General features: G+C 40.2%; 20 protein-coding genes and 4 long non-coding RNA genes across 51 annotated transcripts; 7 read left to right on the top strand and 17 right to left on the bottom strand.

Annotated features, from left to right (window-relative positions):
- Positions 1-270: 270 nt before the first annotated feature.
- chico (insulin receptor substrate 1 chico) lies at positions 271-11,040 on the top strand. Of its 5 annotated transcripts, XM_069124718.1 has the most exons (11): positions 271-529; positions 1,162-2,442; positions 2,940-3,085; positions 3,171-3,453; positions 3,821-3,916; positions 4,643-4,942; positions 5,668-6,059; positions 6,667-7,082; positions 7,210-7,624; positions 7,800-8,040; positions 8,255-11,040. In XM_069124718.1, exons 2-11 carry the CDS (start codon positions 2,058-2,060, stop codon positions 9,190-9,192), a joined length of 3,612 nt encoding a protein of 1,203 aa, XP_068980819.1. In that variant the 5' UTR covers positions 271-529; positions 1,162-2,057; the 3' UTR covers positions 9,193-11,040. The 5 variants fall into 5 exon arrangements, with proteins under 5 accessions (XP_068980819.1, XP_068980822.1, XP_068980820.1 ...); XM_069124721.1 differs by lacking the exon at positions 1,162-2,442; XM_069124722.1 differs by lacking the exons at positions 271-529; positions 1,162-2,442 and adding an exon at positions 2,697-2,846.
- Positions 11,041-29,603: 18,563 nt separating this feature from the next.
- odd (odd skipped) lies at positions 29,604-34,537 on the top strand. The gene is made up of 3 exons (XM_069124768.1): positions 29,604-29,791; positions 29,888-30,595; positions 31,365-34,537. Exons 2-3 carry the CDS (start codon positions 30,102-30,104, stop codon positions 31,717-31,719), a joined length of 849 nt encoding a protein of 282 aa, XP_068980869.1. The 5' UTR covers positions 29,604-29,791; positions 29,888-30,101; the 3' UTR covers positions 31,720-34,537.
- On the bottom strand, positions 30,386-54,801 carry LOC138185655 (uncharacterized). 2 transcript variants are annotated; one of them, XR_011174690.1, is made up of 3 exons: positions 54,494-54,801; positions 52,995-53,385; positions 30,386-30,466 (listed from the first exon to the last, which is right to left on the bottom strand). It is a non-coding gene; the product is annotated as an uncharacterized LOC138185655 (long non-coding RNA). The 2 variants fall into 2 exon arrangements; XR_011174691.1 differs by lacking the exon at positions 30,386-30,466 and adding an exon at positions 32,643-32,717.
- A 4,092-nt stretch (positions 54,802-58,893) lies between these two features.
- LOC138185656 (uncharacterized) lies at positions 58,894-117,053 on the bottom strand. The gene is made up of 3 exons (XR_011174692.1): positions 116,895-117,053; positions 63,976-65,315; positions 58,894-59,068 (listed from the first exon to the last, which is right to left on the bottom strand). It is a non-coding gene; the product is annotated as an uncharacterized LOC138185656 (long non-coding RNA).
- On the top strand, positions 74,173-80,350 carry LOC138185642 (protein sister of odd and bowel-like). 3 transcript variants are annotated; one of them, XM_069124751.1, is made up of 4 exons: positions 74,173-74,418; positions 74,547-75,160; positions 75,937-77,585; positions 79,180-80,350. In XM_069124751.1, exons 3-4 carry the CDS (start codon positions 76,594-76,596, stop codon positions 79,523-79,525), a joined length of 1,338 nt encoding a protein of 445 aa, XP_068980852.1. In that variant the 5' UTR covers positions 74,173-74,418; positions 74,547-75,160; positions 75,937-76,593; the 3' UTR covers positions 79,526-80,350. The 3 variants fall into 3 exon arrangements, with proteins under 3 accessions (XP_068980852.1, XP_068980853.1, XP_068980854.1); XM_069124752.1 differs by having other exon boundaries at positions 74,173-75,160; XM_069124753.1 differs by lacking the exon at positions 74,173-74,418 and having other exon boundaries at positions 75,067-75,160; positions 76,516-77,585.
- A 226-nt stretch (positions 117,054-117,279) lies between the features above and the next one.
- LOC138185637 (potassium voltage-gated channel protein Shaw) lies at positions 117,280-252,134 on the top strand. 2 transcript variants are annotated; one of them, XM_069124741.1, is made up of 7 exons: positions 117,280-117,628; positions 244,244-244,638; positions 245,640-246,092; positions 248,276-248,563; positions 249,185-249,394; positions 251,131-251,313; positions 251,888-252,134. In XM_069124741.1, the coding sequence occupies exons 1-7, from the start codon at positions 117,520-117,522 to the stop codon at positions 252,125-252,127; spliced, it is 1,878 nt and encodes a 625-aa protein (XP_068980842.1). In that variant the 5' UTR covers positions 117,280-117,519; the 3' UTR covers positions 252,128-252,134. The 2 variants fall into 2 exon arrangements, with proteins under 2 accessions (XP_068980842.1, XP_068980844.1); XM_069124743.1 differs by lacking the exon at positions 117,280-117,628 and adding an exon at positions 242,509-242,689.
- Positions 136,901-157,664, bottom strand: drm (odd-skipped family member drumstick). Of its 3 annotated transcripts, none has more exons than XM_069124492.1 (3): positions 157,553-157,664; positions 143,765-144,366; positions 136,901-139,526 (listed from the first exon to the last, which is right to left on the bottom strand). In XM_069124492.1, the coding sequence occupies exons 2-3, from the start codon at positions 143,992-143,994 to the stop codon at positions 139,451-139,453; spliced, it is 306 nt and encodes a 101-aa protein (XP_068980593.1). In that variant the 5' UTR covers positions 143,995-144,366; positions 157,553-157,664; the 3' UTR covers positions 136,901-139,450. The 3 variants fall into 3 exon arrangements, with proteins under 3 accessions (XP_068980593.1, XP_068980592.1, XP_068980594.1); XM_069124491.1 differs by lacking the exon at positions 157,553-157,664 and adding an exon at positions 149,635-151,173; XM_069124493.1 differs by lacking the exon at positions 157,553-157,664 and adding an exon at positions 149,635-151,158 and having other exon boundaries at positions 136,901-140,177.
- Positions 159,998-170,162, bottom strand: LOC138185420 (protein bowel). Of its 5 annotated transcripts, none has more exons than XM_069124340.1 (5): positions 169,611-170,162; positions 169,377-169,512; positions 167,307-167,586; positions 164,077-164,869; positions 159,998-163,909 (listed from the first exon to the last, which is right to left on the bottom strand). In XM_069124340.1, the coding sequence occupies exons 4-5, from the start codon at positions 164,856-164,858 to the stop codon at positions 163,057-163,059; spliced, it is 1,635 nt and encodes a 544-aa protein (XP_068980441.1). In that variant the 5' UTR covers positions 164,859-164,869; positions 167,307-167,586; positions 169,377-169,512; positions 169,611-170,162; the 3' UTR covers positions 159,998-163,056. The 5 variants fall into 5 exon arrangements, with proteins under 5 accessions (XP_068980441.1, XP_068980442.1, XP_068980440.1 ...); XM_069124341.1 differs by having other exon boundaries at positions 169,377-169,451; XM_069124339.1 differs by lacking the exons at positions 167,307-167,586; positions 169,377-169,512; positions 169,611-170,162 and adding an exon at positions 166,625-167,300.
- Positions 178,531-236,631, bottom strand: LOC138185626 (uncharacterized). 4 transcript variants are annotated; one of them, XM_069124712.1, is made up of 18 exons: positions 236,154-236,631; positions 223,081-223,523; positions 220,026-220,318; positions 215,417-215,802; positions 210,286-210,627; positions 208,121-208,265; positions 206,895-207,288; positions 206,266-206,635; positions 205,609-205,824; positions 204,458-204,979; positions 204,105-204,116; positions 203,314-203,607; positions 202,365-202,668; positions 200,185-200,457; positions 185,374-185,798; positions 184,579-184,764; positions 183,456-183,802; positions 178,531-182,964 (listed from the first exon to the last, which is right to left on the bottom strand). In XM_069124712.1, exons 1-18 carry the CDS (start codon positions 236,319-236,321, stop codon positions 182,913-182,915), a joined length of 5,172 nt encoding a protein of 1,723 aa, XP_068980813.1. In that variant the 5' UTR covers positions 236,322-236,631; the 3' UTR covers positions 178,531-182,912. The 4 variants fall into 4 exon arrangements, with proteins under 4 accessions (XP_068980813.1, XP_068980811.1, XP_068980814.1 ...); XM_069124710.1 differs by having other exon boundaries at positions 206,266-206,650; positions 236,154-236,630; XM_069124713.1 differs by lacking the exon at positions 204,105-204,116 and having other exon boundaries at positions 236,154-236,630.
- LOC138185654 (uncharacterized) lies at positions 237,864-241,579 on the bottom strand. The gene is made up of 4 exons (XR_011174689.1): positions 241,480-241,579; positions 241,160-241,282; positions 240,286-240,607; positions 237,864-240,231 (listed from the first exon to the last, which is right to left on the bottom strand). It is a non-coding gene; the product is annotated as an uncharacterized LOC138185654 (long non-coding RNA).
- An 11,475-nt stretch (positions 252,135-263,609) lies between the features above and the next one.
- On the top strand, positions 263,610-298,418 carry LOC138185639 (potassium voltage-gated channel protein Shaw). Of its 2 annotated transcripts, XM_069124746.1 has the most exons (5): positions 263,610-264,239; positions 282,551-282,929; positions 290,807-291,001; positions 293,778-294,819; positions 295,917-298,418. In XM_069124746.1, exons 2-5 carry the CDS (start codon positions 282,603-282,605, stop codon positions 295,979-295,981), a joined length of 1,629 nt encoding a protein of 542 aa, XP_068980847.1. In that variant the 5' UTR covers positions 263,610-264,239; positions 282,551-282,602; the 3' UTR covers positions 295,982-298,418. The 2 variants fall into 2 exon arrangements, with proteins under 2 accessions (XP_068980847.1, XP_068980848.1); XM_069124747.1 differs by lacking the exon at positions 290,807-291,001.
- A 12,182-nt stretch (positions 298,419-310,600) lies between these two features.
- Positions 310,601-325,655, bottom strand: LOC138185543 (uncharacterized). Its single transcript, XM_069124554.1, has 6 exons — positions 325,347-325,655; positions 323,038-323,187; positions 316,247-316,407; positions 314,561-314,663; positions 313,250-313,824; positions 310,601-311,754 (listed from the first exon to the last, which is right to left on the bottom strand). The coding sequence occupies exons 1-6, from the start codon at positions 325,591-325,593 to the stop codon at positions 311,536-311,538; spliced, it is 1,455 nt and encodes a 484-aa protein (XP_068980655.1). The 5' UTR covers positions 325,594-325,655; the 3' UTR covers positions 310,601-311,535.
- Positions 325,656-327,092: 1,437 nt separating this feature from the next.
- On the top strand, positions 327,093-342,731 carry LOC138185627 (PAT complex subunit CCDC47). 5 transcript variants are annotated; one of them, XM_069124714.1, is made up of 6 exons: positions 327,093-327,252; positions 328,679-328,787; positions 329,029-329,750; positions 329,929-330,032; positions 330,116-330,224; positions 330,461-333,687. In XM_069124714.1, exons 2-6 carry the CDS (start codon positions 328,716-328,718, stop codon positions 333,195-333,197), a joined length of 3,744 nt encoding a protein of 1,247 aa, XP_068980815.1. In that variant the 5' UTR covers positions 327,093-327,252; positions 328,679-328,715; the 3' UTR covers positions 333,198-333,687. The 5 variants fall into 5 exon arrangements, 4 of the variants coding, with proteins under 4 accessions (XP_068980815.1, XP_068980817.1, XP_068980818.1 ...); XR_011174686.1 differs by lacking the exons at positions 327,093-327,252; positions 328,679-328,787; positions 329,029-329,750; ... (1 more) ...; positions 330,116-330,224; positions 330,461-333,687 and adding exons at positions 338,366-338,527; positions 338,782-339,778; positions 339,856-340,027; positions 340,129-342,314; positions 342,396-342,731; XM_069124715.1 differs by lacking the exons at positions 327,093-327,252; positions 328,679-328,787; positions 329,029-329,750; ... (1 more) ...; positions 330,116-330,224; positions 330,461-333,687 and adding exons at positions 338,366-338,527; positions 338,782-339,778; positions 339,856-340,027; positions 340,129-340,353; positions 342,055-342,731.
- On the bottom strand, positions 334,223-337,918 carry Klp68D (kinesin-like protein 68D). The gene is made up of 2 exons (XM_069124738.1): positions 337,539-337,918; positions 334,223-336,805 (listed from the first exon to the last, which is right to left on the bottom strand). Exon 2 carries the CDS (start codon positions 336,793-336,795, stop codon positions 334,618-334,620), a length of 2,178 nt encoding a protein of 725 aa, XP_068980839.1. The 5' UTR covers positions 336,796-336,805; positions 337,539-337,918; the 3' UTR covers positions 334,223-334,617.
- LOC138185646 (PI-PLC X domain-containing protein 3) lies at positions 341,463-343,546 on the bottom strand. The gene is made up of 3 exons (XM_069124762.1): positions 343,358-343,546; positions 342,807-343,235; positions 341,463-342,503 (listed from the first exon to the last, which is right to left on the bottom strand). The coding sequence occupies exons 2-3, from the start codon at positions 342,949-342,951 to the stop codon at positions 341,638-341,640; spliced, it is 1,011 nt and encodes a 336-aa protein (XP_068980863.1). The 5' UTR covers positions 342,952-343,235; positions 343,358-343,546; the 3' UTR covers positions 341,463-341,637.
- A 1,226-nt stretch (positions 343,547-344,772) lies between these two features.
- On the bottom strand, positions 344,773-351,377 carry LOC138185754 (uncharacterized). Its single transcript, XM_069124919.1, has 10 exons — positions 350,931-351,377; positions 350,264-350,789; positions 349,809-350,030; positions 349,384-349,635; positions 349,137-349,301; positions 346,859-347,268; positions 346,202-346,727; positions 345,880-346,101; positions 345,534-345,785; positions 344,773-345,420 (listed from the first exon to the last, which is right to left on the bottom strand). The coding sequence occupies exons 1-10, from the start codon at positions 351,264-351,266 to the stop codon at positions 345,251-345,253; spliced, it is 3,081 nt and encodes a 1,026-aa protein (XP_068981020.1). The 5' UTR covers positions 351,267-351,377; the 3' UTR covers positions 344,773-345,250.
- Positions 351,378-353,509: 2,132 nt separating this feature from the next.
- On the bottom strand, positions 353,510-357,491 carry LOC138185641 (cytochrome P450 6a2-like). Its single transcript, XM_069124749.1, has 6 exons — positions 357,333-357,491; positions 355,772-356,129; positions 355,124-355,649; positions 354,787-355,008; positions 354,169-354,420; positions 353,510-353,968 (listed from the first exon to the last, which is right to left on the bottom strand). The coding sequence occupies exons 2-6, from the start codon at positions 356,105-356,107 to the stop codon at positions 353,805-353,807; spliced, it is 1,500 nt and encodes a 499-aa protein (XP_068980850.1). The 5' UTR covers positions 356,108-356,129; positions 357,333-357,491; the 3' UTR covers positions 353,510-353,804.
- Positions 357,492-358,519: 1,028 nt separating this feature from the next.
- On the bottom strand, positions 358,520-364,868 carry LOC138185753 (probable cytochrome P450 6a14). The gene is made up of 13 exons (XM_069124918.1): positions 364,717-364,868; positions 364,472-364,596; positions 363,387-363,732; positions 362,567-363,092; positions 362,176-362,397; positions 361,841-362,092; positions 361,585-361,751; positions 360,268-360,612; positions 359,721-360,006; positions 359,484-359,582; positions 359,159-359,380; positions 358,831-359,082; positions 358,520-358,724 (listed from the first exon to the last, which is right to left on the bottom strand). The coding sequence occupies exons 3-13, from the start codon at positions 363,717-363,719 to the stop codon at positions 358,561-358,563; spliced, it is 2,868 nt and encodes a 955-aa protein (XP_068981019.1). The 5' UTR covers positions 363,720-363,732; positions 364,472-364,596; positions 364,717-364,868; the 3' UTR covers positions 358,520-358,560.
- Positions 364,869-365,791: 923 nt separating this feature from the next.
- On the bottom strand, positions 365,792-373,606 carry LOC138185752 (uncharacterized). The gene is made up of 13 exons (XM_069124917.1): positions 373,361-373,606; positions 373,009-373,209; positions 372,490-372,833; positions 371,765-372,293; positions 371,449-371,670; positions 370,999-371,250; positions 370,687-370,853; positions 368,083-368,092; positions 367,663-368,012; positions 367,061-367,586; positions 366,716-366,937; positions 366,368-366,619; positions 365,792-366,097 (listed from the first exon to the last, which is right to left on the bottom strand). The coding sequence occupies exons 3-13, from the start codon at positions 372,820-372,822 to the stop codon at positions 365,934-365,936; spliced, it is 3,027 nt and encodes a 1,008-aa protein (XP_068981018.1). The 5' UTR covers positions 372,823-372,833; positions 373,009-373,209; positions 373,361-373,606; the 3' UTR covers positions 365,792-365,933.
- Positions 368,173-370,495, bottom strand: LOC138185653 (uncharacterized). The gene is made up of 4 exons (XR_011174688.1): positions 370,176-370,495; positions 369,448-369,681; positions 368,315-368,459; positions 368,173-368,211 (listed from the first exon to the last, which is right to left on the bottom strand). It is a non-coding gene; the product is annotated as an uncharacterized LOC138185653 (long non-coding RNA).
- A 977-nt stretch (positions 373,607-374,583) lies between the features above and the next one.
- Positions 374,584-379,382, bottom strand: LOC138185640 (probable cytochrome P450 6a14). Its single transcript, XM_069124748.1, has 6 exons — positions 379,255-379,382; positions 376,490-376,837; positions 375,817-376,342; positions 375,359-375,580; positions 374,996-375,247; positions 374,584-374,866 (listed from the first exon to the last, which is right to left on the bottom strand). Exons 2-6 carry the CDS (start codon positions 376,820-376,822, stop codon positions 374,697-374,699), a joined length of 1,503 nt encoding a protein of 500 aa, XP_068980849.1. The 5' UTR covers positions 376,823-376,837; positions 379,255-379,382; the 3' UTR covers positions 374,584-374,696.
- Positions 379,383-380,164: 782 nt separating this feature from the next.
- LOC138185751 (uncharacterized) lies at positions 380,165-394,841 on the bottom strand. The gene is made up of 15 exons (XM_069124915.1): positions 394,742-394,841; positions 393,919-394,305; positions 392,949-393,471; positions 392,498-392,719; positions 392,127-392,378; positions 391,812-391,976; positions 389,054-389,394; positions 388,380-388,905; positions 388,023-388,244; positions 387,571-387,822; positions 386,979-387,146; positions 382,852-383,186; positions 382,013-382,538; positions 381,045-381,266; positions 380,165-380,841 (listed from the first exon to the last, which is right to left on the bottom strand). Exons 2-15 carry the CDS (start codon positions 394,249-394,251, stop codon positions 380,327-380,329), a joined length of 4,602 nt encoding a protein of 1,533 aa, XP_068981016.1. The 5' UTR covers positions 394,252-394,305; positions 394,742-394,841; the 3' UTR covers positions 380,165-380,326.
- Positions 394,842-397,556: 2,715 nt separating this feature from the next.
- Naxd (NAD(P)HX dehydratase) lies at positions 397,557-399,775 on the top strand. 4 transcript variants are annotated; one of them, XM_069124759.1, is made up of 4 exons: positions 397,557-397,753; positions 397,841-397,958; positions 398,209-399,191; positions 399,350-399,775. In XM_069124759.1, the coding sequence occupies exons 3-4, from the start codon at positions 398,251-398,253 to the stop codon at positions 399,396-399,398; spliced, it is 990 nt and encodes a 329-aa protein (XP_068980860.1). In that variant the 5' UTR covers positions 397,557-397,753; positions 397,841-397,958; positions 398,209-398,250; the 3' UTR covers positions 399,399-399,775. The 4 variants fall into 4 exon arrangements, with proteins under 4 accessions (XP_068980860.1, XP_068980858.1, XP_068980859.1 ...); XM_069124757.1 differs by lacking the exon at positions 397,841-397,958 and having other exon boundaries at positions 397,560-397,753; XM_069124758.1 differs by lacking the exon at positions 397,557-397,753 and having other exon boundaries at positions 397,773-397,958.
- NKCC (sodium potassium chloride cotransporter) lies at positions 399,513-424,173 on the bottom strand. Of its 3 annotated transcripts, none has more exons than XM_069124725.1 (19): positions 424,082-424,173; positions 409,836-409,974; positions 408,451-408,511; positions 406,214-406,469; positions 405,393-405,646; positions 405,134-405,248; positions 404,709-405,040; positions 404,193-404,424; positions 403,985-404,106; positions 403,687-403,886; positions 403,339-403,486; positions 402,889-403,130; positions 402,610-402,818; positions 402,338-402,449; positions 402,121-402,224; positions 401,650-401,764; positions 401,310-401,455; positions 401,053-401,164; positions 399,513-400,966 (listed from the first exon to the last, which is right to left on the bottom strand). In XM_069124725.1, the coding sequence occupies exons 2-19, from the start codon at positions 409,937-409,939 to the stop codon at positions 400,831-400,833; spliced, it is 3,000 nt and encodes a 999-aa protein (XP_068980826.1). In that variant the 5' UTR covers positions 409,940-409,974; positions 424,082-424,173; the 3' UTR covers positions 399,513-400,830. The 3 variants fall into 3 exon arrangements, with proteins under 3 accessions (XP_068980826.1, XP_068980825.1, XP_068980827.1); XM_069124724.1 differs by lacking the exon at positions 424,082-424,173 and adding an exon at positions 415,584-415,795; XM_069124726.1 differs by lacking the exon at positions 424,082-424,173 and adding an exon at positions 415,148-415,231.
- Positions 424,174-424,686: the final 513 nt, after the last annotated feature.

The following is a 424,686-nucleotide window of genomic DNA, read 5'->3' as shown; positions in this document are numbered from 1 at the left end:
AATAGATTGATCGATATAGTCAGAGGTTAACCCAAGTCATCGAGAACTTACATTTGTGAAAAGAATGTAGCGCAACTTAAACGACCTCCGGAAGGATCCACCGCAATGCGGTGTTTAGTCGACACAATAGTTACGCCACTGCAAAAGAGACAACCGCATGTGTACGTAAATACGTACATACGTATGTGTATTTACGGTCGTGGCGTATCGCGTATCGAGTCGCCGCCGTCGCCGCCATTCGAGCGGTTAGCGCCTGCGTACATCTTGTTTACAACTGCGGAGCTTACCATACACATGACCTTTACAAGATGGACATGAGCGCCTATTTAGCTGTCTAGGCGTGCGACGGAAAAAAGTTGAAGATACGTGCGTGTCATTGAATCGTGAAGATTGACGTGTATGAGAGGAACCGCGGAATCGAGTGATGTTTAATTCGGTTATCAAAGAAAACAGTCAAAGCACGCGTTCGTGATCCCAAGTGACGCGGTATTTGTCGCTTGCACGCGGGCGGAAAGGGGAGAGAGGGATGGTGGGTACGAAAGGAGACCCGAATTTTTCACCTCAAGCAGATGTGATTGTCGTGAACGGATTTTACGTATGCCTGATCGAGAGTTCGCATTCAGGATACGTCGTGCATGATGATACAGTGTTGTTAACCACATCGTGAATTCCATTCGTGTGTTTCCGCAAAGTGCTCGATATATGTATAAAGGGTGTGGGAAGAGGAGTGCGTTCTCTCGCATCGACCTGGAATGCTGCCGTGTTTTGATGTGCCTACTATTGCGCATGAAAAAATTCACCTGCCCTTGACAATAGCCTATTTATCCGAACCAGACCGCCTTTAAACCGCGCTTACCAGTGATAACAGGGGTTCAACCACCCACCTACGTGTGCATCGCCTGTCCCACTCTCTTTTTCTCTACCTCTCTACGTATTTCCTCTAAACGTACGAGCAAACAAGCAAGCGACCACAAGCGCGCGCGCGCGCGCTCGCTTGCTGCTGCTGCGTGTACACGTGAAAACACCCGCGTGTGTCTGTCTTTCATTGTCAGTATCATCGTGTATACAACCCTTTCTTTATATGTGCCCATGCCTGTCTGTGTATACGCGCCAACCATTCTGGTCAACGTTATAAATTGTATTATTCAACGCGATAAACAGGTGTACCTGCGGTTCTATCCCGGATCAATGATACTTCCACTTTTCCGAGTAATTTCCAAATCAAAATATTTGCAAATGCGAAATATGTAAATGCTTGCGTATACAGGCCGCTTCAGATTCCACGCAATCTGTCGTCCTGGGATACCACGCGAACCGCGAACCGTGGCGGGCGAAATTAGACGAAGCCGCGTGACAGGTGGAACCCAACGAGAACCGTGATCGCAGAAATCTCGTCAAGAGGTACATAGTTTCTATGTTTACCGAGAAATTCACTTTACGAAGAGTTGTTGATTTTTCGTCGTGGATTGGACTGTTTCTTAATTCCGTGACTTTAGTAAACGTGGTTACTCGATAATAAATGCTCGCATGAATCGCATCGAAGAGGCCGACCCGTGCGACGCCCTTAGTACACATTGAGTGCACATGCACTATGGTGGCGTGTTATTGCTTATTTACCCCCGACACGTGCTTTCACCATTGGCTTGCTTCGAGTACAACGATATCGACGACAACCTCTCCACGTTAAAAGCAGAACGGCTACACGTTGTTTAAGAAAAAACAGCAAAACGAGCGTGCGGTTTTACAGAAACGTTCTTTGAATTTTCTTATGCCGATAGAAGCAGCGATATATGATTGTACCGATTGAAATATCTGTATGGTGTTATTTCTCCAGTGCAAAAGTTGGAAGTGTGTCTTTCGAGTCGAGCTGCTGCTCTGACAACGTGGGTGGGAACACGCATTCTACCACAATGAACTATTGACATAGTATGTTTGGGTATAGTAAAATATGCGTAACGAATTGATCATCTATACCATTTAAATGGTACAATATTACGCGTCGATAGAGAAGACGCAAAATTTTTGGCGACAACGGGCTTTTCGATCGTCACTGCGCGATGTCTTCGAGCAGAGGTTTAGTCTCCCCTTCAGGAGGTCCCGTTGTTCTCTCCGGTCACGTGAAGAAGCTAAAGACGCAGAAGAAAAAATTCTTTGTACTGCGTGGCGAGGCACCAGGATATCCCGCGTGTCTCGAATATTACGATAGCAAAAAGAAATTTGAAAATAGGCAACCGCCAAAGCGCAGCATCTTGTTGAACAGCTGTTTCAATATTAATAGACGCATGGACACCAAACACAAACATGTTATCGCATTGTATACGAAAGACGAATGCTTTTGCTTGATTCTGGAGAGTGAGAAAGAATTGGATGAATGGCTGAAAGCGATGCTTTTACTTCAGAGCGGAGATGTAGCTGATGGAGAGCAACCTCGGCCTATATTTGGTAATGCGCTATCATGATTTGAATTAGAATTAGGCCGCATATTAAGGACGAAACGCGAGATTCACGCGTTGAAAAACAATTTCAAACAAACATTCGTTATTTACGAGTACCAATTTCGTTGAAGTGTCATATTTTGAACTATAAGTCTAGTTGTTTACTTGTTTTTTCAAACGTGTCATTGTCACTTTAATAAGTAGGAGAAGAACGTTTTTTCAATATTTTGTTATTTCTTCCGAATATATTTTTATTAATTGCTTACAAAATTGCTGATTATACTTTGTGAGAAATATAAAACTGTATTGTCCTGTATAAAATAAAAAGATATATGCTGTAATAATTTATAAACAATTGTTATAAAATGTGGAAATCTTGTTATATGTTATATTATGCAGTGTTATAATCAGGTTAAATACAATATCACACATTGTTGATTCTACAATGTTATATATTATTAATTATTAATTATGATGAGGCATAAATGTAATATTTTATTTCAGAACATGTATGGCAAGTTACAATGCAGAAAAAAGGACTAGGTGAACGAAAGAATATTCATGGCCCCTATAGGCTATGTTTAACTGACCGAACATTAAGCCTAGTGAAAATCGGGGCAAAGGATAATTCAGACACTATAGAATTTCCTGTAAGCATGCTACTTTAATGGATGACATAGTCTAAGATTTAGTGTATTTAAGAAGAAAGACTAATGCGAAACCTTTGCTCCACAGTTAATTTGTATCAGACGATGTGGATATATGGAACGTATCTTCTACATGGAAGTAGGTCGTTCAGCTGTTACTGGTGGCGGTGAATTATGGATGGAAGCTGAAGACAATAATATAGCAAATAATATGCATGCTGCTATTATGAATTCTATGAGCAATTCTAGTAGCAAGAAAGATGATGTGGGGCCACGTGAAAGAATTCGCAGTTCCTCTGCCACCGAAGCCAGCAAGCCAATTGGTGTGCTGCAACGACATGCTGGACAAAGATTTCATAATTCGCCATTAGGTGAGTCTGAATTTTAATAAATCATATTTATACTTTAAGAGAATATCAGTTATGGTTTTTAGCACTCACCTCCAGAGTGTATTTTCAATTATGTAAATACTTTAACAATATATTTATAATATTTTGATGTTTCGATTTTTTTTCATAAATACTGAACATTTTACGCAGAAGCTCCTTTGCACAGAAATCATCCTACAAATTCCTTTTGCTTCTATGTGTAAATTGTCCAAGACATTGATTTTCTTTTTTATATCAGACCATAACTATAACTGCACTACATTACATGTCTCGAAATATCGGCTGAATCACGAAATATACAATTGAAAACTCAGCTTAGAATAACACAAATGGGTTGCGGGTATTACAGAGGAACACAGGACGCACGAGGAGCAGGTGGATCAACTTCAAGAACAGGAGCAGTCTAATCAGACTCAGAGTACCTCTTCTTGCAATACGATCACGGGTCTGTTTTCTGTCATTGCAGTTGTATGCTTCTTTTTTTTATAAGATGTGGGCATCAAAGGGTGACAAACACGATTATGATTCAATATACTCAAATTTGTTGTTAAAGTATTCTTATCATATACATACGTATAGCCTATTAAAAGACTTCTATTTTTACACGAATGAATTTTCTGTTTAAAAAGAAGTTCATGTTTATTTAAATGAAATTCAAGAAAAACCTCTAACTTCTTTCTATGATTTTTGTTTTACTATTTTCTATAGATTTTCAATTAAAAATATTTTGGTCAAATTTTTATAGGATAACCGAATAATTACACGATAATCGTGATAAATTGTTAATCAAAAAATTTGTCGGCGAAACAAACAGGGTTTTATTGATTACCGTGTGCGAATGGTAGTTTCTAGTATTGCACAATATGTTTCAATACCATACATATGACGTTGGCGAACATACATATTAACGAAGCCAAGTAGAACAAAAACAAATGTGTATTGCATTCTTTGAAGTAGAAATTTATTCAATTTCTAAAGATTGATCAACGATACTTTTTGCTACATAGGAACCTTTTTACGTTTACGATGTTCTGATACCTATAAACTGTTATTTTCTTCAATAAAAATCTTTCGATCGAATCTCAATCATTATCACGTCGATTAGATTTTGCAAAAAGTATATGGAAAAAGAAAAGTAATTGTACGACAGTGAGAGCTGTATGGTTTGCAGTCGTTGCTGGTACCGGGGCTGGGACTGCTGGGATTGCCTCGACTAATAACAACTGTGCCACTACCACTAGACGTCGTCATTCGGTAGCGAGTCATCCCCATTCCGTCAATAATTCCCAATCCGTTCATGTTACAACAAGTACAACTACAACAACCATCACCACCACTATTACCATCACTACGACCGCTACCGTGACCACCACAACCACAACCGCGACAATATCCCATCAGAGAACCTTGTCGCTGCCCTTAGCTGCCATTATCAATCAAATGCAATCATCTAAAAGATCAGTTTTACGCTGTATGTATTTTTGTTTCGTTGTACGATAAATCAGCAAGAGATGTTCTTTATTTCTTTTTCAGTGTCTCTGCCTTGCTATTTCCCATTTTATTTTCTATCCCCTCTTCTTTCTATACTTTTTCCTTTCTATGGGAATCCAAATACGCAAGCAGATGTGTTCGAAATTGAAACTACTTCCTGTTGCGTCATATATAACTTACTTCTCCATGAGACCATCGCGTTGCCGTGGAAATGCAAGCTTCTACTCGCATGCGATTAGTTGCACGATACTTCATAATGAAGTAACGCTTCCCTTTTCGTTTCTTTCAGCGTGTCAACACAATCGATGGAATATTTCCTACAGCATTCAGTCTCAATGATGTGTTTTCTTGGTGTTTTTATTACCGTCATACCGGTCCTCCTCACATGTGAAATTATTCTCTTGTCTATTTCTTATATTTTCCGTAACATCTTTCCTATTCGAAGTATACATATATATTTCGTCTCACTATCCCAATCATTTGGATACATCTTTTTGATCACTGTTTATTGCTTGATCTAAAATATATGTTCTAATAAATAACAACCTGTATACCTGAATATGCATAAATATTATACAGATCTATGGAATCATTTGACTATGCAAATGAACTAACCGCTGCTATGCTGGGAGGATGGATGCTTTTCGAATTTTGTTCCCTAAACTGAATATTTTGCAACAACATGTCTGACTAATATGTTTCTAGGTGCAAACGGGCGTGACAGGTGTGACAGTTTACCATCGAGGGCTCGTACCACCAGCGAGAGCCATCCAGCATCAATGTTAAGTCATCCTAGGAGTACTCTGAGACCGCATTCTATGTACGGAAAAGGCGCGTCCTACTCACCACCGATCACTTCGATGCCTATCAGTCCTGCTTCCGGTGCATGTTCCACAGACTCCGCGGGATCATCTCTTTCAATGGACGATGGTGGCGAAAATGTGTTGGAAGAGGGTACCGTTTCGAGATACGGTCATTCTTTAACGCCTGACGAACCTGTTATTCTGGAGGAGAATGGCGACGATTATGCTCCGTGGTCCACGTCGCATTCGCATCATAAATATTCGCCAAATTTCAAGTCGCATTCTCCTTCTCAGGTGGGTCGTTGGTAGAGTTGATAGAATAGGTAAAATACAATAGTTATATAAATTTACGAACTTTAATCATCTTATTTAAGTAAAGGCATTATGTATATTTGTTCGAATACGTTTCCTATATTCACACGTAGCTTATGCAAACCTACAAATATGAGTCACTTTTAAGCGATGAATGATTAACTATTCTTAGCGCCTAAATTTATGTTTTTGGTCATTCTTGGCACAGATTAACAAAGTTCTGTTACTTTATACGTTCTGTTGAAAATTTTTGATTATAAATAATCTTGTTTTAACAAAATCTAAACGTCCGAAACAAAACTGAAAAAAGAATAAGTTTTGTAAATGACGATGAAAAGTACGATTCTCTGATCTTATCACTTATTGTTGTTGTGTTCTCTAGTTGTTTTTAATATAATTTGAAATAATGAATTAAATAATTCATAATTTTGCTTACTTACACGAGATTCTACTATTAAGTAAACAAATGATAACGTGTCTAAGAATTGAAGTTCAAATTGCATCATTACTATGACATATATATTGCATCATCTGACGATGATAGCTAAATGACGAAATAATAACGCGCGGAATTTTACTTTGTTTACAGCAAAGTTCCTATATAGAAATGTGCAGCCCTTTTGGATCAAGTCCTGGGCGCAGCGGTGGTTACATGCCAATGAGTTCAGGAACAGGATATTCGCATTCACGAGGGTCTTCCCTTGTAGAAGAATCAAACACTCTACCAGAAGGTTACGTACCTATGGCACCCGTTGGAAACAACGGATACGTCGACATGGATCCTTCACATAATCACAATGGCCATTTTGCCGATGATCTGTCGCATGGTGGCAGTAGTTGTTCCGTTACATCTGGTACACCCAGTACAGATTTGCGTTTCTCCGAGTATCATTTAGACAAAGTAACGAGTTTTCTTCCACCCGGAGAGGATTTGCAAGCTAGACCAGCAAGAGCCTATTCCATTGGGTCTCGGCCAGAACCTGTAAACAGGCATCGCAAAAATAGGTATGAAACTTCGTATTTGATTCTATTAATCTTACGTAGTATTAGATATTGGAAAGAAATTGTTTATACGAAGATAGGCAAAATGTATCGATGGAAGACACGATTGTCTGGTTTTTGTTTTGGATAGATTGGACATTACTCAACAAGAAGCTAGCCGAGTACGAGCGTTCTCTGTAGGCAGCAGATCTAAAAGACCTGAAATTGGCAGGTTAGCGAATGTAGTCACTGCAGCGTTACCAGTTGGTTGTGAAAGCTCGAGTTCCAATAAATCAAACTCAGCGCCATTGTTATCGAGTTCTTGGGGACACAATTCCGGTTGCTCTATAACTTCTGAACGAATGGAGGACCTAATGGAATTGGACTTCACGAAACCCAATATTTCTGCAACCTTCAATTCACCACCTTCATCTTATTCGCAGTCGCAATCTCAGTCGCATTCGTATTCTACTGCCACCGACACCAGTTCCTACGTTGATATGTCTCCTGGACAACCGCCGTCGTCGACCACTGCCCCGTACGTCGATATGAGCCGCATAAATAAGGTATTCCTGGACTGAAATTAATTAATTTATATATTTTAATATTGCATGTATTAACATGATATTTTTAAGGTTGATTGTCCTGTGAAATTAATTTGTTTTTCGCCGAATATTTAACATTATCACGTTTATATTAATTTTTGTTTGTTCAATTTCCTATTTTTTCAAATTTTTTCAGATTAATCGTAATAACAATAACAATACAATCACTGCCAATCAGAATCATAGTCACATTCATGTATCGTCCTCTGCTTCCATACATAAACCTGTAATTACTACTTTGAAACCGGTGGAAGAAGCAGAAGGACCATACATGAGAATGGATGGTGTAATGGAGGATTGGTCACAATCCGATACAAGTCCTAAGCAAATTGCATCGCCTATGCAAGAAGAGTGTGTGCAATCGAACGGACCGCCAGGTAAAAGATTGAACAATTTTCAAATGTATATATGTATTAATTAATTAACCATTTCATCATAGCTTCTTAAACATATAAAAGTGATTTTTATCTTTTATATTTAATGATTTTCAATAACACCGTGTGTGACTTAATATTTTTTTAAAACATATGTCTTCAATAAATAAACTTAATTATTTTATCGTCTAACGTGTAGATATAATTTATGTTTTAGGAGCCACGAGAACAGCACCGGTCGATCTTCCACGGCGCCCACCTGCCGACTATGTTGATATGAGTTTTAAATCAAGAACAAGTTTAGAACAAGATTATATGAATATGAATATGAGCAGTCGAAACAATCGTAAACCAATAGCGACGCGAGCCGGTAGTCGAAAGGAGAAGTCTCGTTCGCAACCAATCGCGATTCAAGCGGGAAATAAACCTATAAAAACACCTAGTTTCTTACCTCTAAACGGAAGTCCGGAATCAGAAAGTTTAGCAAGTACACCGGCGTCGCCGCCACGGGCAACTCCAACAGGTTCCTCCGCGACTATTTTCCCTTTTTCCTTGAACAGCCCGCAATCACCCGAGAAATCGTTCACTCACCAAAAGGATACTGATAAATCTTCAGAGCTGAATATAACTTCTAAACGCAGTAACGATCGTACAATGGCAGAAACTACAAATAGTAGAGTTAGCACGATCAATTCTATCTCTGTAACGGAGGCGAATAAAACCTTGGCGAAAATAATTAACGATAGACCGTCTAGTCCTACAGGGAAAGATAGTCAAGTTAGTCGCGTGATATCAAACAACTCATTGACCTCGCAAGATAATACGTTGAACGCTATAACAAAGAAGTTTTCCGATTTGAACGTATCGAAACCACGTTTAATCACTGCGTCTCCAAACACCAGTCCGACGTTACCTGGTTTTAAGCCAACCGTTGAAAAGCGGGCCTCGTCTCCCAAATTGCTAGACGAGACGCCCACACCTACACCTACCGCCATGCCGAGCCCCTTAGAAAAGGAGAATTTCGTGCAAATTGATGCGGAAATTTTGCACTACGCTAGTCTAGATCTTCCTGAGGTTGCTAACGTGGCACCTATTTCGTCAGCATCCCAAGAAGGCTTCAATTACGCTGAAATCGATTTCGCTAAACTTAAATAAAACTAGGCTGTCATTATTTTAAATGTACGAGTGGTGGCATTGATGTAACACGCGTGTGTGGGTCAGGTGTTGTAAAATGCTGTATTGACTTTCTTTTCTGACGAGTATAAACAGGACAATCGATCGTTCTAACATTGGTCGAGCTAAACTAATAAAAAATTAATTGGTTCAGAGTGCTGGATGTAAAGTAATATAGATAGAGAAATTTTATTATTTAGTTCCAAACTTTAAGTTGAAATCGCTTTATTTTTCGTACGCTTCTGACTTTCAAAAAAAAGCGAAAGATTACTGGTTATACTTTATTTTCTTATTTCGCATTATAACGATTATGTTATGTTAAAATATTGTTGTAAATTGATATCACCTTTCGAGTTGGAGAACACGAGGTTCTAATTGTTTCCTCTGTTTCTCTTTCTCTTTTTTATACTTACCATTTTTTTCGACGAAGTGCATGGATATTAAGTATGAAATTGAAACTACCTTGTTTCAGTTGCTCTGCAAGCAAACGTTGTAAGTAGTATTATCTTACGTCGTAAAAATATATACATGTATAAAACAAGTAATCAATTCAGAAAAAAAGAAAATGAATACTATTTATCGGTGGTTTTAAATCTATTTCTAGATATTATGGCGACTAACTTAATGTTATTACTAATCACGTTGATTTTTGTGAATTTGATTGGATTCTTCCAACAATGTGCAATGATACACTACCAAAAACATAATTACTACGTGCGAGCTAACAAATATGGCATTGTTCCCTCATCACGAGGAAATCATTTATCGTTCGCCAATGTTGGATCGATGCTAAATTACTGGTAACTTGTACTTCAGACAAGTGTACGTCGTTTACAATGAACATATACTATACGTATTATCACGCTTTTTCATATGAATTATGAATTACTGAAATATTGTTTCACACAATATTTTCACATTCTTGTACATTTAAATGTGGTGAATGTGCGGGCGCGCGCGCGCGCACGTATATATTACACGTTCATTCAGACATACACACATACACATACGCATTTACAGAGTATTCTGTAAAGGACGATACAAGACGGTATCCACTGGAAAGAGAGATGATTGGTTGTGTAAAAATAAATTAAAAATCAGTCTTAACGAGACGTTGTTGCTGAAAAATAGAAAAGGCAAAATGTTTCTTAATACTACCGATATTTTATGAGTTCGATTTTAATGACATATTTCTCCTCGCATACAATTTAAGGATAGTTCAGATATAAATTATATCATATCGTGTATATATGCATACATATGCATTGTCAAAATAATGTTATAAATATATACATATGTGGAAATATGTATTATATTATATATATAACATGATATACATCAATATATAGAAATATGTTCATATATATGATATATTATACATATATTAATGAATAATACGTATATTAATGATGATTAAAGCAGTGTATATCGCTGTTCTTCATTACGCGATACTTATACGTGTGTATATGTATATATATATATAAAATAATTCCTTCGAATGCTCCTCTGAAGGTTCTCGAGATAAAACAAATGACATGTTGATTGTATTATTGTATAATAACGTTGTTGTAACATGTACATTGTTCGATTTAAGATTATTATTTGACTGACATTAGTTGAAAAATAAGTTTTTATTTAGAAAGAAAAAACGAATCATACGCGAGATCTTTTTTTGTTGCAGATTAACACAATGTCCGTCCAAATGAAATAGATCGCGTTTTAACAGCGTTTTAGTTTCCTGGTAAAAGAAGTTTTGTTTGATTTAATAATTAACATGTAAATATAAACTCTTTTGCAAATTATAAATTTGAGAATTTTATTGTTTTATAATCATAGATTTTTCTTTTCTTTTGTTTTTCTTTACTTTTTATCTCGCTTAATTTTATTGAAATTTCCAAAATAATCGGCTACTGATATCGAATGTACGAAGGACAGAGAAATCAAAGTAGGAAAGTTGAATTTCTATTTATATATAAACGTATTATTACGAGTTATATTCGAGCGAGAAATTATTATTTTTGTATTAGAAAACAGTATTTATTTTTTGTTAGAGAAAATTACATTTCCTTTTGCTTTTTTTGTCAGGAAAATTAATTTGTCAATTAATAACTTAAGTACCTAATCACTAATCACGTATGGTTTATAGTATTATATCTTAAGATGGAAACAATAATTTTAGGTGTATTATAAATAATTATCTTAATGGCTATCTCTTATAATAGATCGTTTAATATGCTTATTTTATTTATTTCATTTCTTCAAAACTTTTAATATTTACTGTCAATTGGTATGCCGGGATTTATTTTAATAATCAAGTAAGTTCGCTGACAAAATATATGTCATAAATGAAGGAAACATGATCACATGTAACGTGTACATCCTTAACATTTTTTAAATCTCATTTTTATTTTTAATACTTTAATGCCGATTTAAAAATGGAGCTTGTTAACCAAAAATTACTCTATAATCCATTTGTTTTTCAATCAAAATGAACATTGTGTTATCTAGTGCTAAAATTTGGGGAATGTTAATTCCTTAATATATAGATGTACATTACAAAAAGATGTATAAATATGGGGAAAGTAATGTTGATTTGAATGTACATATAAAATTTAAATATAACATCTAATAATAAGTATTTTACCGATACATTAAATATTTATTTTAATATCAAATAATTTCAGATTATTTGCTTAGAGACTGCCGTTTTTTTCTAAGAAACCTGTATTATTGCGTAGAAATTTTAAGTTTTTTACGATTATAATTTTAGAAATTGTGCTAGTACAATGTCTCTCAGGTTTCAAGTACAATTAACTATTAACGAACATTAATATTTTTATCTTAAATAAGTTATCGTTTGCTTTCAGTGATGTCCAAGTTTTTATTTGTCATCGACATACATCTTCTGTATATGAACATTTTATACTTTAACAATAACGTCTTTCACGACAGATTGTAAAAGAACGTATAATAGATTTAAGTAAGTAATAATAAAGGATTCTTTATATTTACACGATGATTAAAGAAACGTTATTGTAAAAGTTCAAGAAAAAGATAAGTAAAATGTGCCAATTATATTCAACTTACTACGATATCCCATTACTGTCACACTGTGATCGCAGTTTTATGTAATATCTACGGCCTCTAGTTTACTTAAAATTCAACTTGTTTCATATCAGTCAATTAATAAAACGAAAATAATTACGAAAAGTTATCCGAAATTTTCATAATCGGTAATAACGTACAGATATGACTGCTTAGCTTTAATCGAATTAAATTATTCACAGCTAATTCGATCGTCAAATTAAAAACAATGTTACGGACAATTTTATTTTTTGTTTGTCGTGCGACGTCGCTTTCGATGTCTCTTAGTTTATCGTTACGTGTCTCAGTACGAAGCGGAAAGATCGTATAATCCCAATGTCCACGGTAAATACATACAGCATTGGAAATACGTCGGATGAGTCGAAAAGTTACGATAAACTTTTCCTATTCACGAGAAACAGAGGTTTATGGTGAATATAGAGCGAATTACGTGACAACAGGACTAGAAGGGGGATAAATGCGCGTGTTTACAGGAATTGTTAGGGTTGTATGCGTTTGAAGTAGCCACCTTGTATGGTGTTTTTCTTATTTCTACCAAATGACGGCCTGTCCTCGTCGTCACGGACGCGTCAAGGTACTTAACTGCAGGTAAACATACCCTAAATTATGAGCCAGGATGAGGAAAGGAAACGAGTCAATTTTACTCCTCGTAAAATTGTACCGTATCGCGAGCATTCATTGTTGCGTCCTTGTATAGCCTGTTTGCTTCTGTACAAGCACGACGCTCTTGTTATTACGGCGCAGGTATGCTCACCGATGTACCCTGAATGCTCTAGAATTGGCCAAAAGTCAATAGAAATTTGTCTTCCTACTCCGAGTTTCGCTTGATCGTCCCTTTTAGTGCTTTAAATAGCTTTTTCGACGGACGAAATTATTTTAGCGGCGTTGTTTCTGCTTCTCAAAATCTACGAAATCACTAAGTTACGAATACAGTTTAAAAATTCGATTGCTTATTTTACGCTACAATTTCGAAAGAAAATTAATTTACGTAATATCGAATGAAAGATATTCGCGACCTGATTACATTTTTGTTCGCCTCTTATCATTTGGGGACGGTCGGGCTAGTCGGTGCAACGACGGCTCGTTTATGAGAACATGTTACTGCCCCTAAATGTAGATACACTGATTGCCGTCGGGCTGATTAAGGAGCGGTACGTTTTACGAGGGTTTCGTTGACATGTCAACCGCCGAACTTTCGCTGCGCATGTACGAGATGCGTGGGTGGAGCTCGAGTAGGCGTCGCGACGCCGGTGGCCGGGCTTCCATAGGTACCTACACAAGGGGAGGAAAGATCGATTCAGATATTTTCAAGGAGAAACGCTACCATTCCTGCCAGCTTCCATCTTTCGCGCGTCATACAAGACATACAAATTTCTACGTATTCCGTGAAATCGTTATCAAGTATTTTTCAACATTATTATTCTATCGTCTCTGGTTCTGTTCTCCGTCCAAACTATATCGTGGCACGTCATATTTCCTGATTTAGCAAGTCTCACGATAGTTTAAAGAAAAAGACGAATAACTGTAGCCGATCTCGTATGAAATAAAGTGAAATGTCTTGGACCTAACGTAAATTACGCGTATAACTGATTCTTTTATTTTTTCTAATCAAATCTTGAGATCAAATAGCTATCGCAGAACTTTACACGAATATCATTACAGCACACAGCTGAAAATTATATCTCTTTGTTATATTATCAGCATTTCGTTTACCGATAATTGAGAATTTATTAGAATGCCTTGCGGAATTTGGATAATAATACTGTGTCGATCGTGAGAAACAATTCTGACGTTAAAATACCCGTATATAAAATATGAAACCCGTAGAAACTGTAGATTATCCTGAAAAAGATCAAATCTACGTTCGTTCGAGTGCAATTACCCCGTACTCGATTTTCGAATATTCTTGTTTTCGTTGCATTCGACGAGTATCCGGAAACATTGGTGTGTTGGAGGGTAAATCAAAGGCAGGACCACCGGGATCGGAATTTTCCTACTGGCTGGAAAGGTCGAGGCTCCGCCAACAGCTTGGACGCGTAGGTAAATCGACTTTGACGAGAGTTGTGCGCGTGTAGGTCGCGTGTTCACCGGTAAACGAGAAGGGGTGTAAGCCTCGGGGGTTGGAGGCCAGGGGTTGAAGCCATTACCGTCACAAAGCTACCACCAGATTGCCGTCGGGGCTTACGTAGTCTCTCCTCCTCTATCCGAAACTCTCTCCTCTTCGCGTTGCTCTCCTACTCGCTCGGTTCGTTCGTATTCATGATTTAAATTCAATTGCCTTTTATCTGCCATCCTAGGCCCCGAGTCGTTGATGATGGAATCGCTGAGATCAGAGAATCCGGTATACCTCTGCCTCTCCTCTCTTTCTTTTCTCTCCTGTCTTTTCTCTTTCCTCTTCCTCTTCTCGTTCTCGTCTCCCAGCTTTGTGCTTTTTCCCTTGTGCAGCTACGCGATAGTCTTCTGGAATTTTCACGTGTATATTTCTTATTTGTGTATTTGGCCATGCGCGCACCAGCGACAAAACCGAAGCTTCGGTAATCTATATTCTGGCGTTACGCTCTCGCTCGTGCCAATCAAAAGTTCAATTTCTTCTTCTGATAAAGATTCGCGATAAGCTTTTTCATTTTCGATGACGCGTCTTTTTTTTTCAAGTTTGATCGCTATTTTGTCTACGCTTTGTACGTATTTCTTGCGAATGTTCTTCTCACGGCTGTAGATTCTCGAGAATACGATAAAGTTTTGAGTCTAAACGACTTCTTGAATCTTCTTGGTTCTCACACGATCTCCTTGTCTTGATTTTCGTGCAACGACAGAATCAATCACGTTCTTAGACCGAATTCTCTCGTGTAATCGATTGGAATCGTTCGATCTCGTCGAACGAATAAAAGAAAAAATGTTCTCAGATCGCATGATAAACGTTATTTGCCGAAGCGATTTTCAAATCATAAAGTATTTGGTAGATTTTGCACAAGTTTTTGCCAAAGTTGCACGGTAGTTATTCTCTGGCTTGGAGATGACCGTAGGATCGAATCGGTGAATCTTTAGAAGGACACCGTCGGATAGGTATTACGAAGGCACTAAAGAAATTCGTCAACGCCACGCGACCGTGTCCCTGAATTCAGGGACAGCAGCAACTATTCTCGAGATCCTTGGACGAACGATGTCATCCCTCCGAGTATCTGTGTGCTGTTCGCGTGCCGTGAATCCTTTACAGAAAACGGCAAGAATCCATTTGTTCCCTGTACCGTGCAATATTTAACGATTCACGAATTGTCCAGATTCTATCGTAATTAACTTTTGCTCGAGTTCTTCGTAAAAGGAAACCATTCGAATCTTTTTCTTCGATAATTGCTAAAAATTCGCTTACTATTTATACTATACGATTATTATACATACAAAAAATTCAAAATTCAAATTCCCAGCTTTGATGCGTGAAACCAACGATCTCCAGAATTTTCTTTCCCTCGTAAAACAAAGAAATATTTGACACGTCTTTTCGAGGCTACTTACGTTTCGAGCGCAACACACGACCTCTTAACAACGAAGGGAGAGGAAAATAAAAGCAGGGAGGCCTGCCAGTTCGTCCTTGGAGCCACGCGCCTAGGAAGGTGTTTTATGGGCCCTATAATAGGGCCGGAGATACCCATTCCTGTTTCTTTATCTTCTAGTACCCTCGCCTTTTCCCCTCTTCTGCTTCTCTTCTTTCTCGTCGCGCTCTTGACATCTTGCCTCGTTCCCTCTCGACTTCTTCGGCCAGGGATCGTTGCAGTAAACAGAAACGACCCAAAGAAAGAGCGGTTAATAGACGGAAAAGGGCGAAGAGTAGCTTGGTGCCAGAAACTTTCATATTTACGAGGTCGTTGCAGACCGTTTACGATGGCATAATTCCTGTTTGCGAAATTACTTATATTCATTAAAACGGTTGCCGGCGGGTGGCTTCTTTGACCAATGCAGTAGTTCCTCAAGGTCTTGCAACCTGGCAAGGTAACAGTTGCGTATGCGTTGTTCCTTCGTTTTAAACGTTTCAATCGTTTTGGCCGAATTTCACTGATGTCATTTAACGACGAGGCGTGCCGTGTTTTTCGGAACGAGAATTTGTTGTTGGAATTCAAAGATTTTTTTTTTTTTATTTGGTAGACTTTTTACCATCGATTCTCATTGAGAATTTACTTGAATAAGTAAATTATTTTGGCGTTGGATTATAAGAGTTTATATTATGTTTGATTCTAGTTGAATCTAATACTTAAATCTAAAGGGTACTGTCTTTTTAGTCTGCGGATCTGATCCGTCGTGTCAAGTAATTGGCTAACTAATGAGTTTTGGTGGTTGTTAACTCTTATATTGTATCTGTTACCGAATTTTCAAAGAAGATGCTGGCAACAATTTGGAACGCGTTGCTAGCTGCGTTGTTTAATCATTTAAAAAATACCACGATGCGGCCACCGTGCGTTCGACAGTCTCTTCTTCTTCGTATTTTACCGCACCGTCGAGTGACACGATCCAGATACAACGCGGCAAGCAGCAACCACACATATGTTTTTAACCTTTTATTTTACTGCGGTAGCTTTCGTTCCATTGTCGAATTCGAAATATGTTTTATTAAAAAAAAAAAAGGTCTTTTGAAACCGGCTGTATCGGTGTGTCCATTGTTCGAGTCTCGGTATTACCCAAGGATCTAGTTAACTCTTCGGTGAAAGATTAAGTAGCCTTTTGTCGAGATATCTTTGTCATTTACGTTGACTTGTTAGGATTTTTATTATTATTAGTATTATTATTATTTAATTTGTACTTTACAATTTACCAATTTACCAATCAATTGCCAAATAACACGTGGATGACTACCCCAGCGGGATACCATCTTCGGGTTTTACTATTTTATTTTTTTAGCGAGTTCAGTAGGGTGTTTTCTCTTTAGTCTTCTTTCGACGAGAGCAGTTAGGATATGAAAATAAACCAAACACTGGAACGGTACTGCAACCGCAATTATAGTATTCTGTAAAACCTTTTCATTAGTTTTAAGAATTTAGTATTATATTTACACAATGATTTCGTTTATCTCTACGTGTACGGATCTACACCGACACGAATTCATCGTTATGTGTACGACAGTAACATTGAAATTATCTTTCTCGTATCCACAAGCAGCGCACCATGAGATTCAACAGATTCTACCGATGAGAGTCTCGATTCAGTCATTAAATTCTCGTCGAAATCGTTGAATAACTGAACGCAGACATTATTCAGAAGCAACATTTCGGTTAATGGCGGACATAAAACTTTTAACACATCCAAGCGATTGCTGGGCTACTTTTTCTGGAGAAATACTGATAAAAATACTACCGTGTGCCGTTTCAAACGAACTCGTCCACTTACATCATCGAATTATGACATTATAAATACTTCAAAATATTACTACCGGTAACGAGATTAAGCTAGCAACAAAGTAAAAGTGTAAAATAAAACTAGCAAAACGACATAAGCAGAAATATTGGTAATCAAATATATAAATTAGAGAAATTTTTCGAATTGGTTCTTATTCGAGAAAAATATATTTCCGTACTTAGAGTACATCTTCGAATAAAAATCATTCTTTTCTCATTCTTTTTGTTTATATACAGGGTGGCTGGTAACTGATGGTACATGCGGAAAGGGGGTGATTCTACGCGAAAAAAGAAGTCGAAAATATAGAATAAACAATTTTTTTTTTTTTTCATTTTTCCATCGAGACAACGATTTACAGTAAGATCCGTTATGACGTACCGCACGCGTACCGAGCGAAAATTCAAAGTCGATTTTCTCGAAAACAAAGCCTCGAACGAAAAATTTTTATTCTATATTTTCGACTTCTTTTTTCGCGTAGAATCACCCCCTTTCCGCTTGTACCACCAGTTATCAACCACCCTGTATAATACTCGTTACTTTTTAGTCTTTAACTGTCATCCAAAGATAAATACAGCGAACCCGATTGTGGGATGAAAAGTTGTTTCTCGGATCTCACCTCGGCTAATCGGACGACAATTATTCCCAATAAAAAAAATGGTCGATTCTTTGAAATTACATCGTATCGCCGACGGAAATGCGCGTATGTTCGAAATCTCAGCTTTCTAAGAAGCTCGGGAAACGAGTGGAGTTTCGTTCATCAAAAATTCCATCCAGACGGACAAACAAACAAAATAGTAAGCTAAATAAAGAGAAATACAGAGAGATCTGTACCGAATTTCTAATTCTTTGAGTAGAAGAGTGTAATAAATCGAACGAAAGTAACTTCGAAGATCCTTTAAAATGGTTGTACCTGGAAGAAAGCTCCAAAAGGTGAAAAGATTTCTTATTTGTTTAACGAGGAACAGATGGAAAAGGATATTTTGGTGAATTCTTCAAGAAGCCGATGGACTAAACAACAAGCAGACGGTATCGAGTCGAAATCGTGGACAAAACGGGAGCTATGACGTCATCGGTGTCGACAGAGCCGATTACCGGTTATCTAAGGAAATAAAGGATCGTCGGGCCTCTTTTTCGTTGAAACAGTTCCAGGAATCCGTGTTACCGCAATATCGCGGCGTGTACACCCACATCAAAGTGCCGAACGACGACTCCGCTACATCGTGGTCCTCTTCGCTTTGCACAGCGATAAGATTCCCTCGATACTCGAGGTGACCGGTTTTCTATTTGTGCAGGTCGAACGTGTGTGTGTGCGCGGATGAACACGTAGATATTTCTACCGAGATATAAATTTCTGCAATAAACTAATAAAAAATTAGTCATCTTAATGCGTCGTCGAACTGTCTGGAGAAGGAGCGAGGAGGAGACGATGATAACGACGATTGAACGAAGAAGGTGCTTCCGGTCCTTTCTCAAGGTGGATTACCCTGTAATATTTGTTTTAGTCTTGTTGTATCTTGCTGCCATGAAGAAATTCGTCTGCAGCGAAAGCACAGATCCTCGTGATGCGGCACAAATTGAACGTTGGCTAAGATCTTTGCATTTACTCGTAAAGATCGTTTTGTCGCTTTCTCGTATCGGAATTTCATATTCATACGATGAAACAGTCGATGAACGTTGCAAATATACGATACGGTAAACGATAATAAGTTAGTTGTATTAAAAGATAAACGAAAATTAGGAAATCGTTAGTGTAATCGGTAACTGAACAAATTGTAGTTGCAGATGTCTGACAGTTGGTAGATGTTATCGTTTAAAAGCTTTTTGAAATGTTTCGTCAAAATGGAAATTTATTACACGAAACGTATTCACGCGACACTTCCATGGTTTAACGATATTCGATTATCGATCCGATAGGACGATCAATAAGTTAAGTAACGATTGGTTTGCCAAAAATTCGCTCGAAAATTATCGTCCCTTCCGCAAGAAATTATTTCTCGTCGGAAGAAAATATTTTAATTTATATTTTCAGCCTCTCTAAATGTTGCAACAAAGATAAATCATTTTATGTTGTTTCCTTATCACATTCTAGACCTCTTTTATCTTTCTTTTTTGTTGAACCAACCACGAGCTAATTCGATCAGCGAGATAGTCGATTGGTCTTCGTTGTTTTGTAACTTTGTACTACAGGAAAAACGTGCAAACAGGCACGCCTGTCGTTCTTGCTTTTATCGAACTCCTTGTATATGTCATTGCCTCGTAGTAGAACCTAGATTTATCGTCGCCACGATGGCAATATGTCCTTCGCGTTTAAAAACGGGCGAAAGATCGGTTAAGAAAATCTTATTCGTCTCGTTGCGAGAAACTTGCGATAAAATTGCCTGAATTAAAACGAATAATACTTATAAAATTACGAAATCGCACGTCAGGTGAAAGTTAAGAAACCGATGAAGAGTTTCCGCGAGGAATATCTTCGTTAGCACGATTCTTCTCCGTCTTATTTCAGAGGCGGTTACAGTTAACGAAAGCTTCGAGCGAATTATCGAAGAAAGCAACGATTAGACGAAATATCTGATCTTGGTAATTCGTGTGAAAATGATCTTTACGCGTTTGATAACGATTGGTCGTATAATTGCTTATTTTATTGCCTTTCTGATAATAAAATAACTTGGACGCGTTTTTCGCTGTAATTCTCTTGTCGATATTTTAACACGGTCATCGGGAATAAAGAACGAAAGTGCACTTTATCGAAAATTTCATTCGAACAGCTCTGGATTTAGGCGATAACGCGTTCGGTTTTTGTAGAGATTTTCCATCACAGGCAATCACATGGACGCCACTTGTTTGGCCCATACTTTTAATTCATTATCTTTCGAAAGCACGCAATTTTCATCTGCTCTTACTGTTTTTCATTATCTGCAGTTTTATTAACGAGATTCGTTACTCCTTGGCTAGCGAGCGTCTCGAATTACTTTCCTCGAATAAACCAAGTTTCTCGTATAAAAAGATTTTATCCGGTATTTCCGGACGTATTTTCAGAATCGCGGTCTTTTCGGGCGTACTCGCTGCCACGGCACGCTATCGTATCGCTATCTCATATTTGTATTAACATGCGCGAAGAGAAATGGGGATTTCTCGAATGGAAAGAAGGGTTTGGACGTTAGGTTGCAAAGAACCGGCCCATATGCGAACGTATTGCTTGGCCTCGAACTTCTCTCTCCGGTTGCACCCCCGCTGGAAACGCGCTGGAATTTATACGATCCAATATCTGCCGGCACAATATATCACGGACAGTTCGAAGCAGAGGCGGGTCGACCGGTACGCGCGTGTGTCCGTGCACGTGCGTGAGGAAGCGGTACGTATACACAGCGGTGTACACGGCGCACACATAAAGAAATGACACGCGAGCATAAAACGGCTTTGCGCCGATAGCGGCACCTTTGATGTGCCTTCGTTTCAACTACGTCCGGCATAAAATCGTGAAACACACCGGCTAGGTGTCGTACGTCGTGCCACGCCGCCAATGCCTCGCTTACCTTAGACCTCGCCTTCCCCGCCGCAGCTTTCGCGACAATTCTTCCGTCTCGCGATCTTTCCGAAATCGCCGACGACGCGAACGCGTGGCGCGACGGGATGCCGAAGAGTTTACGTGGATCGTCTTCTCGCGAATCTTTCCAACTCCTTTTCGCAATGTAAATTGACTAAAAGCTTGTCGCAGGAACTTGAAGATCGTGTCACGATGTTTGACGATGATAAGCGAGGCAGCAATGTCGCGGTCGGTAGTTGGCATTTTCTAAGAAGAGAAAAATCGTTCGAGTAAAACTGATATCGACACGGTAGCACGGATGCACGATCGGCGAAAGAGCATGGACGCGATAAGGCGCGATAAAGAGAGTCACCCGATATCGATACCGATATCGAATATAATGACGAGGAGCCCGAGGAGGGCGTGGTGCCTGAATCGAATAGAGGCTGCTGTTTAGAATCGTTTATCGGGAAGAGGAAGAATCGGCACGGGGAAAAGAAAGGAAAAAGAACGAGAAAGATTGGAAGACTTTGGAGATGCGCGAGGAGAAGCGTGCAGGGTGTAAGACGTAATTCCGTGGAAATAAACTTTCGCCACTCGACACACAAACGACCCAACTCGTCCACGGTGTTGCAGACGCGCTATTCTTCCCAAGAAAAACAAACTCCCTTAATTAATCTTGGCGCGAAACGCTCAAGGGGCCTTAATTTATCGCCCGCTCGTGAGTATACATAGACGTCTTCGTAAATGACAAACGAAAGCTTCAGCTTCGGTTACTTTCGAAAAGGATGAGAAAGGAGGGACGATTCATAGTGGAAATCTCGAGGAATTCCTTGACACCTCGATCCTTTTTCTCGTTTGTTTGCTGCGTTCTGTGACTTTTTTCACTACACAGGAAACAAATTACAAATTTAGTAGCGCTATAGTTTACGTCCGCGATAACTTTGCGTAGCAATTGATCGATTACGTGGGAGAAAGTAAAATGTAGGTCATTCAGGCGCCACTCGTAGGTGCCAAGGTCCTAGATGTCTACGTATAGCCGTATAAAGGATCGGAGTTTGGGCCACGTTATGTATATCATTCTCTTTTACGTTGGTTTATTCTGTTTTTCGTTACCTAAACAGTAGGCGATTATTTCCTTAACAGTAGGATTAGGTTTTGTGGTTGATACAGTGGCGATAAGAATCGCGAGGATCGGTTTTTATCTCGAAATTGCAAATCTTGATAAATAGGGAGAGAGTAGCATGACATAAGGTTTATCTGGAAATAGTACAGGGCTTCGAAAAATAAAGTTTATATCGGCGACTGTCGTAAAGAAAAAGATAAATACCGCAACTCGAGAGAATCGCTTCTAGTTCAAAGGAAATAAGGACGATTTTTTTATAAAAGAATAGAAATTTCCACGAAGTATATGTTGCTCTGAAGAAACGTTAGTGTTCGATAAGCAACGATTATCTTGTGAAAACATCGATTTTTACGATCTTGTAAAAATTTAGCGAAGGTTGGAAGCACTGTCTTCAACGTTCATAGATATCGCGCGATACTATTTTGATTTCAGGTGCTTCAGCCTACCATGTTACAAATATCTTCCTATAACAAGCTTTCTTTATTTATATATCTAAATATAGATTATCTATCTTATTATACCGATAATCCAATTATCGCCCCAGAATTACTACCGAGCAACATGAATCGCATTGTCTGTCTATTTATTCATTCTTTATTCCTTTGTTTGTTCCTCTTAGTTCCTTTCTTTTTCTTTTCTTCTTTTTTCCTTTAACGTTTTCTTTGCTTTATTCCATGAACTATACCGGTTGTCTCGTTACGTTAACGAAAGTGCTTAAAAAATCGCGCACGCGATTTCGCTGCCAACACCCCGTATTTTCACAAGGGAGAAGAGAAAGAAGAAGAAGAAGAAGGACAGATCGTTCCTCTGGCGAACATCGAAGTCTCATCGAAGGAGAATCCTCGATCGCGCAGCCCCCACGAAATATAAAAGCTGCCCTCCGAGTAGATACAAAATCTCTCCGGAGCGACACTTGCACGTTGTCACGGTCGTGGCTGTTACATTCGTAACATCCAACGATGTGGCCACACAGACATTATCAGAACGAGGCATATCGATATGACACCCTGGCCGAGAAGAGCAGAAGCAGTGGGCGTCTGTTCTGCCATTGAGACTAAGCAGACGATATCGCCAGTAAACGTTTTGAAAGAGAAACGAAGGAGAGAAGGCGCTTGGCGAGAGGAGAATACACTCTGACAGCTTCTTGGGTGTCGTGTGAAATTCCGGAAAAATTATTACCCCATGTCGTGTGTATCTGCCAACGAGTTCGACACGTAGCCTCTTTCCGTGTTTGGCATCTTTCGAACAGCTGAAGTGGTGGCTTTCGTTGAAACGATCGGCTGCTCGTTGATTTTATTTTAAAAGTAACGATGCGAACGAAGGATTATATATCTATTGACGCTTTAACGATAGCTAATTAAACGGTCATCGTCAAATATAAGTGTTCGAAATAACATTTAATTTGCGTAATGTTATGCTGACAATATATGATAATAATGTTGAGCAAATAATAGAGGACAATCATAACTACAGAGAGTTAAGCCGTTCTATTCATATCAACTTTATGAATCAGCTAAACACTTAAATCGACTAATACGTTTCCTAATCCCAAGTTGCTTTAATTTCCCATACGCGTGTTTGTAATTCCTGGATAAAGAAGGGACATTTATGATAAGAATTTGCTGCTTTTCTGCGAGGGAGATAATTGCTCTATTCCCTTCTTTATCTTCAAATTGCAAAGTTTAGTGGCTAATAAATATGTGTTAATTCAATTTTAACGGCATATAAGGTATGTAGGTATATAGCTCAGAATTACGATAATTATTTCTCTAAAAATGCAGCTACAGTAAGTTAACTTCCGATAACATCACGCGGCACAGAAGTTGTTGCATGTATCTTAAATTTTATTTCATTCGCTTATCAGCAGTATCACCTACTCTGCTGTTGGATTTCAATTTTCGCTTACCAAAATTAAATCGATTAATTAAAGGACGCCTTTCAGTTGCTCGATCCATCGATTAAAGAAAGGAGTTCTTCGAACTTGGAAAACAAAATATTTCCAAGGGCAACCATAGGCGATTAACACACAAGAACTTGAAGGTGGAAGAAGATTTCGTGAGACAACTTTTAGGGAAAACGGAAGGTAGTCCATAATCCACAAACAATGGTATACGTACTTATGCGTATTATTTTTGTAACTATCGTACAGAGTAGAAATGGAAGGCTAAGCATCTTAATAAAATTACTCAAACAAAAGGAATATAGTATTAATTACTTTTACATTCCGTTGCTGACGACTCTTGGTTTATTGTCCAGCGTAGTGTAATATCATGCCATGAATGGATATTTTTAAGTACATAAAATTTCTTCAAGGAAAATTGCCTCTTAATTACGTTTCCCGTTAAATACGGATGAAGAGGCACGCTGACACCTCAGACAGAGCATCGTCGCTTCCTGAAGCTACCTGAACAAGAATTTCGACTTGGAAATCCAGAAGCCTCGTTTCCTGAAAAATGGCAAAAAAAAAAACTTGTCTTTATACTCAATTTTTTACCTCCACACCTAGCAATAAAATTATATAACGTTCGGTGTCCTGATCCGATTGGGTAGCGACGAGTCCTTATCGATTCGTGTTGCGAATTCGGTTGCTGCCAATCACCTCGAAATCAACGGTAGAGTTTAAAGTATCTAAGAATCCCACCAGATAAGGCAAAAAAGAAACAGAAAAAAAAATGGAAGGGACAAAGGAGGCTATGAAAAGGAAGAGAAAAGATACGAAAGAGGGCTACGGGGAAGAGAGGGGGGAACGAAGAAGAAAACGTACGACCTGGAATGAGAAGAGAGGAAAATGACTTGGAAGGATTTCCGGGGCGACCTAGACAAATTTGATTTTGCGTGGCGAGCCACGTTGATTTTCATGGAAACTTTGCTGCTAAAACAATATCCAATATTTTACAGGCAAACATTTCTTTCGACTATACTCGTTGGCAGGAATTCCCAGTTTGTGCGAAACGGTGCCAATCTATTTACGACAAGCACTTACTAGTTCCAACAGGGATTTACCAGAGATCAAACGTACAGTCGAAAGCTTCCTGAAGGCGATTAAGAGAGTTTAATAAGGGCTTGAGTTTTATCCTGCTGGAGATTTTCCAGTGACTTTGAAACACAGCTGGGTCGAAGCTGGGATAATATAGAGATGGACTGGTGAGAAAGTTTTGGAATGTCAGTCGAGAAAATTCGAAAGGGATTTCGTGAGGGGCTAAGGTCGCGCGAACCTTGACAGGTCCTTGACATCGTACAGCACACGTGTGGTCCAAATAAATTACGAGGCAATCCTCGTTTAATTAGTAAGAGCAGAACAGGGATCGTCGCCAGCAAAAAGAAATCTGCGGACAAACAGACTGCATTCAAAGAGAACGCACGGGACCCTTTTCTTCGTGTTTCACTCGTAACTTGATTCCTACGGTGGGGGACATCTGTGTTGTTGGGAACTTGAAAAATAAGGAACTCAAAAATGCTCCTTGTTCCTGTTACTCGAGACCACTTGAAACTTTCAGTAGATAAGATACTTTTAATTATTACGCAATCTTATAAATTACTGCACATAGTGACAGATAGTAATTGTATAAGTATTATTATATAACGTTTCGAGATAATCGTTAACTAGGATTGTTCGAAAGCTTTCCTACAGCTTTGAAGCTTCTTTAGAAAAGTCTTTCCTTTTCCTACTGTACTTCGTTTCTCTTCGTGTTTAACCGCAACATCGCATCGATTGGGGGTACAAACGCGACAAATATATCGATATTTCAGTATGCTACAGTTTTCTATGGAAATAACAATCGTTAGATCTTCGTTCGATATCATACACTTTTAAAGAATCATTGATCGCATACGAATCAATCGTCGTGTATTTTCCAAGCTTTGGTGTATATATCGACGACGATCTTCCATTAGATCGGAGCAAAATTACCGCGCTCTGTTCGTTGAAAAAATCGTGGCACGATAGAAGGCCATCCTGTTGCTTATACGCATCGTTTCCAGATAAACTTTTTCCTCTAGTGGCTGGATGGTGATTAGTTTCGAAAGTTATGTTACAAACAGCCTGTCATCCCTTGGCGTTGATATTGGAGTGGCTCGAGCGTTCTTCAGCCTCGAAAGAAACTGCGAAGAAGAAGCAGATAAAGTAGAAGAGCCGCGTGCCTGTGGAGTCACGCAGTCTGTTCGATTCCGACGAACGTGTGGCTTGATACTCGTTACGTAGTAGAAGAATATAAGCTGACAATTAAGCGTATTTGATCTTCTTATGCATCGTACTATAAATAAAAATTTGCAACATCGCGTGTCTACCTCCGATTATACGAGCAAACATTGCGATTGCTCGGAACTGTTTATCACTATCGGAACCATTGCTTAACGTTATCTTCCTTCTGAAGAAGGCAGAGACAGGAATAAAGACTGCGCTCGACCGAGATGGAAAACGAAAGTTTCGATATAATAAAGCTAACTTTTAAAATCTGAAAGCAACGACGGGCAGAGAGCGTGAATCGATTTAACAGAGATTATTTAACGATACGATAGATACAAATATTGGCAACCATGTTAGAGCGAAATTTGTAACGGTATTCGAGATTATCGTACGACTACGATTTAAATTCTATCACAGCCGTAACGTAATAGCGAGCGTCTGTCGTAATTATTAAACAAACGCGAGTGAAACGTCAAATGAAGAGGTTTATATTTACATATCAGTAGACTTAACAACGAGGAACGAGAAGGCGCGTAGTAGAAGAGAGAAAGAGTAACGACGGCGACGTACAAAGACGTTCGGGGGATGACGAGAGGTCGGCAACGGGGATGCAGAGGCAGGGAGTGGGATGTGTCTGGCTGATGGAGCTTGAAACTGAATTAACCATCCCCGCCTGAGGCCCGTGATCTCGTCGCAACCTCATCTCGGGGACCATTATATTTGTCTTTGTATGCTAAACATTTTGCGGAATTATACGAGAGGTAAGTTTCGAAGTGTTCTTTGTCCACCTTTCCCCCTCGCCCTCCCCTCTTCACCGCTGTTCCCTTTGGGCGATGCACCGCCTAGATTCTAGATCTTGCGTCCTGCATCCGTGGAAAAACGTTTTGTACGCTAGGCTGCAGGTGGTTGCTTCGCGATACGTGCAGCCTTTTCGAGCCAAGTCGAGGGGTTGAAACGTTAAACGAGGTATCCAAGTGGCAGAGAAATAAAGAAAGACCGAAATTGCAATCTAATTACAAAAAAAAAAAAAAAAAAAAAAAAGGTAAAGACAAGGAAACGTGAACTTCTACGTTACAGAAGTTACGTACGGATCGAAGCGCGTAAAACATTTCGTCGATAAGATCGACAGAGTCACGATTCGTAGAACGAACGACGAGCTTTCCCCTTCGAGTTAAATAAAAAATTAACTTTGACCGATAAGGACAACTGGATTACGAGAAATTCGCTAACTTTTGAGTCATATCGACGGTTCTGTTGCACGATCGCGTCGGTAGGTACAAAGGGGATGGATCTGAAAGGATTGGTAGATGCGCCAGCACCGTGGATGAGTGTCAAGAGATTCGTTCTAATCCCGTGAATGCGTCGTCAACGTATTTGTACGTCGGTGTCATGCTGTCTGTACCGTCATAAATCGATAAGCCCGATTTACCACGTATTCTTATCGATAATAGCGTACCGCCTACGAGAACTTCAGGCGGTGCCGAATGCCGACTTTCGTTTCTTCTTCGGCCAATATTACATTGGCAAATTTGCAAAGATATTTAGGACTTCGCGATGTCGATCGTGCGAACACGCGGTTCAAAATAATTCGGCAAAGTAACGTATGCAAAACGATATAATTCGTAAAGCTAATATACAAAAATATTATCAGCATTAATTATATGTATAAATTTCTCCGAGGAATTGATCGTAGAGATACCGATGAACGATCGAGGAAGAAAGAAAAAGAAAGGAAGAGACTATGCGTTTGCAAAAGATCGTTCATGTTGCATATATACGCTGTAGAATTATTCTCTTGATAAAAAAAAATTGCCTCTTTTAATTTTGTACGAAATATATTCCATTTTTCTAAAGGTATTATTGCAGATCTGCGATCTTGTTTCGGGAATTTTAGGATAAATCGGTTAAAAAAAATATGCAAAACTAAAGGGAGGGTGTAAACCGTAAAACAAGTAGCTGCATACGAATACGTGGAAAATTACAAATGCTTGACAATGGGATTTCGTTTTCAATCACGTGCACAGATTTTTTCGTCGCAAAGCGCATCTCTCGTACGAGTTTTCGCAGAATTTTGACTCCGCGCGTTGTATTCTGTTCCGATGAATTGTTGTAACGAATGAACTGCGCGTTAGCGCTCGCAAAATATTGACCAACGCGTTTAAAAATTTTTAACGGTATTTGGACACATATTGAAACGTGATTTTCCGTAAAATAAATATCCAGTTAGATGCTTTTGAAAAGTAAATATATTAGCGAATAAAATGAAATTTAAAACACGTCAGGCGTGTTCATTTTTAGGATTGTCTATTTAAATTTATAGCGAAATCGGTGATCACCTCCTTCTTATCTTAGCTCTTTTACGGCCGATATTTTCCAGATGTCACAACCACACGTGACACATTCCATCGTTAATCCAACCAGAATTTCTCGAATATTCTCGAACGAATCACAGATCCTTGTTTGTATTGTTGAACGTGCGAGAAATTTTATTGATTGTCGACAGTCGGCAGAAATACTTCCTCTTTTCTAGTATTCGGCTAACATTGACATGCAAAATATCTAGAATTAATGACGCAATGGCGAATGGAAGACCGATATTGTCAAGAATCGCAAGAGATCGAAGAATGGTACGAGTTGTGGTCGAAAGGGGAATAAACGACACACGCGACGACTAACAGTTAAGATTTGGAAACGCGGCTTGCAGGTTTTCGATTATCTTATTTCGATTATCTTATTTCGATTATGGAGAAAAAGACGGCAAGAGTGCGAGAGACGCGTGATATATTTCAAACAGATTGGCCGAGGAATTCTTAGCGAACCGAGGACGCTACTTGAATAGCCATTTTGCGAATGTTTCATTTAAATGAAATAACCAGCGCGATCGGCCATCCACGAGGGACAAAAGCGTAAAAAGAACGATCTCTACGCGTATATCTGCGTTCGTTCCGTAGGTTTAACCACGTTAACGATCAATTAAAGTCGCTGTGATTATCGCGGGTGCCGCGGGTGCGCGCATCCCCCTACGGGGAGTGTAAAAGCGGCAGCGCGAACCGGACGCCCGGTGGCGGCGTGATGCCGTGTAGTTGTCTTCGGTGTGTGAGTGACGCGAGACGTTAGGAGTACGACTGGACTGGCGTCGCGACGCCCGGAGGGGTCACCCTGACCCGGAAGCTCCGCCCCTGTGGAAGTCGAGCCGCCAACCGGCGTATCCAACGTTCGGAGTACGGTAGGAGGAGCCACCGTGTCTCCTTGGCGCCAGGTAACCGCCGATCCTGAACTGGAACCTCGACAACTGTCTGTTGGCATTTAGTATCGCGTCGACTCTCGAGCCAACGTTGTCTTCCTTTTTTTGCAGCGAAGTAATAGTACAGAACATAGTGAAGAAACACGCACCGCAGGCCGCACGTTCGTTGGATATGTTAGAGGAACTTTCGAGCATCGAAATCGATGTAAAAGACATCGATATCGTACGGAGGAACTAGCGTGATCGACGTTTAACAGACAGTTCGAGGGGGAAGGGTTGTTGTTTTCTGTGTATGACTGGTTGTTTTCGTGAGTTTCGTTGAACGATGGAGACCAAGATGGAACCGTTGACACCGCCGCATACACCGCCCACGTTGGACAGACCGATGCACCAGCAGCAACAGTTGCAAATCACGTCACCCAGGTGGATCAGGTCTCAGCAACTGAGCGCACGATTCGGACAACAACATTCGACGGGACAGAGTTACCAGGCAGCGTTTCTCGATAATTGGCTGAGAGGTGCCGCGCTACTGGCTGTCAGGGGTTGTTGCCCGCAGACTACGTCTCCCCATTCTTATCACCAACAAGGTCATCAGGGCGTACATCCAGCGCTTCCGGTACCGCCTCCCGCTTCGTTCCTTGCGAGAAGGTTGCCCGGTCAAAGACCGAAGAAGCAGTTTATCTGCAAATTCTGCAACAGACAGTTCACCAAGAGCTACAATCTGCTGATTCACGAGAGAACTCACACGGACGAGAGACCGTACTCTTGTGACATCTGTGGGAAAGCCTTTCGCAGGCAGGATCATCTGAGAGATCATCGGTGAGTTTGCCGCAAACGCGATTTTTCACAAGTATTGAGAATAAGTTACTAAGCAAGTCTAAGAATAGTAACTTAGTATCGTGGCGTTTGTTGCAAGTGAATCTTTTGTCCCGTTGAATTTGAAAATACGAGCTGGATTTTCAGTGTACGAATTGGATATACATTGATATGTGTTATGTAAGATTGTAGTATGAAATACATGTAAATTTTCAATCAAATTTAGTTGTCGCTGTGTAATTAATACCTCGTACAAATTTTTATTCCCAGCTACGTACAGTAGCGTTTCGTTACCTCGCTCCGGCAAATTCGTTTCTGCATCGATGCGTATAGCGACGTTAGCGCGGCATTTTGCAATACGGTAGAAACCTATACAAATACCGATGACGGCATCGTAGAATTTTTCTAGATCACGAACAATTAGCTTCTCCCAAGCGTTCTACGTTCCTCGTCTTTTCGCGTTGATTCTCCAATCGGAATAGCCCAAACTTTAAGTATCGTTTTTCTACGGACCTTGACGTAAGAACATCTGCCAAGTATAGCTGTATCACTTATCAGTTCCCGACAAGCTTATCTCGAAGCGGAACGCTTCAAACGAACTCGATCGTAATCGATCAGCGAATCTCAATAACAATCGTAATTAGGGTTTGGTCATTGCGATATTTGACTAAGACTCGGCCCTGTTAATAGCAGCGTCGTTTCTCTGTAAGAGATAAAGAGAATGGGAGAAAGCTACAGGATAATAGAAAAACGAGTTGTTTTTCTTTTTTAGATACATCCATAGCAAGGAGAAACCCTTCAAGTGCAGCGAGTGCGGAAAAGGATTTTGTCAGAGCAGGACTCTGGCTGTTCACAAGATTCTGCACATGGAGGAATCGCCGCACAAATGTCCAGTTTGCGCGAGAAGCTTCAACCAAAGAAGCAACCTGAAAACGCATCTTCTCACGCACACGGACGTGCCGCAAGATTTGAGAGTGGAAACTCCGGTCGCATCGGAATCGAAGATCGACGCTTCCGCGAGCGTTAGACAAATGGCGGAAAGGGTGACCAGCCTGATCCCGATTCAAAGGACCAGCACCACCGCTCCTAAATTAGGCTTTAGTATAGAAGATATTATGAGGCGTTAAACTGTCTGCTCTTTCGATTCCTCTTATGTTCTTTTTTTTACCGCCGATCTTTTTCTTTCACGAAATGTACAACGTGTTTCGTTCGGACTTCGGCATAAAATTTCCCTGTTATTACTGAAATATAGTTTCGATTATCGCAAGTATCGCGACACCGAAAATAATTCATTGCAAGGAGGCTAAATTACATATTTTCGCCATGATCGATCACGATTCCCGGTCGAAGCACGTTCGTTACAAACGTATTTGTACGTCGCGTTGTAAATATAGTTTCTGCGCTTAAGTTATTCGATTATATTTCGTGTGTGTTGCGAAGGGGAAAGAACGGCTGAAGCTTATCCTTGTCTTTCTTTCTCCAGTTACTTGTAAATAAGGGTGTACCTATATTTAACTGTAAAATAGTAGCTAATTGCTCGAAGGCATATGTATCGTGATTAGACATAGTTTATACTTCTTTTACTTATTTATTGTTTACGATGAAGAGTATTTGGAAAACATGTAACTGTTCGACTGTAACATTTCCTTTGTGGCTTTAACAGCATGTAATTGCGTTAAGAATAGGTAGTATCTCTGGTAGATTCTATCTTTGTTTCTACCTTTCACGATTATACAAATTTTATATTTAACCAAAGATCGATCGAACATACGACAAATAAAGTGCACGTTTCTATACGTTTTCATACCGAGTGCTTTTCAGAAGCATCGAAAAGATGAAATTATGATTAAACAGGATTGAAAAAATAAATCACACGCGATAAGCCAGCTCGGAGAAAGGGAAATCCTAACCGTTAGAACGGTCAGGGAAACGTACGTGTGTTTTCAGGTCGTGAATAAAGAGGCGTCGGTGGTATATCTCTGGAGGCGTCAAAGTAATTGGTTACTGCAAGGGCAGACAAGAATCTGTCCCAGGAAGCCGCAAGGTGTTTTTCCTCTATCGAGACGTAAATCGAGTTTCCTGACCTGTGTGTATACCCTCTGCGCCACCGCCCGTATTTCTCTCTCTTAAAATTAGGAATTCTCGATCAGATAAACCGAAAGGGACACATCCCGGTAGTTGCCCGCGCGCCACCTTTCTTCTCACCATTGCCCTGTAAATAGTCCCGAAGATTGTTCCCCTCTCTTCACCTCCGTGTCAGCTTCTTCGCCTTTCTCTCGTTTAATCTAGGAAAGAAAAGGACGTCCGTCCCGCTTCTCGCCCTCTGGACCACCCACGTCTTCTACGTACACGTATAGTTTATATACCTGACACGATCGCGACACGGTTGTCGCGATACGTATTCCTTCGGGCCTCTTACCTAATGGCTGGAAAGCTCCCTCGCCGGTGATTCCAACGCGTTACCATTAATTTAAGACCGTTGTAAATAAACTCGCGCGAGGGTTGCACCAGAGAGTTTTGGTTTTTCGAATCTGCCCACGAATTTGTACGGTGCAAGCGAACGAGTTACACTTTGTGCAAGATATACCAGAGAATTTCGTAGGTGACCGAGAATTTTAAGGAAATTGCGAGAATAGCGAAAGTGTTTAATGGACGTTGAAGTACTCTTTTAATTAACGATTCGCGATAAAGTACAAGATTATATCTGTGAATGGTGGTACTTGAAGTAACTCCAACGCGAAAAGGTGTAGAGAGAGAGAGAGAGAGAGAGAGTCGATTATTATTCTCGTTGAAATTTCTTTCGTAGTTGTATTTTTGCCTATTTGTTGTTTATGTATCTTCCCTTCTCTTCAATGCGTAACGATACTGTCGGTGTTCCGATTTCGGTAATCGAAACGTTCGGATATTGCGAATGGATGAGCGTGCTAGCGCGTAGTTATACCAAAAAATAAATAGAAGGATACTGTCGCCCTAGTCTATTCTAATGTATATTTAAATATTATTGTTATCGATTGAAAATAGAGATCAATTGAAACAAAATGACAACCTGATATTTTGATTACCCGTTATTCCGTTGCGTTCTATTTTTTCTTTTATATCTTTTTGAGCAAGTTTCTTATGCGGTACACCTTACATATTCTATACACTACGATATATTTAACGAGTAAATATGGATTTTAATTTGTACAAAAGTCATTAATACATTCCTTTAATCGAGCGTTATCGATACGAAACGTTAATTTACTAAAGTTGTGTGTGCCTCGCACGAACGAAGCATGTAACAGCGTATTTATATATAAAGAACGAATCGTATCACTTTATCATTTTCTCGAGTACACGTTCTACAAAATACTACTTTATTCGGAACCCGTACATTATCGATACCGAGCAATTTCTGCAGAAAAAGTTTGATTGTACCGCGTATACTTGAAAAATAATTGGAAGTAATAAAGTTAAGTCACTATATGCTATATACTATGGCAGAATATAGAATATTACTCTGTCACAAAGAATAAGATAATTCCTTTGTCGTCGTATAATTTACATTGAGAGATTAATGTAACAATTTTTGGAAAACGTCAACGTTTTCAAATTCTTTCCATAGTTATAATAAAATGGCAATCGTGTGTGTGCCACCATACGCTTTTTCAATGTTCTGGCCGAGAATTTAGCAAAAGAAGGAGGAACGACACGTCCCCTGTCGCGACCTCTTTTCACCACTCACTGTGTACTTTGTCGACCTTCGCACATTCTCCACTTGTCGAAATATCACGTTTTCCCGACAACTGTCGGCAGTTAACCTGCTTGCTTGGCAGTTAGCCTTGTTTAACTTTAATTAATTCTCGCACCCCTCCGGGACAGTAAAGTATACCTAATGAAAAATCGAGTAAACAGTGCCAACTGACCTACATACATGTTTCTCGATCATCGCGATAACTTTGAGTCATTGTGTGCGATCGGTCTTCCCTTTTCCGACCGGATTAATTAATATTTTCGGTATCAATTTCCTTCTTCTAGGGACGTATAATAGATAGAATCGGGAGGGCGCATTTACGGCTTATATAAATCGAGGGACCGCGTTGTTGGGGAATAAAGGTAAAAATAGAAAGAAAATATGCTTGTGTTATAAGAAACTTAATCTCGGTTTTCTCCTTCTCAAGGTAGAGATCTTACGAAAACTGCACCGCCATCGACAAATATCGTTGCTTTTTCCCCGCAATTTCGCAATCATAACGATTCGTCTATCCACGATCATCGAACAGAGTGTGAAGGATAATTGCAACCTTGTCGAAATTCTCGATAAGGTTCGAATGAAAGAAAGGATACAGAAGAGATACATCAGGATGCAGGTAGCCGAAGCAAAGAGAGAAGAGGCTGAAAGGAAGGAGGACAGAAATACTATGTATTTGATGGAAGACAAAGGATGCGAGATGGATGGAAGAGGTTCTTTTCGTACCCTTTACCGATGCCTTCGGGGGCGATTTAATTACAATAATCACAGCATTACGGTTCTTGGTATCGCGGCAAGTCCACCGTGACTTGTCCCACGGAGAAGACTAATCGTTTTTTCTAATCGAGGACAGTCCCCTGATTTGGAAACGCCTCCAAAACGCTCGATTCCTGGGTATTTAGTTTTTGACGAGAGCGATAGAACGAAGCAATTTGTCTGATTGGGCCGAACGTCAGGCGAAATTTCCTAACATTGTGATACGATTTATAGAAAAGTTACAAATTGCTATTCGCGTAGTTCTTATCCCTTGAATGGCAATATTTTGCAAGTAACGATATCTAAATTATTTTAACAACGACGAAACTCATTGAAATGTAAAAAATTTCCACAAAGACTTCGAAGATTTTTGGATCGGTTCGGGGCGAGTAAATTATCAAATTTGAGAAGCGAAGTTCGAGCCTCTGCTAGTTCCAAATAATTGATAAGTACCAGCGATACGCTCTGGGCGAAGTTGTAACTTTATCATACACGTGTATCACGCGACAGATTGCGATTCAACTTGAGGAACGCCTACTGATCTGCAACGGTGTTTATCGCTTCCTGCGATCAGTCGATTTAGACACGACTTTGTATGCATAACGATATTAGCGGCAATCGCCGAGACGACCCATCCACCGGTATCTGATAAATTCATCGTCGCTGTTATTTATCTGCGAAAAGTTTTTTGAAGTTACTTTTTAACAACACCGTGAATGTCGCATATCTCGAACGATCTCGCGCAACTTAATTTCTACTCGACATATGTACAATCGATTACATTTATAACTACACTATGTACGAAATGTGTACGAAATATTATTAACTAGCGTAAAAAGCGTCGCAAAGTTTATTGAAAGACGTCGATCCGGTTTCTCTTCTAATGTTATCAAGTCACGACATACTCGTTTCAAGTGCATAAAAAGAAATCGCGGTATTTAAAGCGATTAAACCGACCGATGCTTCCGAAATTAGAGCAGCTTCGGTGGTTCCCACAATCGTCGAATTCCAGGATAAAAACGCTTGCTACTTCCAAACAACCCGAAATTTCGATCCCAGTGTCATTTTTCTCTTTCATTAACGGCAACATTGTCTGCCCTCGTTGTCTCCACTGGGAGTTCCTTTCTTCGGAATTGCGCACACCACGAAACAAGAGTTTCCAGCGACTTCCTAACCGCAACGCTAAAATCACCCTAAAAAGCGAAGAAACGTTTCGTTTCTCTTTAAGTGGAGAAAAGGGACGAGCCGGGAGTATTGACCTTGGATCTTCTGCCCAATAATCTACCAACTATGTAACAATATTAGTCTGTCGATAAGCTGTCTCGTAAGTCGTACGTTTATCTTTTACGGTTTTGCGTTAAATAGGCAAAATTAAGCGACACTTGGAATTTCGAAATTCTTAGAAAATAGAGCGGATCGGTTCGACTTCCGACTATCCACCAAAAAAAAAAAAAAAAAATGTTCTCTGCCAAATCGATGCTACTAATCGAAAAGAATATTCGATAAAAGTAAGAAGATATATACGATTCCCACGGAAATTTCGTTCTTTGTTTAACGAATAACTTATTAAACGAAATATTATATTTTACGGAAATTATCTACGATACTTTGTCGAGGTCGTTATACCTTCCTCCAATAGATGGACTTGCGACTCGAGGGTGAATGGTCGGTCTAGCAACGAAACGTTAGCAAAGGGGGCGGCACTGGACGACGATTTCGGGGTAGCGGTTTTATAGCGAGCTCGCAATTGTGGGAGTTAGCACGGTGGAATGTCGTGAGGGCCCCTGGGGTCCACCCTCGGTGCCTTAAAACGTTAACCACAGATCTCTCGGGTGGATTAGATCTCGCTGGGTCCGGGCGAAGCCCCGAGCTACGATTTGCGGCCAACAGGGAGACGAAGAAGAAGAGAAGCTGGCCACGGTTCCCTCACCGTTTCCTTTCGTGTACCCTCTTATTAGGGCGTGAGCCTTATCTAAGGGTCATAGGGCCCTCGCGACCTCCAAAGTCCCACAGGCGATCCCGCAGAATTCCAGGAGTCACCGGTCACCTCTACGCGTTGTCCGTAAACGCGATTTCGGTTCGACTAGTCGATGCTTCGGCGTTTGAAGAATCGTAATCAGGGATCGAATCTGTCCGACTTTGTCGCTTTCCCGTTACGTTTCGTTTTCTACGAAAAATGTCCATCGGTCCTGGATCTCAAACGAAAAACCGAAGAATTACAGATAAATCTAAACGCGATCGATCTAGCAACGATCGGCCATCCAACGGTCCCTTGAGACGATGCGTCCGTTGACGAGCACCGTGTGACTGCGCGGCCTTTATTCGCACGAACGATTAAACGCGTAATAATAAATTTCAGGAAAAGGAAGGTGGCCCCGACATTTCGGGAAGACGGAACGCGCGCATTCAGGAAGGCGAGAGGAACTGGTGCCCGCGGGCTCATGGCCTGTGGTTAGGGCGGTGCGCAACCTCTCTTTTTTGCTGGCCGACGATTAGGTAAACTGGCTGGGTAGCGGCGTACAGTGTGCCCACGTTGTAGAAACACACTCTAGGCCTGCTATTAGTTAGTAGTATAGTTTAAACTCGAGACGCCGGCCGATGGGTTGGGGCGCGGAAGAGAATGAATACGCGAAAAAGAAAAAAACAGCAGAAGGAGGAGAAGGAAGCTTTGGGTCCTCCCTTTTAAACGCCGCTAATTCGCGACCTAGCCAGGCGCCAGCTCACCTCATTTCGTTCCTTCCCTGCTCTCTTTGTTCTTCTCTCTTCGTTAGCCACATAGGAGATCGAAATAAGACATACGAGACGAAAGAGGGAAGTCTTGTATCCGTTCTTTCCGCACGTTGACATTTCTTCCAGGAAAGAAATACAATGTCGTTGTTTAGATCACTCGTCTCAAATCCTATATCTTATCTCATTTTCTAAGTCTTATATCTCGCATCTTTCATCCTATATCAGGTATCCCAGAGACAATGTTCTATTTCGCAAACGTAACGCTTCGAACGTGACGTATTAGTTCACACGATGAATACTTATCTCACTTCTCACGCTCTCTGCTCAAAACTTGCTGCTAGTTTTCGATAATTTCGCTCTTAAAAATTGTTCGCTAAAGCGTCGTATCGAGAGTACCTTTCGATGCAGGCATTTCGCGTATGAAATCCCAAATTTTGAGCCCAAAGTTCCCGGACTAAAGTCGGGCGTTAGTTCCCGAGAAATTCGACAGCCAAAATTATTCGAAAAGTTAGCGAATTTTTCGAAGGGAACTTGTTAAATTTTTAGTTTTCCCCCTGGGAAAAGACTAGCTTGTTTTCCTAATAAGCTACAGTCGATATCGTTGAGCTCTCGAGTTACCGACAGGGCGCACCGTAACGAGTAGTTGCTTCGCGTCGCCTGTGTCACACTCGAATGCAGATTCGCTCTTCTCCGATGCATTCGTGTCCTCGAATACGGGTTCTTCGATGTTTGAGGAAGGTTTTATCCGCCTGATGCTGCCATCTGAAGGTCCGCTTACTAAGAGGAAGATTTCCTTCCAATTTGCGAACATAAATTCTATAGCGATTTTGTAAGATGAAATTGCGGCGAAATTTTAGGCTTTGCTTTCAAAGTATGCAAGCGAAGTACTTGCTAGGTATATATTTTCAAACAATCGTAAGATTTGTAGGTTTCGTGCAAAGATTTTAATGCCTCATCGATCGTGCAGTTACTTACTGTAATTATGAGTCGAGAAGTATATCGTTAGATTTATCGTTTGCGACGAGTCAACTCTTCCAACCAAGTTTTATATTCTTTAACATTTAAAAAGTGTCAAAAAGTTTAAAGAAATATTCGTACCATGTAAATAAAATACTAATTTTATCGTCACGAAAAATTATTAGAACATCGAATAGAGAAAGAGACATCGTTCTTGAACGCTTACTTTTTTTTTGTATTTAGTTTATATAAAAATAAAAATCCGTATTATACATCTTCGTAACGCACTTCCGTTCGTAGGATGATTCTCACTTTTGCGACTCAGCTTTTCTCACCTGGATCGCGCGGATGCATAGGATGAAAAAACCCCGGTGTAGGATAAACGCGCGTAAATTCCGCGCGGCAACCGTGGATTATCGGCTCATAATTCACCGTGGGCTAAGACAGTGATTGTCAGTTTGCAGTTGAGCATCCGCTCGAACTCGCCTCGAATCCGCGTAATGGATCATTACAGGTCGAGCGATAATCAATTTTCAAAGTACTCTCCGGCGGCGCGAGCCAGAAAGGGACCGTTTTGAACCACTGCATCCGCCGACGCGTAATTTCAATCCTGTCGGCTCGGTACTTTTCGTTCTTGCGGGCGATATAACGCGCTGGTTTAGAATCCAACAAGACAGAAGATTTACCGGCGAAGCTTTTAATTGAAATGGACGTTGATTTACATTACTTCGTGAAACGTTGCTTTTCGATTATACCTAGTATCTTCGAAATATCGTACATTTAATTAAGGTAATTCTCGCAAGTTCTCAACAACGAACTAGTTTTATTATCCCTCTACGAGAATTTAAGTCGGTTCTAGAATGAAAAAATTCTTGGAACCAAGCCGTTGCAATTTCTTTTCCCTTGACGCGTTAGGAGATTGTCTAGGTGAAACGCGAGATGTCCTTAATTTTCCTCAAATTATTCAATCCATATCTCCAGCAATTGAGACTCGTAAATGCTCTCGAGTATTATACGCATATCGATATAATTCACGTTGCTATCGGTATCACTTCGTTCAAGTTTTTGCACCGATAGACACAGAAATTTATAAAATATTTCATACTGTATTCTAACCTGAACTATGGATATTAAAGGGTCGAACGTCGAACCGAAGAGATAAAGGAAAGAGAAAAGATACCAAGATAACGTTGCAATTAGAGCGCGCGCTGTATTTACTTGTTTGTAATGTTGGGCTGTGCGAATCTTAGAATCGCGTGAATTTCGTAAACGATGGAAATGAGGCTGGTGGACTGGTTGGAAGGGACGCGGGGTCGGACAGACGGAGAAATTCCGGTAATGAAAGGGCTGAAAACCGCGAGACCGCGATTCGGTGTCTGGAAGAAAGAAAAGGGGAAGCCGATGGAGGTGGAGGAGGCGGTGGCCGCCACGGAGAGGTGGAAGCGGTCGCTGGAGGATGGACCACGGCGTCGCTGTACACATCGGGTAGGGGAAGCAGACGAGGAAGCGGCGAGATGAGCGCGAGCGAGACAAAGCGGCAAAGACCGCGTCGGGAGGTGGAGACGGTGATGGGTGGTATTCGAAAAAGAGGAGGCAAGAAGAGTCGCGAGGATATTGCGAGGAACTAACCTACAGCCGATCTAGGGAAACGGGATCGTTAATGGATCCGAAGGATCGCGAGATATCGCGACAGAGATCGCTTAGGGTTAGATCGTCGAGGAATCGAGCAGTCGAATCGTGATAAATAATGTAAACGTCAAAAGAGAGATGATTTTTTTTTAATGGAAAAGGATACGAATTGTCTGCGGGAGGGGACGAGAAAATACGACGAGTTTTAGAATAATTCTTAGTTTAATCGTTGCGGCCACGATCGTAGCAGCGAAATACATTTTTTATTGTTAGTTTACTATTTAAATTGCGCATTTACGAAATTTATGGGTAGCAAAGGAAGACGAAGAAGGGGCGAGAGATACTGGCGCATACTGTGGGAGAAGAGACGGATTATGGCGATGAACTAACTGGAGCAACAAAGTAAATAGAAGAGAATAAGAATGCCGAGGATGAAATCTAGCACTAAGAAGTTTAAGAAACGAGGATTGCAAATGGACCGAAGATCACGAAATATCGTGACGGACATTATCTACCGAAGGAAATTTAGAAAGAGCTTGAAAACTCGGTGAAAGTAACAGGGTAGAGAGGACGAGAGATGCAACGAGAACAAAGTGTGTTGAACGTAAGCGAAAAATAAAGAAGGATGGGTAATTTGTGAGTGTGGAAAGAGAATAATGTCTAAGGAGAGCGTTAACGTATTTAAGAGGGAAAAGTACAGTGATAAATTATAAGTAAAGTTAAAATAACCGAGGAATTCAGCGAGAGATCGGTGCGTGGAAGTTGAAGAAGAACGCGGATGATAGTTTAATGAGCATAAAACGCGCGAGGGCGTAGGAAAGATGAAATTTTGAAAATTTGAAGAAGAAGAGATTTTGCAAGTTCGGGATAGAAAAGCTAATTTCCAGATGTAACGGGTGTACAAACGAAAATTTGAATACTCATCGTTTTGGCGTAAAGTGGACGACATGGTGGTTCCTACAAAGTATCCGCTGGATTAACCTGCGAGGCAAAAAGTAAATTAAAAGCAAATTAAGCTGGACGAAACCGGCGGCAATTCGATCCAAAAGCCTAATAATTTCTGGAATCTGGAGTGTGTGCTACATAGAATGGGAAGAGGACGAGGACGAGGAATATCCGATGGAAGCAGGGAAGAAAAATCTCGAACGGAGGCGAGCGAGAGAGTGGAAAGAGGACGAGGGCAAAGTGGAAGATAAGGGAAAAAGAAGAAGGCTGGCCGCGAGTCGTGGCGCAGGCAAAGGGGGTTAGTTAGGCGCGTGGGGCCACGTGCGTTCCCACGGTTTCGAGAGGCATATCGCACCACAGCCCTCGGTTTCGCTTCTCTCATCCCCTCTACTCTGTGGACCGCGGATGGAAGGCCAGCTCTCGATGCTTATACAACATTATATACGGCTTCAAGTGTATGCATACACTTACAGAACCCGGTAGACGCGTACTTATAGGTATACCTATGTACGTATATGCATGGTATAGTATAGTGTATGTATATACGTGGCCCTCGGTAGAATGCCACGCCATCCCCTTCCCCTTAGCGGCGTGGCCAACGAGCCAGAGGTTCTCGGGCCTCCTACACCCCCTCGATCTCTCTTCTCTGCCGTTCCACACAGGTCTCTCCTTCGTCCTTCCTTCCTCCTCGCTAGCGTTGGCGGCGCGCTGACCTCTGACCTCCCATTACCGGCTCGACTGACCGACGACTCGACTCCCTCGCACATGCAGACTCGTGCACGGTTAGACACGCTGCCTCGACGCGATATAGACGTACACGTTCCTCGCGGAACGAGCCCGCGTCCCGTTGGGACGAGCCCGCGGGAATTTCGGCGAATTGAATGTTCTACGTCGGAGACCGTCCTCCTCCGTATGGACCTTCAGGGATGTGGATCGAACTTTTCGTTCGATGGCGTATCGGATAGGCAGAGAATTTTACGTTGTTAGGGACGTTAACTCGCTCATTTGCCGAGCGTCGATTCGTACAAGCGATAAGAACTCGTACTAGGGTATAAAGTTGCTAGTCTCGTATTTAGATCGATCAGACTGCGATCAAGAATCGAGGATGGTTGCGAATTTTAGAAATTATTCAGGTTTGGACGATGAATTTTACGGAAATGTCAACGGAACGTGAATCGAAGGAGGTTGCCGTGTCGCGTTGCAACCACCTTCCGTTTCGGTGGAAGAAGAAGCCGTGTCGTTAACGCGAAGATACGATCCCTCGACGACGTCGCACCGTTTAACGCCCCTTTCACCTCCGAGAACTTCGCCTAATGGATTCGCCGGCCTACTTCAAATTGCCGCGGGAATTGATGCTCCGGTTGCCGCGAAAGAACTTACTTAATGACGGTGAATCGGAACAAACGAACCTGTTCGCGCAACTTTCCACGCCGACTATCCTCTGGGCGCTTCCACTTTTATCGGTTCCAAGTAACGAGCGAGACTTCAAGACTCAACGTTGAAACTATTAAAACGATCAGAGCGATCGATCCGTAATTTCTCGTAGAAATTTTATAGACGCACCACGATGAACGTTTTGTAATTTCTAAGTTTTGGTAATTTCAGCGAAATGAATATTCGTATTTGATCAATCCTTCAAGGTTTGGAGAACTTCGTTTAAACAGAATTTTATCCCCATTTTACGTTTTCGTTTAAGGGAATTAAGAGATAAAACGTTTTGCGAGTATTCGCTCGTGTTTACAAGTAGTACGAGTCAATGGAAATAGTTAATCGCGGAAGTTTAGACCGAAAGGTAAAAAGCGAATGCTAAAATGGATTTACGTTATACGTCTGAGAACGAGTTAACTTTATCTTTCGAATATAACTCGACGAGTCTTCGATATAGAACGTTGCATTTAAATCTCAAGCAACGTTGCATCTATTCGATCGATAGTAGAACAGTATTACGCATGTAATTGAATCTTTACTAATGATAGGTTGATGGTAAAATTTACGAACTTCGCGATTAACAATGCAGAAAGTGGAGCAATTTCGTTGTGTCGAGTGGAAGCGAGGTAGGTTCAGTCGAAGAAACAACCACGTTCGTTCTACAGACGGTTAGAAAGTTTACGAGAGCAAGAATCCGTGGCATTTAGAATTTACTACTTAATAATATACTTCAGGGCGAACTAAATCGTTTCCATAATTTGTATCGCGTTCTCCACGAAACACGTGGTCATTTGAGCAAATGATCTAACTGTTCGGAGCAGCGTATAATATGCACACTACCGTATAAAAATCCCGGATTATTTATCATTAACCTACCCTATGGTGGAATGTAAAGTGGAACGTAGATCATTTAGTCAGCTTATAATTTCAATGCGTTTACCGAAACACTTTACCGTGCGAGTATCATTACCACTTCCGACAGTGGGAAATATGATAGAAACGTGTGTTTGCTCATTCTAGCGCAATGTCCATTTTAATTACACCGGTATAATTTCCAGTTTACCGCGCATCACCGCCGGCAAATTACGCGAATCCTTTCTGCCTGGTAATCGTCGCTAACTCCTATTTCTCACCCCTATCGTAAGGACCCGCATTTCATTTTCATAGTCAAACGAAGAGCACAGTGGGAAAAAATCTGCAGCTACCGCGTATCGGTTCTCGCGTAATTTATCGCGTCACGCCAAATTTATCTTCCATCTATCTACGCTTTCTTGCTTCCATCCTTCGTATCGTAGGTTGCATAAAATTTGACAACGCGCAAAAGCGTGCAAAAGCGTGCAAAAGCAACGGTGTTATTTTCCTACGAAGCGTAAAAAGCGGCGAAGCAAGCAAGGTAGAGCGAGTGGCGAGCTAAGAGGGCTGTGTGGGGGTCCTGATCGTGGCGAGCGCACCCGCGCCGCCAAAGAAGACGCTCGCAGATATTCCCAAGAGCGAAAGCCTGCAACCGAGGTCACTCCTCCTCGTGGGAGGGCCCCCAGGCGCCGCGTAGCCTCCCCCGTCGGCTCGGCCTGCCACGAAAAACAACAAGACTTTATGGTGCTGCATCGCAGAGTGTACGCGCGAGCCGCGGTTGCTTCGGCCCAGGGCCGGCCGAAGGCCAACCAAACCCGCCGCGGAGCGCTCGAAAAATCCGCTTGAATAATTGTCCGGCTTACTTCTCTCTGCGAGACCAATTCCCAGCCGGGATTAATGAGGCAACGCGCGCGGATCCCGCGCCGAGACCTGGCCAGGCGTCCCGCCCCTGGGAAACTTTGCGTTTTTCACTCTTTCTCTGGCGAACGTTCTTAGTTCGAAGGTACGGTTCTTGAAACCTTTTTCCAGCTTCTCTCGCCGTTGGAAATTCAAAGATACGGCTGTCTGAACGACCATAAAATTAGGAAAAATTAGCAAAATAATTCTACCGATAGTCGATATTAGCGTTTATAAGCGCGTCTCATCCGAGGTATGTAGACCGTTTCGTAAAGCAGTCGTTCGACGAAAATCAACGATCGATCAAACGAGAAGCGTTTCTTGTTAGCGATTTAGAAGGTTGTTGTAGATCTGCTCGAGCGAATCGAACGATCGTCAGTAGAACAAGCTGGTAATCGGCTCGCAGGTCGAGTTACTTGTCGATTGCTTCGCCTACTTTTTCCCTGTCTTGTATGAAACCCGTGCACGTAAATCGAGAGTTTCGCGATGCAAACTGCCGCGAGCATCTTGTAATTGATGGCACTTCCGATAACGGCACGTCGTAATATTATCGGATCAATTAAAGCGGTGAAACATCGATCGTCTCGAGTCAAGCGACTCGTGTGACAATATTTTGCTCGTTAATAGAATGTCCGTGAAAATAAATTATCATTGACGAATAAATAATTAAGATCTTTCGATTAAATATTGCTCGAAGAAAAATGTCTCTGATATTTTTTAGGATAGATTGGAAGATAGCTATTTATCTTCGCCGCTTGTTGAGTAAATTATTTTTAATTTTACGATTTTTTATCGTTAAACTGGAAATATATAATTCTCGTTAAATAATTCTTCGCAAAATAAAAGCAATTGTATATGAAACGCGCGACAAATGCGAAAAGGGAGTGAAAAAGGAAACGAAAGCAAAGGAAGAAAATATGATTTATCGTCCACTTTGTCTGGTTTTACGCAACAAGACGTCACGATGATTGCTTTTCTTGGTAAATTGCTACTATACCGTGCAGCAGGCAGCTCTCACGCGTATTTTACAGATATATTTTACAATGCTGTTTGTCCTGCAGCTTTCAAGGATGAGCCGCGATTGAGACGTAGATTGAATTATGTGCGAACTTGGGTCTCGGTTCATCGAACACGTTGATACTTGGAGGAAAAGAACCGTAGACAAGGTGGAAGACGAAGATGCAGCCAACGTCTGACGATCTTCTCGCGGAATAAAGATACCAGTTCCCTGATAAAACAAAGTAACTTCGCGTCGTTGAACGTTACGTATCTCTTTAAATCATTCAGAATGATCCCGATATAAAATCAAAAAGAATATCTTCGCAGGGGAGCAGAAGAAGAAATTCAAACGACTTCTGATCGAAAGCCTTGGTTGACTTCGTCCTATCCCTTTTCTCTAATGGACGAAATGAAACGAACGCTTTCGCGACAGAATCTTTTACGGCAGACCTGGGAAAACTGCGAAGCGTCCATCTCGAATTTATAGGACCGTAAATAATTGCGGAGAGCGGTGCTGTGCACCGTAAAACCGGATAAACGAACGATAAAAGCAATTTCGCCGGGATGAGCGCGCGTGCTGGGCACGTAGGAGGCAAGTTACAAGCGAAAGCCTCATTAACCGGACTGTACTCGCAAGAACGAGATAATTAACGCGTTAAACCGGCGCCACGTCAAGTTATCGGGCCTCTCCCCGTTTAATTACGTATACCCACGTGTTGTCGCTACTCTATTCGACCACCGGTGCTACACGCGCGAGCTATAGATTCAGCGAACGTTGAATCTTTCTAGACAGACGATCGATTAAACGTGTAATTTTCTGTGAGAAAATCGAGCAACGTATATAAAACTCCTGCATATCGAGTACTCGTTAGTGTTTAAAGTTTGATGCTAGACGGATGCAATGGTAAAATGGTACCGAGTGTATCGAAGCCTACTCTAGTGTTTTTTCTGTTACGCACGCTGCCATTTTATCTACGCAATAATACAGTAGAAAGCAACGCTGGCAAAAGCAACCCTTATCGAGAAGCATAGGGTGCAAGAAACGTCACAAAAGGGGCAACAGGTGGTCAAAGCTACCGCCTCGAGAGTCGCTATCTCTGGTTCTTTGTCAACGAATAACGAAGGGGGCGTGACCGGGGTAGCTCGCGTCCCTTAGGGTGAAAGGGATCCGGTACAAAGAATGGCACACAGAAGGGTGCTAGAAGGTACCGGATAAAAGGTAGGCGGGCATCAGCTACAGATATTTAAGGAAAACAGGTGAAAGGATGAAAAAGATGAAAAGTTCTTTTCCATCTATGATCTGTGTGACGTTACGTTCTCAATTTCTTTCTCTTATTATTTGGAACTCCAAGAATTACGTGATCTAATGTCGTAGCAATTTTTCAGAACCAATCGATCTTCGAATGTTGCTTCGTAATAGCTCTCTCTCGATTCGAGATTTAATGGAGTAGAAATGTTTCACATTCGTGAAAGCAAGTGGTAGTGTTCGTAGAAAACAGATTTCGCCCGAGTCGATAGAATTTACAATTAGCGATTCTTCATCCCCAAAAGCGATATTCGTCGGTATCGTTGGAAAGTACCGTTGGGAACGCTTCAGCCCCGAAACTATCGAGCGTACGAATCGACTTCTGCCTTCGACACGATCGAACACGGAGGGCCCACGTGGTTCTCGATGACCATTCCGACACGTGATCCGTCATGCGAAATGAAAACTGTCCGATAGAAGGTGGATTCGAAGAAGGAGAAATCGCGAGTGGTCGAGCGAGTCCCACGCAGAGACGATGATTAAAATTGTAAATATCCACGGCCGACCCCCGGTGTTACGACCTTTGCGCGGCCCACGGCGCCCCATCGGCTCACCCCATATATCAACGGATATTAGATTATGGTAAGAGGCGAGCATTAACGAACGTTGGATTCGCGCGCGCCTCATTTGCCACCCTTAGGCTCCGTTCGCGCGCCATTTTTCACGCAACCGTCACGTCTGCGTACCAATCGGCGATTTCACCCCGGGAGCTGCAACGATCCTGACGCTTCTTCTTTCCTCCTTCCTTCCTTCCTTTTACTACTCTTTTTCTTCTTTTCTTTCGGCCGGTAGTATCGAACGATTACAGTGAATAATTGATCTAATATGGGAGGGATCCACCAGAGCGATGGATACATTTGTTCTCGTTGCAAGTAGGTGAAGGTTCCGTTGAAAGCCGCCTTCGACGCGGCTAATGGCATGCAATCTTCGTGAAATCGCCTTTGTTGCGCGGCTCCTCTTGTCCGTTAATTGGTAGAGCGTGGGGTAGAAACTAGCGTGCAACGGTGAAAGCGCAATTGGAGGCCGATCGATGAAACGCGTCGATGGTTTAGATTTCGAATTATCGAGTCTTCGTTTGGTACCATTGTTTGGGTAATTAGATGGCTATGTTATTATCGATTGGTCACGGCGTGCTCGTTCTTCGAGCATTCAATTTGTAACGGCAGTGACGCAACGTAACGAGGAATTGTCCAGACCTTTCAACGATCTTGTAGTTTTCTACAGCCTTTTTTCAGATAAACAATTTCTTAGCACTTTTATGGATTTTAGTTGTCGCGCTATGTGCAACAATGGATCCGTGCAATTTCCTTGGTTCAGCTAAAAAGGATGCGCTATCTTAACTTACCAAACACAAATTCGCTAAGTTTTCCGAATCCGAAGACTCAAATCGTACGCGTTTTGCGTCACCTCTGCAAATTAATTTAATCGTTTTCGCCCCTCGCGCCCCCCTCTGCATACGAGAATAGAAGATGGACGAGGTAGAGGTAACGAAAAACGTCAACGATCGACAGATTCGCGAAGTCTTGAAGCGAAAACTACAAGTTTTGCCGAGTGACGTTCGAACTCTCGTTCGACCACGAGCGAAACGGCGTCACGTTTCACGAAGTCGATTCTTGCGGAAGAAAGAGAACCTGGCGACCGCGTCACCTCGTTCCTCGCCGGTAGAACGTGGTAAAGGGGTGCGGATACAGGTCGAGCAGGGGGCAATATTTTCACGGCGCTTAGCGGCAGGCCGACTCGGACGGCTCCCATCCGCGCAGCACGACACTATTTCCGAATGTATCGCCGGTCCCAGCACCGCGCCGCGGCGTGCACGCGCGCGTACACGCACACACACGCACGCCGGATACCGTACGCGGCGATATTTTCCTGAATATATGTAGCGCGTGTACATACATACGTCGAAGATTAATCGAGTCAAAAGGCCGCGGTCGTTACAAAGTGTGCCGCCCGCCGCGACACAAAACCCATGCATTACCGGTCGAACGTTGCCGAACGAGAGGACGTCGCGTTCGTGTTCTAACGTTCATCTTGTCTCCGTCGATACACCCACGCTGCCCTCGCGCCAACGGGCTCGGAATGGGGAAGGCCACGGCGTCGCCACGTAGACCAAAGTCGCGGTTGTATGTGTCTGCGGCTTGGTGAAATGGTCGCGACCACTGGTGCGCCTTGATTTCTTGTTGCTCCTCGAGGTGGTAGGGATCGCACTTTCAAAGTTTCGCTGTTTGCTACTTTCGTGAGTTGTTTTCGCAGAGTTGCCTTTGCCACGCTATTGCATCGACGTAAAATGTCTCGAAAACTATGGGAAAATACGGGAAAATGTTTCGGACGTCAGATATCTAAACGGCATCGAATGATATTTATTTGATCTTACTGTAACTTGGAAAACCCTAGGAAGGTTACGATTAAACTTTCAAAGAGGAATCTACGTGTTTCATTGCCTAAAAGATCAACTAATTCACTGCAGTCGCTCAAACGCTACAATCTTTTCCCAAATCCTAACAATTCGCGCTTATACAACGTACCAAATTTATTTGTACGAGGGAAGATTCTCTATGTATCTACGATTAAAAAATTATGGGCATAACTCTGGGGAAATCGATACAATTGCGTTTGCAATCCGAGAACTGTAAGAGATGGAAAAACAGTTTTCAGACAAAAGTTACTTTTTTAAATTAGAACTATAATCTGGTAAGAAAGTCGTCGTTACAATGAATTATAACGCAAAAAGTAATACTCGAAAACTAATCGGATTTTCGGCGATCAATTTCATCTGCTTAGAGCGAATTTAGACGATAAAAAGAAAACCCTGTACATAACTGAATTCTCTACGTATTTGCAGTGTGAGGAATTTTTGGAATTTGCCGGTTTGGGGACGTTGGGGACCTTGTTAGTCATCGATATCTACTGGAGACTGCAACCGTGGTATAATCCGAGGATATTCTTCAGCCTCGTTACGTTAGAAGGCAGCAAAAGGAGCCCGAAAGAACGCGGAGAACGGTTTGGAATGGCGGCAGCGACGCGGCGGAGTGGTTGGTTCGTAAAGGTCAATCACGCGGTGCCGTCGCGTCGCGTCGCTGTAAGTTCTTCGAAATCAAGCGGAATTCCTTGGAACCACATCTCGGGAAGAGCCGTGGCTCGACCGCGTGTTGGTCGATTTCTGTTGTCATCGTGGTCCCTGGAGATGGACGTGAGAATGCGAATTCATAGGCAAGGGGGCGTACGAGGCCCGTCAGAAGGCCTTAGGCTGGCTCATTACCAGCAATTGTGGCCGAACGGCACCCTGCGGCGTGCTACACGGCTGCATCGGCCCCCGCCGACCTCGGGCACACCGGCTGAACCTTCACCGACCGCGAGATCCTGCCCCCGCCTGCCGTACGACAACGGAATTTAATTGCTCGATCAATCATTATTTTCGTGACTCCGCGATCGCCACCGTGAACACCGTCCTCAGCGCCGCCTACCTCGCTCGTCGCGGTTTCACGCGCTTCCCGGTCCACTTTACATTGGAAACTTTGATGCCTTTCGTTGGTTGAATCGAACGTGGAAAGTTGACATTGACGTTTTTTCCGTTAGATTCGAGCGTTGAATACGCGCCTGAATACGCGTCGCGTCTCTAATTTACAGTTTGACCATTTATCCGTAAAACGTCAACTATAGCGTAACGTTTCGAATAACTCTGTAGTTGTATATTTTTCAAATAACCCCATAACTCATAGAACCTTTACAATTTCCATTCGTAGCGTTATCTTTCGTATTATTCGTAGCTACGCTCCATTCACACTCGAATAACTTTTATTCCATCATTTTCCATTTATCAACCTACTATCTCACAAAGCTCCTTTTATTTCTAAAGGTTCGAGCGAATCTGAAACTCGACGAGACCCACGCAGCTCGCGCCGGCATTATTCCAAGGCAAATAGACGACATTCTCTAATCAAACGCAAAGCGATCGCTCGACAAAGAACGTGAGCAGCCTCTCTCTCTCTCTCTCTCTCTTTCTCTCTGGTCCGACGCGGAAACCAATGCCCTCGATGTCGGCTCTCTATCAAATTAACGGAATACATTAACCACAGCTGTGTGTTATTCCCTATTCCGCCTCGTGGACACGCGCCTGGCGCGTCCATAAAATTCCAGCTAATTCCCCATCATCATGACAATGAGAGGCTAAACACACGCCGTTCAAAAGGATGGCCAGGCGATCGGAATCGTTGGTCGGCTTGGTCTCTTTGATGACTGCGAATAGATCGTCACTGGCGCAGATGGCGCGCGCGCGCGCGCGGGCCAACATCGATGAAAGAACGGTACATAAAACAAGAAGAGAAAGAGGAGTAGGAGAAGGAAGAGATATATATATATATATATAAAATATAAGGAGAAAAAAGAAAATAGGGGGCGAAGAGGGGAGAGGGAGAAGGGAAGGAAGGAAAAGGAGAAGGAACTGAGACAGCGTGGAGACAAAACGAACCAATTCTCGGCCTTTTACGATCATTCTCCACGCTCTCACCGCGTCATTAGCTGCTTGCTGGATAGATACAGGGCTGTGTTACGAAAGGGGAGCCCCCCGCCCCCGAGTCACCCTTTCCGAGAAACAATCTGTTATAGTGGACCACATGAATGGCGAAACGTAAAAATATCCCCTTGAGTTCCCACGTGGCCGGCTCAATGGACCGGGAAGGAGCGGCCTGGATCCTCGAGGACGGCCACAGATCGAGAGAGAAAGAGAAGAAGATGAACGAAGGCCAGGCAAGGAAGGTATAGTCTCCGTTGCTTGGTGCGCGCGTTGAACGAGGAGAAAGGATAAGAGAGACCACGTAGGAGGAGGGAGGAGGCAAAGGATTCGTCGCGGAGTGCGGTTTTCAACGAAGCCAATTATTAGATGCGTCTCGAGGCAAGGAGACCCAAGAAAGGAGCTCCGGATATCGATGTGAAATACGCGGGAATTTATATTTTTGTCGTGCACGTAATTGGGAATGGGCCGCGTGAAAGAAGTGGAGAAATTTAATTTTCGAACGACCGGCTGGTGGGTTTAGAGCCCTGACAACTTGCCTGGGAGAATTGCAGTCGTTGCAAAGTAGGCTGGTTTCTTCTATTTTCTTTTACAAACGTGCTTCCACGTCTATTTTGCAGATTTAAGACGGATTCTTCCGCGCGCTCTTTCGGAAACTCTATGAACGTTATCGTTGCGGTGGAGTTGGTACAAAGGAAAACGTTACCAACGGATGGTCGTTCAAGGATTTCAGAAAAATATACGTATTCGAGGTATTACGAATAGAGTAAATTTCATAGGAAAATCAGCGAACCTAATAACTTTTCGCACGGTTACGAGAAAATCCAAGCACGAAACGGTAACGCGTTATCCTTTGTCCGTTGTTTTCGAGTCACGACCGCGTATGACCGCTCATTTAGGGGGGCCATTCATTCTCGAGACACTTCTCTTGTCCGACGTCTCAGGGTGCACCGGACGATACCTCTCTCCCTGTCTATCATTTTCTCTTTAGGCCCGTGCAGGCATATTCGAAATGGAACGAAACGAATTACTCGCGTTGTCGAGGACACGTGCTCTCTCCTCGACTCTTCGTTGTCGTGGTCTCGTCGTCGTCGTCGTCGTCGTCGTCGTCGTCGTCGTCGTCGTCCTCGTCCTGTCTCTCCCTCGCTTTTTCCTTTTCACTCGGCCCGTTCTTTTTCTTTCTCTGTTTAATTGTGACGACCGCTTGGGCGGGCATCTCGAGCTGGCTGGGCGGTAGAGAGGGATCAAACATTTATTATTCCGAGGGATAAGTCCCTGTAAATATGTACAACGGAGAAAAGAAATAAAAAGGGGGGGGGAAGAATGGAATGTTAACCCTTTGAGTACTTTCGGTGCATTAAGCCGTGGCCGTTCTTTGTATTTATAATTGCCCCTTTCCTTCAGACGCGGATGTGCTTGCTTTCAGAATGCTCTTTTAGAGACGGCGGAACGAACGAGCTCCGCCGAGGCTGCAACGGTGTAACGATACTTGTCGATCGAGACGCGCGCGTTATTCCAGGCAAAGTTGAAACACGTACATCGGTAGAAAATGTTCGATACCTTTGGATACCGTTTTACGCGTTTTTAACAACGATTCTTTTAAACTGACAGTCGCACGTATATCGATGGAGCATATTAACCATAATACAGGTATTTCACCTACCTTGTATTCATCGACCTTATATAAGTCGAAGTCACTCGTCGAATGGTTTCTGGCCAATAGATACGCTGCTTGTTCCTCCTTCTTGCTCGCCCTTGAATCCAAACGGAGCATCTTTGTGCACGTCGGCGAGACCGAAAAGAAAAGACGCTGCAGAGACACTCGTTGCTCGTACGGCCCTGACAATGGGCCATTCATCCGCCATTGTATCCCCGGCACATTAATTGTCTCTTTGAAGCCCGATAACCTCCGTGGATACGAAACCGCTCCTCCCTCTTCCTTTTCTTATCTCGTTCTGCCCTTTCCATTCTGGCACCCTTTTGTATGCCGATTGCCTTATTGGCAGGGGTTGATAAAGGGTGAACGGAAGATGAATAAGGAGGAAAGAAGATGTCTGAAAGTGAAGACGAACGTACTTAGGAAAATCGTATCGTATCCGTGAAAGATGAAACATCTTGTACGCAGGATAATACATTTTCAAGATTTTCAAATTCGCAAAAGAAGATATTAAAAATCAGCGCAGCGAGGCGTCTAACTCCAAAGTTGGCGATAGTAGAGCGTTATCGCGTGGGAGAGGGACAGCCGCGATTAATACGATTCAAATTACCATAAGCATCTGCTGGCGGGCTCGTTTTAAATCCACGGAATTTTGACGAAAAACGAACGAGCCGAGACAAGAAGAAGGAAGGACAGATCGTCCAGCAGGAGATCTCCGTAAATCGCTGAACGATGTTTCGCTGAATTACGAGCGATATCGAGGAAGGGGTCCGCCGATATAATTAAGGAGGCGATCATCCTCCGCGATCCTGCTCGTGTCTCGCGTTGGAATCCAAATTTTATGTCGGTATCATAAAAGCGCGTGACGGCAGAAGAATTAGGACGGCACTCAGTCTCCCTCTCCGTTGTGGGCACCCATAAGGACCGCTACAGATATATAAAGGCTAATTCACGATGGACTTGTTTAACAAACCGATCTGCGCCCAACGCGATTTCTACTCTTCGAGGCTGCTTTCGTTTGCGATTCGTCGTGTAATCGAGCGATTACTTCACCGCGAATGCATTCACGTCTATGCGAAACCTAAGCATAGAAGAACGTGTATAACGTGTAACGTATTATCGAAATGTTCGTTTAAAAATCCGCTGCCGCTGTACGATAGTTAGGATTGTATAATAAAAGTTATTCGAAGACAGGTCGAACCTCTATCGAATGAAAAATCGCGCAAGATGAATAATCTCGAGGAAGGAACGTCGGATGGGTTCGAAAATCGAAACGTCATCAGGATAGCCGCACAATCGGTGTCCATTGGCCTTAAACCAACGAGGCACGAATAAAGGAGGGGACATCGTGGCGGGAGGGAGAGCGAGAGCGAAATATGGATGAGTAATATGGGTTCCTCGCTACCCTCACGAGGCAGAAAGGCAGACGAGGGTGTCGCGATTCCCTGCTGTGCATTGATGGCCTCATCTAGCCTAGAAGAGCTCGGGAATTCAGCGGTAATTACCTTTTCTTCGGGCCGACGCCAGCCAGAGGTGTTTCTGGTGTACCGCTGCTTCAAAGCTCTGGACGTGGAAGTTTTCAGCTGCTTGTGAAGCTCCATCAAGGTGTCCCGTGGCCGAGTAATGGTCCTGAGTGTCCGTTGGCGATTCCTGATGGGCCTGGGAATGCATTAATTCCGGCTCGTTCGAGCTTGAAATTTAAACTGATTTGAATGTGTTGCGTTTTAGCACGTCGTTGCATCCTTTACGACGACAGTCCTGTTTGTGAGTACCGACAGGGAGAAGAGGTTCGAGATCGTTGTCTAAGAATAACGATGCTTTAAGTTTTTTATGCCAAGTGGAAAGTGGTTTTTAAAAGTAATTCTCACTAAATTACTAAATCCTTCGGGTCTAAAATATTTCTGACTATCGAAGGACCACGAGTAATTATTAAATATCAAATACTCTCTGCTCTCCCCTTGCTACGATAAAAGAACGAAGCTCAAGCTATTTCACAGGCTATGTTTTACGAAGACGTAACCTCTAAAAATCTTCGATTATATCGTCTACCAGTCTGCCTAAGCTACACTCACAATCTCTTTCTCTGGTTAATATTACGTAATACCCATTTCTCATCTTCCGTAAAAACCTCGTTAAAAAGAGAAAGAATAAAGGAAGGAACGACCGACAGACGTGTCCACGGTTCAACGAATCATAAACACTGCCTTGTACCATCCAGTTCGCTGCTGGAGACGCGACTAAATTCCAGGGGAATCCATAAATTTCACGAACGAATTAATTTCGACTAACAAGTAGTACCACGATCGATTCGTGGCTCGTCGTAACGCCAAAGAGATTTCCATTTCGTTTCGGTCGTGGAGATTACGCGTCGCGGGAGACTACACGTGGGAAATTCGCGGATTTCTGTATGAAACATCACGGACATTGATACGGACGGTTTCGCCGTAAGGAGAGGCTGTCAACGCCAACGAGAGGTGTTTATGCCTGGTCGGAGGAACGGCGCGTGAAAAGTCCGGCTGAAGCTTCAACAGGCTGTCCCGATCCCTGCGAACCTCGATGAAGGTGTCTTACAAGATCCGTAATGATCTTGCGAATCTGGCGTGGAACGCGCGCCATTCATTCACGATTCTGTAATTATGCCTCGACCATGGTCCCGCGGACGTAGACTTTTCGTGTCCTGTAAAAATCTCGAGTTTACGACGCGCCGTCTGCAAGTCATTAACCAGTTGAGAATTAACGCGGATAACGTGCATTTTAATTCGCTTTTTCGTGCAATTTTCGTAGGAATGTTCGAGCATCTGATACTTTTATTTCGATTACATGAATTTACATTTGATATACGATGGCTACGAAAGATGTTTGCACATCGCCGTATTTCTTGCAACTGCTAACACGCTACTAATTCATCAAGATCCGAGTGTATTAAATTGCGTGTCATTTTGAAACGAACTGATACGAAATCTGATAAAAGAGCGTTTCGTTCGAAACTAAGGATACGAGCAAATACCGTTCGTAGTTACCGTAAGCGTGTATGGAAAAGCGAACTTGTTTTTTTAATGATCTTAAAACGTTATGCTTTCTTTTCGTCATTCTGCTTGGCTGTAGAAAGGGCAGCGATGGGGGTATTTTGGTCGCAGAGCGGAGGAAACAAAAGAAGAAAATGGAGGGTGGTCGACGCGGCGTGTGAGAGTCAGGTGCTAAATAATTTCTGTCCCAAAGGAAGGAAAGAACGGCGATCCGCTATCTTCGATTTCTCCACGGCTATCTGGCTAGCCGTGTGACATGGATATAAGTTACGAGCGTTCGAATAATTACACGGTTCGGGTTCGAGGCGAGTCGCGGTCAGCGGAAGGCAAAAGACAATTTTACGCAGCGGGGCACCGTCGTCCCTGGCGACCCGGTGGCAACCTTCTTTTCTGCTAACTATTTGCCCCACGAAATCGACAGCCATCGGGTCCGTGTTCCACGGAAACCCGATGTCTGCTATCGAAACGCTTTTAATGTACCTGAAATGAAATATCGTGCCGCGTTCCCTCGCAGCAACACCGTTGCCGTTCGTTCGTTCGTTCGTTCGGTTCAGTTTTCTTTGAAAGACGCGGGGGTGGACGGGGTTTAGACGGTCCATAAATCCAGAGAAATCACAGATCCGTTGAACGTTGCCGGTACTTGCATGGTAAGTGCGTAGAGTAAGCGTCGTGTTGCCGTAGAATTCGTTTTGAGATTTTGCGAAGACCGAGCGGATAAATTTGATTTATATATCGGATACGTAGAATCACGGGGTTAGGTTGTCTAGAAGAATATATCGAAGCCGTTCGATTCGAAATCCCTAATGACCCCTAATGACCACGAGAACGTCATCAAGAGAAGACATCGAGAAGTCTAGTAAATATATAGGTACGCGTGTTTCGTAAAAGCGTTGCCTCCGACAACGAGCGCAATGGCAGCGGGGAAAGTTGCCTTCATTAGTCGGCTGGCCTCTGTCGAACAAGCGATAGTCCGACGGATCTGCTTTATGTAAATCAGTCGCTGCGTAATTGGCACTGAACGAAAAAGCTAATTACCGAAATCGTGCACCCGGGACCCCTAGGACCCAGAGCTCCATCAGCGCTCAGCGGGATATCGCGACACCCTCGCCCCTCCGGCTATCCCCTTCCGCCCCTTTGGCCTCCTCTTTCTCTGTATTGCACGCGTCTTTCCACGGACACGATCAGCACGAGGGCCGCGATATTACTCATCCAGGTCCGATATACGACTACCTGCTTCTCGATTATGCTCGCTGCTACTCGGCTGCGCCGGCTCGCGTCCAAAGTGGCGAAAGAGATATATTTCGACCTGTTCTGCCCCCACCACCCTTCGTCTCCCTCGAACCTCCTCCTATTTCTTCTCCATTCTTTCTCGAAATAAGTAATGAATAATATCGTAAATCTTTGTGGCCGTTTGTGCTCGGCCAGAATGAGCGTCACCGTTTGCGTGGCTCCTTTGTGGCGAAAGTGCGCGAGAAAATTTGTTTATGGAGATTTAGAGGCTCTCGCCGTGCGATTTAGTGCCGATACGAGTTTCGAGCGTCGTCCGTAAAAGAAGGGTTGAATGGTAGTTTTCGTGGTGTTTGTTGCTTGCCGAGGTTTGGTTGTTGATGAGGTGATCGACGTCGATGGCAAGGGCATGGGGCAAATGATCAACTTGATTGATCGTGTTTGATTATGAAAATTAACTCTTTCGGTACTCGCTGAAGTAACCCAAGTTAAAAAAAATATTCGTCTCTCGCTATCCTGTGACTTGAATTGCTAATAATCAGAGGAGCGACGCAACTAGAGAAATCAAACTGTTCGATGAATTTGATTTGAGCGAAAAAGTTCTTAACGATAAACGAAAACAAAATTCGACAATAAATGGTCGAAAGGATGGTAGTAAAATCGGTAGCCATAAGTTACTCCTCCGTGAGTAACGTTTCTACCGGCATTCTGCTTTCGACTGAATTATCTCACGAGCGATATCGTATGACTTAGCAACGATATAACCTTACTAACGAGAATAGTACGCAGCAAAAGAAAAGTGGTCGGCGGGAATACATCAGCCGTACGATATTTACGGGTTTCAGCTTCCTATGACGTCAGCTCGCGAAAATCCATATATCAAACGTTAGAAGGCGCATCCGAGAGACGATGAGTACCAAGTCGAGGGCTTCTTCAAAGGTAATCAGCGGGGGTCCTCGAACGGTCCTCCTCCGCCGTCGTATACGCCGCACGACACATCGAAAGAAAGAACATTCTCTCCGGCTTTGCTGGCGCGAGCGTGTGCAGTAGTGTGCAGCAGGCACGCCTGGCCTGTAGACCTGAAATTTGTGGTTTTCCTTAAACGGCAGCTTCCTCGTGTTTCACCCGCTGATTCGGTCGGGTTCACCCCTTTCCAGAAAGGAGAAAAGAAGACGAAGAACAAAGAGAAAAAGCTGGTAGAGGATGGAAGAAAAAGAGGAAAAAACGTTATTAATCGTCGCAGTGGGCCGCTGAAAAGAGGCGCAGACGCAGCCAGAAGGAGAAGAAGCGCGACAGTGTATATTCTCCATCCTTTGGCCGATGCTGCGAGCGGGTACTCAGGTAGCCGGTGGATCCTTTGACCTTTCCACCGGCTGTCCTGCGGGATACGTCTCGTTCCTGTCCACCTTCTGTCTTTTCTCACCGAAAGAATTCCGCCAGCGGCCGATTCCTCCGGGGGGCGGGGTCCTGGGCTTCAGTCAGCTCCCGCTATTCATTTTGCTGCCTCCGAGAGAATGGAAGAATTAATAAGTGACATTTCGTAGGAGAGGAAAGGGAAAAGGTTCTTACGCGCGCCGCGACGCGAGGAAAAGAGGGATCGAGAAAGGAAAAAGGCACGCAGGAGGAAAAAGTGAGAGAGGAACGGAGAGCAAGAAGATTGCCCTTTTTTCTCTTTTTTTTCTTCTTTTCTTTTCTTCTACGGCCTCGTCGTGGTCGTCGCGTTCGTTCACGCGGTCTTCCTCCTCTTCGATCAACCGCGCGCCTCTTTGTTGTGCCGGTGCTGCCTTTTGTCAGCCCGGCCAGGAATGGAACACCTTGTCTTAGGTCCTGCGTAACACAATACCCCTCGCAGATAAACCGTGTCTAGGAAGTCGAAATGAGAAGACAAGGGAAAGATTGACAGTTGCGCGTAGGGTTAGTGGTTGGTTCTTTTTGGGGTGACGTTGCGTTGAGGGTTGGGTTGGCGGAGGACGCGAGATTCTGGTGATTATGGACAATGATAGGGAATTAATGCCAACGTTCGTATAGGTTAGCGGAAATCGAAGTGACCGCTTGTACTAACGTCGATCGAACGTTCCGTAGAAGTTCAATTTTTGTTTCCAGCCACGATCTTTGTAGGAGGACTTTAATCGCATTTTTGCCCCCATCACTGGCTTTGTCAAAAGAAAACTTTTAACGATTACGGTATCCCTTTTGTCTGATCGTGGAACGCAACGAATTTACAAAACTGTCTTCTCTTTTCGTGTAAACCATCGTGCGTCGTGTTGCGAAGAAACGGTCGCCTCGCCGAAGGAAGACACCGCGACGATCCCAGGGTGTACCGTTCGAAACAGCCAAGGTATACGACTCGAAGAAAGATGCAAAAAAGCTCGGACGATCGAGCAGCACTTCCCACGAAGTGTGCGAGCGATCAACGGGGGAAGCGAGCCGCTGCATGACGAATGGGGGCGCAGCCAATTTAGATGCATAGAGGTCGTGGCGTAGGGTCGTCCGACGACCTGTCGTGTCTCATTCCCGCGGGGACTACGTCCACGGCCTCCTTCATTCGGTGTAACGGGGACGATCGTGAAGCCACGTCTCCCGGCTTTTCTTGCATGCTCATTATCGAACTAGTGAAAGGCAGTGCTTCGACCAGAACCGTTTCGGTGAAATCTGGTCGCTAATGAACTAACTCGAGTCGAAAACTACCGAGTTGCGTGAAGCTCGTCTACGAAGATTCGGTTGCGAGAGAAATTGCGGTGACGTTGAAGACTGATGGGTGAATGAAGAAAGGTTGATTGAAGGCTTGAGTAGGATTCGAGTAAACGAGGCGTGGGTGTGGAGGATGGCGGAAGATTAGAGCGTGGTGGAGAGCGAGCATGGGAGTGGGAAATGGAGAATCGAATGGCTCGAAAGTACAGGTTAGAGGAAGGAATAGGAGTGACGTTAGACGTAGAAGTAATGAAAATAGAGGAGATAACGTTGAGCATCGTGAACGTAAAATATTATTCGGTAGTAAAAAGCTGATGATTCGTATACGCTGAACTGCCGAACTGATACCAAGTTGTCAAGCGATTCCTGCATAAGAAAATAACGTCCGAAGTAGATGACAAGATTAATGAAAAATTATTTGCAAATTAAACGAATAACATAGAAAATTCCGTGAGATACACGACACGTGGCAAGCGCTTCGCTGTCGCTAAATGGCCAACTGTTATTCTAAACCACCGTAATCAGCGTACAGGGAGGAGGAAGCTGGTGCAAGCGAATTTGTATTCCGCTCTCCTGCTATTCTGCTCATTATCCTCGCATTATCGACATTGTCTTCGCTAAATCTGATATCCCGCATCCTGGGTGGCGAGCCGGTGTAATTACTAACACGAAACCGGAGGTTGGCTGGCCGATTGGCCGATCCGAGCTTCGCGATGACGAGAATCTCTTCGAACCTCCCCTAACGTACGGTGGTCGAAGGGGCAGCGGGACAGGGAAGGATGGACGAGCTGCATTGCGTCTTCATTATAAATCCTGAGAATCACCCAAATTGATAACGGCATCCGAAGGCTGCCGTAAAGATCCTCGTAATACTCTAAAGAGGGTTCACCTCCACCCTCGCGCAGCGGGGTGTCCCTGGTAACGAAATAACAGGAGGCCACATTCACCTCCTCCCCCTTTCTCTGCCTCTCTTCTACTTCGACCGTTCGTGACGGTTTCGATAGGTGTAGTCTAGCGTTCTCTTTGCTTCCTTCGATCGAGTCTCGACCGAATTATGCTCGTTCTTCTCGCGATGAGGCGAAACGAACCTCCGGTAGAAAACTACGCACATTTTTTCTCATTCTACTTCCTTTTTCTTTCGAGAAGAGACAAAGTCGAAGAGAGAGGTTCGAACGGTGTTCGATGATCTGAAACGACTATAGTCGAGCGTCCCTACGGGCAATTCTCGCAAGAGCCTGTGCTCGTTCTCTTCGCAAGACGACTGAAACGGATCGACGGAGAAAGATCGTGGACACATTTTCCTGGATTTATTCCTTGCAAGAGATAAGATCGAAGCGAGTGGCTGTGAACGGCGTATCGTTCGATATCGATGATTTGAAATAGTTCGCTATCGTGGTGAAACAGGCCTGGATGAAACGTAATTAAGTACAGGCGGATCGGTGTTTAGAGGTAAGAGAGAGACGTGGCTTTCACAGTTCCGTCACGATCTCCACCAGAGAAGAAGGTTCTCGCACCGGGTTAAAAAGTCTGCCGTTCGTTTCAACGAACATCAGCGACAAGGGGTGGGTGGGTGAAGTAGAGAAGAGGCGGAGGAAGATGAGAAAGAGGGAGACAGAGAACTCGTGATATTTCCTTGACCAAAACGTTCCCCGAACGGTTCCTCGTGGTCGTCGAGTCCCGGAGGAACGAGGGAACCGAGTCTGGAAGCAGCCACAGCCCTCGCTGGCTGACCGGTGGAAGATTCATAAATTATTTCAGGAAAAAAGGAGGAAAAGTATTTCCAATTACAGTTTTTTGTGAAGGGTTGCCGCGGGCCACGCGGCAGGGGGTCCGCTTAATGGCGACCCGCGCTCACCGCTCCTCCTCCACCTCCTCCTCCTCCGCTTCGTCGTCGTCTTCTTCTTCTTCTCCTTCGTCTACTCCTTCATCCACCTCCAGTGCCGTCTCTCTACCGATTCTTCAGGGTCCTCCGACGCCGCCAACGCGGCGTATATTCTTTTTCTTTATCCTCCCACTACGCGCAGTCCGCGTTACTCCACCTCCTTCTTCTTCGTTTTCGTTCCGCTGTCTGACGAGCACCGGTGACACGAAAGAGGATCGATCATCTGCCGGCCCTGGCGGATTCAACCTCGGGGGAGGCTGACTGCGGGGGTGGCTGGAATCGCTTGGAACGGCTTTATGTGCGAGTTTTACTGCGATCGTTCAGTCGATTCGCTGTTATTCCGGTTGAGTAGATTGCTGGAATAATTCCTGCTTGTTTCGCTTTTATTACGCAGGAAGTAGGTATTTTACATATACATCCTTTATGTTTTATCGCTTAGGCTTGACATTTAGATTTTGAATTTATTATTTTCAATTAACGTTCCGTTGATATTTATTTATTCGTAAAAATCTCATTTTTCCGTATTATCGCTATTCTTTCTTTCCGTACACCGAGCTTTCCACGACAGACACAGATATCTTCGAGCTTATAGAATCTTCTACTTATTCAAACGTTGTAATTAACAACGATAATTGAAAAACTCGATTTCTTTTCCAACATAGTTCGTCATAGTGCTACCACGAGTTGAATCGATATTCCCTTGAGGACAAATTCCGGCGTGCCGTTTACGATCTTGACGGCCGGTTAAATTACCGACTCGCTGGTACCTGTGACCCCCGAAATAGCCCTTTGCCCTGACCTCTAACCTCCTGCTACCCGTGAGTTGCTCGTCTCCACGCCCTGCCGAAATATCGATAGGTGATCGGAATTTCTTCGAATAGTACGGTAGAACCTCTATTATCCGCATTCCCATGTTCTGAATGATAGTGTTCGGTTATGTTGCAACACTCGTGCTTCTTCTTCTATCACGGTGCTGTTCGTTTTCTCTCGTATAAGTTTGATTATCGTGAGATATAGTATAATATAAATTCTTATAGTTTTACGATCCATAGCGTACGATCTTCGGATTGAAGTATCGTAGTATTCTGTAGCATTGGTTCGATAGTTAATATTCAAAATACCATCTCGTTTATCGTTTCGTTTATAAAAATAACGATAAATTATTTTAGTTTGGTGAGAAGTACGATAAAGATATTGAAATAATTCCTGTTCTTCTTGTCAACGTTGTAATTTACGTATCTTCGTATTCCTAACTATGTAAGAACCATCGTGCGGTATAAAAAAAAAGAAGGTCGTTGTTTAAGACTCAATAACTTACCTTTTTTCATAGCTATCATCAGCGGCCACCATTCTTTTTAGCCACACAGATCAAACTAATGCAACGTTACGCTTTAGCAACCACGAAAGCGATAAATCTAAGCACTGCGGTTGTGTTTGACAACTGGCAGGGTTGCGGTTGTCACGGTCACCACCCTTAAGGGACAGCGTTAACTTCTCTCTTCCTCCTTTTTCGCCTAAATCTCGAATAATCGTCTTACTATCTTGCATATTCCCCCGAAAGAATATTAATTTTGAATGTCACGTCATAAGAAGTGGAAATTAATCGTCGAACAACTTATTATTAATTCTTTATTTCCTTCCGTGCGCGATTATTTTTCGATAAAAGTATCCTTTTGATAAAAACGAGTACACGTTCGATATTTTGGAACAAATGTGTTTACGTGTATGGGACAGGGATAGCATAAAGGATCCTGTCTTCATATTTCTGGCAGAACACCATGCGGTCGCCAGTCATGTAGCGCCATAGGCAATAATATTCATAATTAATAGTTCGCTGTTTCATGGGTGACGGAGGATAAATAGAGGAAACTGAAAATTATCAAAATGGGTAGTCAATTTCGTCCACCTTTAAATATTTCTTTCGTTACAACGATTCTATCGTGATCTTTCTGCCTTTTGCTTAAAGATTACACGATGAAACAATTTAAACGCGTTATCTTCTGCTAATTCCTGCCACCGTCCCTACAAAAGAAGCAGTCTCCGTGGAAAGAACCGACGGAAGATAAAAGTTCCAATTCGTTCGCTGGGTATTCCCCGTTCTAAATCCTACTTCGTTCTAATCATTATTCTAAATTACACGAAAGAAGCGTCGTCTACTTACCATCGACTAGCCAGAATTCCATCATCTTTCAATCTCGGACGAATTCGACATTCCTTGCTCTAAAATCAACGAGCAGAAACGAACGAGCCTTCTTTCGCATCCGTCTATCGGATCGCTGATGGATTCGTTCCCCTTGCTAGACGCATCCTTGGAACACGGGCTCGAGAGTTCGTCTATGGTTTACGTGACATTTCGGAATGAATATGGCCGCGTGCAAAGGGGGAAAGGACGTCCAGTATGCGAGCCTCCGTACATATTTTGGGAGAACACCACGCGGCCGAGCCGGTCATGTACCGCCGTGGGCAACAATATTCATAACTAATAGATCGCCGGCCCGTGGGTGACAGAGCAATACGTCCTGCGTTTCGATGTTCCTGGCTCAGAGAGATCGAGCGAGAGCTGGCCCTCGCGCGCGCGCGCGGGGTCGTGCCCGGATCCGTCGCTTGGTTAGGTCCGCTTTACACGGGCCGAGCATTCCGGGAAGTCCACCACGAACCATCATAAACAAGCCAATAGTCCTCTTTCCAACCTGCTCCGTTCTCTTTCCCAATTCGCGTTGCTCGCGATCTATCCTGTTTCGCTCCTTGTCTTTTTCCTTGGAAGATCGCGAGATTTTCCATTTCTCGAAGTTTCTTTAGTCGTTGTTAGTCGTTTTTCGTTGCTTCTTCGCTATGACACGCCGTTGAAAGAGTCCAAATAGAAAAGTATAAGTTTGCTTCTATTTCTCGAGTTTGAGTTTGAACCCGAAAGGTGCGTATAAATAAAAATTTGGTGGAATAATTTAATACTTTGTATTTCGCAGTGGTAATTGTCTTTAACTTATTCGAATCGCGACATCTTTGCAAACTATCGCGGTCTATGTGTTCGATAAAGGCCATTAATTGGATTTAGTCGTCGGCTATCGAAGTTGCTGCTCCCAGTCCAAGAATAATGGTCCACATTCGGCGACGCATAGACAAGTACGATTTTGGACTGGAATGCGCGACACTCGCGGCGGGTGTTCAAGTAACACGAGCGACCTTTGATCCCGCAGGCGGTACCCGAAGCAGGGTGCGGCGCTGAAAGTCTCCGAAAGGGTCCACGCTAAAGGCCCGAAAGGAAGATGGAGGAGTGGACGCAGAAATACCTCGACAATAGAGCCCAGTCATACGATAATAATGATCAATTATCGATCTGTCATTCAAAGGCTACGCCGACGGAATGCACGACGAATCGAACTCTTTTTCTTCGTCGCCCTCCGCTTCTTCTGTTGCTCTTTCTTCTTCCAGACCGCCTTCGATCCCTTTCTTCTCTCCTCCACTCCCATTCGGCCGATTATCCTGCCATTTTAGCAGCATTTTCTGGAAAATGTTAATAGAACACGTATTGCGTTAGATCGCGTCGGACTATGCAGTCCTAGCGTTTTACGACTGACTCTGGTGTTTCGCACGGTGAGTGAGTTAAAAAAAAAAAAAAGATAAAAAGTAAGAATAATGCGAAGCAGGGACGAGAGTCGCGTTGATACAGCACTGACCAATTTTCAGTTCACCGAGTTTTCTCACAGCAGTAAACCGAGGAGTAACTACCGGTTTGCCGCAAAAAGCCCAAAATTAATAATAATAAAGGCAGGTTACGTAGTAAAAGGCGCTGCTAACTGGATCCTCCCAGCGGTCAAATATACCACGTAAAGTGGAAGAGATGGAAAGAGGTCTTTGTCGAGACCAGCGGTGGCTCGAGATTACAAGATCGTGCTTCTTGCACCGTTACGAGACAACGAGAAAACGCCGAGTGTCAATGGATTATTTAGACGTTCGACGAGGTTTACCTACTCCATTTTATGAAGTGTCAACGTCTTCCACGGTTGAAGTGTTTCAGAGTGTTTAACAGTGTGTTTGCTTTCTCCTTTAGTAGCTTGTTACGTGTTATCTCATGCGACCGTGTTAATTGGGATGATGATGCTGAATATTCTAGTGGCTCGTTAACCCTCCATAACGTCGTGTAATCTAGGAATCGCCACAAATATTCTAGATATCTTCACATATTACGTGTATTTCGAACATTTTTCTATTTTATCTTACAATCCCATAAGCCTGATACTAGCGTTTTAAACCGTTTAATTTAAATAAAAATGATCTATTTATTTCAATGGTATCCCTCGTACCACGTACGAAAAATAGTCCACCTATGTCGCTATGTTTTCCATCGCGTGTTTTCCTCGTCGCAACAGAGAGAAAGAGAAGCGTTCTCGGAATCACGAAAGAAACAGCACACGTGTCGATCGAGGCGGCAGATCGCAAACGAGCAGCGTAGGGAAATATCTAGGCAGCAATCACGAGTGAAAGTGTAAAGAAAGAAAAAAGAGACAGAGAAAACGAGAGGAAACGCAAAAGGGGACGAAAGAGGGAGAAGGATAGGAGGGCGACCCCCCCGCCGCGAGTCCGTCGCCTAATCATTCTTTAAACGTGCATGAACAAGTCTCCACGGCTGACAGTCGGGGGATGTTATATGACTAATGTCATTCCAGAACCAACGAACCATCCCTCTGGGTTCGCTGCACCATGCGTTTCACCCCCGTGCACCATCCCTTACAACGTGATCTTTGAGTGACTAGAAACGAGAAATCGAAGGCGATGGGAGTCGGACGAGGAAGGTCGAGCGAAATCGTAGATGCATGGACACGAATGGTGGTGGTGATGGTGAAATGAGCAGGAAGACGAGATGGAAGGTTAAAGAAGGAGAGGCGAAAAATAAAAGGAGGCGGCGAGGGTGAGGGAGAGCAGCAGGCGCGGCAGCCTAAATCTAAAATGCAAATATACTCAACAAATCACTATCGGTGACAGGCATCCTTACTTTTAAAAAAGAGGAAGGAGAAGCTGGTGTACGGACCCCCTGCCAGGGGTTTCGAGGGTAACTCCAGGTCCCCTGAAGGCGAGTTTACACCGCATGCGGTCAACGCCTGTTGATGCGTCCTTCCACCGGCGCGGCTTCCTCGCCACGCTCTCTATGTCGCGATACACAGTTAATCCGTGTGCGCGATTCGGCTTGCCCGCTTAGAAACCAACCTGCTACCTTTTCCCTCCTTCGTTCCCCCTTTTATCCTCCCTGCTTCAGCTTTCTATTTTCTCAGGGAAATATTTTAGGCGTTGCGAGACAGGAGCTCGAGTGAGTTACGACTCGGCAGCATCCGGCGAAATTTTTGGGGAGATAGATACTCGTAGATAAGCTACCAAGTTTCGAATGTTTCTGTGAAGAAGTGGTTTTCACCCATGGAATTGTGGTTTTATCGGAACGACGATTAGGGCTGTTTTGCACGATCGATCACTGCCAGCAATTGCTATTTCATCCGTTGCGATGTAACGTTACGATCGAGTTACTACCAAGCGATTCGCTTATCGCAAAGTTACACAGTTACGATCTCGATAGCCTCGGTCGTTCCTTCGTTATCTTCTTATTCTCGTATTCTTAAACGAAACGTTTCGTTCTTCGTAATTTCGTCCCATCGTTCCAAACTTTATGGAGACGCAAAATCCAGGGAACCTCGCGAGCGCGGTATCAATTTCAAAAGCAGAAAGCAACAGCGAACCGCTACGGATGCAGGTAAAGTAGTCGAGGCGTGTAAACGGTGCTTTAAACCGGTGATCCTCGGTGGTGAGGTCCTGACTAATGGAATCACGCTTTGCCTCCTGGTGATACGTGGCATCCTCCAAGGATTTTTCTGCCTTCGTTTGTCCTTCCCTCGTTCTCCCGTCTCGTTCTATTTAACAAGCGGTTCCGGATAAAAACGCTTCTAGACAGAGTCACCTTTGGACTAGTCTCTCGTCCGCAGGGGAACGCAGGCTCGGGGGTGGAGTTATGCGTTATTTATATCCAGGGAAGCGAGACGGACTCGAAAGCAAGGCGGCAGTGCTGAAAGTATCACATTTATTTCATTGGCCCGGTTCGAAGGCAAGCGCAACGCAGAGGGCTCGCGACAGGGAGCACTTTAACCAGTCGCCTAGGAAACAGTAGGGGCCGTGTTGCCCTGAAAAACATGGGTGACGCCACCTGGGATCATCGGTACCCTTTTATTATGGCTGCTGTCTTCTATCCGTCTTCCGAATATTTGTTACAGCGTAGAACTGCGTTGCGCGTTACGTGCATAGTATCCTCTAGGTATTTTCGAATCGAGAGATTTTTCTTTCGATTAGAATGAGATTAGGTGGACGTGTGTCGCGGATGATCGATTCACGAGATAACGCGTTGATCTGTTACGAGATGTCTTCTGTTTGTACCTTTCAAGATTATTCGTTGTGTGTCTAGAGAGAGAGAGAGAGTGAGAGAGAGATGTAAAGACGAGGGTGGATCGGTTGGCAGGGTAATGTTAGGAGGAATGTTTCTCATATTTAGAAAACGCCTCAAACTCGAGTATGTTAAATTTCACAGCTAGACCATTGTAACGTCATTTAATCCTACGTTAACGTCTAATGCAAACGAGGTTTCGCAAAACTGTATAGATACTATTCGTTGTACGTATCTGTCGTGGCAAATTAATAGACAGATCTAATTGTAAGTGACAAAATCTTCTATTCGTCTTGAAATCTGCAAGTTTGTGCAATGCTCGTCCTGTCAATTACAATTTCTTAATTTTGGTCGCTATCAATGCCAAGAAGCGATACGTTAAACTAATTTTCTTCAACGTTCTGTACAAACGAGCTAAGCTCTACGTAGCCGAGCTTCGGAATAAAAGAAAAGGAGACTACGTAATGAGAAATAATAATGGCAGAAAATGACCGCTATTAGCGAAGCGAATAATTCGCGATGAAGAGATGATTGGTCAACCAGCTATTCTAAGCCGTTAACGTTTAAATATTCGCAGGAGGAGAAGATGAATATACAGAAGTATATGTACTTCTTAAATCATCCTCGAGACTATGTTGCGCTAATATTCTGTCTTAAATGAAAAGTAAGCGTATACTAACTCACGGGGCACGAGTTAGTTTTGCGACGGTAATAAAGTTTCGAGCTGAAGGTGATACTTGCGAGTACTTCGCGATTACAGGGACGAGATTGCCCCATAAATTATTTTAAAGACCGCAAAGACCGTGTGCGTAATTCTTTGAGGTAAAACCATAATTTTTCGTTATGGCACCCTGCGATATAGTTCGATACTTAAAACATTAACGCGTGCTTATAAAGAGGTGACTTTTCTAACGAAATTGATTTAAACAATAACGCCTTAAATCTTAAATACTGCCTTCGATGATGTCGCGGTAATGCGTTAAATATTTCTCAAGCAGATGGTCGAATTTTCCACGATCGCTCGAATAATCATTCTTGCGATAGTAATTGACCAAAGTCTCTGCGATAAATAAACGAATACCGTGTTGGGGACACATACAGAGGTTTTAATAGAGTATTTCGAAAGCACCCTGTATAACAAGGCATCGAGGGGTTAACGAAAGGCAGTAGACATACCTGGAGCCCATAGATCCGATTACACGATCCGTATCAGCTGGATCACGCGGTATTCCCGTGGAAGCAGGGTTCGTTGATCTATCAGAGCGATTTTTTCTCTCTGTGCCGTGGTAGTGAACACCAGGGTCCGGCAGGAGGAAAGACGGTGGAATGCCGCGTATAAATCAGCGGGCGAGCCGACGACAAGCGGAGCATTAATTTAAAAAATGGAATAACATCGGTAAGGAGCGCGGTTTAATCGGCGCGTCGGTTTTCACGTCGTCGCGGTAATAGATTTACAAAAGCTGACTCGGCGACACACGCTGGCGCGCGGAACCACGAGGATGCGCGCCGCTCGGTGACGCATTAATCTTATCAAGAGCTGCCTCCATAAAGAGGCGTGGCCAAGTCATTAATCAGACGGCTCACGACTAATGATCCAGTGTCGCGAACACGATAAATCCGTTGTCTCGTTCATCGAGTATACCGATTTCGCGACGTGGCCTGAAATTTACATTCGGAGATTACCGGAACCGTGGCTGCAGCTCAACGATCCCGCGAACCAACGCTCCCAGACCCTGGACCTGTCGATCGAATCGTCCCGAGGATTGTTTAAGGTAATTGGACGAATCGATCTCTTGGTTTCAGACTGGGTACAGTTCGGTAGTTAGCCGGGGTCCAGGTTCTCTTCTGTCTTCATCGTCTTAAGCGCGGCTGATTTTACCTTTGTCGGTTGAGAGAGTTGTAGGCTTCGAGGCTGGGTAATCGATCCAGTGTGAGGAAATAGGAGAGAGGTTTTACAGAGGCGACTGTTGCGCGAGAACGGTGGATTTGTTCTCAGAGAAGAGCAAAGTTACGCTTTTGTCCTTCGCATACCAAGTTCTACGGAATTCAAGTTATTTCGAAATAATCTCGCGGTAAATAGCAATAATTAGCGACAAATCTCTGATAAAAAAAAATGCCACCGAATTGAAAATCGGACACGATGATCCCTTGGATGGATGCCGGCTTCGCGAGGATCTATCGACATCATGCCGCGAAGGAGCGTTCTACTCGCGGCTGGCGAGCTGACGGAAGAGAAAGAAGCCGACGGACGAGAAGGCAGGAACAAGCGGCAGTACACGAACGAACGAAAGAAGAAACGGCGAGCGGTACGCGACCGCGGAGGTGAAGATGCGTGAAAGTGGAGGTGGTGGTTGGTAGCGATCTAATTATCTACGCGGCGGGAAGTCGCGGCCTCCCTCTGCGCTTCACCACATTCAGGAAACAAGAGCAAATTGAAAGGAGCTCGAATGTGTTCTCGTGGCTGGACTCGCGCGCGGCTTCTCGTACCACACATCGAAAACATTTACCACTGGCGAGGTGGAAAGATCGTCCCGAGCGATTTTGATACACGTTGTATCTCGCGGCGTTCGACATCGTTCCGACGATTCTCACGTGCAATGGCCAGTGATCGTTTTACGAGCCTATGTAGACCCCCCTTTTCTTTCGATCGTTCTAACACCGCCGAATTAGCCTCTTCCGCGGCGCGAAGCACGTGTAAACACGGTGAACGGGGATCAAGAATGATAAATGAAACCGGTCGAACGGATTAATCCGCAATCGTCCTTTTTTCATCGTAATGCGTAGACGGTCAGCGTGCGCTTTTCGTGAAATCGGAATTTGCAAAATACGCGTATAGATTACATCAGACTTTTCGCCTAACGATTCGTTTCTTAGTATTTGTACGATATGCGATATATAGGGCTTCTTTTGACGGAAAACAGCTTCCCAAGTAAACCGACGAGTCATTAACTCAATGAGAGTTTCAATGAAAGTTCGCCAATTTTCATCGTCCGCTTAATTTATTTACTCGAAGTAAACAATGTTGCAACTATCGCGTAAAACGTCACGCCAGAAACAAGCAATCGACTCGTAGCCGGCTACCCAATAAATCTTCTTTACAGCGGCTCGAATTAGCATACACCCGCTAGACTTAACCCGCGCTTGGCTGTTAAGCGTATGCGGTGAAGATGAAGTAAATTGCAGCGAGAATTAAACTCGATTTTATTCGGACAGGCGACAACGAAAAAGAAGTAGAAAACTCATCGTATTTCCTTCTTATTTCTTAAAAGAAATCTGGCTTGCAACCGTTAGAAATTTCAGTCTGCCTCTTATCGTCTTCGCGAGAGCAACCAGTGAGATCGCGTTACAATCTAACACGATATAATATAGGATTTCTATGTAAAAGGCCTTAAACGTTGCTATCCTTTCTACACGCTGCGGTCTGTACAGACAAAGAAAAAGAAAAAGACGTTTCATTCACACACTCTCCGACCATTTATCCATCTGGTCCACGACGAAACGGCGCGAGGGTTTTCTTTCAATCACGCAGACCGCGGTGGGTCGCTCGATTCCATCGTCCAGCAACTTAATTAACAGACGCTCGGCCGGATGCCCGCGAAAATATCGGAAACACGCGTGTGTACGCGAAAGAAAACGATGTCTCGGAGAGAAAAGAGGAGAAGATGTTGGAGAGGAGGCGAATCGACGGACAGGAAGAAGAAGCAGAAAGATGAAAGAAGGCAGAAGAACGAACGATGAGGCCCCGAGATGCGAAGGTAGGTTAAGGCGGAGGGAACGTCGGAGAGGAGAGAAGAGGAAAGGAAGAAGACGGGTCTCTCTCTCTCTTTCTCTCCTGTGAAAAGAGAAAGAAAAGCGTCCACGGTGACGGTCAGCGAGCGCGAGCTGAACTCTGACCCTTCGTCCGTTGTCGTCCATGCTCGTTGCCGGTCGTTCGGCTTCTCTTTCTCCCATCCATGGGGCCCAACGACTTCGTGGGGCTGCAGCGTGGGCGAAACTCACGCGCGGGGGAGTAAGAGGTAGGGTCCGAGGTGGGCCGTGAGGAGAGGAGAATAAGAAGACGTGGAAGGGGACGGAGGGGGTGACGAGTTGGCCCGCGGGCGTCCCGGGACCGTGAGAACACCACCTATAATATTATTTAGTCTGCCTTGGTTCGCCTCACTTCCTCTCCCTTTCTCTCGAACCCGGTCTTCTCTTTCCTCGAGCTCTCTTCGTCTTTTCTACCGATCCCTTTCCCGCCACTTTCTTTCTCGTCGTCGTCTTCTGCTTCCTTCGCGCTCGTTCTGCTTTTCCTTCTTCCTCTTCTTCGTCTCCTTCTTCTCGGTGTTCGTCGTTGTTGCTGTCTTCTCCGCTTCTATCGAGGTTGGCGCGCTTCTTTGCCACTCTGTTCTTCTCGCCGTGTACAGCGCGTGCAAGGAACGTGTCCGTCTTTCTTGCTCGTTTACCTGGCCGCCGCGCCACGCCGAAGAAGAGGCAGCTAACTATAGGCGCTATACACGGTTTACTCGCGCGCATTAATTGCCGTCGTAAATTGTTGCGGCTTTGCAGCCGAGTCGAAACGCGGCGGCACGCAGCCCCTCCCATCGCCCGTCCACGCTTCCCTCTTTCCATCGTGGAAAATGCCTCGTTCCGTTCGAGACGCGAGATCGTAAAGGGGTAGTAGATCGTAAAGAGTCAATATCTCAAGCTGCTCGACTAGAAGGATCGATATGTATCGTCGATACAACACCCTCGATATTTATCGATAAACCGTGTTTTCGTTGACAATCTTGTAATATCGACACCATCGTCGATCGTCTGACGGCATCCTTACGCATCCTGTCAAACGATATAAGTAGCAAAATTAACAGAAATTTTGTCTCTATTGGAAATCCTTGTCTCCTAATTAAATGATGCCAGTAGAATTATACGTTAGAAATTAATGCAAAAGTAATTGCGAAGTGTTTGAAAGTTTGTATTCTAGGCAACTGATTATGATTGACTGACTGGTATAGCTATAGTTTGAAGAAAACTCTAGCATGGTTATGAGCAACGTTCACACGACTTCATAAGTAATAAAGTTGAGGAAGATATGGTAGGCATAGATAGTTAAAATTCGCTTGTTACGTTAAGTGAAGTATTGCTATTGGTCTCATCGGTATATAAAATCATATACAAGTTTGCAACTCATCGTATAGTGATCTATAGAACGATAAATCAAGATAACGGTAATCAAGGAACAGGTATGCCGATTCAACTTTTACGTCTTCTAGAATTTTATTCCTAACAAAAATCTATCGTTTGTTTTCGGATGCGGATTATGCGATAGGCACTTGTTCTAAGACTCTCTACCGTTAATTAACGTGTACTTTTTCGTCCAAGATAATAAAAAATGCAAATTGTTCGGAGCGCATCGTCGGGCCACCAACGATACGCCAAGAGAAGAGTTTAGACCAAACGAAGAATAATCACAACGCGTACTGTGACAATGTTAAACTTTGTTTAAACAAGGCTTAACAAAGAGGACGATAACGTAACTTAGTCTTACGATTGAGGTAAGCCGAGAGAGCTGCTATGAGTTGGGATCAAGCACGAACACGTACTTGACGCAGATTGAACCGTGACGCGAGATGAAGCGCACACGAGCCGAGCGCGGAGACGGAAGCGACTTGTGCGACGATACGCGCACTCGATAACTCTTCTTCTAATTTTTGCCTACTATCCGTAACGAGCTGAGCACGGCTCGCCGATTCGTACCTCTGCGCGTTCTTCTTTCGCTTGAATTCTTCGGAACGCGCGGAGGTAAATCGCTTGAACGGCTAAGATACAAAAAGTCAACGGTGGAGGCGGAAACGTAAACAATCGCCGCTCGCAGTTGGTCGCTGTGATAAGCTGATGGCCTGTCGAAGAACAACGGCTGTTCCGAGTTTAGCGATTTGGTGAGAGCATCGGCGTCGGTGGCGCAGCGCTGTTGGAAATTGCTGTTGGAACGAGGCCGTCGACTCTCAGGTGTTAGAAAAACAAACGATAATGGAAGAAACGAGGCATAAACCGTGTTGCGCGTCTTACTGCCGAAAAATGTTTAAAAGTGGAACGAATAGAAAGATAGAATAGAAAAGGTCGAACGTTTCTTGTTCTCAACACAAATATTCTTGCACATCCGGTCAAAAGTTCGAACGACAATTTTAAGATAATAATAAACATCGTAAGGTAATATTTAAATAATTCCTACTACTGATATTAACTATTTGTAAGATATATGGAGATGATTAATCCTTGACGCTAATGATTCTTCTACAAAATTGAATTATCTCGTATTACGTAATTTTATTTCCTAGATGCGTCAACTTCATCCACAGAGAGTATAAATTTCAAAGAATGTCCAGCCAGAGTTCTCTCAAACCTCTGTCATTTTCACTCAATTATTCAAACGTATGCATCCCATAAAAATAATTACGATAAATTTGAACTTTTCTTGTACTCGTCCAAAAATCTCATTAGCATATCTAATATTACAATATTCAAATTAACGATGTCGATTCTACGACTCGATTTAACGGTTCTAATCAAGAGAAGACGTGTTACTTCCGATCCTAATTAAGATATTTTCCAATTCGCATTTCCCAGTGGTAAACAAAATGTAAGCAAGACATGAAAATTTGCGGATAGGAAATAAGCAGCATCGCTTCAAGTACTTTACGAGCAAGTAAATAATTAATTTCCCGGTGTCGTGAAGTATCGTTTAGCGTTTCACCAATTCGCCCTGCGAGCATTTCTATCAACCTGACAGCGTATCCGCGTATTCGGACTGTTGAACGTGCGAATAGCTCGCGAACGAACAAGCAACGTCGTATTTACATTGTTTATTACCAGACGTGTACATATCGTGACTGGTGACACACGCCATGACAGAATTTGCTGTTCGTTACTTTCACGGTTTACGGTATGTTACGTAAGTACCTCGTAATTCTTAATTCGCGACGTTTTAACGATAGCCGTGGACACAGAAGCGCAGAGATTTATCGATACATTGCTAGACAGAAATTAATTTAAACATCGACCTCTAACGGTTCACAAATTGAATAAAATCTGTGGAGGATTAGTCTATTTGGTTGAGCGATATAACGAAAGCGAAATATATTTTCAAATAAATAAATAAATTACAGACGAATTGCGAGTCGCTGGTACAAAAATAAATTGCGTAATAAATACTCGATAAATACTCGGAGAAACTTTGTAGATCATTTCGATAATTGTTTACACGTTAATGCTCTTCGACTCTGTTCGATAAACCCTCTCGCTCGTGATTACGTCTGTTTATTTATAGTGGTCGGGGGAGAGCCGGAAAATTTGAATTCGACTACGTTTGTTGACCGCTGTACGTAGCGGCGACATTGTTTTGCTCGGAGTTCATCGATTTTTACAATACTTGTAACCTAACGATGTTGATACTCAAAACAACGCAAATACGCAAATACGCAAAACAACAACAGGATTTGAATTGTCCTGACTCGTGTGCCGCTACAAATTTATGCTCGCGAATATCTGAAAGAGTAGCGTGTGCGTTAGCGATCAGGCTGACGTTGCAAAATTCCAATGAAAAGCCTGCTCTTAATAAAGAAATAATCGCGATACACGAGCCGAAACACCCGCAAAATCATCGGATTCGCGACAAATTACGCGTACGTTACAATTCCACGAATTTATTTCGCGTTTTTATGGTTTTAGACCGCTATAAAACCGCGGGGGATTTGCTGGTCGACCGTCGCACAAAAATCTTGCATGTACGAGGGTCTGATGCGCGACTCTTAGTAGCGCATCGTCCTCGTAATTCCCATCGAGACAGAAACGATATCGTAACGACGGCGACAGCGGATAGCTGACGCGCGCGCACGCAGTCGCGCGTGCACGCGAGATTACGAACGACGCCGTTTACGCCGAAACGGCGAGCAATTGCGGGCCAGCTGTGGCTCTCTCTCCTGAATCCAGGGCCCGTTTCTCGCGGACGGTCCCAACTCGCCTCGGATACCTGCCACCAGGTGTCTCCACGAGCAGTGCCCAGCAGCGAGAGGCAGGAGCAGTCGTCGGGGCGCCTTCGCACCGCCAGCATCGCGCGCGTCTTTCCTCTTTACCGTTTCCACGTTCGTCCACCTTGTCGCGTTCCTGGACGATTACTCGCCATCGAGCCGCGAAATTGCCGAGCATGAGGTCCGCGATCCACGCTGGGACCCGTTCGATCGGTCAGTGAACCAACGATCCAATCCGATTCACCGATCTCGTCATCAACGAAAACCGTCGGATCGATAGGTTACTCTCGCCAATGGTGCAGGCAACACGTCGGCAATCCCTCAGCCAGACCCGTGACGATTCTAGCGACGGGGGAGGATGCAACAGCAACAACAACAACAGCAGGACCAGGAGCAGGACCGGGGAATCGTAATGGTCCCGTCGTCGTCCTCCTCCTCCTCCTCTTCCTCCTCCTCCACGTCGGCGACCACGTCCACCAGCACCGAGCTTCGAGACGTCGCCAGTGTCACAGAGGCTGGATTACCGAATTTCACGTTGCAGAGCGTGGCTCTTGGACTTCAAGGAGCGCTACTCGCTGCCCTCCAGAGAGTCGCTCTGCTTCCACCTGGACATGCCGCCGCCGCGGCGCTCAATCTCCAGGCATTGGAGACCTACTTGACTCTTCATCGTCTTCACGCCAGCAGCACCGCACCGGCTGTTAGTCAGTCGTCTACTTCGGGGCTTGCCAATCAGAGGTGTTCACCGGTCAATATCGGTCTAGAGACGGCGCTGACTTCGACGATACCGTCGAAGAACGATCAGCTAGCTGCCGAGAGGTTGTTGCAATCCCCGGACGACGAGGAAGAGGCACGGTTGGATTTTATCGCAGATCCCGACGACGATTTGGCTCTGTTGGAGGAGCAGCAAGTGTTGTTGAGAGACACTTCCGTGGCGACGTCCTCCGGTAATCACGAGGCGTTGTTGCGACGGATATCGGAAGGAAATCGCGCGAGTTCGAGTTCTACGACGACGATACCGCAGTCGTCGTCCCTGTCGCAGATAGCGGCTTCTTCGTTCACGTCCCCGGCCTCGTCGTCCGCCTGTTCCTCGTCCTCTTCTTCGTCGCTGTCCTCGTCTTTGTCCTCGTCGTCGCCGCTTCAAGCCACGTCCACTTCCACCGATTCGAGCATACCGCGGACGTGCAGGGCGTCCAGGCCCAAGAAGCAGTTCATCTGCAAGTTTTGCAGCCGACAGTTCACGAAAAGCTACAATCTGCTGATACACGAAAGAACGCACACCGACGAGCGGCCGTACTCGTGCGACATTTGTGGAAAGGCTTTCCGACGGCAGGATCACCTGAGGGATCATAGGTAAGCTGGAGAATGGCACGTCGTGAATCGGTTTATGGATGCACGTTGTGGTTCCGTAGATTATTTTACACGATTCGGATACTGTGAAAGCGTTGCGAATTTACTTAGAATTTATTAAAATCGTGGGTCAAGATTTCCTGGAATTTTGAACGTTTTATCGCTTGTTTTTTCAGGTTTTTCCAGTTAGTCGTTGATCGAAAGTTTATAGCTTCCTGTTGGGATATCTTTCTAACAGGAATTTTATTCGTCCTTTGGATTTTTCGAAGCCGAGTTTCTTCCTAATCTAAATGTTTATTAGCGATATCAAAGATCTTGAAACTTTTAGCCATTGATCGAGATTTTATCGATCCTCTTGCGCGTCTTAACGTTTTATACCTTCGATTTTACCAAACTTCTCGCAAAAAAGTACGCAAATTCTTATCGATCGAAAAGCTTCGACACCAGCCGTGATAATTGCAAATCATTACGAACTGGAATTGACGATAATTGAACTCAATTTACCTGCATTCAAAGATGCCGGTTGAAGTTATTAAAAAATTAGCTCGAAGGGGGATCTCTTCGCGGAAGAGACGCGCAAGATAAAGCTGCCATTATATATGCTGATGAGCCGAGGGAAGTGTGCACGGCAAAAGTAGTTATACCAATCATGGCACCTCGTGAAACGGGCTTTCTTCCCCGTGAGGTGTTTGAGCGCACGCGCGAGCGAGCACACGAGCCTGTTCAAATTGATTGCAATGTTCGTGTGCCGTCTAAATACGACGAAATGATACGGTCCAACATGTAATTATGACGGCGATCAGAATACAGCTACGGTGTATTAATTACGTTGATCAATTCGTGACAATTTATCGGGCTTTTTGTATCTTGATCATTAATCACGACGACACGATACATTCGCAATTCCCGTTAATTGGACTCGAGCATTGAGCTTAAAAATAGTCGTAGCGTATGTTCTTCGTGTTATCTGTTTTTTTAACTAACGTATATTGTACGCTGTTCCTTTTATCGCTTTATGGGAGAGACGACGAAACGTTTGGTGATTTATCGAAATGAAAAATTGAAAGCATTTTGACGATTGTCCCAGTAAGATGAAATTAATTTCAGTTCGCTTAGATTCGGCGCTGAAATTCTCCGTCGGTCTGATATTTTTATTCGCATTGTTATTTATGTGGATACTTTGCTTCAGACACGTATAGTAATATTTAAACATCCTTGTTCGTGTCACTAAATGCTTACTATATACTTATAATCCTAGTTGACACACACCCACACAAACACACACGCACACACATACGTTACTACCCATTTCCTATGTCTCTAACAACTCAAACATCCTCTCACCAGTCTATATGCACTCCCAAACTTCAGTCTAACCTAACCTAAGCCAATGATAAACCACTTTCACCCGAACACTCGTTCATCTCGGAAAGCCAAACGAAAATTTTCACGCTCGGCCGCTCCGACAATCATTAATCCCCCTAATCCCTCTAATCCCATTACTGACCATTCCAACCTCTCCATCTGAACATCTGTCATCGACATCATCGCGCGCGCATTTGAATCAAGAGAAAAAACGATCTTTCATTCGTTCCAGGTACATCCACAGCAAGGAAAAACCGTTCAAATGCGCGGAATGCGGCAAGGGATTCTGCCAAAGCAGAACCCTCGCGGTGCACAAGATTCTACACATGGAGGAATCGCCCCATAAGTGTCCCGTATGCGCCAGAAGTTTCAACCAGAGGAGCAACCTGAAGACCCACCTTCTCACGCACACGGACATCAAACCTTACCATTGTGCATCCTGCGGCAAGGTGTTCCGCAGGAACTGCGACCTCAGGAGGCACTCGTTGACTCACAATTTGGGTGTATCGACGTCACCGCCGCCGCCGGGGATACCTGTGCCCGGCACCGGGGCCGTGGTGCTACAGGAGACGTCCTAGTGTTCTGTCCACCGATCGCGGCAAGTCTGGCATTGTACTAGGAAAATTTATTCACGTACGGACTCGAGAAAAATTTTCAGACTGGTCATTCGGACGGTTCATACGTACAGTGGAACTCTATTTATTGGAACGAAATTTCAGCTAGTGCTCGACTAAATGACCTCCTGCCGATTAAATTCTTTTAGATTCGATGCGGACGAACGAGTTTTGTCGCGCGAGCGTTCCGATAAAACATCGAACTATACAGCGAAATATACACGAGCAGACCTATTTTTTATTTTGTTATCGCTCTCTATAAAGGATCGCTCGCCTACATCGATATTTGTCCCGATGTTCATTTCTATTATATAAACGAAAAATATTCTAAATAGTAGGGAGAATCGGCGAACTCCTATTATGTGAACTACTTGCATCCCGACAGGTTCAGATAAATGGAGTTCTACCGTGACTTGGTACATCGGTGATATTACTTTTTGATATATCGATCGTGATCTAATATGGTTCAAGAGTGGATTGGTTAATATTGGGAGTTATTCGAGACAAGAAGATAGATAACGGAGACTCGTGCGAGTTAAGCGGACCTTCCGTCCTTGATTTTTAGTGTGTTTTTAGCTGCGTATGTATTTCGTAGTTGTTAATACATAGGGTATAATTATAACTGCATATCAGGATGTTATTCACGGATTCATGATCGTTAGATCTGTAATTATGTTACGTACGACGTATTATACGTATGTATAGGTAGCCGGAATAGGACATACAAAAGGATCGCCTCGTATTTTTTTCGCACTGTGTACCTACGTGCCCACGTTGTGTTTCGTTTGTACGTGTAAAATAAACTTTTATTATATTATTTTTTAAACTTTCGTTGTCGTTGATGTTTTTGGTCAGTTCCTTTCCTCGCGAAAATGAAAATTAATTTCCAGGATTCTTTTAAGATCACTCTCGTTTATCAGTCTCGTTTATCAGAGCGATGAGAAATATCTTAGAAGATATCATCAACCGCGTTTACTTCGTAATATACTGCGTTACTTCGTGCATAATACATTTAAGTAAAAAGCAGCGTCTATCTACGGTAGAATAAGCACAAGGCAACAGCAACGAAGTAGAAGAAGTTAAAGTAGAAGTAGAAGAAGAAAAGGACGAAGAAGAAAGAACAGCAGCAGAGAGAACGACGACGAAGAAGAAGAACAAGAAGAAGAAACGCGTGTATCGTGTTACAAAGAACGAGGCCGCCAGGTGCGCGGGACATGACACCGCGATACGTCTAGGGTTACGTTTCTTTTTCGAAGGTAGGTGCTGGAAAGGCACGAGGTGGGTCCGAATACGCTATTTCGGGCCCGGGAACGGGCCGAACACGGGACAGCTCGCGTCGATAAGGAGAATCTCGTACGACCGGTCGACTTCCACTTCTTCCAACAGGCTGCTCGACTAGGAGTTCGTTCTCGAACCTGGAAACTCGAGGAATTCCGATCCGGATCAGAAATAAAAAAGAAAGAAAGGGCAGAGAAGAGAGGAAAGGAAGGGAAGAGCGAAACCTCGTGTCTCAGCCTTGTAAAGCGAATTTACATAATTTCTTGACAGCTAGTGCGGCGAAATTAATTCGCCGGGATATAATCCAGATACCATTCGATATTTACGACACGAGTTGCATTGTTTCCCGATGATTTTGATTTCGCTATTAGTTTGTCGCAGGCTTCGGATTTTAATTAACGATATTTCAGGAGGATACGATTGACACCCGTCGATTAGCCAACGTTTTCGCTCGTTTTAATTGCTTCGGCTTTTAGCAATTTCGTTTTCTTTTGAAATTTGTACGCGGGTTTCGCCGAAGCGTATTTGATGGTTATCGGCGTCGTTAAAAGTTATCGAACGAAAAGAAGAGAGAAAATAAAACCATCGTCGAAAATGCCGATCTCTGGCACGGCGCGGAAAGCGTATCGTCAGGTAGATACGTATTAAATCGCGTATTAAGTCTGTCATTTCCTCGTTTAAAAGCGAAGAGAGGTATAAACCGGTAGGATCCAGGTATAAGGTGAAAAGGGAAAAGAGCGAGAGAGACGGCAGAAGAGACTTGAAACGGGCCGGAGAGTTCCCTCGAGCATGGTGGAAGAAACGAAGGTAAGGATGGGAGTTAAAGGGGACATAGAAGGACCACACGCACGCGCCGCCCACAGATACGCTATCACTTGGCTACAACCAACGTGATCTGCATGCGCATGTCCTCTCTTCGTCACGAACTTGGGAGAGAAAAAAAAAAAAAAAGAAAAAAGAAAAAGAAAGAACATCGAGGGATCAGAGAAAAGGAAAGGTGGATCTGCCCTCCGCCTCCTCTTCTTCGTCTTCTTTTTCTTCTTCTGTTTCACCCCCTTCGCTCACCTACCTTCGCTGATTTAAGGGGTTGGCAGAGCGTCGATAACACGTCTGGTCGGACCTACACTTCGTCCTTACGGAATTTCTTTTTCCTTCTCATCCTCCTTGTCTTTCTCGTCGTCTTTTTCCTTCTTTACCATCGTTCGCTTCTTCCTTCACTTTCAGCTAAGTTTCCTTCGTTCCTCGCGTATGGATACGTTTACACGCGTGCCTCGAAGAAAAGACGATTGGGTTACTCTTTCTTGGCGATACCGGTGTCACTATCGTTTTGTAGCTGCTAGGCCGCCTGACCCGCAACGTGATCCTGCGACGAACCGGATGCGATCCTTCGTTACTCTTGAATTTGCTGATGCGACCGATCTTTGACTTATATTCTTTGTTGCGCTGTTTCAGAATTTTATGAGAAGCAGTGAACATTTTATAATGAATTTCACAACGATTTCTCACAGAGTTGAGAAATTCGTTAGCGGACAAGTCGACGATTTATACAACGAAATCGTTAAACTTTACTCGAAACGCTTATTCAACTCGATGTAATATGCAAATTTCAACGCAACCGTTACGACTCGAACAAAATTGCACATTGTATGAAAATTTCTAGTCCGCGTTGTTGGATGGAAATCACGGCAATTAAAAAAAACGTATATCTATTAATATGTTAATCGCTTCAGCATAATTCTCGTCGATATGTACGAATCTTTCCACTTCTTGATTAAACCTTTCCATCGGATGCCTGCATGAGTAATTTCTATTGAGGCACCGATTTGAACTTTAGATATCAGATTGCGAGAAATGATAGCCGTGTGTCGATGCTGTAATTATTTTCATGTTTCAATGCTTAAAATATGTGCTGCTCATCATATATCAAAGTTCACTCGAACGCTATATCCGAGCTGCTTTGTTTCATCTGGGTGCATAATATTCTTCGCTCTTTCTTATCTTACCTCCGTCAAGACAATGTCGAATTGGTCGTTGTTTAACAGATATTTGACAGATAATAATGACAAAGTGTTGTAACGTACGTGTTATTTAATTATTTCAACCGTTGCATCCTTATGATTGCTCGTTTAGAATTCGCCTGTAAACATATTCTTTCGTAGATTGAATACTGTCGGCGAAAGAATTTATTTCGAAACTTTTACTTTTCACTACTGGAGTGGAAGGTGGAACTAAAAAATTAACATTCCGAAAAAGGAAAGCTCGCGAAATATTTCAACCAATAATTTAGGAGATTAAGCATAAATGAAAAAGGAACAAAGCGATTCTTTGACAAATCACAGTACGCGGTACGTACGAAATGAACGCTCATAATCGAAAAGGAGAGATCAGAAAGGAGAAACCAAGTGAGATACGCATACGCGGTCGTCAAATAATATTTTCACGAGCGCCTTGTTCCCGGACGTCATTCGCATTATTTTCAGTTCGCTACTTCGCCGCGGTCCCACGACACATTCAGCTGGAATCGGTGGCCAATTAAGCCGGTGCCGCGAAAGTCTCGTGAATTTATCTTTCCTGGATCGTTTGCGAAATTATCATCGCGCGGACAGGACGCGGTCGTATGCGAATCGAAGGCCGTTTTGCGGATTCTGTGCGTATCCTATAGGGTACACACGATGTTAACGTATTCATAAAATAATTTATCGTATGGCTAGTTTGTACTCGATTATCGTGTTCCGAACGCTCTTAAAGCTGTGTACCGATTTGGGTAACGGCTACCTCAAATCACGCGAGATAAGTACGCGCAATTACACGTATATACAAACACCGAGACGCCTTTAATATTACGCGAACGAATTCATAAAGCCGTCGAACGATTATAACTCGTACCGTTTTCGTTTTACGCGTCATTCTACGGATAAATAAATAAATAACAAGCCGTACATGCTCTTGTGCACGAGGTACCCGGTATAACGTCTTCATAGCCGGCTGAACGAAGTTGTACTTGCCGATATACGATCGGTGGATGCACACGCAGAAGGTGGCCACCCGCAATTTCGCAGGCGCGTATCATTTAACAGCTAAAACGCGCGAGTGGTCCCGGTCGTTCTCAGTTTCGACAGTCTTTGTTTTATTTATATGTCGATGATCAACAAACGGGACCAACTTTGGTATCGGATTGTCCGATTTAATCGCCTTTGCCTTGCAATTTATTTAGTAGCTGAAAATCCGAATCTACTGGCACAGTATCGACTAACAAGTACTTCGCGATAGGAAGCTTGTTAATATCGATGCTATCATTGGTCAATAATCGAAAGAAGAAGACTTTCTAAGGAGATAATGACTCTTAAGGATTTTAACAATTTTACTTAAATTACGCTAAAGTTAAATATATTTCCTTCGTCTCCATTAGACGTGCCCTACGTCCTTTCGAAGTCTCAGAAATGTCGAATCTTATCGATAATCGTGAACTTGTCTCGTAACTCGGCGCGAATCTTTCGCGAGCAATTAAAAAGAGTTGGTAATGGGTGGGTGATTTAGCGACAACGAAAAGAACGAGCGAGTAAATTACAATACGCCTTTGCCCGGATGTGACACTTTGAATGAACAAAAATCGCGCGGCTCGGCTCGCGTCCACTCGTGATTGGCGGAACGGCGTGGAGCGTGTGCACCGTGCACGCGTGTGCGTACGCTCGTTCGCCAGCGTGCCAGACCACGAAATACGGACGGGCGGACAGGATGACGGACGACGGGACGCCCTGGGCAACCGAGCGGTGACTCGCGCGACACAGCCTCGCACTCGCCCACGTATTCCACGCGAATACGTACCCTCCTCCACCTTATGCCGCTTTTCCTTTTCCTTCGTTCATCCCGCCCTCTCTTAGTCTTTCATCGCTATTTCCCTTTGATCCTCCTGCTGCGAAGCTTCTTTGTCTCTTTTCTCTTTTTTCACACTCGAATCCTAACTTTTTCTATTTTCTCACTCTTCTCGGCAATTTCCTAGGGGTGATTTACGAAACAACCCATCTGTCCGCAGAAAGAATCCTAATCATAAAAAGAACGACTGTCGGTAAATCGACGATCGACGCCTCTCGAATAATCTGCTTTTCGTGCTAAGAAAATTTCATCGCGCGTTACGTCCAGTGTGCGAGAAATCATTTACAGCTCCAAAAAATAATTATTGTTTGATAGCATGGATAATTTTTCGTCCGTTTACAGGGAGAGGACTGACGTGTTTTAAAATGGTTGTCGCGAAACCATAAACGCAAGAGCCGAAGAAAACGAAATCGTGGATTTTATTTACGGCGGATAGGACACGTTCTTCGCGTGGACTTCCTCGTTCCTTTTCTTCCAGAGTCTTCTTCTTGCGGGCAGCCGCAAGTATAGCCAGGAACGCGCGACCATCATCATCATCATTGTCTAAAGGATATTCAGGAACTACGTCGAGGGGCATCATGGTCGGTCGCATAAGCGATCTCTCGCGAAACGTTACAACCTGCGGTCGGTCTCTGCTTCCCTTTGCCCTCCCTTTTCGCCGCACTCGGTGCAAGTGCGACGAATCGAAGCATAAAATTAGACGTCGCGTTACTGCATTTGCGTATGACGTTAGTTGTCAAACCCTTCGGGCGAGAATTATTTTATTTTACCGTGTAAAAGGGTAGGTGAGAAGAGACTGCGGAAAATCGATTCCGTCGAAGGCCCAGCGTGCATTTTCAAGCACCGAAAGAGGAAATCTATAGCGATGATAAAAAGGTCGTTGATAATTCTAACGAGTAAGATAATTCTGTCGAAGAAACTGGCGTGGGTGGTCAAGAAGATACGAAAACTAAATGTGGGAAGCTCATCGAACGCGAAAGAATCTCGTTATCTACTTTTTACAAATATAGTTCGTTCTATTTTTACGTTTCTATCGTAAGATTATTTTTGTTCTCCGTCGTATATTGACATTGAGCTACGGACAAGGCAGCAAGGAGCACGCGGTACCATTCCTGGTTTCCACTAGTTGTTTCAACCTCCTCTTTGTTTCTTTTCCGCCGTTGTTGCCCGTTTCACCTTTTCTTACGCGCTAAATGACCAAGTTAACAACGGGATGGGAGGTAAACGAGAAACGTACGAACTGTGAAGAACAGCGGGATAGTAACTCGAACGAAACACGCGTATTAGTTTCTGTAAGTATGTACTGTGAGGGCAATTTGAAGAGTTATGGCAGTTTGCCATTTAACCTCTCTACGGTCTCGCGGCACGATGGCACTCTGTTTGTCTTCTGCTGCGTAATTCAATCACCGAATACTACAAAGAATTCAATTTTATTCAATTTCAAATTAGAAGTTTCGATTCCAACGAGACTATTTGCTCTATTCGCTAAATTTTCCAAATCTACGAAACAAAGACCCTTCGTGGCAACTTTGGTACGTCGCAGAAAAGAAACCTTTAAGGCTAAACGAAGGTAGAAAGCGCCGAGTAAACGCTTGTACTTCGCGGCACTCGTTGTACTCGCTGCAGTTTCAAATTTCACGAGTAACCACGATTTCAAGTATACCGAACGTAAGGATCCTTGAAAAGGGATGTATTTAAGGAAAATATACTTGCATGTTACTACGATATTACGTCTTTAAGGTAACGAAGACTGGTGTAACATTGATACGGAATGACCGTAGATATCTGGAGAGGCTTCTTCGACCGTTTTCCTCTTTCCTTCCATAGTTGCGCGTACACAATCCGACTACTTATTATATTACCGACGTATACCCTCGGTTAACTATGTTTCGCTATTTTATTGTTTCACTTATTCGCGTGTAAACCATTCTACTTCCCTTTAAGCTCGATTCATACAGTTCGTTTGTTCGTTTTAGTCATACGCTGTCGATTCTTGTACGATTTCTATATTATACCGTGATATAGGTTTATTCCGTAGGAATCGACGCGTCTTAGCGAACTCTCGAAGCTATTTTTTTTTATTCCAGTAAATTTCTTCTAAACTCGATCGTTCTTTTATCGCGTTACCAAAGGAAGAAAGTACAAGTACCATAGGTAATCTTAACGTATAATAGTCGTAGAAATTTCATGGTAGAAGGGATTTCTTTTCGTAACGCACAAAAGCATTGAAATTGCGAGAATACCGGTCGTGCGAGGCGAGCCTTAAAGCCCGTTGCCGACGTACATACGATCCGACTACTTATTACGTTACCAATATATCCCTCCGTCTTTACTCGTTACATTACTTCATTGATTTACACCTTTTACAGTTTATTCTCTCGCTGCCCCCTCGCCAGATTGGGCTGGAACATGATATTTGCTTCGCCTCCTATTGAAATATCGTCGGACATAGTTAACCTCTTAAGTCAGTGCAGTGAATATATTCACCGTGACAAGCGGTTCGTCCTGTGCATAAACTCACTTCAAGAGGTTCGACCGGCAACGAACGATTGTCCATTCAGAAAAGTTATCAACACTGTTCGAAAGGATCGTGTAAAACCTTCGGAAACTTGATACACATTGCTGAAAAGTTGCAAAAATTCGACCGATCAAAAATTTATTGCGTTTTAGTAGACACAGTAGATTTTGTTGCGCTTTCATTCAGCGAGATGTGTTTATCACCGAAGCGACATTAAGGATACATTAATCTTGCAATAAATTACAGTTTGCGCGTAGTTTATTAAGTATAGAATGGGAATTTATAATTGTTAAAACTCAGTTGCCTGAAACATTGCCCGTGTTTTTGATGTAGAAGAATCGAAGAAGGTTCGTAAATTTAAGAAATCACGAATCGAAAATCAATTTCTGGTATTGGCAAAGTTGAGAAGAACTTGTTTCTCTCGCTTTAACTTAACGTTGCATTCGTATGACACATTGATGGAGCGATATATCACGATTTCACCATTTTTTTTTTCACGCTTCGAAATGTCGTCACTTTGATGATAATTTATTTCACAATTCGTATTTTATGTATTCTATTAGATTTAGTCACGACATTTGCCTCACCTTTTAGAATATTATTAAAAATAGATAAACGAGCTAAGAGCATTCTCACGGTTAAAACGGTTTCTTCATTTCAAAGACCTCGGGGCCTCTAAATCTTCGATCTCGATCGGATATTACGGCTTGTTTGTTATCTTTAATGCAAGCAATGCAAATAACGTTAATGATAGTTCGAAGCAAACTGCGACTTATCAGATGTATACTTTGACTTTTTCTCGAATAAATTACGAAGTAATGAGCAAAAATTGCGAGAAAACTCTGTCGATCTCGGTCGAGCATCTTATTTCCATTGGAAGATGTTATTTTTCTGACACTATCTTTCATTTTCTATCGTCTACCTTCTATTTTTCCGATACTTCGTATATCTGTAATTAATCATCTTCTACACAGCCTAACACGATACATATAAACGAGTACTCGTCGTTTTGAATAAACAGCTAACCATAAGTTGATACTTTTCGGCGTCTTGAAATTATCCGAAAGTCTTTGCGAATGTTTGTCACCGCAACGTTAAGGTTGTTCCTTATCGAATATTTGACTGTCATAAATCGCGATTCAGGAAAGGTTGAGAAAGGAAACGCAGTTTCGTTTCTTCGTCGCACGCAAGCAAGGAAAGCTTGCCAACACCGAAGACTCCCGCTATCGGTTCCATCCCTCTCACCCCATTTACCTGTCAGCGTTCGCGCGCCCGTATCCGCTGCCAATAAAGCAACCCCAGCCAGACGGAGTAATTGAAATGGTATTTTCGCGATTTCATTTTCAATATCTTCTCGCCTAAAAGCCTTAGGCTCGCGGCGGCCTGACATTTAGCTCACCTTTCCAGTGAAACATTGTTCGGCATAGAACGGCGGAACCGGCGAGGCTAAGAGCGTAGCCATGGTGGTCGGCCTGGAAGATGGTTTCCTCGTCCGGGAGAGGGCCTGAGCCGCTTAAATCTCCACAGTTTATGCGATCCTGCCGGTTCTCTCGATCGTTTTACGCGCGCCTCCTCTACGTAGTCGTACGACGATCTATCTACCTGTATCCGAGTACTGCTCTCCGGGACGTATCTCTCCTCGCCTCCCATGGAAACCAGCAGATAACGTAATTTTACGTGTGAATGCTTCGGGCCAGAACAGGTACCTGAACACCCAATACCAACGTCCAAGATAACGTGCCTCGATAATTTACACTGGCTGATTCATCTCGGAGTCCTCTATCCGCCTGGTCAGGTATACGTACGTATTCGTGGCCTTATTAATTGAAACACGCGCATCCTGCACCGAGGAGGGCCCCTTCGTCGATTTCAGGACACTACTGGATCCCTTTAGACCTGTTCCTGTCGATAAGGTTATCGGTGACGCCGTATTACCGAATCTGTGAATGCGTGGAAGAATCCTGTTGGTTTCCAGTCAAATTTCCCAAGATATTCTAGTTGGAGCGCGGTTAGTGGACGCGTGTGCTTCGTTTGGTCTGTTCCTGTTTGTTCGAGGTGTTGGAACACGTATTATAGATAGGTTATGGGAAGGCTTGTTATTTTATCAGGCTTTCGTGAATGGATATTTAAGTTCGGTTAAGATATGTGATTTGAAACGTCGGGATTCTTTGATAATTACGATAGGATCCGACGTAGGAGGCAGTTGATTTCCGTGATTCAGTTTCCATTACTACAATTTCCATTCTTATTATCGGTCTTGATTATACGCTTCGTACTTTGTATGCATCGTACGTTTATACGGAATAATATGAATTTCTTATACACGCTGTGTTATCAGTGGTATAACCGAGAGCAGGCGAGCTCTTGGCGAAACATTTTCGCAGTCCTATGCTTCTATCTTTGGAAATAATTTGTCTCGTTTGATCTTCTCGTTGAATCTTCGCCTATTTATCTACGTTTTATTACGGGAATAAAAAATGTGGAAAATTTCGGGTGAAACTGTAGTTCGTGCGGTGTGAAGCTGTAACAACAAATCCAACCTTCTAACCTCGAAATCTGAAATTTCTCGTAAACGCCAGAAACGCGGACTCGTCGCGTTCATTTTTCCACGTAGACCGAATCAGGCTCAATAACCGTAAAACCCAGAGCATCCAAGTTCTCCTATCAACCGACGCACCAGCCATCGCGTTCGTCTTTACGAGGACATACCCCTTAATGTCCAACGTCTCCTTTCTTCTTTCTTTCACGCAGCGAGGTGTACACGAGCAGACCATGGTGCATTCTAACGAGTAAGTTCGAGGTTAGAACGACGAAGCGTCACGTTGGAATTTATTCAACAGGTTTACGAAGTGACGACGCGGCGAAACATCCATAATAGTGGCTCGTGGTCTCCTCTCGTAGCTCGATTATAATATAAATAAGAATTTATCGGCGCCGCGACGGCGTTAGCTTAAAAGGTTTACGTTTATTAATTCTGCTAATCCTCCCCTGAATCGAGCTCGAGACAGAGAAAAAAGGCTTCGAGCAAATGCTTGCCGTCTTTTCTTCCTAAAGAGACAACTTCTTCTTCTTCTTCTTCTTCTTCTTCTTCTTCTTCTTCCTCTTTTAGAGCTTCCTCCCTCATCGTCCCTCTGCCGATACGAGTTTCTTCTCCTTCTTCGTCCACCCCCGTTTCCTGTTCGTTGATCGTTCGCTTTTTATGGCACGTTAGCGCCCTTCACGAGTAGCTCGGAGAAAAATAAAATAGGGACATCCGACAGCGTTGGCCATTTCATGCGTCGAGCATCTTCAAGACCAGAAGAAGCATGCGAATCGATGTCGGATGAACGAAGAGGATCGATCGATCGCAGGGGAAGTTTCGCTTTGCGAAAGATCGCACGTTGGAGGAAGTTTGCAGATCGATTAAGACCACTCGAAGTTTCCAACATTTTTCATCTTTTTTTTTAGCGAAGTCGAGAGCCGCGAGCGAACTTTACGTACAATAGAAAGATTTAGTCAGCTTTCTAAGATCGATCGTCAATGGTAGTTGCGTTAAAGAAAACTCTGACAGCCGAGTATTACTAAAGTTGTTATCGTTATGCTTCAACCAGCGAATGTAAAATTTCGTTAATAATACTTTAACTGTAGAAGAGAGCCAGGATCGTAAATTTCCGTTCCGTTTGAAGGAAGGCTCGACGATTATGCCATAAAGCGCGACAACAGGTGTTAGTCTCACACGCGTACGAGGTAGAAAAGTCTGAAACGGTGAAGCGACTAATAATTAATAACCGAGTTGCGCCCACCGGCTGTCTCTCCATCGTGTTCACACTTTCCGCTTTTCGACGTAGGTGTCTACTTTAAAATTCCACGGCGGATTTAATCGTGATGCGTTTCGGAATCTGAAGGGAGGACAATGTCGTAGGAAAGAAATGAAGAGAGAAGAGGCATCGGGTTTCAGGAGGTTCTTAAGTCGATCCGTGAGTCGTTCTTGACACCAGTATTTTCGGGGAACGATTACAGCGAGATGTTTCTCTTCTTCTCCCACGATCTTCACACGGGTTCTCTCGACGATATACGGTTTGACACGTTTTGCATATCGAAGCGGCGTAACAACACAATTATATTAATATTTTACCAGTTGCTTGTTTTTCGTACGAGTATTTACGCGTCGTTGCACCGTTTTCGCACAGTATCGTATTCCGACCGATTCGATTGCGGATTTCGCGCGAAACAAACGCAACTAAAAGACCTTAGATACTTGAGAAATAAGTTGACACGGATACACGCAGGCTCGCCCTTCTTACGAAGCAATTCCTCGCGTAGTATAAACGGAACAAACAATGGCCAATCATTGGCTTAAATATGCATCTGAAAACAGCGGACGGAACATTCTTGAATTAATCACGATGTTCGTCCGTGTACTCCAGAAAATATCGATCGATGTTTCACCTTTGTCCGCGGTCCGCTAGAAAATCATCGAAACACCGCACCGGGACGAAGAGAAACGACGAACCGATGGGGAACACCACGAAGAAGAGGAAGAGCAAGAAGGAGGTGGAGGAGGAGGGACATGGTACATAGGTATATTGTACGGGCTCGAAGGCAGCTCCTTTGAAGTAACCCGTACGAGCCGGCCGGATGACAGGGAAGAAATCGAAATATGCGATGACTGCGCAGATGAAATATCCGTGTCCCTTAATGGCGAGCTCTTGGCTCGTCTCGTGGGTGTACGAGAGGAGAGAGATCTCGTCGCCTTTCTCGGGCCACCTTGATCTACTGGCTACGAGCCGAGACGTATAGGTGAAATCATGTGCGTGCCAACTGCTGTTTACTCGTTTTGCTTGCTAGAACGGCAAGGAAAAAGAAGAGTAACGCGATGGGAAATCGGAAGAAGATAGGAAGAAGAGAAGATACTTCTTCGTCTTGGTTTCTTCTTCCATCGAGGGATGGTTTACTGGCAAATCGTTCAGAGGGGAAAAAGAAAAAAAAGAGAAAGTCGAAACTAATTATAAGAAAATATACTAATTATCGTGAAAGAATAAAATTATTCCGTCCCCTCGAACGATTAAGAAAACTACCAAATTCGATATCAAAAGCGAGACGAGTTAAAAATAAACGTGGAATAGACGATTTCGAATTCCAGACGGCGAGTGTCCACGGGCGTACAAATTCCTCGGCCATAAATTCCTCCGGAACAGACCGCGAGACCGCAAGGATCTCCTATTAACAACAATACCGACAACACGATAAAGAAGCATTCATAATGAAATCAGCTCGATGGACGGTGATTTCGGTGGGCCTGGTGACCGGGACCGAGACTGCAGGAAGAAGATCGAGGAGGAGAATCGGCTCCCGCGGCAAGGTAGAAAAGGACGAGGAGTCCCGATGGAATCCCGTGGAGCGGAGTGGCGTGCATACGGGGGTGTGCCGCGTGCCAGACCCGAGGCCCTCTCCGTATAGGCTTCACAGGGGGCCCGTGGATGGGGGCCCCGTTCACCGTAAGATAAGGCCTCCTGGTGCGAGCCGACGACGCGCGACCGACAACCATGTCACATTATTACCATATAGGTACCGGTCGCGTCGTCACAACACCGCACGACCAACGTACCACCGCCGTTATGCGCCGCTAGCACGGCCGAGAAAAAAGGGAAACCAAGAAGAAATTCATCCTCTATTTTAGTTACGAACCGGTTCGATATCTTCCTTCTTCTGTTCATTCAGCCACCATCCGAACGGACCGTTTTGCGCTGCGTTGGGTGTCCTCGCGTAGAAACCGCGCTCCAGAGTGGTTACCGGTATGATGGAGATCGCTTGTTTGCTGGATTATGGGCTTGCCGGAGCGAAGTGTGTTGGTCCGTTTGGCTCGTTGTTTCTCGTGATTCGAGAGGCGAAGCGAGAGACCGTGGCGAGGGAGAAAGGTTGTTGTTTGTGAAAGGTTGGTGGCAAATATTGACCGTTCCTTTTGTGGGCCAGGTCTTTGGTTTGGCTTAGGCGAAGTGTGCGAACGCGTGTGACTCGGCCAAGCACGTGCAGATCGTTATCCGTTATCGATAAAGAACTTATTCGCAGTGCTTACTTCCGTTATCGCAAAGCTGACTGTACCGATAAGGCGTGTTTTAAGAAATGACGCGAACACGTGACTCAGAGAAGCACGCGAATGGCGTTCTCCGATTACCTTTTACAATAAATTATCCGAGAAATAAAGCTAACCCACGAACAGACCAGCGCATAAAACTGTTCTACGATTCAGCTTCAAATTCGGTTAAAAAGATCTTGCTGACCTCAAACCCATTCGGCCCACGCCGAGACTGAAAAAACAGTGTCCCTACGTAGAACCTCCAATTCCAAGGAGATACCAATACAATCGTGTTTTGGCAAAATCATTCGGAACTCCCACACCGAGGCCAGTCGAGGCGCAAGGATCGTTACTTTAAAACGATCGCTACGAAAAATCGCGTGGAAACCATCGGATTGTCTCGAATTTCTCGACAGGCGAACGTAACGTACCTCTCGAAGACAGCTACCGGTGCTGATCGATCGTAAAATGACACGGTTTACTAAAGCGGACGATTCGTAGACTAATACCGTTCCGTTCCTTTGAGCAAGACTGCACCAAGCCGTAGTAAAATCGGCTAAATCATTGGTCGCTTGACTCGTGCGAATCGCCCAGCGAAATCAACTGCCCGAAGGTGTGGTACCCTATCTTCGTTTCCGTCTGTCCACTCTCTATTTCTCCCAGTCTTGTTCCAACTGTCCCGGCTGTTAGGCGCGTATAAACACGGCCAGGTATGGAACCGCAGGTAAGAGCCACGGTGGTCGGTGGCGGACACTCGCGAGATAAACTTTACTGCGTACGGGTAACACGTACAGGTAGGTACGAGCAGCTCCACCGACCATTGTAACCGGCAGGACAGCCGTCTTTTATCGGGCCGATGATTCGTAACGTTCGCGCTTTCCGACGGATTTAATCGGGTTGCTGTTGATTATTCGGAAATTGAACGCGATGAGATAGAAGTTTATCGATGTCCGACATTCGGGCGAGACACTCGAGAGAAATTTCTGTTTTAAACGTTCGTCGTTGGTGTGCTGTTCCAGGCACTCGATCTTTTAATTAGTCGATGTAATTCTCTGTGATATCAGGGTGAGAACGCGATAAGTTACGTTTCCTGTATTTTCACGGGAAAGTGATTTCAGCGTGTTCTTCTTCCGTAATCTTCGTACGATAGTGATATCACGAAACCTGTATGGATTTGTTAATTGTCAGTAGTAATTTTTTAATAGGAAACTCGACTACTTCGAAGAACTAAAGGTTAAAAAAATGTCAGCTTATCGATTATCGATGTAAGCGATACAGGCTGGTAGAAAGTGGATTATTTTTTATTTCCAAGAAGCCAACGATGTTTCGTATCATCAAGGAGCGCTGTACATTTGTACACCGAAAGTGGACATTCGAGAAAGCCACTTGTTATCGCATCTTATCGATACGACGAGTGGAATACGTGACTTGCAGAGAGAATTATTAGTATTTCTTTTTATTACATTACGAACTTCGAAGTGCATTATTTTTCAGACCGTATTACCTGAGAATTTCGTAATCCGAAGATAAAGATTGAAAAAGGTCGTTTCTTATCGATCACTCCGATACACCGGTCATAAATTCGTAATTTTAAATGAAATTTATTAATACTTTGGGTCGCCTTGTCAAATAAAACGTTTCTATATAATTTCTGCGTTTGATTGTTCCTTCGGGTAATTCAGTTCTTATTCGCGACTATGTCGGAAGAGAAAGCCCGCGATATTTTTAAATTACAATCTAGATAACGCTTTTTATTTCATTTAATTTAACATAACGCTCGACCTAAGATCGCGATCTACTTTAATTTTTTAACCATTCTATAATTTTTAGACGCTTATTAAAACCGAAGAAATTACCGCGCGATTGCATTCCCTTAATGTCGTAAACAAGCGGTTCCCGTGGTTAATATTTCTGCCACGTGCGGATAACGAGACGAGTTTTACGCGAAATTTATCATCGTACATAAACTGCGTTCCGCGAACACTTTTCGCCGAGGTGTCGATAGTTACACGCGTGGATTATTGCGAATGGAACAGGGCTGGGTAGGGCCCTTTAACGAAGTTGTAATTTGTTGGAGGTGGTAGAACGGATGGAGCGAAGGGAAAATTGATTTCCGCTTATCTCTTCACTAGCGTTCTTCTAAATCTGTATCAACTATCCGTGTACAAATCGATCGGCAGAATATCCTTGGTCCGAGTATCTTCGATAGAGTCAAATCGATACATTTCCAAGTGAAAATCGATGCTTTCTCAGTTGCCCCGTTCGATCCATTTGATATCCGTTAGAGAGTAAATTGAACGTACCGAGGCAACCGTGCTGAAAAGAGGAAACAATTTCTAGAGATCTGCGCGTGAAGCGTCAACGTCCTCGGTCGCTTGGGGAGGCTCGTAAATCGAGGGTCGGCTCGGTCGCGTTCAACGTCGGATCGGAGCGCAGAGATGGTGCAAAGGAGAAGAAGAGATCGGTAAGAAGGGAAGACATTTCCAGAGGGACATCGACGCGCGTGCAGGTGGTGGTCAATGCGTGTCTAAGGTACGTAGCATGCATCGGGGCCGGCGAAGACGAATCCATTAGCCGTGAGCGCGGATTGAGCAATAAACCAACTGGGAGGTAAGTCGACTCCAACCTCATCCCCGCGTGGCCAGATAGAGAAAGGGAGAGAGGATCGTTCCTCTTCGTTCCTCTAGCGCGGGTTTCGGTTCGCCTGTTATTCCTGTTGGGCCCGCATTCCCATACAAGATGTCGCGCCGATAAAAGTCCCCGAAGACTCGTGGTAGGGCCCACCCCGAGCAATTCATTTAAACATTCCCGGAGGTGGTCGCACGACAAATTACTCTCACGAAACCTTCGCGCGACAGCCAAAAGCTCCGTCGATCCTCGTGGCTCCTATCTCCATTCAGAGATCTCCCACTTTCCGTCTCCATCGTCTGTCTTCTTCCGTCGCCCCTTTTCCACCATTCGCTATTCGCTTCCTCGTTCGTTCTACGTGACTGTCGCGCCCTTCCCTCTTCTCCCTTTCCTTCTTTTCGCCTCTTTTTCCCACCCATTCGACGTTTTTCCTCCTCTCCGCCGCGCCGCAACCGCGACATAAAACCTGGTGACACTTCTCACCCTTCTTAAGGAGCACCTTCGAGGCACGAGCTGGCAACAACACCGCCAGGAACCAGCCTGCCTTTCCGGATCTTATCGCCTGCCGCTGAACGTCGAAACGCGCTTGCGGAATGGAAGCTTCGATCGTTGCAAGGTCTCACGACCGAGTGGCAACTTTCACTGCTTGACGGATACGTACGATGTCGTTAAAGATTGGAAATGGTAACGAAGCAAATGCGTGACAAGGGACGAGCTTTCTAGCGAGAGATTTTACAAGCGCTAGAATAATTTATGTTAGCTTTTAAGGCTATTGCGAGTCCGTCGAATTTCTTTCGATCGGAACATCGACTGAATTAACCTTAAGCATCTCCAAACGGACAAGTCGCATGCTTCGTCGAAAGGATCGAACCCATCGGCCGACCTCCAACAAAGCCTCGTTCGATCATTCGTCCCTCGATATATTATCCTCGAGGCTACGATCGCGTACACCACCGAAAACATTTAGTTCTCTGGGAAATTAGCTGGATGCTTGGTTAGGCAGACGTTAAACTGGAGCATGTCGTCCGGTAGATCGATATCTGACGACAATTTGGCACAAAGTCTCGTTCTGGTAGGGATCCTATCACCTTGAAAACACGGATCCTCTCTCAGGCGACTCGCAGGACCGTCCAAGGGTACGCGGTGTCGGTACCCATGGGATACGGACAGCTTCCGGAAGCGTGGAGATCCGCCAGGCGAGATTGCAGGGGTGTCGAGCGTCTTTCTCTCCGTTAGACGGAGGGCATCCCCTCGTAAATAAAGTGTCGAGATGCACGAAAGGCGAACGGGGACCGCAGGGTGGCTAATATATCTCACGACTCGGTTAATTGACCCGGCGAAGGCTCTCGCATGCTTCCACTCGTGTATCCAATTCGTCTTGACACCTCCGATTCTTTTTTGGGATTCTTTCCTATAGTCTAAGGCGGCCAGGAATGCGATCTTCCTTCGCGTTATGTGCGATTTCGAGCGGACGACTGATCGCACGGCGAGTACCGTGAGAAATTGCGCACGGAGATACGTGTAAACGAAATCGAGCGCTTTTAGCGGGTCGGAGATTCGACGCGGTTTCTCAATGAAATAAAATTACTCGATCCTTTACCCGATGCGTCGATGTCGGCACAGCGAGAGTCGAGTGCCGTGATGTTCCATTTGCAAAAATTCGCGAGTGAAAGTAACGCGATCGAAACGAGAAGAAGCAAACATCTTGGGACGCGATTCGGCAGGTTTTCCACGGCGCGCCGACAATGTCGGTAATTTCAGGTGGCGATACGTATTGGCCTCGTGTAGATATCTGAAAGGATACGATTGTATGCGATGTGTTACACAGGCGAATTCACGTAGGTACGTGGGTGCGGCAAGACGTTAATTACGGGGGGACGGCGCGTCCTGTCCCACCTCGAGGAGCACGAAGACGATACCACGAAGACGCCTCCGGCGATGCGAGTTTGTCGCCGGTGTCGCCAACCAACCGGTGCTGCAACTCCTTCGAGACACCCGTTATTATCTCGCGTATATATCGCCGCGTGTGAGCCGGCAATGGGCAAAATAGTGTTTCTAGATATCAGGTTGTAACGAACCAGTCGGTTGACCCGTTTTCTTACGAATTAGAAATCGCACGCTTCGCCGGATAACGTAACACGGGGAATTTTCGATTCCGAGGTTGTGCGAGGCGTGTGCGACGACTTGGGCGTTTCACGCTCCAGCGTTTTGACATCATGCAAAGTTCTTTTTTGCGCTGGACGATGTCCGCGAAAAAGAATTTAATGAAATTTAAACTAGTGTCGCGAATCCTGATTTTAACGCGATAAATATCGTTTGCAAACGTACGTGTGCGTGGGTATGATATCATTATTTATAGTATTTTTAGCGTATAAGTAAACGAACAGTTCTAGCGTTAAAACAACGATAAAATTTCCGTGCAGCCCACACGGTATCACCCACTTACCCTCGCGTAGCCAGACAAATAAAGCAGCCAACTTAATCATTCAAATTTCCATTTCACGACGCTCGTTACCTCATCCCAAACGTCAGTCTTGCACATACCGCGAACGAGCTAGCCAACCTACATCAAGCATCCCCGTTCGAGCGATGCTGTTGCGGAACAGATTACAGCAGCGTGTTCGCGAGCCACGTATCCTGGCGCGGAACAATTCGCCATTAAGATAAAATCCCGGCAAAATGGCTGGTGGCGCGCGGTCGCTCGAAAGCCTATTCCCGCTATTCGAGCCTAGGCGCCTCGGTCGATCGGTCGGTCGGCCAAAAATCCGCGCCAACTACCGGGGGGAGGAAAGATTCACACACTCGCCCCTGCAACGTTGAAAGCGGGAGGTCGAGGGTCACAGCGTCGAACGGAGAAAAATCTGATTATGCAACGAGTGCTCGTCCGTGCACCGGAACGTTTTCAAGCGGTCAGGCACGAGGAGGATAGCGGAAAATAGAGTGCGAGACGAGGACGAGGATCGAAAGAGAGGCCTAGAAGGTAGACGAAGGGGGCAAAAGGTGATGAAGCTGGCGGGACAGGAGGGGTGGAGGTGGAAAGGGGTCGCCCACGCACGCGTAGGATAATTGCACGCGTGATTCTCCCTCGGTGCGGTGCCTGTCTTCCTCTCTTTTCCTCCTCTTATCCTTTTCTCGTTTCCTCCGTCTCGCTGGCCCGCACTGGATTCCCTGGCCGTGTGTACGCGAGTTAACATCTGCATGCGAGAGAAGCCTCGCATAGGAGAGCCCGAACCAAGCTGTAAGGAGTGGAGGTGCTCGAGCAGGAGGTCAGAGGTCAGCCGCACTCTCGACGAGGCAGACGCGACGCCCACCGAGCGACACCCACGCGAAAATCCTTCTGCTCGAATCTCTCGTCTTTTGCCTACTTCCTCTTCTTCTTCTTCTTCTTCTTCTTCTTCTCCTGCTTCTTCTTCGTCGTCGTCGTCGTCGTCGTCGTTGTCGTCTTTAGTGTCTTCTTCTTGCGCATCGTCTTCTTATTCTTGTTTCCAGTTGGCCCTCGTGTTCGCAGTTCTTGCGCTTTATTTCTGCCGAGGTTTTTCTCTTAATTTTCGGTTTTTTAATCTTTTTCGTACGTCGGCTTGTAGTCTTCAAAGTTAATTTACGCACGATGGGAATTACGAAATTATTTTTCCGTCTTTCGCTTACGCTGGAGGTATTTTCTAATATTAAACGATCCTACTTTCTACGATTTTGATGCATTTATGAGTCGTGCGCAGAGCTTCCGCGATATTAATAAAAGTACCTTTCGAAGGACTCTCGTTTACGAAGGAATAACGGTATAATCGAGATAATGTTTCCGAAGAGGACACTGGGGGCGCGTAACCCGCGATTCAGCCAGCTAGAAACGACGACGGTAAATCAACGAACAGAAATTTATCGCTAATATTTTTCCAGCTGAGCATTTAACTGTCGCCCGGTCGTTAGCGCCGACAAAAGATTTAGAATTTATCGAGTTCCCGGCTTAACCAGCCGGGTCTCCAGCATCTTCCGCCAAACTTTCCATTTACGATCATCATTCACGGATCGTGGAGGCCATTCTTTTGTGCGTGGCGCTCGTGTACACTTCCCGAATTCGATTATCCGCTCGTTTGATCGTGTTCGGCCGCAGCGTTTACAATGCCGTAAGAAAGGCGATTATTAACGATCGAATGCCACCAGATTGAGAATCCTGCTTCAAAAAAAAAAAAAAAAAAAAAAAGAAAGAAAAAGGAAAGCGCCACGCGTTGTCCCGTTAAAACTCGATAAATCCATTGATTGTCTCCTCCTCGTTCGATGACAAAAACTTTTCACTTTTCATCGGTGAATTTTCCTATTGTCGACATTGTACTCCACCTTCGATAATGCTCGACGTGTAATTTTTCATTTCGACGTTTGGAATTGGCTGAAGAGAGCCTATCGTAGAGACGAATCATTGGTTTTAATTCTGAGCGTAGTATTGCTCTTTAGCGCAAAGAACGTAGCTATTATTCTGTATAGGGAGAGAATAAAAGCCGAAATAATTTACACGGTGAACTAATTTACACGGTGTACGATTAATTCCTCCACTTCGCAGAGAGGGTGTCTCGATCTAACAGCTGTCTGTTCGTTGACGCGATCTATCGCTCGCGACTTCAACAGCCACCACCCCCAACCACGCGCATAGAAACATTCGTATCCACGGACACGTAACGTCGGCCATTCGAAGGAGGGATGAGAAGAGAGGTTTCCGGCGAGCATTACGACGGATTACACCGTTAAGCCTCGGCTAACTGGCAGCCTGACGTCATAATCTTAGGAAATATTCGGCCGGTCGTTCGACCGACCCCCTTTCACGCTCCTTCCGTTTAATTTTTCCTTTCATTGTCTATCATCTTCCCAATTGAATCTGTACTATATCACTCGGTAGCTTTGTCGTTGGCTCGAAATCAAATCTACCGATATCAACGGCGACATCCGCTACTTCGATTTAATTTTTTATCAAAACGTGTTCTAAGACGGTAGAATCGATTTTTTAGCAAAATTCTATGCTTCCTATGAGACGCGCAGAGACTTCAAACTGTCGTAAGGCGATTTGCGAACGTTTCTAAATATAATTAGAAATATACGTGTGAAATCGAGAGACGGAACTTTCGGATTAGCCTAATATTATACTCCTGAGAATTCGGGCGAGGGGTAAAGATCGGCAGGATGAAGATCCGGACACGATCTATGGTAAATGCTCGAGCAGATCCTCCAAGTGATCACCAAGATTTTCGAATCGATCAATTAAGCGGCGTGTGGGAACCGTCCGGTCTGTTCTCGTCCATCCGTCCATCCGATCAGCACCAAAAACTCAGATCTTGATCTCTCCGCAAACCTGTAATCCTCGTGGAAGGAGCGCACCAACGACGATCGTGGCCCTCCCTTTTTTTCCCTGTCCGCTCTTTTTTTTTCACTCTCTGCCATCGGGTGATCCCAACGCACGGGGAAAGACCGGAGACCATGCACCGTCGAGAGAATCGAAAAGAAAGAGGGCGAGAGGGATAGAACGATGGAAGAAGAGAGAAAGGTCGATACGAGACGCGTATTATGTATACTCGATCGAGCCCGATATTCTCTGGTGTCACCCTCGTCAAACGGTGCTTTTTGCAACCGGTCAAGAAGGGAACTCGCTGACGTTTTGTCAGCTCGATCGAGATAACGGTAAGCAAGTCGAGGAATGTATCCGAAGATCGAGAGTGACGCTCGAGGAAAAACTTTTGCTGTTCGACATGTCGGTGATATTCGGATTGCATGCTTTTGGATAAATAGCTGCCTTTGTGAGAGAATGTCTAGTTGGATCTGTTTGGATATTTATGACGATTCGTCTTTTTATGCACGCTATTGAAGAGACATGATCTGAACAGAGATTTGTTTTATCCATTAAATGAGCCGTTTAATGCAAAAGTGGTGTAAACTTCTCGTTTATTTGGTTTAACATCGCATCTCGAAAACGTAATCTTCATCCTGTTTCGTGCAAAATTCGTGTAAGTATGTATATCTTCGTTAATTTGTCGGCGAATGGCAGAACACGCGAGAATCGCCCACTCGACCTCTCACGGAATTTCTAATTTATCCCTCGTTGTCCAGTAAACGATCAACTTTTTCGACTTGCACCATTTTAGCAACAAACGGGTCAAATATTATGCCCACCGGTGTAAGGTTCGATCAATTAAATAAAAATAAATATAAAAGACGAGAGAGAGCGATAAAAGGAGAAACCGTTCGATAAACGTACACGAAGAAGCAGACGCCAAGAATCAAAAAGCAAAAAGTACATTTTGTTCAAGGAGCTTGTAATCTCGAGTAGCCGTATTAGGAAACAAATTACCATACGCGCCATGTTAATAGGCAAAGATACAAAGACAAAAAGAAGAAAAGAAGGACAACTATCGAAGAACCTTCTCCAACACCTAATAACTTGCTTATCTACATGGTGACTGGAAACAAGCGAACGATCGAAAGGTTGGCCAGCTTCCTCCCTGAGGATGGTGCGAAAGACGGATTCATGGGAGGCGGAGGATCCAGGCGTGGACGTCTACCATGCCGGTGGAGCGCGAGAGGACGAGATCCGAGAGCCGCTTAATCTCGCGACAACGTGGCGGAGAGGCTAAGCGCAAGAACCTGGATACGACGATCTTAAATTCTCGCGAGGGGCCTACTCGATTACCTGCCCACGCGATTTCTCGAAGCTAACCCGAGCGTCAGGACGAAACACGGGGTAGGAACATCGGAAGAATACGAGATAACACGGTCGGAACAGAGACAGCCGACGACGTACCAGGACGGTGGAACGAAGAGGAACGCGTATCCGTGACAAGAGACTAGATCTACGCCGGTGGGACCACACGTGCGACGACCGGCAGACGAGAGCGGACACGAGACTGTGCTTTCTGGATCTCGCCTGGATTTTCGGCGCTCTCATGGATATCTCGCATCGAGCAACCTCGAGCAACGATTATACGCGGGTACTCGAGATATCAATGGTTGTTTCGGGTTTATTGAGCGTGGAGAGGCTCGTTTTTATTTTTATTTTTATATCGCTTGTTTGCCTTCTTGGATGCTGTAATGGCTGGCGAGAGAAAAGAGGGAAGATAAGTTTGGTAGGTGTGTTGGAAGATCGGTTTTGGGTTACTACGCAGAAAGTTTTCGTAGCGAAACGTAGAATAACCAAATAGAATTCCGTTCGATACTACGCGAATTGTCCCTTTTAAAATCGCGAAATTTTCATCGCACGAAACGTTTCTACTTTCGCGTGTTTCTCGTTCGCGGAAAAAAATTACGCGTGGTTGGTGAAGCGTCTGAAAAGAGAACGCGATCCTAAGGACGAGAGGGAGAGACGAGAAGGGAGCAGCCAGAACGGTGGTCCCATGCGTCGTCTTTGACGTTTTATTGTTGTGCACCCGATCGGCACGAAAATTTGACGAACTGGTTCCTCGCTCTCTCTTTTTCTCGCTTCGCTAACGGCGAATGCATCTCGCGAGGAATAAATCCGGATAGATGGCTCGGATGTGATGCTCGTATTACGACGACGAATCGAGATCAGCCGCTTTCGAGAGAATCGTGAGAGAATTTGCCACGAACATGCATTTATTAATCTTTTATAATATTTATCAATTATTTATTAGTACGAACGTGATAGTTTCGTTCGTCTGCGTATATTACTCCATAAATGCGTATGTAACGCAACGCAATTCCATGTTTCGGCGATTTAAAAACAGCTTTTGAAAAATTCACGCTTGGAAGAAATTCCATAGCCCGTGAAATGCATTACGCGGGAAGAACCGTCGTTGCGAAATAGTAGAAGGATTAAGAAATATACGGCTACAATTAATCCATAAAAACCAATCATTAATGTAACAAGTAGAACATTGTGGTGGTAAGAATTCGTCGAATGCGTCTGGAAGGTAGTAAACTAGCTGGAACAACGCGGACGAGAAGCCATTCGAGCCCCGTAAAGCCACGCATAGTACACGATAAATTCGAAAAATGTGCGAATGCCTCTGGTACAACGATAAACGCGAAACACGTTCTCAACCTATCTGCGACCAAAGAATTTCGCGAAAACAAGAAAGAAAGCGGGGTGTACGAAGCGAAGCGAACGAGAGGAGGATTCACATGGTGTAGTACAAGTTTACGAGTCCTCAGGCGCGGCAATTAAGCCTCGCGATAAGGAATTTAAATTGGCCACGCGAAGGGGTTGAAACCACATTTTAAAGATGCACCCCTCCCACGCGGCGTGAAAGGCTACCTCGGTGACCGGTCGCGGAGTCCACCACGGGAAACGGGATAAAAGGCCGCGGTATAAAACAGCTTTATGGCTCTTAACGGCAACTAAGATCGTAATAAAAAATTTAAACACCGAGACGATGATAAATTCTCGACTTTTATCACGATGATAAATTTCCTGCTTTACGATTCGACCAGAGATCACGCTGCCACGATCTAGTTCCCTCCACGGTGAGCGTGCACGCCCATTTATAAGTAACGACACCTGCCGATCTTGTGCGAATCGCGATAATCGATCTAGTTCATAAGGAAGCTGATAATTATCGACGAGATCATTTTCGAATATAAATATAAACGGACTAAACGTCCAGGCGAGATAATAATTCTTGAGAGGCTTGTTCGTTTTCCAGTGACTATCCAGGTTTGTTTGACGTTGAAATTAATAATTTGGAAAATTCTGAAATTTTCAGAAAAGTAGATCGCTTTCGCCTTCGAACGGTTCATATGCGTTTGCATAAAATCGATCGCGTAAATGCTGGTGATACTGTCGCCATTGCCCGGTAGTTTTCTCGAAGGAAAATGTGGTGGAACTACCGCGAACCAGCGTGTAGGACGAGAGTAGACGCATAAAAGAGCCGTTTGCTCGGAAACGAGACCTACCGAAGACGCGAACGGACGTCGTTAAGCCGGTCGATGGTTCGGGCGCATTTCTGCTGGACAATGAGGCGCGACAGGGACGAAATCGCGAGGGCGAGGAAAGAACGAGAGGAGAAAGAAGCTTGTCGCCGTTCGAGGACCACGCAAGACTCATTCTGGCCCGGGTGGTCGCCCGTCAATCTGCTGCTCATGCCGCTTTCGGCGCAAATATCCTCCAACGATGTACTGGGTCCTCCCTTCCCGCTTCCCTTTTCTTCCTTTCTTTTTCTTTTTTGTTCCTTTTCTTACGTCTTTTTTTCTTCTTTTTCCTTCTCTTTACTTTCTTCTGCGGAGCACCACGCACGTAACGGACGGTCTCTCTTCTGTTCGTCTCTATACACGCGGGATACCAACGCAACGGAGAGAAGAAAAGGCGATGCGCACATCGCGGTGAAGGTGAACGAGAAGAAAGGTGGACGCGTTCGACCCGACGTTTCCCAATCCTTACGCGAGGACCACCTCGAAAATTGCTGCCTTTCTTCTTCGACCGAAATAGTTGCCCCTTTCGGTTCTTGTTCCACGCCGTACCGGCGGTCGTCAGCTTCTCAATCGCAACAAGCGACAGCTTCTCGGTGAAGCTGATTTTCGAGCTCATTTTGGTGGTTACAGGTAGCAAAGAGTTATTAAGACGCGACCTTTTGATTTAACTCGTTTCGAACCCACGCTATTACACTGTACCTATATTCTCGTCCACGTTTAGTTCGTACCCTCGGCTCTCTTTTAACGAACAAGTTGTAATTTCATTTTACCGTGGTACGTCGTACGTATTTACGTACGTTAAAACTTGTTCGTTAAGAGATAGCTAAGGGTACGAACGAAAGAATAATTCATCGGTCGTAGAGAATGAATTATAGAGATCCGTGAGAATGATATGTAGCAACGACGGCGATAAAACGTTTCGCGCGTTCAATTAGAAATCGTAACTGGTGCAGTAACTCGTGTAACACCATCCGTCCGCTTTCATCTTCTTCTCACTTGTCCTGTTTCTAATTCGCGTAAATTATAAGACAATGGAATCGTGATCAACAACGGGGAGAACGAACAATGAACGCGTTACAAGTTATAACTGCGAAACATCCATAAATCAATTTATCTCTGGCTCTGTCAATTAATTGATACTTAACCGCGTCACTCGCATCTATCAGTGCCTCGCCTACCACCTGTCACCGACTTTAATTACAGCAGAGTAGCGGCGCGACACATTGTACGCGAAACTTGTGAACAAACCTTTTCACGTACTATCTGATCTCTCGTTTAATTTACTGTGATCTTTATTACATGAAAGTGTAATGCAAGCACAGACGCTTGTGGAACTTTCCATGTATGCACCTACATCTTGTTTTAATACAAAGGAAATAAAAATGACTAGAAAATAAAAAATTATTCGCAACGCGTCATCGCTGCGGAATAAAATTTCTCAAGAGCAGAATGCAATTTTTTTTTAGATATTCCAGTGAATTAAAGATGGCATTGAAATTTTAATGCGTTTCTAAGATGGTCATTTTCTCTAACTGCGAGATGAATATTTCTCAGGAATAGCCGGAGAAATTAATTGCAATGTGCAAAGGTTAAACGAGGCGATAGGGGTTGTTCGCGACGAGAATGGAAAAGGAAAGTGAGAGGGTCGCGAGGGATGCATACGTGGTAAGGTCGGCAGAGCGAAGGAAGGAAGGACAAGACCCCGTAAACCAGAAGATTAGGATCTGAGGCGACGGCCACCCACTCTGAAGTTCCTCCACTTTTCTCTCCTTCCCTCGTTCACGTGCATTCTCGTGTCTGTCTGGTCGGTCAGTCACGTGAAACTGTTGGCTCTGCGTGGCGATAATTAACCGTAAAATGTCTACGAACTTATTTATTTCCCCTTTCAAGGTGTACGTGCTCTGTCTGGCCGATCGACCACACGCGGAAGTCGCTGCCGCCAGAGGACTTCCTCTTCAGAGGGTGTTATATTCACCAGTTGTTGATCTACTCAGGTGTTGCGTTTCGATTAGAGTTGTGGATAAGCCGATGTTCATATTCGAATTTCATTAAATTTAGCGACACATTATGCGAATGGAGGTGATTATAGTTACGTGTCGTACATGTAATGAGAAATCAAGAAATAAAGAACGTCGCATAAATTAGTGTTCCCTCGGCAAATACTGTCATCTATTATCTATAATTGTATCGTAAAATTGTTAAACATACGTCGAATATTCTATATTTTTACCATACTTTTACAACAAAATTGTGTTTCGTTCTGTTCGTTACCACGTAATTTTGCCTCATTTTATATTCTCCCCATCTTTTGAATTCTTTTAAACTTTAACGTTATTTCAAGGTTACAAAGTTCGGTAAAAAATGCCGGTAAGCTTCTAGCCGGAAATAGAGGCTGATGCGGGAAAGTACCGATATCGTTGGACACAATACACTTTCGACACGTGGAAGTCGTGCCGGCGAGGAAGTTTAAGCTTACAGAGGAGATGTTACGAGCGTGGCTGAGTGTCGGTTTTCATGCCCGTACATTCGTTTATAAACGACAGAACCAGCGGAATTTAGTGGCTTTCCTTTTTCGATGAACTGTGCATACCAAATAGAAATACGACGAAACGCCGTAGTAACGTATCCACTTTGTGCCACGTCGGTTTCCTGTTATTTCGCCGTGAAAACAGAGATGATGACCAGGAAAAAATATTGTGAAACACGGATGAGACGTTTGCGTAATTAACGTGCCCGACGATTTCACGCAGAGTTTTACCGCTCTTTAAATATCGTTTTGTATTAGGATACTTAATGTCCCGGACTTATATATATTCGTAGAAACTTAACCGTTAAAAGACGATGCCATTGGATGCATTAATATTACAAAATAATAATACTGGTAAAATAATGAAACTAGTCGTATACCATAAGTCACCGTTAGTCTTTAACGCAATAACGAAAGTATAAGATATTATCGTGTATCGTAGATCCACTAAGAATCACATTAATGACACGGTTTCAAATATTTCGCTACTATATATAGTGGTAATAAAATAGTCATAGTCGAATTTGGGGAAGCAAATTACTTAGATCGATCTGGTTCAAGTAACCCTACGTATAAACCTACTTTACCCTATTTGGCGTAGCCTCTAAAAAGCAACGAAATAGTTAACAGAACGATGTCGATCCATCAACCATTTTCAATTCCAATCAGTCGACCTTTCAATTTCCATGGTTGACTCTCACCTTTCACCTAATCTATTCGCTTCGAACACAAATCGGATCTGCTACGGTATCGGGAACGAAGAGTCGTTCGTTATTGGCGATACACCGACGGAAGTCCCGGCGAGTATAAACATTTTAAAAGCCTATTACCGTTATCAGCGGCGATCTACAGCCAACAGACGGCCGGTCCGCAGGTAATACAATATTTTCCAAGCTTTCTCGTGCCCGCGGACTCTCTCTCTCTCTCTCTTGAAAGAGCAGAAAGGTGTCAGTGGTTGGATCGGTCGCGAGATAACATTTCCCCAAGATCGATCGATCACCGAGAGAAGCTACGTTCGTTGTCTCAATCGGCTCGAGTCCTTAACAGAAATCGTCGTGGAACTGCACCCAGGGGAATCGACCTGGGATGCACAAGATGGCGAGGTGTACCATGGTAAATCGGGCACGTGTGCCGTGACGGGGATCGGGTTGGGGCGAAGAGAAGGGAAGAGGAAAGGGCTGGATGAAAGGACAATGCCTGGCACGGGTCAACATACGTCGCTCTTAGGGAGGGATAAGGGCTTGAGAAACACGGAGAGACAAAGGGGTGCTAGGTCGTACTGTAAAGAAATATCATTGGAGAACACGTAATGCTCGAAGACGTCTGACAGCTATAGAAATGCGCGTTTATCGTTTATGTTTAACTCAGATGTGTCTTAATTTCTCCCGAGGCCAGTGATTTTCAGAACAATGTTAATAAAGAAAAGTTAATGTCAATGCTAATAAAACAGGATAGACGAAGTGATAAAATACCAAAGAAAAAAGAGAGAAATCGAGACACGGTGTGAGCCGACAGGATGATTTTCGAGCGAAGGACAGAGCGGCGATGTCGGCGGGCGAAAGGAGGAAAGCAAGAGGAATACCGAGCCCTTGTAGTTGTAAATAATGCATTATAAATATAGGCACGCAGGTCGCGCGCGCGGGCGCACGCTCACGCAACACAAGGGACGCGTGCTTGGCATAGCTGCGCGCATTGTGGGCTCAGCACGAGATCCTTGTGGGTCCCTATGCGCCCCCATCTCTGTTGGCTACACCGGTATACGGGACGACAGGGCCCCGCTTAGACAACAATCACATTCATCGAGAGACTCACAATGCTAATCGTAAAGACGCCGCCTATTATGGCGGCGTGTCCACGAGGGGGGTTCACCCGGAGTCTCCCTGGAGGCGGGCTTCCCTTTCCTTTTTCTGCCAACAGGACCGCGAGAGCTGAGTTTTTATTTCTTCGGCCGCCTTTGAAGCGCCGTCGAATCGAGACACTCCATCCACCACCGCCTCGCTCTTCTTCTCCCTCTTTCCAATCTCTTTCTCTCTCTTTCTCATCCTCGATTTTCTCGTCCTTTATCTCCTCGCCACTCGTCTCCTCTCTTTATTTCTTCATCCACCGTCCCTTCATTTGTTCCTTTCGACCGACGCGATCCTTCTACCTCGTTTCCTCCCCGTCCTCCTTCAGCGGCGACTTTAGCCACGCCACCAAGAATACGAGTCGGTTTGACGGGGTGGCGACGCGACGTCGATGCCGCTTTGGAAATTCACGAGGAAGCCCCTATGTCGTCGTTCCAGCGTACGTCCGGGGATTACGTAGCTTAATTTCACATTGTGCGAGAGTAGGGTCCTTGTCACAGCTGAATTCGCGACGCCACACTATTCGTGAGACTTTTTTTCGACAGGGTAATGAGATGCTTGTTAAATAACGATTGGCGTCCAACTGGCCGTGTCTGCGCCTCATCGAGCTTGCAGATGTGCGATGTATCTACTTTAACCGTAGTTGCTTCGACGTAAGAATTCTTCGTCGTTTCGCCGACTGTAAACCGTTTCGCGTAAGATGTTAAACTTTCGCGAATAAATTGGAATTTTTATCGATGTGAAAATTCTTTGTTTCGTTGAATGTACTATCGTGTGGAAATCTCTTCCTGATCTCCGCTCTGCATAGTGCACTTTTGTAAATCAAAATCATACCATTACTTGGCATGACAAATCTTACGACGACTTAAAGACAAGTCCCAACCTGTTTGAAAAACCCAGAAACCTTAACCTACACGACCCGCGTAAACCCCGAATCGGCGGCACATTAAATTTCTATTACCATCGCCCTGTTAGAACGTCTATGGTGCGCTCCTTGACCCTATTCACAGACCGAATGCGATTTTAGAAATTTGTCACGGACATTGGTAGTCAGACACGGCGTATACCCTTCGAACGTGGTTAATATTAACGACCTTTTGTGCTGGAATTCTTCCGAAAAACTGGCGATCAAAGGTGGCTACGAAACGGGAGGGCGAGACGACGGACCCCCTGTGGATAAACCGCACGGTAGCTGGGCAAAGTGTCGCCTCCTCGAAGACCACCGTTCGCGTTGTCCTTTTTACGAGATTTACCTTTGACGCGGCAGAAGCCTCCAGGCAAATAATGGCCAGAACAAGTGAAGAAAAGGAAAAGTTTGTCGATTCAAGGGTGATTCACCACCTTAAATAAATTAGTTATTTTCAACTGCTAGACCAGTAAGAAAAAAAAATGGTAATACAAACAGCCACAGGTATACGTTAAAGACTCGTAGCTATCTTATCTCGTAGCAATTTTCGTGGAGAACTACAGGTCATTTTGACGTCTGTCGTGCGACACTCGAGATAAGCTGTTGATCATTATTCATCTCAGAAAATGGAAGACGAAAGGCAGGAGCTGTGATGTTTCCATGTTCTTCGGTGACAAACAGTGTCTGACTTTTATCGATTTGTAGTAGCTTCCTGTTTTACGAGAAGCTTTTCACGGGAAACATCAGAGTGATCGGACCGTGCGACGAATCACTTTGTATACAGTATTTTCTACTTATAACAGATAGAGTAAGAAGGAGAATAAGTCGATTTTTAAACAAATAAGGGTAAATTCAGAAACAATCGTTCCTTGCTCTGGAAGTATTTCGCAAATTACGAATGGATGAAAGATTTTCGAACTATGAACATGGTAACACGTAGCGTTACGCAACAATTTCGGATGACCCAATTGCTGCAAAGTCCCGGTGACGAGCTGTTAATTAATTACATTAATTCTACTCATTAAATCCAACTGACACGCATACCAAAATTTGCACAGCTTCGATCGGGAGGGCTCGGCCAACAGAACGAATCGATTGGCCGACTTACGAAGCCGCCTGACATTTCAAGCCTCTGTTAAGACAAGCGTGACAGAATCTAATTAATGAATCATGCAAATCAAGGGAATTGTGAACCAGGTACATCGAGGCGATTCTTCCCATAGCTGTTTCGTTAGTTCGTCGCTACGAATGGTCCAATAAGTCAACACCGCGGTCAAGTATCCGTGTCCTACCTGAATTATGCTCGCCTATTTACCGCTCTCGAGTCTTCGAATCCTTGAAACGAGGACTGCAGAGATCCTCGAGAGGCTATTGTTGCACCAAGTATCAGCTACCTAGCTATCTACCTGTCTACGAGACTCTCGTGCCGATCTGCGCCTATCCAGCGTGAAAAAGAGACCCTTTTCTTGTTCTTCCCATTGCTTTTTTTATTCACTAGCCTCTCCTCTTCCTTTCTATTTTGGGAAACGATAATCCTCGACTACCTCGCCTTTTGTCGCTATTGTGCGTTCAAGAGGCTACTAGTCACTTTGTGTCGCTGTTACGGGACAATTTGCGGCTTTACGTGTCTTCTCTGTATCTACGGTGGTCCTTTCTGTCGCGATCAAAAAGCGGAAAAACACAGGAAGCTTACCACAACTGCGAAAAACTGTCGCTCGACTGCGATTCGTTCGCGTCGTTCCAGCGTACCCTCGATGGGTGGTGTCCTTTAGCGTTGTCGTTTCCCATTGAGGGAGTCGAAAAGGAAAGAAGAAGTTTAATCTCGTTTTAACGGAATGTGTCAAACAGGGAAATTCTAACGGAAAATGATATTTTAAAGCACTGGAGACATAAAGGATCAAGGAGGAAGATTCCACGCAACGTCCGTGCGAACATCTGCTAATTTTCGCATCGGTTGGATAACCGTACGAGAAAGACTCGTGATTCGAGATAGAAGCCCGGTTCGATTTCAATGAATACCGGCTGGGTCGTGTGAGTGAACTCGATTGTCGACTCGGGGTGAGTTCGAGGCGCGTAGAACTTGTGGGAGAGGTCAGAGCTGTCACTCAAACGACCCGATGTGTCTAGCTACCCTCCCATTAGCCCTCCTCCCCCTCGTTAATTGCTAAATTGAAGGCAATTTCGACGGACAGCTAATCGGAATTCGACGCAATATATCGCGCGAATCGAGGCCCTGAAATCAAGAGAGGATTACGTGGGATTTATGGAGGCATCATGCCGCTCGTTCCTTCTACTGCCTTCTTCTCGAGAAATCCTTCGCGCAGATTTTTCGTTGAACCAATCGAACGATCAACGTATCGTGAATGATAGGCCTGTCGATCTTTTTGTTCGCGATATTTTGCCCGCTACCACGAAAGTGTCGCGGATTCAGTTTTATCAGTATCTAGCAATTTTTCGATTGTCGAGGCAAGATTCGCAAATCTGTTGCTTCGCTTCGGATTAACATCTTTTTTATTTTAATACTTTTCAATATTTTTGTTACTCGTTTCCTCTCGTAACGTTCTGCTACGGATCCTACGTTACAGTATGTAGAAAATATTCAAGTAAGAACAGAAGGATAGAAAATGGAGCAGCGAAAGGGTAAGCTGTCTTCCCATCAAGAATCTTCGGACAGCTTCCGCGGAGCGAGGCGTATCGTTCTCGAAAAATGGGCCGGGGCCCGCTCGTAATCCGGCGCCCTGTGTTTACGACCCGACGGGAGCAACGTCTCTAAAAACCAGGTACTCCCAAACGATTCCACCGGTCTGCAGTAACCACATTTCCACCGTACAGAACTCTCCTCGCCTCGGGCCCTCCACCAACAAAACATTCATTCCGTCGCATAAGTTCGCGAGGTACTTTCACACGTTCCACAGCGTTGCTTGAAACGTTGTTCTCCACCACCGAGAGGAACAAGGTACGCATCATTGTTCGATCAGTTTTAGATTAATACAATTCTTGTATTTGGAACTGTCTTTGAAATTTGAAGAATACCCGATGAAACAGCCCTTGATTCGTCTATTATCTATTATCTCTTCAAGCAACTCTACAACGACAATAAAAATTCAAATCTGCTACTTCATCGGTACGTATGTAAGTGATACGGTTCTAAAAAATTCACATTATTGGCAGGATAACCCAAGAATTTAAGACAATTCCCAAAATGATACTTTGAACTCACGCAGATTCCTAAAAAGAATCTAGGAAAATCTAAGTCATCGTCTAACAAATCGATTCAACACGTTCCAACATGACAACCGCCTTAATTCGTCAACGTCGAAGACAACGATCTTTTCGAAGACACGTCAATTTTCCATCCTCGTCATCCTCCCCGAAGATACCCAACAGAAGTTGTTGGAAAAGAGAACAGGCTACGAAGTAATAGAAGAAGACAAGCAAAACACAGCTTCGCGGTTTTCGGGGGTAGTCGTAACCGGTCGCAATCGTCGGGTAATTGGCCGTTTCGATTTTTAATTGGCTAGCCCGCGGTCCGAGTACGGTCGTTAGGTGTTATATTGTGTTGCGTTGTAAATTGTTCCGCTGGAATAGTTGGATCGAATATTTTTCGGGAACCACGGCAAGAGAGGTCCCGAAATGGGTCTGTGCCGGCACGGTTCTCGAGCTCTCGAAAACGGAGGCTCTCGCGTTTACGACCGGGGGACTGGGCGGGACCGATCAATGGCCAATTATATACGCGTTCGCAGAGACCCGACGATAATTTCGAAAATTGATCCCTGCGTGTTCAGCCCTTCCTCTTTCTGCCCCCTTGAGTTTCCTCGATACAGCGGGTAGCCGAACGACGACAGCGACGAGATAGGTCGCGGAGGTAGCGTGGAAGGATGATGAAGGGTGACAAATGACTTCCTGATGGTTCCAAGCGTATACTTTCGAGGAATTGTCTCGATTGAATTTAAAACGGCTTTTGGATCCTGCTCTTCTGATTAGCGGTTTTGTTGCTGGAAGCATTTCTGGAGGTGTGTGTAGGGGGAGGTGGGCGGTGGAGGGGTTAGGAGAGAGGCGAAGATGAGAACGAGGAGTTCTGCTGGAATTTTTGTTCGATGATGGATTGATACGCTTGGTTTGGTACTTTTCGTGATTGGAGACTTGAATTGGAGAAGTCAGGGGGAATAGAAATGGGCTATTTAATGATACCCATACGGCCAGTTACTAAATTTATCCCTGTGAGAGACGAAGACTGCATTTCGAAGATTTTACCTTTAGAATAACGTGGTTTGATACGAAGCTAACGCCAGAACTACCAGAATGCTATGAAATTTGTCATTTTTCATGGCCAGTGGTTTACAACGATGCATTCTTCGGAAGTCTTACAAGCTTGTTTCTCCGTTGCGTTGTATAAGCACCTATTCCTACATTTTTTTATCTTGATCCCTTTGATACAAGTTTTATGCTTTAGTCATCTAAGAGGTGCACAACAAAAAACCAACAACTTAAACGAAAACTGCTTGTCTAGAACCGTCTGAAGTCGAGTAGGAATGGGTTAATCACACTTGGGAGAATCGCCGGAATCGTATAATTACATCCTTCGAAAAGACATAAAATCAAAAACGACACGAGCAGATAAAAGGCGGAAAGCCGCGTGGGACCAACTGTGCACAATGTATCTCTTTGTGCTAGATGGAAGCTCGAACGGGATACTTTTTGGGAGATCCTTGGAACATCATCCTCGTTATACGCCGCCTTCTACGGCCTACGTGTTTATGGCCTTTGATCTAGGATAGAACGATCGACGAGCAATTATATACGTGTCCAAAGATTCCTAAAATTCGATCTTGCGACCCACTTTCTTCTTCTATGTAATGGAACATTTCGTGGCAAGAAACGAGTCTGTAAATGGTGCAACAAAACTCCAACATACGAAGACGACCATACGTTAAATTTGACAGAATGATAGATAAAATGTCTTTTGAATTATACAGTTATTTTTTAAACGAATATTATAATATTCCACAAAAAAATGGATTATTGAAACAAACCCAAGTATTGTTGTGTTTCTAAACTACTCAACAGTCGCTCGTTCATATGCAACTAAACACACCTCTCTAAAGCTTCGATTTTTCCTCGAACGACTGTGTAGACAGGCGAATAGGTTCCAGGGACGGACGAAGAGAGGCGGAGAAGAAAGTAGAAGGGTGAAGATAGGACCGGTGAGGCCTCGACTGGGCCACGCAGTTTCGAAAGTCTAGTGCCTACCATATAATTGTTACGTTATTAAATACCGCTTAAGTTGGACTGTTTCGGAGGAAATTCCAGTATAACACGGGGTCCTCTTAATTAAGGGGCACCGGTGGCCATGCCGCCCTCGTACCATGTCCAGGAAAACGAACTTTTAATAGGCGCCAGGGCACCCGCGAGAAAGGGAATCGCCGCAGATAATTATCCACGGGGATATATAGAGACTTTTTCGGTATTTATGGCGATCAAAGTCCCTGCCTCCGTTGTGATGTAACGAGCTCGTTCCCGTTGATCGACCTTCTCACAAAATGGAGGGATCACGGATGACCGATGAAGAGGTAATCGAAGGTGCGCAGTCTTCCAGTGTATCTGATTAAAATTTTGCAGAGCACATTCTTTCAGAGACACTTCATGATACATATAACATCTCTACGTCCAATGATTTTGCGTATAATAATACAAATAGTATTATTGCATACAATTCTATATCGAAATTGCTAAGTATTGCTATTTTAAAGCAGATAATATACGTAAAAAGTTATATTTTCATTATACGAAACAGTTTTTTGCAAATTTCAATAGATAAAGAATTCCAATAGAATAAAAAAAAATTAATGCATAACCTATAAGCTCGGATGTGTGAAATCTACTAGCTTTCATAATAACAATTCACAAAGTAAATGTACGAAGATGATTATCGATTACTTTGAGAAGAGAATGTAATAGCGAGAAATGCAGGGATTGTTTACGAAATAAAAGATTTGTACCGAAATTTGACGATACAATTAAAATTCTTCAACAAATTTTGGTGTGTGCGCGCGTGCTGATTTAATCGATGCCAGTATGTATTGCTAGCGCAATTTTATTCGATCAAAATTGCCATCAGCAAATACCGGGCGTGGACGTGTATTGTTTTGGTGTTTCGAACGATATTTGCATGCGATGTACGTCAATGGATATGCACCAGGTGTTCAAGGGACGACCGATCAGCGGTCTGCCTTGCTATGCAAATACACGTGCAATAATTTATTCAAATTCAAGGTTGCTGCAGATTTATTGATGTATGCACGTAATAGCTTTAACCTTCCATGTATTAATAATCGATGAAATATGTTTTGCAAATTATAATTGATAGGTGATTTCTTTTTCCACACGATTATAACTGATTCGCAATTTCTTTCTTTCCTTCTTAAAACGAATCCGATTTCAAAGACACTTATGCTTCAAAGTATCGTAACACCGATAATTCTTCATCGAGTTAGGTAAACATAACCAAACATATTTGACATATTTAATAGGTACGTTACGCAATCTTCGTAACTTCATTCACAAAATATCTCTCATTATAAACAATTGATTCATTATTATAAGATATATTAAAAGGTGCAAATATGCAAGATTTTTGTTGTATAAAGTATATACACGTATAAAGTATCAAACGACGCTTCATAATAGTTGCCAGTGATAACCTAATTCTCTCAAAAATTAGAGCAAATATCGAAATTATTCTAAGACTTGTAAGGGAACGTTTACGTCTTAAATTATACTCGAACGATAAATATTAACTCACCAGAGTCGTTTTCCAATTTCCCCAAATGTTCTCCGCTTACTTCAAACGTGCCAGCTTCCACATTTTTCACTTGATAAATATGCACTTCACTTGATAAATGCGCACTAATTAACCTGACAAATTGTGGCACTGCATACGCGCGGGATTGCGCATGCGCATTGAGTGTATCTGTTCGAACAAAATGTACGTTCGACGCGTTTACGCGGATGGGAGTGTTCGCGATTGAAATAACATCGTGAGCTGTGTAAATGGCCCGGTACACGATTATCGCGTTGGAAGGGAGACGAGAGGCGAGTGGAATCCGTCGAAAATTGAATCCTTGTAGGAGCCGCGAGGGGCGCGTCTTTAAAAACACATAAATTAGAGGCAAACGACCACGCGAGAGGGCAGCATCGACGGTAAATTATGAATCGCTGACGCTGCCGTGTGTACGCTGCTTCTATGCCTCGAATGTCCTCGTCTTTCAACTCAAACACGACGATTCCCGGACCGATCGGAGAAAGTGGCTGAAGAAACCGAATAAAATATACATTTGGCTTCCCGCGATCGACCGGCGGAAACCATCGAAAAAAATGTAAACGAATCGTTATGCTCGCGTTGAATACGATGGCGATCGATCTATCGAATGCGAGTGTGTAAATGTGTAGATGCTGCGTTCAACGGGTCTGCTTCGTTCGTTCTTTTCGATCTCTTTGACAAGAAATGGAATTTCAAAACGGAGAGTGCTAATGGAGGTAAATTTTATACATCTATTATATGTATGTACACTACTGTTCAAATGTATCCAGACACTGGTTTGCTTTTAACAAGACTTAATTTCATTGAGAGGTTATGAATGAAAAAATATTTGTGGTGAATTTATTCTTTGTTATTATTACTCTTGTATACAGTAAAACTTACAAAAGAATTCGCCTGTGGAATCAGTTTATTGCTCGAGAAGATCTCTATCGTCACGTTGTTTAATTTCCAACGTATATAAGATTTTCTTAAATTGATTAGAAAACTTCCTTCTGATTATTTCTTATAATTTTATTAACTTGTCAATAGTTCTGGATACTGATGATAGTAGAAAATGTTGAAAAAAACCTGATATACGAAGTATTTGTTGATATGCATATTTTTATTTATATTTTAGTTTAACCAAAATATGTAGATACTTATTTCGTACTTTAAATATTAATATGTGCTCATACATGTTGGCGATGTTTTTAATATCGAAATTAATCTTAATTCATAGTGAAATTTATTTTCATCAGTCATCAATTCCATCGTTCATTTACTCATTTCATCAATTTTTTTGACATTATTTGAATTTTATTTTAAGTCAACGAGAAATTTTTAAAAAAATTTACTCAGCAATGTAACTAAAGAAGAATTATGTATTTAATGAGAATGTACATATGTAACAAGAATGACAAGAAGTCACGTTAGGATCATCGCGAAAACCAGCGGTTCTCAGTATTCAAATGTGACATCGATAAAAATTGGATAGCTATTGTATTTATCTTGTCAGCTGTTTTCTGAAAACATAGGAGACAATAAATAAGTAAACAGCATAGGTTTACAGGGATTCATTGTGATCCGTAGAAGGAGACGAGTGGCAAAAGTGGGGCCTGATTTATTCGAAATTACGTTAGCCAGCGGCCATCGCGCGTTACCTAATTGAGAAACGCGATGGTCGGTGAGTTATTATCGCGGTGTAGAGCCGCAAATAGTTTTACGACTGTGAGAGAAACCATAAAACTGGGAAACAGGTCGGCAGATTCGAGGAAAACGTGGTAGACGAAACCGTGGTAGTTAGGAAAGGGTTAAGGCCCTGTTCAATTAGCGACAGGATAGCGTCAAGAAAGTTTCGATGCGGAGGGTAATTAATAAGAAACTTGTTTCCTTGCATCTGGACAGACGAAGACAGGGTAATCAGTCGTGATTTATGAAGGTAGAGCATTCTTATGGTATGGAAGGAAGATTTAATACGACGTGAAACAGAGAGTATCATTTTGTAGAGTGATGTAAAGGAGCGCGAGTTCAGTGATTGAATTTTTCGAACATTATGTACATGGAATATAGAGCAAATCGTGCTTTAGGAAATAGTAAGAAATATTTAAAGAAAAGGATTAGCGTTTAACTGGTCCAGGGTCTTCCATAACTGGTGCGTATAATCACGGGAACGAGGAATAACAATTTTTCATAAAAAGTTTCATATTCTAAAAGATTGGCATTAAATATTTTCTTAGCAAATACCTAACTTACGTTGCCTACTTATGTTTACTTATGTCTATTGCATTGGATAATGGAGAACACGCAGTGAAACAGGATATTGCACGATGCGATGAATTTGATTACTTTACATAGAAATTTAATACGAATGTCAGAATCGTGTATTTCACAGAGTAAGAAGCATTTTCAACAATTTTTAATGCAATAAAATATACCGTGTACGAATATCCTGTTTCATTGTTTGTTCTCTAATACGACTAGACAACTAAACTCGAAGGTGAGGAATCCATTCAATAAAGAGAAAAGGGAACAACGGAAGAACATTAGTGAACACTGGTCTCCCTCTTTTTCCTCCTTCTTTCACCGTGGCTTGAAACTTGCTTTTCTCGGTGTCTCCGCAAGTTAAGCGAAGAAAATAAGAAGGGAAGAGAAGACAGGGCTGGAAAGAAGGACGCAGAGAGAGGCGGAGGTCCGTTCTGTCTCTTTCCCTTGTCCCAGCTCTTGTTGGCTCTCCTTGTCGACCGCGACATAACGTGCCGTCGGCCACACGCGTCGACAAGTAGATAAACCGATTGATATACGACCTACATCCTACCTACCTTCTCTCTACCTTCGGCCGTGCGCTTACTCGCGCTCACGTGCACGTCGATTCGACGATCCCTCTTCATTGACCATTGCTTCTTACGATTAGAGTCGTCGTGGACATCGTGTAGAATTAACCCTATTATCGTGGTCGAATTTATACAATACAATCGCGCGTCGTTAGGTTAACGTAATCGTTGAAGGAATTAGAGCTACATCATTTATTCTATCTACTTTTATACAAATTTTAGAAAGCGCGAAGATATACAATTCCTTCGTGTACGTTTATTCGTTGTGAAATTTCAGAGAGGTCTATTTTTTGATTAATCGAGTAATTTTGCCCAGAATTTTATTTTCCGGCGAGATCGGCTCTTGTTCGATAATATTTTATACTTATAGCAATGTCTCGTAACTGAGGTGTTGAAAAAACTGCAAGACTGTTCGCTTTAACGGAAAGGGACGTGAATACGATGAGAAAAGTTACAAGTTGGCTTCTCTAATTCCTAATTCAGTCTACAAAATACACATGCTCTTCCATTCTCGTCAAAATCGCGTCTCAATCAAGCGGAGAGGAGGGGAGTTCCAAGCGAATCAACCGGTCTATTAATTTCCTTCAGCGGCATTTATTACCGACTCACATGCTAATGAGCAGAGTGAGTCAGAAGAGACAGCCAGCCTCTAAACTCTCGAGACGAAGCCAGTAAAACCGATCGTGCTCGCTTAGAAGATCCGCGAGGAGGAATTTCCCCGGATGCGGTTGCTCGGACAGGCCAACCGGCATTTATAGTCGTTCGAAAGCGGTTTCTCGGCAAGGATCTCGCGATACGCGGCACGAAGGCGACGATTTGTCCGAGAAATGGTAATCGGAGTCCCGCTGAGCTCGGTAACGAGATTCGAGCGGGCCCGAGGCCCTCGTTTCCCAGGGGGAGGATCGATTTAAACGTTCGCCAAGAAGGTCGAGATTCCTCGGCCCTGAGGAGTCCCGAGAGCGTTCCCGAATTTAGCGAAAGATTGCGACAGCCAGTCGTATATATCCTAGCATGCGCCAAAACGAACACAAGAGGATGCTTTAAGCTCGATGACAGTGCTGTCGACGCCTCTGAAGGAAGTACGTGGCGACAAAAGGAGTGGTTTTGGGAGTGAGGTATTACAATGGATCGTTTCGATCATTCTTTTGTGAAAGGTATCGCTTCCCGAATAAAACTGAGAGGGCAGGATTATTGGACAACGGAATGGAAATTAATTTGAAGAATTAGAATAATTAGTATTCTTGCTACTTAATCGTCGTAACATCTACTAAATTGTCGCTTTCGTAATTTCTCTCACAAGTATCTTCTTCCTCGTTCATTCATATCTCTAACGAGAAGCGCGCATATCCGAAACGAGTCGCGTTACATCATCCCCGATGAATCAACGCGGCGACCGCGGCAAGGTCCAAAGAAGCTGCGAAGCGCGTTCCTAGTGTCAATTTTACTCTGCAATTTCAGTCCATAATTCCAGACGCTTCAAGGCCGTGTGTCGGTGACAGCAGAGTTAAGAACAACGTTCGAAAAGAATACCGGAGAGGACGCGTTAAAAGACGTAGGCTTGCAACACGTTCGGAATCACGCGGCAAACGGACCGCGATGAAAAGAAAGAATAAAAAGAGTCAAGTGTACAGGGAGGAAAGAAAAGGAAGAAAAAGGAAAGAGAAAAAGAGAAACGTTGCGGGTCCGATGCCGGAGGTCGCGTCCATGTCGCGTTGCAAAAGTGTCGGTTCGCGTGCTACATCCGGCATGCAGTTCCATGCACGGTCCAACGCGTGGTCGTAAAGAAAAAAATATGGATGTGTCTCATCCCGGATTCAAATACACACCCTCGGCTCCCGGTGCCACATAAATTTAGTTCAAGCCGGTGTAAAGACAGCGATGCGCCGCATACCAAAACGTTCCTGTTCCGTGTTCTTCATGGTTAACAAAGTAGATCCCCGGGACGGACTGGCGTTTCTCCATCCTTCGTAATCTAGAAGCGTGCATCAAGGATTCGCATTTGAATCTGGAGAACATTCATGACGGACGGGAATTATATTCGGGACCTATCTTTTCGAACATGTTTCTGTTCTGGTCGGTTCTCGATCGTGTCCGTGTAGTGCAGGTTATTTTTCGGCTTTTTTTTCAAATCGTTTTGGATATCTTTAGCGGTGATGTCGAAATTTTTCTTCTTGAGCGAGATACAGGTATTATTTATTTTGTGGTTGCTGGATTGGTTGGATTTGGATTGATTGTCACGATACCTCTCGTCACTGCCCTCATCGTGCGTTTGATTTCGGTGTACACGAACTTCTACCGCAGCACTCGATCGATACATTTTCATCATCCGCTTCAAGTATCCAATTCCAGACCACGCAGTCACCAGGTGGTACCCACAGGTACCCAACGTTCGAAAGATCCGGAAGGTTTAATTGGTCATTTCCGTTGGTCGATTATCGCCATTCTCCTGCCAGAGATAATAGTAGCGGCGTGGCCACAGTTACCACGATTTTTCGAGTGTTTCATAAAAGCAGCAACAGCCTCTAAACGGCAATAACAGCGAATGAATACGGTTGTTCGGGGACAGAGAGCCGAAGAGAGGAGAGCGAGAATATAAGGCAGTTATTTACGAGACAGCGCCGCGGCGTAACGAGCGTCCACGAGGCCAACGAACGACTAAGCGGCGCGACACCGATCTGTTCTGGCCACATCGTGAAATTTCACGCAACAAACGCGTTTGCGCTTACCCCTTAACCGCCTTAAACCTTTCCCGGATCGCACTCGATGGTTGATCAAATTTTACGTCTATATTCGAGGCTTACTGCCGTTTTATGATCATTCTCAGCTGGCGATTTCGTAAATGACTCGAGATCACTTCGTTAACGAAACACGTATCTTTGTATCCGATACTCTCGTGGTGAACGTAGGTCAGTAATTGTTGCCGTTATTAACCAAGTATAGTCGACTTTTTGGTCGATTAGTGAAATAAACCTGATACGTTTGAGTCTCGAATTCGTGCAAGTTTCGTATCACTCGTTCAACGAGTAGAGACCTGATCGAAATTGATCTGTCTTTACCAACTACTAATTCGGTGATCGTAGAAGGTTTCTAAAAACCCAATAGACAAATCGACACACTGCCGAATATCTCGAAATATCATTCTGCTTCGACCGATTTCTCCGCATAAGCCAAGGTCAGCGGAGAGGGTACCGACTAAAACCCTCGTCGAGAACTATTAACAACACCGGGAGTAAGCTCGAGGTGGGATCCAGGCCCGAAAGGACTTTCGAATGTTACACCACTCTCGCTCTCGGATATTTATTATCAGGCGTCGATCGCATGAATCGCCAATCGATATGCCATTCGTGGCCGTCCAAGGAGCGGGACACCCCGCGGACGTTCTTGCGATGCTTGACACGACCTAACAAATGGCTGTTTTACATCGGCCAGAAAATGAAGCGAGCATGACGAGTTGATTTTCGGTCTCGGCGGGAGTGTACACTCCGCGAGGATGATGCCCACGGGAGGACTCTCTCCTGGCAGAGACAGAGGAACAGGACGAGGAACGGAACAAAGACGGAACTCCGAGAGGAAGAGAGAAGGGAAGATGAGTCGTGAGACAGACGTAGAAACGAGCCGGTCGATCAGATCGGCTAGGAGAAATAGAGACGAAGGGAACGAGTTAAAAAGAGAGGATTCCAGGTGAGGACCAATGACTGGAGGGAAAAAGGTCGAGCTGGAGGGGCAAGCAAGAGAGGAGACACTCCTACGGTCGAGAGGAACACGAGCCAAGAGGTGTTACTTGTCAGTCCTCGCCTCGAGGCAATGACAGCCGTAGCCAGGGAATTAGCATGGGATAATGGGACGCGGTTGGCCCGGTACCCCCACGGGGGCCAATGAGCAGCCACAAAACCGTAGCTGGAGCCGGGACGACGCTCGAAACGAGAACGATCGCGCCGAAACACTCGACTGGAAACTCAAATACCTCTGAGTCATACCTACCAAGTGTTTTTCTTCTACTATTTCTTCCCTTTTGTTTCGTGTTCCTGTCGATGACGTTGATGCGCCACGGACTTGATCCGCTAGGACGCAGCGGACCATTTCGGAGACGTTCGTTTCCCAATCCGAAGGGGTAGCGTGGCGGATTTTACGTTCGGGCAATGTATCTTCTTGGTTGTTTCTGGTACCGAGACGGTTTGGTAATAAATGGGCTTCCTCGATGAAAAAAGTTCTGAAAATATAGTTTGCTAGAAGAACGACACAAGTACCGAAGAATGAGGATTCCAAAACGAGAAAATTCACACTTTAGAAACTCTTCGGTCTCTGTTTTTCCACGTCGAACAATCGAGAAAATCTTCGACTTTCAGGAACAATTTCTACAGCTCGAACTCTCAACGTTTCCACGAAATTTCTAAAATTCGGTCCCCCGATAAATTCCACCTCTTATCGGTATCGTGTCACCGAAGTGGTCGAGCGCGATGAACGACGCGTGTCCACCTCTTTCGAGCTAATCTCTCGATATGATAATTGAATTACCTCCCGTGCAGCATCGAATAACGAGAAAAGAGGGGAAGATCGAGTGGAAGCAGAGCCACGGATCGAGCGACAGGCAGCGTGTGACGAACCTCCACGCCCCTTCGTGACACCTCCACGTCGACCGGCTGTCACCGATCTTTTTCTCCGCTCAGAGACGCGGATGATCCCTTTGCGACACTCCCACATTCCCCGATGACGAGGCTAGATCACGTCCCTCGATAACGCTGCATCTGGGCCGCCTCGCCGCTGAATCGTTTGCGTTCTTCGAACCACAAGATGCCTCGTTGAAGACACCTCGTGCCAGGGGTGGAGATCGATTAATCCCTAGAAACTGTGACTCGTAAATCGATTTGGTATTTTTGGTGATCTTTCGCATTTTTGACAGACGCTTTCTATGATCGAAGACTATACGAGAACTGCACGACGTAAGCCAAAATTTTCGTTCTTTACAGGAGTAGTCTTAAATTCCAATAGTTCCATTTTTAACTACGTTTAACATCTCGCAAAACTTTGTTGCTATTTTATCAATTGGAAAGTTTTATTTTACATAGTTTTAGGCTATTAGTTAGTTGTTCGTTCGGGCTATTACGAAGCTTTGCGCACGCTATTTAAAAATAAAGTCTATCAAACCAGAATTCTGAAATGTACGTAGTAAACGATTTCGCGCAGACGTCTATGTGAAGGAATTTTGAAAAAATATCAATGCATGCAAAAGCTTTTAGAATGTGAATAAATTAGCCAATATCGCGGATACGTTCGCTCCGACATTCGAGAGCGCAACGATCACTCTTGAAGAGACCAGGTTCGATTCGCTTCAAACATTCCCAAGTTATCAGCGTGGGCGGGTTGACAGAGAGAAAGGACGAGAAGGTGAAAGATAGAGAATAGGCTGCGAAAGGACTCGTGTAATATGTTTACGGAGAAACGTGAGTCGAGAAATCTGCTGGCCCGGTTTGGCTCGCGTTTCCGCGGCTATAATTTGCATAAAACATCACGGTCATTCACTGCTTGGTAGCAACAACCATATCTAGACGGAGATTACAACTGCGTCCCGATTGATTTCGTAAATGTAATTAACGGCTATAGCCGACAGGCTGAAGCTACTTTACCTTCTGGCGATTAAATTCTTAAGAAGCAACGGGTGTCGAGGCGATTGCTGGGTTTTCTAACTAATAGGTATCAGGAAAGGTTTACAAGGTACAATAAAATTGCACTGAAAGGTAACGTATGAAAGGTCCCATTCGAATATCTTGCATTTTTCAGCTAGATTATATCGATAAATTATTTAAATTGTCTGCAATATGGTTAATACTTTATCCTTCTTTATTTTGCATATCTCTGATTCGAAATAATGTCGCGAGATTTCCGATTATTATTTTCCTCGGTGCGTGAGAGAATAAGGCGTTGTGTCTTTAAATTAATATTCCTCGAAATATTGCAATAAATATTGTTACACGCGGCACATACCTATAATTATCGAACGTTCAATGACAAGAATTAAATGATTGCCACTCCTCGATCTGCCGATATAAAATACCTGCGATTGCGCAATCGGCATATCCTCGTATATCGGTATATCGTTGCATATATTTGTAAGTAGTAATTACCAGCGAAAATAAAATTCACAAAAATCTCGTTAATAGTATAAAGTCTCATACTGGTCACTGTTCACCCAGTTTGCGGTATGACATAAAAAACGGTCCGCTTTAAAAGGGTTAACACTCTCGCTGAGGCGCGATACAGTCGATAGCAAAGTTCCACTCCGAACGAAACAGTCCGTAAAGCAACCACAACGTGAAACCAAGGCAACGAGCTGCGTCAACGGCAAACGCGAAGCCCAATCGTTCCATAATTGTAGCCGTTCAAACCGTAGGCATCGTTCGAGCATCTCGCGTGTCTCGTCACCGGATTCCGGTGCAATTTTCCGCGGGACGACGCGTAAATCACCCTCGGCCGGGCCTCGCGCATTAAATGGACGCTGCACCTCCCAGAATTTCAATTACGAGCTCGCAACTATAAAGTCATTGCTGAATTATTGCCAACGAAGCGGAGTCGTAAGAAGGTTCCGATCCAGCACGTAGAATTAATTTCTCTAAAAGCGGCAATAATTCCTCGGTGAACCGTAGGTCGTACCGATCGGACAAGCGTTGCTTTCACGGTAGGAGAGGGACGTTAAACGTCAACGTCAATGTTCCGCGGGCGTAAATAATCGTTATTGTTAAAGCTCGGACCGGCAGCCAGCGTCTTTGCTCCTCTTTCTTCCTCCCTTTCTAGCCTCTTCTCCTCATTCTGCGTCTTTCAACTCTCGATGTCTCTTCCCTCTCTTCGTTCGTCCCTTCGTTCCTCGTCTCGCATTCTCTACGTTCGTCCTTTGGCTTTGTCTCCTTCTTTTCTTCCCTGGCCTCCGTCCGCGGACACAATGTCCGTTCCTCTTCGTAGCTCTTTCACTCTCTCGTCGACCCGTGCGAGTTGTGACTGGTGAGTCACAACGAGGGCCCGCTCGCGTCGGCGGAGGTGGCTCTTGTCTCGTAATTTATAGATCGTGGCGAATCGTCGAAGGAAGACGGCGGAAGAGCCGCTGGACTCCTCGCGAGACAGTCTTCTCGATGCTCACCTCGTATATGTGTTTCCCGTCCGTTTCGTTCCATTCCGAGGTGACGATGCTTAACGGCGGCGCGTGAGGTTTATGAATTGAGAAGTTGAAACGAGAAGCGATGCGAGTGGCAGAATGCAGGCGATTAGACGTGGTTATCGACGAGCTTGTAATTTTTACGAAAGATCTTCTTCCTTAGGGAAAAAGAAGTAAGTGGAACGCAATTACGTATGCGTGCCGCAATACCATACTATGTAATTTTAACTGCATCATAGAGTAACGTTTACAACGTAACATAGGTACGGATACAGTGATTATCGTGTGTGTTTGAAACAGTATCACGAAACGATGTACCAACAACGCGAAGGTGGAGAAAACCTGGAACGTAGAATCGTACAGATCTCAAATACTGTTCGTTCTTGGCAGCTGGATAAATTGATAGCTCACAATTATTAATTATAGTCAATTTTTTAATCCGTTTAATTCCTTTTTACTCTCTATACCGATTCGGTTTAATTTATTACCGAGTTATGCTGTTTGAATAATATAGATTTTTCACGCGTGCACTTTACTGTGTAGTTAAAAGATTTTGCAAATTCTCTGTGCCGTTTGCTTCGTTCTGTTCACCGCGTTTGATTGATAGCAGGAAATTACATATCGAGATAATAATTAAATTAACATTAGAGTGCATTCATACTTGAATTCTATCAAGATCTGTACCCTCTGTATCATTAAACGATTTTTAACTCCAACTCTTTTTCTTCGCTTCGTGATTTCATTATTCCGAACGAGAGAGAACGAATTTTTCATAGAAATTTTATAACGCGGTTCAAACTTTTTTCATTTCGATCCCTTTGGCACAAATTTTACGCTTTAGTCGACGATAAACGTTTCATCCACTCGTTTCTATCAAGAACGCTTCTACGTATCACCGTAAGAGCTGACGAGTCTCGCGCTTTCCAGTCGGATCGTCTATCTTCCCAACAGCTCCCTACGCCTGTCTCCCTTAATTAGCACGATGCTCGTATCAGCCTGAAAAAAATCTTGCGATATCGCCGGTTTTCTATGATCGACCTCTGCGGTAAACCTAACCCAGGCGCCACGAGCCGGGGAATCATCTCCAGAAGTCGATGGGAACCGTGGTGGCTCGGTCTTCACATATTGTGCCAACAATTAGGTGAAAGGCGCTCCCACAGATCCTAGAAGCGGCGACTCGCGGTGCACCGAGGGAGAAAGAGAGGCCAGAGATCGAGAAAGAGACTTGCAGAAGGGGGGCAGGCGGGGGGGACTGGATCGTTTAATATACTTACCGAGCGACCAACCGACCTACCTACCTACCAACCTACCGGCTGGCGATGTAGTCAGTTACTACGTCGTGTACCGAGAGCAAGCCTGACAGAGACGGAGACGCGGTCGAGCAAAACATACCTCGTGTTCGCCCAAGGGGGACTAATCTAGCTGGTAGTTTGACGTGGCGATGATGCGGTAGTAACCTTTAGGTTACTTCTCCTTCTGCTACTCTTCGACCTGATATCCGCACCCACGGCTCTTCCATTCCTTCCTTTCTCATTCATCGACCTGGATCTTCTTCGTTTATGGATTTCTAGGTTTATTGGGTGGTTGGGTGGATTCGACAAGAGGAAGGATAGTTGATTCGAGAGAAATTTGCCCGTGGTTGTAATAAGAAAGGAAATAATAAGATTTGATTACGCTTAAGAGGATTTGTTAAATTTGGTCTTGGGAGGATAACGCAGCTGCCTCATAGGACATTTTTTAATAATAAATATAAAAAAGAATTTGATATTTCCATAATGCTGACGTACACGTACCTATATTAGAATTCTTGTCAACAGCAAGACGTCATAATCGTAAATTAATTAACAAGGTTTAATTAAATATCGCATACTTGCCATTTTTACGCGTATGTTTATTCGTGACTTACAGGTTAATTCAACCATTAATTTTGTCTGGTAAAATAGGACTACCGTGTTTCTTCTTAATGGCCTGTTCTCACGCAGATTAGGATTATGGGTACATGCAGTGGATGCTGTTAGTAGGAGGGAATTTTTCGCATTCTTTCAGCACAAGCCATCAAAACTTCGCTTTCACTTTCGCCCACTGGTGTTTACTTTCCAAAATAATAGTTCGTGTCGACTAGTCACATAAATCTGGATTTATTCCTATCTCTTAAATTGCTTTAAAAAGTTATCTGCGTGCAATGTACGTACACAGAATCGTTACATAGGAAAACTTGTACGTAAGCAGAAACAAAATATTTTACTACAAGTCGTTTTCATTTCGAGCGAATGCCGTGCAGTATAATATCGAGGGACGCGATATCTTCATTGAAAGTTCGTGACAAGGCTATTATCTGAGTGACAATTGCCATTGCAACAGTGGACGAAACGTTGCCTAAATTAATTAACTATGCAACCGTAACCTTTACACGTTTCTTCCTGCATGTTGGCGTCCAAAGCGATATCTACAGCATCCATATCCAGCTAGTTCTGTTTTCAGTTACCTTTCGACCGTTCGGATCGTTTCTTGATTTGCAGGTTGATTTAGCTATTAACTCCACTTAACGAGGCGCAGCTACCAGACTCATTATTAATAGTACGTTCTCACGCGAATTAACTTCGTAGACTTCTAACGAGAAATACTGATATTATGGTCTTTCTAATTGACAAGGAACGCTTTCCGCGATTGCTTAACAGATGCAGAACACCTGCACGAGGAAAAAGAGATATTTTACTGTTGCGTTCACGCTGTCAGGCTCGATTTCTATTGTAATCGGTTCATGCAAATGAAGGATTTAATTAAATAACTTTCACAGCCGCAAACAGATACTATGGTACACAGCTTGTCCGTGATAATGTTGATTGGTTCTCGGATGCAATAGGTTAAGAAATGTAATATCTAGTTAATTAAGCGTTTGCTTTTTCTGATATTATAGTCGAGGATATAAAGATTTCACTTTTATTTTAAACAGTTGGCGTAAGTAAATCCTATTATTTAGGTTATCCTGATTAATTAGATTCAATTTTCTATCGCCGTAACTAGCCATTTGTTGAGAACAAGAATCAGCGAGCAGAATACATGCGACCGGTAAATAAATAATATTTCATTAATTTCCCCTTAACTCGTTACCTTTCCCATGCTCCTTTAATCACGGATCAGTTTTTTACACATGGTAGTTGTGGCGATTAATTTCATAGATCGAATAATTAATTCGTTCGTCAAGGTAGAGCTACCAGTTTCTGTATTTGTGTATACAATCACCTGTTTCGTTATTAATAGGTGGCTCAGGCGGGAATTAATCACAAACGCAAACGTTGCTGCAAGAGTTGCGGTCATTTTTACAATTCCACGCGGCGTGGATGGAAAATATTGCCGCTGCTTTCGTAAAAGGGGCTCTGTAATTAGTCATGAAAGCAATTTCGCGAAACGTACGTTTACTTAGATAATTAACAATTATAAATAATACCGTTCTGATGTCAGTAGCGAATTATTACACTTGTAATTTTCTTCTCGTTATTTATCGTAAGGTATCGAGGTAAAAGAAAACGTAAAAACTTGTAAAGTGTTTTACGATCGAACGAATCGAGTTCTAGCATTGAACGAGAAACGGAGGAAAGTCAAACAAAGTTATGTTTAAAACAATTATATCTAATATGAAAGAGAATCAGTTGATCGCTCGATTTTAATATACAACATAACATTAATATACAATATACAACATAACGTATCGTACTTTTACCCATACGCGTATGAATCCTTCGCTAAGTGACTCTGTCATAAATGGCTTTTATTCAAGAATATTAATTACCCTTCATCGTAATCGATATTATAGAAATCAACCATCGATCAAACAGCTGTATCGAGACGACAACTATTACTTTCCATAATTATATTTCATTCCATTCGTATATACACAAGCGGTTACGTTCGTGTACAACGTTCCGCGATTATATTACATATCGTTTCACGTATAAGGCTAATTTAATCGCGATTAATAAAATTTCAAAGGAAAGTATTCCTGCTGTTGATCACAATAAGGCAGTTTGAATCCGTATAACCATAATTGTAATTGATAATTGATCGCGTGTCATACGTTGCACTATTATCATTGCGATCATTAATAATACGGTTCACATCAATTGTGATTATTAATAACACAGCCGTGGTGTAACGGGCAATGTAACTGGCGTTCAACTATGGGGTATTAATCTCCCTGTTAGTTTGACGTGACGATGATGCGGTAGTAACCTTTAAGTACTCTGCCTTCTGGCACTATTTAAGACGGTATCCACACCCACGGTTGCCTCTCTCTTTCTTCTCCCTTTCTATAATCCTATTTGGATTTTTTTTCCTTAGCCCTCGGTTCGTTCGTTCGTTCGTTCGTTCGTTCGTTCTCCCCTGAATACCGTCACGTTTCAAAAGTTATGTCTTTCTAGAAGTTGAAAATCCGAGTTCGTTGCACCGTCGACTATGGCATCCGAGCTATCGTTCAATTTGATGGCACATGAAACGCGCACCGGACGAACGATTCTACGCGGAAGACGGTTGTTGGCGTTGTCGTTTATTTCGATTTTCGTCGATTAATATACGCGCTACGTGTTAGCGAGAGCTTACGCGTTGTTACAGATACTCGGAAAAAGGTTCGGTGTAGGTGTTACTAATCGCCGTTTTTGATTAGCCCATTTGGTGAACGTTTAATTTTATTTAATTTCATGAAAAATATATGCCGTCCATATCGAAATATTCGCTAACGGATCCACAAGGAAACGCGTTAATTAATACATTTATAACGCGTAATACAAATCTCCGACAGAATAAGTCACGATATCCATTTTCTTACCTCTCAGTAATCTATGCAATTCCCACAATCCTGTTTTATCCGCGATAATCTATACTCCTGGCTTAATAAAGTAATTAACGAAGTACATCGCGTATTCGTTGGATACGAGGCAATTATATCGAGCGGCATTGATCGTGTCGGACGATTTTCAAATCGATAGGATCTTGGACACGTAATATGATTAGCCGCAACCCTCGCGTGCGGTCAAGACAAACAGAAACAACGGTGCTGCTTTTCTTTCCGTCCTTCTTCCCTCTCACCGTTTCTTTGACGCGACGATGGTACTGTAGTAATAACCTTTAGAGCAGTTAAGCGTTCACCTTTTGCTACTACAAAACGACGCTCGCTTTCTCACGTAACTCGTCTCTCTCTCTCTTTTCCTCTCTCTCTCTTTTCCTCTCTTAGCTGATTCCCTTGCAATATTGATGCCCTGCTGTCTTGACGTTTATATTTAATAACCAAGCGTTACACGGGTAGCCCCGATTGCGTGAAACTACGACCTACCGTATTCCATTAATACCTGCTGTTCCGAGTCGGCGTAGACCTGTTCGTTTTTGCTGTTAACGACCTACGATTACCGAGTAAACGCGGTGGTTATGTTCGATGAAGGGATTGACGAGCTATTTCTCGGATTACTCGGATTTCTGGCATCGTAGTCTCGTTCGGTTTCGTTTCTGATAAATCGTGATCGCGGAGGAGATCATTCAGAAACAAATGGGAGATATCGTAGTCCTCGCGTTCTTCGATTATTCGAGCTAGATTCGTGGCACACGCTGTACCAATGGTCGAATAACTTTGCTTCTGTACGAGAGAAAATCGTTCACTTTCGACTATCTTACGATAGGGATAAAGACGTAATAATTTCTTTCCATTTCCCCTGAAATTTTCCATTAGAAAGTTTCGCCGTACTAATGCGTTCGTATCTCACTTACCAAAGGTTTCAAATGCAAAACTCGGAATATGTTCGTGTTGGTACAGGTGCATTTCAAAGAGAGTCACAATATTTGCAACTCAAAGAAAGAAGTAACGATCGTTCTCCGAAGTGGACACAGTGAGTCGATAATCAATTTACGAGGCCTGAACGACGAACCTTGCGAACTTCGAGCACGCAAGGTCAGCCGCGTCGCACTAACGTTTCCGCGTTCGAAGAAACTGCGTCTCTGGCGGAGTGAAAGCGGCTCGTGGCATTGGTGCTATTATAGTAGCGATCGTCGAGTCGTTTTTCACCGACCTTTCCCCCCAAAACGGATCGCGGTCACGTCGGCTGCAACGCGAAGTTCACTTTCCGCCCGCGGAGGTGAGAGCTGCATGGGAAGCTTCTGCCCGCTACCTTACCACTTCGCACATGCTCATAACTTGTTCTTAAGTATGTGGAAACGCTCTCGTGCCATGGCAACGGACTTACGCGAGTTGAATTAACGCTGGCCATCGTGTGCCAATCGTTCGAGGTTAAGGGGATGTCGATAAATCTGCCTAATCCGCCGTTCCACGTGTCTAACGCGTTGTGCGCTTCATTTAGTTTTTGGAATGGAAAATTAGTATTCTTGTTGGTTCTGGTGTCAACAATTTTTGAACGGTTCTTGTATTTTCTAACATTCGGTATCTAGATAACCAATGCCACTTAAACGTTGCTTCCTAACCGGAAACCTAAACGCCTTTAGGGAATCGTTCGACGTTTAATTCAATTTCGTTGGAAGAAACGGTTCGCGTATTTACCTCGGGCAGAGCGTGGATCACCGATCGCGAGGCAAAAGTACAAAGTGGCCGTAAAGTGGTCGTAAAACACGGACTCGGTGCCTCGAAGATGGAAGAGGAGGAGGAAGAGGATACTTAGCAGTAATGTTTCGGCTGATAAATTATTCAGAGGCGCATGTTACGTGGAGGTAAAAGAGGAAACCTGGACAAAAATGGGGCTGTAGACATTGTAAAAATATTCCTAAATCCAGGTAAGACGGGAGACACGGAGATGGACGCGGAGGTGGAGAGGCGTGTAACGCTCGTCTCGGAAAGCGCGCATCAACGGGTCGTATTCAATCACCGTGACATTCAGCTCACGACTTTTGCCCCAGGAGGTGAGAGCAGCTTCCAGCAGAAGCATAAAGCGAACAGGATGCACCGTCTGCAATCTTGTACGCCCGCGCCGTGCGCCTCTCCGATCGGGCTTAAAGCCTGTTGCACAATCGCAAAATTCTGCACGAACCACGGACGAACTATAGAAAAATCAAAGTCTCGCTGACCAAGTGAAAGCGATCCGTTTTACACGTATTTCATACTTTACGACGATCTGATTCGAATTTTATCACGCTGCCTGCTCAATGGATCTCCGATGTGTTTCGCACAAGGTCACAGGCATTGTGAAAAAATCGAATATTAAATGGTACCTTGTACATATTCCGTTGAATGCACCTACCTCTCCTTCTTCCTCGATTGATCGATAACTGCAGGATATACGAGTACATTGTCGTCCTTCCGATAGATCTCCCAGGTGTTGTACGTTTTAATGCGCAAAATTCCATATCGCCGGTATAAAGTATCACGTTGTTCGAGGTAAATTTAACGACTATACGCGTTTAAAACGAGGTAAAAAGGAGGTAAAAACGAAGCTGTAAAAATGTGCTTAAGAAACTCATCGTGAAACGTGTACCAGGAAGAAATACGTTTAAAAAGGCAGAAACGTATTCGAGCGGAGCATAGCTAATGTTTCAATGTTTGCCGATCCCTCCTGCCCCCTCTAACCGTTCGCCCGCCCAAGAGCCTCTTCCGGTCGCTGATACGTCTCTTTTTCGAATCCGGTAAAGCTAATTGAGTCAAGACGTACTGTTTCTCTACGGACGACGTATTGTGACAGGAATGATAATTTCGTGCAAACACTCGGCTATTTCACGCCTGCGGGAGGCCTGTCTCGATCACGAATACTCTGCTTATCCTTTTCTCCTTTTCTCGCCTCGTTCGTTTCTTCTCGCTTGTTACGATTCGCGTGACGACCATTCCGAAGCGATGCCTGGCTACGACTCATCAGAAACTCGTTTTAAATATACCACGATCTCGAGAACGGGACAATCAGAGACGACTTTAAATGACCCTGCGTTTCCATTTAAATCGCCCGTCCCGACGTGTTGATATTTCACTGTTCGAACATTATCGTCGTTGCCCCGTGATTTCGAACGGCTTCCTTGGCTAAATTGTGCGAGGTTCTGACGTTGAAAGCATCGTCCTGTCTTTCCTGCTTTTCACTTCGCTATTATGGACCTTATTTTTATCTTTTCTTTCTTTTTCTCTTATTATTATCGTACTTTGATTCGCTGTTTTATCAATATAGTTTTATTTATCTGGGACATTGAATTTCGTCGTTACTACGTCGTAGCGCTAGAACTAAACAACCAAAGCACGAAGTTGTAGTCGGCTATAATTTCTCTTCCTTGAAACAAAGAGAAGTTGTAGATAGTCGAGACCTACCTACCTACGATCCGTCAGAGTGTTGTACACCTTCGCAAAATCCTTCCTATTGGACTCGTCCCAGCAAGAAAGAAACGCGACCTGGGCTGCGTAGCGATGCATAGATCACCGTCAAAACCCTCGAACAGATCGAAACGGAAGAGAGAAAGAAAGGAAGCGGAGGTGGAGGCTGCTGGGTCGAAGTCGTCCATCAAAAGACCCTGAGGGGCCCATTAAAATAATTCAATTAAACGGACAACAAATCAGCCTCGGTTCGAGCAGAGATGCGAGGCATCGGGATGAACATGGTCATCCGATAACTTTCATCGGTTGGACTCGTCGGCCATGGAAAAAACGATGGGACGGCGGATTTCGTGAAAATGTGCTCGCTCGCGCTCGCGCGGCCCGCACAGAAGAAGAAGAAGAAGAAAGAGAAGAAGGAAATAAAGGCAAAAAAAAAGAGAGAAAAAAGAAGAAAAAAGTGCGGAACAGCGTTTTACGACTTGGCAAAATTTATTGGTAGGCCGGTAGGGTGGGACGTGCCCACAAGTACAATGCGATTCCCCGAAAGCACACGGAGAGGTGTCACGCATACTCGTGTCGTCTTATCTCTCTTCGAGAGAAAAGCAACAGAATCACCTCTCGCTCTCTCTCTAGCTCTCATACGTTTTCTCACACTCTTTCACGCACACATACGTTCTGTCTGCTTTTCACATTGTCACCGGGCTGACCGTGCGCCTCGGTTCACTTGTAAAGCTAGCGATACAGGAATATAGATATAGATACACGTTACAATATATAATTATAATAATTATAATATAATATATAATAATATATAATATAAAATATAATAATAACATTATTATCACTTCTATTAATCGGTAAAAACGTGAATACAGCTTCTACGGGGATCGAGAGGCCTATCGATTGGCTACGATGCGCATTGACTAACGACTATTCATTTTTTTCAGTTTTCTTCCATAACGTTCGTCCAATAATTAATAATTATATAATAATAATAATAATAATAATAATAATAATAATAATAATAATAATAATACGCACGTGATAATCGCGTTGTTCGTAATACGATACAATATTAGAAAATATAGCGATAAATTGTCATTTTCAAGGTATATACAAAGCGCGACTTTGCTTTTCTTTCCTTTTTTTCCAGCTTCGTTCCTTTTCTTTCCCTAACTTCCGTTCCGTTCCGGAGAAACAGGTCTCCCGAGAGGATGACAGTCGAATTTAATACAATTTCAATACTTCAAGGGATCGAGTCAAGTTTTTTATAGCTTTCTGTCGATGTGATCGCCGCAGACTTTCGATGCTGACGAACAATTGACCGATCGATCCATCTCGAGCACCCTCGAGACGTCGCAGCTTACGAAAGTCGGAGTCGTTCAAACAATTATTTTTACTTCTCGTCCACGCCGTGTGCAAGTGTTTAATTTACAATGTGGACGCGTTAAAACTAGTCCCGGAAATTTGTCGATCGCACCGGCACGCGACCGTGTCAGAATGTATCCCTAAGAAGAAAGAGAAAAAAAAGTAAAAGGCAGCTGTGCAGCTCGAGTCGCGTGTAATACATCATCCTTTCAGGGAAGTATGAAATTTAAATTTTACGCAAAGTAATTATATTTTGATCGAACGTCCGGTGACGGAAAAAAGAAATAGTTGTTCCTTCGTCTATGGCGGTCTGGTTAAATACATTGTAAGATGACTGGTGATTGTCGGATTTGAAATAGTTTCCTAAGGAACGATCGATAATTTTATACCTTTGATATTTCTTTTTCGTCCATTCGGCAAACACACGATCTTCGTCGAACACTAATCTCGAAATTAACAGAAAAATATCCTTGAAGTAGAAAGCCAAGAATAAGACCTTGAGACCAAAAATTACCAATGACATCTTCAATGGATTCGAACGTGCCTGACCGGTTTCCGTTTTCTCCCAACGCTTTTCCCAACGCCGATGTTCAGCAACGAAGCCACGAGAAAGGTTACGAAGACGAAAGAACGATACGGTCGCGCCAACGGTCGTCCAGTCTAGGAAACGCTCGATAGCAATCGATCACGCCGTTCTCGATCGAACGGCCGAGGTTTCGTATCCGCGCGAAATCGAAGAGACACTTGCAGAGTCGACGGTTCATCCACTGGAAACCGATTCCAGCTGACTGCTATCTGCGTCAGCGGACTCGCCTTGTTTCACATTTCCAAGGTCGTCTGGTCGCGTCTCCGGCTAGACGTTGCTTCGCTCGCGATTTCGGTTCGCCTTGGTACGCTATGGGACCACCGAGATATCTCGATTCGATTCTTCTCGTTGAATCGCGTTGAATCACGCGAAACCGAGCCCCCGTGACGACTCGGCTGCGATCCTGATGGCCAGATGTTGATGTCGGGCGAAGAACGCGTCGCTCCAGGCTTGGGCGTGGTCCCACGGTAGCATCCGGTCCTCAGCAGCATCTTTGAAGCGGGTTATTACGCGGCCTAATTTGGAACTCTAGCCCGAGGTCCTCGTGTAACACTGTTGACACGGAGCCTTCCTTTTTTCTCCGCTTGTTGCCACCTGCTCGTGAAACGAGCGGATCTTCCAATTCAAATTAGCCGCTTCCGGGCCAACGTGAATCCCAATCGGCGATTCCGAGACCCCTTTGATATTGAAATTCAAATTTCTCGATGCTTCGTTCGCCGGATTCGTGGCCCTCGACAGGCGTTTCTTTCGTGAGATTAATCAGTCTGATCTTTTAATTTATTTCTGACCACCTTTCCAAAGATTCTGGTGCGTGTTACAGTTCCTTTAATAGTTTCCGATCGAAAGTTTCGAATTTGGTAAGGCGAGAATGGCAAGCGATGAAATTTCGATCTTACGGACGAAAGCGTGCGATGATTTTCTTCGTACGACCTTGGCCTCGTTGCTCTGTTCCCATGGATGCTCGAACTGAATTACGGCGGCTTTGCTTTCCATGATTAAGATGTTACTTAGCTCGGTCGGGAGAAAGCAGGAACCACGGGCGAGTAGATTTTTCGAGATAACGAAAACTGGTTGGGCATATACTTCGTGTTCTTCGAACGTGTCGCTGATAACGAAGTTAGATTTCCCTGTCTGCCTTTCCACGATCTTATGCAACTCCTGACTATCCTTCACCGGCGGACATTCGTTAAACACGTTGAAGTAGAACGATTTCGTTTGTTATCTCGCACGTTCTTCGAATTGTCGAGAAATTTCGATCGAGGAATGCTTGAAATACTCTCGAAAGATCATAGAGATCCGTTTAACGAATGTGAAACGTGTGGTGATCGGATCTTCGGTATTCTAACTTCCAGCTCTCGTCTTGGTGTGAATTCAACGATTCGATTAATTTGATTTTGCATGGAATCCTCGGGAGCCTCGTGCCGATGAAATTCTAACACGGTTGACACCATTGACGTGATTCTTCTTGTTTTGTTTCTGTCTCTCCATGTCTTTTGTCGCGATGAAAAGTCTCGATGACTTGCTGTGGCTGGCGTCTAGGTGTCTAGGCTCGGAATACGGGAAAGTGGCAGAAGCGAAAAAAATAAAAAAAAAAAAAAAAAAAATAAAAAATAATCGGAGAAGCGGAATGAAGGAGCGAGAAGCGAGGTTCGTAAGACAGGCGAGGAGACGATCAGTAATTACGGAACTGTTTCCCTTGCGACTCAGTAGGCTGACGCGCTGCGTCTTTTCGAGTTGATTAATTAATCGATCGACTCGGAATACCGACAGACGGACAACGAGAAGAATGGACGCGTGATCGGGTCAAAAGATTCTCGGAATTTCGACGTGGATTTTTATTTTCATCGTTGGATCGTTGTCGAGAGCTTTTTTTCTATCGTTTTTCGTGTCACGCTCGTTCTCCTTTCGTTTCTTTCGAACGCAAGGTGTCTGAACATTTACCGAGTTCAGATCTCGTTCTTTCTACTGATTTTTCTTTCGTTTCTTAATTTTTGAATAGAACTGGAAGAAGAATAATTCAACATAATTGACGATCGACTCGATGTAAAGTAAGATTTCCAATTGAAGAGACGTTCTTGCGTTCGATCGTCATTTAAAATTACTATCTAGAAACTAATTCTTTCTGAACAGAACGGCCGACACGTTATTCCGTTTCTACATTTCATTTGCACGCTCGTATGTAGAAAATTCCATCGTCGTACGTTTATGTACATACGTATAGGCTTCGTCGAAATTCCAAAAAATATTTGTTGAACCACGACCAGGCGGCATGAAACTAGCCTAATCAGAAACAGAGAGAAACGCGTCTCTACGGGAGAAGATTTAGGATATTAGTTGGCCGGATGGCTTCTAGTACCTAGAGTAGCCATTCGAATAGCCATTTGAGTAGCCGTTGGAGCCCTTGTAGGGAACAGAGTGTATGCTCCTGGAACAAAGATGGTCGAAATCGGAAGATGAGGAAAATTCTCTTCAAGAAGTTGTCTGCTTCCTCTCCCTCTCCCTCACTTTTTTTTTCTTCTCCTAATTAGCAAATCAAATTCCACCGCTTCGCGATTAGCGAGGGGAACTGTCGTGCGCGCTCGTGTTAGTATCAGTAGAAATTAGAAGGCGATAAATGCGATCGTGGATCGTCGATCGTAGCAGAAACAGCGGAAGAATATCGAAAAAGGTGATAGCGTTGATAGAAGTGTAGATCTTTCATAGCATGCTGGGTATTGTTATATCCTTCCTTGTTCTTTTTTCTTTATCTCGTGGTGGCGGTAGCAATGCACGGAATCGATGATCGTGCGTTGTTCTCGCGATTGCGACAGGGACATAACGCGGCAAATTTTGAGTGACGAGTACGATAAAAAAGAAATAAAAAGATAATAGAAACAAGAGGGGAAGACTATTTAAGTATATATAAATGTCAAACGATAGAGAAGAACGTAGATTGCAACTTTTTGTTGTTATGGGCTGTTGTTGAGTTGTTAGAATTTCTTTTTGTTGATCATGTTGATATTGTTGTTGTTGCGTGTACATTGTGTGTGTGTCAAGGTGCAGGAGGTTCAGAGCTCCCGCTCACCGCCACCCACATCTACAACAGAACAGAAAACAAGACCACCGCCGTTACATACAAGGTATCCATTAGTATCCACCAGTATCGAAGATTTATTTTATCGCTCGCTCGTTCGAACGTGCGTGCGCACGCTCGCTGGCTCGCACGTTCCATGCGGAGGCAGCATTATTTCAGACTGATTTATGGGTCAGACTGATCTTCAAAGTGCCAAGACGGCGTCATGGGAGGAAGGACGTGAACTTCGCGGATCTACGCGGATTCCCTCTCTACCTTCTTCGTTTTCCTACGCGAAATTACCACGGTGAAGGTGACACGTTACCACTACGCAAGGCCAATATGCCGCGAAAAGGTCACGCGTGAAAATGACCCGGTTCGCTCGATCGTCGACGAAATTCAGATCCAAAGACAATTAGCCAAATTATCAAAAAAGTATTCTCTCCTCGTTGTCTTCAAAATCAATCGAGCAATCAATGATTTTCTAATACAAACTGATTTTCTAAAAAGTTGATTTCTCTGCTCTTCGTCCTTTCACTATTTCGTGCACGAATGCCAAATATCTCTTCTTAAATATTTTAGAACAATATTTTATGTATCCTTTTCTTCGTATACCTTTATATACATTGTGTTCCTTCTCCAGCTATTAATTTTTAGAGTTTTGCGTTATGTTAGAGCGGAGGTTGCTACTAATTGTTAAGTGATTTACGAAGTTGCGAGACCGGTACACGATACGCCAAATCATTCTCGTTCCTGATAAGTAAATTTCGTTTTTAATGAAGCGATGTCAACCGCCGGAGATATCGACGTTTTTATTAACTCCATGGTATTTCCGTAAAAGCAGTAACTTTTTCGTTTAAATTATACCTTTATATATCATGCATTTTATGCCAGCTCGAGCATTCGAATTACTACGTTTAATATCGAACAGGAAGAATAACAGAAGTTTCGTCTCTCAGAATTGCTTGAAATACTGGTAATTTCAGTCAAATTAAAGTTGTACGTAAATCATGTAATTTTGGGACTTGATTAAAAATTCCCAGCGATTTTAAATTTCAAATTCTTTTCTTCTCCGTATTAACAAAATCGTTTATTTTCTTTGCAATTAGCGAAATTGCAAGAAATATAATTATTTATCGTTTATAGGATAGAACTAAAATGAAAAATGTTATCTAACAACACGCCAAGTATGTATTTCTTGAAATGGAAAGTGCGATTTCATAAACGAAGAAGTTTCCGCTTTTCGTATCAACGATACAAAATTTTATGGAAATTTGCATTGGCGGAAATATTTGGCTGTCAGTGTGCAAAAAATTACGATTATTAGGGGTGTATTTTATATTCGGTTGACGTTTCATAGCCAATTCATATTTGATTGCCGATTGTCGACGACCGACGGGTCGCGAAGTTACGTCCGGCTGAAGCGAGCGAACTTTCGCTTTTCAATTCTCACGTTTTATCGTAAAAAGCTAGCTATTTTCGCGAATATTTGCTAAAACAATGAAATTCGTTGTGCCAGAACGCGTAAACCTAATTGACGAACAAAATTTATCTCGAAATATCTCGTCACTCGTCGAAACACGTTATAATACGTCTTGAAATAGAAGAAACTTCGTTGTTTCACAGGATATTGCATAAAATTATCTATGTTCGATATTTTACGATACTTTTAAAAATTCGTATAGAACGGCACTACGAAATTTCACGAAGTAAACCTTTTCGCATGGAAAGTGCGGCGAAAGTTTCAAACGTCAAATTCTTAACCATATTTCTCGTTTTATCGAATACGAAAAATGTATTTTTATTTTGAACGAACGTGTCTGTGCTTCGTTCGACGACGATTATTCTCAACCGAGTTTCTCGACGCGATTTCGCATTGAAACGACGATGGTTCCGTCATGATGGGAAAGGAAAAGGATTGACGAATCGTCGGTGGGAAATCATCCAGCAGGATGAATCACTAAATGAAGTACTGTCTTCGTTGGATTATACTTTTTCGTCTTACAAAAGGTCCTACTGGTGACCCGACCGGTTTTCGAAGTGGTCCCTATGTTCTTGCTCGCTTGGGTCAATACACAATATGCGCGGCTAGTTCGTTTTAAATCGATAGGTTTCGAACGAATGCACTTTCGTCGTATTTTACCAACTAAACGGGACTGAGAATCGAATGGAACGGAACTACCATCGAAATTTCGGGAAACGACTCGCTTCGAAACGTTATAACGTTGAATTTATTCGTTATTTCTTTGTGGAAATGCAATTTATGTTTCGTTTAAAAAGTTCCTTCGGTAATATTGCCTTGCTTTTATTACCGAAACGTGATTTTTGTTTTACATTTTGAAACAAATGTACGAGAAGAATTTAACGACTGTATTTAAAGAAAATATTCGACGAATAACAATGTTTAACTATGCTAAGACGATTCGGCAGAAACCTCAACTTCTGTAGCTGAGTTTTTTTTCGCGAGTTTTAACTTTTCCTTTAGATCACAATTTTATTACCGAACCTACGTTTACAGTTATCGGAAACGCGAAGATTCTTCTGATAAATTTTCGAAAAACGATTATGCCTGTTAATTTTTCTTTCACACGACACTTGAATTTTGCAAAGTATCCAGGTTAGTACATTAGCGTTAGAAACCATCGAAACGACGAACAGTTTAACGAAAGGAATCGGAAAAAATTTGTTAAATCACTCCGCTTATCTCTTTGTCATATTTCCACAAAAAATTTCTAACGCGAACACTGCTATACGGCTATCGACGCAAACGTCGCGAAAAAGATATCGATTTTTCATGTTAAAGCACAAATTTCAACATTTTCTGACCGGAATTTTATCAAGGTATTCGAGAACATCGATTCGAGTACGCCCGACACGAAAGATATCGATTTATCACTGTTCGAACTTTACGTTACCGCACTTCACGTTCAAGAACATTCGCGACGGAACACGAATCGAGCACAGACACGTCTTTCAGCTACTGTCAATCTTCGAACGAGCCGTAGCGATCGGTTTTTCGGGACCAGCTCCGAGAAAGTGACCGCGCGATCGACACCAGACGTCGAGAAACACGTCAACGAAATTCGTCTTCAGACACCAGGATCACGTCGAACTTCACCACAATCTCTCCTCGAAATGGCCACGAGCTCGTCGAGTCTGTCAGTGTCACGGGCACGGTGCGCGACCTTTTCGGCTCGCACTAGTTCATTCATAATCATCACTCGATGCAACTTGCTATCGCGACACGGCAATCCACGATCAACCACATCACCACGGGACCGAACGAACAAAAAAAAAAAAAAACATAAGAAAAAGAAGAAAAAGAGCAGGAAACAAAGTATAAGAAAGACTACTGCACTGTTAACCCGTACAGAGACGAAAAATAGCGATCCTGGGTCTGATGGACGTCTGGTCAGCGCGAAAATCAACCACGGAATTAGTCCCGTCGCCGAGCGGCGAATTAGAACAGACTGGATAAAAAAAATGTTCATATGTACGTATATACGTGTCTCTATATATGTATCTACATATACACGGATATATAATAGAGGCATATAACAGACGCATGCACGTACATAGATATTTAAAAGAATATTCCGGGCGAAATGTACCTGTGTTGCTTGAGGTTATCCTGTCGCTTGAAGGACTTTCCGCAGACCTCACAGGTGAAGGTCACGTCGTCCTTATGGCTGCGCTCGTGGATCATGAGGTTGTAGGGCTTCGTGAAGCGCCGCTGGCAGTACTTGCAGACGAACTCTACCGTGCACTTGGCGCGCATCTTCTGCCGGCGGCCGAACTCCCTGCCGTGCCCCTCTGTCTCCATCGGCATTATCGCGAACATCCTTATAAATTCCCACCGCTCCTTCTCTTGGTCGACTCTCTGTCTCCTTTCCCTCTACCTCCTCTCTCGCGGTCCTGCTAACGCCTCGAGTCACTCCCTCCACCAGGTTACAAGCCTATAACGGCGTCTCTGTCCCTCTTGTCCCGACAAGGGGCACGTTTTCTCTCTTTCACCGAGCTTCCTCTCTCCTTTTGGTCCCTCTCTCACGATGCTCTCTCGGTGTCGCTCTTCTCCTCCTGCGCAAACCTAGTCCCGACCGGCTAACTCCTGCGAGTGAGATCACTCGGCCTGTACCTCCTCGCGGGAACACGCTCTCTCTCTCTCTCTTCTTTTTTTTCGTTCTCCTTCTTTTTCTCTCCTAGCTCTCTCTACCTGCGGGAAATAAAGGAGCAATGATTTTCGGATCGATTCCCGGAGACGCGACCGCTCGATCCGCGCTGCATGGCAACGATTAGGTACCAGAATGGTACCTAAAACCCGGCGCGGACAAGCGACGCGACGTTGTTGCGATTTTAAAACGGTGACGCTTTGCGGCTCGGCAAGATCGTATTTTTAATAGTACAACGCAGACGAGCGTGCGATCCCACCGTTGGCAATGCGCAGATGCGCGTCGTCACCGCTGCGAAATCGCAATCGCATCGCTCTTTTGTATCGAGGTTTGAGGATTTCTCATAGAAATGCGAAATAGTCGTAACGATTGCGAAGCAGATTCTTCCATGCAACCGAAGATTCCTAACGTATACTCGTATACTCGAACGAGAAATATTCCTAATGAAGATTTCGCATTTTTACGTGATTCCAATTTACGGAATTTTGATGTTGCTGATCGTGCAATACACTGGCAGCGAAAGATCGACGGAAGTAAAAAATTCGTCAGATGGAGATTGGTCCACCGAATGCGTTGGTGGTATTGCATCATTAGATATACGAACACGCCAAATTATATCGGTGATGTGGTGCGATTCGACGAGTTTAGCTGTGATGCAAGCGATCGACGCGCCGTCGATTTCGCAGTAGTAACGCTGTATGATTCGACAGGCACATGGGTATTTTCCACGAAGAACGTTAAGAAGAAGTTGCTCGAAGGTACTTTGGATGGGGTAGGGGCATCTTGAAAGAATCGCGCTTTACCGAGATACGTAGTTTTGCTTGGAATCGTGCTTAGAAAGTTACCTCGAACAAGTAGTGATAGTAAATGATTACTTGTACAGTCTCTGAGACGAGGCTCGAAGCAATCGAGAAATTTGCGAGTATGGGATTAATGGGGCATACGGTGCTATCTCCTTGGACAAGATTTGATCTCGTTGATCCATGAAAATCGTAATTTTGCCTGTAAACTGAATACGAAGATGGTGGAAGAATTAAGCGAAGGGAAATGAACGTAAAGATGTGTCGACTTTCGAACGAACAAGACAGAAACACCATTATCCTCGACGTGCTATCCTTAGAACGCTAACAGCTTTTTGCACGAAAGATTGACACGTAGAAACGCGAATCCTTTTGCGTGAAAACTTGAGAAAGAAGTACTATGTTTCTGAACGTTTCATCCCGTAGAAACTGGTCTCGAAACTTACGACTCGCATAATCAAATCAATGCTGTTGTACAAACTACGGTTTCCAAATAGCTTTATCGCTAAAAACGGCGAGACTGTCAACGATGCGGGCTGTCCATCGGGTCCTCCGCTCTTCGACGTCTGCTGTCCGACTAGTTACAGAGGAGTGGAAGAAGGGGTGTTCGGAAGTAACGAAGCAAGTTAAAAACGAACGCAACGCCGGAGGAAGCTTATTGCTCGGCGAGTCGTCGAAAAGAGAGGTCCCGCGGAGTGGAGAGGCAGCAATAAAAAAGGCCCCCGGGGTCTGATCGCGGGGTCCGCCGCGGCCATTGTGCAGGAGCCACGTCCGGTGCTACTGGTAGCACAAGGTAAGCACACGGCGCACGCTCGAATAAAGTGGCGTGTCCGAATGAGTAATAAGCGTGGCTGGGCGTATCCCGGTTGGTTAGGCTGCCTAACGGCGGTGGGGCCTAATCGGAGCTGCGTGTTACGCACGAATCTGCTCTACCCGCTTTTTGCTTTCCGCCTCTCCGTTTCGTTTCAGGCGAACCGCCAGATCGGAGCACGCATCCGTGATTCGTCTATTCGAGATCGCGTATAGGCGAAAAATTCCATTTATTCTCACAAAAATGTCGCCCTTAACTCAGATACGCTTCGACGTTTCTCTCTTACGATATCTCTGAATATTTCTCTGCCATTTGGAGTTTGAATCAAACGTATTTTACGCCCAGCTTATCGCCGATTCGTAACATCGCTGATTCATGGGTATAACGTGAAATTTACGCGATTCTGAATCGAAAAGGGGAAAGTTTATTCTTCGAATTTACTATTATTTACGCCACCTACTTTTGGTTTAACATCGGTGTTATATAGCAAGGGGTTGATCGTCGGTTCACCGGTGTTTCTCCAGCGTCTTCTTCTACTATCACCATACGTTTCTATAAATGCAATTGCGTTATATATACTTTAGTATATTTTACACGAATTTTGAAGTTCGACTGAAAATAATGGAGTAGAATGGTGGCAGTCTCGATCGAAAAGGATCTCGTTAAGTAAAATAGTCCGATCGATAGTTCGTTTTCGATTTTTCTGTATAGTCTACCTTGTTCGTCCTTTTCTATCGTCGCTGCTGGATTATCGTTCTGAAATTCTACGGTATTCCCCTTAACTTCTAACGTTCGGAGCAACGCAAATTTTTCTTGCACTTGCAAGTTCTTTTAACGTTGATCTTCTGAATTGAAACAATTATACCGATTTTCTTTTTTCTACCTTCCTTCCGAATTCTTCCAATATCTATCGGAAAACGAAGATTCTTATTTTAAAATCTCTAGAAATTTCTATCACGTTACTCGATATTAATTTTACCAGAAGCAATCATCCGGCACAATGTCGAAGCTCGTGTCAATAGTCAAGTTCGTCCATGCGCCTGTCGTAATCAAGAGGTCAAAGCTAATGTATGATAATGTATGATAATAGGATGTATATGGAAGCCCGCAGTTATGATCGCGTAGTACGTCGGAGGTATCTGCGAATGAACATACCCACGCAAATTATGTAGCCATATAGAGGTGAATTTTACGTTATCGACAGACGATCTTCGTTTACCTTGAGAAATACGTAAGAAAAGTGAGCAAAATGTCATTTATTCTTATTCCGTCCGATCTCGGACGTTTTTTCCACTGGCTGTTTCTCTAAATTGGAAAATATCAAGCGTGTACGCTCGAAGGTTAAGAATACCGGTATAGGTTTTATGGACGGGGTCCTTCGCGCGGTCACGACACTGTCATCGTAAAATACGATTTCGATTCATCGTAAGGAATAATGGAGTTGTTTAGGGGGCTGTGAGGAGAATAAAATCATAGCGTTAAACCGGGCAACTGAGATTTCTTAATCCTGTTAGACACGCGTGCTGCAATTCGATCAGGCTGTCGCGTTCTAAGAACACCGATGCTAACGCGTGTTTCACTCGTGAACACGGGCACGTCCCACGAAAGTTAAAGCGTACTTGTCATCCGCCGAAAGTTATCGTTTCGGATCGGTCGTGGAAACGTGGTCGTGATTCGCATGGATATGCGACTGCTTCTTTTCGGCGGGAAAATTACGCTTCTTAGGTAGCCACGAGTCTATCGCGGAGATTTCAAAGTATGCAGTGTTAGATCGTATGGAATGGCCGACTTTTCCACTAAATACTACGCTGTTTAGAAACAATGCCACCATTTAACCATGCTCTTTCACGACCCAATCTCTCGCCATCGTCTCACAGTCAGAGACTATTCTGAGAACTCGTTCAAATCCTATTCGTCCTACATCTATCTCAGAAGACAGTCGTTTCAATCGACTCTGATAACCATAATCGCTGCTTAACCCCTCTTAATACCGGCACAAACCTTGCAAGTATTTCCCATTGACCGTCAGAAGCACCTAATCCGCTTAAAACTCCAATTAGGTCAAGCTGCGCTGCTGGCGCGGAATTTTCCACGTCGCTTTCCTAACGAGTCATTGACCTTACAAGAGCAACTGATCTGCCAATCGCAGCTGCAATATTCCAGTTGCGAAGATTCATACCGATTAACCCTTCGTCCAACGGTCAACGTTAAATATTCCACCCCCAAGGAACTGGCAACGTGCTGGAGGGTTGTTCTCGGCTCTGGCGATCTCATTCCTCCGACAGAAGCGTTCTTTCGGAAGGGAAAGGGATTGCCTCGCGACTGTCGACGAAGACAAGAGGTTCCCGCGTTTACGCTCGGTCCCTCGCGAGCAAAAGGACGGAGGGCACGGATGAAGAGGCAGCCAATCAAAGAGAGGACGGAGTGGAGCCAACCAAGAAGCTCGCCTCGACGTGCGTGCACCCGTTCTCGTATGTATAGAGGAATAAAGAAGGGAGCAGTAGCCTTCGTTCGTTCGTCGGTAGCCAACCAAAGAGAAGCTGCTACTGTGCACCGCCCTACCGCCGACTACCGGTTTTCGGCCAGTCGCTACCGAACCTCCAGAGAAATCCACCAAGCGGAACCACACCCTCCTCCTCTGGATCGACGTGGTACCCTGGTACTGGAAAGTAGCGCGGGCTCAACGTGCAAGGGCTTGTTCGTCTTGGAAGGGCGATTCCTTATTACAATTCTTCCCTGGCATCCAATAGGAAAGGAAATGCCGAGACGATCGATGGCGAAGCTTTTGGGACGTTGGATCGATCGAAGGGTCGACACTTTTGCGGTCAACCGGATCGTACTCAGCTACTTAGCTTTGAAAGTTGTTGGCTCGCTATCGAGTTAATTGGATATAGTTCGATGAAGGGGGTTGAGAATGTTTGCGAGGGTGAACGATCGAAAGAATGCGAGATGTGAATGTCGAGATTCCTACCGTTGATAGAAATTTTCGATAAAAACTTTGAGAAAAAGGGTTGATTACGAGATTTCCATCGACGAAGGATCGAGAAATTAAGTATTTGGGAAATGTCAAGGATATATCCTGGATTAAGACTATCGTCCGGATATTATAATTCGTTCAATCAGAGTACGCGGGACAATGAATTTGAACCTAAGCCACTAGTGGTTACGTTTCGAATCAATCACGTTTCTCCAAACATAAAAAAAAAGCTATTACACCAATGGCACTGGTTTGAGAGCGTTCGACGAATAAAAGATTCGGTACCGCGTAGCCTGGTAGCCAATCAAAATGAACCAGCTACCGTGTACCGCCCTGTGGCACGCTACCGGTTTTGGGCCAGTCACCACGAAGACTCGAGAGACATCAACGAATGTGGACCACACCTTTTCCCGCCCGCGCGATTCCAAGTGCAATGAAGCGCGAACCAACAGTCACGAATATTAATTCGATAAGAATGAAAATAAAAACAAATTATACGAGAAAGGGAATTACGGATAGTTAAAAATATTCCAATTTTAGGGCCTGTAGGATAAAAGATATTCTGTAAAAAGACCAAACAGTATCAAACTATTACGGTAAATAATGTAAACAACGAAGATGGAAAGGTGTCATCGGTGAATTTTCATCGTATCGCGCGAGAGCAAACTGTCACGAGCAAGAAGAGGCCGTGACCAAGAAAAAAAGTGACGAAAGACGCACTTACCGGTCGAAGTAGAAAGCACACGCTTCGTAGTTCCCTCTGAGGACGCGATGTTTGCCGGACTTCTGGTCAAATAAACGTCCCTTTGAAATTTCTTTGGAACTGGTCAGCGAATATGCGTGCGTTTGTTATCCGCGTAGGGGAACGAGGGAGTGTGAGAAAGAAAGGGAAGAGAATCCTTGAAAACTGGTTGGAGACGTTGAGATTCTCTATTGGATTCTCTATCGAACGTGTGTCGGGATGCTGTCTTCCGGGCTGACAGGTCTGGACCGTTTGGGTGCGCGGCGTCGACTGAAGCTCCGTTTGCCCGCTCGGTTCGCTGGTAGCCCGAATAGGTAGGCACACCAGAAGACGGTAGGATGCCGTGTGTAACCGCCAAAGGTCTCCTTCGTCGTCGTCGTCTCGCTTCTTCTGGTTGGAGGACCGGGAGACACCTCCCTACCGAACCAACTCACCGATGCCCACCAGTTGTGTCGTTTCGTTCGTGTGAGCCTCTCTTGATTCTACCAGAAACGCTTCAGGATCTTCCTTCCTTGAACAACGCTGCCACTACTAGTAGTAGTAGGACTATAAAAGTAGTAGTAGTAGTAGGAGTAGTAGTAGTAGTAGTAGTAGTAGTAGTAGTAGTAGTAGTAGTAGTAGTAGTAGTAGTAATAGTAGTGGTGGTAGTGAAGAGAAACGTAGAAGAGGAGGTAAGGATCGAAGGATCGCGGAGGAGGAACGGGAGCAGAAGAAGGAAAAGGAAGAGAGGGCTAAACGAAGAGGAAGACGCGTTTCTTATCCACGGAACTTGTCTCTCTTTCCTTCTGGTGTCCTTGTCTGACCAGTCGCCGAATAGCAGCGTGGTTATTCACAAATCCTTCGACGACGCGGCTTCCTGAGCTCCTGGGATAGTGGTCATCCGCCCTCCCCTTGCTCCAACTGTTCCTCAAGTTGCTCCCTCTCTTCCACGATCCCTTCCACCGGGGTCCGATAGGACCGCCCTCGTAACCGTTGGATCAGAGAGCATCCCTCTTCGCCCACGCGATAGACCCTTTTCGAAACGGTCTTCCCACTCTTCGAAGAATACCGGCCAAGAGTTCTTTCGTTTTCGCCCTCTCTCTGCATGCCAGCCCCCCGCGGGGGCGGTAGCTAGGCCAGGGTACAAAGGAGGTAGCGGTGCTGGCCGAGCCACCGCGACTATTACCCATTTACCGATCTCTCTGATTTTCGTCTCCAACCGCGAAAATTTGTTTCCCGTTTCGGCGAAAAGAGTCTAGCCTTAGGAGCTAAGCAAATTCGGCTGGAACGCGGCGTGAAACGCCAAAAGGCAGTACGCCGGTGTACATGTCACAGCTTCGGACCTGTCGCCTTTGTCGTCGAACAGCGGCCAAAACGAGTTCGCGTCGTGTGTCAATCTGCTCGCCCACGCGAAAAAGCGGATCAGCTGGAATCGGTTCCTGGAAGAGGATCCGCGGCAGCGGTGATCTCTTTGTCTCTATCGAGGCCTCTCTCGAGGCCAGAAAGAGTGACGCTGACGAAGGTGTGGGAGGAAGCGGAGGTGGAAGGAGCGTGCAAGAACGAAGAGCGGGGGCTGACGCGATGCCGCGGGGGTTCCCAGGGCACGTGGGAAATGCACAGTAGTCGATGTCAATCCCCCCACCAGCCGGCGGCCAGCGTGGGTCCTGTCGGTCCCCGTCGGACCCCACTACGGCTCACTGCGGACCCGGAGAGCCATCGCCAGCGTACAGGGTACCGCCCAGCGAGATCTCGCGGTATCGCTTCATTGGACGATTCAATGGGCTATCGCCTCCTTCGCGAGCCACCAGGATGATCGAGTGGTGGAAAAATTCCACGGGAAAGGCTGGCGGATCGCGTGGAAGAAGGAGCGACCGAAGAAGACCAGTGAGCGATCGGCAACAAAGAGAACGCCGACGTACCGCTTGGAATCCGATTGTAGCCACCGGGCAGCGTCTCCACGCCGGTTCGGACCGATCTAGCCGAAGATGAAGACGACAACGATGACGGGGAAAAGACGTTTCCAAGGGCTCTGTCCGACCCAACTTCTTCACCGCGTCTGATCTCTTCGATAGGAATATTTAGGGAAGCAAAATGAAAACCGGCATCCGCGAGCAAGGGATTAGGTTTCGTCGAGATTTCCCTCGCAGATACGCGTGGAAATCGATGACAGCAATTCCGATGCTGACACAGCTAGAAATTTATGGGAATTTATGACAGCCACTGGGCTACAGCCTGGATGAAAAACGGTGACGAAGGCGATCGCTTCGGCCACTGTTGTTCGCGCGATGGTCATTAATTTCGTCGATGGATCCTTCGAGAAATTTGAGAAATTCGAGTCCTATACCGAATTCCTTTGAAGATCGAGCAGGGTATGTTAGAAAATAGATAAAGCGCGGGTGAATTGATTTTTGCCCGTTATCGCCTGTCATTCGGATTGTCGATCCGTTGGACGTCTCTTTTCATTTCTCTCATTTGAGAATTTCCAGAAATTTGCAAGTATTAAATCGCAAATTGCATCGTACGAGTTCTAGGATCGACGATATTATATCGTCGATATTGTACGAAGATGCCGAGAACCATGAAATATTGAAAATGTTATCGATTGTCGGAGGGCACTCTTAGATAACAAATTCTGCAACTGTCGTAATCGTTCTCACACAGATTGCTAATTTACGTGGCTCTTTGTAAAATTTGTTGTCGAACAAAATGTCCGATATTGCGAGTCAAGCTATAGATATATCGGAGGAATATTTCAGCAACAAAATTGAAAAATTCAACTCCAGATAGACGAAGAGCAGTCGCAGACAGCTTTCCTGAATAGATCTGTTTCCTTTGCAATTAATCCAACGATTAAATGAATGGTCCTTAGATCGAAAAATTCTCTTCCCAAGCGTATACTTACGAGGAGATGGCGAACGAAGTTGACCGAAATATGTCTTGCCATTTCTTGCCGTTTGCTTGTTAATTAACGACCGTATGAGTCACTTTCGCTAAAAGTTAGCAAAACCGAGATAGAACCGGTCGATGAAACTTTAACAGACCGAAGGGTAAAACGGAACTTGTTAATAAAATGCTGGTCGTAACGAAGGGAAGTAATAAATCTTTTAAATCCCATAGAACGAAAACACGTTCAGATAAAAGAATGGAACGAGGAGAATGCGTTGGTCGACAAAATTGACAGGCGACAAACCTGTGATAAGGATGTTTACGGAGGACGTATTACCGAAAACTATGCAAACATCGATCACGAAGATAACGTCTTGGGCTTTTGGTTTGCTGTACCGAGTTCAAAGAAGTATCCGGAGAAACTGAAAAATTGATCGTGTATGTAAAGTCGAACTTTCCTGCGATTAATCGCAATCCGGTAAAGAGTTTTAATAGCTTCGTAACCTTAATATTAGTAACACAACTTGGCGAAGCTATCGTCTATCTTTAAAATCTTACATTTTTCGACTTAATAAGTTTCTCTCCTTTCGAATCGTGTCGTATCGTATATTCTTCTGCAACAACCGCGAACTAACGTAAAATGGGTTTAATAATACGTTACAATCAATTGGTCTAGAAACACAAATGTAGTTAGAGAAAGTAAAACATATATTAACAACGAGGAATTCGAAGCAACGCGTTAACGATTTCTGCCAGAGGAAAGCAATACGAATAACGAATAATTTCCATGATCGTCGGACGCTGTTTCTTCGAATCTTTTCGCTTGTTTGCGCAACGATGATCCCTTGTACATTACGTAATGAGAAATTTAGAAAGACGGCGTACGACTTGTGAGTCATTAGCGACGGGATGACGCGCGTTACGTAAAGATAAAATCAACTAGATGACTTAGGCTGGGTTATACATGAACTTTACCTGGTTTCAATGGACAGTAGAATAGGCGGCTGATCGGACCAAGCGTAAGTAGAACGAGCATTCGCGATGTACGGCGGAAAGATATAAAAGGAGACAAATATTTTATCGTATCAGGACCTTCGTATTATCGCTTTCGAATATTTCTCTTGTTACTAGACTTTTGCGTTTAATTTATGTACATGGTAATCCTCGGTACGATAAGCCGAGTAAATCTACTTGCTGCTGCCAAACCAAATGAATCCCGCTTAGTGGTTCGATTCGAACGTCTCTGTCTGATTATTCGTGCCATTTATTAACTCCGCTAAAGGCTAATAGAATCGTCGAAAGAATAACAATAAATATATTTCATAAATAATTCCAGCTGGAGTTAAATATAAACTTTCTTCGTGTATTACTTCAATTGCGCGATGGTAGACGATTGTCGTAACGATAGTATGGAAGAAAGATACTGAAAACTGACGGTATCTAACACGTAGTGTAGTAAGAAAGTAAGACAGCACCTAATGTTACTTCTGGAAGCATATCGTCTCGTATTGCATCGCGTTGTCGTAACAACTGTCGACTTGGGAAAAAAAGGAACGGAATATCGAGCTCGATGAACGTTTCGGAGTAACGCGTATTCGGTAAGCGAGGATAGATCACAGAGAGACCGCCGTGTTGGCGCAGGAAACGGAAACTGGCGGAAACAAAGGCCGGGCAAACAGACGGCATCCCATGGGGAATGTTACCAGGGCAAATAGCGCGCGTCCTCGCTATCGGCCCGGTCCGCGACAAATATTGTCACGTTCTTCTGGCACCAAGGGAAAAAGGTACTACGTGGTACATACCACGGCTCGTTTTCGACCTACGGGTCCCGTAGGCCGATAGATTAGGTCCTAGCCACACGATACCGTGAACGCCATCACCTTCGCCCGTGGGCAGAGATAACGAGGAACGATCGAGACAGGTCCACGTCGAATTAGCAGGTAGGTCCCGAGCTTCAGCATCGACGAGGGTCTGGGGCTGGCTGCTACGCGCCCCAAACCTTTTTTTTTCGGCCCTCCACGGATGTAGATGTTAGTGATAATATATAATCAGAGCGTGCACTTCAGTTTAGCGTATGATTACAGACTAAGCCCAATTAATCTTCCCCGATATTACTCGCTATTGCTTAATGATATCGCTCGCGTCCAAAGTCGAATCGTTCGACAGCCACGTGTGAATTTTTTAGCGAAGAGACGAGATCTCGATAGGACTTTCTCCGAGAAGAAGTTTTCGATGCTTTCGAAATCGCTTCGCCCGTGTGAATTTCTTCGAGGCTTAAATTGGATCGTATCTAGTTGACGTCCACCCGATGAAACGTCGCTTCTCTTCAGTTTCGATTTCACAGCTCGATATCGCTCGTTAAGTTTCCATCTATTCCGGAGAATCGCCCTTTCTTCGTTGGCTTCGATCTTTCTATATCCGCCTATTCGAAGATCGAGCAGTCGAAAGATGGTCAAGCAAGGAATTAATATCACATATTCTAGCAACTGCCTGACAATGTACTAACAGTGGTCGGACGAGCAATTTTTTTAAGCAAAATCCTTCGAAAAGCATCGTTCTCGATCGTCGTGAACGAAGAAGGGATCGACCAGCGGAGGATTTTTTAGGCCACCCAGTCCGCGAAGCAGCCTGATATGTCTGAAAACGTTGTCAGACACGACGATAATAAGTGTCTCCCAGAATGGCGGCTACATCAAAGCTCCAGTCGCGTTGTTGGGTCGGCGCGAAGTCGCGAGTCGCAGATACGCAGACGCACCCAATGGCAACGCGTCTGTATGCATACGTCTCTGCTTCGTCTGCCTAATGGTTCTTTCACAATTGGTCGTTTCGCAATCGCGTGAATCCTTTTTACCGCCATGCGATTTCTCGGTGGAAAACTCGCGCGATCCATTTGTACGCGCGTACGCGCCACTCTGCTCGCGATTGATAACGAACAGTGGATGGATTAGGCTCATGGTCGATGCTTTCGTATTCGTATTCGTATTATTATTATTTTTTCAAAAGAAACGAGAGAACTTGTGATTATTTATACGAGGCATTCAGAACTATCCGGATGGTGGTAACGGATTTTGGTTCGAAGCAAGCGACATTTTAGTCGTTTTCGAGTTAAAGACAGAAATTGTTAGTTGAGTCGTAACGCTTGAAATTATCATGTTCTTCGGACTCTCAATCGCTTTGTGTATCGTACTCGATCTTCGTCTAAGCGATTCGCCATATTCTCCGCAACAGTATATGCATATAATGTAAACTTTATTTATATGTTTGTCAATTTTTGTTATTCGACTATTTTGCGTAAAATCAAATAGCAATTTACGCGAGATACAATGAGATTCGGAATACGATCTTTTACATGCCAATTTGTACTTTAATTTGCTGGAAGGTATTGTAATTGTCACGGTTGCGTAAAAACGAAGAAGCGTGGTTTTGCAAAGTGTCGAAAATTAGAAATTTCAAATAGTTCAGAGTAAGAAATATAAATCGTCAAAACCTTTGCGAGTTCAAGCACGCACAAAGTGGAAATTTCATCCTAAATCTATTTAGAAATAGATCGGCGAAATAAAGAAGCTTCGTTCATAGAATTCTGTGTTTTACCAATATCAGTAACGTCGTTCTTCCACACACACGCGCGCGCGCGCGCGCACACACACTCACAGATTATGTACTTTGTATTTTTACTCCACCGTCGGACGTTAACAAAGTACAATTCCATAATTGCGGCACTTTATTGTCCATCGTTATCAGTTGCACTCGTTAACAACTTAGATAAAGAGATTAGTTTCAAAATGCTCGCTGATAATCAAAATAGAACGCAACAGTTGAATCGTGTTGCGTGTTTTATCGAGACTCTATTAAAAGTTCTCAAAAGTAATTTTTACCTCTGCCGTACACACGTTTTCAATTAAACTATATTACTAACGCTAGATAAATGTTAGTTTCTTTATCTTTCAGTTGTAATATCCGCGTAACTCGGACTCGTTGCTCTACTATTTTCCAAGCTCGAGCTTCTTCATTCGTATTTTGCACATGATCTCTATCGATCCTTCAACCGTTATGCAGAAATCGTCGAATTAAATTATTCCCCAATATCGAAATATCCAACCCAAAACATCGTACGCTGATACATCTCGCAAACGATAGGGAAATATTTCCGGAGCGTAAAATTTCTCGATTGGTCGCGAAGAACCCGATTTACATCGCTGTGAACGACGCTTAATCGAGAGCCTACGGAAAGGTACCACGAACAGTTCGCTCGCATAATGGGCATAGGGCGAACCCAAGAAGAATCGTGGACCAAAGCCGCACCTTGTGCTGGCCACGTAAGTATGCGACGTGCACACGTTATAATGCTACGGCCGCGAACGTACGAGGGAACTAAGGTTATTGCGACCACCGTGGCGCTCGATAGAGCACCGCTTTCACCTACGATCCTCCTCCACCCTCGTCTCGTTCACCGATTTTATTCCGGAATTCGATCATTCCGCGAGCCTATCATCCTCCGTTCGAATTTCGATAACGATAAAGGGGACGCGATGCAACGATTATTCTTCGCGTTCCATACGTCGTCTCTCTATCGTACGAATAATTTGAATCGAAGCTATTCAACGTTTAATTTGTCCATGCCAGTCACATTGTAATACCTATGACCGTAATTGACTGTGAATTCGAACGCGTAGGAGCGTAAAGGCAAGCGTGCGCGTCTTGTGACTTTTCCAACGGAGATTTCACCATGCAAATTTCCCCGAAGCGCTTCGAAGGCAGATAAGAAGCCCAGGTGTGTCTTTTGTTTGCCGATCGAAGGAATACTTTTGTCAGGCCGGCAAGATATCGTCCAAGTTTGTAACTCAGCTACGCGTCTCTCGACTTTTATTTTCGCTGTCCGAAATATTCGTCGAAACACGATCGCTCGTCGATATATGTCGTATAAATTCTAATTCTTCTTATTAGAAACTAAAATCGATTTACCAAACGACTCGCATTGTTCCAGAGACGATGGCTGTCGTGCGAGAAAAACCAAAGGTTTGACAATGTTGTTTACCTTCGGCGTCCGGCGATGTTTCCCGTTGGCGTGTCACTTTCCCGCAGACGCTAGACGCTGCGTTTGCGTTTCGATATTTGAGCGCGCATCGATCTCTCGGCAAACGCGGTTTCTTCGTGACTTGCTCCGCGAGGTAAATCTGGTTTCCGCGAGAACACGACCGCGCGTTCGATGATTCGCCGACCAGCCACGGTACGCGAGTCCTACGTGACATAATGAAACTTGTCGCGTGAGATTCTTCCGCACGCTCTCACAGAGCGTTTATTGGATGCTGCAATGCTAGATACTGCGACTTTTATGTTCTTTATGACGCGCAGCGTGAATACCAGCGAATCGCGTGGACATTATGCGCTAGTTCTAACATCGTTTGTTACGTAAAAGCAATTTTACGATTCGTCGTATCGTCGATCAATCTGATATTTCCAAAATTATCTTTACGTTTGCAGCTAAATACGCGTTTCTTCGTCCCCTTCGCAGTTTCAAAAGTATCGCTCGTCGTAATATCACGGCAACGAGAATGTTAAACATCGCTTGCCGCGATGACTGCTTTTTTGCTTTTCTCAAAACTTAAAAAACGTCTTAGTTCTCGGAAACGGAGGACGTAGAAAGATTTCTTTCGCGTCAACGAAAATCACTTTGGTCTACGCCTGTAAGTGAAACCTAACCCCTTCGATGCAAAAATTGCGTTACGCAAGGCCCGAGAACAAAGATACACATTGAGAGAGGCGATCGAGTACTCGCACCCCGTGTAATCTCCATCCCCAGGTTTCAGATGTGGGTTTACGGCGTTTCGGGAACGAGCCGTTCAATCTTCGCCGCGAACCATAAAACGCGCGGCGCGAGACGTGCGGACGGTAGTGTATATTGCCGTGCATTTAGCTCGTCGCGCGCGCCGCTGACAGAAGAGGGATTTGCCTTCGCCGCTTTACCGGATTTACCGAGACACCTCGTGAAACACGCCCATGTTTGACTTCAGCTTTTGAGCGATGCCGAAATTTTCACAGGAACTCACCGCCATGTGTCACGGGGCAAGAAAAAGAAAGCGAGAGAGAGAGAAAGGAAGAGAGAGAAAGAGGGGAATCTACAGACCCGGCCAACGATGCAAGACTTATCACGCGCCGTAGAACGACGTGCCGACGCACAGAATAGATTGTTTGTCGATTTTTAGTGACCTCGCGCGCTATAAAGCCGACCGCTCGTAAAACCGAGTTGCGTTTGCCAAGCTTCGTCTCGACGTATGCTTTTTGCTACGCGCCCACGGTCATCGCTATCGAGCGCAGTTTTAACCATTTCTTAATTGCGCTGCATTATTTTTTCCAGCCATTGGTGCTAGAATTATCAGAGTGGTTAGACAGTCTCGTAGAAGTTACGTAGATTTACAACGACGCAGCTTTCGCGATCCAACATGATTTCTCGTGAAACGCACGGATGAAAGCTTGGTTCCCTTCTCGTATACTCTTTGGTTTTTCCTTCGTTTCGAATTTTCACGGTATATTTCTATGCTTTGTTCGTCGTTGATTCTTGCGTTGTCGAGTGATGCGTACGAGTGATGCGTACGAGTGACGCGAAGACGTAGATATTCCGCTGCGTACAGCTGTATTTGCTTCTTCAAGAGAATTTAAGTCCTTCTTTCGAAAGAGTTCAGATGGAATTTCTTAGAAGCGTGACACGTATGCATCTTTTATCGTACTTTCGGTTACACGCTGAGATTTTCTATCGGAGTCGCACGCTTGTGTAACAATACGGCGGAGTTGGCAGATCATACTTTTATGGCTTACCGCATTTATGTTAGACGCACGAATTTTTAGACGTAGGGTACACCGAAGGTAAGAGAAACAAACGAGATATACCAAGATGGACTACGGTCGGTAAGGCGAGCGTACGTTGCATAACCTACATCCGATATAAGAAGCTATCTTTGTATTATCTACGCGCAAGATGTTAGGGATTAAAGAAGAGACGAGGAACAGAGTAGACTTACTTATCGTCTTCTAGCGAAATACCGATCGCGCAAAAGATCAAAGGTTTCGATATATTTTCTGTAATCACCCAAGTTGCTAAAGTATAGCAACTTATCTGTTATATCTTCTCTACGATAGGCCTGTGTAGTTAATGTTTTTTTTTTAATAAAAGATCGTATAAGGTGTACCAGCAGTCGGTCAAGTAGCTTCGGTTGATCAAAAATTGATCGATGGTAATAAAGTTCTTAAATTAGATCCAGTTTATTCTCTTCGATAGAATTTACTAACGGTCGGTAAAATATCTTCAGCCGGTCATGAATGGATGAATGGATACGCATTTAATCTTTACAACGTCGATAAAAATTACAGTATAGAATACTGCTTTTCTGTGGAATATTTACTCGTTCACCTATCTACCAATGTTTCTTATGTCGTTCAAATTCAGAAGATCCTCAAACACCGCGAAGAAGGATATGCGAGCGAATGTTTTTAATATCTTTTATTTCGTTTTTCTTAATATAATTTACAAACTTACTTAACTCTCGTATAAATCTAAAAATATAGATGCTCGTGCATGGCGTAAATTAATAACGTAGAAAATAACAGGAGACTTAAACCATCCGCGAATTTCTAGTTCATTCGGCGGAACAGAGCTCGTTGTACATAGTACATTGTACATTTCCATATATCACTATACAGTAGGTATATTAAAAAATAGTACAAAATATTTTAATTCTTTTGTTTCGCACTTTCTCCCTCTCGCTTTCTCTCGCACACTCATACACAAACGCATTCTTTCCTTTCCCATCACTTTCGCGCTTATACACATAGGCCTAGGAATTTCATTCCTACTTTAACGTGTACTTCGAAATAAAAATTACAACGTTGTATAATGGCTTTCATTTCGTTCTCGTAAAGATATTTCGTTTCGTACGGTTCGTATAATTGTCTTCCACTTCTCGACGAGCTGCTTCTTCAGATTTTCAACGATTCCTCGAGAATCGTGCGATTCTCAACGATCGTACAATGCGGCAGGAGTATCGTTAAGTAAATGTCGAGACATTTTCAGGCTTTTTCGTAGGATAAATAATCCAATAAAATAATACTCCGAGTCTTTTCAAAGAAATATTTTTAACGCCATCTTCTTTCAAATTCGTCCACCTAATAATTAAAACGAACAACTTCTTTAAAAAAAAAAAAAAAAAGGTACACTATCCATTGCGAAGTTCAAATCAGTGCCATTCCCGTTCTATCGCACAATTTTCTTGTTTATCCAATCGATAAACAAGTGGCAAGTTAAAAACTGCAAAGATGGCATCGTTCTCGGTGAAATACGGTTCGACTCGAAGAGCTGAACAACGGGCAGCGTTAAACGCCGAAGGAAGAAGCGAGCTCGACGAATAAATTCCACAGACGTTTCTTCTAGAAAAGAAACGCGTTTCGACCAGTAGTAAAACCGAAGGGGAGATCATCGTTGCGGTTAGACGGTGCATCCTCGGTCACAAAAGGACCCTTAATGATGCTCTCCACCGGTAGAATAGAAGAAAAAAAGGGGGGGGGGCGGTCTAGGGTCAGGAATATTTTTAGAAGAGAGCAGGTACCACCTAAACCAAGTAGCTTCGACACCCTATTGCACCTGTCACCCGTGGCAACGGTGGCACAGGTTCTTCCTGTGGCCGAAAAATTTGCATTATCCCCTCCTCGAGTCGTTGCAGACAATGAAGGCGTTTTACAATCCTCCCGTTTCGATCTTCGTTTACGGCATCTTCTTTATCGAGAATCTTTCAAGTTCTTTTTCTTTTTCTTCTTTTCTGCTCTTCGCGGAGCTGGCAAGTATCATGGAAGTCATGAGAACATCGCTTCTTTTTTCTGAACGGGTGTACTCGAAGGCTCGTACTATCGTCGATTTTGAATTTTTCTTCTTCTAGAAAATTTCCCAACGTTACTGAAATATGGATAAATATGCGGATGAAACGTCGATGGAAAAAGCGTTAGAGATTTTTCGGAAAACGTGCCGAGGGGAATCGAAAGAATTCTCAACTACACCGTTGCGTCTCATCGTCCTTTGTACGATACAAAATAAGGCACATTTTTTGTCGTTGAAAATCGATATCGTAATCGTAAGAAACGTCGATATCGATCGAATAAATTTTTCTACGACTCGGCGAATAGTTGGCAGAATATTCATCCGATATGACCGATAGAAAAAGTACGAAATTTACATTCGCAGCGTATAAAATACGATTAGTTGTTGCAAGATTAACTAGACTTCGTAGTTGTATGTACAAACGTCCTCTCAATGCACCAATATGATAAAATTTTGTCAATGTTAACGCTTCCAACCTCTCCACGTTGTACTTTTCTTAAGGTTTCTTTGTTTCTTCCTTTTCTTCTCCCTTATCGAATATAAAAATACAGCCATATATGTATATAACTAGGGATAAAAACTTCTTTCAATTGCCAACGCGACATAAAATCGTATCGAAGAACGGTAAAAATATTGCCACGATTCGTTGTAATCGCTTCTCGATCACGTTTCGAAAAACAGATATTGCCATTTTTCCACAGCGATTGAAAATTCATATAAAACAGTTTCTTTGCAATTTCTTTATAGTTGATCGTTGAATTAAAGATCAATCACTCGATAAATTTCCAATCTTTTTCTAATATTTTCATATGTACAACAATTATAAATGCTCTTTTTATAAACGCTCTTCGTAACAGTAATATATAATTAACGTTGCGTCTAATTATTATTATATTATCTACGAACTAATCTTTCTCCTAAGAAAAAGATATCGAATACTTAACATTTAACGTTTAACAATTAAGGTAATATAATGTCCATTTAATTTTGTAATAGAAAAAGATCATACAATTTATACATCGTTCGTTTAATGAACTAAAAAATACCACAGTCTGTAGCAATGGTTTTGCAATTATCGATCAAATCGGAAAAACAATACCATTCGATTGTCGTGACGATATTTCCACCGTTGTAAAACGATCTTCGTCATTCGGCGTGTTTCATCCTTTTATACTACACAAAGGCTGGGAATCCAAATTGACGTAAGCTCGCTCCTAAGTCTCGTAGTATTTTTTCAAGGACGACGTTTTTCCGTCTTTTTAGAAAAAACGCCTTTTGACGTCTAGTTTCCGTATCAACCAGCATCGGTGGAAATCCACGTGTAAGAAACGTTACGATAGTAACCTGATATCTGTCGGAACATTCCACGGAATATACTCGCTCCACGTATCGTGATAAAATCACCGCGATCACCCGAAACGAAATTAAATTATCGACATACGAGCCTACGCCACTTGGACCACCCATGTAAAAGTTCTAACACGTAACATCCTCTTCCGCCGTACTCTCTACCATCCAGATACAAATGTACTGCTTACAAAATACTCCATCACTCGGATCATATCCGAACGACGTCCATGACGATTTCATTCGTTTGCACCAATTAGTCCCCTTCATCGAAATCCAATTTCACAGCAGACGATCATTTGGTATTCTCCGTCGCGACATTGTCCCTTCTACCGACGCATTATATCCGCTATAGTGAACCCCTGCCTGGCTGGGGCGGGTCTGGGTGGAGGTGGCGGCTGAGGGGTGGGTGCCCTGGGTGGTCGTGACACCTCTTCCTCTCGTTCTCTGTCGCGTTCTCTTTCTCTACTCTGTTCCATCTCTCGTTCTCGTTCCCTCTCGCGTTCCTGCAGCTCCAGCAGCACCCTCGACGGTCCGGGTGATCCGATTCTTCGTCTGTACGAGGTCAGAATCAATGGCGGTGGGGGTGGGAGCGCACCAGGAGGATTCTGTGTGACAGAGTGTCCGCCAGTTGCGCTGCTGGTTACCGTGGAGGACGGCTTCACGGCCGGAAGCAGGTCTCTTCTGATCTGGAGATGAGGTCTCTGAGGAAGGGTGGACGAGGATGCTGGCGCTGGAGGCGGTTGCGGCGGTCCGGACGAGCTTTGAGAGGGATAGGAAGCGTTCGTGGCGGAAGCTGGCAAGGAGGAGTTGGTCGTAGACGCGGACGACGACGAGCCGGCATCCTGGCAGTCCTCTTCCGGGCTGTCGTCGTCCCTGAGAGCCTCCTCCAACGCTTCGGGAGGCACGTCGCCTACCGCGTGCGTCAACGCGTGCCTCCTCAGGTCGCAGTTTCTGCGAAACACCTTACCGCACGAGGTACACTCGTAAGGTTTGTGATCCGTGTGAGTGAGGAGGTGGGTTTTCAGGTTGCTGCGTTGGTTGAAGCTTCGAGCGCAGACCGGGCATTTGTGAGGAGATTCTTCCATGTGAAGGATTTTGTGCACGGCTAGGGTACGGCTTTGGCAGAAACCTTTGCCGCACTCGCCGCACTTGAACGGCTTCTCCTTGCTGTGAATATACCTGCAATGTACATAGGGCCGGGTTTAGTTTAGTCTGATAACGACGCATTCGTGCAACTGCGAGATAGCAGAGGCGTTGCAGTTCCCAGCGTAGCCTGGCTCGTGACATCGAACCGAATTCTCGCCTCCGCACAATTTCACAGATTTGATAATAAAAAACGAAATTACCTATGATCTCGAAGGTGATCCTGCCTCCTGAACGCTTTGCCGCAGATATCGCACGAGTACGGCCGCTCGTCCGTGTGCGTCCGTTCGTGAATCAACAAATTGTACGACTTTGTAAACTGTCGATTACAGAATTTACAGATAAACTGTTTCTTAGGCCTGGACGCCCTTCCCGGCGCCCTTAAGAGCCTCCTATCCAAATGTTGATGCGCCAAGGGTCCACCGGGCGGATAGAGCGCCGCCGAACCACCCGGGAAGGGACCTGCGAATACCGGGTAACCGGGCGGTGGTTCGAGAAGAGGCGGCGGAGGAAGCAGAAGAGCCCTCGCGGCTAATTCCTTCCTCTTGTCCGCCATCATAGCCATAATCTCGTAACTGGACGAGGATTTTCTCGCGACAGACGACTCTGCGCCGACCTCGTGATCCGGATTCGACGCGTTCGACGAGGAAGGTGGTGGCCCGGTTAAGTGAGGGTGCAGGTCGGCCGGATAGGGCGCCAAATGCAGCCTCGAAGGCACCACGGGCACGAACGCGGACGATTCGCGGTGATGATGGTGACCCAAGCCGGCTACCAAGCCATGTCGATGGTGATGATAGGCAGCCAGGGCGCTAGACGGGTCGAAGCCCCTGGAAGTCGACTGTGCCGCTGATCCTGAGGACGATGCGCCCGCTGAAGTCGGTGCCGTCCTTGGTGACGGCCCAAGGCCCAGGTCCCGACCTCTGCTCGTCTCCTCCGAGACCGTAGCCGAGGCCGAGGCCGACGACGCCACGATGTCCGTCGGCATACCGATGACACCTGCAATTTCAATCAACTTCGCTGCTGATCGATGCCCCGCTTGTTGTCGTCGGTAATCGTACAAAAGATATCGTATCGTATAGGTTTTCTCGGAGGGTACAAGGGGAATTTACATGCAAATTGGGCTGAATTTCACCTCCGCGCGAAAAAGATACCCGATAACTGGAAATATAGGATGTGTGGAAGCAGTGGAAATAGAAAACGTAATTTACAAATGCAAGTTCCACCGTTCGGATAGTTCTTCATCGCGTGGCTTTTATTACGTTAAAGTTATTATTCCAGCTTTGGGTAAAATATTATTTCCGATCTGCCAATGTAAATCGTTACGACGCATATATTTTTCGTACCGCGACGGTGTTGTCATAAATCGAGAGACTGGGTAGATGCAAGCGAGAAACGAGACGTTCGTTCGGATAACTTTCTGGCAAAGGGAAGATTTAATCGATAATCGACGCGTAAACCTTCCATTGGTATTGAATTACTGGATACTTGTTCTTGAAGACGACGCTTCTCAGCTACTATTTATTTTTATTCGTTCGAAAAGCCGAACCGAATTAAAGTAATAAAATCGGGAAATATATGTAACGCTACCTTTCACGACAACCGATAAAACCATATATTTTCGTTTCCGCTCTACCTTCGTGATAAGATAAAGCTTTTACCATGTACGGCATTTACCCCGAAACAAATGATTTAGACTTCTGAGAAAAGAACAAAATTCTAGATAAACAATACTGCTACTTCGAAGCAAGAAGTTGTAAAGCGACTTTCACACCGTTGCAAAATGGTAACGTATACTCCGATTACGAAATGCCATGGAAATGCGATTCAAGGACTTTGGCTACGCTCGTAACGTTTGTTTCTCCGAACTTCCTATGATTTGTAGTTTATCGTGCGATAAAAAAAAAAAAAAAAGAAGGAAGAGCGGATCGACGAGAACGAATCTACGAATGCCGAATACATCAGCGACTTGTGCGAAAATCATCATCGATAATCGATCTTTTGAAATTAAGCCGAGGAATCCACGTGACAAGGTTAAGTGTAAACCACGTTAAACATATCCGCCATCTTGCTATTCGTCTGTGACTTCCATTAAACATCGATACGAATTGAATTCACAGTCCGAGAGATATCGTTTCCTCGTGATATTTTGCTCCGTTATCGTAATCGATCGTTAATTGACAAGATCCTTTATACGATACGTTCCGTACGGTGAAGAAATTCGCTTACTATCATCCTACGAACTAAACTCTATTTAAACATCTCTGTTGAAAAAGCGTTCTTCCATCGGACCTTACTCACGATTCTACATGAATAAAGCGATCGAGCGATAAGAAAAGCGGAATCCCCCGAGCAACGGGTCTCGTTCGCGATAAATTCAACGAACAACGCTATTTAACAGCGTAAAACGAAGCGCGGTTTCGACCTAAGGTCGTAACTAATTGCTCGTCTAATGAATCAAAAGAACACGACTTTATCGCGTATCGCGTTTCCCAGACAATTGTGCGATAATGCGTGGAACCCGCTCCCGTTTAGCCAGCCGCGTGCGTTCCACGAACGTGAACTGGTTATCTCGAGCCGAGCACACCTGCCAACATGGCTTCCGCGGACCCAGCGGTCACGGCTAGTCCTAGCGGCCATGTTGGAATCGCCAATGCCCAGAAGAATGCAACGAGCGCGGACCACCTTGTTCCCTCTTTACCTCCGTATCGATCTAAATGTTCGACGCCTATACGATCCTAGAAAGGGGCTCACCAGGGAAACGTCGGCCGTCGAGAACGCTTCTCGATCTCGCGTTTACTCTCCGCCGATATCGGTCCACCGTCGCATCTCCGCCCGAGACGTGTGATCCTGTGCAGCGATCGCTGGCGGGAGCATTCGTCGCGATACCAGGATCGGCTACATCGAGTCGCTGCCACCAACGATTCTGCTGTTCGTTCCTCGGCTGCTTTATCGTGAAACCATCCGCGAGCACCCACGTAAGCACACATACACGGATCCGCACTAGCGACACACTGTGAATCGTACAATCAAGTTGGTAGGGGCACACGATTTCGGCCACGAAACTCGCACACTCGCCGCGCACCTCCTCCAACCTCCTCGATACCGCTCGATCGTGGATCGCTTCTCCTCTTCCGGAAGCTTGGATCACCGCGAAGTCGCGATCGGAGAGGGAGATAGATAGATAGATAAAGAGAGAGAGAGAGTAAGAGAGAGAGAGAGAAAAAAAAAGGAACGTAAGGAAAAGGAAGACAACCGCGTAATCGTCGCGGACGTAGCACCGTACCTACGTTTCTCGATCGTAGACACGAAGGAGCGCGCGGTTTACTGCGTGTTGGACGCCGCCAGGTAGGCTACCTCGGCGCACACCCACGCAGCCGAGGCACACGCATGGTCCACACGCACGCGGACACACAGGTAACAGACCACGACTTGCCTGGGAGTCTTTCCGTTCGGCTGCCGCTAGTAGCGCTGCTGCTGGATGCTGTGCTCCGACTGCCTCGCTTCTGGCCGACGACGGTGCGACAGAGTCCGATGGAACCGGCCAATGGGAGTCCAACCGAGACGCAGCAGAACCTGGAGCAGGCCCTAGCAATGGGACCGAGACCCTTCCGCGTTCAGCATCCTGCTCGAACAATTGTCCAGCTGCCGCGTAGGGAACTTTGGAGTTAGGGAGCGCGGAGAACTTTGTTTATTCGAAGAAAATTTTTGTCCACCTGTACGTACACGATAATGGGTCGAACAGGTTAATCGTATCGTAGAATTGGGCGTAATTTTAATCCGATATGGAAATCCGAAAGTTTCGGCAATTGTAGCGTGTTCGGGGTGACGTTAACGTTCGGATCAATTCAAACGAGAAGGAAGCGCGGCAGCAGAAATACGGGAGTAATTTTACTCCAACGTGCATGGACACGCGAGAATGTATTTGCATAGTCTATGTACGGATCGAATTTAATTTGCATGAAAATTTAAATTATACATGCAAATAGGAGTCAGAGAGACGTAGAAGTTTAACAGGAGATCGAAGAAACGAGACAACAGTGGTCGTATTAACGCTTACGGCTCGCTGCAACGAGACATCGTTAATGCGTTACGATAAAATCAGATAATCAAAGGGAACATCGAAGATAACGATTGACTAAATTGTCGAATATGTAATCGTCCGTAAGGTTTGCGCTATTTCGAAACTATAATGCGAGATAATTCTATTTGAAGCGCGATGCAAAATTCATGAAATGACTTTAGATTAGATTGCTGGCTATTCAACGATAGAAGAAACGTATTTAAAGGTACTTTTTCATGCGAACGTTCTTCCGTGTTACTCGTTCAGTCGCTCCATAGACATTCGACGGATTGAGAAGGCACGTCTCCGTTTGATAAACGATTTGAGGCTTCCCTTAAACTATACCGATATATACCGTCGGTATTTCAAGTTTCTCGACTAGAAGGGTCGGTATATATCGTCGATACGATATTGCGAATATTTATCGATAAGCCGCACCTCCGTCCAGACCCTTGAAACATCGACGATATTATTGATCGTCCGAGGACACCCTATGAAATAATTCTTCTTGCAGCGCTGGAAAATCCCACGGACGATCGTTCATACCTAGCTATACGTACCGATACGATGTTTCAAACTATCGAACTACTTCAAGAAAAACTCTACAGCTTTATTTATGCGTATCCGTGACCTGGAGACTACTATTACTACTACTGCACTTACTTGCTACTACTACATTATGTTTTGGGTTGCAAGGTCTAGGAACGAAAGAATTAATAAGCAGATTTCTATTTACGTTCCCTGTAGCCTCTAGCCGAAGCTATAAGCTCCACTTATTTTGGTAATGTCCTTTTGCTATAAATATATAAACGTGCCCCTTATCGTTCCATTGTCTAGTAACGCTAAGAGAGTAAGGATCCGAATCGGCGTAAACTTATGCGTTATACTTGTACTTATAGCATTGAGTATTTCAATATACTTTTCTATTACAAATTCATTCACCCGTTCTTCGATCAGTGAACCTCGACGTCGACGCAAACATTTCTCCGGTCGTCGCAAGATCAAGCCTTTCTGCCCTTATTTTCTACCCCGCACGGGTACGATCGACGTTCCAGCAACGTTTGTTCCAACTGGAAAACTCCACTCCGCGTCAAAGCCATCGCTAACAGAGACGCAGAGCAAAGGGGACCAGGAACGAGGGAGGGAGATCCACGGGTATCCTATCTACCAGTGCCTACGACGCGGTGCCGCGCAGGTTGAACGCAGGAGGTTTAGGTAGAGACATGGTATGAGGAACAGGTGCGTAATACCAAGGTTCGGTGCCCCCCTGATCGATAAACATATCCATCTCCTTCGAATCCTATATTCTCTATCTACGGAGCCGGTATAAACGTCCATCTCGAATCCTCCTTCGAAATGCAGCGCGCAAACACGTTGCATCTTCGCCACCGGACTATTACCAATTTGCCAAAAGAACCCGTTCATTTACGTGCATTTACATACCTGATCGATCCTTCCGAAAGTCAATGGACCGTGCAACAACTCGAAGACTCCTTGTCCGTCTTAGATCTCAAGCACCTGTACATAAGAGGAAAGTCGAATTCCAGGAGGAGGTAACAGCCGGTCGAAGCATTATTTACTAGAAACAAAGATGAAGGTAGAAACGCGTTCGAAACGCGAAGTTCGGGCGAACGGGTAACGGAAGGTAAAAAATCGTGGGGCAGGTTGTAAGTCCACCTGTAGGAAACTCGTACGGCGCCGGCACTGAAGAAGGAGATCGGTCGATGGTGGGCGGGAAGGGGAGAGACCAGCGGCCAGAGGCACTCAGAGAGATCGAGCCTCGATCCTTCTCCTTACTTCTTCTCTTCTCTTGCTTCTTCTTCCCGGGCCAGTCGACATCCAGTCCATCCCTCTCCCTCGTGGGCAGAGCACGCGGTTCTTTTTCTTTCTTTCCGTCTCTTTTCTGCTGGCAGCAGCCGCCGCCGCCGACGCCCAGCCGGTTTTACACCGGCGAACCGATCCAATCGAGTGTCTCGGAAGAACGAGGCTGGTTCTAGTTCATGGATCGTGGATTTCGCTCCACTTGCCTAGAACAACCGGCGTAATTGTTCGTCCGTGCGATCCAGAGGGATTTGCTCGCGCCACGATCGCCACGCCACGCTTCCTCGCGGAGCAACATCGAACTCGCAGGAATCCAGCTATTGGAATTACGAAAAACTGCGGAGATTCGCGCGTTCGTCAGACCGAGCCGAGACCCGTTTCTCCGTTTCGGTTTGGCTTACCTTCGTCTCCTCGCGGTGGCCACGAGCAACTGCTCCGGATTCCTTCCGAGTCCAGTCGCTTTGCAACCGAACGCTTCCTGGCTGTGTCCTTCCGCGAGAGACGATTTTTACGGCAATAGGAGGTGGAATATAGTTTACGCGTTCGCTGCTACCGACACACGTGTCGCGTCTATTCCATTGCTTACGTATGTAGCACTGCTGACGTAGCTGCTACATTTTACCTTCTGTACGTTTCGACGAAATAATCGAACGATAAATAAAAAAAGGGAAACGAAGCGGTATATCGGAACGAGTATTGCTTAAAATAAGACGTTTCTAGCGAAAAAGCAGAGGTACTGGTCGATATATTCATGGAATAGCAAGACAGCTACTGCAATCTCGCTAAATATCCGTAATGTCCAAGATTATCCGGTTAAAATATTCATTTTACTCGTTACGCAAGGAGAATTTCCAATCGGACACGGTTCCAGCGTTATTTATGCAGCGGTCAACTCGATACGGTTCGTATTCCGGCTATTATTGGGTTTCCCTATTCACCTTGCTTTCTACTCTTTGGTAAAAATCGGTCACGAAATCGGCTGGCGAACGCGAGCATTCGCCGGTGGCTTATAGACGAGGTTCGAACGGTCGATCGATAGATCGGCGATCGAGACGACCTCCTGGCATGAATATTAAGACAAATTTCTCGAATATCGGCCTTCTCGCCGAGCATCCATCGGCTCGCAGCGCGATCAGATCGTTTTCTCCGCAGCAACGCCGGAACAAACCTCCCATTGATGATCCATCGACGTTCATCCACTATTTTAATGTCCCGTGAATTTCTGTTCCGCGTCACGAGAAAACGTACTGTCGTCCATAAAAACCGATTTCTCATCGCCACTGCTATCGTTCGATCGATGTTCTTTGCAGTCGGAATAGAAGTACGACTTGTTCGAACTCGCTTTTTATTAAATACGAAAGAATTTGCAATAATAAAAATAAATGCAGACAAAATTTACTCATATTTCTTTAGACAGAGATAAACCTCCTAAGTAAGAAGGAATCGTTGATGCGGTAGTTCGGGAGAATCAAACTCGACGTTTCGGAGCTTAACCCTGCGCGTAACAAAGAAGCGTCGAGCATCGGATCCAAGCTCGTCGAAAAAGACGATCGAGGCAGAAGCTGTCGTCGATCATCGATCGTGGCTATTTTTCACCGTAAGAGGCTATGAATTTTTCCGTCTTTCGTGCGCTATTGTGCGTAGGTCAACGTCTACCTGCAGGTGCATTTGTATTCACGAGCCGGCGACACGCTGTCGGGTGTAGCGTCGTGTAAACGCTGCAGGTACCTGCCAATGTGGACGAATCAGCTGCGGAGGAACGTTTTTATGCAGCATCTCGGAGAGATAATGTAGTCGATCTTTTTACTGGCCTCCTATATTGCTCAATGCACCGACAAAGAACCTCCATGGACGCTTTTGACAAGTTTTTTCTTCGCATATTCCATTGCTTTTGTACTCGCGAGGTAGCCCGAGATCGAATTAAAATCTGATTAAGCAAGCATGGCAGGATATATGGTAATTAACGGCGTAAATTGTCTCTGATTTTCTTACAGTAATCTTTAAGACCAGTTTCGAATAATTTAAGTCGATGAAATTTATTTAAAAAACGATCTATTGATATATTCTTTCTGAAAATACCGATTCTTTTCTAAAAATATGTCAGAGATCATTGTTATTAGATTTCTTACAAATTTGAGCAATTTACGTGAAGAGTAATGAGTTGTAAATGCAAAACGCTAAAGGGTTCGTTGTGACGAAACATTGACGAATTACTGGAGGAGGCTACGGTAACGGTATGCGGTGACGAGCCTTTTCCCTAAAAGGCTCAGATGCTAGGGAGAAGGTCAACATGGTTCCTTTACGTGAGAAAAAAAATGGGTCTCCGACGACAGGTATTTTACATTTAAATATCGGAGTGGCTCGCGGTACTCAAATGCAAAATACAACGTTGTACGTGATCTCACGTGTGAGAACGAGGATGGACGCTAACGATAAAGTTACAGAACAGTTTCGTATTAGAATTTAAATTTGCATTTAAACGTTTAACAGCTCGATGGTTTCAGTGCCGATATATTCGTTTGTACTTTACACGCTAAATCCCTCGGGTGCGAAGAATCATCGTCTTCTCGATTCTAGACCGAAGTATAACAGTTGTAATAATTTTAAACAGTAATAATTTTTAAAACCAATAGTCCGAACCTCGATACTCTGTTCCCGAGGAACAAAACAATCTACTGTTACCGCATGCAAAATCATAGAACGCGGTGTAAAGGACAAGACGCAGTTGCACCAAATTCTCGTTAAAATCGTACGAGAAGAATTTTTGGCTCCGCTTCGCACATCGTAAGTCATCAGAGAGTGCGAGAAAGCCACGCACCGATTAAAACGCGAATGGTAGGTTTCGGGGGGTCAGAGGACTCGATCCGTACAAGCTTTTAGGCAAGGCGACAGCACGCGAGGCGTTGCTACAGCGTGCAACTGCCTCTCCCGTCGTTTTGTTCACTGAACTAGTTCCCTCTCCTCTTTCCGCCCCCGACCACATGCAGCCACTACCACCGACGCTATCTCACCACCACCACCACCACCACCACCACCACCACCATCACCATCACCATCACCACCATCACATCCACGCCGGGAAGTTATCAAGATCACCACCGTGCTGGAAGTTGGAAGAAGACTGGGCGAGCGACTCCTTGCTTCCAAGAGGAAGAGAAACGACGAGCAGTCCGACTCTGTTGGCTGAATTTCCACCAAGATTTCATCGAATTTGATCTAATTGAAGAATTTAAGGGAAACATGGAGAGGAAATCCGCGACGAATCGGTCCTGTCAAAGCTTTCGTGGAAGTTATGGACGGATTTCCTTTGTTCACGGTTTATTAAACCGTTACCTGTTATGGATCTCGTTCAGTAACTCTAGAAAAGATTCGTTTCAATTTGAAGGTCTTATAGCGTCGATAAAAGTTAGAAAGTGCTACATCTCCGAATAATTAACAAAATTGTACTCCCAAGAAACGTTGACAATCTGAAAACTAAATGTAACTTCTGTATCTCTGTTCATCGAGTGGTGTTAAAAAATACGTATACAGGGTGTTCTTCGGTGATCTCTGGTACCCAGCGTTTTTCTCGTAAATGGCGAATACCGGGAAAAGATGCTAGAGAGAAAAGTTTTTCCATTAAAGTCAAAGATCAGCCTGGTACGAGTGTGTGACGAATTTTCAAGTTTATTTTCCTCGGAGACAAAGCGTTCTCCGAACGAATTTTATTCCACATTTTCGACTTTTTCTCGCACGTAGAACAACGTCCTGCCGATTATTTTTGCTGCCGTCGAGTCCAGAATTATACACGTTCGAGTATGCTCGAAAACAGATTTTCAATCTCGATTTTCTCAAAAATGAAACATTATACGAACGTTATTCTTCTTCTTATTTTTCCATAAAGAATCGCCCTGTATCCACTTGTTCGTATCGTTTGGTCGCATTCTGTACAGTGCCGATATCGAAACGAAGCTTAAACACTTTTGCACGGTACCTTATTTGGAGGGAGATAACAATGTCGCGTGTGGATCTACCTTAAAACACGGAATACCATGCTTCGAATTTTGATGCATCGAACGTGAACAAAAGTTGGTGGTTACCGGCGAGGGCGTTCACATTGCACGCGGTGCGTGTGTTGCCGGCGAGCGTGTGCTTACGGTACCGCTTCATTTGCGACTAGCGCGCTCGATGTGCACGCGCCCCATGCGTAACGCGTGCTTGTTCGCAAATTTTCAGATGCGAATCGATTCTAGTCGAGTAACTGCCCCTATTTCCGCTCCAGTTGCGTAGAAATTGCATCCGCTCGATGAATAAATGGAAATACGAGCGTGAAACGATAATCGCGAGTCATTATGTATGAAAGTCCAGGTACGGTGTTATCGTTAATGTATGGAGTTTTGATGCGCGATCAGATAGAGTTATGTTACTCGTAGACAGCTTTAATTACAGTGTCTGTGATCGATGTGCCATGGTACGTGGTCGTTTTCGGAATAAAGGGCTTATTACGTTCTTGCGAATAATCGGACAGCAGCGAGTTTAATTAAAAAAATTATGGAAAATGGTTTTGCGTCGCTGGTGCTTCTTCTTTCGTCGAGAGAATCAGTATCCGATATTGCGAGAAATATATTATGAACGAAGCTTTAGTCGTATCGCGCAGAAATGATAGAAAAACACGACAGGTAAGAAGGAATTGCCAGGAGAAGAAGGATAGAGAAACGGGGCAGGAAGAAACTGTACAAAGAGTAAAAACGCATCCCTGCCAAATGAAGTCTCCCTAAAGTATATGCATACTTTTTGCCTTGGTATTTCCATTCGAGGAGCGTTCAAGAAGATGACGAAGATTGGGGAACAAGATGAAGATTAAAGACGCACTGTAGGCAACAAAAAGATGACGGCGACGTAATTAAGGAAGCAATATCGTAAAATTTAAGCAGTATAGTAATGATTGGTTTGCGAACGTACTTATATTTTAGTCCAAATAAACTTCAAGGGAAACGAAAAACCGTGGTGAAGTGTATACCCAGCAGAGTGGAAATTAATATTCCTTTGACCATGATATTAAGGCGTGTGTTGTTGCTGGGTGTATGTTCGTTTCGGGTTATAAAATACGAAGAAAAATACTGAAAAGCAACGGATAAAGATAATTAAGATTCAATGTATAAAATGGGAAGCAAACAGTGTAGTAATAATAATCATTGTTCTTCTTAAGAAAGTACCTAACGATGCAAAATTCGAAAGAACGATATAACGTAAGAGCGATAATTCACCGAACGAAAAGATCGCAAATGGCACTGTAACGTACATTAATCGAGAGAACACTGAAACGAACAAGGTAAAGGAAAGTAGGAGATATAAAACGGTGTAACTAAGAGGAAGAGGAGAATTCTGGGGCGGTCATAGAATGGTAAAATAACGCTATAAGCGTTCTGCGGATCCGCAGTTTCTCTCAATGGAACCCGAAAGAAAAGAAAAGAACGCGACACGGGAACCGGAGGAAGAAACGGATGGCCTCGCAAAACTAAAAGGAAGCGGGCAGATTAAAAAGAGGAGCGAGAGACTTCTCGCGAAACTTTAAGATAAATACGTGCCTGTTAAAGGAATCTCAAAAGGACAAACTCGACCGGGAACGAATTAAAAATAAGCCGGCAGAAATGCCAGGGTCGAGGACCTCCGTATTCGCATCTTTCCAAAAATTCGGACGTCACGGTTGCTTTTCGCTCCCGTCTTCTCTTTATCGTTCCGAAGAAGCTTCAAATGAGACGAAGAAAACCGGCGAATAACTTATGCAAAAGGAACAAACTCGTCGAGAGAAGGGGGGGCGGGAAGGGACGAACAGAAGAAAGAAATCGAATGAGATTTTCACACTGGTCGGGGACAAACGAACGTTCGAACGAATGACAGAGAAATGGTTCCACGAGGAGCATAAGCTACTGGGAATATCTCGAGTTTCGTGAAAAACGAAAGCGTGGATCAAGGATAGGGAAAATGTAACGCAAGAAGATCGAATCTGTAAATCATACCCGACCAACCACGTGGTCGGTGTGAACGGAGCCTGAATCCTGATCCAAGGAGCACCGTAGAAAAGGATAAAGAGGGCAAGAAGGAGACGATGAAGAAAGACCGCGCGTCAGCAGAAGGAGAGGAAACGTGGTCTCGCACCGCGCACGGATCTCGAAGCATGGAGAACACGAACTGGTCGCCGCATACCTACACGACGCGTAATGAGAACATACCAGCGTCGTTCGGCCTGCTATCTGCTATCAAACGGATACCACCGGTTCAACCGCGGATAAACCGTGTACCGGGCCCTCGGCAAACTCAAATTCGTTTTACATCCAGTCTATATGCCGATAAATTTATCGAAACAACGTCGTATCGGAAGAGCCGTTTCACCAAAGGATCTCTCATGCCACCACCTTACACGTTACATTCTCCCCATACAAATCCCTGATTTTGAACGAATAATTCCCGCCGGTTGCCGAGGAATTCGTGCTAAACATTTTTCCAGTTTGCCGGTTATATTTTCCTGATCCGAAGCCTGAAATTTTTTCCGAGAACTTTATTTGTTCTTGTTCTTAACTTACCTATAAACTTACCTTATCCACCGATCCTTTGTACGACCTATATACCGATTTGGATCACCGTGTTGCAAACATTGTGAATAATTTTTAGAAATTTTTTAGACTTTTAAGTCTATAGGGTCATAGAGATACCTTTTAACCATTTTATTTCATTAGTTTAGAGAGTGGGATTATTGAACTAGGACGTGGATGACGAGATGCGAGACACAGGATAAAGGGTGCTGATTGCGAGGAATGGAGCAGTGATAAGGGGCAGGGAATATTGGATGTGAGATATCGGTATCGAATTGTAGGTATTAGATACGAGGTAGAGAACGTAAGATTTAGAAAATAAAACGAGGAATAGAAAGTGCGAGACGCGGAAATATGTGTAAATTCCTCGACGTAAAGTTCTAAAGTCAACGCAGTCTTAACGGTCGAACGATGATTTACTAAAAAGAGCGCGCGATGCAAACAGCGTACAAAATCATTGACAAACAACTGGAATACTTCATTTTCAATTGTACATGCGTCAAATTAACATTCTATTCTCTATACGACGATGCTCTTTGTATCACTGGTCGCTTGAAAAGCTGTACAAAAATTATAGCGCGTATAGTGCCTCGGTATCCTTAGGACTTTTCCGGCGGTTACTTATCTGCGTAGAAGGCTAGCACATTGCAATTACCCTTTGATAGTCGTGGCATAGACATTATTAGGCATTTCCTCGTTCTAAAGCGATAAACGCGGCGAAAGTCTCAAATCTAAAATTAATGTAAATTATACGGTGTGAACGTCAATAATTTAACAATAATTACCATTTATAGGAATTAATAGGTAATATCATGGGTATAGCGTAACGTATCGGTATAGGATTACGCTTGGAGTTCGAAAACCAACTAATAATCTTTGAAGCCTTTCGAATTCTATTGCGAAATTATACGTCTCGATATTGGGAGTTAGTTTCACGAATACTTGGAAATAGCGGCTAGGTAATTATTATCAATTCGAAACCATGGGAACATAGCTGCCAAAAACTACCATTGACATTGCAGAATCGCATTGAATTGGAATTAAATTTATCCTATACCTCTTTAACGTTTATTTGTTATTTTACTGGTAGAGCTTTTTATTATAATTCTATATTCGAGGGAAAATACACTTTTTGTTCCGTTTTCAATTTAAGCTATCGTTCTTTCGTTTGTACTAGCGATAAAATTGATAGAAAGGTGAACGATAGGGTCTTATAGTATGTGTAATATACGATGACACGTAGTTCGTTTAGAAACGCATTTTATAGAAAATAGGACAAGTCATTTAAATTAAAAGGAAAAATATGTAATACATAATGGGTGAATATTCCAGCCAGACTGTGTTAATCGATTAAGATATAATCGAGGTATTTGTACAGGTGATTTATATCTACCGACAGATAGTTAGTGAGTGGACAGGGAAATAAAGCTGATATTACACGTACTACTTTGTATTAAAAAAAATTCCGCCGTCGATTATCGGTTTTTAAATATTTCACTGTTCGAAAAATTTCTTTGCCACTTACCGAGCATCTTTTCTCATTGAAACAAAGATTAATTTTCTCTTCGTTAATGACTGCAGAAAAATTATAAAAATACATGTTACTTTCCTGATTATTATTTTTATATAGCATCTTTATCAAACATAAGATCTTAAAAGAAAAAGATATCGATATGTTTGTATAAAGCTATTTTGAAATACACGAAGACAGAACGTTGATAGATAAAACATTATCGACGAGAAGAAGCGCATGTTTTAAACATTTTGCTTAAAGGAAATCTACTTTGCGTTTTCGTAACATCAATTGACCAATCTTAGCGACCGTCCAGGTAGAAAGTTCTTACAGCTTTCGAATCTCGCCACGACATGGCGTCTGAAAGCAATTTATCAGATAATATGTTGTACGATTGATTTTATTTCTACGAAGTATTTACGTATTTATTTTATCTGAAAACCTAATGCCGAAGTATCATTGACGTTTGAATCGAAACTGCTTTATTTTTATTTAAGGATAAAAGTAATTTAATTTATCAGAGAAAGTATGCAAAAAAGACGTTGAAAATATTCCTTTGGATACTGATCTTCTTTATAATGAGAATTTTGAAAAATGTCTAATTGGAATTATTAATAAATATAGAGATAGAAACGTGGCGTTATTATTAAACGTTATTGTATTATAAATGTAATGAAGAAATGCATATATATAATTTTCTCTCAACGACATTTATTACAATCTCGGTTGGTTCAATTAATTAATTTTAGTTTTGGCACTAGAAAGACGGACACGGTTACATTTGACCCTTTGTACTTTTACAATCACACTGATTCTACTTTATTACAATAATATTACGCAATCTTTTCTTTCGTCACACGCTTTATAAAAATTCTTATTCTTAAAGCTTAAAAAATGTCAACAAACGAATCAGTTAACTTAGAATCAAAAATGTTGTGATTTGATTTTGATAGAAACGAAGAAATGCTATCTTTTACGCAAGATATATTATCACGTAATCGCTAATATCTTTATTTTTTTTCACGTATTTGCGAATTTTCTAAACCTTAACCGATATCGTATGTTTCTTCGATAAATTGACAAATTTGAATTTGTGCGCTGTTTCTTTTTACTTTGCAAAGAGTTCTCTAATATACAGAGTGAATCATATATTTGGATATATTCGTATTATACGGATCAAGCAACTTTGTAAAATTACTTTCTGTTTGAATACGCCAAAGTAACAAAATCCCGAAGCTTCCATCAGCTAAAAAAAAATCTGTCAAGTTTAATAAATCGAAAATTCTAAGCCTTGTTTCTTCTTCTTCTTCTTTCACAACCAGTTCCAATTACATGACTCATTCTCTAATATCATTCAACATTTAATCAAATCACGTACGGAATATACTCTACAATTACTTCGTCAACGACGAAGACATCGTAATTGTCGTCATATTTATTCATACTCCGATCAATTATAGACACATACATCTACTAACAACCCAAACAGTACACCTCTACCGACAGAATATACCTAAAGTCAACCATTCTTTCAGTAGACCAGAAAAAACGTAAAAATTCTACACGAATAACTTACCAACTCATTGTCAAGTACGAACGTAACTGAAATGTGAATCCAAAAGTGAAACGACAAACGTGGTACGGTAGCAAATGTTTCTGGAAATTATTTGGCCATACACCAACGAAAGATTGTCCATTGGTCAAGCAAAGCGACCGCTGTCCGGCTTTCTCGGCGGTAAGAGGATTCTCCTACCATGAAAAAAACACTGCATCATCTAAACAGCGATAAAACCAACGTCCTTCAAACCAGCTCGAAGGGTGACAGGTAAATAATTGACGCACTTCATTCTACAATTGTATTAAACCTCCTATTTTATTATCTGTGCATTTTTTGAGCGGTCTGTCGTTCAATTTTTGCTGGCTTCTCTCGCCTTACTCTCGACGCCATAAACGAATCACGACTCTTCGACTTGTCCTTCGTTCCTCCTTGTTCCTCTTCCGTTCTCCAGCCCTCGGAGCCCGCTATTATCGATTTCTGTCGCGATCAACTCGATCGTTCTTCGTTTCTTCGTTCGAAATACTCTTCGTTCTCGTTGCTCGAAATTATTTTTCGCTCTTCGCTGTTTCGAAGGAAATCATTCTTTGCTCCTCCGTTTGTGTTCACGATTCGCGTGGTTTCCCGATATCGATAAAAATATTAGCGGTAAGAATAGCGATGCGATGGCGGCAATTCCACGTACGCACGAGGGCGTGCGATGTAGTTGTCGAATCGTTCGTATGCTCACGCAACAAGCACGCGCAAGAAAGCATTCACTCGGCCAACAAGTTTTCCACGCTTATGGAAAACTTTTGCGACGGCACACTTTTGATTTTTTCCTTGCCATTTTTTCTTTTTTTTTTTTTTTTTGGCCTTTTGGTACGTTTGAAGATCAGTCGGATAAGTAAGCCTTTGATATTACTCTCTCGAAACTTTATGATTTTTATAATGCCAATAATTATTCGAGTGACTCTTTTCGACCAGTCACGCGAGCAAACGATTATCGCTCGAACAAAGGTTTTATCCGTTGCGAATAAAAATTTCATTCGTTCAATTGCATCTTATTTATCTGACTGTGATCGACGAATGCTGCTAACATTTCACAATTCTTACGCGTTAAACGATATTTTTCGCTCGAGTCTGTAGACATAAATATGCTTACTTAAATTTATAAAACAAGTACAGCTCGAACGACGGAACAAACTGATTCTGTACATATTTCCAGCTGTCTTTCGTTATCGTTCGTCGTGGTAGCGTATGTTGCGTTTAATAAACGTTACGACAACGTCCAAGTGTTTGCTGGTCAATGCTGGACATTGGGTATATTTTCTCGCGAGGATGTTTCGATTCTATGTTGTTCGAGCTTTCGTGAGCAGTTCTCAATGGAAATTCGTGTGTAACGCGGTGGACGACAGTTTAAATCCTCTTAAAAGCTAAAAATCGAATTCTAATTCTGTAAGAGAAAAATCGGTTGGAATCGTTCTAATTAATACAAGACACAATCGGTGAATAAACGATTCTTTCGTTCCTTTGCATGTCCTTTTCTTTTTCTGCGAGTGTTCCATGCTTATCGTGTGTGATTTCAATTCCTGTGTATCGGTAAAGTATGCAACGTTTGTATATATAAAAACGGAATCCAAAAGCTGATTTTAACAATACAAAAATCTGCTAAATCACGAGCACGAGTCCTGAATCACGAAGATTACGAGTACTTACGGCAGAACTCCATTTATCGGAATACATCGATGATAGTAAATTCCGTATCACTACCATATTCCGAAATGGAAAATTAATTCTTTTAAGCGTTTTTAATAAATACGACCGACCTTTCATATTCTGTGTTACAAAATCCATTGTTATACGTTGCATTCAATATTTGTTCACAACTGTGTAACGAAGCGTTTACTCTAAATTTCATATAATATTTTTTGCTCCCTTTCATTCGTATATTATGCTTCCGCAGTTTGTCCAAATAGCAATTTCAACGAATCGACTTGAATATCCACTAGCGATTCGAATAAATGGAGTTTCACTGCGTGAAAATTTGTCTGACTCGATACTGAGACTATTTACTTGAAACAGTATTTCTCAAGCCTTATTTTTGCACGATAAGAGCTACTGTTCTCTAACTTTCTTACGATATTTTTCAAGTCTTTAATATATTCTTAGTGAATTATTATTGAAAAAGTAACGATTATACAAACGGTAAAAATTGTGCGTCGTATATTGTAGGAAAATGAAAGGGATTCCGAAACTGATTTGTTTTATTCGTTTCATGATCGTTCGTGATACTAGTTGCAGGAACTACGCTGGATCATCTTAATTATCTTAATGACATTGAAAGTGAGTTGTTGCTTCTTTTATTCTTTTAAATAAACATCTATCAGAAATATAATATAAATGTCTAAAGAAATGAAATCTAATTGTATCTTATAGCTTATACGCGTTACTTGAAGAGAAACTTCGTGTTTATATACATTTGACATGACTCTAGAAATATACTGTTCAATTAATTAACAATTTACGATTCTTTTTCAGGAACGAAGAAAATCCATTCGATCGAGATTCTTTTGTTACTGAACACTTTAACGATTAATCAAACTCGTTTGAACTGACGATTCTTTCGATCACTTTGAACGGTATACGGATCGTACAACGCAAACATCCTTTACAGCTCGAATAAAACGAATAGCGTAATATTAACTATTTTAAATGTAACACCTTGAGAAACAGTGTTTCAAGTATCGATTGCGCTATGTTAACTTTCGATAAATACACTGCCACTGACAACCAGCAATTATTACAAAATGGTGTTTATGACACTAAGAAACTGGCGAAGTGAATCGAGCATCGGTATCAGTTGGAAACAACGAGATCGACGAAATTCGTGAGAATCAGAAATAGCACAAACAGCTAGAAGAGTGTGGCAAAGCTCGGAGTAGTATCACTGAAATTTATAAGATAACGGATAACTTACAGAACGTTTGTAGAAAATTGAAATCGTCAAGAGGCGCCTGACAATGAATTCTTGACAAAGTTTCGTGTAATCTGATATTGTTCGACAGTTAGCGATTAAACAGCAATTAGACATTGGCTTACGTTTGAAAAAATTTGCAATTAGACGGTAATATCTCTAATAGCAAAAAATATGGCAGATTTCAAAGAATATTATCGTTAATCCTAGTTAATTAGTCGACTGAACTAGTGAAAACAAATCGATGGATCTTCATCGATGATTTCGAAAAATAGAGCGAGCGAGAGAGAGAGAGAAAGAGAGAGATACGAAGCTTTTTAAGTGATAGTAAATAACGCTAATGAAATTTCTGAAGAATCGCGAATTTGAAGAGTATTTGCGACATGATCCACGCGATGAATTTGCGAACGAGAATCGAGACGATAATGGCGACGGTGATAGATGAATTTGTGATTTTCGACAATGTTCGTTAGGAACCGGAAACAGGAAGAGGCGAAGGACATCTCAGAGGATCTTCGCTGCTTCGACTTCTTTGCTTCTTTGTACGGTAGGTCGGCCTTTGTCAACCAATCTTTATCCATCGATCGATCGAATATTCGAGCGCCGCGAGCCACCTGCAAATAAACGTAGTTGCCTCTTTGAAATAAAATTCGTCTAACTCCAAATCGATTCTCATTGATTACGAAGGAGATTGGATAATTATTTCCAAATGTTAATAAATACGTGACCTTCGCACCATAATTCAAGACCATCGACATCGATGTGGCACGTCTCCTTGTAAATAATTACCACGAACGTGTCGGTGATTATAAAAATGAAGCGGATAAAAGTGGAAAGAATTTCAACCGCCTGTTCACGTTACAATAATCTAAAACCATGTTTGCGAAGTAACAGAAATCGAACCATTGGATCGAGTCGGTTGATGCGACGTTAAACGGAATTTAGTTCATGCGTCAAACGCCAATGATATCTCGAAACGAAAATATATGACGTAGGCCACTTTCATAATCGCTGGCATAAATTGCGTACAGCAAATTCTTCGACTTAACGAAACAATCGTTCAAAAGAATACGATAGAATCGATAAAGGAGATTAAACGGGTTACCGTTTCTTGTCCATTTCTGATTCGGTGGCGAAGATGTAACTTCTCTGCGTGGGGTCCGGTGGTTGCAGCTCGAACGCGTGTTTCCTGCCACCGGAAGTGGGCGCGCTGCTATGCACCCTGAACCCATGCAGGCAGGCGACACCGAACGCCTTCTCCGCATTAGCGTCGTCGTAGAAATACAATGCAGCGTCCTTTAGTACGCAATATCGCCTGGACCAACCGGTTGGTGACGACGTTTTTCTGGCGTGTTCTTGCTGCTTGCTCAGGTATCCGAAGCAATCTGGTCTGTGAATGGCGCATGCTGCCATTTCACGCATTCTCAGCGACGATTCCAGCCAGGTGTCAACCTGTAAAAACGTCAGCGGGAATCTGTAGGATATACAGGAAAAACGGGGAATTTCCGTCTTTAGCGATTTTCTATTATCTTCTCAAGAAAAAATTTAGTTACTTTTGTAACGCGTTTTCCAAGTCGAACTAATTACTTCGTACATTCGCGTTTCACGATAAATCTCGTACAAGTGCAAAGACTATTAAGGTAGATGCGCAATAAGGCATATTAGTAGAACTGTACGATTCTCCAGAGCGCTGCCAGACACTTGCAGCGTCTAATCCAACTATTCAAGAAACTCCAGCAGGCGGATAGCCGAACTTGCGGAATTTAAAGCGAATCTCATTTTCTTAAACTTACAAGAACGCGGACTTCCATCGTTTCGCAAAGTTTTTGAAGCTTCTTTTATCTAGATAACGATGCAAGACTATCTCCAAAGATACATACATACAGCATATGCTGTTAATTGTTCAACTTGTACCATCCGTCTTTCTTTCTGTTGGACGAATGTAACGAAAATATTCTTTTCAGCGGCGATTGCCAATATTAGAAATTTTTGATTTAATTTTCTTTTATTTCCGAATATACCGTGGCAAGTGAAAGACCGCGTAGAAGGAAATACATTATATGCGCGCGTCGGTTACCGCACCAATTAAACATTAAATCGCATTCTGATCAAGAAGATCCGGATGTTCGCGTGAGGTATTCGTACGCAATGTAAACTTCGTTTACTCTTCGAGCATGACCCGGAAATAGACGTCGAGAGTAACTTGGCAAGCGACTCGTAACATTTACCTGGTCGTTTCTTTCGATCGCTTCCTTGATGACCGTCGTCCATCGAGCGGCAGCTTCCTCGGTGTCCGCCGCGAGCCGAAGCGTCGGTGCGCCCTGTTTTTTGATCGCGAAGCTGTGTAACCTCAGCTCGGGCGTTTGCTCCACGTCGTACTTTATCAGCATCACCGCCCCCACTGGCTGTGAATCCTACGGGAAACGAAATGGTCCATTGGTGTGCCATTTTTCCGACAAAACGATCCCGTGCAAACACTCGTCGCGTCGATGGCCTCGATTAACCGAAAGGAATGCCGGTTAAATAGGTTTCGAGGGGACGCCAGGCGTGACTGGATGACATCTCTTTAAACTAACGACGAGCATGCAAAGTTCGGAACCTTTGTGCATAGCTTGGATGGCTGAACTTTCTAACTTTGTTTGTTTTAGAGCAGCGTTACTTGCTCTGCCAGTTTTCTCCGAATACAAAGTACCCGATCGTGTTAGATATTCTCTATATTTTGCGTCAAATTACACAAGTTGTATTAGGCGAGTAAAACTAACTTCGTACACCAAACGATTAGGACCGACGCTGTAAAATAAGCTTCGACATTTGAGAATAGAGAATACGCTGATATTAATTTCATCTTTGCGTATTAATCGTATCTTATCGCGTCTAAGTATTTGAAAATACAATTTCGTGTTTTTTTTTTTTTTTTTCGAAACTACATCTCATAGATTTGCGCGCGCTAATCGACACAGTTTTCCATTCTACGAAGAATGGACATTGAGAAGGGAAAGAGAAGAGGGGATATTCGTACTAACCGCGTCAGTCTTGTAATAATAGAGGCAGTTGTCGCGGCGCAGGGCGAACCATCTTCGCACCCACTTGTCCGTGTTGGTCGAGGTCGCGGATTTCCTCCATAGGTATCCGGTGCAGAGCGGCGCCTCGTCGCTTCCTTCCTTGGTACCAGGTCTGGCCACCCGCGGTGCCAGTACGTTGCACGTTCTCGCCACTTCGAGTTCAAGGACGTCGGTGCCAGAATGCGCGAGCCTCACGACTTCCGAATGCGTCGCGTCCATCACGTTCTTCCCGTTCACCGCCATTATAATGTCGCCAACTTCCAGACCAGAGCTCTCCGCGGGCGTGTCGGGCTCGATAGCTGAGACGACCACGGGTTTCGAGCCGTGAATACGGAAACCGAACTCACCTCCGGCTTCTCGTTTCACCACCACCCTTTTGTCGCTTTCTGTAACCATCACAACCACCTTCGTTATTTGGCGTCTGCAGCAGTGTCTTTCCTCTTATTCCAGCCTCATCGAGCGGCAAACGCGAAGTCGTTCGCGCGAAATCCCAAGATCCGAAATCCGAGATTTCAGCAGCCGCGATCACAGCGGATTTGCCGCGTGATAATGCAGTACGAGCAGGAATTGATATGGATCCTGCGGATGATGGATAGCGAATATCGGTAGGAGCGGAATTGGGCGTATTAGGAGGATAGAATTCCGGGTATTACAGTCGATTCGGATCTATTTTAGCGAGAAAGGATTCGATAGAGGCGTTGAGCAGATTCGAACGTTTTTGGATAGTTTGTATCCTGTCAGGGGAATGGCTGAAAGGAATGCGTGGTAGAAATTGCGAGCGGATAAATCCTACGGAGATTACGTTAATCACTGCTGCGAGGGAAATGTGATTCGAAACTTTACAACCCTGGAAAATGAAGCTCCGCACGAAAAAAAAAACGTCAGTCTACGTTTTCGACCTATTTTTCCGCGCAGATTCACCTCCTTTCGGCTTTTACCGACGGTAAAACGGCATAAGTCGAACGGCAGCCGGTATAAGTCTCGCATGGCTATTAATTTAAGTGATTAATGTGTTTCGGAGGCAAATATTTTTCTCATTGATCGACGTTAACGTTATTACACCGTTGAAAGAAGCTATCATCGGTTCAAATACTATCGATCTACCGCCGTTTTCCTATGTAAACAGGTTTAGCAAACAGCAAAACTGACGAATAGTAATGATACTCGAAGTTCAGTTGCCGTTTACTCTTTCACGCTTCGAAACCGCGAACAAACAGCACATGCGAATACAGAGAAAGTCATAGAATTGTACACAAATTGTCGTTTCATATTCCGGCTGCATAGATTACATAGTATTTTATTTGTAGCTTAAATCGACGATACGGTTCGGTGGAATGATTAGTTCCGTATTTATCAGGAACTTGCACCACGCGATACACGATACGTTTCTAGTTTGGTATCATCCATCTTATTTATCAAGCATCGAAGCACGCAATATCGATTGCGCGTGATCGATTATGGGCGGAAATCCGAGAGTACAACAGACGGTTCCGAATAAATTATCCTGCAAGTGTTGCTACTGCCAAAATGACGAAGCTGTTCGTCTTTCGCAATAACGGAAAATATAACGTCGTTGTTAATGATAAATCGTGCAATCTCTAGAATTTATTGCGACTCGGGTTACGAGAAGGAAATATTTACTTGGGTAATATTAGGCTGTTTTATAATAAATAATAACTGTTCGGAATTTTTAGTGGCCGTCCGTTTATGGCACGGACAGGCCCATTCCCTTCTTTGAGAAACTCCGAATTACATGTCCTCCCCGAGTTGTAAACCTAATGATTCCGAGGTCAGGTAAAAACCCCCGGGAAAGGTTCAGCCGGAAGGGCACGATGGACACACAAAACCCAACGGCTGGTAGGAAGAATCAGCAACGTAGGAGGATAGTTCATCGACGGACATCGTACCGTGCGGATGAAATACTTCACTGCCAACAAGATCTTACCACCGCCGTGTTCGTAACATCGCACTTTACGTTTATACAACAAGCGCAAATACAGTGCTGGATTACTCTAACACTCGATCTATTAAACCTCCTCCACCTTGAACGTTAATTCATTCGAGGTACGCGATATCGACCGATCGGTTTGACCTGACCGGTTGCTCTTTAGTCGAGAATTCGCAACGATAATAAATATCGAGGAGACGAGGAAACTCCTCTTTCCAATTGCGCCGTTTTTTCTAGTTGCAGTTTTTATTAACCGAAAAATCGCCGATGATCCTAAACGCATCAGAAAGAATTACAGAACCGTTTTTGTTCCTCTTAAACATCGTCGTGAATTAGGAAGCACGCGACGAAGAAACCGGGAATCGGCCCGTAGGAAGAAAGAGCATTGTCATCGTCGACAAGCTTCTCTTCTCACTGCCTCGTTTTCGATGCTTTCTTAGCCGGATATTTTTATTTGCGATTACGCTTCGCGCGAGATAACCAACGATTTACTTCGTTCGAACTTTCAACTACAATTTCATGGATACTTTGGGAACGCGCAGTCACGCAATAAATCATCCCCCGCGGTGGAAATTTATACGAGGAGATTTCAGTGAGGATTAAGGGTTGCTCCAATTCCTCAACCTTGTTTCCATAGCTATGCGAGTATCGTTTCCTATTCCGTACTGTTACGTATTCATCAAACGGGATAGCTTTTGTACATTATCTCGAATCGTGCGATACGCATTAACCCTGGAAACCCGAGAATTCTACTATACGATACTTCTTGTATTAGGCGAATATAAAATGTCTCTACGAATAAAATTCTAAACGTACGCGTACATTAAAGATGTAAACGTATCCGCACATTTGCTTATTTTTAGCTTAGCGTGTCTTTCTGCGGGTCCTTTAATCTTTAAATTATGAGTAAGACGGTAATTATATTCAGATGGTTGAAAAAAGAGAGAAAGAGAGAGAGAGATAATTTTAGCAAGATTCTGAATATGAATCGTGCTTTTTGAAAAAGAATTTTAATTTTCTGCTGGCACTGCAGCCTCATTAAGTATCCAAGAATTCTCTGATAATTACACACGGCTGATTCCGATGTTGGTCGATTCTTTAAAATTTGGAATAAAAGTTACGGCGCGAGGGATAATATTAATTTTTAGTGCGGATAGCGGAAAAAATATATTTCTATTTATAGCTACTTCGCCAATTGGTTATTTCGCGAACTGGACCTTTTTCGTTATAAACACATTGATAACGCGTATATCCAGAGCTGAAATAACGTTTCTTTAATTATAAAATTGATGGAACATAAACGTGGTATTTTTAAGATTTGAAAGCGTCATTGTTAATTATATATTTCATGAAAATATTCAGCGATTATACGTTATTCCTCTCTTAAAATCGAATTTATGGTTCCAACGAACAGGAGTCTCGAAATATCCATGCTCATTTATTATTTGCATTTCGCGATTATTTATCCAAGAATATTTCAGGATCTTATATCTATTTAGGTTATCGTTTGCGTTGGATTATTCATTTATTCAATCGCTCTTCCATTTCAACCGATCCCGTGGCTCATTTCTAGGCATTTCATATAATTGAGAAATCTCATCGGTATATTTGAAATTGCTAATTAGTCGTATTAAATTAATGTCGGTCTCGCTGCCCAATTAATTGTTTCCAATTCCCTGCGAAAAAGTGACATGAAATTCGAATTTACACGCGTACACGATTCCATTTGTTCATGAATGTACATGTTGATGTGACTGTTCTGTGAACACGTATCGCTACATTTTCCCTATATCTGCGAGAAATTCTGATTCGCTTTCTGTATGAACGATCTTTCAATAGCACAACGGTACTTTTCGCATTAACATTAATTATAATAGTATATTTTATAGGATTTGTATTCTTGCAAAGGAACGCGTGCGGCGAATATTGAAAAAATTTTTCCAACAAAAGCACGACGGATACTTTTGTGAAAAAGCAACGAATGAACATAGAATCGCAAACGTTTCAATCGTTTTCGTTCTCATAGATAAAAAATTTCCGTAACTCGCGACGTTTATCTTGCAGATTTGAAGAGAGAGAGAGAGGGACGAGAGTACTATGCACGTCCCAAAGCAGGCGCATAAATAGAAAGGAATACTGGGTAAAAATAAAATGAAAGCGGGACGGTCTACGTCGTCGTAGCTACATAAATAAATGCATTTTTAGTTCAGTATTTGTTTTGCACGTTTTTTCTCGGCATTAATATTTGCAAAGTTATATCTAAAAATTGTAAAACAAGAAATGACGTAACGCGAAGTGAAGTTAAAAATACGTAACTGAAACTCTTACATTATATATTACATTTCTGAAAGAAAATTCCGTTTCTTTTCCTTTCGTATGAAACGATATTCGCTTATAAATATCGGAAAACACACGCTTAATATGCCTCGTTCGAATAGTCGCATGAACGCCATAGCATCGTAAAGAGTCGTGATAGAATTCAGTTTGCGAACCGTTCCATTCAGAGATACGAATTGGATAAATGGTACCGAACGTAGGAGATGTCTATTTAAATCAACAGAAATTTCTTTCATCTCTACGTGAAACGATATATATTCGGTTACAAATATTGAAAGCAGCCATACGAGATATTCTGCTTGAAGGGACGAAATAAAAATTAATTCACGTGACGTAAAATGTTTAATAGTATCAAATGTGGAACGTTACGTTCTAAAAGCAAAGTTTCGTCTTTTTCTTGATAAGTTTATTATGCAAGAATTAAATTACTTTGTAAAGCTCGGAATTTTGAAGAAGTAGAACGCTTGTATGCACTGTACGATGCTCTTTTCTCGTAAAGATACAATGTCAATGTTTTCTGAAGTTTACGTCTCTCGATGTTCGTGTGACGGAGCAAGAGGGAAGTGCACGTGACTTGGTTAATACGAAAATGAAAGTTGTTAGTGATACGTAGTACGATAGAAGCTATAGTCTCTTCGAACGTTCGCCACGTCGGGGATACGATGACGCAAGCAATTATTTTTGTAGGACGTTGCACTCGTGGGCGACGCACCGATTCTGTCTTATTTTAATTTCGTCTACCGTTCGATCTCAATTCAGTTCACGATTACGCGAACGCTTAACAAGTAGTGTGCGTGTAAACAGAGACGCGTGCTACACGCTGTTGCTATACCGTTGTTTCGTTCTAACTGGAAATGCGAATCAACCCTTTTAAAAGAAGCTCGTTCGCGGCACAATTAAATCAGAGAAATTGAGATAGAGTGCGAAATAAATTGTAGACGAAATCTCTTCAGGTATTAATTTTAAAAATATGAATCTTCGCTTGGGAATCGCTACGTTTGAACCGTCATCTTACTAAAAAGGAAGTCGAGTAATATTTCAAAAAATGTTCACGGTTCCTAATCTTTATCTTTCCGTGTTGTAGCAATCGTTGTTGATATTATTTCGCAATTAGTTTTCGTATTAGTTGGATTAGTTTCGCGTAGAGCGCATTCGAATTCTCCAATAATTAAACTTGCCCTTAAACTGCAAGAGCTCGTCTTACGCGAAATCGATTATCGAGTACCCATCACGGCTTCGTCAGACAATATCTTCATCAAATGTTCCATGGATGTAAGTAATTGCTTACAAACACTTACGAAGAGACGCAATCAATTAAATTAGTAGAGCAAAGGGAACTCGATACGCATTCGTTTTAATTAGCATGTTGTTCATTAACGTTTGCACATTTCGATGTTCATATTACTTCTAACAACGACAGAGGCAATTTTACGAACGAAACGATTTAATTCCACGATAATTTCCACATATTTTTCGTCGCGGTTTAATTTTAAAATGCACAATACACGCAGACACGAATTTCCTCGTAGGCAGAAATGTAATGTGGTAATTCCGGCACGCGTTACATTCCATCGTGAGCTTTGGAAATTAATATTTCTTGCTCTACTTAATTCTTAAATGCAGTTGCTAAATTCTCCCCTTTGTGTTACGACGAAACAACAACCAGCGGTGCTTCGTTGTTATTTTTACTTTGGTGCAATTAATTAACGTTGAGATTGCGTTTAGCGCTAATTGCATATTTCAAACGACGATTCGTGTTGTCGCGATATAATGCTCGTAAATGAAATATCCTGGGATAGGAATGGCGGAATAGAAGTGGTACAAAAATTCGCGTTCGAAAGAATTAAGGTACCTGTGTATACGTACAGCTGTGTAAATCAAGAGAAAGCGAGAGGGAAAGATAGCGCAACAACAGGTAAACGATCGAAACGCGTCGAAGCATGGTCGAAAATGTCGAAATCCAGGTCGAAGGAAAACAGGTCGAGACGAGATTATCAAGAAACACATCATGCCATAAAAATAATCAAGTCCTTGCGTCATCAGGCGTCGAACGTAATCGATAGTGCTCGAGCTTATAGCCTTTTTGTCTCATCATCGTTGCACCGTCGATGAGAGACGGTGAGACGGAGGGCTTCCTTTTATTTCTGCGATAAAGATGGCACACGCAACTCCCTCCCAACCCCTTTCGCAGCTGGTGTGTCAGAAATAGCGAAGATTGCTTTGTCGTCTTTTTCCTGATGGCGGAAATTCTCGCACGTGCGACATGCACAAGCATTCCAAGGTTGTTGCGTCTCACAGGGGGGAGAGCCGACGTTGTTATGGATTTTAATAGGGAGCGTGAACGACACGCTCAGGGGTAGGTAAATATCTCGCTTGTCTCGTTTTCGCTCGCTTCGACTAAAGTGAAAATACGAATTCGTAGGATGCCATTTACTAAGGGCGCTTAGTAAATGATTGTATTCAAGAGGTACGAATTGGAAATTGGTGGTGAGTTTGTTGGTGGATTGCTGAAGCAATTCAATGGAACCACGATGGCTTCGAGGCAGCGCGAAATTCATTTCTTTTATGATAGGTTGTCGCCAGCAGACGCAATATTACCGTATTACAGTTACAGTCGCAGACGATATTCGCCAAGTATTATACATGACGTGGCGTGAAAAGATTTAGGCTTCCTTTCAAAACCTCAAATAACAGCTACTTTGATTAATTTCTTCTGTAGAAATATACATCTATATGTATAATTGACAAATTTGTTAACTGACGCTGCTAGCGAAAACGATGTACAAACGATGTTGTTTTAAGCAGAAGCGAACGTATTTAGGGAGAACGAACACAAACTAATCGAAATATCCATCTACGTAAAAATGTATCAATTTTCTTTGGAAATTTCTAGCGTAGAAAATGCGTGCGTAAAGAATCCAAAAAATCGAGTTTTTTTTAAAGATAAAGCCATTCTACAAGCACGTCTTTAGTTTCATGACCCTGATCGCGATAAAGGCACGATTGACAGTGGCACGTATTGTTCGATTAATGACAACCAAACCATGCCGTGCCATCGACTTGGCACACTTCCGATTTTATTGTCCCGACGACAATCGCGTTTCTCTATAAATTTCTGAATATCGGAATTGGCATTGTTCCGGTACCTGGTAGTTGCTACTTTGTGCAAAGGAAACAAAATCCTTTGAATAAAATTTACGATATCTTGTTTCCTAATTATCACTATTCGCCGCATGGCGTTACTATATTTTCGATGTTTCGTCAGCTCTTGCGTTATACCGAATTCTTCAAAATTTTCTTCGTAGTGCCATTTCTAATGTCATTTTGTGAAACTAAAAGACACCCGTTATCGGTGTAAATCTCCTTTCAGAGTAAGAACGTGAAGATTCTGTACAACACACATCGTTCAAAACACATCGTTCCGATGCACTTGAGGAAATTAGCTGCTACTATCAATAGTTAATTATGCGGGTCGTGTTCATAAGATCGTACACAGTAAACTAATTACAGGTAAGCCGTAATCACCTTTGACGTGGAAATTTAATTTTATTGTCATTAGATTAGTACACGCCATGGACGAATTTGGACGAAACAAGCAGACTAATGGCCACCTTGTTCGATGTCGTAGCGGCTTCGATAAATCGGTTACAAGACGAAAATCGTATCTTGATTTTCAATGTGGATATTTTCGACCCGTTGCATCAGGGTCAGGCAGAGAATAATTATCGGTGGTGACCGTGACTTCTTTTGACCAAAGATTCGAGGATCGAATTTTACGAAAATGATGGCGAAAGGGATAGAAATTTTTATTGGCTGAAAAGAATATTGGTTTTCATATCTTTTAACATTCTCCTTACAAACGAATCGTATTCGATCAATTATTTGATCGAATTATTCAATCGTTATGAAAACAAATTATTTCGTAAGTTCGAACAAATGACTAAGGAGTATTGAGGAAGAGTACGAAATGATCACTTAAATTTCCTAGAGAAGAAGTGTAGTGAAACGAGTTCTATGGAAAAATGTTCATTCGATCATTTTAATCAGACGGAATAATCGTATTTACGTATTAACAACTCGATAAAACAGCGATTAATGGTCGTTGCATAATCGCTGTTCACGTTTTCATTACACGTGTTATCGAAAACCTCTGTGCCGCTGTGTGAGTCGCGCTTAAGCTATGTTAACTAGCGTATTGAAATAACATTAAAATAAAAAGCTCTAACGAACAAAGAAGAAAATTGTGTTGAAAGATCGTCGAAAAATAATTTCAGTTGGATATCAATCTCGTTCGATAGAATATTAAAAATGATCTCCATTTCTAATCTCGGATTACACGATAAAGAACGACGCCACATTTAAATTCGGATACGATTAGTTTAGTTCTTTTCTTACAGTAAAAGAATTTATTAGAAAACTTTGGAAAACAATTTCGAAAGAAGGAAACCCGGTTTTAAAGAAAATTTATGGTTCTCCGTAAAAGTCTTTGCAAAAACAGCTTCACCAGGGAATTTGGAAGCCGAACCAGTAGCGTTATACGTACAAGTTTCGAAGCCAAAGAGTAGAAAAGTGAACCGCTTTGGGATACGTTTCATAACATAAACTTTGACGCCACGGAGGATTTCCTTCTGACCTGGCAAACATTCGGGAGGGTACCAATTTAATTATTCACTTAGGAAACTTCTCCGGTTTTTGATTCACCGTGTCTCGGTCCGTGAAAGCGAGCCGTTCAATATTTACAAGCACGTATCACGCACAATGCAGAATCGATCGCCGATAAAGAAATTAATGAAATTTCACTTTGCAAACTACGATAGCCAATTCGCCGTTCTTTCCAGAGTTAAAAGCTTTTTTTGTATTTTTCTATTTGTATGAGATCGAATCTTTGTTTACAATACTTACGAGCATCGATCTCGAATTTCTCGATTGCGATGGAATAGAATATGATTTTTGAAAAAATGTTGTACACGAGTAAATTATTACGTGTAAAATGGAAAAATATTTACCTTTTGTAATGTCTCTTTTTCCAATGTATCTTTTTTCACCTTTATTTCTTTTTTTTTTTTTTTTTTAGTGGACGGACGAAGAGGAACAAAAATTTGCACGTTATTTGGAACTTGTTAAACTGTAAATGTTTCTTCCCGTTTAATTAAAACCACTGGCAACGTTATCTGTTATTCCATTCAACCGGTTCAATTTTTCGCTGAATAAATATTAAATATTGGAAAATGTCATGTAACTGGGAATACAATGGGGAAAGGGCGAACAGAAATCGAATTCCTCTAGATACAGGCAAGTGGGACGAAATAATTCACAGAAGAATCGATAACCTTCTGTATCGGAAGAAACGTGATCTTTGCGCGAGATTTTGTCTCTTAAAAAGCGTCCAATAGAATAATTAATTTACCATGGACGTCCGCGCCGAGCCTTGTAAGGGCTCGACCCTCCGTGCACCAAACTCTGAGCATGCACTTCAGCAGCTCCTCCAAGGCCCTCTTCAAGGACGCGTCCTCTCCAAGCTCCGTGGAACATTCGGAGGCCGCGCAATCGCACACCATCTCGCGTGTTGATGCGTGTCCGGCCACGTGACGCGTTTCAAGTGCTACGCGACTTTCTCGTAGCCTACTCGAACTTCCGGCGTACTCTTCGGTGAACAACGTGTCCACCGGGTTGCCCGGCGATCGAAAAATCACCGCGCTATCGTCTATTCGCCTCCTCGTTCCCTATCACTCTCGAATGCTTTAACGATACGGTTTCGATCATGGATTGTGACACGACGAAGAAGCGGAGGACTTCCGGTGTACACCGTACACCGTCTTTTCCACGCGCTCGCCGTCCTTTCTTTTTCCACCGTAAAAGGTCGCGTTAAGTCCACGCCTCGATTTGTTCACGAACGAGATACGAAAGCAGGATGCACACGCGTCGCGGAACGCGTCACACGCAGAGGAAAGCTCTGTTCTTCCGAAGAGGATGCCTTCGGCCAGCTCGTGGAATGCGACTCGCCGCCCTGACCCACTGACTGCCAGCCAAAAGCTTCTTCCACGCCACCCTCCCTGCCTTCCTCTCTCTCTCTTTCTTCCTCTCTCCTTCACGCCTCACTCCACTTCGGTTTAACTTCGGCGGGAATATTCAGACGGCCGCGAATCAAGCTTCCACGTATAGAATCAACTCCTCCCTCTCCCTCTTTCTTTCTCTTCCTCTCAGCGCGCTCGAAATTGTATCTCGATGATACCCGATCGATGCTTCCGGTGTGTTCCAGCGAAACGAGGACCGGGGAAGGGGATCTCGATGCGGTTTTCGATTGTTGTCTTGAAATGGAACTATAGAAGAATGGAGGAGTGAGATCGACGAGGGGAGTCGTTCTTTCGACCGACTGGAGGAAGCGTGCAGCAACCGCACTTGGATGTTTTCGGAATATCTGGAATAACGCTACTTTACTAGGATAAAATTATTTTTCAAGTTTGTTCGAGAACTAATTTTGCTTTCAGATATACGAGACATTCGCGTATTTTTTCATATCGATTTTCTTCGATGGATACGTTTCGTAGCGATTTGTGATATCGTCTTTGATAACAACCTACTACGTAATGTGACAGAGTTTCTTCTGTGGAACTCCTTTACTGGTATTTCCTTCGCGAGAATCATCTAAGAGAATATTTAACAACGTCCTATTATGGAAGCGGAGAGTATAACGTCTGGAATATTTGCCATTACTGGCACTTGTAGTACATACCGGCGTGTATACATAATTACTCATGAAAATCGCTTACAACAGCACTCTAAAAACTTCAGAACGAAACAAGCCTAAGGTATGCTTAAATAACGTAATTCTTCGACCTTGTATAGTGTAATCGGACAAAGAAACGAATCGGCAATTATCCGAAAGTCGTTAGTTATTCCAAATATTTGCAGAGTAAACAACGATGCTGACCTACGAATAAACGTTCAGAACGCATTACTAACTTCAAACATGGATATACGTACTGTCAACAATCTGCTGTTTTCATTCATACTCTTGCCAACTAATATATCCTGTATAGTTATATTTCCACGTAATTGTCTTTAGAATATTGCGACAAAGACGCAGTTTAACACGTTCGCTTTACGCCTATACGACTTTTCTTATGAAACCACTTGCGAAGAGAAAGGGACGACGAGAAATAAAGCATCGACACTCTGTATATCGAAATTTACAGCTTGAAATCCTAGTTAACTGGGCAATCGTAACACCGAACGATATTTATCCGTTCTCGAAATACTGCGAATGCCTAAATATAGTACAGCCTGATACGATTTATCCGCAACTCTATAATCGTAAATTATCAAATGAAATTCATTTTCCGCTAAGTGTAATACAGGTCGTTATAATATTCTGACAATGGCTAGAACCAGGGAAGCGGTTGTATTCGAGGATTCGCCTATTCTAATCAAGTAACGACCTATTCGTCACATGTGCCTAGCTGACGCACAAGCATCGTGGAAGCGTCGTAGCAGCCGACGACGCTCGGCGTCCTTCTCTCAAGCTACGCCGTTTCGATTATATTTAGCCAGAGTATTACGCGGTGCTTATTTAAAGAAACGGGAAGAACGATTCCCTCTTTTTTCTCCTCTTTCTTCTCTCTCGCTCTCTCTCGGTCGTCTCTTTTCCGCCCTCCATTTTCAGCACATTTTCCACTCTTCCACATCCACGAAAGCCATCTGCTATCGTTCACTTTCTCTCTTCCACCCACGTCCCGACGTTCGATATGGCAACGATTTCTTTGTCTGATCTCCTTCTGTACCAGGGCATTCTTCAGCGATGCGTTGCCTCATAGCGAAGTAAATTTTAGTTACAGTAACCTCTCCCTCTTTTGCTCGCACTCTATCTCTGTCGTCAATGGAATTTCTACATTTCGACGTATACATTTTGTACGCTTTGGATAGATCTAAGCGACGTCTACTTTGCCGTGTTAATTCAAATGGGCCTATTTGATTCTACGTCAGAAGGTGTTTCCGAGAAAAATGGCTCTTAGTATTTAACATCCAGGCATCGACTTCGCATACGTCCGAAATATACACCGTTACATCCTCCAGTCTCGATGGAAATACGGCTTTCTTATTCAATAGATAAATTATTTTTGTGCTATCCGGCTGCAATGACTCGATTTTAAGCGAAATTTTGAGAATACGCTCTTTTGACTTAAGAGTACTTACTAGTTTCATACGAGTTTGCTGCTAATCTAATTTTTATTCTAATGGGACCATTTTATTTATGAAATTTTCGGTATCGATCTTTTTAGAAATTGTAAAATGCTAAAATTTCAATTATTTCGATGTTACGCGAAGCTTGCTTCGGTGTCCATTTTCACCATCTGTTTCCCATCAGACGTTCGATCTCATTTCCATTAACTTGCGTAAAAATTTTAATTTCGACTGCCTGCATGCTTGGTCTCTGTCGAGTGTCGAGGTTTAAATATAACGTTCGAAGATGTAATTTAAATTGCTTTGCAACAGAAATAATACACTCGAATGCAAATTTGCCGTGTTATGTCAAGAGGGTGCATCTGCAACTTTTGCTTAAACCGAGACATTGCTGCCAGGTAAGACGAAAATAGTTTATCCATAGGTATACTAAGTAAGAAGGCTGTGTCTGCATTGAAACTGAAGATTATCATTGACATCGAACGTGCGTATGTGAAATCGATGCCTGCTCGTTAAATACTAAATCTAAAGGTCATTTTTCTCAAAATCAATCTTTCCACGCCAGTGTCGGTTACTCGTTTCAAACTAGAAAAATAGAAATACTTGAAATTTCAATTGCATTCCTTCCAATCGCAAAAATTACCCTATATCCGTACCTGACGCTTCTATATTAGTTCCCCCTTCGAACATCCCACTTTACCTTCGTCTCTCTTCGTATTTCGCATACTTATACATAGTTTACCTTATGAATTTCGAAAGTATGCCGCAATTGTTTTTGCCGTGCGTTACATACTTAATTCTTTATAGGTCTGTCACATTGTCTAAATTCTCTGTATCATACCAAAATAGTTGAAGGAAACTCTTCTGTACGAAAGAATGTTTCTTTATGGATAAAAGAGATAATTTACTTGTAACACTTTAAATATACATTACATGCATTGTGTCATAGAACAATGCAAACACGAGCACAAAGTTCACCGTAAATCTACCTCCGGTATATTCGTGTACCCATGCATCGTCTCCAGTCTCCTATTACGTGAAAAATTTCGATTTATTCGTGTGACGTATCGTGTATAATTTCTCTTTTCTGTCATAACTATCTCGAGGAGCGTGTCTACACTCAGCATATAACGTATGTATAACATGTAACATCTTTGGAGGATGGTAAATGATCCTCGGAATGTCCACGGCCGAGGGCATAAATTTAGTGACAGCGTTAAGGTGTTGTGCATTGTAAGATGAATTTGGCAAATATTTACGCAAACATAACGTTAGATCTATCATAGGTGTCGCGGGGAATTTTGAACTCACCAACAATTATTCGCTCGTTTCATTAGAAACTTAGTGTCTCTTTATCGATATTCCATACAAACCATAGATTATCAATGACGAGCGGTGGCAAATATTTTCCTATCAAAATGTAACAGCCATCGTTTTAACCGTCGTTGAGGAACAAGCACAATTCCGAGTAAAGAGCAATCAGTTTTGTGTAAACTACTCTCGAGACCAATTGCGAACGTCACCGTTAAATATAGTGCGCTAAGTGGAATTTATTTAAAACGATGATTCTTATTTTGGAGTAATCGACATATCGCTGAACCGGCATCAGATTTATTTTAAAAGCCAAGTCTTAAGCACTTTTAACGCTCGTCAGGATTAAAATTGATTATAGAAAGGTTGCTCGTCGTTCGTAAGTTGCTTCGACAAGTAGTTATAAACGGCTGTCAAAACTGATCTCCATACTATTATCTTTCTGATAATTTATTTCCTCTCCGTATTGTATTTCTACCGTTAAAATATTTGGATCGCAGGTAAAATAACAGAACCTAAAGTTTGATATTTACTTTTATAATCTATGTATATGTATATATATCGTTGAAATTACACTGCAGATCTCTATAAACAAGCAGCAACGAGCAAGCTGCGTTATAAATCGATCGATTTTAGCCTTGATTAAAACCTTCATTTTAAATATTCCTGTATATTTAGAAGAATAACCTTTATGTTGAAATTTATCCACATAGTCTGAGGAGTCTGATTCCGTGCAAATCGAGAACATTCTATTCAGCAGATTGATTACTCGATATTAATAAATACAGGAAATTTATAGACACGAAGACACCACATGATGTAACTTAACTTCATTGTGACCGAGTAAACATTTGCCAATAATTCCCATGCATTTGCTACTATGTGCCGCAAAGTACGAAACTAGAAGCAGGGAATTTCTTCCCAACACTTAATAAAAAAAGTTTGGCTATTCCGTTGAAGGCGAAATAATAAGAAAACGCAGTCCAACGACTCACCGAAACACTTGGTCTGTATCCTTTTATACATTTCCCCGCTTATCTTTCGGTGTACTATCCTCTGCGTCGTCGCCTGGTACTTTTTCCTGAAGTTTCTTTCGCTCTCCGTCGATTCCTGAGAGCCCCTTCTCTCTTTAGCAACACTTTCTGTAACTTCGTCGTCGCCGTCTCTGCTGTCTGGCCTTTTCCACACGTGACTCTCCTCGAGATCGCCGATGTAAATCCATTCGCTGCTCGTGTACGGTTCCACGTACGTGTCTTCGTCCTCCCGACCTGATATTAGACGCAAGAACAACAACTTTTAGACAGAAAACTGCGGACACGATAAATTTCGAACGAGAACACCGTCCTTTTCTTTTACCAGAGATGATACTTTCCTCGACGGATATGGAATAGAATTACTCTTTTTGGCAAATATTCGAGGGACGAAGGGGAAAAAGGACGATAAGATTGTCGTAAAACAACTTTTTCCAGATGATCTAACTCGAATATTTCAAGTGTAACGATAAAGAAATTATGAATTCAATTATGTTGTTCGTAATACGAAGCTTATACTTTTATTAAGCGTTGGAGAATCTAATTTTTCTTCTCGTTATCTTTAATATTGTATTTAGAATAGCCTGAAATGTTCTATAATCGTATGAAATTTAACAATCGCGCAGCTACGTGCGACTATCCTTCGTAATTTGAAATTTAATTTTGTTAATCTCCTGTTTTTGAATTCTACCTTGTAAAAGGTATTATATTCCATTATTACGTAATGGTAAAATTAGGCGAATGAAACAGACCTATTAAGAAAATTAACACTTTATTCCTTCGGATCTTAGTGAAATTTATTGGATCTTAACAAACAACGGAACAACTAATCACCTTCGAGGAAGATATATGGTACGAGAGAATCGGGGCGAACTTTTTTAATTAATGAGCGCTGTGTTCGCTAAATTTTTGTTTTAAATCGCGTTTCATTACGTAACTTTTTACAAGCGCGTTACCTGTCTGCTTTTATTATGCTCGTTTCGCAAATACTCGCTACGTCCATTTACCCGTATAACGCGTTCCCCGGTAGATGTGGAAGCAGTTAATAGAGTTCTCACATCGGAACTTTTTCACACGCTTTTTTACGACACTGTCAAGGGAATATCTTAATAAAACATACGTAAATACGTAATGATCAGAGCCAACGTAGCAGTTTTTGCCGATTGTTACAATCTAAATATGGATGTTTATGCATTTATGGGAATTTAGTTGTACGAAAATGTGAACTGCTCGTTATCACATTTGGTTTTACAATTTAAAAACCTTTTTCGTCTTATTTGAATCAAAGATATTTTTACAGATATAAATAATCGAAACGTAACAACCAACACGCCGTCGTTACAAGTAACAGAGTACAAGTCGTAAAATCTTTCTCAGAGGTGCTAAGTTTTGAAATCGTTGCCTCGCCTTCGACTTCTTTCCCATTACTCTCATAGCGCGATATATCGGCGAAACCCTAAACTTCATACGATCCTAGATCCAGGCTATCTTTTCTTAGAATCTACCCCTTTATCTCCTACACCACCAATGCTTTACGATACTTCAAGAGTATATTCCAAAAGATAAGCCAGATACGCACAGGATGCTCTAGAAGCCACGACAAAACAAAGAAGAAGAGGATTGCTTGTGCAAGATAAATATTACGAAGTATCATTTACGAGAAAATTCATTCCTCTTATAAATTTTAACGCACAAAGATAGGTGTTCAAGCTAGCCTTGATATCTCGCAAACGAAACACCGTGCAACTGCTATGTAAAGTATCTTTTGGTAGACCACATATCGGGATAAATGGAAAGTTCGTTCTATTTTTACGGCTAAACCAAAGGATGTGTTTTCTCCTTTACGCGTGTCCTTTTGGATCGCAATGTGACCATTCCTTTCCACGTCCTTCCGCCATTCGTGTCAGGCCAACAAATATCAAGTACTTGTTACGTAAAAATGCTTGTTTTACGCTTTACAGTCGATCGTTAACTAATCGATAATGGTCGGTTAGTCGGAGAAGAGCTAGATTCTCGCTACGAAAAATGAAACGAACTTTCTGTTCACCGAATAATTTAGAAGCGATTCAAGACGGACAGGTTACGTGACTCATGCTGTACGATAGACATTCTTTGCAACCGTCAATTCTGTACATCGTACTAACCGGTAAGTATCTCCAAACTGACGTCGGTGCTCCTCGCGTGAAGCCTTTTTCTGCCAGCGGCGGTATCGTCGATAGATCCTCTGCTTCCTCGTCTCGAGGCCACCCTTTCCTCCGATTTCGCCCGGACGTCCGATCTACCAGCGCTGCTGCGTCGGTGCCTTCTGTCTCCTCGATCCTCCGATCGATACCTTTTGTCGAACTTCTTGTACAGCCGATGGCCGGGTACGTGCTTCGGCGTGGAGGACCTGTGTCCTTCCGGGGAGTCCGCGAAACCTGCCGGCGGTCGAACGATCTCTTCCGAGACCTCGAGGTGGAGCAACACGACGGCACGCACGATAGAGAAAAGAGGTAGATAGACCGACAGATAGAGAGACAGATCGATTCGAGATTTTTTTTTTTTTTTTTTTTGATAGTTTGCTGGAGGTTAATTTTTAATCAAACTAAGTCGAATTTAAGTTAAAGCTGATATTTCAGCGATTTGTGATTCTCTGACCTGTTAACTCGGAGTGCGAAAATCAAAGATTCTTTGTCTTTCAACGCTAGAACCGCCAATCCAAATTCAAAGTTTGGTAATTTTAGCGTTACTGTGTTATTATGTTTGAAAATAATAAAACAGATCTGCATGGAGATAATTAATTTTCGTATATGTTTAATTACGCCTGAGAGAGCAAGTTAACAGGTTAAGGGCTGGTTCGTTAGAAACGAGTAGGAAGAAAGGAAGAAATTCAAGACTCAAGCAACGACTAAACTACGCTATACACTACAGGCTTCGTCTATTTATAGTTAAATATACTAAAAAAAGTACCTTCAAATCCACCATCAACTAACAAAAGAAGGAAGAATATCGTTTGAAATCTCCTACAAATGTTCTATCGCCCCTATCGTATCATGCCTTCGAACTTCCTTCCTTTCATAGGAGGAACTTTAATAAACACGGTGAATAATTTACCTCTCTTCCACAATGGTGACAATGGGGAGCGTCGAGGGCGCTGGCGGTCAAGCACTGGTCCGCGCCCTCGCTGTAGAAGACGCTGTCGCTCCCTGGGCTCACGGATCTCAACGATTCCGCTGAAAGAGCCCTTAATCTAGCCTCTGGGCTCTGCGACTCAACGATCATCGCCCGTTGTCCGTTGTGTCCTGGACTGCGTTGATAACGACCCGGACTCAGCCTCGAACACATTATGTCGTCCGCTGCGCGCGATCTTCTTCGTGGAAGGCTGCCTGTTATGGCAGCGTTCTTGTCCTAAATGGAAACGATGGAAATGGGGTAGAAAGTTGCTTCAATATGCCAATATTACAGGTTGGTTTCGCGGTGTTTTCAGTTACGAGACTCGTCAAAACACGCGTGCATGGAATATTAAAACTTGCGTTTGGATTGGAGGCTTTGGTTTTAACTCTCGAGCGAGTGCTGCTCGACGTTATCTCAATTTTTGAAATTATTTTTCTATGGGATACATCTCGTAAAACTTTACGAGATATAAGGATTAGCATTTTTTAAACGTTTTATCGCGCAACTTAGGAAGGAACGCGAAGGACGAAATTTCCAGTATCCAATACCCGTAGAAGGGAACTTTTTTACAAGGATTACTTTACGTTTTATATGCGAGTTACGTACGATAATAAAGAACCAAAAGGTAACACTGTGCAGGAACTTGAATAACGTGGAAAGTGATTATATCAAAGTTCACATATAACATTCAGGAATAAGTTTTTAATACGTAAAAGAGTGAAATGTCTTACGCTAAAAATCCACTGGTAGCCAAAAGATAATTTTTAGCAGATAATTTTAACACGAATCAAACTAAGTTTATGTAAAATAAGTAGAAATAGAATTATTCTGTCTCGCAGAATTATATTCGTAGTAATGTCCTCGAAATTTTCCACTATGCATATATGAATTTGAAAATACACATATCCGATGTAATCTAATATTTTTCACATGCAAATTACAATTTTCCGATAGTATATTTTTCGTATTCAGTCGAGAAAAATCGGTCGACGTAACGTCTGATTGCTGCTTTAAAAATAATAGAATATGCGTCTCTCAAATTTGTTCCTTCTCTTCGACTAACGTTTCTCCAACAATGGCTTACCTCGTTGCTCCTTCTCCTAACAGAAACGTAGCCAGCGGTCTTCCTCCTGGGACTCTCCCTCGTCCTCCTGTGCCTTCCATCAGCGCTCTCGCGATGCATATGATGATGATGATGATGATGCATATGATAGTGATGACTGCAGCTAGAATCGTCCGAAGTAGGAACATGGCCGCCATCCTCAGCTTGTTCCACGCGCCAATCCTCTTTCTGAGGGCTCCTGGTAATCTGTTGTTGCTGCGACTGCTGCACCTGAACCGTTTGCTGCACAGTTTCGCGCTTTCTGTTGTTCTTGTGTGGACTTCTGGCGCTCGTTGATTTTCCTCTCGGCCTATGACGATGACTCGGCGTCGGGCTAACGTCGACGTTGTCTCCGTACAATTCTGCGCTGCGTTCAATGCCCGATGAGCTTCCAAGGAAGTCGAGGGTGAAGGTTTTCCTTCGTCTGCGACGCTCTTCTTCGGTCCAGCCACGTAAATCTGGCGGAGACTCGGCGTAGCCACCGGAAGAGGAGCGGTGACCTTCCTGGAAGCGAATGATAATGAAAGGAGCGTAATCGATGTTTTAATCCCTAATTAGGTATCTTAGATAAATGGTACTTATTGATCTTACCAGCGATTTATTCGTTTAACCATTGAAGCAAGCAATGCGACGTATGAAACGTGTAAAACGTAACGGAGCAACGTATGGATTCGATTATTTGTAACCAAATAGGAAAAAGAAAATCCAGTGCGTAAAATATGTTCGAACGATCGATTACATTATCACCAGGTACGGAACCAAGACCGTGTAAAATCGGAATGGTATACGATACGATCCCAGCTGAGATTCGCATTTAATCTTCCAGAGATCGTACCTTAACTGGAGCGAGACTAATTCGACGCCATTAACGAAGTTCGGAATTACTAAATCCTCGACGACTCTCTAATATTCCCTTCGAAAAAAGGAAATAGCAAAAATTTTCATTACTTATATAGGATTTATAAGACGCCCCTGTATCTCGTTATTTTAGGCAAGAATATCCAGAAATACCAGGTTTTCTCTTGTAGAAGAGAACTATCACGTTCTCCGGTCGGACGAGAATAAAAATTTGCGAGTCGTAAGGCAAGACACGATCGACAGATCGATAGGAATTAGCTTGATTATGTTCTTACGTCACGATCCAGTTCCGTCTCCGAGGTGTGTCCGCTCGGCGGTGCCGTCTGCTGCTCGAGTTCCTGACCTGGATCTGTCATCGCATCTTTCAGGTCGTAACTGCCCGAACTACTGCTGCTCGTGGACCTAGCTGGTGACGGGGGTACCTCCAATCCGAATGGACTTTCCGTTTCCTCCAATATCGGTGGTGGGCTGCATGGCTCTTCAACGACGGCCTGACGCGACACACCACGGAATTTCAATTTCGCATTCCGCAGTACTTAATACCTTGTCCTACGATTTCTTTACTCAACGACTGCGCTAAACGCTTATTTCGTAGATAAAAACAAAAGAAGAAATAAAAAAAGAAAATTATACGAATTCGAATTTCCCTAACGAGCTTCTGGCCATTGAAACGAATGTTCTATTTCCACGTAGAAATGCAAACAACGCGGATGAATATAAATGCAAAGAAATTAATACAAAAATTGTGGAGAAGTTGTCGAAAACCGACTGTTCTAGGTGCAATCAAATCGGACATGGAAATAGCAGCAATAAGTTGTGACAGCGATCGAGAAGAAATAGGGTACGAAGCAGACTTCCGGCGAGTCGTCTGTTCAACTTCTTCTCGAACTTCTCAACAAAAGGTCGTCGAGAGAAAGAATGGCGAAGCTTACCTCGCTGCGGGCTAGGCTATAAATCGAGCTGGCGCTCTCGAAAGAGCTTCCTTCCGCGGCAGTGGCTGTCGCCGAGGCCGAGGCCGCGGCGCTCGATGTTTGCGGGGGCTTCGACCAGGAACTGGTCGTTGCGGAAGTGCCTGTAGTGGTCCCAGTCTCGGTGGAGGTGTTGGCAGTGACATAGTCCTCGGTGGTCGAGGTTTCGGACAGGTCTGTGTTGGTTCGACCGCCCGAGTCCGTTCTGGTGAGGCTCAGGCCGAATTCGCTCGACGATTGCGATTGTGGCTGCGACAACGGTGGACCGGGACTCGGACGACGGAATCCGCTTCTCGGTCTGCCGTTCAGCGGCAACGTCACGGATGATTCGACGCTGAGAAGTAATTGCCTTTAAAAATCGCTTCAAATTTTACACGAGGTGTCTCTAGCACGGGCCGACGTTCGATGGGTGAAGAGATCGAACGATGAGGTGCTGCGGGTGATCTCGTGCTTTTACTTGGCGCCGGGATAGAATGCTCTTTGTGGCTTGTTTCGATGTTTTGTATTATAGTTGAAACGAAAATTATGCCTTTGATTTCTATGAAATCCAATGATTCGAAAAACGTTGAAAAATAAGATCTACGATACGTTACCTTGGTGTTAAGGGTTGAATAGGTGTCGTCGGTTCCAGGCGTATCCTCGGACTCGATGGACGTGACTCCATCGTCTCTTCGATATCCAACGCTTCGGTATCCATCGAGGAACGTTGCTGGTGCTGGAGAAGCAGAAGGTGCCTTCTCCTCGAGGACGGTGTCAAAAGAGCCAACGAGTCAGCCTGCAGAACCGTCGCCTGTGACTCGTTCCAAATTCCGTCGCTGTGGTCCCTCGTGACGTCGTTCGTTAACGAATCGCTCGATGCGAACGGAGATGTGATCATGCCGGTGATACTAGTTCCAGGGCCGAAGAGTAGCGGGCAAAATCCGCTTTGCCGTAGTGGCCGTGTCGGCGACACGTAGTCCTTGGGGCTCTGTAAAGTCCTTCGTGGCGCTAAAATTTTAAGCGTAATCAAGTGTCAATCGCGAGTACAACAAGATTGAGAAAGTTTCGATTGAAAATGTTACTTAGTCCGAGTTTATTAACGTAAAGTGTGTAATAAATTTTAAATTTGCAGTACTTCGATCGTTTTAAAATTCATCGAATACGACCGTTTAATAAGATTTCGAGGAAATCGGGTCTGAATATTTTAAGAAGAAATAAAATCGATCAAAGGCACTGTTGCATCAGGATTTGTATCCTTTATTTGCTGCACGATTTGTTCTGCTAGCCAACCCGCTGACCCGTACTTTCATCTTAAACCCGATATTCCAACTGGCTACCTCTCACACTGCAAATTGCTTGAAAAATTTGACGGCTTTCGAACGTAGGTACGTAAAACTCATAGCTTGAAATTGGTCGAAGGTAACACAAGCGTAAAGGCAGAAAGAGCGACTTAATTTTTGGAAAATCTGCCCAAACAACGAACAGACGAAGGGAATAAAATACGCAGAAGTACGTATATATGCGGTTGAAGTCGATCTATCCGTAAGTAGAATCTATCTGTTTGGTAACGATATAAACGAATTAATACAACTGATCAGAAGTTTGCATTTTCGCATTCCTGATCCTTCGCACATTTTTAGAAGTCAGTCTATTACGTTCAGTCTATTACGATATTGTTCTGGTTCGTTTCTTTCATACAGATTTTACTTCAACGGTCATAGAATTTTCAAAATATGCTACATAATTCAAAGAATTTTCGTTTGCAAACGTCACACGGTGCAATTTCTTCGAAACTCCTCGCGAGTGCATACATAATAAAAACATAGATCACATTTCGTACCTGACACTGCAGTCGGCGAAGTGGGAGACGTGGGAAGCGACCTCGGTAGCATAAAATCATCCGACGCCAAGCCTTGCACGCCATCCTCCAATGACACGCTTCTCTTGCGGAACAGTCCTCGCCGGATAAGATTTTCGTGAAATTCCTAAAATAATATGCGTCGTACATTTGTACGTGCGATGTACATATCGAGAAAGAATATCGCGGTGACCCTACGCGAAGTGGTTTTTCCACTGAACCCCGACATTCCCATTTTTTTATTCTTTTCCACTTTTGCGACTCTGGCAAACAGGAGAAAAATACAAGTTCGTTCGACGACTATCGATTTCTAGTCTCTTCGAGTTTCCAAGCTTTAAAGTCTTTGAGTAAGGTCGATGATGGGAGCCTGAGTAGCCCTCCGGCGTCCAAATTGGGAAATTTGCTAGAATTTTTGACGTCAGGATGATCGAAACTATCGAGGACCGAATAAATATGATATTTTTCAAGAGCTTTACATGCCGCGTTGACAGAAAGTGTTTCGTTATTTTTTGAAGGAAATTGAAGCGTTTTTTTCTTTTTTTTTTTTTAATATGTAGATATTTTTGGAAAAATTAATACCGATCTTCGTTAAGACGAATATCATCGGTATCACGCGCGACAACGTATACTCATTCGTAAGACTGTGGGTGATAAAGTCGACAAGATCGTCGACAAGAAGTAACGGAGAACTTGCTATTATTTCTATGGAGGCGATCAGACTTTTTATCTTCGCTTTAAAAAGTGGCTGTATATGTTCGAATGGGAAAAAAGTTACCGTTTCGTTCAATTAAAATAACTTTTCTCCGGGCTTGTTGAACCGTGATCGATTAGAATTCAAGCACCTTGCACAAAGCAGCGAATTCTTTAAGAACTTTTAATTAGTTCTACGATCTTTCAACGAAGGAAAAAGATACATTCAGTGGAAATATTACGAAAATTTACCCTTAGAAATATAACCGAGGATTAAAGAGTGTTACGTGAAGTTAGCGAGTAAAATATTCCTCGAGAAGAAGTACGTTTACCTCGATAGCAAAGAACAAAAACGACAGTCTCGTTTCATAGACTGCAATTGCAGTTGGATAAATTTTAAGAGCTTCGGTTTAGTTTTAGATAATCGGCAAAGTTTCCTTAATGGTTTCGAAAATTTACGCCTGACCGACGTTTGTTGATAGGAGAAAAGGGAACTAATTAATTAGGACAACAAAGGAACAACGATCTCAATTTTCTAATAAAAAGCTTTTTTAATAAAGTGGATCAAGGGTGGCTAAAAAAAAAAAAAAAAAAAAGCGAGAAGTAAATGAATTATTCAAACGAAGAGGTAAAGCCGAGTAGACGATCATTATCCAGGAGAAAATTTTTTTTAAATTCAAGCAATTAAGGCGGAGAAAAGTTTCGAAAGTGCTTAAATTCAGGATGCACTGCACACGTTATTAACTTTAAACTTCGATTTAGCTCCGAGGAAAGGGATCAGAAAAATTCAAGCTTTCGGTATTGAAATTTAGTTGGACTTGGAGTTCGTCGAACTTTTTGCCTCCTCGTTGACTTCGCTAATGTCTTCCTATCGAGAATCGAATATTTGTCCTCTTGACTCGAGTTTCAGTATCCTGCTTCGAAATTAAACGTAGGTAATATAAAATTACAATTTTTACGTTTGGAGGACTAATTTTTGAAACAAAAATAGCCCGGACAAATTGATAGTAGGATAATGTGGTATTATGCGTCGGTTTCAAGGAGGAAAGAGTCACGCGAAAAGTTCGATAAATAGAGAGATTGGAAGATTTCGACGTAGCGGGAATAGAAATTGCACTGGCTCGGAGATTTAAAATGCTTCTGTGGCAGTTATCTCAGTGTTCCATACTGCGTTGTGCTCCCATACAACGGTAGACGAAAGAATATTGAAAGAATTGCGTTCGATACGTGATCGTTGATAACAATTCTTTAACGTGGCTCTATCCAGCTTTCTCAAACTACTATCGGAGACACTGCATTTCGATAGCAATAGTAGTACTTCGAATACCGTGCGACGTAAATTTATCTGCATGAGAAGCAAAACCATATTTATTTCAACCGAGACCATCGGGAATTCCGTGCATTACGACTTAATGTCAACCGAATGTAAGAAATAGAAGAATCGAGAGGATACTTACCTCTTCGGGATGATCCTCTTGGGGCGAAGCGACCCTGAGCAGGGACAGATCCTCGGGCGTCGAGGAGAATTGGACGGTTGCTCTGACGGTCCTGCCCCACGAGTCCTGATGATTCCTCCTGCACGTATGAGGGTAACTTGGCTCGCCGGCTTCGCCGATCAGCTCGCGTCTCTCCACGCGAATTTCACCGTCTGAAAGAGTCTTCTGTAGGGGCAGGAACCTTCGTGTCGTCTGGGACATACGATTGAGAAGGGCGCGAGCGTCCGGCGAGACAGGCGCCGGCTTAAAGTCTATTAGGATCTCCTGGTCGTCCAAATCGACGGATCTTCGATGACTCAAGGACTGTAAAACGAAAGAGAGAACATAACATTTACCAAGCGAGTGAATAACGATTCTATTCGGTCGTCCTGGAACTTTCATTGCTTTTTTTTTTTTTTTTTTTTTATCAAACTCGAGCCAGTAAAACGTTCATAAACGCATTGTCAGCTTTATGACGCACGACACGTCAAAAATAATTAGATCGTGTACCTTCTTCCGGCGAGTCTGTCCATGCCAGTATATTAATTAAAATCATATCGTCAAAGAGCGACGAAACACGAAATAACGAACAAACTGGAGGACGCGCACGCATTGGTGGTGAAACGTTTCGAAACGTATAATGTCATAAAACGATGAAACATCGATCAATAAGTTAATATCCGTAACGACGTTGTGTGTTCTTTAATTACGCTCCACTGACAAGCTTTCGCTCTTTCACAACGTTTATTTTATTAATCAGACGGTAATTCGATCACACTACCATTATAATTCATTATAATCTACTATAAATAGCGTTAAAATTTGATCCTTGTCCGACCTTCTGGTTAATATAGCGTAAACGACTGTCCACAGAAACTATTCGGATGATTTATGCGGGAGAAGCCCCGAAAATAAATTAGTTAATCCCGTGCTATTTTGTCTAACGCGTTAATTGCAATTTTTATTCGTTCGCATGTGTGGACGGGATGACCCGCTAATCAGTGATTTTTATCCGAATAGCAAATTGAAAAAATCGCAGTGCAAATTAAACGTTACGCAAAATTTAGTCCAACTACGAAGGCAATGATTGCACAGACGTTAAACATTTATCTTGTATATGTTGCACGAAAATTCCACATGACAAATGGAAAATTTGTACGGAATCAAATTTTACTATGATAATCGTAAAATAACGTAAAACTATTGAAGTACGTGATTATACGTTTTGCTGTGTCGCGCTGTGGGTACATAATTCTCTTGTAATCGAAGAATTCATGGTGCACGCACACTACACGTTCTCGTGCATAAATTCGTCATTGATCGCAGTCGATAAATCGTTGATAGTTAGATATAATTTCGTTGAATTCGCAACGAAGGATGTATAATAACGTGTCGCAAAATTGCTAACGTTATTTTATTAATTGTTTTTATTCGCTTGCAGTTTCCACGTTATTCTCGAATATTACGATAAAATCGAACGGGTTTCTCTCCTTTTCAATCGTCACGGCTTTCGAACGGCTCGGGTAACTTTAGTGTAGCCACGCACGCGAATCCTATACGATTTACACTGTTGGAAATGTGAGCTTAAACTCGGTGAAAAAGCTGGATACACGTAAATCGGTATACTCGAGGATGGTCAGGTTACGTAGGAGACCGGCCGGAAAACCGAATCGTTGGCCGCCTAATCGATATCTAGTCTCGCTACTATGACAGCGGTGAGATTTCATACGTGAAATTGAATCGGATGGAACGTCGCCGAGAGAGACGTTTGATGCTACACAGAAGCAAGCAGGATCGGCGAATAATTCGGCAGATTTTCGAACCGGTTGCTTAACCACCGTTCGAAATTGGAATCTGTAATATCTTCGCTCTCTCTGAATCGAGAGTGGCGTCAAGTAGTATCCTACAGCGATTCGAGCATCACGAGCCGAGGCCGAGTCCTTTCAACCGATTCTGCTGCTCTCCAAGTAGCAGAATCAATGCGATTCGAGTCGAATAGCGCACACAGAGTGTACCGGCAATATTCCAACGCGAATCTAGTCAACAGCTGCCTGTATGATTGCTTCGCTATCAAAGGAATTTCCTGTCGTGCACTTTGCCTGTCGAGCATCGATCAATCCACGAGGACAAGTGGCGCAACACAGGACGAAAGTCGTTGCTCGAGAAAAATTCAATTTGCCACAGAGGCGGATCGAGGATCCCGTGTCCTCTTTGTCGTGGTTATATCTGTAAAGAAAAGATCGTAGGACGCCTTGCGAGTGTACTTTTCCCGGGCTGTTGGTTTAGACGTCACGTTTAAGGGAAAGTTTTCTCTTTTTTTTCTATGTAACTCGAAGCGATTTTCAAGCAAACTTCCCATGTATTTTGATACGTCGAGAAAAGCGTCCGCTAGCTTTTATAAAAGACGCGCGAAGAAAATATCTAAACGAGTTATTTTTATCGTCGAAGTTAGGAAATACGTATTGCGAAAATAAAATGCTTCGAATGTTGCCATGATTATCTCTCGAAGTACCATCTTTTTTCTCTTCTCTCGTTTCTCGTCTCTCTTGCTACGTCAATTAACTTTTACGAGACATCGCACGAGCTTATAAAAGCTTCGTATCTCTTCCGTTAAATCGCGAGTTCTGTTTAAAAAACCGTACCGTGGCACGACCTAATATTTCGCACGTTATTCGTTTGTGAAATATTCACGAGGCAGGCTGCAAAGAGCTGCGCCAAGTACCGTAACGCAGTAAGTGCAACCATAAAAAAAGATCTTTGAAAGAAAATAGTTACTTGTAAAAGAACATGGAGTATAGCTTGTAACGCGTTTAATCTAAGAACTGTAGAGAAATATCAGATCATTATCCGAGTTTAAAACGCAACGCTATAAATCAGATTGCAAAGTTCTGCGAGTAAACTTTCGACTAACGAACAAAGAAATAGTCGAGAGAAATTAAGTTATACAGTAGGCGGAGGAAATAACCAGGACGATCGAGTTATACAGTACATCCTGCGTTACAAGTCCGCGTCACATCTGTTTCTCACCGAAGCTCAGGACACATTGTGCCGATGCGTTGCGAGCATTTAACTGGTTTATTGAATCATGATGACCTATCCAATCAATAGAATTCAAAGCGGGATTAACCGTGGCATCGACTAATCGCCAAAATTTCACGTTACTAATTTTTGAAAATTTCCAAAAAACAATACCTCGACTAACTCTTTTACCAGTTTTTCATTTAGGTCCCTGCAAAAAAGGAAAAATGAAATTACGCTGAAAAATACTCCAGGATTAACAAAGAACAAAGAGAATGTATAACCGTGACGACAAACAAAGTGGCAAGCAGAAATAATACAACGAATTGCATCGATAGAAAGAACAATTTGAAGGGTGATAATTATATTTTAGTCGACAGCGATATTTCGCTCAATTTTTTTTTTTTTTTATCGCGATCAATGTCTGTCGTATATCGCGGACAAATTCGATGTACTTAAGGCACCCTTTAACGTTCCACATTTTTCCACGACCCTTTAAATCCTCTTTCTCCCTTCCGCCCCGAGAATTACCAGAATTCACGTACGACGAAATCTCCTGTGGGATTCGCCGGTTTAAAAGACCAAGCAAATTCCGTGGTAACCATTAAAACTTATAATGTATCGGGCTGTTACTCCATTTCTCATTTAGAAGAAGGTCGATATTAGATTCACGGCTCGATACACGTACTAAATTATCAAGTTAAAACTATTAATTCATTTCGTGAATGAATAATTTCCATTTCCCGACTATAATTATACTACTATTAAATTCTGCGGTACGCTGGTTAAGCTACGTGATAAATAAATAATTTGTGCGATGAATAATACAAATAATAACGAACAGTTAAACCTAGTTATATCTAATATCTCCCTGGTTCTACTCGTGTTACGTGAATTATAAACTTGTTCTCTATTTAAAATTTTCAAATTGGCCTCAAAGACAACATGAAAATCATCGTGATATTCTTGAAAGTCCGCAAGCGTATAAATATAAAGAAGCAATAAAAATTTATCGTCGAACGTACATAGTAAAAATTCTCCTTAGAAATCTCTGCAGTTGATGTGCAGTAATAAACGCAAATGAGTTGACGTGTACGTCAACGTTCGTATGCCTTTCGTAAAGTGGCTGACCACGAGTGTATCGGCCGCTTCGGACATTCCCACTCTCAAAGTTTATTTATTAAAATCAGGAGTACCTTGGTTACAAATTCTAGCGAATCGTTTAAAGTCAGGAACTGCAGTTTGGACACTGCTCGCTTTTACGAAATTGTAATACACGAAAAGAGAATTTGTAGATTCCTTTATGAGATTGGATAGAAAAGTAGTTAGTTTTCCTAGAATTGATAACGTAAGTCTTAGGTTTAGCGTCGATCGAGCAACGAACCCTTATATTTCACAAATTCAATTGCATCGTTGTGACTACAATAGGATCTCTATTATCCCACGTCTATTATCCAAATGTGCTACTATTCGAATCTTCCATTATCCGAATGCTGCATTATTCCAACTGCATATTTCCTTCATTGCTATGATATGAAATTACTATTGCGCACTTCTCTCTAAAGAGAAACGTATCGTATTAGCTGTTGATACAAAACGAGGGACAAAGCTAGAGTAGAGAGCTAGTTTCGGCTCTTAACTTACTTATTTGCAATTAATCGTGTCGTGAATTATACAAATTTAAGATCGACGTTGTGCTTTCTGAAACACTATCAGGCCGTGAAGATACAGAATATGGTAAGCTACAAGTGACAAAACTCGCATTTGGAATGGATAATGGCTTTACCATCGCTTGTTTTTCCGCTTACCGTTTACCAATCTTGAACAAAATTTTATTTACCTATTAGATAATAAATTACAAACTAAAATAGTATTTCAATTGTTAATAAGAATTAAATTTCTTATTTAAATTAAACTCGTCTAAACGACGCCAGAGATATTATTGAATAATCATCGCCAAACATTGCCGCTTACCGCTTTATATAGATAATCTTTGTATCTTCACGGCCTTAAACTGCCTTTTTCCGTTCTCAAAGTTCAATCTGAACAATTTCTCAAACGAAACCACATCGCAACAACGTTGCCAAAGACTCACATGGCTCATGATAGGTTCGGAGATATCCCCGTTGGTCAATGGCTCTTCTCCGAGTCCCTGAGGGGGTGGCGTATCGACGAGAAAGGGTGACCTCGGCGGTTCCTCGCTCTGCGTTCTGTGAAGAGGCTCGTGGTGCTCCGTTTCATCCTTCCCGTTTGCACCAGCCTGACCTCCGCCCAACGGTGTACCCAGTTGACCAGCCTCCGAGTAGCTCTTTGTCAGCTTCCTACCGTTGAACAGACCGTTCGTCTGCGCCCCTTGCGAGACCATCTTCACCCGGTGTATCGTCCTGGGGCTGAGGGTAACGGGGACTCGACCCCGGAACACGGCTGGAATCTCCGTCTGGGTCGCCTGGGTTTTCATCGTACCGCGCTTCGGTGGCTTCTCTGAAGCGAAATTCAAACTTAAGGTCATTTGTATTATCCGCACAGACACGTATATAGATATACACAGCGAAAGGTCGATTATCCGACGTGATGTAGTCCGGACCTATCTCGAATAATACGGAAATCGTACGATCGAATCATAGAAAATATTTTGATAGTGTAATATTCCGTAATATTCTATTGTATTTAGATTTAATTCGTTATGCGATCGATTGAAACTTTGATTAACTGCTTTTCCAACGCCTCACTATTTACACTTTCGTAGTCTTCGTATTAAAAATTGGGAAAAGATAAAGCTATGGTAAAGTTCAAAGCACGGATAATTCAGATAATGCAGAACGTTGGTTAAACAGGACTCGAAAAAACGAGACTGCACAGTACTTAAATGAGAAAACATTTTCATTCGATATTACATGCTTTTACGAGTCGCCTTCTGTCGACTGACTGATCGAATGCCAATGTATATGTAACATGGATACTAGCGTCTGTGTCGGAATAATGCTACTGTGAGCAGCGATACCGAACCGTTCCATGTCGGATACGATGAATATAAATCAACCTTAAATCGGCGAAATCGAAGGCTAACGAGTGCTCCAGTCCACGGAAAAGACGGTTCGGTCTTGAGCCTCTGGAGGAGCGAAGGGAGAAAGAAAAGTGGAAGAGGGTGGAAGGAATAACGAGAAGCAAGGGACGTGAACGGGAGGTGGTAGACGCGATAGAAAGAAAGGTGGCGTTGCTGGAAAAGAGCTTTGGCACAGAAGGTAAATCTCTTCAGCTCCGTTCGACTTTGCTGCTACTACGTTTTTGTCGGTCCGAAGAGAGACTGGTCTGGAGATGTCGTTCGAAAGATATGGTCTGCTTGTTGTTTGAGATGTGGTTTGGAGAATTGTAAATGTTTTTGGTAGAGTTTAGTTTCAATGCACCTTTGTTATGGAGGGCGAGAAACTCGTGTTACATCCGACATAGGTATAATAATTCATCTATTAAGCGTAGAAAAGGATTACGTGCTTTCGATTATATGTCTATTACTTATTTCGTTATTTTAAATTCGAGCATAAAATGCAAGAAGTGATATCGTTTAATTAATTGGAATGGAAGATCGTATAGCGGCGGATATTAACGAGAAGTTGAATGGAAATTACAAAATTATTTTGCCAGTAACACGTAACGGAATTTTCATGGAATATTTCATTTTCGATGTTCATTAAATGTTGAAACATTATTTAATTAAACTAGTCGATTTTTTGAATCGGTCGGTAGAGAATAAATAGAGATAATCGAGCAAAAATACCCTGCGTATTTTTAATATCGTCCTTTTTTTCCTTCGAGAGTCAGTAAGTAAATTAACATAATATAAGGACACTGGGTCGCATCGTTCAGATTACAAATCAAGCAATTTCAACGTGCTTCGCGTATCTCGTTCCCAGACGTAACATATTCTTGAGAAAGTCGTCACGCGGAGACGAATAAGAAACGGATATCCTTCGTGGTGGAAATTACCCTAGTAATATAATTTACATGAACGCTGTAATTGGACGTTCATTAGGAATTAATCGAGGAAGCGAAATTAACGCCTTCGCCTATCTTGGCTCCGTGTAACTCACGAATCGAATCTAATGTCAATGCGACGAGACTACTCGAAGCCGTTATCATTTCCTACGAGAGTTCAATATCGAGTCTCATTCGACCGACTATATTGGCAATTTGTTGGCTAATATTGGACTAACAGCCGGATCGAGGGCAACAAGTTAATACCTCATAAGAGTTTCAAGGTTCTCCAGTTTACCCTGTTATTCGAATATTTTGATTGAGGATAAGGGATTGATTGCGAAGTAGGTTTGGCTATTATTGCAACAAAATATTTTCAAAACGATTACCTAATTTATCCGGTTAAATGTTATATTAAAATAATTATAAACTGTTCGATTTGAATAAATAAATGATTTTTTTCTTAATTATTCTACCATCGAACTATCAATTTTTACTATTTAATTATCAAATAATTTAAATCTCTAATCGTTAAATAACTAAGAATTTGTTTACTTAATCTTGATCCAAATTTCGCACGATTTCTCTTATGCACACGTTCCGAAGTAGATATTTATTACGGATATCAAATCTTAGAAATTTTATCGGAGCATCTTCACGGTAATATCGAATAAAGCTTCCCCTTCAAAAATTCAATTCTCGATCATTAGAGTACACGATGGAAATATATAACAGTCGGCTGAGAAATAAACTCAATCTATTTCCCGTAATACAGGCTAAAATATGGATGATCGCCTATTTGTAGATACCCCGTTCACGTCCATCTTTTTTTATTCCTCGTTTTATAGAAGAAAAATTGAATTTACGGTATTCTCTCGTACCTCTCGTACTTCCGATCATGCTCTCAACATGCAGTATGTGTGTAACTATATTGCATTACTGTAGGAAAGAGAGCAACACCTTCCTGTTAACTTCTTCCATCGCGGAATTTCCATATCGTTTTACGATTTTTTGTTCCGAAAGGATAAAAACGTAGCATCGTCTCTTCGTTGTTAATAACGATGTATGCGCAATATTATTTTTCTCTTCGCGCCTTTTTTACGTGGAGAATATAATTTTACGACACCTATTTTCCACGGCTTTGACTGCTTTATATCGCAGTTCGTGCTAGAACAATAGAACTATTTCACTTTGATAAGCTGTTTCTTAATCACGAATGATTGGTGAAGTGTCATCAAGGTGTCCGACTTTCTCAAGATTTCCGTTCCCACTTCGTTCGAGAACAAAACTTGTGCTCACGTTATCGTACATTGGGTTTCTCATAATTATTAATAAACGAAAGGCAAGCTCCTCCATTCTTAAAAACCTTTACAACATTGAAGACTCCAAGTTCTACGTGGCAGTTTTATTCTGAATTATGGCGAAGCCAGAGAATAAACGAGAAGAAGAGTTTCGTGCTGCTACTTGCGAAACGGAGAAGCGATATAGAATGAAATTTCATCGTTTAATTAATTTCATAATTAATTTAGATTCAAAATTAATGAATGATGGGAAAATATATATATATATATTATAAAGCTTCAACACGAGTTAATAACGTTATTCAATAACAGAAAATTAGTTTGTTAAACTATCCTTGTGCGTTTATGCTAGCACGCTACGCAATACATCAATATTTTCATAAAGTGCATTTATTAGCAATGAAATGATAGACATATATTGTCTCGTACATGGACATATTTACTAAATATTACATGTTATTGGAAATTGGACACTTTAGTTGTACTCAAATATGATATTAATATCGATAATAATATATAAATATGCGTATAATATAATAAATATCGAATATAAAATGGAGATTTTTGATCCAGATGCAGAGGTGTTAATTAATAATTAAATTTCATATCAAAGAGGAGAAGGAAGAGCTTTATTAAACTCTTCCTCGAAAATTTCAGCTTCGGACAACTATTATTATTAATTCTGCTTCCTTAATTATACGAGTTCTAAATTTCATGGAACTTTTCGCTCGATGGTCCAGATGCGCTTGATTTCAGGGTAGAAAGATTTCAAACAAGCCGCATCCTATTGAAACGTTTTCTCTAAAGGGTGCTATTGTTCCAATCTACAGCCTTAGCTTTAAGTTACATCGTAGGGCCTATTTCGTTACATGGGGTAAATGTGTATGTGCTTCTGAAGGACCATCAAGCTTGCACAGTTCGCGAGAAAAGCGAGATGCGAGTAAGCCGTAAAAAAGTATGAAAGCGTGAAAATTGACCTCCAAGGTGCTGTGGCGAGACTTGTAAAAAGTACGAGAATTTTCAATGAGACATTTTTATAGCACCGAATGCTACGTATTATACGATAAATCATCTTTTATACCATCCCATCACAAGCCACTCGGATCCTGGTTTTGGTTTATTTCAATCACAATTACCAAACGCTCGAATTATTTCAATTAAAAGTTCGAAATGGAATAAACGAAAGTTTATAACGAGTGTTTGAGCATGGAAGCACTCTTCTGAAAATTTCAACTACCATCAAATTTTCCAATCTAAAATTATTCTATCACATAAAAAATACCGTATCCTGATCTTGTACTATTGGACAAATTATATTACTTTGATTAATTAATTTTACGTACGGTAAATACGCACATAGCGAGTTACGTTACGCGCAATTACTGCAGGCCACAGCGTTAATTGCTGTATTTGCATGAGGGAAAAGGGACTCACCAAGGACGATAACTCGGGTCTCGTTGGCGGCATACGGGTGCATCAAGGATAAGGCCGAAGGAAGCATTGCGTTCTGTATCGTTGGCTGCGAATCTATAAGGCGTTCCTGGTTCTGCGGCCTCGGAGGGCTTCTGCTCCTTGGAACGTCGAACGACGTAAGAGTGTGCGATCTCGCGAAACTCACGTGCTTCGTTTTTGGTACTTGCGTGGTGGGTGGCGGGGGTGCTGGGGGCAATACAGGTCGAGGACCCTCCAATTTCGTCGATTCTTCGTCCTCTGGAAGCCATGTGTACCTATAACGGAGAACACTTTCAGAAGTTCGCTTCTCTAACGAAATAAAATTATTCGCGTATTATAAATATTCCCATATTTTTGTATCGTCTCTTTTCTTTTCTTTTTTTTTTTTTTTTTTTGATAATTGTTCCGATTCCGAATATTCAAAAGTTTCATATTCATAAAAGCGCGCGTTGTTTATTTATTGGCCGAATCTACGTAAAACCGCATTCACGGGGAAATTTTATTCGCATTATTGCAAATGTATACTACGATGTATACGATTCTCGTTGGAAACGAACGGATTGTTCGATTCATTTGAATAAAATGATAGGATGCATAAAAGAATACAGAAAATCAGAAATTTCGTAATTAAATGATAAAGGGAAGAGCGAAATGTATGTGATTATTCGAAATGACAGAAAAGTATATTACGTGATAGTTTGGTTAGCGTATAGAACGCTGTTGCAATGGAACACAGAAATACCATTCAAGATTTGCATTGTAATAACGAAACCGAATTTACGTCGGGGTGTGAGCGAAGTAAAGCGCGAGTCCGCGATCAAAAGAACGAATCCATAACCAAAACATAATCAGATTAGTTTCGCGTTATTTGTTCGCGATCTTTACAAAGAGAAACCAAGTACGAATCCATCGTGTCGTCGTCAAACGCAACGCGATATTTTTTCCCAATTATACGAATTAGAGGGATGCCTCGTCTTGTAACGAAATTAAAAGCAGCAGCAAATGACATTACACACGCGCGTACGATGATCCAACAGGTGTCGCGGAAGAACGTTTCATAATCGCGAGACAAAGGGTGGGGCGCTAACGATCTAAAGAAAGCACGTCGCGCTTTTTCCACCGGATGACATTAGGATAAAAGCACGCCGTTAGCACGGGCAGAACTTCCTTGCCGTGGATACAAGGCTTAATTAACCGGTTAGTCGATAGACATTTATTTCTGCCCGGGGACATCAAGCTTTTTATTTAACACGCGAGGGAGAACGCCATGCCACGGAGATATTGCCACGCACGCTGGTTACATTCTCATTTCCATTGTGTCGGCCAGAAGCCGATCCTCGCGTGTGACAGGTATTATCTTGGGGGAAAAGTGGGTGACGCCAACGTTGCTTCTGCGACACTGCAACAACGACCTAAATAAATTGCATTTAGACTGCAGCATGATGATCTCAAGGATGCGTAGTAATCTTGCTCCGCTCTTCTTTTCGCTCGGATTTTAATAAAATAAATCTCGTTTCCACTTATTCCCTGTTCTTCTGAGAATCGTGTAATTTTATCTGACATGTTTATATATCGCTTTCACGGTGTCGAGTGATATTCAGATTTACTGGCAACTTTCTTCGATACGCTGTCACAGTATTTCAACGCTATCTATCATTTGTTGTAAGCCAAAGGCATTTGCGAGCACGCTTCGTGTATCGAAGTTGAAGGATTTTAAGTCCAGCGATCGAGTTGTCAATCAAAATGAGATGGAGCACCATCGTGCACGAGCCATACACGATCCACGATTTCGAGTGGCACGCGTTCTAACGATAGCTCCAATTATCGAAGATAAAACAGGCGTGCACTTTCTGCGAATGCTAACTATAACACGTCGATACGTTTCCCTGCCATTAAGTTCCGTAATAATTTCTAAAATCGATCGGAGTCACGTGTCCACATTTATTTCCGCTTATCTTCGCATCGACGCGTAACTGAAGTCTAAATACGGTAGCGTGTACATCAGGGAACATAATTTTTCATCGATCGGTGACGGCCTTGAAGCAACGCCGGCGAAGGCTGCTCTCTGTACGCGGCAGCAATCAGAAATAAACCAAACCCCTTGAACACGCCATCAAACCCGTAATCACTTGCCTTTCCCTCGCAACAATAACCTCGTTGGTAACGAGGTTTCGTGAAAGTGTCGCGTTAGAAGGCTCGTTACGAACTTCCAAACATCTTCTTAAGATTCTATCGGAGTCTCCGTGTATTTTACGCACAGATTCCGAGTGGTTAATTTCTCTCGGTGCCACTTCCGAATATTTACGCCGACGAATCACGGTACCGTGAACGACGAGATATTTCATCGGTGTGGTAAACCTCTTCTACGCCCTGAGAATATTATCGATGTTAAATTTCGTCGTACGACTCGATATTAACGAGTTACGGCACGACGGACACGTTCTTTCTCCTCCTCTTGCTTTTGTCAGAATTTATCGCGAGTACACGAGTAGATGCTCCGAAGATTTTGTACGAACAACGGTTTACGATTGCGACGCAAGAGATATCTATTTTTTTATATTTTTATTTATATTTTCCTGGCTTGCATTCCGGATGGTTCGTGTCGGGTTTCGTTCTTTTTATAAAATGGCCAGCGCAAATGAAAATTAACGAAGGTATTTCGACAAAAAGCGATACAGACAAACCGAAGCATGTAACTTGTATTTAGACATCGTTTCGTTATCGAATCAGAGGTGTATCAAGATCGATAGCTGCGATAATTCAAGCTCTGACGCGCATAGTGCTTACGAGAATCGAAAAACACGCAAGTGACAAATTCGTTATTCTTGTAAAATACGATTATACTAAAATCTCTCCAGACCTCATTTTCCACCGGTTCTTGATTTTCAATTTTCTTCTGTTCGGCACCATCGTCTCATCCGTATAAAACGTAACATGAACGACATCGTACCACGATGTATCTCAGCCGTAATATCGCGCGAACGAAATTGCATCCTGAAATATCTCGTCCGCGAATATCAAATGTTTAGAAACTCACCTTTTTGGATCGGGGACGGTGCAGAAGGACCTGGGTCTGCGCCGGAAGTAGGAACTCTCGATCCAGTCGGCCTCGTCCTCGAAATCGTAACGAGACAGACCCCTCGAGTAGGTCGGATAAGGTTGACGGTACATAATCTGCAGGGAGCGTCGGGGGTAAGGGGCGTCACAGAGGTTCTCATCGCTGGGCACGCTTCTCACGCAGGCGGAGAGAATCGAGGTTCTCGCGGAGGCGCAAGGTGACGGGCCCCTGGTCGACAGGCATCCGAAAAACCCACCACCCGATTTCTCCACCGCGTCCAATTGCCGGCTGGTTATGCAATACTGCTCTTTAATGTCCTCGCGTGAATAAAGCGGGGTCGCCCTGCGATCCCAGTCGATGCTGATGCTGCCAGCAGGCGCCCCGAAACCACCGTGTAGATCCACCTGGGTCGAGACGTCCACCTGTCACACACACAACGTTCGCTCTGATTAGTGGAAAATCGATGGAGGATACCGGCTTCGATTCAAAGTGTCGGACCACGATTCGAACTAAGGTTAATTCGATACTATAGCGCTAGTTTAACGCGTTTGATGCTGTCGACGCATATGGTGCGTCTATTCAATTACAATGGCTACAAAGAGTATTTACACGTGGCCTTATTTTTCAACGAAACGTTCCTTTATCGAGTCGTACATTTCACGATAAATGTAATGTTACGTAAATATGTACTCTTTATAGTCGGTGTATTTAAATATCGATCCTTACGTACTCGTTCACGCCTTTATACTTTTTTGGTAGATAAGAAACTAGCCATCGACGAGTAAAATGGCTACATCTTGCGGCTGTCGTAAACGAGCGTTAAAGGATTAACGAACGTGCTGCATATCTCTACGTAGGATGCCAACGCGAACGTGATATCTTTCGAATAACAAGCTTCGATAAAAGCAATTTCAAGAAGTGATCGAAAAAGAACACAAACAAAAAAACGTTAAACGTCCCTCTTTCCATTTCATTGGGATCCGATTTCAGTCATTAAAACAGAGATCAATTAACAACTGACAATATCGATATTCAACTGACACCTCGGCAGTATTGCTCGTCCAGATTTATGAGCCCCATTTACGCCATCGCGAATTGCGAATCCTGTTAATTTGTCAAATCGATAAAACATCCCAGTTAACCACCAATTACGGTTCTTCTCTTCGCGTAAAAAGAGAGATATTTTTTGGCAGGAGAAATTATATCTATTTCGTTTCTCATTCAGAATGCGTTCTACCTGTTTGCGCTTCTCATCTTTCGATGAAATTCACGATATCGCGTCCAGCTTGCGAAAGCCTGCACATGCCGATATTCGATAGATCACCGATACCAGTCAATTTATAATTGGCTTCGCAAAATTCCGACTTGCAGTTGCGTTGTGATTTTATTTCAATTCGAATCGACAGCGTTGCAAATAACATAGAGATTGATTCCTACATGAAAGTTTGTTTGCCACTCTATATCTATATCTATCGTACGTCGATTTCATTTTGATTTCCTTAAATCAAACTGTATGCTCTGTATGGCCGCTGGTACTTTCAGTGTTACATTCGTACGTTTCATACTCTTACGCCTTTACCGTACGCCCATATCTTTTTTGACGTTCTAACGTCATTATCGAATTCCAAGCTAATCGCTATCATCCCACGTATCTCGAGCGAGCGCCGATACTCGTTAATTTTTGATCGTTCTCGTGGAAAAAGGAAAGGAGCAAAAACGGAAAAGAAGAGGAGAACGTTCTTCTATTGCGCGCGTTAACGCGTTTGTCCCAATTCGTCTCATCTGAGCGTTCTATCGATTTTCCGGATAGATCGATACCATGCGTGGAACAGAAACTGTAACGCTATTAGCGTCACATGGAATATTGATACAGAGCGTGCGACTTAAAAGGACCGAGCGCGTGTTTCAAACGGCCGATGCGTCGACGTACCAGTGGCCATTCGAATAGGACATTTATATCGTTAGCGTGTCGACCCGAACGCACCATGTAACCTCACTCTCTCTCTCTCTCTCTCTCTCTCTCTCTCTCTCTCAATCTCTCTGTATTTTCAACGGCTGATTAAATTGCGAAACGGGCACGATGCGGGTCGGTTAATAGAGTACCTACACCACTGCAAACGTTGAAGGTGGCCCGAGTGAAACTCGGTATGGAAATTGTATGGAAAAGTTTGATAAAAGAGTTATAGAGATTTTGCATAGTTCTCATTCCATTGTTTTATCTTATTATCGTATTATTGCTATATTATTTTACCTCCAACTTTCTATTACACGCCAATATCCTTTGAAATATAAACCGATCGTACTTTACGTACTACTTTGAGAAACATTCCACGTAATAAAAATACCTATTCTTCGACATTTTCTTGTTTCTGTGTATAAGCATAACGTATTTGCAAAATGTTTCAAGCATAATTTTACCAAGTACAAAGATTGGAACAAATACGGTGTTGGAAACTCGTTCAGAACGTAGCCAATACCTCCGAAGCTTGCGTTTAATAATACAAAACGCGAAGCGATCTAAACTGCGCTGAAAGAGTTGCTAGCTCGAAGCTTACCCGTAACTCGGTGGAATGACGGGAGAAAAAGTAATAACAGTTAGGAAAGTTTAAACAAGTAGACAGTTGCTATCGTTCCTTTTACGAATTCATTATTTTAATAAAAATACGAGAAGAATTAGCCGCGACTTAAGCCAATTATAGCAGCAAATTATAAACACAAAAATCGAAGTCTCGCGTTCACCGATATTACGAATATCTAAAAACGTAGCGAGTTTAAAGTTAAATAAAATAAATTGCAGATACGATTATACGAGTAAAATTAGCTCTACTTTTGTTTTAAAACAAACACCCTGTATACCCTAAATCATTAACACACACGTAACATTTTACCTTTAACGAACTTCACGGGAAGCCGAGCGTCGTGCAAACTTACAAACCAACCAATTCTCCATCACTAAAGATCAATTTCCCATGCCATTGGCCAGATTCCGCAAGATTAACGCAAATTGCAAACACGGAACGAGATTAACAGTAGCGTTTACCAGGGACCGATTGATCAAAGGTTAACAAGTTGATTGCCACTCGAACGACGAAATTCGATGCAATGGATTCCATTTTGCTCGAACGTTACCACGCTAAACGGCCGGGACAAAATCACCAAACAGAAATAGCGAGCGTTGGCGTACCACGAAAATGGCTACGTAGGGCGATAAAATGGATTTTCTCAGCGGTTTTCCAGTATCCGCTTATGGTCGATCGAAGGAAATTCGCTTCGCCGCGAGCGTCTTCAAAGTCTCTTTGTTCGAATGTCACAAAGGTCCCATTATTGCGGGCCGAAAGAACGTTACTTATCACGTTCAATGTCGGTGCATGTACGAACACGGCTACACACAGGATACCTCGTGGCAGATGGTCATTTTATTAGGTCGTTTTGTAAGTTTCGTCATCTTTGTTTTGATACTAAATTGTAAAGAAGAATTATAAGCTCGACCATCGACTTTCGCGATATTCTTTCTCGTTTTCTATCGCACACCTTGCATCTAGGAAATATTCTTTTTAGTAACCCAACTTAAGAAATCTTCGCGATTTTACTTCGATCGGATATATCTTAGACAAAATTCTTCCGAACTTCGACAATCGATCTTTGACATTTTCTTACGTCTAAACTTCGCGTATAAATTGAACTGACATTTACCAAATTTCTTTAATTTGCAACTGACGACGATTCGTGCTTATCGAATGGCATTAGGATTGTTTGAGAGTTCGAAAGGTTGCGGGGGAATAGGGCAGTTCGGAAAGCGCATTTAAGAAGCTCGGGATGAGAATGCGCGAAAAAAAGGCGAACGCGAAACGGGAGACGGAAGAAGTGGAAGAACTGCGGGGACCGACGGTGACCGATAAGAAACTTCTATATCGAATGAAGAAGTTAGAGTTCCTGGAAACAATAAAATTTTGAGCAAAGTTTATGAAAATTAAGGAATCGTAAGGGAGAAGCGAATCGACAAGTTTTATGTTATAACGTGGATACAAATTTTTATAAAGTCGAATGGTAACCGATAGGAGTCCAAAAGTACATTGAATGCATTTCGAGATAAAACGGTTTATCAGCTACGCTGTTCTATAAGATTCAAGCGTCTAACGCGTTTCTTGCGTTTAACATTAAGTCGCCTTTCCACGAAATATCTACAACTTGTATATACTAAATGTACAGCGTCCGTAGAACGATACTTTACTGTTGACTCAGCTTTGACCAAAACGTGCTATAGATCCTTATTCCTGGTTCCTGCATTCCCGGTTCCCGCATTCCCGGTTCCCCAGCAAACGTAAATTTAGAACGTTTTGTTGTAAGAAACACAACATTATTCAGCTCGTATGTACCGAACATTTCGTGCAAGAAAGGGTACAAAAGCGACGACGGTAAGGCAAGAGAAATTACGCAAGTCTAATGCCGTCTCTGTTGTCGATTTCCGATAGGGCAACTGATCACAATGAGCTAAGTACGACAGCAGACTGTTTTGCATTTACGAACTTCACACGTATTAACTGGTTGGTACTAATAATGGCGAACAAATTTTCGAAGAAAGAAATTATCGAGGCAAAACGATATTTGTACTTGGGATATGTGTTACTTGAACAATTTGCGAGTAATTAATTCAGGAGAAAAGATTATACGTAATTCGTAAAAATTGCTTTTCAATGCCTTTGAAAATGTGTAATGAAATTGCTTCGAGCGAAATAGGCGTTGAACGTCATCTCTGATGCTAGTTTAGGTGCACGACTTTTAACAGAATCGGAACGAGAGATCTAGAAGTTCGTTTTCAGTCAATGACGTTCGCCGTGTCGGGATTCAATTTTCTCGAAAATGCACAGAGAAAAGAGGCAACGAAGATGAGGACGGCGCGGCCCCTTGGCTGAAGATGTTACGAGTATACGATGCAAAATTGAAGCTTCGCGTTAATTCTTAATCCGCACTCCTTTACTATCTCGTGCGCTCGTCAGACGAAGAGAAATGAGATTGTTGGAAAGGATATACGACGAATTAATACGCGGCTAAAGGCTGTCGAACATTCTCACGGATTAATTCGTTCAATTTAACGAAAGATATCGAGCTGTGAAATAATCATTGGAAATAAACGATGAATATTTTTCCTGAACAAACGATATCGGCTATTTATCATAAATTTCGGTTTTCAGATGCCGTGTAGCTACTAAAACCAGAGACAACGTTATCCTCTTGCGTCAACGAACATCGAGGAACGACAACTAAATGACACAAACAGCCACACAGCCAGGACACGATGCGGGAAATTAAAATCGACATACTGTATATGTCGATGTGTATTCCACAGCTGCAATACGATGCCACGCAGGACTATTTTCATTTCGCGCGAGACGCGTCGAAAAAACGATAATTGATCGTTAGGGACTAATTAAGAGTTTCTGCTTTGGTGGTTGGGACATACGAGTGATCATGTTCGTTCCAATTACACCAACGCCTCGATCTTTCATTTTCGACACCCGTGAAAACTGCGCACCGATATCGCGCGAAATAATGATCGCGATATTCCGGGCAAACGACCATGCGATGATAATGGTCCCGCGTTGCAGAAACCTGGCCTCCTGTTTTTAGGTGCGTGAAAAATTCACACCTTCCGGTGACGTACGCTGATAATGCATCCAGCTGGAGATTCCGCGCGATTAATACGCGAATTATCGAGCGATTATCGAATGAAATTAACGTTCAAAGAGAATTTGGTTTTCGAAAATAGCGGAGTATAAGGAGGGAAAAATGATGGCGCGAAAATGGACCTACCGGTCTACTGGTAAATACATTCGGATTTAACTCTGTTGCGGTTCTTTGACTTATTTTCAATTTTGTAGTCCTCTTTTAATACGTAAAGATTTGATAAGTTTGTGGAAAATACAAAAGAATGGCACGTTATATCTTCGCTTGAAAATCGTGAATTGATCGACTCTCTAACTAATTGCAACGATATGATTTACAATACATCTTAAATGGCTGAAATTAGCTGAGACAAGATTATGCAAGAATAAATTATTAAGCTTCTATTCTCTGCATAATAATTGGCACGGTTCCACGTAATTATCCTAAATGCTGTTGTCTTAAGTAAATGAATTGTTAATCGATTTTAAGTGCGTTTGTTACCAGCGCGTCATAATATCTCTAGTATCTCTCAAAATACAATGAAACAAATTTCGTGGTGCGGGCGTAAAATGTTTTCCGGTGAAAAAGTTACTATCGTTTCGACTGTAAAATCATGTACAGTTAATTACTTTCTGGGAAAAACCGTCCTTATTTCGCCTCGAAGGGAAAGATACGAGTTCTTAAACCAGTAGGTTTAAGAATCGAAAATGGCAAAATCGCTTTTGTCGTTTCCATTCGTTGGAAACAGCGTACGGACTTATTATTCTCTTTAAAATCGTTCCTTTGCTTTTGTTTCACAAAGACCAGACGCCGTGCTTCTACTCTAATAATTCTCTTTGTTGTTATACCGCAAAAAGGTGAACAAAAATGTTCCCTAACGAAGATCGATAATGCGATGTGGTTCTTACGTGCACACCAAAGAAATTCTTTATCGACAAACGCGCCGCATTTTGCAATAGATAATATATGGCACACGTGATTTAGAAATCACGAGACCCATTTTTTCGTCGAGAAGTTCAGAATGAAATAAAACAATACCGTGCTGAACGCTACTTTCATATATCTCCCAGACGAATTTTTCATTCAAAATTTGTTAAATCTTCGGAAACCTTATTTTTAATATATTTCACTCGCTTATACGCTTCCATGTTACACAGTGATACACTGATACACAGTGTGTTACAATTTCACTGCCTTTAATTAAATAACGAAATATAAATAGGGTTGTGCTTGAAGATTGTTCGAGAGAAACGTGATAAGTTCGTTTCAATGTATTCTCCGAGTTTGATGCTCTTTTCGTAGCTGAGACGGAAAACTTCGTTAAAGAAGTATTTAAGAATTAGACTAATGCAGCCGATTATGATTTTACGCTGTACTGCATCTGTTTGTCTATACATATAATATCACATTTTCACAAGACCGAAGACAGTGCGATAAAAATGTCTACATTTCTCTTCGTACGTTTCCTCGATCCTTTAACTGTCCAGAAGAAAAATACACGCAAAACTCTAGATTTGCAGTTACGCGACGAAGGTTGTCAAGCGAGGAAAACTGTTTATATAAATGGACATTTTAAAAGTTACGAGTGCCCGTCGCATATGGTCCTCGAGAACACGCGACATCTTGCGAACATATACTTCCCCTCGTGACAGTAAAGCAACGTGCTGTTATGTGACGCAGTAAATCTTTGCCTTTTATAAAATATTTCACCTGTGAGAAAGGACATGACAATTTCAATCTGTATAAATATTTTCCCAGCTAGAGAAATTACGCTGCACAACGCTGTTATGCAAAATTTACGAATAAGCAGAATCGACCGCCTGCATGTATGCTCGGTCGTTTTAAAAGCATCGATAAATAAATCACAGAAATCTTCGACTCTTCTAATTCCAACTACATAGAATGGTGGCGGGAATCGACGCAAAGTCATTGCTGATGTTTCACTAGTGAATCGATGATAAATTCTGTTCCCGGATAGCGACACCGTTTTATTGAAATCCGGCCGCTGAAGATATCATCGATAAACGATGTTCTCTATAACCATACCGAGCATAATCTCGCGGCGGAGAAATTTTCTAATCCGCGGAAGATGCTGAAAATTCCTCGCCGCGTAATTCCATTTATTGGAATTCGAGCGTGAAAAGATCAACAAAAAGGAACCCTCGATGAGAAAATGGAACGGACCTCTCTCTCTCTCTCTCTCTCTCTCTCACACACACACAAACACACACACTTTATCGTACGTTCGTCTGCCGCTCGCTCTCGATAAAACTGACCCACATTCGATCGGCGGGAAACGAGTCTTCGAGTGCATCATTGAGGCGTACCGTGCACTTATTCGAAAGACGAGAGGATGACACGAGGATGAGTTGCGAGTTTCGATTTGAGGTCATGCACTTTCCTATTCGTTGGGGGGGGGGTGAGTGGGCAAAGAGAAAGGTAGGGGAAAAAAGAGAAAGAAGGAAGAGAAGCAGAAAAGAGAGAGAGTAGGTGGGCGAAGGCAGATGGCAGGGGTGAAAAGAAGAAACGAGAACTCCTCGAGCAGTAATCACGATTAATTAAAGGCTTTAAGCTAACTCGAGTTCTTACGCTTTCTAGGCCTTTTATGACACTTTCAATGGTTGGCTCTCGCCTTAAGGCTGCCTTTCCAGAGATTCCTTGTGAATTACGCGGTATCATTGTTTATCGAATTTCCAGCGATAATTATCGATCGAGGTCGCACAGACCTTATTAACGAACAATCCTCTACCGGGTTTGACTCGTCGCTACTGCGAGATTCCTGCTTGCAATTAATACTTACCGGAGGTTTTTAACGCGTTTGAATCTGTTGGGAAGTCGCTCGCAGGATTCATTACGACCAGGATATATCTTAATTAAATGGTAATAGATGATTTTCTCTATACCTCAAGCGCGATTCAAACTAAAAAATAAATTTTTGCGAAATTTTCGATTTTATCCTTTTGTATTTTCCGATAGTTTTGGAAGCTATGTATATTCCGTCACCTTCTTCCGAATTCGAAAAATCTCCTAAAACGTTACACCAAATTTATCGTTGGTAAACACGTAGAATTGATAGTTTTATGTGTTGTACATATAGAAAGAAAAAAGAATAAATTCAACTGCTGTCGAATGAAATCCGAATTCGTTTATACACACACACACAACGGTTTTCATTAAGCTGCTTCCACAATTTCAGCACGCTGAACGAAATTTCACATTTTTTTCCACAATTGAACGTCGAAATGGTTTCGAGAAACAGCCTGCGGATATCAAAAATCCAATATTATTGGATTTTCTTGGAAATAATCGAAGTAAGCTTTGTTGTTTATCGAAAATGTTAAATGCATAAAAGGATACACGTCGCTTTAAACGCAATTCGGTCGGCTATAGCAATCGAAGTAATTCAACGACGAATCGGAATTGGTCGAGCATTTCGACCAGGTAAATTTAACGTTTAACAAATATAAAACGTTCTACTGATAATTATGGACAAAGAAAATTGTTCGAAAAAGAAGAAGGATAAAGTTAAGTATCGTGAGAAATTAATTAGGAAAATTAATCGCACAGTGCGAAACCGTTTACGCTCTCGATAGCTAATATCGCGTATGTAGTTACAGTAACTGAGACAAATTAATCGTTTCTCAGACTCTCCAGCCTCTGTGTATATATCGTAGTATAGCAGAACTCTGGTTATCGAGACAGCTTGCAGCTGAAAATGTCTGGACAGCGTTATGAACTTTCTGGATAAATATTTCCACTCTTGATCTTGAGAATGCACGGTTCAATGTATAGACCACTTGCAAGTGATACAGACAGAAAACAGGTCGTTCCTCGTGAACGTAAAAGCCAGGTACATAAAGCATCTTGTTTGTGATTCATTATCTTTAATGAAATTTATCTTCGAAGATTCCTTTACTATAAGTAAGATGTACTATGACGGTCTCTATAGATGATTATTTATTCGTTCAAAGTCTAAATAACATTCATCAAGAGTTTGAGGTCATTAACAATATTATCGATGAGAATCAAGAACGCGTATCGAGTACGCTATTATCGTAATTTGAATTTCCAACTCTTTGTGCGCGCTTGGATAATACTTCCCCTAATTATAAGGGGCTTTCGGTATTTTTATCAAGGGGAACAATATTTTTAGTGACACGTAGCTACATCTACACGCGTACGGTATTAGGTCGAAACATAATAGATATTTCCAGTGATATTCATTGGACCGAATTTTAGTCAAGCACATGTATTTCACGTATTCGGAAAATCGATCTTCTCGAGAACAAAGGCTAATAAATGTACGTACGATCTTATTCTATTCTTCCTTTTTCGTCTAATTGCTACAAAAATGAGTTGATAATTGGTGTTCGACGATAAAAAGTATATTCTCATTATTGGTAATGGTTAGTAATTGGAACTAACCGCACACTTCTGTACTAATATTTATATAACCGTTGCGTAAATGCATACATTTATCGTAATATGATAACGATAAGCTATAGTGAGCTTGTTGTTTCGTAGTCCTCGAAATTACTTTTATCTATGGTGTACGAAAGATTTGTAAATAAAATAACAGTGTAAACAGTGTAACTTGAAAGAATAAATTACCTGATCCGTATACGTGGATGGATATTTAAATGACGCGATTAATTCGCAATTTAAAACTTGCCTAAAGTTACACTGTTACACCGTACTATCTTTTTCAACCTTATCATGGACAAGAAAATATATCATACCGAAAGTTTAGTTTCTTTAAAAACTTATTCGTTTAGTTGTGGGACCCGTCGAAAGCTATTCAACCTGTCTTGCATTTTCACTAAAGATTTTATAATGAAATCCACGCGTTGAATATTTAAAGCATGATTTAATTAATTCCCTGGTATTTTATTATCTTCGACGCTGTATTCTATTTGACAGAGAACATAATGGAATTAAATTTCCTAAAATTCTATTACGACGATAATTTAAATATCTTAAATGGCTAACCGTGTTTTACCGTAATTCTCTCGAACGTTTAATTTATTTTGCACAAATTACATTTGCATACCGTCAAGTTCAATTCTTCTCGTAATAAAGATCATTGTTGCATTCTCGTTTCGTGGCAATCTAACAGAATTTTTCATTTTTCTCGCTCATTTCGAATTCCGCTCAACGTTCGTTCGCATTTTCAACATCGATCGAAAGAAGGAAATACAAGGAATTAATCAGATTAATAGCCATCGATGAGTGAATTGCGAAGCGGAAATTGCAACATCGAGAGAAGCGCAAACTGGCTCGTTTACGATCCGCTTGATGGCGATAATATTGAATTACATCGATAAAAAGAAGAAGAAGAAAAAATGAAATAAGAGTATGAAACGAGAGGTCGAATAAATCAATGGATTTAAAAGATTACGAGTTTCTTAGAAAGGATCGCGGCATCCATTCATTCATGAATCCGCCCGCACGTTTTTCGAACCGCCCGCCGGCCCGACCTAATATCTCTTCGCTGAATTTAACAATAATTTATTTGCGACATCGAAAGCCTCTGCCGATCATTGAATTGCAAACGTTACGACGACAAAGGTGTGAAATGAAGAGCGACGAGGTAGGAGTTGTCGCTGTAAAGATCAAACGAGATTCTGCAAGAAATAAAGGAATAGGGTCGGCGGAGGCAATGCTCCGGAGAAATTCAGATCGAGCAATTTCGAAATCGCGCTACAACGCTCCACACCGAGCAAGAAATTGAATGGACGTTTGAAAGATCGAGTCGGATGAAAAAATATCGAAGACGCGTTAAATAGGACTCGAAAGAGCACAGAAAGTTTGAAAAATCGAATCGGACAATAAAAAAGGAAAAAAAAGAAGGAAAAGGATTTTCGATGCGAAAAATGGGGTTTGATCACAACGAAGAGATAAATTTTTAGCAGTTGGAATTTTTATCGGTAGGTACGTAAATTTCGGTCAAAACGCATAGCATGACAGTTTTTTGAGGAAGGATATTTTCCTGTAATTTTCAAAAATTGTTGTGTATGTAATCAGAGTAATTCATCGATAGGAAAGCTAATACAATTATTAAAATTAAATATTAAATTAATAGAAAAGTAATTAATTCTACTTTTATTTTTTTATATCAGTATAAGTGTATATAAATCTATTATTATTTTGCGTATAAATCAAATAAAGGAAAGTCAAATTCCGCAAATTTTGATAATTAGAAAACAGTTAAAAATGTTATCCGGAAAAGCACAAGATATATGAAAGTTGGCTGAGTTCTAGAGGGAAATTTTGAAGATTCAAACAACATCTGGCAGCTGTTACTCTGTTTGAAAGACGCTCGCTACTTAATAGGCTTCGACTGATCTAATTATCTCCGCAATAAAGCATCGTAGTTAATGACGACGTAACCAGAGTCGACACTGATTAAACACGTAAACATGAAAAATTGAACGAAACAAACACGAAAAAAGTACCGATATTGCCCTAATAATCGCAGAATTATGACAAATATTTGTCAAAAATAACTCTCCTGGTTCATTAACCGCAGTGAAAGAAAGGGCAAAGTAAAAAAAGAGGGTGACAATCGATCGACTGTTAACCATCATTACGCGTGTTATTTAAATATTCATCGTTTAATAAATTGAAACTCGCAATTACTGATCGAATAATCTAAAACAGAGAGATGGGAGTACAGCTGATAATAACAAAGGAAATAAAAGATTATACAGAGAGACCGATTCTATACGGCAAAAGATAAGAATGAAAGTAATAGAAATAAAAGATAAAGAAAGTAAATGAATAAATGGAGTAAAAGCATCGTTCTCTAAAATCTACTTTCGTAAACTTGGCAATCATTAAGTCGCGGAATTCACCAATCAACGATAAAAGTAAATCTACGGAAATAGATCTTAAAGGATTATATCGTACAATCTTCTACAGATCGAAACGTGACAGTAATTAAACCCGAGAAAAGGGAGACAAACATTCGACACGATCGACTGTCCTTTGAAACTCAATTTGTTCTTAATCAACGACCACGAAAAACAGCGTTCCAGTTCAGCTGTAAACGCGATTGAAAAAAGCCGAAAATTTGAGTCGACAAAAAGGGAGATTCGCGCTAGACGCATTGGCGGGGATACGATTCTCAGCGCGAAGGGAAATTGCCGTCGCAATCCCGACCCATTCACCACACTCGGTCAAATTGTCTTCCTGTCGAGATACAGCAGAAAACGATCAAAACAAGCTTCGATCGAAGAACCTAACTTACATCGATATCGAAACAAGAATCAAATAAACCAAACGAATCGAGCAGCGCATCGTTCAGCTCGACAGATCGCGGAACATTATCAAAAGCATCCTGTCAGAAAAAAGAAAACAAGGAAAGGAATCGCAAAACGTTAATATACCTGAGAATGATATATAGAGGTGGTCTTGCCATCTGTTCGGATGCTGGGAGGTGTAGTGATGTTGGCGGTCGGCAGATTCCTCGGATTCATCGCGATTTCGGGGCCAGGGTGAATCTTCCTGATCCCCTGGGTACCGGCGGAGGGACCCATGGTCGGGGCTTTCACCATCGTTGGCCGCACCCCGTGTGCTTGGTCCTCGCTGGCCCACGGAACGAAATCCACGCAAGGAAAAGGAAAGCAGGCAGGCAAGCACGCACGCACCGAGGGCTAAGCAGAGGCGAGCAAGCAAAAGCACACTGGCCGCCGCTACCGCCGGTTCTATCGATCTGTCCTTTCTCTCTTGTTGTTTTCCCCGTTTCACGGTGGCAAAACGCGTGTCAAACAGAAGGAGAACCGAGAAATTGTCCCTGGTCCTGACGGTTGGACCCGAGGAGGACCCGTAACGGTGGCACTCACCACCCAGCGTCCTCGTCGACTATCACCACGGTCCGTTCCCTCCCTCGAACGTACATCGTCTCGTTTTGCCGACCTACCCCGGCCTCCTTGCCCGACGCTAGCGCCAACATGGTACGTTCACGAAACTAGGCTAGATTCTCCGTCGACGAGAGAGGTCTCACCGCGAGCGGTGGCGAGTTCGGGGGCGGGCTGTAACGTCGGCCGGAGACAATTTCATTCCCTCGTTTAATGAATGATGCGTGAACGTTGTCAATAATTCCGTTGTGTGGCGAAAGATGGCCATCCCCGTGTAGACGTGTCTAATCTTTCCTTTACACTTTTACACCGCTTGTTTCGACCTGCTGAATATCGTGAAGATTTAACTACTTTAGCGGCAGAATCTTTTAATCTCTGTACGTAAACGTTTGTAATTTTTACGGCCTGACACGAAGCTTTCTTCTCTGTTGCAGATGGACTTCTTGAACTTCTTCTTTCCTAACTTCTTCCGCTCCAACTTACGTTAACTGGAAGGTGAAGTTCTCAAGCCTGTCGCAGCTCCTATATCTTCAAATTTCTTAAGTTTAAGAAACATATAAAAGAATCGCAACTAGCTGTCGTTCGTTTTCCTTATTCGCTTCTTTGTAGAGTGCACTTTTGCACCGCTCATTTTTGCAATTTGTGGAGATCGAGAGAGCGCAGGAGTTGGCTGGTTAAACGAATGTCAGAATTTATAGGTTTTCGAATATGGGTGCGAAGAATTGATTGAGAAGGAAATTGTACAATTACACGCGGCGGCATGTGCGGAGTTACGCGAGACTCGCGATCAGTTTGGAAATTGTTTCCCTTGCTTAAAATTTTATCCACCCTCACATCCAGTTTCAACTAAATTATTATTACTATATCGAAATAATAGTATAGATATCGAAAAAGTCGATAAAAACGTGCTGAAAAATAGAACAAAAATATACAAAGCGTTGAAGTACGTATAAGAAAGAATTGATCAAGTATATATCTACCTTTGCTTCAAACAAATGAATAAAACATTAACCTATGAAGTTGCTATATTTTTATTCATCATTCACTATCGCCCCTTTGCTATTGCCACTTTTTTTCAATATTACTTGCTTTTATATGCGTTCTCTTATATAATATACATATTAGGTTTTCAGATATTTCCTTATCTAACTTCCGCGTATCGCTTCACCTGTATCAATTTTTCCTAATCAAAATATTTTCAGAAAATGGGAAATTTAATACGCTCGAACGTTAAGATTGGTTCGTTTTATCTCTCTTTCATCGTTTTACAACGTCTATCTACCGAAATATTTCCAACAACAAATATGTGAAGTATAATAAACGTGAAGGAAATATCTAAAAATTCATTTCTAAACGACGTCACGCGGAGATATTTCCCAAAAGTATGATTGATAATCATTGTCAGATCACTATCACGGATGCGCTGGAACTTTTGCATAACTATATGTACGGACAGGTCGATTCTCTCAAATATTCCACTGTATAACGATGAATTTTACCCCGTGGCGACTCGCTGCTTCGAGTGTTCTCGACGAAGGTCGTGGGATGAAAAGGAAACGGAAAAGACCGAGAAAGAGAGAGAGAGAGAGAGAAAAGCTTGAAGACTGATCGTCGCGGCGAGGGTGAACGCCACGTTCGTCCAGGGGAGAGTATCAGAACTAGGGAAGGGATGAATGGATGACGGAGATGGCAGTGGTTGCATGGAAGAAATTGAGACAGGCTATCGCGATGGCCGTTACCCGCCGACGGATTCACAGGGGTGGAAGTCGAGCACGGGCTTCTCCGATTGCCTGTTTGCCTTTCTTTCGTGCTCACACACCCCGAATCGTTTACGCTGCTAACATTTTCGTAGTCTTTAGTTAGCGATAGAAGCTCGGGGGAAAAGTCTAAGGTTCGCAAGTTCCGAGCGTATTTAAGCCTCATCTAGCATCTTGATCTAACAGAGGGTGCAAATGGAGCGCGAGTCGATATCATGCTTCAAGTACACGCTGCAATTATCGTGAACGCGAACTTTCTCGGAATAAGCATTCGCGAGATCAACTATACTGTACATAGATTCCAACCCGATTGAGAAGTTTTAAACGCATCGCGAGCAAAGAGGATAAGGTAGAAACAATATTTTTAAATAATTTCGGAGTTAGACGAGATAGGTTCGAACGCTTTCTAGATATTTTGAGACATGGGACAACTACAACCAAAGTGACCAGGATGCAAGTGACTTTTTTCTGATATCAAGGAAATCGAGTATTAAATTTCAACGTGTTTTAAAAATTTCAGGTAATATTTTCATAAAAATTGAGCTACATTCTATAGAAAATAGATATGGAGAATACGGAAAATAGAACGAAGAATTGTGATACGAAGTAATGAAACGAAACTTCTATATTTGAATTGATTTCGATTCGGGAATACAAATATTACAATTAATTCCATCCTTATTTCCTAGTTGACTGTTTCCAATGTGTAATGGGGTAATTAGGGAACATTGGAACGGGTACTTTCTTGGGGAATGTGAAATTAACGAGAATCCGATTGATGAAGGAATTATACGAGATATTGATTGCCCCAACAAGTATAGTATGCTTCTTAACACGTTCGCGCTGTTTTGCATTCAAGATAACACATACACTTTCATGGTATGCGTATGATATAGACTCGAATATGCAGGACAAATTAACAATCTCAAAATTTTGAAGGCGGAACGGAAGATCCATAATATCATGATTTAATTGGATACAGTATTATTATAGACAACATTCACAGTGATAATAAATGAAATCTATGGAATAAAAATTGTCTGGAAGAAAATGATAAATCTTTCGATTCATCTAATGTCTATATTGACAAATTGCGCATATCAAAGTAGAGAAAAGGTAGAGAAAAGGTAGAGAAAAGATGCGCTATCGTGGACTATACGCGACAATAATATCTGATAGACCCGACAAACACGAGCCAGAAGTGCAAAAACCATTTGACTAGCGAACATCCGTCCCATAAAAACCTATACAATAATTCTCTTCTACTACTATTCTCCAAACGAAACCTTTCCAAATATCCGACGAACGACAAAGAAAGAGTAAAGGCAACTTATGTCAAAACCTACATATACCTACACAACGATCGTTCGTCGCGATTGATTCGGCTTGCATCAAAGAAAGGAAAGTTTCTCGCTAACGACAACGTATCAACGTCATCGTTTCTCCACAAAAAGTACAGTAGGTACATATCACGGGCCGCCTACGAGCTGACGGATTGCCAATCTGGAAAAAAAACCGTATCAGTCGAAAGATATTACGAGGGAAGGGGGGAGAAAAAAAAAGGAAAAAGAGGAAAAAACGAAGAAGAAGAAAGGATCGTGTTTTACGTCATCCGGTATCCGGAGGCAACGACACCCACGCGAGAAACGGCTGCGTACTAAGCCTATCAAAAAAAGAAACTATTTTTCTATTTTTACAAAATAACTGTAATCAACATCCTGATAAATTAAATTCAATACAAACCGTTAGATTAGAAGATCTAAAATTTGGCACCTAAATGCTCTTGAATGCTCTTCGATGCTCTTCGATGCTCTTTATTGACAGTAAAAACTCATCGCGTGTGCCCGATTCTAATTATCAAATCTTCGTGAATTTATTAATCAAATGGAAATTTACAAACTTACCAAAAATATCGTGGAGCAACGAGTTAGTCATTGATATTGACATCGTCGCAAAGACCATAACTTTTAATCGTGTAATGGCTGTATTTCTCTCAACAATCCGTTTTTTCGAATCGCGCTTTCGCTTGCGTGATACATAGCGTTCAACGAACCGACAGGCCATATTCTACCCTAGTTTTTGTGCGCCTGCGAGTAAACAACCCGGTCGCGTGTGTTCACAATTGTTCTTGACATCGGAAGATGCATCGTCTCGTTTCGTTGTTTTGGTCCAGTTGTTAGTAGCGGTCTCACGATCTCCGATAATCTTTTTGTAGTGCAGGGCCTTCTGCATAGAGGTCAGACGTTTCGTAATTTAAAACGGCGATTGATAACAGATGTCGCTCAATGTATGTATCTCCTAATGTTAACGATAGAATAAACGTGACACATCAGTGGTGACATTAAATAACGCTTTGTGTGTCACGTTCTGAAATACCGACTTGGAAAAAATTCGACGTGCTTCTTACGCCCTCTGCGATTTGCTATGGACAACATAGGAATCATATTCAACCGCAGAGGGAGTGTAGTGATTTGAATTACAGACGAGTTTGAATTAGAACCATTGCAATAAAGCATTGTTATAATACAGCATTAGTAGTGGTTAAAACTAAAACTAAATTTTCCTTTAAAATATGAGTAAGGTACAAAAAAAAAGATACTTCAATATTACAAGCAAAAATTTAAGAATCTATTAAGAATCTGTTTCGCTGAACTATTCGATCTGTATGTCAAATTAATTATTTAATACGAATTACTTATCTCCGTGACATATAACAATTGTACATCAAATGCTTATTACTCATGGTTCAACAAAGAAACAATATAAACGTATACATACTTTTTCTGCATTTACTACAGCGAATCGAACACCAAATCCGTTTGACAGTCATCGAATTATCCATTAATTATCATGGCGTCCATAAATTTCTGTTCTTTCGAATTCGTTTTAGCGATCAACCAGCTATGTGCGATCTGTGCAAGAGAGAACCAAATATTTGACATAAATGTGTAAAATTGAAACCGGTTACAGTAAAATGAAACAATAAGCGAATCGAACGGTCGATCGACAAAAAGTGAACCAACAAAAGTTCGAAAAACTAATGAGTCTCGGTACGATAATGTCTAATAAATCGTTAAACAAATGCGTATTAATTAAACGAACCTAATAGTAGCGTATAATAGGAACAGGATAGCGGTGGAAATACGACGTAGTTGAGGTGACGCGGTTGAAACGGAGAGGTACACATTGACGCCACAATTTTCGACTGTAGAATGAAGTCCCGCGACGTAGCATCGCTTACTTGATTCCTGATTGGTCGGTGCGCAACAGCTCCGCTTCCAATCAAATTCTCGCGCGAGATTCGAAATACTTATGCAGTGGTATATGGTAAAAATTGTAAAAACCAGTGATAATAACTGGAAGATAAAATCTAGAGTATATATTTACTATTACTAAAACTTACTCGGAATTGTTATAACTGATTTTGTGTTTGATATATATATGTGTGTGTGTGTGTGTGTGTGTGTGTGCGCGTGCGTGTGTTTGATGTGTGTGTGTGTGTGTGCGCGTGCGTGTGTTTGATGTGTGTGTGTGTGTGTGTGTGTGTGTGTGTGTGTGTGTGATATGATTTTTTTACAATATATATGTTATATTAGAGTTTCGTAAATCCTTAAACTCAGTTACATAAGATGTGTCTCACGAAAAATAAATTACGGAGACAGCACTGAAATACTAGTAGACTACTGTATACCACAGAACACTTTGATCTTTCATTAGTTTATATTACACCTTTCATGGTTTCTATCTAGCTCTTTCATCTCCTTCTTGCAAAGCTCTGCTTATCGTCACTCCATAAAAGCGTACACCCTTATGAATACAATTTACACATTAATCGTATAATATATCGAACTAGATCGAACACGTTTACATTCGACATACCGAAGAATTTAATGGTTATCACTTAGTTGATTTTCACGCGAATGAACGACATTTTGAAAATAAATATTTTTCAGTTCGTTTCTAAAATGGAACAGTCTCGTCGGTTCACGTGTCGATGGAACTTGAAGGTTCGCGACTGGCCACGCAAATAAACAGTGTCGAATTTATAGAACGAGAAATCGCGGTTGCTTCGTGGGTTATTCTTCTGCGTGAAACTCGAGTTCTTCGATCGACTGCGGTGAAACGATCGACGTTTCCTCCGCCAGTGGATCGTTCCGATCCTATGTGACTTTCAGTTGTAAAAAAAATTCAAGTGTGAATAATTTTTTGATCTCTCTTATAGACTGTAGATAGATATAGGATATAAGATTGTTCGTATTATTTAAATCGTTATAAAAATATAATTAACGGATGCGTAGTATATAATTGGTGAGGATTATTATTTTATCTTTTATTAAAATAAATTCAGTGGGAGCATTGTATATTTGCCATAATGCTTGTGTGTTTGTGCTTAATGTGTGGAAACGATAATTTTACTAGATACTTATTATCGAAAGATCTGATGGAGTATAAGGTGTGGTGATCGTGTGTGTTTAAGGCGCGATATATTTTTGACGCCGCATGGAAAGCGCATCGAATTTCCTAAAAGCTAACTAACGCTATACTGTAACACAGCATACTATAGACTCGTATCGTTAACATACAACTACAAAATTCAGTGACAAAATACTGAAAGGAAAAGTCAAAATTAAAATTCCTTCGAGTCTACGGAAAAGCCATTAAGAAGATGCACGGATTTTACGTTTGACTGAACGTGGCTTCGTTCAAATTGCACAGTTGACGGGCGGTTCGTATTTCCCCTTGGAACGGTTCTTATTTCCAACCTATTTTCCAATCAGTTTTTCCCGACGGCCAATCCTTCCCAAGGGTGTTGTAATACTCACTTCTTTCGCGTAGATTATATATAATAGAAAACTAGATGTCGAGTAATCAGTGGTCACGGCGAGCGTAATTGCGCGACGCTGCATTTGAAAACCTACCCCTTCTCATCGTCGTAAATTTAATAACGCAAAGTACATATTGATTGCCTTGCCAACATCCTCGACTTCTATAGGAATATGAAAATATTGATCCTACGTCTGCTAACAAGCAATAAAATACGAAAATATGCATACGTCTATGCCATCTTCTTCAATGTACAGGTAGATGCGTACATTGCGTTTTGTATACGTGTCCGGTGTGTGTTTGCACAGTGTGTAAAGTAAAGAATGAAGTATTTGCAAAATTTATCGATTGTTTGCAAAGTATCAGCTTCATATGGTTAATAGTATTGATAGACGAAATAACCAGGTTTCCTACGTCGTAATATTATGTACCATAAACTGAGGGAATATCGGCAAATTTTGTTAACATTTTAGCGAGACTTTGTAAGAGAAAGCATCTTTGAAATTTATTACGTACACTTGCGTCAAATTGAATTTTACGTTGGATCATTTTTACGGACGAACCTATTTGTGCCGATATCCCAAAAGTCATACCTTAAAAAATTGCATTGGAAGTCTATTCCATCGCTATTTCTTATCCTATATCAGCTACCTTAATTTAATTTTTTCGTAAACAAGCTTCTTTCACAATTTCCTTGACAAAAGAACCACTACGTAACAGTAGTGAAACAGTATTACATTACATCACATTGAAAAAGGAAGATAAAACCTCATCTTGCATCTTAGATAAAATATACATTATCAAGATTATGTAAAATTCACTTCCTTTTAGGAAAGTATCATATTACGTAAAATTCGTTTCTATTCAATTTGTATTATATAACGTCTCTTTGCGTCTACAAATTCCACCGCAACTGCATACATAGCAGTGAGAAAATAAAGAAAAAAAAAAAAAGAACAAAAAGATAGAAAAGAGGAAAGAAAAACGAAAATTGTCCAGCTATTTCCTTTACCAATACGATAAATTTTTATTTGATAGCTCTTACCATTTCGGCGTCTGATATCAATGCCGTCCGGAAGCCTGAGTTATCATTCGAGCTTTTCCTTCTACCATGCGAACCGTGGAAATCCAGAAGGATGAGAAAGCTAGATGACGGCAGATGGAACGACCGGGTGATCCTGAACGTCGGCGGTGTACGACACGAAACCTACAAGTCTACTCTGAAGAAAATACCAGCTACTAGGTTGTCACGTTTAACGGAAGCCCTGGTCAATTACGATCCTATTTTGAACGAATACTTTTACGATCGTCATCCGGGCGTTTTTGCCCAGGTGTTGAATTACTATCGTACCGGAAAGCTTCATTACCCGACAGACGTCTGTGGTCCGCTTTTCGAGGAGGAACTCGACTTCTGGGGACTGGACTCTAATCAGGTTTGCAATTACCTTTTATTTCAACCGCGAAACGACTTCGTTTTGTGTAAAATCCTACGTGATTACTCTGGTCACGCTGAATCAGGAAAAAAAAGTCAACAGATAACAGAAACAAGAATAAATGACTCGTTATATTTGTTTGAACATTTACTCTAAAACTAAAATTCTAACGAGACACGAATACCACGATCAAAAGATTTGAACGTTTATTCGGTCGTTTATTCCGACCGTTTATTCGATTCGAAACGCAACTGCATTATTTCATAACGTTTAACGATTCTGCATAATTAACACTGGTTGCCTGTCCATTTTCCCTACTAGCAGCACGGACACAAATATGCTTTGATATCGCAGGAAATGTCTCTTTCAAAACGCAGAAATCACGGGCCTGCTATCGAGTCACCGGATTAGAAACGTTTGTCCGACGACAGTTTCTATTGCACAAACATCCAGCGTTTGATTTTGGGTTCTGATCGATTATACGCTTAAGTTGCGGTCAATTGCCAGACACACGACAAATTTGTTTTCAAATTATCGATTATTTGTCTAACGTGCTCTAGCGAGTATTTTTATTTCTTGAAAAACGAAATACACATTTAAGTTTCTATACTCTTCTACGCTGTTTGTATCGTCTAATTTACCATTCGTAAAATATAATTGTGTAGCAAACGTGAAACACAGATAACGGTAGAGACTGGGTCTTCTATTCGATCGTTGCGCTTTCTTGGTTAATTAATGACGTAATCAATATCAATTAACCTTTTCGTCTTCGTCTGGTCCTTTTTTCTCCTGTAGGATCCCACGAAAATCCGCTCACGCTAATTAAGGCAGCGTTATATTATAATTGATAATCTCTCGGCGATAACACAAAAAATTATCACGACCAAGAAATTATTTGATATGTAGCTCGAATACGATCTCTATCTAGTTGCGTGGTCTGCAATTAGCCAAGTTCTAATCATCGCCGACGCGTATAATTTCCAATTATGCATACGTTTCAGGTGGAACCGTGTTGTTGGAGCACCTACAGCGTTCACAGGGACACCCAAGCAACGCTGGCAATTCTCGACAAGCTGGACATAGAGGGTGAGAAATTAAGCGACGAGGAGATCGCGCGACTTTTCGGTTACGAGGAGGAATACAACAGAGGGACCTTGACAAAATGGCAAAAACTACGGCCAAGGATCTGGGCTCTGTTTGACGAGCCGTACTCCTCTGCCGCGGCCAAGTGCATAGCCTGTATGTCGATACTTTTCATCTGCCTCTCGGTTCTCTGCTTCTGCCTCAAGAGTCACACGATGACGAAACAATCGAGAAACAATCAACGAAACGGTGAATCGCTGCATTTCGAATCCAGCGGATACGTGGATCATGTCGATTCTTATCCGGTGCTCTTTTACCTTGAACATACGTGCAACGCTTGGTTTACTTTGGAGATTACTCTTCGCTGCTTGGTACGTAGAAAATTGTCCTATCGTTGTTACGATAGCTGGGTAATTATGGCATTCGACAGCTTGAAGCTACACTTCTTTCCTCCAGTTAAGTATCGAAATAAAGTATTACTCTTTGAACGTTTGATATCTAAAACCCTTGGAATTTCATTTCATCGAGAATCAATAGATAACGTTTTCTCTCTTATTTTATGCAGTTTTTTTTAATAAATATTTACCGAATGATTAAATGTGCCGCAGGAGGCGAAAAGGTAAAGATCGAGTAATCAATCATTCTATACACGATCATACACACGTATGTGTATAACGTATAACGTATAGGATTATTTCCAACTAAACTGCAACGTAATCTACAAGTGAAAAGCGAGAAAAAATGTTGTAATTATAAATGTGTACTGTGGGTATTTTATTACATTTATCAGCAAATATGGAACGCTTTACAGAGAACCATTTGGTTAATTATATTACATATCTTGCTACGACACCATATACATTAAATGACATAAAATTATCATTAATGCAGTATTTTGCACGTGAAGCTCTACGTCTCGTTAAAATCAATTAATTGCCCCAGTTTCATACATGTTTATATCATATGAGATGCAATTACACAAAACCGTACTTGAAACGAGGAAATTGGAATTAAAATATTTCCGTTTAAAATTTTGATAGACAGTTTTTAACAGTTTCGAGTTGTGTTTAAAGGATGTAGAACATCCAAATAAAACGCGGCTGTTTAATGTAATTATCGTACAACCTTTCATTGTTATTGCATTTTATATAAGCTAAGAAGGAGTGAATAACGAAGTAACCCCGCGATGTAATTACATCCCTTTCAAGTGCACGTGAGTGACAGGAGCAAAAGTGGTTCACCAGTGGAACACAATGGTACAACATTAGAACAAAGCACGTTTTTGCGCGTGCGACGTGCGGTAAACAAATTCAATTCGGTGCAAGCTAGTTCGGGTTAGCTTGCTAACACAGATAAATTAACGTACCAGACGGCCTCGACTATTTCTTGATAAAACGCCCTTAAATGTGAATTACCGCAAATAACGAATTAACGGCGAAAGAAATCATTTGCGAGAAAAGAATTATTGTTAGAAATAACACAAGGCATGATATTACGGTCGAAGAACGTGTACGCGAAAACTTGTAATCGATATTTGAGAAATTTTAGATCGACGTTCGATTAACTTAACGACTGTCTCGAATACGTGTTATGTTAAGCTTACATTTGTACTTTTTTTTTGAAGATATATCAATTCCGGAAAGACCAGTTGGATCTCTAACTTCCTGATTTTGTTTCTCCGTGTCTTAATAGATACACGATGTTTCAGATTTTTATGGAAGTAAATCAGCAAAAATCCCAGACTAGAAATGATTTACTGCTTCCAACTAAACAACGTAACAAATCATTCGTTAATTATCCCTTTATCCAGGACTCGTTTTTGCTCGTATATAAAACATTATAAAAGTACTATTTGATTTATCGGGTATCTGTATTTACTACTGTACTTCCTAACACGTTGAAACACGTATAAATTCAAGGAAATTATAACCTGCCCGGTTTCACCGTTCGCCGAATAATATCCACTGCCACGAAATTTAAAAACCATTTATTTCTACCAAGAACTAAAATGAAATGTCACGTTTGCTTTTAAACTGTCACATCATAATTTCATCTAGACCTTGATTAGTCGCAGAGTAATAGCTTCCAGTGGAGCAAGTCGTTGCTTTTAAAAATCAAAACGAATATTAGAAGGAGATTTAATGACGTTGCACGCGACTCGCGAAAGATCATTCCGTGTAATTTATATTTCGCGTGATGTTTGAAAGCCGGAATACGGATTTCGTGTATTGATTTTTTTCGGCGAGGAACGGTTGGGAACGTGCGAAAAATACCAACGATGTGGACAAAGTACCGAGGATTTTTCACTTCTACGCGAAATCCTGCATAAACCATACGCTCCGCAGTGATCAATAGCGCAATTATTGAATTCTCATTTACAATCTACAGTGGAACACTCGGAATCTATCTGATCGTTGGAAGAAGCAAATTTTCGAATAGAAGGAAACTCGTGTCTATTTATTTGATCGGTATCAAGATAGAAATTAACAAAATTTCCAATGTTGTAGCACGATATGACATATAAGGTCTGATTCATTGATCGATTTAATTACAGGTAAGCCCAAGCTTCAAGAGATTCGCCGTGTCACCAGTGAACGCGATAGACTTAACCGCTACGTTGAGCTTTTACACGGAGTTCCTTACCAAGTCCAGCCTGTATCTTGAGATTCTGTCGATAGCTCGAGTCCTGCGGCTCTTCAAGCTAACGAGACACTCCCCAGGACTTAGGATTCTGATCCATACGTTCAAGGCGTCAGCCAAGGAATTGGCGTTGCTGGTTTTCTTCCTCGTTCTAGGCATCGTCGTCTTCGCCAGTCTCATCTTCTACGCAGAACGTCTTCAAGTAAGTTGATTGGACAAAAAGGAGAATTGGCATCTCGAAAGTGCACTTCTCGGAAAGTGCTTACACTCGCTTTCCGAGAGTATAGCAGGTGCAAGATTTCCAGGTTGTATAAGTTGGACGATCGGAACGTAATAATTGGAAAAGGAGTTAAAATATTAAAGTACTACGAACAAGTTTCGCTCGGGAGAAGCTTTGATCTCCGAGCACGATCGATATTGAAACTTTCACTATGTGCAAACGTTTCAGTTCGAATTCCTTGATTACTTCTTTGAACAAGTTAATTTGAGGAGAGGATTAAGACCGCGTGTAAATCTTTGTTCGTGGAATATAGTTTTGTAGGAATTCGAGCGAATATAAAACAAGTTCTCGTTGGGTTCTCCATACAGGCATTATTTTTCATTTATCTTTGACAGTAACAGCAACATACCGATGTATATTGTACTTGTAGTAACTCGTTACTTTACTGTCAAATGCCAAATACGATGCATTATCGTTTCGCGAATATATGGAACAATATCTTCATGTTTAGAAGCGGTCCTTTCTTCCTTTTGAAACCTAAATGTTCCTATTCGAAACCACAAACCTTAAAACGATCGTTCATACATCTCGTTTGACTGATAGGAAAACCCGCATAACGACTTCGACAGCATACCGCACGGTCTCTGGTGGGCCTTGGTGACCATGACGACAGTTGGTTACGGCGATATGACACCAAAAACCTTTCCCGGAATGTTCATCGGGGGATTGTGCGCTATTGCGGGCGTTCTAGCTATCGCTCTTCCAGTTCCTGTTATCGTCAGCAACTTCTCCATGTTTTATTCCCATACGCAGGTTCGTAGCACATTTTCAAAAGCTTAGATCTCTTCTTTCTTCTTTGGAATATGTTATACATATATATGCACGAATTTATACTGCGCTATTTCAGGACAGATAGAAAAATGGAATGGGAAAATAAAATAAATATATGGAAGGCTCACCAGTACTCACTGACACAACGCGAGACATCGCTCTTCCTAAACTTTCCCTCTTTTAATATTCTCACGTTGAAGATTACTCAAAATAAGCTACCTAAAACCTGAAACTACGAATCAAATTTCATTAAATTAAAGTTAATTAAATCCCTTATTTTGTACAAATTAGTGCCCCAAGCATAAAATTCTTTTGCTTTAAGCCTGAGTAACTTTTGCCCAAGTCATATATAATATTTAATAAACCTCTTGTCAGACACAGTTTCTTTCAACGAGACAGGAAGTTGACGCGAAGGTAACGCGCGAAGATTTTCCTTTTTTCATCGGATTAACTTGCCTTGGCTCGGGGACCAGTTCCTGTACGCTGAATAACGCGTTCACCGAGAACACGGAAGCGGGAGTCCATTCAGCCTAGCAACATGCAAACTTTTGCACTTTTCGCTAGCCAATTTGAAACTTTCTATCCGGCGAAGAAGTTTCGCCCTGGTGTCAATTTTTTATGCCGCCATTAGAGCAACGCGGATACGCGTACTCGATACACGCCGCATTGACGCCGCCATTCAATTAATCGACAACGGAATTTTTTAAGTTCGATGTTCGCGAGTCTATACATCGTACCGTTACCTGTCTAAGAAGTTCGCTATTAAACGTTTTATCTCTGTCAAGATTAGGCCAGCATTCGCTACTTGAAAACCCGCGAGTTTAAGGAAACTCGAAAGTTTCGTCCGTGAGGGCGAGCATTCGGAAAGTTCAGCTGAAAACATCGTGAAAATTAAACGTTTCGAGATTGCACGACCTTTATTTCAGCCGCTTCGTAGATCTTTTCATTTCGACGAAGCATATTCGAGGATACTGTCAGGAGAGTAATGAAAACACGAAGGAGGAAGAATGTATTGTAATATCGTAGAATAGCTTTGATTGGAGATCGGCTGAAATTAGAAAACACCGTGTACGTCGTCTTTTTGTGGTTTGTTTACATCCAAGAGCGCCTAGTAACAGTGACGCGAGAAAAGATAAGCAGCGTCAAAACAGAAGTATGGTTTCATATTTCAAGGAGTGGCAATCGAGAGGCCAGAGTATGTGAGCCGAAAAGTGTGTGTGTGTGTGAGGACGAGAGCAAGAGCGAGCACGACCGAGCAGGAATGCATTGGCGAGGGTCAGAGTTGATCGAGACGTCGAAGCATAGAGTCGTTAGAATTGAGTTGCGAGTGTTGTCGAGTGTTAGAGTTGCTAGTGAGAGAGAGAGAGAGAGAGAGTTACCAAATAGTTGTCAAGTTATTTGATGTAAATACGAGCGTTGCATTTAGTTTTCCTGTTAATCAAACATCGTTTTTCTGTCTAACTAATATCTGTATTTTCAATCCATTATTAACAAATTATAATTAATCGGATAAAATTACACTTTTAATATATTCCGATATTACAGTATCGACGAAACGAACACGAGTCTCACTGAAATAATTTGGAAAGTAATTCTAACAAGAAGAGATCACAGTCGTGTTGGGTCGTCGATCTTGATAGAATCTCTCTTGACGAATTTAGAGCAAAAATAAAGCAAAAATTGGAAAAATTAATGAAATAACGTAAAAATTGTTACAGGCTCGAAGCAAGTTACCGAAACAAAGGCGAAGAGTGCTACCAGCGGAAGTGCCAAGACGATCGAGATGTTTGAGTTACCAAGATGCCAACGATATTCAATCTCAACTTATTTCCAATACCTCGTCCAGGTCACTGAGACGGAGACCAGCAACCATAGGGTTGGAAAATGTTTTCAATCTGCAGGTAATGTGCTATACGTTGATAATTTGAGGTGTGCAGTGATGTCATTCTGTCAGTAACCAGTAAATCGGTAAATTTTATAAACGATAGACCAATTAAAAGAATACTGGCTGCCTTAATTACTGTATAAAATTGTATTACATAATCCTCGATGCACCAGAGAACTGTCGTTAATGAATAACGAGACACTCTACGTTCGCGTCCATTTGATTTGCATATTGAGGAACCTGAATGCTCGTAAAGGTGCAACGAGGTAATACAAACCCCGTTCCGACACGATTCATATGCCGTGCAGTTAATAAATAAAGCTGCAACAAGATTTTAACGCATTAGACATTCCGGTGAGGGAAAAGGAGGTTTCCTTTTACAATTTATGAGAAACCAGCCAGATGCTGAAAGCAGCCCTCGCTAAGAGCTGTCTGAGCGTGTTTCGCAAAGGAAACAAAATGCAAAATGCAAGAGTACCGTGTAAAGATCGCCTACATTGAACACAAATATATTAATAACAATGTGCGTACTAATTACACTTTCAAAGCGACTTGTTCATGCTTTTTTGTTGGTATTTCCTCTTACACAGCCTAATATCGTGATAAATTTGCCGCAAGAATCCACCGTCACGGGAACCATAAATTCTGACAGAGTGGATTCTCCTCACCTTGCCACCACCAATCCCGTGAAAAATGGCACAGCAGTTGATGGGGCTACGTATGATACGTATCAAAGGGAAGAGGGCAAAAAGGCAAGTTGGTTTACAGGAACCTCCAAAGATATACCTCATACTTACATCATTGTGCCAGAGACGTTGGAAACGATGTAACAGTTAATGCGCATAAATAAATTCGATTGAATTACTCTCCTCTGTTTATTTTCCTATTAAATACGAGTGACACGCTGTCTCATAAATCAGATTATTCATCGGATATCTCATCAGAAAACCTCGTCAGAATTAGAACCGTTTGACTAAAGTGACAGATTCGCAAATCTAAAGATGGCACAGTCACATCTTCGAATAACCGACCTATTTACTGAATTGGTGATTGATCAATCGCGTTGGAATAAAAATGAAAATAGGTGAGAAAAGGCGCGTAATGAATAAGCAGTGAACGTCGGCGCGAAATCCTCGAGGTAAAATTCATTTAGTTCGACGCGACGACGCGACGCCTGGCTACGCGTCACTGTTTATGCGACAATGCTGGAAATCTTAATCCATTTCGCCTGAAATTATCTTCCCTTCGGAATAAAAGTTTCTTTCTCTTCTCCACAATGATACTCGATTCAATAGCGCGACTCGTATTTTACTCGGATTACAGCGGTGCACGTGTAAAACTTGATTCTCTGGATTCGTTTCTTTCTTACTGGGAAATCTTCTCGACGGTGTATACGCCCTTGTATGAGTGTCTATGCGATCTTTAAAATTTATGGAAAATACTTCTACTTTTCCGTCGTTGTTTTTATCGTTGAATCGTAAATTTTATTAAATCCTCTGATTGAGACTGTGATGCAATAGGGGATGGAATCCGCGTAGAAAGTTTTCATTTTATAAGGTCCTTGGCTCGAAGATAGAATTTATTTGATGAATCTTGATTAAAACTCCGATTAAGTCTCGGTTGAGTATACAGATGTGGCCAATTTATCGCAGAACGAATTTGGGCAATGATAAGAGAAAATATCTTGAGACTAGAAATCTATCGATCATTTTGATCGTGCGTAGTGTAAAAAATTCACATTAATTAATACACATGTAAATCACTGTTCACGGGATAACAAGTTAAAGCAATGCATCTATCTATGACGTTTCGTGCAAAACTATTACGCATGCTTGTAATTAAACCTTTGTACAAAATAAATTGACGTCCTTCAAATTACTTGTTTATCATTTTATAATTCCAGATTAGAGTAAAAAACTGTAAACGTTACACATTATATCGTATATAAATTTTATAGAGATTTTAAATAAACTTCTTCGGACATTTCGTTTTATTGGTCGTAAACTCTTCGAATAAAAACAATAAATCTGGCAACTAATCGTTCCTCTTAAGTCCCCATCTTCTGGCACATTGCAATTAAACGGAATTAATTAAACCGAGTCTCTAAAATTCTACGTTAAATTGTATAATCAACTGTGTGATTAAAGAAGAACTTCATGCGTATAGAACAGAATATTTATAATTTTTCTCGTTTCGTTGGCTTAACGTGCATCACCACGTCTGGTACAACTTTGTTGATGTGGCGAGTTAATTCTCGTTCGGTGGACGATATGGACGTACGTAAATACGTATGTATATGCGTATATTTAATCCGTGAGATGCTTTATTTATGCCTGGAGAGGCACGGTTGTGGAGTTTTTGCGAACGTGTCGCTGTTTCTTCCTTCTGAATATTTAAACGACGAAGTCAGTGAGTGCTGAAAGGATATGAAGACTTTAAAAAAGGGTAACTTGATTATACTAGAGAACGAAAGGATTAGTAGGTAGCAGGTAGAAACATCTTTTGAATATTTATGCTATCTCTTCTTTTAAAAGTTGCTTTGAAAATAAAAATACTTCTAGAAATTGTATCTCTTTTATAAATTAAATTAAACGATATGTGAAACCACTTCCTCGTGAACACATCCTTTTCCAAGCTGATCTTGTGTGTAAATATTAATAAAGTATTCCGTTGGCCACATGCTAGAAGCTGCTCATTGATTATAAAGCAAAAGAAATCTTCGTCGTTTGTGAGATGAATGCAAATGACGGAATAAAGGGAAAAAGGGAAGCAAAAACGTAGGGTCAAGGAATTTTTTCTATGAAGAAGTAAGAAAACGGCGAGTAACGCTAGCGATAAGCACGCAACGTAGCATGAAATCGAGAACGTTCTAAATCCTGGAAACTCCACCTAATATAAATAAAAAGTGTTTCAACGTTCAACAAAAGACTAATTATAAATTTGTCGAAAAGGAGCAATTCAAATACGTTGAAAACTAGAGATCACCGAAAATAAGAAAATGATATGTCTGATTCGTATGGAAATGTACTCGTATGTATTCTATAACGTAATTCGTATAAAACAGAGCGAAGAAAGTACAGGAACATCTCCTGCAGCGACGTAAAAAGTAACATTATCTCGAAACAAGGAATGTTTGAACAACGAAACGTTTACGAAATTAAAGAAGGGGCGTTGTATCTTAATTACAAACGCTGAGAGTTCTTTGTGAGAAAAGCGAACATTTGTAGCCGAAGCAAGCCCGATAGCACGAATCGAGTACGGTTCACGGTGCCCTTTCCGTCAATGAGAGGCACTTCCTGTGTGGCGGCAGAGTTTCCCTATCATCTGGCCGCAAAGGAAAACAGGGACGGCGGAAGGAACAAAAACGACGAAAGAAAGGAAAAAAGGGCTGAAAAGAAGTACATAGAAGAAAAGAGAAAAATGAGGAAAAAGGGAAAAGGGCAGAAAACGAAGAACGGAAGCGAGGTGAAACTTTAATCACCGATTCAAACGCGGGGAGATTCACAGAGGGCGAAGGAAGGTTGACGCGAAGAGGGGGCGGCGGCGGGTATCAAGGCGCAAGCGTAAGGCATCGACCGGGTAGGGCAGTTTGCTCGGGGGTAGAGGAGGCAGAGAGAACGCCATCCCTCTCTTCGCCCTTTAGCCACCGTCATAGGCCCCCCGGGTATACCTTTGAACCTCTTCTAACGTGATGCGCGAGTAAACGTAGCTTTCTCTACCCCCGACGTGCACACGTATCGCTTCTAGCCTCGCTCCTTATGTCTCGGTTATTTTCTTCTTTTCCGCTCTCCATTCGTCGGTTCCGCGTCCCATCACGGACCCTGCGGCTGACCAGAACTTCCCCCGTAGACGTCTGGCTTTTTCTAAGACCGGCTTACCTTTTCGTCGCGTGTCTGTCACCGTGTCCAGACGAATTACGGGAACAAGGGAGAAGAGTCGAGGGCCAAAGACGGAATCGCGGTGATCTACCCTCCGTTTCGATTTTTCTTTCAGAAGCACGACGCTAGATCTGCCGTAACCATCCTTCTCTATTCTCCATATCCTCGTTTTGTTTTCTTGATCTTTTACCCTTCGAGATTCATACGTTATGAGCACCTGGGAAACTCGATCACTCTGTCCCTTTTTAATGCTGCTAAGAATAGTCCGGGGATCGAGGGCTTCCACGCGGTGAATCTGGCAGGAGGATTGCCGGAGGTTAATTCGTAGCTGATTGTTGTGTAAAGAACGCGGACGATAATGGATTGTTGACGTTCGCTGATTTATTATACTCTATTACGATACGCCGCGCTTTCTCATAGGCTGATTAAGTTTCTTTTGAAATCAGAGGACGCAGAGTGCTTTTTATTAATTTTTAAGATGATAGAGACATTTATTCTTACGACATACAACGATACGATTCTTTGAGAATTCATCATTCATATTAAAAATTATTTTAAGTCATTCAAATTGCAATGTATGGAAGCTATCTCGGTCTCTCGCTACTTAGAAAGCGCGAAATAATGGATTCTTCCGCGATATTTTTCTCATCTGTCAGCTTCTTCTCCCTTCTCTTGTCATCTTCCAAATTACTAAGTTAGCCTCGTAGAGAAGATTCCACCGACCTCTTTCCCCAAAATGCATTCGCTTTCTCGCGACAGCGAACTACAGGACGTAGAATACTTCGCATCTGTCTCTCGAAGTTCAAAAAGTATAATTTTCACTTTTGGTTTTAATTTTAACTTAGTGAGATTACAAGGGTGGAAAGATAGGTTTTGTGGCGAGGATGATATACAAGATAAGATAAAATATGGTAAATGAAGATGTAACCGGAAGCTATTCGAAGCGCAAATAAATAGAAGTAAAAAAAGATGTAAGATCTAAAGATACGTCTAGAAATTTTATAATTCAAGGGCTATTTTCCGAACATTTATCTTGACACTTTTTCTATAACCGTCTTTAATTAAATTTAATTTAAAATTAAATTTGATAAAATAAACTCCCGCAATTGATTAAACTATTTTTTAATTTTCTCCCAATTTTCGTTTTCACGCCATATTATCCTCTGTTATTTTCTTGCTGCTTAGCGTCATAATTCTCAAACTTTCGATTGTTCCTTTTGCACCGTCGTTCACAGGGAGACACCGTATGGACGCAAGGATAAGAGAAGAGTAAGGAGCTAAAAGTGCATTATTCATTGAAATTCACCTTCTTTTCTTCCTTTCTCTCCTGGCCACACAAAGGAAACGACAGCTTCACTGCTTAAGATTTTGTTTCGTGCATACCTTGAAAACTTCGTCTCCTAACAAATCGTCTTCTGTACGCGACACAATCGTGTTTTTATAAAATCATAATTTACAAAATTGTGTCAAGGCAGGATAATTTAATAATTCGGAATATGTTTTAATTTATTAGTACAGGTAAATTATTATTGCCTTGTCGTTGTTATGCCATCAGAAATAACCACACGTTATTAATGTTTACCTGTAACTAATCATTATATTCGTTGTATACTCTTCTGTATATTTTGTTTGTATTCGTTTCGTGGAAATGTGTTACTTATTAAATGTTTATTAAATGTTGATTATTAAATGCTGTTCCTTGGAAAAGTTCAGATTAATGGATCTGTAAAATAACAGATAGGAACTTCATGAAATTACGTTTTACGATCATCGATAACTTATATTTTACGATGATAAAGTAACACACTAATGACCAGCAGGTTACTTGTCTCAAATGAATAACGATGCTGTCTTAAACGAGTAACGTGGCCAGAAGTCACCGTTCTATCATTTTTATGAATATTATTTCTCTCTACAGCGATTTTTCACTGCTTCAATTTGCGGATGTCATCGATTAAACTTATTTATTTAACTACAAATTGAAAACAGATGAAAAATGCACTTCTCCATACTTCTCCTTTCGCTTCAAATTTTTACTTTGCACTTTATAGAATGGATAGTGCATTAAACTGTTCCGTGCAACATATATGGAGCTCTAAATAATTGTAGGTATATGTATTTTAATTTGGCATAAACCAGCTACCAGAAGGACTACTGTATGTATTTTAAATTTTAATTTATTTAATAAAAAGAATGGCGTTAAATACGCGGTACGTTAATAATACTCCCCCCTTCTCCGAATATATCTTTTATACATTTTTCCTCACGATATTCCAAGATAATTTCAGTTATGGATTAAAAAAGAAAATTTACTTCTTCATCTTCTTTCGCAACATTAATTAAATTCGAAGGGGAAAATGGAGGCGAAAGGTTTGAATACTTCAAGTAGACGATTCCTCGTAGCCGAGAAACATGTTCTTCCCTGAATGTCAATTATTCAACACCGAACGAACGAGAATCCATTTTCTCGTCGCCGTGAGTGACAATTTGTATGTTTAAAAGGCTTGGAGGAAGCTCATTGTGAAACATGCGAAATGAAACATACCTGTTCGAATAAATGATGAATTTTTAATTGACTTTCCAGGCAAGATATTACTTGCAGAGATAAAAATTGCAGGAGCTGCGTTTTTTTTTCCTTCAAGGGGTTCTCTAAGTGGGTCGGATGAAATTTTATGTGACATTCACGAGTCTGATCATCGGTCTATCACGATAGGGACGTCGCATGTGTACAGAGACGGGGGCAAACTGTCGCTCGTTTCCGTCAGAAAATATCGATTTAACAAGAGCTGCAATTTCAAAGTATCTATGAACAGACACGAGAAACGATTGTAATTACTCGTTTCCTATAAATCATCGTGCATATTTCTAGGCAATAAGTAATACCGAATCGCGTACAACCTTGAAACGAATTGTTAAAACGCAACGGGGTCGACGAATAAAAAGAGAAAGAATATTGCAGAATCTTAAATATAGTTTTGGAGATATTTGTTATTTTTAAAGAATGCGTGTGCATTTGCCACGTATTTTGTAGCGTTTATTTGGTATCGTCGTTCGTAAGGAAAGGTTCATAAATTGACAAATACTCGACTAAAGCAATAGACGTTTATCAAGACTATAACGTTAGCAGTTCCATTCGCTCGATTCGTCATTAGAAAATACAGGTACAATTGCAGACAGAAGAGAAATTTTTCACATAGGAGGATCGATGGATGGTCGAGTAACGTTCCGTTTCGCCTTGTAATCGATTAAACGTTGCATCCCGCGTTGTAGATTGTCGACTGGTAATCGTAATCGTCTATAACCGCGGCACAGATCCGACGGTTGACTTATCGACGAGTTCAGACGATTTCCATACATATTCTGGCCAGCTCGTCAGAGCACATGAATCGCTGATACACCGGACAGTTGCTATGGGTTCGGTATTGCTCGCGAGGCGGTTCGAGGGTACCAGAAATAAAGCGTAACTTCGAATTGGCGATGAAATTCTAACAATCGGACGCAATTTAGGGACAAGTTGCGTTCATCGAGATATACTTTCATACGGTGGACATTTTACGTGTATTTAAATACTATGTTCATTTAATGTATACATTTTTTAATTTGTCTCGTTGGTTTGTTATTAGCGCGACAGGATCTCGAGGTAGAGAAACTTCGGAAAAAATTGATTTGAAATCCGAACGTTGCTTCGACAGAATATCGATGTTCCGCTAGATTGTTACGTACAAGCCCGTATCCACGAGGTTTCGAATCGAATCATAGTAAACCAAGTAGAACGTCGACGTATTCGATCAGCCAAGTTGCGAATTTTTATGCGCTTGCTTGCTCGGTATTCAGCGACTTCGGGTTAGTTCATCGCAGTTCAGTGACTTCAATATAGCATGGTAATGTTTGTTTGGAAATACGCGACCGAACAAAAGTTCGAGACCGGTCGACTTATCGCTGTTCCTTTATGGCGTCTCACGACTAACACTATCGAACAAAATTGGTTTCTCTGGAGAACATGGAACGGTGTTGTGATACGACTTTACCGCAACTAGAATTCGTAATGAATCAAGTGGAAGAAGATATCTATACTAATAATAGGAAAAATCAACTTAGATATCGATATGTGCTTACGTAAAGCAAAATTCTAAAATAAAGAGGTAATAATTGCCTGTATAGCAGAAATTGTCACATAAAGAAAAATATCGCAAATTTTCTGAATAAATCTTTTCTTTGAATACGTCCATTAGAGCCGATGGCTGATTCGTTAGCTTTTATGTTACGAACGTAAGGCTAACGAAGTATAAAAATCGATGTAACAAAGTCTAGAAAATAATTTATGAGATTGCGTTGTGCAAACGCGTATGTCGCTCTAAATAATATAATTGTTCATTGATATCGATTCTATCTTACGATACGGTAACACCCGCGGGCAATATCCTCGCTGAAGTAGAACAGAAGCATATTGCTTGTCACGATACCCTAACGTAATGTGTGCACGTATATGTATTGCTTCAGAATTGTGGTTTGGCAATTTGGCGCCACATGTGAAGCCAAAAGTGGCTCTTCTACAATAACAGGACACTCTAAATTAATTCAATATTTGTGACGTTTAACCACTGTTTTCCAATCGTAGCATTATGATTGAGTAATAATTTTATTCGATAAAATTCAATAATGGCGATAATTGACATTCTTTCAAGTTGAATCATGTACCTTTCTCTTAAACGATGTACGCTCGTTATTTTGCACGGTCTGTCAACTACTAGGAAATTTTGTAAACAAAGAGAGATAATTTAATTTATAGCTTGTATAATTGTCTTTCTCCTTTCCATCTACTTTCGCTGAATAACAGCATTTCATTTGCCGTTGGAACATTGAACAGTTTACATAAACAAAATGAAATATCCAGAGCGATGAATGAAGTTCTGAATTTAGCACGTATCACGTAATGCTAGCATGAATCTGTCATTACAATGCGTTAACACGCATCGAGTATGTCAATACACATGCGATGGTTAGCAACGGAATGCAAACATATTCAATTTAACCGTATGAGATACAGCTTTTAAGTATACTCATAATTTTCGTAATGCGTAATCATTTTCAAGTCTTGCTATCGTCTCTTCGTCGCAATTTCCAAATTATTTGAGCCACGAGTATTTATTTGTAATTTTCCTGCACGTTACTAACCCCTTTGAGGGGAGGATCCTCTCTTTTTGCCCAACAAACTTTCGATTCCCATAAGCCTGCCACAACATATTTATTCCTCTATGTAGAAACTAAATTAAATTTGACGACGTACGAAAGGACTACGGTTCGTACGATTCCATTTTTTTTTTTTTTTTTTTGAAGGATTTTACTTGGAAGTACCATAACAGTGCTAAAAGCACAGCTTCCAGAACTCCGGCGGTAACATCAAATTAAAGAAAGTAACCTGACGTGGGCGTAATAAGACGGTAGACTGAACCGCATTCGAACTCAACTGGAGACTGAGAAAAGGATTCGTTTGCTTTTCCTATCCTACAGCGCTTGTATGATGTAAATTGTCTAGACTGTATAAATATGTTTTTAAACTACTATAATTGTACGAATAATTATTCGAATTGACGGAGCTAAATTTGCAGAACGATTAATACGAGAATCTAGCGTAAAATGAGTTCGATTATATCGTCTAAACCGTTATTGTATTTGGAGTGTAAGGTAATCTCCTTTCTCAGAACATAATCGAAGCTATTTGAATACGACTCAAGTTCTCTGTGCACTACCGTAGAAACCGTATGAAGCGCCAAATCCTGGTAGAAGAAACTTAAAACCTAGTTTACGGAGACCGTTCCCGTATGAAATTAACTATTGAAACTACTTTCCGTCTTATGAAACAATTAACCACATTTGTGGTTCTATCTCATGGGCTTTGGTTGAATTAAAAAAAAAACTACTGATGTTCTTTTTCGCGATTTAAGAAATTCAATTCGATAATTTCATAAAGTCTCAGAGTTTGGTAAGAATTTCCTTTCCATATACGTAGGAAAATCCTTAATAAAATTATACCACTTTTATCGGATTCTTACTGTCGTAAATGTATTAGCTGCAATAGGGATTCATTCCATGTCTTCCATGCCAAATCACTTTTGGGATGTCCTAAATTCAATCTGAACCTTCTTGGGTTCCGAACCCCTGCTGGCCTCAAGCCATAAGGCACAGCACGCCTATTCTATCACTGATCAATTCGAAAAAGCGCAATAAATTTTCATGAAATCATTCACCTTATTCTCTTAGTCCGTCTCATAATATATAGAGACAAGTGTTACGCGAATCTATGTAATACAAAACGTGTTTTACAATTCGTTGAAAACTTTAGGTTTAAGATAAATTGCAAGGAAAATTATCGATATATATTAAATACAAATTATCGATCAAGTTAGAGGAATATGAATTATCAATTTCTTTTCTTAAACGCAAAATCGAAGATTCTCTAATTAATTTCAGCGGACAACGATAAAATAATCCGTTGCATCCGTAAGATGTCATTATTTCCTTTGCATTCTTAGTGGCAGAAACGTGGCTAGCGATAAGCACAGAAGCTTTATTTCGCAAGCACGTTTCCCGTCTTTCTGGACCTGATACGAAAAGAGCCTCGTGAATCGATCGTTGTCGCCCTCGTCATCGAGCAAGCGTTACTGGTAGCAGCCCCTTTAAGACGTTGACGCCTCGTTGAAAGAGAGAAGGGTTGGGATGGGAAAAAGCGAGAAAAAATGAAGGAAAGGTGAGACAAGTCAGATAGGGATGAAATAACGACCCAAATAATGGGAGAAAATATGGAAACACACGTGTATTGTCGACTGATTTTAGGTTTGGAAGGGTAGACAAAAGATTGTAATAGCTTATTAGAAGAAACATTATAGGTATAAGTGGTACAAGAAGAATACTATCACAAAGGTAATGCAAGACATAAATATCGTTAATTATGCATTAATGCATACATTAATTATGTAATTAACGCACAGAAATGAATGAATGAATGAATAAAGGGAAGCAAACGAAGTACGTGTTAATTAGTTTAATTAGAATTTTTAAAAATATAATTGAATATTGAAATAGAACTGGAAAAAATAACAAAGACGGTTATGAAAAGAATTTCAAAAATACACCTCCGCAGCGCAAAAATAATATCGGTCTTTTCATTCGTATGGTCTTTCTACACATTTACTTGCTGACGTTGGCGTACTGTTATTATGAAATTCCCATATTTCCTTAGGAACCTTCATACTCTTCGTACAAACGATCCAAACATGGAAAAGGATCAACAACAAAACGGAGATCTCATAATAAGCATATCGTAAAGGTCAAGTTAATGAAAGATATCAATACAGTGGACGTGTTTCCAACTGTTCCATCTTCTTTAGAAAATTGGACCTTTCCAGCAAAATTTAAAAAATCGTAAATTAATAAAAATATGTGGAAAATCGAATACGATATATATTAACTGTGGAAACGAGCCCTTTCCATTTTCCAGAAAAATCGGAGAGAATTCATTTCTACACCTAATAAACCACGTTCGTCATTCATATTTTACTCCTCGGTATTTTACAATTTTGAGAAAGAATGCGAGAAAAATGTTCGTAAGCATTTCTATAAAAATGTTATTGCTGAAATATAAAGCATAAAGCGTTACAAGAAGTTTCAAGCGAATAACTCGATTTGTTCTTTTGTTTTTACTTTTTAATTTCAGAAAACAATACTATTATCCATTTTCTACTGTAGGTAGATACCACGATACAACTACAAAGGATGCAATTAAAATACCGAACTCCTTTGTTTCTTAAAGGGATCAAGCAAACAGTTGTCTGTTGATCCTTAACTCATCGACGACTGCACGAATTTACGAAAGATCGATGTCGATGGATATATCGACAAACCGTAACTACTTCGAACCGCTTTTGCATTTAGACAACGATTCGAACTAAATATGAAAGGGTAAATAGTGAAAGAAATAGTAAAAGAGTAAAATCCGTAACAAAGAAGCTCGCGTTTCTCCACGCAACAACCGCCCGGTTTCTAAAACCGAAGCATCCCTTGAAATCGTTGAAACCCTAATTCCCTCGAAACAAACGAAACATTCACACGTATACATATATGTGTGTGTACATACGTAGGTACGCTGATGGAAAAGCTAGGCAGAGGAGCAAGTTGGGCAGAAGCGGGTTCGCGTAGCCACGGCTGAAAAAGATCTCACGGAACCCGGACGAATGCCCCGCAGCCTGTATCGTTCCGCGGCATCCACGGCTATAGATATACCGTATAGAGCGAGAAAGGCAGAAACAAAGGGACATCACTGAACGTAAACTCCCAAAAAATCGGTGCTCTCGCAGAACCCGAAAAATCCACGTCCCCGTTCGTGTTTAACATGCAGTTTTTTTATCGTGGTCGTGGTCGTGGTCATGCCCATCGTCTTTAGTCGTAGTCGTGACGAAGATAGTGGCGGTTGTAGTGACTACCCCAACGCATACGCACTCGGGGCTTTGCGCGCGCCACTCGTCCCACCACTGCGCCCTGTCTACACCCCCACCCCACCCGCTTCGCAGTATCCGTTGGAAGACAGAAACGGCGGCTCGGTTCGAGGTTAGTTCTGTCCGCGCACGAGTCGAGATAACCGGAGAATTCGTCCTGATATCGTCACGGGACAAGTCGCGACACGAACGAGTAACGATGACCTTTCGCTCGTGTCGGGTGGTGGCACGGTGAGAATCAACCGGTAACCGAGTTTCCACTGGAAAGTCCAGATAAAGGGAACGACGACTCGGTGGTGAAGAAGCGTATGCTGTATCTGTGAGTAGAGGAGTTAGACGAAGGAAGAGAGAGAGAGGGAGAGAAAGAGAGCAAGAGAGAAAGCGACGGTGGACCCGGCTTCGTCGAGTGGTAGGTCGAAGCGAAAGAGCTAGTGTCCATTGTGCGAGTCAACGGTGTACTTCGACCAGCGCCATCGTCACTCGCTACCATCGACATGGAAGATACAGAAGCGGAATAGTGTCGTTGAGATGCTGTGAAGTAGTCCCGAGACATGAAGAGAGCGCGACCGTGGGTAAGTAGATTTCCCTTTACCTTTCACCCTTGGTGGCTGGATCGCTCGCGGAGTTATCCTAAGTGGATCCTCGCCTCGAGGGACTCTCTAGGCCAGCGTAACCTCAACCACCGGAGCGAACGTAGTTCGCCACAGCGACTAATTATATTGCCCGTGTTTTGTCGGCCGATTACTTTGCCAAGCAATCGCGGCCGACAGTTTCTCGAGTGCTTCGGCTACACCACCCGTAATGTACGCATTTCATCCGTATTTCGAGTATGTGTCTTGGTCGTGTTCTCGTTTTCGTTCTCCTCTGATTTCGTTCGCTATTATCTATATGAGACAGACTCTGCGAAGGAAATTTAACGAGGATTTTCTCGTATCGCGAGACCATTGTATCTCGCGTTACCCCGTACCATTGTTGCGTCTCGTTCTCGCGTATGCATATTTCCCTATTTTCTAGCGTCTACTCGGTCTACATTCCTACAATAAACGTACTGAAAAGTAGGTGGTAGGATTGTTCGATCAGGGACAGACTATTTTTAATATCACCTCTTTTCGTTGCTTTCTTTTGCTCCATCAAGCGGAAAATCCGTTGAAACGTGCCTTTAAGACTCTCCAAGAGTAGGAAGAGAGGATAGAGGGACAGAAAGGGAGCGGAATTCCGCGAGTCGATCCATTCTCTCGGTCTTAATCGCTTCTACCCTTATCAATCTTCGCGCAAAGCGCTGGTTCGATGCACCCGCCTCGACTAGTGCCCCTAACTTTCCTCGCCACCGGCGTCGTCGTATCCACCTTCTTCCGGTGCTCGTGTACGAGTATTTTCGTTCATTGATTTATCGGATTCGCTAGTTTCTCGTTTTCTCGCTCGATCGCCGTCGGCTGACCCGCACCACCCTCTCCGCTGGTTGCGTTGGTTCGATTTCGTTGCAGCTTCGACAGGTTAAGCCTAGCTCGGATTAGTTAGTCGAGTTACCTGAATTCGATCGACTTGAATTGTGATAAATTGCAAGCTATGATTTACCTAGCACGTAAAAGTTCACCTTATATCTTTTTACTAGCGCGGATCTGTTACTTACGCGATTTGAAATATCGTAACCCTAATCCAATTCACGCCTCTTTGCTGACGTTATTTACTCGACTTCAACTGCTCTAACTTAAATCTCACCTCAACTTCCTCGCTAATAACAATCTGTTATTTACTTGGCACGCGTTTTCATTAAGCTTCGAGTAGTTCACGTTCAAGAAATCTGAAACGCTTTACCAATGCGAATTTATCGTTCTTCTTCGCTCGAGATATTCTTTCGACTTTCGAGCTAGGTCGAAGTTCTTTCAACTATGTGTATTCCTTGATTCGAACGAAACAACAGATGTTAGGTAAGAAGTTATTTCCACTTTCGTGCTTGTTGATATTGGTTACCTAAACCGAGCCGACTGTTTTTCTGAACTTCGTGTTCGACCCTCCTTGTACACAAAATCTTTCTTATGTTTACAACCGATACAGGTAGTGGCGTAATATGATACGTAAAATCTGTAAGATGATACGCTTCCAAATAACAAAATACATAATACGTAGACAAAAAAATAAAAGCATTTGTATACATACTGAACTCGTATCTCGTTTCTGGCAGGAATACATTTACGCCACTTTTCAATAGCGTGTCGCAATCATAATACAACGAACGTTCGTACAGATATAATCTCTTTCTTAGATTTTATATATACATTTTCCTTTAAGTATCCACTTGAATCCACCCGACTCGCATTCAGGTAAGTTGATTGATCCGAACGAAACTTTACTCTCCGCTTGTTTTTCTTCGTCCGACCCTCTCACCGCAGGATAACCTCCTTTCTTTTTCCACCTTCGATCTTCTCCTCGACCAAGTTCTAAGCCTTCTCCTGATGCTTCAACATGGACGATCGAAAGAAGGAATCGCGATGGCAATGTCGTTGGGCGTACCGAGCGCTTATCGGCGTTTCGTGCACGCAGACTATCGATTCCACGCGACAAGAGGCCGCCCGCTACTGCCGCCGCTCAGGCTGACTTGTAAACCAGCTAGTACGAGCTCGTAGAACCGCCTCGTTCCGCTCGTGACAGCACGCGCCTTGTCTTTGCATACGCGCCTCCTCTGACTATCATGTTGCGTGGTCAATAACCTCTTCCCGAACCATGTCAAATGTATACACCCCCGCCTTTGGATCGCTGCGACGAAGAGTGGTTGATTTGCGCGCTGGTTAACGACGAAGAGTAATACGGATATAACGAGGAGTCGACGCGTCGTGATTTTGGTGATCGATGCTACGTACGTAGTTGGCAGCGTGATTTCGGCGATCGTTATGGGATGAGGGGTGGGAATTCTCGGCGGCTGCGGTCACGGATATATCGTAAGTTCCGGAATCTCGCGGTCACCTCGGCTGGATAGTTCCGCTAACCTGCAATTTCTGATTCGGGACTATTAATAACGCGGTCACCGATCATTGTTGTGTCGCTGGCTTTCCATTTTCTGAATTGATGATCGTTCCGTTGTGCCTCGAGATAGGTTTTATTTTATGATTGATGTTTTATGTCGTTGATCTCGTGACTTTGTCGAGTTTGCCGCGCTCGTTGTTTCGAAATTCGATATTTACAATTTATATCGTGTTCTGAATTTTTTCTTCCATCATGTACTGTACGTACTAAGGGCTTCGTAAATCAAATTTATCAACGCTGTAACAACGTTGCAGGGATGATTTACATTAACAACAATAGTTTCCCTAATTTCCATCGGGGATCAGGTAATGGTAATTACGTGCGTTAATCAGATTTTCAATTAATCTCCATATACGATATCGGTACGATAGATTTCCAAGTATAATAACGCGTGCTATTTACTATCGCATAACCTAATTTTCTAGCCAATATATCGTATACTTTATTCTTTAAAAATCTAATTTAAACATGGTTTTCATACAATTTTCAAATTACGGTAAGAAGAAAAAACGTGTTCAGAAATCGTGATATTACGAATCCAATATAGCAAGGAATATTCTGCTCTGCGAAAAATGTTCTTATACCACTTATTTTTTAATTCTATGCGCTAAGTACTTGCATAATCCTACAATTTCCGTTTATCCCCTAAACGTTTATTCGCCCTATTCTAATAGCCAGAATTTTTCAGTTTCTGAAGAGCCGTACGTCTTTCGTTTATCTACCTATGTTCACCACCCCTCGGAATTTTTTATCGGCTAACGCGAGACAGAATTTTCAGAAAAATTATTTTTCACGGGTCGAACGCGCGTAGAGCAGAATTAACATGTAATTATTCAACGGTTCAACGTGGTCGCGTCACTCCTCCTCGGCATTAAACGTTTCCCTTTTTGTTAATTTATTCGTATGTGATGTTATTCTAGCCTTGGCCCGGCGCCATGCGAATTTCGCAGGTAATATATTATCGCTTAGAGCCATTTATTGCGCTAATTACACAGATGCGCGCGCTTTCCAACCTCCGTACGATACACATTCGTCGTAGCAATATTTTTGCCAGCGATTTCTCAGGCTCGGATTTTTCATCGACCACCGACTTCGCATATGTGTCCGACGTTTAAAAAAAAGCCGCGATACGAGTTAAATTGCTGAAAGCAGAACGATAAAGAGTATCTCACTCGGCCCCCAATTTTATCGTTAGTTCCCTTCGATCTAAGTTCGTCATCTTTTACTTTCGTCTCTTTTCGCTATTTGAAAAATACAAAAAGGCACCTGATGAAATATACACGAGTGTACGTTGGGATTCTAATGGACACATGCGTAGTCCTTCGCCGCGTCGCTCGTCCTTTCGAGCGTTAATTCAGTCAATAGTCGTTAATAACTTTCGACGTCGATGCGATTCTAAAACTGTAAATATAAAAGAAGAAAATATCAAATGATTTTATTACGGAAATTATTCGATAGCTTTTGGTAAAAGTATCTCTACTTTAGAAGAACGCTGGATTTTTCTGTGTAGATTCGAAGATATTTCTTATTTAAGGGCAATCGGCCATTCTACGAATCAATTAAAATGTAATTGAGATTTATATCCCCTTTAAAGTAAATTTATCGAAGAAATCTGGCTTAAGAGAAGGAAATTGTCCGAAGAAATACTATAAACACGAAATTAGTAGAATAATTGACTCGTTTAGCAAATTACTACCTCGAGCTTCTTTTAAGGGTTATAAAGAGTTTACTTAATTGAGATGGCGAGATGTCTTTTAATTCAAAGCTGGTTAAAACGAAGTTTGATTTAAATGAACTTGATAAAGATTTGCTAAGTTTGTATTTGTGCCGACCATACTGAAGCACACGAAAGTGATTTTAATCCTCTCTGGTTTTAAAGCTACGCAGCATTGAATACGAAATAATCATGTTCCTTCGTCATAGATAATTTATATAATGAGACGACAAACAAATATTTCGATGAAATGTATAGAAAATTAGGGTAAATTGCCATAAGAAATACTATCGTGGTCAAATATTTCAACGACCAGTTTCAATTCAATTATTATATAGAAAATTCGCTATCTCCCATTCCGTTCGAATGCCCTGCAGCAGTCGACAGAAAAATATTTTTGCGCGAGAAGTGGAAACAACACTCAGCGAATTAAACAAGTCGACCAAATTGAAGTGCAATACGAAATCAACTTTAACTTATTTAACAATTACTTTCCACTGAAAATTTCAGTTATCGAGGAGCATGCACCAATATTTTTGGTCACATATACAAATTTACGGTTCGTTGTTCATTTCCACTGAGCTGCAATCAGTAAAAATCGTCATTAACCCGTTGTTATAACAGGAAACATGTTAATTCGTTAAAAAGTGCGGTATTGCACGTTGGATCGCAAGCCGGAAGCAAATTGATTAAAAATCCTATGACCATGGTCACTTCTCGTTATTTCGCGCTTACACAATAGAATCCGTTATCGTATGCGTTTCTTTTATCGCAAACACGCGATTCGTCACAATACGCTGTGACACAGGTAACTGCTATCATCATCAATCCGTTCGCTTCTTCACAGTTTGCGGTCGCCTGTAATCCTCGTGGCGGATCGCTATTATAACTCCTTTCCTCGTCGCCATTATCGATCATCATTTTTCAAGCTGCCGCGCGAACTATCGTACAGCGTGATGCAATCGAAGATTTACGTTTTCGTCCAAAAAAGCCAATCGATGCTCCTGATATCTAAGAAAATATGGCTGTAGCGTGATCTCGTTTCTCATAAACATTACAATCTTTTCTCGATGCTTCCTTGAGAAATATCACTACAATAACTATGAAAGACAATTTTTATGAAAATGACTTTTTCAATTTCCTCTCTTTTTTCCCGCTAAACGAAACAGCATTTAGAGAGGAATCACTTTTTCCTAAAAAATTATATTTGGACACGGTAAAGATAAGACGAAAGGAATGTATTTGTACGAACAAAATGATTAGAAAGGATCTATCCTCCTGTTAGCGAGTATAAAAGGATCGTCGCAGTTGCATTACCACAACCAATCGTGTAAACGATAATCGGCGTGTGAGCTACGTTTTGTTAGGTTTTCGACACTTGGATTTATGACAGGATTTCGCGTGAATCGCTGTTGTGTCTCTAATCCGATGACAACGAGAAGCGGCGTCTATAAACCATTCTAGCCTAAAATTTTTAACCGTTTGAAAACTCGATAATGGTTCAACTATCACGAGTCCATGGTAGGCTGTGTGTCAGGTGATATACGTGTACACATCTCTCATATAAATCCGTAAGTCAGCAGAATATAGAAGGATTTTTCAAAATTGCGTATCAGAGCGTAGGAATCTTTATTTAAAAAGCAGCTTGCTAAATGAAAGAACATAAAGAATCAATTCGAGATTGGTATCGGTAGAAGATCTAGTTCTGTTCAACGGTTAGGAGATACAGTCGGTCGCTCGATTTATCACGATCAACCGATTCGCACGACAAATGGAGGGTCTCGGTCGATCGGCTAATAAAGATCAATTTCAGTAGTCTGGATCAGGGGACGCATTAGTCAGTCTGACTCGGAACACTCCAACAACCGATCTCATTCAGGAAACTCCCAGTCAATTAGGACTGGGTGGTCCTTCGGGTCCTAGACGGCACGTTGCCTCGCGTGCAATAGCCAAGGTCAGTAGGTAACAGGGTGGCGACCATGCCGTGTCTCCCTAGTAATAATTTTGGCAAGTCTTGTGTACAACTCTAGGTCACTGGTATCTCCCATTACGTTGTATCCATTTCGAGGAAATACGACCCGGTTGACAAATACTGTCCTACATACAATCCACGCTATATGCGCAGTCGGTCGCGTGTGTGTTCGTGTACGCACACGTGAAAATCTGGCACGATGATGACACAAATAGAGAACCGACCTAGAATTCGATCGCGCCACCACCGCCGAGCCGGCCGCGTTTTCCGGCCACCTCGTCGATCGAACCTCGGCCAAAGCGGACCAGCTTTGGCGATCGTACATGACACGTGCACGCCATCGTCTAGATTTCCCTCGTCTATCTTCTATCGAACACGCTCGATCGTCATTCGCGATAGGTTCCAGTACGTTTCAACGAGTTTCGATCTAGGAAGTTCGAGCTCTGTTTTATGAACACGGTAGGGTAGCAAGTTGGACATCTCGTGAACAGGAATTTTAGATTAATCGGAGCTCGCTGCGTTAGCGTTTCATGGGGCGATCGATACGAAAATTTTAATGTTAATTATCTAGTTAGTTACTCGTTGCCGTATGTTTTGTCAAATAGGAAATATTTGTGGCGGCACTCGACCACGGAAATTTCCAACGGCTTCGCGACACAAAGCGCTATACCTTCAAAGCGTAAGTCCGACAGGTCTAATGTATCATCGATATCCCTACGGTTCTTTCGCCGAATATTCGGTAGAATGCATACGCGGCAACCGTCGCGGACTTCTAATAAACGCGCGCGTAGTGGGGGTATCGAAGGGCAACAAAGGAACGAATCTGTTTGGTTTTGAACCAAAAGATTCATTCTGTCCCGAGCTGCGAAGTGCGAAAGGTTAAGCGAAGCCAACACAATTAGAGAAACGAGTTATCGTCTCTTGAGAGTTCGGTGTTAATCGTTACTTGTTACTAATCGTTGTTAAACGTTAACCGTTGTTAATCGTTAATCGTTGTTAATCGTTAAGAGTTTAATAAACGTTATTGTTGAAAATGAAGAGTATTTCTTGTGGACACCTTCACCGACGATCACCTCATATTAAAATACGTGATCTGCTTGGATCTATCTAAATCTCAGGTATTAAAGTTGATCTTTGTCGAGTTATTTGTGAAAATAAACCTTCGTACGATGTTAGGATATTGCACTTTCAGCGCAGGATTTCGATTGGCATCTTTTATATGTCACATTATGAAAAGGAGAATATCGAGATGATAACCTATCGTTATAGATATCCGCTGTATATTTCCCTCGCTTGTCGAGGAGGAAGGAATTCCCTTCGCCTTTATTTTTATCGAGGAAAAGGGTCGAGGCAGCTTTCCGGGAATCCGGTATTTCACTCTAAAAGTAAAACTCGATCGTCGACTTTACGATTCTGCGGAAGGCAGGCACGAAGTCACGTTGGCAGGTGGTTCGTGGCGAACGTTGACCGGGAACAAAGTAGTCTGCAACCCACTCGAGCAGCACATTGGCTGAGGTTAGAACCACTTGTAGATTATTTTTTATCATCATTTCGACCACTGTTATATTTGTTATATACCACTGTTATATGCCAGTCTTTTAAAATTTGAATATTAATTCTTTATAATATAAATCGAATACCGAAAATTATAGAAAATTATAAAAATATAGAAAATTTACGTCTCTTTACGTTATTACCTTTATTTCGTAGAAACATTCGGGAGACTAGAATTTTAGATTTATACCGTTCTTAAATTTTCTTCGCATCTTTGTGTTTTTCGAATTGTCAGAAACCACCCTTTCCCGTTGGTTTTTCTATTTTCTTCTTTCGCGTTAATTCAAAGCGAACTCGTGATAAAAATTGTTTCTCACTAACCATGAAAGCAACATCTGCGATGTACAGACTAATTCTATCTTGTCAACGAGTTAAAAAGAGAAGCGATGGAAGGATTGAGTAGAATTCGGTGAAAAGAATTATCGCGCTTTATAAAACGCAAGAGACATATTTCGACAAAGAATTTAAAAACAAAAAACACGACCACTCCGCCACTGATAAAAAGAATTTGTATTTGTTCTTACGGCTGTATGATATATTCGGATCCAGCACAGTCATATTTGTATGCGATTTCGATGGAGCGAAGTTGCTTTCCATGGGAGGGAAGAATAAAAGAAGATATCGTTTGCGTAGTTTGGATAAATCCAGAGAAGACACCGCAATGGTCCCTCCGCGGAGGGACGAGGGTTTTTAAATTTACATTTAGAAAGTCGGTGTCCCAGATTCGAAGGGATAATTTAAATACCTTTAAAATTTGCGGCTAACGACCTTTCCATTTGTCAATAGGTTCAACCATCACGTTCCAAAGTGACGGTCGTTTTTCAGGATCATTAATATTCCGTTATCGATCCGCGTAATTGAAGGAAATTTTGTGTACAGTTTGGATTAACGCCGGCACTCTTCTTACGACAGGAAGGCGGTTTAAAGTTGTAAAGAAGGTGCGGAAATTTGATGCTCCATTTCAGGAGTTGAAAGTTTTAACGAGTACAGGAATACGATTTCCTAGTGTCATTTTGTAGAAATTGACGAAGTTAAGAGCATTGGGTCTCTGGGATATTCTATTTATGATAATTCCACTCGTTTGATACTTCGTAAATATGAAATTCTAATATAGCACATCTTACAGCGTGGTTGGTCAGTGTAAGTGAAACAGGTCAGCCATTATTCAAACATCGATTTCGCTTTCTTCTACGTTTAAATTTTCCAACTCTATTCTAGAAACATTAATCAAGTGGTACGTACATATTTTGAAAATATACGGGTTTTGTTTCACGATCAATGAAACTTAACATTTTCTTATTCTATTTTACTCGTATACACCGACCTAATATTAACTGTCTGCCCTCGTAGTTCGGTTCTTCGAGTTTCATCGCTATACAGAGGCTCATCAAGAAGTCAGCGTTACACTTAGGGATCGCTGCTTGTTAAATCCACCCTGAAAATGTGAACCACCAGGCAGTTAATTTACAATGCGAGTTTTGCGGCAATTAACGGTATCTCAGCAGTCCGTAACCACTTCCGAGCGCTGTGACTCACGTGTTCAGGTCGATGATTCTACAAGCTAGATTATAACAAGGCAATTGCTATTGAACAGGCGACGACCAAAGCCTAGTTAATTATTAGCCCTTCGCGGTTCGAGTCGCATTCGATATTTCATTTCAATCGATTCGTATTCGGTAATTTACCCTCAATGACTATTTATAATTTGGCTGTAGTTTTATCATTTTTATAATCGATGACGTATCAATGTTTAATATGTAGGGGGAAATTGGGGCGGTTTGATATTTCTCGAATTCGTATTTTAAATAACGCGAATATTTCTTTCGTTCATTCGATATTTATTCTAGAAGCTTGCGAGAATATTACGCAACATATTTATTTCAAAAATATTGCTCGACGAATAAAGTTTTAATCGTAATTAATGACTCGACGAATACTTTGTACGATCAATTTATTTCACACGGGAATGCGAAGAAGTTGGAATTCCTTGATATTTATGGAATAGGAACCGAGAAGTAATTTTCACATTTTCATATTATTGCGTTAATTGGACTACGCTATGTATTAGAGTTGCTCAATGGTACAAACTAGAAACAGCGAAAACCTTCTACTAATATTTGCTTATCATTTGTGGGTTATCGTAATGGGCAGCACAGCCTTTGAGTCTAGTTTTCCCTTATCTGGAATTTAACGACCATCCACGGAGCAGTATTTCTCCCGTTCTCTATTTATACCTCGTTCGATCATTATCCGTCGTCTCTCTCTCTCTCTCTCTCTCTCTCTCTCCCTCTCCCTCTCCCCGTATTTCGTGTATTCTTTACTTTACACGTAGATGTACACAAACATGGAAGAAAAATAAACAGAGAAAGAAAAGGATGTAAAAATTCTTGTGGCTTCTTTTAAAGTTGAGAGCCGCACGTTAACCTATAAATCCGCAGTTGCTTCAAAGTGGGCATTGCGCCCGGGAAAGGGGGCCGTGATTAAAGCGCGGCAAGAGCCACTGGAATCTCGAATTGTAAATCTACTAGGTAATCTGATAATTGCGGATTACGGTAATGAGATAGATAAGCGTTTAAGCAGAAAATAGGTTCAATGTACGGGTTAAACGTGTTGGAGTTCAGATCGCGTACATCGAGTTTCATGCTCGAGGAAGCGGTGAATATTTCAAGAGAGACTAGACCAGCCCACGAAAATTTCTGGATAGACTTGCGAATTGACTTTCAACCGTGTTAGCTACGGCTGCGCGGCGACATTTGAAATTGTAATATTTTAAGAATATTTGATACCCGGTACAACGCGGGGGCGCCCTACGAGTTTCCCAGGGCTGGACGAATAAAACGATCGAATAAATAACAAACCCGTTGAATGGCTTCTCGTTCAAGAGGAAAGTATCAAGCGCTCGAGGTAAGCCGCTCGTTAGACGTTTATAAGCAATTTGCTCTTTTCTTCTCGTCAACGTTTACAACGATTGCGAAAAGTGGATTTCGAAAGAAGAAAAGATTCAAACGTTTATTATTACATTATGGAGATTAAGAGTTTGGACTGTACCTTTGTCGATGTTTCGTTCGATAAGAAGTTCCTAATGTTTCCTGCGAGCTTTTGTTTGCGAATGAGGGCAATTTATATTATGTTATCTGGTTCGATCGGTTTCGAAGGAACGTAAGTGTTATATATTTAGTATCATAGAATATTTGAAGCAAGGATTAACCTCTATCAGCGATTAAGGCATTTCAATTGCAATAGTTAAATTTTAGAATTACGTCTGTCATTAGAACATTTGGATTTTACGTGTTGTGCCTTATATCTGCAACGTTGCTTTTAAACTGTTAACTATTTTGCACGATACGAGCACGAAATTCCATTACAGCCAGCTAATTCTCTATGCCCACGATATCTAAAGTTTCTTACGATTTAAACTACGCGCTGAACTGAGAACCGCAGAAGCCGGTGGTCATATTGATTTACGAGGTCGTTTACATGTGGCAGAGAACCGCAGAAGATAATGAAAAATATAAACGAAAGGTAGAAGTCTGGACCGAATCCAAAATAATTTTTCGACCTACCCATTTACCGTCATTTATACTGTTTACGATGTGACGTCAATGAAAATGACGAAGTGTAATAATTGGGCTGCTTTTGTACTAAATTCGATTTTCACGAACAACGTAACAAAGATTTTCAATGCCGTAAAAAAATTCCACGTAAACAGGATTATCGTTTGCGATGCACGAAACAGTTTGTAAAAAATTCTCGTTGTTCCGCCACTGATGGTAGCGACATAAAACGTTGGCAATAACCACGAATTCCGTATCTGACGAATCGCGGGCAAAGGTTAATTAAAAACGCACACATCGCTGTACCGTTCTATTGAAAGTTTAAACTGTCCGGGAATATAGCATTAACAGCGTTTAAACCAAGTTTATTCGAACCGGAAGATTTTTTAACAATCTTACGGTGTACGAGAAAAATAGCCTCAGGGTGCTTTTCTGTTGGTTACGGTGTATGTGCGACTCCTTTAAGAGGAGACATGAAAGCCCTCTCAAAGTTGCTGCCTGAAGAACACGTCGTGTCGTGAGCTGCTTTTCAGGCATTTTCCAAGCCAGTTGGAAAATACGGAAATTCCGTCTGCATTAAGGTACAAACTCGCAGTGATTACTTTCATATAGTTGGAGCACGAAAGTCGACTAGATGTTTGCTGGTAATAAAAAATATTTATCGCTACGTTAATTTAATTATATTGTTACTATCATTACTAAAAGGCAGTGAAAGTAATAGCTTTTATGCAAAAGTTGTCAATTCAACATAAATGAAGACACCGCCGTGGCATTAATTAGAATTTCACTCAAAACGCATTTTCGCTCGATCCATCCAACCTCTTATTCATCCTTCGATCGTTTTATCCCATATAATATGTTCTTGGAGACTCCAATTACGTGTAACTGTACGACACATGCTCACCGAGACGATACAAGATGCTTAATCAATTCCTAGTTAGTTGTTCAAATAAAGGATCGATTCGAGGCTCGAAAGCTCGGAACTGCGAATACCTGGTTCCGTAATTGCTTCTCTCGAGCGAGCACGACGTGGTACGAACCGCACGAATGTCGTTATTCGCGCTATTTACAAAATCAGAGGTCCTTTTACAACGAGAAGAAAGAAATACTCGTAGGAAGGAATCGATTTCGAATTACTAGAGCAACGTTTCTTAAACCTTCTCCATTGGTGACCCCAGTTATGTACGTAGATCGGTAATTAATCCAAGAAGTTTGATTTCAAACAATTCCTTGTTATATTTACTATTCTATCGCTTATTCACCACTTACTAGAACAAAGCGTATTGACGAGATAAATATGATTGTTTAGTTTGCAAAAGAATTCAATCTCGACCGAATATTTGATATAACGCGTTTTTCAGATTTAATATTGTATCATAATTATACAATCTTGAACGATAAAGACGTCGTTTTGCGATAAATACGTAGTATAATACGTTACAAGCGTGTCTAGGACCATCGTAGAAATTACTGGAAATTTTGTACTAATTCGGAGTAAAAATCCATTTAACCGATCTTTTAAAAAGCTCTTATTTCATATCTATCTCGATTGATAACTCGCTGAATTCTTCATGATCCTTTAGTAACAGATGATTGACATTTTTCATTTCGCTGGTGTAGTTCGTTGCGGCAGATGCACAAATTTTCACGATCCGGTAATTCTGTTACGCAAGCCAGAGTTTAAGAAGCTTCGTACTGGAGGATCAAAGTTGAACTTTTACCACGGCCGTAGGTTGTATCGTTTGCGCCCAACAGTACTTCAATTAACTTTAATTCGATGAAACGACGGAATCGAATTGAGATAAAAATGAACGTCGACGCGGCAACTTTCGATGTGAAATATTTCAAACGAATCGACGTACAGACGTCGCGTCACTTCGTTTCGCACGGAATTGGATTAAAGCGAGGCCTTTCCTTTTTCCCTAACGAAAGTTCGCAAGAGAGCGGAGAAAAAGGTAAAGATCGTTCAACGAATTTGAGTTACGCGATTCGCTTTTTGGCTGCTGCCGGAAATTGCTTTTGATGCGACCTAGACATGGCCGAAGGATGCAAAACTGCGAACTAAAGTAATACGCGGTGCTTTTCGAATTGCTCTTTGCGAAAGAAGGAAAATATGCAACTGGAGAGTTAATAATTTGATCTATGTATTTATTAGAATATGTTCCGATGACATTTCATTTTCTTATCGTATTCTTTATAAAAATTCTTCTACAGGTGTACGTATTTAAGAAATCATATATCGGATCGGTCGACAGTTAATACATTAATCACGGTTGAACGGAATTGGAATGTCACTTCAATAGCTCCTTTGATACGGTTTCATGGAAACCTCCCAGAGATCCTGTCACGTATTATCAAGTCTGTGACAGTAATTCGCTATCGGCGGAGATTCCAGCAACCTCGATACTCCCTCGGAGATTTCTTCCTACCACGAAACATTAGTAGCAATGGAATTCGCTGGATTGGGGAAAAAATGGGGGCTCTTAAGATTGGAAAATTCAATTCGTATATTAATTTATTGTAAAATCGTCGAAATACGATGTAATTTCTTGTACGGTATATTTCACGTTCAACAATTTATTCGTCAACGTTCGTGTCAAACGTAAGAGCGAAAGATGAAAATTGGGGAAATCCAAAACACCGAACCAAATGCAGAATTGGTTATATCGAAGCTTCGTCACGTCGTTGGTAAACGTCACGAGCTCTAAAGCACATTCTCTCCTTCATCATCGATCAATCCATTTGTCATGCGTTAGAATTAACAAACCAAATAATGTCACAATAGTTCGAAGGTTTCACAGTCCGTGCGAAACATCAATACTTCGATAATTTCGGAAAGCATTTGATTTTCCATCGTGACGCTTGTCAGTAATACGTTCGATGATCGTTTAAAATCATCGAATAAAAGAACGATCGTATCGTTTTCTTTAACGAGTTTTGATCATTTTACCTCTCGCGTTAACGTTGAAAATTGTAGATAAAATATTTCAATTGATTACGTAGCTTAGTTTCAGCTTCTGCCCATTTATTCCCGTTGTTGCTTTTCCTATGCAAGTTTCGGTGATACCTATCGAACATAGCCACTTCGCTTTTGCTATGGCTATCAGCCAAGTTGGACTCATTTTTGTGCTAAATTAGACAGAGAGGTAACATGCATTTGAAGATGAGGATTTGGACACGATGCAGGAATAAAAAGTTTGTATTTTTAGTTTGTCCCAGTTAAGCGCAATTGTTAAATATGCACACGTCAATGGCGAAGTCACGAAAGCGTATAATTAGAAAATATTCGCGAGCCGTAAAACTTCCGGGAAATTCGACGTGTCACGGAGGAATATAAGAACACGTTACACGAGTCGTAAAACTATGAAATTAAAAGAATCGAAACGGCCAACTTGCAGGGGGATTTCATTGGATTTTGTCTCTCGATAAAGTGATAACTTGGAATACATAGGATTATAAAAATATTATATTAGGTGAATATAAATATTAGACGAATTCGATTCATTTAAGTATACTTTAACGTGCAGCTGAACGCTGCATCACAGATATTTCTCCAAGCACCAACATATTTTATAACCCTCCTCTTCTTTCTCGTCCGAAACCAGAAACTCGACCAAGAAAATTTAATCTTTGGATAAATTTCCCATTGAAATACGATGAAGTATACTATGTACTTTGAAATAGATACCCTTTACCGCTTCTATCTGCGTCAAACTATCAATAAGACATTAAAAAATATGTATACACCAGGTGGTTCGTAACCGATGGCACAATTGGATACAGATTGATTCTGTGAGAAAAGATTAGGCGAGAATACAGAGTAAAATGTTTGAAAAGATTTTATTCCATATTTTCGGCTTATTTTCTCTCGTAGAATCACTCCATATTCGGTTGTACCACCAATTACGGACCACCCTGTATATCCGTTTATCTACAATCTATGATCTATTGGAATAAAAAAAGAATAAAAGACATTAGATACAAATAAAATGTAGAAAATCCGGAGCATTCGTAAAGAATCGAGTATTACTAAAATGAAACTCACAGCTTGGAGAATGTCCGCAATTTTGCCATATTCCTGGCTTTTCGACGGAATCATCTATCTTCGCGACGTTCCATTCGAGGGGAAATATCGATATTCCGATTGAAGTGTAGCCAGACAGTGAAAGAAAAAAAGGGACAGACGGAATCTTCATTTTCCACGCATTAAACACCTTTAGAATCGACAAGGCACGGCGTAACGTCGCGAAAAATGATCAGAAATTCATAGCAATCGCGTCGTACAAGACGACTATACTCCGTGTGAAAAGACTTGCCTCTCGTTCATCGTGAAAAGAGGAGTACTTTCTGTCAAAGAGAAAATATCTTTGACTTTTCGCAAGTAACGAAAAATGGTGACAAATTCGTTGGAATCTCGTCGCGATCGTCGATCATGGCCCGTTACCATTCACCTCCTATGGAAAAAAGCTTGGCCCTCGTCGGCCCTGTGAAACAACGAAGAGTTTTTGACAAAGGATCGAGGATTAAATTGCGCGTAATCGATGACCGATATCCTTATAAATCAAACCAACTGACAAAAAGTACGGACTTGCCGTTGATTCTCTGGTGGTGTCGTAAAGTTTCCATTTAACAGAGAAACGCGGCTGTTCGATATCGTAACGGTACGAATCGAGCATGGGACAAATGCAAAGTTCCGTTTGTCGGAATACCGCGGTACTCGATAGAGAGTTTTGCTGGTTCTACCCATTCGTGACGATCGTAGATTTGCCGAACGCGTACGATTTTCTTATTTCCTTTTTGAAGCGTTTTCGCGAGAAGCGTTTCGAGAAACGTGGTTCGCGTGGGAAAATTGAAAATCAAAAGAGAAATTTGCTCGCCTTCGTTCTTTTTAAAGAGCCGTCGAAAAGGCTGAGCTTGTGTATCTTGACATAACGAAGGTGGCGTGTGTCTATAGGCAATTCTTGTAATAGCGCTTTTCATAGCAGGTTGAACTTCTCTTGAAACGCGTGAATGAAAAATGATAGTTATTTTCGTGGAAATACCACGGCTATCTCAGAGGAAAGGTCGTATAGAAGATTGCGGTTACAAATTACTTTATCTTGTGCGTACAGTAGATAAAATCTTGTATATTAAGTTGACGCATATGAAATATCGTTCCTCCTAAATACAATTTAGAAATTAGATATTTATATTACAATGCTAATGCATCCTGTATACGTCCCAAATTACCCAACAGTTGTACTTAGAACTTGTCTTTTACACAGTTGTCTTTTAGAAGCTCTTGAAAGTTTGTGATACGTCGTTCATTATTGACAAGTAGTAAGTGGCTGTCGAAGGAAGTAATTTTCGAAACTCTAATTAAAATACTTAATTAACAAAAAATACCAACGTGAAAATACACGTTCTTATCTTCAAAAACGTCTACGAGCTTCTAATCGAATAAAAGATATTGTTCAAACTTTTAACCGTTTTGGGGTGACTCTACAACAATTGGTAAATCAAATATTTTGAAAACGAATTACACGAGAACATCTACTCTACGTGTAAAAATACTTGTAAAAATGTAGAAGAAGATTTGTTCCGTTTAAGACTTCGTTTTCGAAAAAATCGGGACATAAACATGTTTCATGGGAAGAGCGTTAATTGCAGATTTTTCAAACTCGACTTTTTCAGGAACGAAGGCTGCAAGAAGAAAGATCCTTCCTCTTTTCTCGACTTATTTTTGCATATAGCACACGCTCGTACCGTGTATTACCGACTATAAGCTTTTTCCAATAGTGAAAAATATACAGTAAAATTTAGAAGAATTTTTTAAAAGTAAAATGTACGCAATAACATCGGAAATAACGTAAAACGATAACCTAGGACGTTTAAATTCAACAAAATTCCCTAGCTCACCAGCTTCTTGCGATAGAATCACGATTCCAATCTCTTGGATTAGGCATCGTCATCGCAAGTGGCATTCGATTGTGCCATTTCGATGACTCTTGGCAACGATTCACGCGGAAATCGGCTTACACGGAGAATGGGGACATCGAACCTTACACAAGTGCTTTCTGGATTCGTTTCCAGTGAAAATGGGGAATGTCAGCAACGTTTCTATCATTTTAGTATTTGATCGAGTGCATCGAAAACAGATAGTTCTTTCATTGAATTCCTTTCGATTCTTGTAATCAGAGTGAAATGACGTTCGCCGTTTGACAGCGGATGTCGTTTCTAGTGTCAAAATAGATGGAACGAAATGCGAAGTAGAAGATCTTTTCATTTGTCTAAGAAATAATAATACTCAATCTTATGAAATATCATAGCAAGCGGTACTTGAACTATTTTAGTTCTTCGCTATGGTATCACGCTAAAACAAACAACGGTGCACGAAATATGAAATTCCTTCTATTGTCAATATGTTAAAAATGCAAACAAAGATCCATCAAGTTGTCGGACATCGAACAGTATCAAAGATCTGAATAACTGACTGTAAGGTAGCAGATAGACGCAAGCCTATATAAACGAAAGAGGAATGGAATTGAAAGAAACGCTGAAGGGCTCTCGAGAGACAAGATATATATGTTCAAGGATGTACATAACTCGATAGGTAAAAGATTTTGAGGCTACCGGCAAACAGTCTTAGATTGGAGAGATCTTGCTTGTCCTCTTGCGTTAGTCAACGACGGATGCTTATCTTGTAAGTCTGCTTCAGCGATTGAACAACTTAGTGACGGGAATTCTTTCGAAAACTATTTTCTTTTTTCTTATTACGGTAATTTAATGATATAGATAATTACGTCCCTATACAACTTACGATTGGAATTGAACTAGTTTATACGGTTCGGTGAAAGGCGAAGGAAAGCAAAGACGACTATGAGGGATGGACTTTGCCAGGCTGTCACAGACTTATGGTCTCTTGACAGACGTGAATCGATAAGCCATGGGAACCCGCAAACTGGCGCCCTATTGCGTGACGCGAGGAATTCCAGGCTCGTGGCTGAACAATTCCACCCTCTTAGCACCGACAACAGTTCCATCAACGTCAACGCGTCGCCATCATCGTGTTTTCATTTTTCATTGCAGGCCGTGTGGGTTTCTCTGAGTCGGAACCGGCGATAGCAGAGCCGCGATCAAAATGAGTATCCTGAACACGGATTCGGAAAACCGCGTGATCCTGAACGTGGGCGGTATCCGGCACGAGACGTACAAGGCGACCCTGAAGAAGATCCCCGCGACCAGACTGTCAAAGTTGACCGAGGCTCTCGGTAACTACGACCCGATCCTCAACGAATACTTCTTCGACAGGCATCCGGGGGTCTTCGCCCAAGTGCTCAATTACTATCGCACAGGGAAGCTCCACTATCCGACCGATGTGTGCGGACCGTTGTTCGAGGAGGAACTCGACTTCTGGGGACTCGACTCCAATCAGGTGGAACCATGTTGTTGGATGACATATACCCAGGTATATAAGCATCGGCGCACATCTATCCAGCTTTCAGTTTTCTTTGTCGTGTTCACTTAGCTATTCGTAGATGCGGTTTTACCGATCGCGGGTGCAAGATTAAGGGACGAGAGATCGCGATTTTTCAAATACGCGTTCCAGTTTAAGACGTATCGTCGTCGTTGACGAAGAATCAGCGTTTCTACGGAGTTAAAATTGGAAATTGTTAGATTATGTTAGATACAATTCTACTTGTCAGTTAGAAGCTTTTTGAGTTTACGTAAATTTGACTCTACGTTGATATCGAGTGACTTGATTTGTTATGGTTAAATTATTCTCGATTGAGTTAAGTAATTTGAAAGCACATGTAATTATCGTTTAACTATAAATATTGTTCCTTGTCCACGTGCTTAAACATAGGAGATAATATAGAAATATGATCGTATCGCTTAATCTGCATCCGCGATCACACTAGTAAATACTGATTTTTTTACCACATAATGGGAATGTGTTTGTTACGTCTGTTTATAATATCGTTTTATATTCAATCTAGATCTATAATCGCAAATACGAAGCATTGCACTACGCAAACGATGTGACACAAGTGTCATCGATTTTATTTAATCATTAATAATACTATCGTTCGTTAATTAATAGTGTACATACACCAGTACATAGAAAATCACCGCTCGTATAATGCAATTTGTATAATATAATCGACGTGTATTCTATTCGTTTTATCGTATTATCGCTCGTTTAATCGAGAATTAGACACAGAACCACGATCGTGTAAATTTTCGTTTACACGATTCTAAATATTCGCCATTTGTCGGATGAATTTAATTTAATACCCTTAACAATTTTAAAGGAGGCGACAAATCGCGTACACGGATAAAATAATGAATTATTTCTCTCTGTGGTCGTTATTTCGGTCAACTGATTCAGCAAAACAACGAGACAGTCGAATCGAACAATTCCTACTTTAATAATGAAAAAGAATCATTTCCATCGATAAAATCGCGATGTCCCATTTGTAAATTTTTTCAACATTCGTTGTTCCACAATTTCACCAGTGTATATCTATCGATTTTACGAATATCAGTGACAATCGTATTAATTTGCTGATGAAATTCGTTCGCTTTAACATTCCGACGATTATTACGAGTCAGACAAAATACCAAATAATATTATTTTAAAATCATCCTTCGAAATTATTCAGAAATTAATCTACTCAGAAACGTTGTAATATGTTACCAAACGATAGATTTAACATGGATTCGACCCGCTTACATGTTTTTTAGATTCTTCTCGTTCCTTTCTCCGTTTTAAATTCTACGGTACACGCACAATTATCGATTCGCGGAAACTAGCACACCGTGTACGAGGCGAGCGAATTGATGCATCCATTGTCGTGCACATTCATAAGATGCAAGTACGAAAGAAAATCGAAAGCTAGGAAAAATCTGTAAAAATTTCGTTCTTCCGGTCTACGAAATACCGATGCGTACCGATCGTTGTATGCAAATGAAACGAACCGATCGAATAAATTGCATTTTGTTTCCTTCGTCTCGCTATTAAGATGTGACACCGATATCAGACTCATGGCAAAACGTAATTAATTGTATTATACGATGCGACTATGAAACAAAATTGAATTTATCGGATCGCTTTACTTTTTCGTAAGTCGTACTATTTTTTCCTCCCTCCCTCTCTCTCTCTCTTTTTTTTTTGCGAAAAAAATAGCAGAATCGTCAAAGTAAGCAGTCGGGCAAGTTTCCAAAGAATAGTAACTCGATTATCATAATTGCAGCAAATCTGAAATATTCTTTTTCGTTTTCATACCATTGAACTTGGCGAATCTTACTTCTTCACCGATGGACCGAAGTATTACAAATTTATTCTCTTCCTCTCTGAATGAAACCGTTTCGTCGTCGTTCCTCTTTTTCTTGCCTCTCACCCTTCGTTTCACTTTCGATTTATACTATGAAGTAACTTACTTTCTCCTCGACTTCGTTCATTGAGTGTCTCCAAGCCTTATCCCGTGAGATTATCCATCTTGACCCATTTACGACGTCTGGACCAAACGGTGACCATTTGCAGCTTTGACCATATTCGACCCGTGTTGGTCGTTGGGTATCGGGAGAAAAAGGTGAGGGGGAAACGAGAGATTTATGTCGAGGCGCCTATAGAACGCAGGGCAAAGGACATCTTTGGGGTTTGATTAAACGACATTGATTTGTGACGGTGGATATAAATAAAGTAACAAGGTGCGATTTTTCCGAGGCACTGAATATTTCACTGGAATTTATATGGCTATTTGTTTCACGGGCAGTAGATCGTTTTTTTTTTTTTTTTCGAAATAATGGAGTGGAGGGTTTCTCGAAGGTATCAGGGCAACGAGGCAAATAAATGTTAACAAAGGGAGAAAGAATCGGACGTTAGGAGTTGATATTACACTATCGACGGAAAAATTGGAAGCAGTAATTTATATGTGGAGTAATTACTACAAATAACTGTAAACTTTTGGCTGTTAGCGTATGTATTTCATTTCTGGAAAAAGATGCACATGTATCCTTTTTTTGTTTTTATAGAGTCTTCCAATTATTGAAATATTGAAAAAGCTACTGATTCTAACAGGTATCTGTGAATAAAATTCTCACGTTCAGATAGTGTCTTAAAATAGTGGTTTTTTAAATAAAGTAGTTAAAACAATAGTAGTAAACATAATTCGTATAATATGCACATTATTATTTTCATCACACATGGCCATAAATCATGGCGACCACATTATAGTACGAGTGTGCACATGCAGCTGTCGTGACAATAGAAGATTAAGATATTATCTGTGAGTCGCTACGAACACGATAAAATCTCATCATTCGTAATACGACACGTACGTAAACAGCGTTACCTTTCTGTGTGCGCCGGATAAATTTATTATTTAATTAGAGTAATGGAATTCATTTGTAAATGGTTGTCGAAACGTAAGCGTCGTTAATGTTCGTACAATATTGACAATCCTCGGGAACAGTTTCCATTATTTCGCGATTTCTGATGAAAGTACAAGTACAAATATCAAGTTTTCGAGAGATATTAGAACCGTGACCCGATCTCAAAGTTACTAACAATGTCTAAATTTCAAATATCAATTAGGGTACTCTGAAAGAGCGAAACGTTAGCTTTGCCAAGAATTGTTTTGAAATTTTATAGTAGAAAACTTGCAAATTCGTCGTTCGCAAGCAAGCTGATTGTATAACGGAAATGTGTAGCCATTTTTAGTATTGTTACCTATTAAATTATCGCGCGGAAGAGACCAAGAGAAAGGATTTTTATGGGAAACGGAAGAATATGTAGATCTATTGCGCTGCGCGGGCAAGATTCCGTGAATCTCGAGATTAGATCCGAGAATATAATTTAGCGAAGAATCCTGTGTAACTCTGGCGAATTACTCGTAGTTTTCCATTGTTTTGTAAATATTTAAAAATCTAACTGATCTTCTTAGCTGGCTGTTGCGACGTTTCAAAGACACGCGTGCAAATGCCTAATATCAGTGGACGCGTAATAGCCTATGAGTTGATAATAATTCCAGAAATTAATCAAAAATAAGTTATATAGATAAATGTTAGATTATTAATCAACGTTAGAATCAATCGTTAACGAACACCACGATCAAGCGAGGATGTACTGCCATGTAATCGCTGACACGTTTTCTTTAACATATTTGCGCTTAAAGAGTTGTATTCGTCGGAGCCATAGAGAAAAGAAAGAAAGTTTTGATAAAAAAAAAATTTTTTTAATTACATGGATTAATATGAAATAGAAAAATACGTAACTACATTAAGTATAAGGTCCTTTTCTACTATCGCGAGTATAAAAGCGATAGAACAGAGTTCGAAAATTTACGAACACGTCGTGAGCGATTTTAATGATCGTCTAAAGGGATTTTCGATGTCGACAGGGGCGTTTCTAGCCGATTAACTGCACGATCGCGTACCCTATATCGTCTTCTAATCGGGGTCGTGTATATACGTCCTTGACGGTTTCCGGTTCTGATATATCGCATTCGCCAAAATCCAGTAACGACAAGCTTGCAGTAATATTCAAATGCTGCTCGCCACAATCGTAGCATACCATTCCACGAGTCTCTCGTACATTGTACATTATCCAAATTGTCAATCAGCGTCCAATTAGCTTCAAAGTAGTAATGGTACCTCAGAAATATTCCTGGAATTGCACGTCCGTGTTTGCCAATTCGATTATTCCGTTATCCGGTGTTTTCTCCCTACTTGCCTCGGGTTGCTCTGCATGTACGAAAAGCTGTCGTAGACTCTGCATCTTACGAGCTGTTATCATCCATTGAATTTGTTCTTACCATAATTTGTGATATCAATATTTAAGAAACGATTGAACGTTTAACCATTCCATGGTTAGAATATGAAATCTTCTTGGCCGATTGATTTCAGTTTTGCGGTGTAAACATCCGGTGCCCGTGAAATTTCCCAATTAATTCAGAAATTTCTACTGATCCGCGAAAGAGGCGCGTAAATGCCGATGAAAACCGAATAATATCCGTTCAAACGATAATTTCTTTGTTGCAAAGCAGTAATCCGATACGGTCGTAACTCGTAAAGCCGAGAACAGAAATGAAACGTGAATTATGGAAAACTTAATGGGAAACTGTGAAACGAATTTATCGATCTTCGTGCTCGATTAAGGCCATACAACGAATCCACGGGGTTATTGTAAATAAGAAGCTTTTGCGTTGCGTCTTCTGTTTCCACGAAGAAATTCCTGCTACAATTTTTTACGTTACTTTTACATTAAAATGTTTCGAATTTTAAACGAGTATCAGAATATTGGAAGAAGTTGTTAGAATTAATGAATTTAATCCAGAAGTTTAATCCTTTCGTTACGATGGAATTAGCCGCCAACGCGCTTCCGTTGCAGGGAACAGTTCAAATTCGCGAAGCCGCAGAGCCGTTTTGACGCAAAAACAAGTATAACAACCGGCAAATTATTGGCTTTTTCGTGCACGGTGTTTCAAATTAATATATAAAGAATTATACAAACAGATGTACGTGTCAGATTAACCAAAGTTTAATTGAAATTGTTTAGTACAGTATCGTACGGTAAATCTCAAAGCAAAAATTAGGATCGGTAAAAGCTACAATCTCTGAAAGCAAGCAATTTAATTCATATTCAAAGAGTAGACCGTTAGTTTCGAATGCTCGCAGATATAACTAACATAAATAACACAAAATCACTCGAATCTATCGCCAAAGTCGTTGACTGGACGATTCGAAAAAAGACAGGCGAGGTCGGTTCCGATTAGAACGTCGATCGGTTCCGCTCAATTAACGTAAACAATCTCGTCGATAGCCGCGGCGTGCAAACGAGCAGCGATTATAATCGAATTCCCGTTGGAACCCGACGAAACGAGGCCGGCCAAAAAAAGCGGCATCGAATTTCCCGGTGATTAGGATTAATCATGAGACGAAGGTGCGAATCCCAATGGGCGAGTTCATTGAACGATGCGGTGAAACATGGCTCGTGCAACTCTATTTGCCTGGTCCAAGTTAATCTCGTCCCTTGATTTATCGAATTGCGAAGGATTCCCATAATCAACGCGAAATACTCGTAATACAATGACAAAAACCTTCTTCGTGACAGTGTAACGAGCGATAGCAGCTTCCGAGTTTGCTCGCACAGGAAATTTTTGCTAATATGACGCGTGTATGCTAAACGATGGATGAGCGTGAAAGTTCGCGCTTCGATGCGATCACACGCGTAAACTTGGCAGCTTCGAGTACTTTGCGTTGATCTGGGCAATCCTTAACCCGTTGACCGAGGTCGGATCGTCGATCTTTCGAGCGTAATTCTTTATTTGCCCCTTATCTTCGTTTCTGTTTAAATTAAGAATCGGTAGCATTCGCGTTTGCAAGAGTTAAAAGCTGCCTGACTGGAATTCATTCGTCTCTATTAATTTCGAATTTCGTAATTAAAGGAGATTCTCGTAAGGGGACGACCCGTTTTAACAGTTTGTTTATCAGCCGGTAATAGGAGCGTGGACCGATGATCCGCCAGGTGAAAGAGGAAACTGATGAAATCATGTGTCCCCTTGGGAAATCCTCCCCCTATCATTCAAATGTGCTGCTAGTTGTGAGCTACAATGAATGTTTGCGTATGCAAATTCGAAGCAAGGGAATTGGACGAGTTTAATTCTCGTGCTTCGATCGCGCATTGTTACTTGCATTTGTTATACGTCCAATTTCTGGAAGAATTTGCTATAGTCGCAGGCTGGTTGCTCTATTAAGGCTGGATCGTCATCGTCATCGCATCAAATGAGAATCGAATTAAAAAGAAATACCGGATCAAAAGAGCAGTTTATAGATGACGTATTCATCCTTTATAGAGCAAAGAGATATTTCATTTTATTAGCAATAAAATACGGTATCGTGAATTTCTAGGAATTAGATGAAACGCAAGTGACTTCGATGTGAGAGCGAATGCCGTATAATGCCTGTAAAGACGATGCTGGTTTCGAAGCGATCTTGTTTCATTAGGGTCTGGTCGAGAAGAAAGCATCGTTGGTCCGAAAGAGGGTAAAACGCGTATGAATTCGCAGAAACATCCACGGTCTATCCTGTATCAACGATCGTAACGAATATCGTCGTTGATAGGATCGTGCCTAGAGTACCCAGCACCGAAAAGGTCAATGATAAATCTAATAAAAGCCTCGTATATTCATTCAAACACAATCTCGGTCATAATTCCCTCGTTTTCTTTCGGCAAAATCCTGCACGTTATTTACAACCAATTCCGCGAAACGATCTGTACTCCCCCAATCTGTTGGCGAACAAAAGCGAGGCATCGAATTAGCAATAAGAAAGCGAAAGCTCGAACAAACGATACTTTATAAGAATCATCTCTCCATTGTCCCCGAGTGTCGAGTTCGTCCCTCGAGTCGTCGCCGCCCAATAAAGAAACACACGGACGTATAATAACACGATGATTCAGAGCTACGCGAAATCGTCCAGGGACTTCTTCGCACAAAGGAATCCAGGAAACCGGTGGGTTGGTTGGAAGTGTGCCGAAGAATACTCGGAGAGCCGCGGGAAGTCAGAGCGCAGTGCCATTTACCCTATAAAACCGGCAATTTCACGTGGCAGCCAGAACAAATGCGCCACGTGGGGTAACTCGAGACCACGATGCTTTTCACCACCATGAGATACATGCATATTCCGTGGCTGGAAACTTCGCTAGCGAAAGGAACGTCGGCCTGATTGGTTGACGCGACGTGACGTGAAAAATAGGGCACACGTATTTTCGCCATTGGCCAAACTTGTCATATATCTACAAATAGATTGTTTGGATCTATTGTTTGAAACAGTCGAGACACGTCTATGCCAGATAGAACAATATCGTCGTAGTCAATTTAAGTTCTGGGCCGCAAACCTTATTTCTGACTGTGCGGCATTCTTTCTCCTGTCGCTTCCTCTCCGATAACCGTTCACCTATTAGTATTTCCAATTACACGTTTCGGCATTCGAAACGTGTAGCAGCAACTTTCCAGCCACGCATAATACGAATTACGGACGAGAAGGTAATAGCAACAGGAAGAACGTAAAATAGAAATAACGAGATGTAACATACGGTGTGATCGTGAGTTTCGAAACCAGCTAGAATTTAGTCGTAGCCGAAATTTGGAATGACTTTCTTCTTTCGATATGTGGACATTCACGTACGCTTTGCACGCGCTTTTTTATGTGTGTCCCGAGGAAATGCACAAACAAAAAAAAAAAAAATACGCACCTTCGAGAGAACGAGAGAGTTTCGCAGGTACGAATAACGATCGTTGTTGCATCCTTCCTCTCTTCCACCCCGACCCGCTCTTCTAGCATCGGGACACGCAGGAAACGCTGACAGTCCTCGACAGGTTGGACCTCGATACCGAGAAGCCGACCGACGAGGAACTGGCAAGGAAGTTCGGTTTCGAGGAGGCATATTACGAGGGCACTCTCACGTGGTGGCAAAAGCTCAAGCCCCAGATGTGGTCGCTGTTCGATGAACCCTACTCCTCGCTGGCAGCCAAGGTTCGTATACTTGTATTTTGTATATTTTCTATATTTTGTATATTTTTCATGTGTATACATTTGTTTTCTCTAGACAAGATGGACAATACGATAGAACTACACCGATTGGAACAGAATTTTAGTTAGCGCTGGAATTAAACTTTAACGACTTTAATCGTATTAGATAAACATGTTGCAATGTGTAAACGTACGGTATATCGATATTTCGGATAATACGTAATTTTAATAACATCGATACATAACGTAGAGATAGTAATCAATGCGTTTTCAATGTAGCTTTAAATTTCCAAGTGAAAGCAATTAATCGATTAAATGTTACATTAAAAGCGTTCGGTGCCATCGAAAAAAGTGTTAAAGCCTGCAGTTAAGGGTTAACCGTGTTACGGTGTTCTAGTTTATACACCCGTTTCGATCTTGTTCTCGTTTCAACGAACAAATAGGATTTAAATATTTTATTTGTTATTGAATTGCAGATTGAAACGAAGATTTGTTATTAAGCGCGAATTTTAGTATATAAATACACGAAGAAAAGCAAAAAGGAACTGGTTTTGTCAGGTCCTGTTATTATGTTAGGTAGCTGTCAAAAGTTTGACGGCAACTTGTTTGACAGAAACTTCGGGGTAAGAAGTTTAAACATACTTCGCTCGTGGTTAACCAAGAAACGTAGTTCGTAAAATATACACAACAACGAACTATAAATAAGGTTAAAATTTATAGCAGAAGCTAGCCATTATTTTCTATCATGTATTAAACAGTCGACTCCGTTATATTTTGTATAAAAATTGTTGCTTTATTATAATGAAACGTTTTTTTGCACAAATGTCTATGCTATATGTCATTCGTATTAAATAAAAATCGTAATAAAATCTGTCTAGATATTCACAGGTGATTTATAAAACTAGGAATAAGAGAACTACTACGAAGAAACGAAACACGTATCTTAATTCTCGTGAAACGCTCAAGTAGCTAAACGTGGTTAATAAAGCAGTGGCACATTGTTACGTCTTCTGAAAGTTCCATCGTAAAAACAGCTTTTCATTTATTTTCCCCCTGTTGCTGTTTATGACAAAGAGCGAGAAAACGAAGAAGTGGATCAAACTGAAAACTTTCAACTGTCGTACGCTGCTGTCAAAACGACACAACTCCGTTGTAAACAGGTTTACGTTCAATGAAAAAGTTGTACACGATAATAAACTTCTATCGGGTTTCCAATACGCGATTCATGATCCAAAAGGAATAAAATTTCTGTACAGGTTGGATTCCGGTTTCGCAATTGTAAGACCAGATAGTATTCACGGAATGGAAAAGAAAGATCTCAATAAACGTTTTCCGTTTCGGCTAAAGGCATCCTTGATCTTTGTTCTTTCGTTGTTAATAAAGACAAGTAATTAAATTGAGCGGCGAAATGACAATTGGCTGTAGAAAAATTGTGAATTTGTACGTTGTGCTGAAATTCTATAGCCGTAAAACTTTTAATCAAAGTTAGTAATAATTCACGATCTTCCTAGTGCGCGTGATCGTCGCAGGATATTCTCAAGGATATCTCTCGCTCCGTCGGTTATCGAAACTATTTATGATAAAAAGAGGAACTAACTCAACGCCAAAGAAGCGATTAAAGTACATCCAGGAATTGGTAGTTGGAATTTACTTTTCATATTACTTTTCTCCCGGCTTTATTTTCGTTTCATCTCGTCTTACCTGTGTTCTCTGTACGATCCCTTTCAACTATTATCGTCTTTCGCCTCCAGTTCTATTATCCTGTCCACGTGAAGTTGACGTGAAATTATTACAATACCTTTCTCAGTTCGTTTCTCAGGAACACGGTGATTATTTTAGATCACAATACGTAGCATTACGTCGTACAAAGAAACACAAAGGTAGCATAAAATGAATCGTGCGACAATTTATCCAGCTTGTTATTATCTCCGATAGGAATTTTATTTAACACGAGCATAGATTGTCTTTTTTTTCGTTTAATTATGATTAACCAGTCAAATTCTCAGACATTTTGTAGAGTAACTCTAATGTTCGTGTATCACCAACGCGTTAAATCGCTGCGTGACAGAATGGATCCGTTAATAATAGCCACATTCAAAAGAGTCATCGACGTAAATTCTCGTTCGTATCGAAGATTAGCGTAACTACTTGTTTCGTAGCGACGTTAAAAGCTGTTGCCGAAGAAAATCGATCGTAGAGGTAAGAACGTACTGATCACGCAACAGCGCGTAACTTTTAACGTCGTTACAAAGGACAAAACACGGTGGAACCACGGTAACAGGATTTTCTATAAAAGTTAGTCGTGCGTTAGTACTCCTCTAGGCGATCCCCGCGATAATCTCAGTTTCATGGTTCAACGTGATCCCTCCAGACATTTTATGGCCTATTCAGATTTTCGTCTAACATTGTCCACGTTCTGACGCTCATAATGAAAAGCAATTCTGAAACTTTAGTCATGCGTTAATATCTTCTTCGCGAGTAATAGCAGGGATTCGAATCACGTCCTCGACTCTTCGTTTCTTTATCCTTTTATCGCCGATCAATTTGTTGGAAGTGTTTGCGTTTAGTTTTAGGGTTCTGTTTGGAATACCCTGGAGAAGTGGGTATTTTCAATTATATCTTTGATCGTAGTATGGTATGGACGATGCGTTAGTTACGACCGTCTACGAGAAGAGGTTTTGATACGATGATAAATGTCTCGAGCGATTCTCTAACACAATGCAAACTCGAACCTGACGATCAATCCACCTCTAATCAAATTATTCGAAATGCTCCACAGGTGATCAGCATAGTCTCGGTCCTGTTCATCTGCATCTCGATCTTGTCGTTCTGCCTGAAGACGCATCCGGACATGCGCGTGCCGGTGATCGTGAACCGATCGGTGAACACGGGGAACGGCAGCTCCTGGGCGGTGGATAAAACGCATACGAACGCTCACGACTTCTTTTTCTACATCGAGTGCGTGTGCAACGCCTGGTTTACTCTCGAGTTTCTAATACGGATTACCGCGAGCCCGAACCGGTGCGTGTTCATCAAGAGCTCGGTCAACGTGATCGACATGGTAGCTACCGTCAGTTTCTACATCGACCTGGGGCTACAGCGTTTCGCCTCGCATCTGGAGAACGCCGATATACTCGAGTTCTTGAGCATCATACGTATCATGAGACTGTTCAAGCTAACCCGTCATTCGTCCGGCCTGAAGATCCTCATCCAGACGTTCCGCGCATCCGCCAAAGAATTGACCTTGTTGGTCTTCTTCTTGGTCCTTGGCATCGTGATCTTCGCCAGTCTGGTCTATTACGCGGAACGTACCCAGTACAATCCGAAGAATGATTTCAAGAGCATACCATTGGGGTTGTGGTGGGCTCTGGTCACGATGACCACCGTCGGTTACGGGGACATGGTGCCGAAAACCTACATAGGGATGTTCGTCGGCGCGCTGTGCGCCCTTGCCGGTGTCCTCACGATCGCCCTGCCGGTGCCCGTGATCGTCAGCAACTTTGCGATGTATTACAGTCACACGCAGGCGCGAGCCAAGCTACCGAAGAAGAGACGCCGTGTAATTCCGGTCGAACAGCCGAGAGTACGGACTCTGGGTGCGCCGTTGGGAGCGGCCGGGGTTGCAGGCACTATGGGGCCACCGGGATGCACCCAACAGCACATGCAGTCGGGTGGACCTACATCGGGATCCGGTGCTCTAGCCCCTGGCCTTGGACAGACGCCCGGGGTCGGCTGCACTGGCGGCATGGGACCTCAGAACAGACGGATGAACGCTATCAAGACCAATCATCCCAAGGATGTTTCGTTCGCCACGAAAACAGGTAAGTTCTCCATGCTTGATCGCGACACGTGTTTCTCGAGGATTAGGTTTGTCGTCTTCGCGTAAGTTCGCGTAAGTAAGTTTCCACTGTCCACTATATTTCGTTGTCAAGATAAAATGTACGTATTTCTTATCGTATTATTAGGAGTACTGGTTAGTTACTAATACAAATCTATGGAAACGTAGTAATGGCATAAAAGGCAACAAGTGCTTGCCAGCGTAGAGCAAGATATCCTATCTTCGTAAAAACAGAATCCCCGCGACAATCCAATACGACGAATGCAACAACGCTATTGTACTAGTCGACTATTGACGGATTTCAAAGGCACTATCGTAACATTTTCCATCGCCCACTCGCGTTTTTATGGGAGGAAAATGACATCGTAGGTTCGAGCGACGAGTAGCATTCCGATATAGATGGAAGTTTACCTACTCTTCGTTGATCAACAATTTTTTTTATCCTTTCTTTTGCATATATACCGTTTCGCGTTTAGAACGAAGGATACTACGGAATACAGAGCGTAGAAGAATACTACAATGGTAGTTTCATGTCAGTGGTTTGACAAAATATATAGGTACAGACAAAGTCGTTAAAAGTTTTAACAGTTCCTTTCCACAGACACATTTACTTGTATATGTATATATAGTTAGCTTATCTGCACGCAATCCTATACGTATCTACGTACATGAAAACAACGTTCTCCTTCGTACGGCCCGCAAAACCTCCAGTAAAAGCCACCGACACACCTCCTCCAAACTACCTACAATCTTTCCCAAGCACCTGAAACGAGTCTTAAACCGCATCACAGGTGCACTCGCAGCGTTCGCCAAACCTACATTTCTTACTCCGTTGAGCCGAGTGTTTCTAGGAAGAAGCCGCGTGTATGTCCAGCAATTATCATGCACAAAGGCTGCTGGTGTACAAAAGGAACGTGAAAAGAAGGAAAGTAAGAATAAAGGTAGAAAAAGGGGAAAAAAGCGAGGGGTTAAACAGTGGTCTTGGCCAAGACGCAAGACAATTTTAGCTGTAATTGTCGCTCGAGCGGGAAGGTCTGTAGTGTCTTTGTTTTCCTGTTCTTCTTGTACGGTGGGTTCCAGAGGAGGACCGGAGGAACTCTAACCTGCGGACCAACGGGACCAAGACAGCCGGAGGTTTGGGTTAAAGCTGAAACCAACGCCACTCTCCACCACTGCCGAGGCGCACTCAACCGGGGCGTCGGGACGACCTACCGAGCCGAACGGGAAAAACGGTGAGGGAGAGAAAGAGAGCCGGGGACGGAGGGGAAAGATTGCCGGAGGAACGAGCTCAAGACGGGTATCAAGATTGCATGGTCTATAAGGGAATATTAGATCGCTGCGGGTGAAACGTCGGATTTTTACCGCAACCACTTGCGACGCCTTTCACCGCGACCATGCGTGGATTATTACAGCTGTCCTGGCTTCTTTTCGTTTCTGTTCGTTCCAGCACACGTATGCGTATGTATGTACGAGCATACGTGTATAGCAGGGGTTGGGAGAAATTTTGGCTGTGAAATTCTGGCTTGTTGGTGGCTTACAGGCGATCATTGGGATCATAGTGGATGATAAATCTCTCGAAATTCCGTGAACGAGGGTTGCGCTCGAAAGGTTAGCAGGAGAATGTAAAACTGGAAGTGTCTCCTGTTCTTCTTTATTCGAGTTTTATTAGAGCTTCAGGTCTGGTAAATTTTTTGGCGATGTTTATGATAGGAAATATATTTGACGTAATTTATCTTTATAACTTTTCAACTTTATAAATTTATAGATATATTCGTATAAAACAAGTATATTTATCACGTTACATTTGTAGTATGTAATTTATAATTTATTACGATATATTTAAATACATATTTTATTTATATATTTTTATACTACTTTACCTTTAATTATATATATAATATATATATATAACTTAAAATGTGTACAGCACGAGAGAATATGTTTGACTAATGCGTTGGAAGGAGAAATTTTTCAAATTTCCAGAGATATTTTCTTGAGGTACGAACAGTCGTCGGGTAGAAGAGAATATTTCTGGCAAATATACCAAGCTGCTTGTTTTCTTCTTCTTCGGAAGCTTTGTAAGTTCGTACGAAGCTCGAAACGACTAGATAAGTAAATAATCTCTGTGTTTTTATAAACGTAGACACGCATTATATAATACACGATGGAAGAGAAGAAAACGAGAACTTTGTCGATATAATACAAGCGAATTAGAAGATGGTAAATTTCATTTCGCCCTATTTTATTTCTACTAAGTGAAATTTATGAAACATTGACGATCTGTTTAGTATGCATAATACGTATCGTGGTTAAAGCACAAACGCGGGAATGTTACATGAAATTATACGAACATTATACGTTTCAATTTTGTAACAAATATTTCATGAACTATATCGCATTAACATAGCACGGGTACCACTAACAACAAATGAGCCACCCCGAAGAGTAAACTGGCTAACTATACTATCTGAAAATAACTTAATTGTACCACGAGAATATATAATTATTGCTTGATTTTTCAAACGAAAATCGACCGCGACAAAATTGACTAACTTGGCTTCTATGCATCTCCGATAAGGAACGTATCAGCCGAATTAACGTTCTACCTACAGCATGTGCAATCTTAGGTTTTAATTACGAATCGTTTCTAATTACGTTTAACGTAAAAAACAAGCAGCGTACGGTTTTCGAATCGTAAGACCGGAATGCTCGTGAAATTGTCAAGAACGAAGTACTTGCGTCGAAAGTGATAACGAAGGGCGTTCCAAAGCCTTAAAGCCGAACGCCAAAAACAGTGAGCAGCTTGGCCACAGGAAGTGGAGTCACGTTTTAAATCAAAAGCTGCTGGAGGCAGCAATTAATTGGAGCTTTTAATTAAATCACGTCCGCACCAACCTGCTAACCTTTCAGAAAGCAACAAAAACGAGGAAAAGAAGCGAGGGAGGCGAGAAAAGAAGAGGAGAAAAACTTCACGACCAAATAAGAAGACAGCGGAGCGCCTTAATAAACGAGGTTGGAGCGCGTGCGCGCATCAAACATCCGACATTTTACCCGCACCGATCTAACGTTATTCAGGGACTTCTCGCGATACATCAATTCAGCTAATGTATCTTTTTCACTTTCTTCGATCGTTTGCTCGAGCGACCGATCTCTCCTCTCCTCTCCAATTTCTCCTGTCCGTTCTTTATTCTCGCCACAACGTCTTCACCTCCCTCCATTCTAGTAAACACGGATCATTCGCTCGTATCATTCGGAAAACACCGAGAACGCGCCTGGATCAGCAAAGATCGCGCGTTGATTCTGCTAAATGTTTGAATGAGATTGAAATGAAAGAAAGATAGAAAGGAGAGTGGGGAGAAGCAAGGAAAAGGAAGCGGAAAAAGCGAATGAGGTAAAAATAAGAGAAAGGAGGGTAGAAAGTGTACACGGGATGAATGCGCAGGGCAGTGTTGGGTGAACGAATGTTTGTTACTAGAATGAAAAGGAAAAGGAAACCCGCTACTTGCATATTATTCGCTTTGTTTCAAGCTATCCAAGCTATCCAAGCGTTTTCGGTCATTTCGCAAAGAAGTTTTGTATTCGTCTTTAAATATTCTTTTATAAATGCAAAAGACGTTGACTAAATTCATTTTATATGTCATCCGAAATAATCGAAGCCCAACACTGGCGCAAGAACTCGTTTGAAACGACGGGGAATATTCGTCGATTGTGAAGTAGAAGCCGAGTGAAAGCCTCGTGTTGGTCAAAGTCGAATAATTTATAAACCGGAGAGCACAGCTTCGCTGCCAAAAATTCCTGAAAGTATCTGGTAAATGCTGCAGGAGCCGCGTAATGAGACTGGCGGCGTCTCGAGAAGTTTAAATATTTGCGTACGGAACGTTCGTAGGAATTTTTGTCAGGATTCGACGTCGTACCAAGAAGATCCCTCCTCCCCTTAAACGGATTCGACTTTCCATCTATGAACCGTCGTCGAAAGCGAATAAAAGGCCGCTCTTAATTTCTCGATGAGTGAACAATTTGCGTTTCTCATTTCCACCTTTCATCTGGAAACTTTCCTTTCCAAACGATATAAGGAACGAAACGAGATAGCGAATAAAACCTCAATGTGGAAAATCCTTGGAGAAATTTCGGTGTTCTTCTGCCTTTCGCTGCACGAAAAGCATAACATATTTATTTCCCGCAATCCTAATAACATCTCCGTTAACAATCATCGATCGATAATTAATCGAAAGAAAATACTCATCTTACAATACTTATTGTTAGTAGCTGGTAAAATCCGAGCGTCAAAGTGGATATTAGTTGATGCCCTAATTGAGAGGACCAAATGTACACACGTGTCGCATAAAACGTTGATTGTTAACAAATTTTGATATACCATAATTTTACCCCTAGTAAAGTGTAACGTAGTGAGTAAAATATTCAATGGGCTGCCATTTGCCTCGATTGCCATCTGATCCTCTCAATTGGTTCGAAGATTAATCGGATAATCGGGAATATTTGCTTGCAACTCTTGTAATAACTTAACAAGGCTGCGTTAACTAGCGACGCATAATTTTCCAAACTAAATGCATAAAACGTTCGAACGCTGAGAAAGCTAATAAAAGTCTGGCGATACTCGCTTAACGCTAAGTGTATAGCACCGATCGGAAACGAAGCAAGTAAAGGCCGAGCGTCGATTAAAGTCAATTGCAATAAAATTCGCTACGCTTGTTCGCGGTCGCTAAATATTAAGCGACGCTGTACTCGGCGGATGAGTGGCGAACCGAACAGGTTAAACGAATAAAATTTATTTCCTATCGAGACTTCGATGGCCAAGCTTTTTTGTATATACGCTTCGTGCATATACCGCGTGCCGTTAATGTTGAAGTAAGTTTGTTAATAACGAGAAAACGACGATGCAACGAAAAGTTGAACATTTCTCCGGATTTTCCTTAAAACGTAAGATTAACAAGAAACGATCGTAAAACTGCTACGATATTAATATAGTGTATGTAATAATATAAAAATATCTTTTCGGAGATGAAATGCTGATAAAATTCGAGCAACTCGAGGACGAGGGATCTTTGATGTACACGCGCGTATACACGCAAACAAGCCTCGAAACTGAACACTCATATACGTCCAAGTACGTGTAAATATTCGGATCAATCGCGATCCAAATACGAAAACCACACAGGCTGTTCTATACTCCTTTGTTTCTATTTTCGGCTGTTTTCTGCGTAAACGATTCTTCGTTTCTTCTCTGTTCTTTGACGATACGTATATACTTGCTCGCTACGACAGATAAAATTTAAATTCAGATTTTTACAAAATATGGGATCAATGCCAGTTTGAAGTATCTTTTCTTCTAGTTATATATATTCCGGATATATTCTTACGCGTTTATTTTGGATCGAATAGAGAGAAAGCAGCCTTCGTCGTTTAACGCTTAAGAAGCTGTAAAGTTGTGAATCGTCGTATCGACACGATATTATTATCTTTAGGAGCAGTGTTCTTTCTGAAACCAGTGATGTCGTTTCCGCGTTACGTACAACAAACCTTCCCTCAAACTTTAAAAAAAAAAAAAAAGCTGACTATTTTATAAAAGAAAAAAAGGAAAAATTGTGAGCAAAGAAGTTGGACGAGTCGTATGCACTTTAAATTAATCGAATGAAACTAAAACGCTAAAGAATCGTCGAGATAAAATAAATTATATTCTTTACAATGTTTTCGTAACGCGTTCTAATCGTAAAACTGTTACTTTAAGGTTTTGGAATATTTACAGTACCTCAAATGAATATTTGAACGTTGATAAATAAAATGGAACTGAACAATGTAACATGCTCAAAAATTGACTTAAGTACGATATACAATGCAACGGTATACTAATTTCTATAAGAAAATTCGAAATTAACTTCTCTCTTGGACACGGAATATCGTTGATTTCTCAAAATTATCGGTCTACAGTGTAGACTTTATTTCGTCGTTAATACAGAGAAATTTGTACAATCGACTCAGTGCCGTCCATCGAGCTACTGTATTTACGTATGTACGTTACGTATGTCTTTTATATAAAAAAAAAAATTCGTCGTAACAGATAAAAAGATAAAAAGCTAAGAAATGTAAAAAGAAATTCCGACGTTTCACGATAACGTTGTCATTCTTGATGGACGTTTAGCTCTCATAATTTTAGGATTAATAAAAGGCTTTGGATGGAAACGTTGCTCAAATGATAATAATTCGATACCGTTTTTTAATTACTTTCGATAATTCTACATGTGTTTTATGATATTTTCGCGTCTTTCTTTCATTTACTGTGATATCGTATACCACGATCGAATACAAAAATGATATATATAAAATTCCTATCTTTAACGCGCCTATCGACTCAACTTTTAACGTAACAAGTCTCCGTTCTGTACTTTGACCAAATAATATGAATTTTTATAATAATTTCATTTTCGACAAACACACGATCCCAGATACGAAAAACCAGAAAAGAAAGAAACGTTAACAAACATTACGCACCACGCTAAGAAGAAAACAAGAAGAAAGTATACACGAAATCCAATGGAAATACGTCAACATGTAAAGAAGCGACTTAGGGCTACGATAATCTGGTCGCGATGTTGTTAAAAATAATTTTCTAAGCAATATATGTATACATGTGACAATAATTTACTCGTAAAAACGGTTATTAAATCAACGGTTTTCTAAAAAAGTAATCGATAGAAACGAAATAAGAACGTTAAATGAACGTAAAGTTAATTAGAATAATTCGTAAAGAACAATTGTCGAACTCTCAAGGGAGAACGAAAGGGTATGCCGGTTGCACCGATGAATAAAACTAAGCCATCCGACGTGTATTAACGCGAGACGATATCACTGGCGACAGAGGTTCCCTGGAAGAACGACGAAAACATCGTGTTGCAGCGTTCGAGGCGCGTTCGAGGAACGATAAAGTTGAATTGCAGTCGAGACTCGACAATTTCGACGCACTTATCGCACAAGTACACCCCCACACATGCATAGACACACGCTCGTCCACCTGTGACACATAGCTGTACACGTACAAACGCAAATATTCACCGACAGTTCATAAGTACTTAACCATGCTGAAAAAATTACAGCGAGACAATACAAACCGTATTGTATGATACACGTAATACAGGGTGATTCTAAACGAAAATGAAGGGACGAATCGAAAGGCAAAGGGGACGAAAATAGACGACGAATGTCCGCTTCTTGTCTACATATAGATCAATGTCGACGAACAGAAAGGAGAACTAAGATCTTGGCCTCTTAGCTGTTATCGTTTTCTAATCGAAATTAATAAACGTATAACACGATTATCAGGCAATACGATTATATACTTTTAGAATTATATTTTCTGTTTTCTCGGACAAATACAGTTTCTTCGATTTTGCCGAATTTTTCCTTTCTAATGTTTTCTATTCCTACGTCGATATTGGTTTGTAGACACTGCAAGAGATGGACATTTCTCGTCCATTTTTGTAGCCCGTGCCCGTAATATTTATTACATTTTTAATATAAAAGCAGTTTAAGACGGTACTTGATCAACGTATGCTTTGTTAAAATATAGTGGATAATCGTGTCATTTCATTATCATGCGCACATCGCTATAATATGTATGCTTGGCAAAAGACACTTTTTTACTTGCTAGAATGATATCGCTCGTTGTACATTCTTTCCACGATAACGTACCCGTTTATTCATTTAGATATAACGTTTAAACGAAAGAGAAAAAAGAAAAAATGCAAAAAATACCAGTCTCGAAAGCTACCAAAGAAACGTAGAAAATGTTGAATCCAGCAGAGCAAAAGTGATTTACAAGCCACCTATTCAAAATTGAAAACGAGAAGAAAGAGCTTTCTAGTTTTCAATGCTTCGAACGAACATTGTATACGAAACTTCCGTCGCTAAATTTCAAAGCATTGTTATCTTCAGAACGACACATTCAATTACTACGAAAAAAGAAAAGAAAAAAAAAAAGGAAAAGGAAGGGAATAAAAGAAGCAAGGGATAAAACACAGAACACCTAAAGCAGCATTGATCCAAGTATCCTCGCGTCGCGTTTCTCATCTTCCTCGAAGAAAACCTTCCGCACGGCTGCGACGTGTACGTCGCGGTGCAAGTGTTTGGACAAATAGTTGTGAACTTGCCCGAGTAAAGATGCAGAAGCAAAACGACTGAAAGAACGAAAAAAAGATAAAGAAATACAATCAGGGAAAAATAGGGGAAAAAAGAAAATAAACGAGAAAACAAACACGAACAAAAAATACAACACGACAAGAACACATGACCAGGTTCACTTAGAGAAAACAGAAGTTGGACACGAGAGATCGAACACTCGTTTTTCCAGAGACACCAGCAGCATGTATATTCACGTACATAACCGTACGCATGCATGAAACGTATTCGTACGTGACACGCACACGATACGCACCCTGAATACCGCCGGGACCAATCGAACCACCCCCTGTACAACCCCACGCTGTACAATCCGTCTGATCCTCAAATTGCGTTTAAAGAAAAATTACACTGTCGTCTAGACTACGGAGGACGAAAGTGTAAGAAAGCGCCATTTGTATTTACGATTGTGTGTACACGCGTTTGCACGCGAGAGAGAAAAGAGAGAGAGAGAGAGAAGAAGAAAAGAGTTGAAACGGCGATATAAGCGGGGGTTGGGGGACTGACAGGGCCAAGTGGAGAACGTGGCAAGCATATCAAGCGACCAATAATAAGGCGCACTTTGACTCCTTCGTGGACAGGACCAGGTGTTTCCAGGATTTATACGAGACTCGTAGGTCATCGACGAACCAGACGAACAGAAAACCGCGAACCAGAGAAACGTATTTGGAAAAACATGTTTGCGAACGTCGGGGAGCGACTTTCATGCGCAAAGACGCGTGAAAGATCAAAGGAAGTCGAATATTTGCCCGCGAGCGAATCGTTCGAGCTGATTCTGATGCGATCAGCGAGCTTTGGTTGGAGAAACTGAATGTGAATCGAGTTTCGGGTGAATCGGAGGTGAAGTTGTTGGGGAGGAGAAATCGAGCAGAGAGTTGGGAGTTTTGTTTTTGTTGGCACTCCTGGACAGTTTTATGGTAGTGCCGTAATTTAGATGGGGGTTGAAAATGGTTGGCGAAAAGCCAGGAAAGGGAGGAAAGTGGAAGATGAAGAATAACTGCGATATCTACGAGTATTGAGAAATTGAAAATCTAGGCAATAGAATATGGACGTGATTTTATGAATAATGACTTTTTAAACAATAACGAATTTTAATAAATAACGGGTTCAGAGGAGATACTATAGTGGTCGATATATACGCGTTAATGATTGAAGTTAAATGCAGCGTGACAAGAACGAAACGGGAAACGAAACTTTCGAGTGAATTTCTGCTTCGATTTATTCGACATTCGTATGATTAGAGTGATTAGAACGAAACGAAATAATTATTTATCAAATATCCAACAAAGAAAATATCGTACGATGTCTCAAAGTTATATGCGAATACCTAATCGAGAAAATAATATCACTTTACTACTAGGTACTACTGCCAGAACCAAATATTAATCTCAAATACAAAATATTAAAATGTTAAAATAAAATTAATATTAAAAATATTAAAATACTAATCTCGTAAACAGGAAGGAACATTTATTAAATGGTACGGAACACAAAAAGAAAGTAATCCTACGGTACTACTAACTTTAGAAAGAAAGAAATAAATTATAATTTTTAATACGAAACGATGAAAATTCGATTATCGAGCTCCCACTGTGATACGAATCGGTGACACTAAAAATTTCGCGGATATTCGATCGTACATCATCGGCAACTGGATAATCAACAACGTGTCTAGAAACGGGCAGAATTCCATCGTACGAGCAACAATTTTTTTCTTTAAATCTGCCCCATGAACCGAAAACGTGATTAAATTCAGGCTCGATTCACTTCAGGAACCGTTTCTACGCGATTTGTCCGGAATTTTCCACTCGTTGATCCGACGTTAATTAATTAGTGGCGAAAATTAAATGCGAGAGGAGTAAGAAGATACCGTGTATCTAGATGCAACGTTTTTTGAAGTTGAGGTAAAATAGAGGATATAGTGCAGTGGAAAAATTAAAAGTCACCTAAGGGTAAAATTAATTATATTTTACTTTTACGGTAAAACACGAATTTACGCTTGAACCGTACACTAAATATTTAGTAATACATTGATAAATATCGTTTAAAGTATCAGAACAGTTATCACGAAACATCATGCGAAATTATTGATTAAATTTGTATTTTTACGAGTACGACGGTTCGATCTTCTTTAAAGCACGTCGCCATTAAACGTCCGCTTTTCAATAGATACTTTTAATTCTAGATACCGCGAACTGGTTTAATCGAATATCGATAATTTAGCAGTGGGTTGTTAGCAATGTTGGGAGTGTCCTTAAATCAGCAGGTGAAAACACGATTCGAATTAGTTGAACCGTAAGTCACTCGAATAGAATTTTCTTCGTTAGTTCAATGCACGTGAAACGACGATTTCAAGTTTCGAGGTGAGTTTAAGTTACCGCGGAAGACAAGGTGTGTGATAAATTTCTTACGCCTTCCTTTTAATCATTGCAAACTGTCTGCTGCAAAATACGGTGTATAAGTACAAGGCCTATAAATTAAAAAGCTATCGTTCGTCGTAAAAATGATACGCTTCGTTCGATGAACAACGCAATTTTTGTTCAAAAAATGATATCTCGATCGAAGAACGTGAAATTCATACAATTTGTTTCTAAATCTGATTGTCAACTTAAATATACGTATAAAAATTTGCAAGCAAGGCCTACTACCATTAACACTAAGTATAGCTTGTAACTGTCCATATTTTTGACGGAAGAAAATTGTTCTCTAAAAACTAACTAAAATAAAAAGTTAGTAGGAACTGTTAGTAGTCACAGCCGAGTCACGAATCTAACAAGTGGAACAACAGAGAATCTGCAACGGTAAATTACTGCTGCTCGAACGTGATACACGAACCGCAAAAGAAATCTTTCAGCCGTGTGACACGAATCACCGGTGATCAATCTTATCTGAAACCTCTATCTATCCGATCCCTTTACGAGTCCTACGTGCGTGGATTACGCGTTGGCCACTCGATTCACCGCGAACAGATATAAAACGATACGTGACCTGTCGCCCGGACAACGTGTACGACAATCCGCAAAGTATTCCCGATCTTATCTCTCTCCTTACACGCCCCTCGAGAAACACAAAAGCCATAGAATATAGGCTGATGTTCTCTTCGCGAATCCGATACATTGTTCCGTTGACGGCGAATAAATCCGATCGAGGATCGGAAAACAGGTTGGACGCCGCGACAGGATTTCAATCGGTTACTATCGAGTCGGGTGTAATTGATAGATTTCTGAACGAGGAAATCGGAGAAACAAAGCGTACGGTGACGGCACGACAGTCTTAACCCTTGTGTTATTAGCCGAGGATATGGGGTTGGTTAGGGAGAAATGGAAGGCAGGAGTTTGAGAAGCAGGTTTCGAGAGAAATGGAAATTATGAGCCTCGGCTGGGTTAAGCAGAGGAGAAAGATAGGAGTTTGGGCTTCGTTAGAGGGGAATGGGAAGTTGAAGTTTGGATTAAAGAGAAGTGGAAAATGGAAGTTTTGGTTGGATTAAAGAGCAGTGGAAAATGGAAGTTTTGGTTGGATTAAAGAGCAGTGGAAAATAGAAGTTTGAACTGGATTAACAGAAAGTTGAAGGTGTAACTATAGATTGTTTTAATGGGAAGTGGAACATAAAAATTTGAGTTACGTTGAGTTACGGAAGTGGAAAACTAGAGTTTGGGATGTATTAACGAGAAACGGCAACTTTGGAGTTTGAAGTAAACAGAAGTAGACAATGAAAGTTGGAGCTGCGTAACAGGATCATGGAAAAATAATTTTAGATTGTTAATTTTATCTTGTTAGTAGATGAAGCTCCCATTGAAGCGAACGATAAAACCAATCTTTAACAATTGCAATTAAACGGTAAATTTCCTACAGTTCCAAAAACGCTGATCTCTATTCGATCTTGATAAAGGTAATGATATGATAAAGAGATGGCACGCATCGAAACGATTCTAAAAGCGAAACAAAAAAGTTATAACGAGATCCTGTTCACCGTGAAATGTCCAGTCATCGCTACATTGACGGAAAAGAAACCGGTTCGCGTTGTCATCCGTTCCAGTATTTAACCTGGTACGCGTTTATTCAAGTCCGTTAAAAGGAAACGCAACTTGAGTTAAACTTTTTTTTTTTTTTGATAGTCGATTAGTGTCCAGGTATTATCCAAAGAAAAAGTGCTTCAAAATGTGCCGCGTGCAAACGAAAAACAGAATGACGGATGCAATGGAAGAGCGTGAAAGAAAATACGAAGAAAAAGAGGAAAAAGGTCGACAAAAAAAAAAAGAAGAAAAACAAAATGAAAGGAATTGTACGCGTTTGCGGATGTGCAGAAAGAAAATAAAAGGTATCTCTGCGAACGTATATGTGTACCCGTGCAAACCGCTGTTGCCTGATATTAATAGTGAATCACAGCGACGCTACGCGTTGGCGAGGAAGATTTTCCAGGCGAATTGACGTTTTTCTCTTTAACACCGTTACTAATTGTCAGGGCAAAATTGTTCAAAGAAAATTGAAAAGCGAGAAAATGTATTACAGAAGAAACTACAGATGGAAAGAAAAGAATGATCGTCCAGCGACAGAATTTCACGTAGAGACGAGTATCAATTTACCGCTCGCGTGGTACTACTTTTGCATAAAAGTTTATGAATTTGAAATTACCTCTCAACTTCTCGTCCAACGCAAATTAAATATTTAAAAGCCATATAAGAAGTATCTCGATTTAACTGATATCTAATGGTACGAAATTGTTACAAAGTGAACCATTATTTGAGTTTGCAATTAAAACGCGTTACCAGCATGAAATACCGAACCGGTTGATTTATCACGGTATATATGTATATATACTGGCATATTTAATCAATTCAGTCTTAGAAACAGCTCTTATTATTTCATTTTCTAACGCGATAAGTACCAACTGTTAACAAAACATTTGTATTGTAATATATGCATTGTGTAAAAAGCAGAATTCAGGACACAGAAATAAATTATTTCTGTAATACGCTACAGTTACGATTATTATTCAAATTTATTTAACGTTGAATGTTGAACAGAAATACTCGTAAAGAATGAAAATTTAAGATGTTAAAGATAAAGTTTTAAGAGAATAGTTATAGTTTTTATGGAATTTTAAGAAATATCATGGTATCGATGATAAAAGAAAATTCGAGTAGAATAACGGTGTTACATTTAGAATAAAACCTGGTTTTATTACATTCTCGCGCATAGCGTTTTCTTTTTAGATTATTTATTTTAAATCAAGCGTAATACGTAATACATAATATGGCTGAAAGGGCATAAAAGTTCTGAATATCAGATCGATCGATGCGTCGTAAATAAAAGGTTAATATCGAAACATTTTCACTCGTTGATGTGTACTTGATCACGGTTCGCGTATGATAATGTAAGCAGAGGTTTGTCGTGAAAAAATGTCGAATGCTTTCGAATTTATGTCATGAATTTAAAAATCATTTTGAAACTTGCAAATTCTTCTAATTAAATTAATAAGTTCTCATGCATTTAATTGTCTTAACGTATTTGGTTTGGTTTTTCACTTCTCATATTTTCTTTGGAAGGATTCAAACCAAACGATAATAATCTCAAGATTTCATGCACAATCTGTCTACACAGTACTCCGAAGTAATGTTCGCCAGATAAAATATCTCGCTGCGTGAAAGAGGAAGATCACACTATTTTCGTAGTTAAACGTAAAAGACGCTATCTGAAATGTCCCCAAAAAGTTATATTTTTCTGTTATCTAATGTTCGTTCTCTTATTCGCAGTCTCGACATTAAAAGTCGCTGTAGCCATAAAACAACAGAACATTGTGTCAAATGAGTAATAAGCACATAAATATCGGACGCTTAAATCTACTACATCTATTTCTCAAAAAGGTTACACTTTATTAAAATCACTGAACAAATAAACAGAAATGTATGATATAAATAGCGAACACGCGTACGTGCATCCAGTCGTACAACTAAATATGGATAGTAAACAAATTCAAGCGAAGCCTATTCGATAAATATAACAGAGACCAAGGAACTAAAAAACAAATACGATTACAAGGCAAACGTTCGTTTGATAAACATACCAAACGGCGAACATTTATTGAACAAACACACCACACTTCGAGTAGCTATTCAACGAATCAATCGCAGTATCGAACGTATACAATGTTTAAACAAATTTAATGGAAGACAAACATCCATCGAACGAGCCTGTAATGTAACTTCAAAAGATTACGAATCAGTATACCGAAGAGTTGGTCGTTTAAAGCGCAAAACGATTCAATTATCATCGCATTAAATCGATATCTCGAAGGATAATTTGAAAAACGGAAACAAAAAAAAAAAGGAAGACACGAAACATCCATTGAACGAAGCAAAATTAAAAAATCAGCTCACTGATCAAAGTTTATAGTTGCAACTACAACAAAGCGATTCAATCCCTCTACCTCCATGAATCGATATCAGAAAGGATAATCCACGAAATGGAAGTACAGAAAGCACGAAATATCACGACGGATAAACTAGAATAAAACGAAGATAAAGATAGCACATCGTAACAAGAAACAATTCGCCGATTCTTCTAAATAGTATACATATCATGACGCTTTAAAATAACTCAAGTACTTACTCTCTGAAAGAAAACAAAAAAATAAATAAATAAATAAACAAGTAGAAAGTGACGGGAGAGCTTTTTTTCTTTTTGTTTCATTAAGCCAGACTTCGAAGGATCGATCCAAGTTCCCGATAAGAGTAACCCATGATATAATAAAGGAAAGGGAAAAATGAAAGGATGGAAGAAAAAAAGGGAAGAGGGGGAAAAGGAGAAAGAAATGTACAGGAAAACCTTACTACGAGTTAGCACAGTACGGTATCAGGGGAGCGACATGTGCTGTATCCAAGGACTCTGTACAAAGAAGCATACACAAACACACACGCATACACACACATATCTAAATCATACTCACACGCACAGACCTACATATGCACACACGTTCGTTGACCACCGCCCTTTTACACGTTTTATCGGTCTTTTTGACTTTGTAGATAGTGGTACGACTTTTCTTACACACGCCAGACGACGTCGACGACCTCCGGCCTCCGGAATACAGTTTTTGTCTACCGGACACCGGAAGCCATCGTCGTTCGATCACGATTATTGCTAATCTCGTTATTATTATTACTTATCATTACGGTTATATACATTTAAAGAAAAAGAAAAAAAAAAGAAGAAAAGGAAAGAACGGAGACGATGAAAAAAGGTGATAGAGGACTAAATCGAGGAACATACATAGATACACGACGATGATGAGGAGCTCGTAACGTCACGCCGTGTTCTGGTCGGAGCATCGTTTCTTTCGAAATTCCGGCGTGACGTCACCTTCATTATTGTATTTAATAGCATTATAATTTATTCTTGTAATATCATTATCGTTATCGCTGCGATTCCCGTGATCGTCGTCGGCCACTTCCAACTTCCCAGTTCCAAGAGGGTGGAAACGCATTTCTCTGATTTCTCTGATTTCTCTGAAACGTAGAAACACGAGGGTCGATGAAATAATAAATTACTTGAGAACAACGTAATACAAATGGGGGTATTTCCGCGAAGAAACGAACTCGAGGGAAGGTAGACTCAAGTTGCGTTTGCGATTTGGACTGTGGCGTGATGTGGCCGACGATCGTGACGTGTGATCGAGAGAGTGAGAGAGAGCGAAAGAGAAAAAGAGCGAGAGAGAGAGAGAGAGAGAGAGAATAGAGGCGAAAATGAAAACAAATTGAAAAAATGAAAAAGCGAATTATATATCTATTATTGTATCGAGAGTTGTGCGCTGCGTTTGCGATTTAAGCTAGTTCGTTTGTAAATAAAGACTATTTAACTCTTTGATATCAGTGTCTCTCGATCATTCTGAAACGATGTACATTTCTGTCTATGGTTCTCTTTAATCCTCTATAACCGGATGCAATATTATAATCAGAGTTTGATATGCTTGCGATAGACGAAGGTTGCAACGGACGAAATAACATTTTCAAAACAGGGTCCGATGAATATAGATATCCCAAGTTACCTACGGCGTTATAGAGGGTTAAAACGACCGCTGTCCCTGTAGGATATCTTCGTCGAAAAGCGAGGAAACCAGGATGACGGTGGATGAAGAACGCTGGATGGAGTCTCAGAATCTTAATTGGCCATTTCTGCGAGAAACTGCTAGATATTTGGGTTTATAATTGGAGTAGTCGGCCCACGAATCTTTTGATCCTCTTATATTTTTGCTCACAGCGGAAGGTATCTACTTTAATTTCAGCGGCTTGCGACGTTTTCTTTTCGCGATGCGTATAAACGTACGAATTATGAGACACGTTTTTCCCTTTCTAAATTAACAAATTTAATTTCCTAGGAAATTCTGACCGGCGTAGCTAGATATAGCAAACATCAAATCATCCTCTTCAAATATTAACCTTTGGATACCACGTGAATTTTCAACTTGTGTCGCACCCCATACGTCTCCACTCGTTTCTCGGTCCAAGGCCATTCAGACAACGCAGGGTAGTTGCTCGTACACGAGACACATGCCAATATTGTCCTCGAGAGTGGTTCCCGTGTCCTGTCCAGGACCGAAAGCCACCCTAATACGAAAGGGCGTTGCCCAGGTCTCCACGCGGCAGTTACCTTCTTCGTCCAGCTCGTTTCGATCGCACAGAGAGTTGCCGCAGTGTTCAAGGTTGCAAATTCCGGCCTCGTTGTTGCCAGGCTGCAATAGGGAAATTCGTTGAAACGCGTCAGCAAGAGTCTGGCGTACGACGACGTGGATGTCTACTTGGTCGAAGAAGAAAAGGTTAGTCGAAACTCTGTGGAAATTTCATTTTTAATTACCAGCATATTTTGTTCATTTTCTTTCCTTTCATCCTTTGTCAGTATGTTCATTGTATTTTATGCGGAATATAATAGCGGAGAAAATTTGTTACACTCTGAATCTCTATATATGTGTTGTTAATTTTTAATTACTTAAAATTATGATTTTTTTCAAGCAACTTTTTAGAGGCTCTCGCGACATAAGCACGCGTGAATAATATTTACGACGAGAAACGACGTTTCCCATTTTTCACACGCATTTTTAGACACGTGAAGCGTAATTTTTCGCATTGCAGTGCTTGCACGAGCTCGCATTGTACCCGTCAGGGCTTTGCTCGTGTTTGTGAAAAATGAACGAAATTAAGAAAGAAAAACAGTATTTCCTATTTCTCTTGCCCTCATCGTGAAAAATTCTCTTCGTAATCTAGATTCTAATGCGAATAATTAAAATAATTGGTATAATTGTAAATAGCAAAGTAGTTAATTTGCAGTCGTACAAGTTACAGTCACGTGATTAAAAACATCGTAAATCTTTCACTTTCAAACATTTTTTACCACAGTCTTTTTCATGAGATTTAACTAGGTAACTGATCCATAATTCGTGGCTAAAATAAATTTCTCCCAGCAACATTTTGCAGCGTTCATTGTTGCATAGTAACAGTTTAGAACTACAAGACCAGCTGAACATGGAATCCGTTAAAAAAACGCGCTTCTCGTATTAACAAGGTAGTTGCATGCTCGTGTTTGCAACATGTTAGAAACTTTTTAATCGTCCAATGATTTTCCTTACAACTACTTGCAAAAATTTGTTACGTTCATTCAAGCAAAAGTATCACGCACATCGCAAAATCAATTAAACGTAGGATATTTTGTAGTATCAGTTCGTATTCGTATCTAGTAAACTTAAGATTGTTAAGACAAGTTCCAGTTGGAACAATCGATGTCGTTCATTCCAAAGAACAAAGACCACGGAACTTCCGGTCAATTTAATACTTCTCATGTGAATTATTCATGTCATAAATTCAAGTAACTTTCAAATAGCAAGAAACAGTAACAAATCGCCCGTAAAGGCAAACGATAATTCGCAACACCGAGCAAAACGAGTTTAACAAGTACCGTTTCAGACCACCATTACCATAATCGTTAAACTACAAAATTCGATAGTACAATCCACCGTAGTATCCGAGTCCTTTCGATACTATACACGTCATGCTATATATATATACGATTTGCCAAACCAAAGAAACAATCGAACCACGATAAAAGTCAGCAAGACGATCTACCAAAGGTGTCGACCTACAAAAACCTAGAATCGACCTTCAAGATGTCTCGAGCTAATCAAATCCAACATCCCATCGACAGTCGCCCTTCGCAAACAAACTAAAAAACATTACCGTGATAAATTCCTCGAAGTCGCAGGGGATGAGCACCCTGTCTCGGCAACGTTCCTGTCCATAAACCGCTCCGTTCGACGAACCGACTTCCTGTTCCATGGTATTGCTCATGTTCATAGAGGTTCCACCTTCTTCCATCGGATTCGATCCAGATCCCTCGATATCCGTCCCATTCGTAGATCCTGCGACGGTCGTATTACGAGTAGTCGAATTCGCATTAGGACCCTCGTCGATCGACGACCCGTTCAAATTCGTATTGTTCGTCAATAGCATCCTAGGAGGACCGATTCGAAAGGAATCGGGTGAACAGGGCGTATAAGAGATTCCGCACATCTCTCTCTCTTGACGAATACACATTAGATAGTCTTGATCGGCCAGAAATCTTCCGTTCGACAAGAAGTTGAAAGTTTTTAAGGTGCCGTTAGAACCTTGGAAGTATTGGAGGCAGCCGGTAGGTGCACGCTGCTCGAAATCTAACTGGACAACCCTCATTTCCCACATTCTCGATCGGAGATTGCTAGGTAATCGGAAGTCCAGTGTCAGGGACTGATCGTCCTCGTCCAAGTCTATGTATACTGGACAAAAAGGAAGAAGAATGAGTCTACAAACGATTGTCTGGCTTCCAAAGAGCTTTGTATCGGAGAAGATGGATCGATTCCTTAACGAAACTTAGTCAGGTCTTTCTAACGATATCGAGGGAAACTCATCGGATGGAAAGTATCGTCTTCCAGCGTACGATATCTATTCTTTTTTCGTACGTACAGCTACAGTTTTGCAGACGAGATTGATTGTCCGGCGTAGTTCGGTGGAAATGCGATATCGGCGAGATTTTAATCGTAGTGAATTCCCCGCAAAGATTAATTACACGAATTTAATTTATCAATCTGAAAGCGTTTGATACAAACTACCATTAAGCAATTAAGATTTTTCATTCGACCGATCGATTAGTCTCCGATACAAATGCCTAAAGATAGAAGAGAATCTAAAGACGTTGATCGCGTGACGATATTTAATTTTTCCAGTGAAATTCTTTTTCTATCTAAAGATATGAAAGTTATAGCTCCGCCTAGTTGCGTGAAACGTCCTGTATATCGCATAACATATCCAACGAATGGTATAAATTCTTCTCGCATAAAATAATTAATTAAAATTGACCTTAATAAAATAGACCGTACAACTTATTTGAATATTTCTGAAACTCTTTTCATCGAGAAAACGAGGAAAGAAATAAATAAAAGCGAAGATCGAAGCACGAGATTGGAGCGTGAAATGAAAAGTTTTAACACAAAGCACAAAGGAACTCTTACTTACGATGCTGACCGCTGTTCCAACCGCACATTTGAAACACGCTCCTGCCATTTCTGATTTCCATGATATCTTCGTCACATACGCCAGTCCTGGGGTTGGGTTGACCCTACAACGATCGATAAGTCTCTTGAATGAACAAGTCGTGCAGTAAATTGCGGTCGATTTTTATCAGACGATCAACATACACGCGTATAGCATGCTATTCGAATACTCGAATCGACCAGTACATCGTGGCCGTCTTTCGTCCGCCATCTTCATCGGTGGATCGAAGAATTCGAAACAAATTAATCGTCCTCGATAAATTTTTCCATCCGAGTATTTCCAATCTTGTTAAATAATTCGTTTCGTTTTATACATTTTCTCACAGGCATCTCGTTTGTCGTAATAATTATACGCGAAACATTCCAATGAAACTTTTACTACTTCCGTTAATCGATCACAGTAAAGTAATGGGTGGAATACTACGCATTTATCTTTTTCAAAATACAAAAATGGTTAATAACCTAATAATCAAATTTCATCGCTTCTCCTATGATTTTCTGTTAACAAGTTTTTATACGAACGAGGAAGTGCTGCGATATACTCGCTTCAATCAATTATTACGACACTATGTCGAAAAGAATGTAAAGTTTAAATCGCAAGCCGCTACGCTAGTACACGGTGAAGCTACGATGGTGTCATTAACTCTCGGGGAACATAGCGCAACCACCACGTACTACCAACGTACAATTATACTCTTTGCAATCTTAATTTTAATCTTCCGTATCGTACATTTTGTCAGGGAGCTTCCGTAAAATAACATCCCCTCATGCTATAAATCTAAATTACAAAGTAAAATTCTTCTGTACAATACTCGTTGTTTCCCTTAAATGTGCATTATAATTTTATCGCGTGGTCGTGACACCTCTATCCTAATAAATATAGTTCGCGTTTCGATATTTCAAAATTATTCAAACGAGCCATTGCCTTGCTAAATAATTTAACAATCAACGTAAAAACTCATCCCATTTCGGCTACACGAGAATGTTTCCATCGTCGAGATTACCACGGGAAACACATACTACAGCCGTAATCAGCATCGGCATAAAACATACCGCATCTCGACTGGCAAAGCATAAAAGAAGCGACGGTCTCTCGAAACGATAGCTTCACCCTTAAATAACGCGAGGTTTTAAAAAATTCATCCCCTCCTCTTTCCCTCTCTCTCTGTCTCTCTCTCTCTCTCTCTCTCTCCGTCGACCTCCATCCTGTCTCGCCGTCGACGGTTGCCCGGTTAATTTAAAACGTGGTAATCTTACACGTCAACGTAGATGAATTTTACAAGCGTGCTTAGATCCCCTGGAGACACTCATAAATGTCAACGGAGGGACACTAGCTGGAACAGGGGAAACGTAGATGTATATTCGGGTTACTGAACTTTTGCTTGCGTTCTCAATTATGGGTCAATAGTAGCACGCGCCACCGTTCCTGTACAAGTCGTGCTGCGTGTCCTAGCACTCCAGTAGGTTAGCTTTTTGACACGAACCAACAACGATATCCAAGGGTGCGCGAGGCGTAGCGGAGAGAGACAGAGGTTGTCGCGTACAGTAGAAAACCGCGCATGGTGGGGTGAGATCGTAAATGCGTAGTATTCCAGGGGTTAATATGCCGTTAGTGGAGCAAAGAATGACAAAGAGCTGCGTGGCTTACTATGTTGAAATGGACGAAATCGATCCTGAGCTGGCTGACCTGCCTATCGATCTTCTGCACGACTACTGAACAGTTCATGGGCCAGTCAATGAGGTTGGGGAAACCAGGGCTGATCACGTAGGTCAGATTATTCTGCACCTCCTGCTCGCAAGTTGTCGTGACTTGTGACAGGGGAAAAAAGAAAGAAATGAATAAATCGCAAATGGGGAAAGACAAACAGGGGAACGAAGGAAGCAAGGGTTGGAGAAAGAGAGCGAATCGCACGAAGGTGGAATCGGCCAAATAGCGGATATACACCGACAGCCAAGCTCTATTTCTACGCGCACGATAGAACTTGGTGCAGCATAAAGTATCTGTTGTACATTGTGTATATCGATTTGAAAATATTGATCGGGTTTTCGGTGTGTTACATAGCCGGAAAACAACGAATTCGAGTGCGTTCGTGCGGTCAGAAACCTCGTGTTCTCGTACGATGCGTTGATAACGATTCTTTCATTCTCTCCTTCTGCCGTGCCATTTTTAAATCTCTTTCGTGCCAGGTGAATCGTCGAATTCGCCAGTGACAGCAATTGGCAGAGATTCGGAGGTAACGACGATGAGCAAATAAATTTGTCGATTTGGACCGCTTACTTAGAATTCGTTCTCTCTTTATTTGAAAGAAATAATACGGTATGAATACGTGAATGATATTTTTTGGGATAATGTACTATTCTTAACGATTTAATTAGGTGCGTTTTTTTATTCTTTGATATTATAAATAATTTTCCTGAAAAAGAAACAAGTAAAAGATTGATACTATCGTAACTAGTTATCGATAATTATTCGAGTGTGTTCACCTTTTTACGTGGTGTTTTTTTACGGTGAACAGATACGCTGGTATTTTTATTGCCATTAGGATTCTGCTTGATAACGGGAAAAAGCAGTTACTATACTCCCACAACAGGGAAACTGTGATAACGGTACACGAATGAATTACGACGCGTGGTACGATACGCGGTACCTGTTTACGTGCGAAACAGGATATAAATTAATGCCAAGAAAGCAACCGAAACTCGTATGTGGATCAATGGCTGTAGCGGGAAATCGAATAACAGGTATCGGGTATTTTTCCAATCTCTTCATACGCGAGTACATCGAGAACGACACGTACAAGATATGCGATGTTCGTCTTGCTCTGCCTGACTACTGAAAAATGTAAAAATGGTTAATCAACCTTAGTCCTACTTTTGGCTGACGCGTAGATTATACTGTCGTAAATAATTCGCGAAGCAGTGAAATTTCGAGTTAAACAAATATGGAATTTAATGTTTATTCAATTTACTAATTTATTATTAATACAAATGCAATTTACCAATTTATTGCTAATTTAATTAAATATCTTTTCAAACGTTGTACATCTAGCGACATTTAAGAAAAGCATTCGTTTAAAATCTTGTAAAATGTAATTTATTACGTTCCACAGTACTTCGAATTTGTAAATTGAACTTTCAATAGGCTCACAAAATGAGCATATACAGTAAAATAGTAAATTTCATTCGCGTGAGAAAAAAAGCTTTATGCGATAGACTTTTAATGTTACTGAATGTGCTTGCACCGTGAAAATATTCGAGCTGCATCGATTTAAGCACCGTTAAATTGAAATAAATGAAAATCCAGAATTCAACATGGGAAAATTATTGTAGCGTGGAACAAATACAATACAGATTATAAAAATAAGTAATAAACTGAGAAAACGAATATTTATTAAATAGAACAGGACAATTAAAAGACGTAAAAATAAAAATTATTCGTTTCTCGCCACTTCCATTTCAAACAAATTGATATTTTTCATTAACCGTTTACTCGCAGCGTTTCATCATTTTTCAGAAAGTTATCTAAAAAGCGATCGTTGAAAAATTGAAAACAAGCATTTACGAAGATTATCGACAAGAAAGAAAAAAGCGTACGAAAGAAATTCTTTATTCTCAAAGAGGAAAATATTTCTCGATATAAATTTCTCTAAAAAATATTTCTGGATAGATGGAGCAGTCGCGTAATTAAGATTTAACCCGTACGATGAATATGATATTCATCGGAAGAGTTTCGCGGTTCGAAAACCACTCGGCGAGAATTACAGCAGGTCATACCAAGAAACTTCGAAATTCCAGCAAACTATTTTTGAGGAGGAGGATTATTAATCGCGGTGTGACGGTCTCGTAAGCGGTCCCAAGCCCCGATAATGAGTTCTCATTCAGCCATTCAGCGGTCGTTTTGGAGTCACGGTGGTTCTATTCAGCTGGCTGCAACCCCGAGGAAATGGTTACCAGTTTCACGCAGACGTTTCTCGCCCTTCTTCTCTCTCAGAAAACAAGCAGTGGACGATCTTGAAAAATTTACGGAGCGGTGTCTCTGTGGCCGAACGATGTCTCGTTAAACTCTTAAGAACCTGAACCTGTTTTATTATTTGTATTCTTTCATTTCATTAGTTGCTTCATTTTTTGTTTCTTCTTTGATCGTTCTTTTCTTGTATATTTTATATATACGTTATGTATATAAGAGGACAGTGGAATTATTACGAAGAATAAAATTAAGAAGTGGAATCGGTGGAACTTGTAAGAGAGGTGATAAAGTTAAGAGCGTAATTGAATTGTACAGAGACGTTTGTAAGAAATACTTTGTTGGGATGAAAGGAGAGCTTGGATGTAGAGATTTCTCGCAATTATAATGGCACTAATTCTCGTTGAAAGTCGGTAATTAGATTAAAAATTCATATACCATAAACTATATAACTACGAAGTTTATTTCGTTGCAATGCACAACAAAGTTTCTCCGAAGCGTTCGATTTTCTACATCAAGACGTTATATTAAAATAACGCAGCGAGAGTCTTTTATTTTCAATTTATAATATTCTAATCTAAAACCGCTTCTAGCGGATACGTTCTGAAACACACCAGACTCGCAGATCAAGAACGGCCTATCTGGTAATCAAGGCCACGGCATTCGAAAACTGATCGAGGGTACGTACTCGTTTCTAAGCAATATATTCCATATGCATCGCTCGATGTAAAACAGTTACTTCGATGGTCAAGATGTTAGTGATCGAACTGGTTGAAAAGCAACGATTCCCGAACGAACTGTTCTCCGACCGATAGGATAATTTCTCTCTCGCGTTAGGTCGATTTACAAAGCCATAAAATCGAAGAACATCGAGATCTAATGGAAAGATTGTATCGTCGCGCTATGTTTCTTACGTAGAATCGTTAATGAACGGCAATACTATCGGAGATACAGAATTTCCAAAGTGTTTCAAAATATTCACGCTGTTCCGTTGTACCTTGACCGTTATAAGGTGACAAGGAAAATTTTTCAAATATTTACTTTACCGCTGGCTGCAATTTTATCTTTACGCGATCAATCTGAATGTGCTTTCTATAAATATAAATACCATATGTAATACAGCAGAGAAATATTCAAATTGCGGGAGAATTTCATGGACCGAAATTGATGTAAGTACGTTAATATATTCGATGACCGAAAATAAATTTCATAGACCGAGCACGGAGGATTTGGAATGCGCTGGAAACTTATGAATATTTATACAAGCTTGAGAAATTCGGGGTCGGCGTGTCATTTGGGCGACAGCCTTCCTGACTCGACTACGGTATTTCTATAATATTCTGTTTTTCTCCTTTTGCAACGATCATATCGTATTAGATGGATATATCGTTAAATATTGTAATATCGTGAAAATATTTATATATAGTTTCGTAATATCGAAACCGTGGAAAATATTTATTCCCTTCAATATACCATTCCGCTATTTAAAACTGAAAACAAACCACGAACAGACTTACATTATCGAATGTCCGAGCCATATTATTGGATATCACAATACAGCGATCTTCGAAAACATTCAAATTTTCAGGTCACCGAAGTTTCCTCGTCGAGCTCGATTTAAAATCAATATATCACGGTCTACAAGACGATATGAACTACCACTCGCAAGCATTTAATGCGCTTCGAAGACGTCGGTTATATCGATATAAAAACAAGAACGATTCTTAATAAAAGAACGATTTAATAATTTATCACGGTATCGTGGAAAAAAGATAATTCTCTTTTCGAAATCGAGTAACCGAGTCGCATGATCGAACGAAAAAAAAAAAATGTTTAAATTGTTTTGACCTAACCGCAACCTAACCCGAATCACGAGCATGTAACGAAGTTTGCATAGGATGCGGCGCGAGGTATCCAAAAGGTTTTCCTTCCGTATCCAACACAATATCGTCAACGAAACACATCATGTAGGCAACAAGAAGAGTCTATGCAGTTATCAAGTTATCCTGAAAGTAAGCACGTGCACACAATAAAAGAAGTACCGGCGTTTGTTTCACGAGTTTGCTCACGTATCACGTTCTCCTCTAAACGAGCAGCCGCTCTTCCGTAAAACGCTATACACGTTTGATACGCGAGTCGCCGAGCAATCGATCTGAATTCTATCAAAATGATACCGAATAACATACGCGATATATGTATAGCGTAAATATAAAGACACGCCTGCACGTTTCTAGTAATTGCAAACACGAAACCTCACTGCACAACGACTAATTGCGTTATTCGAGAATTCCCTCGTCTTACCGATCGTGTCTGTCTTGATCAATTCAGGTACCGTCGTGGTTCCATTTAAAATCCGATTCCTCGCCAGGATAAAACTCGCAAGGTTCCGAGCGAACAGCTCGAGCGGGAACTACTTGTTTGTAGCTCTGGTAATCTCCATGAAAGTACGAGAAAAAGACGAGAGAGAGGGAAAGAGAGAAGAACGCGAGTTTCCTTCTCGCAACAGGATCTTAACGGGTAATCGCCCGACGCCTTCGAAGGCCATCGTCGAAAAAGAAATTGGCGGAAAGATCGGACGAAACGCGACTTGTTATCTGGGACGCGCGACCGAGATAGCAACCAATTAAATAACTGTATAACTTGTGCCGTACGTTCTTCCTTGGCACGCGAACTTGTAGCAAGTGTTCCTCTCGTTCCTCCAGTTTCTCTCGCGTACTCTTTCGCCTGTTTCTTTCCTCTGCACGCTCGGAAACGGAGGCGCACGTTCCTCGAGATCATTCCTTCGGACGTGCACGCGGTCTCCGTGATACCGTTAGTTAAAACCGCCGCACGATCTAACCGAATCGTCGACGACGACCTTGGAAACCCGAGAGCAACCCGATTAATCCGAGGAATGGGACCTTTACGGAGGTACTTGCCGAGGGAATCTGCAGATAAACAGCGAGTAATCCGTTGACGTCGATGTAATTAATTGGATGTCGCTTTAGTTACATGGCTCGCATTATACCGAGTGATAGATAGGAATATTTATTAACCTTTCGTTGCAACACGCCACTTACAAGTACCTAGACGATAGGTATCATTTCTGCGATATTGTTTAAGAATGTCGCTCTCTATGCGAAACTTGAATTGAACGCGTTCGAAGGTCGTAGAGTTATTTATGCAGAAAACGAACGAATTTCTTCCAAATCGGCAACACGATTTTTCCGCTCCAGTTTTTTTAACGCTTGACGTGAAACAACGATAATTCAAACGATTTAGTGAAAATTATCAGATCCTTTTTATCAACAGCGGTATTAAATAATAGGATTAAAATCATATATCTCGTCAAACGACGTGCGAAAACATCGCGTCGCATTTATCAATTTCGTTCCCCTCGAGGAAACCATCTTCCCTGTCCTTTTTTATCGCAAATTACGCTACATTTCGTGTTTATATATCATGACGAAAGTTTCCAACCTGAAAGTGGTTAAAATCTTTGAGCAAGTTCGGTCTATCAATGTTAATAGAAGAGCGCATCGCGTGGTAAAGTTTCGTGCACGATATCCGTGAAATGTTCATGCGAAACGAGTATGGAACGCGTAAGTGCTTTCATACCGAAGACTGAGCAATTTACGATTGACAGGACACGACGTGGATGGAAACAGACGGCGTAAATCGGATATATATCATTTTTGCACAGAGTCAAGTCCACGTAACCGTATTGCAAAATCTGTACCGAGAATTACGTCGCGTGTTGCTCAGTCGCGCGTGTAACGGGACTTACGAATGTTAAAATGTAGCCAAGATTAAAATTCAGTCGCCACGGTTTACACATGGCAAATGTACCAAAGCAATATCGAACTAGATATGTTTAGAGAAGAAGCTTGTTTTAATGGTATCGCTTTTCTAGTAAATCCACGATACGGCGCCGTTATTAACATTTTTTTATCGGATTAACGGAAGAATCTAAGAGCTGTCGCGACGAACATCGTCCGTAGAAAACGTTAGAGAAAAATCTTAGAAAATCTTAGCCTAGAGAATTTTTTCATTGAACGCAGATTTAATTACTCTCATCCGAATATCCAACTTTGTATATTCTCGCGAACGGGACAGGCCTTTCGTCCTTTGAAACTCTTAAAAAGAAAAACACGTACAAATATCTCCACTTTAAAATTTAACGATGTACCCTGGACGCGTATCAACGGTGCGCTGAAAAATGATGTCGTGTATAAAAAAGAAAGAAGAAAATAATATACAAAAAAGCGACGAATCGTAGGGGATGAAGAGAAAAAGAAATTAATTGCACGGGGGAGCAACGATCGTATCAACAAATTAGCAGTCACGGGGAACGGGCGCAAATCCCCGGAAATTTAAACGCGTTCACGCACCGATCCTGTATTTCCCGGCTATAAAACTTCCACCACGCTGAATTTATGAAACGTTCGCACACTGGGTGAACCGGGAATAACAGGTTATAGCTTGGAGGTACTTACATATGCAGCATACGCCGAAACCGAGCGCGCACCGTCCATTCGACTTTCCTCCTTGAATGCGACACTCATACGTGTTCATGCATATGCCCCGTCGTCGTTTGTCCTGCGATAGGCACTCCTCTTGCACCGGGGTGGGAAAGAAGTTCAGAACTACAAGGAGGTTACAAACGAAAAGTCGAGCGAGATAACGAAACCGAGATAGCAAACCGTAAACTGGAGCAACACTGTCAGTAACGGGATAATAACACGGTCAGCTATCAGACCTTCAGCGAGATTTTCGTATTTTTGACAAGAGGGTAGAAGAAAAATGAATGCTAGCGAACGAAGTAATTACGAACATATGATTAGTCCTTTCGACGGTATGGCTGTGCATGTACAACCATGCTGCTATCTTTTTCTCTTCTCTTTTTTCTTTATTTTTTGTTACGACTATACTATTTAATATTATTTTTGACATTAGATTACTCGTATTTAAGAATTTGGTCAAGTTCCTTATTTCGACTATACGAAAGATATATCCTTTGATGCCAGTTCTATCTGGGTCAAATGGATATCGGTTTATTATCCAGTAAATTATTATAATATATTATATTATATATATAATATATATATAATATATATAATATATTATGAGTAAAGTGTGATCGATTTTTGGCCTAGAAAATCTGTTACTTGTCGAAATTGTATAGTTAATTTGGTAATATGGAAGAGCTGTAATATACGAAGAGACTAAGTTATTCCACCGTACCTCCCTCTTCATCATCAGGATCTTTAGTATGCGATTAGTTAAATCTTCGTAGTGATGATTACTCGTGGAAAAACGTTACGAAGATCTACCAATGCTACCCCAGTTTACGGTACGTACAAAAGAAACTGGTTCGCCAGTGTTGAAACGTGTTTCTTTCGTCCTTGCAATCTGAAGAAAGTATAGCGATGATAGGGAAAGAATGGAAAGAAGAAGAAAATAGAACGCTGGAATGAAAGATCTGCTTTTTTAACCCATTCGCTACAGCTGTCTCTGTGGAAAAGCAGTCGCACGATACGTCTGTACCGAAGTTTATACGTAGAATGTGACCAAAGTTTCTTTTATTTTCTGAAATTTTAAGCCATGCAACGCAATTCCAAAAATTTTCCTTCGATATCTTTTTCTGTTTCCCCGCACACTACGAGTTTGAAGAACCCCTTCGGACCAGCGTTCGAGTATTACGTTAAGTATTTCATCACGAACAGTGGTGATTTAACGCGAACAAGAAACGTTTCCTCCGCGGTACATTTGTAATTCATGAATATTGTAATTAACGTTATACAGGTATCACACCTACGCGTGGACTGTGTGACTCGACATTCGAGTAGAGACGCATTTTGTTCAGAATCAGAGCAATCAACACACGATGATGAACACGCAATTACCGCAGTAATTAATTCGTCGGTCTTTGGTTTCTCCGCGGTGGAAGGACTATCGAGTTACTCTTACTTATCGTTACTGATTGCCAATTAACGCTTTGCGAGCTACACTCATAGGAATTTGCATAAGTAGTGGGATTTGCCAACTAGAATTTGACGAAATGTACGGGATAATCGGTAATGGCTAGTATCGTCGAATTGATTTGTTCGATAAGAAATTTAATTCTGCTAAATATTCCGTGTATTAAAGATTAAAGATCCCTGTGAATATTTAACTAGTGTGGGCATCAAGATAATATTTTAATTCAAATATTAAATTTACACGTCGTATTTCACGTTTGTTTGTTCTGTTTCTGTTTAATAACCCTGAATATTTTAGCTATGATTATAATCGTTACAGAGCAAGTGATAACTAATTTACTTATAAATATCAAAGGTGATTTTAACGATAATATTATACGCTGTATGTATGTATTTTAATCGTCGTTGGATTAATTTTCGAGCGACCAGCCAATACATATTTAATCTCTATAAATAGAAAGTAGAATAAAAGCTACATCTATTTCGATAATCAAATTTTTAATGCTATTATTGTAATTTAAATGTGACGAATAAGGGATTATATCGAAGATGATATAGAGAATCCGTAAGGAAAAACGCGATCATTAACCGGTTCATTCATTTTATTCGTGTTTTTGAGAAAACTATGCACCGTCACCGTGCACAACGATAGAATGCCATCTCTTCCCAAAAAAAAAAAAAAAAAAAAAAAAAAAAACAGCTCCGTAGGTGGCGTAGGATTGGAGGAATCACAAATTCCGGTGCAAACACGGGATGTGTAGCGTTGGTCCGAGAACGTCTTGGCGGACACAAAAGAAACACGAAACGGCACTCCGAGAACTTACCCCTGGAGATTGGGTTTCCGCTCAAATCGAATCCATCGGAAGGTTTCTCGATGGTTTGGCCCGGCCAGAGATTCAAGCCGAGCAACGACCATTGCTGCGTGTTCGATGGAAAAACGATCAGAGTGCAAACACTGGATGACAACCACGACAAAACACTCCACTGTGGTTGCGACGCGAACGCAACGTTTGCGAGTAAAATCAATCGAAGAGAATAGATCGCGAAGCATCTGAGGATCATGTTGGACATCGGGGAGCGCGCATTCGCGCGCCTCGCAACAAGGATACCTTCAAAAGTACATCAGCGGAAGACGATGACCGACTGACTGGCCTTATAACAAGCTGCTCAGGTACGGCAACACGTGTTGGACCCCTTCTGCTACGGTTACTATTGCCGCGTTTACCGCTACCGATCCCTTTGATCGCGAACATCCTCTACAACAAACCGGATCTCATCGATTTAACTCGATTAGATCGATGTAATTACTCACCTACCTTCGAATATAATATCAGCCTAATATTAACTTAATCTATTTTTTTGTCATACTTAATATGAATTTAATCGGGATTTTTTTAATTAATTCCAACTTGCAAAGCAAATGACGAAGCGCCATTTTTCCAAACTTTTCTAATTTTAATCAGGAAAGATACTCACCAGCCGGCCCGGTAAATCATAAAACTTATTACTAACGTCTTCCCAGAAACTGGATATTCTTCCAATTTGTTTTATCATTTCCTTTCAATTTATTTTTAATTCCTTCCATTAACTAAGGCATCCTAATTAGGATGTTTCTTCAAAGTTTTTCAATCTCCTTCGGATTTTGTTGGAGAAACTCGATTTCGATGCTTGGAAAATACTTTTAATGCGCGCAAATCGAAATATCATATTTAATGGCAAATGAATTCTAATAATTCTATATCGATAAATATAGTGCAGAGATTTATTTATTGACACCCTTAACACGACAGAAAAAAGTTACAAAGAGCATTCGAGCGTGTTTCGGATTAAAAACAATTCCAACTTTGAAATTGAAAACTGAAAGAGTATAAAAGATTCAAATTTCACAAAGTTGTGACATAGTTTCTCAGCGTCCGTTTACAAAGGCAAACATACCAAATAGCTTTTCGATATTTTTGATCTACCGATATATCTCGACTAAAATATTGGAAAACTTTATCGCAAGCATAGTAGCTCGGTAAATAATGTAGAGCTTTCGAATACGATTTTTCGCATCTTTTCTAGAATTTTATGAAAAATTGAATAACGAATGTATTATACTATCATACATTCATATTTATATCTGTTTAATGGACGTATATACAAATTTGTTGCTACGACGTAATCGATACTACGAAATACAATATTTTAACAGCATTATAAAAATTTACATCGCTTCTATCGATAAGAAATTCAAATTGAAAACAAATGTAAGGAAGAAATAAAAGGGAACAGAAGAAACCTCTTTGATGTTACTTTTTTCTATATGTATTAACATCTAGAAATAGAATTTATTATTTATTTTATTTTCGTTTCAGATGTATAATTTATTTAAATATATACATATTTAACAGTACTTTGTAGCATGATTCAACAGCGGTATTCATTCAGATTGATTTAAAAATGGAAGCACACATCATTGATTTCGTCGGTATACATACGCGCAAATGTATATATTTATCGGGTGTTGTAAAAACAGGAAAAAAATTCACGTTGGTAATAAAGTTTTCTACCAGCAATTAATTACCGAACACGACCTCTATATGCAGGCCAGTCATGCGCAGATCTTTGCTCGTTGAATATTTCTTTTTCGATATGGCTACCGAAAGGTTTTGTCGAAAACAAAATTAAGGAAGCAAAAATCTACACGGACAGAATTACTGAATATGATCATCGTGCATTGGTAATTTGGTAAGTCAAGCTTATTCTTTTTATTTCGATGTTATGGGAGGTTATAATTTAAGGGTAAAGTCGTCGAAAGAAATGAAAAAAATAGCATTGTAAAAGGGAGAATTAATTAAAAATCAAGGGTTCGCCATTTGGCTATGATCGCTTGATTGCCAAAAATTAGCGACGCGAGTGAAAATACCACTGTATTATATTTTTATGGATTAAATCGATCGAACAGCCTTTTGGTTACCTGTATTACAGGTTGCTCCGAAATTTTCATCATGATTTTGTTATTCCTATTATGTTATTAGCAGCATAATTTGTTTAAGCAAGCACCGCTTAATAAAAAGACACACATTGTTTATATAAGTCTCGTTTATTCTCCTATTAACAACAAAACTCACAGCTTTATTCGTATTAGCTGTGTTCATTCTATATATAACATGATTTTATTTCAACCTGAATGGCTATGTTTTTCTCTTTTTATTATCAGTCGCAAAGTAATTTTAAATATTAACTTTGTGTGATGTTAGTGTCTTTACATGGTGCACTTTGTTTAATGTTTTGTGGTACTTGTGTATCCTGGAAACATTATTGGAAATATGAGGTTTCCTTCCTATCGGTAAGTAGTTAGGGATTGATTCCTATATTCCAAAAAAATTATAAGTAGTAGTAATAGTAATAATAATAACATAAATTATTTCTTATTTTAAAAAACAAATCTCTTTTAATATGAATTCCTTTAGGAGCCCAATTACTTTTTAGAGTTATTAGCCTAAATATGTAAGTACGTATATAAAAATTGATTTATATTATAAAGTGTGTTATAAGAACTTGTTTAAAATGTATTTAAGTATTTGTGTTGTATTTTCTGTTGCTGAAATTGTCTATTCAGCAATATTTTACAGCACTTATAAGCAGTTAGCACTAAGCTATTTGCTTTCAAATATAAAGTTATAATAAACCTATTTAACATAAAATTTACTCGATGGAAACTTCACATTTAAATAATATTATATGTGTATATAAATTGTTTGAGTATTATAGTATATACAACATTAAATGGGTAAGTATAGTTTTTTTAAATTTGTAGCTTTATTATAACAAACTTTGAAAAAAATAAATCACAAATGATTAAATGAAATTGCTGCTGCAGGGTTGGCTTATAAAATAACATTATTACTCTGTGAATATATCGTTTCTACAGATATTAGTGAACATTGACTATATGTATATTACTTTTATAATTTCAAGCTTTCTTTAGAGTAACTATATATTTGTTTCCAATTTATTATTTATAATTAATCAAGAATTTATTTTTTTATACCATTAACTTTATGTACTTTATAGTAATTGTAGTGCAATTAACTAATTCTTATATTTTCATGCCAGCCCTAATGCTGCATTGTTATCATTCTCAAACATGATAGCACTTTTATACTTTCAGAAAACTCAGCAACAATTTTTCGTAGACGTGGTTAACCATGCAAAACTTTGATGATCTTGACATAGAGGGACGCAATCCCTCTCATTTATCTGAAGCAGATAAAGAAAAGGTAATGCGTAATAGGAATTGTTTGTAAAAGATATTGTTATTTATTAGAACCTTAGATATATTGTAATACACATTTGCTAAAGTTAGATACATAAAACATATCTAATCCAAAGCAGAATTCACAAAGGAAATCTGTGTTTCTGTAATAAAAAATCTACTACTTTCATGTCCAAATTAATGTTATATATTTATATTCTGCGACATGTTATCTGCCCATTCTATAAAGTGTTTATATTTCACAGGAAGAATATGATCGAAAACGCTTAATGAGGAGCAGTGTCACTGCCGAAGATGGCACTCTCAGACCTGTATATTCTGAGACAGAAGATGGTGATATATGGTGTCATATCTGTAATATTGCTCTATTTGGAGCTCATAAATTACTAAATCATAATATGTGTAGTCGTCACAAAATGAAATTAAACGAATGGCCATACCCAGTATTATTATGGTCCAAACGGTCAGATATTGTGAAAACAGCCCCACCTGTTCAATCGGCGGCTATTGGTGATGGCTTGGCACCCGGAGAACCAATACCACCTGGCATGGAAGATCAAATAACTAGAACAACTACGATTCAGATGAGTCTGGATCGACATAGAAGTTCACCGCTTGTTGGTCTTGAATATCTGCTTGAACTGGTTGACAATGACTCTTGTGAACCCAGTTATACATGTGTTTTGTGTGATAAACGAGGTGATCCTCGCACTGTTATGGCTCACATTACCAGCTATAATCACAGAATAACTTATCTAAATAGACATTTCCCAACAATATCGCGAGCAATTACGGAATTACCGCGTACTCCTAATTATAAGCGTGGAGCTAATGAAATATCTGTGTTAGTGGCAAAGAAGATCGAAGAACGATTTGGAAGATTACAACCGCAGTTGGTCGACAAGAATCAATTCGAAAAGAGTAAAATGCAATACATCAAAAGGGTTTATCAGGACTATCATTTTAGGTAAGTCATGATATTTACCTTTCCACATTTTCGACTTCTATACGGTCGAACATTATACGAACATCGGTTCGCGTGATTTTACGAATGTTTATGAACATGATTCAACAAGGTGCGCGTTAATGATCTTCGTAATTTAATTTACTTTTCCTTTAAATCAATGGCTGTTTCCTACGTGCAGGGAAACGCCAGAATTAACATTTATGGATGTTTACGATGTGCGATGGGTAACGAACTTTGAAGAGAAGATGGCAGAAATGACTGGTAATAGTAGTTCAAAGAAAGGTGAGTATATGACAATCTATATCTTCAATGTACATCGTTTGTGTATTTACAAGTATTGAATCGTTCAATAATCTTGTATTAAGATTCTCAACCTGCCAATGAGAAGCAAGACAATAAACATAAAAGTGAAGATAAGAAAAATGAAAAATCATCGCCGAAGAAAACAGACTCGAAGTCAGATACTACTAAATCGTAAGTTAATGCTTACCTTTGATTACGAATTGTGTATATAATATTTTGATTTAACAGGATTCGTTTAATGTTTTTGTCAATATTTAATTTTTGACATTTTCTTCGTTTAAATAAATTTGACGAGTAATATGATAATCCAGAAACAATATAAATATATGGAATATGATCATATGCCTTCCTTCGTTAATAAAGCCACTGAAAATCAAGTGTTGAATTAATGTTTTGTCTTTTTTTAGGGGTTTCAAGATCCGTATTCTCACAAGGGATAAATTAAGTATTCGTAAACCCCTAGATAAAGACGAAGAGAACGTGAAAAAGTCCCCCAAACGCCCCTCCGACGAGACGAAATCTCTCTCGTCGCTTTCGAGCATATCAAGTAGCCCATCGCCATCGCGTTCGAGATCACGATCACCTATTCGTAATCGTAAAGCCAGTTCAGTAGATAAAAGTGGAAAATATCGTAGTAAATCGCGATATTCGCGCGATCGTACGCGTTCTCACACTCGTTCACGTTCGCGTTCCCCAGAACCTCTTAGGGAGCGAGATAAATGGGACAAATATCGAGAACAAATCAGACGTGCCGAAGAAACTCTTGATCGCGCGTTGAAGTTCCACGAGAAAAACCCAGAAAAGCATCCATCTTATCCCGACGAATGGAAAAAGTTTTGGAACAGGCGATATAAAGAATTACAAGCCGAAGGTAAAGATCCAAGCAAACATGACTTTAAACCGGAGTGGATCGAGTTTTGGAATAAACGAATGCGGGAAATTCATAATGAACAGTTGCAACAGCGGAAAGAAGAGATCAGGAAACGATTAGAATTACCGGAAGATAAGCCACCAGAAAAATGGATTCCATCGAGCAGGCGCGACAGATCGCCTAAAAGAAGTCGCCATCGTGTGGAGAGCGATGACGAAGTGGAGTATGTCGGTACGAAAACAATAAAGACGGATTATTATGATCGTCATGACATTAGGGAACGTGATTACGCTTACTCTTCATACATACGTGGAAGAGGAAGCATGTATAGAAGCACTTATTATCCTCGGGGAATTCCACCACGTACCAGACCGATACATTACGCGACACCATATCCGGTAACAGACAAGTCTCCGAGCCCTATACCAGACGAGGTATTGACCGAGGATTTAGAAGTTGTCGGTTTATTGCGATTACTTACGGCACTAGAGGGTCAGTTAGGTTCTCTTGGGCCAAAGATAGTATCTCTTCTTTCGAAAGCGTTAGCAGCGGAAAAAGCGAAACCTAATTCTGCCGAGGAATTACTGTATGACGAAGAAGTGTGTGTATTGTTTGAAACAGTCAAAGAAAAATTAAAAGGCCAATTATTCGCGGGAATGATAGAAAAAATGGCCATAACGCCAACAAAAACCGCGATACAAAACATTGCTCAATTGCTGCATAAGGCGACAGAAAGCAAAAAGAAAATGGAGGAGGAGAAAAAGAAGAAACACGAACTAGAAGCTGCCAGATCGACGAGCTATATGCCTAGAACAGCTATCTATCAAAGGCCGGTTGAGATAATTACACCCGCCATTAAGTCCGAACCCGTTAGCGTACCTGGTGTCGGAACTGTAGATAAGGTAGCTATAGCTCAACAGATAGCAGCTGCTTTGGTAGCTCAAGGTAGATCTAACGTATCGCAAGAAGAATTAGAAACTCTCATTAACGCAGTTGTAGGAATGGCTGAGGCATCTAAAAATTCTGATAAACCAGTAACTACCGCAGATTTCGTTAAAGGACTATCAAGCGGAAGTAATACTCTACCTGAGGCTACAACGCATGCTGCACCTACTGTTTCAACAACGGTGGATACAGTTGAACGCCAAACTTCTAGAATGGAGAGTTTATCGGATTCGGACTTGAAATCGCTTTTACAGAACTTTAAAGACCTGACCACTCAGGAACAACACGGACTTATTAATTTTTTAAAGAAATTAGAAGTAACCGATCCAGTTCGAGTAGAAAAGTTAAGAGCGTTTGTTAATTTGGGCATGACGTCGATAGCGTCAGCAGTACCAAAAATAAAATCTCCAACGCCAGAAAAAGTGGAGATTACTTCTAAGTCGAATAGGAGTATCTCTCCATTCTCCGGACGTAAGGCAAATCAAAATCTCGTAGAGGAGGAAGATAAATGGAAACCTAAGATAGATATGTTCGCGAACGATGACGAGGAAGAACAACAGATTAAAAATGACAATGACGATAAACAAAAGACAAAGTTAGATTTATCAGATGATGATGATGATTACACGTTTGAAGATATATATAAAGCAGCGGATAAAAATGTTAGTGAGAATGAAAAAGCAAAGAAAAAGTCACGAGCGTTTTCGAAATCATTGTCGAATTCGCCGCGATCATGGACGCGCTCTCACTCACGTTCGAGATCACGTTCTCCCGTAAGATCAAAGGAATTAACGAAAACTAACGACCCAAATGCGATTTTAAACGAGACGAAGCGACTGATAGCTAACATAATGGGTGATCTTCCAAACAAATACGTGCCAAAATCGCATCTACCACTCGGAAACGATAATTCTGAGAAAAATATGGTGAAACCGGTAGATTCAATGTCTAACACATCAACAGCTTCAATGCCGAGTTTTTATAATCAAGAATATGTTCAAAATAATCAACAATCTTGTTCCCGTCCACAAGGACCTTCTTTAAGTTATCCAAACATGTCCAATCAACAATTCCAAAATTATCCTCAACAAGTTTATAGTGGTAATCAGGGTTACATGGACAATAGTTATAATTATCAAGGATACGGTGGTCTAGGGAATCAGGGTCAATACAGTGGACCGTCCATGACATCGAATCAATATCCGACTCAACAAAATTACGATACATCAGCTTACGTTGGACCGCCCACGGCTCATTCTTCCAGTTATTCACAGCAACAACAACAACAACCATACGGAAATTACGTGCAACAACAGCGTTTCTATTAACGTGACATTCGATTTACAGGCTATCGAGAATATACAAGAATTTTACATAATTGTAAAGCTATTTACAATTGTTAAGGGATTTTTACCTTAGACGCTATTACAGTGTCTAATGTGAATGTTTAAATGTTACTAGTTCAAGAACTCTAATCAAGATTTAGAGATGATCAGGATCCTGTTGAGTTTATAATTTAACAGAATTGATGTAAATACGTTTTAATATAGCGCTCTTTTTCACTACTACGTTAATATAATAACTTTTTCACTACTATGCCAATCAGAAGTACCCTGATCATTTCTACAAGAAAGAAAAAAAGGTTAATAATACGCTTATTTCATTGTCACAGGACTTCCCGATATATTTCACATTTACATTTGTCGTTTCTCTTCGTGCAGAAAAATTTATTTCCCCGTCGTTTTTTATACGTTTATAATCGCGCATCTCGCCCTCGTCGGTAACGAGAAAATTAAATACAAAAAAGAAAAAATACAATGAAATCTTTCTTAAAGTGTATCGCGTACAGGCGTGGAGTGAGTGTTTCTAAAGATGGAGTGTTTTTAAAAAACGATCAATGTCAACGGGACGAAAGTAAGTAAAAAAAAAAGAACTTGAAACGAAAAAACGACTACTTTATATTACAATTTTGTTATGCTAATTTTAATTCGATCAATTGTTCATCGTTTTATAATTTAGCAGTTTCAGATACGTGTGATAAAATATCAAAGGAGTCGAAAATAATGATGTTATTTTTACAAGCACTTTTAATGTTAAAAAAAAATATATATATATATATAATATCAAGGGTAACTGTATGTAATTTTATAGTAAAAAAGAAGAATTGTAAAAAGCATTAGATTAAATGAGTAAACTATAATCTTCATTTGTAAATACTTTTAAGCGTGTAAGTTCTCCATGTATCCGCGAAACTACAAAGATACAAAAAATCCTTAAACTCGATAGTGGTAATAGTGAGATTAAAGCACATAAGTTTAATTGTATAAAGAAGGAAAAAAAACACATAAACGAGTTATATTTCTTCTTATGTTTCGTATTTCTATTCTAACAAATACTACAAAAAAGGCAAACAAAAATTACGCATTCCAGTCTTCATAAGCGAATAGGAATCTGACTTGGACACAGAAATAATCGATATATTAATACCATGTGGCTGCACAGTGCACACTGACTAGAGAGTTACAAAGATTTCGGCTATTTCGTGCCTATCGATGCACACAGAGTACCATGTGTCGTATCACAACGAATCGTATAATTATATATATGTATATATATATAATTATATGTATTAATATAATTATATACATACATATATATATATATGTATTAATCCAAAGCTCACGATGCGGTTCGTACAATATTTACACGTTTCTTTACAGACTTTATCGGAACGTATTAAAAAATTGTCTACTTCGGTACGAGACCTCTCATCTTTGGATAAACCGGCGCTGGGATTTGAGGGATCTTTCCAACGCTTTTAGGTCGTATTTTCGCGGATTGCAAACGTGGTTTCGATCTAAGTTTCGCACTAGACGCATCGACGTCAATGTCTCCTTCGTCTCGCAACGCTTCTTCGAGAACAGCTTGAATCGTAGGTGCGATAGCGGGTCCTTGATAGTCTAGCGTTGTTCTAGCTGGCATATCTAGGTCTAGATTCAATATATTTTCACCCGCATAACGACTACCTCCTCCCATGGCTAGAGCAATTCGGGCATATTCCGAGACTGGCCTACGGGCACCAGGAATCGACGTGGGTCTCCTTATCAAGTCTACGCTGGATGGTTCTGTTTCCTTTACTACCCAACCGTCTTCTTCTTCGTCGAGGTGAATTCTCGATAGGATCTTATTCTTCTCTTCGTCGGGAATGAAATTCTCGATTATAAGATACTTTAGTTTTAGTTCCTTCATTAGCTCGTGTTGAGTTTGTTCTAAGTCTCTTCTGTCTCTGTTGAAGTCGTTAGTGACGTCTTCGAGTTCCTGCTTGAGAACTTGTAACTTATTGAAACATTTCCTGAGCTTCCTAGACTTCACATCCACTTCTTGTTGCAAGTTCGAATAAGTTTCTTTCACGCCTAGCATAGTTAGCTCTTCGTCCTCCAGTTTCTGTTGCATTTCGACCTCTCGTTTCTTTCTCTCGGCAATTTCCGCCGCTTTCTGTTCCAGTGTTCTCTGTTGTTCGTTAGTATGGTCAATGATATTCTTACCACCGCAAAGCATCTTACTTTCCAAATCCTTTATTCTCATTACGAGTGCCTCCGTCTCTTGCTTCTCGGCTTTCAATTGTTCCGCAATTAATTTCTTATCCGTCTCTATTTTATTATCCTCTCCCCGACTGTCTTCCGCTTCCGACTCTGAGTCCACGGCTTCGTCTCCCTTCTTTCTCTTCGATTTCTTCTTTCGTCTCTGCACAGTGCCCTTTTGCGCCAGCTTCTCCTTCAATCGACCGATCTCTTCCTGATACTGTCTCAATAGCGCGTCCTTCGGATCTTCGTTTATTTTTGGTTTGTTCTTAATGTTCTTCGCCCGATTCGCGTACCGTAACGTTGTCAAAGACTCGTCGTAATTGTAACTAGCGGGCCCAATGTTTGCAACCATGATGGTCTTCGAGTTACCGCCTAAAGAGTCCTGCAGCAGCCGCGTTAACTTGGAATCTCTATACGGCACGTGCGTTGTCTTCCCGTCTACCAGGGCCGAAATTACATTTCCTAGTGCTGATAAGCTCAAATTGATTTTACTGGCTTCCTTGAGTCTCTCGCCAGAGGCTCCAGTCTTGCTTTGCCTTTCACTGCCCGCGAGATCTACCAGGTTCAAACGACCGACCCTAATCCCACTGCTATCATCAATCGATCCCATTTCAATGGTGATCAAAAATATCGCGTGCGACCTAGAACTATGTTCGTTCATATTCGTCGCGCCAATGGTTCTATTCTGATTTCCGGTGTTCATCAACTGCTGAATTTCAACGGCGCTCTTGCACACCGACGTGGATAGGTCTTTAACGAATACACCAGTGTCTGGTTTCTCCTTCAACTCGAATCGGAGACTCTGATCGGGCTGCAAAAGGTCGCGAATCTCTTCCTGATATATTTCAAGGTAACTAGCTCTCACCAGGTATTGCATGTTCTCTGACCTGCCTATGTGATTAAAAATATGCTCGAACGATCGTGGAATTACACCGCGTCTCTCGTGATCGCTCTTCAGGCCCTCCATGGTGTACGTTTTGCCTGTTCCGGTTTGGCCGTAAGCGAAGATGGTACCGTTGAAACCGTCAAGAACCGAGGATACCAGTGGCCTGACCGTTTCCTCGTAGAGGTCTTGTTGGCTGGAATTCCAGTCATAGACCGCATCGAACGTGAAAACTTTCACATTGTCGGTGGAAGGATCGTCCCGCGGATGACGAATCTCGACCACTCCCCTCGAAGGGAATACGTCGACCACACGCGTATAACCACGAGCTAACTCCTTCTCGTCCATCGGTCTGCAACGCACGACCACCTGGACGCGCTGGGTCACGACGTCCGCCGAGCCGCTCGTCTTCATGCTCTTCTTTTTCCAGGTTTTCAGCTGGTTGTCCGACTTATCCATGTTGACGGGGCTGATACGGCTTCACCTGAGAAAAACGCAACGGTGAGACTCTGGACTCGAGCACGCACGCAACTACTTTGCAAAATCAATACTTAATCCCATTCGACCCATTGCAAAACCGGTGAAATTGTGAAATAACCGTATCGTAAAAAGTGATAGTTGATCTTGTAAAGAAAACGGATAATATCGTGTTTTATGAATTAATAAAGGTTTTATGGAAGTAACGTGACGTCTCGTTTGTTTAATTTTACGATTGTACGTGTACTTCTTTGCAATTGTTGCCGTTAATGGAAAAGTGACGAACAAGGCGCCGGTTGACGTAACTGTTTGTACTTGCGTGATCTTTAGTGTGTAGGAGTAGTGTGTAGGATCCGCTGCATGGTCGTTGATTAATCGAAACACGATTGTTTTATTCCCCCGAGAAAAGTTAAGTATCCGTTTCTTCGTTAACGACAAGGAGCGAGAATACTCGTAAGCATCTCGTAATTCACGCATATCCCGATTTCTTTTTAATTACGAATTAGAATTAAGCAGAGAAATCGTAAAAATTGCGTTGGAATGCGGCCGCGACTTTGTTAACGTTTAGCGAGAAACTTTCTTGATTTTTCGAAGCATTCTTTGACTAGATGCTCTGTTATTTTTAACGGGGAAAAAAGAAACGAAAGTACGTACACGTAGTACACCTTAACCAAACATCGCGTGACACGTTCTACATAAATGTCGGGACTGTATATTTTTCCGACAATACACACTTACCTTCTGAAGTTTCTCAAGACAACAAGCGCACGCACGTACAAGACACGTTACTATAAAGGTACGACGATTTTTCGTCGTATCCGCATGTTACCCTTATCCGCAAAGTATTGATCCATTATTTGCTTTCTAGGATTTACACTAACGCGCGCTCTTTTTATTTCCACTTGTTCGAACAGTTCTAATTCGTGGGTTGGTCTGAGCTCCTCCTTTAATCAGAGCACGATGCTCGAACGAATCATTAGAACGGTTGACGATGCATTGCGATAAAACGCAGAAACAACCGCATCGTATTTTGACAGGAAAAACGTATTACAATCAAGCGTGCGCACTGAACTTCCCTCACTCGTTTCCACGGACTTACTGAATCGATCTCTCGTTTAATCACTGGATATATTTCTCAAGATAGTCGTGTCGATGTTGGTATACGAAAGTTTGTAGAAAGAAATTTACTTTATCGACGAATCGCATTTTCATTTTTTTAAAACCTTGAAGGAAACAATAATGTTGGTATAAGTTATTTAATTCACGTTGGAAAAGTTAATCGATATAATATTATCTGAAGAATACTATGATAGTAAAATAATAACTATTTTTATATAATTTTGTGTTTTTTTAATTAAAATATGTGAACGTGGTCGTATATATATGCACATGTATGCATATAGATATATATATAACTGTTTTATTCAAGAATTATTACGTTATATATAACAAATATTTCACGTTTGGGAAATATTAAGTAAATTCCCCAAAGGTAAATATTTCATAAATTAAAAGGCAATTAAAATATTATTTTTATCTATAACAACGACCTTTTGATCAAGGAAATGACGTTTTAGTTTGTAGTTAGCTTCGTGGCGTGCAAGTCACCTCGAAAGGGTGCAGTGACAGTGTTATTACAAACATTATTATATTTAATTAGTAACTGGAATCAATGTTGAAAAGTTAGAAGAGTTTTATATAAATTTACAGTGAAGTTAGTGTAATACATTAAATTGATAGGAGTAAACATTCTTGTTACATAAAATCATTCCACTAAAAGCTTTTTTAAGCACTTCGTATTTTAGCCTGAAAATATCATTTTTGGGAATTACTTTTATATAATTATTTTAGTAGCATATTACTCGAAGTTACCCGTTTCAAGCAGAATAAATATAGGATTATATGTATAATTTTTTGTTTAGTTTATTGTTTTGATGTCCTAGCTCTTTGCTGCTTTCTCTGTTTCAGACAAAATGAAATTGTGGTTAGTTGTAGTTCACATCATCTTGGTTGCAACCAACATATGGGTCACAGCACATTTTCATGAAGAGCTTCCTGAAGACAATGAATTTGCAGAGTTCGAAGATTTTGAAGAAGAGAAGCCAGCTCAAACAATCAATGATCATAATATAGAACACCTTAAAGAATCAAATAATAATCAAGATTTCGACGAGGAAGATGTTTTAATTGTGGATGGTGATAGTGAATTTGATCACTTCCAAGATGAAGAAGAATTTGAGGGATTAGATGCAGCTGGAGGAAATGCAGGGCCAAAAAGTGATGAACCTTCTACTTTAACGATCACAAAAATACCACTTCATCTACGTGCAAGATGGGATAGCTTTTACTTAGAGATACTAATGATTATTGGGCTATTAGTATATTTTATCAATTATGTAGCAGGACGTTTTAAAAATGCCCATATAGCAGAGGTGTGGCTCATGGAACATAAGCAGCTTTTGCTGGATAATTTCTCTCTTGTTGGAGATACAGGAAAATCAAGCAAAGATATGTCTGAAAGTGGTTTGGTAAAAGAAAGTCAGTCTCATTATAGCTTGTATTGTTCAGGGAGAGTTGGGTGTGATTCCATGTTAATTGAATTGAAATTAATTAAGAGGCAAGATTTGGTTGCGGTACTAGCACAGCTTGTGAGGCCTCAAAATGATCAGGCCCATATACGTGTAGAATTAGCAAAAGATGAAACAGATAGTTTTGTATTAGCAATAGCTACAAAAAGGACTGCAATGCATTTAGTACGTGATATGGCTGATATTAGTGTTTATTGTCCAGAAAAGAGACCAGGGGAAAAATTTGGTCTTCCATCAGGTTTTTATGTAATGTCTGAAATTGCTGAAGCAGCATCAGCTATTTTAGATACAAGAGTTTTACAAGCATTTTCAAAGTTTGCACCATATATAGATTACATACATATTAGTGATCAATTTAGTGGTCCAAAACAACAAGAGTAAGTATTAAATACGTTTTGTATTAAGAATAATGTGTTTCTTGCTTCATGTTGCCATACTTTTAATTTTACTTTAGAGATACAACTCAGCTAACAATGCCTGAAGTGAAAAGAGTTTTACTTGTTGGACTAAATATAAGTATTAAAGGACGTACCACTAATGCAGAAGGTCAAGAAAAATTAAAACTCCTGTTACAATTAACCTTCTATTTATTAGATAAATTACGTCGTTTTAAATTATCCAAAGAGGTTTGAATATATATATATATATATATGTATGCTTTTAAAATTATATTACTATTCTAATTTATACTGTTGTTTTATTCATTGAAATTTTATCCTATTTTTAGGGTAAAAGCAAAGCGGATAAAAATAGATTAAGAGTAGAGGAAGCATTTTTAAAAACAACTCATGCAGCCAGAGCTGAAGCAGCTGCACAGCGAAGAGAAGAACGTCGTAGAGCTGAAAAGGAACGTATATTACAAGAAGAAGATCCTGATAAACAAAGAAAGTGGGAAGAGAAAGAACAACGAAGACTAGCTAAAAAACGAGCACCTAAAATGAAGCAGCTTAAGGTGAAAGCATTATGACCAAATAAAACCAATTATAGAGAATTTGTTAAAACTTTTGAAGAGCTATAAGTTGCTCAATTGAACTGCCTACTTAATTTAACTCATATAGCAAAGCTGTATCATTTCAACCATATTTACGTATTTCTTACAACTATCAAAATTTCATTAAATAGCTTTAAATTGTCACAAAGGTATAGAAAGTATATATTACATACTTAAAATCGACCTCTGTGAGATAAAAATACTTTTATATTTTTTATTTGTGATATATACCTCCATTTTGTTTTCCTGTTGAAAATATATCTCATTACTGTTACATATTTATTTTACGCATAATTATTATAACTTATCAAATAAGCCATAAACTCAGCATAATATGTTATAAAGATCTTTGACTTGATAAAAGTGCAGCAACATATTATGGAGACAATATATATAATTGTTGTTTTGAACTGATATTAATATTACTTATTGCACAATTTTTGTTGAAATCCACCCTTTTATGTTATAAATATTCTTACTAAATATTTATATCATAATAGTAGACCATAACTATAAAAAAATTTTCACGCATGTATGCTTTCAATCATATTGAGATATGATGCTCATAAATCATATTGAAATATTTAAAGCATATTCTTTTGATTACTTAAATAATGATATATATATATATTAATCAAAGTAGTTAAAATTAAATAGAGTAAAATATAAGTGAAAAATGGAACAAAAATATTAAGAATATAGGATATAAGAATAAAATATTAGTATGAAATTTATATTGATTTATAGAAATTAAATATTTAATAATAATGATATGATGTTAAATACTATTTCAGTGTGCATGAACTGAACATTTAAACGTGAAACTTTATTCAATATTTTTTAATCAATTAGCTAAATGTCATAAATGTTATTCTTAAAACATTTTTTCATCAACACTTTTCAGGCAAATCATTGTTATTTCATAGTATTATATTTATATAGATTGAAATAAGTAAGGAACGTACTGCAGCCATTGATATTATGATGTTATTAAACTTTAGAAGTTATGCCAGGGTTTAGAATAAAAATGAAATATTTAGATTTTTAATAAAGTAACGTGAACATGAATTTATTATACTATTTATTATATATACAAATACTTCTTTAGAAGTAAAATAAATTTTCCATTGAAAATGTATGATACAAGAATATCTTTAAAATAATTTTTCACAAACAGATTGCATTGAAATCGTAAATTTCATATTCAATTTGTATATACATATGTGCATTCGAGTACAAAATATTTCACACGGAATATTGTACATTGAAATACAATTTTTTATTAGTATTGATGACTGTCTTACAAAATAAAAAATTGTGATCAGATATAAAATCAGCTATAACGATATTTAAACCACCACGGCCAGGTCGTTTTTTATTTATCCACGGAAGAATTGCTTTTTGACACGATGGTACTAAATCTCTCTGCAATGTACCGCATAGATGTTTCAATACATAAGGAATATCAGGTGTTAAGAGGCATTGTGATACGAAACCGATTTGTAATGGTCGCGTCTTCAATTCGATATCTAAAAAGTTTATAAGCTCGTTAACGTTAACGGTGTTAGGCCATGGAGTGCGCCACAGTCCACTTGGCCATAAATTTTTATAATTTTGTGCATATTCGTTTCTGTAAATAACGATGACTTGGTACTTTTCCAGATTAAGCCAATGTAATGTGATGTGATTAAACGTAGATGCCATGGGGCATAATTTTGTTTGAAATATTCGGAAAATCGTTTCAACGAGATGGTGATGATCCATTTCGGAGAATGAATAAAAATGTTGAAAATCTAGGATTACGATCTCGTTATTGTGATAAGACAGCCATTCTGCTATTTCATGGAGTGGTTGATATATTTTCGATCCGTACAAGCCATGAACAAAATAGATATTCCCATCCGTCGGCTTCGTCGCCACGCGTAAGTCTAGATATCGAATTCCACCATCGAGCTGATCCTTGATGCTTTCATGTTGTGTAATGGACCAATTAAAAATAACAGGTTTTGAAACGAACGAACAATAACGACCAAGAGCTCTGATGTATCTTGGTTCGTCGGGTCCCACGTCACTGTGCCGATTTATGGTATAAGTCATCGTATCATGAGAACCTATTAGAAGTTATCAATTTATATTACATGTACTAATTTTATAATTTTGAGGTCAATATAATTGTATGAAACGGGATCATTAGTTTTTAAATATATCGAAATATATAACTGACAATGTGATTTAAAAATTTTCATTTTATGTAAAATTTTATGTACGTCGAAAGAAATTCTAAATTTGATATTAATTAATTCTTCTGGATCTAATAAAATTAAATGATCTCTTTAAAACTTCGAAATATAAATATTAGCTTTCTAGCTTCTAATATAGATTTTCATAAGACGAGAAAATATTTTGAAACTTACCGGGTATCGCCAAACGTATTATGGGAAGGCTTTTCAAAGCTTCTGGTAGCCGAGTCATCCAGTATTCTAGTTCCTCGTTTACGGCGGAGTTCTTTCGTTTTGATCTGTGTGAAAAATTACTGACACCTTTAATTTCATATTCCATTTTATTATATATTTAGTATCGATGTTGTAGAAAATTTCTTGATGAATTATTATAACGAAAGAACGGAATGATGTAGGTGACGTACACCTACTCGTCAAATGACTCGTCAGTAGATGTTCTCCATGCTTTATATCGCTTTTTCAAATTAACGTTCCCACGGTGATGGTGCATTAATCACCTCGCACCTTCTTCCGACACACAACTGGACGGTACAGATTCATAGAACCTAACCTCATGGTCATTTGGTTATTCAGTGTCCCTCTTTTCTACAACCGAGAAGTTAACTGCGGGAATGAGTTCATTAGAAAAAAAGATACTGTTAACGATACGCTGTCATGATATTTATTTATATAAAAAAATCTGAATGTTCTTTTTTATGAATTATTGTAATATTTTCAATATGTACGATTTAGAAAGAGGTGTTTGACACAAATAGTACGATTATATTAAATAATTTTGAAGATAAAATTTAGAGAATTAATTCAAAAGTCTAAATAGTGCATGTGAAATTTTATTTTTCATTGAAATTTAACGAGAACAGTATTTTATTTTATGGAACTACAAACGATTATTAATTATTGGAGTAGGAGCATGGTATCATGTCACGTGTTCTGAAATACGAAACGGTACAAATATGGAATTCTATATATCCTCTACAAGAGTAATTTACAATTGCATAATAACATCACGGACGAAGTACTAGGCAATTGTATACAATATTAATGTAATTTTGTGATATATTGAGTCGATAAAGTCGCATATGACATAAAAATGGTAAGACAGTCAGGTTATACATACTATATTCAATATTCATTGATAAATTTCATTCGACAAATGAAATTAGAGAATGGATACCTTATTTTCTAAGACATCTATGTTTCAAACTCAGTATTAACTTTATGCAATGTAATATGATATGTGCATCAGGCTTTTCTAAGGATTTGTCGATTCAAATTTGGTGAATTTATTTTCTATGTTTCCCGCTCGCCAAGTTAAATATCTCCACCAATAGAAAATCTCAATCAATAGAAATTTCCACCAATAGGATATCCGCTAGATGACGCCATGCCAAGAAACGTTAGTCAAATGTTGAAAGTTGTAGCGGTTAAATGTATCATTTTTGCTTTCTATACAGTATAACAGGTAATATGCACAACTTAATCTATTAATTAAACAATATTGCTATTTTATTACCGTTTTTACATTATTATTGGTTTCGTTAATTGATACGTGTTTGTTTAAGAATTTATTGAACATTCGAGTATCTCGAATAGACAATTATTCGAATTCTTTCGTTCATTTGATAATTAGATGTGCCGGTATCTTACATTATGAACTTTTAAGACAGAATTTTAATTCGGTTATTGTTTCATTTTAATATATGTAATTGATATGGAAATACTGATACAATATTTCGTATTTTGATAGAGGTCAATCAAAGTTTCTACCTCTCCTTATCTTCTGGAAAGGATATACCGATGCTTCAAAAGCCAGAAATGTAAGTATTATTACACGTTATATTCCCACTAATTTTTTTTTTTAAATAAATTATAGTATTTTACGTTTTGCAAGCGCATGATAAAAGGACTACTTACTTGTAAATTGATATTTCAGATGATAGATCTTGAATGTACATGCGTAAAAGGAGGGTGAAGGAATCTCCACGTACAACTTTCACCTAGCCAATTAATATTATTTGATATACAAATACTAATTACATCACTGCGAGATACAATTATGAATTTTATAGCGAATAATATATGACTTGATTGGCTGCAATCGTTATTACGTTTTTGTGTAACTAGAAAATTTACTCGGTACTTAATTAACGTCTGTTTAAATTTTTATTAATTACATATAATTATTACAAAAATATAATATTATTTACAAATAATTAAGTTGGGCTGTTTTAAGTTCGGTGTACTGTCCAGTTTAATAATTTGTAATAAAAAACGGAACTATGATACATGGAAAATAGTAATTTTTGTATTAGTAATTAATAGTTTGATACCGCCTCATACAGAGTCCCTTCGATTTAACAATGGAATATATATATATATATTTATTTATTTAGATATGTATGTATTTCACGATTTTGAACTTGGACTTGAACTTTTGTTTGTTACATTAGTTTTACTTCCTTAAATTATTATACATATAATATTTTATTTTTGTAATCTTTGATAATTTATAATTAAATTTATGTATATAATAATTTAAGAAAGTAAAACTAATCAAAGGTTCAAGTCCTAGTTCAAAATCGTGAAATTACGTATCGAAAATATTATAAGATTTGGTACTAACTTCCTACTTTAGTTAATTTTAGATATATTCCTCCTTTCGGCGCTAATAAGAAAGCAGCTGGATCAATTACATACGGAATCATAGTTTTCTCGCAAACTTCAACTTTATGATTGCGAAGTATTGTTATCAAACCAACTTTGGATTGATAAACTGCAAATCGAGCGCCTGAAATATATTAAGTATGTCGTTGAATATATCGCAGTACTTCTTAAAATTAATGTAGTATCTTTGCAGCATTAAGAAAAGATAACTATAAGATAAAATAGTTAAACACGTACCAATACAATTTCTTGGCCCGTCACCGAAAGGCAAATAGTGCATGGAATCTCGTGATGCAACGGCGTCATCGTTAAATCTTTCAGGAATAAAAGCATCAGGATTTGGATAAATATCAGGGTTATGATGAATCGCATACAATGGTATCCATACGAATGTCTTTTCCGGTATGGAAACTTTAGTGTTGTTAAAAGTATAACTGCTCACTGACTTTCTTAGTATAAGCGGTCCAGCAGGGTACTTTCTTAACGTTTCTGCAATAAATTTAAGCAATAAAAATTAGTTTATGGTTATTAAACAAATGTGAGTCAAAGTTATGGTAAAAAACGGATAACGCAAGTTACGCACCTCGAAATACTAGATCCAGGTATGTCAAATCTTTTATTTGGTCATATTTCAATTCACCGTCGTTTTCCTCAAAGTGTTCTTTAATTTCTTGCCGCAATTTGTCTTGTATCTCGGGGTTTAAAGCTAATTCATAAAGGGCATTGCTTATAGCTGACGAAGAAGTCTCAAATCCAGCAACGAAGAAAACGAACGCTTGAGCCGTTAATAGAGTGTCCGTAAGCTCTGTACAAGACGATTAAGGGATAACGTGAACTACTTATCAGGGATAGCTATCGTGGGAATTGCTTAAAAATTGCTAATAAGAAAAATTTAAGGTACTTACTAATATTTTCCAATTTATCTGGATGTTTCTTAAGTTCCATAAGCATATTCACAAAGTCAGGCCTCACGATGTTGTTGTCATCCCTGTACTTCATCGTATCAACGATTATCTTCGTGAGGAACGTAGTGATTTCCAGTGGTGCCATTATGGAACCGAGTAAATTGTAAAGGTGAGGAAATATTTGTCTAAGTCTAAATCTCAAAATTTGCCCAAAGGAAGTGGCAAACACTTGTTTGCCCATTCGACGAAATTCACTATCTTCGTCGGATAAAGCGTTCATTTCTATACCAAAGGCACAGCTACCTATTACATCCGTCGTATATTTGGCTGTTAATTCGCGGCATTCTATGGGCTCGCCTTTCGCTACTAGGCTATCGAGGTACTGTTCCAAGTGTTTCGAACATTCTAATATCAGAGGAAACATCTCTTTGAGCTTGCCAGATGTAAATACTGGCGAGAGCCTTGTCCTTAATGGACGCCATCTCTGTGACTCCAAATTGAAGAGATGTGGAGATAGTGGTTCCGCCTATGATCATTTTTGAAACTGGTTCGATATTCGACAAAAGTAAAAAGATCGCGGTGTGTCATTAAATAGTTTAAAGAAGCAGTGTGCCATGACATGGTTAAGATTCACGGCTTACCAGTTAGCTCATTTACCTTTTCGTGAACAGGAATCCCTCGATCAGCAAATATAGAGAAATCTCTTATTAGGACATCTTTTATGAGCTCCGGATCTTGAAGAATTAGTATAGGCGTTTTTCTTGTAAATATTCCGACCATTGGCTCGTCTTTGTACTCCTCCCAGAGTTTCTTCAAATACGTGCACATCGATGTCCTTAGCAACATTACATCTTTGATGTTACCGAACATTGGTACAGGCTTTGGTCCAGGTACTCCTCGGACTTTCCAAAAATCGAAAGTCGAGGTAAGGTAGAAATAGAACGCGAAAAGTAGCGCGATAATTCCGCAAATAATTTCGAAGTAGGTTGCCATTGCGCTACTCGTTGCTTCTAATCTGATGGACAAACGATGATTCATAAAAGTAAATTTTCTGCAAGATATTGTTGCTACTTATATTTTTATAGTAAATTCAAAATCGTAAAAGTTATATGTTAGCAATGTATTTGCCAGTATTTTGGGATAAAAATCAATTCTCAATTAAAGTTAGACATAATTGAATGAAAAGAGTAAGATTAAATTATTTTTAGTTTCGACGTGTAACGTAATGAGTTTAAGTATTAAATAATTATCGTTTTTAATCTGTTCGGATGTAGAACAAGTCTATGTCTGTCGTGACATGTATTGATAGAATCAAAACTTATTTGAAACGAGGAAAATAATATCACGAATTTTTTAATTGATATTCCTTGTTTAAAGTTGTCGTTTGTTTTTCGTACGTTAGTTAACAAAATTTATATGTGATGTGTTTATTATAATGTAAAAATTAAGTACACAATTTTAACAAAACATTAAATTATCTTTTTTTTAAATATCTTTAGTACACGATATTGGAGTTTTGTCGATTTATCAAATAAAAAGGAAAATAAAAAAATCATGCAAAATTAAAAAACAACGATAGACATATATATATCATTATTATATCATGCGTGCGAATGTGTTTGTAGACAAACTCGTACTACTCGATCATTAGCAACTTGAAGCTGTGCTTCAAGGTCGACAAGCAGCACAGCAGAAGCACGGAAGAGTTAATAATAGTGATTCATTGTATATATTATACTATTACTTTGCATATATTGTATAACAAGATGGTTGTATGTGACGCGCGGTAAACAAAATGCTTACGACGCTTGACACGACGTAGAAATTCACTGTTTGACACTATTTCGGAGGCACTACCGCAGCGGAATCTTCTCAGTGGAATGGTGTGTGCATGATTCGATAAAACAACGGAATGCGCAATCAGAATGAGTTGCATAAACGCAACGTTAATAACTAATAAAACAGTCACACAGGTCACATGTAGCTAGCAGATCGGAATTTTATTTGAATAGTATTTAATATGGGAAAGATAAGTCGATTAATAAAACGTAATATGTATCTATTTTGTCTGCAGCTATACTCGCTTGCACGGTTCTACCGACTAACTGTCTAGCAAGAATATTATCGCCAGAGTACTGGGGATTTAACTGAGGGATCTGATCGATGCAGAGTGATGCGCAGCTCTGTAGGTGTCGCCGTTAGTATTGGATACTTACTGATTAAACAAAATAATATTGCAAGGCAATTAAGAATACGTAGTAACAAACAACTACAAAGCAAAGAATGGTAATTCAGATATTTATTTTGAATAATAGCTAAACTGCGGCCTACAGTAGCGTTACAAAATCCGTTAGTAGATCAGACTCCAGGATGTCGACATTTTTCCTACTAAACCCAGATTCCATAGCGTTTATCTAAGTGCATATCATGCAAAAAGAAAATGTCATTCTCTCGAGGAAAAAAAAATTTCCATAGTTGGAAATGCCCAGTCTTTCTATTCCCATTAATTTCTCCAGTACTATAATGTGATTCTGGTAATACGATATGGATTCGTCAGATTCGCTAGATTTTTGGAGAAAACATTTTTCTAATATTTCATTACATTGTTGAAATAGATCTGTTATAGATAATAAGTTCGTAGAAGCGCATTTACTACAAATTATAGTAATTATTTGAATTTATTAAAAAATATTATTTCGTATTTACAAATATGATAGTAATAATTAGAATAATAATAAACAGTGTTTTTATCAATTTCTTCGCAGATAAATGATTAGAAGAGATCGAAAGCTTAATACGTTTTTATAATTTTTTTTATTATAGAATAGTCAAAAAGTGCAAAATACAAAATCTTGAAGTGACAAATAAAAAATATGTTACGTTATGTTTGAAGTTAAAATCTATGAACAGCTACCGTTCAAGTAATAAATTCAACTTTCTACTTTGCTTATTTTCAAGTGAATTCCACCCTTGGGAGACAATGTAAGGGAATTCGGGTTATGTACATAAGTAGTTATTGTCTTTTCGCAAACATCAACTTTGAACTTGTGTAATATTTTTATCAGTCCCATTTTAGTTTGATAAATCGCAAAACGTGCTCCTGAAACAATAATTAAATTCGTTACGTGGATACAAAACAAATTAAGAACAATTATTTAATTCAATATCTGTCCTTGCTTTACCAATGCAATTTCTTGGTCCATCGCCAAACGGTAGATAGCACATCGGATGTCTGGCAGATACTGCGTCTTCGTTAAATCTTTCCGGATCGAATTTCTCAGGATCCGGATAGATATTGGAATCCCTTTGAATCGCATACACGGGAATAAATACTCCGGTACCCTTAGGAATCGTTACCTTTGTACCACTAAAGGTATAATTAGCGTTGCATTGTCGCCTTAGAAGCGTTCCTGCTGAATACTTTCTAAGCGTTTCTGTTTAACAAAAGCAGATACGCGTAATTTTAATACGTGGATAGATATTTTTATTTTTACAATTTTTATGGCGTAATTTTAATATTTAGTAATTGATTTCACGCGCTAATTTGGGATTAAATGCATGAACATTCGCAGTTAAATTATTAATAAAACGTTTAACAACAACGTACCCTTGAATATTTTGTCCAAGTATTTCATTTCTTTGACTTGTTCGTATTTCAGGTTTCCATTACTTTTGACATGGAATTCTATTATTTCTCTCCGAAGTTTATCTTGTATATCAGGGTTCAAGGCCATTTCGTAAAGTGCGTGCGATATTGTCGTCGAAGACGTTTCGAATCCAGCCGCGAAGAAGACAAAAGCTTGCGCAGCGAGAATTGTGTCCGTTAACTCTATAAAATTCCGTAAAATTACGATAGAACATGAAATATATATTATAATGAATGAATTATATTGTACTACTCTAATTAATAATTCATCAGTATTCTGCGCTACAGTGTTATCTATATTAAACGTAGTAGTTTGCGTAATTAAGCAATTATCCAATCTCAATTTATCATTAATTCTTGCATAACGATGGCTGAGTAATTAAAAACCTATTTAAAGGTACAATTAATTGGCTTACCAATATCTGCTATTTTTTCCGGGTGCTTCTTCAGTTCCATCAGCATGTTTATAAAATCCGGCCTAACGATGTTATTTTCTTCTCTATATTTCATCGTATCCGCGACCAGTTTCGTAATAAATGTACTTACTTCCGATTTTGGTATCAAGAACCAAAGAAAGTTATACAACCGTGGAAAAGTATCTCGAAAGGTTATCCTGAGGATCGTTTGCAAATTTTGATCAAAGATTTTTCTTCCTATTCTTCGAAATTCACTCTCTTCGTCTGACAGTGCATTCATGTTGATACCAAAAACACAGCTTCCAATAACGTCAGTAGAGAATCTCGCTGTTATTTCGCGGCAATCCATGAAGCCTCCTTTTTTTATAACCTTCTCCAAGCATTGTTCTAAATTTTCGGCACACTCTAATATCAGGGGAAACATTTCCCTTAGTTTACCGGAAGTAAATACTGGTGAAAGTTTCGTTCGCAAAGGCCTCCATCTTCTCGCTTCTACGTTAAAGAGATTTGTAGCCAATGCATCAGTCTGCGATTAAAATTAAGTTGAAACGATTAATCTCGTAGAATCTTGATAAAAGAGTATCGGTATTTTCCAATTAAATTATACTATGTTAAAAAAAATATTAATGTCCATATATCTTTGAACGATAGTATACATTGTACATACCCGTTCAGCAACATTCAGTCCTCGATTGTCGAACGTAGAGAAGTCTTTGATTAAAACGTCCTTGATGAGATCTAAATCGCACAAAATAAGCGAAGGCGATCCTCTCACGAATATTCCAATCATTGGTTCGTTTTTGTATTTCTCGTACAGGCGTGCTATATAGTCACCTATACTGATTTTTCTCAGCATAACATCTTTGATATTTCCAAAACCTGGTATAGGTCGAGGACCAACAACGCCACGATCTTTCCAAAAATCAAACGTAGATGTTAAGTAATAATACACAGCAAGAAAAACTGCAACGATCACACTTAGTATTTGAAAATAGTCAGCCATGTCGATGTCCCGTCAACTTCTGTTCGGACGAAGGTTCGTCGTAGACTGACGTCGTTAAACGAACTGCTGTATAATTCTCTTCCGAGAACACATCACTACTGGAATTTATAATGCTGGCACACGAACATTCGTATCAAATGTGGACAGACTAGATTTTTAAAGAAAATTTAAAGAAAATAGATTTTAAAAGAACATGAACTTGCGTTTTCTTGCTGTTGAGTATGTTAAGTAAATAGAGTTAATCAGGCTGAATCATCTCACGCAACATATTTTGATATGACGTGTATCTACATAAAGTTCTGTGAACATGACGATGGTTTTATTTATTCATTACTCAAGGATATGGAAAGTTAATTTTATAAATAATCAAGTATCTCTCCGCTCGTTATCTTGTTAATTAATATAGAAGCTATTTTTCTACGAGTTTTAACAAATGTTTGTCTCTCGTGTGTTTATAGTGACAAGATTTTTCATCGATTCTCCGATTCTCCAGAGACGGTCGTTAAACAAATTGTAATGACTTGCGTTTACGATGCCAATGCTCCGTTGTATGATTTTCCTTCTAAATATACAGAGTGTTATACGAAAAAATCAATGCAATTAATGTAAGCCTTAAAGTCAATTCTCTCCATGAAAAATATGGAAAATTTTCACGCTTACAAATAATATTCGAAGCGCTTCCTCTCCACTTTAAAACAAGGCTGTGTAACGAATTTTTTCAAGTCCTTCTGTATCTCGCTTTTCATCATATACAATCTTGTATTTATTGTCATGTTATCTTCTATTCATTATACATATTCATATATAATAATTGAAGTAAAACCGCTGAAATACATTGAAACATGTTGTGATACATAGAACAGTATCAGTTACATTAATGCAGAAATGCATTATGGTCATGAAATAGTATCTCTATGACTTCGCTCATTAATTACGCATGGTGACTATATAATGATGTGTCATCGGTACTGATGTTATTCCAACGTACGTAGGTAGCTGAATACCACAAACAAAGTCCCGCAAAGGATGCAAGACAAATGTAAATATTATTTCACGTTAATCGAAGAATCTGGTGGATTTGATTTCACATCGAAAATATTGATTGTATGAATGAAGAACACAGAATACTATAAACTACGAAATCTTGAATGCTTTTTTTGTGATTATTTCTTACTATAGACTTTACACTCTTTCTATCTCTCTGCTTCCAAATTAGATTCATGCAAGGCCACGTTCTTTTATCAGAAATTTCGCGAAATCTTCGTCAGACCGATTTTCTTTTAATACATTGCACATCATTTCCTTGAAAACAAAAATTAAAGCTATTACAAGTAATGATAACAAATATTCGTGGAATTGTATCGTTTACGTGTAAAATACAAATACACACGTTTAATAATCTGTTTTTCGTAATTACATAGGTACCGTCAATAAAACTGAAATTCTCTTTGTATTTGGCATCGGTTTGTTTTGTAATTAAAAGCAGTATTTATAATGCATTCAGGATGTCATTTCTTTTAAAATCTGTAGTATGTACATAAACCAGGAAACAATGTTATATAAACGCATAGATTTGAATATTTATTAACAAACTTTGAGAAAAACGTTGAATATTAGTGGAACGATATTGAGGCTCTGCAATTGAGTTCATGCCACTTATCTTATCTATAGAAAATTTTTGAAGGGAAAGTGTGTGTATCGAATTAACACATTTTGCGAATTGATAAGAAGAAGCGAGTCATTCAATAAAGGGAATTGATGATTCGTTGTGGTAGGACATTGGATTGAATTTCATAGAACAAGAAGTTCATTTTTACTACAGTCATTAACAATTTTGTTATTGGCGTTATTTACGTCAACCTAATCTTCGCTTAAATAATATGTAATATGTAAATATAATTCTCTTAAATAATGATAATAACGATAGCAGCTACGAGTCAGTTCTCCACCTTCACGTATTTTATATTTTTGATTCTCAACTTTTTAATAAATTGCCACGGATGCACAATTATCGGCATGTTGATTTCTTCAACACGTTCAAGGATCATTGAAATAGCTGAGATGGGTGAGATATCGATATTTACCAAATAATTTGCAAGATCAATTATTGATTTACATGTTTCAAATTTTTAGGAATTCCCTAAAATAGGCAAAAACACTTATTTTGTTTATTAAAGGCATTATTGAAAATCTTTCAGATTACAATTTTCATTTACATTAATAACGATATAAGTTATTTAATCCTAATCCTACTTTATAATTAAGTGCGAAACAATGGATAATTAAGTGGAAAAAATATAGATATATAAATAGATGTTTAAATTTACAATAAAGAAATGAAAATTTATACGTTACTCGAATAAACAGATTACTAGAACGACGATTCTAATCTAAATAACAAGAGTACCCATATTTATTTCTTTTGACTAGAACGACCATTTGCATGTACGTAACACGAACTAGATTTTTCCGAAATTTACATAAATATATGCTTGAGCAGATTTAAAAATTATCCAACAGAATTTTTCAGCACTCGCTTCATATTTTCGTTATCTTCAAGTATATTCCTCCTTTTGGTGCTGACACAAATGCACCTGGATCAAATTCGTAGGGAATTACCGTCTTATCGCAGACTTCTACCTTGTAGTTACGAAGAATCGTAATTAGTCCAACTTTGGTTTCATAATTTGCGAAACGTGCACCTAGAAATAATACAGTACGAAAAATTGATTAATAGTTGTGAACATTTGTAATTCATTGGGGAGTGAATTTAACAAGTTACAGATGGAAGTAGAAAGGAACGATAGATTATTAATATTAAATATTTTTCATTTTCCTTTCCTAATCAATTCTAAACTTTCTAAATCGTGCAAAAATAAAAATGGTCATGTAATTTACATACCAATGCAATTCCTTGGACCATCGCCAAATGGTAAATAATGCATGGGATGTCGGGCAGCCACGGCGTCTTCGTTGAACCTTTCGGGATCAAATGAATCAGGGTTCGGATAAATATCTGGGTCACGATGAATCGCAAACACTGGTATCCATACCAGTGTTTCCTGTGGTATCGTAACTTTCGTATTGTTAAAGGTGTAGCTCGATTTCGTTCTCCGCGGTATGAATGCTCCTGGCGGATACATTCTCAACGTTTCTGTAAAAAAAGAATAAATCATTAGAATTCGTACGTTTATTAAAAAGTGTAAATCTACGAAAGTATGTTAGAGCTGTCGATCGAATTAAAAATAGAGTTTAAGTCGAAAGAATTACAGATTAGATTAGAAATGTATGGTATTAATAGCAACGATATAATTAATAAAATCAAAAGTAATATTTGATTAATGGACAATAACGCGTCATATCTGTATGCGTGTGTGTTGTGTACCCAAAATATGGCAATCTAATAATATCGATGGTGCTTGTATAAATATAAAATTTCATTAGACATCGTAGGTATATCGTATTAATTGGAAATAGATTCGATTAGATAAAGTGAGAATTAAAGGAGAATTAAAGATACCTTTGAATATTTTCTCTAAATATTGCATTCCTTTGATATCTTCGAATTTTAACCCTTCACCATTCTTGCAACAATGCTCTCTGACTTCCTCGCGAAGCTTGTCTTGTATGTCTTGATTCAAAGCTAATTCGTAAAGAGCGTTGCTCATAGTCATAGAGGAAGTTTCAAAACCCGCTGCGAAGAATATGAAGGCTTGCGCCGTGAGTAGCGAATCTGTCAGTTCTGGAAAGAATTGCGATCACGCGATCAATTTACATCGATTAACAAATTTTCATTCGTTTTAAATCTATTTGGCAAATGAATCATTGTTATAGAATTAAATGTCTGTGAGACGTACCGATGTTTTCAAACTTCTCCGGATGTTTCTGCACCTCCATCAGCATGTTGATGAAGTCTGGCCTAACGATGTTATGCTCCTTCCTGTACTTTATAGCGTCAGTCACAATTTTTGTAAAGAATGGTGCTAACTTTCGATCTGGTATTATATAACCGAGCAAATGGTACAACTTTGGCATGAATAATTTCATCTTCTGTCGTATGACGTTTTCCAGATTCACAGCGAATACTTCCCTGCCCATTTTACGGAATTCGCTGTCTTCCTCCGCCATTGCGCTCATCTCGATACCAAAGACGCAAGTGCCAATTACATCAGTAGTGAATTTTGCCGTTACTTCGCAACATTCGATGGGCTCTCCTTTCTCCACACGCTTGTCCAAATACTTCTCCAAGTGCTGCGAGCACTCGATTATAAGGTAAAACATCTCTCGCAACTTGCCGGATGTGAATATCGGCGAGAACATAGTTCTCAATGGTCGCCATCTCTCAGATTCCAAGTTGAAGATACTTTGAGATAGTGGTTCCGTCTATGGATTAATTAATTTGAAAAATCAAGTTATACAGTATATCGAGCTAAAATTGGGCTTGTTTATTGCACGAAGGATTACATTGATTTATTTCTGAAAATCGGACTTATAATTTCGCTTACCCTTTCATAAACATGGAATCCTCGATCCGCAAATTTGGGGAAGTCCCTGATTAAAATGTCCCTGATGAATTCTGGATCTTGCACAACAAGCAGAGGCGATCTTCTCATGTACAAACCAACCATTGGTTCGTTTTTATAGGTATCGTAAATTTCCTTGAGATAGTGAGGCATTGATTTCCTCGCGAACATAAGTTCATTGGTGTTACCAAGGAATGGCAGAGGTTGTGGTCCAACTACTCCGCGATTTTTCCAGAAATTGAAAGTCAATGTGGCATAGTAGTAGAGAGCAAGAAGCAATGCTGCCACGCCGCATAAAATCTCGAAATAGTTCGTCATTTTGCTCGATGATCTGAAATCAGTAGTTGCAAACTATTTTAAAGATGTTACGTTGAAGATTTCTAACGATTATTATATTATTTTATATAGAATGTGTATGGTACGGTGTATTAACTTTTGTAAAGTAGATAACTGTTATTAGACTTAATATAATAAGTAACATTTACTTGTATGAAAAATTATTTTTTCTTTTTCGTAGTCAAGTAGATAAATAGCTCTTTAAGATAAGTGCGAAGTGAAGAGTATTTATGTTTGAGAAAATGAGATCAGACAGATAGTAGAATAAGTGAAACATCGACCGGCGCGAAAAATGTTTGAATAATTGAGTTATTACCCATATCATATCGAGCAAATTAAATCATTTTAACTCTCTAGTTTATAGAGAATAAAAGAAAATGTTTTAAGCAAATGATGCTAAATTTGACGACAACAATTTACAAATAACAAAATATTACTACGAGTCATGAATTTTGAAAATAATGTAATAAATATTTTTGTGCGAGATTGAGTAATGTACATAGTAATTAAAATGCAATAAAATTATTCTAAAAATAGGCAGGTAGATATCACATTATTCTAAAAATATCTTGTGCAGGTACAGTCGTCTAGAAAGAAAACTTTACGAGTTAGGGTGATAAGTATTTTTATAGTTAGAGTACTTAGTTTTTAGGAGATAATGTTTGTGTGATAATAATGGTAATCGTTTGAAGTACTGCGTGTAAGATTTAGATTGCGATAAAGACTTATGATTAAACTTGACGAATATCGATTTTATGAATAATTGTTCGTTAAATATATATTTATTAGCAGATTTTTTCGCAAACAAAATCGAAGAAGCAAGTCGAGAAAAATGAATTCCTCGTTGATTTGAAATGTTAATTAATTTAATATTAATTTAAGTTTTATATTATATTTCTGTACTCTTACATTTTATATTGTTAGAGTTTCTTATTTTATATTTCTATTTGAATTTGTACGTTATTGAGGTTTAAGAGGAATACAAGAGAGTTTGAGTGAGTAGATTTTAAGCCTAAATGTTAAATATGAGAAATGTTAAGCTTGATGATTCGAAAAGTAAACCATAAATGTAAACCAAAGAGAAATGTAACTGGAAGTTTAACAAATTACTTGAGAATGAGGGAAATCTTATGTTGTTTGCCAGACATATCGCATAATAAATTTACAACTAAGCAGAAATATAAATCAACTTACGATAAATACACAGTCTTGCTATTTGTATTATTTGGTAGTAAAAGAGAAAGTTACGAAGGTGCTTCTTGAACACGTTTTTACATGGAACTGGCTCCCGCAGTAGAAAGTCTCGTAGTCTTATACCTACACCGTCCTTGCAGTTATCGTTCATGGTGACATGGAGCTGTCCGTAGTAATTTGTTTCCCTCCCGGTAGTTTCTGAAAATGATCGCTGCTAACGGTACGTTAGTATGCTAAATCTCTTATTGCTGCTTATATCCTCATTACTGTGATTGCATTAAGGAAAACGTATTTGTTTGTCGATCGTGTTCATGTGTGATTACGTTGCAATTATAACGATTTGATACATCACCAACTAAATTATTAAATATATAACTTAATTGAATATAAAAATAAACTTCTACTTTGAGAAATTTAAGGAATATAAAACCAAGATCTGAGTATTTAGATCTGAGAAATGTAAAAGTAAGATCTATGTATTTTACGACACTTGGAAATATGAATTATACCTAAAAATATTAGATAAACTGCACTAATTAAGAAAAATTCTACTTTCTTATGTAGAATGTTTATGAATAATATTTCGGAGAATATTTTATCTGTATAAGGCAGAGAGAGAGAGAGAGAGAGAGAGAGAGAGAGAGAGAGAGAGAGAGGGAAATTCGTTACTTATGAGATAGCTTCGAAAATTCCTTTTTTTTTTAAATCTGTCAGATTCGAACCTATTCATTGATTCTAATTATAATGATATGGTAGATTATAGTCAGTTATACTTTATATTGTTGGAAGGCACGTAAGTGTGCAGAGATGGAAAAAGATCCTGTGGAAGGAATAATGGCTCGATTGGTTGTTTTTAACATACTCGACGCAATTGTAGAGTTAAGCACATGTATCGGTGGAAACTAACAAACGACATCATAACAAACAACATAACAAACGAAACATCATCGTGTAATTATGAGCGATAAAGAGCATTATCTTTCTTGTCCCTGTGCCATATCGCGATGCATGCAAAATGTGATAGGTTTAAGGACTACTATACTACGGATATATGTATCACTTATTTATTGTTAAAATATAAATATGTGAAATTATAAAATGTAACAAAATATAAATATAAAGTATAAATTAATATATAATGTATTATAAACTGCTTTGCTAGAAAACACACTGGATACCGATTTTAATTATACGATTACAATCGATATATTTTAAAAAGCTATCGTAATTTTGAATTACGTTTATATTTTTGTTATCTTCAAACAGATCCCTCCTTTTGGAGCTAGCAGAAATGCATTTGGGTCAAATTGATAAGGGATCATAGTTTTCTCGCAAACGTCCACTTTATACTTGCGAAGAATTGTGATTATACCCACTTTGGTTTGATAAACAGCAAAACGTGCACCTAAAAGAAAAGTTTTATGTGCGTGTTTGAAATTTGTACGAAGTTGACATTCTTTTTTCTTAATAATTCTGGTAGACATCGAGTAAATATCATCGATCTAACGTACCAATACAATTTCTTGGTCCACTGCCGAATGGTAAATAATGCATCGGATGTCGAGCATCAATGGCATCTCGAGTGAAATTTTCGGGATTAAAAACATCAGGATTCGGATAAATTTCGGGATCACGATGAATCGCGTATACGGGAATCCAAATCATCACACCCTTCGGTATACTGATTTGTGGATCTCGGAAGATATATTCAGAATTTGATTTTCTTGGTATCAGAGTTCCTGGTGGATACATCCTTAATGTTTCTATAGGAATAAATTGAAAAAAATGCCACTTTATTCATTTTTCATTTTTCTTCTCAAAGCAAAGTTATACGCATACCCTTAAATACTTTGTCCAAGTATTCCATATCTTTAATATGCTCGTAATTTAACTTTCCGTTGTGTTTCTTATAGTGTTCGTTGATTTCTTCGCGTACCTTCTCTTGAATTTTGGGATTCAGCGCGAGTTCGTAAAGTGCATTGCTCATTGTCGTCGAGCCAGTTTCAAAACCAGCGGCAAAGAAAACGTAAGCTTGTGCGGTTATCAAAGAGTCTGTTAATTCTGTAAAATACGATTTAATATTGTGTCGTAATTTTACCTATCTAACAAATATCTAATGGATATATTTTAGCAAATTTTTTGTATACTACGCTATTAAACGTACCAAGATCGTGTAACTTTTTTGGGTCTTCCTTAAGTTGCATAAGCGTATGTATAAAGTCAGGTCTATACACATTGTTCTCTTTTCTGTATTTCATAGTATCTGTGACGACCTTGGTTAGAAACGGAGCAAGTCTTCTGTCGGGCACAATGTAACCCAACAAATCGTACAGTTTCGGCATCATCAGCTTGAATTTCATTCGTATTATCGCCTCCAAAGATGGTTCAAAAATTTGTTTACCGATTTTACGAAATTCGCTCTCTTCATCTGACAGTGCACCCATGTTGATCCCAAAGGCACATGATCCTATCACGTCCGTTGTAAATTTTGCTGTTATCTCACGAAAATCGACAGGTTCTCCCTGTGCAACTATTTTATCCAGATATTTTTCGAAATAGTTTGCGCATTCAATGATCAGATCGAACATATTTTTCAATTTGCCAGATGTGTACACGGTGAGCTTCGATCTCAATGGATGCCATCGTTTTGCTTCCAAGTTGAACAGATGCTGCGATAATGGTTCGACCTATAAACAGTTTATAACGCAATTTGAAAATTTTGACTATTCGACTAGCTATAATCTTATGTAACAATATAAAGTATTATGATGATAATACATGATAATATATTACAATGGATAGTGATATGTAAATAAATATAAATATAGATAAATATTGTATAAAGATTAAACGGTAATCGTGTATATTACTTTGCTCGCCGTAATGACTCGAAACGTATCCAAAAGTTCTAAAAACAATTTTCATAAGTTATACGTATGTATACGTACTCTTTCATGGACATTAAATCCTCGATCAGCGAATTTCGAAAAGTCTCTGATGAGAACATCCTTGATTAACTCCGGATCTTTTAAAACTAGTACGGGCGTCGATCTCATGTATAACCCAATCGTTTTACCCGTATAGGTTTCGTAAAGGTTTTTAATATATTGTGGCAAAGCTATTCCTGAAAACATGATGTCTATAAAGTTTCCAAAGAAGAATACTGGTTTTGGTCCCGAGATCTTGCGCTTCTTCCAGAAATTAAATACTAATATATGATAATAATAAACTAGAAGTACAGCAACGACAGCGCATATTATTATCAAATAATATACCATGGTTCTCTGTTTCAGTTACTGATTGAGACGAAAAGAATGATTTTCTGAAAAAAGAAATATGCAATGATAATTTGGTACAGTCGATGTTCTCCTTTTGCTCGACACTTTCCAAACCAGAGTCGATTCGATTATGAATATGACAGAAACTTGCCTTAATAAAAATTGGAAAAATAGAATTATACAATTTTTATTTATCTATTTATTTACTTATTTGTTCACTTAAGCATTGAATAATTCCACTTTCTATGTATCTACTTTATAAATATGTTGATATTCATAGATACATGAATTTATATTTATTAATTCAAATACTTTGATCTCTTTTGTACTCCTCCTTTATTGATGTGATTCTGCTTAACTTTATAATGATTCTCTCGCGACGACTGAATTTATACTTCAGTGCATCCTTAACTACGGCATAATTATATACGCTCTACATGACGCAAAAAACTTCTCTTGGAAATTTTGATTGAGCGTCACGCGTCAATTTCTTAGAAATATCATATTTATGGTTCCTGGTATGTACATATATGTGTATATGCGTATACTAAAAATTGTAAACGCACAAAAATATTTACAGAAAACATATTGGGCATAGTCCGTATGTGGTGGAAATCTTTAGGGAGGGGATGTACCGTGTAAAATTTCCGCGATGCCCTATTTTATTGGAGGGGAACTTTGGGGAATTCGAGAGGAATTTCAGTGATACACACGAGGATGCTATCGCAGAACAATATTATGACGCAAAGCGAATATCATGTTGCATATGTACCGTTCACGCGTGTGCGATTATTTATGGAAAAATGAAAATATATGAATTAACACTCTTAAAAACGTTAAATTCCATTATATTTGCATAACAGAGAACGAACATTGCCATGTCACAACTACAAAATTTACTTTATGACACAAGCATAGAAAAATTTGTTATTCGGCGTTAATACGATTAAAATTAGTCTTTTTAAAGGATGTTTCACTTTGAAATTATGTTTCTAGTTTCGTTAACTTCAAATATATGCCCCCCTTCGGCGTCAGTAGAAACGACGTCTTAGTAAACTCGTAAGGAATCATAGTTTTGTCACAAACGTCCACTTTATAATTACGAAGAATCGTGATTAGACCCACTTTGGTTTGATAAATAGCGAAACGTGCACCTAAGAATAAAAATGAAGCAAATTAATAAATTGGTAATTTAAACAGAAACAAACAACTTCAACAGAAACGCTCGTATAATTGAACGTACCAATACAATTTCTTGGTCCATCGCCAAATGGTAAATAGGTCATCGGATGACGAGCCTCAATGGCGTCTTCGTTGAAATTCTCTGGATTGAACACGTCGGGATTTGGATAAATGTCAGCATCATGATGCAACGAGTATGTGGGAATCCATATCATTAAACCCTTCGGTATACTGACTTTTGTGTTCCTGAAAGTATAGGCGGAAGTAGATTTTCTTGGCAATACAGATCCTGGTGGATACTTCCTTAATGTTTCTGTGAAGATAAATTAACAAAGATCCTTTATTATATCTTTTTGTAAAGCTTTAACCTTCTATTCGAAGTAAAGCTACACATACCTTTAAACACTTTCTCCAAGTATTCCATGTCTTTAACATGTTCGTATTGCAACTCTCCGTTATGTTTCGCGAGGTGTTCCCTGATCTCGTGACGTAATTTGTCTTGAATTTCTTGATTTAGGGCGAGTTCGTAAAGAGCGTTGCTCATTGCCGACGACGAAGTTTCAAAGCCGGCAGCAAAGAAAACGAAAGCTTGCGCAGTTAATAAGCTATCCGTTAATTCTGCAAAATACCGTTCACTTGTGTTAATTAAATTATTATATTGTACTAAGAAGTGAGTCGTGTTATTTTCTTTCTTATTATTCGCCGATACGATACAATGTGATTGTATTTTCTTAGCATAAATTGCGATGCGACATTAAAATTAAGTTGTTACTATTTATAAACTTACTAATGTCGCCCAATTTCTCTGGATGTTCTTTCAATTCCATAAGCATATGTATAAAGTCAGGCCTGCATATGTTATGCTCTTTTCTGTATTTCATAGTGTCTGTCACGAGCTTGGTAAAGAACGGAGCATATCTTCTGTCGGGTAAAATGTAACCCAACAAATCGTACAGTTTCGACATGTACAGTCTGAGTTTTAAGCGTATTACGTTCTCGAAGTTCAAGGCGAAGATTTGTCTGCCGATTTTACGAAACTCACTATCTTCGTCCGATAACGAGCTCATCTCGATTCCAAAGGCGCAGGAACCAATCACGTCGGTCGTGAATTTCGCTGTTACCTCGCGAAAATCTATGGGCTCTTCCTTCGCGGTCAGTTTATCCAAGTATTTCTCGAAATGGTCTGCACATTCGAGGATGAGACCAAACATGTCTTTCAGTTTGCCGGATGTGAACATTGGAGTGAGTTTCGATCTTAACGGACGCCATCTTTTTGGTTCCAAATTGAAGAGATGCATTGACAATGGTTCTGTCTAGGAACAGTTCGCGATATCAGTTTAAAAGCCAACAAAATATTTTCTTTCAAGCAAACAGGACAAATATAACGTTATCGCTGGAGAATAGAAGATTAGAAATTTCTTCGTTAGGCAATGAATTATCTGGAAGATCTATTTTTATGTCTCTGTTTACGATAAAAATATTTATTTACTTCGTGATAGCACCATTAATAAATCATAAGTACGAAAAAGAAATATGGATAAAGAACACGGAGTGGCTATTAATACTTTATCGCTCATTTCTTCACTTACAAATGCAATGTAACATACCCTTTCATGAACAGCAAATCCTCGATCGGCGAATTTCGAGAAATCTCTAATCATGACATCTTTTATCAGTTCCGGATCTTTTAGAACAAGAACCGGTGATCCTCCCATGTACAACCCAACCATCGGCTCGTTTTTGTATAGTTTATAAAGATTCTGCATGTAAGCCAACATTGATATTCTTGCAAGCATCAGGTCTATGGTGTTTCCAAATAAGAATGCAGGCTTTGGTCCTTGAACTCCACGACTCTTCCAAAAATCGAAGGTTGACGTGGAATAATAATAGAAAGCCAGAAGTAATGCGGCTAACCCGCACAAAATTTCAAAGCCACTCATTATAATTTCTTTTCTGAAAAAGAATTTATAACGTTGTGCTATAAAAATTCTGTAAGACATTTCTTTACGCCGTAGAATAAAAGAAGAGGGGTCAAATTATATCGTTAAAGCGGTGTTGGTAGATACCCGCGAATACGGTGATATTTTTGATGATCTTTATTCTGAATAAACGCGTGTTCAAGTCTGCTTAGCCTCTCCGCGCGTTTAGGGACATGTCCTTGTTGAGCAATATACGTCGAATTATGAATGAAACATATTGTTTTATTTGCGTTGTTAATATAACACATGCATAATATATGAACAGTATCTGACTTGTTTGTTAATGCTAATTGCAGCGTTATTGAACATATTCGATGATTACATAGAAAACGTCTTTATTCTTCGAAACTTTGAAACTATAAATTCTTATATATATCTGTTATCATTACATGTATATTGTATGAAAATGTTATATTTTTGTATTTTAAAACGTTGTTATTTTAAGAAGTATTTAAATACGACGTGAATCAAGCAATATTCATATCAACCAAATTATCAGACGCGTAAAGCTATCTGCTACATTACTCTCTACTTTGGCGATATCGATATAATTGATATAATATTCGTCGCGCGTAAAAAATGAGAAATATATGCATGTCAACGCTATTCGTGTTATTATTAACGAGCTGTACTATTCAAAATTAGTAAAATTACGTATATGTACTGAATAGTAGATTTCTGTTGTTAGATTAGTGTTATCTGTGTATAATTACGTTGAAATCGTTATCAGTGTTGTGTTGCATAATTTTCGACGTTTTATGTTTGCAAAACGAGTACGTATGCATTGAATAATAAAACTAACATTCAGCACTTGAATGAAACTGTTTGAAGTATTATCCTGAAACATGTATATACATACACAATATAAGGCAATAGAATTAAAAAGTTGATTTATTCAGATAAAAGCAGGTTTATAACGTAGTTAAAAGCGTTATATAAGGTTCGATATAGTACTTACAAATCAACTGATATGGCTTTTCATTATTTTTCCAGATGCACATAAGTACGTATGTATATAGATGTCTTATTAATGCCAGACGATATATTCCTGAGTCGCGAAAAATGATGTTTTCCGTAATATGATGTAGAATAGACTAATGTTAATCTACTGGCGTTTTCGATCTTTAAACGCATACTCTGATTATCGGAGATATACTGATAATGACTTGCAGATAACGAAAATGTACCATCATCCGGTGATTTTACACAAATCAGGCCCCACGTCGCAGGCAAGATGATAACCAGATGTCACACACCTTTACTGTGTACCCTCGATAGTCTTAAGGATCCAGTATAAATCTTGGCATTTTCATAGTTAAGGTCCTTTAGACTAAACAAATATCTTTTAGTTCAAGTGTTCATTAAATTTATTCTCTACTACGAGAAGATACGGGAAATTTGGTTTTTCCTACGTTCGGTATCTCCCGCTGGCAACTTTCTCTCGGGGGTGGCTGGGACTTTTCCTTGCTCACCAACCTTCTTCTTATTCAATCAGAAGCAACGACCATTGGCCTCACTTTCCAAACTTAGCCAAAATTGTCATTAACAAATCCAATGGTCCCGTGCGCTAGACACATCCCTCACTGGCTTTCCTCCGTCACCGAACTTCACTGACTTTCCATCCTTTGATCAGTCAACAACTCTCTACCAGTCACCTAGTCGTTAAATCGCTGAACCCATTTCTCGATTCATATTTTATTTACGATTTATACGTCTCGCGACACCATAACTCACTATTTGCAAGTCACTCCTATTACGACTAACATCGCGTGGCCTTGCAAATAACTATACGAGTCGAACACTTCTAACTTTATTGTAAACGACATTACAATTCGACATCGTAACCTAATCCATCGTAATCCATTAACTTTGACCAATTGGTCAAAGTTAAAGACTCCATAAAGGATTTCTACGTCAGTTCAAGTAGTAGAGATGTACCGATTAGGGTTTTGGTTAGCCATTTAACTTTTTAATCGATCTCGATTAGTCGTCTGTGCCGATCACTTTCAAATAGCGCAACAAAATGTATCAAATTTTTGTCATATTTATTTTATTAACGTCTTGTTTCTGTGTCTTAAAATTCTTTTTAGTATAATATAATAGTATAAGATAAAATAATATATTATAATATAATTATTTATTATAATAATATAAGTATAAGAATAATTATTTGTTTCATGCCTTAGCTATTTTCAAATACACTCCTCCTTTCAGCGTCGATATAAAGGCATGATTGTCATTTTCAAAAGGAATCTTGGTTTTCTCGCAGACATCGACTCTGTGGTTATGGAGAATCGTTGCAAGTCCAACTTTGTTTTGATATTGCGCGAAACGGGCACCTACAAATAATTATAAAAAATTATATATTTATTTGGCTTGAAGGTTTGGGAAGGAAACTTTTCACAGAAAATTTGGAACAAATTCCAACTCATGAAGATTTTATATATTTGAGATAGAAGAGATGCTTTCTAAATGAGAGAAGATGATAGAAGGTAGGAAAAAGATATTGACGATTTATCTTTTCCATAATGTCATGCTGATTGAAACCAACGATCCAAGCACATGCCAACGATTTGATATTTTCTTATTTTCTTATTTTATTAGCATACCAATGCAGTTTCTTGGTCCATCGCCAAAAGACAGATAACTCATAGGATGCCTAGCGGCGACAGCATCCTCGTTAAATCTTTCAGGGTCGAATTTCTCAGGATCCGGATATACATTTGAATCATTTTGAATGGCATATATTGATATACATATATCTGTTCCTTTTGGTATGGAAATGTTCGTGTCTCTAAACGTATAATTTTCCATCGCTTGCCTGTTTAGCATAGGAAATGGCGGGTACTTTCTTAGTGTTTCTGCGGAGAAAAGGCATAGAAAATATTACCATTCGTATTAATAAAATTATCTTTGAATATTTCAATAATTTTGAGAGTTTACCCTCTACTACGCACCTTTAAGTACTTTGTCCAAGTATTTCATTCCTTTGATATCTGCGTATGTCAAAACTCCATTATTTTTGTCGTAGACGTCTCTAATTTCTTCCCTTAGTTTATCTTGTATTTCGAGATTTTGTGCTAACTCGTAGAGAGCATGTGCCATCGTTGAGGAAGTTGTTTCGAATCCACCGACGAAAAAAGCGAAAGATTGCGAGGCAAGCAACGCGTCTGTGAGTTCTGCAAAATACAACAAGATTCGTTACTATGCATTATTATGATATTGCAATATTGCAATATCAGCTATTACAAAAGATCTAATTTTATTCGAAGCATAATATTAAACTGTGTTCTCATCCTCACCAATATTGTTAACTCTATCCGGGTGTTCCTTCAGTTCCATCAGCAAGTGCACAAAATCTGGTCTGATTATGTTATTATCAATCCTGTACTTCATCGTATCGATAAATAAATTTACAAAAAAGTCGTTGACATCTTTTGCTTGGAGGTAAGAACCAATTATTTTATACAGGGATGGTGTAAATTCTCTACAAAAATCGCGAATTATCTGTTTCGCGTTAACTGCAAAAATTTGTTTGCTCATTCGAAGAAATTCAGAGTTCTTATCCTCGAGAGCATTCATGTTTAGTCCAAAAACACAGCTACCGATCGAATCGATCCCGAATTTTGCAGTCAACTCACGGCACTCCACTGGTTCATCCTTCTGTGCTAATTTTTCTAAGTATTTCTCCAACTTTTCCGCGCATTCCACTATAAGTGGGAACATTTCTTTGAGCTTGCCGGATGTGAATACCGGCGAAAGTTTAGCTCTCAACGGCCTCCATCTTTCAGCTTCTAACATGATGAGATTTTGATTTAATGGTTCTATCTACGCAAGAAATTGCAATAATAATTAGTTACTTGGAAAGTGTATGTAACGCAGAAACAATGAAGTTGTTAATTACTTTTTCATCAAATATTTTAAATCCTCGGTCAGCGAATAAAGAGAAGTCCTTGATGAGAACATCTTTAATCATATCTAGGTTGTTGGGCATCAGAAGTGGTGATGTTCCTATGTATGTTCCAAAAACTGGTTCATTCTTATATTGGTCGTACAACCTCTTCGTCCAATCGGCTATCGATTCTCTTTTAAGAAGGACACGCAGAAAGTTGCCAGCGAAGATTATCGGTTTTGGTCCAGGTATATTGCGACTTTTCCAGAAGTTGTAGCATGAAGAGTAATGATAATAGATCGCAAGAAGTAGTATGGAAATGCCACACAGTAGTTGAAAATAGTCCATGTCGAACGAGATTTCTTTAATTTCAACGAATAAGTATCAGTGTTTGTAGGGTAGTTTTTAAATATAGAGTGTGTAATCAAAAACGTATTCTTAACTATTAATGATCGAAAGTTTTGTATCTATATGATATTGTAACAGGATGAACATTCAGAAGGATAAAAACATAAATAAATCGTTCAAGATGAGATATTATTATGGTGTAACATGTTGTCTCTATATTGTCTCTGTATATTCTACAATTGTGATAAATGAACCGCAACCGCGTGGAGTTCACATAATAATACTATCAATAGGAAAATGAAAGACATGCGCTTACGATTAGTGACGACACGACGCGTCACGATGGCAACGACTACTTCGAAGTAGATAATGACGATCGCGCTCGGACGATCATTAGTACTAGCGATGAATTATGGAACGTACTTCCTTTATGTTGTTTCTTCTACTTATACTCTATAAAACTTTTAATGAAATAAAAATATTTATAGCATAAATTTTCAAAAATTTGTCAAATGTATAGCATAACTTTAGAATGTTCGTGGCATTTAGTCGAGTTTCGGACAAGTAATTTGCTATTAACCCCTTCCCGTGCCATTTAGTTCGACGAAACAGACCAGACTTATGCTCTGTAAACAAGAACTTACATTCAGTCACGATCGTAACGGGGAAAAAAACAGTCCGCGAGCTCGGTTTGTTACATTTACGTTTGGCCCAAGTATCTGGTCGCGAATCAGACTCGCGATATTCATGTTTGGGCGAAAATCTTCATCGCGAGTCTGACTCGCTAAAGTACAGGAAGGGGTTAAACTAAGAGCACTATCCGCACGTTTTAAAATCAATTGTACGAATTAGAAAATTGCACATAGAGTGAGATTCTGTTTATATAAACCCCATCGAGGGACGATTTGGTTCATGCGACCAGGTCGTTTATATGTAAGAAGTCCATCTATATACAGAGTGGTTGGTAACTGGTGATACAAGCGGAAAGGGGATGATTCTACGCGAAAAAAGAAGTCGAAAATATAGAATAAAAATTTTTCATTTGAGGCTTTGTTTTCGAGAAAATCGACTTTGAATTTTCGCTCGGTACGCGTGCGGTACGTTATAACGGATCTCACTGTAAATCGTTGTCTCAATGGAAAAATTAAAAAGAAAAAATAAAAAAAAAATTTTTTTTCTATATTTTCGACTTCTTTTTTCGCGTAGAATCTCCCCCTTTCCGCTTGTACTACCAGTTATCAACCACCCTGTATTTCTCTCTATCGCTAACGACTTTTGGTTCAGTTAATAAGAATACATTTGCTCTTAGATACGCAATAACGTTGCAAGCCTCAATTGTGACGTATGAGAGCGTATCACACAACGAGCGCATTATTTACACATTGTAATTAGACATTGATTACGTAACTGAATTTACGCGCAGCGATAGTTCGGATTATAGGAGCTTACCTAAAGTTCATTTAATCAGACACTATTAAAATGGCGCACGTAAACAAAGGTATCATAGAAACATAAACTAGGAAACTCTTTCTGGTGTCTTCAGTCAAGTGACTATAGTGACTTGTCGCCAAACTGATATTGTTATGGCAGACATCTTGCAGCAGATAAACCACGAAAAAAAAAGTTCAGGAACACCAATGCCGACTGATAAAGATTTCATAACAATCTATAAGTAGCTAATATCTGAAAAAACAAATTAATCATTTTGCGTCTTTTTGCATTATATTCAGTTATAGATGACACGTAAATCAAATTTTGTCATAAAACTACGCTCCATTAAATTCTAACTCATCGTTTAATAACAATTGTCATCACGTAGAATATAAAATAAAGTAAATGATGCTTGTGTGATTATATACAGATATTTTCTGATAATTAATCTCGTTTGCTGATAATTCAGCGCGACAGATAACACCATTGCGTGTAATAAACAAAATTATTACTAGGTTCATTTGAAACGAAATAACTATCGTATAAGTCTGTGTATCGTTTGATGATAAAAACAAGAAGGATGATGTTAACCTATAGAATATAACCTATAATATATGTTATCTAACATTTTAACTTTTCGACGTATTTTTGCTGCTACGCAATTGCACTATCTGTATTTATAATCAACTACACGCTATGTAGCCAACGTATTGCAGTAATGTGACCGTAAGATATTGTACACTTACTTGTTGAGATGGGTAATTATATAAAGATGAAAGCTTTCTGCAAGAAAGAAACTGTTTGGATTGTATCTACGATCAATGCCAAACTGTACTGACTGAAGTCGTTTCAGCCAGAAATAGTATGACTGTAAGTTTGCTTCTACCCACTCTCCATATGGCGCAGTTGATTAGTAGCAATTGCTTAACGCCTTTTTTCGTACACCGCTTACACGGCTTATTTTTTCTTACACTTTCTTATCTTCGAATAGTCGACAATTGTGTGGAAAATTGTCGATTGTATCAAATTTATTCGGAGTAATTTTTTAATTACAATAACGATTCATTTTTATCGAAATTTTATTATATCTACGTTTCAAAAGTTTCAAGCTTTATCAATGAAATATTTTCGTTCTCTGATATAATACGATCGTTTCTAAAGAATTTGTACACAATAATACAACTTAATTTACGGTGAAGATTCACGATGTAATAGTATAATTAGATAAAAAATATATTTAAATAATTATTTACATTAAGTTTGTGCTTTAGTTATCTTTAAATTTACCCCGCCGGCGAGCGATAACAAAAAGGCCTCTTTGTCTGGTTCGTATGGAATCTTGGTTTTCTCGCAAACATCGACTTTGTGATTGTGCAGAATCGTTGCAAGACCGACCTTGCTTTGATAATGGGCGAATCGGGCACCTGAAAGCAATTTTTAAAAATTACATCGATCCGATGTCGTATAATTAATCGTATAATTATCATAGTATTAAATAATGGCATTATATAAGAATAAGGGTACAAGATACTATATTGCGAGTATATTTTATTTATTTTATTTAAATACCAATGCAGTTTCGCGGGCCATCGCCAAAGGATAGATAGCTCATAGGATGTCTGGCAGCAACAGCATCCTCGTTAAATCTTTCCGGATCGAATTTCTCAGGATCTGAATAAATATTTGAATCGTGTTGGATACCATATACTGGTACCCATACTATTGTTCCTTTTGGTATGGTGATTTTTGTGCCTTTAAACGTATAATTCTCCATTGCTTGCCTGTTTAATATCGTCAGTACTGGATACTTCCTTAGTGTCTCTATGGAGTAACAAAAAATATTTCTTCCGTAAAAATAAAGCATAGGTTTTATTCACGAGAATCGGATCTATTCTCTCATTTATAAGTAAATGATCTTTTTACTATCTTATGAATAATCAAGCGTTTCTTTCTTTTTGTTATAAATTGTTATTACAAATTTCATTAGGTAGACCTACTTTAATATTCTTTGACACACACCTTTAAACACTTTGTCCAAATATTTCATTCCTTTGATACCTTCGTACGTCAGAGTACCACCATCTTTGTCGTACGCATCTCTAATTTCTTGCCGTAATTTATCTTGTATTTCCTGATGTTGTGCTAATTCATAGAGAGCATGCGCTATCGTCGACGAAGACGTTTCGAATCCAGCAATGAAAAAGACAAACGCTTGCGCGGCAAGTAAGGAATCGGTTAGTTCTGTAAAACACACGATTTTTTGTTATAAATCTGTTAGTGATATATGTATTTTTCGCGATTTCATTTGAGATATACTTTCAAATTCCCTACTCACCAACATTTTCCATCTTTTCCGGATGGTCTTTCAGTTGCATCAGCTGGTAAATAAAATCTGGTCTTGTTATATTATTCGTCTTCCTATATTCCATTGTGTCACGAACCAGATTTATGAAAAAGTTGTTTATCTCCGTCGTCCGTAAAAAGTAACCAACTATTTTAAACAGAGATGGTACAAGTCGTCTGCAAGATTCTCGAATAGTCTGTTTTAAATTGGGAGCGAAAATTTGTTTGCCCATTTTTCGGAATTCGCTGTTCTCATCTTCAAGAGCATTCGTGCTGATTCCGAATGCACAGCTCCCGATCACGTCGGTCGTGAATTTTGCAGTCAAATCACGACACTCTACTACTGGCACACCCTTTTCTACTAACTTATCTAAATATTTTTCTAAATTTCCCGCGCACTCTACTATAAGTGGGAACATCTCTTTCAGTTTACCAGAGGTGAATATTGGTGATAACTTCGCTCTCAGTGGTCGCCACCTCTTGGCTTCCAAAAGGAAGAGATGCTGCGACAATGGCTCTATCTACGCAAGAAATTATATATCGATAAATTTACAAACACTTTGATTTCGGGAAGTCTTGCAATTGTTTGTACGATTATTTTATTATTTCCAAAACATCTCGTTTATCTTTGAACTCAAGATGCTTTTTACATCAAATCAACTCAATAAATCTGTTTTCAATAATGTTGTTGCGCAGAGCAATCAATAAAGGAAATACCTTTTCAAGTACTTTGAATCCTCTGTCCACGAATAAAGAGAAGTCTCTGATGAGAACGTCCTTGATCAAGTTTAAGTCGTTAATAACAAGAATCGGTGATGTTCCTTCGTATATACCAAAGACCGGTTCGCTTCTGTACTCGTTGTACAAATTTTTCACAATTGTGGCTACGGCCTGTCTTTTAAGGAGAAGATCCACAAAATTGCCAAAAAACATTGACGGTTTTGGCCCAGGTACGCCACGATTCTTCCAGGTGTCATAAACCGAGGTATAGTAATAATAGATCGCGAGAAGTATTGCAGCAATGCCGAGGAGAAGTTGAAAGTAGTCCATGTTTTGAGGTACTAAATTTCAATAATTAAAAATCACAATCAATGACTGCTGTCGTTTCTCCATTTTACTTATTTTTAAATGGTTTTACGCTTCGTTTCAAAATTATCAATCTTCATTTTATTATGACGGGTTGGTCGTATTTTTATTTAATTGCTCTCTGTCAAACGGAAGCAAGTGTTTACATACTTTTGAACGATAGTCTATGGATATGCGAGGAAAATGTACTTCCGATGTAATAACGTTAGTCAAGTAATAATTTCCTGTGATATACCTAGATTACGAAACATACTTCGTGTTGTTTTTATCCTCTACGAGCACTGTGACGAACTCCCAATGTAGTGTAAAAATCGTAGTTATTCTTATCACGTTACCAATATCAGAAAGCCGCTCAAAAATCAATAAGTTTTGCTTGATCGATAAGAACATTTAAATTTTACTTTTGAATTGTAAATGAACACTTAAGGTAATTAGTTAGTTGAATAATAAATACGTGACATTTAAATGTACAAATTAAATTTCAAGTTGTTGTCATACTTACATGGTTGTTCTTTAAATAAAGCTTCTACTAAGTAGGAAGAAACGTGTCTGTCCGTATCTTACACGGAATGTTGAATGATGTTAACGATGATGCTTCAATTTGAGCCAGCTGAGCGATAGCAACAGTATGATTTTAGCTACTGTCGGTATTTTGCTGCTTGGCGTCATGCAACACACACTATTTATACGAAGGCAGGAATCAAAAGGCAGAATAACGGAAACTAATTTAGATTTTGAAACGAATCAAGTTATCGATATTGTTTTCACGAGAAGTTTCAACTTTGTTTCATCACGGTGAATATTCTCCTTCGCTTATCTAGAAAATACGTATATATATATATATATATAATATATATATATATATATATATAGTAATATATATATATATTTATATTTATATATATATATATGTATTTATATATATACGTATATATATATATGTATATATATATGGCAATCAATAGTTTAGATGTCGTATTATTTTATCAGTTTTTTCTTGAGAGGAATTTGATAACAAACAGTGACGCAGCGTTAGTTCATTTCATTATATAATATTTATTTGATTTATAGAAATATGACCCGTATGACCATTAAATATATTTATAAAACATATGAAAAATATGAAATATCACAGATGACAAAATCAGTTTAAAGATATAATAGAAATAATGTAGGGAAGTTGTGTATATATATATATATAAAAACAGTATTTATCGAGAGTCATTCTGATAGATTGCAACGAAGTCCTCGACAAAGATTTACTCGTATCGTTTACGTAAAGCATTCGTCATTGTGTACCGTCGCCGTATGGCTTGTGAATATAATTACGAATTTACTGATACATATTGGATCAATATATAAATCACCAACAGCCTTGATTCAATCTTTTGCTAACTCATTCTGACAATTAACGTGTCATGAATATAAAAAAACAATGTTTTTCTTACTTGTGAATTAATTTATATGAATGAATATATTTACTTGTGAATTAAGTAAGAGTAGTAAAATGTTAAGCGAATGAAAAATATTAAACTACTGTAAATAGAACAGACTGCTTTTCCCGTTGATGTAATGATAGAAATTATTTCGCTCTAAGAAAACTGTTCAAGGATTTTGACGTGTTAATGGAAAATGTTCAAACCGACCAGCCACAGAAAACGAGAAGAGTGAGTAATAAGTTACCATTGGTAGTAACCAACAGTAAACATTTTGATTAACGCAAACTTGTAATCGATGCTGTAATTTTATTATCAATTTTAAGAGTCACCATAAACGATCGAATTAAAATTAGCTAGATATGTATATTATTGCGTATAACAATACAATTTTTTAGTATATTAATTCTCTACTTTGGTTATTTTCAAATGCACACCTCCTTTTAACGTCAGCATAAATGAACTGGGATCACTTTCGTAGGGAATCCTAGTTTTCTCACAAACGTTGACTTTGTGATTGCGAATGATCGCTATAATGCCAACCCTGCTTTGGTACTGTGCAAAACGAGATCCTGAAAGTAACGATTAAGAAGCTACGTCATTCATGCTTTTTTTTTTTTTTTTTTTTTTTTTAGAGATAAAAGATACTTTACTGGTACCGCGTAGGTTTTCTTTTCTTTTGCTTATTTTTATTAACTTACCTATGCAATTTCTTGGACCATCGCCAAAAGGCAAATAAGCCATAGGGTGTCTAGCAGCAACAGCATCGTCGTTGAATCTTTCAGGATCGAATTTCTCAGGTTCCGGATAGACATCTGCGTCTCTTTGGATTCCATAAGCTGGCACCCACACTTTCGTGCCCTTTTCTATGCTGATCTTGGTGCCTTTGAACGTGTAATTTTCCGATACCTCTCTCATTATAAACGGTATTAGCGGGTACATTCTCAGCACCTCTACATAGAGAAGAGTAAATAATTTATGTAAATCATTGTTTCGAATGTTGGAACAACTGTTCGAATAATTTTCTTCAGAAATCAAAGTTTCGTTTTAACATTGTAACGCACCTTTGAAAAACTTGTCTAGATATTTCATCTCTTTGACTGCTTCGTACGTTAAAACTCCTTGATGTTTGTCGTAAACCTCTCTGATTTCCTTACGTAATTTGTCCTGCATATGTTGGTTTAGCGCTAGTTCGTAAAGAGCGTGAGATATCGTCGTTGAGGAAGTCTCGAACCCAGCCGCGAAAAAGACAAAGGCTTGCGAGGTGAGCAACGAATCTGTTAGTTCTGTAAAGGACAATATCACCGACCTTTTATAATAATCTCATCCGATTAGAGTTATTATCAACTAAAATTGGAAAATTTCTTCTAAGAGGAAGTTTTTCGATAATGGAATTCAAATTTCGAAGCAAAAATTCATGGCTCTTTTTTCACTCTTCTGCACTTTAAGATTTATCAGAAATGGACAAATATTTATAATCTACCTAAAGAAAGTCACAGACGGTTGATTTTAAGCTGTATACCTATATTTTCTAATTTCTCTGGATGGTCTTGAAGTTCCATCAGCGTGTTGATGAAATCTGGTCTGACTATCTTATTCTCTCTTCTGTATTTTATCGTGTCTCTGACCACGTCTATTAAGAATTGGTCGACTCCTGGAATTTGCAGCAGATGGCCAAATATTTCGTAGATGCTTGGCAGGAATTGCCGACAGATATCTCTGATTTGCATTCGCGTGGTCTGCGTGAACATTTTTTTGCCTACTTCGCGAAATTCGCTGTTCTCATCCGAGAGAGCGTTCATGTTGATTCCAAAAGCGCAACTACCAATTACGTCGGTTGTGAATTTCCCAGCCAAATCGCGACACTCCACTGGTTTACCCGTTTCGACCACGTTGTCTAAGTATTTCTCCAGATTCTTCGAGCATTCTATTACGAGAGGGAACATTTCTCTCAGCTTGCCTGACGTGAATACTGGGGAGAGTTTTGCTCTCATTGGTCGCCATTTTTCCGCCTCCAGGGCGAACAGATGTTCTCCCAGTGGTTCTGCCTGAATAAAATCTTTTTCTGAATTTTTGTTTTTTTCAAGAAGTGAATATTAATATATTTCTTTTTACGCGCCAAGTGGCGTAAAAGTATCGGGCAATCAACGAACATAAAAACAGAAATTCGTAAATTAATTATAATTTTCAAGTACCTTTGGAAATAGGCGGAAACCTCGGTTAACGAATAGAGGAAAGTCCTTGATGAGAACGTCTTTGATTAATTCCAAATCTTTAATAATGAGGACAGGCGTCGTTCCCTCGAATATTCCAAACATTGGCTCTTTCTTATATTCCTCGTAAAATTCTCTCAGCTTATCGGCTAGCGACACTCTTCTAAGTAAAATATCTTTGAAATTACCAATCAAGACAGTAGGTTGCGGTCCGGGTATGCCACGAATCTTCCAGTAGTCAAAGGTTGAGGTATAATAATAGTAGATCGCTAAAAGCACCACGCCAATGGCACAGACAAGTTGAAAATAATCCATGTTATATCACGCTTTCTGTAAAAATCAAATTTCACTGATCAGAATTTATTGGTTACAGTAACTTTTGCTTCTTATAAAGTGGATGTCTAAGGCCACACACTAAACGCAGGAAAACAAGCTAACAATTAATAACTAGCAAATTGATATCTGCGATATGTCGATGACTCCTCGATTGATTATCGACGATCGGACTCTCTAACGATTAATTTTCTTTTATCGCAAGCGTTAATCAAATAAATTTAAACTTTTTATCGATTATTCATTTTTATTTCATATCCAAGAACAATTGGATATCCACTCGAAAAGATCTTACAAACTGAAACTTAATCCCAGTCTTCTTTGTCGATATTTCTTCCTTTGTAATAAGGATTGGCGCTGTTTAACAAAATTATAGCCTGTTATTATCTTATCGAGTTTTCGTCAATTTGTTTGTCAAATTTATTATGTAGCTCAATAATTTCTATGACGACACTGCCATGTTCCTTCTGTCGTTCGTACCGATGCTTACTTTTGTCGTCGCCCTAAAACAATCTCCATGCACTTTTCTTGTTACAGTCGTCATCCAATTTAAGTAGCTATACATTCAACTGATACGATTTCTTCTTCACGTGTGTCGCACTTATTAGTTTTCTCGGTCACTCTAAGGTCGACATACACCATCGAGGAATTATTTTAATCAATTTATAGATATCGTTTATCTAATGCGAACCTCTTTATTGAGTTGACTGAAAATGTCCTTCTAAATTTCGATTTACATACGAGATACAAGTATTTCGGGGCATACGCTATAATGTTAAACAATTGTGATACAGAAATAATAATCAGAGTCACTTTAACGTATTCTTAAATCTCTATATCGATATTTTCATTCATTTGAAAAATACGTATCTTTTATTCCATATTACGCGAGATTAAAATTTAGTACTGATCAAAATAAATCATTCGTTTTGGTAAAACTTTGATAGCTAGTTCTCAGCAACAATTCACCTTCGCTTCCTCGTCTATCTTTATTTCATTTAGTATATTAACATGACCCTACAAGGAAATACATTTCAATTTCATCCGTAAGACAGCCAAGATAGAACGAAACGATCACGAAAAGAAAAACTAAGGTAATCAAATTGTCAAACCGAATGATGAAGCTAATCTCCAATGACTTTGAGCAGCCGTGAACTTTAATGTAACGTAATAACTTTGCTTTATTGAACGTAACGATTCTAACAACTATACAGTAAAATCACAACTGACTATTAATTAAGAAAATAGGCTGCTCGCTGCTTTTGGTTCGCGCCGGTTTCTGGTATTTGATTATTTGTATTTGTTCCATTGGTCGAATTCAACAGACGCAAAAAATTTCCTCGATGAATAGTTGTTTTGCTCAACCAACTTCATCAATCGATAAAGCACGTAAAACTGTTATCTCATTATACGCAATGTGAATTGATTATTTCGACTGCTACGTTGAATGCAACACTAATAAAGATGGGCGTTCTTTCACGCATTTTAAATAAATAAGTACATAGACTGGTGTGGGTATTGTAGAAATGTAGAAATAATTATGCGAATTGTTTTGAAGCCCACGGAAACGCGTTGCAACCAAAAGTTATTTCTGTTCATTTTGGTAAAATTTTGATATGTAGCTCTCTCTCAAAAAACGTAACATCCGAATATAAAATGTTTTTGCAGCAAACAAATGTTACAACATTTATTTTCCATTTCTTTGTTCACCTTTATTTTACTTATAAATAATTTTAAACGGTTCGATAAATTTTTTATGATTACATGCGTATCTTTTAGATGCACTTTAAATGTATTTACAAAGCTCATGGAATGTTTCATTTGTAAGCAGATAAGATTGCAGAGATAGCAGTATTCTTGTAACGATTCAAAACAATAGCCTGGTTGTAAATAACTATTGTTTTCCAAGCTGTAGGTGCACTACTCTTTCTACAAATGTATTTTTACAAGGTGTACAAATAATAGTAATTTCACTACATTTTGCAATGAAATTGTACCGTGGTATAACACAAAAATGTTGAGATTACATTGAATAGAATGTTTACGTTCGTTCCCTTAGACAATGAGCTCAAACAATCGATACGAGACAACCTTGAATGAATGTAACAGTGAAATTGAATTGTGTAATATTAGAAATAAAAAATAATCAACATGATTATCGTCATAGAAAGTCTAAATTTACTAATTATATACATTGTAAACGGATTCCATATTATAAACTTTAAAAAAAAATTAAGTTGTTTCTAAAAATGAATAAAATAAAAAGTAAGAATTTTCTCCGAACTTTTTGATGAATTACGTAGGAGTAATTGACTTGTATGTTGAAAAGTAATTGTTGAATTAGAACAGTTTTTTACATTTACTCGCAATGAAGTTTCCTTGATACAAAATCTTTACATATTGCTATTACTTACGTAGTAATCACGATCCTACGAATGTTTGTTCCGGGTCTACGTTTGTTGTGTATCGTGGAAAGATGTCAACTGATACTGCCAGCGATCACTACTTGCGTCTCTTCTTAAATCGTGACGCAATTGAAACAAAATCTTACATGAATGTATAGTAACAGAGATTATGCGTAAGTACTTCCAATTGTTACACTGCTGATATCAAACAAAACTTTTACTTATCTTTACTGTGTATCGTATGTCGTACATTACTGTGTATTATATAACTTACAAGTAATTACTGAAATTATTATTATTCTTGTAAAAGCAATTATTTCAGTTTAACTCGTGCAATTAACTTGCTCTAGAGAGAGAGAGAGAGAGAGAGAAGATAGGGTAGAAAATAGAAGTCACGAAACCCCATAGTGAACCATTAAATAAGGCTAATTAATTTGCTCCTTCCGTAGACACAGACTGTGAATATAAAATTCTTCGCTTTATCTCTTCTGCTATTTGACGAGAATTTCATGTCAGAATCATAAGAATACGGTTCCTTTGACTCTACAACCAACGATTGTACGATAAAGTTTTTACCGAAGAAATTAAGATGAAAGGTATATAAAAAGGTATATGTATGTACAATGAAACGGGAAAAACAACAACAGATTGCTAGGTATTTCATTTATTCTTCAAGAATTCTAAACAATGCTAAACACTGCTAAAAATGCTAAACAATGCTGAAGCTGCTGTGGAAGTAAACACACATGTAACATTGTTGTGCAACACTTGCTGATATAGCCAGTGAATAAGAATACTAATAGCAGATGGATATCGAAGAATTAGTAAAAAGATTCTACGTGACAGAAAAGGAGCATAAACTGTAATATACTATTTATTTAGGAGGCTTCATTGAAGAATTGGATATTAATATTCGCTGTTTATATATACTTATTATATACGTATATATTTCTATGACATTACATAAACGAACTACTAGAAAGAATATCATATACATATTCCCATACCAGGTACATGCAACACATGAAAATTCTGTATTGCTCTCTTATACAAATAGAAAATTATTTCAACAATTAGTAAATTAATTTTTGCTTTTAATTATGTTTAAATATAATCCTCCTTTCGGGCATATTATAAATGCATATGGGTTTAACACGTATGGAATCGGTGTCTTCTCACAAACGTGCACCTCATAATTCTGCAGAATCTTAATTAATCCAATCTTCGTTTGGTAAATTGCGAAACGTGCACCTGAAATCAAATAAATGAAAGAAGACAATGTCAATGCCATTTGATAAAATAATAATTCTATGGAAATAAAGTATAATCGTGTTATAAACGTGCCAATACAATTCCTTGGACCATGACCAAAGGGCAAATAGTGCATAGGATGCCTTGCATCTTCTGCTTCCTTGGAAAATCTCTCAGGATCAAACTTATCTGGGTCTGAATAGATATTTGGATCCCTGTGAATAGAAAATACCGGTATCCAGACTCTCATTTGTTTTTGTAATGATACTTTCGTGTTCGAGAAAGTATAATTGTCCGTTGTTTCTCTGGATATGAATGCCAAAGGAGGATATTTCCTTAATGTCTCTATAAACGGAATAAAAGGAGATGATAAAAGTATTGATATGATGAATAAATTACGAGAGCAGATTGGTGAGTCTCCGGAATCACCGCTAGTACAATAGTTGGTATTTGTGATTGTTGTTGTCATTCCGGAAACTTTTCGCTCTGCCCTCGTATCGTAGTAAACCCTCCGCGTATTAAAGGAATCGATCCTGTTACGTCTCAACCTTTAAATACTTTGTCCAAATATGACATCTGCTTTATAGTCTCGTATTTCCAATCCCCGGCATTTTTCGCATCGAATTCTTTTATTTCTTCTCGCAGCTTCTTCTGTATCTCTTGATTCAGAGCCAACTCGTACAGAGCGTTGCTGATCGTCGTCGATGAAGTTTCAAAACCTGCCGCGAAAAATACGAATGCTTGTGCAGCAAGCAAAGTGTCCGTTAATTCTGAAAGAAATGATCCTGGTACAATAATGGAAACTATGGATAGATTCGTATATAAGGATATTTTATAAAGCCACATGTTGCCATTTGCAAACGAGAAAATGTCAACAAAATGATAATTTCGACGCGATAATGACCCGAAACATTCCTCCAAATTAGTTAAGACTTTCCTTTCTTTCGAAAGAAAATGTTAATATAATTAAGCGACCAAATCAATCTGCTGACTCGAACCCAATTGAACATTCGTGGAATTACGTTACACGTCAATTGGGAAGTTGAATACTTTACATATGAAGGGGAATGCAAAAAAATTACACATACATGGTGTGAAATATCAATTGCGTGTTGTATTCGATTAATTGAATCAATGACACACAGAGAGTATGCAGTTATCAAACCAAAGAATTATCCAACATCTTATTGGATTAATTTTTGTTTAGCTTTCGTTAGAAGCAATTATGTAATTGAAGCAAAGTATATCTCAACTTTTGTTACAAAGTTTCAATTTGTTCATCCGATTCGTTATTAATCGTAGATCTTACACGGACATAATTAGAAAAAAAATAACACGTTGCAACTTCATACGTGGTCTGTTGTCTCTTCACGCTATTTTTAATTTCATCCGATGCACTTCGGAAGATAAAAGATATACAGCATTTTCCAAGCGCTCATAATGTTTCTTAATTTTTGTCAGTAGGCGTACGTACAATAATTTATAGGACGAATAATAGTCTTTGCTAAAAACTTACTAATTTCCTTTACTTTTTCGGGGTTATTCCGAAGTTCCAACAACGTATTCATGAAATCGTGCCTAATGATGTTGTGCTCTTTCCTGTAGTTCAACGTTTCGATGGTGATCCTCTCAATGAATACGTTCACCTTGTCTGGCGGAAGGATATAACCAAGTAAATCGTACAACTCTCCCATGCACTCCTTCATCCTGAATTTCAGAATCGCCTTCCAGTGTGTAGCAAAGATTTCTTTGCCCATTCGGCGAAATTCGTTTTCCTCATCCGACAACGAATTTACCTCAATCCCAAAGGCACAGCTGCCTATTACGTCGGTAGTATACCTGGCCGCAAATTCTCGCACCTCGATAGGCTCTCCTTTCGCTATCAATATATCTAAATAGCTCTCGATACTTTTGGCACATTCGAAAATCAGGGAGAAGATTCCTTTGAGTTTGCCAGACGTAAATACCGGGGAAAGTTGCATTCTTAATGGCCTCCATCTTTCTACTTCTAAAGAGAAGAGGTGCTGGGAGAGTGGTTCCGCCTATAGCCATTGAACGAATTCACTATATTCGGAATGTTATATATTTGAAATATTTGGAACTTATTATATTATTTATCGTTATTTGTTATATCTTTTATCGCTTATCAAAAGAATAATTATCTAAGAAAGAGATATTAAATAAAAAAAACATAAAAATATACAAACTTTCATTCGCTAGATGTATCAGCTTATCTTCTATTTTGTTTGTTAGCCTATTCTAATAATTTCTTGCTGTGTATAATAATTCCTACTGTTAGTAGAGACTTCAATTTAACACGTTGAAATATAAACACCTTTCCATGTGTTCACTTACTATTTCTTGCTTCAAGAATCCGCGATTCGCGAATTTGGAAAAGTCCTTAATAAGAACATCTTTAATAAGCTCAGGGTCCTGTATAACAAGATGAGGCGTTCTTCGTACGAATATTCCGATCATAGGTTCGTCTTTATATTCGTTATGTAGCTTCTGCAAGTATTCTGCAATCGATACCTTGCCAATCATTGGCCAGAAGATATTGCCAAATACTGGTATAGGTTTTGGACCTCGAACTGAACGATCTTTCCAAAAGTTGAATTTTGCCGTAAAATAATAATACAGCGCAATGAACACCACTGTCACGTAGCATAAAAATTCAAATGCCATTTTGTCTTATCGTTATTCAATCTCTCGACGATAGAGGTCAAAGTTCCGCAATCTGCAAAACATATAAATTTATGTATTATGTATATGTATAATATAATCACAATAATAATGAATGATATCGGATTATTTATTCAGAATTTAGAAATTAGAAATTAGAAATTATTAGTATAAATTAGAAATTAGTATTAGAAATTAGAATTTCCAATGATTTCTATCCTATATGATAAATTTATTGATAGATGGATCTATTTACAGTGGATTAAACAGGTAACGATGGTTATATAACGTGAACTAAATACAGTAATGTGTTATAACTAAGACAAAGAAATTGATAACTCAGAGCCCACAACTAATAGTTTACAACTCATAACAATTCGGTAACTTTCTTTCGACTCGCAAGTAATTAACTCCTCACAACTCGACTCTCAATTAACGATTCCTCGCAACTTCGACTCTCAGTTAACGACTGCTGCATAATTCGTCTTTCTCCCTTGAGCATCCCTATGTCTCTTCTCATATACCCAATACGTATGATGTTGATGGGTCATTGAAGTTTGCAGATATTAACTTGATAGTCCGGACGAGAATTATGCTCATCTTCCGAATATGTCCACAGAGCTTCAAGTTGCTCTGTCAAATAGTTTCCAGCATACAGTGGGGTTCCCCTTATCGCGGCTAATACGGAAACAAAACTGTTCGAATAGTGGAATTTCCAGATAATAAAATAATTTTTCTGACATGAAATTTCATGTTGGAATACAACGATATCAATCGCATGCAGATAAGGTGGTTGATCGTATGGATTTTTCCCTTCGTTGTCCAACGCTATCCCCACTAGTGCGCGTTCGTGAGATGTACCATGGCGGCTAGCACGTGCATGCTCTTTTGAGAATTCGGCGGAAGAAGCGTAAGGATATGGATGGAACATTCTCGATGGGCACGTCGAAAAGCTACTAGAAGGTTCTGTAGTACATGTGACGCCACACAGACACCCACACAGGTCACACTCATTACTGCATACAGAGTGGGGTTCTAAACCTTTTCAAGGGCCATGGGTCACTAAGCAAGTCAGTCTGAGAATAACTAGCCAACTGTCAACATTCATAACGTTTACTTGTATTTTACTATAACTTTGTTTAATAAAAATCATATAGTATTGTTTCAATACAAACATTGTGTCTTCCACGGTTTATTAATCTTAATTTCAAGATTAAATTCTAACATTTCATTTATTCAAATACCAATAAAAAATCGATAGTTTCTTGAAATATTTATAAATGCCGTATCTTTTTGACTGTTAAGTTATAATTCTTTTAACAAAAATAACTGCACGGAGTTACATTCTTTTTGTATATCAAACCATCGAAGCTCTTTTTCGAATGCCACGAATATTGTTACAATTTGTTACAATCTTCGTTTGCAGCTTCCATTTTCATAAAATCGCCATTATCATCGTGTCTTTGTCGCAATAGAAGCATTTTGTAACGTTAATGTGATAAATATTTTTCTACCGTTGCTACTCTCAGGATAATTACACGATTTACATAATTCTCAACATCGTTCTTGTTATTTACAATGTTTACGTAAAATGTCTGCGATTGTCGTTTTTCCAACAGCACGTCTTTTTTTGCAGTAATTACGCAAATTTCTTGAACGAGTTTGAAATATATTGTCATGGTTAACATTCTGAACAATTCTTTCCAATACACGTAATCGTCGCTCGGCTTTCGTTTACGAGATATTCGTAAATTTAGTTTCTATTACACTTCACTCTGGTACATAGATGGTATGCATTTTTGCATGGACATAAATCGAATTAAACTCTGCAAATATCTCGGAAATTATGGCCGAGCGGCGATAACACGTTTAAGAAAAGGTCATGCAAGATACTGACAATTGATATTTTAGCTAGTTCATCAAAATCGATATCTCTTTCGACTTCTCTGATCATGTCGTATTTTCTTTCGATAGTTGGAACGCTATCAGGTTCATATTAAGCTCTTACGATCATTATTCACTCGATCGATTAAAGAAAATAATAAATAAACAGAGAAGGGTATCTGTTATTGGAAAAAACTATGTTCCGATAACAGAACATTCGGATATCAAGATTTGTATATTAAGATACGGATAATGAGTATTCGGGCATTAAAATACAGAAAACGGATAAATAAAACTCTACTATATCGCGATTGTCAATTACAAAAATATTATTTTGAGGGGAACGCATTTGGAGTTTAGTCTGTTGAATAAGAGGTAAGTAAAATATGAAAAATCATACTTACATTTAATTAGTTATTCCAGCGCGATACAGAGCACCTTCCTCTTTTTCGTACAGTCGCAAATTAATTCTAGTCTCTTTGAATGTTACACTAATGTATGCGAAACATTACTCTTACTCTGCGATACAGCAATTTCCTTTAAATCTGTTTCTCTTCACTGCTTTTGTTAGCATCTACTTGTCGCGAAGATTAGAAACGTACTTGCATGCTAGTCGCGAGGCACTGCGGTTCTACTATAAGCTTATCGGCTTATTTAACGACCTTGATAAGTTCTAAACTATAGAAAGAAATATTGAGATACTTGGATTTCTATCAGCGCGTCGCTTCGTACCAAAGCTAATGCTCCATTGATATTACAAATTAGGGCTTTAAAACGTTAAAACTCTAAAGAAATGCGACAAAAAGATTCCGACACGCTAGACAGGCCACTTAAACTGTTTCCTTATTTATCTAGAGAAGAAGCAGTAATACGGTAATTGCAATCTCGTGAGAACCTAGCTTCCGTCATCTTCTATCTTAAAAACTAGAAACAAAGACACTTGAGAGTACCATAAATTAAGCTCTCTGCCGCGTATACTGAGTCGTGTGTTAGCGGATGCAACAATTGCGACTGGTACGCCTAGTCCAGTACAATTTCAACGCCAGTCGGTACAGTTTCAGACGGGCAAAAAATTCTGGTGATACGAGGGAACAAAGTTGAAATCCGAAGTCGCGCGCTAATGAAGAAACATGCATTAAAATGAAGCGGGGAAAGGACGCTTGTAATAGGAGTATAGCCTCCTCGTAAACTACAGAATCATACATGTTAAATAGTGCTTATAGTTAATTGTTCACTTCCGAAACATAATTCTCCTTCCTTAAGATGTGCAATTGTTACTTCATAAACGCACCGTTGCCCGCCGATTTCTTTATGTCCAGAAAGCTTAGTATCTTTCCGTATGGGCAATGATCGAACGGCGCTGAGCTAGGATATTCCATCTAAATCAGTCACACAAGCCTCGAAAAAGGACAAATTCGACACTAGATATCTATTATTTTCCATGTATTATTTATTAATAAAATAACAATCTCATTTTTCTTAATGTTATATCCTTAACTACCCTGGGATTTCGATGATTTTTGGATGTGTTGCAAGACAACATTTTGTCGTGTACAAGAAATATTTGTTTGATATAGTCTTTTTATTTCGGCAGACAGGAGACAATCGGCAACGCTACGATAACAAGTTATATAAACATCAACAATGTTTTAATTTGATTATATTGATACATGTAATGAAAACATGAACTACATGTTTCTATGAGTAAAATACTTGAACTACTAGTAAAATACATAAAAACAATATTCAACAGAACGTGCACCGCACCTCGATATTATATTGAATTTCATTTGTCACACTCCGACAAACGTCCATCGCATTAAATAATACGTCTATAAATTAAACAATTTTATAAATGCTGAAGTATACGCTAATAAAAAATTTTATTTGTGTCAAATGAATGTTAAAATTGTGTTAGTCCTCTACCCTGGTTATCGTCAAATACAAACCGGTTATAGGTGTCAGAACGAATGAAAATGGATTATATTTATAAGGAATTGGAGTTTTGGAACAAACCGCAACCTTGTTTTTATGCAGGATTTTTATTAATCCAATTTTCGTTTGGTAGATTGCAAAACGTGCACCTGAAATAAATTATCGAATGTCAAATGTAAGTAAATTCATTAATTGTATTTTTTAATATATGTATTATGATACTGTATATACTACACGCAACTTTACTAATCGTAATTCTATCAATCCTAAGTCTAATTCTCCGATGGCTGATTTCTTGCGTTATGTTCGTCTAAAGTCTTAAATAGTCACGCCTACTTTTTTTTTTACATCTCGAGCATAATCGCACGATCTTTCCGCTTGCATACTCGACGCTTAAAACTCCGCAATTCGTAATAATTCTTATAATTTTCATTTCCAGAAATATGTACTTTTACCCATCCTCGTTCGAAGGATAAAATTTTTTGAAAGATATATTTCATTTCATATCGCCAATGTCGATCAATTATTTGATAGTTATCAAGAAAGAACCGATCGACTTTGCTAAATACGTACCGATACAATTTCTCGGTCCATGTCCAAAAGGTAAATAATACATAGGATTCCTTTCTTCTATCTTATCCTCGGAAAATCTTTCGGGATCAAATTTTTCTGGATCTGGATAAATCTCCGGGTCCCTGTGAATGGGAAAAGCTGGCACCCATATCAACGTTTCTTTGGGAATTGTTACTTTCGTATTTTCGAACGTGTAGTCTTCGAGTGACTCTCTGCTTAAAAATGGCAAAGCTGGATACTTCCTTAGTGTCTCTGTATATGAAATAAGAATGACTGTTAGAATGTTAATTACTGATATAAATGTAAGAAGTAGAAGGTAACAGCAATAATGAGAATTAATAGTATGATCATGCTATAGTTCTGCATGCAATAACTCTGAATTAACGCATCTAATCGACACATATGAATCAACGATCAAGTTCGATCTTAGATGCGAGCGTTATAATATTTACCTTGAAACACTTTGTCCAAGTATTGCATTTGCTTTATAGTTTCGTACTTCCACTCTCCGTTATTTTTCGCCGCGAACTGTTTGATTTCTTCGCGCAATTTGTCCTGAATGTCATGATTCAAAGCCAGTTCGTAGAGAGCATTGCTGATCGTAGTCGATGAGGTCTCGAAACCAGCCGCGAAGAAAATAAATGTTTGTGCGGCTAACAAATCATCCGACAATTCTACAAACGAAAAGATATACATACTACGATATTTGAAGCGTGTATTTCATTCAGCAGCGATATGAGAATATATTTTTAGAGATATCCTTATCGCACTGAAGCTTTTTTGTAAATTATTTACGCTAGTGTACTAACTAATATCAGCGACTCTTTCAGGATGCCTTTTCAGTTCCATGAGTACATTCATAAAATCAGGCCTGACGATTTTATTCTTCTCTCTGTATTCGATCGTCTCTCTAGTGATTCCCATAATCATTTTCGTTTCCTCGTCATACGGCAGTACACGAGCGAGAAGAACGTGCAACGGTGGCAGGATCTGCCGTATTCTTATACGCAATATTTTCCAGAAATCGGTAGAAAAAATTTGTTTACCGATTCGACGGAAGTCGCTCTCGTTTTCCGAAAGCGAATTCATCTCGATGCCAAAGGCGCAGCTGCCGATTACGTCAGTAGTGAATCTGGCAGCAAGTTCTCGTACATCGATAGGATCTCCTTTCTCTATCATCGTGTTCAAATAACTTTCAAGATGATTAGAACATTCTAAAATTAAGGAGAAGGTTCCTCTAAGCTTGCCAGAGGTAAACACCGGAGAGAGTTGAGTCCTCAAAGGTCGCCATCTCTTGGCTTCCAAGGAAAACAGGTGATTAGATAATGGAACTGCCTGTGTTCGTTAAAAACATTATACGATACGTCACGGTTACTTAAAAGCGATTCATAGATTACACAAGACTAAAATTCATTTGTTTCTCTATGATTCTATTTCTTTCGATTTAAATTACTCGCATTCTTTTATATTTACGCATACTTACCGGTTCGCTTTTAATGAATCCTCGATTCGCGAATTTGGAAAAGTCTTTAATCAGGATGTCTTTGATGAGATCAGGATCTTTGACTATTAAGACGGGCACTGTTCTTAAAAATATCCCAACCATTGGTTCGCTCTTAAAATCATTGTAGTTTCTCGTTAGCAATTGTGGAAGCGATTCCATTCCAAACATTGACTTCATAGTATTGCCGAAGAGGAGCGTGGGCTTCGGTCCGGGTACTCCACGGCTCGTCCAAAAATTGTAACGAGTCGTTAAATAGCAGTAGATCACAATGAGCGCTAATGCGAGCCCGCACAGTATTTCCAAGGTGATAAACATTGTATATTATACGTTGATAAAAAGTTATTTGCTACAAGATATAAATAACTTTTAACGAGGCGTGAAATAGGAATCAGGAAGAAAATGAGTTGTAAAAAGTAATGCAAACTTTATAAAATATACAGAAAATATAATTTATACCTACTGAAATTTTTGATTTCAGATAAACTGGGCAGCTGATATATCAACCGGATTTCGCGGGGCGTTCTAGTTCACGGACAGCTCAAACATTTTTCGAACTGAAATGGAATCGAACTCGACAGAACTGAAAAAATGTATGAAAAGTTCAATACAAACATATAAAAAGTCCCAAATTAATTAATATCATAATTCCTCTAATTAAAAAATTCCAAAAAGGCGATATTATTTATGTAAAAAAAAAAGAAGATAAATTCTCCCCTTAACTTTAATTAAAAAATAAAATATGGCTGAAGAATAACGAACATTCACAGTTTAAAGTTTAAAGTTGAAAACTCACCTGTATCACTATCAACGGTCTAGTACGTACTGTTCCTGTCTTTTGTATAGCAAAAGATATACATTTAATCGCAGTGCGCATAATGTACTGAGTCATGTTGACAAATTCCTTAGATTTACATGATATCATTTCTGCGAGCTCACCACAGTCTTTGTTTCTCTCTTTTCTTTTTTCGTTTAAATATTGTAGTATCGGAAAATTAAGATATAAATTTTTCCCGATTACTTATAATTTATTAATAGCAAATTAAATATACAAATATTAATAGGACAGAAAAACGACGTTTGTTTAATCGAAACTAAATGCAATACTCGTCACAACGAATATAATACACACACACTCTCTCTCTCTCTCTCTCTCTCTCTCTCTCTCTCTCTCTCTCTCTCTCTCACCGCAACTCTAACAACTCTACAACAACTCGATCAACTCTCACGACTCTACTCTTCGACGTCTCAATCGACTCTGATCTTAGCAACACACTCGCTTTTCGACTCGCACACTCTGACCTCTCGGTCATCGCTCCTTGAACCCGAAACCGTCCTTTTTGTTCTAACGCTGTTTATCATTTTTCCGCATACCTCTGCAAGAATTAGGTCACTTTAGTCACATAGGCGCTCTTAAACGTAAACGAAACACAGAAAGACGACATATACGGTTTTTCTATTTTCGACCGATCTAAAATTAAACTCTTTTTATGATACTACGATATACATGGCCCGAACGAATAGCATTTAATATTTGATATGATAAATTTAATAGCGTGTAATAGCATGAAATTTATAATACACACGTACTAGGCCGATTCTTAACCAAATTGTGTTCAAACCCTATTTTCTTGAAAATAGAGACTTAAATGGAAAAATGTATTGTACATTTTCAGCTTATTTTCATGCGTAGAACGATACCCTGTCGATCGATTATTTAGTCTTGTCCAGTCTGAAATTAGCCACGTTTAAGTATACTCAAGATACAGATCATAACGTGCTAAAATTGAACTTTTCGTGGATTAAAAATTTCACCTTCGTCCAAAAACTGTAAACGATCCATATAGCAACGATAAACGATGTGAACGCTTTATAACACTTCATTATTCCTTTAGATTTTCCAAAGTTTCAACTTTTCTTCGACTGTTTAGTCTGTTATAAAGTGTTATTCTTTAGTGATGTGATATATCGAGAAAATACGTTCGCGCAATAAACAATCGTAATTGTTTCCCGAAAATATTCGTTGACAAATTTTGAATAAGAAAGGAAAACAGATGAAAATCTCGGTACTGATTGAATTACGAAACGAACGCTATTCAGTACGTGTGAAACTGTAAAGCTGTTTATATACAACAAGTTAGTAGATTCAGATTCCTTCCCCCTCCACTTCCTACGCCTCTCAAACCGGTCTCACAGTTAAAATTCGTTGAAAAGAACGTAGTGAGATGTTACTTCTAATATTTCATTGATATTACTTTACTTTATTTTATGGCCTTCATTAGACTACAAATAAATTAATAATTAATTTAATTCGATTAATACATTAAACATACGTATAAAAAATTATTTATTTCATAAAATAATCTTATAACAAAAATACATTCCTCTTTCCCCCTAGTACATCATCAGAAAATATTTACAATAAGTTTACCTAGCCTGGTAATAATTTCCAAAGGAAACAAAGTGATATATTACGTTGAATATGATAACAATTACAAATAAATTATGAGAATATCATTAAATATCTTCTTTTGGCTTTCCTCTATTTTACTGCCATTAATAACTGATTCTTAATAATTAATTTCTTTAAAAATCATTCATAAAAATGAAGCTTTAAGCGAAAGAAAATTGCTATTGCGTAAAGACTGCGTGATTTTCGTGGATTTTATCGAAGAGATATAGTCTTATCTTTACAACAGCTAACTTGAATATCGAAAGGGTTGTAAAGTATTTTATTAACTTTCAACTTTCGTAACTTTTAGATCGAGTCCGTGTTTGGGTGCTAGCGTGAACGTACGTGGTTCATTTATATACGGAATTTGTGTTCGTTCACAAACATCAACCTTATAAGTACGGAGGATTTTTATCAGTCCAATTTTAGTCTGGAAGATTGCAAAACGTGCACCTACGAAAAAAACATGATACAATATTAATATATCGTAGTATCTTACAATTGATAACCAATTTCAATAATATGCCTTACGTAGTAGGTTCATCGATTTGTAAAAAACTTGCTTTCGCACGAACAACTGCTTAACAAGGTGATACTACATACCAATACAGTTTCTTGGGCCATCGCCAAAAGGTAGATAATGCATCGGATGCCTTGCCGCTACTGCATCCTCCTTAAACCGATCGATGTCGAACACGTCAGGATTCGGATAAATCTCTGGATCGCGGTGGATACCGTATGCAGAAATAAAGATCCTAGTGTCCTTTGGAATTGTGAGCTTTATATCTTCAAAGGTATACTTCTCCGTATTTTTTCTCATTATGACGGTCACCGGTGGGTATTTTCTTAACGTTTCTAAAAATAAAGAACCTCTATTAAAACTTCTATTAGCTTATTTTATTATTAACGCATCATTTTAGTCTACGAGCATTTATAAGAAATGTAAACATTCATATGTAAAATATCCAACAAACCTTTAAACACGGCATCCAAGATTGGCATTTCCTTAATATTTTCATATTGCCATTTCCCATCGTTCAACTCGTGATGTTCCTTGATCTCGGCTCGTAATTTATCCTGTATATCTTGATTTTGCGCCAATTCGTAAAGGGCATTGGCTATCGTTGACGAAGAAGTTTCAAAACCAGCCACGAAGAAAAGGAATGCTTGTGCAACTAGCAAAGGCTCGGTTAATTCTAAAACGAGAGAAACGACATTTTCATTATATCACCACCTTAAAGTAGAGAAAATCGTTCTTAAGACATCCTGAACAGTAACATTTTGTCACCGGTCACGATTCGTGTAGGAACGAACCATTCTAATCGCGCGCAACTGTTCCCTAATTTTCCTCGACTTTTCTTACCAATTACTCACGACAAACGACCACACCAAATTTCTACAACGTCGAAAAGCATATACACGTACTTATGCTCAACTTCTCAGGGTGATCCTGCAGATCCATAAGAGTGTTAATGAAGTCCGGTCTAACGATCTTGTTCTTCCTTCTGTGCTTTATCATATCCAAGACAGCGTTTGTGAAGAAAATAGTGGTTTCGTCTTGTGGCAGTATATAACCCAGAAGAGTGTACAATATTGGCAAATTCTCACGAAGTCTGTTTTTTAATATCTGCTTCAAACCAGGACCGAAGAATTCCCTTCCTATATCGCGGAATTTACATTGCATGTCTGACATGGCATTCATGTCGACTCCGAAGGCGCAACTGCCAATTACGTCGGTGGTGAATCTGGCAGCCAGTTCTCGTACTTCGATGTAGCTTTTCGTCGATATCAATGATTCCAAATATTTCTCCAGAGTGTTAGAACATTCATCGATCAGAGAAAACATGTCTTTTAGCTTGCCCGATGTGAAGGTTGGCGATAGTCTTGTTCTTAGTGGTCGCCATCTTTCTGGTTCCAAGGAAAACAAATGTTGAGAAAGTGGTTCTGCCTATATTGAAAAATTCGAATAATCGAAAATAAATAATATAGAACTTAAAAAAATATATATATAATATATAATTAATATATATTTAAATATATTATTGTGTTATATTATATATTGTAACATATATTATTGAATTTCTAGAATTCTATATCCATATCTACATTCGATATCTATTCTTAATGATGAAATGTATCTGTTAAGTGCATTTCTAATTTGATATGAAACAAATTGATCAAAACATTATATTATGATTAATATCGAAGCTTATCGTTTAATATCAGTATATAACACTATCTATGAACTTGGAATTACACATTAGCGATTATACAAATTATAGATAGAGTGCGAAGTGCAATACTAACTTTCACTGAATTCACGCTAACTTTATTCATGCAACCTTACTTTGATCTTATTTAATTCTTACATAAAATTATTCCTTCACGTACTTACCACTTCGTTCACAGCGAGGCCACGATTAGAGAATTTGGAAAAATCCTTGATAAGAACAGTCTTGATTAAATCAGGATCATTTATAGCAAGGATACGTTGCGTTCGTATGAACAATCCAAACACAGGCTCATGTTTGTATTGTTTGTAAAAAGACATCACTAAATCACCTATGGATATCCTCCCAAATATTACGGGAAAAAAATTTCCAAACAACAGTTGTGGCTTGGGTCCAGGTATTCCGCGCTTCTCCCAATACTCATGCGGCTTTACTAGGTAATAGTAAAAAGCAAGGAATAACACGATAAATCCGCAAAGGATTTCGAAGGCAGCCATTTTCTCTAAATTTTCGCCAAATTCTCAGGCAATCAAAAATCCACTGACGAGAAGCTGTAAAAGGTACAGAATGTGATCTATGACCATCTTTATTACAACTTTCATTTTTACTAACCAAAAAGTGTGTAAAACGTTCTCTGATCTTTAAAATCACTCACTTTGAAAAATTACAAAGAATATAAAACACTAACAATCTAACTAATAATGTGACAAAAATATGGACGATTCGTAGCAATGACAGATTTGTAGAGCTGGCATTCTATCCCTCTAGATCGTTAGATTCATCCACGTATTATGAATAATTTCACCGAATTTTTCGCGAACAATTATACCTTGTATAAAGGAAATAAACGGGACACTTAAAAAGTGGACGAAAAAGAGCAATATTGAATTACGCAACAAACACGTAAATGATGAACAAAAAGTTAGGAGAGGGCGACAATTTTTTTTCAAAAGCTCAAAGAGTGAAGTTCTAAAAGTATGTACATACATGGAACACTGTAAAATTGGGTTCTTGGATTGCCGAATGGAATCACTACGACGATTCGAACAGAACTAACCTCCTACCATTGTCTACATGAAATTATATATTTCCCCATATATAATAAAACTATCAGATACAATTGCGTCACAACACACTGACGATGTCTATCATTCTTCCTTCGATAAAGATAATATACAAATCAATCAATATGATTGTTGAAACCATACGATAAGATAAAAAATATGCTATTTGATAAAAGTTATATACGTGATTTGAACGGTTTTTATTGTGTGTCTGTCTCTAATTTATTTAAAAATGTAATCGAACGAGTTAGAAACAGTCGCATTTATGGTATGTTCGGTACATTTGGAAATGCCGAATTCGGGTAGTTTCACTTTGACGTTCGTTGACGATTGTATAAAGAATAACCGAGTACATTCGACGTCGCAGTCGCGAAACCATTGAAGCTTGCTAACCTGTACGCTAGCAAGGAAGAGGGCATAGTATACGGTACCCTTAAATGACTGCTATGTTTTTCTAGAACTAGAGATGATGCAACCCAGGCAATCGCTACGTGCGTTTGCAGGGGTCGCAATCAATCCTAATGGTATCCTTAAGCGTTGACGCTTTCTCTTTCTACAGTCGAAAATGACGAAGGCCAGGTGGCCGCCCCGTTCGAACTTCCCATTTTCTTATACCTGCACGATAAATTAATAATTCTCTAAAGCCACATTTACATTAAACAACTACAGCTTAAATAACTTGTTCGTTTAATCAAAAATAAAAGAATGGGTTATTTCTAATTCTCGTCTTTGTCAGGAGCGATTGGATTGGCCATCGGGAGCTTGGGAAAAGTCCCACTAGGGATTTGGGCTCGTAGAATTTAATTTTCCTACGAAAACAGATATGAATAAAATTACAGTTGTAAATTATTTCTAACTGTCGCAGAAATAACGAAAAAAGATGTATGCTAGATATTTCCGTATTGGGGCTACTCGATGTAGAGTTTAATTAATGAACTGAAAATGGAAGGCCAGTCAAAATTTATGACCCAAACCGTCCCTGATCGTAGTTCATTAACAAAGCATATGAACAATCCTCATCAATATTTCCATATCATCTTTTTATTATCTCACGTAAGTTGTAGTTTTCACGTATGACTGACTTATTTCTTATTTATGTATGAGTCTGTGATATCGACGTGCTATTTGTGCATAAAATGCGTAATATTGATAATATTAGATTAAGGTTATATGATATAAAATATAATCTATAAATTTTTTAATTATGATGTCTATCTACGCACGTTCGAGCGAATATGACATTTTGACATTTACTCATGGTATGCAAGATTCTGTACAAGAATAGTAAAATCATGTTAATTCTCATTAATATTATACTTAATTAAAGAAGATGTTAGTAAATAATATTAAATTAATCGGAATTTACTTCACGCAGATTTTAATGTTCCTTTTATTATCGAGTGATTAAAAGTTCAGAACGTCCCAAAGTTTTTAAAAATTAATGTATAGAATCTTAAGCGTTATATGCATAAAATGGATAGTAGAAATGTAAAACTAGCTTTTCTCTTAAAGTTATTATATGTATTTAATAAAATATATTATCTAATCAACACTGTCTCCCTTTATTATCAACATGTGCATTCTTTCAAAGTGTATAATTTTTCACCTTGTACTACTCGATATATCATAAGAAAAAACAAAAACGTATTAGCGATCAGTACTTAACAATTTAATTTCATTAATAAACAATGTACTTGACTAGTGAGAAATTTTGCTTTGATTGAAATTTAGATTACGATTTAGCTTATTCTGCCAATATTACGACATTTTCAGATAAAATTGACTTAAAAGTAACTTCTTAGGTTAACTTATCTTTTTTTTCTTCTTATTGATATAATCAATTCAGTTATTAATGGTTCCTTCAAAATTATCGCTATCTAAACATCATTAATAATTATTAACAAAGCGTGAATTATTGAAGTATTATAATTAAGTTTGAAAGGGAAAGAGTAATCGAGAGTAGCTAGTTTCATTATAAATATTTATTCAAAAAAATAGTCTTTTTTCGAATGAACTTATTATCCTACTATTGCTCGAATCTTTAAAAATACGAATAACGATTTGAACATAGTCATTCATTGACAGTGCAAAACCATGAATGGACGGAGACCATGTGAATTTTAGAATACACTACACACTATACTATTTAGAATACACACTATAGTGACTACTACTATTTGGTGACGTATTAATTGTGTGTGTAATACCAAGGTTCAATCGTACAGTATGAATTCAAATGTTTCATTAATATGATTCCTTATATACATACATATATATTTTACATAACACAATTTATTAGTAATGTAATAAAAATTTTAGTTTAGTATGAAAATATGTATGTGTATTTTTCGTTCTTTCTGTAGATGAAATTAACTAAAATTTCATAATATTGTAAATATTAGGAACTATATCTTGCTAGCTTATAAAATATTTATTATTTGTATGTATATTATAAATAAACACATTTTTGTATTTTACAAAAGGGGCTGCGTTAACAAATTGATGGTATATTCAAGGAATTGTATATTAAAATCTATTATAAAATGAAAGTTGCCGAAGTATGATTTAGGCATTTGAATATTTAAAGGAAAACGAGTGATGAATAGACAATATACTTAAAATATTCGTATGGAATAATAATTTTCGGCAAACATCTAATATAGCTACATATATACATATGTATATGTATTATTTTATATATAGACGTGATTTATCAATTATATTCATTCTCGAAATCTTTAATCCCTCTTTATAAATGAACGTACGAATCTTCATAATGTTTCAAATAGTTAATGGCCGATATCGAAGTGACAATTGTTTTTTAAAGTTTTCAATTGTACACTTGTTAATACTTTCGTACTGTCTTGCTTAAAAATTTTCAGTTTTTGTTATCCTGCTTTTTCTATGTAACAAAACAAACTCAAAAGGTGTTTAGGTAAATTATTAAATCAGTATTTTAGGCATAAAAACATAAAAAATATGCAGTTTCATACGAATAAAGTAGAACAATCTACTTTTTTAGGTTATCGATACTTTTTATCATATCTTGTGTTTTTGTGTTATTGTTCGATTTCGAATCAATTAATAATTGCTATACAAAAACAGTATATATTGTCAATTAGATATTAAGAACATCGCAGGTATTATTGTATTTTAGTATTTATCTCTTTTATCTTAATGTATTTATTTATATACACTATTATTATCATATATATATATTGTATCTATTATATATATAAATGTTGCTGAAAAATATGTATTTTGCAACAAATGATGAGATATATATGTTAGCAAAGGTTCGCATCAATCATTATCTATATCATCTGTAAGAGGAAAGTAACTATTAAGATTAACCTCTTAAATTGAGGAATGGCTCTTGGTATTTTGCAGTTTGCCTACAGGAATTTAGTCAAGTGCCCATTAGTTTCCACTATGGCTACATCAGTGTCAGTTGATGAGCGTATGTTAAAAGGAATAAGAAAAATAATTCCAAATTTGAATAATACCAAATATAAAGGACAAGATGGTAGAATTGGAATATTTGGTGGTAGTATCGAATATACTGGTGCTCCATATTATGCAGCAATGAGTGCACTTCGCACTGGATGTGACTTAGTGCACATATTTTGTGTGAAAGACGCAAGCATTCCTTTGAAATCATTTAGCCCAGAACCTATTGTTCACCCAGTTTTAGATCAATACGATGCGATTAAACAAGTAAGACCATGGCTTGATCGTTTGCATGTAATCGTTATCGGACCAGGTCTTGGTAGAGATGATAAAATATTTAAAACAATTGTTGAATTAATTTCAATTTGTCGTGATATGAAAAAGCCACTAGTAATTGATGCAGATGGATTATTTCTAATTAGCCAAAAGCCTGATATTATAAAAGAGTATCCAGGTGTAGTTCTTACTCCTAATGCAATGGAATTCAGTCGTCTTGTTAAAGGAGTACTGGACAAAAATGTTCAACCTACACCAATGATTAAAGCTAACGATGTTAAACATTTGGCAGATGCATTTGGCAAAAATGTAGTAATTTTGCACAAAGGAGCGAAGGATGTAATTGCAGATGGACATAAAGGTACAGAAGCTGTGTCATGTGGACTAGCAGGTTCTGGAAGAAGATGCGGAGGTCAAGGAGACTTACTATCTGGCGCGTTGGCTGTATTTTGGTGGTGGGCTATTTGCGCTGGAAGTAGTGAAAGTGCTTTGTCACCTCCAATAGCTGCAAGTTACGCTGCATCTAGATTAGTAAGAGAATGTAATGCATCTGCATATAAGATAAAGCAAAGGGGAATGCTAACATGTGATATATTGGAACAAATACAGCCAGTTTTTGCTAGAATTTTTGAAACTCATTGTAACAAGTGAGCTACTTAGCTAAAATGACTATAATTCTGATGTAAAATATTTTTGTATGAAACAAACTTGTTTTTTCTTTAAAAGTTTTAAATATAAAATCTTTATGTATATGTTGTGCAGATCGGTTAATAATAATTGATAATAATATTGATGTTGATTATAGAACATCTTCATTCAATGGGAGAAGTCGAACACGAAGCACTGATTCCTGAATTATATCTATAATTCCTTAATTTTTCATTGTACATAAAAATTTAGTATATTTTTGGATCATTAAATCATAAAGTGATATCATTAGAAAGGAAAATTATATAAATTCAGGAATGTAAAAATCACAATGAATTTATTATAACTAATGATAGATCTTTTTAATGTCATTAAATGCATTACAAAATAAATAAAACATTTTATAAGCTTTCATAGACTTACTTCTACTAATTGTTCTTTTTTTAGTTATCTTCATATTTACAAATGGTGCATTTCAGTAATATTTTACTGTGAACAAATTTTCATTTACAAGTTTATACAGAAAAATTATCGAATTTATGTTTACAAAATGAATCGTTGATTTAATTTAGAAATTAATTAATTTAGAAATTAAAGAATGAAGTATAATAATAACTTGTTCAGTACTGAAAATTATTTACGTTATTTTAGTGTTAATTAAATAATCTATGAGGCGTGATTTAAAACAATTCACAATTAAGCTTTGTTCTGTACTTTGTTTATACGTAACTAAAAGTTATATGAAAACAAAAAGAATATTTCCTATTCGAGCATCAGTAATAACGATAATAATTAATGATCAATAATAGTTAAGTACTGTATTACTAAGTATCGTATTATTTAAAATAGAAAATACTTTTGTAAAAATAAGTGAATCATATCTTTAAGCATTTATATAAGTTTTCTATGGAATCGGAATTTCAGTAACAAGAATTTTCTTAAGTAGGTACACAGCTCTATATTGAAAAAATATATTACTGATGAGAAGTAAGAAATATCTCCTCCTTCGTTGCTTAAGTATAATACTATACATTTAGATCAGTTAAAAAGACGTTAACATATGAAGTACGTCATACTATTGTTAAATTATTTAGTTATACGTCATTAAGTTCAATGCATGTTTAAGAAGTCCATCGTATTCAATGAAAATTTTAATTCTATTTTATCTGTCTACTGTTCTATATGTCGTATTAATAGTATATGTTAAAGATAATCGTGTGTATTATCATATAAAAGTCATTGATCGCTAACTAAATAAAACATCTCCACGCTTCAAAATACAATACATTCTAAGAATAGTTGTAGTGTATAATTCTTCATTAGCGCGTCCTAGAGTCCTATAAGTATCAAAGTTATGAGGCTATTATTTATTGATAGTCCCATATATTGTTGTCTTTCATTTCTACGTTAAAATAATCTCGTCAGCAAGTACCACCGGGCTTGACGTTTAATGAATACTGTATAAAAACGAAAACAGATCATAGTATCTATATAACTTTTGGCATGAATATACCGAATACTGTCTGTCCACATCAGAAGATGTCTTTGCTAATTGCGTAGACGTTTTCGTGATGTTATTCAACGTAAATTCATCTAGATACTAAAATTATATTATTGTTTAAGAATAATGTCGGTGAACTACGAGTAAAACGTTAAGACAGAAGTATGATTTCCGCGTATCAAGAGTGTTGGTGGCATATCTTTAGTTAAAGCTTCCAGCCATGCCATGTACAGTGGGGCTGAAACCGCTCCTTTTCTTGGCATTGGCAACGACCTGCAATTTAACAAGTTCATTTGTTAATAATTGCTTGTTTGTTCGTTTATTAATTTCGTAGGTCGTCTAGTAAAATATGCACTTACATTACAACCAACGTGGACTGATTGGAATTCTCCAATAATAATTCTCGCAGTCTGAGTTGCCGGTACGTCTTATCTTTTAAAGACTGAAGTTCAATTTCTGTTACACAACATTCTGCAACGAGATATTGAAGTTATCATTTCAAGTAGCCTGATAATTATTGACGTTTGAAATGATCATACTGATATATTTCCTTCATAATAAATAAATGATCTTTTTTCAAATAGGATAAATATGTATATGTAATCTGGTAAAATACCTGTGTTGTCAGGCTCGTTTTTTCGGAAGTCAGATATAAGTTTATCGAAGAAATCTAGCGTTTCTTGCTTTGGTTGAACGCTTATGTCGTCTACCATTTTCAAACTGGTATATCTTATCCTGAATTTTGCCATTATCTCGGCCATTCTGTAAATTATTAATATACATGATCGATGATCACATGGATTATTTCTAATTAAAGCTATTTTTAATTAAGGAATTTTTTTGTTGAAGATACGAACAAAAAATCAGTTGTATTTAATCTACTCGATTATACGATTATTTATAAGTATATAAAATCTAAATCGAATCATACTTTTTTTTTTGGACATTTAACTTACTCCTTCTCCTGGGCCACTATATCTTGTTTGTGATTGGCCAAAGCGAAAATTCGCATTTTACAATGCTCCCAATTCGAGCGTGTGCTGATTATATACGGAAGAAGAATCGTCAAACCTGTTGAATAAAAATGTCTACCACTTAAAAATGAGTACACCTAATTGAGAAATTAAGTAAATATTTTAGAATAAGTAACGTGGTTCATTGAAGATTTTTGTTAAAGGCATCGGATACAAAAGCGATACGTTTTTAATACGAAACTATTGAAATTATTGAAAGATTATTCTTCGAAAATTAATATTAATCTCATTCAGTTATCTGGTATATGGAATAAGTCAAAGGTACTTTGTTGATTAAATCATTTAGATGAAATAGAAAGACATCTATATCATATAGATTAATTAAACACGACCAGATAAATATATCGATTAGTGATATTGATTGTAGACACGTGTAAACATTTTATGAATTACCTCCATCGTCGTACAACCACCACACGTCGATTGTACCATTCTTGTGCTTTCTTTGGAAAATCGCTAAGCGTTCAGGAACCGGTGTCATTGCATGCCGTTTCTCCCTGTAGAGGTAATTTAAAATATAAAATAACATTTTCCGATTAACACAATTACCAAAAATACAGATGTAACGCTTAACGTCTGTAGATGCTCATTGAAATTAATCTTCACCTACATTAATTTTTCTATCGCGTGTTTTCGTTTGTTCTTCAAATGGTCACGAGCACTTCCGTGAGTAGGCGAATCTCTAACAATTTGCGGAGCGTCTACCGGCACGAATTGCGTTCCTGAAACAAAATTATATCGATCGGTATAATGAATTTCAAATGAAGAATTCCAGGTAGAGTTCGAACGCTGCTAAACATCATGATAAAAGTAGCTAAGAAAAAGGAAAAATGATTTTTTAACGAATCTAATCATAACCTGATCAATCGAACTCATAGATACCTATTGTTGGCACGCTTTGCACCCTTGGAATTTGGCTGGACATTGACAAATTGCTATCCACGTGCATCAAAGTGCTTCCAGTCAAATCGTAGCTACTTTGCGCTAAAACACCATGTTCGTCATCCCCATTCGCGGTTGCAACTTCCGAACAATCTAATCCCTCCGCGATTCGCAACATTGCCACCGCTAACTTCTGATCGAATGCGTTACTAGAAACGGTACAAAGTTTCGTTATATTCTCATTATCGTGGACACCGTGATAAACGCTAATTGACTTACTGAAGAACATTGAAATATTCTTGCAGATCCTTGTGGTTACACGTTGACCAGTGTGTTTTGTAACCCATTAAAACAACGTTCGGTGCCAACTTGCCGACACCTGTTGCTTGCATCAAAGCTGATGCACCCCGTTCGAAGCTTAAATCCTCCACTACATGGTAGAACGACTTTATACGTTGTTGATGTAACCATGCATAACCGTTTCTCAGTCGCATCGATCGTAAACGGTACGATAAACGAGTCTGAAAAGAGACGAAAGTCGTTTTTCTTAATCTTGAATGTTTGAAAATCCAATTTGGATTCACAACGCTAGTATGACAGTGAAAGATAAAAATATCATCAGAAAATAACTGGTTGAAAAAATGTGGTTACAGCGACTGATCAGAAACGCAGTATTTTAGGAATGTTTAAAAGTTAAAGTGTCTAAATCCACTTATTTAAACCACGTACTGGGTGTATTTCACCGGAAATCAGTAGCGAATGGTTTTTCGTGATGAGATTTGCCAGATGCAGTAACGCTGGTCTGGCGCCAGGAGCTCCGCTCAGTGCCAAAATTTGTGGAGCATAATTTTTGACATGTTCGTCGATAGAATTCAATCTGCAACATTTAATTTGAACATACATTTGAGTATTATGTTATATCGCGAGGGAGTTGAAAATAGAAAGTACGACGTCAGATAAAATTGGTAAATAGCGCACTTTAAACGTGTCTATACGAAATGGTAACATCGCGTACATGGTACATATTTGAATTTGACTAACTTAAGAAATATAATGGAATTATAATAATATTCTTACCGATAAACGATAGAAAGTGCTGTCTTGTAGGTTTGTGCTTGCGTGCTGCTACCCCAATTCACGTCTGGTTTCCGATACACCACTATCAGATACAATGCGAAGATGATGACGAACGTGACCAGCGAAGTCACCCAATCAATGAGGAACATTATGGACACGCATGTAATAAAACCGAACAAAGACAACCAGGTGTTGTAATACTGTAAAAAAGAAGCTTCACTGAATTTCCCTCCTTGTTTGATAGCCACTGATTATTCAAGATGTGCTCGTAAAATATCTTTTTACTTTGGTTACTCACTCTGAATGTGGGTCGCCATCCAAGCGGCCGAATAAGCGCCGCGTGAAAGGTGCAAAAATTAATTAACGCGTACGATGCCAGATAAAAGTTTGAGATTAGAGGCGCGACCACGTTCAAGTTTGCTGAAAAGTGAGATGATTTGTATTATTTCGCTATTTTAATTTAAAAGCTAAAAGTCTAATATCGGGAGTTGCAAACTTGTCGATACCTATCAAGAGGAACAACGCTGCTACGAAGAACGTGAGCACGTAACCACGATAAGGTTCACCGTGTTTCCCGTAACTTTTGCTAAAGTAAATCAAACCCGGATAAATTCTGTCTTGTCCCAGCGCCTGTATCAATCGTGGTACCGATAACAAGTTTGTCAACGCTGTAGAGAGGGTTGCCGCGAAACAGCCGGCGTAGATCAACGGACCCCATACCGACATAAGTTGCATCACCTACGAGCAAAGAATGTAAAACCACACTGTACATTTTTTCGCTGGAGGTTTTTAGAAAAATAATAATCGGCTCGCTCTGCGATCTATTTAAGAAATACGAAACTTAAAACTAAAGTCAGCCGAGTGATAAATTCGTAACTTAAATAGATAGACGATAACAATTTTTCCAACTTTCACTTTGGTCGGATTTCATTTTAATTTCTTTCTCCGTATAGTTTTGATTTTAATATTCGATAACGCTTTAATGTTAATGTGTTTTAAATAGTTTCACAGGAATTCCGTACCGAGTAACTGTTGTGTAATCCGTAAGTGCAGTTGACGTTCGGAATGCAGCTTACGATGGTATCATTTGCACTGACAAGCCCACTGGCATCCCTTAGGGCCGCGCCACCAGCGAAGAAGACAAAAGTGACATAACTGAGCATCGAGATTAGCAACGCAAGAAGTGTTCCGATCGGTATGCTGCTCGCTGGATCCTTTAAATCGCCGGAGATATTGGCGCCAGCTTGTATTCCCGTTACAGATGGAAAGAAAATGGCGAACACGGAGAAGAACGTTTGGTTGCTGTTCTCGGAAAAACGATAATCCGGGCCCAGGTTGTTCATGAATACTTCAGCTGAGAATTTAAGAAACGATTCGTTTAGAGATAATAGTGTATAAATAGGTTTTTGTGTAATACACTCCTATAAAGTAATCGTATTTGACGTACAGGAAAATCCAAGAAATCCATATGCTTCTTGCGTCGTATTCTTAGGTCCTATGATAGTACCAATTAGAAAATCGAAAATAGCTGCGATGATGATGGCTATAAGGAAGTTTTGAGCCTGAAAGAACTCGCTTTATCAAACATCTTAAAAAAATTATAAGCATTAAATTATTTACATATACAGCAGAGCAAAACACGGACTTGTACGACACACGAAAACGATTAATTTTTCTATCGCGATTGAAATACATAAAATAAATACCTTTGACTCCCATTCCATTCCAATCGCGCAAATCATGATCATAACGATCAACGCGATTATTCCAACGATTCGAACGTCGTTTACCCCATTGTCAATGATTTGCATGTTATGCTCTCGTAACAAATCGTTCAGGGAGTCGCAGAAACCAATGGTATTCATCGATGCCGAAACTGCATTTGCAAATGCAAAAACGATTCCTACCGAGGCTCCAAATTCCGCTCCCAGAGTCCGTGATATGATGAAATATATACCACCTATAGAAATTTCAACTTATACGTCATTGGACTTAACGATTTATTTAGAAATATAGTAATACGATTTTCTTTCGTTCCTATGGTAGTAAATGGGGGGGAAATGAAATTCGTGAGGAGGATAGAAGTTTCTCCTGAGAGCTTTTAGATTATCGAATTAAGATTTACAGCATGTTACGTACGAAAAATTTCGACATTAATTGAAATATTGAAAATCTAGTTTCTTTAAACATATAGTTTGAAAATGATGGCTCGTATTAGAATTCTGACGGTTTTAATAAGATCGGAACGGTATTCCATAAAAGTGGATAAGACAAATATTAGAATAGAAAGAGATCCATCAGTGGAAAATTTCTCATAATGTACATATTTGCATTTTTTTTATAGGCAAATCGTTGCAACTAGGATATCGCGCGGTTATTTTTCAAGGACGACTTTCCACTTCGTGGAAAAACCAATTGTCAATGTTCGACTCTGGCGAGGCGAATGTAACGACTACAAAGTACATGGCACCACTCCTTGGAAAAAGGAAAAAAGAGGACGAGAAAGAACGGGGGACCCGTAACACACCTCCCTTTACTTCCCCATTAGTACTAATTGCGCTCAGGCTAAGCGTTGTGATGACGCAGACAGCTGCCGATATTCCGATTATGATGATGCTCTGCAGTATGCCCGCCTGTGCTACTACCCATGACAGCCGCAGGAAAAGCATTACACCCCATATATTGAGCAGACATGGTATGAGGACACCCTGGATCCATCCTAGTTTTATTCCCGTGTGTCCTTGCTGAGTTACTCCGATTTGACCAGCCTCTATATTTGGGTCCTGAAATTTCCAAATTTATCTGTCTATTGCCTTCTGTTAAATCGGTGTATACGAGGTGTCATTCTTTTCTATAAAATTCTAATCGCACATAGTTTCATCGAGATTTCCTATTCAACGAAGTTCGATGAATTTTTCCAAATATTAAATAATTAACTAATTAACTAATTTATAATTCGAACATTTTAGGACTTCCATTTTACTTCTCTCAAATTTAATATCTTTCACAGAAGCTTCAGTTAAAGAGGAATTCTCGTGCAACAAGACTGAAAAATCGATTTTTTTTTTTTTTGATAAATCAATGGCACAGCACTTGGAAAATATGTTCCTAAAATGTTGCAGTCGAATTCGAAGAATTACGAATAAATAAGCATAGTTGACGTCTTGTTTACACAATAATATGCCCCCGATGTTCATGCAATACAATATTGAGATAGATGGACAATGTGATAATCTGTACGTATGTGATCGTTGTTTATCTTTGAAGATTGCAACGTATGCGATAGTTTTCGCAAGAGGATTTGGAAATACAGAGTCCGATCTTCGTATTGTTTCGAGAGTTCAGAGAGTTCAGAGAGTTGAGAGTAGTTTTACATGGACGTAGAGGATACCAACAATTGCCTACAATTCGATATAACATGTAAAAGAGATAAATAAGACAAATTTTGTTAGTCTATGAATGTATCTTTGTACCCGAAAAATGATAATCTCTTAACGTGAATAATTTGCTGAAGAAAAATATGGATAAATAATAATCGGATAAACGCATTATGTCGCGTTTCATTATCAAACCTATTACAATGACCTTCGAGAAAGGCGGGCATTTCAAAATTGATATCTTTTCTAATTTCTCTCGCAGCTGGTATTTACTGCTGTGTAAACTTAATATACTGTCTCCCTCACGCCTCTCGTTATGAGTTCGATCGTCCTTGCCGAGGGAGGCAGCTCCTCCGGGTGTTATTTGACTCCACGACGAGACGAGTCGAGATTAGCTTTATCACTTCTAATGCACGCGTTATGCAACGTTCATTTCATTTCCTCGAAAACAGTACGTCGAACTAAGAATTTGGAGTATCTCGTATAATATTTGGCAATTAACTCTCTTCGTGTTGAAAATACATTTATCCTGTTCGTTAGAGAGCACTCGACAGGAATGTTATCTTAAATGTACAATGGAAATGTAAATGAGAAACGGAGGAACACGAGAGAATAGTTGATCTGTTCGGGTCTTTTAAGGAACACGACGATTCTTTAAACCGATTGTGAATCATCGATGAAAAATACTCGGTTTCTACGAAGAATTGCACGTATATATATATATATATATATATATATATATATATATCTAATGAATGTTGTTACATTTGCATTTCTAATCCCTTCTCTGTCGCGCGTTTCATTCGCACATTTGCAAATGGGATACGTGACCTATATTCCTACACGCGTTGTTAACACTTCACCGACGTGTATAAATTCACGTATTTCCGATTATGTCGAAACACGAAGCCGACCATACTATTTCATCCCCTTTATTCACATTGCGCTAAAGCGTTTTCTGTTATAATATTTGAAGCAACCATCGTTAATAACTATGACGTGTATGCGATTTAATAATATAGCGTTTTATGTTGCTTGGAGACAAACGCGATGGAAATATATTATAAAGAATAATTATGACGTAAAAGAGGAACGGAAAAATTGGCGAATCTGTCGCGAGATGAAATTTATAGAATTTTATGTTCGCGTTTAACGGTGACTCCGTCTTCCCGTTATAATACTTTGGAAACTGCAGATTTTTTTGCCACAGAATTCTCGTGCGATCAATGAGACACATTATCATCGAACGTATTCTATTCTACGAATGAAAAATAATTAACGCACGGATGCGAGAACCTCAACGATTACGAGATATTTTTCGATGCATTCGATGATATTAGAAACGAAGGGTAGTACGACAAATGTCTACAGGGTGTGGCAATCTTACCTTTATAAGATTTCCTTCGTGCAGGGTGCTCAGCGATGGCCTCTTAGCACGACGACTCAATCTACAAACAGAAACGTGCCTGTGAATTTCGGTAATGGTATTAGTGAGCCTACAGCGGCTAATTAAGTTAGGATAAACTGTCGAACGATTTGAGGAATGGACAATTAGGTAATGTTCGGCAGGAGAATTTTTCACGAAATTGGGAACAGTACCCCTAAAATCATGGAATAATTAACGAGATCTCCCACGTATCATTAGTAGCGTGAAATATACCATACGATGTGAAATGTACTTTTATCTCTTGCGTTTTATCATAATACCAATAGTTCAAATAATAGTTCGAACGAGATGATTTATTTCCAGAAGTATATCCATTGCTTTATCGCAAGCGTTTAAGATTTAATTTAATAAGAGTTACAAATTGTAGTTGTAGTTACAAGACTGTAGTTACATAGTTGCAGTTACATAGAAAGAAATTACAGAACATCCGAGATATCCACTACTCGGTGGTCGTATACTTTCTGTCAACTTTCAAAGACATTAAGGACAAATGCTACGCGAGAAAATCGATCTCAGGGAAAAAATTTGTCGCAACTGAGAGGAAAGCACGTAGGAGGCAAGTACGTAGTAGGTGATACTAAAATAGACGTCGAGAGTTCCAACCTTGTTGAAAGCATATTATTGTTTAATTTTTGAAGATGAAAATTTGATAGGAAGAACGACATACTTTAATTTGTTACAGAAATAATCTGAATTATAGAATCTTTGTTCGAATGACATATTACTCCGTAGAAAATAACGGCGAGACCTTTGAAAACTGCGAATTAAATATGTCTAATGATTTTTATTAACTGTAAAAGAAACAATTTAACGATCGATGGATAACCAAGTAATTTTATTGTGTCGCTAAAAAAAAAAGCAAATTATTTCCTCGTTTAGAGGAAACGGGCTTTTAAATAACGTTGCAAGAAATAGTTAATTAGATAGGAGATACGTTCCTCCGACCGATATTGAGAAATTAACTGTTTCGTTTCGTCAACAAAGTATCGGAAAATCATTAATCTCTTAAACGTAAAACAGAAAAAGTACGTACACGTTATTGTGAAACATAGAAATAGCTTTTCTCTCTGGGACAATAATAATGGTAAAATTACAATAAATCGTCGCCTGTCGGACAAAGAACGCTGTATCCTTTAATTTAAAGTCGATTCTAAACGCGTAGCGTTATTTTCAACGGGTCACTGTGCATCTTTTCAGAATTCTTGAGGATTTATTTTTATATTCGATGTTATAATCCTTTTTCTCTGTTTCTTCGAATAAACGCATACAGGTATTATTTTTACAATATAGTTTCGCACCCCCCCCACACACACACATATACATACCTATAATGATCTAATCGTGGCACGACGTCCCACAACCCGCTAACGTTTAGGGTCATTGGTGATCTCTTGTTATTTTGGCCTCCACTAATCACCTCATCATCCATAGTTTTAAGTACAAATCAACTGCGTCTCGTTGAATCTGCAATGATAAGGAAAAAGCGCTTTTAGTTTCAATTATAAGCCTTTATAACGAGATACTTGTATTACACAATAGACGCAGATAAAGGTGAGAAAGATGTTTGACAAATTGACCGAGATCCTGATCATTTTATGTTACGTAATTTACGCCGTTGATGTACATTCTGTAGAAATCTAATAAAAGATTTGTCAGATTGCTGGGACAATGCCAGTAGAATTGTAACCGAGTGCGTGTCGTTCGAGTGACGAAAATATGATCACCTGTGAAATCTAAAATATTTGGCAAACTGTCATGATAAATGTGCCAAAGTGTGAGCGTGCGACGATAAGTTTATTATCATTCCCGGAAATAGGAAATTAGTAAAATTGAAATGTTCCTGTAATATCGCGTAGCGCGTGCACTTAACGAATCGACTTAATCGTTGGAAAGGAATTCGCGTTTCGTCGAAACTCCAAATTTAACCCTTACTCGCTACCGTGAACATATCAATCGAGTTTCCAGGACGCGTGAAAAATCAAAAGAGCGTTTTATTCTACGGCGTAGACTCGCTACGTGCAAATTCATGTAATACGAATACCGTGAAAAATATTCTCTAATTAGCATCATTCTTTGAGAAAATCCTTGCATTATCGTACTTCCTGTTTAACATCCGACGAGTATTAACGCGAAAATTTGCAAGATTATAGCTCTGTGAAAATCTACGTATCTATATCAAACGAAGAACAATCGTTTCAACATTATATACTACGGCCATTTTTATCTTTTTGAAGGAGGAAAATGTGAAAGGGTCGAAGAACAACGTTCCGCGCGTTCCAAGCGTCGCCATCGATCAACCAGAAAAACGTATCAGTCGGAGTCGAAGAACTCATGATTCACCGTTTCTCCTCGTCATCGATTATTCAAATCTGCCAGCTGTCTTCTCCCCTAAGATAATGAAAGAGATGAAAAAACAGAAACAGGACGGTGCGCGCATACTCGCGCTGATTCCGCCGCCTGTTTACCCGCTCATCCTTGTAGCCTTCGCGTATTTTTGAAGATCGTCAAGTCAGAGAGGCAGAAAGCGGAGTCGCGTGTGCGCGGAGGTCGACGGAAAAATAGATTTTCGAAGAAAGCCGCATCCGTTGCCTGCAAGTTCGAGCGAAAGCGTTCGAGCCCTCGCGAAATACTTCGCCTCTTCCGTTCGTCGTTGCGTCGTCGCGAGAAATTCTCTCGAAACTATTTGGCCATGATCCCGGAATTCGTAACGCCTCGCGAATGGCTAAACTCGAGTTTCATTCATCCTGACCCTACCGAGAATATTGACACTACGTTTTCAGAAAACTGTCCTGAGAACAGAAGGCTGGCGCCAATAAACGCCAGCACACGTTTCTAAGTCCTGTTTAGACGAGGTGTGGTCTTAGAGGTGGTTTAGAGGAGGTTTATAATAATTTATCGACGCGTACAAAGATTATTATAAATAGGACAATTGTTCCTCCGCGTAGCTTCGTTCACAGTTTTAAATGATTTTCCATATAGAAGCAAGGGGATGAAAATCGATTACCACGTTCGAATGCAAGTTGGTCGCGTGAACGCGAAGGATCGAGGTAAAATCGACATTCGAAAATAATTAACCGCTATCAAACGACACGGTACTCGAGTTTTTGAAAAGTTAATGCTTAAAGAGCGTCCGTAATTAGTTCAGTTATTTGAAACGGCATGCAGCCTGTTGTATATATTGAAACGCAAGTGTCGCAGGCGAATAATTAAGCAACATTATCGCTACTTTTAACGCATATCTTTGCGCGTCATTTGCACATTTTTATTCATTACGATAGCAAACTCAAAATATGATGACGCATACGGTGAGTCATTTGAAATTACCATGGATAATTTTTGAATTGGATAATACTGGAAGAATTACCGTATCGAGTGCCAGTTACTCGTCTTGATACGAGATATTTATCACGCAGGTTTCGTCCGAGAGAAATTTTTAAGAACGCTATATCCTTAATATCGAATTGATCTTCCATTTAAAAACATTTATTAATTTTGTTACTTCGCTTAGTTATAACTGCACGGTATCATATGGTTTCTGTATCTTCGTATATTCGGTAAGCGTCTTTTACATCTACCTTGAATCGTGTGATGCGTTGCGGTGCGATGCCAAAGCAAATAAATTTTCGACACATTTTTGCTGCGGGTTTCTAGTTTGGTATCTAGAATTTTGCCAAACAGTCCGTGCCCATGACCGTGATCGTGAACGCGAACGTCAAATATGAATAGAGAAATAGAACATATTTCAAAATAAGGATAATTTGTATGTATCTTTGGCCAGTTGCGTTAAATTTAATTTGAGTGCCGTTGTTCCTTTATGTTCCATAAAATATATCTCTATACTACTCCAACGTAATTAAGGTTTAGTTCAATGTTTATGAAATGCAACAGATAATAGCGAATTATCTTCAAACTTAATCTCTAAAGAGTATTATTTGATTAATCTTCCAACACACTGTTACGCTATTGTTTTTGTGCTTTATAAAATTCTTTCGATCGACAACTCGACGTTGCTTGTCGTTTCAACTTTTCGATTGTGCTTCTCTTTGTACTGCAAACGGAACATGAGAACAATCTGTATCGTTGCGTCGTAATTCACTTTCTTTGTACGATCTTCCCTTCATACATCTTCTGTACCATAAATATTAATAATTGTTACAAGTTTGATGGAACGATAGCATCGACTGATCAATTCAAATTCATTCGCAGCGGTCGAACTGAATAATCGAATAAAATCAGTAAGCGTGAACGAAAATAACGTAACGTTAAATGATGTTGATCGAAGAGACTTTATCATCCCTTTCTATGATGTTTTCACAATTCTTATCAAAACAATGGAGTGCTGAGCTCGAATGTCTGGAAAGGAATGCGATCTAATCAATCGGAGTAATAGTGCAATGACTAGGATTTTTAATAAGTGTGTCATTTATAGGAAATTTCTAATGGATGATATTGATGCGATAAATTCGAACTTTGAAGAAACAAGTTTTCTTATGCGACAATCTAACGATTTGATCGGCTCCTTAATGAAATTTGAAAAAGAACGAAAAAGAGAAAAGCTGCGACAGATCGGCGACGTAAAATCGATAATTAATCATCGATATGATCGATCATACGTGGAAATAATATTGCAAAAACAGTGCAAGGTCTTCCCGAGGAAATCGTAATTTACCGTATCGTTTTGTCTCGCAAACTGTTGCTGATTACTAGCACGACAGATAAAAATAGTGTTGTACCGTTCGAAAGCATTATTTAACAAGTCAGAAATTCAAGGCAAACTTCGGCAGTAGCAACGATATCATCTACGGTTTGCTGTATATTTCTACGTGAGAATGCCGGGAAGTTTCTCACTGAAAAATATCTAAACTTGATCTATCCGCGTTATTATCTTCGTCGATATTCTAATCTATCAAAATTTTGAAGTTTCAAATTTACGTATGTATTACGTATGAAGACGTTTGTTTCGATGAATACAAATGCTGGAGTTTCTTGGCTTCCGAATGTCAAGCACCGAGTCGAATAAAAATAAGCGAGTCTGAACCAAAACCGATCGGAAATTTGGTTGATTCTGGTAGATGGAACTGATAGAAAATCATGATATTCTTAAAATTTGTCTGGTCTTCTTCGAATTTCATCGGAATATAGATACAGAGATAAGAATTTAAAAGTATAGAATAAATGGAAGAGAACGTGGAAACAGTAATAATATAAATAATAGCGGTAATAATATTCGAGGGAGGGATATAATTACGGTAACATAAAGACACGAACAATTGGAATTAAAATTTGAAGAAGCTGGAGTTAAAATGTGGGTTAAAATTCACGGATACCGTGGCAAGGAAAAAGTTCGCGAGATTTCTTATTCGAAAGCATAACTCTGCGTTTAGCAACACGCAGATAACAGTTTACGCTAAAAAATTCTTGATTACGTTACGTTCTCTATGTATGTACGACCTTGTATACATTGTATACAGACACGTTGGAGGGTTTATAGTGGACTCAACTAGTTTCGAGTCTTGGTTTAAGTGCGTACGCCTGCAACTCAACTTCAAAGTTGTATACGAAACGTCGTGAAATAAGAATTAACACTGTAACATGGACTTATTTTTCTTTGGTAAATCGTTCTATTTTCGTTTCCTCCATAATTTTCGTTCGACTTCGGTATCGCTGATCGCGTGGGCGTATAAGGATTCTGTTCGAACTAACCCCGTGTAAATTCGGATGAACTGGTATATTTATTTTAGCAGCGTTGCTCATTTTATTACATTTTCATTGTTATTATTAGAATATTAATTATAAACCGCTATTATCAATTTTATAGAATAATAATCGGAATATAAAATAAGTAGAGTCACGATTTGATAATGAAGAATTGTATTCCAACGAACGTGACGATTCTTTTCGCTATAATATTTCAAATGTAATCAAATATAATAATATATAACAGCGAGTTTAAAAATATTCGCGACAAACAGAGGCAAGACTTTCATTTAGAACAATATTCACGTTGTTACAGTGTACAGTTATTGAGAATCAAACAGCGAACATAAATGGCTCAAATTAGCATCACAAAGTTACCTTGTCCCACAGTATGAACATCTAATATGTAAACCTCTTCGTTGTGAAAGTAATCCAAAATTACACTTTACGCAATGTGTAACATCGTTTGATCGTAACAAGAGATAAGATTTAGGCTGAGTTAATAAATCAATCAACGTAAAAGAGATTTCAATATTTATTAGGAATCGTAAACTAACTTGTAAAATGGCATTAACCCAAATATCATACGTGAATTTCTTTTCTATGTTTTTCAAAATAACGTAACTTTTTCCTACTCGGGATTAAGACTAATTCACTGAATTTTCCTCTTACGCTCGATTATTCTTTTATTTACGTTATACTTTACGATCCTAAAAAGACATTACGCATGTTTGGATTAATTATAAAAGTCTAATTACGTAGACAATTCTTGTTTCAAATGTAAACCTCGAGATACGCTCTCAGACGAACAACGCCATTTTACTTATCGATAAATTACGTCAAACTGTCGCGATAGAAAAGCACCATACACCTGTCCACGTAGCCATAAGAGATTTGCACGTGTATAAAAAACGAATAAAGAACAACGCGTATCTTTTACGTACTTTCCACCCAATTTTCACCCTGTTGCGAGCCACTATATCGGGTATTTCTCAAATATCTTAATAACGTTAGATCTACGATGGATTATGTCAAAATTAGAAAAAGCTGCAATATCCCTTTCACTTGACAACGTTCTATCAAGCCGTAATTCACGAGAGAGAAAAAAAACGAAGCATTCCGGCGTTCAAACTTCCACCATTTCTCCATGCACTATGAAAAAAATTGAACGTACACGTTCCAAACGGTTTACGAAACGAACAAAAGAGCACAGCACACTCGTCGATCTATCCGATCATGCAAAAGCACAGTGCACAAGATCTATGGCAGAAACGCGTGGAAAAAGAAGAAAAAAGAGAGCAGAACGAGAAAAAAAAAAAAAAAGAGAGAAAGGGTATCCTTTCGAAAACGGATCGCAAAACGGAATTGTCACTCACGGGATGCCGAGGCTGGCAATCGAAACGGGAGCCTAGGAACACGATCGACCGATTCACGGATCGCACGCGATCCACTCGGCGACGGTAAGACCGATCAGCGGAGATCCAACGCGAGCCACTGAACACACCGTGCAACACTCGAATCCCTCGAGCCGGCCGACATTAAGGAAGGAAGCATGCGTCGTGCTTCCCTTTCCCCATAAAACTCTTTCAAACACACGCGTGCACATCTACTTAAATACACACGCGGTGGTATGCGCGCGCGCGTATATCACCGCCACCACAACGCTGTGTAACACACGTCATACGCGTGTCCACACGCGGGGGCTTCGGCTTCGCAAACGCGCGAAAGAATAACGCGCCCGCAGAAAGAAGAAGGAGAAACTTGGTTTATTGGCGAACGAGTCAAAGACCCGATACCTCGAAATCGATTCTGTATCAATTAGTAAGGTTGTATCGGCGTCGCCCAACTTCCCTAGGATCTCGAGATGAAGACAGGAAGGACGAGGCTCGTGTCACATCCGATCAAGGATAAAGCAGAAGGGGGTGGAAGTGGAGAGTCGGGATTCGATTTACCGCGTAGAGGGTTCTTTTTTCCCTGGCAGCTTAGGGTTGTTTGGGCATTGCGGAGTGATTGACATTTTTCGAGGGTGCTACTGAAGTACTTCTTCGTGAGCCGAATGTCTTCGTTGATCCGACCCTTTCACCTCGCTCCTTCTTTCTAGGGTTGTTCCTTATATACGGTACTATCGTAAGGTCGGATTTATTAAGGTCAGAGAAAGATCGTCAGTTCTTATATTTGAAGTTCGTTTTAGGACGCAGGAGACCAGTTATCGGTGAGGTGAGGATTTTTATGCGTTTAAGGTTAATTAAAAGACGCGAAAAGATACAAAATTCGCGTAGTATACAGAGATATAAAGAAAGTGTTCGAGGTAAAGTACCTGTTTCAACATTTTATCGGGCGAAATAAATCTTTACGCAGGTTCCAATTATTTATGCTAATAAAGATATTAAATATAGTTGTCAAATATGTTTTTGCTTGCTTCGAATGTTGTCTTATTTGCGGAACGTTATTTATTTTATTTTATTATCATGCTAGAGGAATAATTAGTTAACTAGCTAGTAAACTGTGTTTCGCAAATCTCCACTGGCAATATAAAATATATCGATTCTACCGCGTAAAAAGATTCTGGATATTAATTAGATATCAACGGAGAGACAGGAGGCGAAAGTTCGATAAACACGTTGTTGTTGTCGCGTTGTTTAAAATACGTGGATCGTTTCGCGATACGTGTTTCGAACGTAAGTGAGATATGCGATGAAAGTAATATTGTTTGTGAAATTTATGGGGGTTCATTTTCAAATATCGTAGGATGTTATTTGAACGTAAAAACGACATTTAAAACTTTCGAGGTTATCGCGTGTTGGCGTTGATAGTGGCATAACTTAAAACAGAGTAAACGTCTTAAACATTTTCGAATAAACCTTTTATAATTTACATCCATTAGTTTTCTACGTGTACCGTGAATGATATTCGAGATGCGGATGATGGAAAGGATAACGTGTCTGAAACGCGTATCTTTCATCCCCTGTTCGTTTTGAAGAATATTTTGATACAAAGCAGCAGGACACAGAATTTATTTGTCGAATAAAGATGTTTACCCATAAAACACCTGGTTCTACTTTCAATCGATAAATTTCTACACATCCTAGACGGAGGATGAAGCATTATGAACGCAAATTGTGACGTTGCGCCTTAACAGGAGACACACCCACGCTTCTAAGCCGACCTTGAAGCGATACGTTATCGAACCATAGTAGAAACACGAACGTAATAGAATTATTTATCATGGAATAAGACCGATCGTTGATTATCTTTCCACGAGTTTTTTTAGTTTATCCTGGCACACAGTCTCTCTGGTTTAGATTTCTAAATCGTTCGGGCTACTTGAACGGAAACCGTTGTTTGGGCAACACATCCGGCCTAGCGGAGGGCAATCTCGCGAATTTCGGGAGCGTTAAACATTTACTAAACTAGACTTATCGCGATGTGTTTCGTGGTATGTCTGACTGATAGCGATGCAATTCGTTTTCATTCGATAACACCTTATTTTGTTTTCTTATGCTAATCGTTTGATAGCGTCGATTTACTTTCTTCCATGATAATACATAGTTGCGTATGTCACGCTTTGTTATCGTTTATTCCAATGTATCTTTGCAAACGAAAGAACTTTTTATTAAGTAGTCGGTACGAAATGTAATTCTGTATATCTGGTGTCTCTTTAAATCTCAGGTTCCGATAGATTCCGTCTGCGAAATTTTCTGGGGACGTCAAACGATTCTTGACAAAATCGCCCTCCACGAGAATGAATTTTCCGCAGGCAATGTTTAAAGTATAGAAGCTAGTGTTTAATATTTTACGACCGTTTAACTGTTTCGAACATAGCCATAACGTTGGAATGTTACTCTTCGAATCAATTACGCAACGTCTTGGTTTTCTTTGAAACTGATAGACAGAAAGTCTGTCAAAACTAACCGATCGTGTACTGTTCGATCGATAATTTTCTTAATAAACTGTTTTTTTCATCTTTGATTCTACGTAACGACTAGTTTTATATAACCGTTTCATTGCTTTCGTTTTCCAACGATGGGAATCCCAATTGTCTATTGTCTTAAGAAATTCATTGACTAATAAAATGCAAATTGATTGCTTGACGCAGAATTTGCCAAGTCTTTGACGGCCATCATTTTCCTCGTATTCCGATATTCTTATACAAAAGAAACGAATAAAGAATCGAATAATTTTTTACTATAAAGGTGGTGATCTTCCAGCAACGGTTGCTAATAGAATTAAAGAATTCTTTTTGGAAATTGCATGCGCGTCGATCTTACCACGTGACTATAAAATAATCAAAATTAACTGCATATCGACCACTTAGCTGATTAAATTTCTGTCTTCTTCCGATTTTTAGTTGCACAGCCTGCCGGTCCTTCAAATTGCCGATATTTATCATCTACGTTTATTATACTCGTGTTACAAAGCTTTCGCTTATAAAGGAATTAAGTTCGAATCGATTAAAATCGACGCTGAGAAATCAACGGTCTATCGATCGTTGTAATTAAAAATAGAATTTTATTTCAATGATCGTTGCGTTTCACGACGATCCTCGCCTCTTGCAAGTATCACACAGTTACTTCAGAGGATACGATTAACTTCGTACTGAGAACGAATGCCACTAATTGGCATATTTTTGATACTTTTGGCCACGTTCCCTTTTTCCTGAAAACGTAACGTACCGTCGTAAAGGATGTTTCAGCTACAGAGATCAAGTAAAATTCGTGCAAGCATCGATATAGACGCGTTCGCACGATACGTTTCAAGTACGTACAGCCGTACAACTAACACGATGGAAGATGGACGAGAACGTTAGAGCGTGGCTCGAAGCAGAAAGAAAATAACCGAATATTTCCGGTCAGAACCGATTTCTGCACAAAGATGCACATGCCAGTAACTTTTTTTTTTTATTAGCAAAGTGATTCGCATATACTAGCCGTGACTTCATCACTTAAGTCGTTAACAACGATATTTATGACGTCTCCATTCGTTGCCTTGCTCAAAACTATTGCCAGAAATGAGAATAAATTGCAAGAATGCTAGACCATTGCTTGGAGTGATTAAACATTGTCGCGTACGAAGAATTATTCACGCGACGACGAAGCGATGATAGAATCGTGGTAAAGCAAAACACTCGTTGAGATGAAATTTTACTCGGCGCCGCGATTTATTGAACTTTTGCCGACCCCTTGTCATCCGAGCTAATGCGGTTATACAAACGTACACGAGTCATTTCGATAAACATAGACGTTTACAATCTTTTTTGAAAGAACGGAATAATTCCATTAAAAAATTACAGATAGAAAATTACAGACGAACAGATGGCCATGGAAACGTGGCTGTGAGGAATATTATGGTTTATGACAGGTCACTGCCATTTTTGTGCAAAATAATGTAAAAATAATGTTGTTACAACAAATTTTAGTCCGCCATACGTAATATCGTTCTTTAAATAAAACTTCCTTCCGTGATTATTTAATTCGTACGTCATAAATGAGATAGGGCAGATTATCCTAAATTGATAAAGAGGTTATCGTTGTTAGATGCGAGAAACGATAAGAACATCGGGTATACGAAAGACAGTCTAAGCCTTTTAGTAAACAATTGAGATTTATAGTCTATCGTCTGCACAAGAAAGTGACAAGTGTTGCGTTTGGTCGCTAATTTATTCCGTCGTTCATTCATAAACTTTTAATAACATTCGTGTGCCGTCGCTATAGTTCAACGAATTTGAATATTTACAAATTGCTACTTGCGCGTTACTACGTGCTGCGTTCGAATTTAATTAGCCGAGTGCAAAGTGAATGGAAAATCCGATGAAATCCTATTGCTATAGATGATACGATAATTCAAACCGTTTCGTCTTTATCTCTTTACTTATCATTTTATACATCTATGGAAAGGAATTTTGCATTTAGAAAATTAACAAAAATCGTTTCGAAGCAACATCTGTTCACACAGAAATTAAGTGGAAAATTCACCTGAAACGAACACCGATCTGTTGATAATCACCGTCGATTCAACTGCTGCCAAATTGTGAGCCGTAAATTATCGTATTTGTCAATGGGTAGACTCATTTCAAACCTCGTAGAGTTCAATCGTCGCTACGCGCGTCACCAATTAAAAACCAGTTGTCTGATTCCATCGGTCGCCACGAATACATTTACCGGACAACGAGAGATGTCGTAAGTTAGAACGGTCGATTGTTTTACCGGTTAAAACTGATACGTACTAGTCCATTATCGTTTGAAAGTCAAAAGTATTGTCCTCGATCACACTCGACGATAACTGTTCTTTTTTTTTTTTTTACACAAGTTCTCCGGTCAACTCCTCTTTGTCTTCATCATACGATCCTCGTTAATCCTTTATGTTCGTTTCTCACGAGTTGACGATACGTATCTTTGGTGGCGCGTCTCCGGTCGGTTGCGATCTCGCTCATTAAACTTATTCATCGTTGCAATTGCACGTAATTAATCCGCTGTAACGCAATTCAGAGTATAATTATTTAACGCTGACATCGCGCATGCAAGTTACCGCCCAGGCCGATGGATTCGTTCGGTAACTATTACGTTACTTACAACGAACAGGCTTGATCGTGGGTTGTGTAATGGAAAATTATTTGATCATTGCACTGTTTACTTGGAAACATGAACGGCAATTAGGTTACAGCGTAAGATCTCACACCTTCTTTTCGTCTGAGATAATAATTACTGACTGGTTATGCGGTAAATAACGTGAAAGAGTATGTAATATCGTACGACCAAAGAGGCTAGCATTACGCAAGTCGACGTGAATATCGGAAATTCCGCGTTACAGACAAGATTTTCATGCCACGATCGGATGAAACGAATATCGACGATCGACTGTTCCTTTTTCCATAAAGTAGAATCGTCGTTTCTATCTAACGATTCGTTATCCTTTAAATCGATGTTAATAAAACACAGCGTTGTTTCTTTCTGCTTCTTCGTACAAGTTATTTGATAAAGTAACTCTGACATAATAATAACAGCGTGCAAAAATAACCGCGTCGATTACGAGTGCCATTCTCGTTCTCGTGTCATCGGTTAATCTGGACATTAGAGTCAAAGTTTTGTTCGATGACGCGATTTAATCGAGATTAAATTTCCTAGAAACCTCCAACCCTGGTCGTATAATGGAGATCATGAGCACACGTTTGTAGACAAGCCAGAAATACTCGTTCGATCAGGCCGAGTGGTAATATCCGGAAAATGTTAAGCGCGCGGAGGGTAGGTACCGCGAAGGCCGGATATGCGGAAGTTTGACGCGTTGCCAGTAACGCGAAATTGCCCGCTGGAGGAATCCTTGCGATTTGCGAGTGCTCATTAAAATTAGCTGCGCCGGAAATAGGAAGTCCACTGGTCGCGTTGTTTGTCACCGAGTAGTTTCGCGAATGATTCATAACGCGCGCGAGGTCACTATGCCAAAAATTTGCCTCTCTGGCGCTCGTGCCTTAGGAAACGATAGATAGACAGATAGATGTCCGTTTCCCTTCGACGCGCTCCATATTTGCTTCGGTTCTTCGGATTCGAGATGTTTCAGGTGGGGCGATATCGAGCGGAGGAGATTTTCGAGTTCGGATAATCTTCTCGTTGAAGCTGACACATTTTCGAAAATCCTTCGAATAGAGACTTTTCTGCGTGGCAATTTTATCGGACGAACGGTAATTGACAGCTTTGACGAATATGTAGAAAGAGATACACGCATACATACAGCGCGACGACTGGTTATTTTTTGTGATGTCAGAGAATGTTAATAAGGCAAAGTTGAAATTCGTATTTCGATGAAACAACTTTCTCGTCGATTTAATCTTTTACACATTTACAGAGGAAAATATTGCAATATTTCGAAATCGTTAGCCTCTTTCGTAAATGGAATTCGTGAATGTAAATGCGAGTCTATAAATTTAATTGACCACGAATTTAGTATTTATGGTTATAAAAGGCCGACGAAGGTCCTGGTTGATGGGAAAACAGTTCTATCGGTTCAATAGCCGAGAAAACGATTCAGATCTCGTCCTTCGTTTCGCCTACGTTTGGCAATTAGCCTTTTTTCTTCGCTATGTCCTTCTTACGTTTTAAACGGTAGCTAGAGTTTCTTTTATTGCTTTTTCTGTGCCTCTTTTATCTTGTATAGTTACAGTCATTGAATTCGTCGGAATGCGAAGGTTCGATTCGAAGGCAAAGACCTGTTCGCGTAGAAAAAACAAACCGAATAAAAGAGATGGTTCACCTAAACGCTTCTAGATCGCCGGTTAACGTTTGTTCAACGTCGAAGAAGAATTACTCGCGTGGATGGAAGTACTCGTTGCGGATACGTATTCCAGATTAATTAATAATAATCGGACGAGAAATTTGTGTTGCAAATATTTTCGTTCGGAGGGATGCGCTTGACGAGCGATTGCAACGCGACAAGCTTGCAGATAAATGTTTAAGCCTCTTCAACTTTATGCTTGGTTACGCGTTTAAAGTTTCTATGTACACATGGCCAAGCGCTATGCTCGTTTTATGCGTTTTCGAGGGGATTCTAAATAAAGCAGAAGGAATTTGGTATAGCGAGTTTAGGTTGTTCTTTCATAAAAGACGGACACGCGGCGTTCGTCGTGTTTACCAGCGCACGTCTTGATCCGCTTGAAAGTATTACTACATCACAGTCAGGCATTTGTCATATCCGGGAAAAACCTCTCGATGGAAAATTTTTCCGTGCAAACGACGATAATTTTTACGATATCTCGTCACGCTCGCTGCTTTAATTAACGTATTAATTTCGTAAACGCGTGCATTTAGTCACTGTACGTACATACTAATTTCATAGGCGAATATATTCGTGAACAAAAGATGATAATTTCTTTATAATGCTAATCCTGATTACGCGAGAACACGCGCTTTTACAAGTTTTTAGATATGACTTTTAAATCAATCGGCCGAGTCGAAAGAAAGTTAGAAAGTTTACAAAATATATACGTTACGTAAATGTATATAATTCCAGACTGGACAGGACAAAGTAGACGGCAGGAGGTCACCCTACGCGTGAAAATAAGTCGAGAACGTGGAATAACGTATTTCGCAAGACGCTTTGTTTCCGAGAAAGACAATTTGGAAATTTATCATACGCGTATACTAGACTTAACTAAACGCCTTCAACCGGGATTTTCTCGAAGACGAAGCTTTAAACGTAACATTACGTTGTTCTATATTTTCGATTCGCAATTTGTTATTTGACCTTTTATTATATAGAACAAACATATATGTACATATGTGCGCGTGTGCGTATTTACGAGAAGGTAGCAAAATCTCTGTTGAAAATTTCAGAAAAGCAACGTTGAAAACAGAAAACGCTCGTGCGAATCGACAGGCTGGAATTTGTTCAAGCGTTTGTAAAACGATAATTTATAGAGATAAGAAAGCGGCTGTTGTAACCTAAGAACATATTTGCCCGTACGTGTGACAATACGATCGATTTAACAGACGGTTTCACAAATAGATGAGATAATGGCACGCATTTTAAGCGTCTTAACGCGCGTTTAAATTAAACTCAATTTGGAACTGGCAGAAACCTACTCGATCTAGAACTGATTCGAGTTTCATCTGGAACTTGATGCTCCGTAATGAAACCGTATTTAACTGCGTCGTGGATGCCAGTAAAATATAATAAAACACATTTTCTCGCTTCGGCTTGACACATTTTATACGATAAAACTGTTTCAACGATATTGTTAGAAGGTTTAATAGATTCGTGTTTTCATATTACGGATAGTTTAAATTCGTATCGCAACGAGCGTTGCATCGACAGAGTCCTCGGCTACGTTTATAAATAATGTTTAGTGTAGCGCTCACTTGAGAAACGGTTCGATATTAAATCTCACCTTTCGGGACTGGTTTCAGAATTAGTCGAAACTGGCCCATATTGGCAACGATAGTTCTCGAGGAACGATCACTTTGAGGAAAACCGAAGAAAACTGACTTACAACGTGACGTCCCGTAGCACATAAGACGTGTTACAGCGTTGCGAAGATTGGTGGAGGAAGAAAGGATTAAAGTTTAAGCTTGCATTGCTATAAAAGCGTCACTATAAAATAACACGTGTCGCGAGGATCGACTGTCTTTGCTTTCGTACCAAATTTCAATCACGATTGTCAGTTTTCTTATTTATTTTACAAAATATCGTGCAAAATATTTCGAAACGTTGGAAATCTACTTGAATCAAGCAACCTTTTCTATACGTAGGTCGCATATGCTTAAAGTTACGATATCCTTTTTCGATGATATCCTATCGATGATTAATCAGTTTTTTCAATACTACGAGAAATGGAATTACGTATTCGGTTCATGGAAAAGTGAACAGTTAGCGTAAAGATGTTAATTAATCGATTGATTTTGAGTAACGCGTTACGTTATCCGCTCAGTATTCGCAAGTAACGTTTCAGTTTCGATAGAATTTCCGTAGAATCTTCACGCTATGTAGGCGAAG

Source organism: Bombus flavifrons, chromosome 12, assembly GCF_040668555.2.
Source record: "Bombus flavifrons isolate JBK064 chromosome 12, iyBomFlav1_principal, whole genome shotgun sequence".
Lineage (NCBI taxonomy): Eukaryota > Metazoa > Arthropoda > Insecta > Hymenoptera > Apidae > Bombus > Bombus flavifrons.
The sequence above is the reverse complement of the archived record's forward strand: the minus strand, read 5'-3'. Positions and strand labels throughout refer to the sequence as shown.

Bases quoted from the DNA above. Each gene is read 5' to 3' on its own strand.
- LOC138185543 (XM_069124554.1), bottom strand. From the start codon at position 325,593: ATGTCCAACATGATCCTCAGATGCTTCGCGATCTATTCTCTTCGATTG. The intron at 323,188-325,346 runs GTAAGTTCTCGG...ACCTCCTTGTAG, and splicing joins CGGAAACCCAATCTCCAGGG to TTCTGAACTTCTTTCCCACC. The intron at 311,755-313,249 runs GTAATGTTTTTT...TCCCTATTGCAG, and splicing joins ACTTCGAGGAATTTATCACG to CCTGGCAACAACGAGGCCGG.
- LOC138185626 (XM_069124710.1), bottom strand. From the start codon at position 236,321: ATGGTGAAAGCCCCGACCATGGGTCCCTCCGCCGGTACCCAGGGGATC. The intron at 204,980-205,608 runs GTAAGAACATAA...ATTCGCTTCCAG, and splicing joins AGACGGAACTGGATCGTGAC to GAAGGTCACCGCTCCTCTTC. The intron at 183,803-184,578 runs GTAAATGTTACG...ACGTTTTTACAG, and splicing joins CGATCGAAAGAAACGACCAG to GTTGACACCTGGCTGGAATC.
- LOC138185639 (XM_069124746.1), top strand. From the start codon at position 282,603: ATGAGTATCCTGAACACGGATTCGGAAAACCGCGTGATCCTGAACGTG. The intron at 282,930-290,806 runs GTATATAAGCAT...CCGCTCTTCTAG, and splicing joins GTTGGATGACATATACCCAG to CATCGGGACACGCAGGAAAC. The intron at 294,820-295,916 runs GTAAGTTCTCCA...GGTGGGTTCCAG, and splicing joins TTCGTTCGCCACGAAAACAG to AGGAGGACCGGAGGAACTCT.
- drm (XM_069124492.1), bottom strand. From the start codon at position 143,994: ATGTTCGCGATAATGCCGATGGAGACAGAGGGGCACGGCAGGGAGTTC. The intron at 139,527-143,764 runs GTACATTTCGCC...TCTTTGTTCCAG, and splicing joins GATAACCTCAAGCAACACAG to GAGCATACACTCTGTTCCCT.
- LOC138185640 (XM_069124748.1), bottom strand. From the start codon at position 376,822: ATGGATTATTTTCAACTTGTCTGTGCCATTGGCGTGGTGCTTTTAGCG. The intron at 376,343-376,489 runs GTACTTGAAAAT...GATTTTATTCAG, and splicing joins GTTTCCGCCTATTTCCAAAG to GCAGAACCACTGGGAGAACA. The intron at 375,581-375,816 runs GTATACAGCTTA...TGTCCTTTACAG, and splicing joins AGAGAAATTAGAAAATATAG to AACTAACAGATTCGTTGCTC.
- LOC138185754 (XM_069124919.1), bottom strand. From the start codon at position 351,266: ATGGCTGACTATTTTCAAATACTAAGTGTGATCGTTGCAGTTTTTCTT. The intron at 350,790-350,930 runs GTATGTACAATG...TTTTAATCGCAG, and splicing joins GACTGAATGTTGCTGAACGG to ACTGATGCATTGGCTACAAA. The intron at 349,302-349,383 runs GTAAAGCAAGGA...TTATTGTTTCAG, and splicing joins TGGACCAAGAAATTGCATTG to GAGCACGTTTTGCGATTTAT.
- LOC138185642 (XM_069124751.1), top strand. From the start codon at position 76,594: ATGCAACAGCAACAACAACAACAGCAGGACCAGGAGCAGGACCGGGGA. The intron at 77,586-79,179 runs GTAAGCTGGAGA...CATTCGTTCCAG, and splicing joins GATCACCTGAGGGATCATAG to GTACATCCACAGCAAGGAAA.
- Klp68D (XM_069124738.1), bottom strand. From the start codon at position 336,795: ATGGATAAGTCGGACAACCAGCTGAAAACCTGGAAAAAGAAGAGCATG.
- chico (XM_069124718.1), top strand. From the start codon at position 2,058: ATGTCTTCGAGCAGAGGTTTAGTCTCCCCTTCAGGAGGTCCCGTTGTT. The intron at 2,443-2,939 runs GTAATGCGCTAT...ATTTTATTTCAG, and splicing joins GCAACCTCGGCCTATATTTG to AACATGTATGGCAAGTTACA. The intron at 4,943-5,667 runs GTATGTATTTTT...ATATGTTTCTAG, and splicing joins TAAAAGATCAGTTTTACGCT to GTGCAAACGGGCGTGACAGG.
- LOC138185420 (XM_069124340.1), bottom strand. From the start codon at position 164,858: ATGCCGACGGACATCGTGGCGTCGTCGGCCTCGGCCTCGGCTACGGTC. The intron at 163,910-164,076 runs GTAATTTCGTTT...TGTACATTGCAG, and splicing joins GATCACCTTCGAGATCATAG to GTATATTCACAGCAAGGAGA.
- Naxd (XM_069124756.1), top strand. From the start codon at position 398,058: ATGTTGCTGAAAAATATGTATTTTGCAACAAATGATGAGATATATATG. The intron at 398,115-398,208 runs GTTCGCATCAAT...GGTATTTTGCAG, and splicing joins AGATATATATGTTAGCAAAG to TTTGCCTACAGGAATTTAGT. The intron at 399,192-399,349 runs GTGAGCTACTTA...TGTTGATTATAG, and splicing joins TTTGAAACTCATTGTAACAA to AACATCTTCATTCAATGGGA.
- LOC138185751 (XM_069124915.1), bottom strand. From the start codon at position 394,251: ATGGCTGCCTTCGAAATCCTTTGCGGATTTATCGTGTTATTCCTTGCT. The intron at 393,472-393,918 runs GTAAGTACGTGA...TTTTCAATATAG, and splicing joins GCCTCGCTGTGAACGAAGTG to GCAGAACCACTTTCTCAACA. The intron at 383,187-386,978 runs AACACAATTTTA...AATAACGATAAG, and splicing joins GATAACCAGGGTAGAGGACT to ACAAAATGGCATTTGAATTT.
- LOC138185641 (XM_069124749.1), bottom strand. From the start codon at position 356,107: ATGACGAACTATTTCGAGATTTTATGCGGCGTGGCAGCATTGCTTCTT. The intron at 355,650-355,771 runs GTAAGCGAAATT...ATTAATCCATAG, and splicing joins GATTCCATGTTTATGAAAGG to ACGGAACCACTATCTCAAAG. The intron at 353,969-354,168 runs GTATGTAAATTA...TATTATTTCTAG, and splicing joins TGGTCCAAGGAATTGCATTG to GTGCACGTTTCGCAAATTAT.
- LOC138185637 (XM_069124741.1), top strand. From the start codon at position 117,520: ATGCGAGTGTGTAAATGTGTAGATGCTGCGTTCAACGGGTCTGCTTCG. The intron at 246,093-248,275 runs GTACGTAGAAAA...ATTTAATTACAG, and splicing joins AGATTACTCTTCGCTGCTTG to GTAAGCCCAAGCTTCAAGAG. The intron at 249,395-251,130 runs GTTCGTAGCACA...AAATTGTTACAG, and splicing joins TGTTTTATTCCCATACGCAG to GCTCGAAGCAAGTTACCGAA.
- LOC138185646 (XM_069124762.1), bottom strand. From the start codon at position 342,951: ATGGAATATGAAATTAAAGGTGTCAGTAATTTTTCACACAGATCAAAA. The intron at 342,504-342,806 runs GTAAGTTTCAAA...AACTTCTAATAG, and splicing joins AATACGTTTGGCGATACCCG to GTTCTCATGATACGATGACT.
- LOC138185753 (XM_069124918.1), bottom strand. From the start codon at position 363,719: ATGAGTGGCTTTGAAATTTTGTGCGGGTTAGCCGCATTACTTCTGGCT. The intron at 361,752-361,840 runs GTACGTTCAATT...TTTTATTCTTAG, and splicing joins TGGACCAAGAAATTGTATTG to GTGCACGTTTCGCTATTTAT. The intron at 360,007-360,267 runs GTACGTATACAT...AACTGTTTATAG, and splicing joins GATTTAATGTCCATGAAAGA to GTCGAACCATTATCGCAGCA.
- LOC138185752 (XM_069124917.1), bottom strand. From the start codon at position 372,822: ATGGACTACTTTCAACTTCTCCTCGGCATTGCTGCAATACTTCTCGCG. The intron at 370,854-370,998 runs GTATTTAAATAA...AATTGCTTTCAG, and splicing joins TGGCCCGCGAAACTGCATTG to GTGCCCGATTCGCCCATTAT. The intron at 366,620-366,715 runs GTGCGTAGTAGA...TTTTCTCCGCAG, and splicing joins CTTGGACAAAGTACTTAAAG to AAACACTAAGAAAGTACCCG.
- odd (XM_069124768.1), top strand. From the start codon at position 30,102: ATGGAGACCAAGATGGAACCGTTGACACCGCCGCATACACCGCCCACG. The intron at 30,596-31,364 runs GTGAGTTTGCCG...TTTCTTTTTTAG, and splicing joins GATCATCTGAGAGATCATCG to ATACATCCATAGCAAGGAGA.
- LOC138185627 (XM_069124714.1), top strand. From the start codon at position 328,716: ATGCAAAACTTTGATGATCTTGACATAGAGGGACGCAATCCCTCTCAT. The intron at 328,788-329,028 runs GTAATGCGTAAT...TATATTTCACAG, and splicing joins CTGAAGCAGATAAAGAAAAG to GAAGAATATGATCGAAAACG. The intron at 330,225-330,460 runs GTAAGTTAATGC...GTCTTTTTTTAG, and splicing joins AAGTCAGATACTACTAAATC to GGGTTTCAAGATCCGTATTC.
- NKCC (XM_069124725.1), bottom strand. From the start codon at position 409,939: ATGGATGATGAGGTGATTAGTGGAGGCCAAAATAACAAGAGATCACCA. The intron at 405,249-405,392 runs GTATTTATTTTA...GAGTTCTTTCAG, and splicing joins GAATGGAATGGGAGTCAAAG to GCTCAAAACTTCCTTATAGC. The intron at 402,819-402,888 runs GTAAGTCAATTA...TACCGTTTCTAG, and splicing joins GAATATTTCAATGTTCTTCA to TAACGCATTCGATCAGAAGT.